The sequence below is a fragment of the Castor canadensis genome, chromosome 5 (assembly GCF_047511655.1).
Source record: "Castor canadensis chromosome 5, mCasCan1.hap1v2, whole genome shotgun sequence".
Lineage (NCBI taxonomy): Eukaryota > Metazoa > Chordata > Mammalia > Rodentia > Castoridae > Castor > Castor canadensis.
Genome location: NC_133390.1, coordinates 7,366,384 through 7,915,610, shown reverse-complemented (window position 1 = coordinate 7,915,610; position 549,227 = coordinate 7,366,384). Strand labels below are relative to the sequence as shown.

Sequence of the window (549,227 nt, the reverse complement as noted above, 5' to 3'; positions counted from 1 at the left end):
GTGACCCTGAGTTGTGGAGACATGCTGCTGTTGCATCAGGAGGTAGGCCACTGCCATGACAACACCAGCTTAGTTCCTCTCCTTAGGACCCCAAAAGTTGAATAAGCTCTTTATTTGCTGTGGAAGCAGACAGAAACTTCTGTCGACTTCATTTTATAGTTATTCCACATTAACCTACTGGAAGGCAGAGATCTAATGGTTAACATTTGAGGGAGAAATTGAGGGGCCCAGCTGACTTTGGTAAGTTGATTTGCTAAAGGTCATCCTTCCAAGAGTGGTCACGGGTGGGGGTGGTAACCAGATCACTGCCAGGGTTTCTCGGGAAGGTTGGGCTCATGTGTTACTGACTGTCCCTGGCTTCCCCATTGCAGCCTTGTGTGCACAACTGGCCCATATTCCATCTGGTCTCCAACATGGGGCCTGGACCACCTGTGCCCACTCACCTCTTGGCTCTGTTCTGCAGGCCTGGGTCCTAATTCCTGGCTTTCTTCAGTTCTGAAATTATCTGTCCAGAGATCCCCATTCTACTCCATCTGACTGGCGTCTCCTCAAACTCTCTCTCTTTCTCTCTGGTCACTTCCTTATGCCAGCGGTAGCCATCATGAAGGCAAGAGGCACACATGCCACGAGCCCCATCCCAACAGAGTACAGAGCTGAGTAGTGGCCTGCCCATCCCCATTCCCACCCACCCAGACCGTGGAACGTGACCTTGTTTGGAAATAGGGTCTTTGGAGGTGTGATTGGTTACGAGAAGGTCATACTGGAGTGGGATGGGCCCTGCTCCAATATAACTGGTGTCTTTAGAGGCAGGCTCTGTAAAAACCCGGGGAGAAGGCCCCGTGAGGATGGAGTGGGGTGGCCACAAGTCAAAGCCAGTGAAAGCAAGGACCATTGTCAGCTATTGGCAGGCAAGAGAAAGGCCAGGAACGTCCTCATCCTCAGGGCCTCCTGAAGGAACAATCCCGCCAACTCCATGAATCTGACTTCCAGCCTCCAGACTTGTGAGACAGTACCTTTCTGTTGTCTAAGCTGCCCGGTTTGGGGTACTCTGTCATGACCATCCAAGGAAATGACCCCAGAGGCCACGATGGCTTAGCTCACATCACCTGGGCCTCTGTACTGGAAGGAAGGAAGACCCTGTGAGAAGTCCAAGCCAACTGGTTGTCCTCCACTGTGCTTCATCCTGGAGCTTCGCTGTCCTCCCTCACTCCCAGCTGGCCAGCTCAGTTCAGTCGTTAGCTCCCTCTGCTCAGCACTGCTCTCTACCTGCTGCTTTTACCTGTCTGTCCTTCCTCTCCAGCCCACAAACTACTTGAGGCTTGAGAACCATTTTGTTCCTGGCTTCAGGCTGGGTGCCTGGTAAGGGTGCAGGGCCACAGGTCATTGGTGGAGTGGAACAGCACATTGTTTAGCGAGAAGATAAATCTTAGCAGCCAAGGAAGCTAGGCTTTGAGACATGACCTTGGTGGGCGGGTGGCAAGGTGAAAGCAAATCATTAGCTCTACCATAACAGTCTTTCTGAAGCCCTCAGAGACTCTAGGCACAATCCCAAAGTTGTAAGGGAATAGATTTTCACATGAAAAGAAAAAAGCATGGAGGGACGCTCTCACACTGTTGGAGACCAGTGAGACAGACATCAGTTCAACTGAGGCCCAAATGCTGGCCCAGGGGAGGGTCCAGCCTGGCCCAACTGCCCTGCTGTTCTGACTACAGACAAGCCATCCTCTTTGGCTGTGTTTTTTGGGTTTGTTTTTTTTTTTTCCCTAAAGGACTGTGCAGGGGCGGGGGGGAAGGGGGGGAGAGGAAGTAGGACAGAAGGCTGTCTCATGTGAGATTTCTACAGTTCACTAACAATAAAAAATGGCAGAGGTGATAAAGTTCCTGCATCCATCAGTCACCCACCCTGAAACATTTGCAAGTGATTACGTTCTTCGTTCTTCGGAGTTGGCACGAGGCTCAAGGTATTCTTGCAAGCAGCTTGCTGACTGAGCCTGGCGCAGGAAGACGAAGGTAACTCTGCAACACTTCAGGAGCAAAACTCTCCCAGGTCATAAAAAAGATATGGAGGCTGGGAGTTGCTGTTCTCAGCAGCAAAGCATCCAGTGCTGTTTCAAAAATGAAGTGAAATAAAAGAAAAATGGTTCTAGCAACTAAGGAGATGAGAGTGGGTTTGCTGCTTGTCCTCACAGACAAGCAGACTTTCGGAGTCCCTATCCTCATCCTCAGATGTCCCGTGTGAAAAGGGGGCTGGTGGCTGTGTCCAGTGTGCAAACTTGGGGGCACTTGGGACCTAGGTTGCATTTGTGGCCAGGCCAAGTTGATCTGCTACAGGCCTCATTATCCTAAAAGAGTCCTAATGATGTCTGCTGGAAGTTTTGCCCTGAGCACTTCACTCTGACCTAGAGATGGCAACGGTTGGGTTAGATTGAAACTCAAACCTGAGCCCAAAAAAATCAACATTTTTGGCAAACTAATTTTTACTGACCTAAGAAGTAAACTAAATATGAATTCCCACCACAAAACAAGTCAAAAATAGAACACAATCGAAAAGGATCTATTTTCTAAAATGAGCTTAGTGAGCACTAGGCATTCTCCTGACAGGGCGCCTTCTTTCTTTCTTCTTTGCCTCCTTCCTGGCTCTTAACTGGAAAGTCTCCCGCTTTGGAGTTTCTGCTTCTGGTGCTTTCTGGACGTTTCCCTGGGCACGTTGTTTATCCTGCCTGAAATTTGCTGAGCTACTGACACCAGTAGGTCCCCTGGCTGCACCCTGGCAGGACGCCTCTCAATAGCATTTATTAGGGAGGTGGTCTCACCAATTCAAAGTGAGAGCAGCTGCACCTGGGAGTAGCAATGTCACCTGGTAGGTCACCCCCCACCCAAGTCCCAGAACTCAATACCATCTCCTACAGTAACACCAAACATCATGCAGTCCACTCCTCAGAACATCAATGGCCCCTGCTGCAGGCCCAGAGACACAGACTCCAGTGACACAGACCCTTCCTCAAGAGAGGGACTTGTCCACGCAGAACTGTGACACAGGGTAGAGGTACACTGAGCAGGAAGGGACACAAACACTATACAAATGGCCATACACAGCAAGTGTTTAGTCATGTCATTTGTACAAGACAGATACTATTATCATTGCCATTCACAAAGGGGGAAAATAAGGCACAGAGTGGTTAAGAAACCTGCCCAACGTCACACAGCTGAGATTCTGAGGTCAGAGGTAGTGTTCTAATTTTTGAACCATGACAACACAGTGTTCTCAGCAGTACAGACCATCCATTTGAAGTTCCTTGAGGGCCCAGGAGTCATATACTTTTGTGCACAGGATGTGTTATCATGGAGCAGACAATGAATGAGTACTGCTTTTATTCGGCCCTCACCTCCACAGCATTGAGAGGCCTGGAAGGGATCGACCAAATCCAGTGCCTTTTCCCAGAGCCCCATCCAATGCTAAAGATGCCCCCTAACCACAGCCACCAATGCCATTCACCAAACCCTGGCCTTTGTAGAATCATCTCCTTAATCACTGGGTGTCTCCAACTCCATAGGCCCCAGAGCAAAGGTCAGCATCCCTGGCACTGCCAAAGCCCCGGCCAATGAGAGCCTGGCACAGGGTGATCCATCCTTGGAGGTCTGTCAAAGGCACAAGTAGATGACTGCCCACAGCTCTGTCTCAGTGGGAGGGTTTTCAGAGAGTGGCTTTTCTCGAACACCTTTGACTTTGTCCACCTCTGGGAGGGCTGCTTTTCTAGTATTTGGAACGTATTAGAAGGGGCTTTAAATAAATTGCCAAGACACAACAGGCTCAAACCACCTTGACTCTGCCAGAAATCACTGGAAAACCCAGGCCACGAAGGAGGGTCCTATGCCCTCCAGGAAGGAGTCAGTCAGCCCAGAGGAGCACGGGGTGCACCGCTCCGCTTCAGAACAGAACTTATCAGCGATTTAGTGTCATTAAGTTGTAAGAAAACAGGCTATGCGTTCCAAGGTCATAAGTTTTCTCAGCGTTCATACATTGCCAATGTTTTGTAAAAGCAAAGAGCTCAGGAGTCCGCTGGGGCCCACTGGACTGAAGGATGAATATGGAGTTTGTGGAGAACTTTCCAGACTGTCTGGGAAGTCAGCTCATTATGACTCCATGGACTGCAGACAGCTGCTCTTTCCTAAAGGAAGGCTGGGCAGTGGGCTTGTGGGATGCTTTACAAGACGTCAGATCCCACTGATCATTTTTAGCTTTACTGGAAGCTTCTAAGGCTGCAAATGTGGACACACACAGCCAGTGGCACCCTGATGGTTCTGCCGGATGGTGAGTGTGTGTTCACAGCCCTTCCACGGGCCACTTTTTGCCCTGCAAAAATGAGTTTGGCTGCACTCCCTTAGGAAAAGAAATTTGAAACTTCCCTTTGATCATTCCCCATCCTGTAACTCCAGTTTGGTCCCCAAAGATAAAACAGGGGACAGCAGCCCCAGAGGGGCTGAGTGTGGCCCCAGCTGATTGGCTGGTTGAGGACAGCTACACTGCAGCTCACCCTGGGGAGGGGATCCTTTCCTCTTGAGTGCGCAGTGCTCAGGGATTTGCTGCTGGCTTTCCTGGGTTGCTCTATCGGTCCTCCAGTGCTTTCCAGTTAAATTGACTTACATCAGAGTTAGGAAAATCTTCCAATTGTATGAGAGTCACCAAGTGTCAGAAGTGTCCAAGGTCAAACATCTGCAAGGTGATAGAGAAGCAAGTGTAGTGTGACCTGCAATGGTTACAGACCCTCAGGGGCCTGGTTCCATTGATCCACTCCACTGATGCTCTTTTCCTGGGGTCTCATGACCCCAGCCTACAGGTGTGGTGGGAAGCCACAGTTCTGAGTCCAACAGACTTGGGTTGGAGGACTGGTTCTGTCCCTTCTAAATTCCCCAGCTCCCAACTCTGTCATCTCATCCTTCTATGAACAGAATGAGACTGGCCTGGAGTGGTGGTGGGCTTCAGTGACTGGGATGACCAATAGACTGCATTTCGTGAGTAAGAGGTACCTGTCCTGTGAATTCTCTCCTTACTCTCAGTCATCATCCTGAAAAAGTCTCAGTCAATAGAACTGAATTCCCACTGACTTACATTGATTTTGTTGGAATTCCTTCCTATCCCTTCCTCCCACCCTCCTTCCTCCCTTCCTTTTTCCCTCCCTATTTCCTTCTTTCCTTCCGTCCTTCCTTCCTTCCTCCTTTTCATCCTCCTTCACTCCCCTCCTTCCTCCCTTCTCTTTCCTTTCCTTCCCTCCCTCTCTCCCTGTTTTCTCCCTCCCTCCCCTCCTTCCTTCCATCCTTCCTTCCTTCTTGGGGTAATGATATTTAATATGAGATTAGTTAATACTGTTTTTGATTGTTGCTACTATTATTAATTAGAAATATTCTATGGCCCAACCTCTAGGGCTTAACCACTGTGCATAATCAGCACTTTATATGCATTGGATCGCAACCCTCCATTTCTTCTGCCCTTGGCTCTGACAACCATCTACTCTCTGATCTATGAATTTGACTGGTTTAGTTAGATGTAAGTGGAACCATGCAGAATCTGTCTTTCTGCGACTGTCTTATTTCACCTGGTATAATGTCCTCCAGGTTCATCCATGATGTCACATATGGCATGGTTTTGTTGTTGTGGTTTTGTTGTTGTTGTTTTGCAGCACTGGGGTTTGAACTCAGGCCTCGTGCTTGCTAGGTAGGCGCTCTACCACTTGAGCCACTCCTCCAGCCACTTTCCTTCTTTCTAAGGCTGAATACTATTCCATTGTATGTAAGCACCACATTGCTTCATCTGTTCCTCTGCCAGTGGGCACTCAGGCTGTTCCCACATGCTGGCAATTGGGCTGCAATGAATGTGGGAGCTAATGTCCCTTTAAGTCTCCAATTTCAATTCTTTATATTTAATACCCAGAAATAGGATGGCCAGATCATATAGTACTTCTATTTTTCATTTTTTGAGCAATCGCCATACTATTCCCATAGCTATAGCACCATTTTATGCTCCCACCAACAACGAACAAGGGTTCCAATTTCTCTACATCTTTGCCAGCTATCTTCTGCTCATTTTCTAAGTCAGTCTTTTTGTTTTGTTTGCTATTGAGTTGAAGGTATTCCTTATGTGTTTTGAATATCAAGCCTTTATCAGGTTGATGATTTGCAAATATTTTCTTCCACGTTGTAGGATGTATGTTCTCCCATAGATTAAGTGTTTGGGTGTGTAGAAGCCTTTTAGTCTGGTGCAATCCCATTGGTCTATTTTGCTTTTGTTGCTTGTGATTTTTTTTTCGTATCTAAAAGATCATTACCAAGACCAGGGGCATGGAGTTCTCACCCAGTGTTTCCTCCAGGAGTTTCAGGTCTTAGTTTTAAGTCTCTAATACATTTTAAATTGATTTTTTGTGTGTGGTGTAAATAAGAGTTCAACTCCATTCTTTTACATGTGACTATCCATTTCCCTAGCACTGTTTGTTGGAGATTATCCCCAGTGTTCATTTTTGGCACCCTTCTTGAAGATCAGTTGATCTGTGAGTTTATTTCTATTGTCTTATGTTTGTCTTCATGCCAGCACCATATTATTTTAACTACTATAGCTTTGTAATATATTTCACAATCAAGAAGAGTGAGCCCTCCAGCTTTATTCTTCTTTCTTAAGATTGTTTTTCTGTTTGAGATCCTTTGTGGTTCCATATAAATTTTAGGATTTTGTTCTTTGTCTGGGAAAAGTACCATTGGGATATTGATAAGGATTATGCTGAATCTATAAATCGTTTTGGGTAGTACAGACATTTTAGCAATACTAAATCTTCCAGTCCATGAACAGTGGATGCCTTTGCATTTATTTGTGATTTCTTTCATCAGTGTTTTATAGTTTTCAGTGTCCAAATCTTTCACCTCTTTAGTTAAATTTATGACTAAGTATTTTATTCTTTGTGATGTTATTTTAAATGAAATTATTTTCTTGATGTCCTTCTTAAATAGTTTGGTTTTTGTAGCTAAAACTTTATCAAATTCATATAAAATATCTAATGCTTTTTCCGTGGAGCCTTTAGGATTTTCTACATATAAGATAATTTCACTTTTAAAACTTTTTTATTATTTTTTGTTTATCTTTTTTTAAAATTATTGTTGTACTGAGGGTACATTGTGACATTTATCAGAGTTTTTACAATAAATCATAGTTGAATTCACCCCTCCATCATTCTCCTTTATTCCCCCTTCCCCCATTCCTGGAATAGTTTCAGCAGGTCTCATTTTTCCATTTTCATACATGAGAACATAATATTCCACCACATTCACCCTCCTTCACCCTTTCCTTATATCCTGCCCCTCCCACTGGTGCCAATCTCCAGACAGGACCTGTTTTATTCTTCCTGTTCTCCGTTTTTGAAAAAGACATTTTGTTTGTTTAAGATAGCAAATACAGAGAGTTTCCTTATCACATTTCCATGTATATATGTATTATAATCTGAATTGGTTCTTCCCTGCTATTTTTCTCCTTTCTGCAAATGGATCATTTCACTTCTTTCTTTCTAATTTGCATGCTCATTTGGTCTGGAGTTGTATTTTTATTCTATGAAGACATTTTACTTATATTTCATGCTTGTCTATTTTAATGATTTGTGCCAAAGAATGTATTTAATAAAAATTAAAATGACTTAAAATTGTTTTTTGCCTAATTGTTTTGCAAGGACTTCTAGTACTATGTTGAATAGGAGTGATGAGGGTGGAGATCCTTGTCTTATTCATGTTTTTAGGGGAAAAGCATTCAGGTTTTCACTGTCCAGTTAATTACTATGGGTTTTTCATGTTAGCCCTGATTCTGTTGACGTAATTTCCTTCCTAATTCATTGAGAACATTCATCAAGAAAGGGTGTTAAATTTTGTCAGTTGTTTTTCTGCATCTATTGAGATTATCATGTGGTTTTTATCCCCCGTCCTATTAATATGCATATTACATTAACTAATTGATTTTTGTATGTTGAACGGTCCTCATATCCCAGGTAAATCCCACCTGGTCAACGTGTTGATCCTTTTCATTTTTGTTTCTGATCGATGCTTCAGCTAGAGACTCTTATTCCATCTTTATCTGTGATACTTTCCTCATCTCTTCGTAATTAAGTTAATTATCCCCACACCACTTTAAAATGATCACCATCGACAAGGCGGAGACCAAAGTCATGCCTCCTGCCCCCAATGTAAACTTCTAAACACGTAGACCTTGACCTCTCTGTTGTGTGAGGTCACAGTTGGCACATGTACTCTAGCATTCTCATCCACCTGGGCCAGCTCTGGTGTCTTCAAAGTCACACTTAGTAGCCTGTCATTAAGTGTGAGTCTAGCTGCCCTGTGGGTGCCAAGGCCCCAGGGGGTGCAGGGAAAGAGTGTGCAACCCAGGAGGACAGGGGTGCCAGAAACTTTCAGCCCGAAGGTACCATGCCATGTCCCGAGGATGAAGGGAAGGCTGGACAGATGGGGTAGGGGTAAAAATATGCAAATATTCATTCTCCATACAACTAAAGTGTGTGGGAACATTACTTTTTTTTTTTCTTTCCAAAGCCTATCTAGTCTTCTGTCACCAGTCCCTTTACACCAAGAAGAGGGGAGGGAGTATGTTTAAATGAATTAAGGCTGGTCCCAGCCATAACCCAGTGCTTCGCAAACCATCTGTGGTGAGGGAACCTTTTCTGTTTGTTAAATTTCTAACCAGTTGACGATACTTTTAGAGAGTCCAACAGAAATTAACTACCACAATTTTTTCTTTGGTAGACCTGGAGTCTGAACTCAGGACCTCAGTCTTGCTAGGCAGGTGTTTTACCACTTGAGCCATACCTCCAGCCTTTTTTCTTTCTTTCTTCTTCTTCTTCTTCTTTTTTTTTTTTTTTACTTTAGTTTATTTTCACATAGGGTCTCATGCTTTTTGTCTGAGACTAGTTTCAGATCATGACTTCCTACCTACACTTCCTGTGTAGCTGGGATTATAGGCACGTACCACCATGCCTGACTAGAAAATAAAAACTGTAAAAGACAAACTATAAGTTTATTTTTATGATCGGTTTCAAAAAATATGAAAATTATTCAGCTGCCAGAGGTTTTCAAAGTCTCCCCTCAAGTTTTTGTACCTATATCTTCCTATACCAGTTTGAAGATTCACTCAGCCCTCAGACCCACTCAGAATGGCACTGGTTTAAACAGTCTCCAAAGACTGCAAGTGATCTGTCGGATTCTATCTCTGCTGAATTGCCCCCTTCAAGGTGGTATCTGAACAGGTGTAGGAAGGGGACAGCTTAGGGGCCCTGGGACCTGGAAGAAGTTAACCTGGGACTGGTATATGCCTGAGCAAAGAGCTGGCTGCTGCCCTCAGAGATAGGGTTGGGCAACCCATGGCCATGGCTGATGAAACCGAGAGCTATTCGTTTTGACCAGTCAGGAGCATGTGGCTATGTCCTATGGCTTGGACTAGGCTTGTGAACCTGTTGGGATTTCATCATGGCCTCCATCTGCCTCTGCACACCATCTGATGCAGGTCTCATGGCTCTCACCATGGCAGGCCACTTGGCTGTCCTTCTGTCCTTCATTTTAGTTTGCTCATGGCCTCAGTCTAGAGCCACTAAACTCTTTGCTACATGGGACTCTTCCACCCTCTTGGATTCTCAGTTAGTGAGGGGCTACCCAGCAGAATGATGTCGTCTTAATAGAGAGCACGCTGTGAAGCCTTTACCGATTCCATTTCCTTCCACGCGCAGACAGCCTTCCCTCTCCATCTCAGCCAGGAGAGGCTTTGAGACCCGCACACCTCACTGCTAACTCCTCCTCCTGCCCACCACCTTGGTCTCACAATCCTCCATGGCTTGAAGGAGCCCTCACTACTCCCTCCTATCCTCCAAGGACAAAGCTCTATGGTTAGTTCTCCAAGCCTGGCTCTTAGTGTACCAGTGGGATAGAAAAAAACTGAGGGAATCCTTTCTTTTTAAAAAGCCTACCTTTAAGTTTATTATTTTGTTGCAAAATCCTATTTTGCATTCCAGAATCTGAAAATAGTTTTTCATGTGGTTCGTGTCCACAGGTCCCCCGTCTACAGATTCTAACAAACACACTGAAAATATTTGACAAAATTTCTTCTGTACCGAACATGGACAGACTTTGTTCTTGTCATTGTTCCTTAAACAATAGAGAATAGTCAGAAATGGTGGAGCACACTTGTAATTCCAGTCCAGGCAGAGGGATTGTAAATTGGAGGCCAACCTTGGCTACATAGTGAGATCCTGTCTCAAAACAACAAAAAGAGAAACAAAAATAACTAAATATAGTAACACAGTGTAACAGGTATTTCCAGAGCATTTGCTGTATTGGTTGTTATAAGTAATCTACAGATGATTTAAGGACCAGGGAGTGTATGCATAGGTTATAGGCAAATACCATATCATTTCTTTCAAGGAATTTGATCATCCGTGGATCGGGGTGTCGTCAAGGGGTCCTGGAACCAGTCCCCTGTGGGTACTGAAGGTGGCTATATTTTTAAGTCCCTCGGTGCATGAAGATGCAGTGAAGAATGCTGTTATTTTCGTTATCATCTCTGAGGGCCACCTTACCATCCAGCTAATGTTTTCATAAGGGTTCTGTCTCTGATTAATCCACCCACATCCATTTTCCCCAGAAAATAGGACTTGGATGGGCCCTGTAGGAAAAGAGGGAAAGTCTGGGAGAATGGGGCTTCCCATGGGGGTTGGTGAGCCTGCATCTCAGGCCCTCTTTGGTAACCCAAGTCTCTAGGAGGAACCTAGGGCAGGAAATTGTCCACAGCAAAGTGGTAGCCCATGGGAAATGGGACAGCAGGACAAATCTCTTCATAATTCTGCTCCCAGTGCATCCCTCAGGGAAACACTAAGCTTATTCCCACGTCTGATTCTAAACATATATCAAGACCTATTCTGGAACATTCCCGAGGAAAAAAGCCCATTTCCCTCCCTAATGTAAAGTCCCACACATTCTCCAAGGTAGACAACTTCCAACCGATGTGTTTGGATTTCCTCATCAGTTTTGCTTTAAGAAAAAATGTTCAGTAATTTCTAAAGAAATACAGGCTCTAACATATTCCAATGACCCCCTCCCTGTTCTGTGCCCCTTTGCATGAACAACAAATTGCATCTGAGCTCTTCCCTGCTGGGGTGGGGGGGAGAGGGAGGGTAGACAGTGATCATCCCGCACTGAGACTTGGCTTGTTGTCAGCACAGTCTCTATCTGTCAAGAAGTGTAGTTTTGCGGTGAGCCCACTGGCTTGGGGATTCTAATAACCCTGGCTTCATGGGTAATTTGGGGTAAGTTATTCATTCTGTTCTTCATTTAGCTCCTCTGCAAAATGGAGTAAATAATAATACAGCGTGATGTTGAAGTCATAACATAATAAAGGAAATGAAAGTGGTCACCTCCATCTAACCTTGACCTTTGGTGCTGCAAAAAAAATGCAAAATGACATGTTATCATTCTTCAGGGGAATTGCATTTCATGAAGATCTCTGTGATTGAATTGCTAATTTTTTTTTAAATAAAGGAGCAAAGCAAAATAACTATAGTAGCCAGGGTGCACAGCTTATTCCAAAGAGAAAAGTGCTACACTGTTTTGAAAAGTTAATTGCAGGGGACTTTGAAGGACTTCATCTAGGCCCAGTTGTAGAAACTACAGGAAAAAATATTGTGGCCAGATCATCTCCAGGTATCACTCAGTCTTGATCCCAAATCACCACGTGACATGCATTGTCTGTGTTTGCCTACCCAGCTAGACATGCTGACCTGGTTTCCTTGCTCCAGAGCTAGCTCCCAAAACCAAACCTAACAAGCAGGGCTTGCTTCGAAGTTGCTAGTCACTGTGGTGTAAACATGGGTCGGAGGTTAGAATATTGAATTCCAGGGACATCAACAATCTGTCTTATCCCATTAATCAGAGGACTCCAATCACCATAGTTTCGTGAGCCCTGGGGCCGTCACTGATAATTCTCTGTCGAGGAGAAATGTAAGCATGTAGACATGTGCTTAAAAAGGAATCTTTCCCCTTGCTGATTTTCTGTAGGAAGTGGTTATTAGGAAAAGTTGGCCCTCGTGGAGGTTCAGTGGTTTGGGGAGGAGGCCTCATAGTGGGGATGGCGGAGATAGGGTGACACATAGAGTTCTTTGACAGGCAGGACTAAGCCAAAAGAGATTTGGCAATTTGTTGGGCTAGGCCTCCATGTGGTGTCCCCCACCCCACCCTGGGACCTATTCTAAGCAGTGAAATTTGCAATACTTAAGTTCCGTCCCCTCCCCCAGGCACCATTACACCATATTTGAATTATGTTGTCAAGAGAGACATTGATTGAGCTCTGATCCTCCAAACTCTTAGGGAAATGTTCTCCTTCCCCAACGGGAAAGCCATTTGGTAACCTAACAGCTCACCCTCCTTAAGTCTGGCCTCCCAGCCCCAGGTGGCTCTGTACCAGTTCTGTGGAACCTCGGAAATGCTGGAGATAGAGTTGGTTGGAGACCAATCCCCATGAGTGCTAAGCTACCCATTCAGGTCAGGGCTTAAATCCAACAGAAGGTCCACAAAATCAACCTTTTCTACATCATATATCATTGACCTTTGGTATTGGTGGGGATTGGTTCCAGCAGCCCCTGCAGATACCAAAATACCTGGATGCTCAACTCCTTTATCCAAAGTGATGGTGTCTGCATAGACCCTACTCACATCCTCCTGTATACTTTACATCCTCTCTAGATTACTCATAATACCTAATAGGATATAAACGCTGTGTAAACAGTTGTTACACTGTACTGTTTAGGGGAATAATGAAAAGCAAAAAAAAAAAAAAAAAAAAAAAGCCTGTCCACATTCAGTAGATGTAATTATTGTTTTGAATATTTTTGATGCCATGTTGGTGGAATTCACGATGTGAAACCCATGGGCACGGAGGACTGGCTGTGTAAATTCTCCATGATAGAGATCTGTGTGTCAAGATGGATACCTTTTCTTAGGTTGGGTGCCATGCGCTATACTAACTTCTGTGCAAGGGCAGGCACCTGGAAATTGCCAGCTACACCTAAACCAAGAAAAATCCATACGTGAAGGATACAATAAGTTAAAGGAGTTTGGATGGAGCAGCTATGTAGAAAAGGAACACTGTAGTAACTCTGATGGGTCATTGTCATCTTAAGATGACAAGAGCCACCAGAAAAAGCCATTTCCAGTACTTCCAACAGCCTGGGCTCACACTAAGGAAAGAGGCTGGGGCTGAATCACTTTGGTTGGGCCCCTCCAAAAAAAAAAAAAAAGAAAGAAAGAAAAAAAACAGGGGTAAAATTCTAATGTCACTGCGAGGGTGTTTCTAAGGTCATAAATGTTGGCTGTGGTAGGCATAGAAAATTTCCACCAATGATATCCATGTTCTAATAGCCAAAACTTGTGAATATGTTACATTACATGGTAAGGGTCAGTCAAGGTTGCTAACCAGCAGATCTTATTATAAAGAAATTATCCGAATGACCCAGTCGCAAGGGTCTTTAAAACACAGGAGAGGCAGAGTCCACGTGCCTCAATGAGAAAGCACTTGACCAGCCACTGCTGGCTTTGAAGATGGAGGAAAGGGCTACAAGCCAGGGAATGCAGATGGCCTCTACAGCTAGGGAAGACAGGCAAATGGATTCTCCCCCAGAGTCTCTAGAAAGGAAAGTAGCCCCACTGACACCTTGATTTTAGTGCAGCATGACCCATGACTGATCTACAGAACTATGTAATCATAAACTTATGTTGATTTAGGTCACTCAGTTTGTGACAGCTTGTTACTGCAGCCAGTGGGAAACTAATACATTTGCCCCAATGTTTCCCTCTGATAGGAATTACAAAAGAGCTAGCGTCTTAACGTTACTGTATCTGAATATCACAGACTGGGTAATTTACAGAGTAGAAGTTCTTTTAGCATGCCACCCATACCTGCTAGGCCTTCTTGCTGCATCATAATATGGTAGAGGGCATTCCATGACAGAGCAAGTGTGCCAGCTCACGTGTGTTTCTCTTCCTCTTCGTATAAAGGCTGTAATGCCACAATGGAGTCCCACTCTCCTGACTTCATCTAATCCCAATCACCTCCCAAAGGCTCACCTCCAAATACCATCAACACTTGAATTTAGGGGTTAAGTTTCCAACACACGAACTTTTGGGGGATGTTCCAACCTATAACAACTACTTCTGCTCATTCCTCAGAATCACGGTGGGTGCCTCTACCCATGAGGTGCATGAAACACAGTGCAGGGGTGGATTTGAGGCGCAGGTGGATGAGCAGTGTCTCCTCCTGCCTCTTCCTGCTGCAGTAAGATCATGAGGTTACCATCCCCTCCCTGGGTCTGAGGAGAGATTGACAGCTCAAGCCCCAGAACTGCTGGTCCTGCAGAACCAATCCTGCAATCTTAGGGAGTACCATGATTTCTACTTGTCCTATCTTGCCCTCTCTTCTTTTCATCTGTACCCCCTATCTTTTTGGAAAAATTCTTAAAGCTTAAGACTTCTTTTCCTGGTGAGGTGCTGGGGAGCTGCTTCTGGGGGTAGCAGTATGGCTCTGCTCTGTAGCATTTGCCACTATTCATGGTGTAAACTCTCCCACCATGGTCAACGTCAACCATCAGCTTAATGACACTGGGCAGAGTTGGGAAGAGATGTCTGTAATCAGGATTGAACAGGCTCCAGCTCATGCTGGACCAGATGAAGCTCCCAAGAAGACCATTCTAGTACAAGGCCCCTTGGGGGTTTCAGCAAACATAGGTCATGTACTTTCAGCAGAGTGGCCTTGCCATAAACAGCACTGTGGAGTCTCACAGAGCAGTTGCCCTGGTCACAGCTACCCTACAACTCAATTCCCTCAGCCCCAGCAGCAGCTGCTAGAGACCAAGGGAACTCAGAAGAACCAAGGAGCAAAAGTCGCTGAGGTCCGGGATTAATTACAGACATTGGTTACCAGTGTGATCGGGACCAGTTTTATCTCTGGGTTGGACTTCCTATCGTTCCTTTTCCTTTTTTTTTACAGTTATTTTCAGTTTGGTTTGATTCCACGTGATTAATACTTAAAAATCATCAAAACCTGAAGTCATTAGTCTGATGGAAATTATTAGAGAAATTTAATCTGATTAGCATGTTTTATTTTATATCCAACATTACTTAAGGGTATTAGTAAATCTCACTTCTACCACTGACCTATCAGTTAGGAAATTGGTATGAGATGCTTAAAGCAGTTCATTGGAAGAATCTGAACACACCTACGATTGGAGACACAGCGTGCTCTAAATAATATAGCTGTGGATTTGCCATCCAGTAAGCAAGAGAGATGTGAGATACCCCACAGGACTGTGAGAAAGATGAAGTGAGTTAATATTTATAAAGCACTCAGGCACACAGTAAGTGCTTTGTAAGAGCAGGTAAAACAGACACAAAGAAAGAAATATGACTTTTTATTTATTTATTTTTGGTGGGACTGGGGTTTGAACTCAGGGCTTCACACTTGCTAGGCAAGTTCTCTACCACTTGAGCCACTCCTCCAGCCCAAATATGACTTCTTAAAATTGAGAATGACCACCTTGATTTGCAAGATTTAGTTAAATATCACCCTATACTATAGATGCAAATCAGAACACCCTGGTGGCTTTTACAGAAGCTTTCTTGTGACCTTTCAGAGGATGTGGACACTTGAGTGCATCTGTGCAAAGAGTTGGGTTCCCAGGACCCACAGTCAGCACAGCCTTTCCACATGAACCCTCACCGCTACGATTTATGAGATGCTTCATGCAGCTGCTCCCTGAATGATTTATGTGGCTTGGCTTGATCCCTTCCAAACGTGGGCACCAGCAGGCCACCATGGCAATGCCATCTTTTAGCCCCACACCCACTCAGCTGAGTCTCCAGAACTTAAGAGAGGCAGTCCATTCACTCCAGCTCCCCTTTCCCTTCCAAATTAAAGTCCAGGTGAGGCTCCTCCCTCATCAGGCCCCCGATCCCCCTTTAGGAGTATAAATCAGGGGCCTTGCAGCAATGAGTGAGCAGACCGGAAGACATCCATCTGCCATCAGGAGGGAGGAGATGCTTGCAGCCACTGAGCTGATTACAAACTCAGAAGGTTGGGTTAAAAGCAAAGAGCAAACGTTAATGCTGCTAGAACTACATTTTCCAGAGCATATCTCCATCCTCGTGAATTGATCTGCAGCCTGGGTTTCATCACCTACACAAGACCATGAAGAAAGACAGCCCGACATCCGAGTTTCACCCACAATTAGGGGGCCTGATGGGAGAAGCCAGCCCTGCCGCGAGCTGGAAGGCCAAAGGTGTGCACATCTATACAGACCTACTTAGGAAAACCTGCCCAGAAACAGAATCCAGTTTCTTTTTCCTCGGCTTGTTTTGCAATCCTCCCCTGGAAGGCAATAATTCTCCTCAGCACACCACTTCAATTAAGAGATAGAGAACCCCAGGGGGCCCCCCCAGCTTCACGAGGAGCCAACCTCAGGTTAATGGATGCTAAGGAATGCTGCCTCCGAAGACAGGCACTGGCTGATTTGTACCTCTTCACAAACTCCAAAGCACTTAATTCACAGGCATTCCTCAATCCCAGCAGAGTCCCATGACCACACTCGGTTAGGGGGACGTGGGTGGAAGGATCTGTTTATTTGGCTGAGTTTTAATAATAGCTCAGCTCTTTATTACAGTGCTCTTGGTTCAAGTGTTTTTGTAAACCAAAACCAGTTCTCCCTTCTCTGGTCCACAAATATCCTCCTTGACTATTCTTAATACACAAAACATTTTCTTCCTCTGAGCCTGAAATTGTCCAGGCTCCATTCACCTCAAATCCCAGGTGTATCTTATGCAGGGTGGGTTTGAGTAAACTCAGCATTTAGTCTACAGAAGGGGGAAGAAGGGAAGCCAATGCAATCTCCAGGATAAACCAAAGTCATTCATTTTTCTTTTTCTTCATTTAGTTCACTCAAAGGATGCTGACTTAGTACCTAGGAGATGGCAGCTCAGTGTGAGGTGAGAGGGATTTGGAAGTCAGTATTTCACCCTGTCTCATGAGCTTGCAGGGTGATGGGGAGACAGAAAAGAAAACCAGCCCTCCTGGGAGAGGGAGAGGCAGAGAGGAAAGGCCAGGCAGAGTGCTTCCCAGAAATACTGCAGAGCCAGGGACCCGTGGAGCTGAATGTAAGGACAAGAAGGAGCCCACTGAGAGGGTGAGGTGAGCCAGCCTGATGAGGCCAGGGGACTGCAGGTAGCAGGGACCTGGGCAGAGGAAGTGGGGCCAGGGAGGAAGACAGGGATCCTCCCTACCATGTGGCCAGCCTGGAATGCCCCACTCAGACCCTCCTTCAAAAAAGGCCTCTCTGCTCACTTTAGAGGCCACTTCAGCTTTAGATCCATGGTCACCTTATTCTCAAGGTGCCCCAGCCAATAGCTGAGCAAGAAGTCCCTGCCATTGCCCCCAGGGCAGGACTCCTCTAAGGGCTTCCCTGGAGCACTGGCATGGGGAGGAGCCGCGGGGGAGCATTGGAACTCAGCGGCCATTCAGTGCTTTTGTCTTTCTCAGCTAGACACTTGACCTTTTCTTTTGTTTATTGCTGAATTGTGTGGTCCTATTGAACACCTGTGCTCTGGGGTCTTGTAGCCCTGGACCCACAGTTTCTGTGTGGTGCTCTCTGTATCACAAGTTACCTTGTTGGCCATTTCTAATCTGTGAAATGTTTTTTTACTTGGAGCTGGGATGATAAAGCCTGCTATATCCATAAATTATAAATATTATAGCATTTATAATATAAAGATATGACTTACTTTATTCCAGACCTTCCAGACAGTCAACTTCTTACTGTAAAAACTGATAAATAAAGGGAAAGGATTGGGCTGTCCATCACACTCAGTTTTGCGGGAAAAGCTCTTCATCAAGCAGGAATACGATCGTTAGTGGAAAATGTCAAATAAATGACAAATTAAGGACTGGAAGTGTGGCTCAAGCAGGAGAATGTCTGCCTCAAAAGTATGAAGCCCCCAAGTTCAAACCCTAGTACCACACACATGCACATCAAATTAAAAAGCCACCATGTTGTAACCTTGAATGAAACGTTTGATTTGGTCAAGGATCAATGAATGCTGTAAGTATTCAGGGAGAGTTGGTGGGACACTTGGTCACCCACAGAGCCAAGATCTTCTCTCACAATGACTTGCTAGATGTAGGCGTGGAGAGAGAATTTTATGATGGAGACAGACAAAACTCATACATAGCAAAACTCTTCTTTTTTTCAAGAAGAGTTTTGCTATGTAGCCCAGGCTGGCCTCGAACTCTGGGTCCTCCTGCCTCTATCTTCTGAGTGTTAGAATTACAGGTGTATGTCACCATGCCTGTCTGCATGGACACCCTATTAACCCAGGAATTGATCTTCCCATCACTAAAACTGGTGGTACCTGGCACCAATATGGCACACTATGAAGTATACAACATCAGCAGGGAGGTTTCTTGGAGAAAAGTTTAACCTGAGTTTAATCAATCCTTAAGATCTAACATCCAGTGTACAGAAAGTAGCAGGGGCAGAGGATTACAATGAGGATTACAATGTGGTGAGTGGCTGAGAAAGAATTTCTATCCTCAGTGCAAATTAAAACCATGCTAAGATTCCACCTCACCCCTGTTAGAATAGCCATCATCAGCAACACCACCAACAACAGGTGTTGGCGAGGATGCGGGGAAAAAGGAATCCTCTTACACTGTTGGTGGGACTGTAAACTAGTGCAACCACTCTGGAAAAAAATTTGGAGGCTACTTAAAAAGGTAGACATTGATCTACCATTTGATCCAGCAATACCACTCTTGGGGATATACCCAAAAGACTGTGACACAGGTTACTCCAGAGGCACCTGCACACCCATGTTTATTGCGGCACTATTCACAATAGCCAAGTTATGGAAACAGCCAAGATGCCCCAGCACAGACGAATGGATTAAGAAAATGTGGTATCTATTCACAATGGAATTTTATGCAGCCATGAAGAAGAACGAAATGTTATCATTCGCTGGTAAATGGATGGATTTGGAGAACATCATTCTGAGTGAGATTAGCCTGGCCCAAAAGACCAAAAATCGTATGTTCTCCCTCATATGTGGACATTAGATCAAGGGCAAACACAACAAGGGGATTGGACTATGAGCACATGATAAAAGCGAGAGCACACAAGGGAGGGGTGAGGATAGGTAAGACACCTAAAAAACTAGCTAGCATTTGTTGCCCTCAATGCAGAGAAACTAAAGCAGATACCTTAAAAGCAACTGAGGCCAATAGGAGAAGGGGACCAGGAACTAGAGAAAAGGTTAGATCAAGAAGAATTAACCTAGAAGGTAACACACACGCACAGGAAATTAATGTGAGTCAATGCCCTGTATAGCTATCCTTATCTCAACCAGCAAAAACCCTTGTTCCTTCCTATTATTGCTTATGCTCTCTCTACAACAAAATTAGAGATAAGGGCAAAATAGTTTCTGCTGGGTATCGAGGGGGTGGGGGTAGAGGGAGGGGGCGGAGTGGATGGTAAGGGAGGGGGTGGGGACAGGGGGGAGAAATGACCCAAGCCTTGGTGCACATATGAATAAAAAAAAAAAAGAATTTGTATCCTCAAGTTTTAATGAAGCTTCCTAACACATACGATAATATAGTACTGTTACCAGTCACTACAGCAATGTGTGTAATTTTCTTTCTTTTTTTTTTTCTCTGCAATACTGGGATTTGAACTCAGGGTCTCATGCTTACTGGGCAAGTGCTTTACCACTTGAGCCATGCCTCCAGCCCTGAATCTTACTTTAAATTACAACAAAAATAGATGGCAAAATATTAACAATGGTCAAAGCTGGTTGTTCTTTCTCTTCTGTGTATTTGAAATTTTTCACAATAGAAACTCAAAAAGAAGGATGCTAGAAGACAAAAAAATTAAAACAAAAGCTTCTAGAAATGATATCTTTTACCCCCCAAATACTCCAATGTTTCTGTGTAGTAAGCGGCTTATACTTGAAGGTTGTATGAAAACAGGATCTTCAACAGGTTAGAGGGGGTGAATTTGAGCAAAATACATTACGTACTTGTATCACAATGAAACCCCTTTGTACAATTAACATATACTAATAAAAATAAGTAAAGTGCTTCTCTGTATCACTTTTTTTTGGGGGGAGAGTGGGGCTGGAGTTTGAACTCATGGCTTTGTGCTTGAAAAGCAGGCTGTCTACTTCCGAGCCACACCTCTGGTTCCCCCCCACACCGTGTGTTTTGCAGTTCAGAGCTCTCTCGATGTCATGTCAAGGTTAGCATTGTTCTTTTGGTATTGTTGTCTTTGTCTGCAACCTGGTCAATGATGTTTGGGGTGGCATGGACACTGAGCCCCCCTCAGACCCTCCCTCCCCGTAGTCCTTCTTGCTCTCACATCTAAGGTGATGGACCCCAGGACTCAGGGTGAGTCTTGGAAGATTTCCAGCAGGCTGAAGAGGGAGACACCTGTGTAGGAGTGAACTTCTAACCTACCCACCATAGAAGATGGGGTCCTGGGAAGGCTGAGCGCTTCCCTTTGCCTCCGTGTGCCCTGACTGATGGAGGCAGACCCTGCCAAATTCCCATCTCCAGACTGGAAATTCCGAGAGTACAGGGGAGTGACACTTTCTTGGAATGTCACCAGGGATTATAACAAACTCACATCCTCACTCCTATGTTTGCCAGGTATGAAGGGTGAAGGTCAACCTATAGAAAATTTAAATTATAAAAGACACTGCTCAAATGTAACCACAAAGAACGTGCAAAAGGATAGAGTCTGCTAAATCATTTCAAGCCTGTTTCTGGAGCGCTCCCTACTCCTTTCCTGAAATAAGATCTAGCAGGGGCTTTGCCAACTTTCTCCTGCACCGAAACACAACAGGCTTCACTTTACAAGCGTGCTCTTTATGATTCTGTAATGCGGCTACAGAGGAAGCTTTCTGCAGTTCTGCTGTTGATGCTCTCTGGGCTTGTTAGCCCAGGATTTTACTGCCTGGTGTGGGGTTTGTTTGGTTTGGTTTGGGGATCGCTGTGTAATTCCAGTCCTGGTGTAATCTAAATCTGTGCAGGGGGCTTGTGAGGGTTTGTGGGCGTGTGACGTGCATGTGCTCCCCAAACAGCAGGGTGCACCATATAGCCTTTTTTTTTGAAATAGGGTCTTGCCATGTAGCCCAGTGTGGCCTTGAACTTTCGATCAGCCTCCCAAGTGCTACCATGCATCCTTCTGATTAATGGGTAATGTAGTTACTGCTCATGGCACTGTGGGTGACAAGCAGTCCATAGAGTCTGGGTGTGGCGCTATTTCTCCAGCTACTGAGACCCTCACCCTTCACCAGGGCTCTTAGGTGACCAGAAGCTGAAGGAAAGGACCTGATGTTTTTAGCACCCACCATACTTACCCACTTGAGCCAAGATATGTGTCACCACCCCTCAACCTGCCACATGATAAAAAATGAACACTGGTATCACTTCTTATGAGCCTAAGAATTCCCAAGCTGGCTACCTTCCCTTCTCTATGCCCAGAGAGTAGAGGAAATTATGGGGCTTTTTTAAAACAGATGTTTTGGAAGACAAAATGGTAGGCTCTGGAGTCTGGCATTTTGATTCAAATCTTGACTCTGCTACTAATTAACTTCATGACCTGGTGAAGGACTTAATTTAAGTCTCAGTTTCTTCATCTGTAAAACAGGCCTAAGGAAGATTCTAGCTTCATAATTCATTCCTTTGAGTGAATGAGCGAGGTGATGTAAATTGCTGAGCTCAGATCCTGGCGTACAGTGGATGCTCTCTGAAGGATAGCTCTCATCTCCAGTCTCGTCCCTCCCTGCTCCAGGCCCAAAGTGGCAATACCATTTACCAAGTAACAGTTAGAGGGCATTTGGGAACACTGTCTTCCATGTCTGTATGGAAATGCACCATAAGAATTGGAGAATATGTTGCAGAAGTAGGTACCGAGGCTGTAGTTACTACAATTCAAAAGGTGCACAGACAAGTGTGTGAATTATTAAAAGTTACAAAGCCTTGGGGACATTGAAGTCTGGGTGATAGGTAGACACTCAACCACATGGCTTTTAGACTTTGCAACTGATATGTAAGATTTGTCTTATGAAATCTTTCCTTTCCATAGATCATCCCCATCAGAGCTATTCCCAGCCCCACTACCACTATAGTACCAAAACTTTTACAAGAAAAGATACATCAACACTTGCTTAAAACCAGAACACTTCAGTTCCTTAATTTAGTTATACTTCATTAGTCTTAAACCCCTCATTTTATACCAAGGAAACCCCCTGGATCTAGAAAAATATCATTAGAATCACATGAACTTAGCAAGGTCACAATATAAATGTCAAAACGTAAGAGTCAGTTTCTATATGCCTGTAACAAACATGCAGATATGAAAGTTTAAAAGCTACCATTTTACAGTGGTGTCACAGACTTCAAATAACTAGGAATAAATTTAATGAAAGATGTGAAGGACCTGTATAAAAAACCTACAAAGCATTTCTGAGAGAGGGAGAAAAAAAAATGAAAGAAGCCTACATAAACAGAGTGGCAGACCATGTTCATTGATTGGAATACTAAATATTTTTAAGGTATCTATTTCCTATAAACTTATGCATTGGTTCCACACAAACTTTATAAAAATTCCAGCAAGCATCTTTTGAAGAAACAAATACGCTGATTCTAAAATTTATAAGGAAACACAAGGGATCTAGACCAATCCTTTTGTTTGAAAGAGAAACAAACTCAAAGGACTTATACTCTATAATTTCAAGACAAGACAAGACAATGGGTATTACATGAAGATAGATATAAGTCAACTGGATAAAATAGAATTGAACTGATAATAGATACTCAATTGATTTCCCATAAAAAAATCGAAGTAATTCAATGAAGAAAGTCTTTATAATAAATGCTGTTAGAACAGATATGTTATATTTGTAGAATGGATTACTATTCTGCGATAAAAAAGAATGAACTACTGAAATAACCAATAACATGGATAAATCTCAAGTACAATATGACAACCAATGGAAGCCAAACTCAAAAGAATAAATATAGCTTGATTCTGTTTATATGAAATGCAGATAAAGACAAAAGTAACTTATATACACTAATTAGGAAGTGATGAGGAGAGACGAAGTTAACTGGAGGGACTTGATGAAACTTTCTGACGAGATAAAAAATGTGTGGATCTTCTTTGGAGTGGTGGCTACAAAGTCTACACAATTCTCAAAGCTTGTTGAATGACATGCCTGTTAGCTGTGCATTTCATCTATGTCAATTATACCTAAATAAAAATTTTAAGTAAGAAATGATTTTACTAAGGGAGGAAATGTTTAGTTAGTAAACTGCTCCCAAGTTATCCCTTTTACTTTTCTCTGTGATGTTTTTGCGAAATACACATACATGTATGAAGGCGGTATGTCATGTTGTACAACCAATGAAGTTGGAGCCTTATTTGAAATTCTTAGAATTCTGTTCATATGAAATTGTTTTGAGTAATGAAAGCACAGAATACTTGATGCTGTCTGTGGTGGGATAGTTTCCTAACACAAACAAACCGTCCTGCCACTTTACCTAAGTGATGAGGCTTTGTTTAAATTATTTTACATCCCTGTTACATCCCCAAGGACACAGGCAATGAGGGTCTTTGAAGCCATTGTCCCAACACCCAACATCTGGCTTCTTTACCCTCTACCCTGCCCTCCCTCCGTGACCTTCAGTAGCTGGTAGAGGCAATTTTAAGAAATAAAGTCACAGCCAAAAATAAAAATCAAACTGAAAAATAGACTTCTTTATCTCTCCCAGACAATAAAAACAGACAGAGCCTTGTCATTGTATTACCTCCTATAGAATTTCCCTTCCTCTCTCTGTTTTTGGAACTGGGATTTGAACTCAGGGCCTCATACTTACTACACAGGCGCTCTACCACTTGAGCCACACCTCCAGCCCTTTTTTGCTTTACTTATTTTTCAGGTAGAGTCTCATGTTTTTGCTCACAGCAGGTTTGGACCTCGATCCTCCTACCCACTACCTCATGAATAGGTGGACTGACTCTAGTTGGCACTACCACACCCAGTTTTGTTGGTTGAGATGGGGGGGGGTCTCTCAAATTTTTTGCCTGAATTGGCCTCAAACCTCAATCTTCTCCATCATCACCTCCCTAGTAGCTGGGATTACATGTTTGAGGCACCACACCCAGCCTATAGAATTCTCTTTACTCTATTTTATTTTTATAGAATTTAAGTTTCTATTTTGCAATGAATCCATGTCGATAGTTGTCTCAACTGCCATCACGCAGTGTGTGGGTCCCTTGATGTACTGGTCCCTTTGGGTCTTTCAGTTCTAACTTCCCCTGGGGTTTAGTGATGCCGTACTACGATAACTAGCTGATATCATGTCTGCTATGATGATAACAGATAGCATGACTTGAAGGCTTCCTATATACCAGGCACTACCTCATGCAATTTACTTTACAAACTGGTCTTTATCTCCACACGAAATAAGGACTATTAGATGGGGGAAAAGGAGGCAAAGAAAGGTTGAGTAACTTACGTCCAGTAAATAGCAGGGCTGGGGTTCGAATACCCAGAATCCTTGTTTTTAGCCATGATCTCATGCAGCCTCATTAATGCTCCCAGCCAAAGGGAAGTGAGCTGCCGTGTATTGTGTTGGATAAGAGAGACAACCTTGCTCACAGGAAACACAAGCAAGGTTGACCAGCAGAGACACTCTCAATGCAAGTCTTGAGATTTCACAGATGTTTACAGAGTTGAATTTTATAACACTGCAGATGTCAATGACATTCCTCTGGATTTATACCTGGTTTCCCTTCCTGTCTAGTGGAAAGAGGGCCTTGCCTTTGGAGCATAAATAAAAGCATCACCCCCTTTCCGGTGAGATGAGCTGATAGAGTCCAGGAACAGCCTCGGCAGAATTCCTTAAATGAGGGCCGGAATAACATTTTGGCAGTGACCCCCAGAGTCCCTGGCACCATCCAGAAGCTCATTTCCTTTGGAATCCAATCTTGCCATTAATCTATGAAGCAAAGTCTGTGTAACCCAAATCTATTACCCCATTTCCATGTATTCAGTGATTACAAACAAACCAACCATTCCCGGTTCCCAATGTGAGGAAGAAAAGAACCATGTTTGGCTGACATCCTCTTGACTCTTCTATCTGGACTTTGGGTAGTAAGGGTCACTTAATAAAACAAACCTGTGATCATTGAACCAATTTACTCATGGAGACACATAGAAGTTTCTCTTCCTTTCCTTCCTTCCATCCATCTTTCCTTCCTTTACCTCTTTGCCCATCCTCCTCCCAACTTACCTGCCTGCTGTATTTACTTTGACCTTCCATGGTTAACAGAGACTTAAACCTCAAAATAAAATTGAACAGAGATGTCACTCACCATGCCACGGTATCCCCAGCCAAACCCAGTACTATATCTGAATGCCTGTTGAGTGCTCTTCTTAAACATCTTGCCCAGGTGTCCCCTGGCTCCTGACGTTTGCCTGGCTGGGTTTTGTGTGCCTTCTCACTATCAACCCCAGCTGGCCCTCCCCACCAATCAGGTCTACCTGGCTTCTAGCTGGGCTTCATGTTGCTCCCTTCCTGGGGCTGCTGGCTTCTTGGTTGTGCCCAGCCTGCTCCCGTGTGGATGTCTCCCAAGTATCGTCAAGATCCCAGACAGGGGCACACCTAGTTTCAGCTATCAAAGCTCCCCTTTCAGTACATGCCATTCCAACTCTGTCCACTCTGAAAAGGGGCCAGTGTCTCTCTCAGGCCAGCTCACAGAGTCACTATTCTCTTAACAAAAGGCCAAACAAATACTAGAAGGCTTTCACTGATGTCTCTTGGGCTCAAATGACCTGTTTTCTTAGGCCTCATTGTTACTGGTCACCACGGGTATTTCTTGGTGTTCAAATTCAGAATAAAGCCCAGACTAAGAATGCCATCAGGATACATGAAAGTATATGGAGGAAAAGTGAGGGTGTGAAGGGGAAGAAATCCATATCGTGGAAGGGCCAGCAGTAGGGTCAGATTGGAGAAAGGACAAGGTGGAAGAGGTGCCCAGTGCAAGAACTTGACCCAGGAGGTGAGAAGAACCCATACACAGGAAGTGACTCTTTAGGCAATGAGGAAGGCCAAGAAAAGATAACAAGACCATTTTAAAAAGACAGAGAGAGTAGGACTTGAAGATTAGTGGGGGGACAATTTTGTTATCTGGGAAAGGTGAAGGACAAGAAGCTTCTTCCTCCCATATGTTTCTGTCACTTTCCAAAGCTTGTTCATCTTCATTGTCCCCTGTGGGCCTCAGCCTCAGGACCCAAACCAGGCCGACCTTATGGTCTCTGTTGTTCAACTGAAGGCTGGGTCTAGAACAGGTAGCTGTTGAGAGGCCCCATATTATTCTAGAGCTTGAACTAAAGCACATAACACTCATTTAACGCTCATTCTTGCTCGTTGCTCTCTCTTCCCTTGGTCATTGCTCATGCTACCCTACATTTGAGTTTACTCAGCATACAATATGCACTGGCCACCTTGGCCTGTGAGCCAATGTCCTTAGTGCCAGGACATTCAGCCTGGGGGATCCAGAAGCATGGTGACTGAGCAGATCCACTTGAGTCCCAGCTCCGCTCCTCATCACCTGCATGGCCTTCGATGAGCGCCATATGCCATCTGGGTTTCTGTTTTGATCTTTAAATGAGGTTGGAAATACTGAAGAATTAGATAGAAGAATAGATGTGAGGAGCCCTATATGCCATAATTATAAGTGGCCCCCAATTTTCCCCATTCCCTGGCATCCATGAGCTTCCAATGGGACATGACAGATCTTCCCCTTAAAAGGAAGACTTTTTTCTCCATGCTTTGCCCTGAACTCAGCCATGTGACTTGCTTTGCTAATAGGACATTAGAAAATGTGACACAAGCAGAGATCTGAAGCTGTGGTGCTGGAGCCTCCCTCTTCCTGCTTGTTATGGTTGGAATACGAAGTGTCCCCACAGGCTCATGTGTGGCAAGCCTCATTCCCAGCTGGTGGCACTATTTTGGGAGGTGACAGAAACTTTAAGAGGTGGGGCCTAGCTGGAGGAAGTACATCCCAGGGGGTGTGAGTTTGCAGGTTATGTCTGGTCCTCAGTTGCTTCCTCTGTTTGTGTTCTGTGTACCATGAGGTGAACAGCCTCTTCTTCCACATACTCCTCTACCATGATGTTCTCAGCCTCACCATGGGGCCAAGAACCAACAGAGCCCAGGTCTGTGGACTGAAATCTCTGAAACTGAGCCAAAATAAATCTTTCCTTCCTAAAGTTGCTTTTCTCAGGCATTTGGTCACAGAGATATACAAATAACTAATACACTGCTCCCGGGATTCCTACAGCCACCATCGGTCCTGGGGGATGACAGACTACGTGGAGAGAAAGTCTTCAGCAATCCTGGCCTCCCACCTGAGGCCCCAGACATGGGCATAAGGCGATCCTAGACCACTCAGCCCAACAGAGCTGGCTCAGACCAGAATTGATCACTCAGCCCATGGAATCATGAAATATAATAACATATAATATTTTCAGCCACTGCATTTGTGGGTCATTTGTTACAAAGCAAACACTAACTGGCATGGCCACTAATACCTGGTAATAATCACTAACATTTATGGAGCTTTATTAACCCTAGTTTTCAGTGTTGGCACCTATGCCTCTGGGTTCCTGGCATCCTGGACAGAGTAGTATATACCAGAGGTGCCCAGGAGGAATCATCTGAATTCAGAAAACTTAAAAGGATTCTAAAATACAATCAGGTAAAAGAAAAAAAAAATAGATGATCAGGAATGAAACACTACTGTGGGAGATATAATATGAAAGTTAGCACAAAGCCAAACGCCAAAGCAAACACAGGCACCCACGTGATAGTTGGGGTAAGTATATTAATTTGCGAGGATTGTCATTACAAAGTACCACAGCCTGGGTGGCATAAAAAAAGTTTATTTTCTCATGATTCTGGAGGCTGGGAGTCTAAGATCAAAGCCTCAGCACAGCTGACTTCACCTGAGGCCTCTCCCCTTGGCTTGTACATGGCGTCATCTCCTCATGTCTTACATAATTGTCTCCCTTTTGTGTCCCGATCTCCTTTTCTTATAAGGACACCAGTCATATTACATTAAGGCCAACCCCATTTTACTTTAAAGCCCCTGTCTCCAAATGCAGTCACATTCTGAGGGAATGAGGATTAGGACCTCAGCATATGACTTTGGGAAGCAATAAGAAGCCAATTTTCTCTAAGCTTTCCAGAACAAATGCCCAAAGCTAAACCTAGACAGTTGTACAGGTTCATGTCCATAAACTCAGGAAAACAGAACCTCCCAGAGCCATCACTCAGCCCAGCAAGGGTTCCTGAGATTCCCATAAAAGGACCTTTTATGGTACCCCCATACTCAGTCCTTCTCTTCCTGTAGAAGCAATGGTGAGATTCAAACAGTGTCTTCTACGTCATTTTCCACTTTGGCCTGGGGTCCAAGACTGGAGACAATGGAGATTTGGTCCAATTTCTCTTCGGCCTTTTTAAAGGATGAAGTAGCCACCAGACAGGGTGGCTATCAACCTCTTCAATCTTCCCTTGAGAATGGCTCATTTCTTTGGACATTAGAGGGTTTTGTGTTTTCAAAAATTTTCTGTAAAAATGCAGCACCACAATGAGGGCAGTGAAGGTGACAATGACCAGGGCATGGCCTACTTGAAGACAAGACAGGTGCTGAGAGACCTTTTCTTTTACTTCACATTTTAGATAAAACACATCTTTTTTTTTTTTTTTGCATGATGATTTGTTTTTTGTTTTTTTATTCATATGTGCATACAAGGCTTGGGTCATTTCTCCCCCCTGCCCCCACCCCCTCCCTTACCACCCACTCCACCCCCTCCATCTCCCCCCCACCCCCTCAATACCCAGCAGAAACTATTTTGCCCTTATCTCTACTTTTGTTGTAGAGAGAGTAGAAGCCATAATAGGAAGGAACAAGGGTTTTTGCTGGTTGAGATAAGGATAGTTATACAGGGAGTTGACTCACATTGATTTCCTGTGCGTGTGTGTTACCTTCTAGGTTAATTCTTCTTGATCTAACCTTTTCTCTAGTTCCTGGTCCCCTTTTCCTATTGGCCTCAGTTGCTTTTAAGGTATCTGCTTTAGTTTCTCTGCGTTAAGGGCAACAAATGCTAGCTAATTTTTTAGGTGTCTTACCTATCCTCACCCCTTCCTTGTGTGCTCTCGCTTTTATCATGTGCTCAAAGTCCAATACCATTGTTGTGTTTGCCCTTGATCTAATGTCCACATATGAGGGAGAACATACGATTTTTGGTTCATGTGCTCAAAGTCCAATCCCCTTGTTGTGGACAAAACACATCTTAACTCCCTAGCATCTTTTCCCTTGTACAGTAGCCTTCTTCTTTTTTCTCTTCTCCTCCTTCTCCTCATCCTTCTTCTGGTTTGAGCTTAGGACCTCAAGCTTGCTAGGCAGCTCTACCACTTAAGACACTCCTTTTTTTTTTTCCCTCCTCCTGCTCCTTTTCTTGCTCCTCCTCCTTCTTTTCGTTTGAACTCAGGGCCTCAAACTTGCTGGGCAAAAGCTTTACCACTTGAAACTACCCCCCACCCTTTGTGCTTTGGTTATTTTTGAGACAGAGTTTCCAAGCTGGTCTGGACTGTGATCCTGCTATTTATGCTTCCCCCATAACTAAAATGACAGGTGTCCACCACTGTACCCATCTTTTTATTGATTGGGATGGGGGTCTTTTGAACTTTGTGTTCATGCTGGCCTTGAACTGCAGTCCTCCAAATCTCTGCTCTTGAGTGGCTAGGATTACTAAAGTGAGCCAAGTAACATGGTGACTTGCTCCCATGGCTCCACCAAAAGAATGATAACTTTGGAGGGGTCATCTCTACGTGGCCATGGCATGTTTTTCAACACATGAACCACCTATTTCTGGTCTTAGTTGCTAATTGACTGACACAGAGACCATTAACCCACAAATTAGCCAATAACCTTTGGCTATGGCTGGCACAATAAGATAAATTCAGCCAATCAAACTCTCCCTCTCTCAGAGAAATGCAGAGATGGGCAAGCTGGGGGGGAAACTGCTGGTGTGAGTTGGACTAGAGCCCTCAGGAGGTCAAGCACAGACTGGAATGCTGGGAAAGCAGAAGCCCCGCCGCCCAAGGTGAACCCATTCCCATCAGAAAGGTTGAATGGAAAGGATGGGAGGTAATGTGTGTTGGTGAGGTCGTGAGAAACCCGAAGCTGTGTGTTGCTGGTGGAGTATAAAATGGTGCAGCCACTGTGAAAAAATGGTTCCCAGTTCTGAAACCAATTGAACTCAGACTTATCATAGGAACCAGGTACACATTTCTAGTGTAGACCCCAAATCATTAAAAGCTGAGGCTCAAACTCCTGCACCCCTGTACTCATACAGCATTACTTCCCACAGCTGAGAGGCAGACACAATACAGTTGTCTCTTGGCACATGAGTGGGTGAGCCAAGATATCATGAGTGTTGTTTAACCAGCAGGAATGAGATTCTGACACACACTGCAGCCTGGATGAGCTGGGAAGACACCATGGCCAGTGAAATAAGCCAGACTCAAAGGGACAGATATTATCTGAGTCACTTAGATGAGGGTCCCAGAGCACTCAGTCATAAAGACAGAAAGTAGAATGGTGGGTGCCGGGAGCTGGGGGAGGGCAGTGGGTGGGGTTTTGAGTGGGGAGATAAGAGCTCAAGACAGATGGTGGCAAGGGTGGCGCAATAGAAATAGACTTTACTGCCGCTAAACTGTGCATGTTTAAGTGGTGCGATTAGGATGTTTCCTGTTATAGATATTGTACGCTGAAGGGGAAAAACAGAAAGCAGAAAACCCAACAAAAATCCAGAGCAGAACAGCCAGAAAGAAGTAGAGACCACGGGCATAAGAGCAAGCCAGGGCCATTCCCACACCTGCCCTGGTATCTGAACACCTCCAGGTCACCTCCTGGATGCTGAATTCTCAGAACAAGTTCCCCTTTCCCCATGCGCTGTTTTTGTGCAGTTTGCTCTCGCAGAGACAGAGAGATGAGGACCAAGAGCATCCACCCCCACTGCTCCACGAGAGTGTCACAGCCACTGAGAAAGGATTACTGTTCCCAGTACACCTGGCCATCATTGTGAGATGACACAGTGCCCTTGGCACGAAGGTCAGACAGCTAACTTTCCCACACTCACACACCTGATAAGTTTAGGACAAATTCAAGGTCTGCGTTTAAGGTGAACACTGGCTAAGTGATCGAAATGGTCCCTGTGAAGTAACAAGAGAAAGTAGAGATTCTAGAAGAATCTTGGGTAGTGTTGGGGAAAAGGAACGTGTAGCAAGGGGCAGAAGTGCAGCCTTGGTGGGGGTGGAGCCTGAGTGACAGGTCCCAGGAGGGTCGGCAGGTTAGTCACCTGATCTGAACCACACCTTAGGATGACAGTAGAATATATGGCATGTTTCCTTCCTGTGCAGTCTGCCCAAGACATAGATGAAAGTGGAGACTGCAATAATCCAAGGAAGCAGGGCAAAGGGCCCGGGAGATGCAGGGGAGAAGCCTCAGTCAGATGACAGAAACCTTGAAACTCTTTGATTGTACTACAGGGGACAAAGTGGGGACAGGGGAGCTTCAGCAACAAGTCATTGTGGCAAAGACAAAAACATGAAACGGTAAAGAGTCACCCCTCCCCTCCTGTTGTCTGGTTTGCGCAGCTGGTTTGCTCATTCGGCAAGTGTGTATTGAGTGCCCGTGTGTACCTGGTGCTCTCCTGTGCAAGGAAACAACAACAACAACAACAAAACACTTTTCCTTTAGATCTTTTATTCCAGTGGGGGCAACAGAGCATCACAAGATAAAGGAGTAAATTACAGAGCAGGGAGGACCAATGTCAACCACAGGCTAAAAAGAAAAAGGATGAAGGGAATGAAGATAGGAAGATCCAAGATTGTCACACCTATAGAGAGAAAGGCAAGAGAAGGTGGTGTTTAGATGAGGACCTCAAGGAGGGTGGCATCGAGAGGTGAGTGTGCTAGGGGAAGAGCAGTTAGCCTCAAGGGGACAGTACATGCAAAAGCCCTGTGCTCACTGTGCCTGGAATATCTGAGTGTCAGCAAGGAATAGGGTTGCCAGGTAAAATACTGGATGTTCAATTAATTTGGGATTTTAGAGACACAGGAAATAACTTTTTAGTTCAAGTGTGTCCCAAATATTTTCTCTGTCAATCTTCTTTGCTGCCTCTATGAGATAACTTAGGAAAGGATGTATCTTTTGACTGTGACACAGGTTGTGATAACCCGGCAGTCTGAAAAGGCCCATTCTGTTCCAGCTGCTTCCATGCTATTCCAGCCCAAGAACACTGGCTGAGCACCAGTCCCAGGCACCTGCTTGGGCCTCTTTTCTTTCTCACCTGGTTTCCTAAGGATGGGCTCAGACCTACACATCCCAGAGTGCTTTGAGGAATACTTGTCCTAAGGAATGGTCTATAAAAAGGGGTTCCATGGGCAGAGTTTGAGAAATACCACACACTCTATTGGCACATGTCAGGCTCTGAGAAGTCCTTCAGTAAACAAAGCCTGCATACTTTTGCTTACTGACCCACCCACAGAGCCCTCTCATGGGGGAGGCAGGGCACAACTCACGTCACAGCTAATTTTATATGTCAACTTGGCTGAGCTGTGGTGGCCAGATTTCAGCTCAAACCTTTTTCTGGCTATTTCTGTGAGGGTGTTTTTGCATGTGATTTACACTTAAATTGATGGGCCTTGAAAGCGAAGCAGGTGCTGTCCATAACATAAGTGGGCCTCATCAAAAAAAGATGGGACTCCCTGAGCAAGAAGGAATTCCGCAACAGGTGGCCTTTGAGCTTGAACTGTAATGTTGGCTTTTCCTAAGGCTCTGGCCTGCAGGGGCTCACCCTGTCAACACCTGTAACAACCTCCTCTTCCTCCTCCTCCTTCTCCTCGTTCTTCTTCTCCTCCTTCTCCTTCTTCTCCTTCTCCTCCTTCTCCTCCTCCTCCTTCTCCTCGTTTTTCTTCTCCTCCTCCTTCTCCTCCTCCTCCTCCTCCTCCTCCTCCTCCTCCTCCTCCTTCTTCTTCTTCTTCTTCTTCTTCTCTCTCTCTCTCTCTCTCTCTCTCTCTCTCTCTCTCTCTCTCTCTCTCTCTCTCTCTCTCTCTTTCTGTCTCTCTCCCTCTCAGAAGAGAAAGGCTCACAGACCAATTTCAGACACTCCCATCACATAGCTTATTAAACCAATTCAGACATGTAGCAAGAAACCAGGCAAGGGCTCCAGGATCCAGGATTAGTTGCTATACTTGGAAGCAGGCGCCTGCAGGTGGGAGGATCACAGCCTTAGATCCAGGGCTCTGCCTTGTTCAGAGTCTGTCTCTCTGTCTGCACCTCAGCTTCCCCTGTGGATGGCGTGGTGATAGGGTCCAGTCTAATGTCCATACATGGAGACTTGGCAGGTGGAAGGTGGGCATCCGGAGCCCCCATACCTGTGAAGAAACTCATGGACAAGTTCACTGGCAGACAGCAGTGGCTTACTTGTGCATCTGCGAAGAGGCTGAGGTTTATCTGTCTTTGAGCAAAGCCCATGTGGGGTCACGTGGGTGGCACTGGGTTAAGACCTCACGAATGTTGAGTTCTTCAGTTCTTTCTTCCAAACTTTCTGCCTCTGTCCGATGTACAAACGCTCCACTTAACTTCACCTGTGACTGACAGGCTCACGTGCTAATCGCATCCTCTAGCATGTCATTCATTTCTCTTATTTTCTGCAGCAGGATTGGATGATCCTAAATAAAAGAGCACAGACCGCAATTCAGAGAGGCTTGGCGATGAGACTGCTGCTTTGCCAAGACCTTTGAAAAAGACTCCGCAAAGACCATTCTTCTTTGGGGACATTTCTGTTTCAAAGCAGTGCCCTGGGTTAGAGAGAAGGAGAACCACATGGTTTTTGTCTCGTGCAGGTTGGGATCCACTTGGTTTCCCACTGATGGCAGAAGTTGTGAAATAGAAAACTGGACATCATCTTCCAGTAAGAAGGCCCTTTAGAAAGTGGCACTTTTTGATTAGAAAAATGAGTTGTGCTGGGCAAAGGGATGAGACAGAACATGTGGGAGACTTTGGGCTCTGCCAGGACTCATCACAGCTGGGAAGGATGTCAAGGTGGGGAGGAGGGCAAGGCAGGCAATCCATTTGCCAACAGGGGCAGGAGTATATGTAAGTTATAAATCTCAGAAAAGAGAAGTAAAGATTAGGAGTGAGAAATGAGATGGCTGAGAGGTGTCGGAACGGACACATTGAATGAGGGAAAAGCTTTCACGGTGAGACTAGATAAATGCAACTTTTCCCCGTTAACCAAAAAGGGCAAGAACTGAGGAAATATACCATGCTTGTGGAAGGCTGTCGCAATTTTTCACAATAGAGCCAGTCAGTTTGGGGAAACCTAATAAAAGCCCCCATCTCAGCGGCCAGGAAGCAGGATGGCGAACAGATGCCAAATGCTGGTGGTGATTTCTCAGAGGAGAAAGGAGAAGATGAGAATCAGTCCAGCCCTGGAGACAGAGCTCTCGAATGGCCACGGTCAAGTTCAGCCCCCGATTTCAGTTCTGGCCCCACATAAGGACTGTGCTCCATGAGGCAGCACGCCTGTATCCACCTGGAGTGGACAGTGAAATTTCCACTTTCATGACCTGACACAAACCACTGTGCCTCAGACAGGACTTGACCTGAGGTTTTTTGTTTTTCTTTTTTAACAATTTTTAAAAATGTGTTGTTGAATTTGGTTTGCAAGTATTTTATTAAGAATCTTTGCTTGTATGTTCATCGAGGAAGTTGGTTGTTCTGTTCTTATTGTGTCTTTATTAGGATTTGGTATCAGGTAATATTGGTTTCATAGAATGAGTTTGGTAGTGTTCCTTCTTTTTTTATTTTGTGGAATAGTCTGAAGAGGATTGGTGCTAGCTCTTTTTTTTTTTTTTTTGTGGTACTGGGGTTTAAATTCAGAGCCTATCCTTTGAGTTATTCCATCAGCCCTTTTTTTGTAATGTGTTTTTTCAACATAGGGTCTCATGAACTATTTCCCTGGGGCTGGCTTCGAATTGTGAACCTCCTGACCTCTGTCTCCTGAGTAGCTAGGATTACAAGCGTGAGCCATTGGTACCTGGCTGTTAGCTCTTCTTTAAAAGTCTGGTAGAATTTAGCAGTGAATTCATCCAGGTCTGGGCTCTTCTTTCTTGGGAGACTCTTTATTACCACTCAATTTCATTGCTTCTGTTTCAGTTGTTTATATCCTTTTGGTTCAGTTCTGATAAGTCACATGTGTCTAAAAATGTATCCATTTCTTCCCAATTTTCCAATTTATTGGAATATAAGTTTTCAAAATATCCCCTGATAATCCTGTGAATTTTGTTGCTATCTGCTGCAATACTCCCTTTTTCATCTCTAATTTTATTAACTGGGTCTTCTCTCTTTTGGTTAGTTTGGCTAAGGGTTTGCCAATCATGTTTGTCTTTTCAATAAAAAAAACTTTTTGTCTTATTTACTCTTTGTGCTGTTGTTTTAATCTCTAGTTCATTAATTTCCTATTATTTCTTTCTGCCTACTAATTTTGAGTTTGGCTTGTTCTTGTTTTTCTAAGTATAAGGTCTATTGTTAGGTTATTTACTTGTGATCACTCTGATTTTTTAATGTAGATACTCATAGCTACCAACTTCCCTCTTCTCACTGCCTTTGCTGTGTCCCAAAGGTTCTGGTAGCTGTATTTTTCTGCCTATGACAAACTAGCTATCAGGAAAGAATCTTATATCTCCTAGAACAGAAGTTTCTTATGACAGAACAATCCATTCCCATGAAAATTAAGCTTGCTGTGTCAGGTTTTGCTACATCTCCTTTCTTTGCACCCCACAGTTTTAAGGTGCTCTGCAATGGCAAAGCACCTGTCACCTATGCGTGAGCTGTCAGCTATGCAGGAGCATCTGAAAGGTACCTGGGCTTCCTGGGGATGAGCAAATGATCACAAATACCCCCAGGGACCACAACCTCACCCTGCCTCCCCTGCAGTGGGTGGTGGAACTAACTCAGCCAAAAGCTAGGTCTGGGAAGCCAGTGGGGACTGCTGCCTGGGGAAGGAGTGAAAGCAAACCCCCAAGGCAGAGAGAATAGCCTCAAGAGTCCTGACCACCTTTTGTGGGACATAGCAGCCCAGGTGGACTCTGGGACTTTTGTAGACAAATCTCTGTGGTCAGGGATGTGGACAGCAGACTGGAGAGGTTGAATAGTATCCAGGAGACACAGGCCACAGGAGATGTCAAGCACAGGACACCCACCTCCTGTCATCACCCTGTTCCGACCCAACAACAGCCCAAAGGGTTGTTTTCTTTCCCTCATCATCTCTCCTGCACAGAACACCTACCTCTTCCCTCCTTGACAATCCCATGTGGGTGGCCACCTGCTGGGCCATTCCTAAGGCTCTAGGGAAGGTCTTCTTTGCTCCTGGCATTTGCTGGAATCCTTGGTGTTCCTTAGCTCATTGAGCGGCAAAACTCCCATCTCTGTCTCCAGAGTCTTAATTTTCCTCCTCTTATAGAACACTAGTCATATTTGCTGAAGGCCTCATCTTAACTTGATTATTTCTGCAAAGACACTATTTCCAAATCAAGCCACATTCTAGGGTTCCAAATGGAATGAATGTGGGTATAGTAATTTAGCCACGAAGAATAGACTACCAGAACGTTTGACTGTGCAGGTATAACCAACTTTATTCCAATATCCCGTTTTCTCCCCTGAAGCACTTTGAAATGACTGTGGGTTCCCCTTTGCATTCTGTAAACCTGGCCTAACATAGGAAGTGCTCAGCTTTCAAATAAAGGAGTCTTCCAGAGCTGTGACAGGTAAGGGTATGTGTCAGCAGTGTCAGTTTAGGGTGGCTTAGGGAAGAAGGAAGCTCCTAAGGAGCTCATTAGCATAACATGGTTCTCTATCTCTCTCTCTGCCATCCCTCAGTCCTCTGTCCTGATTGGTTCATTTGAAAGGATTCCCTTTGAGGAATGAGCTGCACCTCCAGGGCTGGGCTTGACCATATGGGATAAGAAGAGGACATCACAGCTCCACAACATACCCCTGCCAAAATTTGAACACTAGTATTAGGGAGCTCACATGCTCCAAGACAGAAGATAACACTCCCCCTTCCCAATCTAGACTTTACTGTTAAAAGGTGACCTTTGGGATTTCATTGGCTTGCTTTCTTTATTTTATTTCCCATTTGGTTCAGGACCTGTACAGGGAAAAGTGAGCTTTTTATCAGACATCCCAAAGACCTCAGGAACACCCAGGGCTCACTGTAGCACCAATTCATTCTCAACCCTTTGACACAATCCATTCATGTGAGCCACATTCCCTTAATCAGCCAAAAAGATCTATCTGAAGCTGAAAAGGAGAATGCTTGACCCAAGGCAAGCTTGAACTTTCCATAAAAGGCCAACAAGAGAATTGATTTCACCCCTGGAACCATCACCCCTCTGATAGCAGTGTGCATTCCACAGGAGGCCACAGAGGAGCAAGGCCACATGGTAGAAGGAGTCTACGTGAAAACCTTCTGTACACGAAGTCTCAAAGGAGAGGAAGTAGGTGGCCAGCCTTGGTTACGGTTCATTCCTTGTAATAGAGCCTGTTTCTGTACAATAGACTTCCAGGATTATCTATTTACAGAAACGTACAAACACAGCCAGCCTACCTGTGCTGGGGGAAAGACCTGGATCAATACAAGTAACAGGAGAATGAAGAAAAGAGAAAAGAAAAGATTTTATCAAGGCTGTTTATTTTAAAGATACCTTCAGGACCTGCACAAACACACCTGCTTCTTCAGCGCCCGCCCAAGAGAGCAAAGCAAACATGGAACTCTTTTAAAGGAAAAGTGTGGGGAAAGAGACCTGTGGCCGCAGAGCCAGGAAGTGCTAGCATCTTAGCAGCAAAAGCACAGAAGCCTGAACTCCAGTCAAAACTTTAAAGAGTGAGTCTGAAACCAACTCTCCTGAATTAACTCAACATCACACGTTGGGGACAGGTGTGTGTGTGTGTGTGTGTGTGTGTGTGTGTGTTTGCTAACTGGGTCACCTTATTTATAGCACCTACCAATTTCTGTGGTGTAAATCCTCCCATGGTAGCTGATTGCAAGCTAAGTGGGGAGTTGGGCAGAGATGTAAAGTGTCACAACATTCCAGAAGTAATGAGTTTTGAGGATACATCACTTTTTAATAATGTAGGTCATTTCATTGTATATATTTTAACTCTTAATGATGCAAACGTCCTGCAGATTTTAAAGTCAGCTCAAGTGGCTGCTGCATAGCACAGCCCTGGGAACATTTTGAGAATGCAAAGACCCTCCTTTGCCATCCACAAGTGCCTGAGACCTGCAGAGGCAGCGGTCCCCAGACAGGGCCACACGTGCCTTTTTTAAAAGGCTCACAGGGAGTGCCTAGGAGCCACTGATGGGTCCCTCTCCATGTTACAGGATGGGGAACAGAAGTTGGAAATTATAACTGTCCTGTGTATTGGTTGATGGGTGACCTAGCTGGGGAATGACCATTGGTTATGTGCTCTTCCCTACTCACGTGCAACTTTGGATCTAGTTTTGAAATATTGTGCTTAGGATAGTGGGGGCCCATTAGATTTTAATTATGTTAACCAGGGCTAAACTACAGGTCGCCCTTCTATCAGCTACTTTTTGAAGGGACTTAGCAAGGAAATTCCAGTAAGCAAGACTATAAAAGAGACATTAATATCTTCAAGAAGCTTTTAAAACTAGCTCTGTATCTGTTTTTGCACAAATAATGTGTGTGTTAATAACATATGGTTTTTTAGTTATGCACTGAGCTGGGAACATTTGATGAGTGAGTTTATTAAATTATTCCTTTTACTTAGAAATACTACTACCCTGAGCGGCAAGATTATGGGTGATTTTAACTTACTTTGAGTTACTCTCCCATACTTTTCAAAATCTTCTCCCGCAAGTTGTAGTGCCATCAAGTATTTTAGCAATGCTGTGATACTATCCTAGATTTTTAAAAATGCTTTTATAATCTATTAACATTGTTTTAAAAAATCAGTTGCATTTCTTTCTGTACCCAGACTTTTTGCAAATCTGTTTTGGCTTCTCTCCTGAATATTCCCAAGAAAACAACTAAAAAAGTTGAGTTTATAGAACTATGAGCAGACTGTGGTTCCTAGGGGTGGGAGTGGCAGGAAGAATTTGCTTAGTGGTACAAAGTCACAGCCAGACAGGATGCATAAGGGCTGGTGTTCTCCCCAGTGACAGCTGACAATATTGTATCATAGAATCCAAAATAGCCAGAAAAGAGAATTTTGAATGTTCTCATTACAAAGAAATACATGGTTCATATTGTGGGTAACTTAACTATCTTGGGTGGTTGCATGCCAATGTACAAAGGTACCGAAACCTCAGACTGTACCCCAAAAGATGCAAAATTATTCTCACCAATCAAAACCTTTTAAAGACAGAGAGCAGTGAGAAGCTGACATGCTAAGCTGGTAGGCTTTCTACTCACTCTTCACGGGGATCTGAGGACACTCTCGTCCTTAGTACTCACCCCTATCTCTGGGGAACTTCCAGGTCCCCACTGGGCAAGGCCTGGCCTACTGTTCATCCCATCCCAACCACTCTCAGTCTAGAGCATGGAAGCAGTGACCTGACAGCAACTGCCAGGCCAGACTCCCTCCTCCTGTCAGCTGAGAGAACATTCCATGACTAACTGTGGACTCATCCCCCAAAGAGAGTAAATCCAAGTTTCAGTGAAAGTTGGTCCAGGTAAGCCTTGTACAAACAAGAACACACCTAAGCTAAGAATGAGGCCAGTGGATTCCAGCATCTTCTCTCTCCCTCACCATCTCAGGGCTCAGCAGAGTTACTCCTCCCTGCCTGGGCATTGTGCCCTCAGTTATCCATGGTTGGAAGAGCATCTACCTGGGAGGAGCCAGCTGCAAAGCCAAAGAACACAGCTCTTCCACCAGGCCCATGGGCCTCTCCACCTGCCCAATGGTCAGGCTTATTGTGGCAACACCTCAGGATGACATCTTTGCTAGTCCCATCCCAGAGGTGGTGACAGAGCTGGGAAGCTGAGTGTGCAGGACTTGGGGTGCAAGTCATTAGAAAGGGGTGCAGCATGGGTCCCTTTCTTTCCCAGGCAGCCAAACCCGTTGATGCAAGATGTAAAATTCTTTCCTTCCACATGCCAGGCAGCATCTGATTTCTGCAGCCATTCAGACCTTTGCCCTTTTCCAAGTCCACACTTGCTGATTCCAGCTCTGCAAGCAGCTCACTGAGGTGTCCTTCCTGTGAGAGGCCATGTCCAGAGACAGGCTTTCCACTGCTGCCTCTCCATGTGCAGGCCACTCCAGTACAGGAGTGGCCTCCAAATCTTCTCCCCACTGTGTGGTTTGAACATGGAGCATGTTCCACCAAAGGTCCATGTCCCCAGAGTGGACTTATTAGGAAGTGTTGTGGACCTTTAAGAGGCTGGGCCCAGGGGAAGGTCTTTAGGTTACAGGGAGCATGCCCCCCAAAAAGGAATGTGGGATTCCAGCCCAGCCCTTCTCTTTCTGCTTCCTGGTGCATGATTTAAGCAGTGGTCTCCCCCCATTGCCATATGACTCTCACCAGAGGCCCAAAGCAAGGAGACCACCTGATCTTGGACAGGAACCTCCAGAACTGTGAACTAAATAATCTCTCTCCCTTTATAAGTTAATTGCCTCATATTTTTTGTTGTAGGAACTCAAAGATGACTGATAAACTCTCAGGCATATTACCAGCTCATACCGAGTCCCCTTGGTCCCAATGCCAGCACCATCCATCATATTCCCATGGTCTTTGCATTATCTTAGGTTTGCCACACAAAATACAGGACATCCAATTCAGCAGGAATTTTAGATAAATGAGAAGTAATAATTCAGCATAAGCATGACCCATGCAATATTTTTGCTTGCTACGTGTGGCAGCCAGAATCTAATGTGACAATATATTTCCTGGGTTCGGGCACCAAGTACTATTTATTTGTGCTCCCTCGCCCTCATGCCTCTTTCCCCTTGCCCTTCTCCCAGTCTGGCACAGTGCCAGGCACAGAGTCTCTGTCCAATAGTCAGCCATTCTCAACAGGGCTGGTACTGCCCCCTAGAGGCAGATTTTGAAATTGGAGGAGGCCTTGATGGGCAGGACAACCCTGGGGGGGCTCCGGAGCTCCCAGTGGATGGGAGCTGGCCAGGCTCCGTGATGGGCCAGAACAGTCGCTCTCAAATGGAGAGTTTCTCTTGCCCTACATGCATTTGTGTAGTTGGGAGATTTGCTTTTCAGTGGCTGGAAACAAGTTCCACGAGTGAAAAGTGAATCTCATACTGTATTTTCCAGGAATGCAGCTACTGTGAAAACCAAGGGAAGCCTGTGTTTTGTTTGTTCATCTCAGAAATTGCATCTGAGGCTTTGAGACCTCAGCATGACACCCAAGTCGGTCGCTCAGTAAGCGAGGACTCACCTACTATCATTTTCTGTTTTCTGATGGAATGGGTTCAGGTGAATTAGCTACTGACTACTTTGTATTTTATTACAAAAACCCCAGTTTCTGTTTCTTTTCTCTTTCTACATCACTTTATTTATCATGTACACCTAAGACTTACATCTTATTCCTGTGCTGTGAGAGGTACATGTAGAGTCAGGCTGCACTATTACCTGTGCTCGTCACTCCAGGACAGCAAAGTGATTTTTACCAAAGACTTGTTAAAGAAGAGGCCATCCACGGAACAGAATGCTTCTTGATTGGTGACATTTAATTTTTTAAAAGACATAGAATGGCCAGGTCTGGTTGCTTACACCTATAATCCCAGTAACTTTCAAGGCGAAAGGGGGGATCAAGGTCTGAGGCCAGTCCCTGGCAAAAAGTACAAGCCTCTATTTTAAAAATACACTAAACCAAAAAGAACTGGGGTGTGCCTCAAGTGATCTAGTGTTTACCTAGCAAGCACAAGGTCCTAAGTTCAAACCCATACCAGCAGAAAAAATAAAAAGGCATAGAATGACACATGTGTATATAGCACCAAGATCAGATTTCTGCTTTTGATACTGCCTTGAAATTAGTTACAGAAGATACATCCTTGGGGAAAACTGAGAGAAAGAATGCCTGGCAACTCTCTGATTATCTTTGCAACTTCTCGTGTGTAAATATTTATTTTAGAAATACAAAAAAAAAAAAAAAACCCAAATCAAGCACCATGGTACCTGCCTGTAGTTCCAGTTACTTGGGAGGAAGAGGCACGAGGATCACTTAGTCCAGGAGTTCAAGACCAGCCTACATAACAAAGCAAGGCCCCCATCTCAAACAAAAAAAATTTTTGAAGGAGGGGAGTGGTGAGTCTGACTTTGGGGTGAGGTCCAGGCACAGGTGAACTGGAGCTGCTCTCTTGTCTGCTGTCTGACCCAGGTGTGCAGGGGAGGCCTGTGTGAGCGAGTCAAGGGTTTCCCTGAAGGAGGGTCATCCGAGGAGCTGTAAACTCTTCATTCCTAGTAGGCAATGGGGCAGTGGCAGCTGTACTCGCTCTCTGGTTCAACTCTTGGTTGTTTGTCCCACACACCACCTGGATGCAGACAGGGTTCATTTGCAGAGAGAAAGAGGAAGGGGGAGAGAAGCAGAAAAAAGTCAGAAGGATGAAAGGAGAGATAGAGACAGACATACAGGCAAAGACCTTGTCCTCTACACTCTGGCTGCTCTGTCCTAGGACACCTGCAGCCAGACCAGCTGGGGGACTCTGCACATCCCCTTGGTGTGGTCATGGGGTTGATGAGAAACCTCTGTCATGGACTACGAAGAATCCCATTATTTCACCTTGACGGAAACACAAGGCCTCTCTTATTTAGCTTTCTGAGTGAATGGAATAAAGTTTCCAAATAATTTGACTTGGGTAGCCAGACTAGACTTAAAAGTTATCTTCCATTTCCAGTTCCCAAATAGAAGGGGAAAGTTTAGCAGATCACAATAGATGTTTAATCTGGAGAGTAAATAAAGACCGCCCTTCCCCCACCCCAACTCAAACACACCTTTTGTCAGTGCACACGGAGGCCTGCAAGGGCACATGTGTGTTTTAATTGCCTGGAGTTTTCACTGGGCTATGGTTGAAGGATCTCAGTCTCTCTCGTGAAATATTCAGTGCCGCACCGTCTTCTGTGCACAATTAACAGAATGTTGAATCCATCTAAATGTCATCCTAAATGCATTTTAATTTAATTTAACCTCAGCTGCTTAGTAAAGAAGAAAATACAGAATATATAGACTAAATTTTCAAAGAATCTGCTCAACCTAATCCAGTAGAATGGCTCCACCTCATTTGCCATCTCCAGCTGGCCTGACCTAGGGTTTCTAACTACCATCTCATTCTATTTTTCCTTTTTGTTACTGACACAACTGGATTTTTAGACATCAGCAATGTGCTCAAACTGTAAGATACCATTTATCTCCTTATGACACAACACAGAGGGAGAATGCCTTAAATAAGAGAAATATACCCCTTTGTCCTTTCCCACTTTCCTGAGTGGAAGGTGGACATGACAGCTGGAGCTTCAGAAATCATTTTTGGGACAATGGGATCACCTTAAGAGAAAATTCAGAAAACCTGAATCCTTGGTTGGACTAGCGTACAAGCTGCACTGGCTACTTCCAGACTCCTTTCACTGAGCAAAAGAGGCTGATTAATGAGTTCGAGGCGTGGCTCAGGTGGTAGAGTGCCTGCTTAGCAAGTGCAAAGCCCTGAGTTCAAATCCCAGGATGAACAAAAAAGAACCCAATTAATTTAGGCTACCTGCAACCGTTGAATTGCTATTACTAGTGATCAAACACAGTTTACTAACTGATTCAGGCTGGAAACGCCATTTTCTGAAATGTGCTATAGTCACAAATGAAAAATGTCACCATTGGAAGGAAAATGAGCCTTTTGTAGCCCAGCTCTGCACTTTACTTCCTGTTGTCAAAGCTCCTAATACCAACCACAGCATTCTAGAAGTTGCAGGTAAGAAGACAGAGTCAGCTTTCTCCAGGGTCCAGATTTTTTGGGCCCGTCACACAGAAATTCAGAGTTTGAAACTGAATTCTGGGCCTCCTCTCCCTCTGCCTCCCAGGCCGGTTTTCCTCAGGTTCTTCTCCCCCCAACACAGAGTCCTCCCAGCCACTGTTGCCTACCTAGCACTTCTCCAGGAGCCAAGGCACCACAGTACATGGCACAGAGAAGCAAACACGCCTCACTGCCAATCCTTCCATATACACGGCAGGTGTTAGCCATCCACAGTGGTACAGGAGTCTGCACTCAGAAGGGCCTCAGTCTCTTGGGCCTGTGCCTTCCAGCTCCTGTCCCCCTGGGACTGAGTGTTAGAGCCAATCAGGGGGAGGAGGAAAAGGAGGAAGAGGAAGGGGAGGAGGAAAAAGGGGAGGGGAAGGGGGAAGGGGAGGAGATGATTCTTCTCTAGAAAAACTGTACAAATTGCCTTAGCAGATCCCAAGGTTCAGACTGCACTTAAGAGAGCATACCCTAACCATGTCATTTGATGGTCCCCAAGTCTAAAGACTCAGGCCTCTGTCAGCCCACTCACGGAAGCTGGCCAGCCCTGTCCTGTGGGTAGAGGTCCCTAGCTGCTTTCCTGCTAACTTAGATGTGTAACCAAAACTATGTCCATCAGATATCTAGAAAAATCACCCTGGTGCCTCCTTCTTCATATTAGACAAGTGAAGATTCAAAATGTAGGAAGGAAAAAACTGAGCTAAACAGAGAACAGCTACCTTTGGAGGAAGCAGAAAGAAGAGATTACCAACAAAGGACAGTCACGCATCCAGAGATGTGAGGATAAAAGACAGTGACATGAGGCCATCTGAGTTTCAAGAGGGAATAATTTGCAGTGTAAAAGTCTACAGTTAGCAAACCTACAGTTGTCAAACACAAGCGATAACTCTTGTTATCGCTGAAATGATTTCCTACAAAGTTGCCACAAACACTGAATTCGTGAGCTTGGAACCATTGCTCCTAGGAAAAATATGGAGTGAGGTTCCTGTGAACCGCTGGCTACAGTGTTTGTATCAAATCATACTTTATATGTGTTTCTGTTTGAGGTTGCCTTATTTGATACAAATTATTGAGTCATTGATGTTGAACTAGGGATCAACAGCACGGCAGCTCACACCCAAATAAGACTTTACAAAACCTGTGGTTACACTTCAGCACTATGTGTGGGAACCTGCTTAAAAACAGCAAAATTACAAAAAAAAAAAAACCAAAAAAACCCCCCACATATTAATGTGAGTCACAGAGCTCTAAACAGATTACAGTGAGGACGTGATTATTTATGGCATGTGTGGAAACAAGAAAGCTGAGTGTTACCTCAGCTCAGAACAGTCACATTGGGCCTCTCGAATTTTGTGCCACTCTACACACATCTTTTTAAGAATGACCTTGAAAGTGTATAAACATTGGTTCTGGGGGTTACAAGTAAATTTTAGTGAGTAGGAGAATTTACAAACGTGGAATCCAGTAATGAGTATCAACTGTAAAAAAAAAAAAAAAAGTCTTTAAGCAACTCCTTGCTTGGAATATCTCAGAGAAAGTTACTTGAGGATATTCTTCAGCCAAACAAAAGTAAGAAAGCAAAGCATGAATAAGACACAGGACTCTGGAAACTGTGGAATGAAATCAGGAGCCCAGTAAAGGAAAATTCCAGTGGAACATTTGAGAAATTAGATTTTCTTTTGTCTTATGCACATATTGTTTTCATTTTTTAAGAAGCAGCTTGGCATAGGCCGCTAAGAGACTCTGCAGCCAGAACACCCGGGTAGAAATTTCATCCATGCTCACTCACTAGCTCTGTGGTCTTGGGCATGTTGCTCAACTGCCTTCTGTGCTCCCACTTCCTCTACACAGCAGGGATAAGAGGATTTATCCTCAGAGTATTTTTAGTTGTTTTTTGTAACAAGACAGTGTATGGCACATAGTAATCTGCTATGAATAAGGGTTGATCACATAATATACATTTTTTAGAAAAAAAAGAAATTAAGGTGTCTGTAACTACTCAAATAAGAGAGCATGAGGCTGGAGTATAAGACTGTATAGGGTCATTATCAACTGCAAATTGGGATAATTTAACTTATGCTTTTCCTATTTGAATCCCTTTTATATCTTTCTCTTGCCTTATTGCTCTGGCTAGTAATTCCAGAACTATCTAGAATAAGAGGGGATAATGGACACTCTTGTGTTGCTCTTGACTTTAGAAGAAATGTTTTCAGTTTTTCCCCATTTAGTATGATGTTAACTATAGTTTGTCACATGTAGCCTTTATTATGTTGAGGTACATTCCTTCTATCCCTAGTTTCTTCAGAATTTTTATGATGAAAGGATGTTAAATTTTGTCAAAGGCTTTTTCTGCATATGTTGATGATGGTGTGGTTTTTGTCCTTGATTCTCTTTAGGTGCTGTGTTGTGTTTATTGATTTGTGTGTGTCCAAACATCCTTGCATCCCTGGAATGAAACAACATGTCATGGTGTATGATCTTTTCAATGTGTCATTGAACTTGGTTTGCAATTATTTTATTGAGAAATTTTGTTTGATTTCTAATTTTGTTTTTTGTTGCCTCCTTAGTGGGTTTTAGTATCAGAGTAATAATACTGGTTTCATAGAATGAGGTTGATAGCTTTCCTTCCCTTTCTATTCCATGGAATATTTTGAGGCGCCTTGGTGTTAGTTCTTCTTTAAAGCTCTTGTAGAATTCAGCAGTGAATCCATCCAGTCCTGGGCTCATCTTTGTTACTACTTTAATCTTATTGCTTGCTCTGAATCTGTTTAAGTGGTTTATATCCTCTTGGCTCAATTTTGGAAGATCAGTTGCATCTACAAATTTATCCATTTCTTCTAGACTTTCCAGTTTATTAGAATATGTGTTTTTGCAATATTCCATAATGATCCTCTGGATTTCAGTGGTATTTGTTGTGATATCCACTTTTTCATGTCTAATTTTATGAATTTGGGCCTTCTCCCTCCTTCTTTTGGTTAGTTTGGATAAGATTTATCTTTTCAAAAGACCAAATTTTTTGTTTCACTGATTCTTTGTATTATTTTTTTAATCTCCATTTCATTATTTTTTGCCCTAACCTTTATTATTTCTTTCCACCTACTAATTTGGAGCTTGGTTTGTTCTTGTTTTTCTAGTAGCTAAAGATGCATCAATGGGTGATTAGTTTATTTGTTTGCATCTCTGTTTGTTTTTGTTTTTTAATGTAGGCACTCGTAGCTATAAACTTTCCTCTTAGTGCTGCTTTTGCTGTGTCCCAAAGGTCCTGATAAGCTGTGTTGTGTTTTCATTTTCATTAGATTTCAGGAATTTTTTTATTTACTCGATTATTTCTTTGATGATCCACTGGTCTTCTAACAGTGTTTGGATATTTTTTATAGTGTCTTTCCCTGTTGGTTTATAGTTTTATTCTGAGTGGACTGATAGAACATCAAGGGTTATTTCAATTTTCTCATATTTGTTAAGACTTCCTTAATGTCTTAAAATATGATATACTTTGGAGGAAGTTCTGCAGGCTGCTGAGAAGAATGTGTATTGTGCAGATGCTGGGTGAGATACTCTGCAGATGTCTGTTAAATCCACTTGGTCTCTAGTGTCATTTCATTCTGAAAGTTTTTGTTGATTATTTTTCTGGGTGACCTACCTATTTGTGAGAGTGGGATATTGAAGGCTCACTATTATTGTGTTGGAGTCTAACTGTGCTTGTATGTCCAGCGGAGTTTGTTTTATGAAATTAGGCACACCAATGTTTGCTGTATATAACAATTGTTGTCTTCTCTTGATGGATTAGTATGAAGTGACCGTCTTTATCTCTTCTGACTAAGTTTTGGGTTGAAGTCTGTTTTGTCAGAGAGTACTGTAGCTTTCATGGTTCATTTCCTTGGAGAATCTTTTTCCACTCTAAGCCAATGTTTGACTTTGTCAGTGAGATGCATTTCTTAGAGGCAGCAAAAGATCAGGTCTTGTTATTTAGTCCATATTGTCAATGTATAATTTTGACTGGAAAATTGAAACCATTAGCATTCAGTGTTATTACTGAAGAGTATGTAGTATTTCCTATCATTTTGTTGATTTTGTGATGTTTGTTTCTTTCCTAATCTTAATTTGCTACTCTACTCATCAAGTGGGATTTATTCTTTCCTGTATTTTCCTAGACATAGTTATCTTCCTGTTCTGTATGTGAGAGTTAAGTATCTTTGGCAGTGATGACTTGGTGGTCATGAACTCCTTTAGTTTAGATTATTATAAAAGTTTTTTTATTTCTCCTTCAATTATGAAGAATAGTTTTGCTGGATAGACCAGTCTAGGTTGACAGTTATTTTCTTTCAGGGTCTGAAATACATTGTTCTATGCCCTCCTTGCATTTAGGGTTTGTGCTGAGAAATTGCTGTTAGTCTGATTGGTTTGCCTTTATATGTGATTAGTCACTCTTCTTTTGCAGATTTCAATATTCTTTCTTTGTTCTGTATATTTAGTGGTTTAATTATAATATGTCTGAGGGTGTTTCTTCTCTGATCCTACCTGTTTTGTGTTTGACCACAGTGCTCAAGACCCTGGATGCAGACCCCTCCACTCAGGGAGAGGAAGCTTAGCTGTAGAACCAGTCACAGTTGACAGACATCCACCAAGAGAATACAGTAATCCCTAATAAAGACCAATCACCACCACTGCTCCTGTATCTTCAGAGGAATAAAGGAGTAAAGATAACATTTCCTGAACTAGGAAGAACTTAATTAATAAGAGTAGTAATGGGATAAAGACAGAAGGGAAAATGCAAATGAGTAGTACAGACAGATGATGTTACAAAGCTGGAAGGTGAGGTTGCTAAGGTTAGTAGAGGGAGATAATGAGAAAGAGGAATGAGGTAGGTAGAAAAGATGAAGCTAAAAGTGTATTGAGAAAGAAAGGAGAAAGACAGTAGAAGAAAAATAAACCAAAATGATCTGGCAATCTATCTGCTAAAAATAAAGGCAAGAAAGTAGGATTGTAGATGGGGAAATAGAGAAGAAAAATAAAGGAGAGAAATACTCTGTTTACTGTAACTGTAGGCAGAAAAAAGTAGAAATAGGGGAGGGCTGGAGGAGAGGGAGGGAGAAGACATGGTTAAATATTGAATATTAGCAGGGTACCAGTGGCTCACACCTGTAATCATAGCTATTTAGGAGGTTGAGATAAAGAGGATTGCAGTTTGAGGCCAGCCTAGGGGAAAAGTTCATGAGACCCCCATCTCAACCAATAGCTGGACACAGTGGTGTGTGCTCCTGTCATTCCAAGCTACAGAGGAGGCTGAGGTTGGGAAGGTCATGGTTCCAGGCCAGCCTGTGCAAAAAAAGTTGACAGGGCCCCCATCTCAATGAAAAAAAGCCAGGTATGGTGGTATGTGCCTAACATTCCAGCTACAGCAGGAAGTGTAAAATAGGCAGCTCAGGCCAGCCTGAGCAAAAAGTGAGACCCTATGTCCAAAATATCCAGAGCAAAAAAAGGCTGGAGGTGTGACTCAAGCAGTAGAGTGCCTGCCTAGCAAGCACAGAACCCCGAGTTCCAAACCCAGTACCATCAAAAAAAAAAAAAAAAAAAACCCCAAGAACACTGAATGGTGAGTGTTGTGACTCATATATAATGAATAATGACTACAAAAAAAAAAAAAAGGAAGAGAGAAAAAAAATACCCCAAACAAACATATAAAAACCTTTTTTTTTTTTTTTTTTAAGTCTGAACTGGCTCAAGTGGTAAGCATGCCCACCAAGCAAGCATGAGGCCCTGAGCTCAAAACCGATAAATAAATAAATAAAGTCTGAACTGGTTAATCCAGTAAGGGCAGCCTGGTTTGGAGGCTTAGCTCAGCGGGAAAGTGGCTGCTCAAAGCCCCATGCTGGGTCCCCAGTACAAAGGTAGATTTAGAGTTTTGTTGACAAGCCCCCATGATGGCTTCCAGGACCTGGGCCCTCATTCCCCTTGAGCTCTCCCCACTTAGCCTGTGGCATGCTCTGTTTCCCACCAACTCAGGGTCTGATAGTCTCAAGACAGGTGGCCTTGGTTCCTAGGTCTGATGCTACTTTGCTGTGCTCTAGGTCTGCAGGCACTGTCTCTGGTCACAGTGCTTAGGTCCACAATATTGAGATTTCCTAAATGACGTTGTGACCAGTGGCTGGTTGGGTTTTTCTGTTCCTCAGGACTCTCTTTTGTCTCACAGGGGCTTCTGTGATGTGCTTGGTGCTGCAGGGCCCATCTGCTGGGCCAGACATCTCCCTGGCTGCGGCTTCCTTCCACTGACTCTCACCCTACAGCCTTGAGAGTCCGTGCAAAGGTCCTCACCATATTGTCTGGGGGTCTGCTCTCACCAACACCTGCTGGCAAGCTCCTAGCGTGGCAATGGAATCAAATCTTTTGTGTCACCAACAGTGACTTCCTTAGCAGTTCTGCAGGAAGGTTGGTGTGAGAATAGCTGTTCAGTGAGATGTGTCCATGAGGAGAGATGCTGGGAGATGCCACTCAGCCCTCACCTTGCTTGTGATTCCTGATTTATTTTTTAATGATCTAAATAGCCCCAGCCAAAAGCTAAGGGAGTGTAGAAACAAAGGTATCTGTGACATGTGAGTAACAGGATCTCAGGGCCAGGTTGGAGTCCCAGCTCTACCATATCCTGGCCCTGTGGATTTAGGGAAGAAACTTGGAGTTTCCAGGCCTTAGTTTGCTTGTTTGTAAAGTAGAGAAATACCATCTACTCCATGGAGTTGTGAAGACTCACGAATCCCTTGGTAAAATGGCTGGTTTCTGAATAAAAGATAACCATCACCAATAGCAATGACAACAGCCACCCTGGAAGGACCCTGGAGGGAAGAAGCAGCCAGTGTCCCTCCCGCTATTCACACATGTCTCCTGTCTCCCTTATCCTTCCAGACTCTGCTAGTGTGCCCAGTGGCCAACCTGGTCTCTCTTTACCTCCACTCATTTCCCAGGCCATCCTAGCCTAAGGGGACAAAGATCACTTCACCTGATGACCGATCCTTCCCCCTTCCTCTACCAATGGCTTCTGGATTGCTTCTTCTGGGTGGCCACCTCATCACCTTTGCATGTAGCCTCAGTGGCTAATGCCCTTCTTAGACACTGTGAGCAGAACCAGGATGGGCCCACTGGCATCTCCTAGAAAGTTGGATTTAGAACAGTGGGACTAGAAAGTGACAAATAGTCTCATCCCCTCACCTCTCTTCTTCTACCTACCCCACAGAGTTCCAGTCACTCCCAGACCCTTTCCAATGGACAGGCAAGCCTGGACCCCTCCTCCAAGATGCCACTCCTTCTTGGTGAGGAAGGCTCCTCTCCTTCGCCTTGGTTTGGTGCAGTTTGCCTGCTTGGGATGCTGGCTCTGAGCCCCCAGGCAGGCAGTGGAGCACTCACTCACTTGCATTTTCACTGTTTCTTCTTTGTCTACAAAACCATCCCCACCTCCTTCCACATTCTCTGGCCGCTAGGACATCATCTGGTGTATGAATCATCATGCTGGGCTTTAAAAGAGGACAATTTAATGAGGAGGCACATTTGCTCCAGGATGGCATTACATGGTAAATGCCACCAAAACACCATGGCCTTGGCAAGCATCGCCTCCATCCCCAGGCAGGAAATCCTCCCTGCATGGTGGGGACAGAGTCACTCAGATCCTGGAAAGGACTGGAGCTGGTATGAGATCACAACTGGTGTGAGCCTGTGACCCAAGCCTGTGCTGCTCAGGTCACAGCTGGAGAGCTAACAGAGGTGAGCAGTGGGGATGCCTGCCTGCCTGGAAGGAGCATCTCACGGGGAGTCAGGAACCACATGCTATGCACAGAACTGGCCTAGAGAAAGCAGGGATCCTGGCAATGCCACAAATTTGCCCTCCTGCCCATCCCTTACATTGAGTCCTCCCGGAAGGGGTTGAAGAAAACCCCAAGAGCTGCTTCCCAGAACTGTGTGCCCCCATGGGCAAGAGGCAGACACCAGTGCCAGCCCCACTGATCTCAAGGTCACCCAAGGATCAGAGAAGGGACACAGCCTGGCTCCTGCCACCTAGCACATGAGGACCCCAGGAAAAAGGAAGAGGCACTTTCTAAATATACACCCAAGACAAAGCCTGCCTTCAAGGCTTCTCACAGCCCTCCACCTTCAGGACGCCCTGGAGGCCTCCCATCCACAGCCCCATGCTGGGTCCTGCAGAGAACCATATGATTCCGGCAGAAACTACAAGCCCACCAATTGGTGCTGGAGGAAACGCAGGGCTTTTGACCTAATTACTCCCAATTGGTTGTCCCCATCAGTCACGTTCTCTTGGTAATTGCTTGGCTCCCCACTCTTGGGTGGTGTTCAGCTCTCAAGTGGCCACCATGCACATGGAGTAAGTGGGGTGTGACTCTGAGAAGCATGTGGACCCTTGCTTTCACACACTGCAGCCTTTGTGGAGCAGTGTTTTGTTTACTGTCATTAAAATGCAGGGACCACAACCAGGGAGCATGTGAAGCTGTGGGAGGGGGTACGCAGGCCTTGCAGGGAAGGGACTGGTGTAAGCTAATCTTGGGCCTAGCCCTGTGAGACTCCCCGACATCTGGGCCCAGGCTCCACTCACTTTGTCAGCAGTGTTTGCAAACCCTTGATCCTGCACCAAAATGGGTCCATGGTTCCCTCTTTGACTTCCATGTCAGGCCCTGGCTTCACCTCTCATTCATCCCCACCCCCACCCAGCACATGTGCTATTTCTGAAGAGCACCCTGGGCACCAGCACCTCAGCCCTTTGCCTTACCTGTGCCTAGGCCAGTGTCTCCTGCCCTGCCCAGCCTCCCTAATGTCCTCAGTCAACTCGTTTTCTCTCCTGATTCTGGGTTCCTCCTCTGCCTTCTTTCCTCCAAACTCCCGTCAGCACCCACGTTCTGTCCCACTTGCTGTGTTTGCAGTTCACCACCACCCACCCTGTCTGCACCCTGCTCTCTAGCCCACCTGTGATTTCCCTGGGGGTGGCGTTTCCTGCTTGAGTCTAGGTGCCACCATCTGAAGCCACCTCACACTCATACAACGCTCTACACACACGCATTAGTTGATAACTCATTAGGCAGCACATCCCCTTCAGAATTCATTCCCTTTCAAAAGCCAGGTCAGGCCTCCCGCAGTCTCCTTCCCAGCACATCCATGTGTCTCTGCTGTTGCCACTATGCCACATGCCTGTGTGGCTCTCAAAGCCTGCCTGACAAGAAGCTTCTGAGATACTAAGTTTCATACTACGAGTGCCTGATTCCTCTGTGCCCACAACAGCAGGGACAACTGAACTGGCCCAGAAGAACTTTTTGAAAATCAAATGCGAACTAGATGGAACTTGGGACATTTTCACAAGCTCTGTGGAGGCTTACAAACAAACCTTCCCCTTTCTTGGCCTCCATCTCACATCATCCAATCTTGAACTGACTGGACACCCTGACCATGTCTCAGCGTGAGCAGTCACTCCCACATGCCATCTCCACCTTACAGCTGGAAATAACGAACCTAGATGAACCTCATAACTTCTGTGACCCCCTAAATCTGAGGCTCTTGTCCAGGGGTGGTTTCACTCCTCAAGGACATTTGACCATGTCTGGGGACACTTTTAATTGTATACCTGGAGAGAAGTCTGCTCCCGGCACTTAGTTGACAGAAGCCAGGAATGGCAATAAACATCCTCCAAGGCGCAAGGGAAATCTATCAAGCTCCAAATGTCTATGGCACTCTGCTCTAGACAGACAGATCAGCAAAGTACATCTAAGACGCGCAGTCTATCTCATGTGAGCTGTGATTTGACATTTTCCATGTCTCTTCACTGCCAGTGCCACCAAGAGGAATGAAGAACTGAAGGAAACTTTTAACCTGGTGAGGAGCCAAAAGGTACATGTCACCCACTGCAAATGAAATGGAAGGGAAGCCGGGGGTCCGGTGTATTTGGGGGAGCTAGTCTGAAGCAAGGCCTCCCTTTGAAATTCCTAGCACTCAGTCAATCCAGCACACACAGGAAGGCTCTGGATGAAAGGCTGATGAGAGACGTGTAAAGGGAGTACTTTTGTTTCGAAGCTTACCAAGAAGGGTGGAGAATTTTTTAACGAGGCCAAAGCACACATGCCTCTATTGGGACATGAAAAATGCGCACATCAACAAGACTGAATAGGGCACGTGACTCTGCTTTTTGTGCGTGTTGCCCACACGGCTCACCCAGTGAAAGGTGAAGGCTTATTTGCTCAGTGGAAATTCTCGAATAATGGCTGTGCCTGTTGCAGCAGGTCAAACTTGCAGTTTAATTGTGCTCCATCTTTTTCAACACAGGATTTCTCTGTTTGGCAGTGTTTGAACAGATGGCGTGCAGGCAGCGTCTATGACAGCAAGATGTTCCAGTGGTTTCAGGCTGAGATCAGATCCCCGTGTCCCCCACTGCTGGCCCATGTGTGTGTGGAACTTGGTGTGCTCAAAGTCATGGGCTTCTGCTGTGTTTACACGTTGCTGTTTCTCTACAACTTCATTGGCCAGCAGTTTAGTGATTGCATCGGTAAAGAGTGCCTTAAGTCACAAAGATAACCCATGCACGTGTCATGTCACAAGAAGCCTGAAGTACAACGTTCCAGGGTTGTTGTTGTGTGGCTGACTGATGTCATTGAAGACTTGAAGACCCATGTTCTGCCTTGGTTTTCCTTATAAGTTAGATTTTCATCCTGAAACTCATCACCTTATGTTCAGAAGACATCTCTATGCTCAGACAGGAAGAACGCATGGACCACACCTTGGTGGCCAACCAAACCCCTTTTGCCCAATGCTAAGAGAAGTTTCTAGAAAGTCCCAGGAAAGCTACAACAAGTGGGTCACCCTATGGCTGTCTTTTACTAGGGAAGGACATCCTCTCTTCCCCTATGCCAGCACCTTCCCTTTACATCTTTTGGACCCAAATTAAGCCATACCCCCACCAGCAGCATAAGGACTGGCAAAGGGGACAGGAATCCCCTGTGAGGATTTGCCCTCTGAGGCTACAGGTAGAACCTGGGCTTGCCCAATGCTTAAACAGAATTGGAGTTCTACCAGCCAGGAAGAAAGGGAGGAACTAAAACATGTGCCAGAGTACTCGTGCGATCAGTAAATTTTCTAATGAACCAAATCTTACCAACTGAGCAAAGTCCTCTAGATTATATGTTAGATAAGCTATTCATTTATTTCTTCCTGAGCACATGTGTGCAAGTTGTAGCCTGGGTGCTTGGGAGTATAGTCCCTGCTCTGTTGGGGTTTCTAAGCAGGTGACCTCACGGAACACATGACTTCCGGAGTGACTAGTGGTTCCGGACATCCCATTCTAGGGCCTGGGTCACAGGAGATCTAGCTATCCAGGGGTGGCTGGGATGTCTTCCTGGAGAAGGTGCCCTGAAGAGGCCTCAAGGGCAGAAAGAACTATCAGAAGATGGGGGTGAAAGGAAGGGTAAGGGAAACTCAAGCCTCCACTCCAAGTTAGGGCCATTTCCTGCTTTGTAGAGGAAGGGGCTTTGTGGGGAGGTCCATGTTGACTTGCAGGTCAGTCTTACAGAATTTACCTGGAAATCCAGGAAAGACACTGCCTTTATTTTGATGCAAAGGACCATGGCTTTGTCACTAGGCAATGGGAAACTATTGAGGGGTTTTAAGCAGAAAAGTGAGGGAACCAGATACATTTAAAAAAAAAAAAATCGTTCTGGCTTCAGCAGGGACACAATAGCATCTTGTTGGCATATACCACTTTCTGAAGTCACCTTCAGAAAGCTGCCCTTAGAAGGTACTCAGGTCGTAGGGACCCTGGTTATTTGTGTGTGTGTTTGTGTGTGTGTGTGTGTGTGTGTTTGTGTGTGTGTGTGTGTGTGTGTGTGTGTTACTGGGGCTTGAACTCAGGACCTTCACCTTGAGCCACTCCACCAGTCCTTTTTTGTGATGGGTTTTTTTTGAGATAGACTCTCATAAACTATTTGCCCAGGGCTGACTTCGAACCACGATCCTCCTGATCTCTGCCTTCTGAGTAGCTAGGATTCCAGGCATGAGCCCTGGGGCCCATCTCATATTTTTTGTGGGAGGGTCATCATAAAAGAGCAGACCTGCCCATCCCCAGGCTCCTTGACTTCTTGTCTTGCCATGTGATCCTTACCCTCCCACACACACTCCCACCATAATACCATCCACCATGATGTGAACCTCACCAGAGGTCCAATCTGGTGGGCCACCTAGTCTTGGACCTTCAGCCTCCAAAACAGTGAGCTAAACAAATCTCTTTACAAGTTGTCCAGCCTTGGGTATTTTGTTATTGCAATGGAAAATGAACTAGTACACAGGCCTGGCCCCAGTTCATAACTCATAAAATCAGGTGCCATAATAAAACCATGGTTGTTTCAAGTCATGCTGGAGCAGCTTGTTACCTAGATAACAGGAGCTGCCACCAGCTGTTACTGTGGCAGTTCTTACTGCTGCTCTTACCAGTTCTAAACGCCCTCCCCACGGGAGCCTTACACCACGCATTTGTGATAAACTGGCCTTTAGTAAGCTATAGAAACCTTCCCGCAACTGTTTCTCCAGGATTTCATGAAAATTACTCATGCGATCTGGCCCCAAAGAATATATCAAGCTCTATCTGTAATAAATGGCACCATCTTTTTTTTTTTAATGCTGCAAAGTTCAAAGCCAAACCACATGCTGTGCTTGTCTCCCTTTATGAATAAAAAAACCACCTAAAATCTAAATTCCTGGTATTTGATTTTAGAAGAGGTGCCTTGGAAAGTCTGATTTCTGAAATATGCCACCAGCTAAGGAAGAAAGACGCTGACATTCTGCCTGTCAAAGTGAAGGGAATCAACAATGCTTTTAACCAACATTTAGGTAACACAACCCCAAAGCCTAACTTACCGAAGTGAAATGTTACCGTTCTCTCTTTAAAGCACCTTCAACTTGTTATCCAAATAGGAAGTTATCATTTCAGAATTAGCTACATCTATTCAGCTTGGCATTCCTGGCTGCCATATAGAAAGTTCTTATGTATCCCACCTTCTCAAGAACTTTCTCTTTCACGTCCCTTTCCTTCAATTGCATTTATTTTTGACAACTCCCTGAGGTTTCCTGCCAAGAATTTTTAGAACTGGGGTCCCATGGTTTACACACTTAGGACCACATTATTTTTCTTTATTAGTATTTCCAACTCCGAATGAGACATGGAACAAATCCACACCAAAGGCAGTCAGTGTTTTATTAATGTTTCCTGGAGCCCAGCATTAGTTACAAGCCTTAACGTAACAACTTTTCTACCCCCCTTTCATCAGTTTAAAAGGTGCCCATTATGCTCTGGGACCTGGGGATGGACCTCAGTGGGACAGCACTTGCCTAATGTGCATGAAGCCCTGGATTCAATCCCCAGCACCCCAAAAATGAATTTTTGTTGGATTAGCATAGGTTATAGCTCTTTGGAAGGAAAACAGGAGCCAAGTCAATGGAAATTCATTGCATTTTGTTTATATTTTCATCCATCACTTCCATTGTGTCCCTATTATAAGTACCATAAATAGATCAGGACAAAACTGTTTCCTTTTTACCTTTGATCATTGCTTACGTTCCCTTGTCAGTGGATGGATTTCCAGTGTTGGGCCTTGGCTAGAGAGCACGAAGGTAATTTCACTCTTCCTTCTGCCTTGTGGCTAACTTGATGCTCTTTGCCACAGATCCTTCTCCCTGTGACACCTGGGATGCTGCCATCCAGCAATGCAGATTAACCAGGTGGGGCTTGGCTCCTTTCCATGACATTTACCCACAGGCAGTAGCAAAGCAGAGCTTTTCCTTATTCACCTGGGAGAGCATCACAGAGGGGACCATGAAGGGTTCTGATGGAGAGTGGTCCAGCCAGAGGAGGGCGCTCTGTTTTCAAGACAATGGGTTGACTAATTTGGCTTGGGAACGTCCCACAGCTGTATCCGATCTGAGTGGAGACCAGAGAGGTGGAACCGGCTCTCTCAAAAGACTGACAGTAATGGTGTCTTGGATGTGTGCATTTGACTCTGTTTTATTCTCTTGAAAAGTGTGCACACTGCTCTTTGAGTGTCCCACAGATACAGCACTTTTGCTGTAGGATACCCTTCATAGCCCAGGGCCTACCTAGCTGGTTCACTGTGATATTTCCCAGATTTAACTTTATATCTAGATTATTTATTATGCCCTGCCTTGTTCCAGGAAGGGTCAAAGGCAGCTAACTTAAATATACAATCTTGAAAAACTGTTTCAACTTCTTATTTGGTTAAAGATATTCTGCTATAAATGGGGGGAAAAAAAGAAATAAAGTGACTTATTTAATAAAGTGACTTATTTAAGATGATTACCTTGTTTTACAACAAACAGATGTTTTTAATGATTGAATGCAATTAAATATCTGTCCAAAAATTTCCTTTTGATTTTGAAATTATGGCTAATACACAATGTTTTCATTTCTGCCTAATCACAAGGAAACCTGATGTTTTGATTGTATAAATAAAATTTTGACTGTCTCCATAAAGCAGAGCTGAACTTGTACATGCTCTGGCTAGGTCAGGCTTTGGTGGGACTTCATGGCAGTTGGTGGTCACGAGTTCAATTCTGTTGGCCTGGTATCGCTGCTCCTCCCTGGTGAGCTTGGCTCTCCACTCCCAAATAACTCTCCTTAGTTGGCAGACCGGAGGAGGACTGGAGAAATATGCTGCTCTCTGGCTGGAGCTCTATAGAGTCCCTTCTCTGGTTCTAGGCTAGAAGGTGACAGACACCCCCAGCCCTCAGTTACCCACACCAAGAAGCCTGTGACTCCCCTAAAGAGGAGGTAGCTTGGTGTCAGCCCCAGTCATACTCTCCTTTGTACTTTCTTGAGAAAGGTGAGTAGGGAAGCCAGGCCCTGCAGGAGCCCAGAGCACAGTGACTCTGGGCCTTCTCTGGGTGTCCCTCTTGCCAGAGGCTTCTGGCCTGTCTGTGGAACTCACGGTCCCCTGATCAAAAAAGGGCTTAGGGAGGATCACGCATGTTTGGATTTCGTGTCTCCCTTTGCTGCTGTGGGTTTGACAGGCTGTGCTGCGCGCCAGTCCTCCTGTTGACGTAGTCCCTGTCCTGGAAAAGTCAAATAATCCACGTTGGAGGAAGAACATGAGCGGGGAGAGGAAGGTCCTGTCCCTTGGAGGGCACAAACGGGCTGCTTGGCCCTGAGGGTAGATGGGGACTGGAAACTGGAAGAAAGGGGTAAGGGAGAGGAGGATGGGCTCACATCTAGCCACTCAATGACCACCTCAATGACAAGATAGCCCACTCCCAAGGTGGCCAGGCTTTTATTGTCTTCTTGATGGTTTTGTTTGTTTACTAAAAGAGAAATACAATGTAGTCACAGCACATCATGAAACGAGACAGAAAGAGGAAGAAATCTTAGGGAGCACGTCTTTCTCACTACTGTTGCAGACTCAGTTGCTGTGCCTCTGTTTCACACCTCTTCCCATTCTGGGATCCAGACTCAAGAAGTAGCCTGGGGCTCCTGCCACGTTTCTTGGATCAAGCTTTATGCTTAAGTCCCACACACTCTCACTCCATTGGCTGAAGCCAGCCCCACCCACAGCCAAGCCCAGAGTCAATGAGGCAGGGATGTATCATCCTTTGTCATCCTGTAACTCTGTAACGCACCTGGAGAAACTGAGGCACGGCGCAAGGAGGTGGCTTGCTTGAGAATTACAAACCAGCTAAGTCACAAACGTCCCAGCCATCAGTCCTGATTTTCAATCCTACCGGCCACGTTTCCCAAGATGTGTTAGAAGATGCTAAGAGATAAGTGGACAGGGTATCTTTCTCCTCAGATGTCTCAGAGGCTTATGATTTTCCAAGTCAGGGGAATGGGCTCAAGCCTTTCCTAAATTTTTTTTGGCCATAAGCCCCATGGACCCAGGTGGAGAGAAGTTTGTGGTGTGCCTTGGGAACACACTTTGGGAAACACAGCAGCTAATCCAGTGGGTTTGCTTTTGGTCCCAGGAATGCAAGACTTGCGTTTTATGTTGCTATGAGGAATGTTTTAAAATAATAGCCTCACTATAAATTCTTCACAGCTTAGAAATGGACACAGATTTCCCTTTCAGAAACTTCGCAAGACTCTGGAAGGCCATCATTATTTTTGATTATTTTTTCCACTTTCATTTCTTTTCAATTTTAGCCAAAAATGTAATAAATGTCATGAAACAGATATTCATAAAGCCATTGGTGGATGAATCATGGGGTATCTGGAAAATGTTTTTGCCTCTCTGATGCAACGGTCCTTTTTTTTTCTTTAATAAAAACAACAAATATTAAAGTTCATTCCTCAACAATAAAAATGTTTAACAAAACAAAAACCTGTGCTTTGGTGTGCAATGGCCACACGTCGTGTCACTCTCAAGACAGCTGAAAGAGCATGAGTGGGCTCTTCTGGAAAAGGCGGCAAGAATTAGATCATCCCAGATCCTTGGGGGGTTTTTTTCCACAATGATTCTTTTGATCTGTAACACATGTGAAATTAAAATAAAACTTTGTATGGTTTTAGATTTCCCCAAACCCTTCAAAAAGTAAAACCCTATTCAAACAGTTCAAAAATAAAGCTGTGAACTATAGTATAGTATCCGTTTAACAGAATTTTCTGACAGTCTGGACAGGATGAAAACAGGGCCCAGGAGGGCTGCTCCCCTCCCATCTCCCAGGCAAGATCCAACTCCTGGTTGAAAGAGGCCCCAAGGCCACCAAACCTCTCCCCAGGGGCCTGAGTCCTCCCTCCACATCCCTCCAGGTCTCCGAGCAGGCCCTAAGGGCAGACATATGGGATGCAAGCAAAATATACTTCCAGACTGGATTGTAACTCAGGGCTAGAGCACTTTCCTAGCATGAGTGAGGCACTGGGTTTGACCCCTAGCATCAGAAAGAAAGAGGGAAGGAAAGAGGGAAGAAAGGAAGGAAAGGAAGGGAGGAAGGGAAGGGGAGAGGAGGGGAGGGAAACCCCTCTAGTCCCAACCTTTGGAGGAAGGCGAAGCCGAGTCTAACCCCAGTGTCTCATGATTATCCCTTCACAGGTTCTGAAGACCCCGTGACTAATCGTCTGAATGTTCCCGTGTCCCTTCAGTGGCTGGGGACAGACACTGGCCTCCAGAAGCCCTCTAGGTCTCTGAGCCTGGGCAGGATGTCCCAAAGCTGCTTCTACCCAGGAGGTGGGGACAGGTGGAGGACAGGAAGGATCGAGGTCTTATTCCCTTCATTGCTGCAATGAAGGATGAAGGAAATGACTGGGTCCCCACGCTAGCGTGGGCCTGGAACAAAAAGCTGGCCCAGCTTTGTATCTATGTGGCCTTCCCACCTGGTGCTAAACCAGGTGCTGTGGCTCAATTTGTGGGTGGTGACCATCAGTCAAAGATGTCATGATGTAAGCTTTGTCTGCATTTCTGTCTGCATATATCTGTATGTATGGCTAATTAACATATATTCATATGTATGTAACAATGCAGTAGCAGTGTCACGTGTTGAGAAATACGTTGCTGTCAGAGAATCTGGGGCTATTTGTCCCTGCAGCAAAGCTGACTAATGCACCAGCTAAGATTTCTCCCAGAAATACGTATGTGTGCACACATGCACAAACACACACTCACCCCGTGTCTGCTATTGTTCCAGGATGGAGAGTTTTTGCCATTTTTATTACCAGTCCACACTAACTCCAGGATGATTAGATTGAAGAGCTATTTAAAATATTACAACTTTTTTAGGTTTATCTAAAGAAAAGTCTCGCCATGTTCCTTTTTGTCATGTTGCAAATGTCTTCAGATGATGCTAGGACTTCTCTTCCTGGCCAGTGCGCCCTTCTGCACCCCACCCCACCCCACCCTGTCCCATCCCATCCTGTTTCCATGGCAAAGGGAGAGAAAGGACAGAACCAGGTTGGATGAGGGGACTCTGTCAGGCCCTTCTCCACTCTGTCTGGGTCCGGCCAGCTCCTGGTGGCTCTCCCTTGGTCTGTGAGCCAAGGAGCCTGGTGTTCCCACACCCCAGTGAGCCGGGGCCTCTCCTAACCTACCCGGGTCCATCTGCCTCCTGGCCTGTGTGGTGAACAGTAAGCCATTGTTTCTTGTAGGGGAAAATGACATTTTAGTGAGCACCTGCAGGCACCTCCCCCTATCCTGGCCCTGAGTTTCACCCAGGAGGACACGCTCCAGGGAAAGAGGTGACACTGTGCTGGGTGGCCCCATGGAGTCAACATATCCCAGGCCACAGCTCTGCCCCTAGCTCCTATCACACCAAGGATCTATGGAAGGCAGAAGTCACTGTCCTTTTCTCTGCCCCAGGGGACACCAACCACAGAGCCAGTCAGCCGCCTTGTTGACCTCGTGGGTCAACAGTATCCTGAAATCATGTGCTGAGATGTTGTCATTGTTGGGCCATCTGCTTTGTCAGGGAGACAGTGGCCTCCCCACTTGACACCCAGGTGTCACCACTCCCACGCCTGCACGTCCTTCACGGGTTTTTTTAACTGCTTGCAAGAAGCAAGCAGCGTGTGCTTGGTGTGCGTTTTTCTAACAGGGCAGAAAGAAACTGTTCTCTACCTGAGAGTTTTCTGTAAGTCAGTGGACTGCGTCGTCCTCAGAGCCGGGCCTGCTTTCCAGGTCACACTAAGCGGTGTCTGCAGGGGGTGAGTTTCCTAAAACGGTGAGTTTTGCTAGCTAGCGTACATTGGTGAGGAAGACATAGGCATCCTGGGCGCTGTTAGCCTGGGACACAAATTTGGAAGTGTCACCATGCATGTGTGATGAAGCTGTGCGAATGTTTGTGCAGCTCAGGACATCCCCACCATCTGCTGGCTCATGACCTGTGATGGTTTCCAGTCCTACTTGGATTTATGTGCCATGCCTCCTTGACACCCATTTGTAAGGAAAGTGCCTACTTGCACCCTATTAGCTCGAGCATGGAAGAGTTGCAATATATCCATGTTTATTGCTTATGCCCTTTGATTTCATTGAGGACACTATAAGAACCAGACAGATGGGTCAGGTGTGGTGGTATATGCCTATAATCCCAGCAATTTGGAAGGCAGAGCTCAAGAGGATTGTGGTTTGAGGACAGCTTGGGCAAAAAGTTATTGAGACCCCATCTCAACCAACAAACTGGGCATGGTGGCGCATACTTGTAATCTCAGATACTCAGGAAGATGACTTGGGCAAAAATGTAAGATCCTCCCTACCCCAAAAATAACTAAAAACAAAATAAGGCTGGAGGTATGGCTTAAGTGGTAAAATGCCTGCCTAACAAGTGCAGGGACCCTGAATTCAAACTGCAGTAGTGGGGGGAAAAATTAAAAAGCAGCCAGATAAGGAGTGTTAAGTTGGCTTCTGCATCGGGGCTGAGATCATTAGCAAAGGCACGGTTGTTTTGTCACTCAAGGAGACCAGCGAAAGGCTTTTTATTTTTTAGAATATAATGCCAGGAAGAAAATTTCTTCTAAACAATTGCTGGACTCCATCTTTCTAGTAATGGACACTAGTGACCCTGGAGCTGCTCAGAAGTTTAGAGCCAAATCCAGCAAGGAGCGTTAGTCATGACCTGAACCATGTGTTTGACTCCTCGTCTTTTGCCCAGGCTTGATCTGTCCTTGTTGGACTGGCGGAGTGGCTCAAGTGGCAGAATGTCTGCTTAACAAACATGAGGCCCTGAGTTCAAACCCCAGTACTGCAAAGAGAGAGACAGAGAGGTTTGTCATTGTCATTGTCACTGTTGTGTTAGTATTGTCACATACACGGGTTGTTTGTAGCAGCCTCCAAGCCTTGTTGGAAGGAGATGAGAGCAAATAGGTAGTGCAAAACACTATCAGCTTCACAAACAAGTTTTATTTATTTTTATTTATTTTTTTTGGTGGGACTGGGGTTTCAACTCAGGACTTCACACTTGCAAAGCAGCGGTTCTACCGTTTGAGCTACTCCTCCAGTAAACAAGTTTTGTTCTGTGCGTCTACAGGTCTGGGACACCCCTAAGTGGTCAGTGTGTGGTCCCCACTGATAGCAAAGCCTCAGACTGGGGACGTAGTTCAATTAGAGCACTTGCTTAGCAACCATGAGTTCAATTCCCAGTACTGCAAACCAGTAACGATAATACCATAAAAAAAGAATCTGTCTAATGACAAAGTCTGTAAGACATTTGCAAACCCCAAAAATGTAGGGAAGAGGAATCCCTGTCAGCTTAAAATGCTGGAGCTCTGGGATTTTGTGACAGGTGGACAGGCACCCACAAGTCTCTGGAATGTGGCAACTTCCCCAAGTGGACCTGGGACAGTGGAGCAGGCTGCACCATTTTATACAAGGAGTATGGTCTCTAAGAGCACATTCTTGCCCTGTGTTCCCAGAATATTCATTTAAAAGAATTCTAGTTGGAAACTATATATTGTCAAAAAGGGAAAGGAGGGAGGGAGGACAGAGGAAAGAAGAAAGAAGAGAGAGAAAGGAAGGAGAAAGAGAAAAGAGAGGAGAGGAGAGGGAGAGAGAGAGAGGATTTAGAAGGTAAGTAGCTTACCCAAGCAGAAGTCTTTCAAAAGTAATTCTTTTCTAGGACAGATCTGACCTGTGGTGTGCACAGGAGCAGGAAAGAGGTGAAAATCCATCCCACTCTATCTAAGATGTCTCTAATTAGAGACACAAGGGTGCTGAGTGCTGTTCTATGCCTGGTGCACCGTTACCCTGCCAAGGTTTCTGAGCCCTGCTCTGCCCTTGGCTCTGCGACGTGGGGGTGCCGTTTCTCTCTGTCTCCAGCACCATCCTTGAGGCTGGAGCTCCATCTTGGGTGATTTTAATGTCTCCTCTTTTCTGAAGCCTGCTGCATCCTCCAGATCCCAACCCTTCCTAGCGTTGCCTGTCCTCGCCTTTCCTAGGGGAACATCCAAAAGTATACACCAGGGGGCGCGCGGTTCGTTTCCTATGGTGGCACTGGGTCATGACAGACCTTGGGGACAGGTGAGGGGACCCTAGTTTTCCCATGCAGTCTTGGAAGGATTCCAGATGTCTGAGGACATGAGGTCTCTTCAGTGTGGGGCTGGAATTGTACCCCCCCCTTCCACCCCTCCCACCCTGGGAGCAGCTGGTCTGGACAGCCCTGTATTTCTGACATTTGGTATTCTGGGGCCAGCTGTCTGTCTGGGAAACATCTTTCTGTCTGCTCACTAGGATTCCAGTGAAGTCAGGCATCTGGGAGCCGTTGAGGTGGGGAGAGTGGAGGAGGCTGACTCTCGCCCTCCATTGCTGGCCCCTGGGACTGGGACTGTGGCCAGTGGGACCACTTTCTGGCTTAGGAGGGCGGTCAGGAGATCCAGGGGGCAGGAAGAGGCGGGAGGACAGTGTCAATGCTATCCTCCCAGGGTGTCCTGAGACACTCCTCTCATCAAAGCTTGGATAAAATTGCAGAGTCTGCCACTGCTGTTTGGACCAGAATCTCTCTGTACCAAACACAGGGTCTCTAGTGCCCTTGACAGTCTGAGCGAGGAACACAGTCGGACACACACAAGCCAATTTATTGTGAAACCCAAGGAAGCTTCTTGGATTCTCCGAGGTCCTATGTTGGAGAAAAACTTCCTGCACTCACTCTGTAAAACATTCTTGATGTGAATTGTGTTTCAAACAGAAACAGACATGCTGACATTTTAACCCTCAGTACCTGGAAGGGTGACCTTATTTGGAAATAGGGTTGTCACAGATATCATTAGTTAAGATGAGGTCATACTGGAGTAAGGAAGGTCCTTAATACAATATGACTGGTGGCCTTTTAAGGAGAAGAGAGACAGAGAGACATGGCCATGGGACAAGAGAGGTAGCTATAAGCCGAAGAAGACAGGGCCTGCTGACCACACCAAAGCTGACAAGCAAGACAGGAAACCCCTCAGTTCCAGATGCCAACATCATGATTTCTGACTTCCTGCCTCCAGAACCAGAGACCATACGTTTCTGCTGTTTCAAGCCACCCAATGTGTGGCACTTTGTCACAGCTGCCCCAAAAAGTTAATACAACGATGAAGGTGAATTTGGGACAGAAGCATTTGCATACAGCATAATGGGATATAAGTCACAATTTTGCAAAAAAAAAGAAAATTAGCAGTTTTGTTTTCTTTTCTCCATCAGTATGACTTCATTTTGCTAAAACTGAATGCAAGCAATCCTGCAAATTATTGGCAAACTTGCTCTGTGTGTTAATTTGTTTCTTGATCATCTGCCCCACTTCAAACACCTCTAATTTCTCTTTCCCCTCTCCTTCCTCTTCTCTTCCAAATCTGACACAAATTGTTAACCACTTTCTTGATCCTGTTACTTGTTCTAACTACCTTTATATTTCTTTCTCTTCTTTCACTCTCAAAAATATCACTCTAGGGCTAAGGGTGTGACTCCAGTGATCGAGCACCTGCATAGCAAGCACAAGGCCCTGAGTTCAATCCTTAGTACCGCCAGAAACAATCCCTGTGGCCTGGGCACGGTGACCCATGTCTATAACACCCACTACTCAGGAGGCAGATTTCGGGAGGATTGTGGTTTGAAGCCAACTTGAGAAAAAATTAACAACATCGCATACTAACAAGCCAGCCAGGCTTGGGGGTGTACATCTGTAATCTCGGTTATATGAAAGGCATAGGTAAGAAGATTGTTTGAGGCTGACCTGGGCAAAAATCATGAGACCCTTTCTAAAAGATAATGGAAGCAAAAAGGACTCCCCGGCTCAAGCACCTGCTTAGCAAGTATGAGGCCCTGAGTCCAACCCTAAAATTGGAAAAAATAATAATAATTGTCAGTCGATGGTCATATGGGTGGAACAGTGACCTACCACCAAGACATGTCTACTTGGAACTTTAAATTGTGATTTTAGTTGGGTAAGGGTCTTTGTAAATACACACTAAGGTGCAGATCTACTGACATCATCCAGGTTTAGTCTGGGCCCTTACCTCAATGGCTGGCATCGGAAAGGGAGAGGACATGTGGAGAAACAGGGAAGGGGGCATGCAAAGACAGGCAGACAGGAGTGAGATGGCCACAAGCCAAGAACACTTGGCTCCACCAAACACTGGAAGAGGTAAGGCCACACTAGAGACTTCTGAGGGAGCGTGGCCCTGATGACACCTTGCTGTCAGACTACTATCCTCTAGGCCCCGCCCTGCAGTGAGAGAGACAATTTAAGCCACCTGGTTCCAGGACCCCAATGCACTGGATTGCTGGTCCGTCCACTCCACAGTTGGTCAGTTCTTTCCTAGAATGCTCTTCATACTTAGCTGCCAGGGTCATCCCAGTCCTTCCTTCATTAAGCACAATTTTTATTAAGCACCTATTACATGCCCAGGGCTGTGGCTTGTGACAGAAAGGACCCTGTCCCAAGAAGCCACCATCCTCACTGCCTGGATCCTCCTCCTTCCCCACTAAGTGTGGGATCTCTCACGGTCCTGACACTGCCCTCTCCACGTTTGAAGCTCTTTCACAGGAACAACTCCAAATATCTACATCCATTTGGTCCCCATGTCTCCTCACCTTCAGTGGCTGCCCCACGCCCTTCCTGGGTCTCTGCAACACAAGTCCTTCCCTCCCAGGCCTCCATGCTCCCCGTAGCATACCCAGACACTGTGACGGGACCCTCTGACTGGGCTACCCACGCCTGGCCCCTGGAGCTCTTGGCTACCACTGGCCATCTCTCCTCTCCCCATTGTCTGTGCTGTGGCATATATTTGTCGTCTGAACACATCACCTGAACGTACACCTCACACTGGAAACCAGGCGGCTCCAGATGAAAGCAGACTCCTCATTAGGGCAGGCTGGGCCCCCAGGGGTCCCCACACCCCCAAGCTGTACAGGACTCTGCTTCTGTCAAAGGGGATCACATGCTAGGCTTTAACACATCCATCCCCAACCTCTGGGAGCCCCCACTTCCTCCTTCCAGGCTCCCCTGACCAAGCTTCCTTGGGGACTGTGACCTCACCTTCCCTGCAGTCACTAAGGTCTGAAGCAGGTTCTCACCCACCGTGCGTTGGCTCCTGGATCCAGCAGATGTGGGGACCACTTGGGGCTACCCTGGCAGTGTATCCTGTCCACAAGGTACCCACCTGTCCCCTGGCCACACTCCAAGAATGGGCCCAGTGACAGATCTCAAGGCAACCACTGTTCCACTGAGAATGGAGAAACAAGAGAGGTTCCAGCTCTTGGGACAGGGCTTGGGACAAGTTAAACAGGAGTCTCCTTAAGAAAGAGCTGAAAGAAATCCACACTCAGAGGGACGATGAGTGGGTAACTCTGGATCACCCCCCACACAAGGACTTCTGTGACATACATGGAAGTTCTCAAGACCAACCACTCCAAGGCCCCTGCTGTCAGTTGAGTATCCCCCGTGCATATTCGTATGTCAACATGCTAACCCCAAGACCTCCCATTGTGACCTTCTTTGGAAGCAGGGCAGCTGCAGATGTAATTAGATACACACGGTCACACGGAGTAGGGGGAGCTCTAGTCCAAAATGACGGTACCCTTATACAGGGGAACTTTGGACATGACACACAGATATGACCATGTGAGGACACTGCGAGAAGGTGGCCATCTGCAAGCCAAGGAAGAAGTCAACTCTCTGATGACTTCAGACCGGCCTGGGAGACATCTCCATGGTTTAAGCCACTCTGTCTGTGGTGCTCTGTGAAGGCAGCTTGGGCAGGCTAATGGACCCCGTGGGAAAGGTCCCCTCCTCCCAGGAGCCCCAGTTCCTTGGACAGGCGGGGAGGGAGGAGGAGATGGGACCAAAGAGGCATCAGTTTGTTGGAGCACTGGACTCCTAAAAGGGAGGCGGATCTGGTAAGGAGGAGTTACATAGGAACACTTATCAAATGCTATGAGAGGTTTCCAGACCCTTGCCCTCCGAGACTGGCCTGGGCCCTAGACCTTCAACTGGAGTTAAGTGACTCTGCCCTGGGGATTCTTAGTCACTCGGCTTTCCACAGCTGGGTTGGGAGAATCGAATCGGGTGTGGAAAAAGCCAGTCTCTCTCTTCCTTCTCTTCCGGCCCTGCCCCCTTTCTTCTTCAACCCCTTGAGCACTTGTTCATTCAGTCAGTACTGACATAGGCAGACATGATACTGTCAGCTGGTTCATGTGTGCTACCGATGTGGAACGACTAGGGTCAAAGGACACAGGGCAACTTCTGACCCTCAGCATGGCATCCACCTGTCTGTGATCTGTGAGCCAGAGCCCTCTGGACTGTGAGGTCAGGCCTGGAGCCGCAGCGGCTGGGGAGAATGCTGATCTTAGGTGCACACCAGTCTGTACAAGAAGTCTTCAAAGCACAGGCTACCTTTCCTCCCGGGAATTCTAACCCACTCAGGCAAAGAGCCTGCACCATTTTCCCTAAAAGGTGGGCTTGGTGGCTCGTCCTGGGAACACTTCTGGACCACAGCAGCCATCAGAAGCTTGGTTGTGGGTTTTGAGACCAGATATGATGTGCCACTGGGCACTGCCTCAGGTGGGGCTGGCCAAGGGGACAAATGGGTTCCAGGGCTGGAAGCAGAATGCAGGGTGCACAGAGCCAGAGGTGAGGGAAGCCCAAGCAATAGTCAGAGGCCCAGGCAGGCAGGCTGGCTCTTTTATAACAACTCATCTTGAGGGACTAACCCACGAGGATTACATCAATCCTCTGTGGGCAGCGAGCGCCCCAGCAACCTAACGCATCCACCAGGCCCCACATCTTTAAGGTCCCCCACCTCTAATCATCACACTAGGCACCAAGCTTACAACAACCATGGCACCATCTCTCAGGTGGCCCCTTCCCCTGGGATGTGGAATACAATCTTTTAAGAGTCATGGGGTTTAGAAAACACACTCTGATGTCTTCAGAGCTTAGGCTGGAGAAGAGTCTAGTGAGCCCCTAGCCACTAAAGGGCCAGTCTGGACAGGGCCAGCCCAGAGGAGAGAGAAGTCTTATTTGGTCTCTGAGGCCTCTCAGCCACAGGAGGCTCTCCTGTGGTGTGATGTTCCTTGGGTGGGGCAAATTCACAAGGTTGTGACAGTATGCTGTCATTCCAGAGGTGCGGGGGAGTGACTGACTTGACCAACTTCCTGACTGACCTCACAGTCCCTGGGTCCCAGAAGAAAGTGGCAGGTAGGTTACTGAGGGAGCCAGACATGAATGGCCATGAGTGTCACACATGATCCAATGGTGTGAGTACCAGGGAACATGGCCATGCAGAAAGGGTAGGGCTGTAACCATGTGTGTGGAGAGGAAGCAGGTCCTTCTTGATGGCACTGGGTGATGCCAGTCACAGGAAGTTAGGAGAGGGCAGCCACATAAGTTCTGCATGATAGGAGTATGAAGTCCTCCCACATATGTCCATCAGCAGAACTTGGCCTTGCTGGCCCTGGGCTCGTCCTGTCCCCCCACCCCAGCCCAGATGGCCCTAGAGCTCCGTGGGAGCAAATCTCACCCCACACTCACCAGCCCCCTTCCCTCTCTGGCCCGGGCTGGCAGGGTGAGCAGAAGAACTCTCTCTGGAGATGTAGTGACCTGCAGGCCACTTTCATGAAAGAGGACCGGTGCAAGGCAATACCCTCCCATGCTTGAAAAATCAGAGCCACTGTCATTACGGTAGAAACGAAAAGTGTAAAGATGTGACAGTCCCTCCTGGAGTGGAGTACCCATGGGTGACTTCTTCCTCGAAGGCTGCCCTGCTTCTGGAAGCTGAGTCTTCCCGCCAGCCCTGGGAGTGATAAAGGGGTGAACAGGATGCCTCTCAAAGTCAGACGTAGAGCTGAAGGGTTTTCTCCTAGAGGGGTGAATGTCCGCCTGGGTGAAATACCATGGTGACACACCTTTGACCGATGAATATATACTGAAAAAATGAAGGAAGGAAGAGGAAACAGGTCCTGCTAGGGGTGAGGATAGTGGTGGAGGGGGAACAGAGAGGGTAGATGCCCTTTATATGAGTGTGTGAAAACAGAACAACGAAACCTGCTGAAATCATTTTAGGTAGGAGGAGAGAGTGAGAGACAATGATGGTGGGGGTAACTCTAACCAAGGTACATTGTAAACATATATGGAAATGTCACAATAAACGTGCTAATAAAATGTTCTAAAAATGTAATTTAAAATTACAGGAGCTAGCACGTGGGATGCATCAGGAGTGCTGGTCCCTTGAATGAGGAGCGCTGCCCGCACGACATTTACCTTCACAACCGGCCATCCTTGCAGAGTTACTGACATCGGCACGTCCATGCTTCTTGAGAATTTGTCAGTCTGAATGGGTGTTTTCTCTGTTCAGGCTGCTGTAACAAAATACCACAAACTGGGTGGTTTATAAACAACACAAACTTGTTTTTCAGTCTGGGAGCTTGGAGATCCAGCGCCAGGTGCTGGCGTTGGTCATGAGTGGCCTGGGGTCCTTTTGCTCTACTTGGGTGGAAGTCACGGAGTTGGTGAGGTGTCTTCACTCTTCTAGCATTGCCCCAAAGGCTTATGGGCTGGGCTGACAGATCCAGAGACTTGTAGTTCTAAGCCTGAGATTAGAGGCTTATGGCTCCAGGCCTTAGAAGCCAGAGACAGCTGTGGGTGCTCGAGTTAGAGAATTACAACTCTGGGTCCATGACCAGCAATTACAGCTCCTAAACCTGGGGTGTCAGGACCCTCAGCATTTGCAGAGTCTCAGGTGTCACAGCCTTGGCCTTCAGGCCTTGGCGGCTCCCAAGAACTCTTCCAGCATCTGGGACCTGCAGTCTCTCCCCCACCACCTTCCACCTTGCTGGGACTCTGATCCATATTACCAGCTCAGCCCACTCTGCTTAGGATAAAGTCACAAGCAGGCAAAGGCTACTCTGAAGAAGCCTTTTATTGGGCCTAACATTGCTACATCAGGGGCCAGCAAAGGAGTCAGGCTCCAGGCTAACTCAAAAGTGAACTGAACAGCCTGGTTAAGTAGCCAGGAGCAAGTATGTGCCATGCAAATGAAGGATTGTATTTGCACCAATCACAGCACAGCTCCCAGCTCCACCAATCACAGGCCTCTTGCTGAGTTACTCCGTGGGTGCTCCCCTTCCCATTTGGAGTGGGAGCAGCTGCAGGGTCCTCTAAGTCCACTGAGGCTTGTCTTGCCTTAGTGCTGCCTTCCAGGCCAGGCCATCTGGAGCAGTTCTGACTGGAGCAGGGTCTCCTGTGGCAGGAGTTGTGACTTCAGTTGATGTTTTGGCAGCTGGAGTGTTTTCAGGGTGATTGTAAAGTGTCCAAAACAACACAGCTTCCTTGAGGGCAGTCAGAAATGGCTGCTCAGCTGACAGTTCCCCAGTCAAGGCCTCCAGGCATAAGGGAAGGCTCTGGCCACTGCCATTCAAGGGCCTGCATGACCTGCTTCCAGGAGTTTTGCTCATTTTCCAAAAAAAAAATATTATAAGGTGCTTAAAATAAAACAAAGAAAGCACAACACAAAACTAACATTCTTTTGCCCTTCCAAAGCAGGGCATTAGACACCCTGAAATTAAGGCACAGTAGCCCAGAGTAACCTGTATTGCCTGCTGGTGTCTATGTAATGCAGATGGGTGACAGCCTCACTGTCCATTGGATACAGTGGCCACTGGTGAGCCCCTGTCATATTGCTAGGAAGTCATCTTCAGCCATGAAAGCAGATCTTGAGTGTCAAGACTTAAAGGGTTGGGTGCCACGGTTCATGCCTGTAACTCCAGCTACTTGGTAGACAGAGATATGAGAATCTTGGTTCAAGGTCAACCTGGGCAAAAAAAAAAACAATGAACAAGCTAGACATGGTAGTACAAATCTGCAACCCCAACTATGCAGGAGGCAGAGGTAGGAGGATAGCAGTCTGAAGCCCAACCCAGGCACAAGCATGAGACCCTATCTGAAAAATAATTAAAGCAAAAAGGGATGAGGGCATGATTCAAGTGCTAGAGCACCTGAGTTCAAACCTCAGTACTGCCAAATAAAGGTTTAAGGCACTGGCATGGAATTTTTGGCAGTACTTGGGTTTGAACTCAGGGCCTCACACTTGCTAGACAGGTGTTCAACCACTTGAGCCCCTTTTTTCAAGATCCTATCTTGAAAATATTTGCTCCAGCTGGCTTCAAACCTTGATCCTCCTGATCTCTGCCTCCTGAGAAGCTAGGATTACAGGCGTGAGCCACCAGCAGGGAACTTAACAATATTTCATAATCCCAGATTATGCCCAAAGCAGAAATGCTATTTTCAGTCCATCTGCTAGAGATGGACAGAACCACTCCTCAGAAGTCTAAGCTTCCCCAGCAGCCGCCATGTTGCTGTGATTACATGACAGAGGGTGGGTGTGTTTTCTGCTCTGCAGAGGCTGCAGTGGGGTCTGGGTATCGGTTCTTCATCACCCACTGACAACGCCATTGGGATGACATTGAAGCTGAACTATGAGGAATGAGAGAAAAATGGTACTCAAGAGTGACCTTCAGGGCTGGCAGAGTGGCACAAGTGGTAGAGCACCTGCCCAGCAAGCATGAGGCCCTGAGTTCAAATTCCAGTACCACCAAATAAATAAATAATTTTTAAAAAGAGGGACTTTCCAGGGAAATGAAGAAATCTATTGGTTTCAACGGCAGGAGTGAATCGTGGGCATTTTGAATTCTGTGCAACCAAGAATTCCCAGACGGTCTGTGTGCTGACCAGTCCTACAGGTGAACAGTGAACTCTAGAGGTTGAACCTGGAGAAACAGCTTAGTTTTCTGCTTTGGTTGAAACTACAATTCTGTGTGTACCTCCAGTCCCTTCGGTGGTGTGATCATGAACCCATCTGCACACAACCGATGTTTTTCTCCACCCTTTTTTTTTTCTTGGAAGCACTGGGTTTTGAACTCAGGACCTTGCACTTGCCAGGCAGGTGCTCTGCCACTTGAGTCATCCCCCAGCCCTTTTTGCTTTAGGGTATTTTTCAGATAAGTTCTCCCATTATTGCCTGGACCACCCTTGGGCACAATCCTCCTACTTCCTCCTCCTAAGTATATATATATATATATATATATATATCATATATATATATATATGATCAGATAAGCAGAATTGGTGTATTTTTCACCTCAGATATTAGTGTTAGGCACATTCAATAGTATCCTCTCTGTTAACTATTTTGAAATATTCAATTAATTGTCAGTCATGCTTATCCTAGTTTCACACACTGTTCCTACTCAGTAACATTAAAGAATGCTTATGGCAGGTTATGCTGAAATATGCCAAAGACAGCCTCCAACCCAAGACCCCGAGAGCCCCAGGAATCCAAGCTCTCATCCTAGTTCCAACTAGCAGGTCATCTCCTCACTGTCCCAAAGGTCTCCTGGCCACAGAGCCAGCATTCAGCCATCCACTGCCTGCCCCGCAAGCTCTCCCAAGCACAGCACACTGCTCTGAGCATTGCGGGAACGACAAGAAAAACAGAGAATGAGCAAAATTGGGGCTGAAATGAGGATTTCCTGATGACAAGGGTCAAAGCACAGCAGGTCAGTGTCTAACTCCCGGAGCACAGGCCAGTGCTGTCGCAGGACTGATCTGAATAATGTGTCCAGCTATGCAGACCATACAGGAAAAATGGCACCCAGATAGGCTTACAGGGGAATCTATAAATGAAGGGGGAGGGGTGAGACAGCTCCAGAAAAAAAAAAAAGAGAAGAGGCTGAAAGGACCATAAATGTGCAAGTGTACCTCTTAAATCCCACAAATCTGTGGGGATTTGTAACTCAGGAAAACCTTGAAGTGCAACACAAATCAAAAAGTGACCAAGCACCATAATCCACATTCCTAAATAAATTGTCTTTTCCGGTAGTGAAAAAAGACTCCGACTGTAAACATACAGTATCTCCCTCCAGTGCCGACGCTTCTTTCCTTGCTTTCTTAAAATCTTACAAAGCAAACAAATCCTGCATCCTAATCCATTACCAACCAGGCCCATATCTAATCAACTTGAAACTGAAGCCATATGGGCAGCGCAAACAGTAGAAAACAGCCACCCCAAGATCCGCAGAACAGGAAATTGGAGGAGGATGATGATGAAATTGATCTGCCAGGGGTAACGTGAGGAGTAAAGTCACTAAACCCTTCCTGCGCCATAAATGGTGTCCTGGGATGCGACTGCCTTTCCTTCCTGGCGACTGGGCCGGGGCTGCAGCACTGGGTACAAATCATGTCCTGCTCTTTCTTGGCCCCCCTGTCGGCACACTGCACTCGGCTGCAGGGTCCCCATGCACCAGGCGCTGCCACCTGCTCGCCCTGAGCCCTGTGTGGTCCGGCCAGCCACCGAGCTGCTTGCCGAGGGCCAGATGGATGCTTTCCCAGTGTCTGTGGCAGAGGCAAATCTGTCTCAACCCTGGTACTGGTGGGAGTGGGGATGATGTGCATTGCATGATGTTCAGCTGCATCCCTGGGTTCTAGTCTCAGATGCCAGCAGCATGTCACCAGTGACATCCCCAGACACTGCCAGACCATCCCAGGCTGTGCAGGGGTGATGGGGGCAGAACAGGCACAGTTGCCTCCATTGAGGACTTGTTTCTGCATTTCAGATGCATTATTCATTAGCCTCCAGCAGGGCCTGAACACTATTCACCCTCACCTACAATTTTCCTTACTTCTTCATCACGTCAGCTGTTTAATATTCTTCTCCACCGGCAGAATATAGGCAGTTCCAAGCACATGCTGGGTGTTTGAGAAACAGCTGCTGGGTAAAAGACTGGGTGTAAACCACATTTCACGTGGTGCAAACAATGAAGAAATGCGTTCCTCACGTCACCAGGGTGTCACCAGGGTGCGGTGGGACAGAGGCTCCAGGGCTTGCTACCTGGGCTGTGGCATGGCAGGGGCTCCAAGGTGCTGTCCCCTTTCCAGTGCTTCCCTCCAATATCTCATTAGCCAAAAGAGAGTCCCAAACTCGTCTCTAAATCAATCTTTTGCAAGGGGGAATGGAACCACCTAAATTGCATGAATAAATCAGATTTACTGAAGATTGACGACCTGAACCCAAGCACACAGATCTGGTAATCAGGCAGAGGAGGGAGGCCAGCCACAAGGGACCTGATCCTAGTCCCAGCACAGAGCAAAGCCAACTCACCAGGCTCCCAGTCCTGAGCAAGGAATAGGAAAGACCAGAGATCTGCTCAGGTGCGATAGCCCGAGCATTCCGTCATCCCTCCCTCTCTCTGTCCTCTCCTTCTGGCTGCCCTTTCACCTTAGGGGCCCATTCTGTGCCCTCTGCCACAGGACCAGGGTCCTGAACCTAAAATAGCAATGGTCACTAACCCTAAACCTAAAATAACAACAGTTCATGGTATTACCTTTCCTTGCTGGGGAGGGGTCGGTCTCAACATCTTAAAAGTCTTCTATAACCAAGGGAATTAATCTCTGATGGCCAAATGTCAGGATACAGAGTCCATTAAGCAAAGTGCCCTTCAGAGTACCTCTTCCACCCCTCATTAAGTCAATCAATACACAGAGAATGGCCCCCATTCTCTGTGGCCATGTTCTCTGATGGCCTCTCTTGGTGCCACGAGTGCCTTGCTTCCACAGGGTCCCCAAAGCCCAGTCCATAGGAGGCACTCTGTGCCTGTTAGATGACTGGATCAACACCCTTTCCTAGGGTCTCTAGTTCAGGACAACAGAAGCCGTGGGATATTAATTTTTCCTACCGGAACAGGGAGGTACTCCCTTCTGGAGCTCCCTGGTGCCGTAGCGGGCAGGAGACGGCACCTGAAACCTGTGGACAGCCTGGAGTTTTGCCATCAAGGCCCTTTCCATTCCTCACAGACTGACCACAGTATCACTTTGGGTCTTGGTTCTGGGGGGCTTCCTCCCCTGGGGAACCCAGGCCACCTGGGGAAGTCATTCTTGTTAGAAGGTATGACAGTGACAGAGCCTTGGCCAAGGACCAGGGAGGACCATCAATCCAGAGCAAGCCACTGTGCTGGCTAAAAAAGTGAGTTTCGTTGGACCTCAGTTTATTCATCTCTAAAGTGGGGGGCTGGATCACTTCCCTGAGCTGCTGAGGGGTGGATGAGATTGTAGGCACACAGGCCATATGACAAAAATGCAGACAACTCTGTCCCTACCCCGCTTTCCCTGCTTCTTTCCTGAAGGCTCTCCCTGCCATATGGAACCCTTGGGCCCAGCCGAGGCTTGTTCTGCAGATGACCTGAGGACTTGTGTCTTAGCCTGCTGCTTCCTGTCCTCCCCCAATCCCAGGCCTGGGTCCACAGTAACAGATCCAGCCTGCCAGCTCACCCTCTGGGGCTGTCTGGCCTAGGAGCTCTGCTCACCTCTGGCATAGCTGGAGCTGGGGCAGAGCTCCTCCTGCCACCCTGGGACACCCAAAGTGCCTGCCTCGCCTGAACCAGGCACTCTGACCCCTTCCACAAGTATCTGGGCCTCAGGGCAATCTGATCCCCAATCTGCAATCTCCCTGTGGTGTGTGTGAGCAAACACGCATGGGTGAGTGTGCATGTGTGCATGCACGGGTGTGCTTGCACGCATGTATGTACATGTGAGTGCATGCATGCTTCTTAGACCCCTGTGGCTCCATCATCCATGGCATATCTTCTCTGCCAGTTGAGGTGAAGCTGAGCTCTTGTGATCTTGGACCACAAAAGTTTATTCTCTCTTGAAAAACTTTCTGAGTCCACAGGGCTGCTTTGCTCCATGCTGTCACTCAAGAACCCAGGGCCCTTCCCCTGTGCTGCTCCCTGTCTCCTATGGCTTTCTCATTGTCTATGTGACAGAAGCTGTGTTGCCACCAAGTTTGGATTCCAAGCAGTGGGAAGGGGAGGGGTATAGAGGTGAGACCCCCACCTCAGGGATATGGGTCCCAGACCCAGAAGCAGCACTCACATTCTGACTGATGCACCATCAGCAGGAATTAGCCGGTCACATATCACCGTGGGACCGGCTGGCAGTGCAGGAGGAAGAGAGATACCGTTTGGTGGCCAGCCAACCATTTCCCGCCCTTCTCCCACAAACTGCTTTGGGGAATGCAGTTTCTCTGCTCTGGCAAACTCTTCATCCAGCAGGGAAGTCAGACTGCAGGAGTAACCAGTGCTGAGCTGTAATCGAGGAGGACACGCACCAGCCAGCAGTGGCTTGGCTGCCCTGTGCTCAGAGACAGGATGCCAACCAGGAGCAGACAGGAGGGGACTCAGAGCTGGTGTGTGTCCATAGACGAGGAGGAAGGACATGGAAGTGGCCTTGCAGGGTCTGAAATCCTTACACCCTTGAGTCTTTTAATCCTTCAGAAAATACGTGACACAGACTCTGGCCATTTATAATGGTTAAAGATATAAACCACCTCTACAAGAGCAAGGGGCACCAGGTGACCCAGACCCTGCATCTCTCTCCTTGGTTTGCTGAAGACCACCATTTCTTTTTCTTTGCCAGTTTATTTTAATAGATATGTTGTTTTCTTATCGATTTCCACTGGCACTTTTTTTTGGCAGTACTTGGATTCGAACTCAGGGTCTTTGCTCGCGCGGCAAGCACTGTATGCTTGAGCCGTACCGCAGCCTTCCATTTCTCTTTCCACAAGAGACTTCTGTGGCTGAAGGCAAATTCCATTGATTCAAAGTCAAAGACACGTTTAGTGAGTTGTCAGAAAAAATGGAAGTTGACTTCAGTGTGTCCTGACTAAATAATGAACTGGTGTCAGGTTACTTTTAAATTGCTTATTTATTAGGGGTTGATTAACGTATTAATAAATCTGACTTAGCATTATGATCTTCAAGTTGCCAGAAAAGGATGCTATTTGCATTTACGTAGCATTACATTACATTAATTTAAAGATTATTTAAACTACAAGGTATGTCTAGGTTACATACAAACACTGTGTCATTTTATGGAAGAGACTTGAGCGTCTGTGTGTTTTGGTATCTGTGGGTATCCTACAGCCAACTTCCCACAGATGCTGAGGGAAGACTCCGTGTGTGTGTGATGTTAGGTGTTATATATCTTCTGTTTCTCTGGAGAACCCCGACAGACAAAGCAGTGCTACTCATTGATAAATGTTTTCATCTTCTTTCCATTTTTAAAAGTTTCTTCACCAGTCATGGTACTGAACACTTGTAAGCCCAGCTACTCAGGAGACTGAAGCAGGAGGAGCCCAAGTTCAAGGCCAAGGACTAGTGGAGCGGCTCAAGTGGTAGAACAGACAGGGGACCAGGCAGGGATGCTGAGGCCAGCATGACTTCGTTATGCCCTCAGCTGGACGGCTGAGCCTGGCCACGTTGAATTCCCTCAATTATTTCCCTTCCTTACCAAGATGGTGGCACTTTCTGGCTGACAGGTGCTGTTCCAGTGAGGCTAAGAATGTCCACATTACATCATCCCCACATGTGTGAAGAGGTGAAATGCTTACATAGGAAATACCGGGCCTGGCAGAACCAGGAAAATATTGATACAGTGAAGCAGGAAGTAGCATTCATTCTTTCTGTCAGCATTTACAAAGCACCTACCAAATGCCAACAGCTGGCTAGGAGCCAAGAAAAGCCAACCATGGCCTCTGCCTTCCTGGAGAGAGGTGGGTGTGGGAGGTGGGCATGGATCATATTTATTTTTTCACAGTTTCAGAGTCCTGGGCACAGAGACGAGATCCCAGAAAGATTTTTCAATTGTGTGTGTGAGAACCAGAGAAAGAGTGCCTGAACATTAGCTCTCGACACACCCAGAAGAAGTCATTAAAAAGCAAATTCCCACCGTTCAGTTTCTCCAACAACCATCTCGAACACTTCATTAAGGAGACATGCCGACTAGTTTGCCTCTTGGGGGTCAGTATGGTATTGTTTTTCAGTGTTTCAAACCCATGAACGAACACCCCCCATGTGAAAAACCCCATTTCACTGAAAAATTATCTGTCTTAATCTCAAACACACATTTATGTTTCTTGTTCAAAAAAAGAAAAACACTAGACAGGCTTTGGTGACCATGAGGGAGGAGGCTCAGCTTTCAGACTTTCTCGGCACTGGGGGGACCCCTCAGTGTCACCTGATAGCACTCACAGAGCACAGGAAACACTTCCTCCTGCCTGGCAGCTATGGACAATGGTGGCGGGTGTGGGGGGATCGGAATATTAAGGAAATATCAAGCAAGACATTGAAAAATTGAGTGAAGTCCTTAGTGTCAACTTGAAATAGAATCAGTAACAGCTTTAGAAGCAGTGCAAAGCAAGGGGCCTTCTTCCCAAGGAGACAGTTCAAGTAACTCCAGCCAGCAAGAGTTCTCAAATGTAGTTTATTATAGGAGCACACCCCACGCACACAAACTGAATCTCCTTTTCCCTGGTCCGTGAGAACCCTGGCCCTAGTTTTACTTCTCCACTTAGCTGCTTGATTAGCCCTATGGGGTGGAGACTCCATTCATAACAACAGATGACCGCCAGCTCAGATGCTGTCATCAGCCCTGCCGATCGCACAGTTCCCTTATTGTTCCTAAAGACCCTTTTGTGCTACCTCAGGCATTTCTTGAAAACCTTACTCTGTCCCACTGCACTTCAGGCAGGTGGAAGAGCATTGCTATGCCACTCAATCAAGTCCCTACCATGAAGCCACCTTTTCTGTATGTAGGAAACCAGGTATAAGACATAATGGCAAAGCACCTGGGCTTTCTGCTCACAGAAGACCAAGGTGACAGAGTCAAAGGAACTTCTTTTAAAATACACAAACAAACTCACACACAACATAGCCACATCGTGGAATATTACTGAGTCATTAAAAGGAGAAAAGTTCTGGCACATCCTACAATGCGGGTGAAACTTGAAGATATGCTAAGTGAAAAAAGCCAGACATATTATTGTATTTATATGAAATTCCCAGAATAGGCAAATCCAAAGCAGATGGTGATTACCCGGGGGCCAAGAAGAGAGGGAAACAGGGAGAGATTGCTTAGTGGGTACAGTTTCCTTTCAGGGAGATGAAAGTATTGTCCACGTAGACAGAGGGGGTGTTTGCTCACCATCATCAATCTACTCCGTGCCACTGAATTGTTCATCTTTATTACTTTTTATATGCTAGTTTTATTTATTTTTTTTTTATTGTTTTATTATTCATATGTGCATGCAATGCATGGGTCATTTCTCCCCCCTGCCTCCACCCCTCCCTTACCACCCCTCCCTTACCACCCACTCCACCCCCTCTCTCTCTCCCCATCCCCTCAATACCCGGCAGAAACTATTTTGCCCTTATCTCTAATTTTGTTGAAGAGAGAGTATAAGCTATAATAGGAAGGAACAAGGGTTTTTGTTGGTTGAGATAAGGATAGCTATACAGGGAGTTGACTCACATTGATTTCCTGTGCGTGGGTGTTACCTTCTAGGTTAATTCTTTTTGATCTAACCTTTTCTCTAGTTCCTGGCCCCCTTTTCCTATTGGCCTCAGTTGCTTTTAAGGTATCTGCTTCAGTTTCTCTGCGTTGAGGGCAACAAATGCTAGCTAATTTTTTAGGTGTCTTACCTATCCTCACCACTCCCTTGTGTGCTCTCGCTTTTATCATGTGCTCAAAGTCCAATCCCATTGTTGTGTCTGCCCTTGATCTAATGTCCACATATGAGGGAGAACATACGATTTTTGGTCTTTTGGGCCAGGCTAACCTCACTCAGAATGATGTTCTCCGATTCCATCCATTTAACAGCGAATGATAACATTTTGTTCTTCTTCATGGCTGCATAAAATTCCATTGTGTATAGATACCACATTTTCTTAATCCATTCGTCAGTGGTGGGGCATCTTGGCTGTTTCCATAACTTGGCTATTGTGAATAGTGCTGCAATAAACATGGGTGTGCAGGTGCCTCTGGAGTAACCTGTGTCACAGTCTTTTGGGTTTATCCCCAAGAGTGGTATTGCTGGATCAAATGGTAGATCAATGTTTAGCTTTTTAAGTAGCCTCCAAATTTTTTTCCAGAGTGGTTGTACTAGTTTATGAATTGTTCATCTTTAAATGCTAAGTTTTGTGTTGTGTAAATTCCAGCTCAACATATACACACACTCTCATTACTGGCAATCTGAAAAGTAGCCAAGCTTTGATAAAGCTTTTGAGTTCACCTGCTACCTTTCACAAACTGAATTTATCTTGTATAAATGTGAAAACTCTTGGCTTGGCTCCTACCTGTAATCCTAGCTATTCAGGAGGCAGAGATTGGGAGGATCATGGTTCCAGACCAGCCTGGGCAGACAGTTCACATGACCCATCTCAATCAATAAAAGCTGGGTGTTGTGGGTATGCCTGTGATCCAAGCTGTGCAGGAGGCATAAATTGGAGGATGGCAGTCCAGGCTGGGCTGGGCATAAAGGGAGACCCTATACAAAAAAAAAAAAAACTAAAGCAAAAAGGGCTGGGTGTATGGCTCAGGTACCTGCCTAGCAAGTGCGAGGCCCTGAGTTCAACCTCCAGTGCCACCAAAAAAGAAAGCAAGAGAGAGAGAGAGAGAAAAGGAAGGAAAGAAAGAAAGAGAGAGAAAAGAAGAAGAAGGAGGAGGAGGAGGAGGAGGAGGAAGAGGAGGAGGAGGAGGAGGAAGAGGAGGAGGAGGAAAGGAAGGAAGGAAGGAAAGAAGGAAAGAAAGGAAGAAGGAAAGAAAGGAAGAAGGAAAGAAAAAAGTCTTTCCCAGTAACACAGACAATTTCCAGGTTTTGGTAATAATTCTTTAAAGGGCTAGGGGGACCTGGTTTCCAATTCTCTATCTACAGAGTCAAACCCTGAAAGACCTTGACAAAAAAAATAATTTGCTTGACGTTTGATAAAATACATCCCTTCATGATAAAAGCTCTCCAGAAGACAGAGCTTTTAGAAGGAATGTTCCTAAGCGCACTCAGTACGTACCATGGCACACACAGCTAACATAAAACTGAGCAGAGAAAGTTGAGAACACTTCCTCTAACATCTGGAACAAGAGAGCAGGGCCCACTTTCACTACAATAGTTTGGAATTCCTAACCGGAACTATTAGGCAAGAGAAAGAAATAAAATACCTAAATTGGAAAGGAAGAATCAAACTGTCCCTGTTTACTAATGACATGATAGTATATATACATATATATATAAAATCAAGACTACATCAAAACTTTAGAAATGAAAAGCAAATTCAGTAGAGTTGCAAGGTGCAACAGCCGCATAAAAACCAGTGGCATTTGCATGCACCAATAAAAAATGATGAAAAAGAAATCAAGAAACACTCCCCAGTCAAGTATGATGGCACACTCCTGCGTGGAGTGAGACTGAGGGGAGACCGAGGCAAGAGGATCACAAGGTCAAGGACAGTACGGGCTACAGTGAGTCCCCGTCCCAAAAGAAAAAAAAAGGCTCCCATTTACAATAATCACAAATAAAATTCCCGTGACTAAATTCAACCTAGGAAGTTGTGCTAGGAAACCTTCCACTACTGTAACAAATTATCTGAGATGATCAGCTTATTGGGAGGAAAAGTTACTTTGGGCTCACAGTTTTGAAGGTTTCAGTCCATGGTCAGCTGGCCGGTTGTTTTTGGGGTTGTGGTGAGATAGCACATCATGGAGGGAGGACATGGCGAGAAAGACTGTTCACCTCACTGCAGCCAGGAAGCAAAAGAGAGGAAGAGGACGGACAAGGGTCCCAACATCCCCTTCAAAGATACGTCCCAGTGACACAACAGCCTCCTCTAGGTCCTACCTCCTAAAGGTTCCACCACCTCCAATAACACCATAGGCTGCTGACCAAGCCTCCAACACACAGACCTTTGGGGACACTCATCCAAACCACAGCAGAAGAGAAAATCTCTGCCATGAAAATGATAAGATGTTGATAAAAGAAACTGAAGAAGACAAAAAAAAATGAAAATACATCCCATGTGCATGGATTAGAAGAATCAATAGTGTTGAAATGTGTATATTTCTCAAAGCAATCTACAGACTCAATGCAATGCCCATCAAAATACAATGACATTCTTCACAGAAGTGGCAATCCTAAAAATCATATGAAACCAAAAGACTCCAAATAGCCAAAGTAACCCTAAGTAAAAAGAACAAAGCTAGAAACATCAAAATATCAGACTTCAAAACATACTACAAAGATATATTAACCAAAACAGTATGGCGCTGACGAACACAGATGAACAGGATAGAACAGAGTACCCAGAAATAAACGCACATATTTACAACCAACTGATTTTCAACAAAGACACCGAGACCATACATTGGGGAAAGGATAGTCTCTTCAATAAATGATGGTGGGGAAACTCGGTATCCAGAAGAATGAAACAAGGCCCCTATCTCTCACTATATACAAATATCAACTCAAAATGGATAAAAGATTTAAATATAAGACCCCAAACTATAAAACTACTAGAGGAACCATGAAGGAAGCACTTCAGGACATTGGTATAGGCGAAGACTTTTTGTTGTTATTAAAAATCTCAAAACACAGGAAATAAAAGCAAGAGTAGACACAAGGGATAGTGTCAAACTAAAAAGCTTCTTACAAAAAAGAAAACAAAGTGAGCTCAACAAAGTGAAAAGACAACCAGAATAGGAGAAATAGTTGCAGACTATCCACCTGACAAGGGATAATGTCCAGAATATATAAAGAACTCAAATAACTCAACAGCAAAAAGAAGAAAGAATGTGACGTAAAGCGGGCGAGTGATCTAAATAGACATTTGTCAGCAAGGGACATGAAAATGGCCAATAAGTATATTCAAAAGGCTGAGCATCACTGATCACCAGGGAAACACAAATCAAACCCCCACGGGACACCATCTCACCCTCGTTAGAATGGGAATCACCAAAAAGTGCAAATGGTGGTGAGGTGAGGTGGATTCTTACCCGCTGTTGGGAGGAACGTAAATTCCTACAGTCACATGGAAATTCCTCAAAAAGTATTTAAAAACAACAGCCCCCCCACTGGATAGATATGGAAATGAAATAAAATCAGAACGTTAAAGAGATATCTGCAGGCCCATGTTTATAACGACACTGTCTACAGTAGCCAAGATGTGGGGCCAGCCATCGACAGACGGGGTAAAATGGTGTATTTATGGTCTGTCTATGCAATGAAATACTGCCAAGCCTTTGGAAAACACCGAATCCTGTCTTTTGCAACCTGGATGAGCCTGGAAGGCATTATGTTCAGTGAAATAAGTGTAAGAACTGAGTGTTCTCACACGTGTGTGCAATCTTCAAAAGTTGATATCATACAAGTACAGAGTGCAATATTGCTTATCAGATGCTGGGGTGGGAGAGGGTTGTATAGAGACAGGACGGCCATTGGGTGTAAAAAATACAGCAAGAGAGGAAAAATAAGTTCTAGTGTTCTGTAGCACAGTAGGGTGACTATAATTAAATGTATGTTTCAAAAATAATTAGAAGATAGGATTTTGAATGCTCCCAATGCAAAGAAATGATAAATAGTTGAGGTGAGGGATATGCTAATTACCCCGATTTGATCATTACATATTGTATACATGTATGGAAGTATCAACACCATATCCCATAAGTATGTATGTGTGTGTATGTATATAGGCAATTAGAAATAAAAATGAAATACTTTTAAAGGAAAAATTTGCCAGAGGGAGGAAAAGGGCAGAATTCCAGGTCTGCTCATCTCTCTAGAGGCGACACCATCAACCCAGAAGTGGGACACCAAGGGAAGAGCACCTGACTTTCCACATACTCCCACCTGACCTGGGCCTTGTGGCACCCTGACCTCCCTTGCTGGAATGTGCCAGTAACAGCAGCCTCCTGGGGAGCCACCCTCTGCCCTCAGGCTTCCACATCTGTGGCAGGGGTTGAATCACATGGGATTTCTTGTCCTGGTCCTCAAGGAGTGATATGGTGTGTCAGATGTCATAGGACATTAAACAAAGCTGTACAAAGAGGGAAACTGGTACCATATTTATTTGGAAGTACCAGTAGTCATTTAATTGCAATTTGCAGAAAGAAGCCATCGGCCGACAGTTATTTTTATCAGTTGGTTTGGCATTGGATAATTGGTTGCTTCAAGTTCCACCGGGAGCTTCAAGTGCCCCAGGCTGTCCTTAGAGGCTGGCATCCTTCCCAGCTGAGAAAATTCACAGCTAGCTACAGGTGGACTGTGCTGAGCTGTTATTTCTGACCCATCCTTCAGGCATCACTCCCTGGTTCTAGAGCCTTCTGTGCCTTCACAGCTGGCTCAGCCTTGGCACACTTGTGACCCGTGGTGGGTCTGACTGACTCTCCATCTCTCACTTCCATAAGATGTTATCATGAGCCCCTCCTCATCCAGTATTGTTTCTTCTGAGGGGATTCCTTATGGCCTGGGCTATAGAAATAGCCTTCTATGGCTTCTATGAAGTGCATCACAGCTACGACAGCCAGACACAAATTTCACATAAACTCTCAGGTTTAAGAGTCACTCACCTGTGCTTGCCTAGCACATGCAAGGCCATAGGTTCAATCCCCAACGCCACACACACACACACCCCGCACGACTGAGGTAATTTATATATTAAAAACAGTGTCCACTTGGGCTTAAAGGTTCAGTTTCTCACATGACAGCTTTATTTTTCCCACTCATAACCTTAATGGAAAGCAAATTTCCTTGTCCTCTGAATCCCCCATTCTCAGAAGATGTTGCCTTTGGGGCCTCCATGCAGGAGGTGTGAGCTCCAGGGCCCCTGTCCTCTTGTGAGTATTAAACTCAGTGCTAAGACCCGAAGCAGGTGGCACTGCTCCCTTGCTAGTCTGGCTTTAGTGATGTCAGCTGCCATTCCTCTGCCTTCCAGAGCCCTCAGGTTCTGCCTTACAGAGGTTCCCCCTCTGCAAGCATTGACATTTCATCCTTGTGCCTCTCCAGCTTATATAGACATTTGCAGCCAGGGTGGTTTCAGGTAAGGTTGGTCCACTTTGATCCCAACCCAGAAGTCCAAGGTAGACACTGGGTAAAATATTGTGAAAATTCAAAACAACGGAGAAATGCACCAATGAGCTGTCGTGTCAATTACATGGGCAGGTTGTCAGCCTGCCCTGCTGTTCTCCAGCTGTTTGAAGAATAATGCAGATGCTTTGCCTCTTACAACAGGTTCACAACCCAATAACCCCATCGGAAACTCAAAACACTGTAACGTCAAAATGCTCATACTACGCCCAGCCTACTGCAATACTGGCTTGCAGGCAGGGACTGTCACTTGCTATTGCCCAGTATCTCAAAAGAAGATGCACACCTATTGCTACCCTGGGAAAGATCAAGCTTCAAAATTCAAAGTACAATTTCTACTGAATGAGAATCTTGCTGTACTGGGGTTTGAACTCAGGGCTTACCTATTTGCTAGGCAGGTGCTCTACCAGCCCCTTTGGCTCTGCTTATTTTGGTGAGAGGGTCATGCTTTTGATCTGAGCCAGCCTGGACCTTGACCTTCCTGTTTATGCTTCCATCTTAGCTGGAATGACAGGCCACCATATCCAGGTTTTTCTGTTGAGATGGGGTTGCATGAAGTTTTTGCCCAGCCTGGCCTGGAACCATGATCCTCATTTTCACACCACCGTAAAGTTGAAAATTTCTAAGCCAAGCTATTCCTAGTTGGGAACTGTCTAGAGAACGTGGCAGGTGCCACCCATCTTTTCCCATTTGGTTCATGACTTTGTCAACTAAAAGAACAACCCAGTGTCACTGTCACTGGAAGCAGTAGATTGCCAAGGTAGACAATATTTACAGGTCACTTCATACACATTGTATCTGTTCTGATTTTCCTCACAATTCTGCAGAGTAGTAACTGTGTTATCACGCACACTTTGTGAGTGTTGAACCTGTGTGATCCCAAGTATTTACCTAACTATGTCCCCAGCTAGTAAACAGGTGTGCTGGGACTGAGGTCGGGTCATTCAGACTTCCAAGCCAACTAATTTCCAGTGAAGGAACAGGAAAGCAAAGAGGTTAAGTAGATGGAAAACGTGGGGACTCTGACTTCTATTGCATTGACTCTTACAGAATTCACACTGTGAGGACACTGGATCCTATCCTGTGCCTTCTCTTTTCTTTAATTTCTTTCTTTTTTTTTTTTTTTTTTTTGAGACCCAGGCTGGCCTTGAACTCATGATCTCCTGCCTCAGCACAGGATTGCATTAGTATTCTTGAATGCTTGCTTTGTCTCACTTCTAACCCACCTTTAAATTCTAGATTCCCTATTCCAGATTCAAATTGTTGAAACCCACAATCTCTGGTGTTTTATTTGTGTCGGTCTGGGACTCAGGCAGATCAGAGGAGACCTCCCTCGCACCTGTCCAAGAGCTTTTTAGGGATTCAGATAAAGGAGGGGAGAAAGGGAACCCAAAGGGGGTTACAATGATGGATGGGTCCTAATGCCAAAGCATTCAACACTTGGCTGGAACCATAGGACACTGTCTTATTGGCCTTTGTCACCTGTCCCTCTCCTCTCAGAGCTGCCCAGTCCTCTTTTCTCCCCTTTCCTGGCTCTGTTCATCCCTTGGAAGCTCCATCCTTTACTCACCGATGTCTGAATCTATAAAAAGATGTTCCTTCTCCTTATCCACCCCACAACAGGCACCTGACAACTGACAAAGGTAAACGTGTGCTTGTCATTTCGCGGACACCAATGGCATTTTCAAAGGTTATTTCCCTTACAGTAAACTGTACAGCCGAGGGACAGTCGCCCTGCAAGCTTCTTTATTCATGAATCCACATTTTTCTCCCTAGGATTGATGGGTGACAGGTCCTCACTCTGGACCTTCCTCCAATGTATTTATAGTTCTCTCTGAAGTACATCCTTAATCAAAGGGGCCATGACTCGTTGACATCTTTGGACTATTACTGAGTAACTCATTAAAATGTTAATAGCTTCTGTCCAGTTGTATTGATCTTGATGTCAACTATTCTTGGAATAATAAATAAAGTTGATTTAAAATTTTTTATCTTTCAGCCATGCTGAGGGGTGAGTGAGCCCAGGAGTGTCTGTAGGAAAACGAACAACCCTAGACACCGCCAACTGAACAGTCATCGAATAAAGAGGGTTCTGTCAAAGTGAGTGACCAAAAAAGTTCTGGCAGACAGCTACACTCAAACTAGATTGGGGTAAAACCCAGAAGGCATGGGCTATGGGTTTTGTTTTTTTCTAAACCTACCTGTCAACAATGGTGGGTTTGAATACATAATTTGTAAATATCTCCTGGTGACCCCCAAGTTTTCTTAACCACTGGGGCATCAGTAAATCCACACTGTGAGTCTTTTGGGAGTCATTTGGGATTTCCCAAGACCACAGACAACAGTGGGCATCCTCCAACTTCTGACCACTTTCTTGTTGGCTTCCTTCCCACTTACCATTCTACCTCCTGATCCTTGAAGAGGCCAAGGCCACATTTCATGGACATTCTGGCTGCTGTTCTCTCTGCCTAGAAGGCTCTTCCAACCTCAGACGAAGGTGGGCCCTTCACACCTTTCAGCTCTCAACGCAGTTGCTTCTCTTGGGCTGCTTGGACGTCCCATCCTGAAACAGCCCCCACCGTGTCCCCAACCAAACCCCTCTCCAATGGGGACCTGTTTGATTTGTACATCTTTCACTCACCCCTTTCTGAGGGTCAGTGCTATTTGTGGGCCTGTGTTTGCTCCCGGGGGATGAGCAGCGACTAGTATCAGTCTTATTCTGTCTTACGTGTTTATCTGTCTAGGTCCCCATTACAGCCCCAGCACAAGGTCCTTATTGGGCACAGACTTAGCAGGTCATTAAATACTTGAAATAGATGAATGGAGAGTCCCTTAAAACCAGAAAGGATTCTGGATGCCCAGAAGGAATTAAGCTGGCACCTCCACCAAGAAAAGCAGGGGAGTGACTGGGAGGGGAGCCCCTGGGACATGTTTCCTGCTCTGAGGACAGGGAGGAGGAAGCAATTTAGTTGGGATGCATTATCTAGACCCCCAATTGTGACCTGGAGCTCAATTCCGTGGGGAAAATCCTTTACACGGATCTGTGACTCAGGCACTGGCTTAAGACACCCTACAGCCCTAAGTCAGCGTTTCCAGAACAAACGCCAGCAAGAAGTGGCAAGGGCAGCTGACACACGGCGTCACACTCTGAGGCCAGGGTGAGTCCTGTCAACATTATTATCATTCCTGACCATCCGCCATCCGGGCCCTGGCTGCTGATACCTCATCAATGGACCCATTCAGACACAGTCTGAATGTTTGCATATGATTCTCAATAAACATTCATAGCACAAGCCATAATGGGCCTTTCAAAGCTCCTGCTTTGAATGCATGTTACCGACAGAGTGCCTTTGTGTACTTACATGTAAAAACACACTGGCCACCCTGTTGATATGCAGCATATATATTTATAAATATTTATCACCGAGTCATGGCTGACATTTTCAAAATGCCGCATTTGGACTAGACCTCTTGTTTCTGTCTCCCAAGCTGAGAGGCCAGACAAGGTTAATTAATCCAATTTTGCCTAATAATGTGCAGTGTAATGCTTTCCATACCCTGGTTTATTTGTCAAAGGGGAGGGGGCTCCCAGGGAAGGCCGCAGGGACTCAGAGAGGAGGGGTTCTGACTCCAGGCTGGGGCTCCTGGCAGCCCCTGGCGATGGGGACGTGCCAGCAGCACCTTCTGGGAAAGCAAGCAAGGAGCACCCCACCTTGAGTGGGACTTGGGTTGTCCCCAAGGGAAGGTTGGTGGACAGAGCTTCTCTCCTGGTTCTACTCCTGGTCAATGCCCAGGCCTCTGGGGGACACTCTGATTATTCAGAAATGACATTCCAGGTACACGCCAATGAGCTCTGTGGGGTATACGCAGACACTGGCAGGATGTCGGGCAAAACTTGCATTGGGTCTGTGAAGTTCCTGGTCGTTAAAAAGAGGTAACATTGAAAAGAGACGACATTGTGACTTCTTACATTAAAGTGTTTCACAAACAGCTTTGCCTTTGCAAAGTGATCCAGGCAGGGTGTCCTGTTTTGGGCGTTTGACTCGTGGACTCATCTTCTCGTTCTGGCAGACTGTCCTTAGCCAGGACAGTGTTTTGAAAGGAGGTCTTCAAGCCCTGTCTAAATTCTGTGAACTCTTAACAGTCCAGCGCAGATCTGCTCAACTCCACCATGGGACAGGCTTTGCCTGATGGATAATTCTCTCCCTCTTCCACCGTGGCTCTTGCTCTAGCTTAGGAATCCAGTTTTCCAGTCCATTCTCCAGCCCCAGGTGGCTTCCCAGGGCACAGAACAGACCTCATGGATAACTGCTGAAGTTCTTCCTGCTTCATCACCGCCAGGCTTGTCACTGTCAGCTCTGGGGGGGGGGCCAGCGAGGTTTTCCATCCTACAGCACCCTCCCCCACACTCACCTTCTCCACCTGTCCCCTCCTGAGCTGTCAGAGATTTGCACCTCAGTAGTGTGTGGCATTCCCAGAATCCAGCTGAAGACTGGTACAGCAAGGAACTGAGGGGTGCTAGAAGACAGGTGTCTGCAGGATGTCTGGTGTCCTCTTCCAGGTTATACGAATGCTTTATTAAGAAACTGGGGAGGCTAGAGGTATGGCTCAAGGGGTACAGTGCCTGCCTAGTCAGCACAAAGTCCTGAGTTCAAACTCCAGTACAGAGAAGAACAAGAAGAATTAGAAGGATGAAGAGGAGGAGGAGGAAGGAGTTGGGTGTGTTTACCCTCTTTCCACCTTCTCCAGATCCTAATTCTCATAGATTCTTTAGTGTTAAACCAATGCTTTCTCATGGATCAATTCTTTGTATCTACATTTTTCATATTGCCAGTGCTGGGGTTTGAACTCAGGCCCTGCACTTGCTAGGCTTGAGCCACACTTCCAGTTCTTTTTTATCTTTAGCTCTTTTTTAGGTAGGGTCTCACATTTTTTTACTGGAGGCTAGTGTCAAACCAAGATCCTCCTACCTACACTCCCCAAGTAGCTGGGATTACAGGCACCCCCTACCATGCCCAGCCCTGTATATGCATTCTTTTCAGATATATTAAACAAAACCTTTTACAAAACGAAAATATGCACCAGGGCTGTCAGATCCCAGTGAACTAGTCCTGTTCAACACAGATTCATACATAACCTAAGTAACAAAGTGAAGCTTCTTCCAAAAAAACAGTCATACACAGGCCAGAGCCAGCAGAAAATTTTAAACTGCCTCTTTGGCTCACCTGTGCCATGCAGGTAGGCAGCACCTGCAGCTTCCTGCTAAGGTGTTTGGGTCACAATCATCCAGTTACTCCACTCACTCTTCTGATGGCTCAGGACCCAGGTGGGCATTACCTCAACCCCGAGTTCACTTCCTCGTGGCATGTGTCATGCATGGCCAGAACCCTGGAAGAAAATCTCAGAGCTGCTGCCTCAAAGCTTCCTGGCCTTGGGCCAGTTACCCCAGGGCTAAGCCATAAGTTTTCCTGCTACAACACTGGGATAATGAACTCACTTCATAGGCTGGTGTGAGTGCTAAATAAGACAAATTAAGAAAGCACCTAGCATGTGGCCAGCCAACAAGTCTGTCAAATCCATGACTGATGAGGCGAAAGCTAGAAAGGTGTTTATTCGTGTTATTTTAAGTGGAGTTAAGTATTAATTCAGTAACTCCGGCAGTTCAACCCAAGCTCTTAGACCTAAGAGACACTGGTAAACATATGATCGGATCCATCATCATTGAAGACAAATTCCCCCCTCGCCAGGATCCCATGGCACTTATCTCATCCCTGGACCATCTACCAGGCTGGCATGCCCCTTGTGACCTGGGTAAAATGCTCTGTGTGCCCTCATAGGCTCTAAGCTTCTGAGCCCCTTAATTAATATGTATTGATTGATATTTGAATAGACCCATGCATGGGACACACCTCCTGTGCCCTGCCTCCCCTCAGTCTCTCAGCCTCACCTCCCTCTGGGCCCTCAGCTGCTGGCTCCATCTCAATGGTGGCCTGGCTTCCTTGGGCCAATGTGGCTCTAGCACCAGAGGCCAACCAGCTCCAAGGCCAGGGTACCTCCTGACCCTTGGGTTCTGATGGACCATGGGATCTGGCATCTACCTGGCTGAGGAAGAAGCTGGATAAGGTAATTGATAGTATGGGAGGGAGGTCCCCAAGTTGTAGACTTACGCCAATGGAAAGCAGAGACTGGAGGAAGTCCAGTCATGAATGTCGTCCTCCGTCTACCCCCATTGACTGTTCTTTGACCCAGTTACTCCATGTAGCCCTTCTAGAGCCATCCATGGCGCCCACAAGCACATCTTCAAGTAACCTTCTGTCTTTAGGGCTTGTCGGGTGGCTTCCCATCCCCCTAAGTTGGTTCCCCATACTTTCACTTACAGCCCTGAGACTGCACTTCCCAAATACAGCATTTGCTCTGAATGCTTGTCTCGGGGTCTAGGGAACCCAGGCCAATGCAGATTATGTGAAAGAAGCCCAAGCTGAAGAACGGGGGAAAAGGGTTTTCTGAACTGAGAGTCCAGGATTGCTTTTAAGCCCATTAAACTGCTTAAGGCAGTCATCTCAACTGCCCCTCAGAGCCCAACCCACAACAAAAGCAGGGCATCAGCCTTGGGCCCCAGGTGCCAGCTCACCCCACTGAGCTCTGGCTCAGCCCAGCCTGAAGGTCCAGGAAGGCCTTCCCCAGCACCTTCATTTCTAGAACTGTGTCCCTCTTTAGCTGACCTCAACTCTAGAATAGGGACCCCAAGCAAAGGGGGTCACTGGAGCCTCGCTCTGTGGCTGGCTTGCTTTGTGATGTAATGTTAATCATGCAGAAAGGAGTTTTGTTCTTCCGCGGTGATGAAAGCACAGGTCAGTGGGTCGGGCCCACAGCAGGCCCCGCCCTCAGGCACACCTGCCCTCCCTCAGGTAAGCCTGTTCTCAACAGGAACCTCATCCCAGCTTTGTCCACCGGGAAGTTCATGCAGTCAGTACCCCAGCAACTCCTTCCTGACCAGGTCCCACTTCCCAGAGGGAAGAGATGGATCTTTTGAAGGTTCCTAGCTGAGAGCTTTCCTAAGTAAATGACTGACTGTATCCACAGACAGCTAGGGACTTACTTCAATATTAAAAACAGTAACACCTGCCTTAGATTTGCATAGCATCCAAAATCCTCTGCCTCAGATTTACAATTTAATTCCAACAGCACAGTATGCATCTCTATAGAAGCCTTAAATTAGATCAAGCTGTATAAATTGCCAATTTGGTAAGCTGGAAGCAGTTGAACATCACCACTTTCCTGTGGTTCCATGTATTAGGCAGCCAACAACCAAATGCCACCGAAAGGCAACACAAGTAAGCAAGGGCTTGAAGAAGATTCAGGATCAGAAGAAGAGGTACAGAAAGAAGGAGAAAGAACAAGAAATGGCCCTTAAGTCAAATGGTATCGACAATGACCACGTTTCTTAGTAAGCATTCGGTGTGGTTTTGAGATCAGAATTTGATCTGTATTCTTTCTTTTTCTTTTTTTTAATTTTTATTTTATTCATATGTGCATACAATGTTTGGGTCATTTCTCCCCCGCCCCCTCCCTTATCCTTCCCCCCCCTTCCTTACCCCCCACCCCCTCAATACCCAGCAGAAACTATTTTGCCCTTATTTCTACTTTTCTTGTAGAGAGAGTATAAGCAATAATAGGAAGGAACAAGGGGTTTTGCTGGTTGAGATAAGGATAGCTATACAGGGAGTTGACTTGCATTGATTTCCTGTGCGTGTGTGTTACCTTCTAGGTTAATTCTTTTTGATCTAACCTTTTCTCTAGTACCTGTTCCCCTTTTCCTATTGGCCTCAGTTGCTTTAAGGTATCTGCTTTAGTTTCTCTGCGTTGAGGGCAACAAATGCTAGCTAGTTTTTTAGGTGTCTTACCTATCCTCACCCCTCCCTTGTGTGCTCTTGCTTTTATCATGTGCTCAAAGTCTAATCCCATTGTTGTGTTTGCCCTTGATCTAATGTCCACATATGAGGGAGAACATACGATTTTTGGTCTTTTGGGCCAGGCTAACCTCACTCAGAATGATGTTCTCCAATTCCATCCATTTACCAGCGAATGATAACATTTCGTTCTTCTTCGTGGCTGCATAAAATTCCATTGTATATAAATACCACATTTTCTTGATCCATTCGTCAGTAGTGGGGCATCTTGGCTGTTTCCATAACTTGTGAATAGTGCTGCAATAAACATGGGTGTGCAGGTGCCTCTGGAGTAACCTGTGTCACAGTCTTTTGGGTATATCCCCAAGAGTGGTATTGCTGGATCAAATGGTAGATCAATGTTTAGATTTTTAAGAAGCCTCCAAATTTTTTTCCAGAGTGGTTGTACTAGTCTACATCCCCACCAACAGTGTAAGAGGGTTCCTTTTTCCCCGCATCCTCACCAACACCTGTTGGTGGTGTTGCTAATGATGGCTATTCTAACAGGGGTGAGGTGGAATCTTAGTGTGGTTTTAATTTGCATTTCCTTTATTGCTAGAGATGGTGAGCATTTTTCATGTGTTTTTTGGCCATTTGAATTTGTTCTTTTGAGAAAGTTCCATTTAGTTCACTTGCCCATTTCTTTATTGGTTCATTAGTTTTGGGAGAATTTAATTGATTTTTAAGTTTCCTATATATTCTGGTTATCAGTCCTTTGTCTGATGTGTAGCTGGCAAATATTTTCTCCCACTCTGTGGGTGTTCTCTTCAGTTTAGAGACCATTTCTTTTGATGAACAGAAGCTTTTTAGTTTTATGAGGTCCCATTTATCTATGCTATCTCTTAGTTGCTGAGCTGCTGGGGTTTCATTGAGAAAGTTCTTGCCTATACCTATTAATTCCAGAGTATTTCCTACTCTTTCCTGTATCAACTTTAGAGTTTGTGGTCTGATATTAAGATCCTTGATCCATTTTGAGTTAATATTGGTATAGGGTGATATACATGGATCTAGTTTCAGTTTTTTGCAGACTGCTAACCAGTTTTCCCAGCAGTTTTTGTTGAAGAGGCTGTTTTTTCTCCATCATATATTTTTAGCTCCTTTGTCAAAGACAAGTTGGTTATAGTTGTGTGGCTTCATATCTGGATCCTCTATTCTGTTCCACTGGTCTTCATGTCTGTTTTTGTGCCAGTACCATGCTGTTTTTATTGTTATTGCTTTGTAATATAGTTTGAAGTCAGGTATTGTGATACCTCCTGCATTGTTCTTTTGACTGAGTATTGCCTTGGCTATTCGTGGCCTCTTGTGTTTCCATATAAATTTAACAGTAGAATTTTCAATCTCTTTAATGAATGTCATTGGAATTTTGATGGGAATTGCATTAAACATGTAGATTACTTTGGGGAGTATCGACATTTTTACTATGTTGATTCTACCAATCCATGAGCATGGGAGATCTCTCCACTTTCTATAGTCTTCCTCAATCTCTTTCTTCAGAAGTGTATAGTTTTCCTTGTAGAGGTCATTCACATCTTTTGTTAGGTTTACACCTAGGTATTTGATTTTGTTTGAGGCTATTGTAAATGGAATTGTTTTCATACATTCTTTTTCCATTTGCTCATTGTTAGTGTATAGAAATGCTAATGATTTTTCTATGTTGATTTTATATCCTGCTACCTTGCTATAGCTATTGATGATGTCTAGAAGCTTCTGAGTAGAGTGTTTTGGGTCTTTAAGGTATAGGATCATGTCGTCTACAAATAGGGATATTTTGACAGTTTCCTTACCTATTTTATTCCTTTTATTCCTTCTTCTTGCCTAATTGCTCTGGCTAGGAATTCCAGTACTATGTTGAATAGGAGTGGAGATAGTGGGCATCCTTGTCTGGTTCCTGATTTTAGAGGGAATGGTTTCAGTTTTTCTCCGTTAAGTATAATGCTGGCTGTAGGTTTGTCATATGTAGCTTTTATAATGTTGAGGTACTTTCCTTCTATTCCTAGTTTTCTTAGAGCTTTTAACCTGTATTCTTTCAGAAAAAGAATTTTATTCTTACAATTAGCCAATTTAAAAGTAGGTGTTTAACAGACCTTTGCTGGCTGGAGACTGAACACAGAGGCCAGCAAGGGGCTACCAGCCCCCCAAAATGCAAGAATAGAGAGGAAAACCTGGTACATTTGTCTAAGCAAAAGAAAGCTTCAGCATGTACAACTTCCGATTCAGAGTAATTTGTCAGGTGACCTTGAATGAGAATGTTAACTCTCTTTTTCATGCTATGAAAAGGGGATAATACTTATTCCATTGGGGCAGTGCTGGGGCGGGGGGAGGTGATAGATCACGGTGACTTGAGGAAGGAAGACCACACAATAAATACTAATTATAATAACTGTTCCTGGCTTCTAAGAAAAATATCTTTTAAAGAGAGAAGGAAGGAAAGAGAAATTCCTCCAAATGACAGCCTCCTGGGATGGCCTTGGTGTGTCGTGGACAGATGCAGGTCTAAATGAACCCAGAAAGGAGAAGGGGTAGTGACAGTTAACAGCAGGAACAGGCAGACAGTCTTCTGTTTTCAAATCGTTCTCAGAAGTATTTGACATGAGTGAAAATCATGTGTCAGGTAATTAACAGATTAATATATTGGGAGCCCAAGCTTGCAAGTAATTATGCATTTCTTCACTTTACTTATGCCGAATATAAAAACCATTAAAATATAAAGGTCACAAACTAGCTGTGTTGCAGTAACTCTGGTGCATACAGTGCTAGATATTTCTTCAGCATCTCTCAGCCCGTAGCAGATGGGGGATCCTTAAGGGAATTCTGCAGTGTTCGTGGCTCCAGGACTCCAATCCTGTGTCCTGTACCTCTTGTAGGGTCTTCAGGAAACAAATGGGGACGTGTTTGAGTTTTCAAGGTGGATTTACCAACTTTGGAGCCCCTCGGGTGGTTTTGTCTCCTCGATGCTTCTCTACCAGCCCAAATGGACCAGCTCTGCAGCCGAGGGGCTGGCAGCTTCAGCCTGCTGCCAGCCGGATAAGGAGTGCTAACTGACAAGCCAAACATGACACTGTGCACTCCCTCACATGAGTCCCCTGCACAGTGACCCTGGAGTGTGCCACACACCTGGAAGTAGTGAGGTTCAATTAATGTGTCACCACCACTAATCGTGACTACCAGTGAGAACCGCCAGTCATCTGCCATGGCCAAGGGGCCAGGAACAAAGCAGGGAGCAGCCCAGCAAACGGCAGGGCCCGGGTCCCCAGCAGACCTATTCCAGGAAAGACCATTTGCCTTACCCACTCCAGTTAATTTATCTAACAGCGCTGTTCATCTCTCTATAATTTTTATGTTAAAATTGCCAAAATAGTCAACTGGGAGATAAATGGCCCAGTGAAATCTTGTAACAATATTTTTAATATAAAAAAACATATGAGAATTTGAATATGATCTGAGAGACAGGACTCCAGGAGAGGGAACATGGAGTAAATGTGATGAATTCCACCTTTTTGTTCTTTCCTTCATTCCCCAAGGATTTGTGCAGTGTTTGTGATACCCAGGACCTTGCAGGCATGAGCGCAAGCAGTTCACAGACTCGGATGACAGTCAGTAGAATGATGGGGATAAGCCACAGGCCCAGGTGGTACCGAGAGCCCAGCGAAACCTTAGCAGTGCCCTGCCCTGTCTGCAGTCTGGGAGGCTTCCTGGAGGAAGCGGCATTTACACTCAAGGAGCAAGGGTAGTCAAGAGAGGAGAAGGCAGAGAGAAATGGAAGAAACTTTGTGGGTGGGAAGGGTGAGGAGGAGCTTGTAAGCCAGGATCAGAGTTTGGACTTCCGTTTCAGAGTCTCACTACTTTTTCCAGAACACGCAGAATATTCAAAATTTTAAAAGGGTGAAGCTATGATTTTGGCATATTCTTAGAGGAAAGAAAGGAAAATTGATACTACATTTTATATCTGATAAATCCCATTTAATAATAAAAGCTTGGAGCACTGAGCAAATACACTAAAGCTGAAGGTCAATACTGTCTGTAAAGTCTGAGGCCCTGACCTTCCTGGCCACGCCCACAGCTTTGGTCTCCTGGCCACGCCCACACGCTGCCATTCTGTCCCCATCGTCTGGCAGTACGATGTCCCAGGTTACTCTGGTCTCTGGACCTCAGGCTTCCCCTGCAAAGCGAGGGGCTGCTACTTAGATCCGGGGCTTTAGCACTTCAGTTGGCCTCCAGGGAGAATGGGGGTCTTGCAGGATCCCCCCAAGTCCCCTTCCAGATACACTCCCGGCTTTTAAGCCCCCTAGGAGCCAGGCCTCCTCTGTACAGGAGGACCAACCGATCCTAGACTTCGAGGTGGGGTGCTTCCCGTTGAATCTAGAACCAGGCTAGAAAGGTGCCTATCTCTCCTCCAATCCCACACAAATGACAGCAGAGGTAACCCAAGGACTCCCACGAGGACAAAAAAAAACCTCAGGAGAAGGAGCAATAGAAGATAGGAGAAAACTTAAGGCTGGGAGCATGGCTCAACGGTAGAGCACCTGCTTAGCAAGTGTAAGGCCCTGAGTTCAAATCCCAGTACCAAGGAAAGAAGGAAGGGAAGAGGGAAAGAGGAAAAATAGGAAAACTGGATAGCAGTTTGAAGGCGAAAGTGAGTGGACTAATGGCTTACTGGAAGGTGGAAAGAGAGGCCCTACTTGCTGGAGGGGTAGGTAAGTCATCAAGAACCAAAATTGTCCCTGCTACAGACCCAAGAAAGGCTCAGAAACTGGGGACACCAGGTGATTCTGAAGCAGGGGTAGACTGCGAGCTGCCCACAGAAGACGGTGAGGTTGTCTAGGAGTGGCAGCCACCTCCTAAATGACTGCGCCCTCTGAGCGTCTGCCCTTGTCCCTCCTGCAGCATCCTGCAGGGGTCCTCACGGAGCAGTGGAAGCATTCAGACTCAGCGCTGGACCCCGATGAGGGTGGAACATCCCCAAGCATGCTTGCTGAACAAGATCCAAGCCCAGCCCATCTGTGACCACTGAGTCATCTTGGATGGGGTCACTCCCAAACTGCAAAATGTCACCAGCACCCAAATCGAAATCCATAGTTTGGCCCTAGTAACGATGCAGCCAGGTTTGGCAGGACAGGCATCTTCTCCCCCTCACAGGGCTGAGCAGCTTCCTGGCTCCCCAAAGACAGTTGTCTGGGGGTCTCCTGAAGATGACAGCCTCACAGAAGGTGCCAGCAGTGGGGGTGTGGCACCCCGGTGGATTGTGGGCTGCTGATGTGTCAAGGAGGCCAGGGTTGGGGAACACGAGTAGAGCACCTCCTTGAGGAATCCTAGCCGGACTCCAGGACTTGCAAAGACTGGAGGAGCTGAGCTGGTATGCAGGAACAGCAGGTGGCCCAACAGAAATCGGGTCACTAACGGTACAAATGATTACTCTCTCAACTCTAAACTGTGCTTTTTAATATGGGGAGAGAGCTCTGCAGCTTTCATTCTCTTTTACGTGTAGCTGTGCCTGGCTCTGTCAACAGGAGACTGCAAAACTAGAAAGAAGAAAGACTGGGTATGCCATCCTTCCTGTGGTTCCTCTTGTTGGCACTGTGTCAGCAAATGCCTTTGTCCCTGACTACAGAAGTTGGGTCCTGCACCTTCCACACTCCCAGGGCCACCATTTCATGGTCCCCACTGAGAGGACCCAGTACTGGCCACACAGTGGCCCCTCTTCAGAGGTCTGAGCTCCTGTTGCAGGATCTCTCCACTAAGCTTCTGCTGTGATAGGCCCTGTCTGCTCTGCTTTCCAGCCTGCCACAGGAGCAGTGACCCCTCCCGCACCCACAGCAGGGGAGACCGGGGACATCGGAGGAGGATGGACAGCCATCCCAGAGGGGACGCATCTGTCATAAGCTCTGGGAGCCAGAGGACTAAGCAACAGCATTTGTGAGCACCTGCTGTGGGCTCCAGATTGTGCTGAGTTTTTAGAAGATGAAGGGTGTGAGAGATAGGACCCTCCAGACTCCAGCCGGGAGGAAGGTTCTATAGGACACATTCTGGTCCAAGGAAGGAACAAGTTATGAAAGTCAGACTGTTCCAAGGAACAACCCAGGCTTCTTTCCCTACACTGTCGCAGCAAGCAACTCCAGGCCCCTTGAGGTGGGCAGAGGGGTCAAGCATAACTGACTCAACTTGTATGGAGTTTTTCCCCTTTCCAAGCCCCAGAACAAATCAAAGATGTCTGGGAGTTGTGCCCCATGAATGGTCAGTGTAATTTCCCCACAGAAACAACCAGAATGGCTAAGATGAATAGGATGGACAATATCAAATGTCATTCAAAATTAGAGCAACTAAAATTGTCACATTGTTCATGAGAGGTCTAGATTGTGACAATTATATTCAAAATGCTACAGTATATCTATAAAAAGCTAATGATGCAATAACTAGCATCATTGTAATAATTATAATTATTACAATAATTATTATAAGCTTATTATAATAAGCCTATGATGCAATAATTCCACTCCTGCTGTATACTGAGAGGCTATGGGAGTTTGTGAGCACCAGAATATAGGTACAAATAGACTCAAGGCAAACTGACCTGAAAGTCCATTCATAGTTGAATGAAGATTTAAATTGTCTTATATTTGTACAATGGAGTACAATATAGCCATGAAAAAGAACAAACTATTTCTATAAGCACTAACATTTCATAAATTGACACTGAGCAAAAGAAGCCCTATCCCAAAGAGTACATACTTTGTGGTCCATTTATATGAAGGTCAAAGAGGGGAAAAACTGATGCCAGTGACAAAAGTCAGAATAGCAGCTACTTTTCAGTGTGCTATTGACAGTGGATGATGAAAAGAATCCACTGAAATATTAGAACTAACCTGTTTGATCCTACTGGTGGTTGTAGAGGGATGTATCAAATTGTATTTTAATATATGTGTGCTTTCCTGTATGTAATTTATAACTCAAGAAGAAAGGGGGAGAAAAATAGATTGATCAGACATCTCCTGACCTAGTTTGGCTGTCCCAGGGGCAGCGCCCGAGACCAGGACGGAGGGATAGGTAGCACTAACAGGGCGGGGTGAGATACAGAAAGATAAAATGTACTGTGTGGCTTCCAGGCTTAATCCCACAGGGAGAATGAGAAAGTCATAGGGCAAATGCTTCAGAATTATCTCATGCAGAGAGCAAGGCTGCTGGGGCTAGAAGTCACCCACAGCACATGGTTGGGACAAGGGGAGGGGACACTGACCTTTGTCACATGCTCATATGAGATGGGTCACACTTGTGGTTCCCACTGGTTAAGAGAACTCACTGTGACACAAAATCAACTTTGAGTTCCCAAATGTCCTGGAAATTAATTCTGTCGCCATCTATACACATTTGAAGACCAGAGATGCTGATACGTGTGTGAGGAATGTCATTCCTCTAGAGCCACAGAGCCCTTGGATTCACCCCAGGACTTGGTGGGCTCTTTGACTCCACTAACACTCTGTCAGACAGCTGTCCCCAAGGCCAGAGCTTTCAGGGAGTGTGGCAATTCCATTTTGATGGTTTAATAAATGTGAATACATTTTATTTACATGATGATAAATTCAGATTTTAGGATGACAAAAGTCTGAATTAAATGGGTATTGTGCTAGTCAGCTTTGTGTCACTATCACAAAATACTTGAGATACTCAAGTTATAAAGAGAAAAGGTTTATTCTGGCTCACAGTGTTGGTGGTTCCAGTTCATGACTGCTTGGCCCCATTGCTTCGGGGCCTGTAGTGAAGCAGTGCATCATGGCAGGTGTGTGGTGGAACAAAGCCACTCACCTCATGCCCAGGAAGCAAGAGAGAGGCCAGGGTACCACAATCCCCTTACGGACAGCCCCCCGCCCCATGACTTGAAGACTTCCCACCATGTCCCAATCTTGCTGGGCCTTTGGGGGACACTTAGTCCAGACGATAGCAGGTTTCCAATACAATTATGCTAGATTAAGGAGGAGACAATTTTCTTGTGATAAGTTCATGCGTGTCCTTGGTACAAAACTGTCACCACTGTCTCCAACAGAGCCAGGATGAAGACGCTTTTATGAGGACTATTCTTGCTCTCCCCTGTGCTCTCTAAGAACCAACAGTGACACCTGAGTGTTCAGCGTGTGGGACCTTCCCACCGCCTCACCCCGTCTCAGACTCAGCCTCGACCTACCTGGAGAAGGGCTGTTTCTCTGAGGCACAGAAGGCTGACTTTCACGAGGGGTGCAAAACGCTCCTGTGCAGCGTGTGCAAGGCCCTTCCCACACCTTGGAGTGGAGAGAGGTGGATTTTCTCTTTTCTGTAATTAAATTTGCTCCCAAGGCCCTGTTTCTCCTAGTGGGTTGTATTAATCTTGTCACGTGAAGGTCAAGTCAAGCTATTTTCCATTTAAAACGATCCCTTTGGAGTGACTTTTCAGATAACTCATGGCTCATAGGTCCAGTCCTGGAGCCTCCCCTCCCTTTCTTTCCACTCTGGTCACCCTCTTGGTTGGCACTGGTGAAGTTCCACCCCAGGGTGGCTCTGGCTTCCAGTCCCCCTCGTTCCTCAACTCATTGCCCCCGTGGGTGGCACTGTGACCGTCCCCCTCCTAGGCACTCAGAAATATTTCACGTGGACATGAGAGAGGCCATCTGGTAACCTGTCAGGGCCAGGAGCATGGGCCACCTCTCCTTCCCTCCTCTGAATCCTGGGATTTCTGCATTTCACTTTAAAACGAAGAAATCATCCTCACACCTGGCTTTGTAGGCCCAACATGAGGCCCCAGGAGGGCCCCACAGCCTGACTGTGCACACATGGAGTCATCCTAGCTCCAAGGAAATTCAATTTTCACTCTACTTAAGATCCTTTCTGTCTAAAAGTCTCTCCTTCTGTTTGTCATGTCACAGGCAAGCAGCCTCCCTGGTACCTATTTTGTCTGTTAAAGAATCTTTTCGTCTTCCCACTTCTCTATCCCCACATGGTAAAACTAAAGGAACTATCTCTTGACAACGTCAAATGCACAAATAAGTGAGGAATCTTGGACCCAAGGGTGAGCAAGTTTGGATCTCCAAGTTAAGTAAGATTTGAGGCACCGGTGGGAGGTGCAATCAGCCCTGTGGGTCTGCTGGTTCCACATGGAGGAGTGCAATGAAACATGGCTCAAAAATATTTGGAAAAAATGTGTCTTTAATGACCATCAGACACTTTGTTTCTTTGCATTATCCCCTAAGTAATATAGTGGCACAACTGTTTATAGATAGATATCGTGAGTAATCTACAGATGAATTAAAGTGCACAAGAAGGCTGGGATGTAGCTCAGTGGGAGAAAGTGTGCTTAGGTAGCATGCTTGAGGCCCTTGGTTCAATTCCCAGCACCAAAGAATAAAAATAAGGTCTATGGGAGGAAGAGAAGAGGTCATGTGCAAAAATTACCCTGCCATGCATAAGGCACTTGAGCATCTGCAGATTTAGGTAGCTGGGGCTGGGGCCGGGGGTCTGCTGGAACCAGACCCCAGCAGACAGTGATGGGTGAATGTTCATGCAAGCAAAGAGATCAAATGGTCATGGGTGACACACAGAGGAGCTGCAGAAAGAAGAAACGAGTGGGAAGTTAACAAGCACCTCACAGTTCTACAGGAAGAGAAACAGAAGCAGGCAAAGGGCTAAGGTTTCTGTTTCCGGTACTTTCTGAGGTCCAGGAACATCTGACCCTCAGTCTTCATGTGGCATGTGTTATTTCTTCCTTGAGAGAAATGAGATGGGGTAATCCATATTGCTGAGTGGAGCCAGACTGGAACCCAGTGCTGAGACCTGCCTGCCAGCCTCTCCCGCCTCCCCCAGCTCCTTTGGGCCAAAGGGTCCCCACCCCAACATGGCCCAAGTGGAACTGTCAGTGTCGCCATTTAAAGTCCCATTTGCAAAAGGCTCAGAAGTCACCCCTCATCACAACTGGATGGAGAAAGCCCTACGCAGTGACGTAAGTGAACGCGAGTGTGCAGTGGGGTGCTTGTTTTTACAGCAGGGGTCAGTGGTGACAAGGTTTTGCATCAAAGTCTTTCAGCACTTAATGTTAATTGTAGGCCAGAAGACCCATCAGATAGGATGAGGAGACAGAATCCAGGGTGGAGAGGAGCAAGCAAAGTCAAGGCTGAGTCTTGGACTATGCCAAGAGAAGGTCTCCATGGTTCTAACTTTACAGGGAAACTAGAGTCTCCCTGAGCATCTGCTCTGTGTCCAGAGACGTGGGTCACCTCAATTCAGCCTCACACCAACCCCAGACCCCTCCACCTGTGAGCAGGGTGGAATCTAAAAGGCTGTGCACAAGTCCATTTGGTCTGGTCCAAAGTGACACCACCAAGCGTATGTGTCCATGTAAAGTTCAGTTCACAAAAAAAGTTGTTCAGTAACAATTTTTTTTCTTTTTTGGCAGTACTGGGGTTTGAACTCGGGGCCTCACACTTCCTACACAAGAGCTCCACTAATTAAGCCATACCTCCAGTCCCCCTATAGTTGGGACAATAGGCATGCCCCACCTAGCTTTTTTTTGTTGAGATGAGGTCTCACTGGTTTTGCCCAGGCTGGCCTTGAACTGCCATCGTCCTGATCTCCACCTCCCCAGTAGCTGGGATTGTAGGGTTGAGCCACGGCTCTGGGCTACAAAGGACAACCTATGTTTCCAGACCTTGGGAAACAAGGCTTGTGGAGACTGGCTTGCCACACAACAACCAAATCTCACACTTGACGCGTTTCTGGAGCTGAAAGAGGTCGTCAGGAAGTACACACAGACAGATGTGGGAAGCTGAGCCTGAAAGGGGCAGGAGATGGTGCAGGGGAGGAAAGGATGTCACCTGGGGCCACCAGGCTCCAGCAAGCACAGGTTGAGCAGGACTCAGCAATACTGATGAGGATGGGATTTTCAGAAGCACCAGGAATCTGCGGCAGGTCTGACCTGAACCTGTGGCAACAGAAGGAAAGGGGTTGTCCTGAGACAGGATCCCACAGGGGACCCAATTTGAGACTTCTTGAGAAATTCTGAGGCGACCCTGTGTGGAGGAGGTGGCGCCCCAGCTAATGCCACAGCACAGACAGATATACTTTGGGAGAAAGTGTCTCCAACTCAGCTCTGCAGGAATCGTGCAAGTTGAGGTTGCTGTGTGCGTGGTCTCACAGACAAGTCACTGCAAAGGAGGGGTCACAGAAGTTAGAATGGCAGCTTAGATTCCTGAGGACTCCAGGTGTTTCTCTCATTGATCAACACACAATGAGCTAAGTACAAAGTGTTTAAAGAAGAAGGGGCTTAAAGATGAATAGATAGCAAGAAGCCATGAGGCATGACTCGTAGAAACAAAAAAAGCAAATGGAACCTCTCAAAATTATTGCTGTAACTATCGAGTAAGACGCTCAGTAGACAACATTGTCAGGGAGAGAAGTAATGGATTGGAAGACAAATCTAAAGACCTTATCAGGATTGCAGCAGAGATAAAGATGTGAAAGTGTAGCCAGGTGTGGTAGGGCACACCTGTAATCCCAGCTACTCCGGAGGTAGAGGTAAGAGGATCTTGAGTTCCAGGCCTGCATGGGCAAAGTTAGCAAAACCCTAACTCAAAAAACAGAAAGGATTGGTAGTGATAGCTCACACTTGTAAACCCAGCTACTCAGAAGGCAGAGGTCAGGAAGATCTAAGGTTGAGGCCAGCCCACACAAAAAGTTAGCAAAATAAATAAGCTTGGCGTGGTGGTACATGTTTGTAATCCCAGCTACGTAGAAGGCATAAGCAGGAGGATAGCAGTCTAATGCTGACCCTGGACAAAAATGTAAGACCCTGCCTGAAAAATAAGCAAAGCACACAAGGGCTGGGAGCGTGGCTCAAGTGACAGAGCACCCCACAAAAGTGAGGCCCTAGGTTCAATCCCTAGTACCACCAAAAAATAAAAAAGGAAGATAGTAAGGGAGAGCGGGAAGGAGGGGGAGGAAGTGAGGAAGGATTCACTCCCAGAGCATTTGGAAGGAACAGAGACGTGGCTTCTAGAACTGTGAGAGAAAAACTTCCCGTTATTTTAAGTCACTCAATTTGTGATAATTTGTCATGGCAGCCACAGGGCAGAATGCAAATGATTCCAAGTTCCCTGTCATCCGCACTAGGTGATGTCAAGTGTCCCTCTTCAGTCTGGGCTGGATTATGACTGCTGCAGAAGTGACACTATGCCAGTTCTAGGCCTAAGCCTCTGGGAGCTTTGGGCGGCCACATAGGAGGTACAGTGACCGTGCTGAAGAGACCCCTCGGAGAGCCCTGGGAGGGACAGAGGCTGTGACTAAGAGGATAGAGGAGGCCAGCCTTCTCTGTGTCCCAGCCACCCGATGCTTTGAGGCTGGCTTGCCAGATCCCAGGGCACTTCCCGAAAGCAGCCTGGCCCCATCAGCCCTGCCCCAGGGGACCCTGTCACACACGGTGAGCTATGTTGGATGCCCCAGCACAGTCACGCCCCAAGCAGTGCTGTGTGAACAGAAGAACCAGCCAGTGCCACTGGCAAGCTTGGGAAAGAGACCTCACAGATACAGGCATTGGAGGGCTGGGGGCGCAGCTCAGAGGCAGAGCACTCGCCTGGCATCACAAGGCCCTGTGCTCATCCCCTGCACCGCTTGTCAGGTAACCGCTTTCCTGCTTCACAGACAGGCATTACAGGCCAGGCCAGGTGGAGAAAGACGGTTGGTTTTTGATTCCCTTTTGAAGAAGATGAACTGAAAATAATAAATTTTGGGGGGGGTGGGGACTGGGGTTTGAACTCAGGACTTCAAGCTGGAAAAGCAGGTGCTCTACTGCTTAAGCCACACCTCTAGTCCATTTTGCTCTGGTTATTTTGGAGCTGGGGTCTCGAGAACTATTTGCCAGGGCTGGACTCAAACCTTGATCTTCCTGATCTCAGTCTCCCAAGTAGCTGGGATTGCAGGTGTGAGCCACTGGAACCTGGCTGAAAATAATGAATTCTTTAGACTTGTGTGAGTGGAGCTTTGCAGAGCATCCAGGCCAAAGTTAACTCCAAGGGCTCAGGATAATAGGATGAAGTTGGCTAACCAAACACAGGAGTGCCTTATTATTATTATTAATATTATTTATTTCTAATAGTTAATACTTCTTTTACAACAAAATAAGTAAGACTGATTAAATAAAACAAACACCAAATTAATGAATATCAAATCAAAACATCAGAAGAAAATAAATGCATGGATATGTGCCTTAGGGCCAGAAACCTGACCACTAGGTGACCTGTGGAACCAAAGTGGTACTTTTCATGGTAACCATGCATACACTAGTCAGAAAGAAAAAGCTGTGAACCCAACCAAAGACAGTTAAGAAGGAGGGGTAAGAAAGAATGAGCTAGAAGGGTGAATTTAGTCAAAATACATAACATGCATGTTGTTGAATCACAGTGAAACTCCTTTGTACAATTCATTTATGTTAATAAAAAATATTTAAAGGAAGAAAGTAAACAGACATGGTGGTATACCTCTGTAACCTCAGCTACTCTGGAGGTGGAGGCAGGAGGGTCAGGCTGGACGTGTGGCTCAAGCAGTAGAGTGACTGCCTCACAAGTACATAAGCCTTGAGTTCAAACTCCAGTACTGCCAAAAGAAAAAAAAAAGAACTAAGTGAACATCCACAAGCCAAACAGCCATGTTCTCCCACTCAGCTCCCGGAACAAGGGAGATGAAGTGTCTTTTTCCAAAGCAAGAAACTGGGGGTTGGTCCCTGGAGAAACTAAATGGTCCCAGTAAAAAAGATACTAACAGTTAAAGCCTCTAATTTAAAAAAAATCCCAGAGCTGGGCCTGGTGGCACATACAGCATCTCTTGCATTTTTGCCTGGGGTGGGCCTCAGACTGAGATCCTCCTGCATAGCTAGGATGACAGGAACAAGCCGTCATGCTCAGTTTATTTATTGAGATTGGGTCTTGTTAACTTTTTGCTTGGGCTGGCCTCAAACTGCTATCCTCCGGGTCTCCGCCTTCTGAGTAGCTGGGATTATAGGTGTGCACCACTGCATCTTGCTCCATTGTACCATTGTTGCAGCATATAAAAGGCTACAAGAAGTCTCATTCATCTCATGCAGAGTTCACTTCCCCAATAGACTGCACTCAATGGCTTTACTAAAGGAACAAAAGAATTAGAAGGCAACAGAGTAGAGGGTTAAGGAACATCTTCTCAGAGATAGGCTGGAGGTTAATTAAGCTCCCTAAGCCTCACCTTCCTCACCTGTAAAATGGACTAATAATAGTACTCATAACATAGATTTTGGGGATGTATAAGGTGAAGTGTGACCCACACCCTAAAGAAAGCTCACCTTAGGTCACTGGACCTGTAATCCTATAATCCTGGCTACTTGGGAGGTAGAGATCCCGAGAATCATGATTTCAGGCCAGCCCAGGCAAAAAGTTCACGAGATCCCATCTCAACCAATGGTTGGGTGTATTGGTGCCAGCCTGTCATCCCAGCTACTCGAGGGAAGTACAAATAGGAAGATTGTAGTCCAGGTCAGCCTGGTCATAAATCAAGACCCTATCTCAAAAATAACCAATGCAAAATGGGTGGGTGGACTGGCTCAAGTTGTAGAGCACCTGCCTAGCAAGTTCAAGGCTCTGAGTTGAAACCACAGCTCTGCCATAAAAAGAAAGAACGACAGCACCCCTGTGGAAGCGTATCAGAGTCACAGCTCCTCCCTTGCTCAGACCTCGGCACAAAGGTAGGACTGCGCAGTGTTAGAGCATTTTGTCCTGCTCTGTGCCCAGTACTCAGGTTCCAGAAGAAGGTGACGAGAGCCCCGTGTGGCTCTGACAGGCCTCACTGTCCCCCCAAGACCTATTCCATCATCTCTTTTTTGACATTTTGGAAGTATCCTCCCGTGAGTTGCCATGTGTACAGTAAACAAAGACAAGTTTAGCGACACATCCTCCTCCTAGACAGAGGAAGCAGGGAGGCACATCCCCAACAACTGGCTTCCCAGAGCAAGGTGCCCACGACAGTCCTGTGGTCCCAAGACTTGAACCTACAATAAAGGAAAGGCCATGTTTGACGTCACTCTCCATCTATGGAGAACTGGGCAAACTTTGAACTGAGAATGATGGAGTTTGGAAAATACAAAAGAGAACCAGCAGGACATCTCGGGTTTAATCCCGGAGAGACCTGGGGTGAGGGAGACACATGGGGGAGACCCCCATTCTAGCCTCCACTTTACCCCTTGGAGTATTTGCCAAGGTAAAGCACAGGCAAAGGCAGCATCTATTTCACCAGGGCTGGGAAAAAAAAAAAAAAAGACAGAACTAGCAAGGCAGCCAGCACTAGAGGGGTAAAATTCTAAGGGTGTGAAGGAGGACTGTAAAGAGAGAGACCTCACATTTCATGTGGGTTTGCTTGAGGGACTTCCCTGTCCTGAGTTAAAAACAAATGGAAAGCTGCTGTAAGAGGGTCAAAGTCAAAATAGTCAATAGTCTTATGTGCACTGAGTAGTGCACCCCAAAGATGCATGTTTTCCCAGAGCCTCAGAAAGTGATTGAATTTGCGGCTGGCAGAGTGAATCAAGTGGTAGTGTCTGCCTATCAGACTGGATCAAGTGGTAAATTGTCTGCCTAGCAAGCGTGAGGTCCTAGGTTCAAATCCTAATACCACAAAAAATGCAATTGTGGTTGCATTTGAATATTTAATCAGTAGACATGTTGAGATAAGTCATCCTGGATTTAGGGTGCTTTCCAAAGCCAATCACTGAAGTCCTTCCGAGAAGTGGTGAAGACACAGAGACACAGGGAGAGGAAGGTCATGTGACAATGGAGGCAGAGATCAGAGTGATAGGCCCCAAACCAAGGAATGTCTGTGGTCACCAGGCTGAGAGAAGCTAGGAAGGATTCACGCCCTGCCCTGCCCAGGGAGTGATTTCAGATTGCCAGCCTCCGCTGCTGTGAGAGAGTTAATTAGTCTTTATGTAAACAACCCAGTTTGTGGTCATTTGTCTATATCAGCCCCAGGAAACTAAAACAAGTCCCCAATGCTGAAAGAGCAAAAATTAGAACTCAGCACCCGCCAGAAAGGAGGAAAGCCAGTAAGTATCCTAGACTTTCCCCTGAGTCCCTAGGAGAAGGGAAGTCTGACCACACAAATCTCAAGGTTGAAAACTGCCAAGCCATGCACATGAGACACATGGCACCCAGCATGAAGATCTGACACATGTAGGCCTGAGGTAGAGGGGACAGAAAGGTGGACAAGGAATATTTGAAAAATACCAAAGTGAAAAACCCCCCCAAACTGACACAAGAGCCAAGCCTCAGAATCAAGAGCTCTGTCATCTCTGAAGAGGATTCCAGTTTTATGACTAACCAAAGGAGGACTCTGAGGAAAATTGTATAGATTAAGGTGTATGCCATAATGATTTGATATACATATACATTGTGAAATGAAGAACCACGTCAAATGAACACAAATTAGTTACCATTTGTGGGGAAGGGGTGAATACTTAAAATCTACTCACATCACAATTTCAACTAAACAATTCAGCCTTATTAATTGCAATCACCATGCTGTACCTTTCCCACAAAGGGTAAACACAGCTAGAGAAAAGAAAAGTTGCATGATATTCAAAGAAGCAAGTGTAAGACTGTCAAGTGACTTTTCAACAAAACAACAGAAACCAGAAGACATTGGAATACAAAGAAACCTTCTTTGTGGGGAAGGGGGGAATATTGACAAAACTTCTGCCACAAACACGGTACCTTAATGGTGAAATGTTGAAAACTTCCCCTTTAGACCAGGAATGAGGAAAGAATGTTTGCTCTCTGGGTTTCTGTTTCCAATTGTATCCGAGGGCCTACTTAATGTGAGGAAACAATAAATAATAAATAATAAAAGAGAAACAATGGGTTGTAAAGAATAAAATTAACTTGTAATTCCTTACAGACATGATGGCACATGCTTCAGATAACTGACAGGGATGAGCCTCTCCCCGATCCCTGACACGGGTGTGGAGCACATCCCGGTGCAGAGATTATAATCCTTTGGGAGTCTTCCGGCCACATGGCTTGAGGTGGCAGGTGAAGGGTACTGGATTTCCTGAAAACCAGCACCGTCATTAGAACGTCCAGTGAGGAATTGAGTCAGATTCACAGGTGATATGTTTGGTAAGACATTTAGTAAGGGATGTCTACTCCATCAGGAGGCAGGTGAGCTCTGGATCACCCTGGAAATATTTCTTTCTCCCCCTCCCTTTAGGTTGGCAGCCATTGATGGAGAATGAGGTAACCAGTGGATGACATCCATCGGTTCCTCAGATATACCCTGCTTTATCCAGATTCTGTCCTCAGCCCTTCTTGATATTAGCCAGCTGAGGTTCTAAGCTGTGTCTCTGGCATCTTTTGTGTCTTTTTTCTTTTCCTTCACAACTGAAATCTGCATTGGGCAGTTTCTGGTTGAGACCTTGAGCGTCTCTGTAAGTCTAAGGGCCTATTAGACTTACAGTCTCGCACCTAACAATTCCATTCTAGTTCGATTGCATTTATGAGACCCATGACTCCTTTCTCAATTTTCACTAACTTTTCTCAGTTAACTTGGGAGGAATGCAATGGAATACTCAAAGATTCTGCAAACCCCACTGAACAAGCAAAGAAAGTGGCCCCTGTAGCTTTAGTGCGGGCTACCATCAGGCACCCGTCCAAAATGGTCCTTTGTCAGAGGACATATTTGAGGCCAGGTGATATGGGCAGTGTACAGTGTTTAAGTGGGCAGTGTACAAGACTAAATTCACAAAGGTCAAAGGCACCTGGGTCACTTAAAGTCATGCAAGGAGCAAAGCTTATTCCAGAAGGTGCACAGATGCTGTGTATCCTGAGTCTGTCTCCAGTAACCCCAGGACAGCAGAGGCATTAATCCTGCCAAAGTGCGGACCTCAGCGTGGAACTTTAGTCCCTACTGGCGTACAAGGGAGAAAATGGATGAAAACATGGAAACCCCTGCAGATAGACATTCCTTAAGTCAACTACTTGACCATCCACCTCCTCATCTTCCAACTCAGACTATCTAGGACCATGCATTGTGAACTCCTTTTAGTATTTGATACTGTGAGTCACAATCGTGTCTGATGCATAAACTGTGGGGAAACTTGACTGTTAGAACAGATCACGAATATTTTCAAGGAATAGCTCACAATTCCCAGACTACAGAATTCTCAAAACAACAGAAATTCTCTCCAAGGAAACGTGTAGAAAGCTAAAACAACTCAACAAGTACTCTACAGGAAAGAAAACCTCTCTGAATGAGCTTTAGCTTATGCTTCTCCTGATCCATTAAATCCTACTGCTCATTGAAAGCTAAAATTAACATTTCATGAGGCTTGCCAGAGAGTTCTTATTTCTCCAGTGGAAGTTTTCTGTGCTTTCATGACTAACCAATATCTACAAATGTTGCAGTGGGAGGAAAAAGACTTGAGTTTCTTGCCTTGATTTTCCCAGCCATTGCCATGTAGACAGCCTGCTTGGAACTCCACTCTGACCATATTCACTCAACAAATTATTTATTGGCCATGTATGATGTGATTGATACAGTGCTGGGTACTGAGGTCAAAGAGCCATACAAGATAGACAAGAGCATGTGCTAGAGCCAGGGGATCGTGCCTCCTAGACCAGTCCTGGTCTTCACTGGCCACATGGTTCAAGTCCAAGTCTTGAAAATCACGTACCGTCTAGGCATTGGAAGAATTCCTAGTGAAAGCAGCACTCCACCCCAAGTCGGTAAGAGCTGGATCAAATTCCCTGCTCTCTCCCTAAGCAGCTGGGAGGAGCCCATGGCCATTTAGAAATGGTCAGAAAGGAAAAAGCAGCAGCTAGAATAGGGTCTGAAAGGAAGATCAGAGGAAAGCCAGATGGCTACCATTTCTTTTTTCTTTAATCAGGATAAAACTCTCATAGAGTGAAATACAATAACATATGCAAGTCTCAAGAGTAGTGCTGGTTAAATTATCCACATGCATCCCCATGTGACTTCCACCAGATCAGATTTAGAACATTTCTAGCAACCCCATAGATAGACGCGTTCACGTGAAAATGCCCAAGGTCAAATCAAACGACTTCCATTACATTGGCACAGCCAGTCCCGCCTGGCTTCTGAGCAGTAGAGATGGGTTTCTAGTCTCTCATTCCATCTTCTGGTGTCTTACCATCTAGTCATGAGCTACGGGGTCACAGATGGAGAAGGCAGTGGATGAGACCAAATGCATGAGTCAAGGGCACCTGGGACACATAAGGCCACATGAGGAGCAAAGCGCCACCTTTCTCCTAGAAGGTGCATAGCTCCTCTCATGCACCCTGAGTCTGTCTACAGTAACCCCAGGAAGCTGGGGTTGAATTCAATTATGACACTCCAACTCAGTTAGTGGACAATGACACAAGGATGAAATACACAATCTTGTGTTCTACATAATATACTAGTCAGCCAGTCAGACTTTTTTGATGGTACTGGCACAAGGACTTCACATTTGAGAGGCAGGAGCTCCACCACTTGGGCCATACCTCCAGCTCCATTTTTTTTTAATATATGTAACTTTTCTAAATACTTATATAGATGAATTTTGAAGATGTTATGCTAAAGCCACTTATTATATAATGCTATTCATATGAAAATCCAGAATGGGGGAATCTCTACAGACAGAAAGTAGATTAGTGGTCAGTTGCTTAGGGCTGGTATAAGAAGAAAGGCAGACAAAGGGTTTACAGATATAGGGTTTTGGGTTTCTTTGTGAGGTGATGAAAACACTCTAAAATTGACTCTACTGATGGTAGCACTTATCTGTGAAGATTCAGTTGAGTTGTACACTATAAATAGAGAATTGCTCGTGATTAGATCTCAACAAGGCTGTATTTTTTTTAATGAAAAAATGAGGGCTGGTGGTGTAGCTCAGTGGTAGAGTGTGTGCTTAGTATGTGTGAGACTTTGGGTTCAATCCCTAGCATATCCCTCAAAAAATTTAAAAATTAAGATGGGGGCAATGGAAAATAAACTAAAATCTCATTGATCCCAGAGATGCTTGTGACCTTTATTGTAAGGAATGCCCTTTTGCTATTTTTGACATATAATTTTCCTGGGTTTTACGTGGTTATGATCATATAATAACATTTTATAGGACTGGTTTGATTTCCAACTTATATGCATCTATTGCAAATAACAGAAATTACCTTAGCTATTTGAAGCAGAAAGACAGAAGCACCTCAGCCTTACACAATTGTTAGCAGGACTGAGGACAAGCATCCAGACTGATTGACCAGATAGATAACACACAAAGCTGGCTGCCAGGGAAGCTGCTGGCATTGCCACCCCAGTAACAAGAGGCCCAGGAAACTGCCGAGGTGACTGTCGGCTCCAGCAATGTCCCAGTGAGCTATGATCCAGGTCAGAAAACCACCAGTAGGACTGTTGGCTTCTGAGCAACACCGTTGAGACCTCTGCTAATGGACACACACACACACACACACACACACCCCACACATACCCCCACACACACACCACACCCCCCCCCCACACACACACACACACACCACACACACACACCCCACACATACCCCCCCCACACACACACCACACACCACACACACGCACACACACACACACACACCACACACCACACACACACACACCACACACACACACACCACACATACACACACACACCACGCACCACACACCACACCACACACAGGATTTGTGGATGGCTCTTACCAGCAGCAACCACAAAAGCAGCAGAAGTGTGGCTTCCACCTCAATTCTTTCCTCTCTTTCTCTCTCTCTCTCTTTCTCTGTCTTTCTGTCTGTCTCTCTTTTGGCGGTACTGGGGTTTGAACTCAGGGCCCCATTCCTGCTCTTGCTAGGCAGGTGCTCTACTGCTTGAGTCACTCCACCAGCCCCTCCACCTCAATTCTTGAATGAGTTCTTCCAACTGGTCACACTTAATTCACTTCAGGAGCTCTAGCTGCAAGGAAGTCTGGGAAATACGCTTATATATAGGAAGGCATTTAGCATACCATCTTGTTATACTAAGATATATGAAGATTCTAATGTTTACTATTACAAATGATACTGTAATGATAGTGTCAATAATAACAGCTTCAGTTTATTTAATATTTCTTTCTTCCAGGCACTGCTCTAGGCCCTGTTACATTCACTATATTTACAACCTCCTTATGAGATAGTCATAGATAACAAAACAGGGCTTAAGAGAAGCCAAACCTAGATTTGACTCCTGTACCCTTAACCACTGCACAAATACTCACTTCTACGTAGACATAATCACGAAATGAGCAGAGGCAGAATTGCTGGGCCAAATGCTGTGAACCTTTCAAGGGCCCTGGACACACATAAGCAGGCCAGACTCTCAGTCAAAATCATTGCCCGGACTGAGAATGGCCAGGACTGAGTTCCATGGCAGGAACTCACTTTTTATCTTGTTAATGCCTGGCTGAGGGCCTGGTACTCTGAAGCCACTGGGTGAGTGCTTCTTGAATGAGTAACTGTGTGTAGGAGTGCGTGAGGACTCTGGTCCAGAGAACTGCATTCCTTTTTCTGCATGAGATGTAGGCTGCTGGGAAGCCAGTCAGCTTGAGTACATATGAAAGTGAGTGATGCTCCTGAAACAGAGCCCTCAGTCTGCCTCAGCCACCTTCACACACCGCGTGAGTCAGCACATCAGCCTGTGATGTAGGTGGCAAGCCATAGTCAAGGATCCAAGTGACAGTACCAGGCCTGGAGAGTGCCTTTTTTTTTTTTTTTTTTTGGTAGATAAATGGGAAGAATATTTTTTGGCAGTCACCAGCCCTAAATGGGAACCATTGTTACCAAGTGCAACTACTTTGGCTTGAATTATTCAGCAGATTAATTGCTGAGTCTTTACATAAATATTAGCCTCTAACATCCATTACCCTCCACCAGTGCCCAAAGCAAGTAAGACTATAACCCCATGCTTTCACTGCTGCAGGTCACCAAGTAGTGGTTGTAAGTCCTGCTCCACATCTCTACCAGGAGGAAGTTCATACTCACATAACCACAGCTAAAAGATTGGTATTGCCAGCACCATGCAACCTCCATACTGCTTTCCCTGGCTGAGCAAATTCTGGTAGTAGGATAGGTGGTCTTGGGAATTTCACCATGCATGGGCCTGTAAAGAGATGGGTTTGTGTTCCAATGAGTCCATTCTGCATTTTAATCATGTAAAATAAAGCAGTCTTTATTCCCCTACAACAAATCCTAAGATTATTAAAGATATTCCTTTTTGTGAAACTTTACCCACATCTTGGACTGTCTATCCAAGAACCTTTCAAAGAATGAAACTGTAATTCGCATTAGCAATTTAAAAACATCTGGAGGCCAGTGTGGTGGTCCATGCCTATAATCCCGGCATTCTGGAGTCAGAGGCAGAAAAATGGAGAGTTCGAGGCCATCCTGGACAGAATGCTCATGTTACACAGACTGTTCTTAAATCTGTATCAGATCCTCCTGGCACAATCAGAGGAAGCCTGGAAGTCAGTGTTACCCAACAAGACCGTGATTTTTATTTATTCCACATGGCCTGAAAACATGTCTGAACAGAACATACCATAATTTTTCTGGTGACTTCTATGAATCATTTTTAATTATGAATAATGTTTTTAGAGACACTCCTGAGAAATTTCACCCAAGGTTCCCTTGACAACCATCACATAAAGAATCTCAAGTGACGCAGCTTCCACACCCACACAGAAAACTAACTTTACCATGGATTCCTAAAAGATCCATCAGTCATCTTTGTCAGGACTAAGTCTCACGACTCACACACGCAAAGGGGGGTTGAAAAGTCAGACCAACCAACGTAAACAGAAAAATATATTTACTGTGAAATAATTGTTCAAAGGATTTTTGTGCAAATATAAATTTTCTAACTTCATTTGAGGCCTTTGTTCTTTTGTTCTAGCTAGGAATTTTCCCTGTGGTCTTAAATTATTGCCTCTCCAAGGCTCATCTAAGGGTTTTCAGCCTTTAAGCAATCTGCTATGGCTTACAGCAGGACAGCTTCGTAGCCTGATCCAAGCCACTCAGTTTGTGTGGGATGACCAGTTTCCATTTCCATTCATGGGGCTTACTTTCAGAAAATCCAAGTGGTGGATCTCAGACAATCAAGTAGGATCCAAATAAGGTACTCTTGGAATGGGGCTGGAACCTAATGGTAGAGGGCTTGCCTAGTTTTTAAGAGGCCCTGGGTTCAATCCCCAGCACTGCAAAAAAAAAAAATCAACAAATACATAAAGTATTCTTAAGGAACAGCTGGTAGGAATTTCAGCTCTTTCTGCAGATGTATCTATCCTAGGGTCCACTTCCTTCATTTGTCAGAGTTGACAACTTCCTAAAATGATGACGTAAGCATCAGGGTTAAACAGAAATATAAATAAGTTAACCATATTTCAATGGTGCTCTCTGTTTGTTGTTTAAACCAGCTAGTTTTTTTTTTCTGGTAATTACCTCAAGTAGACTTCAATAAACACTTTGTAAATTATTTTTGTCTGGGTAACATGGCATTGATCTTTTCCTCCCCACCCTCAAATATTCTAGAATGAAAACAAATTCACACAAGACTTTTCCAGTACTCCCAGCCTTATTTAAATTGTGTAAAAGATATTTGAGACTGTCAGGTGTCAAAGCTACAAAAAATGGTAGTAGCTCACTAAAAGGAGCTCCTCTGACCTTGAAAGCCTTGGTGCTCCTCTCCCTGCATGCTGCTAGAATCTACTCAAAAGTTAGATTTCAGCCCATCTCAGGTGGCTTATGTCTGTAATCCTAGCTACTTGGGAGGCTGAGATCAGGAGGATGGGGGTTAAAGGCCAGCCCAAGCAAATAGTTTAGGAGACCCCATCTCCAAAATAACAAGAGCAAGATGGACTGGAGGTGTAGCTCAAGGGGTAAAGCATCTGCTTTACAAGCGCAAAGCCCTGAGTTCAACCCTAATCCCACCAAAGAAAAATTTGATTTCTCAATAAATCTTCCAGGTACCCACTCCACCACACACACACACACACACACACACACACACACACACAGCTAGGAACTGGCAAATTAATCTATAAGTAAATGAAATACTGAAACTATTCTCATAATAGAGAGGTTTGATTGGCTTTGACCATGGAACACTTGCTCAGTTCCAGTCTACTGAGCCTCGCGCACACTCACACCCTGATCTCCTCTCCTCAAAAGAGGAAAGCCAGGAGAAGGAGCCGCTGAAAGACAAAATCCTTGAGCCCCGCTGAGGAAGGCCTCCGAGGGCTTACGGCTTGCTTCACTCGCGTCTGGGAGAGAAGCACAGAGAAAAATTCTGCAGATAAGGTTAAGTGATGTCTGCATCAAGTTAAGTGATGTCTTTGTCTACACTCGCAGGGCGTGAAGAGAGCGGTGCAATAACCAAGATAATTGCGCTTCCGCCCTTGAAATATAAAGGTGTTGGACTTGGGGCCAAAAATATTCATAGATCACTCAATTTGAATTAACCCTGTAATTTATCAATTAACCCAGTCTTTTTCCAGGGAAAATATTCAATTGAAGGAAAGCGATTCTTTTTTAAAAAGTCTTTCGTGTTACACGAAAATGGCTCCACCCGTGCCTCCTCACCCAGTATATTCTCTCTGCTACCTAGAAGGAATCCTGTCTAGTCTCAACTTAAAAGGGGACAAGGGACGCCGGAGATTCCTACATCAGGACTCACGTGGCGTCTTCGCGCACAATTCCAGATGTGCACCCGCTGGAGACCGTTCAGGGGGTTCTGTAAAAAGCTAAAAAGAAAACGCTGACTTCTGATTCCCACCAGAACCACCCCCCGGCCCCCACTCACACGCCTGGGTCTCGCTGAGCAAGGGTCTCGGCTCCTCACTGTCCCTCCTTCCCGCGTGGAAAGAATCTGGGGGAGAGGGACTGAGCCCGGCTGAGCGTCCGGAGGGCGAGGGAGGATGCCAGATGTGCGGGAGCTGCCCACGTAGGGGGACCCGCTCTCCACGGCCCCAGGCTCGCACGAGAGTGTTGCGCACACTGGCGGCCAAGCAGAGCCGCGCACACACCGCACACCGCAGCATCCCACACGACCCCCGCCTCGGGCGCGCCAAGTCCCGGACGCACGGAACGAAGCTCCGGCTCCAGGTGCCTGAGCCCAGGGAAGCCACGGCGATCGCGTCCCTTTCCGCTAAACGCCAGCCCAGGTTGAACTGTGGGTTCAACTGATCGCGCTGTTGGCGATCCCGAGATTTTGCAGGTGGAAAATTATCTTCAAGATAATCCCTTCATGACCTGGCACCCAGCACAGGAGGTGGCGTCGCAGAGCCACTTCTGCGGAATTAAGGAAACCTCTGGACACGGGGAAGCTTGCCCCTCTGTCCCTTCCACTGCCCGGGCCGCATGTCCCAGTGTAACCCGCAGCTCCCGAAGCCTGTGGCCACGTCAGTGCCAGACCAGGTGGGGTGTGTGCCCACGCCCGCGTGGCCCCGCCACGGCTCCGATCTGAGGTCCAGCTTTCGCGCCCCACGAGACGGAGTTTCTGACCCAGAGTGGCCTTAGCTTCTAGGCTTCTCCTCCTTCTCCTCCCAGGAGGGTTGAGTGTGCTTCCTTCCACATAGGCTCATCACAGGAAACCACCTTCCATGCTGTCCTTTAAAAGAAAAGAAAAAAATAAAATAATAATAATAATAATAATAATAATAATAACCCGCGGGAAGCGGGAAGGTACCCACGCCCGGGTAGGGCAGCCGAGCGCGCCCAGCCAAGCTGGAGGATGCCAACCCTGCCCATCTGCCGCCCGCCTTTCCGTAATTTTCTCTGCTTGAGCCTCGAATGAACTCCTGTGCCTCTGCCCACAGGGTTGTTTAGTGACGCGATTGCCCGCTGATGGCTTTGCTTTGCAAATAGATCCATCGTGTTCATTTAAACGAAACGAGTTTGTGTCTTTCTAGTACTGTAACAACTCGAAATTGTGGTCACCACTATAGTAAGGATCGGCTGTTACTACCACGTGCTGGAGAAACTTAAACCCATCGTGCTCTTACTTTCTTTGATGTGCAGTAATATTTATCTCAGGTGGATGGGTTTTGTTCTGGTCCTTAAAAGGGATTTGGAGGTTGATGTTTTTGAAAGGCTGCTTCAGAGAGGTCTTTAATGAACTAATCGGTTTTCAGATTTCAAGGCGGTGTGTAATTGATGTAACCACTGAGGAATTTCAGTACGCACCATACTAAGACCCCTCCCGCTCAGGGCTTTCCAGACGCGACCCTGGCCTCCCTGGAAGCCTGGGGATCATTTCTAGAGGAAAGCCGGGATTTGCCCGAAAGCAGGTGGGCTGCCTTTCCCGACCTGAGAAACGTTTCCGTTAAGCTATGGTAAGAGTCCTCTGAGAGAAAAATTGAGTGTTGAGGGTGGAGGGAAGGTAGCTGTGCGGCTCCCCACTGCCTCTGATGCTTCTAGGCGCTGGACAACAGCCTGTGCTCCAGAGGGACCCCACCATCCCCTTAGGTCACTGGATGTCGGTGTGCTTCTGGAAGAGCTTGCACAAGTCCCTCTTACTGCCTCAGAGATTAGAGAGAGATCAGGTGGGGGTTTGGGAGACCAGGGAAGCCAAGTGCAGAGGAAAAGGCTCACCACCTCCATCCATCTCCACATAAAATGAGCTCAGCTTCAGGTTGTTCTGTGGCCCTCTTTCAGGAACTTTGTAAATCACTATAATTACCAGTGACACTAACTGGTTTTGTTCCCCTAAATGCATCTCTTTGAGAAAAAGGAAGTAAGCAGCAACTACTCCAGTCTTTGCATTGGAGTGGCAGCTTCAGGAGTTCCCATCCCAGAATCTGAAGTCATTCTGAACCACCAAGTTGAAGGACTGTGCTCTCCCAAGAATCTCAGAAAACTTAGCTCTTTTCAAGAAGCACCCACCCAAACAGACATCCCAGACACTGAGATGCCTCCTTCACTTCCCTTTCCTTAGGGGATGAGGGGAGAAAGAGCTGTCACAGACTCTGCAGCAACTGAGGCTCTGGACCCAGTGCAAGAAGCCAGACCATCCTACTAGGGTGCAATGGGATAGTGAGATACCCACCAACATAAAAGCAACTTCCTCCAAAGGTGTAAGTTCCAGTGAAAGAAATTACCTTGTTAATGTAACAAAGCAAAAGAAAGAAACCAGGCTGGAAGTGTGGCTCAAGTGGTAGACTGCTTACCTAGAAAACTCAGAGCCCTGAGTTCAAATTCCTGTGCCAATAAAATAAAAATAAAGAGAAACAAACTTCTCTTGCTGTACTACTTGGCATTAGAGCAAGCAGAGAGTGTTACTGTCTGGACCTCTCCAGGAATAAATTGTTTTGAAATTGCTCTGCTACCTGTAGTTATCTTTAAGCAACTGCATGGTAAAATTGTAACTGTTTTCTGGTCCTTTCTGGGAGTACCAATGCCAGCAGGGAAAGTTGACATACACAGGGGAAAATAGAGGTATTGTTTGGGATAGCTCAGACCAGAAAGCTTCTAAGCTATGAAACGTCAATATGTCATGCTGGAAGCATCGGTATTAATTGTCTGGGTAGATCAGGGCTTATAAATCAAACAGATTTAAAACCCAACAGTCCTGGGTTTCTGATGCCTCTGCTTGCTCTGGAGGCTGAAATTCTTCTTAAATTCCACTTTATAGGTTCAAAATAGAAGTTCTCGCTGTCCTCTCACCTCTGTAGTGACCAGGTTTCTGTCCTTCCTACTGCAGCCGCTTCCCGGGAGCCCATCCCCAAAGGAACATCTGCGTGTACCCCCACTCCCTGGATCTCACACAAAAGCTTTCCGCTAGGCATGGCCTCAGGTAGGCGCGGGCGCGTGCAGCCTGGGGACCGAACAGTTGCGCAGCATCTGAAGCGGAAAATCCAAACAGATGTGGGGCGTTTGGACCTGCCCCTTTCCTCTTGGGGCCCGAATTTCATCCAGATCAGTTTCCTAATGGAAAATTGTCTAAGAGGTGGGAGACTGCAAGACCACAATGGGCCAGACCCCCTTTTCTTATTCACCCTCTGCGGGCTCCTTTGAAGTGGTCCCGATATTCTGCGGGAGGAGCTTAGCTTGAGCTGAGGACCAGAAGTCTCTCTCACTCCAGGAGCCAGGGACACTTAGCAGGTGTCCCAAATGGTGGTCACCATGGATGTCCTTAATTATTCCCGATTAGCATGTATTCAGTGTCTTTCCAGTTTAAACAGAACTTCTAACTTCGTACGCCCCACATATGGCTGTGGATGTCTGGCCTATGAGTCCTGATCGAGGGCTTTAGGCGCTGACTCAGTACAGAGAACCCTGGGACGGCCCCAGCCACTGCAGGGTTTTTTTTTCTTCACTATTCCATCAGTATCCTTCTTCCTACCTGAGAAGCCTCAAGATCCGTGCACAAATACTTGTGGTACTTTCGGTGGTGCTGCCAAAGACATAGGTCCACAGCCCTGTGTGCATTCGTGTGATGTAGAAGAATGTGCTTGGGGAAGGGGCTTATACCACGCCTGCCTGGGCGCCTGCTGAGACAGGCTTTAGGCCTGTTAGTATCCACACCCACAGATCTTGGAATCAACAAACACTCGGTTTTGCCACCTTTCAAAGTACCGGATCTGTCTTGCAGGCGCGTGAAAGCGGCTGCCACTGTGAAAACCGGGTCGCGAGAGCTCAAGTGCTCTTTCCCCGTAAAATCTGGGAAACTTGGTTAGAGGAAAGTTTCCGTTCTTGTTACTTGTCGAGTTTCTCCCACTTCCACTTAGGCATGTTTCTGCGATCTGGGTAATCCCTTTCAAGCCGGGGAGGAATTCTCCGGGGTCCATAATTGAGGGTCGGAAATCGTGGGGGTGGGAGAAGCGTTAAATCCTCCCGAAGCCAGGGAGGTGCCAGAGCGCGCTCTTGGGGAGGCCTGCGGAAGCTGTGGCGGGATGGGTCTGCAGCCCCTGCTCCCTTCGAGGCTCTTTTCAGGGAGGTTCCAAGCGGTCAGCAGTCAGAGCGGCGCGACTCGGGATTGGGGCGCGGACGCAGACGGGGGTACTGGTGCGCACCGCACAGCTGGCGTGCGATCCAGACCCTCTGCGTACACAGCTGCAAACAAAATAGCGTGCCTAGATCCCAAACCCCAAGGGAAAGTGCGGGTTCCTGTGCTCTGGGCTCCCGCGGCTTCGCGGTTTCCGAGTACGGTCCCTGGAAGCGCTGGCCACGCTGTGAGTTTGGCAGGGCGCAAGGGGCAGCGGGAGGCGCGCACTGTTAAGCCCACGGAGGAAATCAACACCACCTCGAAAGCCTCCGAACCCTGAACCTAGGGGTCCCTGGAAAGGGTCAGGAGCGCCAGCTTCTGGCATGGTGGTGGGAAGCACAACCTTTCTGGCGCGGGAGAGGGAAGTCTTTTCCAGGTCACTGACTGGAAGCGTACGAGCTGGAGAGAGCAGTGGCACCCAGAGTGGTCACGGTACCTCCCCTCGCCCCCCACCAAACACACAGCACACATCCCAGTTCCGGTGTCCACTAGCCCTGGGCGGACCTCCAGGCCAGCCTCCCCGCATCCCATAATCCACAGCCTTACGCACACCTCCAAGAGATTATGCTTAGGACCCGGACGCCCAAAAGGAACTGCCCTAAGACCTCTGCGCCTGTCGCTGAGCCAGGGCGCCCGGGAAGCTGGCATCCTCACCGCGTCAGAGGGTTCAGACTCCAAGAAGGAGTGGGTGGTGTGCGACCACCGCAGGGCTGTGCGGAGGACCCTGGCGCGTACCTATCCTGGGCTGCAGGAGTGGGAGGCGACGGGGCGGGGGAGGGGGGAGAAGAGGAACAAGAAAAACTATTTAGATGTAGTGTGGCTCTGAGGGAGAGCCCCTGTACTCTCAGTGGCCACGTCACCAAATGCATCTTCGTTCTCCAAATGCTCTCTGTCCCATCACTACGGGCCCCACCAACGTCCCCTGGTGTTCTTGGTTGGCCGACCGTCGCCCTGTGCTGCTCTCCCAAGGGGCGATTCCCCGAAATTCCGGCTGCTCCAGATCGATCTGTGCTGCCGCCCTCAGCCGCTGGAGCCCGGGCCGTTGGGCCCTGTTTCCACCGGCGCCCTGGGGAGAGGCCTCGCGGCTGGGCTCGGCTCCCCGACCCTGACCTCCCGCTTTTCCCTGCGGCCTCCCGCTTCTCTCCGGGAGGCGCAAATCTCCTTTCGCCCCGGTGTTTTTGGGCAAGAAAGGGCAGAATGGTCACTTGGGCCTCCCACGCGGTTTCCTTGTGTACGTGCGTGTGGGAGAAGAGGGGGGAGTTGAAATCTTCCCTCTGGCCACCCCCTTTCGGCTCGCAGACCTGCGACATGGGGACAGTGCGGGTGTAGGAGCTGCGCGGCCTCGGAGGACTCTGTCCTTCCCGCATGGCACTTGGCTGGCGGGTCGCACCGCCTCCTCTCCGCCGCGCCCGCGGTGACCTGCCCGAGAGCCAAGGAGGAGACCACGGCACCCCTCCCTTCTTTCTCCTCCGCTCCACCCCGCCGCCCCAGCCCAGCGCCCCATCCTATCGCCCAGGTCCGGCGACTCGCTTTCAGGAGCGGGTCCCGGGGCGCGCCGTGTGCACTCACCGCCACTTTCCTGAGCCCGGGAGCGCGCAGGTCTCTCCGGTGAGTCCCTGGAGACAGCGACGTGGAGGCGCGCCTGCGACTCCCGGGCCGCGGCGGGGTCGAAGGCGACATTCGCCGCCCCTGCCGCGGCCCCTCCCCCTACCTGCTTCCCTCCCCCCCCCCCGCCCGGGGCCAGGGCGGCCTAGCGCTCCGCCCGAAGGCGGGTCCGCCATAAACAAACGCGGCTCGGTCGCACGTGGACTGCGGAGCAGCTGAGCCTCGCCACAGATCGCGGGCTCCCGGCAGCGGGGCTCCAGCCAGGAGGAGCGGCCAGGGACGGCAGGAGAGCACGCCGGGCCCGGGCTTGGCCCCAGCCGCCGCTACCTCGCTCCCCTCGGCTCGGCTCTCGCTCGGATGGCTCCGCGGCCACCGCTGCCTATGCCGCTCTCCAGTTTGGAGCGGCCTCGGGGCAGCGGGACCAAACACTCGGTTAAGGACTAAACGGCACCGCCGCCCGTCGCCGGCCCCCTACACCCTAAGGAAAGTTGAGGCAGGAGGCGGGAAGGCAGAGCGAACAGAAGCGAGCAGGAAGCGGGACTCCGATCGCCGCAGGCGGAGCACCGGGAGGCGCAGCTGGTTTGCGCTGAGCTCTCGGCTAGCGACTGCGGAGAGGCAACTCAGTGCTCCAGGCCAGTCCCGAGCACCTGCCCGCGGCGGGCACCCTGGACTCACCTGGCCGCCGCACTCCTTCCCCATCCCCGCTGCCGCAGCCCGAGCGGGACGCCGCGGGCCTGGAGCGCAGCGGGGTCTAATATGCCCAGAACCGAGGCGCGATGAAGGAGAAGTCCAAGAATGCGGCGAAAACCAGGAGGGAGAAAGAAAATGGCGAGTTTTACGAGCTGGCCAAACTGCTCCCGCTGCCGTCGGCCATCACCTCCCAGCTGGACAAAGCGTCCATCATCCGACTTACCACGAGCTACCTGAAGATGCGCGCCGTCTTCCCCGAAGGTGAGGCCGCAGGTGGGCGGCGGGAAACGCTGCGGAGCTGGGAAGCCTGGCCCAAGCAGGAAGAGGGATCCCGCGCGCGGGGACCGCCGAGGCCTCCCGGCCAATGCGAGAGCGTCGTGGGGAGGCCGCGCGGGGGGCTTCGCCGGGCGCAGACTCCGGGAGAGGGTCAGGGCCAGGTTGGTCCAAGTGAATGAACCGTCTCTTGGGCTGGGGCAAACCAAGAATAGTTCCAGGAGCTGGCACTGGCATGCTAATCCATTTGGGTTTTGTTCTGTCTCCCTATGTTCTTTTCTTCCGATGCCAGTCCATTCTGGTTTTGTTTTTTCCTTCCTTCCTTCCTTCCTTCCTTCCTTCCTTCCTTCCTTCCTTCCTTCCTTCCTTCCTTCCTTTTTCTTCCTCCCTTTTCTTCTTCTTCTTCTTCTTCTTCTTCTTCTTCTTCTTCTTCTTCTTCTTCTTCTTCTTCTTCTTCTTCTTCCTCTTCTTCCTCTTCCTCCTCCTCCTCCTCCTCCTCCTCCTCCTCCTCTTTCTCTGCTTCCTCTGCCTCTATTTTTTTGCCAGTCCATTCTGGTTTAGGGTTGGATTTGGTTTCTTTTCTCTTCTACCTTCCTTCCCTTTTTATCCGTCCTTCCCTCTTTTCTTTCTTCTCCCCTTTTGTTATTTTTCTTTCTTTCATCGCTCTCTGATTTCCTCTTTTTCTGCAGGGGGTAAAGGACCTTGCTGCTTCATCCCCTAGGAGTCAGCCCCCACTCCCAGTAGTAAGGCCCAGGCACGGCAGGCCGAAGCCCTGGAGCTGAGCGCTAGTGGGGAGCCAGGCTCTCAGACTCTGCTCTCTCATGGTTCCTCCGTTTCCGATTTGCCTTCCTTTGCGCTGTGTAGCAAAGATCGGGTAGGAGAGGCCTCGAATTGAGTGAGCCAGGACTTAGTTGGAAGAGAGAAGGGATTATTCAGCCCAATGCTAGGCCTGAGCGTAGCATTTCTCTTTGGGATTGAGAAGGTACTTCGGTGGGCCCGAGTGCTGGAGCACGGGTCTACTATCGGGGCGCCAAGGAGAAACCCAAGAATGCGGTCCTGTGGACTCCGAACCACAGGGAACCGTGGCGTGCGGGGTGGGCTCTCCTGGCACGATTGCGCCGGCCTGGGCAGGTGATCGTGGCCGCAGCCGACCTAGGCACCTCCAAGCAGCAGGTCCGGGATCTCTGAGGCCTGGCGCTTTGCTGAGAAGCACACAACTCAGGGCCCTAACAGGCACTCCGGACCTCCAGGCCCGGGAGCCCAGAGGACTGCGCCGGCCTCTGGAGCCGCGACAGCCGATGCGGGGTAGGGAGACAACTTCAGCTGCAGGGCTCTGGAGGGTCGTGGTAGCGCGGGCGACAGGTGTCCCTTGGCCACAGGGCGCCTCCATTAATGCTGTCCGCAGCCAGGCCTCGGCTGAAATCGGTGTTCGCCACCGCCGGAGGCTGTAATTTGTGACTGTCTGGATTTTCTCTGCCTCGCTGGTGCGGCGCGGCTGGCCTATTTGCCAGCGCGGCCTCAGGTCCTGCAGCGCAGCAGGCCGGGGACCAAGCGCCAGAGGTCTTGGAGCGGGGCGCCAAAAACCATGGCTCGGCCTCTACGGAGCTCCCCAGTCCAGCCACGAGCGCTCTCTTTTGGGGCTCAGCAGTCCCGAACCTGCCCGATTGGAGCCGGGCTCAGGTTCCTCGGGTTTTCTTACCCTGATCCTCAGAGATGCCCCCCACCCCTACCCAGTCCCTTCCGTGGAAGTGGTCGTTACTGGTCCGCTTAGGGATGAACCCTTGTGCAGAGAAATAGGGATGGTTCTTCTCCGACACACGTTTCAGTGGAAATTAAAAACGAATTAAACTTTATAAGGGCCGAGTTTCCTTCCCACCCGGGAGGAGTGATATTTTGAGGTCTGCAAGGATGAGCCGTTTTATCCGCGTGCTACAAACAGATGTGGAATCCAGACAGGGTACTTGCCTCCGTTCCTCTTGTCTCTCCCCATCCTATAGTTTTGGGTTTGTTTGTCTGTTTGTCTGTCTTTCTGTTTGTTTTTCTGAAAACAAAAGAAATGATCAGAAGGGTGAGTGATTTGTTGTTAACTATTTCAAATAAGCAAGAAATTTGCTAGCAGGGCTAGGCTGGGAAAAGAGGACTAATTATAAGCCATTCTTGTTTGGAAGATGGCCAAGAGGTTGCTGAAAATCAAAAGTGTCCTGTGTATTGTCCAGCTGATATTTAAACAGCATCTGTGAGCTCTAATCTGGGTAGTGGATCTCCAGGCATTTGGCTGGACTTTGTGCCCTTTGCAGGGGGATATAAAGGGATGCCAGGTCTGGGTTCAGAAGCTGACCAGTTGAGGGGCCACTTACATCTCTTTGGGAGAGGGGGTGACCCTGGAGGTTGGTATTTGGGAAGGGGTCATCAGGGAGTCATTTGGCTCTGGAGTTTTGCAAATGGCTCTAACCAGTGGGGTTCAACTTGGGGGAGTGAACAGGGGGCTAATCCCTTCCCTCCTCCCCCCTTCCTACAGAGCTGCAGTAGGACAGCAGTCTGGGAGGGGAGGCAGGCAGCCTCAGCGACCTGTCCACCTGCTCAGGGCTGTATCTGAAACTTTGGATCTGGCAACCCCTCAAATCACTTTGGAGCCAAGTTGTGAAGCTGAGAGCCTCGGGCAAAGAGAGAAGATGCTTTTAGAAAGACTTCCATTTTGCAATACAACTTGCTTGCCCCTTGGGTAGGAACTTGGGGGGCAAGGGGAGCAGAAACAGTATTTTAGTGGTATATTTAACCTATGTTCTTGGGGAACCTGTATCTGCTCAGGGCCTGATGAGTTTCTGAGATTGAAGCAGTGGCCCTATGGAAAGTTTAGGATCAGGGACGACCTGGCACCAGTGGGAGCACCTAGATTGCCTGCAGCTCTCAAAGCAAAAGGAATGATCCTGAGTGGAACCCATCTGCTCAGCAAGGTTTTGCCTGGAGCAAGCAGGATCCCTGGTTAAAGACTCTGGAGACCAATTTAGGACTTTGGGAATTTTGGGAAATGAGGAACTACAGGAATCATTAGATGAACTCTTCATACCTGGGGAAACTGAGGCCAGAGAGAGATCAGGCCTTTCCCAAGGTTCCACAGCAGGAGATAAGGGAAAGGCATCAGGGGTGCTGCATGTCCTCCTGCTCTGAAGAAGCCACCAGAGAGGAATTCAGAGGAATCTGGCACCAAAGCAAAAGCAGTCCTCCAGCTTGGGGGATGTTTTCATTTTAGACAGGAGGGCTGAAGGCTTTACTAAAACCCTGTGCTGTAGGCCTCAGTGTCTGTAAAATGGGTCCATTATGGACTCCATATCCTCATAGTGGCTGCAAATGTGAGGACGCAGAGAGGAATCTTGAGGTGCAGGTAGAAATTTACTCCAGTCACTCCTTCCTGTGAAGCCCTGTGTTTCCTGAGCCTGACAAAGGCTTAAATGGAGGAGTTGGGGGTGGGGGGAGATCATTGCCCAGTCTAAAGACCCGCTGCTTGCTTTCTGGCTATCCACTTGTTCTCCGCTTAAACATGGAACTAAGAGTGGGAGGTAGACAGGGCGGGGAGGAAGGCTGGAGAGCAAGGCCGGCTTTAGAATCTGGACTGGAAAAAGAAAACTGGATGAGTTGTGCGGGTTTGGGGGACGCGGGTAACAGACTGCCCAACCGCTGGGTGCAAAGGACCGCTGGCGCTCCTCGCTGGCCCTCCTCGCTGGCCTATGGCCCTCTGCTCGGGAAAGGGGGCGCCTTGGAACCCGCAGAGGCACGGAGCAGGCGAACCCTGCTTGCTCCCAGGCCGTAGGGGCACTGCGACAGTACGCTGCAGGACGCAGGGTCGTTTCCTCCGCTCCGAGGGCCGACTCTGGTTGGCGGCAAGCTTCGGCAGCGCCCCCGCCAACCTCCAGGATTCGGTGGGGCGGAAGGTGGCGTTTCCTCTGGACTTTGCACACCCAATGGTTACTGGCAGGAGGGACTACCCCGAGATCCTGGCTCAGGAATGGAGTTGGAAACTGAGGCTGAGTCTCTTCCCCCACCCCCACTTTCCCAGACCTGAAAGACCCAGGACGTGTGCGTATGTGAAGGAGTGAGAAGGTGTTGCTACATTATACAGAAAGTTTAATCAAAAGAATAGAAAACGTCTCTCTCACACACACGGAGGAAGTGGGATTCAAATCCTGGGCGAAGTTCAAATTCAGTTGCAGGTACCCCCTATTCCTACCCATCCCCACCCAATCTATTTTAAAACACGCATCCGAGCATCGCGGGAACCAATCTGACTGACTTCTAATTGTTGCCTTGGATGAAAACGATTTCATTTCGTGAGGGGAAATTCTCCCTGAACCGATGTGGAATCAAGAGACCCGAAGCCTGTCTCTACCGCAATCCAACATCGTGGACGTTTTTTAAAGGCGAATTTTTTTTTTAAAGAGTAATGTAGTTGGTTTTATTGCAGTTGTTGCTGTTTCACAAGCTTCTCCCTATTTCTACTGTGAAGACAGCCTGGGGTCCGGGAGGCAAAGCTCAGTTACTTGGAGCGGTGGAGAAGCGGCGCCGGCCTTGGCCTTGGAGCGAGGGACTGGCGTGCGCGCTGCGCCCGGATCGCTGCGCCCGGAGCTCCGCGGGCGGAACCCGGAGCCTGGCCCGGGCCCCGGCGGCGCTGCGCGGCTCTGGGCGAAGTGCGCTCCGCCGTGTCGCGGCCGCTGGAGCTGCGTCCCGCACTTCTTCCCAGTTCTGAGTGCTCGGCCTTGGGGTGGCGGAGCCCCTCGGCCTGGTGTCAGGGCCTGTAGACAGTTGCCTGCGGTGGGCCAACTTGACGCGTCCTTTCTCTCTCTCTCTCTCTCTCTCTCTCTCTCTCTCTCTCTCTCTCTCTCTCTCTCTCTCTCTCTCTCACTTCTCCCCCTCCATCGGTCCGTGGGAGACCTTCTCGGGGCGACCTTCACACTGTGGGTCTCCTAGCCCGTTGATTGGAAAGGAGTACCGGAAAGGGGAACATTTGTAGGGACCCTGGGGGGAACATTTGTTGGGACCCTGGAGAGAACAGAATAACTCTAAGGCCAGAGAGGGACTGATGTGCGCTGGGGGCGCCCGCGAATGGTGACAACTTACAGAGGTCCTAGTGTCCAGAGAGGAGGCTTATTAGAGGTGCACGTTATGGGTGACTCTAGGGCAGCAAGATGGGGCTCAGCTCCCCATCCTTTACACCCTCGCCCGGGCTTCCGCGCTGGGCGGCCCTGGCAGGGAGCCCCCTGAGCCTCCCCACAGGGATTCCAGTGGCGCTAGGGATTCCTGTCCGGGTGGCCGGGATAGGTGGCTTGCAGTAGGCGCCCGAGGCCCAAAGTGCGCTTGGATAGAGGAGGGAGACGACCGAACAGCCCCCTCCCTCCCGCCACCTTTTCGCGCGCCTCCCACCCTTCTTGACTTTGGAGTGGTTTGCAAAGCGAAAGTGTGACCTTGCATCTTCTGTGGCCCAGGACGGGCAAAAGGTCCCATTCCCCAGGGAGGGGAGGCTAGAGGCAGGAAAGGAGTTGGGGGCGGGGAGAGACCAGCGGACAAAGGTGATGGCAGCCTCGCAAACACCCAGGCTTCACGCTAGCCCCGCTCATTTAGTCCTACAAGAAATAAAGGTTAGCCGGCTGGTGGCTCACGCCTGTAATCCTAGCTACTCAGGAGGCAGAGAGATCAGGAGATTTTTGAGGGTCGCTTTTCCAAGCCAGCCCCGTGCAAATAGTTCGGGAGACCCCCCCCCATCTCGAAAAACAAATTGCACACAAAAAAAGGGCTGGTGAAGTGGCTCAAGGTCTAGTCTGTGAGTTCAAACCTCAATACCGCAAAAAATAATTAATTTTAAAAAGTAAAGGTTAGAGGAGGGGCCCTGAAAGGAGATCAGGCCCTGTGGACTGGCCAAGCTGGCACCTTAGATCGTAGGGGGAGGCAAAAGAGGGGAGAGCTCAGGCCTGGAGGGGTTCCTCAGCCATGGGTCCCAGAATTTTCCTCTCATCCAACTTTCCTTGGATAATCAATTATCCCCGCTCTAATTTCGCAAGATATGGGTGATGAGTTCTCTTGTCACTGTTTTAGATACCTGAGGTTGCCCCTCCAGGAATTGAGAGAGAATGGATGTGTATCCCCGGTGTTTTTTTTTTTTTAACCAAGCTCCAGGATGGAACCCACAGTCACGGCCATAGGGATCTTGCTCCCAGGTCTGCAGGAACAGGGAAACCCAGAGTGGGGAAGCCAAACTTTCAATGAGAAAACCTTTTCATTTTTCTCTCCCAAATGGTCTTATTTCTGAGGTTCCATGTTTGGTCTGTAGCCTGCATGTGGAGGGAGGTACCCCCAGAGCCTGACTAGGGACCCATGCAGCAGTTGCTCATGAGCTGTTTGTTGGCTGACTAGCCAAGCGTCTTGTGGAGGGAAGGTCTGAGGAGGTTTAAACCAGAAGGCAAGCAGAATGTGGTACCAGGTACTGACACTCACAAAGCTGTGGGAAGCAAGAGAGAAAGGCCATGCCTCAAGACTAACTGGCAGGTGGTGGGGGGCTTGGCTCCCTCCCCCAACAGTTTATGGGCAGTTTGTCCCTAGGGGCTCCACACAACCTGGCCTTTCCTGGCTTCTGGTAGCCTGGTTCCCAGATTGTCCAGTGTCCCAGTCTTGGGGCTGGGAAATCAAAGGTCTGGGAGCAGTAAGCACCCTGAAACTCCAGAGTTCCTGAGACAAAACCACCATCCACTGATAACCCTGGAGGGGCTTACCCTAGTTTCCAACCCCACCCCCACTGTTCAAATAAGTAAATCCCTTGATTGGGTCGATAAGGCCACTTGCCTGGTACTTCTCACTTTTTCAGGAGTGTATATTGTTTTTCATTACCAAGGCATTATTTTCATTACAAACTTTATTCAGCCTCTGCATTCAGCCCAAAGCAGATTTTTATGGGCTGAGTGCAAAGACCTTGCCCACAGCGGTTCCTAATGGAAGAACTGGCAAAGCCACTGAGGGGTGAGGTGGTTGGGGTGGGGACTGCTGGGGGAAACCCTTCTGTGCCACTGAGCCAGATCTGAAAGAAACGTTTGGGCCACATCTCTGCCACGAAGTGAGGGCATTGGGAAGTTATTGAAAAAAAAAATACAGTGCCATAAGAGAACAAGGTCCCTTGAAGTATCCAGGTATTTGGATTATAGAGAAATTGTCACAGTGCACTGTGGCATGTAGAGCCTGGGTCTTCTTCCTTCCATAAGGTTTTTGAGGGAGTCCAACAGGGAAGTCTGGTTTGGGGTAATTCGCAAAGCCCAAAGTTTCCCCAATGCCTTGGGCCGCTGACCCTAGGCGAAGCTAACCGGTCAATGATGGCTTCATATCCAGGACACCACTCAAGTCCTGAAAGGACCCAAAGGCAGGTCACCAAAGAGCATTTGTCCATTTTCTGGAATCAGATTTCCTGGATCCGTATTAAATTCATTGTCACCCAGGGGGCTTTTCAGTTTTAGTTCTTCCTATTGCTGTTTAATTGGGATAAACACCTCTGCCACCAGGCTCCCCCACCCCAGGGGGTGTCAGAGGGAAGGACCTGCTCCTGCTAGGCTCCCAGCCATGGTGCGTGGAGATGGCAATGATTTTTCCACCACATTGGTGGAGGCGGAGGTGCCAAGAACAATGAGCTGCACCGTTTTGGGGGATCGAATATGTGGACATTAGCCACTTCCCTTTGTAGAGAGGAGGAGACGCGCTTGATTCCTACTGTCTAAGAGCAGAAATGAAAGGTCATCCCTTTTAGTTGCCAGGAAGGGTCTACCAAGCCGAGGCACTGGGACTCAAGGTGCTTCCTGGAGGTAGAGGTCTCTAGAAGCCACAATGTCCCTAGAGGAGACTCAGGGAGCCTGAACGGCTACTGTCCTGTAATCAATCCACTGGAAGCTGCCCATGTGGAAGGACTTTGTGTCACCGGGAACAGCTGGGACTCCCAGACTGGCCATGTTCCCTACCTGCGTGTTCCGCCTTTCCCGATGGCTCCTAACCTGTGGTCCCACACTCTCGGCATGCAGGCGGGCAGAAGCTGGGCCTGGCCTGTGGTTGCTGGGAGGGTGTGTAATCTAGGACCACAGTTCACCCCTCAGGGGTGGCAGCGAGAGTGGAGGCGCTAAGTAACCCAGCCGAGGGCCTGGGGGACTGAGAGTGCAGTTCTCCAAGGGGGAAGTTGAAGCGCAAGCTGAGGTGGTGGTCGCTGGCCTCTGCAGCCGGCGGCCAGGCCCCCAGGAAGGAATCTGGGGAGAGGCCAAGGGTGTTCCCAGCAGGTCCCTAGAGCGCCACCTCAGTAGGCTCTCTGGCTTTCTCTTGAGTTTACAGAGGAAAGCATGGGGTCTCCCGGGTTACAGCAGCTGGCCCAGGGCACAGGAGAGGGGGATTCTGGTGGGCTGGGCTGTCCTTGCCCTGGTGCACTTTCTGCCACACTGGTGGCCTTTGGTGGGTGGGGGGGGGGGGAAGAGCAGAAGTTCTTGAAGAACCCAGCTAAGAAGGAGAGGGGCTGGGGGACCTCGGGGGATCCCCGTTTATGCGAGAACAGACACCTCCCGATTACCCTTGACAGTGTATGTGGCCTGCTGCCTGTGGCTCATCCGGTGCCCACATCTCTCGGATTTTGGAGTGTACCCTCAAAAATGTCCCCACGTAAACCCCACTGGGCGGGGAGCCGGGGGACACTGGGGAGACCAGGGGATCAGGCATGCTGAAGATACCTTCCGAGGTTGTGCGTCTGGGCCTCTCTGCGAAAACACAGCAGCTGGCGACACCAGGAAGGGAGACAGGGAGAGAAGGTCCATGGGGGATATTTACGGGTCAAATCGATATCCGCGTTTGGGTACGAAGATGGCCAGTTTCAAAGCAGATGAGATTACTTTGTGGCATTTCAAATAAAATGGCAATTTCAGAGCCCCGAGCACGTGGGCGCCCCGCGGGAGGGACTGGCCCGGCGGGCTCGGTGCGCGCGGGGCCGGGGCCGGAGGCCTCGGCGCAAATTACTCTTCCTGCAAAGCGGCGACCGCGAGGACCCAGACGGCGACCTGCTGGCCGGAGGAGGCTGCTGGGGTTCGCTCCGAAACCCGGGCGCAGGGTGCCGAGGTTCCGCGTGTCTTGTCCTGTGCCTGGCCTCTTTCTGGGCGCTGCTGTTTACTGGTTTATTTTATTCCCTTGTTCAGGTTTAGGAGACGCGTGGGGACAGCCGAGCCGAACAGGGCCCCTGGACAGCGTCGCCAAGGAGCTGGGATCGCATTTGCTGCAGGTAGCGCCACCGCGCCCGGGCAGGAGCGTCGCCGCCGCCAGTGGCCCTGGCAGACGCCGGGCTGGGGCTCCCTTCCGACCCTGCCACCCCAGCCTCGAGGTGCGCCACGCAAATTCATAGGCTGTCACCAGGCTGCAGAGGTCTCAGGGGCTGGGATGGCTCCCGCCCCGGGAGGGACAAGACCCAAGCTTGGGGTGCAGCCTCGGGCCAAGCCCTATTCCAACCCTGTGTCCCTCCAGCGCCCTAGGTCGTGGTTAAGTCCTTTCCAGTTTTACTTTTCGTGGTGCCAGAGAAAGAATGGTGCCGCTTCCTAGGAGCCAGAGTTCAGCGTTGGTGCTTGCGTGAGCTTGCAGGCTGCGCTGCCGGAGAGACAGCACGGATAATAGAACAGACGGGATTTGGGCACTTGAGTTTTTTATACGCCAGATTCTTTTCAAAACTTTATCATCTAGTTTGACCACCCACCTGGGGGAGGGGTTTTATTTTTAACTTCATTTTATTCGGAGCAGGAAATTAAGGCACAGGGAGGTTAGGTAACATCCCCTAGAGCACACAGCAAGACCTGGAGTCCCTGTACTCCTGCAGCTAACGCCAATAACCAAGCTGCCTCCATGGTTACCTGGTTCTTGGAGAGTTTGCTTGATTTGGGCTCAGGCACTTATGCCCCCAGCCCTGGGCCATTCAGCCCAAGACCACTACACTGCCCTAACCTGAGTTTAACACTCCCGCAGCTAAGGGATGGGCACCGCCACTCTCCCCGGTGTCGCAGTGGGGGCTGCCTAACCCTGCGGCTGGCGCTCGCTAAGGACAGCAACGCCTCCAATCTTGGATCTTTCAAACGCCCTTTACAGAACCTCATCAAGGACCCGATTCATTCCCCCCTCCTGTCATTTGTCTCTGCCATCGAAAAATGCCTACCCAGAACTATTTTGCATTTCCTCCCTCTATTTTGTGTTTTCTTTAAAAGGAAAAAAAAAATGTTGGCTGCCAACCGTTGTGACTTAGGTCTTAGAGTTAGCCAGGAATTCTGCATTTTGAAAAACCAGATCTTTAAAAAAAAAAAAAAAAAACTTTTGCCCTAAATTTTTAGGTGTGATTTATTTGTAAAAAAAAGTGCATTTGGAACCTTGAACCAGACGGGTGCTTGTGCTCTGGGAGCCCAGCAGACACCCTCTGCTCTCCCCAGCTCTGGCTTCCAGCTCTGAGCTGACTGTTTGGTATATTTCATACTCCTGCATATTATAAGTGACACTAATATTAGGGACAACTAAGTGCCGGGGAACTAAAGTGAAAACCTGGCGGGCAAAGTCAACACTGTGTATTGATGTCCCCACTGTGTATTTAATTAATTCCTGAGTGCTGTGTCGGTGCAGTTACTGTACCTGTAAGTGAGTTAGGTAACCCAAAGCTATGAGGGCAGACTCACAATTTTCCATTAAGAACATTTTTTTTTTTAGCTACTACTGGCAGCTTTTAGAATTTAATTATGATAATTTTCACTTTCACTTATTTTCCTAGATGTTGTGAAAGATCTGTTTTGTTCAATGTATCTCTTGAGCGATTTTGGAGTTAAGAAAGCATGCAGAATGTGCCAAATGGTTTAGAATGTTACAAATTATATTTCTGCAATGTCACAGGTTGAGTTGGGAAAATACTTTGTAGCCCAGTTAGAAACCTGAAAGTAAAGCTTATATCAGGAGGCTGATTTCAACTTCTGCCTAAGGAAAGGAAATAATAGTGTAGGTGGCAAAATTTTTTTGCAGCCAACTGTGTCTGAGACAGTAGAATGCATGTTTCACATCTACACATTCCTCTTAGCCCTCCCTTCAAGGGGGGGGGGTGTGTGGAAAACCCAAAGGTAATCTGGTTTCAATTACATGCTATAAAAATAGAATTTGTGGCCAGAAATTAATTTGGAATTTTTTTATAGGAGTAGCATTGTGGCTTGCATAGGTCTTTCACCAATCTTAGTGATTTTCTTTGGTTCTGGATTTAAAATATGAATGAGTAAATAAAATATAGTTTCCTTTTAAAAAAAATTAGTCTTTTTTATCCTTGTCACCTACATATAATCATTACCTTTTTATTTGTCTGAATTATCCCTTATAATTTCACTTTTTGTTGGGAAGGTTAGCCAGGGTAGGAAAAAATCAGAAGTTCATTGAGTAGTTTTAATTTTTCAGAAGTTGATAACTCTTTCTCCTTGAATTTGGCAAAGGTTATTCGATCCCTTATAAAGTCTAAAAGGTTAATTCTGTAGACACAGTCTGGGAAAATAATCGGGCATTTTGTTTTATTTTCTGGGGAGCGGTAGTGGCCGGAATTTATTATTGAAATGGTACTTAGGAGTAACTAGAAAATTGAGGCAAATAAAGTGTATGTCCTTGTGGTATAAACGATTGCCAGTTCTGAATTAACTTGTCTGTATAGTGGTAGATGTTCCCCCAAGAACCATAGAATTCCGGATTTGTAGTAAGTGCTACAATAACGCCAAACAATAAAGCTACAATGTTCAAAATTGAGCATAATAGAAATTCTCAAAAGTTTTGCATGATTTGGGGGATGTGGATGTAAGACTGTTTTTAAAGTGTGTTAAAAGCATTTGAGAGTCTGGCTTGGGAACTAAACCTTGAGTGTTGTTACCTGCCATCTTATAGCCCTGGTCTTTGGCATTTAACAAATACGTATATATACATATATATACATATATATATATATGTATATACACTGGAGTTTGGCCCCAGGGCCAATGCTAGGCCAGCACTCTACCACTGAGCTACACCCCAGCCAGTCAAATTTTACACCTTCCTCCAGCCCTGTGCCATCGCCCTAGTGCAATCGCTAGACTTAACACTGATGGAGAAATATCATCTCTTACTCTGACACTTTCTCTTTTACAGACTTTGGATGGATTTGTTTTTGTGGTAGCATCTGACGGCAAAATCATGTATATATCTGAGACAGCTTCTGTGCACTTAGGCTTGTCCCAGGTGGGTATTGCCTAATTTTTTAATATGCAATTAGAATATTAACTGACGTGTTGGTGGGGTCGTGACAACTTTGCCCAACCTGACAGTGAGTCTGTTTAAGCACCTGCTTTTGTGTATGAACATAATTCGTAACTGTACAAATCCTCTTTTGGGCATGCCCTGGAGGAGTTTTCCTCTTCTTGCTCTATTTTTCCTTTTTACTTTCCTTTTCCTTTGGGGTTAACGGGCAGTGTGTCTTAGCCAGGGTCAGCCTTATTCTGAGGGTCTGTCAGGTCCCGTGGACTCTCCACTTATGTAGTAATGTTAGATGGCACAGAAAAGAGCTACAGAATGGTGGCTTTTCCATCCATGCTCACTGTGCATCACTGTGAATTGAGTAGTAAGCTGGTATAGAACATGGGGTTTGTGCAGCACGTCCTTTAGGGAGACAGAAAGGGAAGGAGCAGATTTACGAGCATGCACATGGAATCCAGGGTCATTTTTTCTGAGTTTTTCCAGTTCAGTGGTTGTTTCAGTAAAGCATTTTATAAGCTTGTGATAGAAACTCATAAAACTCAGTTTACTACTGTTTTGCACTGCAAGGTCCTGGTTTCTTTAGAGAGTTTCAGTATTACCAATTTTTCCAGAAAAGTGGAAGCATCTTCAACAAAGGGGTTCATCCTTTAGAAGAAAGAGGGGTTCAGCTTGTCTGTCCCCAGTGGGCCTAGGGCTTGGTGGAGGGCCCGTGGTTCTTCTGGCCAGAAAGAGGCCAAGCTGTCGGATTGTTGTTCCCATTCACATCTGATTTCACAAATGTTGATCAAGGTGTCTAAAGTCACACTTTTTATACATGTTTCTTTACATTGTGACTTTTCATCACAACTGAAGACACATTGGAATTAATGAGAGACACAGAGGCGGGCTCTCGGGAAGCACGTGAGGAACCTGCACTGCTCGGCCTCCTCGTGTAGTGAAGCCAAAATGAAACCCAGCTACTGCGGCTTGAGTTTTCTCACTGAAGAGCAAAATTACCAAATTTGGAAAACCACATTTTCTTTCTCTGCCAATACATTTTTTCAAGACTTGTCATTGGTGTGCAGTCTTCTCTTCCAGTGTCTGTATGTTCTTATCCCTGTCCAAGTGGGCTTATGTGACAATCCGTTTCTCATGCCTCTTAAATGAATTGCGTATTAAAATCATTTGGAAGTTTCTTCTCTTTTCCTCCTTTATGAGACCTGCTTCCAAATATAGTTTACCAAGGCTTGACTCTTGCACCTAGATGACTCATGGGATTAATCGTTTGTGGAATGGGAAGTACTATTGTGAGAGTGAAATTCCTATTTCTATGGGATGGGGATTGTAGCTCATGGCAGAGCGTGGACTTAGTACGCACAAGACCTGGGTTCAATCCCTAGCACACGCACATACACACAGACACACAGAGAGAGAGAGAGAGAGAACAGATAGTTACTATTTCTACATTTTCTATGGTTACTATCCTCTGGTTTTCCAATTTAGAATTAATCAAAGTCCTTTAGTGTTACCCAGGCTGGTTTCTACTCTTGACTTAATCTGTGACCAAATGGCTGATTGGATTATTTACCTTTTTCAGTTATAACTTATAAAACTTTTGGTAGTCTTACAATAAGGTCACATTCTGCATGCTTTTAGGATGACTGGTCAAAAATATTTTAAGATAGATAAGTCACTATTATTGAACATGTATTAAGATAGGTAAAGTCACTATTATTGAATATTTAGCTTAGCTCTGAGCTCACTAGCAGTCAAAACAAGAAGGGAATAGTGCTCGCTGTCTGATAGGCAGGTACTTGATGTCTTGGAACCGTAATGTAAATAATAAATTAACGCCTGCTCTGTCCCTCATTTATGATTGTCATGAGAAACAGACCAAAGTAACCATTCCATGTGATTTGTAAACTGTAAGCAGCTACGCAAAAGCCAGACACCCCACAGTTTCATTAGAACACAGCTGCATGTGGACAACTTGGTGGGACTTGTTAGTGCTGCTGGGTCATTTGGAATGTGCTGCCATCCTTAGGTCCTCCAGTTCAGGTCACTCAGTCAGGTGGCCCAGAACGCCATCCAACTTCTCTCTGTCGTTTTTGGTTTTTTATGTGGATTGACTATGAACACAGTAATTAAGAATGACCAACGCATTGGATAGGTGACAGATCGGCCTCCTGCTCCTGATTAACTCCCAGAAGAAAAGGGAAGCAGCCTGGGGAGTAAGGTATTAGATTTCCTTTTGATCCACGCAGAAATAAAACTGCGTATCATCGTTGGAAAGTAGGGCCGTGCTCTACCATTTTCTAAGAGTGTTGCAGAGATACTTTTGTCTTTGTGTTCCCAGTAGAAGTGACAACACTTTAAAAAGCAAGAAGTCAAACTGATTGTGTAGAGCCACTGATTTCTTTCTGATTCTTTAGTGGGACAGTGTCATTCCCAGTCTGCAGCTACAAAAATTCTGAAATGCCACGTGAGCCCCTGTCAGTGTCTGGGGAGCGTTCTGCGGTGAGCTGTTTAAATAAGCATCAACAAGCCTCTCTCCAATCGGCCTCCTGGTCATGATTAACATCTGCAGAAGCAAATTGAAACAGAATTGCAATGTGTATTTTTTCCTGTCTTCTTTACTTAAATAGTAAAATAAAGTATTAAATAGAATGCAAATTACCCAACTGCTCTTTTTTGAAATGTTTTGCACCTTTTAGATTATTTTTATTAGTAGCAAAAAGTAAGTCATATATATCCAACATGAAACTTTTATTATAATAGGATTAAATTTTTAAAAATATCATCAGAGATAAAAATGATGGAGATTGAAGTGTAGCTCAGTGTAGGCCTTGGGTTTGATAACCAGCACTACAAGAAAAAAAAAAGGGGGAGGGGCGGTTAATAAAATTTTACCTAGTAGGCAAAGTAACCCTTTAAGTAGGTTTTCTACTAAATACTGATGGTAATAATAGGTTGTATTTTCAAGGTGATTTTCTGTGTTCCAAGAACTTTCCGTTATGCTCAATGGCATTAGCTCTTCTAAGGTTCACAGTTCTTGTTGAGTCAAGTTGAATTCCATGTTAGATGACCATTGGGAGCAGAGGCACCTACTGGTACCATGGTTGTGTGAAAATTCACAGCCCTGTTTTGATCATGCTTTGGTCTGAACTTTCTAAATAACTCTCTGAATTATCTATGTGTTCGAAGCCCATCTCTATCAAAAAATCTTTTATTAAGTTGTTTTTTTTTTTTTTTTTTCGGTACTGGGGCTTGAACTTAGGGCCTTCACTTTGAGTCACTCCTCCAGCCCTATTTTTTAAGATAAGGTCTTGCAAACTATTTGCCCGGGCTGGCTTCAAACTTCAATCCTCTTGATCTCCACCTACTGAGTAGCAAGGATTACAGGCATGAGCCACCAGCACCCAGCAGGTTTTTTTTTTTTTTTTTTTTTTCAGGTCTTGGAAAAAGAGGTCTACTTCCCTTGGCAGGGTGCATTAGTTTGTTTTACTTTTAAACTAGTAAACAAGTGATCATTGCTGTCAAACTTTGGTACTAAAAAAAATAACAGAAACAACCACAAATTGCAATTGTCTCCTCAACTCTGGGAAAGAGACACATTTCAGGGCTGAAAATTCTATTTGTTGTTTGTGCATGCACATAAAATACAGAGACACATTTCAATATATTTGGATGAGGTGGTTTTGGGGAGAGACTCTCATCTATGGACATTAATTGAATGATTTAATTCCTCTTTTTTTGCTAATGCAATTGTTTACTTACAGTCAAGGAAGGGAAAACAAAATTCTATATGGCTGCTGTGTACCTTTTTAAGAATCCTTAGGGTTCATCTTCCTTAGCAAAGTTGTGTGTATTATGTAACATCTAGGTAACTAGTATATATTTTCAAAGACATACAGATATGGATGAACTAGCGGTTTATGAGACATATAAAGGAAAACGTAATATTTGATCTTGATGCCAGACACACAGCCATAAAAATAGCAATTATGTTGTTGAGAGGCACAGACCTTATCCTTTCACTTTGGAAATAAACAGAAAAGACAACATCTTATGTTTGTCTACATAACTCGAACCCTGAAACCCAAACCATCTTATTTTAAAATGCTTAATTTGCCACGCTCAGCAAAACACTCCAGACAAAGTAACGGGCATTTTCCGAGGGCCGAGCAACTCTGGCCTTCCACAGAGCACAGATCCCTCGGCACCATGTTCATCACATGCTCTCTTGGCAGGAAGGAAAGCTAGTCAGCAAAATGTAAAAAAGCTCTGAGCAGGAAAGTCATTCATTTTGTAGTTAGTAGGGTTTTACAAATACTAAAATATCACATGGAAGTTGTTTTAATAACGCTGATGTGTGAGACCTGGAGAGTTTTACAGCAACAACTGTATATATATGTACATATGTGTGTGTATTTGTTGTTTTGGCAAGGTAGTCACATTTCTTCCAGTGTTCAAAAGCATAAAGCTATGTAAATACAGGAAACACTATGTCAACCATAATTTTGAGTTAAGGTCAGCGCTGTTTTATCATTCCAAAATTTGTTCTGTAAAAACATTTCCATTACTTAAAGGCTATTATACTTCCTAGACAGTCTTGGAGTTTTCCTGGCTGTTTTACAGTTGCTCCCGAGAACTCAGAAAATCAGGCTTTCTGTCCTTGTGTCTCTCTCCTCATTCTCCAACCTGTGATGAGGATTAGAACTTTCAAGTCAGGTAAAACAGCTTTGGAATTAAAGTGGGGTCAGTGACATGCCAGTTTATCTGCAAGTCCCTGAAGACATTTCTTGCAATGACATCAATTACATACATTTTTTTCTCAAAGGGAGCTTCAAGCAAACTAGAATGATCATTTTCTCCTAAAAACATAAGTAAGGGAGAAATGACAGATTGACACAAAAATTTCCTACTTTTTTCACTTTTAAAATAAGTCATTGATATAGTAGTAAAAAGGGAGAGAAGAAGGGAGAGAGGGAAGGGGAGGGACGAGAAAGAAGCCCATTTTCACAGAACTTCACGGTGGGTCTCCCCATAGCTGCCTTAAAGAAGAAAGAGACTGACCTGTCTTAAATGGCTGGCATCAATGTCACTGGTTTATTTAAAGTTTTTAATATTTTTTTAGCAAGGATTTATTTTAATATAACAGGATTAAAAAAAGAAGAAAATGAGGGGGAATGACAACATCTCTTTCTCCTCACGCCAGAAATGAGTGTTTTGGGTTTTTTTGGTGGCACTGGGGTTTGAACTCTGGGCCTCATGCTTGCTAGGCAGGTGCTCTTACTGCTTGAGCCACTTCACCAGCAGAGTAAAGACTCTTTCTTTAAACTTTTTAAGGATTAAAAGGAATAACTTGAAAGAGGAATGTTTTGTTTTTATTCTTTATTCTTGTACTGAAATCACATAACAACTTTTCACATAGGCAAATCTGGGGTGGGGGGCATGGCAAAACCCCAGGTTTGGGGGTGAGTGTTAAGTAACTGGCAGGAGGATGTCTGCAATAGGATTCTCTCTGTTGCTCTGTTTTGCTGGAAGGTAGCACTCCATGAATAATGCAGAAAAGAAAACTGTGGAAGCCATTTGGGGGACAAGATTACTTAGGCCAGAAATGTAAATTTTTCTTTTGAATAATAAGGCAATCCTGCATTTAGACAAATTGGAAGAGCTGGCTTGGAGGGGTGGGATAAGTCGCTTCAACTCTCTGTGGCCCCTTGTTCTCAAGTAAAGACTTGGGGCAGGATGCTAATTTGGAGCTGAGACCCTGGGAGAACTTCTTATTAAGCTGCTTGGCTGGGACTGCACTGCTGTGTGAGGTGGCACCACCACCATCACTGTCACCACTGCCCAGGCCGATGACCCCCTCTGACTGGGAGCAATGAGGTCCCCATGCAACCTGCAGTACCACACACTTACATATTCCCAGGCTGGGACAAGACCCATCACAACCTTCTGGTGCTGTCTGGAGTTGCCCTTGCCCTTGGGCAGTGTTGAGAAGGACGTCTTCAGACCCACCCAAGGTCCTTGCCACCTGATAGCACTTTTTTGTGTGCTTTAAATTTCTTCCCACCCTGGGCTTTGGGGTTTCTACTGGCTGTGTTGGAATTACCACCTCTGGGACTGCCCTGAACAATACAAGGGTACAGTGACTCGCTGTCCTTGTCTGTCACCCACAGCCTTACCTATTATAGCTCTAAAATTAGAACCCACTCACCATTGCTCAGGAAGCTGATATGGTGGTGGTTTCTGGAACATTCTGTGCCATTGCCCATCTTAAGGTGGGGGGGGGGCGTCCCAGGATTTGAGAAATCAGTAGCATGTCTTCTCATGGTGCTTGTGTTTGGGAGAATTGGACCAAACCCACCAGAAACCCCTGTGTAAAAATCCTAACTGTGGTGTTTTCCTGGAGCCACAAATTCCTGCAGTGTCCTGTCTAGGATGGGACCTAGAGGCCTACCATGGTGTCCCCTGTGGGGTGTGTCTGGAGGGAGGTGGTATCTAAATATTGAGGTAGCAACCCTGGGAAGTAATCACCAAATCATGTGGTCTGCTGGAGTGGGTCCAAGCCCTCCTCAGATCACGCAGAGACCCGGCCGCACCCCTGGGCGGGAGCCTTAGAATAACCACAATCATCTGGGACCAGGAAGGCCAGAGACACATTTCTGGCAATGCGAAAGAGGCCTGGCAGTGCCTGGGGCACGGCTCAGAGCTGAGGAAGAAAGGGCTTTTGTCAGAGCAGAGGCCTCATCCAGTGCAGAGGAACCCCTGTGGCTCCCAGCTGGTCAGCCTCTGAGTGAACACAGGAGCAAAGGGAGCCCAGCAGGGACATGGCAGCCAGTCTGCTGACCAGCCAGTCCCCTCACACAGCATGGAGTGAGGGCTTGGGTCTGTTTTAAGCTGTTGTGTGTCTAAAGGACTCTGCCCAGGCCCTGGCCTGTGTGCCCCATCTGCAAGGCCACCCTTTCTTCCTTCACTTTGCAGTTCTGCTAAGGGACTTTGTTGCTCTGAGCTCAAGCCTCAGTGCTTGGCCTTTCCAGAAGGCGTGGAGGTTCAGAGCTCTGCAGAGAACAGGAAAGTGTTTGGCCAAGGTGTGAGTTGTAAGTAGAGATCAAAGTCCTGTCCCTGGCAGAGTGTGAACCTGTGACACATCTGGCCCCTCCCCCTTGTGGCAACCCTAGAGACCAGTGACATCTTTGACCCTTCCCTCCCTCCACAGGTGGAGCTTACAGGCAACAGTATTTATGAGTACATCCATCCTTCTGACCACGATGAGATGACGGCTGTCCTAACGGCTCACCCACCACTGCACCATCACCTGCTCCAAGGTATTTTCTCCAGACCAAGAGAAATCAGAATGAAACAAAGCCGTGTTCTTAACTGTGACCCTTGGGCTTTGCTTCCCACACCTGCTAATGGGCTCGGCTGTGAGCAGAACAAAAACACAGTGCTCACTAAGCAAAGATTTGTGCTTTCTCCCCTTCTTTCCTTCCTTCCTTCCTTCCTCCCTCCCTCCCTCCCTCCCTCCCTTCTCTCCCTCTCTCCCTCCCTTCTCTCCCTCTCTCCCTCCCTTCTCTCCCTCTCTCCCTCCCTTCTCTCCCTCCCTCCCTCCCGCCTTCCCTGGGTTTTTTTCTTTTAAATTTCAGTATGGGGGATCAAGGCTCCAACCTTGCTATCACTAGGAGAGCATTCTACCACTCTTCTACTTCCCCAGCCCATCTTTTCATTTTCAACCAACTATTGAGTCCCTATTACGTGCCAGAGACTGTTCAGTGTTGGGTAGGAGACAAAATTGGTCATGGGCTATTCTCTCTTCTATTTCTGGTTTCAAATTCCAAGGTCACGGTTTAACATGGCCTGCTTCTTTAGAGGACAGAACGTGGGCTTTTGTGGGGGACAATTACACCTGTGTTTCCTCTAGGTGAAATTTAGCATTTCCCTTGCTTGCTGTTGTAGATTGTAAACCATGTTGGGACCCCCAGTACCTGTGGCTTCCCTAACCACAGATTATTTTTAGATCACATTATTATTATTCGGTTATTTGAAGATATTGTTGATGGTCCAGCTACTTTAAAATTTCAGGAGTTATGAGTCCTGCTACTGAATCTTGTCATTTAATGTAGTAATAAAACAATACATTTATATCCATATCACTATGTGTTTAAATATTTTGGAAACTGTTTTCCAGTTGGTTCCTCTTGTACTTTCATGTATTTTATTTTATTCATTTAGAAAAACCATTCTAGCAAGGATTTAAGGTTTATGCCATGGCATAAATCAGTTCTGAAGCCCTGAGCACCATACAAACGACTCCTTAAATTACAATCTCAATGAGTGCTAGGAAGATACATGACTTATTCGAGAGGCCCTGGACTTTCAGCTCCCTCCAACAGCAAAAAGAGGCCAACAGGCATCCTGACTCATGGCTTTCCCATGTGTCTGTGCTGTGGTACTCAACTTGGCCAAAATTCCCCAGTGGATCAAGACGCAAAAGAAGAAACATGAAGCAAGAGTGATGAGTTCCACTGTATTGCTCCATCCTGGAAAGGGCTGTCCCAGGCTCCCTCCTAGGAAGGCTAGGAGGAGGGAACGCACAAGAGTGTGCTCACTGTCAGCCCCTTGCACCTGCAGTTCATGAGTCTAACAACTCTTTCCCAAGGAGAGAGCCTGCTGGCTTCTGAGATGGGATGGGCGGCTTAGCTAAAGCTGTACTCTGATTCTTACATCCTTGGAATTGGCTTTTTCCCATCAGCCCTACTGCCCTTTGCCCTTTGGAGTTATAGCCTCCAAAAAAATGCTTGCAAAGTAAAAGCTTATGAATCTTGGGACTCTCAGGAGACCCTTCTGCACCTCCTCACTCACACACACCTTGTGTCTGTGGGATTCAAGTCAAAACATAGCAATAGAACAAAGAAGAAGCAACAAGGGTTAGGGGTGTGTTGACTCATTTCAATACCAGCTGAAGGTGCAGAGTTCTTAAGCACTCAGTTTTCTCCCTAACTTCTCATTCACAGAGCTGATTTTCTGTCTGAAGTGACCATTGTTGTTTTATGGTAAACCTGTGAGACATCCCCCAAACTGGATCATTACCAAGCTATTGTTTTGGTTTGTTTGGGTTTTTTTGGCGGTAGTGGGGGTTGAATTCAGGACCTTGAGCTTCCTAGGTAGGCGCTCTACCATTTGAGCCCCTCTACCAGCCCCCAGGCAGTGTTTAGATCTGAGCTTCTACACCTCAAGGACGCCTTATGCCTACAGATCCTAACTGCAGAAGGCATTGTGGGTAAAACATGGCAGCCTCTCCAACCAAGGGAAGGAAGGCCTCTGAGGCATTTCCCTAACTTTCTCAGCTCAGTGCCCTTGGGGAGGGTGGAAGACCTTGCTCCCATTCCTAGTGCTAACACTTCTTTAAAGATTAATTTATTAAACTCTACTAAATGGCAGTTTACGTACAGTATGTGACCTCACTCTCACCTGGAGGTGTAGGCACTTCTTTATTCGTGCCTCAAAGTGCTGGCTTCCCTTAAAGCAGGTAGTGTATCCTTAGGGGCCCATATGCATTTGCCCAGAGGTATGGGTGTGAGGCCTGCAAAAGAAAGAAAAGAAAGCTTCAGGCTGGCCAAAGCCACGATGGGCAGTCCTGGAAAGACAGACACCAGGGGACAGTCCTTCCAGGGCTAGAAATGAAGGCCAAAGCTTTGATCTGACCACACTGGGTTTGGGAGCCCACAGTGTGATTGACAGGAGATGCGTGTGGCTGGCTCCTTCTGCCAGGGAAGGGGCTAATTTGTGACTGCCACTTAGTATCTGCTGGCCTAAGGAAGTTAGACACTTCTGGAACTTCCTGGTAGCACAGGCATCAGCCCAGTTCTGACCTAGGTGGTTCTTCTGGCACCAAGCTGCTCAGTGGCCTACAAGAGGAGGACAGTGGCAAGTGGAACTCTGCCAGGCATAGCCCTTGTCTCTAGGCTGGCCTTTCCAAGGTTCTTGCTGTGGCCATGGTTCAAGCTGCCTTCCTTTGGAGACTGTGGAAGCCACACCAGGTTGGGCACAGACTCTCCCCTCCCCACCCAGACCTCAGCCAAGGTGGGAGTGCCCTGGGTCACGGCCTGGGCACAGAGAAGGAGGCCTGTGGCTGCTGGATCTGCCCTGGGAACGTGTCAATGGTGTTTAGGAGGAAGATGGGGAAGCAGGAAGGACGGTTGTACATCTAACCCTGTGCCTGTTTACAGAGTACGAGATAGAGAGGTCTTTCTTTCTTCGAATGAAGTGCGTCTTGGCGAAGAGAAATGCAGGCCTGACGTGCAGTGGATACAAGGTATGGAAGCCTCTGGTGAGGATGGGGAGCACCTGGGGATGGGGCTCTCTGTGTGTTTTATAACCTGCTTCACATGTGCAGAAAGGAAGGCTTGGCGACTCAACTTGTATGTCACCCCTGCCAGAGCAAAGTCAGACTCAGGGCTGCTTATGAGGCCAGTGTTGGAGGGGATGTAGAACAATGTCCAGGCTGCCTGGATTTTCGTCACATGAGACCAGAAATGGATGTGCCCTGCATCTACAAGTTCCTGGGTCATGCTCCTCAGAGCCTGGAATTTATTCAGAACTCACATTCTAGGTCAGGATCCTCGGGCAGTAGTGAGCAATTGTTGAACAGAGATGTTACTTTGTGTGTGTGTGTGTGTGTGTAGTACTGGGGTTTGAACTCAGGGCCTTCACCTGAGTGGCTCACGTGAGCCACTCCACCAGCCATGTTTTTATGATGGGTTTTTTCAAGATAGTGTCTCATGAACTATTTGCCCAGGGCTGGCTTCGAACCATGATCTGATCTCTGCCTCCTGAGTTGCTAGGATTACAGCAACCAGCCACCAGCATCCGGCTCAGAGATGTTATTCTTACTCCTAGAATGTTCAGCTAAATCCAGTACGGTAATGACAGAGCCCATTCTCAGGTGCCACGTAGAGCCTTCCTCTGTGGTATGGCCCCAGTTACTTTTGTCATCCTGGCCCTCTGAAGTGAGCGTCACTGGCCACATTTTATACCCAAGAATGGGAGCTGACGGACAGAAGGGATGGGGGCCATGCCGAGTGGCATAACTCAGAGCTCTGAGACGAGCTGGTGCTCCTCTCTGGGCTGTACCACTCTGCAGGATATAGCCACTGCCCTGGTTAATTCTAGAATCCAGGAGCAAGTCACCTACACAGCCGGTTGGCAGTGTTGTATCTCAGTGTTCATTAGAGGCAACCAATCCCAGTTGGAGCGTAGGTTGGGGAAGTCTGCAGCCCCTTCAACCTTCTGTCCCTTCCTGAGATCCTCACCCTCCTCCCAGGGGTCTGAGAGGAGAGGTCATCTCTCTGGAGCTGGAGGCTGGGAGTCTTTTCCATTTGCCCCTTCAGAAGGCAGGGAGGGTGATGGGGTGGTGGGGGGCTCACTTTGGTGCCTTTGTGCTTTTGGCCTGTCTTTGTGGAATGCCCCTCCAAACCTGCTCCCAGCTCAGGGTCTCCCTTCCTCTGAGGCCTTCCTCAGCCGCCTCTTTCAACTCCACTTTGAGCAATTCCCTTCGGCCTTGACCTCATTCACTGTTTTTACTTTTTATTCTATTCTATTTTTTGCAGTGCTGGGGATTGAACTCAGGGCCTTATACATGCTAAGCAAGCCCTCTACTACTGAGCTATACCCACCCAGCCACTACTCACCATTTTTACAGTTTGGGGGATACATTTCTGTTTTTATTTGAAGCCAGGATGGGGAGCTCTCACCTCCACCCTGTACCCAACAGACAGACTTCCAGAGGCCTGAATCTTGACTTGTTTCTGATGTTTATTAACTGTCCAACTAATACGAAGCAAAACACATCAACTATCTGTCTTGGCCTCAGTTTCCTCATCAATAAGATGGGAAAATAGACTAGAAGGATTTTGAGATTTGTTCCACTCTAAGGACTGAATACACTCAGGAATCCTGGAGGAAGGGCTTTTGCAAAGAGTGTTATGACTGTTCACCACCACTGTTATAGCGGTCCTGACCTTAGCAAGGTTTTACTGACTTTAAATGATATAAATGCTTCTACTCACAAGGCTGAAGGTGGTATAGATGTTTCTAGGCAAGCGCCCTTTCCCCTTGGTCCACGGCTCCAGCCCTAGCCAGATGTTTCTGTTTGACCCTGGAACATTGCAAATTCTCCTTTCTATGGTCTTTGGCTCTAATAATTGGAAGGGCTTCTTTTCCAAGGTGGAGTAGCCACTCTGGCTTATTGTTTATTAAAAGTCTTGAATTATAAATAAAAATTAAAATACATTAAAATGAAGGCTTTGGAAATTCTACTGAAAGAAGTCTTGGTTTACTGGAGTGACATAGTGTATCAAGTGATATAAATGTCAAATTCACTCCCACCGGAAGCACGCAATTGTGGAACAAATAGCTAGTGCCCCAGTGCCCTTCCCATGTTCTTGATAATGGGTAAATTATGTGTAAGTCCACCATTTGTCAGAAAGTCCTCATTTGTGGTGCTCCTTGTACACAGTCAATTGGATAAAAAAGAAACTTTTACATTTGTTATGACATTGACTTTTGGGGGCAGCAGTGCTGGGAGTTGAACTCAGGGAATATTGACTTTTTTGTTTTTTAGTTTTTTCAGACAGGGTCTCACTTTATATCCCAAACTGGCCTTGAACTTGCAAGCCTCGCACCTCATCCTCCCATGTGCTGAGTTTGCCTGTGTGCCCCTGGCATTTTTGCTTTTTAATTTCGGAACAATATTCCTTATTGCTCACAATGCACTTACGTGGTTTAAGGGAAAGAAGCATGTAAGCGTCATTCTGAAAGCAGCATAGTTAGAAGGCCGAGAGTGGTGCACCATGTTTCACTCTAGGAAATAACCCTGTGCCTCAGGACTTCTCTCTCTCTCTCTCTCTCTCTCTCTCTCTCTCTCTCTCGAACGGTTCTAATTTGGGAACAACATTCATTATTGCTGGCAGTGCACTCATATGCCATATGGGAGAAACAAATAACTGCTGTTCTAAAAGCAGCTTAGTGAAAAGGTTGAGAGCAGGCATTGTTTCTTAAAGATGGCGCACAGTTTCATCTCTGCTGAGCAAGGCCTCGATCCTCTACCGCAGAAGCTATGGATGGGGAATATTCCAGTACCTTCAGAAAAACTGAGAGGGGGCCACCCTAGGCCCAGGCCTGACCTTGTCCTCTGCCCTCCTCCCAGGTCATCCACTGCAGCGGCTACCTGAAGATCAGGCAGTATATGCTGGACATGTCCCTGTATGACTCCTGTTACCAGATCGTGGGGCTGGTGGCCGTGGGCCAGTCTCTGCCACCCAGTGCCATCACAGAGATCAAACTGCACAGTAACATGTTTATGTTTAGGGCCAGCCTTGACCTCAAGCTGATCTTCCTGGATTCCAGGTGAGTCTGGCCACTGCCATCACTGCTGCAGTACAGTCTGGAGACAGCGAGGCTGGGAATCTGCCCCTAAAAGCAGTGGCTATTGAGCCAGGCTAGAACAAGGAATAAGTCCTACTAAGAATGTCGGTTAGAAAGTAATTTAGTGAAACCAAGCTGTGAATGAGAGAACTGTCATGTCTGCCCTGGGGCTCTGGGACTTGTTTGAATGAATTTATATTTGAATCATCTCACTGGAGTTTGTGGCGGAAATTAGTATGACAGGCAAAAGTTAGTCCACATCCCCTTTTTTATGGCAGTCCTGGGGATTGAACTCAGAGCTTCGTGCTTGCTAAGCAAACTTTCTATCACTTGAGCTTGTCCCCAGTTTGAGTTTCAGATATAGTCTCATGCTTTTGCCTGGACTGGCATTGGACTCTACCTCTTGAGTAGCTGAGATTACAGGCATGCACCTCCAAACCCAGTTTTTGTTTTGTTTTTGTTTTGAGATAAGATATCGATAACTTTTGCCTGGCTGGGCTTGGACTGAGATCCTCCTGTCTTTGCCTCCTGAGTAGCTGGGATTACAGGTTGGTACCATGACACCTGGTCCCATACATTCACCTTTTCTGATGGCCCATGACATCAGGATCCTCCCTTCTCTCCACCACATTGGTAGGACGTAGAAACAAACAGGTTTCCATACCGAGCAGTGAGTGAAGCTTCATATCTGCTATAGCCGAGGCAGGTCAGAGGCAGGAGCAGATAGGTCACCTTGCGAGAGGGCTGCTTGATGATCATGACCACAGCTCATCTGGTGACCCATCACTGTCTAGGCTGGGAGCCAGCAGGGTGAGCAAGAAGCTATGTCTTCTGAATGGCTAGGACTACAGGTATGCACCGCCATGCCCAGATTGTTGGTTGAGAGGGAGTCTCCCTAACTTTTTGCCTGGGCTGGTCTTAATCCACAATACTTCTGATCTCTGCCTCCCAAGTAGCTGGGATTGCAGGCAAGATGTACCACTGTGCTTAACTACTGATTTTATGTTCTTGTTACTCTTATCATTTTTTTTTACTTTTAAAAACTGTGTTAAAACATTACGTAAAATTAATCCTTTAACCACTTTCTGATTCGTTACTGAGAAAAGACAAATCTATCTGCTCAGTGCTGAGGACAGCATTTAGTTGAGTTCATCATTGATGCACCATTCAAAGGCAGAGAAGTGACAGGAGTTAGCATTACAGAGTTGCCTCTGTCTTCCCAGAAACTCCAACAAAGAGTCGGGGGGAGCTGATGAATGCTGCCAGCACCTTTGGGGACAGTCAGATGGTGACAAATACTGTTTTCCTGCCCTGCAGAAGCAGAGACTGCAGGAGAGGGGGCTGGGCAAGCTGCCTCTGAGCCTGGGGTGTGCAGTGGCAGGGGACATCTTTCCTGACTTAGGAGCCACTTCTGAAAGTAGGCTGGAAGAATGTGGACTATGTGAGGGGATGGATGGAGGACCCGACTGGCTTTTCCCTTGTTTGGGCTTCTGGTGTTTCTCAGATAATTCAAGGGACCCACTGAATTATCTAGAATAGGAGAGAAGGGGGGCGTCCTTAGAGGGGAGATCCGAGGTCTTCTCCAGGCATTCAACCAGGGGTCTTTGCAACGTGGAGGGTCTTTCCAGCAAATGGTGGAGGCATTTGACTGGGAAGCCAGGCTGCTGCCCAAAGGCACCTCAGATGCAGCCTTTGAGAGGCACCGGGGGTGTGTGGGGTGGGGGGCACCTGTACCTCAGAGGTGAAGGCTGCACTCCTGGAGTGAGTAGAAAAGAATGGCAGTGATCTTGGAGGCGACTTCCTGTCACTGCCCAACACTGCTGGGCATTAGGAAGCTTCTAGCAGGGCCTCGGGGTTCATCTGAGCTGTGATCCTGCAGCAGGGGTTCAAGGCATGCTGGGGAGCCCTTCGCAGTTGCAGTGTTTGTCCTGTTACACCTCCTGTGGATTTTTAAAATTTTTTATTGGGACTGGAGTTCTTGAGCCACACCTCCAGTCCATTTTTGGAGATGGAGTCTCATAAAGTATTTGCCCAGGCTGGCCTGGAACTGTGATCCTCCCCATCTCGGCCTCCCAAGTATCTAGGATTACATGTGTGAGCCAGTGTGCCCAGCTCCTGTGGTCTTTGAAAGGCCGCTGGGCCAGCAGACAGGCACCTGGGCTGGCCTGGCTCTGGGAGGTCAGCATTGGCCAGGCTCTTGGAGACATCAACTTCTGTGTCAAACCCCACGAGCCATGGTGAGGGGTTGGCCAGAGGCCAGTGGCCCCAAGTCACAGGAGTGAAGGTGATGTGTGGCCAGCAGGCCACCCCCCCAGCACAGTTCCAGACTCCACCAAACTCAGCTTAACCTGCCATTGTGCTCCTCGGGATTTGTGGTATTTCACTTTGAAACCATAGCTGGTGCTTTGCTAAGGATGGTGAACCCAGTGATGGTGGGGTTTGGCAGATCCTCTGATGGGCTACAGACACTGGAGGACTGCAGAAACCACCAGGGAGTCCTGCCCAGCCCTACCCCTTTCCTTTAATTTGTAAAGCTAGCGTGGGCTTTGAGAAATTTACTACAAGTGTTTCTCATTCGTTTGCATGTTTAGGGCCCCTGTGCTATAACTCGACGTGCAGAGGGCCTGAGACACCTCTGTCATCCCACACTGCAGACATGGCTGAGTTTCTTTTGGGGGAAGCCAGACATCTCAGTTTTTCTGCCACACACTCAGGCGCTGGTGGGGTTTGGAGTTGTAAGTGGCCCTCAGACATGTGTCAGGAGCCCTGCATGGTGGGACCGGGAGGCCAGGGAAGTCCCCTTTCCTCTTGCCTTGAGCCCTGTTCCCTTCCCACCCTGGAGGAACACCATGGGAATGTGTCACCAAACAGGGAGCCGCTCCAGGAAAACATGAGGCTGTTGGAGATTTACGACAAAGCCTGAACAGCTCAATAGAAAGGGAAGCGGGCTAGAGAATGAAAGCAAGGTCAAGTTTCCCTGCTTTAATTTGCAGTTAATGTTTCATGTCCTGGCAAGCAGAGCCCCTAGTCCCGTGGGTCCCCTTCCTCCCCCACTGTCCCCCCAGAAGTGACTTCTCCCCATAGCCTTGCCTGTTTTGGAATTCTTTCTTATTCCCATTTCATCTGTCTTTGAATATCTGTCACCAATTGGTTTAGGGCCACCTCCTTTGAGGGCATGGTTCCCCTAAGCCTGGGGAACCATACCATTGTCACACGCAATTTTCCCCCGTGACAGAGCACTCTCAAGGGTACTGCAATGGGGACTTGGATGCCAACAGCCACTCTTCTTCAAAGAGCTGAAATGGGAAGTTAATACACCCAGGGATCTGTGGTAATGAAGGGGGCAGCCCCCATTTCTATGGGGAGCTTACAGCTTACCTGCTAGCCACAATATCTTCAGTTGCTACACTAGTTCTGGGGGGTCTGGAGTAATCTGTCACTGATTCAAGGCTTAACCGTGTGCAGTTATTCCATAATTCCCATTAGTAGGAATCACCCAACGGTAGGAGTCAGAGACCACCTGTACCAACCAATGTGCCCAGTGTGCAGTGCAGATTTGAACATGCACACACCCCCAACACACAAAGGGGGTGAACTAAAAACAAGATGACCTACCCCAGATAGGATACTGTTCAGCCACGAAAAGGAATGAAGTTCTGACGCATGCCACAAACACGCAGGGACCTTAAAGACCTGACTTTATGTGAACGAAGCCAGACCCTAGAGGCTACATCCTATCATTCCACTTGTAGGATGTCTCTAGAATAGACAAATTCAAAGACACAGAAAGTTGAACAGAGGAGACCAGGGTGGGGGGAGTTAGGATCTAACATGGAATTTCTGTTTGGTGTGATAGAAAGTTCTGGAAAGTGATTTCACAACACTCTGAATATAGTTAACACCACTGAATCAAACACATAATAAAGGTTAAAATGATAAAGTTTATATTGTGTATATTTTATTAGAATAAAAAGCAAAGTTCACAAAGGACCCCCTCCACCCCAGTGGGCTCTTCTCATCCTGGCAGCTTTTCCCAGTGTTGGTGTTCAGTTCTAGGTGACCTTAGCTAAGCCTGACCTTGAGAAAGACTGCAACCTTAGCCATCCCCAGCATGCCTTCAGTCAGCGTTTCAGAACGACATTCCTGTCCTGCTCACAAATAGTTCTGCATCCTGCCCTGGGCTAGAGTTCAAAGTCTTGCTTCTTGTTAAAAAAGAAAAATTATTCTCACTTTCCAAAATCAACATTCCCCCCCAAAGCCTTTTAGCACTTGATTAGTTGGCAAAACCAATATTAGTTTAAACGAAAGGCAAATCTGCAGAGCGGTGTGACTCACCGCGCCCCGTCCTCCTCCAGGGTGACCGAGCTGACTGGCTACGAGCCGCAGGACCTGATCGAGAAGACGCTGTACCATCACGTGCACGGCTGCGACGCCTTCCACCTCCGCTACGCGCACCACCTGCGTGAGTAGCGCGCCACTGGCCCTGGGGCGCGCTGGCCAGGTGGAGGCTCTGAGGAGGGGAGGGGGCGGGATGATGACATGTCCCTTGCTTGGTGTAATGATCAGCACTGGTGTATGCAGGGAATTTAAACGTCAGTGTGACCTCTTCTGCCCCTTAGTGCCAGTCCTCCAGCATCCAAGGGCAAACCAGCAGGTGCGGATGGCTTGGCAGGTACCCAGATTCTGGGTTGTAGGTGTGGGACCCAAGCTTCCCTATGAAACCTAGACACCAGTTGAGAATAACAGCAATAACGGTAGAGCGGACACTCGCGGAGCCCTTACTGTGGGCAGACACTGATGAAGAGATTAAACAAATTACCAACCAGTGGGAGACTCTTCCATTCATAACCTTCATTTTTCCACTGAGGGGACTGAGGACCACTTGGCTGATGGTCACACAGCTGGGGGTGGCAGAGCTGGAGCTGAACCTGAGCAGAATGCCGCTGCTGGATTCAGCCCTTCTGGGAGGCTCAGGGGAGACCACAAGATCCATAATAGGAAAGCCAGTTTTAAACAAGCGAACGAACAGGATTTGATTTGCCAATGAAGGCAGTTTGGGCACATCTGGATTTGGGGTGGCCATTGAAGTGTTTAAAGAAGTGATACTTTCCTTCTAGAATCCAAATGGAGGCAGGGAATAATTTGGATGGAGTGGAAAACTTCATCTTCCTGCTGTCCAGCTTCCCCCCACCCCAAGATCTTGGCTGGTCCAGGGCTGCTATTTAGCTGGGTACAAATGTTTGGGAGAGTTGGGTCTCCTGTGGGGTGGCTCAGGTGGCAGTCCTCACACGTTCTCGCTTTGCTCTGGGTTAGCTGTGAGATGTTAGAGAACAAGTTGCTGGCATCTCGTTGGAAGTTGACGGCAGGTCCAGGAGCTGCTCCATCCACAGCTGTATTGTAACACGATGTTCCCTACTTTCCTCAACCCAAGTCACCACAGGCTGTGACAACCAGGACTTGTGGCTGGACAGACTCCTTGCCCCTTTGGCACTTGGAGACTTGGAGTTGTGAACAGTTCTTTCTTTTTTTATTTATTTTTCTGATCCTGGGGTTTAAACTCAGGGCCTTGTCTACACCTTGAGCCACTCTACCAGCCCTTTTTTGTGATGGGTATTTTTAAGATAGGGTCTCATGAACTATTTGCCTGGGCTGGCTTCGAACCACAGTCCTCCTGATCTCTGCCTCCTGAGTAGCTAGGATTATAGGCGTGAGCCACCTGCACCTGGCTTTTTTTGTGTGTGTGTTTGAATGAGCAAATCACGATCTCATGTGAACACCCCTGTCATTCTCGAGACCAAGCTTGGTAGGGAAGCAAGCTCGTATGGACTCTGTAGGTCAGTGTAACTGAGAGGGGGCTAGAAATGGTTCTTGTACAAGCAGGATAGAATGCGTCACAGAACGTATTTGGGAGGTGTGACTGTTAAAAAGCAAGTGGAGGGTTGTGCTCTGAAGACGTGAAAGCCATTGAGAGGCTGGCAGAGGCATCTGCTTCAAGGACCTGGCGCTTCATGTGCTCCATAGGGGCTCGAGGACAAAGGTGGCAGTTCCCACTCCCCGTGCTGGCACAGGAGCATGTTGGGGGGCTTCTGGTCCAGCAAGGGGGCTTAAAGTCAGCCCCTGGATTGCACGGCGGGGGGGGAAAGCTGTTCTTCATAGCTGTACTGGAAGGCGGGGAGCCAGGCCTCTAAGTGCAGAGAAAGAAAGTTTTTGAAATTGAAAGTCTTTGTTTAGCTGCCACTTGTTACACCACCCAGCCTGGCTGAGGGAGGGAGCAGGGATTTTTTTCCCCCCACCTGGGGAAAGGAATAGAACTTTTGTCTTGGAACAAAGAACCAGGTGATGCTAGTCATGTGACCCTGTGTCCTGGATGTGAGGATGCTTTCCCCATACTGGCTCGACCCCCAAGGCAGTGCAGGGAGCTGGGTTGCTCTTGTGTTCATTTCCCAGGAGAGCAGGTGAGACCCCCAAGGCCCCTTGCACAAGGGCTGGAGTGCAGCTCCCGGCTCTCAAGCCTATGTGGTTCCCACACAGTGGCTGAGAGTTGAAGTGCAATGGTCTTTGTCGCATCTGTAGCCCCAACCTTCCTGGCACACGCGACTTACCAGGGTTGCACCCCAGAGGCGTGATAAATCGCTTTATTTCTAGGAAAGTTTGTCATTTCCAGATATTGCAGGAACTCAAGGGACCTCTGACAGGGAAGGTGTACACAGGCTCCAGAGACACACAGAGAAGGTTCGCGGGTCTAGAAATTAGGTGGAGTGCGGCTTTCTTTCCCAAATGGGCTGGAATTGGCAAATCAAAGAAGACAGCAGATGGCAATCCTGTCTATGATGGCTGCTCTTGGTGGCAACCTTAGCTGGGGACATGAAGCTATCACAGGGACACAGGGACAGAGCACATTCCAGCCAGGCTCTAGGGAGTGTGGTTGGGATTTGGGGTGACCCCTGCCTCTTTCTCTGCTGGCCTTTCCCCTTTAAATGAGAGGAGTGGTCTCAGATAACGGTGAGCTCTTAGCTAAGGTGCTTACTCAGCATCAGACAGAAATCAGTCCCTCAGAACTCACATCCTAGTTCTGCCATTATAGCCACCCCTGTAGGTAAGCAACAGGGGCTCTCGGGATACCAGACATTGACCTGGGACCCCACACTCTAAAGCCAGAGCTCTCAGATGAAGTAAAGGAGGGCAGCCAATGACCAGAGCAGCGTGGTACCAGAGTTCTCAGTCTCCTTCCTAAGTCAAGAGCTGGGGCCACAAGGACCAACTCCAGGCTTCCTGTTCTCAGCTCTCCATCCCTGGGGATAGTTGGCATCTGTTACACATCCGGAAACTCCAGCTGCTGACCTTGAACCTGGAGTTCATGTGCAATAGTTTCTTTGGATGTCAACTGAAACATGGGTAGTAGAGTGAGAAGTGAACCTGAGAAGAGAAGGAGCCAGAAAAGGAAGAGCTAATGGCTGCTATCGGCAGCTGGTGCTCAATCCACAGGGGACTCTGGGAGCCTCAGAGTTACGAGGTCAGAGCAGAGAGTGAGCTGAGGTAGACACACCAGCTCCTGCAGCCATTGGCTGGGACTGCTCTTGGGTGCATCAATTATCCAGCTCACCCCACATCTGGCAAAAGTGGGCTCTGCCCCAGAAAAGCCTCAGCAGTTGCTGGCAGCTGGAAGTGGCCACTGGCCAGTGCAAAGGTCAACCTCCTCCCAGCCCTGCTTCAGTCTCCTCTCCATGGCCGACATTTGGGTTGTGTGGACACAGTCTATGTGCCAATCCTCCACAAGTTCTCCTTGCCTTCCAGACCCCTCTGTGTGGGTCACATTTCTCTCTGGAGTCCCTGTCACCTTCCCTACCCAGGGTCACCATTGCCAACTGGAGTGTCCTCACAGCCAAGTGCCTGCTCTGTGGGGGTTGTGGGGAGTCAAGTCCCCACACTGCCCAGGTCTCTTCACTCCTGGTTTGGTGCCAATGGCTGCTGCCTCTCTTCCTGAGGAGGTATGTCCAGCTGCTGCTCAGATCCAAGTTCTTGCTTCTGGAATATTCTTTTCTCTCATGCTGTTCAGATCCTTATGGGGATTGAATGAAGCACCACAGACATCAACAACATTGACTTTCTCCTAACTCTGAGGCTGGGAGGCTAAGGTCAAGGTGTGGGCAGGATTGGTCCTCTCCTTGGTTTGTACCTGGTATCTTCTTCCTGTGTCTTCACGTGGTCATCCCTCTGTGTGTGTCTGTGTCCTGATCTCCCCTTCTTATAACAAGGACCCAACTCTTCTTATAAGAGTGGATTAAAGTCACCCCTGTGACCTTACATCACCTGATGACCTCTGCAAAGGCCGTGTCTCTCAGGACAGTCACCTTCTGGGGTATTAGGAGTGAGGGCCTCAACATACAGATTGTGGGACACAATTCAGTCTATAACAAGAACATTCTGTGTCCTTACCCATGCAGTGGGCATAGACCCTATTCTGTATTTTGGTGGGAGAGGACAGTTTGGGAAGGACAGGTGAGCAGCTGAGAAGGTTGAGTTCATCATTTTGAAATGTGACTTTTTAGTCCCGTCACGTGGTGCTGTGGTTCAGGGATCTGGCCTTTGGGGAGGGCGGGGTGGTCTGGGCTTCTTGTTCTAGCCAACTACTCTCCCAGGCTCCACTAGGACCCTCAGGACTCCGCCTGTGGCCACTGCTGACCTAGGACTCAAGTCCCTAGATTTGACCAGCTAGAACTGGCTTGGTAACTGTCATAGAAACTCAGGGACATAGCCAGCCTCTGCTGCTTTCCCTCCCTCCTCTACAGCTGGCTGCAGGTGGCCTTCAGCTATAGCCACCACCCCTCTGGGCTCCTCAGGACTCCTAACAGTGAGACGCACAGATGCGTGCTACTTAGCAGTTGACGAGGTCACTGAGCACGGGACAGAGCAAACGTCTGTGAACACGCAGGAGAAGTGAGGTCACTGTCTGGTTTTCCAGGGTGACACTTTCTCCACACTGGTGTGCACAAGCCAGGACTCTCTGGAGACAGGGCTGTGGATTCTGCAGAGGCCTAACTGGATGTGACGACCACAGTCAGCTGGCTGTTTTCACAGTTTCTTCAATCTATTACCTTAACCAGAAGTGAGAATCCACAGGGTCCCAAGAAATCCAACTCAGAAGGAAAGGAACTTAAACATCTTGCTGGTGAGGACAGCAGAGCCCAGCAGTGCTGTCTTTGAGGAGCACAGGCTCCTGCAGTCGGTGCAAAGGACACCTCAGCCCAGAGATGGCTACGTGTGAGCCTTAGGATCAGGCAGGTGCTGGGCCTTACCAGGTGAGCTCTCTAAGGCAGGCCTCTGCTAGGTCTTCCCTCAGACCTTCTGTGAAGAAAAGTAACATAGGGCCCAAAGGACAAGGATATGTCTGAGATGAGAGGAAAACAGTTGGGTCCCAGCTTAGATTTGACATAGTCACATGGCCTCAGGGACACCAAGGATCACACACACACACACCACTGGTGACTCCCCCCATCTGGTCCCCCTGCTGTCTTTGTTAAGTGTCTGCAGAGCCCTTCTTGGCTGTGGAGGTGCTGGTCAAAGTTTGTATTCCCTTGACCTGCATGCTGGTCTTGAGGGTGGGAGGGATCGGTGTCAGTAAACCTGGTGACCAGGGATAGCCTGGCCATGGTTCAGAAGAATCACACTGTCCACGTGATTATTCTTCTGGGAGGTTGAGAATTTCACCTAACTCTTTAGGTAGGTGGGCCAGGCCCAAATCATAGAAGAGAACCCAGGCCATGTCCAACTGTTAATATAGTTCAGCATCACAGAAAGGCTTTGAGGCCTGAATATGTCACTTATAAACCCTAAGCAGGACTGTTATGGCACAATTATAGGTCATTAGAGTAACTAGGGTAGGCCTGGGGAGAGCACACCATAAGTGATGTACAATGTCACACGTCCAGTGCTTACAGGGCCAGCATGGAACCTGAATGTGTGAATGGGCGAGAGGTAGTTCTGGAGTCTGTGGCTAACAGAAGAGCTCATAACCCACCCTGTCTTCATCTGTTTTCTGTTGCTATCACTGAATATCACAGACCAGGTAACTTATAAAGAGTGGAGGTTATTTAATGCATGGTTCTGGCAGCAGAAAGGACTAACATCAAGGTGCTGGCATCTGGCGAGGTCCTTCAAGCTGCCCCACAATGAGGCAGAGGCAGAGGACGTCACAAGGTGAGTCAGAGCAAGTGTGCTAGCTCAGGTCTCCTCCTTTTCTGTAAAGTCATGAATGCCATCGTGGGTCCCCTGTGGAAGCTTTGTTCTCTGTCATTTTGGAGACAGTGGGGCCTTTGTGGAGTCTTTCCTAAGAGGGTCCTCCCTTCTCTGGGTTTTCCATGCCTTTTATCTGACCAACCAACCTGACTTCCACCCAAAAAGCAAGTGTGCCAGAGTCCTGGGCCCCAAAAGCATGTGTGTGTGGACTGGCTCCAGTGTCACCAGCTACCTTTGTTCCGAGGTCCTACCTGGCAGAAGAGCCTAGACCCATGAGGGCACAGATATCTCATGTAGCATTTTTCCCACTGGGTGGTGGGTGTATTTTCTAGGGTTGCTATAACAAGTGACCACAAACTGGACAGTTTAAAACAACGGAAAGCTATTCTCCAGGCCTAGTGTAGTAGTACACGCCTATAATTCCAGCTACACAGGAGATGGAGATAAGGGGATCACCATTCGAGGCTGGTGAGGCAAAAATGTGAGACCCTATATGAAAAACAGACTAAAAGCAAAAGGGCTGAGGGTGTGGCTCAAGTGTTACAATGCTTGCCTAGCAAGTGAGAGGCCCTGAGTTCAAACCCCAGTACCACCAATAATAATACATAAAGGAAGGAACAGAGAGAGGGAGGGACAGAGGGAGGGAGGAGGGAGGAAGGAAGGGAGGGAGGGAGGGAGGAAGGGAGGAAGGAAGGAAGGGAGGGAGGAAGGAAGGAAGGGAGGGAGGAAGGAAGGAAGGAAGGTATCCTTTCAGTTCTGGAGGCAGAAGTCTGAACTCAAAGTCTCCTCAGGGCCACACTACCTCCGAGGGCTCTAGGGGAGAGTCTTTCCTTGTTTCTTCCAGTTGTTGGTGGCCTCAGGTGACCCTTGGCTGGTGGCTGTATCACTCCAGCTCTGCCTCATCTTCCATGGCCTCTTCTGTGCCTATGTCTCCTCCTCTCTGCCTCCTATAAGGACACTTGCTGTTGGATTTGGGGTCCATCTGGGTAATCCAGGATGACCTCCTCTTGAGAGCCTTAACTTGCTTCTACTCGCAAAGACCCTTCTCAAACAAGTTCACATCCTTGAGCTCTGACGGTTAGGGGCTGATACGTATATTTTTTGAGGACACTAGTCGTTCAACACATAAATGGCATTTCTGGTATCATTTGGGGCAATTAAAATCCAAAGCAGAAATCCAAGTTCTGTGGAGGTCAAAGCTCACTGTCTTTTGAGAGGAATTCTAGAGGAACCAGGAAGGCAGCCTACTTTTCTGGAACTAGAATTTCTCTCTTAAGAGAACACTAGGATGCCTGGTTTTCATCTAAACACAGACCACCTGGAATCCAGAACCATCTTAGGATGTGATATTGGAGATACCACAGCAGAGGGTACCTGGTGTAGGGCCTCTGCCCTCTGGAGCCTGTGGTTTAGGGGACATCTCTTTGTTCCTGCCCATCACTGTAAGAAGGCTTTCCTTTATAGCTCTCTATCTAGGATCATTTTAGGCAACAAATTAAGGATGACAGACAGGAGGGAGAACTGATAAAAACCAAAGAAGGTTGTGACTAAGTGTCTAGGATTTCAGTTTGGACTGATATGTTGATACTGCCATGGGACATAGAGAAACAAAAAAAATTACATGTATCTGTTTATTTGGTCTCTGTATCTAAGCCTCATCACAGCTGAGTCAGGGAAGGTCAGAGATAATAAAGTCTCTGTAATTTCTACAGTTTGATGCTTAAAATATGTGGACTCAACTGGTTTCATTCTATCCAGCTTAAGATGACTCCAGATAGGCTTTTTTTCTGGAATGTTGCAAGAAAGAGAAGGACTATGAAGTGCAAGACAAGAAAAAGGAAGAGTGTGTGGTCATGTTCCCAGGGGCTTTACAAACTCTGGAAGGCTTAGATGTCAAAGTTGAAGGGATTAGCAAGCATTTCTGTTGAAGAAAGCGAGCCTGACATTGGGCTATGTCGCATCTCTTGGCTATTTGGGGGCCATAAAGAATTGGCCCGTCCCCATAGGTAGATATAGAGAACCTTCTGGAGGCTGCTGACCCTCCTCCTCAGCCACCATGCTGGGGACACCTGGGCAGGGACCCCAGCTGTGCCCACAGGCTTTGTCACCCCAGTTTCCTAGGTACGCCACCTCTTCTGTTCTAGTGGAGAGAAGTGAGGCACTGTGCATGAACGTAAGCTGGAAATAGAAACCATGCCTTCTTTTTGTTGTTAAAAAGCAAACCCCTTAAAAGGAGAGGCCAACTTGTGAAGACTAGCTTGTTCTCTGGTCTCTGTCTGCACTCGTCAGCATGGAGGTTGCTCCTGCCAAGGGAGTCTGTTTAGGTGCCAGTGTTAATCCGAAGCCTCTTCCAGCAGGGTGGTTGTTACACGGCAGGACGAGAGGGATGACTGTTACATGGCAGGACAGGACAGGGAAAGATGGTTGTTACACGGCAGAACAAGAGGGATGGCTGTTACTTGAGGCAGGACTGCCACTTGTGTACATCACTTCACTCTTCTGGTATATTTTGCATCTCTGCTCCTTCCACTCCACCCCAATCTGCTTTCCTATGTGAAAACCAACTGAGTTTTCACTCTGAATATAAAACTCAAATCTCTTCCTTGTAGAAAGTGAAGAAAAACTGAAAAGAAGAAAGGATTGTCATTTTATCAGCCAGATAAGGAGTTAATCGATATGAATTCCTTCCTCTGTGTTGGCCATGGTTTTAAGCCTTCACATGGATTACCTAATCTTCACAACAGCTGTGGAGTGTAGGGACTGTGATTATCCTAAATGAGGAAACTGAGGCACAGGTGGATTGTAGCCTGTCCAAGATCAGTTAGTTGGGTTGGGATGTGAGTGTGTGTGTGCACACGCCAGCATGTTCACGTTTCATAATTACGATTATGCTCTCTGCCTTTCTGAAGCTTGTCTTTTCTTCACCTTGTATCATTCGCATTTCCCATACTATTCCAAATTCCTGCCAACCATCATTTCAGTGGCTGCAGAGTATCTGTCATTTATTTATCCCTTCCCCTGTTGTTGAGCAGATTTGTTTCCCTCTACCCCTTCTTGGGTTTTCAGCGGGACGGCAGCGAATCTCTTTGTCCATAAGTCTGTGTTTGCATTGCTCAGAATTTGCACAGGATCAGTTCCTGAAGCAGAAGCGGTGTGTGGACTGGGCAGGCTCCAGACGAATCCGACCGATTCACCTCCAGGAGCGTGGGGCAAAGCCCCCCCACAGACTGGAGGGCACTGCCTGGATATTTCATATCAATGGAGTCATACACATTTCTTTTCTAATATCTGCCAATTTGGTGGATGGTATCTACCTTTGAGTTCAGCAAGTGAGGCGGGCGTGAGTTCACCGTTTTTCCCTTTTGTGTTTATACTTTGGTGAATTGGCTGTTCATGTCCTTGCCATACTGCTGTCACCGTCTTAGTGTTTTTATCAATCAGTACGAACTCTTTGTATATTAAGGCGAACAAGTTCTTGACTAGCAAGTTTTCAGCCTTTCTTCTACACCAAAATACTTGGATATGGGTAGACAGAGCCATCTGGAAAGTGGAAAGAAGCCACAAATGACCACGAGAGAGGAGAGAGGGGGCTTTGCCCTGTGGCACAGTAGGGGGGCTGGGTTTGTGTTGGGAACGAGCCTCTGTGGTTCCTTCAGCACCAGCTGCATAGCCAAGACTTGGCCCCTTTGGCCACCCCAGGTCCCTGCTCAGGCCATTTTAGTTAGGGGCCTGAGGACACACCAGCTTTGAGAAGGGGTTCTGGGGCTGGGTAGGACAGCCAGGGACACTTTTACTCAGCTTTCTCCTCTCTACTGCCTACCCCCTCCCGCAAGCCTCTCCTACCTGCTACTTGATGGCTGTGAGGGGGATCTTGGTTTACGGATGTGCTAAGACTTTGGGGGACCTACTCAGCAGCTCCAAGTTTGTGCCCATGCATAGAAGATGGCCTTGTGAGCCCAGTTTTCAGGAACTGTGTCACCAAGCAGAGGACTTTCCTACCTGAGCAACATGGGAACTTAATAGCCCAAGGAAGATGGGTGATTGGGAAGAAAATATAAATGGCAACAGAGCAGCAAATGGCTTTCCTGTGACCACACGTGTCCTGACAGATAACAAATATAACAGTAACTTGACACTTGGTTGGCTGCACTGAAGTTACTGTTTTGTTTAAATGACTGCCTCACTCACCCCTCTGTGCATCAGAGGTTCAGGGTATTAAAACGTAATGGGGCATTTCGAGTTCCAAAAAGCAAACTGGATTTTATCAGTCTGCCAGTCCCACTGGGGTTTGCAGCTCTTTCTTCCGAGGAAAGCAATCACTGTTAAATCAGAGTTGTTGTTTTGTTGTTGTTATTTTTTTTTTTTTGGCAGCACTGGGGTTTGAACTCAGGGCCTCACACTTGCTAGGCAAGGGCTCTTACTGCTCAAGCCACTCCACCAGCCCTCTTTTTGTGATAATTGTTTTCGAGATAGGATCTCATGAACTATTTGCTTGGACCTGCGATTCTTCTGATCCTTGCCTCCTGAGTAGCTAGGATTACAGGCATGAGCCACGGCGCCTGGCTCAATCAGAGTTCTTTATGGGAGGGTGAGGAGGAGTGACACCGTGGACTCTGGGAAGTCACAGACATCCGTGTGTGTGTGTGTGTGTGTGTGTGTGTGTGTGTCTGTGTGTGCGCGCGTGCACCTTCCTGCGGAGAAAGCCACCTCCTCTGCCCAGCCCAGGGATGCAGGTCATCAGTGGGAGTGGTGTCCCCAAGACAGGGCCTGTGAAGGGTCCGAGGACTCATGTCACCTTGTGCTTGCAGTGCTGGTGAAGGGCCAGGTCACCACCAAGTACTACCGGCTGCTGTCCAAGCTGGGCGGCTGGGTGTGGGTGCAGAGCTACGCCACGGTCGTGCACAACAGCCGCTCGTCCCGGCCCCACTGCATCGTGAGTGTCAATTATGTTCTCACGTAAGTCAGCCGGATTTGTTTCCCTTCTTGCTCTCTCCTCCTGCCCCTCATCGCATCACTTCCATAGGCGCCATCTCCCCGCCCCCCATCTCCTTCTAAAACTGTCCATTTGTCTCCTGTTCTGCTTTATTTGAATAATCTGGTACTTTGGGAAGGTCCAAACTATTTTTCTGCACCGTGGTGAGGGCCACGCGTGAAGCAGCTGTGGCAAAGCTGACAGGGAGGCCTGTCCTGGGCATAGCTTAAGTTAGGTGAGGGGCGTGGCTGGGCAGGTGTGGGAGGGGGAGTCCCCATTTTTTCCAGGGTGCAAAGAGGGTGTAGGTCCAGGAGCAGAAACACAAACCTATCTATCCATGTCCACAAATGAGTGCTCCTGCCATTAGGGACAGACACATTTTTCCATTGCAAATAATGGTGAATATTTGGTCCCTTAAAGATCCCAGAGGGTCAAGTTCAGCTAAAAATCTTTTTATTTATTTATTTATTTATTTTTGAGATAAGGTCTTGCTATGTAGCCCAGTTTAGCCTCCAACTGGTAATCCTCCTGTCTCAGTCCTGAGTGCTGGGATTATAGCAGTACATCACCATGCTTGGCTCAGATGCAAGTACTTTTTAAGCACTTACACACAACAGGACATAGATCGTGTTTAAATATACATTTAATTGTATATTAGATTACCACACACCTGACTCTAGCTCCATATTTGATGTCTCATGTCCCCCCAGCTCTGACCTGGAAAGGGACCTCATTTGCATCCTAAGTGCAATAAGATTCAGGCTGTTGGATCTTTCACAGTCTGCAGCCCCTACATGTTTTAGAAGTTGACTAATTTTGGTAAAACTCTCCTGGAGAAACTATTTTATCCCCTTAATCACTCTTCCTAAATAGCCAGGTGTGGCAGCATTCACAGATTCTTCCCCTATGAACACGACCTTACCCAGGTGGCTCTTCAAGGCAAAGATGAGCCCGATGTGAAAGTGAGTGAGGCCAGAAGCCAGTGTGCACCCTGGCAGGCCCCCATTCATGCTTCCTGGTGTGCACAACAGAGAACAGCTGAGTCCCAGATACAGAAATTGAGTGAGGGGCTACTCGCTCAGTGGTATTTCTGCCCTTTCCTTTTGCCTCGGCTGCCTAGCTAGTGGCCCCGCGCATCCCTGGGAGATGTCTTTGAGCTATCCAGGCTGGCAGAGCCCCCTGCTCCTGTCAAATAGCACTAACCTTGCTCAGCGTTCCCTGGTCGCTGTGCCTGGGGTTGCAGGTGGCTCCACGTTTAAAAGCCACGTGCATTCAGCCTCACTGGGCAACACAATGAAAGGCTGAGTGACACGGATGGAGCCAGAGAAGCCATTCTTCCTCCACTGCTTGCTGGATGTGACTCACTCACTCTTGCCTTCCAGGGATATTGAATACAAGGAACTTCAGCTGTCGTTGGACCAGGTCTCCACTTCCAAGTCCCATGACTCCTGGAGGACCGCCTTGTCTACCTCACAAGAAACTAGGAAATTAGCTAAACCCAAAAACACAAAGATGAAGACAAAGCTGAGAACAAATCCTTATCCCCCACAGGTAACATGCAGGTGGGGTACAGATGACAGTCATTCCAAGGGCTCAGGACACCCGGGCATGTTAGGAATGAGACCCTCTGACACACAGCAGGGATACCCTGGGGAATGAAGCAAGGCCCATAGTGGGAAGCTGATATCAGATGAACTAGTTGAGAATAAGAAAAAGAAGCCAGGCACCGTGGTGCATGCCTGTCATCCTAGCTATTCAGGAGGTGGAGATCAGGAGGATCAAGGTTTGAGGCTAGCCTGGGCAAACAGAGAGACTCCATCTCAATCACTAAGCCAGGCATGTTGGTACATGCCTGTGGCCAGATATGCAGGAAGCCATAGGTAGGAGGATTATGGTCCAAGGCCAACCCTAAGCAAAAACAAGAAATAAGAAAAGCAAAAAAGAAATGGGGGTGTGGCTCAAGTTGTAGAGCACCTGCCTAGCAAGCATAGGAGCCTGAATTCAAGTCCCCTGTCAAAAAAAAAGAAGACTGAATCGGGAAGGTAGATGTGCCTATCTGAATCCTAACTGTGGACTGTGCACTAGTGCACCGGGACATTGCGTTTCCGTTGCACTGTTTTGGAGGAGAGGGGTACTGGGGATTAAACCTCACACTTGTCAGGCAAGAGCTCTATCAGTGCAGCTGTGCCCCCAGTTCAGCATTTTTTGCTTTAGTTTTTGAGACAAGATCTCACTATGTTGGCCAGCCTGGCCTTGAACTCCTGGGCTCAAGTGATCCTTGGGTACCGCCCAAGTAGCTGGGACCACAGGCGCACACCTCCTCACCTAGCTCATAGCGCTTTTCAAATGAAAACCTTCCTTTTTATCTTTTTCTTTTTAATTAATATCTATTACATTTATTTTAAAATTAATATTAATTACATTTCTTCCTTTTAAAATTTTATTTTATCATTTTTACATTTACTGTTATTTATATTTACTTGTTTGTGTATACATTATTTAGGCCACCTGTTTTCTTTCTTCAAACAACAAGTTGTTTATGAGGTCTGGAAAGTAGCAAGTATCCATTTGTGTCTGGTGTTTTGTCAGCTTGGGGTGGGATCTCTCCATCCAGGGGCCCTGCAGTGGTGGTGGCATATGTCTAACCCTAGCGTGGGTTGGACCCCATTTGGTGGGATCTCACCTGGCCCAGAAGGCAGCTTACTCTTGGTCCTGCCACCAGCCCTTCATCTGTCTTCCTTGCCATGCAGCAATACAGCCCGTTCCAAATGGAGAAACTGGAAGGCAGCCAGCTGGGAAACTGGAGAGCCAGTCCTCCTGCAAATGTGCCCCCGGAACAGCAGCTCCATTCAGAAGGCAGCGACCTTCTGTACACACCGTCCTACAGCCTGCCCTTCTCCTACCATTATGGACACTTCCCTCTGGACTCTTCTGTCTTCAGCAGCAAAAAGCCAATGTTGCCGGCCAAGTTCGGGCAGCCCCAAGGACCCCCGTGTGAGGTGGCACGCTTTTTCCTGAGCACACTGCCAGCCAGTGGCGAGTGCCAGTGGCACTATGCCAGCCCCCTTGTGCCTAGCAGCCCATCTCCAGCTAAAAACCATTCTGAGCCATCCATGAATGCTGCCCGGCACAGCCTTGTGCCAAACTACGAAGGTGAGTCCCATTTGCAGGCAGGGAAGCAGGGAGGACCAGGAATGGGGGGGAGGGGGGCAGTGGTAGCTGTGGGTGGCAGATGAAAATGAATCCTCACACTTTGGGCAAACTTTGACCTTTTCTGCCTCTGCTTTCATGGAGGGCTGATCAGAATTTCTTGAGGTCGATGCACATGTGCCATGAGAGTGAGGAAAGACTGGCTGGCAGTCCCTGTGTCTGGTGGACACTGGCGACAATATAAAGGGCAAAGGGAAACCAAAATTCCAGCCTCTATATAAATACTGGCCCCCATTCACTCTCCCAAAGGGAAGCAAAGTTATTTTCAAAACCAGCTACTTTTACAAGATTACTTTTCACTTTCCCCAAAAGTGAATACGAAAGACAGAGTGGGTCTCTTCCCACGCTAGCTTTCAAAGTGCTGAACAAAAGAATAGAAATTCAAGGGCTCAGGTACAGAAATGCTACTCAACATCCCAGGACAAAAGCATAGTCTCCAGGCCTCAGTTTGTTCCTCTGGAACATGGGGCCATGAGTTATCAGATGTGCCCACCCCAGGACCTGGCACACTGTAGGCGCCTGCCACACTACGCTAGTTCCACCACTACAGAGAGATAGGAATGGTCGCACAGCTTCCCCCTCCTGTGGCAGGTAAGCAGAGGTCCTCAGTGGACGTGCCATCCACTGCCCAGGACACAGGCTCCTGTTTGCTTGTTGGGCCATCCCAGGCAGAGTGCGGAACGTGGGGATTGCGCAAGGAAACGCAGCTGATTGCAAGGGGACGCTGTCCCTGTGTATGGATGCACTGCGTTTGCTAGGCAGTACCCAAAAAACCACAAAACGAAACAAAAAAATCTCTCTCAATTTTAAATAGTGGTTACCCATCGAACTGTGTGGCCGTGGTGCATTAAATTACGCGTAGTTATTCCATAGGACTGTCACCTGTTCTATGGGTGACAGGGCACTTCCATCTGCATCGCGATTGCGCAGCGCGGTCCGCAACGCTCAAGGGCCAGGGCGGTGACGGCCCCGGGTGGAGCGCGGGAGCGGGTGGCCGAGGGTTGGTGTTGCTTTGGACGTGCCTCTTCCTCCCCGGTGCGAGCTCTAACGTGTCGCCTGTCCCCGCAGCTCCGGCCGCCGCCGCGCGCAGGTTCGGTGAGGACACCGCGCCGCCACCGCCGAGCTTCCCGAGCTGCGGCCACTACCGCGAGGAGCCCGCGCTGGGTCCGGCCAAGGCCGCGCGCCAGGCCGCCCGAGACGCGACGCGGCTGTCGCTGGCGCGCGCGGCGCCCGAGTGCTGCGCGCCCCCGGCCCCCGAGCCCCCGGGCGCGCCCGCGCAGCTGCCCTTCGTGCTGCTCAACTACCACCGCGTGCTGGCGCGCCGCGGGCCGCTGGGGGGCGCTGCACCCACCGCGCCCGGCCTCGCCTGCGGCCCCGGGGTCCCCGAACCTGCGGCCGGAGCGCTGCGACCCCGGCCCCCCGGCCCCGCCGCCGCCTCCCCGCCCGGCGCGCCCCGGCCGCACTACCTGGGCGCCTCGGTCATCATCACCAACGGCAGGTGACCCGGAAGGACCGATCCCGCTCGGCGCAGGTGGCCCGCAAGGGAGAAGCCATAAGGCCAGGCCTTCTCTGCTTCCTGTTTTACAAAGTCCAGCAGATTAAGAGGGGCGAGCTGTATATGCACGATATAAATTAATTTATACAGAGACAATTATTTTAATAGAACTCCGCAGCCGACTTTTAGATTTTTACCGTAGATGCCATAAGCGCCGGTGGAGAGGACGGGGTCGCAAGGTCCTTGTTCTCCAAGGGTCAGTTTCCAGAGGACTGAGCTGAGCGTCCCCACGGCCAGCGGGTGACCTCGAACTCCCCCGCCTCCCGGGAAACTGGCTTCCTCACCTTGAAATGAAGTTTAAGGCATCCTGCCTTGCCTTGCCCCCATGCTCAGTGCCTAGGGGGTTCAGTCATCCCAGCTCCACAAATCTCCACTTAATAGGGAAACCCCACCCGGTAGCCAGCTCTGGGGGTGGGGGGTGGGGGGAGAACCAGAAAGGAAGCCTCCTTTTCCATTCTTAGGTAAAGACAGGAAGTGGTCATTGTAAGTCCCATGAATAGACAACTCTGCTGTCTTTAAGTCATTCGTGAATGACTTCAGTACAAAACCCAGCAAGCCCAGACTAAAGGGGTGAACACGGGTGTGCCTCACAAGCACACTGACCAGCCCCTGTGGACTCTTGATAACACCAGGAACAGCACCTTCAGAATATATTCAGTAGGCATTAAATGCAAAAAGATATATATATATAGCCAGATATTTTATGACAGTGACCCTGTCAAGCTTAATTCCATGGCAAAGTCCCTCTGGCTCTTACAGACCTGTTCTTCACTAGGCTTGTGTTTTGCTACAAGTAGTGCTAATAAAGTTAGTTAAATTGCATGTGCAATATGGACTGCACCTTGTGGAAGAAAAATGTGCGGAAGGGATGTAACTGAAAATGATGTATACATTTAAAACATTTTCTACATAGGAAAGTTTCATATGAACATGTCATGTGTAACAGGTGAACAGAGTTTTATAAAGCACCAGCAGTGTTTTAAAAATAAACTTCCATTACTTTTTGTTTCATTTTGGGTTTTTTTTTTCCTTAAAAATGGTACCTGTCATGGCTCTGATCTGGATGGATGCCTTGAAGCATTCAATGTGCTCCACACAAAACACTGCATCTTTCAAAAAGTGGTTTACTTTAGGGAACCTTTCCTACCTTTCTGAGTGGAAAAAGGTTTTCATGTTTTTAACTATTCCTTCTAGAACCAAAGTGCATCTATACCAAGTGTACCAAAATGTGAAATAATCCTTGGTTAACCCTGTGTCACTTAGTGAGGGCCCTACAGGTGTCCAGTGGCCTTATAACAGGAGAGTTAAAATCTGCAAGTTTAGGGACTGGGTCACAGGATAGACGTACGCTCCTCGCTTGCACTCAGCTGCACCTCACTGGTTCCTCGGAGTGTGCACACGTACAGTAAGCTGAGGGAATCATGCTTTACGCTCAGGAGTCTCGTAATTAAGTCAGCGTTCTTGGAAGCTTTAGGTTTCATTAGTGGGAGACATCACCAACATTTTTCAATAAAATACTGCAAAATGCTTTTGTATCTGCCTGGTCCTTCAGTTGAATTTAGTAGATACAAGTCACCAAGGCTTCCAAAGCAGTTTAATAGCAAAGGTTGCTGCGGAAAAAAAAAAAAATCCTGTTACACAAATGAAAATGTGACTAGGCTGAACACAGAGCACATGTGAACTTGAAAAATAAAATGTGTACTAGTGAAAAATTCCTTGTCTGAATGAACACCGCAGTTTCATAGCCTAGAACAGGAAGACTCCTCAGAATGCCAAGCCAGCTTCCGGAGGCTCTGGGCTCAAGACAAAGTTACCATGGCAACCTAATATTGTTACCTTCAGCTTCAAGATTCTGAGCACTGAAGCCTGGGTATCCTTTCTTCTGTGAGGTTCTGGTAGGGGAAGAGGAAGCATTTTAATAAATATGCCTCTCTTTCACAGAAAAAAAAAAAAAAAGAAAAGAAATTATAGTGGGCCCTAACATGTACCATGTTGACAAAAATGCCAGATCAAATGGATTTGAGACATAAGCCCAATCAATTCAAGCCTGGCTCAGCCTTCCACGAGGCCTCCCAGGGAAAGGAATTCCTTTATATTCTTGGAAGCTCTTTTCTAGAAAAGCCATTCCATTCATACCTCTGCAGAGACATGAAGGGGTGTGAAGGGCTCTGAGGAAATCTGTAAGAGCTGTATTCCCCCACCCCCACTTTCATCCTTTTAAAAGTCCTATCAGCCTCCATCCTGAAGTGTGTGTGTAAGGGGGCAGCTACAGATAAAATCAAAAGAACATTTTAGATAAATGCCATAGAATCACGTTAACTTAAAATTTTGGTGATTAGCAGCCCGGGGGTTATCTAAAATAATGATTTGAGCTGTTCCTAAACACATGACATATCGTACAGGACATAAAGTATGACACACGAAGTTAAAATCTTGGGGGAAAATGTTTTTGACAAAAGTTGAGCCATTTTCACAAAACAATGAGAAGAATCTTCAAAGAATGTAGAATTTACATTAAATTTCTCATCTCAGTTAAAAGGTTTGCTTTTACTTTTGAGTTTTGCTAACTTTTATTCTCTGGAGTAGTAAGATTTCTCTTTTGCCAAAACTACATAAAAATAAAATCACAAAGCACCAGTCTTTTTAATACTTAGAAATATATACATATTTTTCATTATGTCAAACATTTTATTTATTTTGTAAAAAATGCATATTAAATAAAAATACTGTAACCAAAAGTATTTGGCTGTTTTTAAAAAACTGAAATTTATGGTAAAAACAAGAATAAGCCCAAACCATAGAGAAAGTGTTACAGTTTATTTTGGTAGACTTGCTTCTTATAGGCATTGGTTCAATGTGATTCTTTTCAGAGATGACTCTGAAAAGCTAAAAAAAAAAAAAAAAAAGTCAAGGTTTACATATTTGTTTATTTGCAAGATACAACAGTAATGCCTGTGTGTTGAGCGCTAGCAGATCCAGGGAAGGGAAGTCCCAAGCCCTCCTCTTACATTCTGGAACTGCTGGTGAGGCTGGCTTCTTCTTCCACCCAGCAGAGTGAGGGGATAGCACACAGCATGTCGGGGTGGAGAGACTTTTAGAGGAGGCTGAGGCCTCCTGGAGCTGTGCATCCACCACTCACACAGCCCTCAGACAGGACACTTGTTCCCAAGCCAAGTGACTGACACTGAAGTGAGACTCACAGGACACAAATCCTCCCTACTTCTACCACTGCTGGATGGACTGCCACTGTATCAGTGGGCCACGCGAACCTGGTTATACTGTGTCCTAGTTGAGTCCAGAAGGGGCGATGCCTGGCCTTTTTAACAACATATGCTCAGGCTTCATATGAGGAAAACCCAATGTTTAAAAACACAAGCAGCTCCTGAGTTCAGCAGCCATATTTTAAAGATTATGAGAAGAAAGCAGCGCTTCCCTTTTAAGATGTAAAGCCCCTGACATCCCAGATTGCATAAACATTCCCAGTCGTGGTGTGTGATGTCTCAGGTAGACTCCTTCTCAACTCCATTCTTAAAATACCTTCATTCTATGAAGCAGATTGAAATCTTTGGTTCATGTGAGATAAAACCAGGTAGGTTTATGGGAAAATGCAGCATCTGTTTCAAGTCTATTTTTACCTCCCTCAAGACAACTGGGTTTTTTTTGTTTTTAGCAAGAACACCCCTAAAAAGCTCAACTGTGCAGAAACCGAATGGTATACCCAGAACATCTCTGTCTGCTTTGACATGGCCACACTTCATTAGTTTTAATTTCAGAAAGGAAATTAAATGATAACATTTTTTCCCAAAGCAGAACTGTCCAGAATAGGCCTTTTGCTTAAAAAAAAAAAAAAAGCATGTTTTTCATTAAATAATCCCCCAAAGAAATTCAAAAAGTATTGATGGCAGCTCTGAGAGATGATTTGCCTTATATTGCAAGGTCTGAGAAATGAAACTTGCAACATTAGCCTGGAGATCTTTGTCCTTGATGATATTATGCAGACACCCTCTCAAGGGTGAGTCTGCTTTGTAATTTTGGGGTGGTATGGACTTTTATTTAAACTCCTCACTAATTCCAAAAGAAGATCTGGGCATTCAGGGAAAAATAAGATTTTTTTTTTTTTTTGAGAAAAATAATTCTAACTGAGGCCTTATTTGCAAAAATTCTTTTGAAGTTCTTTCAAATTTACATTTGCAAAAAGCACATATCGCATTGGTGTACTTAACTAAACGTGTTATTTCTTTTGCTCTCTGTGCCTGGCTAAAGGTAGACAGATTTCATACTGAAAACCGCAAGTTTCTGGAATGAGCCTGACCACGTGAGACCTGGATAAAGATGGTGCAAGTTTACAAGAAGGGGATTTTGTTCAAAGCCACGTGCCTCATCAAGTCGCCTTTCCATGAGCCTCAGCTGGGACTGGCAGGAAGAGGAAAGCCTGGACAAAACTGGGCTTTTAGGGCCGACAAGTAATGGGTCTTATTCGTAAATTCAACAAAGATAGAAGTTACTTGGAAAAAGTACGGGCCACATCTGGAAGTGGCAAATGTAGAAAGGCTTCCTTTCCTTTGTTCTTCCACGAAGACTTTTAGCATGTCAGATCTTGAACGTCTTCTTTTAGAGCCACTCTCTCTCTCTCTCTCTCTCTCTCTCTCTCTCACACACACACACACACACACACACACTCAGACACACGCACACACGAATCCTCCTTCAGAACCATGGTATTCAGTACAAAGATTCTATCTTTTGCACATGGCACCGTCTTGTAGAAATGCTCTGTATTTTGACTACGGCTCCAAAAACCTCCCTTGCTTGTGGCTGAGAGTTCACCTTCATCTCCTGCTGTGTGAGCCAAGCATCACTCTTCCCTCCAAGAGATGCTCCATGAATGCTTGAGGAGTCTTGAACTTGATCCCATCCTTTTAGAAAATGCAGCAAATTTGAACTTGGGAAGTAGCGCTCAGAAAATAATGTTAAAGTCATTAACTGATTTCCTCTATGGTCCCTGCAACCTCACTTGGCTGGGTGGATCTCTACAGCCATTCAGACATTGTTATCAGGCCACCACAGCAGAGAATAACTCTTGAAAGTCTGCCTTTCTCTCTCCCTCTCTCTCTTAACAACCACAGAACAATGATTAACCACCACCTGTATAGGCTGGTGGGGAAATCCCTCCCTGGGAGCTTTAAACAGAGTTACCTATACCTCTAACTCACCACTGGCCTGGGCCCAACAGCATTTTTTGACTTGTTTTTTTAACAAGTAGGTGTAAAGACTTCCTCTACTGGTAAGCATCTCAATCATCCCGTTGCTAGTTCCTTGTTAGAAAAACCTTTTTTCCCCCCAATAAACCCAAACTCAAGCTAAAGGGGGAGAGTAATTTCACACTTCTGGTGAGGTTCTACCGAAACTCAATCTTCTACCTGTCACTCCTCCATCCAGACGCATCTTCTAACACTCAATAAAATGACTACAAAACATACCTAAAAACCCAGAAAAAGTGGCTCACGCCCTGTAATCCTAGCTACTCAGGAGGCAGAGATCAGGAGGATTGCAGTTCGAAGCTAGCCTAGGCAAAGAGTTCTTGAGACCCTATCTTGAAAAATCCTTCAGAAAAACAGGGCTGGTGGAGTTGCTCAAGGTGAAGGCCCTGAGTTCAAGTCCCAGTACCACAAAAAAACAAAAACAAAACAGAAAAATAGGGGGAAAAATTAAAGAATCAACAGATGCTTTGGGGATGGGGGAGGGGGGAGAGCTTCCTCTGCATTCCCTTTCCAGCTCCCAGGTGAGCAAAGGCGACAGCAATGATGCAGGGATGCTTGCTGCACACTCAGCAGGCACTGTGCTCACTGTGGATGCATCCCAGAGGCAGCCTGGCCACAGGCGTCCCAGGAGTCCCAGGCCTGCAGGATCTGAGCTACTGCCACTTGGGCAGGATGAGGTTTCTCAGCATGTCAAAGGAGTTCCCATCTGGATGTACGGTCACCACTTCGCCCCCTTCCTGATGAACCTGCAGGAACCCAGAATCATCCAGGCCCACGATGGACACCTCTGGCCCGTCGGTGCTTCCCAGGCGGACTTGCTGACCACTGAAAACAAAGAACACCAGAGTCACTGGGAATGTGACTGGGAACGTACCATAATACAGTAACATATCTAATGTACATTATATATATATGTAAATACATATATATGGAGCTAATATATACATATGTTTTCTAATATAGATCTAATTTGTTCATGTTCAAATTTTTAAATTAAAATCCTTTGTGGCTCTCTCCCTCTGTTCAGGGCCTAATTAGAACACACATCACATCTGGCTGTCATACCTCTTTAGTCTTCCTTAATCTCAAACAATTCTCCCACTTTGTTTCTTTGCAGACACGCTTCTGAAGGGAAGAGGCCTGTCCTATAGCACAGGGATTCTCAAGTGTTAGCTACAGGAGAAATCCCGGGCGCATTTGTGAGCACACAGTGCTGGCTCCAGCCCCAGAGCTTCTGACTTAGCAGGTCCTGGGTGTGAATTTGCATTTGTAACAAATTCTTAGATGAGGCTGCCACTGCTACCTGGGGAATCTCACTTTGAGAACCACCGTTCTAGAATGTCCTACCATTTCGATGTGTTAAATCCTATTAAACTGATTTAAGATGCTCTCAATGTTGAGTCTGCACTGCATCCTTCCCAGAGGCACAAGCTCCTAGTTCTCCCCTTCCTAGCTATGCTGATGTGGCCATGGTGGTGTTGGCTGGGTTTCTCCATCACAAAGGTAAAAAAATAATTATTCAGACCAGTGCTCAGTCCCTCGTTTTAAGATACGGAACTACTGACTTAATAAAGGAATTTTATTTTTCATTTATTTTCCTTTGGGTGGTACTGGGGGGTCGAACTCAGGGCCTTGGGCCTGCTAGGCAGGTATGCTTCAGCCACTCTGACAGCTTAGTAAAGGAATTTTAAAAAGAATGAAGAGAAGCGAGCACTGACCTATGCACCCAATACTTATAATAAAGTGGAAGAATGCCATTGGGCCCTTTGACCTGAAACGTGTGGATCAGTTCCTCCAGCACAGTCACGGCCCTGGCGATGAGAAAGTCAGCTCGCAAAGGCTTCAGATCTGTCTTGTGTTGCTTATTGTATTCTGTGATGAGGTCGTTGATGCATATGGTAGGGTTACTGTTAGTCACATTAAATCCACAGCCTGCACAAAAACAAACAAACAATTGAAAGAACAGCAACTTGACATCCCAAAGGCACCACACAGTCCTCTTCACAGCCAGTAAAAGGTTCTTGTTTCTGTGGTGTCGGGGATGAAACCCAAGGCCTTCTATAAGGTAAGGGAAGCGCTCTACTACTGAGCTACACCGCCAGGCCTAAAGCTAGCTGTTAGGGTCAACACCTGCTTCCTTGTCCTCATTAAGCTTGCTATCTCTGGCCACTTAGAGAGCGATTTATATGGTTAAGATATCTTCTTTTTTACCCTTGTTCAAGCAAGGGCCATCTCGAGCTTCCTGCAAAGAAGCTGGAAGTTAATGTGACGGAGTGAAACAGAGGCTGCCACTGGGCCAGAACATCTTTCTGAAATGATCATCCTTTCTTCCCCGAGCCCAGTATAAAATACAACCTCTGCTTTCTTTTCTGCCTTGAATGACAGAGCACAGGCCTGAAGAAAATTTTATCCAGGGCTTAAGGAGTAAACTCTTGGTTCAAACTCTTGATTTCAAACCTCGGTCATGAGCAAATCCCTAGCACACATCTTTCAATGCTTTACATCTGGAAGCCTGGGTGCTGAGGTTATGTTGCTGGTAGGGCTCAGTGGCTCTTTTTCTTTTCCAGATTCCTGAACCAAGGCTGTGGAAGCCTGAGTTTCGAGGGGCGGAGTCAAGTCTGAATGAACTCATCTGTGCTGCTACCTGACACCAAAGGGAGGCTAGCTTCTCCAAGAACCCAACCACAGTGTGCAGCAGGGCCCCAGTCAACACCAGAGGACTTTAAGAACAGAAGAGAGACCAAAAGAACTAGGATGAAAGCCCTTCATGTTTTCACGTCCTCCAGACAGAACAGTCCCTAGAGAGTTCACGTCAGGTGGACGATTGCATTCAGTGACAGTACACTTCAGTACATATCCATCCACTTGCAGTATAAAGGGAGGGAGTACTGACCTCTAGTGATTGTTTTTCTATGAATTCTCCCCACTTCTCTACGTTGGCTTCACTTCCCTATATTGACAAGATTCTTTAGCTTCCTGAAGCCACCCACAGGCCTCCGTATATGTGAATGCTACTAAGGAATCTGCATCCAGTCCAAGGACTCATTTCAAGACAGGAAGTGGAGCTGAAGGAGAGGAAGCACCCTGCCCAGAGTAACACTGGCTGCAGTTGGTAGCACAGCTGGAGACATGAGCCTTGTGTTCTTTGGCTGGCACTTCCAAAACAGGGTCACATGTCTGGCTAGCTGATCTCTGAATGCAAATTAAACTCTACCAGACTTTAGGGAGAGGCAGGAGGTGGGATGATCAGGAGTCTAAGAACTTCTGAAATTACCTCTGCATCCATCTCCTTGCCTGATTTGGATGTGTGGAGGTGAAGCAGGGATTCTTTACCCCACCTTGACCAGACTGGAGCTTCTCTGGAAGGTTAAAAAGAAAGCAACTCTTTCATGGATGCAAAGGTCAAAAGAATGCTAGACTAGCTGGGCGCTGGCAGCTCAGGCCTGTAATCCTTGTTACTCAGGAGGCAGAGATCAGGAGGATCGCACTTGGAAGCCAGCCTGAGCAAATAGTTCCTGAGACCCTATCTTGAAAAATCCCAATACAAGAACCAAACAAACAAACAAAACCAAAACAGGGCTGGTGTAGTGGCTCAAGATGTAGGCCCTGAGTTCAAGCCCCAGTACCACAAAAAAAAAAAAAAAAAAAAAAAAAGAATGCAAGACCAGTGGCAGAACTACCTTAGAGATTAGTTTTTTTTTTTCCTTATTACCAAATGGTATATTTATTTTCACCATTTCAAACTCGAAGAGAAGTAGGAGTACAGAGCGGTATAAGAAAACCCTGGTTTAATGTGATTCCACTTGGGTAGTTTGCACAACCATAGACAGGAAATGCTAACCCCATGAAGTGTTTCAACCCACCTGGTCCCCTCTGTATACATATAATGCTTAGAACACTCAAAGCAAAAGTTATCTCCTATGATCACCTGCTCCTCCCGATGTAGCCATGCATAAATCAGTTTTATTTTTGTTGTTTTTTTAATCTAAAAATACTGTGGGGGTGGGGGAAACTTTAAAAACTCACCAATAAGTATATAAAATGTTTCTCCCATAAGTGTTGAATTAACCAGAACTCCACCAATCTTCATGAGGTCACTGTAATAAATGTCATTGGGCCACTTCACTCGTAAGTTGATGTCCTAAAAGGAAAATCTGCACATTAACTGGGAAAATGTGCATGTTAATTAAGCTATCACAGGGCACAAAAGGACTAGATGAAGTCATCTAGCAAAAAGAAAGATGAGCAGAATACTCTGGAAACTGATGGAACCTGGGCCTCATGCTTGCTTCTTTTTTCAGACAGCTAATCACTGTTGGGGGACAATTTCTTATAAAGTACCTGTTTGGACTAGAAGGTGACAGACCTACAAAATATACTTAGCACAAATCCAGCACTCTCTCCTGCCCTCCATGGCAGTTTCTCTTTGTGAAAAGCACTTTTTGAAGACGCCTATCTTGTGAGACAAGTGCATTAAGTATCTCAGGATCAAAACCACCCCTGTGTCGTACCCAGCCAGTGCTAGGCTCAGAATTCTCTTCCCTTAGGAAGGTCCCATTAAGCCAGGAGCTCATTCACGCCTGTAATCCTCTCTACTTGAGGCAAACAGTTTGTGAGACCACATCTCAAAAATAACAAGAACAAAATGGACTGGAGGTGTGGCTCAAGCAATAGAGCTCCTGCTTTGCAAGCATGAAGTCCTATGTTCAAATCCTGGTCCCACCAAAACAAACAAGCTCATGCTAGAGAGGCAAAGATGGCTCTGAACTGACCGGTGTCACACAAGGCAGGGAGGAATGCCTCTAGTAGAATGCTCTGAGGATGTGGAGGAGGGGCTCGTTTTACTGAGTTATTCCAGAAAGTCTGGCAGAACTGCCTATAGTCAACTTGGGTAACAGAACTAGGTTTCTCATGTGGCCATTGCTTCTCTATCCTGGAGCCTGGAGGCTCTGCCCACAGTCTGGTCACAGTAGAATGCACAAAGGATGGACACTCCCTTGAGCAAGGCCACCCAGACCTCCTCCTATCCTTTAGAAGCACAGAGTGGATTAGACAAAGGGGGCTCCAGAGCCCCGGGGCCTCTTCGACTTTGGTCTGGCAGCCAGGTCCAGCCATGTGCCGGCAAAGGAAGCTCCTCTGGAGAGGCTGGAAGAGACACTCAGCAAAATGAAGGTCAGAGAGCTGCTGACCTTCAAGTATGGGGCAGGTCTTCTGCACTGCAGGTCAGGCACAGCACTGACCCCTTCTCAGTGCGAGGCTGTATCAGAGCTACACGGCTGACTCGAGGCTCATCCCCATTTTATGGAGGAAGAGGTTACATGGCCGCCTGTGGCTGCACCACTTGGAAGACAGTGCTGGATGCAAGCTCAGGGCTTTGACACCAAGCCCAGGTGCTGATCGCAACACTACGAGGCCTATTGCTTCCACGAAAACTCTTGACGACACAGATGTCTGGGCTCAAAATACCAATAGTGCTAAGGGTGACAGACTTGTCTCAAAAATCTGTAGACTGAGACTTTGGTCTCCATCGCTCTCCTAGCAGCTCTCCTTCTTCTCCCCTCTTGCCTGTCCTCCTCCCACCTATGTTCCCCATGGGGGTGATGGTGACAATGCCAACAGAGTTCCTAGGGCTCAGACCCAGCTCCTCCACCATGGGAGCAGTAGCTTCTTTCTGAGCTGAGCCTGTGCTTGGGAAATGGCTAGCCTGCACATTCTCAGATCCCATTCAGGAATGAGAGCGCTTATGAAATTCTGGGTCCTCGTGCAGGCAGACAAGAATGTCTACCCCAGAAAGGCTGTGAGCTTGTTTTTCCTTTTCTTTTGATCATTTGTTCAAACTGCCACTGGGATTCTCTTACACAGAAAGAACTGTGGTCAGTAATGTGGGGACTCACAGAAAAGGAATTCTGCTTTCAAAGAGCTGGGGAACTTGAAGGAGATGGAACAGGGCCCATTCAACTCTGCTTAGCAAAGTGACAGTTGGCGGAGGCCATAAGAGAGGTCATGTAAGGTGCCAAAGAAAGGAGAGATACCATTGGGAGATTCAGAGAAGTGCATTTGAGCTAGGCCTTAAAGGATAAGCACAACTTCAAGATGCAGATAGAGGGGCTGGGAATGGTGGTACATGCCTGTAATCTCAGCTACTCAGGAGACAGAGGTAGGAGGATCCAGGTCTGAGACCAGCCCGGGAAAAAATGTGAGACTCTATTTCAAACATAAACTAAAAAGCAAAATGACCAGGAGCATGGCTTAAGGGCCTAGCAGGCACAAGCAAGGCCCTGGGTTCAAGCCCGGGTACTGCGAAATGCAGACATGCATACATACTTACACAAGCAAATCAATAAAAGATCATAGAGAGGGCAGGTGTACAAGGGACAGGAGGGTCACAGGAGCCCAGTTGGGAGGTTAGGAACAGAAGAAGCAGTGGAGCCATGGCCAGAAGCCCACAGCAGACTCTAGAAAGAGCTCTGCATTTCACCAACACCGACTCAGTCTGAGAAGAATGGTCTTGATTTGTGTGCTGACAGTGACACCCAGCAAGGGACAAGTTGGCACCCCAGTGAAGGCCGTAAAAAAGGGAATGTTACATGACAAAAGGCTATTTCAACCATGTAGCAGCTGTTCCATGTAAGCAACTGAGCGATGTGAAAAACAGCTCCAAAATGAAAGTCACATCATACAGGGGAGGCTGAGATGGACAACTGTGGAGGCAGGGTAAGCACTGTGGTGGCAGCTGCTTCAGGTGCACCATGGAGGGCAAGCTTCCCCCTCCCCCCCCCCCCCCAGCCTGCAGCTCCTAGCACAGCTTCTGCATACAGGAGTTCAAAAAATGCACGCCAAGTTAACTAGTTAGGCTACAAAGTCAACGTCAAAGCCTGAGAATGGCAAGCACCCTTCATGTTCTAGACTCAGCGTTCCCGAGACCGTCCTGTTACTGAGGTTAAAAAATGCCTTCTCCTATGGCAGAACTTTACATTTTCAGTGTCTCCTCTGAAACCAAGTACAAGGTACTGCTTAAAGGTCTGAAACAGGATTTTTTAATCCATGGCAGATGAACTTTTTGGAGAACATGTGGGAAGTAGAGCCAGGTATGGAAAAAAGGCTCCAGTCATGGTGTTCAGAGCTCCATTTGCTTGTTTTTGTTTTTTTGCAGTACTGGGGCTTGAACTCAGGGCCTATACCTTGAGTCACTTCACCAGCCCTTTTTTGTGATGGTTTTTTTCAAGATAGGGTCTCAAATTTATGTTGGTTTTGAACTGTGATCCTCCCGATCTCCACCTCCTGAGTAGCTAGGATTACAGATGTGCGCCACTGGTGCCTGTGCTTGCCTGGTCTTTTTCATAATGGACCCCAAAGCATCCAATAATAATGACTCAGGTGCATCTGTGCTTATGGAGGGGTTGGGGGTGGTGCTTCCATTTAAAAAAGCTTGTCTCTACTAGGATGCAAAGATATGTGATGAACTGGCTGAAAGGGAATTCTGGGGAAGGAAGACTTTGTGGTGTGACTGCAGCAACAGTATCTGAGGCACTTGCAAATTCCAAGAGCACTTAGGGAGCAGCCCACACAAAGAGCACCACCAGGTATGCCAGCATACACTGCGTGCAAGCAAGTCAAGTTCCTCACCTTCACCAGGAAGGTGAAGGGCATTCAGATGGGCACATGTGACACTTACCTGATACTCGGGAATGGAGCGTACAGCCTCCACAACAGCCACGGACATCAGGTGCTGGACAAACGGAATCCTCTGTCCCAGCTGGGACCGCAAGGGAATGGAGACCAGCAGGGTGGAAAGGGCACATCCCATGGGGCTCAGCCAGGCATTTGGTCCCCGCCCTGGAACAGAGGCTGGGTGGGAAACTGTGGCTCGCTACATGGGTGTCACACTCAGATGCCCACAGCTGCCCGTGGGACAGCTGTCCCAGTTGAATCCACCTGTGCTCGGTACGATGTCTGGATACTCGGAGGCTAACTCCATGAAAGAAAGGCACTTTTCAATTTGAAAACGTTTCTGATCAGAAGTGTAACGCTCTGCCTCTGTGAGCGAATCGTTTATATTGGGATGACTGAGTCCCCAGCATCTCAATGTCCCCAGCTTTCATTCTCATCGGATGGTCAGGCACATAAAAACAGAGACACCGGGAAGCTGGAGTGAACACCACCCATCCATGAGGAGTTCTGGAAACCACTCTTGAGAAACAATCCCTACTGTGGTGCTGGCAACCCAGCAAATACACTAAAAACCAGCCACTGGGGTTTGAACTCAGGGCCTATACCTCAAGCCACTCCACCAGCCCTTTTTTTGCTATGGGTTTTTTTGAGATAGGATCTCACAAAGTATTTGCCTGGGCTGGCTTTGAAACTCGATCCTCCTGATCTCTGCCTCCTGAGTAGCCAGGATTACAGGCGTGAGCCACTGGTGCCAGCTACTTCTTTTAAAACAAAACAATACAAAACAAAAAAACTGGTGCTGGGGAGGGAAACCAGGGCTTCCCACATGTTAGGCAAACGCTCAACCCCTGAGCTACACCCCACCCTGAGCTGTACACTCTGAATGGGAACCTGCTATGGTATGTGTATATTATCTCAATAAAGTTGTTTTTAAAAAGCAATTCTCTGAATTGCTACTTGTTTTAAAATTGAAATTAGAAAAATAAGATATTCAAAAGGAGTGGTACAGTTGATAAAAATTCTTCTAGCATATCTTTTAAAACAATCTACTTCACAGAGTCACACAGCTTTTGATACAATAAACTTTTTTTCTACTTGAGATAGAAATAGAGGGGATAAAGGAGAATGGTGGAGGGGATGAATTTAAGTATGATATATTTGATATATTGTTAACTTTTGTAAATGCCACAATGTACCCCCACCCAGCACAAAATAAAAAAAAAAATCAAACACTTCTAGCCATACTGTGCATAACATTTTATACACTGAATGAAAAGAATGTAAATAAGTTCTTTAATTTTTCATAGAATTTTGTTTAATGTTTTCTAAATTATTACATGGATGTAGATATATGCCATGCAATTCTGATACTATTTTGTGAAGGTTATAGGGTAGATACAAGTTTCCTCATTGCCTGGAAGGAAAATCTCAGAACAGAATTATTAGCTATTTAGTAATTTCTCCAGTTCTGGGCTTTTTTCCATGAGCAGTCTATGTACATTAGATTCCTGAAAGACTGTGGCATTACTGAAGGGAGTTTTACAAATTGTGATAGTGCCTTACATGTTCTCTGTAGACAAGGAGCATTTCTTACGCATGTATACTCTATAATTTGAAAAATATATTTAGGTGCTATGTGGATTATAAATCATGTGCCAAATATATATTATTACTATAATCACAATAATGTCATCATGTAACATATCATTCAATGGATATAAAAATTACTCTTATTTATGAAGTCACTCAAAATTTTTAAAAAAGAGAGAGAGAGAAAGTAGAACACAGAGATTTCTTATCCCTCTGCTCTTTCTGAGAAAGCTGAAAGTCTCAGAGCTGAAAGTGCACTTGGGCGGGGTGGGGTCTGAGGGACAGGAGCCAAGTGACCCACAGAGCCTCCTTCAAACACTGGGCGGGGAGCCTGCTCCCAGCCAGACCCGAGCGGGCTCTGGGAGGATGCGGTTCTTGCATCACAAACAGCAGGTGGTGGGGGCCACTTTGGTGATGGACAATGATCAAGTGCCCCCTACCTGGAAATTCCAGTGCAGGCTGGGTGGGGATCAGCAAGCAAGAGGCCCTTCAGGTAAATAAATGTCTCTAGAACTCAGCCATGGCCACAGACAGAAAAGCCCAGAATGTAGGCTGCTGGCTGTTGCTACATCCAATCAAGTGATTACCAAGCCTGCAGTTGGGGAGGACGCTTTCATTCTACGAAGGCTGACTTCCTATCCTTATTGCCTTCCCACTTTCCCACTGCAGTGCGGGGCGGGGGCGGGGGCGGGGGAGCATGAAAACAGAAAAGATTACAATTTGAGTGGTCTCAAGAATTCAGCACACAAAATCAGTGGGCTCTCTGACCTCAAGAATCAGATTTTTGAGAAGAAAAGTAAGAGCAACACTAACAAAAGATGACTGACCTTTGCCCTGGGTCTGCCGGCCTGCAATGGCAATTAAACCCATTTCCTGTGGCACCTCGAACATCAACCTGTGAACAGTGGGAAAAACTGGTCAGCTACAACAGGGACACTTGGAGGAAGACCAACAGCCTAGACAGAGAGGGGTTTGTGTGCATCTGGCCGTGCGTGGACGAGGCGGGGCAAGCTTGGGGCTTCAGTAGAGAGGGACAGTGGGAGGAATGGTGCCCTTCTTCATAGCCTCAGTCCTGAGGATAACTGCTCACAGATGAAGAAAACGCCATGGGTGGGGGGCAGGGAACGTGTGTGCATATGGCAGGTGAACCTGCCTCTGCTGTCAGTTTATTTAAGACTTAGTTAGAATATTTTGGAATGTTTTGGGATATTATGTCAAGTTCTTCCCCCTCTACGGGGTGTACCTCCTTTAAGTGACAACTGGCATTGCCTGACATTTGTTTCTACTTACGGTGTGTTTCTGGTGGAACAGAGCAGAAGTTTCTGATTATTCAGGAAACCAAGATGGTGGCAATAAAGTGGTTTAAAAGATACACTATCCCCTGAGAACTAATTATGTTTCAACTGTAGTTAACAAATCCACACCTTCTGAGAACTCAGGAAAACCCTGGGTCATTTTAGGCTTTGGTTCTGCAAAGTGTAGGACATCTCCAGCAAACAGGTCAATTTTTTTTTTCCAAAGAAAAAAAATGAAAGGAAAAGGTTGTGGCGGGGGTGGGGGGAACTACACAGACAAAAAATCCCTCACTGAAAACCCCCAGTGTCGCTAATCTGGTACCGAGCAGAAGTACTTCATGGTAGGATGTACCACACAGCAAAAAGTAGGTTGGCCCATTGGCCAACCATTAGTACAGCTGGGAAAGTGTCTTTGAAATTCTCCTTTCTGTTTTGTTCCTTTCTGTTTTTTTGAGGGAGGGGAGTGGCATGGCAGAGAAGGGGGAGAAGTGGGATCTTGTATTAACCTAGTTTCCAATAATCAGTCTGGAGTGTTCCATGGCACTCCTGCAAGGAGACGGGGCTCTGCATTCTGTCCTGTCAGCTCAAGGAACCACATGCGTGGAACTTTACAGATGGCTGGAACTCAGTGAGAGAAGAAAAACATCTCAAAGCAGAGAAAAGTGACACGCAGTCCACACAGCATCCCCTGCACCCCAGGGCTCACAGAGCTCCCCTCTTGGAGGAAGAAGAGCCCAAGGACCCTTTGTTTGTGAGGGAGACCCCAGGCCGCACTGGGTAGGGCCTTGGCTCATGGGACAGCTGCCTTCCCCTGGCGGCACAGGGCACTCGGGGCAAGCCGACCATGCGCCAGTACCTCTGCTACCTCACATGAAATAAGCCCCACAAGTATTTCTCTTGGACACCATGAATAACCCATTGAGATCGAGTGTGCCTATAACCCCTGGGCTCCAAGAATAAAGTATCCTTTTCTTGGGTTAGACAGGCAGAAAATCCTAAGAAGGATTCTTTTGTGCATGCAGGGAGTTAACATTGTCTTCAAGGAATGTCTGCTGTCTGGAGGGTCCCGAGGCCCAGGGCTCTCAGGGCAGGTGAGGGACCAGGAGGGATGCTTGGATGGTCTTTAAATGAACATGTAGACAGCAGACAGTCAAACGCTGCAGCCAGTGACTGGGATGTGGCAGGAGAGGGTGAGGGGTGTGGGGAAAACAGTGGTTCAGAAACCAAACTCAGACTTCTAGAACAAAGAGAAATGATTAAGGGAACATATGCACTAAACTGCTAGAGGTTTGGCAGCAGTTAACAGGGCATGTTAATGAGAAGAGAGGGAGCCTGCTGCTGAGGCTACAGGAGAGACACAACAGGGGAAGGAGCGATCGCTTAGCTACTTAGCTCCAGACAACCAGAGGCTGCCACATTTATTTGTGCTCTCTGAGATGACTCTGGGGGCCAAGCTGCAGAGCTCATGGTCAACAAAGAAGCATTTATGAACTTTGTCAATTTTGCATTTCTGAAAATGGAGCTGCCGCAGCTTGCTTTGTAGCAGCAAAGAAAGAAACCATAGATGCATTTCCATCCATTGCTGATGATGTCCTTACAAAAAGGGCAAAAAAGCAAGCAAGCAAGAAAGGGCTGCATAAGGACTACCTTATGTGTGTTGGCAAAGGTTTGGGGAATAAAAGGTTTCTATGAGTGGCGGCTTACAGACACTAGAGAAAAGTGCTCTGTTCTGAGGCCCATAAGGGTCACTTTGCAAACAAACAAGTCATCCCCAGTGCATTTGAGTTTCTGAGGACATCACCGGACCCGTGGGGTGCTCTGCCAAAGGTGCAGCCTGATTTTCCCATGGTCATGAGGATGAAGTTTCAAAAACTAAGACTAATCTAGAAGATGGGCCGGGAAGAACTGGTAAAAACTCTGAAGGAAAAAAAATTTAAATTCAAATGCAGTCCCTTCACTTTGGTGATCTGAAATAGGCCCTGTTGACCACGGTGTTAGCAAAATAGAGATTTGGAAATGGTCTAAATTGTTTATTACAGGGACAATAGAATTACGATATGTGAAAGCAATGGGACAATTTGCAGTCATTAAATTGACAGTTATGAAGACTACACAGTAACTTGGAAGAAATGCTTACAACAGAATGCTAAATAAAAACCTAGATATAAGAATGACATCTGAATATTCTATCTAAAATTCATGAAAAGGGAGGGAGATTTGACAACATGTTAACAGTGGCTGTGTTAGGATGACCTTTTTTTCTTTCCTTTTTAAAAACTTTTCTTTAATACAACTGGTTACCATTTTGCTTAAAGATAATTTTGAATTTTTTGGGAAAAAATACTTTTAGGTAGCATATTTGTGAATTAACTATTCATAAATATTTCTAGGAATAATACCAGCCAGCAACAGTTACCTGCAGAATTTGTTTTATTATAACTAATGAGTAAAACCCTGTTTGACAGAAACTAGTAAACTGAAATTCCCCAAACCAGTCTGCTCATATGAAGGACAGCATTAAAAAAATTTTTATATTTTCTGACCCAGTGATGATTCTTCCAGAATTTAATCCTGGGAGATTAAATTCTGGCAGACAGGGAGACAAAATAATTCAGGGACATAACTGTTAATGGCGTCATTACAGATACGTTGTGAAAACCAGAACTAACCAAAAGGTCCACACAGAGGAATGAAAAAGATGCAGCACCCACTTGCGAAATAGTATTTTATAGCTATAGGTCACAGCGATATGGATGGACCAAGGCCTCTGGACACTGATTTAATTAGGATGCAAAATTCAGCAGGACTCCAAAGATGTCTTAAAATACACTTTTTAAAATTGCTAGGAAGGTTATATCAAAAGGTTAGCTGTAGTTATCGTGGGGAGAATTATTTGAAAAATACAGAAACAGACAAAGCAGACAATAAAAAGTCCCTTTTCACATTAAAGTGTAAGTTCTCCTGCAATTTTCCTCCCTTATAAGACATAGACATGTTTTACAAAATAACTTTTCTGATGATTAGAACACTTTTGGAAGCTAGTAAAATGATGTTTTGGAGGTACAGGTATGGACAATCTTATTATATTGATAAGCCTTTTTTTTTCAAGGAAGGTTTAAAACAGTATCAAACAGTGATTCTCTTTACGTAAGGTGTGTTGATGAGCACAGGACAAATACGAACAGTGGTTATCTCTAGAAGGTGCAGCTAGAATTGCATGATAATTTAAATTTCTTCTTTATGCTATTCTCTATTATCTCTGAGTGGCATGATTGTGAGGGATTTTTGTTTCTCTTTTTATGATTTTTGTGGTATTTTCAATATTTCTACAATTAGACTGTAACTCATTTTATAATTGTGAAAAGATATTAAAAGGTATTAAGTAGGGTAAGCCTCATCCACCAGCTCACTCTTGGTCAGGCCACCTCCCCCGGTGAGCAGACCACAGCCCACTCTAGGGCACTGGGGAGCTTCATCAGCTCCTGGTGCTTTCCAGTGTCCGTGGGTACAGCCTGGCACTGAGCGGCACTTTCTTTGTTGAATCCTTCTCCCATTTTCCCAATGCTGACTCCCTTTTTCTTAGCTTTCAGAGACATACAACCTTAGACATCCCCAGGCCTTCCACATGTGGGAAAGAAAACAGGTGGGGACGAGAAGGGAGAAGGGAGGAGAAGGGAGGCTCTGCTGAGCAGTCACGTTTAAGGCTCACTGCTCATTTCTGACTTTTAAATAATTTGCTGGAAGATGAATTCTCACTGTTCACAGCCCTTTGAGTTTCTGCATAGTTCGGAGGCAAACAGTTCGCTAAACTGCATTTCAAAACTCTTCCTTTTAATGTGTTACACTGTGAAAATCAACCATATTTAGGTAAAACTTTTTAAAAAGTTAAAAGCTAAAATACCAAAATGCTTTGTTTTTTAAAAAATGTTTCCCTCAAACAGTACAACTCATTTTTTTTAAAGCTACCCCCTAGGCAGGAATGCACAGTATTTTTTGGTTTTGACAGTAACTAAATAGTGGTTTCTGCTAAAAACACCACCACATAAGAAGGTGGGGCAGATACCCGGGAGGACTACGCCAGACATAGGGACATGCTCCAGAGTGGAACTGGCCTGACTTCTGACAGCTCCTTTCTGACCAACAGTAGATGTCTGTGTACCAAGCTGGGGTTGACCGTTCCCAGACAGCACAGCACTATCCAGGACAATGGGGCCATCACTCCTGTCACCTAAGGAATGGGTCCAGAGGAACTGTGAAACAATATGGTAGAGTGGACACTCATCCAGGGACCAGACAGACATGAGCTCAAACCCTAGTGTCAACGTGAGCCAACTTAGAAAGAGACACTCCATCTCTCAAAATCCCTTCAGTCACTTGTAAAATGGAACATTTGTGCAGTTTTGAAAAAATGAAATGTGACAGAATATATAAGGTGGTCTTTGTCATGAAGACCTTAGAAGCTCTTGCTCCAAGAGATAAGAAAGGCTTCCATTACCTCTTCCTCTTGGGGATGTGCCGGGGGCAAGGCCAGGGGTGCGGAGAAGAATGGTGGGCATGGTATATGTTTTAGGAGTCATCAAATATTCTAAAGGGAACACCTCTCCCCTCTACCCACCCTAATCTCTCTACCTACTTACCCACTAACGTGATATCTACCTGGGCTAGAAACTTTAAGGTAACACTAACAACTGCACGATGCCAAGTCTTCATTTCCAATTCTAGAGTCTCTGAGCCCACTTAGTAAAGCTATGTAGCTGGCTGAACTAGCTCTTAGGCCAACCCTCCTAGGTGATCATGATACAAATAACACTGAGCAGCAATGAACAGAATACAACAGTCTTGTGAATGGATTCTTCTAGTATGTCCTGCATTTGAAATTTAAAACCATCAGGGCCCTCCATCAACCCACCCTTTTGGTATACTTCAGATAAGGCCCCTTTCCTCTCTTAGTGTGTAACAGCACAAGCAATTCACTTGGAGGCACAACGGGAGCCATCACACTTCTGTCCCTGGAGCTTCCCAGAAGCAAAAGTCCCACCTGCACCTGCTGAAGGAAGTTTGTGGGCTAGGCCCCTGTCAGGCCTGTTTAATTTCCATAGCTCCTAGCATTCCAGCCAGTCCTTGGTTTTTGGCTCATCTTCCTCATTTCCAACATCAGAATAGCATCTACACTACTGCTAAATCAGCTTTTAGACTGAAGTAGGCTCCCTCTCTACTTCCCCTTCCTCTTCCCTACGCCTTCCCTCCTTCCTTCCCTCCTTTCTTTCCTTCCTTCCTTCCTTTCTCATCCACATCTGTCTCTATCCACCCAAAAAGCATACATTCATTGAAAACCCTAATTCTAGTCCAACACCACAAGGCTCTTCCTAGCCTTCATTTCTGCACTCATAAATTCTTTTTCCAATAGTGAGAAATCTGGTTCCCATTATCTACAATGTTTACCTATTTGTGCAATGCTACGATACCCAGAAAGTGGTCTTAGAATTACTGACCTCTACTAATGTAAAAAACCACTTGCTGGAGTCCAATACTTGCTTGCAGAGCTCTTTGTCTTTAGCCTAAAGCACATAATCAAATAGTGTGTTTTAAATAGTGGGTTCGCTCTTTTCCCTTTCACTATAGTGTGACTACGCTGCTTGTCTGACATTGGGTTAGTTTTAACTACATGTCTGTATGCCCATTTTAGCCGTCCCTCCCTCTATCACTCCTTCTTTCTTTTTTTAAAGTTTTTAACTTGGCCCCAAGAGTTAGAATATATAGAAAAGTATACTCTCCCACCCATCCCTTCTCCTATGTCTCCCCTCCCAACTCCTTTCTGTAAATCACAAATTAAAATCTCATTTGTTTCTCATTCTGCCAATGCTGCTTTCTGCAGAGTAGATGCTTGCCTATTTTCCTAATTCCTTTACTTCTTACATTTTGTAGCTACTCTTTTGTCTTTTCCCGCTTAATATAAGCTCATCCACAGAGTGCTTCCTCATCTCCTCCTAAAACTGAGCCGGGCTCTTCTGTGGGTGCAGCACTCTTATCCAGCTGCTCTCGGGGTGCAGGCATTTAGGAGTTCCCCCGTCCACAGCAGAATGAATACCTTGTTCACGGGGTCTGCATTGCTGAGGTATATCGGCTATGGCTGATGATAGGATCATCAGAAATGGCTAGAGATCGGATGCCAGGTCACACAGGAAATGTGTGTACACCCAGCTTTGTTAGACACTGCCAGACCGCCCCCCCCCCCCGCTGCCACCACCACACACACACACTATTTTAGCAGCAGGGACAAGATACCTCTTCCCCACACCCTCGCCAATGGATGCATGCAGGCAGGCGACACACAGTGAATTAACCTGTTTATTTATGTCTTTTGTCTACTGAAAGAGCTCCTTATATTTTAGGGAACATGATTTGTGGTATCTGGTGCAAATATTACTCCCAGTTTGTTATTTGTCTTTTCATTTTGCTTATGGTGTTTCTTCACCAGGCAAAAGTTTTAAATTATGTTTTTGGAGTTAAATGTGTCAAATTTTCCTTTTATTGTCTCTTATTTTTGCATCATGGCTGAATTGCCTTTCCCTTTACTCAGATCATGCAGAAACACATCCGCTTGTTTCCAGCGCTTAAAGGCTTTGGATTCGTGATCCACTTGGAGCTTATTCTTGTGCAGGATTATTTTATCCCCAAATGTCTGTGAAACTGTCCCAAGACCACTTGCTAGAAAGTCTCTTGCTAGTAGACTTTCTACCTTTGCACTAGGGAGCGAAACCCCGCCTTCAATATATACTGAACTGCCATACACATTTGAGTCTATTTCTGAACTTTCCATTCTCTCTGTCGGTCTTTCCATCTGTTCACATGCCAATATCACACCACTTTAACCACACAGGCTCCATGGCATCTCTGAAGATCTAGCAAGGTCATTACCACTGACAGCTGTTCCATTATTTTCCCAGATGAACTCTGGCATCTACATATCTAGTTCCATTGAGAAAAAGCTTTGTACAAATGCACTGAGTTTATAAATTAACCTAAGAACTGATCTCTTTGTGAAGTCGAGTTGAGCAAGGATGGTACATTTGTTCCAATATTCTTTTGTGGCTTTAGGACATGTTTTAAAGCTATCTCCTGTCCATTTCGCATATTTCCTAAATTCATTCTTAAATATTTTATCTTGTTTTTCTATTGCAAGTACACACCATAAATCTCATGTAACTAGTTATTGTTTGTGTATATAAAACAATGTGTTGGTTTCTGCACACTAACTTTACATCCTGCGACCTTACCGCATTTCTTTATTGCTTAATCGTGGAATCTTTAAGATGTCCCATGTAAACTATGCTATCATCGGAAAAGAGAGATAGTTTTACTTCTTTTTCAAGTATGCCTTTAATTGACTTTGTCTATTTAGATCAGCTAATCTCTAGTAAAATGTTAGACAGAAAAGGAGAGAGTGTGGGCATCCTTGCCACGCTGCCATGTTTTTAGTGGAAATTGGTTTCACTCCACTAAGATTCTGTCTACAGAAAACACACACTCTCTGTCTGTCTCTCTCATTCTTCCCCTTCTCCTCCCCTCGTCCCCCTCTCCCTCTCCCTGTCCACTTTTGGATGCTACCTCAGTATGACAGGTACACCAGTCAACACCATATTCCCACTCCCAAGGTTTCTCCAAGGTCTTGAAAACAAATGAATTACTGAGTCATGGGGAAGGGGTTATCTTCAGCTATGGGTAAAGAACGGAATGCTTGGCTCTTTGGGAAGTACCTCAAGGTTTTGTACAATTCAACGGTACCTTTTACTGAGCACTCAGTGACATCCTCCTGTCCTTAAATGTCCCAACAACTCTCCTGGTAGTCATTGGCACATGGGCTCATTTTACAGCTGAGGAAGGAGAGGTTGCATGGCGTGGGGAGATCACAGGCCAAGACTGTGGCTCAGTACAGAAGACTCTTGCTGTGGTGTTGTTGTTTGTTTGGTTTTTTTGAGTCAGGGTACATTGCCCACATTGGCCTCAAACTTGCTATGTAGCCCAGGCTGGTCTTGAACTCACAATCCTCCTGCCTCTGTTAATCCCAAATGCTAGGATTATAGATGTGCACCACCACACCCAGCTCAACTCTCTTGCTTTTGTCACAACAAAATCCAAAGAAAGGAACACCACCAGTCTCTTAAAATGCATCTGTGTAAGTTTAACAGTCCTGGTGGGGGTTATGCAAGTTCTTCAAGAAAGTTCTGGAAACTTACTTCCAAATTCAAAAAGGAGCTTTCTTTATTTTTAACAACTTTATTTAAACTTTCTTTATTTTTAACTTTATTTTTAACAACTGAAAAGAATCATTTTAACTTTTTAATAAATAACCACCAGATTGTGGCAAAGTCCATTTTTTTCTGCCTTGTGTGTCTTGTAGGAATGTTCCCTGCTTTACACACTCTGTTTCAAATATGCCAATCTTTCTCACCCAATTTATATAACATAATGAAATGAGTTTTCTTAGCTGTAGAGCCAAGGGGCCCTGAAGCTCCTGGGAGGACAAGGCAACTTGTAGTAATGGATTTCTTCCTCTAGGAAGGAAAGCGCCACTCTCAACCCTTTTTTCCACCCCAATCCCATCACTGTTTCAGGGTAATTACCAGGAAGAATTTCCTGCCCTGCCAGCTGGCCTGAGAACCAGAGCTTCTTCCACTGCCTGCTGTGCTGAGCATCACCCTTCCTCTTTCCCTCTCAGGAGCCACCTCTCTCCAGAGCCGTCCCTGGACCCCACCCTGCCAGACAGCAACCAACACGCCAGAGCTTGTGACCAGGAAGCTCAGCAGCAGCTTAGCTCCTCACGCAGGGGGACAAGGGGCCTCTTTCTTTAATGCAGGGCTTTGCTCCATGATACGCTGGGTTTATGGCCCCCGTGAACTAAACCTGGTTCTGAATCCAATTCTAGAACAGATTTTCGTTCAAGTGGTTATTTTCCATCCCCTCTCTGCCAATTCTATTTTCTACCCATCTCTCCTACCTCTCTGCCTGAGAGGCCTGACCCTAGGAGACTGGCTTTTGGCTGGGTTCAGTGCTGGTGGGACATTTGATATTCCATTCCCCACTGAGCCCTTCTCTTGCCTGAGTTTACTTTAATCACTGATTCCAAGTAGTCTATCATATCATATACAAATGCACAGTGCTCTGTATATATATATGTCTCCAATTGACTTTCTTTGTCCATACGGACTGGCTAAGGCTTCCAAGACGATGTTAAGGTGAAGGGAAGACAGTGGGTGTCCTGGCCTTGTTCCTGGTCTTCACAGAAGTCCTCCTAAGGTTACCCTTATATAGGATGCTAGCTTTAGACTCAGCAGTTCTCATCCACTCCTTCCCAACTATGGGTTTCTGGGAAAAACTATTTCTTCCTTTGCCCCTTCAGGACGAGGAGACAGAACTTCCTCTGGCACCATTATCTCCATCCCAGGTAGGGGACCATCAGCCTGTCTTTGCCTCTGTAAGGTTTCTCTCCAGTTGAATAGGATTCTGAGCCCATCTGTGGCCCTGATGTCTGGAAGCACTGGCCATGGCCCAGGGTGATGGGAAGGGCTGTCTTCTCACCTCTACTTCAACAGAGACACTGCTGAGAGAAGAGGGTACAGATGACAAGCATCCTTTGCCTGGGTTTTCCTGAATTAGCTCCCTCCTCTGTCCTCAGTCTGTCTTTTCCTGTTCTTTGAAAGAAAGTACCTCCTGCTTGTTCATTTTTTGCACATTTTTATTTTTATTGCCCTTTTATTTTGCTTGACATCTCATGATCAATCTTCTGTATATATTTGTATATGCCTTTCTATTTAACTTTTTTCTTTTTCTAAATTTAAAAAACATGGTACCATACCGCCAAAGGTGTCAGGAAACACGCTAAAATAAGGAAGGGCTCCGAAGACTGCTGTGCCAACAAAATGCCAGTAAAATCTGAAACCCAGGTTCAGACACACTGGGAATGTTCCAAAATTTAAAACTTAAAGAACTTCTTTATTCCAGTAAATCAGCTTCCCTGTGAATACCATCAAAATCCTGCACTTTAATGAGTGAGGGAATATCAGAGGAAGGGGTGGAGAAGGGAAGGATTTGGACGAGCACAAAATTTAATTTAAAAGCTATTATGAGAAGTTTCATTTCCCCCTCCCCCAATGGAATACATAAATCTTTTCCATGCATTTTCTTTGTTTCATTTTTCCTAAAAACTGGGGAAAGGAAATTATCCTGAACCACCCAAAACAGTGAGTGAATGCAAGGGAGGGTGGCGTTTTTGAGAGCAAATACTTATTTACTGGATTTTTGTTAGTTAAAATGCTGTATGAGCGACACAGGAGAATCCAAAGAAGCCATAAGCAAAGCTCTATCCCCAGTGAACAGGGAGCAATGACGCTGATGGGAGGGATAAGGAACAATACAAGAACACATGGGCCACTTGAGAAGGAAGGACAGAGGTGTCAGAGTCCCCATGGAGACAGCTCCTTTAGTAGGGAGCTAACAAGCCTGGCATTGCATCAAGAGATGTGGACACGCATGGAAAATAAAGCACACCTTTATAACTAAAAACTTCATGTCCATACAGCTTGCATTAAGCCCACTGCAAAGGCAGAACTTACTGGAGAAGTACTGAATAAACCCCAAGAATATGGACTCCTGTGTGAGCGTGGGTGCTGCATACTGGGGTGCAGGTACCTCGGCATTGCCACTCCACTACAGTGCTTGTACACTGGGTTGCTCTCCTCAGAGGCTCAGGGCCATGGGATGAAGCACATCTGTAACCTCACCAGGACCTGGCAGGATGGTATGCATTTTCTGGGGTACTGCTCCCTCCTAACAGTGAGGGGCTACTGGCTCAGAGATCCCCTATCACAGCCAGGAGTCACAGAAACCCACTGGAGATGCCTTACTGGGCACCCATGGGGTCGCCTGTCTATGTTGAGCCCAGGTTCCTTGTACACAAAACCTTAGGAAAAAACAGAGTCTCCTGGCATGGGAGCCCTGAGCAGGGCATGTGGCATGTCCTGGGCTCGTCTCCACCCGTGTTTTCCTTCTACTGTCAAACCAGTGTGACAGAAGACTCTCCGAGGGACTGTGTCTAGGGGAGGAGACAGTGGTACATTCCAGATAAGGCCATTTTAAGCTAGGTCCCCTTTCTGCTGGTCTGAGGTGCTGTCACAGAGGCTGTTCTGGGAAAAGAGCTTTCACCTCTCCTTCCTTTTGAGCATGGCTCTGAGGAAGATAGAGAAGAGACTAAAAGTCCTATAAAGACACCTGGGGAAGCCATCAATGGCACTGAATGCTGTGCAGATCTGGTGGTTGCTACTGTCCCCAGGCTGACAGAATGCCCAGATCACCTGTGCTGATAACCAGGCTGGACACAGCTCCTCTGGAGCAGACGGATTGCTAGGCCTCTCTGGGGACACACTGTCCCTACTGGCTGGCTCGCGTTTGCTCATGGTTTGTTTCACTTCCAGGTTGCGAGATCCACTCCAGTCCCTCAAACTTCTAGAAAACCCTCGTGCCACCATTCCCCAAGTCCCTAGAGATGGCACTTTGTCTTCCCGAAGCCATCCTATGCCAGGTTGTCTTTGCTGCCATGCTCAATGTCTGGCAAAGCATCCTGCAGAATGCCCCAAAGGGACTCATTCAACTGGCACACACACTGTGTCTGCCAGGATCCCTGTGCAGCTGGGCTGGGCAAGCCCGGGAGCAGCACAATGCAGCGTCCCTCCGCCAACACAGGGGGCTTCGGTGGGTGCCCCTGATGCAGCGTGGGACACACTGGGGCATGAACAGTAAACGGAGATTAGCATTCTAGCAGTCAGGGCTGCTGGGTACGCATGCACAAAATGAAACTGCCTGGAACTTCTCATAACGCTTTTTACGATAAGCATTAAAATGCAAAGAGGAAGATGAAAGTTTGTGCAACAGACCAGGCCTGTGAGGGGGAGAGAGGAGGGCTTGTGGGCAGGCTCCGGGAAGGAGGCTGTGCACTGCATTTCAGTTGGATATTATTATATGAAATGAGTGTGTTATTAAAAGGATCCTGAAGTTATAAAAACTCAAAGGAACGTTTAGTGAGGATGAATAACTTCTTTGGAAAAGACGAATAACTCATATTTCCTAGAGGCTTGGTGGGGGCAGTCATGTGGAGGAGCTCTTTAATTGGCAGTAGTTGGATTTTGTTGTTTTTGTAGGGTACCCTGCTTGGGGGGGTGGGACAGATCAGAAACACATTCTTTTTCATGTTGGTTTCTTGAGACAGGGTTTCACTATAGCCCAGACTGGCCTTGAACTCTCAATCCTCCCTCCTCAGTCCCCTTAGTACCTGGATTACAGGTATGTACCACCATGCCCATTCTTTAGGAAAGTTCTAGTGGGCATGAGAGAGTCCGTCTCCCTAGCAACTTAGTACTTTGATCACCCTATTAGAAAAAGGCAACAAAAGACCCACCACTCATAGCCATGCAGGACACATGACATAATCTGTTCTCCTTCTTCAACGATGCATACTACCCCTCCACCTGATGTCACAAACAGAATGGACTCAGTAAGCCAGGAAAAAAAAAAAAAGGAAAATGTTTCTACTTCTTTCAACTACATTTAATTAAAGTTATTGCAATGTACGAATTTAGAATTGACCTACGAGGAATGTACACATTTTCCCTACAATTTTGCTTGTGCCCACCAACCAGGAAATGTCAGTATAATCTGTCAGTCATTAAAGCTAATGTTTTCCTTAACTGTGGCCAGAAGTATGTAGGACATTTCATTTATTAATTTCTAAAATTGTGGGGGTGACCACACAAGCGGATAGTTTGCAAGACAGACACAAAGATTTAATCATTCATCCTGACACAACTGTTGTCACTTTAGATATTCCCTGGGCCTTTTCTGGTGGCATGTTTTAAGATTTTAATCTTTTAGCTGTTCATGTAATCTGCTTTTGATGTTAACTGCGCTGAGCATTTCTGTATCTTGTTATCTTTCCGTTGATGGGCAGAACACAATGAACGCAGCTGTAAATCGTCCCGACTGTGGGTTTTTACACATATCTGATTCTTTGTTAAGGGCAGATTATTACAAGTAGGATTACTGGGGCAAGGCTTTGATTTCATGACTCCTCGTGTCTAATTTACACTCCTACCAGGGTTTAAACAAGGTTTATAAGCACTATCTTGGGCATTATTATTAAAAAAAATTCTGTTTGTTTGTTGGGTAGCTGATGTAATGAGTGAGAAAGCAGTCCATGAACTATGAATGATTGTGAAGTAGGGTCACACACAATCAAATTAAAGACACAGAACAACCAAAGACATCTGCCTTTCTTGCATCTTGCCTTTCTGCTCATCCTCAGAGAAGGATGCAGGGGGCAGCAAGAATGTCCCTCCATGCCTCAAACAGTGAGGGGGCCGCCCATGCTGGAAGTGGGCCAGAGACACTGGCTCCAAGGTCATCCTGGCATGACCAGAGGCATGACCTTCAGCCTGTGGACACCTGAGTTTCTGGCAGTGGCAGGTGGCAGAGGTTTGGTGTCTTCATTTCAAAAAATTATCAAGTCAGCAGACTTTCCTGTCTATTCACCATGGCTGCCTATCTGTGGTGATTTGGCCCTGCATGGCTTCTGATTCTTTTAAAGCAAAGAACTCAGGTGTTGGATGATGTGCTCTGCAAACTGAATGAACTGGAATGATAAATGGAGGCGTGCCTTTGTTTGAGCTTGCTTGTATGTATAGCAGGTTAAACATGACTTATCGAAGACCTTCTGGAACATGAATCATAATACAAACAAAACAAAATAGCAATGTATAGGCTTGTCCAAAACAAAATCTACACACACCCTGCCACGCCTCATGTAACCCCCAAAGCCCATGCAAACTGGAAGAGAAGCCCCCGACCCCACCCATGGGAGACCGAGACCGCTCTTGCCCACACATCTGGTCTTCCCAGCAGCCAGGACTTCCAGAGAGACAGCTTTTAGCATTTGCGAGAAGCAGCCCAGCCAACTGCCAAATTCCTGCTGGCTCGGCCAAGAGGTATGAACCAAAAATGAAAAAAAACACGAAGGGTTTGTTTTCTAAAAGCATACATCAAACATTAAAAGAGCTCTTTTGTATGACTTTTTGGTGTGTGAGCCAGAGAGAAGAAAATCATTCACCCCCCCCACCCCCACCCCCACCCCAGGAGGAAGCAGTTTGACCTCACCTATGACTTCTCTATGGTGTAGATTTTTCTCACCCCATTAAATGTAACCTACCCTAGGTGGGTTTTACCATGTGAGAGAAATAGAGAGTGATGGGGAGTAAGGCCGACAGGCGACAGGCGGCTGGGGCTGGGGCACACCCTGGAAGGTGGCAGCCCTCACAAGGGGCCCAATCCAATGGAAGGCACTGTTCCCAAGGGCCTGTTTGCAAGACACATCAGGACTAAGTGTCCATAGCTCAGAAAGCTTCCTGCTCCCGACCCCCAATCCCCCACGACAAGCTTGCCTTTTGAAAAAAGGGATGGGTTTCATTATTCTACTTTCATTTGTGTGCACATGAAGTACTTTGGTCATATGCAGCCCATCACCCTTTTCTTTTGCCTGTCCCCCCCCACCCCGAAAGCGTTCTTTGCAAAGAGAAAGGTGGAAAGAAAAAATGAGAAGACAGGTTAGGATGGGGTGCCCTATTACCAACTAGAAGGCGCGGGCCAGCTGGGGGCTCAGTGCACAGAACAGGTTGTGCCCTGTGGAGCCCACGGGAGGCAGTGGAATAGAACCATGCTCCCTAAGGTGACCCACAGACACAGGGCAGGTGTCCTTAAAGCCCACAAGGTGAATGCGCCACCTGCCAGGGTGCTCAGGACTTTGACACACAGCAAAAATCAATCTCAGTGCTGGCTGGCTCCCTAAGTCCCCTTCCATTAGCCAGCTGCTAGCAGCAAAACCTGCCAGGGGACCCTGGTTAGATCACAACAGGGCTCCGTAGGCCCCGGGGAGCTGAACCCTGAGACGGGCAGCCTTTTCTTCTGTGAGGGGAACAAGCTCACTGTGTGAGGGGGGACACCTGCCATCTGCTTATCAATCGTTTGCTGTGGCAGTGGTCAGAGCAGAACTTGGTCTTGCAGAAATGGCAATCATGGGATTCAAGCTAACAAGGAGGAGGACGGGGAAGGTAGGGGGAAGAGGAGGAGGAGGACCAACATTGACTGTCTCTATTACGCCAGCCATAGGTGAGGCCTGTGATTTCATTCACTCCTCTGGACAGTGCTCCAAGACGGAGGCCATCACAATTCCCATTTACCAATGAGTAACTGCTCAGAGAACTTGAGTTACTTGTCCAGGTCACACAGCTAGGAAGGGGTATGCCCAGCCTCCACCAGGAGCAATAGTTCCCAAGCAATGAAACCAACAGCCTGTGTCTCCTTCCAGAACCTGATGGCTATTAGGCTGTGAGGTGCCTCCTGGACCAGTGACCAAGAAGAGGGTGGGGAAACTGCGGGGAAAGGCTAGGGAAGGGAGCACTGGGTCTGCTTTGTCTGCCCAGTCACACAAGAGAGCTGGTGTTCCCAGAAGGACTTAGGTGAGGGCAGCAAAGATCTAGAATATGCTCCCAGACCTGAGCTATGCCTGCCACCCCATCCTCTCTCCTTAGAAGCTCTCATCTGAAGATGCCGCCAGTAGAAGGGCTCACTGAGGTGGCACTTGTGTGGACTGCTGTTCAGAAGCCCCGTGTTTCAGACCTGCCCTGGAGTCTCAGCTTCTTCTTAGGACCAGCTTCTCTGGATAACCTGGAGCCACTGTTCCACAGGAGCCTGTTCTAAATTCCTTGGAGCACATCCATCAGGACACAGGGAATTCACAGAACACATGACATGTGCCAGGCCCCCTTCCGGACTCTAGGGACTTAAAAGTGAACAAATGCTCTCTCTTTGTACTAGGAAGGATGCACAATGAGGACAGATAAGCAGATAAACCCAGTGAAAACAAAGCAGAATAAGGGGGTCGGAGGCACAAGGGATGAGCAGGACTGGTCAGGGAAGGCTGCTCTGACCAGAAACTTGCTCAGAGAGCAGAAGAAGTGAGATGAGTGTGTCATGAAGACATCAGAAAGAGGGCTGTTGCAGGCAGTGGGAAAAGCAGGACAAAGGCCTTTGGAAAGTGTGGAGAGGAACAAGGTGGCAGAGGCACACCGTGTCAATGGGGGGTGCTACAGGAGTGAGGGAAGGTATGCTGGGGACACAGCACACTTGGGGATTTAAAGGTCATGGTGAGGATTCTGGAATTCATACTGAATGAAATAAGAAACAACGAGCCAGGTGTGGTGGTACATGTCTGTAATCCCAGCACTCAGGAGGCGGAGATGGCGTTAGGGGGTGGTAATCAGTTGAGGACAGGAGTTACAGGTTGGCCTGTACAAAGTAGTGAGACCCTGACTTATTATAAAAAAGCACCACTGAGCCATTATAAGCAGAGGGGGATGATATTTGAAAGGGATTCACCTGACTGCTGTATGGAAACAACCTGGGAGGTAGTGAATGTTGGAAAGAGCAGCCAGGTGGCTGTGCAGTGATGCAGGTGACAGAGGAGATGGGTTTAGGGGCAACCAGGGGACTGTTCAGTGCTATAGGGTGGAGGGATACTGTGCAGGGTAGAGTCGGGGTGCCAGCAGGTGGGGGAGTGGGTGCATTCCGCATTTTTTGCACGTAGAACAAAGAGGATGGAGCCAGTTTCTGCAAGACAAATGAAGTCAAAGATGAGCCCATGGTTTCTGGCCTGCACGACTAGGAGAAAGGAGACGTGCCATTTCCTGAGGGAGCTGGAGGGGGTAATCTAGCACGAGTCAAGTGTGAGATGCCCATCAGGCAGACCTGGGGATCTGGGCAGCAGTGCGGACTAGCAGTGAGGATATTCACCTGGGAATCAAGAAGATGGAACTTCGAGCCACAGAGCAGAACCACTGAGTCCAGTTAGGGAAAAAGTCAGACTAGAGAGATAGGAAGACTGCTCATTAACTTGACTTTGGTCTCCAGCAAAGGCAAGTTAATCAGAAACCAACACCTTTGGTTTCCTTTTTAGAAAACACCAAGTCTGGTGACCACATCCCCATCACACCTGAGCTGCAAACAAAGAGAAAGGACAAAATGAGCCTCCTCCCCTGCATCTCACCCATGGTGCTCAGGTACCTGCGTCCAGGACAGAGGGCCCCTCCTAAGAGGCTCAGGCCTTCAAAACGTTAATGTATCAGAGGGAAGTAAAAGATGCGATGTACGTCCTCCCAAATCCTGAGGCCTTCCACACAAACGACTTGCTGAGGTTTGAATGTGTCTGCTAAAAGTTCACGTGCTGAAAACTTAACCCTGAATCCATATGTGAATGGGATCTGGAGGTGGTGCCTTTAGGAGGTAATTAGGGTAGGGCTTCCATGATGGGCATTTATAAGAGGAGGAAGAGAGACCCCAGTAACAGGCTTGTTCTGTTTGTCTCAACAAGTGATGCCCTCCTCCACACTATGGTACAGCAAAGAAGCTCCTCTCCAGGTGCCAGCACCATGATCTTGGACTCCCACATCTCCAGAACTATGAACCAAAGAAAATTTTATTACTTAAAAATCACCCAGTCTCAGGTGTTTTGTTATAGCAACAGAACACAGACTAAGACACTACTGAAATAGATTTCACAGTTTCTGTGCCATATACATGGTGAAGCATAATGTAGGAACTTTATAACTATTTGATAAATAACTATGAATATTTCTAACTGAAATTAGAACATTTACAGCTCAACAAATGTGCAAAACAGTTATTGCTTGACAGACAAAGGTCTGAAGCAGTCCTGCCTTTCCTTCCATAGCAATCACATCCTACCTGCCTCAGGTGTATTATTACTTGCTGTGACAAGTTCTGCTTCCCTTCCGGAAGCACCGAGGTCTCTTGCCATTCATTCCTCCCAGGTGCCTGGGATAATGCCCTGTGCAGAGCACCTGCCCCCCAAAATCCAAATAAATGTCAAATAAATGAACCAATGAATAGTCATTAAAAATTAACTGGACAGTTAATTTAGGTCAATCATTGGAAAGAAGAAAAACAGTGAAAGTAGAAAAGTATCTTTTTTAATTCCAAAGGTTAATTAGGGAGAAGTTTAAAAAAACTATTTTGGTATCTTAAGTAAACCAAGCATAATGGTATTCAAAACAGCCGCCATCTGTAACTCTGACAGCCACTCATTCTGTGCCACAGAGGAGAAAAGGAGGGATGTCAGTGGACTCACTCATGATTTAGTGAAATTGCAATTTAAAAAGCAGATAGTTAGCAAGGAAATAAAAGCACAGGCACTAACAAAAACAGCTGACTGAATTCAATGGGGCACCGTATGCCTAAACATTGTAATCAAGAATTATTTATCCCAGAAATGCAAATATGGTTTAACATCGGGAAAATGAACTGGTGTAACACATGGCATGAGTGGACTGAATAAGAAACACCACCTGGTTTTCTCAACAGAGGTAGAAAACACTCCATAAGCTCCTGTGGCTCCAGGTCAGCTCTCTAAATGACCTAGTAGCCTGATGATCCATTTCCTGGCTTTACCAAATTTCCTGATTCCTCAAAAGCGCATTTCCTTCTACTACTTGAAATTTTACAGTGATTTTGTAGAGTGCCTTCCTAGGAAGCCCCGAGTTCAAACCCCAGACAGAGGTGGCAGAAGCAAAGGTGTCTGCATTAAAACAGCTAATGTGGGCGTGGCACTTCCAATACACTCCTGGCACACCGTGGGTGCTCCCCAAGTACCCACTGCGCACACACATGCACAGAAGGAATCAACAGAGACAGCAAGAAGCAGAGAAAGCCAAGATGCTGTGTGCACGCTCTCCGGTGCAAAGGAAGTGGACATCGTGTCTGGAACACAGGTGCTTCCAGAAACAGCAACCCAAAGACAGCCGTGGGCTCTTCCACGCCAGCACCGTTCTTAGCTTCTCCCAGGAAATGACTCAGTGGTCTTCAGAGGTGCTGAGGATACAGAGGGGTGCTGGAATCATTCCCACTTTACAGATATAGATAGAGAAATGGAGTGGCAGAGCTGGGACTTGAACCCAAGTCACCTGGCTGTGGGTACCCCAACCCACGCCTTTGTGCCTAAGCTACATCCTCTTGCTTCCCCCCAAGTAGGGGACAGAAACTGAACATTTGTAGTCCATCATTTGTTACCTTAAACCCACCTAACTTGCAAAACTTCAGAATGCAAGCTGTTACAATGAACCACCCCCAGGACAGGAAGGTCAGTGGTGACAGCAATTCCTTGAGCGTGGGGTGTCACGTAGTTTTGGAGGCAGACTGTGCTGTTCCGAGAAAGAGAGGAGATGGCAAAGCTGGAGTGGATTTGTCATGAAACACCTGTGTCTGCTGCGTGGCCAGGGCCTCAAGGTGGAATCTGCAGTGCGGATCCAGTGCTGGGCGCCCGGTGCAGACGGCTGAAACACGCAGGAAACTGTATTTGTCTGGACATATTTACCTAAGAAAACTACAGCACCGACTGGAAAATCACTGGCAAGCCACGGGTGCCCCTTGAATAATTATCCTTGTTATTCACGCCAGCCCAAACACACCCAGCTCACAGAGAAACGCATGGAATTTTTCAACCTGCAACAGTCCACTGGAAATCAGTTTTAGTAGTTGTCTGCCCTGTGACGTTTGAGAAGTCAGGTTCCCACACAAAAATTAGGTCCCTAGCTCAACTCATCTGTGCCACATTCTACTACAACAATGCAGAAGGGGGTGTGGCGACCAAGAGAAGGGGAGAGAAAAGCTTTTGTGTCAGAATTCAATTTTAACAGGTACAAATAATTTGCAAGAAAGAACACGTGACCTACCTCCCGCCTGTGCCCAGGCGCGTGCCTGTGTCTGCAAAGATCTCACAGCTGTCCATCTGCACGTGCTCAGCGTTTTGCCAACGGCAGCAAATGGCTTTATTATTTACTAATATTTCTAGCACGAACTCCCCTCCCAGTGAGTGAGTCACTTTTCTTCTCAGTGAAGGGACGGACAAAAATTTAGCAGAGTGCAAGTGTGGATTTGCCATGTGGTGAGGCATTATGTCCTAGTTACAAAAGTTGCCGGTGGGTTGATCTTATTTCTGTTTGTTCTCTTGGCAATACTGTTATACGTAATATGATATAAACAGCCCTTAAGGATACATTTTATAGTATTTATAATGTATATAAGGTACGGAAAATAAAGTACAATTGTACGTTAATGGTAACAGAAATATTCTTTTCAAAATCTGTTTGCTGGGGGAGGGGGGTCAGGAAGCCCTAGACCTGTCACGTGGCTCTCCTCCAAGTGGTGACTCAGGGCCACAGGCCTCTCCCAACCTGTGAAGTGGTCATTTTCCCTCGGGACTTTCAAGATCACCACAGAAGAGGAAAGGGAGGGTGAGGAGTCGTATGGCCACACCTGGAGGAGGTATGCTTCCCGTCCACCTGCCTGCTGGTCACGCGACGCCAGCCCCACTAAAGAGGACGATGTGCCTGGGAAAATGAAGCAGGGCTGTGAATCACACAATATTCCCTCTGCCATAAACATTAGGCACATAGACAATTCATATTTGCCTTCATTTCATAAATGTTTTCATGGCATTTTCACATGTTATTCATTCATTTAGAAAATTTATGAGGGCCTGGCGTGGTGATGCACACCTATAATTCCAGCTATGTGAGAGACGTAAGTAGGAGGATCAAGGTCTGAGGCTGGCCACAGGCAAAAAGTGTGAGACTCTACCCAAAAAAGCAACTAAAACAAAAAGGGTTGGGGGGGATACGGCTCAAATGGTAGGATACCTGCCTAGCAAGGGTGAGGCCCTGAGTTCAAATTCTAATATCACTATATATATATAAAGAAACTGAGGCTTGGAGAAGCTGTCCAGCATCCAAACAGTGAGAGGCATCACTAAGATTTACGTTCCTGCTCTCAGGACCCATTAAACTTCAAGAACACCAGAGTTCTTGTGATGGATTAATGAGAGACTTAGGGTTAACTTGGCACTCTTAGTGAGATTCAATGCAGTATGATCCCATAATAAAGGCACAGTTCCTGTGTGACTCCCAAAGATGGCACCAATAAGGCAGCATGGTTATCAAACTACCTTTTAATAGTCAGCAGTTGTATAGTAGCCATTTGAGGGAGAGTTTCAAGTTAATACTGCAATTTGAGAATTGTACTATTGCAGTCTGAGGGAGAATTAATATTGTAACAATCCCCAAATAAGACCTCTCATTCTTATTTTGGACATAAAAGGCATCAGCTCAGAAATAGGCAAGTATGATTAAGTTAAAAAAATTATTGATGTGACAAAGAACTCTCTGGGCGATTGGAGTCAAGTTCCTAACTCCATCCGTCTAAATACAAGTGAAGCCTGCGTGTAAGTAACCATTGCTGTCATGGTGACAGTTGGCCTGGTGGAGCCTGAAGACAGGTCAGAACACACCCGTAGGTAGACACCAGTGGGTACTGCTGTGGACGTAGCCTGGAAGCGACGCCTTCCTCACAGACAAGCCATCATGGATGGGAAAGAGCTCCAGACGCCCCGAGTTCAGCTTGCGCCGTGGCCAAAGCGCCCACAGCTGCCTTCTCCCTGCACGGTCCTGTCTAGGGCAGGATGGAATGGATTTACCTAACGTTTAAAGTCATGATTTTCTCCTTGCAAAACAGAGTGTACTGTGCAGGATTCAGCGTGGATTCCAGAAACGCGCGCACAGGGCGACCTTTTGTGTAGAAGTTTATTGCCAAGGTTCCAGTTTATGCCACGAGGCGCACAGCGAGGTTCCTGGATGCAGTGGTGGCGTTTGGCGCTGCTCACTGAGCTCCTGGCTCTGACGGGTTTTGGCTGCAAGAACTACCCTGCCCTGATTTATTCCTCAATTTCAATTCTTTTTTCTCTACATGAATCATACCCGTGATTCCAAAGTAAAAGTGGAAAGGAAAAAAAAAGTAAGGTTAAAAAACTCCGTAAGTGGGAGTGGAGGGGGGTGGGCTTCAACACAGGCAGGGATTTGTTATGGAATATCCATTTTGGGTAGAATCTGGCAATGTAATGGGTAATTTGGTCTCAACTTCCCCTTTAGGACCAAGGCCCGTGCGCACACACTCCCACACATTCGGTCCCAGGCGACCCACCTCACCAGATCATGAGGTTTTAGTGACACTGAATTCCAAGTGGGAGGCAGTTTCTTTTGCACTGTACCAACATAATGCTTCATTACACCAGGACACAGCACCCTCCGATCCAACCCCATCAGCCAGGGAAATAAAGAACATTTACAGGACCTTTAAAATGCTAAGCGTTTCTCCCTTCAAAGAACGAAGGCGTGACCCACCAATCCCTTTCTGCCGTTCAACTCCTCCTCCGGCTGAGGCTCCACGTGTCTTCCATGGGGTCCATTAGTTCCTCTTGGCTGGTCCCTGGCCTCAGCATGACGCCCCCAGCGGGTGCTTTCACTGCAGCTCATTTAAACTCCCAGGTGACACTGTGGTTGGCTGACAAGGGCACAGGGTGCTGCTCCCCATTTTGTTTCATGGATTCTTTGATGACCAGAAAAAAAAAATCTGAGCTACGTGTGCTAAGGAAGTCAAGGTACTCACAGGCTGGGTTTGGGGTTCATCCATATGTCCCCCCAAAGTTGTGCTGGTCCAGAGGAGGCTCAGGGTGTGCTGCAGGACTCTAAAGCAGGCCACATACCAGCAGGGTGGCTGACGGAAGGGCACAGCCCACCTGCAGATTCTCAGTACTAGATGCCTGCAGTGGCTCATGACTGCAGCTCTTCTGTCCTCCAGGGGCCCCAAGGGGCATCAGAGCCACCTGGCCAGAGGCAGGGAAGTGCAGGTGTGCACCGTTGGCTATTCACGAAGGGCTGCAGTTGTGGGTGGCCTTTCTATAAGGCACAAAGCATCCACCAAGGACACCAGCTCCTGGTCTCTGTGTGACCACAGAGATGAAAACGGATGTGGATTACAGTGGATGAGCCCACAGGGAGCGTCTGTATGCTTGTGTACGTGAGACAGGTCTGTCTGTCTCAGCGATCTTGCTCCCAGCTCTGGCAGGTGGGCAGGTGAGTACAATCATCCTGGTTTTGCAGCTAATCAAATGCCATAGTGGGATTAAGCAGGGCCGCAAGGCTGGCAGCGACTCTGACTTTCCACCCTCCTGAACTGTCTCAACACACAGCCTCTGCAGTGTCAGAAATAGGACAATGTACGACTTTTTAATGGCAAAGAAAGGAGGCCAGTGTGATGTCCAGGCTGGGCAATAAAGAGTTGGCAAGGACAAAGGTGCTTCCCAATTGCAAACAACCACAAAGCATCTCCGCATTAACCCTCAGTACTCTCTAATACAAAAGCAACGCCCAGGCATCCCCGGAACAGCACCAGCTCAGGCCTGTGCCGTCCTCCTCACGTCAGGCCCTTTCCTCCTCCTGGGCCAACCCGTGTCCTGGCCTGGCTCTGGGTTCTGCGGTTATGGGCAGGGCGGCAGGAAGGACATGACCTCTCCAGCTCATGGCGGGTTAAGCAGCCTGATTGAACGTTGCTACTAATTAAGGGCCCCTCTTGTCTGGCAGGACCACCGGGGTACCTTCTGCACTTGTTCATGACCACAGCACCTCGCTCAGAAATTAACTCTTGATGAGTGCAGACAGGGGCCCAGCTGGTACTCCGAGTCCTCCCAAGTAGATAAATGAAGAGTAATCAGAGCACTGCTGACTGCCAAGGGAAGAGGGGCTCTCCGTGACCTCTCAGTAAAATCCAGAGTATACTTTTACTGTGACTTAATTCTCTGCGCTGGGGACATTTAATGTAGCCAGGAATGGTGTGAAAAGACCCACAGCCACGGGGCCGGCCTGGTGGTGTGCACCCCTGAACGTCCATCTTTGGAAGTAGGGGCTACGGCAAACTAATTTTCCCTGGGCAGACGTTTTCAGGTGAGATGCGCTGTTGTCCCTGTAACCGTTCTCAGGTCAGAGGACAAGGGCTCAGAGCACGGGGTATAAATCTTACTTACAATCGTCGTGCTCAGGCTTAAAATATGAAACGCTCACTTCCTGTCACCTCTAGGAGGATTCTTTCCTGAAACTCTCTTTAAGGAGAGGGAATGTGGTTGTCATTGCCTAGGCCTTCCTGATTAGAAAGGAGGTGGACAGACACCTCCTGGGTCGCACAGCAGGGCGGCAGCTGAGATGCAACCCATGCCCAGGGTCTTCCCATTCAGATCAGTGGCCTCTGGACTGGAACATCTCCCTCCAGCAAAGTCAAGAAGCTGAAACATGGCGGGTGGTCACGGGGAGGGCTCGGAGCCAGGAGAAAAAACGCAGAAAGTCAGAGGCCACATTGCTGCACTGGCCCACAACTCCTTGTGTGACATCATCCTTAAGATGCGACAAAGGGACAAAAGTCAGGCTGTGGACCTCTGCTCTGGCCTCTAGATCACAATGAGGCCACATCTTTCTACATCTTTTTAAAAGAGTAGGCAAGGTCTTCAAAGCAAAGAGATGAAATGATAGCAAGAGTCAGTGTGTAGTCTTGTTAACATGGGTGGTGGCACATGGCTGTAATCCCAGCTACTTGGGAGCTGAGATCCAGAGGACTGTGGTTTGAGGTCAGCCTGGGCGGTGAGTTCATGAGACCCCCTTCTCAATCAATAACTGGGCATTGTCAAACTATGCGGGAAGCTGCAATTTGGGAGAATTGTGGTTCCAGGCTAGCCCAGGCAAAAAAGTTTGCAAGACTCAACACCTCTATCGCCTCTGCAATGGTGGGAAGCGAGACCTATCTCAAAAAAAAAAGAAAGAAAGAAAGAAAGGAAAAGGGAAAAAGAGATAAAGCCTGGTCCAGGCAAAAAGTTAGCAAAACCCAATCTCAACAAACAAGCCAGATGCGGTGGTTCACACTTACAATCTCAGCTACAATGGAGGCATAGATGGGTAGGTCATGGTCCCAGGTCATCCCTGGGGGGAAAATGTGAGACCCTATCCTAAAAAATAATTAAAGCAAAAAAGGGCTGGGGACGTGGCTGAAGTGATAGAGCACCTGCCTAACAAGCATGAGACCTCAGTATCGCCAAACGACAAACAAACAACAAAAAAAGTGGTTCCCAGACTAGAAACAAGATGGAAAGAATGAAGAAATGAGCATAAAAGGCATTTGGTTTCTGATGAAAAAAATTTTAAAATAGTAGTGTCATGGAGAACTGGCCCAACTCTCCACTGACTCAAGGTGGGCGGGATGGAAGGAGGTAGGGAAAGTCGGTGGAGAACCTAAAGGAACCCAATTGCAGCAGCTTAAACCACTCTCACTGATTGTCTCCTGGTTTCAGTGGGTCAGAGGTCTGGGCGCAGCTCTGCTGAGCGCCTCTGGTACCACAGGCTGAGTCCCTGGTGTCAGCCAGGGCTTCACTGGGGAGGCTCCACTTCCAAGTTCATTGTCATGGCTGCTGGCCTACCTCAGCTCTTCACCGCTGTTACTTATGTGGCCCCTAACAGCCTGTCAGCTTGCTTCCTCCAGCTTCCCCAACTCAGAGGGGTGGGGGAAGGAGAGAGCTGCCGGTGGGGGGGGGATGCTGTGGGGGAGAGGAAGATGGGGAGTAAGGAAAGGAGGAAGGCGGGCTTTTGGCCAATCTGATTTGTTAGAAGTCAGGCTCCAGGGGAGAGCCTTAGAGAGGGCCTGAAAACCAGAGGCAGAAAGGCCTGGGACCAGCAGAGGCTGCTGACCATGGAGACCACTCAGACCCTGGGTGAACCAGGGCCCAGCTCTTCCTCAGTGAGCCTCTTTAAACCACATACAGCCAGATGAGGAGGCCACGCACTAAGCTGGGCACCAGCATCACCTCTCACAGTCACACAGTAAGGTGTGGGACGTTAAAACAGGGAAACATCTGGGATGAATCGGTTTCCAGAAGCCAGGTGCCCAGGGCTGACCTCCCCAATGGCCGACTGTTGACTCATCCTTTCTTATCCTTTCTTATGATCTGCCCACAGATTGCTGTGGCAGCTGCCAGCACTCAGCTCTGTCCCCTTCCAAAGGAAAAATATTTGCCCAGACATACATCCTCACGGTGATAATAACCACTGACGTGCTGAGTGTGTATGACGGTCAAGCAGTGAACCTAGCACTTTTCAGTCATCACCGCACTCTCCACACTGACCTTACAGATGAAGAGGGATGGCTGGTTCTGCTGGGCACCACTCCCCACCAATTAGGAACCACCGATTAACACCCAAATGTTCTCAGTGACACCCTGTTGCCTTAAAACAGTCAGCCATAAACAGACTGCAGGACCAAAACAGTTCTATTCTGTGCACATAAGATGCTGTACACTTGGAAAATCAAAAGGAATCAGTTAAGTACTATAACAAAAATAAATTTAACGCAGAAAAGCTAAGTGCCGTTAAATGACCATATACTAGCAATGATTACAAAATAAATTTTGTAATAACTCACACTGTAGAAAACTTGAAAAAATAGAAAAGCAAGACCAAGGCAGTAAGTTCCCCGTAAGTCTACCACCAAAAGGTATTCTGGGCATGGGGGAGAAATAACCTAAGCCTTGTATGCACATATGAATAATAAAACAATAAAAAAAAAAGAAAGGTATTCTGTTTTTCTGTAGTATGGAAGGCATGACTAGCTCATATTTAAAAAAAAAAAAAAAAAGGGAAAAGAAAAACTGTCAAACTATTGGCTGAGATCTTTTCTCACAATATCCCAGGTGTGTTTCTGTATTAATAAATCTTCAAAAGTCCTGATTTTAAAATGGCTACTGATTCACTCATCATCTTGTTACAATTTAAATTTTAAAAACTACTTCCTTTTACTCCTTTGAGTAAAAAAATTAAATATTTTGTTCCTGTGTTTATCTTCTTAAATTGTTTGAATATCCATTTCAAGTCTTCTATTGGCTTTTTGGTGACATTTCTTTACATTTTTAAGTGGCTGCACCAGGAATTACAAAACATGCTGTAATTTTAATAGCCCACCACAGTCAACAGTGCCCATTTCCTGTAAAATACAGAAATCCTGAAAACATGGGGACCTATTTCCCTCTTGTGACCTTTATGTTACAGCTGTTCTATGTACATCTCGCTTTAACCCTTGTTTTAGTACTTATATGGCTAATAAAGAAATTAAAGGGGGAACCACGAAGGAAAAAACCCCCAATATTTTGTATCTACCATAGATACAAAACATCTGAGTTTGCTTCTGGTGTCATCTCCCTTCTGATTGAAGAGGTTCTTCTAGTGTGTCTTACAGTGCAGGTCTGCTGGTGACGAATTCTCTTACATGTAAAAATGTCCTGTTCAAAGAATGCAATGTCCCTTCATTGTTTTTGTTTTTGTTTTTTGTTCGAGCACAGTACTGGGATTTGAACCCAGAGTCTCACACTTGCTCGGCAGGCACTCTACCAGTTGAGCCACTCCACCCTGTTTTGTGTTTTTTTGTGATAGGAGCTCATGAACTACTCGTCCCTGGCTGGCTTCGAACCGTGATCCTCCTGCTCTCTGCCTCCTGAATAGCCAGGTGTGAGCCACAGGTGCCCAGCTTCCCCCTCATTCTTAAGTATATGCTACCAGATACAGAATTCTGAGTTGGAAGTTGCTTTCTGGTCTCCGTGGCTTCAGATGAGAAGTCACACATTAACTGGACTATTTTTCTCTTGTGACCTTCAAGACTTGCTCTGGCTCTTTGGTTTTCAACACTTTGACAGAATCTACACAGGCCTTTTTATATTTGTTCTGCTTGGTGTTCCTGAGAATCCTGTATCTGTAAATTTGTTTTTCACTGAATTTGAAAAAAATGTGGCTATTAATTCCTTCTACCAGTTCTTCTGTTCCATTTACCGTCTCTCTCCATCATTTCAAGAAGTCCACCCAGTGAATTTTGTTCACCCAATTGTAGGGTTGGTGGTGTAGCTCAGTAATAGAGTGCAGCTGTGGGCTCAACCCCCAGAATACAAAAAAAAAGATATAGACAATAAAGATACAGGTAATAAATAAATAATTTTTGTTTTTGATCATTTCTGATTCTCTGCTGAGAGATCCAGCTTCTCCTCCACTGTGAATATATAGTCTTGCTTCACTTCGGAATGTTATAACAGCCACTTGAAAATCTTCTGCTACTTACATTTTATTTCTGCTTCAGCTTGGAGTTAGAATCAGCCGATTTTCCTTTTTCCTGAGAGAGTGTCCACATTCGACAGGGTGAATGTTAAATTGGGGAGACTCTGGATTTTGTTGTTTTTCTTCAATGAGTGTTTTTTTTTTTTTTTTTTCCCTTCACTTGGCAGTTACTTTGCCTGAACCTGATCTGCAAATTCTGTTCCTTTGGACACACTGCTCCATGCACAGCTCGGATCTTCTGCCATTACCTGAGGTGCTCTGAGTCTGTTCTATGCATGTGTGGTTCCAGTAGCCAAAGATTTCTGGAAACAATTTGGGATCTCCTCTTGGCCCCCTCTCTTTTAGGATTCCTTCTCCTACACTGCCTGCACTCAGCCTGGGCTTACTTTGTACAGCTCCAGTCCTACCTTTTCCCAAGGATGTCCTCCTGCCACAGTCAGCCTGCTCTGTCCACTGCCAAGGCTGCAGGTAGCTGCTTGGAGTGCTTTCTGTGGTGGGGGAGCTGGAGAAGAGGTCTTAGTCTATCAGCCTTAGCAGGAGAAGTTCTCTGATCTTGATCTTGGTATCTAAATACCAATCTCCACTAAAGGGAATCAGAGTTTCTTGTAGAAACATAAAATGCAAACAAAAAGTAAAAGTGGCCAATTTCAGAGCTGAATACAGGATGTGCGTGGGTCATCCTGTTGTGCTATGGAGTAAGGACAAATAAGGGGATAAGGGAGTCAAAAGGACATGGGAATCTACTCAAAAGGGCTCTCACTGGACAATTCCAGGACCGTGGAGCAAAGAGAGTCGGGACTGTGGTTGATTATAACACAATGAGTAACACGATACTGGCTGGGGCAAAGAGAAGTAAATAACTTAGGTATTAGCTCTGCAGCAATGGTGACATCAGCTTCTTACTCTGAAAATGACTTCTCTGCAGAAGGGCAGCTAATAAATGTACAGTGAGTAAGAAAATGAGAAAAGCCACCGCTATGCAAACCCTGGGGGTCACTGGTTCAGGCAAAGATCACTTAGGTCACTGAGAACTAAATATTGCCCGGTGCCACAGTCGCACCCCAGGGTGTGTCAATCCCACTTTGTTAGCTGGGAAACAATTGAAAGGAGGAAAGATTTATTTTGGCTCGTGATTTCAGTCCAAGGCTTGCCAGACTCATTGCTTGAGGTCTGAGGTATGATGGTGGCAGAACACCACCTCAAATCAGTGCAATCAGCGGGATGATGCGTCAGCTAGAGGGTTCTGAAGTGCAAAAACAGAAAGGGCCGAGTACAGGACACTGTGGGGAAGACGGGCTACTGCTCAGATCTCCCCATGGGAACCCAGCAGACTGATGCCCTCCAGGTACTGCAGGACACTGGGCAGTTCCCACACGCATATTAGGTACAGAGCCTGAACTGAGTAACAAATAAATGGACTTCTCACTCACGACGCCCCTGGTCCTGGTCAGCACTTCAGAGGACTGTCGTGTTTACATACATCTCTGTCATGGTTTTCTGATGCTGCAAAACAAACCATCCCAAAACACAGAGCATTAAAGAACCCCGCCATCTATACTGCTCACAATTTGGGCAGCTTTTTGGCATCAGCATCAGCCAGGGCAGCTCGATGTGGCTGGAAGATCTTACTTCCAAGATGGTGCACACACATGGCTGGCAAGTTGGTGTCAGCTAGAAGTTCAGTCAAAGCTGGATAGGGGTTCAACTCTCACAAAGCTGCCTAGGCTTCTTCTTAACTTGATGGGTGGGTGCCAAAAGCAAGTGTTCCAACTGACAAGAAAAGGAAGTTTCCAATCTTTTAAGACCTGAGCCCAGAAATCACCAAGTGCCACTCCTACCACATTCTAGTGGTCAAAGCAGTCACAGAACTCAAAGATAGAGGACAGGGACCACACCTATCTACAGAAGGCTCAATCCTAGCCATATTTTCTTATTTCGAAATAGGCTGTTTAAGAACTAAAAGGGTACATTTACCTCGAACCATTGTAGACACACATATACCAATGCCAAATATATTACCATGCTTGACAGTGAAGCATGGCTCTCTTTACCAGGCCAAAGAAGGCTGTAGAAAAGAATGTGCACTGTCTTCCAGTGCAAGAACAGAACTGATGAAAGTCTTTTAACTAAACCAAATCTCCACTCATTCATTCAACATTCACTAAAGATTATTTTCTGATGTCCTAGGAGCTCAGGAATTATAAAAACTAACCAAATATGATCACCACTTTCAAACTGCTCACAACTGTGCAGTGAGCCAAACTCACGTAGAATCAACTCAGGGGATGGAACCCATGGATGCCAATGGTGAGCAAAGTCCCAGGAGTCAAGCAGGAAAGGGTTTGCTAATGCAGAGGGAGTTAACACACCCTCACTGACCTGAGCAGGGTTCTGCTTACTTCTGCATTTCTCTCATCTCAGCTGGAGAGGCTCCAGCTGGGTGCCCAGCCTAGACCCTAGCAAACAGAATTCCAAAATCAAAACATAGTCAACAAAGGATCCCTTTAATTATACATCCCCAATTAAGTCAATACAATTTGGAAAATGACAGCTCATTGTATATAATACCTTACATTCTAATTCCTATTAGATAAAGCAATGATTACACACTAGGTGTAGACCCCACCCCATGCCTACCTAAGAGTAGTGCTGGCCTTTCCTAAGGCCTCACGCTGGTCTTGCCACCTGCAATCTGCTCAGAGTCCTAACATCCGAAAGCTGCCTGTAAATTTCAAATACCAAATGTGATGCCCAACTAGAAATTGCTAGATTAGAATCAGGTGCTTCTGAGGAAAGAACTTTTACTGCCCAGGAACCTCAGTAGCTGACAAACATCCAGGCAACATCCCAGCCTAATTTAGCACAGGAACCAACAAGGACAGCGATATCCTACTAAAGTACAATGACTACAAGCTAAGGAGGTGCTGGGCCCATACATCTGTGCTCCTGAAGACTCCTTTATTTGGGGATGGCCTTTAATCCTCTCTATAACACCTCTGTCAACTATAGGTTAATTTGTCTGGCTGTAGTAATCTCTTCCCTCTGTACACATATATCAAATCATCATGTTATATACAATAAAAATAAATTCTAAAAAGGATTTAAAGGCTTAATTACAAATAAAGGATGGCCAGATGCTCTGGCACAACCCCTGTGGAGAGGTGGGCTCTTCAGGATCCCTGGACTGCCATGGAAAACATCCAAGTTCCCTGAGACCCATGTGCTGACAGACATGTGGGCTCTCAGACTCACAGAATCACCTGAGCATGGCCTCCTGACCTACCCACAAAAGTAACACCTGTGAGTGAAAACCAACCATCAAGAGTGCATAAGTATCACTGGTGATGTTTATGTGACTAGACAGTTTTCAAAGGAAGAAGAACATATGGCCAATAAATACATGAACACGTGCTCACCATCCCTGGCCACAGAAGAAATGTAAATCAAAACTACACTAAGATTTTACCTCACTCCTGTCAGAATGGCTACCATCAAGAACACAAACAATGACAAATGTTGGTGAGCGGTCAGTGACAGGAACCCTTCCTTATACACTGTTGGTGAGAATGTAAATTAGTTACAACTAAAAATAGAACAACAATCCAGTGATGCCCCTCAAAGGAATGGAAGTCAATATACAATAGAGGCACCTGCACACCCATGTTTATTGCAGCATTTATTCACAATAACCAAGCTATGGAAACAGCCCGGATACCCCACTACTGAGGAATGGATTAAGAAAATGTGGTATTTATACACAATGGAGTATTAGCCATAAGGAAGAATAAAATTATTTTGCTTGCAGGTAAATGGATGGAACGGGAGATCATTATGTTAAATGAAATAAGCCAGGTTCAGAAAGACAAAGTTCACATTTTTCTCTCATAAGTGGAAGATAGTTCCAAAAGATAAATGTATACACAAATACAAACATAATCATATATATGCATACGTGTGGATATATGTATGTATGTATGTATGTATACACATGTTAGATAGAACATGTTTGCAACAGTGGGACTGTTTGAAGCGGCTAAGGGGAAGGCAGGAGAGAAAAAGAGAATGACAGTGAACAATATGGAAATCCATTGCATTTGTGTAGGAAGAAGGCATAGTGAAAGGCACTGAGAGCTGCTGAGTAATAGGGGATGGGGGAAGGAGAAGGGAGAGAAATAAAGGGGTTAATCCAACCGTCTTTATTAAAAGTACAGTACATTTGAGGTGAAATACCATCATAAAACCCCTTTGAACAATGAATATGGATTTAAAAATGAAGGACAGGATTGTAAAACTGGTCCTGATAGGCAGTGGCACTAGTGGGAGGGGAAAGGGTGGGTGGACGGGTAAAGGAGGGTGAATATGGTCAATGTACTTTATATACTTATATAAAACAGAACAATGAAACCTGTCAAAATCTTTTAAGTAGGGGGCAGGGGTAAGGGAGAAGGATGGTGGGGATGAACCTAACCATGGGATATGTAAGCATATACAGAAATGTCACAGTGAAACCCCTTGTACAACAAATATATGCTAACAAAAAATGTTTAAAAACACCATACATAAATATCACCAGATATGGTCAGTTACCACCACCTGGAGAAGAACCCAGTTGAAGCTTATGCAAATTCCTCACCCAGAAAATCCACAAGATCTGCAAATTGTTTTAAACTGTTAAATCTTGAGATAGTTTCAATTGCTGCTCTAGATTACCAGAACAAATTTTAACTTTGAAACTAATAACTTTGGTTAAATGTATGCAAAAAACAAGAATGTAATCACATTGGGACCGTGAACTGAACTGCAGTACACTGTCACAGCTGACCTGCCCTTCACAGATAGCTCCCACTCAAGCAGTGTGTCTGTCCTAGGCTCTGAAGTGGTATGTTCAGAGAGTACTCAATGTAACCAGCATTCACAGAGTTTTCCAGTGTTTAACTTTTAGCTGATACGTACCTGGTCCCTGATCTATTAGATTCTACCCAGAGCGAGCAAACTTTCACCCTCAATGGCACAACTGCCACTTGATGCTGGCATGAAATGCTTCCAATCACAAGTGTTTACGTTTTGGACTCTGAGCAGTAAAAAAAGTTCGTCTTTTTTTTTTTTTTAAGTGTTTCAGATTTTGTAGGTTTTTATTATTATATCATAGACTTCAATGGTTGAGAATCCCTAATCCAAAAAATCCAAAATGCTCTGGAACCTAAAACTTTTGTTTTGTTTTTCGGGTGGGCACTGGGGCTTAAACTCAGGGCCTCAAGCTTGCTAGGCAGGTGCTCTCACTGCCTGAGCCACTCTGCCAGCCCTGTTTTGTGTTTTTGAGAGAGGGTCTCACTATGTAGCCAAGGCTGGACTTGAACTGGAGATTTTCCAGTCTCGAAAAAAGACCGAGACTCAAAAGTCCCAGTCTTTTGAGTGCTAAGATTACAGGCACATGCTGCCACATTTGGCCCAAAACCTCAAAAGTTTCGGAGAGTCATGTCAGAGCATCTTGATTTCAGAGTCTTCAGATTAGAGACATTCACCCTGTGTAACCTGTTGGTGTCAGGACCACAGACAGCAGGCACCTGTCTATCAGTGTTTGGAAACTCATCTTCAAAAACTAACTCACCACAGGGCAGGCGAGGGCACCAGGCAGAAAGCTCTGCCTTGGGTGGCTGTCTGTTCCTCTAGGGGTGAGGAGCCAGCATCCACCTCTGCCTGATGAGAGCCGGAAGGTCCCTCCTGCCCCAGCACTGAGGGGCGAGCCAGCTGGACTGTGTCCACAGCATGTCTGCCTCTTACAGAGCTCATGACAAAAGCCAGATTCATTTAGTCACGCTCCTCAGAGAAATGTGGTTCAAAGGGAAATAATTTTCAGAGACCTTCTCCCCACTTGAGACGCCCATCTGTCAATATTTCAATCAATCTGTAAGTCTTCAGAGATCCCACCTGCTGCTGAAGGTGATGTCTGGAGGCTGTGTGAGAAGGCAGACAGGGCCGAGGGCCAGGAGTGGGGCCCAGCAGCTGGTGTGCACAAGCTGGAACAACGGACGTGCCTTCCACCCTCCTAGGACCTTAACACAGAACTCACAGAAGCTACAAGCTGGTCTCATGAGCCTGGGAAAGTCAGACTTCTGCGGAGTTGGAAGGTCAAGGTACAGGTAGAGCCTGGTCAAGGTAAAAACGACTGAGCTGTCATGGAACCAATCTGTCTTGGAAGTCTCCTCTCTCTCCTTCCAGAGACTCAGATTCCCAACACACTTCATTGAGAGGCAAGAAAATATCTACTTTCCATGGCATTTGGTTTACATTTTCTAATACAGGGAGTATGTTAACTAAAGTTTTAAAGTTCAATATTTTCTTTGTATCACGCCTGCTATACTTTACCCAGTGATTTATTTTATGTACTCACTTATTTATCTAGTGTTTTTAAGACAGGTTCTTGCTACATAGCGCAGCCTGGCCTCAAACTCTTGATCCTCATACCCCCTCCGAAGAGCTACGATTACAGGCATGCACCATTACACCTGGCTTATCCATTGATTTTTGATCAACTGTTAGTTATGGAATAAGACTGCCTAAACCAACACAGAGATCTGGCAAATTATGTCTTAGAATTACAATTTTAAAAATAGTTTAAAATTTTTATGTGAGGTTTCAAAAGCCCCTAAAATGTATCTCTTATTCCTCTAACTTCAATTGTTTGTTTAATTTGCTAAGCAAGTTATTTCTTCAAAAAACAGATGCCATGCATCAATTTTAGTGAACTTAAAATTAAAAGTAAGAAATTATATAAGAGGAGGCCAGAGATAATACAAAAGATGGAGAAAGAAAAATTAAAATTTTCATCTCTGACTTTTCTACCTCTCAAAAAAAATTAGACAAGAAGTCTAGAATTCAATTTCTAGCAACATTAGGCTACGCTTATTTGCAAATATGCAAACCACATGGGTGACTCTGCTGTAACTAAGAATGTCACTTTACAGATTATACATTTAGCCAGCATTCTTCCGTACAGCCTACCTCATGATACCAAGCAACGCAAACATACTGCCAAACAAGCAGGGTTGTAATATTCTCACTTCCATTTCTCCCACCACATAATTTCCTGTAATAATCTCACTCGTGCCTGAGCTCACAGACACTCTGCCCTGTGCTGGTAGGTTAGCATGCCAGCTGGAAAGACCTATTCTTGGAGGGCTCAGCTTTCTGAATGAGTCCCGAAAGATTGCTACCCATGCTGTCCGTTTCCCGAGTGGGGATAATGTAAGAAAGCAGATTTTAAGAAAATCGTTCTAATGCCATTTTCAGCTAAAGGCATGGAGAGATTTACAATGATCAAGTAATATGCCAGCTTCTTTCAAATGATGCCAACACAATTACAAGCTGGAAAAATGTGTCATGAATAAGGCAGCTCGTAATTTCCCTTCGAACATGTACGTACAACTTATTAACTGACATAAAAAAGCAAAGAGTCATGGCAAATGTTGGCACCTTAAATCTGAGCTTCATGGCTGTGGGGCATTTGAGTCAAACTCCATCATCTGGAAGTGCCTAACAATAAGAACTATTAGGTCACAAGCTGTTTGAGAAACACCTGCAATCCTTTCATCTAATGAGGTGAATGAATGAGAGCTTCGTGTTCCTCCTCAAACAGGAAAATTTAATAGTTCAATCTGACATCATAAACCCAAATTCAGACCCTGCAGAAATGAAAATGCTCAGGTGGAAGCATTTTCTCTTCCAAATTTTCATCTCTGCCAGCTCCCTCACCTAAAGACACTTGGTAGAAAAACATGGGTTTTTTCCAGAGCAGGGCCCAGTTCACTTAGTGGTCTCTGGAGATTCAAGGGACTAAGGCAGAGTTTTCCCCGGATGTCTCAGCTTCCTCCAACCTTCCCCTGCTTCCCCCAACACACACACACACACACACACCACACACACACCACACACACACACACACCACACACACACGCACAACCTAGTTCAGGAGAAAGGCTCCAAGGGTAACTCATGCAAAACCCCAAACCTTATCCCTCTCAAGGTACCAACAGCCCAGGTAAAAGAAGGTGAATGGACAACTCTGCAAGTTACCCTACTAAAATCACTTGCATACCTTGCATTTTATCACTTTCTCCAAAAAAAAAAAGGGTTGCATTATCATTTTCTTTCAACTATGCTGCCAGATTTCACAAGTAAATATACAAAATTCCCAGTTAAATGCTCTGGAATGTTCCCCCAAAGGTCATGTGTTCAAGGCCTGGTTCCAAGCCGGTGGCTCTACTGGGAGGTGGTGGAACCTTTAGGGTGGGGGGAAGGCAGTTATGTCACTGGGGCATGCCCTGGAAGGGGATATTGGAATTCCAGTCTCTTCCTGTCTTTCTTTCACTTCCCAGTGGCCGTGAAGTGGGTAGTTTTCACCATCACCCACTCCCACCGTGATGTTCTGCCTCGCCACAGGCCCAAAGGCAATGGGACCAAGTGACCACGGCCCGAAACCCAAAATGAACCTGTCTTCTTATTAGCTGATTATTTTAGATATTTTGTTACAGTAACAGAAAGCTAACACAAATGATGAATTTCAGATTAAAAAAACAACTAATGAGTACATTTAGTCCTGACTTATGATGGTTCAACTTAGGCATTTCAGGGTTGTGATGGAGACACTGTACAAGAGAGCAGCAGTTCCAGGCACCCCAAATCATGAGAAAAATGACGGCTACAGCATGCCATGCTGCTAAGCTATGGTGTTTGATGAGTTAGTTATATTAGATGCATCTTCAATTTAGGATATTTTCAACTTACAACAGCTTTGCTATGATGTAAAGGACTATCTGTTTAAATACATCCTAAATAGTTCATGGGATGCACTTATACCAAGAATGTACGTGTTGTTTATCTGAAATTTAAATTTAATAGGATGTCTGGTATTTCAACTGGCAAATCTATGCAGAATACTCATAGTATGGAAAAAGAGAAATTAAGAGCTTTACCTCTTTCTGGCAATCACTCTGGGAAGCAGAGCAGGCAGCTCTGAGGAAGTGAAAAGAGGGAAAATGTGAGGAGAAAGTAAGGGTTTCCTTCTTTTAGAAAAATTCTGATGTTTCTCACACTCTAGCATACACACAAATCACTCAGGGACTCCGCTAATTTAGCAGGTGGATTTTGATTTGGTGAGGGGGAGGAGCAGGGCTAGGCTTCTCCATTCTAATCCCTTCCCAGGTGAGACTGATGCTTCTGGCCCAGACACCTGCTTTCAAAGTCTGTCAAGCAAAGGAGGGCACAAGAATGGCGTGGGTGAGCAGCTGAGGAAGAGGAAGGAGGCCAGTGAAGAATGAAGCCTTTCTAACAAGTTAAAAACAAGGATTTGGTCTCTTTTGAAGTTCTTTTTAATTCCCCACTGTGAGAACTACCACTATTGCCATAGGTGCTAAGACACAGGTTTTAAGCAAACATGCAAACACACACACACACACACACACACACACACACACACACAGCAAAAGCATCAAACAATTTGGATGTGTACATTGCTTAAGTAATTGCAGAGAAACCAGCACCACATTTAAGAATCCAGCACAAAAGCCTTGTCCCATGTGGACAAACAGGTGGGGGTGGTATAGAATACGTCAACTCTGTGACTCTGGTCATGGTTGACCCTTAGTGATGTGTGAGCCTGTAAAAAAGAGAAAAGCTGTCTTTTCTTCTAGCTCAGTGGCTTATTAGACAGGCCAAGGATGGACAACTAAAACTCTAGGTGCTTAGATGTGAGGTTCTTACAGTTTCCTAGATACCTTTGCAAGACAGAACAAAAGGCACTTGGAATGTGGGTATTCTTGTCACCCACAGAAGGCCACAGTCTACCCTGAAATTCTACCACTCAACCAGTTACTATAATTGACAGGATGTACTTTTTTGTTTTTTTTCCAGTGCTGGGGATCAAAGCCAGGGCTTGGCACATACAAGAAAGGTGCTCTACCACTGAGCTACACCCCCAGACCCCCAGCCATAACTTTCTGACGACTGTTTTTCCCTAATTCAGGGCGCCTTACAGTATGAGGGTTACTACAGCCAGAGCCAAATCGTGGTTCTGACGCTCAGCACTTGCAACTATAAAGGTCATACACCCTCATAGTCTAAGTTCCCACATCAGTAAAAAAAATTTAACAAGAGTGTCACTAGGTTGCTATGACAAACAAACTCAATGAGTATGCCATGTGCTCAGCACTGTAGATAGAAAGAGTTCAATACCACCATCAAAAAAGCAAAAGTACTTGTGTACTTTTGCTTTCTGCTACTTTGCATGCACAGCCTGAATTGCCAAATGTTACCTGTAGGCCAAGGACTGGTCGTCCTTCCATCAGATCGCTTCCTCTCATTTGGCCTCTCTAGAGATAAAGCTGAGCCTCCATAAGGAGCTGATGAGGCCCGCAAAATATGTCGGTAACACATAGACGATGAGTTGTCATGGCTGGTGTGCTGATACCATAGTAGACTGTTGGAGACGGGGTCATGTATATGAAAAGAGGCTTATTTTGGCTCTCTATTCTGGAGGCCAGGAAGTCCAAGATTAGGCAGCCACATTTGGTGACAGAATCACACTGCTTCTGCTCATGACAGTAAGGGGAAGGAGAAGTGGGTACATGCAGCAGGGGAGAAAGGAAGCTGACTCCACCACCCATTCGTGAGAAAAGGACACTAACCCATGGGGCATGAGGGCACCACCCCCAGGCCCCAAACAGCCTCCAGGAGGCCTCACCGCCTAATACCACTGCACTGAGGGATTAATGTGTCTGGGGACACACTCAGATCACAGCGTGCACCATCTGCCATCTGAAGTGCTCACTGTGGGAAGAAGATATGCAGAGCCAGCTGGGACATGCAGAGGCCGACTCCAGTACATCCTGAAAGCACACCTGCAAGTCCGTTTTATTATAAACAGCCCATTCCCCCACTCACCAGAATCCAATGGCCCGGAAGCAACTGAGAGCTTGCCTAGCTTCAGAAAGAATTATTTCACCTAGTGTTCCAGACTGCACATAAGACACCGTGTCCCAAGACAAAAAGGTTCAAAGGCATGTTTGTATCATTAGTAGCCACACCCACAAGTAAAAGCAGCGGAAATATTTCCTAAGTCCCTTTTCCCTATGGACAGTACTGCCACAGTGTGTGAGGGATGGCCTGGCATAGAGTGAGGCACCAGGACGTGGGATGACCTCAGACGAGGGTTACACTGAACCCTGATGTCCAGCAATGCAAGTCCCCAATGGTGAGAAGCCCACAGCTGCCATCACCATACTAAGCTCTCCCTGCTTGGTGCTTCATATCCAGTTATAAGAGAAACTGATGGTCAGCGGTTCCTCCAAGAAAAGACCTGTGATGACACTAAAATGACTTCACAGAGAGTCAGAGAGGTCAGCTGCATCAACACTCATACCCCAGGAGGATGTTCACTAGCAAAAACTCAACTCGAGCTGGCTGTCCTCTTTCCTGGGCAGCCTGCAGGACAGCTCTTCCTGGCTGCAGTGCACCATGGCTGTCCAGAACTGCTGAGCGAAAAGAGAGCCCTTAATAACAATTAAGATTAGACCACAATGGAAGACTGAGCGTCTGTAACAGGATCTTATTTTCAAAACGGGGGAAGAAAAAAAAAAAAAAGCCTTAGAAACATCGGTATTTTTCTTTGTACTCAAATTTGGAATTATTTTGGTCTTACCAGGTATATCTTTGGTCAGTGTGGACTTCAGTGGTTTCTCTGCCTCCTGCCTATAAAAATGAGACTTCTCACCTAATGACCCTGCATTGCCCTTAATTTGATTTTCGGTTTTCAGCATCTAAATTACCGCTTATCTTGTATGCGAATTATGATCAGTTTGCCGACGATTATTTGCCTATGGCTCGAGATCTGAATATTTGAAAGAAGAATGTGAATCTCTAAATTCTCAGTCACTCACCTACCCTCCACCCCCGAACATCCCCGCATCTCCACCGGCCTCCCGCCCAGCGCACCGCATCCTCTTGCCTTTGACATCAGCAATTCCTTGAATAAAGGAGGCCAGAGTTTCGTTACCAGTGAAACGAACTTTACGTTAGAGATATCCAACTTGTGTGGATTTGGTATAAGCTTCTTTCACAAACTACGACTCCATTATTGGGAATGTTTATGTCTAAAAAGAAGATTCTGAGTTCCATTGTGTCAGAACCTTTCAAAGTGCAATTGTTCAATTTGCAAACTGCAATTGGTTAACCAAGCTAAACTTAATTAGCCCGCCGATCAAACCCCACCGTTTGATGTATTCTGCGAGACTGCCAAGCCGCCTACAGCTGGCCGAGGGTCACAATGAAAAGGCCGCTGGGCTTAGGTCTGGGAACTGAACTGAAATGAGCTGCTCCAAGTGCGGCTTTTCTTCCATTTTCTGAGGCCGCACCGCGCTGACCTTCTCCAAATCAATCCTTTGCGGATTAACATGTAAAGCAGTGTCGAATTAATTTCAGAAAGGGAATATGAGATCAGCCTAGGATCATACAGAACATCGAAGTCCTAAATACACTAATGCTTCTGACCATTCAATGAGAAGCTGTCAATACAGGGGAGCATCGGGGAGGAGGGGCAGAAGGATTTAAGGTTGGAGCAATCCATCAGACTAGTTAGCACATTGCCTACTTCTGTGGCACGGCTAATGCATTCCTCTAGAAGTTAATCCCATTTCTAAAGACGCTCCCTCGAGGAGCACACAGGCCATGATGAATGAGAACTAAAATGCATTAAAATTCTGAACAACTTCACCAAAAGGCACACTATTAGATTCTGAGGGTCTAAACTAAGGCGGTTCATTAAAAGTGCAGGCCTTAAAAAAATCCGCTTTTGTCCCAACACACTGGGGAGAGAGGGGCCAGGGTGTCACTTGTGACACCTGCAGTCAAAATATTTTTACATTAGGTTGCCCAAGTAATCGCACGAGAAGCACTGCATGAAGCTGGCGGCTTAAACGCCATCATCCCTCCGCTCTGGAGGACGTGCGGGCGCTTCACAGCGTTAGCCACACAACGGCGTCATTAAACCCACTTTAAAAATCAGACACGAAAGAACACTAACTTCCCTTGAAGAAGCAGTGGCGTCCAACACTTTCCCTTCATTGTACTTTGCTTGTACTCAATTAAGAGATAATTTAGCCAATTAGGAAGATGTAGTCGGGCTGAGCATCATACAGGCATTTTTTTGGCACCCATCTCTAGACCACAGTTGGGGTGCTGGGCCTGATGGTGGCTAGAAATCACATCTGGATAAGTTAGTATGGATCACAGCAATGGGCCAAGGGGAGGACAGATATGTCCCTTGAGGGTGATGGAGACAAATTGTAACATCAGAAATGCTAAGGACAAAACACCACGGAACTGGCAAGAGCTAACGAGGCTTCAAAAGACAAAGGCACCGTTCACCTGGAGGCACAGGGTCCTATGTGCCATGTGTGTGACCTGAATTAATGCAGTTGGACTTGGTCTCCAGGCTCAGGGCATTGATGGCAACCTCATGTGCTCCTGGTGGACACCAGGCTCAGCAGAGACTGCCCTCAGGAGGGGACCTACCTAGAAGCACTGAGGCAGCCTCCATCCACGCCACGCTGTTCCCATGGGCCATGTGCAGGTGTGCACAGATGGCACAGAACGTCTCACGCCTAAACCTACTGCACATATTCTTTTGTATTCCCCAAATATTACACTGAAAGCTTGAAAACAACATTCCCTCCGAGCTCTCACATTCACACTGGCATCTACTTCTTCAGGTCTTAATCAAACCCGCTCTAAACAGTTTATCAGTCCAAATTTCTTAGCATCTGAACCTAAGAATTGTGGGGACCCTAATACTACCATTTGTAGAGTGCTTCTGACTGAGCATGTGTCACATACAATCCTTCAGGTAGGTGACAGTTGAGATACTGAGGCTCAGAAAGCAAAGCAGCTGGTGCAGGACACACAGGGAGCAGTGGCCACAGAGAGGACAGAACTGAGGTCTGTCATACGCCAAACTTGGGCATGGCTAAGAAGCCACACACTCCTGTGTGGTCTCTCATGCTTGCTAGACGCCAGGGGAAGGAATAAAGACTCATCCTACCTAAGCCAGGTAAGGTGCATTCACAGTGCAGCAGAAAGAAACAGTACTCAGGACAAGTTGGGGAGTCCACCAAAAGCCAGGCTATGTAACTGGAGATGATCACCACCGGCCACCTCTTCCTTCTATGACAAGGTAGCCTTGGCCTTTAGGGGCAAGGCTCAAGAAGGTCCAATAGCAGAAATGCAGGGGCCCTGGGAAGGAGGAGTGGGGAGCAGGCAGGAAGGTATGTTGTCTGAGGGTCACCCCAGTTCCACGCCATGGGCCTGCATGATTTTTCATCCCCTAGCTGGTCAAGGGGACCCACCAGCATCACACTCCCAAGTCTTAGGAAGAGGTGGTTATGGAGAGACCGCCCTGGTGAGAGGCCCCCCACGTGCTCCTTTATCAGTAACTGAAATCACTGAGAATATTCCAGAGCCAGAATGGTCACGGCCATAAGGGTGTGATAGAACTGGCCTTAGAAGTGGACGGTATGCTGGGTGCACATGGCTCACGCCTATAATCCTAGCGACTCAGGGGGCAGAGATCAGGAGGACTGTGGTCTGAAACTAGCCCAGGAAGATAGTTCAAGAGACCCTATCTTGAAAATACCCAACACACACACACAAAGGGCTGGTATACTCTACCAGCAAGCATGAGGCCCTGAGTTCAAACCCCAGTACTGCCAAAAAAAAAAGAAGTGAACTGTGAGAAAGTCTGTTAACTGGTACACCTAGCTATATTTATACTTAACACCTACATTGGTATCTGAGACTAAACAGGAATGGATATATCCACTGTAGAAAAACAAAATATGGAACAACAGAGTTTTTTAAATCACCAGTAAAACTACCAACACACACAAGAATTCCAGTGGACCTGAACTTAGTCCCTCGCCCCACCCCCCCAAATCTGCCATTCACCCCATCTTCTATTTTTGGAGGTCGGAAAGGCTTTTTTCTTTTAGATGACCCTGAGAGGCTCTGCGGATGGCTCCCCATGGTGGAAAGTTCTACACCAGGAAGTGAGGTGCTGGGTAGAATGGGAGGTGATGTCAAGGCCTGGACCCAGGCCAGCCCTGGTGCCTGGTCTCCAGTTAGTGTGTGTGAGAGAGAAAACCTCCTAGGGTATGCAGGCTTTACCCACAGTGAAAAGGATGGGAAAGCACACAGCCATCCAGCTTGCTGCATGATTCTGCTGCTATCTCATTCAAATAATTAATTGGAGTCCACAGCTTACCGTGTCACACTCACCAAAATAATCACTGGGGGACCTGCTCCTGCTCTTTGCCAAGTCCAAGGTGAAGCTGTGTTTGCCACTTTGCTCTAGTGGTGATTTTCAAGTGGGTTTAAAAACGTCCACATGGCTCCTCCTGGGCCTCATCCCCCTATGACATTTAACCATTTATATAAAGGAAAACAACAACAAAAAACCCTCAAGTGTTCGATCCGAATAGACTGCAGACCTGTGGCTGAGTTTCCAGTGCAATAACCATGGGTAGCAGCACTAGAACTGATAAGTTTGAGGAGGCAAGGTCCAAGCTGTGAAAACAGACCCAAGAGATATAGAAAGGTAGTCCCTAAAGTGAGAATTATGACCAAGTGAGGAGAGGAGAGGAAAGAAGGGCAGGGAGGGAAAGGGAGGGAAGGACAGGAGGGCAGAGGAAGAAGGAAGAGCTGACATGGGGAGCAGGCCCCCGAATGGGCAAAGGAACCATCAGGGGCCCTGGATGAGCACAGGAGTGATGAAATCAGTGTCCCCACGTTTCTGCACCCACTAATGAAATACTGTCAGGCCTCATACAAGTCACTTAAAGTCATATGAGTGGTAAGTGGTGATAAAGGATCAATCCTAGTCAAATAGTTGAAGCACAAACTTCACAAAGCATACCTACCTGACCTGATGGGGTACTTTTTTGGCAGTACTGGGGTTTAAAACTCAGGACCTTGCTTGTTAGACAGGTGGTCTACCACTTGGGCCATGCCCCCGACTCTTTTTGCTTGGTTATTTTTCAGATAGGGTCTTGTGCTTTTTGCCTGGGCTGGACTTGGATGACAATCTTTCTTTCCACGATCGTCCTACATATGCCACCCAGGTAGCTGGTATTAGAGGCATGAACAGTCATACCCACTTGTTAGTCAAGATGTGGTTTCACTAACTTTTGGCCCCAGTGGCCAAACTGAGATCCTCCAGCTCTCTGCTCTTGAGATGCTGGGATTACAGCTGTGAGCCACTATGCCTGGCATGGATACAGCTTTTTGGTTTTTAGTAAACTTTTTATTTTGGAATAATTTTTCATTGACCTTGTTTTTAACAATATGACAACTGCAGTTATAATGATGGGTCTTGTACACATGACAGGCATCTTATGCCTGTATGACAGCCCTTACAAGCAATCAGCAGAGGCGGGGTGGAAGAGGGGTAATCCTGACTGTGACATTTGCCCTGTGCTGCTTCACAAATATCCTCTATAGCCAACTATCTATGCCTGGGAGGTGACCAGAAAATGGAAGAACAAGAACAGGACAAGTCCCACATTTAGCTTAAAAGCAGGGATTTTGTTATTAAAAGAAAAAAGAACTACCAATAAACTCAGAGTAGTTAAAAGAAATACAAAATTTAAATGTATAAAGTATGTGTTCTACCCATTAGGGCAGAATCACTCAGGTTTTCTTGACCTGTGTACCAGGACTTTTCTGTGTGTGTGTGTGTGTGTGTGTGTGTGTGTGTGCGCGCATACATGCTCATGTTTTAAAAGCACCGTTATGTACAACCATAGCTAAAAGATTCTTTAAGACAACCTGACAGGAGTACACATCCCAATTTCAGAAGCGTTAGAACTAATTAATAGTAATAAATTAAGCTGAAACCAATCAAGACGACATTTCCTGCTTATTTGGAGAAGGATGCACAATGCTGGGCAGAGTAGGAACTAGGTAAATATTTACTGAGTCAATGACAGTCTAGGCGGTGACATTCACGTGTTAGGATGGCAGTGCCTGCAGGTCATCTACACACCGCCCTTCCTCTCTGTGTGTGCACGGGGCTTCCCTCCGCCCATCTGAAGTAAGGAACAGCCGGGCCAATCATTACAAGTATCTCCACTATGCACCAAGGGACCACTGCCGTGTAAAAGACACACACTAACTTGTCAACCTCCTTCAAGGACACAAGGAGGTTCATGAGTCCTCCCATCTACTTGGTACTTGCAAATATGTTTGCATGAATTTAGTCCATGACAAATCCATAACAACAGCCCATTTCCAGGGTTCAAATGCACAGGGTGTGTGTGTGTGTGTGTGTGTGTGTGTGTGTGTGTGTGTGTGTGTGTGTGTGTGTGTGTGTGTGTGTTTTCTGTCTCTGCCTCACTCCATGTCTGCATGGGGTGGAAGGATGTGTGTGTACAAATGCATATGAACGTGCCTCAGAGCCAGGCATGCACTATGCAATTTGCCTTGTAGACTTACCACCAACCAATGTTCAGAGTCACAATCACGTGTGTACAAAAGACAAAGTTGGGTCTTATGTTTGCAATTCCTGCATCTGAGCTGTGGAGAACAGACCTATCGAGCTACTTCCTCCTCCCATCCTTGGAGGACAAAAGCAACTTGTTGTCCTAAGAGGTTCTCTATCCCCAAGAGAGACAAAACAGAGCATGCGCACTGTGCTTGCTAATGCACAGAGAGACTGGAGGACAATGGATAGAATCAAAGATGTCCTCCCTTACCTGCACTTTCACTTTAGCTAACTGTGGTCCGAACATACTTGGAAAACTCCAAAATACACAACACATGAGTATTAAATTGCCCGCCACTCTGAGCAGCATGAGTAAATCCTGAGCCGTTCACTCCATCCCACCTGGGACGTGAGTCATCCCTTCACCCTTCACTTGTGCTCAAGTGACACTCATTTTACTTAATGTCCCCAAAACACAAGAGTGTGGACCCAGGCGATTCAGATATGCCAAAGAGAAGTGGTAAAGTTTTTCCTTCCGGTGAAACAGTTCGAGTTTAGTCTAGGCATGGATGTGTAGAGCAGAACATAGTACAGTTGGGTTCAGTACAATCCCTGTTATAGGAACCCACCAGGGTCTTAGAATATCCCCCACATAAAGGGACTACTGGTACTAAAATATTGTGAACTCTCAACAAAAACAACAGGGAAGCTATCAGAGTATCAGAAACTAGCTCAGTGATCCACAACGTCTATGGATCCCGGAAGGTGCAGAAATTAGTGGCTCTGATATTCTCCTAGCTATGTTACTCCAGTAACCAAAACATTAATTATTCAATCATCACTATTGCCAACGTGTGCTGAATAGTTAGCATGTGTCCCCGCTGGCTGAGTGAGCTCTTATTTCATTCAGTCCTCATCACACAAGGGGTGTCCTCACCTCTAGGACACCTTTAGTTTACAGAGAAAATGACAGCTTTAGAAAGAATTCATAACTTACAGCAGATAAAGAGAGGTAATTCCCTTTGAGGGCTGGTTCTGTGGTTTGGCTACAGCTCTTATCCATTATGAAATGTAGCCAAGTTGGGGGCGGGGAGTATGTTGGGAGAGCTGAACTAAGACTCGCTCTGTTAGAGCAGAAATCGGCAAAGGACCATTGCAGGAGAAGGCCTAAAACTACACTGGCACTTCTGAAGCCCAGACATCATAGACCACATCTGAGGTCAGTTTGCTATTATTCAACCGACTGCAAGAGCGGAGGGGGCCCACAGGGACTTTGGAGTACGTGATGGGTGGGGAAGCCACCTGTCATAGTGTTTGGCTTGTGCTGTAATGGTTCCAAGAGGGGTTGTTAGGGGTTGAAATATGTCCTCCCAAAAAAGATATCCTGAAGTCCTAATCCCAGAACCTTACAATGTGACCTTATTTGGAAAGTGTACCTTTGCAGATGTCATCAAGTTTAAAAGAAGTCATCAGGGTGGGCCCTAATCCAATATGACTGCTGTCCTTATAAGAAGAGGAAACTTTAAATCCACAGACGGACACACAGAAAGAGGATGCTATGAAAACACAGGGAAGATCGTGTGATTGGAGCGATACATCTGTAAGCTAAGGTGCTAGAGACACCAGACACTGTGAGATGCAGGAAGGGATTTTCCTCAGAGCTAAGAGGCGATAGCCACGCTTCCAGCCTCCAGAACTGTGGTACAATAACTGTTGTTTTAAGCCACCCACCCCCAATTAATCAGCCATTATAAAATCTAAAAATTATACTGTCTTAATCTCAAATTCCTGAGTTAGGGTATGGCTCAGTGGTTAGAATTCCTGTGTAGCGTGAAAAAACCTGGGTTCAATCCCCAGCACTGCCCCACCGCCAACATACAAAAAAATCAGATTCCCTTAGTTTTGTACTAAAAACCAATTATAGCCTTTGTGTCAACCAATCCTTGAGACGATAGATTTAGTTTTGGTGTATGTGTGCACACGTACACATATACTGTTCCAAACAACTGTAAAAAGATGCTTCATTTGTCTTCCAAGTAAGTTGGCCATCTTGTTTCAATTAAAATGCAGGGATTTACTGTGAACTCCCTCAGTGGCTCCCAGTCCTGGGATCCTGTCATCCATGAGCAGAGCCAGCAGAGCTGCGAGCACAGAGTGAGAATCCCACCACACACCATCTGGTGTCTCACGGGTGCACTAGCATCTGCAGTGCTGCAGGACACCCTGAGGACGTGGTGACTAGACAGAAAGCACCAAGACCATGGCGCTGGTGAAAGACGCCTGCTGATGAAGGGGACTTTATTTATTTATTTATTTATTTATTTATTTATTTATTTATTTGGTGGGACTGAGGCTTGAACTCATGGCCTCACACTTGCTAGGCAGGTGCTCTACCACTTGAGCCACTCAGCCAACCCTGAAGAAGACTTTTTAAACAGTGAAGAGAGCACTGGAATGCCGCTGTTTTGCTAGCCACTAGCTTGGCAGGCAGGGGGAGCAAGGGTGGTAAAATGAGGGGTATCCTCACCAAACACCCAGGAAGAGAAGCACATAGAAGTTGAGAGAACTTTCCCACCTAGTATAAGGCATAAGAATAACATGCAATTTGAACTCAGGGCTTCTCATTTGCAATGCAGGTGCTCTACTGCTTGAGCCACACCTCCAGTCCACTTTGCTCTGGTCATTTTGGAGATGGGGGTCTTGCAAACTATGAGCTTGGGTTGGACTTGAACTGTGATCTTCCCAATCTCAGCCTCCCAGTTAGGACTACAGACGTGAGCCACCAGTGCCCAGCTTGCAATTTTTAAAAATTAGGAAAATGAAGGAATTTCACCAACTTCACTCTGTAGACTATGATTTCAGTATAAGGGTAACAAAGCTGTGAAATCTATCAAAACTCACAATTTCCACATTACCCTGCACAATTCATGACATGGTTTCTGACCAGCTAAATGAGGTTCAGTTTTTTAGCCAATATTTGAAATACATAATCACCTTTTACAACTATTGGTTTAACTGCTTTTGCCAATGAATGAATCTTTGAAGTTCCCCTTCCCTGGCCCTTTCTTTAGTTTTCTCACATGCCTCCAGCTCCAGGAGTTGAGGTTTCCTGGTGACAGAAGGAGCTTCCCCAAGTGTTACACATGGTCTTTCTACTTCTCAGTCTTTAGGGTCTGTTTTAGTTTTTCATTTCTGTATTTTCCACTCAACTTTTTTTTTCCCCCAAATATACCAAAGGTATGCGCCCAACACCAATTTTAACTTTTAAGTGACAAGTAAATCAATCCCATACAAGTTCATCTACAATTTAGCATGAAAATATTCAGTAAAATGTAACTGGTAGAAGTATATATGTAACCAAATGTGACCAAGAAGATGCCAGCAGATAAACCCAGAAGGTGTCCCCTCAGAGAGGGGGCCAGGAGCTGTGGCCCAGTGTGCTGATGAAGACGGAGCCTCTACACAGGTGACCAGGTGACGAGGCTGCAATGAGGACACCATTAGACTCAAACAGGCACATGAAAGAGTCATTAAGTGATGGCGCCTGAGATGAAAGGGTTTGGGGCTGAGTCTGTGAAGGAAGCAGCAGCACAGGAAGTGATGGATCTCCGGTGCCTATGTGAAAGGGCTTTAAAGACAGCACAGGAGCTTGGATTTGGTCCAGTGTTTAATGGAAGATCTCAGTGGCGCCTCATTGAGACAGCACCTCAGGGATGAAAGTGAGTGTTCTGGAGCTAAGAGAAGACAGGAGGGGTCTTCCCAGAGATGAATTCTGGAGCCAGAGATGAGGAGCTGGAAGAGACAGGACTTGATAGCCCATTGACAGGAAGAGAAATGGGACAGACCGAGTGGAGCCGCTCCATAACACACCCATGGACCCAAACCCCATTTGTCCTTTAAGACTGAGCCAAAGCCTTCCTCCTCAAAGATGCCTTTGCTGACCACAGGGAGAGAGCAGGGGGACTGAACCCCAAAGCCTCCCTACCTCCTTGTAGGGAGGTGTATGGAGGGTGCCTTCCTGTTCTGCAGAGGCTGAACAAATTAACAATGGGATTTCCAGACTCCCTACAGGAAAGGCTCACAAGGCACAGTATGTAGGTCTGCCGATTGGGTATGTTCTGGGGAGGAAGAAGGGCAGAGATCTTATCCTTCCATGTTGCTTCAGCCATTCCATGCTGGTCCCTGGCATGGTGGAATCAATCAGATAGGACATCCCAAGGGCTGGCCACAAACAGGTGTAGCTGCAGTGGGGACCCGCCTCTTGAAGTTGGCAGTTCCAGTGGGGTCCTCCCCTTCCTCAGCAGTGGCTCACTTTACAGGCTATTTTCTAGGTACCATTCTGGGAGCTAGTCCTGGTCGCCCACTGATTGCCCATGCACCCAAGCACCTGCATTAAGTCCCTTTCTGTTCAAAAGACCTGGAACTGAGACCTATTATGCACACAATATCCACACTTATCTCCAATTTGTATGGGGCAAACAGTAATGTTCTATCACATGGCATTTTCTAGAATGGCTATCTCAAGTAGGAAGTGCTAGCACTGCTTCATAACACCACGAATTAAAACATGTACTTCATCACTCTCATTTTCTTTTTTGGCTGGGGTTTGAACTTAGGGCCTCACACTTGCTAGGCAGGGGTTCTCACCAGCCCCCTTCACTCCCATTTTACCAGTGTAAACTCACCCATGTTTACAGTTAGCAATGGAACTGGGATTTCATTTTGCTGTATTGCCTCTAGTAAATTTACACACTGAACGTTAAACAAAGTTTCAAGAAAGAGAAAGGAGGGAGATGGAGGCCATAGAAGGCCCAGTATTGACTTAAGTGTAAATACAATCTGAGCATGTATGAAGGAATAAGGAAAAGAAGAGTCAAATGTAGGGCACCAAAAGTGCCATGAGTGTATCTAGTAATTTAACACAGGTGGGGCACAGATGGCATGACCAAGGAGACCTATGAGATCAGGGCAATGCAGATGTTCGCAGGCAGGCTAAGGATTGACGACCTGGTAGAATTCACAGAGAACTTAAACTTTTACTCAAGTGATAAGTCAGAATTCTGCCTAGCTTAGAGAAAGGAGCGTGTAGTTCCCATAGCAGAAGAAAACACAGTTTCCCTGAGTGTTTTGGCTTTCTGGTTAAGCACGATCCCTGAAGAACTCTTGGTGACCTTAGGTTCATTTCTTTAACTTATCTCTCTCTCTTTCTCTCTCTCTCCATCCCTCCCTCCCTGCCTCCCTAAAGCTCATATTTTTCTACACTTGTTCCGTGTTCTCAGAACCAGAGAAAAGACACTCATTTTTTTTCTGTATGTGCAGGGGGAGGTATGGTTCAGTAAGTTCAGAAGGAGTTGAATAAAACCGGGGTGCCAGTATGGCATATCAACAATGGAGTGGAGTCTGCTAATACAAAAGAACATTCCTACTTGTATCTCCAGAGTTTAGCACCAGGTATACTGACGACACTCGGAGGTTTGAGGCACGCGTGAGTGGGGTGCTTCGGATCAATGCCTTGGAGAGGGTAAAGAAGTACTGAACAAACTCTGCTTTTCTTCCTTCATTCTTCCCTGTTCCCCAAAAGCAGTAATGGTCTATTCAGCATTTTCTCCTAACGTAACGGATAACACGATACCTTATTTTCACTAACAGCAAAAGCAATTCACATTAGAAGGGGTTCTTCCACTTACCAGAGGTAATTTTTTAAGTGGATAAGCAATTAAAGATGCCAAGTAGATTAAAATTGATTCCCAGCATAAAAGTTGTGATCAATAAAAAAAAAATCTGTAAATTTGATTGCATAAATCCTTTTACTTAAGTCCACCATAAGCATAATTTTCAGGATCACACTCTGATCTCACTAAGAAAGAAAATGTGATTAAAAAATAGTGCTGTGGAATGTAGTGCTCAGAAAATGGCACAATGTCTATTTTAAAATTCTGAATCGCCCATAGAAGATAAATGTGTGATTAAAAATTCCTCCAGGATCCAGCTAAGCTCCCACACCTGAAACTCCAGGAAAAATGCTCTCAAAAATGCAGCTTGTTTTATTTAACTGGTTCCAGCAGCCCCTTCCTTGCTGGTTTTCATAGTTTGGCAACTTTACACACTGTCCTTTGCTTCTTGCTATGGGGTCCTAGCTCACACATCGTCCATCTCACTCCCCCTCACTCAGTTGTGCATCCATCGCCAATTCTACTGAACTCCTCTGCATCTTCAAATGATGCACTACAAATGCTTCTTGTTTCATCACTAGAGGTCCTGTGCTCAGACTGTGAGAGCAGTCCACACCTCCCATCCGATCGGCCATCTGTGCCACCCTTCGTTGTCAAACGTAATGACGTTTATGCTGCAGCTGCAGCTGCTGCGTTTTTGGTGACTTGTCTATAGATCTGCTCTGAAAGTTTTATATCATGATGCATAAACACAGTTCACAGTATCCACCGTCCTGATGTTATTTATACCACATACATTATATAGACACAGGCACCAACAGGCATATTAATGAGTACTGTAACTATTAAAATGCTATAAGCTGTCATTAACTAGACACATATGTGTATATATATGTAGTAACGGTAATTCTAGTATGTTTGGATGTGGTTCCTTCTCAATGTGTTCACTGTGCCATTCAATGGACAATGTTCCTAGCATGAAAACAAGAAAAGGTCTTCTTTTGTCTATTCTAACAGTCCCCACTCTATAATAGTCATGTTGGCCCCAAAAAGATGGGTCCACCTCCTAACCCTTGGCACTTGTGTATGTGACCTTATATGGAAAAAGAGTCTTTGCTGATATTATAATTAAGAATCTTGGGGTGAGGTCATCCTGGATTACCTGGGTAGCTCTAATCCAACGACACGTCTTCATAAAAGACAGAGAAGGAAAGGATGGACACAGGGGAAGACAGAGGTAGAAACTGGAGCGCTGTAGCTACAAGTCAAGGAAAAGGGAAGAGGCAAACAACAGGTTCTCCCTTAGAGACCAGGAGAAGTATGGTCTGCCCACACCTTGAGTTCAGACTCCTGGCCTCTAGAACTGGGAGAGAACCAGTTTCGTTGCTTGAAATCACCCATTTGGTGGTAAAACAAATGACAGACAATTCACACATCCAGGTTTTACTAAGCTCAAACTCACAGTGCACATAACAGCACATTCCTTTTTCTTCCAGAAAAGTCCTCCTGGAGTTCTCTGTCCCATTCCACTCTGGATAGGTTGATCTAGACGTCCTTTATAATTGAATTTTCAGGACTTCCTTCATTGCTTTCTCTGCTTTTCAAGGGTTGGACCCCATGGTTCCATGTCATCTTTCCTGGATTCCTTTCTTGTCTTGCATCCTCAAGTAACTTACTAAGAAAGGGAAGGCATGAGACAGGTTTTTTGAGTCTTTCAGAAATTCCTTTATCTTCAAACATATGTAGGTATGTTTCAGTGAAAATGTAATTCTAGACTTCAAATCATTCTCCCTCAGAACTCCAATGCTACTGACTCTCCCTCCCTTGTAGATATCTGTATTTGTCCCTCTCTGGAGGCCTCTAGAACATTCCCTTCACCTTTGGTTCCCTGAAGTTGCATAGCGGTATGTCTTTTTAAATCTGCCTGGCTGTAGATGGGGCCTTTCAACATGAGACTCACTTTTCATGCACTACTATTTACCTGAAGCCTCAGCCTCCCTCCCACCCCTTTCCTTCTGCTTCCAAAGCTCTCCAACAGAACTCTGCAATAAGGGAGATTTTCTATGCTGTCTAGGACTGTAGCCACTAGTCATTTATGGCTACTGGGCAGTGTGACTGAGGAACTGAACCTTTAATTTAGTTTTTATTAACTTGAATCTCGATGGCCACATGTGGTTAGTGGTGACTGCTGGAGAGTGCAGTCAGTTAGACCACAGGACTTCTTTTCTCTTCTCTTCTATTTTCTTCCATGTTTTTCTATATCACATTCCCCTATCTTTTTAGATTTTTCTAGAACTTATCTAGAACACTTCCTTGACTTTTATCTTTGCCCTAGCCCCTTTTTGACTTTATAATGTTGGTGATCATTATACATTTCCAGTACTGTTTTCTTTTCCTCCCCCCCAGTGCTAGGGATTGAACCTATGATCTCACACATGCTAGGCAAGAGCTCTACCACTGAGTCAACTCTCATCTGACATTCTTCAATCGCGTCTTATTCCTGTTTTAAGGATGAAAGAGTCTTGACTGTAGATTCCAGATCCTACTGACAGGTTTGAAAATTCTATTTATTTCACCAAATTGGCTCTTCCTCCTCGATTGCCAGTTTTCCTTTCTATCTTGGCCACTTTCATATATATATTTGTAATTAATTTTTCCAGGGTACTAAGGTTTGAACTCAGGGCCTTGCTAGCCAGGTACTCCACCACTTGAGTCACACCCTGAGCCCTTTTTGCTTTCGTTATTTTTCAAGTATGGTCTTGCTTTTATGCCCAGGACAAGCCTGGACTATGATACTCCTATGTAGATGAGATGACAGGCATGGCTACCAAGCCCAGGTTTTTTTTGTTTTGTTTTGTTTTAGTTGAGATGGGGTTTCACAAACTTCTCGTTGAGGCTGGCTGCACAATGAGGTCCTCCCAATCTCCACCTCCTGAGTAGCTAGGATTACAGGTGTGGAACCTTCATGCCTAGCTCTTTCATATTTTACATTTCAATAATATGCTTGGTAAAGCTTGGCTTTTAAATCTATTCCAATTTAAACCTGAGACAAGAAGAAGATGGACAGGTGTTGGGTGCCAATCCTCTGGGAAGACTTTCACTTTTCTGTCAGTCCAGGCACTCAGAGCAAAGAGCATGGCCAATGTGGCTAAAGATCTGACCAGAAAACATGCCCTAGAAGCGAGAGAGAGGAGATTGAGATGTCTCTCCCTAAATTCATTTGTTTACATTCCAAGGTAGCAACGATCTAGAGGCCTGTCCCTCATTTCCCCTGCAACCCCACTTCCCTCTCCTTCCCACAGGGGGCTTGCTCATATTCCAGAGCAAAGTCTCTCCCAGCTCATCTTCCTCCCCATGCTCCAGCTGGAAAAAGGAGCAGATCTGCCAGCCACCCTATAAAACTTCCACCTCTCCAAATCCTGGGATTCCTCTCTTGTGGTACAACCACCCACCCACACACAGGGTGTTATGGGCTGAATTGTGTTCCCTTAAAATTTATATGGTGAAATCCTAACCCCCAGCACCTTTACAGAGGTAATTAAGTTAAAATGGCATTCTTCAGGTGGGCCCTAATTCAATATGATGAGTGTCCTTGTAAGAGGGAATTTGGGCACAGACACATGCACAGGGAAGACAATATGGAGACAGAGTGAAAAGAGGGTCACTTACAAACCTAGCAGGTCCTCCCTCGCAGCCCTCAGAAGGAACCAGCCCTGCCAACACCATCATCTCAGACCTCCAGCTTCTGGAGCTGTTGTTCATGTAAGCCCCCCTCCCATGTGTTGTTGCAGTGTCCCTAACACAGCTAGGCCACCAGTTCCACTAACAGTCACCAGCTCTCCTAGCGTAGCCCTGGGGTCAGTGGGACACCCAGCAGGCCTGTGCAGTCTGGGGTCTGGCCTTTGATCCACAGGTCCTGTGTGTCTCGTCAGAATCCATCTTTCTTTACAGCTGCATCTGAAGACTTAACCACAGGGAGCCCTGTGTAGCACACAAGGCTTGTAGACAGATGCATTTCACTCACCGAATGTGGACCCTGGGGACCCCTAAATTCCAAGATAATGGGGGCTTTGCCCCAAGGTATGAGCATAACCCGGGTAGCCCTTAACAAAGTCCTTCCATTTCTTTTCAGGCAAGAGTCCTGCAAGTACAGCTAAACACCTATCACTCCACAGTGGGGGACAACTGGTTCCTGCATCCTGAGCCCCCCCCAAGAGAGATACTCATCACCCTCAGGGCTCCTGTGGCCCCTGCCAGCACCTGAGCTTCCCTTGGGCGCTGGTCTCCATGTGGCCCGGGCAGCTTCCTCGACCACCTTCTTCCATCTGCTTTCCACCTCCTGCAAACTGGCTTAAACCCAGCTGCTGAGAGCGGCCTCCCACTTCCTTTGAGCTGGAGACTTTAACTCTTACTCTCGTAGGATGGTTTCAGTGGGGTCTCAGGAAAGAAGGTGGAATATGGGCTTAACTAGAAGCACCAATCTTTTCCCTTAATGTTGTTTCCTGATATTAAACCAAATAAGACCCAGCATTACCTTAACCTCAGTTAGCATCCTCGGATAGCTAAATAAAAATTGACAAGTTACACAAACATTTCTCTCCAGTGCTACTGAAATTTTTTTAAGGAAGTGGAAGAAATAGAAATCTCTGAGGGTAGCTGGAGGGAAGGAAATGACAAGTCCCTGAATAAGATATACTTATGTTGAAGCAGCTACTTCATCTGATATGGAAAATAACATATTTTAAAAGTATCACACTGTTTGGGTTAGAAGGGAATTTTTTTAAAGTTTTTAATTATCTATCTAGCTATCTATTTATTTTTGAGAGAGGGTCTTGCCATGTTGTCCAGGTCAACCTTGAACTCCTGGGCTCAAATAATCCTTCAGATTCAGACTTCCAACTGGCTGGGACAGTAGTTACGTGCTACCACACCAAGGCTAAACACTTTTTTAAAAGCATGGTGCCTTTTGCCTAGCGTGTATGAGACCCTGGGCCCACACCAAATAAATAAATAGAAGCAAAGTAAATTAACTTAAAAAAATCAATTTTTTATATTCTCAGCTGCAGAGCTGGTTTTGAACCCTCACTTCTGGGCACAGTCACTCATCCTGCTCCTCCAGACCTGGCCTCACCTAACAGAGTTGGGAGCACTGATCGGAAAGAAAATACGCAGACCACGCACGACAGAGGATGTTACAGCAATGCCTTTGCAGCTCACCTTCCAGCCTTTCTGCTGCCAGAGCCCTGCCGCAGTTCCCTGAAGGGTGTGATCCTGCACCTTACCTGGCATTTAGGCTCAACCGGACTGGTCCTGTAAGACTGAGCAAGAACACCCAGCCAGGCGGATCACTGCAGCCAGACACCTGTCTTCAGCCAGTGACCTGGCTACTGCTTAGTGAGTGTCCTTTCAACTTCTATGCCTACTGAGGAGGAAGTGATAGAAAGAGAAAGGACGCAAGGACTTTGCTTGCTGTCTACTTGGCCAGGATCCCAGCTGGCAGAAGACAGTACTGAGGAATCTCAGCAGAGGATCTAACACAGATGCATCGCCTGGGAAGCTCTCTCTCATATGCAGCAGTGAAATGAAATAGGAAAGCTCACGACGGTGAGCTCCCTGACCTCACTTACATCCAGGGCAAGGATTCCCGTGATCCCAGCTAGACTGGCACATGCCAGGCACAGCCCTTTCACTTTACAGCCATTGCTCATTTGACACTCTTTGTATTACCCACACTGTCCCTACTCTACAGCAAAGGAAAATGAGACACAGAGAAGTGACTTGCCCAAAGTTTGCCACATGGCTAGGCAGTGGCAAAGCCTCACATCTAACAAGGAAGATCATTCCCAAACTCCTTGTTTACTGTCTTCTTTAATGCATGATCTTTTTTTTTTAACTTTTTTTTATTGTTTTATTATTCATATGTGCATACAAGGCTTGGATCATTTCTCCCCCCTACCCCTACCCCCTCCCTTACCACCCAATCCTCCCCCTCCCTCTCCTCCTCACCACCTCAATACCCAGCAGAAACTATTTTGCCCTTATCTCTAATTTTGTTGTAGAGAGAGTATAAGCAGTAATAGGAAGGAACAAGGGGTTTTGCTGGTTGAGATAAGGATAGCTATACAGGGAGTTGACTCACATTAATTTCCTGTGCGTGTGTGTTACCTTCTAGGTTAATTCTTCTTGATCTAACCTTTTCTCTAGTTCCTGGTCCCCTTCTCCTATTGGCCTGAGTTGCTTTTAAGGTATCTGCTTTAGTTTCTCTGCGTTAAGGGCAACAAATGCTAGCTAATTTTTTAGGTGTCTTACCTATCCTCACACCTCCCTTGTGTGCTCTCGATTTATCTTGTGATCAAAGTCCAATCCCCTTGTTGTGTTTGCCCTTGATCTAATGTCCACATATGAGGGAGAACATACAATTTTTGGCCTTTTGGGCCAGGCTAACCTCACTCAGAATGATGTTCTCCAATTCCATCCATTTACCAGCGAATGATAACATTTCGTTCTTCTTCATGGCTGCATAAAATTCCATTGTGTATAGATACATTTTCTTAATCCATTCGTCAGTGGTGGGGCATCTTGGCTGTTTCCATAACTTGGCTATTGTGAATAGTGCTGCAATAAACATGGGTGTGCAGGTGCCTCTGGAGTAACCTGTGTCACAGTCTTTTGGGTATATCCCCAAGAGTGGTACTGCTGGATCAAATGGTAGATCAATGTTTAGATTTTTAAGTAGCCTCCAAATTTTTTTCCAGAGTGGTTGTACTAGTTTGCATTCCCACCAGCAGTGTGAGAGGGTTCCTTTTTCCCCGCATCCTCGCCAACACCTGTTGTTGGTGGTGTTGCTGATGATGGCTATTCTAACAGGGGTGAGGTGGAATCTTAGTGTGGTTTTAATTTGCATTTCCTTTATTGCTAGAGATGGTGAGCATTTTTTCATGTGTTTTCTGGCCATTTGAATTTCTTCTTTTGAGAAAGTTCTGTTTAGTTCACTTGCCCATTTCTTTATTGGTTCATTAGTTTTGGGAGAATTTAGTTTTTTAAGTTCCCTATAGATTCTGGTCATCAGTCCTTTGTCTGATGTAATGCACAATCTTGAAATTACTTTCTCTTAGCAAATGACTATTATGCTAGCTCAAGAGCCAGCAAAATGTGTCCCTGAAGGTAGGCAATAAAAATATATGTTCCTCCAAAGGTAGCCCCTGCTGCAGCATGGACCTTGAGAGGGCCAAGATGGGTCCCCAGATTCGCAGACTCAGGAGCATCCCATTTCTGGGTCCCCTTTCTGGCTGACTGAGGAGAAAACAAAGGCTGCTCCTTATTTTCCAGTTTCTAGAAGGAAGAGAGGTAATACCACGAGACACAGGAAACAAAGAACCCCAAAACAGGAAACTATTGTGACAAGTCTTTTGAACCAAGTACCCACAATAATGTTTGATTTGATCACAGATTCTAATTGGAGAGTCCAGTATCAATGAAGGCAGAATAAGATGTGGAAATGCTTCATGTGAAAAGAGGAAAAAAAGCAGCTGAGAAGGTAAAGTCAGATAACACAAAGAAAGAAGTAAGGGGTGTAGGATCCAGAGACGCCCACACCCAAACTGCCACTGGAATGACTGCAGCTTGGAAATAGTTCCAGTGATTAGAAAATAGCTCACAAGCTACAGAGTTGAGTTTTGAGAAGATTCACCTTCATATATCTGCCAGGTTGGAAAGAATGTGTGAGAAGTTACTGCTGGACACACTGCAGCTCATCCGGATCACCAGGCAGTCCCTCAGTCACCCAGGAGACACACTGAGGATGTTGGATTCTGAAGGTGGAGTAAATTTTCTTCTCTAATTATGAGTGAGCGAGAGTATGTGACTGTATACAGAAGAGAATGTAACTGAGCACAACAGTGACTGAGCGCCAAGCATATGAGTGACCCAACGGAGAGAAACTAAACCTGTGGGTGAGTGAGCACCAACAAGAGCAAGTGAGAAGGATCAATCATGAGAGTGACCAATGGCAAGTATGACCAGACACCAAAGAGAGCAAGCAAATGTGGGAAGGATTGATCATGAGAGTGACCAATGACGAGAGTGACCAGGCACCAGTCAGACCAAGTGTGGGAGGAATCAATAATGACAGTAACCAATCATAAGAGTAACCAGCCACCACAGCAAGCAAATGTGGGCCTTCCCAGTCCTGACCAATGGCAGGAATAATCAGACACCAAAGGCAGCAAGTACCAGAGTAAATACATGTGTATCTGATTGCTTTGGATGGCCCAGTAGACTGAGGTTATGTATGAAGAGAACCTTCCAGCAAATAATTCTAATGCTTCATAGCCTGAGAAATGAGAACACATTCTTAGAGAAAAGCAATTATCAGCTAGGAACTGTGCAGGGTTGGCATGCCTTTTCCAGGAGGTCACTGTTCTCTGAGATGCCCAGATGAAGGTCTTCAGCCCCATCCCATCAATTCCCAGTGTCCTGGCTGCACAGAACCCACAGGTGGGGGAAGGGCCATTTCCAGCAAAGCAGGCGACGGCTTCCAAGATTTAAAGTCAAGGGGGACTTCAGGGCGTCTGACTCAGATTATCAGTAAAGCAACTCTCCTTCCTAAATATGGTGAGAAAGATTTTAATTTCACATTATGTCAGGCATTTTATGGAGCCAAGAAGCTTTCCAGTCCTGAATACTCCCATTCAAATCCCACAGAAATCAAGCAGCGAGAACAGCAATCATAATTACCACCTTTTGGGTTAAAATTTTGATTAAAACCAAATGACAACTAAAATGTATTTATGAGCAGTAAGATTAAATCCAGAACATATGTCAAGGCTGGAATATGAAGTCACAATTTCTTTCGATTACAGCTGGAGCAGTAATTTTATCACTCTGCCCCTCCCTAGCCCATAAATCCAACTACAGTTCAGACATGGAAGGCAGCACCCAGCTCAGTGCAGAACCCTGGGGAGCTGCTCCCCGTCCTGGGCCCCACTGCTCTTGGCAGGCCACAGCCAGGGTGCCCTGCTCCCCCGAGTTCATGCACCTGGGTGTCTCTCCCAGTCGGGGCAGGGATTGGGTGTCACGGGAGTGGGTGCTCCCACATGCATGACCCGGATCATGCCAGGAAGGGGAGGGGTCTGATTAGCCACTTGAAGATGCCATGCTCTGTGAGCAATAATCAGGACCAGGACAATTTTAGGTGTGAAAATATTCCTTCAGGCACGTGAGAGTTGGTGTCCTCTTTCTGTGGGCCCATGTGTCTTTCAGCCACAGTCATGAGGAGCTGATGGCCACTGTTTAAATCCAACAAGGAGTCACCTGGTTTACAGTGACTCTCTCCTTCTCCCCTCCACCCCCCAGCCCTGCCCACATCTAGCATATGTCTTACTCAACAATCTCATGTAAACTTGCCCATGGCCTCTCCCCTGCTGTCAACTGCAATGCCACTGCCTGAAAGCTTATCCTTATTACAGTTCGCAAGATTAGCGAGACAGTCACCAAAAACAACCTGAGTTGATGCCCTACCTACCCCTTCCAACCACCACTGCAAGACCATTCTGGAACACAGTCCCACTTCCACAGCTCTGCACTGGGCAGGACCATTGGTCCTCTACTGAAAGCCCTCTTGTCCAGTTAAGTCAATCTGCTCCACCTGCTGTAAACTCAGAGCAAGGATGCTACTAGCCTGAGGCTACACCAGGACTGCAATCGCGTTCTCCAGTACAGTGAAAAGTCCTGATGTAATTTAAAAGGCAACTGGTATCAAGGCATGATCTGTGCTTTTTTCTCACATAACCAGAACTGGACCAAAAGCGTGAGATAAGACAATAAACATGGATATTTGACATTCTTAGTGGTGACCTGCTTGTTACTCAGCTATTTCTAAAAGTTTTGTGACAAGCTAAAACATTACTCTATGTTATACAATCTTCACTCACTCTTTTTAAATGGAAATCTCAGCTAATGGACAACTCAAAATCCCAAGTACACATTGATTTTCAAATATAGAAATTTTAAAATATGACACAAAATATTTCTTTGTGGCATGTCCATACCAAGGAAAAATCCAAAACAAGGGGCTAAATTACAAATCCCTGAAGAAAAACCATTATTAATCAAGAGAGAATTAATGTTTAACTTATCTAGTGGCTGCTACTGACATAACTCTTTAACATCAAGCTCACAAAATTATCAGCAGGAATATAGTGACACTTATTTAAAAAAAAAAGACTTTCCCAGTAGGTTGAATGATATGAGAAAAAGCATGAGCAAGACACACAGTTGTCAAACACAAAGGCATGTGCAATAGTTTTTACTCTCTGGAAGAGTGGTTTTTCATAAAAGTATAATTTTAGAGAAATGTGCAAGTTGGCTGTAATTGGGAACATCAAGCCAAATAATGAAAGCCAGTCTTGCCTTGGTGGGCTTGGGAAAGCCCAGCCCTGTTGAAATCCTGATACGCTGTGCAGCCCACCAAATTCTTTCCCAGGGGAGAAACACAACAAAACTGAAATCAAAGACAAAATAAATACGTTCCCTGAAACAAAGTCAAAATCTGAATAATCCCAGGTGATGGCCATTTGAACAGTGGATGGGTCCCAGGTTTTTCTATCTCCTTTCGTAAGTCATATGGGGACCTGGGCCGATTTTAAAGCTAGAGTGTACTGAGGAAGTACTTTTAGGTCATTTGCCCCATTTTGGGCTAACTTGTCTAACCTGGGTGACAGTTCAACTTCAAAGCAGCAGAGGAAGACATCCTGATTCTCCCCGAGCCCAGCACTAGGTACGGCCTCCATCCTTCAGGAAGGGGCCCATTACAGCCCATCACCCACCCTGCCATCTGGGAGCCTCTTAGAAACAGGAGCGTCCTTTCATTCTGCAGTGGGTGGGTGGGAAGGTCACACACATTCAAACATATGGCCACATCTTACTACTGCATCTGACCCTGCAAGTGTATACTTGGTTGGAAAAAGGGTCTTGGTAGATGTAATGAAGTTAACAATTGTGACACAAGGTCAGTGGTGGACCCTAAATCCAATGGCATATAAGAGACAGAAGAAGGACCTGGAGTATGGCTCAAATGATAGAGCACCTACCTAGCAAGTATACTGAGTTCAAACCTCAGTACCACCAAAGAGAAAGGAGGGGAGGCTTAGGGAAGGGAAATGAGACTGGGGGAAGGGAGAGGAAGAGACAGGGGAGAAGGGGAGGAGAAAGGAGAGGACAGACAGACCCACCAAGGAGGAGGCTATGCAAAGACAGAGGCAGACATCAGTGAAGCAGCTGCCAGCCAGAAAACTTCTGGAACCACAAAAACTGCAAAGAGGCAAAGAGCAGATCTTCCCCTAGAGCCTCCAAGGGGCATAGCCCAGCTCCCGCCTGATTTCAGACCGTGGCCTCCAGAAATGTGAATTACTTTCTGTTGTTGTAAACCACCCAGTTTGTGGTAACTTCGGACGGCAGCCCCAAGAAACGCATATCCAGATAACCAGACCCACTATTGTCCCCTCTAAACAGCCAAGAGGCATCACTCCAACAGTCTAGGGGACCACCGTCCGCCGTCATCACGGCAACTGAAGTGATGGTCTCCACCGTGAGTGTAGATGGGACTGAACACCGGCACTGTTTCACATAAGACAGCTGTGCAGATACATAGCTGAAAGGAACACAAGGTTCACAGACAGCATAAGCTCGTCCACTTCATCACCAACAAAAAATGGCATGTTTTTCAGTGGTGCCCCAGTAAATGCTGGATCCCAGTCTCTGTGGCAGGCATGCTGTCAGAAATGCATATGGAACTGTTAGCCATCTTTAGATCTCCATGGTAGGAGGAAGGCGGGGAAGGTGCCCCACTCAAATCTCTCTCACATACATTTTAACCATTTGTTATTTGGGGAGCATTTGCTTTTCTTTCTAAACACAAACGCAGTACACCTCAGCTTAATTATGGCATGGGATCCCTGGAAGGAGGTGGAAAGAGAAAGGTACTGGCCCAAGGAAAAGGACTATAGGAAACAGATGGCAGCAGGGGGCCTGAGAGGAGACCAGATGTCTGTGAGGATACAACTTCAAAGCCAATACTCAAAAGAAGTGCCCAGGAATTAACAGGCACACTGCAGAGAGATCCAAGCAGTCAGAAAGTTCCCAAGAAGATAGTGCAGCTCTCCGCTAAAACTTTACCTGTGGGTTTTTGACATTTTCAAAAGGTCTGAAGATAGAAGGCCCCTCAAAGCCATGAATGGATCTGCAGTGGCTTACATGTGTGTTCTCCAATCCCAATGCATGAACAAACAGAACTCGAGATAACCACACAGCACTGCCTGTTAGCTTGGCTAAAGTTAGCATTTATTTCACTGAGTGCCAAGACTACCAAACAGCGAAAGAAATATTTAGCTCTTAAATGGTCTATTTATAATTTGGTAGCACAATTCTGGAAGTCCTTTCCAAGGAAGCCGAACAACCTTGAAATCCAAATACAAACTCTGACCTTCAATAAGACTCTAGTACCCATGAGCGAGGTGAGGTTGTATCATAGGCAGCTCATTAACAAAAAAGTATGTGTGGCTTTATCTGTGAAACTTACGATATTTTATAAATTTATTTATCCTAGTAGGAATTTTGTTAAATTTTACATAATCACACATAATTACATAATCACAGAACCGAGACAGCCAAGGCAAAAATTCCTATTCCCAAATGTTAATCTATCTCTAGGAGAAGTGAGTGGGGATTAAAATTAGACTCCTGATGAAGAGGGATTGCCTCTACACCTATTGATGGGAACTCAAAAATACCCTTATAGAAAATATTTGAATATCCGAAAAAAGTTTTTGAAGAAATTCTGTATTAGTGATTTCCTTTGAAGAATTTTTAAATTGCTTACAGAGAAATTATGAGCCACAAAAATAATAAATGCCTCATATCTTACAATTAAAACCAAGTGGTGAGACGTCATTATGGTAAAGGGAAGAAAGGATTATAAAATAATGTCCTTAAATGGTGAAAAGGAATACAGGCTGAATTACAATATACTTTTAGATTAAATCTGTAATCTTCATTAGGAAAACAATCCATTAGAAATCTGATTTTTCACAAAGGATTAGAGAGACCCCATGAAGATAAACTAGCATGTACAGTGTATGGATGATATCTCAATTTTAAAATCTAAGTGACATTAAATTGTTAAATGACAGGAATAAAAGACAGTCATTATTTTCCATCTCACTGCTATAGGTTTTGTTTTGTCTTTGTTTTGGGGGCTGGGATTAAACCCAGGTCCTTGAACACGATAGGTGAGCACTCTAGCCCTGAACGAAACTCTGGGTCTTTTAGGTTTTTTTTTTAAATTTTATTTTAAGACAGGGTCTCACTAAGCTGCCCTGGCTAGCCTCAAGCTTACAATCCTCCCGCTTCAGCCTCCAGAGCAGCTGGGATTACAGGTTCGAGCCACCATGCCAGGCTGAGAGGGTTTCTTAATTTGACAAAAATATTGCCACTGAATTGACTTATACTTAAGTTTTAATGGATCAAAATGCATCAACCAACAGTATTCTGTTGGCTTTTGAAGTAACTGTTCAGTCTGCAAACAAAATAAACATTGTCTGAGTATTAGGAAAAATTTACAATGTGTTTGAGATGAAGTGTTCATAAACTTTGACAATAAATAGTCCTGAGCCATCAGCACATAGGTCACGACTGCTGTGGTAATAGTCAAAGGCTATACACATTTGAAGCCCGAGAAAAGAATGCTAATGGCATCCCCCATGTTATCTAGGTGCCATAAAATGCAACTTCTTTGGGAGGCAAGAGGATTTAATCAGAGCATGAATATGACAAAGCCCAGGGCTACACAATATGGTGACCAACAGAATAGGCATCAAGATCCCAGGCTGGAATTTGGGTTCAGTTCTAGAGGCATAAGATCGTGGAAAAATGAGTTATCTTAGCCACAGTCTTCTCATCTGTAAGACGGGGATAATGCAAGTTATGATTAATGAACTAACAGACAGGAATGCTCTAGGCTTAAGGCCTGACACCTAACAGGCAGTTACACACCTGAGCTGTGTCCCTTAGTTGGCTTGGCTCCATTCTTCAGCCACAGGCTAGGCAGGGCACCCTAGAAATGCTTGCTTTGATAACAAGGGGATAACAGAATGCTAGTGTCATCTTGAAATGTACTGACTCTGAACTCTCACCTATGGTAGGTTGGAAAACCATTTGACAGGATCTTCTAAGGCTGACATGTGCATATCTCACAAGCCAGCACTTCTACTCCTAGATCCATACCCAAAAGAATGCTCACGTATGTTCACCAAAAGAGCCAGACTGTTTACAACAGCATCCTTGGTAAAAGCCCCAAACCAGGACAGCCCAAATACCCACCAATAGACAGACAGTAGACTATTCCTCAGCAGGGCATTTTACAGCAATAAGAATGAACAAATTGTAAGACAGGTAACAACATAGGTGACAAACATGTCAGAACACACAAGAGAGTCTGTGGTGTGTTTCCATTTGTGTAAAGCATAAAACCAGGCAAGACTAAGATGGTGTTAGAAGTCAGGATGGTGCCCCTTGAAGGGGGAGCATGATAGCAGGAGCCACAGTGAGTTTTCTGGGGAGCTGGAACTCAATTTCTTGATCTGGTTACATGAATGAGTTTATGCTGTACCCTGAAGATGTGCACATTTTTCTATGTGCATGTAATACTTCAACTAAACTTTTTTTTTTTTTAATCCATCTCTACTACTGATGACATTGCTCAAGGCTTACAGTCAGGACAGCCCTCACCACCTTTTCTCCAGCTCCAAATGCCACAAAACGTACGTTGGTCTGACCACCTGCCAGGAGAGGTCATGGCCAGTGTACAATACCCTCTGCCACTGACTTCTCACTCATTGCTAAGCCTGGTATCTCCCCATGGCTTTCCACTTGCTTAAAATTGGGCATTCCTCCTCTAGACTGTAACAGCAGAGAGCATAAATCTGCAGAGAGGGAATCTTCGAGTAGAAAGCACACCACAGGACACAGAGCTGAAATGGACCCACTGTACACAACCTCTTTCAATTAAACATATCTTCCATCAGGTTAGTCAGCTAAAAGAAATAGCCATTAATGTGTTTAAAGATTCTATTTTAAAGAGATTAATTTTTCAAATAATAATTTACTTATAAGCAATTGAAATGAATGTAAGTTAAACACAGAATTTTCTAATCTTTGGTATACACCAATCATCTCAATCTTAGCAAAATTCAGAAGATGCATGCAATCTTTTGTTGGTGGCACGGGGGTTTGAACTCAGGACATCACACTTGCTAGGGAAGGCACTCTACCAGCCCAGGTGCATGCAATTTTATTTTAGCAATCAAGAGCTTGTAAAAAAGACAAAAGCTGCTGAAATTTTGTACATTCACTTCTAAAATATCAAAATGACTATTTCTTTGGCTCATTATGCATGAAAAAAATTTAAGTGAACACGTCATTATCTGAGACTATTTTAGCCAACAGTGCTCCCTTCCATGGCTTAGAATGCAGGCAGCATCTAGTAACTGGGAGACGCATGCCATTATGCATTTGGCAAAACTCACAGGCAGCACAACACAATGAATGAGTCCTAAGGTAAATGATGGAATTTGCGAGCAGTTTATCAATAGAGGCTCATCGGTTGCAACCCACATACTGCACTGATGGAAGATGTTCACCACAGAGGAAACGGGGACTTGACTGGGGCGGGGGGAGTCCATGGCAAAGCCATACTTTCTGTCCAATTGTTCTGTAAACTTAAAACTCCTCTAAGAAATGAAGTCTGTTAATTAAAAAAATGAATCAATAACACTTCCTCTGGCCTTTTAAGATTTCCATACTCTGCTCTGATGCGTTTGCAGGAAGCACTGGTTAGAGCTCAAGCAGCAGGAATGAACGGAAGTGGTCACACGTTTTCAAGGGTTTGTATTTGCACGTGCAAGTATTTTTTTGCTCATTGCCAGGGACTATAGAGACACAATCATAGAAATTTGTTATGGAGAATAACAATCCTGCTTCTTAATTTTTTTTTGTACTGGGCTTGCAGACTTTTCTTGTGCACAAGAAAGTATAATGCAAAATGTATTCAAATAAAAACAAGAATGAGGGTCGACTGGAGTACCACAGGGAGAAACCTGATCGATTGGGTCCATAGGAAAGATGTGTGTGTTAGGTGCTCCCTAATTACGGCTGCTTTGGTGGGCAGCAGCACTGGTGAAACAGATGTGGGAGACCTATTAAAGAAGGGGGTTCCAACATCTGCTTGCAATTTGAGGGCAATTGTAAATACGGCAGAAAAGGTCAATTGGTCCAATTAAGGCCGATGTGCAAATCCACTGCTGTGGGTCCCTTTTCAAGCCTAGATGGGCTGGAGTTTTTATGCTTCCATTTTCAACAATCACAAAAAAACATTTTTTAACATAGGAAACGGGCTTAATAACAACTTTTGTCTGTTTTGATGGTCATTTAAAAAAAATGGCAGCAAACTTTCTGTTCACAGCAGTAGTACACACCTTTGGCTTCACGAAGCCATGTTTTCTTTCCCTCCCACACTCCAGCCTGCCACTCACCTCTCAGGGGGGAAGGGGTTACATGGGACCAGAGAGGTGGGGAAGGCCCAACACTGGCTTCCCTTTCATACAGAATGAAGAAGGACAGGCGTCACCATCAGAAAAGGCAGGACTGTGCCACGCAACTCAACACTGCTCTCAGAAATGAACATTGCTGCTGGAGCATTGGTTTCCACCTTGAGCATCTCCAGCAGCCTTTGTTACAAAATCATCAGGTTTCAAAAACCATCACACAGTGACAAGTTTTATCACCCCTGATTCAAATGTGCAAAAATGAAAATGGTCCCATGGTATGAAAATCTCATTTGTGGCAGAGGTATAGCACAGAACAAACTTCTAGAATATCCGAGGGCAGCATTCCAAAGACTAAGACTCAACTGCTGTCCACAGCAGGACCCCAGGGGTGAATGAGATGCAGGGAGAAAGAGGCAGGGAAGAGGAGGGGCTAGCCATTCCATAACGAGGTAATTTTTCATCAAGCCATGACACCTGGGGTATATCTTGTCACTGTTTCTGGTAGCCCAGACCACTAAAGCACTGTCTTTATAACAGAGGGAAAAAAGCAAGGTTAAACAGACCTAGGTGCAAAGTCTGCATCTTGAAGCAGAGTGACCACAAAGCCTCGGTTTCCTCATCTATGAAACAGAAAGGCTGCCACCTTATATACTCTAAAAGTTTATATATTGATATATGGCACTCAAATGCTGGTTTCCAAAAGTTGATAAACATTAGGCACTTAATAAATGGTGGGCTACTCTGTCCTCTTCTGAGATCTTCAGGACTCCACCATGATACTTCTTGGGTTGCTGGTCCCAATCAGAGTGAACAGCTTATTTCTGGGGGAGACGTATCCATTGTTGCTGTTACAGTTACTTGCTTTGTTTTTGGTGAAACAAAAAGAATGAGGAAGGAAAAGCATGAACTAAATTCTAAAAGAAGGAGCCTTTGAGGCAGCAGAGTGGAAAGAAACAGTATTCAAACAAAGCAAATTCTGAAGGAAAGTCAATACAGCCCCGAGAAATCTAAGTGGAGAACGAACTTCCCCCCCCATCCCCTTTTTACTTTTCAACCTTGAGGCTCAGCTCCCTCAGGTCTGAGCAAGAATAAAGAGTCCTGCTTATCTAAACAGCAGCTAAATCTGAAAGCAAACAGCTCAGCTCCATGCGCTTCTGCTGCAACACTCCTGTCAATAAGCCCGTCTCTGCACGACTGGCCCAGCAATGCCAGACTCGGAGCCGTCCACTCAGCTGCCCCCAGCGGGCAAGGGGGATTTTCAAAGGGCCATTCCAAAACAGCTCTTGCAATTTTTGTCGCCTTTTCAGAAACACAAAAGTCTTACGAATTCATTTGGCTCACTGTTTCGGCTACTCAGCTTCAACTAATCTTCAAACCTCCCTTTTGTAAATAGTGGTGTTTGGAACTCCAGCATCGCCACCTAGAACATGACAGGATTGCTCTCTTCTGAAATCAAATGCCTACGGCTTTATAAAGCTTCAGACAGAAGCCTCAGGGGTGGGCAAAATTACCCGGGGTTTAGAAGATACAAATGGCCCCAGATGCAGGGAATATGTTGAACATCAAAATAAAAACGTGGAAGGCATAATTTCCTCCTTTAAAAAGCAAGTGTTTAGCACAAGATCTGGTCTAAACAGCAAAGAAGTAAGAACCAGTAGCAGTCCACTCAAATCAGGACCCAGGAGTTCAAGCACAGACTCGTTCCCGTGACTCACTGAGAAAGGAATTTCAGAGCGCTAACAGCGGGTCACAGGAAGCTGAGACGGTGGATCTAAGTATCCCTGTCCTGCTATTCGGTCTCGGTTTGTTAGAACGTAGATGATCTAGGCAGCTAGCTAAGGAACTTTCGACTGAACATTCTCAAAAGCAACTCTTCTAAATAAAATACTGCATATGGTAAATTGTAAAAGCAAATGAACACCTGAGTCAGAACTTCAAAGACTGCACTCAAAGAAAGCACCAGCATAAAGACGGTTCTCTGGCTGAGACTGCATATGCCAAAAAAGCTGACAATTTCTCTCAAAAGGATTTCACATTTTCTTCCTGTTTTATAACCACAATATATATCCACCGAAGAAATTCTAGAAATTTTTTAAAACTCACAAGGAAGACTGGGAAAAAATGTCTTCTGTCATTCCATCACACAAAGGGAAATGCTTTTACTATATCCTGGCAAATTTTTCTCATCTTTCTTCAATGCATGCACAACGCTTTTAAATTCACTTGTAAAACAGAAATTAGGTCACACTGTAGGTATTCTTTGTCTGTTTGCATGGCTTTTAATAGCTATCCAAGCTAATCAAATGGATAGAGTTCAGTGTCCTACTGTAAGACACAGCCTGTGTTTTTCTGTTATAATCCTGGAGCAGTGCACATCCTCACACACATATCTTTGTATCTACATCATCTTCCTTGAGCACACACCTATGCACTGAATGGCTGGGTCACACTGTATGCACATCTGAAGGTGTGTGATATATGGGACACACCAGAAATGTGATGACTCTGTACCAGCATGTACCCATGCCCCATTTCCTCACACTTCTGCCCAAATACTCTTTTAATCATCACTAAATTAGCAAGCGAAAATGATGCATCATTTCCATTTTTATTAATAATGACATTCAGATGAGGTTTCCCCCGATTTTTACAGCACCTGACTTCTTTTGAGAAGAACTGCTTTTCCTGGAGCAATTTTTCAATTGTAAAGCTATTTTATGTACTGAAAATATTAACCTTTTGATTATTATGTCCCAAACATTTTTCCTCTGCTAGTCATTTGTTTCATAGTATCTGGGACTTTTATCATCATAGACACAAACTCATCAGCCTTCTTCATTCATCATTTTTTTTTTCCTTTGGGCTTGTAAGCTTAAAAAGACCTTCCTCATCCTAAGAGCAAATAAACAATCTGTTTTACACATTGAACTATAGTGAGATGGCACTGACTTTTATTTCAATGATCGAGATGGCAACACAGAGTTAAGGAAAGAAAAAAGAAATCCCGAAGGAGCAAGAAAGAGGTGAGAAGGCTTTTAAAAATAACATTTGGCAGACATGGGCTAAATGCAAGTCTCATTTGCTTCTTAGTTAATGAAGGAGAAAACGGAGATGGCGAAGGAAGAAAAGGTCCATTCTAGAATGGTAATAATAAAATCCCCTCTGAAGACAATAACAACATTCTTGCTATACACAGAAATCTAATCCTAAATAAAGAATATATTGATATAACAGCACTGTGAATAAATTCCATTTAAGCCGTGTTATTTTAACAATGACCCTGAAAATGTTGAACTAAAACAGTTTGTTACCTGCCCCATTTGCAAGGATAAAACCCACTTTAAGAAGCACAGGCTCCCAGGAATGTATATGGAAAAGACATTTTTTTCTGTCTGCAATCAATTTGTCAATAATTGTGTGCAACAAGCTGACTTTGGTGTGTGTGTGTGTGTATAAAGAAGTTATGCATAAATGTATGTGCATATACACATAAATTTTGCTTATGTCAAGAGGTAAATACAAATCTGTCACACAGGTTTATACTGTCTAGTCACTAAACATAACCAAAATCTTATTGGGGTCCAACAGAAATGAACGGCTGTGGCAGCCCCACTCCTCCCTCCTGTGGATAGGAAAGGGGCCCGCAGGAGCATCTGGACGGGAGGGAGGCCGTGGTGGTCAAACCCCATCCAGCGTGGCAAAGATGTCTGGAACAGTCTAGAAGTCTTACTGGTGGGAGTGGGGGGGGGGGAAGGGGGCAGAACTGAGAGCTCAGCAGCATTGCCTCAGACCTTCCTGGGCTGCTGGATGTCTGGCTCTGCTCAGTTTTGGTTTCTTCACTTCCCAGGCCAGAGTCCACCTTCCCTTAACGCTGTGAGCATCTCAACTTCCATCCTGCTTAAGTTATCCAAATCCACTTCTGCTGCTCACCATAACGAACCTTGACTTACAAAAACTCTTCTTAGTGTCCAACACAAATGAAAACCCACAGGAGGTCCCTGATGCACAAAGCAAGGTGTGTCACCTAGAGACAGCTAGTCTGCCTCATCTCTGAGTGTGCCCAGGGTCTCACACTTGACTCTGATCCTCCCGTTTCCTTCTCTTCAAGCCCAGCTCCTCTTCCTAGAATGAGCCTGCTGGCAGAGGTGGGGAGAGAGAGAAGAGGGAGACGAAAATGCTAGAAATGCTTCAGAAAAGATCTGTAAGGTGGTGGCAGCTTCCAGTAGCTGTTTGAGGCTTAATTTTTTTTTCAAATAACTCCATTAAAAATGAGTCAGACATTAACATTGTCAATGTTTTTAACCTGGATGTTCTCTATTAACAAAAAGAAGGGAGCAGGAGAGAGTGAGCCACAGGAACAATGAGGAGGTGACTCCCTGGGGCCACTGGCCTCTGGCCCAGCCACCTCTGCGTGGGGTTTTCTCTTTGGAGTTTTGCAGGTTGTGAAGTCGGTTGAAGCTCCCAGCTGGGTAACCTTTCCCTGCTCACAGAGTTAGGGAGACCTGGGGAGACTGCTTTCTACCCTGTACCTGCCACCCCCCAGGGCTTATGGGGGCATCTCAGGAGCCTGCCAGAGGCCTGCTCTGCTCCTGACAGCATGAGTCATGAGGCCTCTGGCTCCCTTCCTCACCACAGGATGAAGGCAGAGATGCCCTCAGGGGGCTTCGAGTGGTGGCCACATCTAGAAATTCTAGGAATGGAGACAAGTAGCACATCCAAGGGGACAGCGAGGTCAACAAGTACAAAGAGCTGGTGGAATTCTTGTGCGCAGATGCTCACAGGCATTTTCTGGATCCCATCCACCTTCACCCTCCAATGAGGTGCAGTGGGACTTTAAGAAGCTGAGGAGGAGGGGGAGACAGACAGAGGTGCTTTCCCAGGATGCTCCTTCCTGGCAGCTCCATCTCGGTGCTGAGCCCAGGGTCGGGACATGGGGTGATGAGGTGCTGGAGGCAAAGTGGGGCAGGCTGGAGACCATGTATCCAACACTGGCTGGGTTTTCTCTCAGTAAAAGCTTTCTGTACCCCTCCCTTCACACACACACACACACACACACGAACACACGTGCACACACATGTGCACACAGACTACCAAGGAAAGCAAAACATTTCAACAAGCAGGTTAAGCACCATCTGCGTTTCAGAAATGTATTTGAAAATTAAAAATCCAAAAAGTAGAACCAAATTTATGACTTTTTGTATCTAATTTCCAAGTAAATTTAACAGAGATTTGTCTAGATTACATACCACGGTGCCAGTGTGTGAAACTTATTATGGCTCTACTATAAGGACATCATCCACTCTCCTACAGTGTCCTTTTATGACAATCTGAAAGAAACTCCAGTCTGGTCTCACCTAAGACAAATCCTCTTTTTTTTCTAAGTGTCTGTTTTTAATTGTGACTTGTCTGACTTCTTTGCACCAGCTGTTAGCAAACGTAAAGACACACACCTGTGATGAGACAGCAGCCACACCTGGATGTTACCATGAGCTCCCTCTGGGTTACCTGACAACAAGCACATGGGGCTGGGCACTTCTCCCTTCTCTGACTGCCCAAAGAAACCAGAGCTTTCTTCTCCTAACAGAGAGCACGGTCCCCAGCTTCATGTGCCTCCCCCCGCCAAGTCCCAGTGCCAGGCAGCTGGATCCCCAGACAACCCCTGTCAACAACCAGTATCCAGTCCTTGTGCCTGGTGATAGTTATCTGCTGTCCACTGACAAAGGAGCTTTCACTTGTCCCATGAGGTGAGAGCAATGGGAAAAATGTCCTTCTGAACCTATTCTCCCCAGGGAACAGAAGGATCAGAGAGCCTGGTCCCGGGCAAGTAATTTCCCTCAAAACCCTGTTGTTTTACCCACACTCTGGAACTTAGAGGATCCCACTTTAAGTCCAGGTGTGCAGAGGAACCACACTGCTTGAGACGCAGTCCTCAGACCCAGGTGTGTAAGCCCCCTGTGCACATCCCTACCAATGAATGTCTCCACCCTGCATTTCCTTGGTTCCTTCCAATTTTAACTGAGGATCTCAGAGACTTTCAGATTTCCAGATTAGGGATAATCCAACCTGTAATGCAAAATACTGAGGAAAAAAAAAAATCTTCAACCAAACATCAGAAACCCAAGGTAACTCCTCATCTTGGATACATTTTGATAAGCACAGACAGCGGCACTTGGAAGTGAGGTGCTGATCCACAATGAGCTGTTCCTGGGTTGAGCATCAACACGAGGCCAGGCAAAGGGAGAGCAGACAGCTGGCATTAAGCACCCTGCCTTCTCCATGACCCACCGGTTTTTCTGTTTTGTTCTGTTTTGTGTTTTTACTGGCAGTACTAGGGTTTGAACTCAGGGCCTCAAGCTTGCTAGGCAGGTCCTACACCACTTAGAGCCACTTCACCAGTCCCCTAGATGCTATTGAAGAATGCTTTGCTCCCAAGAGAAGGTCTATCAAAGACAAGGCCCTTATTTCCCCCTTGGGGACAAACTCCATACTGCACTTTCGCATCTTAGGCTCTGAATGCAGAAGTGAGATTATCTCACGAGCATGCCAACAGGCTCATGTGAACTGAAAGACAAACGTGAACTTTCTCGCAGAAAGTCTGGTGTGGCTAACTGGCATGCCTGTGCAGATGGGCTCTGCCAAGTAGGTTGGGCGGCAGACACTTCCTAAAAGTAAAAAGAGCCCAATCTGCCACTCCAGGATTTTATGAACGCATACTTAAGACAGAGAATGAAACAAAACCATTTTAAGGAATACATTGTATTGATGATGATGATGCATTACAATGAACTACTTCAACTTCCTTTACTATTTTTAAGTATGTTAAATTAACCTGCTGTCTTTAAATAAAGCATTTATAGATGTAACAACTTGCAAAGTGACAGTGAAGTCTCTGAGAATCCTTCGGGTGTTAACAAGGTGAGCAATTCTAATGACTAGTCACAAACTCTTCCACAAATCCAGTTTTTTGATGAGACCTGTTAGGTGTCAGCTTAAACCCATGCAAGGGGACTTACAGATTTTAAAAATTATTTCAGGGCTACATGACTGAGAAAGTTTAAGAACCAATGCTATCATAGCACCCCATTATTGTACCTGGGGACAAGTGTTCAGTGGTTCCCCCAAGAGGCAGCATATCCTGGGGACAGTCCTGGGCACTGGAAGGGATGGTTGGGGGTTGCTCACGTGCAGAGATCATTTGTGACATGGAACAAGAGACCTTAGAGCACTGCCAGGGGAAGAACTCCTTAAGAGCATGGGAAGACACTGTTCTCCTCCCGTTTGTGAGCAGCCCAAGTGGTGGTGGTGTAGAGGGGAGCTTAGGTAACAAGAGAGTGCACAGATCAAGCACAGGTCATGAGGGAGACCCCATGGCAGAGGTCCTCCATGGGAGCAGGACTGCCCTCTAGGGGACATCACAGAGCTTTTTTCTTCCAGTTGTTACAGTGTCCAGAATTTAGTGCTCAGAAGGGCTAAGGACTTAGGTTGTCTTCAAACTCTCCCATCTATGAAACAAATCTGTAATATAAAGATCAAACACCTACCCATAATCATCCAACTTGAGAACCTGGTCTTATTTTTGCATGTAAACAAAGGATGTGAACACGGTATAAAGCAAGGGAAGATGGGTGAAGCCCACATAAAGTAGAAGAAGTTGTTACCGTGTGAAACCACGTCATGTAAGGGAAGTCACCTGTGGTGTCTGTGGTGCCCAAGGCAAACACCGTCTGGGTGGCCAGCAGCCATCCCAGTCCTGATCTCATGTGCAGCACAGGCACAGGCACCTAACTACTTCACTCCTTCTTCAACAGTTAGAGCTGAGCACACATCAAGATGCATATCACTTTACTTTGAAAGTCCTTTTTTATTTAGGATACTGTATTGATTTTTTAAACAATGGATATAGAGAGGCTATGGAATCTATGAATTTAACATCAACAGGTTAAATGAAGTTTTTATTACGAAAAGAGGAATGACTGTGCTGCAGCATGGATGAGCCTTGAAAAACTTACAGGAAGTGGAAGAAGCCAGGCATGAAGGACCATGTGCTGTCTAACTCTACTTACATGAAGTGCCCAGGAGAGATGCATCTACAGAAACGGGAAGCCGGTGGCAACTGGACAGTTGCTTCTGGGGGACTGATGAGATTGTGCCAAGTTGACTGTGATGATAGGTGCACAAGGCAGAACATACTAAAAACCACTTAATTAATTGCATGTCCACTTTATTTTTTTTTCTTTTATTATTCATATGTGCATACAAGGCTTGGGTCATTTGCATGTCCACTTTAAATGGCTGAATTATGTGGGACATAAATTATAACTCAAAGAAGCTGTCTGGAAACAGTATGGGTCTAATTTGGTTGAAAACCACTGCTCTAGACCTGCTCCCAAGGAAGAGGGCCCAGGGAACAGGCAGCACACGTCTTGGTGGGAGGTCTGCAGTGTAAAACCACTGTGAAGTCACAGAGCACCTTGGCTGTGCACAGTGTGGAAGGCATCGGTTTTCAGTGACACACAAATGCAATAAACATAGGTGAGACTTTTGAAAATAGAATCGGTCTCAGATTTCAAATAAAAACCCGGGTTTCTATGGGTCAGAAAGACACAGAACCTACTACACCACGGCAGCCCTTTGAAAATCCCTCCAGACTCAATCAGCACACTCAAAGAGCTTTAAAATGTAACCTTTCTAAGAGTATCACCAGGCAAGTAACACAGCCCCCACAGTAACAAAAAGGAAAACAGAAGGAAGAAAAAACCCATGAATGTCCAAATAGCACCCACCACCAATAATCACCTAGTTAAGAGTAAACCACATCCAGGGATCATGTTCCCTCACCTGTAGTTATGAGGTGGGTACAGCCGCACACAAAATGGCTAATGTATTCTGAAATCAGAGCAAAGGTGCTCAGATCTACTAGCAAGGAAAACCACACACACACACACACACACACACACACACACACACGCACACACGCAAGACTTTCCCAGATAGTGTTATACTTTGATTGCCTAAAATTCATTAACTCATGAATACAGGCAGGTCTCACTTTGGGTGGTACCATGTAAACAGACACTCATGCATGCAGAGCAAGGACATGGTTCTGACAACACACAGGTTGCCACACATGGTGCCACACAAAGCAAGAAACGCCTGCACTGAACACGGGTCACAGGTACTTCTCTAAGTCTTCACTAATACGGGGATGTGTTTAAATACTTGTCTCAGGTTTGCCTACCTGCTCTCAACGAAGCCATTTCATACCTGCGCCACACCAGGTATCCTAGGTGTATTAAGCTGTTGCAGAGATTTTCTCAAAGGAGAAGATGAACAAAACATAGGGCCCTTCCTCCTTCCCCCCTCTCCTTTTTTTCCCCAGTGCTAGGGATTGGACCCGGGGCCTTCTTCAAGTTAAGCAAGTGATCTAGCCAGCAGCCATACCCCTGGCCCTTTCTTTAACCTTTCCATCTGCTCGGTTCTATCCCCAAGCCCCAAGCTGCAGATGGGAACACAGAAGTGGAGTAGGGAAACACAGAAAGCCTTTCTCCTTAGTCTCCTTTCATCACTCACCCTACTCTGGAAGCTCGTAATATTCATGCTATTTACTCTTTTACTTGTGCATTACTTAGGGGAGTCTGACAAATTATCAACAGACCAGCAGGTCTCAGGGGAGCCCTAGTGTCCAGCGAACTGCAGTGCCAGTGCCCAACACTAACACTCCTTTGCTCACCCACCCCAAGCCTCCACGGCCTTCGGGGCCTCCTTCCCAGAGATGGCGGCATCTCAGTTCTGATTGTTCATCTAAGCTGCCCTGGTCAAAACAGAGCGAGTTTTCCTCACAGGGGCTCTGTTCTTAGCTACTGTCACTGCATACTTAAAAAATTTATTACAGTAGTCACCTTGGAGGGTTTCACTTTCTAAGGTTTCAGTTACCCAGAGTCATCTGTGGCCTGAAAATATTAAATGAAAAATTCCAGAAATAAACAATTCATAAGTCTAAAATTGCAAATTGCTCTGAGCAGTGTGATAAAATCTCTTGCTATCCTGCTGTGCCCTGCCCGGGACATGAATCATTCCTTTGGCCAGCGTATCCATGCTGTATATGCTATCCACCTGTCATAGTCTGTCCTTGAGTAGTTGTCTCATTTGTCAGATCAACTGTCACAGCACCCGCAGAGCTGTGTTCAAGGGACCCTGATTTTACTTCATAATGGCCCCAACGCATGACAGTAGTAACATGTCAAGGAGAAGCCATGAAATGCCTCCTTTAAGTGAAAAGATGAAAATTCTTGACCCAGTAAGGAAAGAAAAAAAGTATACTGAGGTTGCTGAGGTATGTAACACAGTTAGATATTTTGAGAGACAGAAAGAGAGAGACCACATTCATGTAAGCTTAATTACAGTATAATGGTAAAATTGTTCTGTTAGTAGTTATTGGTGTTCATGTCTTATTGTGCCTAATTTATAAATTAAACTTTATCACAGGTGTGTAGGCATAGCAAAAGTATAGTATTCATAGGGTTTGGCACTATATGTGGTTTTGGATCTTGGAACGTATTAATACACAGATAAGGGAGCACTACTATACTGAATTTTAAACATTTTCATTAAATATTTAAAGTCATCAAAAGTTTCCTTCATTGTTCTGAAACCTGAGAGGTCTTATCAAGAACATGACTAAACACTTTCTCCTTTTTCATGTTTTTATACTGAATTCTTTATCCATCTGAAATCCTCTTTGATTATCTCCAAAAGACAGATAATTTCAAAAGCAGCTACTGGCTAAGCTTTGCTTGAAGCAGAGGACTAGATCTCTCTCACCCCCCCGAGCCCGGGTTCTAAGAGGCACTGTGACTGGCCAGATGGAGCCTGGGAAGAGCCGACCATCTCTTACAGAAATCAGGACTGAGGGGACACAGCCATGTCAGTAGTGAGAGTGATTTATACACGAGTGCACTCACTCAACAAGTACTTCTGCATCCTGGCTTCACCCAGGCTCCTGGGGCACAGCAGGAAGCAAGGTGTACCTTAGCTTTAGGGAAGGAGGAGAACAGTAAACCTGGCACTACAGCAAGGACTGAAGACACATGAAGAGAGGGTGACTGGAGTGAAGCAATGGCTCCTGTCATCAGGATGTGGGAAGGCCAGAGCACCAAAGGTCTACATGACACCCGTTTTCAAAGTAAGCCTGCTCTGGAACCCTTCTCCTGCATTACCCTCTCGCCCACCCAGGACATCTGCAGCAGGCTGCCTGACAGGGAGAGCTCTCCCCAGACATTTGCCACCTACAGCCTGTACCTCTTCTAATGCTTCTGAGTGAGTCACCTTTGTTTGGCTTGAACTTTACTGTCACTTGTCCCTATCTTTCCCTTAGCTGGCTTGATTTTCCAGGAAACTCTCTGGCCTTTCACAAATGGCTTCTGAGCTGAAGGATCTACCACCCGGACCTAGCCTTCGTCCCAGAGTACTGCCTGCTTGTGCAAACCTGAGCCACTCACCAGCCTTTAGCTGGAGGGGCCTTGCTGCCCAGAGCAGGGCCTTCATGTAGAAGACTAACAGCCTTCCATCAACTGCCTTGCACACATTTGTCTTGTGGTTAAAGAACATCCAACCCAAGACTGGCCTCAATCTGAAGCTCATTTAAACTGCAATTGTAAGGATTTCAGACAAGGAACAGAAACAATGTCGAGGTGGGTATCATGAACAACCTTTCCCAGGTGTGATCAAGGAAAAGTCCCCAGCAGTCAGGCTGCTCAAGCCAGCATTCAGATACACAGACAGGAAAAGGGAAAGAAGATATCTAGCAATCCTCAATTATGCATGGAGACTTGTGGCTGCTGAGGACAGGGCTGACCTTAACTCTGTCCTAGAATGGCTGCTTGCAGCTCACTCATGTACTCGATCACACCCATCCAGTGCCCATTCTAGGGCAGATCCTGTCAGAGTCTGCAGGACAGCACGCGTGCCCATGTGCACCCTTAATGTAGTGCATGTGTGTGTGGGGGGGGTTAAGGGTTAATCTTAATTGAGCACCTGCTGTGTTCCTGGTGAGTCAAATACAGTGTTTGATCTCATCCTTCTCTCCCAGTAGACATTGTAATTCCTGTTTTATTTTGTTTTCAAATGAGTAAACTAAGCAGCAATATGTCATATGCCCCTCAGGGTCACCAGCTAGTAACTGAAGGGTCAGGACTGCCGCCAGGATGATCAGACTCCAAAGCCACGCCCCGTGGAAGCCACGCCCTCAAGAGACCACACCCTCCAGGAAGCCATGCTAGTTCCCCATGAGCTGCCTAACACAAAATCTGAACTAATGAAGTGGAAAGACCTGCTTAGACCAATGTGCGGGGAAAGAGGTTGATGTTTGAGTATTAATACGGCCCCGTGTCCAACTTTTATTTGGAAATACTCACACTTTAATTTTAAGTGATTTCTGATGAAGCGAAATACACTGTAATGCTCATATTAATTTTCTGTAAGTAATACACTAAGCCAAATTACAACCTTTAGTTGTGTGTTGGAAGGACGAGTGCCTGAGGAAAAAGCAATACATGGAAAGAACTCACTTCTCTTAGAAATTCACCTGATACAGGGAGCGCTGAATTTGCGAAACCTTGTCCGTGTTAGACATGGCACATCTGGTATGATAGATGCTGTGTCTGAATGGAAACAAGTTTAGGGTAATAAATGCCTCCCAGTGTTAAAATAAACACCACAGCAGTTCGGGTTTGGGCCAGGCAGCTTTTCCGCAGTAGGAGGTACTTATCTACTTTAACACTTTGCTACTTGGAAATTATCACTCAATCAATTACCGTCCACCTGGGTTTATTTTTACAGAGCGCTTCAATAAAATGAGTGTGAAAATAAGTTAAACACATTCTATTCATTTTCTCAATTTTTCACCTCTTCCAATGGTGGATATGATGACAGAAAAATTACTTCATTTTATTTCAACAGACATTTATGGAACGCTGGCTGACCAGGCTCTGTGCTCGGTCGGGGCTGGGAGGCAGACTGTGACAAGGGGGAATGAAACATGGTCCCTGTTGGTAAGGAGCACAGGCGGCCTACCTTTACCACGGACATGTCCCCACAGCCCTGCCCTTCCTTCCTGGACTGGCTCCACTGCCCTCTGCACGGTGCCCAGGTCACCGGACTGTGGGAGCTCATCCACGTGGAGTAAGCTGAGCCATCCCTGGCTGCTTCCAGAGGTGGGAAGCCTCTTTCACCAAAACATGGTCGTTATCCTTTATTTGTGCGTCACTTCTGATGTAAGCTTCTGAATCTCTACACGACCTATCTTTTTTAAATGACATCTTCATTGAGATATAATTCAATTGTCACGAATTCACCTTTTTAAAATTCAAGATTCAGTGGTGTTGACATGGTCACCTGGTTGTACGACCTTCAGTATTATCTAATCCAACAGGTTTTTTTGTCCAAAAGGAAAGTCCTCACACATTAGAAGTCTCTTCCCATCCACTGATCCACTCTTTAGCGCTATGAATCCGCCTCTTTGGGCATTTTATATAAATGGGATCACACTGCTCTGTCTGGCTTCTTTCCCTCAGCACAATGTCATCAAGACTCACCACACTGTAGCATGTGTCAGGGCTCCATTGCTTTCTGTGAGTGAAATTATTCCACTGTATGGAAAAGACCGCCTGTTAGGCACCACTCATCCACTGACGGACACTTGGGCTGTTTGCACTTTGGGGCTACCATACAAGTTGTGTGGGTAGCTGTTCTCATCTCACTTGGGTAGAGATGGAGGAGGAGAATAGCTGAATCACATGGTCAGCTCTGGGCTTAGCCTGCTGAGATACTGCCAGACTGTTTTCCAAACCACCTGTACCATTGTCCATCCTACCAACAATGTATGCAAAGTTCCAACTTCTCCTCATCCTTGCCAACTCTTGTTAGTGTCTCTACGTTACAGCCACCTTAGGGGGTGGGAGGGAGGAGCCATTGTGGTTTTGGTTTGCAGTTCTCTAATGGCTGATGATGTTGGGTATCTTTCCACGTGTTGATTAACAGACTGTTCTTCCCTCACAAATTTTTCAGAGATTTTTTTTTTTTTATTCTTTCAAATTCCCCACTCATGGTCCCACTTTGACCTCCATCTGCTCGTTCTGCCCTCCTGTGAGGTGGTGTACTTGCCTGACTTATATACAGCCTGCTACCAGTCAGGGCGTGAGTGACCATCCCATCCACCTCACACATGACTTTTCAGAGGCCACTGTCCCAGCTTTTAGACTTAAAGGAGTCTTAGTCTATTTTCTGTTACTAAAACAAAATGCCTAAGGCTGGGAACTTTATTTTAAAAAGAGATTTACTTGGCCCACAGTTGTAGAGGTCAAAAGCATGGGACCAGTTTCTGTTCACCTCACGGCAAATGGCATCACAAGGGGTGTGGATGTGAAAGGGAAAAATGCCACGAGAGACAGGGAGCCAAAAGCCACCCAGAGGAACCAGGAAGAACCTCCCCCAGGCTCCTCCTCTTAAAGATCCCACCACCTCTTAACATGGCCATACAGAGGACCCAGCCCATGAACCCTTGGGGGGACACACTCAAGTCTTAGCTGAATGAAAAGCAAAGGGGATGGCACAGCTCCTACCCAGCAATGATGTGTGACAGACAGCTGGGAAGGAGGCAGAGGAAAGGCCTGAGAACTTGTCAAAGAGAAAGTCATTCAGTGATGGCTAAAGTGAGGACCCAGGCCTGTGAGCCATTCTTCCCAGTGTGGCATACCACACCCCTACTTCAGTGCTCCTCTTCTCTCCTTCCTTTCCTCCCCGCTCCTACTCCTCCTGTGAAATAGGCGCTCTCATTTATGCCTGTGCAGACCTGGACCACAGTTCTCCCATTTGTGTTTCCTGCATTTTGTTGGTTGAGATGGGGGTCTCTCGAACTGTGATCCTCCCATCTCAGCCTCCCAAGTAGCTAGGATTACAGGCATGAGCCAGTGTGCCCAGCCAATGCTCATTTCTTAATTACCACAAATTCCTCAATTCCCGTTGGCCAAAAATGTACCTTCAGAGCACACTGTAAGCATGTGCGTTATTCTCCTGGGCGCAATGTGGAGCATGTAAAATACAAGCCCTACTTATAGCTGTACTGTCAGTGGCTCTCAGGAGTTTCCTGAGAACAAGTACACAATGTAACGCACAGAGATGCATAAATATCACTCTAGCACCATAAAGTTCCAAGAAGGGGATTCTACCTAGACGAGGCCTCCAGAGCAGAGAGGACTCACCAATGACTGTCCGCCAGGAATGAATCCGATGGAAAATGGTGGAGGAAAATAATGGAGGAACAGCACATTTGAAGATCCAGTTTCAGAAAACAGATGTTAAGTACAACTGAAACAAAACGTAGGAAGGTCACAAGCAGGGTCACTGCTGGAAAGAAAGGTCAGGACCAGGTGCTGGTCACCTTTCCAGCCATGCAAGGGTTGTGAATTTGCAGACTAGGAAATGTGAAGCCTGTGAGTTTTTGCCAAAAGAAGGGACAGGACCTGATCTGCACTTAAAGTGCTCACTTCAACAACAATGCCCTCAACAGCAAGTGGACAGATCTTTTTCAGTATAGTTATGAAAACTGAAAATTATCATAAACACCTAAGCTTCTATGAGATTTTTCTTTCTTTCCTTTTTTTTCTTTTTGGAGTAGTAGGGTTTGAACTCAGGACTTTACACTTGCAGAGGCTCTACACTTGATTGATGCCCCCAGCCCTTTTTGCTTTCATTTGTTTTTTCACACTTTTGCTCAGGGTGGCCTCAAACCACAATCCTCCTACCTCTGCCTCTCAAGTAACTGGGATTGCTGGCATGTGCCACCACATCTAGCTCCCAAATTTTCTCTGCATCATTCTTCTCAGAAAGTTCTTGTGGTTCAACACCCAACAATCCATCTCAGCACAGGGTTAAGAAATGCTCCTTCAGAGCCCTGAGTGTCCCAAGCAGTGGTCTCCATACCCCCAAAGGGTTTTGTGAAAACCCACAAAAGCCCTGTTTTCAAGTTAGCATAGAAAATGTTTCAGTCTAAGCTGCGACAGTTGCAAAGGATGGAATTTCTAGCTTAAGACAGATGACATTTTAAATAAAACTATTACATCCTTCTTTTTAAAAGTATTCAAAGGAACAGAAGTATGATAGAAATGTGTTTCTCACCATCTATTTTAAAAGTATATGAGCAAATTCTTCTTTAGTTAGAGATTTGCATTACTTTTTCTCCTTCAAGGAAATCCTACTTCTGGAGTCAGGCATGGTGGTATAAATCTGTAATACCAGCCTTTGGGAGGCTGAGGCAAAAGGACTGAAAATTCAAGGCCAGTATGGATTACAGAGCAAGACCCTACCTCCAAAAAATAATAATCTATATAAAAACTGAACATTTTAAATTCTTTTATTTCCTGTGATCAAGCCCTAATTATCAATTCTCTATTGCAGACTGCTTCAGTTATAATGATTAATAGTAGAGAATTGCCCAAAATATAAATGTTTCCAATTTTGATAAACTATTACACAGAAAAACTTGAAATCCATTGGAACTGTATCTCTTAATGAGATGAATGGGCCCTTTTCAAATTGTATCCAGGAAGAATATTACTTGTTGCTGGAATGAGACTGACATCAATTCTCTTCCTGTTTTGCGTTTTCACACTGAGAAAACCCGTCTACGTCCCTAAACACAAGGAAGTGAGGGATTTCTCTTACAGTAACACACCTGAATTCTTTTAACTCCTTCTGACATATCTACCAAAAGTTTCACCCTCACTTGTCATCCAAAAGTCTTTTTGAATGATCTGTCTGTTGACAGATGGGTTGGTTAGGTTCTCCTTCAATATTGTCTAAAGAAGTGAAACACATAGAAGGCATTACCATCCAGTGTGGCTTGCTTTCTTACACTGGGATTTTATACGGTTTCTGTCTGCCACCCGAGTTTGCTCCACCTCAGAAAAGACTTCAAGTGTGACAAGATCGTGGATGGGTGAAAGGGATGCCGGTGGAGGGGCACAGTGGTGGGTGGGAGAATAAAACAGGCTGGTGCCCCAGCCCGGGCATTGCTCTGATGGGTCCCTTTCAGGAAAGAGTCCATGTGGAGGCCGAGGATCTGAAAACTCTAACTCCCCCGACTCACAGAGGCCAGAGTGCACCCCAGTTTAAAGACACTGCTCCAGGAAGCCTGCAGACTCCTGGTCTACCATGCAGGCCAGACCTTCAAACAGGCTTTGCTCCAACTGCGCTGAGAAAAGGGAGGGAAGCAGAAGAGAAGCAAAGGTGGGAAAAGATGAATGATGTTAGAAAACAAGATAAAAAGAACAAGCAGAGTTTTTAAAAGGTAAAAAAAAGCTCTGTAAGTTACAACTCTGCAGCTTGCCAACAGGAAGTCTGGCCTCTAACTGCACGGACAGAGCCTCCTCAGCCTTTGCACTCAATCCTCGTGGTGGACTTTTTTCTCTTTTTTGAAGCAGAGGTCCTCACTCTAACCCTAGTTTTTCCAAACAAATAGTAAAATGTGACAGAAAATTCTGAACATTCCAGGACCAGTGACCCTTACTATTCTGATATGGTCTAATAACTCAAAATTATTCCCTATCACACGGACGTTATATGACATCAGATGCCATGCAAGTTTTTAATACACAGTAAGCAGGTGGTCCAGAAATTCCTCTCATGTCTCACATCTGGTATTGTACTCCATCTAAGGTGCTGAGTTCGATTTTTTAATAAAAACATGGCCTAAGCTTATAAAAGTTCAAGTAAAATATACCTTTAAAACTGCTGTATTTAATTTCCAGTCATGAAAGTCTAAAATTATTGTAAAATAATACTCAACCTTTTTCATAGATCCATTCAATGAAGCTTAAAACTACTTTCCATCCAGAAGGGGAAAGAGCTTCCTGAATTCACATGTGCTGTCTTACTTTCTGTGAGCCTGAACTGTATACATTTTATAACCTTTCAATCTGGATGAAATTAGTTTGGGAGTGCAAAGTAATAATACATTTAAGTTTCTGGACAGAGGTAGGGGGAAGGGCAGAGATGCTGAAAATTAAATCGATAGCATGAGATTTGGAGAAATGATTATTGTTTTCAAAAATGAAATTTAGACCTCAAAGGTAGATACACACTAGGGAAGAAATGTATGAACACAGGTATCTGTGGTTATAAACACTGTCTTAGAGCCAGAGGGATGGCTGTTCTGACTTACTACCCCTCACCTGAGGTTGCTGTAAAAAAGTGTGTCTACAAGATGGTGCAGGTTTCTGCAAGTTCAAACTCATGATCACGTCCAGGCAGAAGTGGCTGGGTTAGCACTTTGTCTCCTGCTCTGACCTACGAAAGGCAGGGTCCCTCTAATTCTGACGACTATCAGGCTGGTAGGATGACTCAAGTGGTAGAGCGCCTGCCTGGCAAGTGTGAGGCCTGAGTTCAAACTCCAGTACTGAAAAAAAAAAAAAAAAAGACAACTGTTTCCATGATTGAGCAAATCCGGAAACAAGGGCATCCCGTTCCTTCAATCATAAATTCCTCAAAGCAATCTTGCTCCAAGGCTGGTTCTAAATCAAAAGGTAACTTTCATTTCCTTTAAATAATTCAGTTTCATCCTTAACTATCATCTTCCACAGCAGATTTTAAATTGATACTAAATTGGAAGACTAAGTAGAAATAAATTAGGAGGAGATGCTGACTGAAAACATGGCCAAGGACTTATGGAGGTTTTTTTTTTTTCAAGTGTTCTGCTCTAATGAATCTATTTAATAGTAACTATTTCTCCAAAGACCTTTTTATACTAATACTCACTGTCTCCTTTGGAGGGAGCAGGGTGGGGGACAATTACCCTCCCTTATTGTCACACTTAAAACACAAAAGTCAGCCCAGGCCACCGCAGAGTAAAGGGTCCTCTCCAAGCCCGGGGCTGAAGCATAAGCAGGCATGGCCGCTTACTGGGGAGCAGTTAGCGAGCACTATCTTAACCGAAGATGCCGCCGATGACCCAGGTCCCCCAGGTCCCCCAGATCCCCCAGGTCTGTAAGGAGCAGTACCCAGTGGGCGTTACAACACTGGTTCTAGGACAAACTGATGGAAACTAGCTGACTAGCCGGTGAGAAGGAAATAGCTAACAAACGGGGGATGTCCTTACCGTGGTACAGCACGCAGCCGGTAAAGGGAACAAGCCAGAGTGACCCGCTATGCTGTGGATAAATTACACAATAAGGCAGTGGTGGAGACAGACCCCGGTCCACTCAACTCTATCCCCCACTCAACTCTATCCCCCACCCTGGTACCCTAGGTACCAGAACTTTGTCTCTTACGGGCATCATCTCACCCCTCTCCCTTCAGTCAGACTGATGGGGACCAGCCCTTGCCAATGCCATGTGCCACTCCAGCCTCATCTGTTAAAGACAACATCTCAGGGTCTCAATTTCCACTCTTGTCCTACCTACTGGCTGGCTACCTGCTGGCTAGCCTAGGGGACCACATTTCACAGACAGTAGAGTCACTGTCTCTAAATGACTGCATACAGCACAACAGCCTGGTGACCAAGACTGCTATCCTAGATTAGCACATGAACCAGAATCATATGCTTTTCTTTTTCTTTACTTTCTTTTTGAGTTGCTAGCAATCAAACCCAGGGCCTCACATAAGCAAGTGTCTTCCACAGAGCCACATCCCAAAACCTTAAATGCCTTTCTTTTAAAGACAAAGTGTTAGCCAAGTACAGTGGTACACACCTGTAATTCCAGCCATTTGGAAAACTGAGGTAGGAGGATAGCAAGTTTGAGGCCAGCCTGGGCAACTTAGCAAGACCTTACCTAAAAATAAAATTTGGGCTAGCAGAGTGGCTTAAGTGGTAGAGCATCTGGTCTAGTAAGCATGAGACTCTGAGTTCAAACCCCAGTACTGCAATCGATCAATCATCAACAATTTAAAAGAGGCTGGGGATGTAGCTGAGTGATGGAGTGCTTGCCTAGCATGAACAAGGCCCTGGGTTTAATCCCTAGTACCACAAAATAAATACATAAATATATACATAACCAAACAAATACAAATTTTTGTTGGATCTCTTGTTATAGTCTTTTATTCCGATATAGCAACATACAGTAACATACAGCTTTTATATAATACTAGATTAAAAAGCTCTGAGAAACACAGACAGACCTCCCAACATTGATTACAGAGGCAGAACATAGGAGATAAGCAGAACTGGGGCGGACTTTAACATTAGTTATCATTTTTAATTTTATGAAAGGTAAATATATTCATGCATTACTCATATAATTGAAAGCTGAGCTAAGAACAACAAAAAGATTTAATGACTCCGAGTCTAAAGTTTTCATTAAGTTATTTTTTGTGTGTGGCTTTTTAAATTTTTTTTCTTCTATTTTAATTCTAATGTAATTCCAGTCAATATATCTTTCCACAAAGTAGAAAGCATAAAATAAGAAACAGAACGGGTAGCAGGAGAAGATATCTTCTGGAAAAAGGCAGAAAATAACTGGTTGCAAACTGAAGGACTTTGCCCCTGCCGGGCTCCCATCTGAGCTGGGCAGTGGCCTCCATCTCTGGGTCTCCTGAACCTGGGGGGCACAGAGACAGCACTGGGCTTGGACAGAGGAAGGGTGAAAGGCCCCACTGCAATTCTGTGTCTGAGCTCTAACTCCCCAGATCCAAGCCTTAGCTGGAAGAGTCTAAGAGAAAAATGACAACTCTTTTTGTTCTTTCATGACCCGAATCAATTCATCATGGGAAACACGTTTAATTTTAGATGAATTTCTATCAGCTATTTCATGGTCTGCCTGGAAAGAGATTTTCACTTTCGGATTTCATTTCTTTGCCAAGGGTGACCCATTCACACAGCATTTTGAGTTCTTAAAATGTCCTTTGAATTTAAAAAGCACTGAGAACACATGCTTAAGATCTCGGTTCCATGACATTCAGAGGAAAAAAAAAAGGTCCACCTTTAATAATTCTCATCTTTACCAAACTCATTTAGTCCAAAACTAAATGATACCATATCCTTATTTCATAAATCCTTCACTTAAAATTTCTCAGTGTCCTTAATCTTGTGTCCATAACAGCTGGGTGAAAACCACAGTCTCACAGACCGGTACACAACCTGAGGGACCAAACCTAACCCCTTACTTGAAAAGCAAGAACAGAGGTCTCCCTCCTAGGATGGCTTCTGCTTGAACCACGGGGAACCTGAGCTGCTGGGAAAGCCTGGGCTACTGGTTTGGGATCTTTGGGGAGTGAGAGTGGGTGGGAACTGGAGAAAACTACCTTTAAATAAAACCTGTGACCCTTAGTCCCTTAGTTACAGCCCTCGAATTACAAAGAACCTGAAAAGTAGCTTGCCATGACTTTAAAATTAATTCCACACCACAGCATGTGTGTTTTTCATTTAAGACACCAGAAATTGACACTGCAGGACTGTCAGCAGGGGGCCTGGCTGCTTTTGTTTCTTGCCCCTGTGCTGCAGGAGGGAGCACTGCCCCTGGCCACCACCTCTGCATCTGCCTCTGTAAGGAGCTGGCATGGGGACCTCATAACTCCATGGAACTCACCTCCCTGATCCACACTCCAGGCTTCTTAGTGCCATGGAGAGGTCTGCGTGGGGAGGACACAGACAGCACACAGGGCACACAAAGACCTGTCCACATGCCTGCTGGGTAGTCTCAGCACCCAGATGGCTGGTGGCTAGCAGCACCTTCTTTATTAGTTATCACTCGTGATTTCGCTTACACGATTGCACATTTCCTCCCCACTTCTTTTTTGTGGTGCTAGGGATGAAACCCAGGCCTTGCATGCATGCTAGGCCAGCGTTCTACCACTGAGTCACATCCCAGCCCTCTGCCCAGTTCTTAAACGCATCTTTTCGTGTGACTCAATCATCATCATAAAACTACATTATCAGTAAACAGAATGGATTTCTTACTATGTCCTCCTTTCTTAGTTACTGTGGATTTGCCCAACTGGGAGGATTCTTTCCATTGGCCCTCCAGCCACAGGCCACTGATGAGCCAGACTTAGAAGCTTCCCTGAAAGCAAATGAGAAATGTCAAGAGGGACCTCAGGACAAAGAGTCACACGAGGAAACACAGATTAAGGACCAGGACCAGGTCACAGGGAGGGTCTTTAGTCAAACTGTGCTGGAGAGGGACCAGGAATAGGAGAAGGAGCTCCTAGGTCCCCACGTGGGCCCTGGTCCCCCCCTGCTGCCAGAGCCTTGGAGAGGCTCTTTTCAGCAATTATGGAGTACCACTACATCAGCATATGCATTAATGAGAATATTTTCAATAGTGAGAACAGTGCTAATTATATCTTTTCTTTTTAGCACGAGGTAGAATATTTTACAGCAGCCCTGAGAGCAGCCGTGTGCCGGCAGGGAGCCTCATATTCCACACACACTTGTAAAGGCCATGACAGGAGGCTGCGTGCTATGAGGTATGAGAAATGAAAACTTTACATGCATACAAATTTAGATTTTTAAAATATTTTCACTAGGGGCATAAATAAAGAGAAACGAGACCGCTGGGATTATAGAGAACGAGAATACAGACTGTGATTTTTGTTTTAAATTTTAGTACTTAGGGTACCCAATACCTAAGGAGTAAATAATCCAGCAAGTCACCAAACGTAACACTCCAGCCTCGACTTTTTACTCTTCATAGAATTTAAGAGCAAATTGTACACATTTAGGTAAAAGAAAAAAGGGAAGAAAAGCCTGAGCATAGGAGACACCAGACACCTCTTTTCATGGTAGCCTTTAAATACATATACAACCAAGGCTATAAAAAAAAAAAACAAGTTTAACACAAATACAACTTTTGCAAATTTTAATTTATTTTAAATATGCTACCACAGCTATTTTAAAAAATCTTCTGCAGTGATTTGCCCATTCTAAAAATATTGACACATTCCAGCAAGGATGGATTTTAGCATGAAAAGCCATGTGTCTACCACCTAGATTCTACCATCGCTACTGTAACTGCCAGCTTTAGTACATATCGCCCTGTCTGTCCATCCATCAGTCCATCCGCCCATCCTCATGCACTTCAGCATAAAGTACAGACTCCCCCTCGACAGTTCAATCTGCCTGGTCATTAACTAGAGTTCAGCATTTTCCTTTTTATATAAAATGAACCTGTCAGGTTCTCGGCTCGCTCTGCACACCTTGGACAAATGGGCACACCTGTGTTAGTTATCAAGCCCCTATCAAAACAAGACACATTAATGTCACTCAGAAGGCTCCCCATGCCCCTTCCCAAGACAACCACTCTTCTGATTTCTTCCCACCACAGGTTACAGCTGCCTGCTCTAGAACCTCGTAACATAAAATCACATGGCGTGCATCTTTGTGGAAGCTTTCTTTCACTGGGTGTAAAGTGTCAGGCTCAGGCAAGCCGATGCAGCCATCAGCTCACTCCTCCTCACTGCTGAGTGGTACTTCATTGTATAAATATGCTAGTTTATCCACTGATCTGCTGATGAACATTTGGGCTGTTTTCAGGTGTCAGCTATTTCAATTCAAGATGCTATGAATGACTGTACAAGTCTTTGCACAGATGTGTATTTTTTCACTCATCTTGGGTGAAAACCCAGGATGTGGGATTACTGATGCATAAAGCACTGCACACATACTTCTATCTTCAGAATGGTTGTACCATTTCCTATTTCCACCAACACAGCTTGGGAGTTGCAGCCGCTCCACCTGTTCCCCTGTTTGAGCTGATTGGCCTTTTTATTTCAGCTAATCGGGTGGTGTGTGGTGATGTCTCACTGTGGGCTTAATTTGCGTTTTCCTGAAGGACGATGGATTAAGGATCTTTTTATCTGCTTCTTTGGTTGCTGGCATTCTTAATTTGTGAAGTGTTATTCAGATTTTTTGCCCATTTGGAGGAACTGTTTGTCACTTTATCATGGAGTTACAGATGTTCTTCAGACATCCTTCCTCAGATGTGTTTTGTAAATATTATCTCCTAGTATGTGACTTGCCTATTTATCCTTGTACCAGCACCTTCTGTTGAACAAAATTTTAAGATGTTTTATGAAGTCCAACATCAGTTCTTCTTTTTATGATCAATTTCAGGAATCCCTGCCTAGTCCCAGGCCAGGAGGGCACTTTCTGGTCTCCTTCAGAAGCTTTGTGAGTTCAGTCTTTGGATTAAGGTCTTCAGTCTGTCTTGATCAGTTTTAATGTATGAGTAAGGCAGGCATCAACACTCAGTATTTTCCTGTATGGACCACATACCTACCTGGTTGTTCCAGTGCCATTTCTTAAAAAGTTTCCAGTCTTCACTGGACTGCTTTGACACCTATCTCAAAACTCAAATGGCCAATTATATGCACATCTACTTGCAGGGCATTCTAGTCTACTATTCTGTTGTGCTTAATCCCAAAACCACACAGTTTAAAGTCTTAAAGTTAAGTAGTATGACTTCTATCCTTGCTCAAAATTCTTTTCTCTATTTGGGACTCTCGCATTTCTATGTATATGTTAAAATCAGTGTAATGCCTTTCTGCAACTCTCATTCTGGGGTTTTGATGGAGTTTGTACTGAATGCATAAATCAACTTGGACTACACTGGCCTGTAACCAGCACCAAGCCCTTCCATCCACAATCATGGTCACTGGGTATTTAGTTCTTTCCTGACTTCAAAACACTATCTAAATTCTCTCATGATTTCTTCCTTGACTCGTGGATTATGTAGATGTGTGCTGCTTAAGTTTTAAGTATTATGGGTCTCCTATACATATTTGTTATTGATTTCTGATTGAATTCCATCGTAGCCAAGAGCTATACTTGGTGATTCCATCACTTTATGTCTACAGAGACTTGTTTTCTGAGCCAGCAGTACCTACCTTATTTGGTAGGTGAAGCTGAAGAGAAGGTGCACCAGCTAGCAGTGGTCTGCGAGTATCAGGTATGTGAAAGTGGCTGATGGCGTCGCTCAGGTCTTCAATGACTTTCGTGATTTTTGCTTAGTTGTGTTCCTTCACCTGCTAAGAAAGTGATGTGAAAATGTCCTGCTGTGACTGGAACTTGTCTGTTTCTTTTGTTACATCCATTTTTGCTCTGTGTTAGTTTGAAATTCTGCTCTCAGGTAGGCACACGTCTATGAGCATGTCTTCTCTATGGAGCAACCCTTTCATCAATGTGAAATACCCCTCTTTATTTACCCTTATTGATGCTTTGCTTGAAGTCCATTTTGTTTTCTGTTAAATAAGTCTGTCAGTCTTCTCAGGCTTCCTGTTTGCTTGGTTATTTTTTCCCATCCTTTTACTTTTAACCTGTCTGTGTCTTTATAGTTCAAGTGTGTCTCAAAGAAAATGTGCACTTGGGTCTTTTTTTTTTTTTTTTAGTTTTTCTTTTTCTTGGTGGTGCTGGGGATGGTACCAGGGCCCCATACAAGTGCTCTACCCTGGGCTACACCACCAACCCCCATCCACCCACCCCTGCCCCTTTTCCTCTTATCCATTCCAAAATTCTCTGCCTTTTAAGTGCAATGCTTAGTCCATTATCATTCAATGTGATTAGTGATAAGTAGAATTAGGTTAAGCTATTCTGCTTATTGTTTTGGTTTTTCCCCCCCATCTCTCCTTTCCAGCTTTCTTTCAGACTATTTGGGTTATTTTTTTTTTAAGAATTATATTTTAATTTTTCTATTACCTTTTGTTTTATTTTATTTGTTTTATTGAGACAGGATTTCATTATATTGCCCAGGCTGGTCACGAACGCCTGGGTTCAAGTGATCCTCTCTCCTCAACCTCCCCAGTGCTGGGACTGCAGATATGCACTGCCATTCTGGGCTGTCACCCTGGGGATTGCAGCATACGTTCCTAACTCACACCATTTCTTTGCATTAATACTGACCATGTCACATGGAATGCAGTAACGGTGCGATCATGCAGCTCCATTTATGGCCCTATCCCTATCGGTGAGGCATGCCACAATTGTCATGAATTGTATCAACACGAAAGACCATGGAAGAAGATGGTTCAAATTTTGCTTTAGGCAGAATCCCACACACACGCATATGCACACGTATGCACGCACATTTAAAGATGCTAGATAAAGAAAAAAGCATTTAGAATTTACTCAGATGTTCGCCCAGATGCCCAGACTTTCCTTAAAGGTCTGCGTTTTCCCTTGTCCTTGAACTTGCTTTGCCTTTCTTTCCAGAAGATCTGGACTATGACAAATTGTCCTAGTGTTCTTGCATCTGAAAATGTATTTTGCCTATGCTGTTGGAGCATATTTCGTTGGGCGTACAGTTCTGGTTGACAAGTTCATTTTCTTTGAGCCCTTTTTTTTTTTTTTTCCTTTTTTTTTTTTTCCGGTGCTGGGGACCGAACTCAGGGCCTTACACTTGCCAGGCAAGCGCTCTTCCACTGTTCTTTGAGCCCTTTAAACACACTGCTCACTCTCCTCTGGCCTCCATCATTTCTGATGAGAAGTCCAATCACTGTCTTCTGTGTGTGCAGCACTGCCTTCCTCAGACTGCTGCAGGCATTCTCCTTTCTTCTCTGCTCCTTAGCAGGGACTATGGTATGCCTAGGTGTATTTTCAATTGTCCCTGCTTCGGTTTGAACTGCCTGAACCTGTAAATTTATGTCTTTTGCCAAGCTGGGGAAACATGTGGGCATTATTTCTTCAAATATTTTTTTCCTGTCTCTCTTCTCTTCTGGAACTCCAATTACACACATATTAGGCATTTTGATATCATCCCGTGGGTCCTTGAGGATCTGTTTAGTTTTTTTTAATCTTTTTGTCTCTTTTTCAGGTTAGGTAATTATTACTGTTCTACTTTCAAGTTCCAAAACTTCAGCGCGTGAGAATGGTATAATCACGCTCACTATGGCTCATCCCTGAAGAGTTTCTGAGAACTACACAAAAGCTAAAAGAAACGTGCACGTCTAACTTCAAAACAAACTGTACTAACTAGAGATGTCCTTCCTTCTGCAGCTGGGATGCAGGGAAATCAGGAAACTGCTACCCATGAGCACCCATTCAAGGTCAGGAACTGTACTGGCACTTTCTGACATGCCTCTGTGTTTAATCCAGATCTCATTAACACGGCATCACAAGTAGTCCACTGACCCAGGTATTACTGTCCACATTTACAGATAATGGAACAGAGGAACAAACAACCTGTCCCACCAGTGAGCTCAAGGGCTGTGACTTTAACTTAGGACCCCCAACATGGCTCTCCTACCAACATCTCCTTTTTTTTTTTTAAAGTTGAGGGTCGCCAAGAATTAGACACATCAGCTAGCCTGATTTTCTTTTGTAACAAGATTACAGATGTTTCTCAACTTACAATGGCATTAGATCCTAATAAACTCATTGTAAAGTCAAAACCTCCTAAGTTAAACCATCCTAAGTTGGGGGCCGAAAGTCAGGGGCCGTCGTGTGGAAGTAGCTGTTGGAAGTGTGGAGGATGAAATGCAGTGGGCTTGTAGCAAGGCACCTTCGGAGGTGACACAGTGTGACAGTTGAAGAATTAAGGCTCTAAGACAAATCTTTCAAATGCCGTTTCTACTACTCATTCTTTATGTGACTCTACCACGCCAGCCAAAACTAAACGAGAGCTCCCTCAGCTCACAAAACCTAGGCATAGGTTTTGGTAAAGACTGAACAGAAAAAAAAAAAAAATGTACATACTGCATTTAGCACAGTACTGCCACACAGCAAATGCAAAATGAATGTCAGCTATTGTTGTTAAAGACATGACATCTCTGAGGACAAAAGATGACCTAAAGTGAAATAATAGAATTATCCCGAAATAACATGAAATATTATAAATAACAATTACTAACAATGTCTGTTTTGTTTTATAATTTGTTTTCTTCTAGAAAAGATTATAGTGGGGTCACTAAAGAATTATACCAGAACTGCTGGTTGAAAAAGAGAAGGCTTATTATTTGTAGCAGGAAAACACTGGCAGTGACAGGAATTACATCCACAGGAGAGCTGCTTAAGTAAAAAGCACGGTCAGCATGCGCCCAATGAAAGAGTTTTAGCTTTAGAACACAATCTGATTCTGTGGAGAAATGCTTATTTCGTGTTGAATACAATCATGATTTCCATGTAATGTAGGAGGAAAAAAGAAGACTAGCACTAAAAAATTAACATGAGTATACAACATGGTTTTGATGACCTTATCAGTCATTAACCATATTTCCAAGTGTCCTATAATTTATAGAAATTCTTTCCACAATGGCAAAATGTCTTCAGAAAACATGCCTACTTTTATGTAGCCCGAGGAGCCTTTTATCAAAAGCTTTGCTCTCTGCAACAGTAGCAATGAAGGTATGTTTAGATGCTCAGACGTTTAGAGACAAGACCATTCGGGGGTAAGGGAGGCCATGCCAACTTCCTTCCTGTCAAGAAACCAATAAGCATGCTAACCACCACTTGGGAGAAGGTTAAACTTTTTCTGTTTGGATATTCATGGTCAGATCTCCATTTTGGAGTGGGACGGGTTGATAAGAGCTGAATAAATATTTGTCAACTGAACAAAAGGCAGGAAGTTGCCCGGCAGAGGAGATTCTGGTGCAGTGGGTAGGCTGCCTTTCAGATTTAAGAGATGAGGAGACTTGAGCACCTGCAGTCTGATGTAGGATTAAGTAGATGCCAAACCCCCAACTTCATTCATTCGTTCATTTCCAACTTCGTGCTGGAGAAAATGTGCTTGGTGACAGTGTTCCAAGTAGTAAAAAACAGAAACTGCCTGTAATCTTAGAATGGCGTTCCAGCTTCATTTACCAGGAGGGAAAGTTCCACGAAGTCCTCTGAAGACATCGGACAGTTGGGGGCACTTCCACTGTGCATCAAAAAGAAGGGAAGACAAGGCCAGGCACAGGGAAGGAAGGGGAGGGGAGGGGAGAGAAGGGAAATACTCTCTGGACCAAAAGCATTTTAACTGAGCTTCTGAACAACAGCAAGTTCTTCTAAGAGAAGCTCCATGTCTGGGAGTAGGGAAAGCTGGAGCATGTGTAAACCCTCCACCTCCAACTGTACCACTGCTCCAAGCGTTTGTGACTCCCACTCTGAGCCCAGGCAAATTCTACACGCGCTATGCCAACAAGCCAAGCAAGCATTCGTGGAACTTCCAAATCTAAAATGCTAGCCAGGACCTCATCCAAACACACCCCTTCCCCTCTCCCTCTCCCTCTGCCCTCCTCCTGGGCTCTCCAGGGCACCCCTAGAGAGTTGAGGGGACTCTCCAAGAGCCATGAGCTCTGCACACCAGTCTCATCCCCTCTTGGAGTCTGGCAGATTGGACTAGAAGTGATGCCAGCATGGATTTTTCTTCTCAGACGTCACTTAACTGTAACCTTAGACATCTGAATACCCGCCCAGACAATCACACCCACGTCCGTCCATGACAGAAGCACTTAGTGTGACACACTAGGAACGACGTGTGTACAGACAATTCTCAGGTGACACTCAACAACCCCAGCCCATGAAATCCTTGTTGCCTTGGATTCTTTTTGGAACAGGGCAAGGAATAAAAAGAAGTAATCCAGCTAAGCAGCCAGCCAGTCATTAAAATAAAATAACTGTCCTAAGGTCAGTGGAGCATGGATGTCCCTGTTGGAAGGACTCTGGGCACCTTCTTCTTATTCAGTGAAAACCAAACCCTAATGTATGGAGGCTCTGAGAGCTTCCCAGACTAGGTGGGCTCCTCTATACTACTTCATTAGAAAAGAAGTTTTACTGCTAAAAAAAATTCAACCACTGGTGGAGTAGCTCAAGTGGTAGAGCTAGCAAGTATGAGACCCTGAGTTCAAACCCCAGTACTGCCCCCACAAAAAAAGACCTAATACAACCTTCTCATCTTACAGATGAGGAAAGAGACCCAGAGAGGTTGGGCGATTCACCCAACAACACACAGCTTGTATGTCACAGTAACACACTAGAGATAAAGTTACAGTCTAAGGTTTCCAGGTTCCTAATACTGTCACCTTACCATTTCACTTTTTTTTTTTTAGGTAAGTGCTGAACACACATATTATCTAACGTTAAACTGTGAAGATCACATTAATATCTAGGTGACCTCTGGAACTGCAGAGCAAAGGAGGAGGTAGGAAAAGACCTCACTGAAATCCCTCTCTTCTCCTGTCCCCTTGCCCTTCTCACATCCTGAGAAAATCCCTCCCTGCCAGGCAATGACTCCATCATTCCCCTTCTCACTAATTTGAATACTCTTGTAAGAGAGCCAAAAATGAAAATGATGAATGACTCCTTGTGCAATGCAGAAAAAATGTGGCATTTGGGATCTCCAAGTGACGGAATACCCTTCATGCAGAAACAGAACCTGCTTCTTCTCTCCAGAACACAAAGCAGAAACAAAGGTATTTCAGAGCTCCCGCTGCGTCCTGCCAGACAGTCCTGTGTAAAAGATTTTAAAGGGGCAGGTGAGAGTGACTCAATTCTCTCCTCCAGAGCAGGTAAGTGTTTTAAAACAAAAGTCCTAAATAAGTTACAAAGAAAGTCCGGGGAGAGGTGGAAGTGGGCAAAGGAGGCTAAATAAGTAGAGGGGGAAATATTTGTGTGATCACCCGGCATATCTGTGCAGGGTCCTTCTCTTTTTGCACATTTACAGTTTTACTATAACATGTTTGTTAACCCAGAGCTTAGCCTCTGTATCTGCATACCACGAGTAGGTGAGCAGTCACACTAAATTCTAAAACTGTCTAAAAAGTTTTAAATTAGAAACTCACGTTAACTCATAAACTGACTTTTGAAGATGCTGTTTTTCTTACGTACATGCTACTGTATCAGGCTCCTGTACATACTCTCAGTCTCTATCTTTGCAGTTTCCAAATAGGTGGCTGTCAGCAAGCTCTGTGTGACGACAGCACCTGTCCTCATTGGCAGGCAAAGAGGAGACTGAACAAATGCTTACAGACCACCCCCTCCACGCCAGAGACCATGCGAAGGGCCTTACATGCTGCTAACCCCGGACCTTTTCAACAGAGTGACTCTGACACAAGGGACATGGCAAGGGCTGGCCGGTTTTAAGATGAGAAGTCATGGAATTCACCCCAGGCTGGTAATCAAAGATGCTCCAAGGCCTCTGTTGCTTTCATCATCCCAGTGTGTCTTGCCCTGTGGGAGCCAATGTCTAGTAAGCTCACTCCGGGCATGCCAAGGTCACGTCAATGGCCTGTTGGTGTGGACTAACTCTTTCTAGACTCGTGTGAAAGCATTCCCAGCCCTCAGAGAGCTCAGCTCATTTCTAAACCACCATCGACTCCCCTGGCTTCTTTTCTCTACAATAACCCTGAACTACAGGAATGAAATTTTACAGTAACCCGTCATCTCTACCGACTGCCTTTGCTAACCCTAAGTCTTGCCTTAGTAAATTCTGTGGTCTTTTCTTGCTTGTTTAAGTTTAACATTGGTAGCTAACAAAATGAATGTCAACTCCAGCATACAATCAAGCAATTCTGCAAAGTAATAAATATCTGAGGTGTTTAAAGAAATTCAACAGAATGAAGCAATGTCTAACACATTCATTTCTGACTGGCCAGAAGGTCTGGAGTCTCAGGTCACATCTGAAAATGTCCCAGCAGCTAGCTGCAGGCTTGGCTATTGAACTGACTGTGAATTATCTGTGAAAAAGATAAAGTGCTACAATTTAGGAGAGTTTAATGAAAAAAGAGAACTTGCACCACCCACTTTTTGGGAAATAATTGACTAGGTTTTCCTAGCCAGCAGCAAACCATGTTTCTCCTATGATGAGGAAAAGCTGTCAAAGGGCTGGTGGAGAGACTCAAGGCACAAGAGCGCCTGCCTAGCAAGTGTGAGGTCCTGAGTTCAAACCCCAGCGCCACAAAAAAAAGAAAAAAAAAAAAGACTCCCTTTCAAGAGGAGAATGGTGAAGGGGTGAATTCAAGTGATAAATCTGAAATGTCATAAGAATGTTTGTAAATGCCACGATGAACTCCTACCCAGCACAACAATAAAGAAGAAACAAGGAAAAAAAAGCTGTGAAACGCCTAAAACTATCCTGAACGTAGACTATGCTGATTTGTTTCATGAGCATCAACAGCTCCAGGGCTGAAGCTCAGAAAGAAGACAGAATCTCACACAGAATGTTTAAATAATAATGAGTTTCATAAATATTATCTATGGACTAAGTGCTTTACAGACATATTTTCAATATATTCCCACCCTAGCCAGAGGAACCTCACACCTGATCCAGTCCCCACTGGGATCCAGAACCCAGTGTCCTGCCCAGAACTAGCATTAAAGGTTTCATGAGCAGTCAGTTGACTGACTGAACTTAAAAAAAGAAAAAAGAAAGCAAACTATAACCAGCTCCATTAGACAGAGAAGGAAACAGAGGTGTGAACAGCCACCAGTTTGCCCAAGGTTACTGGTCTAGTACAGGAGAGAACTGAAAGCCAATGACCCACCCAGAGGAGCAGGATTGAGCCACAAGAGCAAGCCAAGATCCTCTATCATAAATGTCATAAAATGACCAAGGCAACTATACAATTTCTGCAAGTCCTTCCCATCACAGATACCCTACTTTTCCCGAAGTCTCGTACTGTCTTAAAAAGATTAAGCATGCCTCCACTGACAACATTCAGCAGATTGTGCTGCAAAGCTTCAACTGCATTTTGAGCATGGCAGAGCCCCTGCCACCAGTGGGCAGCTTGCCTCCCCCAAAGGAGCCAGTGGTCACTGCACTTCTGGTTACAGTCACTCAAGGATGCCTCAGGTCATCCCGTAGCTAAATGGTGCAATGGAAGGAATGACAGTGTTACCCCCACTTCCAGTTCATGTGTGAAATCCTCACCCCCAGAGCGACAGCATGGCTGGCAGAGCCTGGGGAAGAGATTAGGTCAGGAGGCTGGAGCCTTTGTGATGGGATTATGCCCTTATAAAAGGGATTCCAAAGAGCCGTCACCCTTTTCCCACCATCTAAGCAAACTGTAAGGATCCAGAAGAGGCTCCTCACCAGGACCCCACTGTGCTGGCACCCTGATCTCAAACTTCCAGCCTCCAGGACTAGACTTCTGTTGTTATCAGTCCTGTGGCAAATGCTACTTTGTTACCGTGGGGCAAACTGACTAGGACATCAGCATTTTTCAGAGATACCCAGAAGGCCCAGTGCTAATGAAAGTGCCATCAAAACAGGACAAACCATAGCCTTCATGAAATAGCAACCATCACAGTAATAAGTGTACTTTACTCTAAAAACTCAGCTACAAAATACGAAAATAAACCAGCTAGAACACTGAAAACTAATGCGGAAGCATCTCGAAAACCTAACAGGCTGCTGCCAAATTCAACTTCTGGAACTGGCGAGTGAAAGGTTAACTTCTTCAGGTGTTGAATTGGAACAACGTAAAAGTAATGGCAACCTTGCCAGTCATGACCACCGCCAAAGTCATATGCTAGGGTTATATTTCAAACTTTAATTTAATTTAATTTAGAAGTAAACATTAAAATAAAGGAAAAACTCTTCAATCATTTTCACTTTTAAAGTACTAAATTGGCCTATAAAAAAAAAAACTCACACTAATTATTCCAAAGCAATCAACTTCTTAAAAAGCCTTTATTTCACAATTACGCTAATATCCCATTAATTTGGGACACTTACCAAGGTATTTATTCTTCGCTCATTACCTGTGTGCACATTAAGAGCACACCGATAACACAATACAGGCATTACTGTGTAAAACATCAACAAAAGCCATCTGGAGAGCTAATGAATAATCAAGGGATTTCAAATTAAACTACAGAATTTTCCCTTAGAATCTTTAGGACAACACTGTCAAGTCCAATCTATTCACTTCGCCTCCAGAATCAATTTTTCAAACTTTATGACAGCTCTAATCGCTTCCACCTGTGTCTCGAGCCTGACTCTTGACTGGCATGCTACCAGCCAGGGTGGAAATGTAGACAAAGACCCCTATTAGGATCCGCTGTTTCTCTACTGTGAGGTCACTCAGCCATTAAATTAGTTCCAGCCCAATTTCTGTCCTCTCAGGCTTGGAGTCCAGGGGAGGAGGGTAGAGAGTGGGGTGGGTTCACAGCAGAATCAGAAAGGGAAGAAGAGTAGAGAGGCTTGGGTCTGGGAAGACGTGCAAGCACAGAGCAGCGGAGCTGGGGTTGGCCCCACACTTGTAACTCGAAATACTCTTTCCTAAATGAGAGGACATGGTAGCCATTCTCCCCAACACAATTTCCCCCAAAAAAATTTTTTTTAAAGGGCTGTCATGTGAGATTGTGTTTCCTTTTCTTTCCCTGTTCATAGAAAGTCAACTGTCTCCCATATGCTATTCCCTCAACTAACTTGAGGCAGGTCCACAAAACTCTTCCGGCCCTCTGAAGGTCTGGAGGTCACTTTGATACAGCAGTGCTGGCTTCTGGCAGCTGTGACACTTTGATACAGCTCTGATCACTGGATCAGAGGAGTAGAGCTGAAGGTGCCAGGGGAGTTGTCTATTATGCAATGTCTCTAGCCTCACAGCTGGGGTCAGTGAGGCCCAGGGAGGAGATACCATCAAGATCATGAAGCCAGTTGCAGGTAAAGTCTTAGTTCCAACGTTTTCCAATGAGACCGCGAGCTTTAAAACATCAGGAATAGCAGTCAACACACAGTTAACTGAACAAAAAAGACTCACTGACCCATGTGTCTCTCTCCCGCATCACGCTACGTGCTATGTCCACTTGCAGACCACGAATGAGTACGCAACCTTAGCAAGTGTAGCATGCTCCAGGATGCACTTCTGCAAGTGTGTCCTAAGGCAGAGATAGGACCTGATCCATTGGGACCTATCCAGTGCCTGCCGCAGTACCTGGCTTGTCCTAGTAAGTGCTATAGACAAGCCTACACCTCAAAAATCAAGGAACTTAGATAATGATAAAAAAAATAAACTCACTCAATAAGAAAACTCAAATCATCCTTTACGAATAAAAAATATCCATCCCTGACCAGTCTACTTGGCGTGCGCAAAATGCAAAGGAAATTAGTTTGTGTTCATCTGGCTCGCCATACACTGTGGCTTTGCACGTAAGTCATTTCAACAGCTGACAGGGACTTGGCACAAGTCAATCAAGAAAGATACTATAACTCAAATAAAAGACAATTCCAAAAATAACAATGACTCAGTTACTCCACTTACTCCATGATCTTACACGCCGTGGTGTAGCCTCAGGCTGTCCTCACAGTAGAGGGTCCATCATTACTTATCACTAGATTAAACAGAATGTGCCAGGTTCCCTGTCTACCCTCCCCCAAAAAAAAAAAAACCCCACCAGAGCAGAGGGAGCGCTTGGAGGTGCTTATCTAGCAATGGTGGTGGATGTGCAGTGGCTCGTCCATACCCCCTGCCTAGACACCACCACAACCAAGAGCTCACAGTTGCAGCTGTAGGATGTGACATGGACATGGGGAAGTTCGCTGGCCCAGATACAGCACTAAGCCCATACCCCTGGAATTCCCTCCAACCAGCTGAGCTACCTGGACCCAGGGAAACCTACCAGAAAACAGCACAGAAAGAAAAATGAAGTCAAACAAAGCCAGCAACACACAGCACACCACATCCAGAAGATGTCACCCTTACAATGGAGTGGGGAGTATTTCATGGCCAGGAAGAAATGCCAGAGAAAATGACTGGGGCAGAGGATAAAGGATGAAATTACCTCATCTAACCCAGGGAACTGGGAGGTACAGCCAAGTCAGACTGCCAGGAGAGCATCACTCACTGACCTGGTTTTACTTTGTACTTTTGGAAGGGGGCAGCCACAGGCGCTTCAATTGCCTTGATTTAGTTACCATCAAACAACAAGAAAATTTCTCTCTGCTGCTCCCTCTCCTGAACCATTAATATGGCTGCCAAGGTCGTGGGATGGGGACAGAGGTGAAGGTAGCAGTGGCTCATGGCTTTAAGAGGAGCCCACTATCATACCCATCAGGCAAATGAAAGCTTGCAACATCTACTCCAGTAGACGATGTAGTCAAAGACTAAAACAAAATGTTTGCTAAAGCATTTTCCAGATGAGTATTTTCCAAATCCTCCCAGGTTTACGAAAGCAGGAGATGCCTCTAGTGACCATATGTAAGCAGTGAAACAAAACTCGTGTTCTGTAATTATCGTCGCCTGTGACTTTGAACCTTGCGGGCATTGGGCTACGGTCACGTGTACACTATAAGTCTCCAGCTACTTTTCTTAGTAGTCTGAAAAACTAAAAGTACATGCCTGTTACAAAGACTCGTAATTGTCCCTGGCATCTATCCTACCCTTCTCTTTTGTAATAGGAGGCTGGTCTTCAGCTGGATTTGTAGATGCCTCATATAAGCACCACATTTGTTTCCTGGCCTCCTCTGTGTGTAGGTTGCGTGACTAGGTCCTGGTCATGGGATATAAAGATCGTGTGCAGCTTCTAGGAAGAGTCCTAATGGATGGGGGTACAGTCTTTTTTTTATTCCATCCTCCTGCTTAGTGCTACAGTGAGAACATAAACGCTTGGGTGGCTGCCATCTTGGACCATGTGCTCAGGGGCAAAGCAACAACACAGAGTCATTGGCAGTGTGAGCCAATGCACTGTCCCTGGGCTGCCCATCTCAGCCCATGTCACTTACAGGAGTGAGAAGTTCACTTTTATGTTTAAGCCACTTTTATTTTGAGACATCTGTCTCATACAGCTGAACCTAATCCTAACTGACAGGTACCTAATCCTAGAAACAGGTACTGAATAGGACACGCTAAGTCCTAGACCTTGTGCACACCACCAGAAACAAGGCCTAAAGAATGCAGCCTTGTGTGGGAGGGCTAGAAAGGACTGAATAGGAAGGGAAAGAGACTCCAAGGTTTACCACTGATCAATGCTGTCACACGGCCACACAGCACCTGATCAAGCCCCGGCCTTCTGGGTCTTGGGAGGCAAACTGCAGGTCTGTTAGAAGCTGTTATTACTGCAAGGAATAGCTCTGAAAAATCAAAACACCAGTGTCTATCCATCTTCTTTGACACTCTTACTAAAGTTCAGTATGAGAAATGACCTCATGAAATGAGAAGTATTCGGTCTCAAAAAAGCAGGAAAGAGTACAGATCTGATAAGGAAGGAGTTCCTGATCTGCCAAAGGCCATCTAAGTTGGAGCCTCCAGGGCTGTCCTGCAGCCCTAGGGAGGATGAGACAGACACTTCACCATACAGAACAAAGGAACCTGTGCTGAAGATGTGGTTTTGGAGCCTGGTCTTTCACCCAAGCCCACCATGTCACTGGGCCCAACGAGGCTGCCATTAAATAGGGAAAGAAGAGGTTAATAGAGGGTTGAAGCCTTTAAACAATTATGACAGTCACTAACATGAAATCAAACAGAAGCAACTGAGTAGAGACCCAGTAAAGTTCTGAGAGACCTAGCTCCGCAGAAATCATAAGGTCGGCCTATAAGAAGCCATGACTGTTCAGTCCCCAAAACAATACCAGAGCTCCTAGGACCCTCCCAGGAATGGGAATCAGAAGCCAGTCCTCTCTACTGTCCATTTCAGATATGGCACAGGGAAAACCCTCCCACCAGGAGGCAAAGCTATGGCCCCAAGAATTCAGTTCTCTTAGAGGGCAGGACCTGCACTGCCAGATGGTGACAGGGACCTTGCCAATCACCAGTGCAGAACCCCAGTAAATCAATACCCCTATTTCTACCATGGCTGCATAGTACTTGGTGTTAGGGGAGAAGCTTGTCTGGGTGTTAATTTGTTTGTTTTGGTGGCCTGAGGGTGTGAACTCAGGGTTTTGTGCTTGCTAGGCAGGTGCTCTAACACTTGAGCTACACCTCCAGCTTTTTTGGCTCTGGTTATTTTGAAGACAGGGTCTTATTCTTTGCCTATGCTGCCCTGAACCATGATCCTCCTAGTTTTGGTTTCCCCCTGTGTCTGGGATGACAGGTATGTACTACCACACCCAGCTTTTTTCCATTGAGATGGGATCTCATGAACTTTTTTCTCAGTAAACCTCCTGATCTCAGCCTCTCAAGAAGCTAGGATTACAGGCATGAGTCTCTGGCACCCAGCTTCGTCTGGGTTTTTTTTAGTGTTTTCTTTTGTGTGTGCAGGAGTGGGGGTGGAACCCAGGTCTTCACACTTGCTAAGCAAGTGCTCTGCCACTGAGCTCCACCTCCAGCCTGGGCTCATCTGTTTAATGTCACTGAGCCACATCCAGCCCTGAATCTGATCAAGACAAGGTAAATGACAATGTGAGAGTTGGCTTCCAAGAGGGTGAGGTGACAGTTTTCTGTGGAGGGAAAGAAAAATGTACATGCACAATTTGGGGCTCTGGCAGAAACTGCTGGTGATCCTCACTGTGCAATTATCCCCCCTTCCTAGAAATAGAAGTTCCAATTTTTAACTAATACATGGTGTAAGATGGGAGAGGTTAAACAAAAAAAAAAGACCCACCTAATTTAAATTTTACTTCTGCTCTAGCCCATTAAGAAAGAGCCGCTCAGTTGCCACAGAGGCAAAATATACAAAGAGTGCAGTGAGCACTGGGTGAACCCAGTCTGCCATTTTGAAAAACACAGGCCCTGCCTTCTTGGTCCATCAAAGTGATATTCATGATGTGACATACCAATATTTTTACAAATATTCAGAAGCAGGGACAATTCCCCAAGCACTGCTGTGGCAGCAGCGCTTATCAATGGCCACGGAGCACTACAAGATCACTTGTGACGCTTGCTAGGCAGGCGCTCTACCACTTGAGCCACTCCACCAGCCGTTTTTTGTGTTGGGTACTTTGGAAAGAGGGTGTCAAAAACTATTTGCCCAAGCTGGCCTCTAACCACCATCTTCCTCATCTCTACCTCCGGACTAGCTAGGATTATAGGCATCAACCATTGGCGCTCGGCTGAGATAGGCTTTGAGGACAAGATGACAAGGGATGGGAGCAGGTAGAAAGCATTTCTGGCGGAATAGTGTAAATAATGGGTTGGAGGTGAGCTAGGATGCTGAGTGGTCTGATGTCACTAGCATGAGAGGTATTTAAAGAAATTACAGAAAATGACAATAGGATAGCAACTGCAGTCCTTTTAGGGGGAGTGATAAAGCTTTGAAACAGCCATTTTGCAGAATGAGAAAGTTCACTGGAAAGAGCAATCGGGCCTAAAGCCCAACTCACAACTTGAGGTATACTGCTGCTTTCCTAATAAAAGGAAAAAAAAAGATCACGTGTGAGATGACATGGGAAGCACATCAAAGCAGCATCTGGAAGACAAGCTTCCTGTGCACACTAGCACACAGTAAGCAGTTTCCAGTAAGCTACCCCACGTGGATCACATACAGAACCAGTGTGGAGAATCGTCTGGGCTGTATTCTTGGAACATAACCGTCTGTGTATTTCATTTAGCTCATGGCCTCTGTGTGGCAGCAAGAGGCCCTCATCACAGATATATTCCCAAGAGAGAAGTTCCAGGTCCCCAGGAACTTCTGACAGGCCTGCTGACTCCAGAGGCGAGTACCTTGCCCTCAGAGTGTCCCCCTGAGTGGGGAGTGAAGGCCATCTCTGATGGCCAAGGCTGACAGCCCTGCTTGGTCAGCACCTGCCCCGCAAGCAGGGGGATGGGATGGTAAGAATCAGAGCCATCACTGTGCTCTGCAGAAGCCAGACAAGAGGAGAAAGTGGGATCCTCAACCCCCTGGGAAAAGCTCAAGTGTGCTTTTCTCTTGTAAAAATAAATCCCACACAGGCTCCACCTCTGGTAGTGAGCTCGCGCCGCGCAGCTTCCAAGTCTGTCACGCACTTTTGCAGACCCCCCCCACCCCACGCTCAGGACAGAATGTTTTTTTAAAGCTCAATATCAAAAAAGAACACCCTGACGAATTAGAGCAGTGTGTTTATACAGCATTTTTCTTTGCCCGGAACACAGGGCCCCTGGCTGCGTGATTACACAGCTGCCCTCGGGCACACGCTCTGCCCTGAGCGATGCGCTGTCCCTGGCACAGACTCGGTGGCCACACTTCCAGTGGTTCAAGATCGTCCCAACATCAATTGCTCTTCACTGTGACCCTCAGACACATGGAAAACCATATGGAAGTGCCATGATTTTGCATCTGAACTTCGTCTCTCCAACTCCTTTGTCAAATACGAGGATGACTGTGTATTTTGAAACTGTAATTACCCCTGGAATACAGCCTTCACTGGAGTAAGAAATACCACAGGGTGTGTTACAAGTCAGGCAAGATTGTTCCCTCTGCTGGGGAGGGGGCAGTGGGGAGTTGGCAGGGGGGAAGTGGAGACAGGGGGATTTAGGGAACTCTAAAAAAATAAGTACTCTGACAACACAAATTAACTCAGTGAGCGACTGATAATTAAACATGGCTCCCGTGCCCATGCTATTCTGCATACTCTTTGCACACCAACACTGCCATTCTGCTGGCTTCGAGTGGGAGAACCGAGAAGATGACAAAGCTACCTCACCATTTTATGTCAACGTAATATTACATTCCAGAAATTATTAAGAACAAAGGCAAAACATTCCCTTCTGATGAATTATATTCCGTCTAAACATGGAGTCCCATGCATGAACACCTAGGAACTGTGAACCCACTTCTAAAGACTTATGTTCCTTAAATTTTGGTGCCACATTGAGGGAACACACTTTTCTGTTCCTTCCCTTTATAACACACCTTTTAAAACTAAGATGGTATTAATACTGACAAACTGAAGAGTTTAGAAAAATCCCTTTTATCTGTTTTTCCTGTTTTAGTTTTTAGTCAAAGTCCACAGAAGACACTAAAAAGGAAAACTTACAATGAAAGTAAATTTCAAACACCCAAACAGGATTACAGAGTGCTTAAAAAATGTGTCGGATGGGAGCGTGCCAGAACAGTTTTGAAAATTCAAAGCTCCAACTTATTCCAATTTAACCCAGCTCTGCTCTTCTAATACCCATGCAAAACATCCCAAATGAAATGGTCAACACTGGTTATAACAGCACAAAAGTAAAACAGTAACCTGAGCAATAATGCCACCTGTTAAAATTTTTCATAATATTTTTTTTCAGAGGACATTCTGGAAGGCCTGATGAAAGGGGACAAGCCACAAGCCACAAGTCATAGAAGGCTTCCGTTCACACAGGCCTCTGATCAAGACTTTAACTCCTCTTCCTACACCTCAGCTCTTCAGGACAGGAGTTTGGCCACCTCGAGCATAGGTTTGCTGAAGCATGTTACATACAACTGCCTCTCTCTCCCCTGCCCTGGCTACAGAGAATGACCGACACGAGAAGTCACCTGGTAGCAGAGCCCAGGAGATCCATCGGCACTCACCCGTCCAGGAGACTCATGGTCGTGGGGGTCACTTCAGCAAACAGAATTATTTTTCCAAGTTGCTTGGTCCGTAGGTTTTGCCGATAGATTTGTAAGTTAAAATGTTCTGATGAGAAGACCTCCGTGTCGGTGACCACAGGTATAGAAGATGGGGTGACTTCTGTTTCAGAGGTGTGCGAGGAAACAAATTTAAGGGAGAGCTTGCTGGATTTTATTACTCCTTCGGGATCTACATGTCTCCCCAGCCACTGCATAAACGAATCCCGAATTGCCTGTGCCATACAAAAAGGAATGAAAAGGTTTTAAGTTAGCATTTCATTAAAGGATGGCAGCTTTTCCTATAATTGCCATTTGGGTAATATAAGTACTTCCTAACTGATGACAAATAAAAGCCAGATTAACATATTCTGTATATCTGAACTATTAGACCATATGATAATAAATACACTAAGTGCTATGCAGAATTCATAGGTTGGAACATTAATCCCCAAATTCATGTTGATGGTATTTGGAAATGGGGGCCTTTGGGAGGTGACTGGGTCACAGGCGCCTGGCCCATGTGAATAGACTAATCCACTAATGGATTAACAGGTTACTGGGGGAGTAGGCTAGTTATTCCAAGAGTGGCTCTGTCAGAAAAAGCAGTTTGCCATCCCTCCTGAGCACCCTGCCATGCGACACCCTGTCCTATCTCTTCTGCGCTCTGCAGAGATCCCCACCAGCCAGGAGGACTTGACCAGGTGTGGCCCCTCAACTGTGGACTTCCCAGCCTCCAGAACTATGAGAAAGTAATATCTTTTCTTTATAAGTTACTTAGTCTAAGTATTCAGTTACAGCAACAGAATCCACACTAGAGCACTAAGTATGCTTACAGTGTATAAAAAAAAACTTTGGGAGCCAGGATTCAAGGACATGAGGCAAGTTTATTAGTATTTTTCTAACTAAATCTTAAAAGCTCCCTCTAGCTCTAGAGCTTATAAGTAATTCTCTACTCCTTTGTGAATTTAAAAGAAAAAAAACTGTACCTTTATACTTTTGTCCTAAAGGAAATTTATTATCCTAGCTGGAAAAATGAACAAACAAGAAGAAATCACAGAATGCAAAGCACTGAGGTGCTAGGCATCCAATCTCCTCCTCTTGAAGACAGGTTGAACATAATGGATCCCCCAAAGCTGCTTTCTGTTTATCTTAAATGTGAGTCCAAGCAGGGGAGAGAAGGCAGAACACAGAAGAGACACAGCCCAACCCAGATGCAGAGCTCTCTATTATACCCCAAACCACAAGGAGCTTGAAGGAATTTCTCCCCCTCCAGGCCCCAGAGGTCCCAGAGGCCGTCCTCTGGGTGGCTCAGGAGGAACAGAAGGCACAGAGAAGTCATCCTACCAGGCCCGAACAAAACAGATCCAGGATCTTGGGGCATCCTCGTGTAAAATGTCAAGTCTTTCAAAAGAAAAACCACGTCCCTCCTTCATTAATGTCAGGGGTAAGTCCCAAAGCTGCCGAGGCAAAGAGCAAGAGCTTCAAAGATGAAATTTAATCCAACCAATTCAGCCTATCAACCTTTAAGACTCACTTCCAGTTCACAGGACACACAGAGGAGAGAGGAAGAAGCTTACGTGACTTCAGAAGGAAGCAATCAGAAGAAATCCAAACAGCAAGACAGTGGGGCCAGAATCTTCGACAAGTCAATTTCATAGTGTGGAAGGATGGTGGAGGGACCTATCTAGATGAGAAGGGAAACAAGGACATGAAGCCAGGTGTGGTGGTGCATGCCTATAATCCCAGCTCCTGAGGAGGAGAGGCAGGAGGACCGTGAGTTTGAGGCTAAGCCAGGCAGTTAGTAAGACACTACCTCAAAAGCAAAAAATACAAACAGAAAGGCTGGATGTGTGGCTCAAGCGGTAGTGAGCTTGCCCAGTACACACAAGGCCCTGGGTTCAATCCCCAGCACCGCAAGAACAACAACAAAAGACACAGAGAAGTGCAGTAAGTGGTTCTTGGTTGGATTCTGATTGGAATAAAGTAGCTGGAAGAGACATTCTGAGACCAGCAGGAAATGTGAATGTGGACAGTACATATTAAATAACAAAAAGGGAATGACTGCCCATTTTAACAGGAGTGGTAAGGGTTCTATGATACAGAAGACGTCCTTAACTTTTAGAAATATGTGTATGTTGTGACATCTATAATTTATCTCCAAAGCAGATGAAGGAAATAAGGCCAAATGTTAATTAACCACTAAGTACAGGAGTTGAGTATCTGGGGTGTTTCTTACACTGCTGACTCTAGTTTTTTCCATGGTTGAGAAGGGGCATAATTAAAAGTTAACAGCCAGGCACTCCTGTAATCCCAGCTACTGGGGAGATAGAGGAAAGAGGATCATGAGTTGGAGGCCAGCCTGGGCAAAGTCAAGGAGACCCTATCTCAAAAGCAAAATAAAAGGAAGAGGTCTGGGTACGTGACTCTGCACACTTGCCTCGCAAATGCGAGCCCCTGGATTCAATCTGCAGTACCGGGGAGAAAAGGCTACTATAAAAATAATAAATTCAACCAAAACATATTAGCAACCTATTCATTCAGCCATCCACTCAACAAGTATGAGGCATCTGCCACCTGCTAGGCCATCTTATAATAAGGCCTCTGGTGATGGAGCAAACAAAGGGACCAAAATCCCTGTCCTCAGAGAGCTTATCCTCTGGTGTGCAAGTCACACAGTGAATAAATGTGTGCAAGGCACAACATGCAGGACACTGGGCAGCGAAAAGCGCTAAGGGGACTATTAAGCAGAGAAGGGCAAGGTGCCAGGAGCGAGCAGCTGGAGAACAGGTGCCAGGTGACATTCAAGGAAAGACCTGGGAGGGAGTGAGGCGCTGTGCTCTACTGTATGCACAGGCACACTCCGCCTCTTAGTTTGTGAGAATACACTCGGTGACTTTCCCACACAGAGACACCCTCTGACAACATGTTTCTCAGAAGGCATCCCTGCTGCTAAGCAGCACATAACTGCAGTCTTGCCATCCGCATTTATTTGTGGGAGAGGGATTCCAGGGAAAAGCAAGGACAGAGGCTCCAAGAGGGGAGCCAATCAGGGAACAGCAAGGAAAGCAGAGGGAGCCAGGAACAACAGAGGGCCAGCAGGCCCAGGCTGGGACAGCACTGAAAGCCACAAGGGCTCACGCTTTGGCTTTGGCGCAAAGGAGCCCCTGAGGGTTTAGAGGAAGGAGCAGGAGGACTCCCTCGCAGCTGGGTCCCCCGCCCTGACTGCTCTGTGGAGCAGACTGAAAGGGTCTGAACAAGTGCAAGCAGGAGTGAGGTCACACACAATGCCTGAGCCAGCACAACAGCACACATAGTAAGAAAGAATGGACATAGGCTGCAAGATTTCCTCACAGGTCATATTCAGGATGTATTAAAAATAGGAGTGGCTCACGCCTATAATCCTAGCTACTCAGGAGGCAGAGATCAGGAGGTTCAAAGCCAGCCCAAGCAAATAGATCCTGAGACCCTATCTTGACAATACCCAACACAAAAAAGACTGATGGAGTGGTTCAAGTGGCAGAGCACCTGCCTAGCAAGTGTAAGGCCCTGAGTTCAAACTCCAGTACAAGAAAAAAGAGAAAGATACAAAGGTTTCAAATTCACTTCCTGGAGATCTGGTAACAAAGACTACAAACCAGGAGACTTGAAAAGAGAGAAATGTATCTGAGTTCTGAAGACTACCAGTCAGAAGTCAAGCTGTCAACCAGGCCCTGCTCCCTCAGAAGACTTGCTGTGGTTTGAACGTGTCCCCCAGAGTTCTTTGATGTGGCTGTGTTGGGAAGAGGACCTTTAAGAGTGATTAGGTCATGAGGGACCCACCCATTTTCATGGGAGTGATTAGTTATCATGGGAGAGGATTCCTTACAAAAAACATGAGTTTGGCCCCCATTTGTCTGTCTGTCTATCTGCTTCTGTTTCTCTCCTCCCCACCCGTTTGCCTTGCAGCATGAGATGATGCAGCAAGAAGGCCCTTGCCAGATAACAGTCCTCCATCTTGAACTTCCAGCCTCCAGAACCATGAGCCAATGAATTCCAGTTCATTACAAATTACCCAGGCTCAGATATTCTGTAGTTAGCAGCATGGAGCAGACTAAGAAGGCGCTGGGGGAAATCTTTCTCAGCTTTTGCTGGTGCCACAGTCCTTGGTCCCATGGAGAAGAGAGTCAGATGAAACAGGTGAGGTGAGGCATACTGATAAACAGAAAGGTCAATCTTGGAGGCAGAAAAGTTTATCCACAGGGATGCACAGGGCTCATGTCCCCATCAAAAGTGCACCCAGTCTTTCGTCCCCCTGAGTTCCAGCCCTCCCTCACCCCACGCTGCGCACACAGCCACAGAGGACAGCCCTAGTAATGACCTTCATGCTACCGCCCTGCTCCAAAGCTGCAGGGAGGTGGGAGTCCTGGTGCTGCCAGAAGGCCTCTATGATTGCTTCTGTTTTCTTAATGAATAGAAAACAAGATATCAGCAAAGAGAAAAAAGAAGGGAACTGGTGATGGAAGTTTGAGGAGGGAGAAATAAAGAGACACCAGGACATGGAAGAAACAAGTGTAGTGAGAAAAATGTCTGAACAACCAGAGCATACAGGGCTCTCTGAAGGTTAGTGGTTCAGAACGCACAGTGAGGATGTCTTTCTGTCCAGTTGTGCTCCGGAATGCAGCCAGAGCAAGGGCATATGTACAGCAGTGAGTGACAAGGGTTACAAACGAGCTACTGCTAGAGACAGACAGACTGGGACCGGGAGAGGAAAGCAGTACCACAGGAAGGGGGGGGACAAGCTAAGGGGTGCTTCTGCTTGAACAGAAGCCAGAAACATTGTCAGAAGAGGTCAAGCTCAAATAAGCTACCAGAAGACACAGTCTGCTCTGTAATGTCTCTAGCCAAGAAAAATTACAGAATACTCCCTGTTCACATTTATTTCCACCACTGCAGAAGACAAAAAAAAGGACAAACAACATACGAAGGTGACTCCCAAACTAAACTTCAAATCTGACCATTCACGATAATCTAATGTCGTTGACCAACATCCTTAAGGCATTAAATGCATAGGTATAAGATGCATCACTTTCCCCAGGACAGCTGGATGTTGCCCGGATAGAGCAAAAGTTGCAAAGACACATACAGGTGCAGAGGCTCCACCACAAAAACAGAGGGATAAAAGTACTAATTAAACCTGGTATTCACAAACTCAAGAGGGCACAGGTGTCTGCAAGGTGACACCCCCAAAGTCAATAAAAACTAGGATGAAATGGAGAAGAAACAAGAAATCCCAAGTAGGAATTTCAGAACAAGAACAAAGCAGGACATCTTCTCTAAAGTAAATCATCAAGACAGGTCATCTATAAGTCATTAATTAAGAAATGTATATGGAGCCAGGCGCAGCGACTCAAGCCTGTAATCCTTGCTACTGGGGAGGCAGAAATCAGGAGGAACATGGTTTGAGGCTGTTCAGACAGAAAGTTTGCAAAACCCTATCTCAACCAATGGCTGGGCACAGTGGGGCACGCCTGTTATCCTAGCAGCACAGTGAAGCACAAATAGGAGGTCTTGGTTCAGGCTAGCTGGGCAAAAAGCAAGACCTTATCTCCAAAATAACCAGAACAAAAAGGGCTGGGAGGATGGCACAAGTGGTAGAGCACCTGCTAAGCAAGTGCAAGGCCCTGAGTCCAAACCCCAGTACTACCAAATGAAAAAAAAATAAACACCTCTGTTTAGCAAAGTGAACCACCCCAACCTGCCAAATTTAATCACCTATTATTATTTGCATGCAAGTTAGAAGCCATATTCTCAAGCAGTTATATCCTCATTGTTTTATCTACTAATTGCTAAAGCAATATTCCTTATCATTTGTTTGCTAAGGCCATACTTAGAAGTGTAAAAATCTGCAAAATAAATTGAAATTAATGAAAACAAGGCAGGTGAATTTCTTCTTATACTTCTTTCAAACAATCTTCCAGGGTTTACTCAGAACCATGAAAATGGGATCTAAAAGACAGCAAGTGAAACAGGAACCATTTAAGAAACGTAACTGCAGGGCTGGTGGAGTGGCTCAAGTGGTAGAGCGCCTGCCTAGCAAGCATCAGGCCCTGAGTTCAAATGCCAGTGCCACCAAAAAAAAAAAAAAAAAAAGAAATGTAACTGTATGCCACCACCCATTCATCTCCTGAGGAGTTATATTCACTAAAGCAAAGGCAAATAAAAGGCATAAATAAAAGTGAGTATAAACAGGCTCCACCCAAACCTTCCCTCTACCCCCACCATCACCCCTACACAGGAGAACAAAATTACAGTTACAAGAAATGTGCTCGATGCACATTTGTCTGGTATGTCCCCTCAAATGCACGTAAGTGACAAGGATGACTGGAGAGCTACAGGGGTCGCTGCTGACAACACACGTATGGTGCTGGGGTTTGAGTGCATGCCCCAAAGGTCACATGTCAGAAACCAACACAACAGTTTTAAGAGGTGATGAGTTCATGAGGCTCTCCTCCCGTGAATGAATTAATACAGTGATCTCAGAGTTAGTAGGTTATTTTGAGTGGGTTCTCCATTAAAGGATGAATTCAGCTTGCTTGCTCTCTCTCTCTCTCTCTCTCTCTCTCTCTCTCTCTCTCTCTCCTTCTCTCACTCTCTTTCTCACACACACACATATACACGCACATACACACAAACTGCCCTTCTACTTTCCACCATGGGATGATGCAGCGGGAAGGCTCTTACCAGATGACAGCATCTGAATACTGTGGGGTTTTCCAGCCTTCAGAACCATTAGAAATAAATTCAAGTGAATTTAGCAAGGTTGCAAGATACAGAGTCAAAAGATACAAAACCTGGACGCACTGCTATCTACTGGCAATAAATATTTGGAGACAAATGTTTTAAACTCTATGTCCAACGGCATCCACAGATCTGACACCTTTAGGGGTAAATTAAAAAATATTTCAGACTTGTACATTGAAAACTATCAAACATACTTGAATTTAAAGTTACAGAATCCATAAAAAAAAACAAAGAAATACACCATGTTCATGAATTAGGAGACTTAATTCTGTAAAGATGGCAATTATTCTTCAACTTGATCTGTAGGTACAATACAATCAGTAACAAAAGTTCAGCAGGCTTTTTTGAGGGAAGTAACAAGCTCAGCTCTAAAATTTACACAGAAGTGCGACACACTTAGAATGGCCAAGACAATCTTAGGAAGGAAAAATGGAAGAAAGTTGGAAGACTTACATAGTAAGTTCGAGACTTACTATGAAGTTATCAAGACAGGGCGCCATTGTCATGCAGACAGACGCAGAGATTACTGGGACAGAACGGAGTCTGCACACAGGGCCACACCTGTAAGCTCAACTGATATTTTTGTACAAAAGTACAAAGGAAATTCAGTTGAAAAAAATCATCTTTTCAATATATCATACTGAAACAACTGTGCAGCTATATGAAAAAAATACACCTTTGATCCCTGCCTTATCTGCATATAAAAGTTAACTTGAAATGAATCACAGACCGAAATGTAAAGCTACGAAACGTCTAAAATAAAATAACAGGGAAAAAAATCTCTCTGACCTTGGCATACAAAAAGCTTTTCTCAGATGGGACAAAAGAAGCATGAACCACAGAAGGGGAAAAGTGACACACTTTAGACCTCAAAAAATATGACTAGTAACACTGCTGGATCCGGGGGCCAGTGCAAAGGGCTGAGGGTGTGTGCAGCTCAGTGGCAGAGTACTTGCTTACCACACCACAAAAAGACAGAAAGTTAAGAAAGATGAAAAGACAACCAAGCTGGGAAAAACTGTCGTTCAACAAAATCGTAAGAAAACAAGCCATTCGATGTAAAACACGGGCAAATGATTTGAACAGACACTACCCAAAAGAAAACAGCAAACAGCCACTAAGGACACGAAAAAACGCTCAGAATCATTTGTCACCAAATGCAAATTAAAACCACAAGGAGACACCACTTCACACCCACTCACGTGGTTAAAATTTAACATTCTGACCAAAATGTATGCAAAATTCTCGTACGTTACCAGTGAGAATGCAAAAGGGTACAATGATTTTGGAGACACAGTTTGGCAGATTCTTATAAAATTAAGCACACTTGCCATCTGACTTAGAAATTCAACTCCTAGGTATTCACCCAAGAGGAAGACCTGAAGACAATGTTTGCAGCAGCCTTACTCTTCACAGGCAAAAAGTATAAACCCAAATGCCCAAGAACAAGAAAGCAGGTAAATTACGGTATGCCCACACAGTGGAACACTACTCAGCCTTAAAAAATGAACTACTCACCAGAAGAAGTACATGGATGAAAGTCAAAAACAATGCTAATTGTAAAAAAAAAGGACACATGACTGCATTTAGATGGGATTTCAAAAAAGACCAGTCTAGAGAGAACAGTGACATCTGGATGTGGAGGTGGGAGGATGGCTGAGAACCAAGTGAGAAATGAGGGCTGGGATGTAGCTCGGTGGTACAGCGCTTGCCCTGGGTTCGATCCCAGCACCAAAAAAGAAAAGACAAAAAAAGAAAAAAACCTCTCCCCAAGTGAGAAATGAAACAAGGGACCTCCTTGGTTACTGGAAATGTCCTGCATCTTGACTGGAAAGTAGTTACATGACATGCCTATTTATTTATCAAACTACACCCAAACAGTTACATTTTCTTGAATACAAATCATACCAAAATAAAGTTGATTTAAAAATAAATGTAAATAGTAACAGGCCTGTGGAACACTAAACAACCACCAGCACCCACAAGACTGTGCTCACTCGTGTTCAAAAGAGCGCCACTTGCACACCAGGCACACAGAAGTGGCTGCCCTGGGGAAGGAAACACGCTATGTCTGCTTCAGGCCTCAGGGCAGCTAAGACAGGACACCCGCGGCTGTCACCGTCACGCCACTCTGTTTCTTGTCTTATCTGCTAAATTCACCCATCTAACAAGATTCAAAATATTTATTTCAGTCTCTGTGTTTTGGAGCAAGAAACACCGAATGACAGACTTTAACCTATAAAGGTTTTCTGTCTCAGAGACACATTGGCTCATTGTAAGTAATTAGATTAGTCCTGCTTCACTCATAACACTGCAGTTGCTAGGCAACCAGAAGCAGGTAAATCAGAAAAGGAGTCATCAAAGACATGGCACACAGTCCTTGTAATGGGTGTCTTGTTCCCAAACACTTTTTCCACGGGAACAGGAGCAAATCTGTATCCATGCTCACGGAATTTACATGAAACAACCCAATTCTTTCATTTTTTCATCTACTCAACAACAAAAAAAAATCTACTGATTTTAAGATCTATTTATTTTTGCAGGCCCAGGGATTGATCCCACTGAACTACAACCCATACCCCAGCCCCAACAAAAGTGTATAAAGCACCTATATAACCAGGTGCTGGAGCGGGCACTGGTGATGCTAACACTTGTCAGAGGCGGCCCCTGCCCTGAAGGAACCCCAAGTCTACTGACAAGTCAGACAGGCAAAAAAATACCAAGTGTGCAGCTCCTAGAATGGCCACTGACTGGGTAAGTGCTGCAGGGAAACACTTCCTAGGGGAGCTACCACCTTTGACAGCAGCCTCCCTAAAACTGAGCACCCTGGAGACATAAAGGAAAGAAGCACTATGGGGGCAGGGAGTGGTAAGGAGTAGGGCAAGCAGGGACCTCAATTAGATGTCCCTTAATTCACAAGCCTTCGTCACCCAGTGCCTCCATAAACTTCTTTCCCTCCAGGAGCCTCCTCTCCCCTCTCACTTGACAGTGTGAGGTGTACAGACAAGACCCTGAGTGACTGACATCTTTTGGTAAAAGATGACAAAGATCTGAACAATGACAGAGATACCAAAAGGTAGTTATTATTTAAAAAAAAAAAGCAGCTATTCAAGTTATCGTTTAGCAAATAAGGAACCTCATATTTCTTCCCCAATCAACTCTTTCTTTAAAAATCATTACGTAAGCCAGGCACTGGGGGCTCACACCTGTTGTCCTGGTTACCTGGGGAGGTTCAGATCAAGAAGATCGTGACTCTATGGTCAGCCCAGGCAAAAAGTTTGTGAGACCCCATCTCAACCGAAAAAAAGCTGGGCATGGTAGTGTACACCTGCCATCCCAGCAATGACAGGAAGCATAAAAATAACAGGATCACAGTCCAGGCTGGCCTACGCAAAAAGGGAAACCTTAGCTCCAAAATAACCAGAGCAAAATGGGCTGGAGGCGTGGCTCAAGTGGTAGAGTACCTGCCTAGCAAGTATGAGGCCCTGAGTTCAAATCCCAGTACCTCTAAAAAAACTAAATAAATAAAAAAAATAGCCGGGCACTGGTGGCTCACATCTGTAATCCTAGCTACTAGGAGACAGAGATCAGGAGAAACAGGGGTCAAGACCAGCCCAAGCAAACAATTCACAAGACCCCATCTCCAAAATAACCAGAGCAAAATGAACTGGAGGTGTGGCTCAAGCGGTACAACAACGGCTTTGCAAGCACAAAGCCCTGAGTTCAAACCCCAGTCCCACCAAAAGAAAAAAAACAAGTTATCTATCATTAAGTCTATCTTCCTAATACAGTTCTTGAAAAGAACGTAAGATCTCAATCACTGTGGCATCTTTTCTCATCACATACCTCAGGACCTCTTCAAAACACTTTACTCTTAAATTTAATTACTACCACCCTCACCTTACAACTTACGCTTGTAAGAAAATGAACTACAGCCGGGAATGGTAGCTCACGCCTATAACCTCAGCTACTCAAAAGGCAGGAAATTGGAAGGATCTCAGTTTTAAGCCAACCCAGGTAAAAAGTCAGCAAGACCCTATCTCAACATATAACCTGGGTTCACACCTGTAATGCCAGCTACGTGGGAGGCATAGGTAGACAGATCACAATCCAAGACTGGCCCTGACAAAAAGTGAGACCCTAGCCAAAAAATAGCTAACGCAAAAAGGGCTGGGGGTGTGGGCTCAAGCAGTAGAGCACTTGCCCAGCAAGCATGAGGCCCTGAGTTCAAACCTCAGTACCTCATGATAAAAGCTCTAAGAAAACTAGAAATAGATGGAAAGTACCTCAACATTGTAAGGGCTATATATGACAAACCTACAGCCAATATCATACTTAATGGTGAAAAACTGAAACCATTTCCCCTAAAATCAGGAATGAGACAAGGGTGCCCACTATCTCCACTCCTATTCAACATAGTACTGGAATTCCCAGCCAGAGCAATTAGGTAAGATGAACGAATAAAAGGAATATAAATAGGTAAAGAAACTGTCAAAATATGCTTATTTGCAGATGATATGATCCTATACCTTAAAGACCCAAAAAACTCTACCCAAAAACTCTTAAACACCATAAAAAGCTATAGCAAGTGGCAGGATACAAAATCAAATTACAAAAACCATTAGCTTTTTTATACATCAACAACAAACAAACTGAGAAGGAACACATGGAAACAATTCCATTCACAATAGCCTCAAAAAAAAAAAAATCAAATACCTAGGTGCAAAGTTAACAAAGGATGTGAAAGACCTCTACAAGGAGAACTACAAACCCCTGAAGAAAGAGATCGAGGATGATTACAGAAGATGGAAAGATCTCCCATGCTCATGGATTGGTAGAATCAACATAGTAAAAATGTCTATACTCCCAAAAGTAATCTACATGTTTAATGCAATTCCCATCAAAATCCCAATGACATTCATCACAGAGATTGAAAAATCTACCCCAAAGTTCATTGGGAAACACAAGAGGCCGCGAATAGCCAAGCCAATACTCAGCAAAAAAAGCAATGCTGGAGGTATCACAATACCTGACTTCAGACTATATTACAAAGCAATAGCAATAAAAACAGCATGGTACTGGCACAAAAACAGACATGAAGACCAGTGGAACAGAATAGAGGAACTGGATATGAATCCACACAGCTATGCCCACCTCATTTTTGACAAAGGTGCCAAAAATATACAATGGAGAAAAGACAGCCTCTTCAACAAATATTGAAAAGTGGTTACCCATCTGCAAGAAACTGAAACTAGATCCCTATCTATCACCCTGTACTAGTATCAACTCAAAATGGATCAAGGACCTTAATATCAGACCCAAAACTCTGAAGTTAGTATAGGAAGGAGCAGGAAACACTCTGGAACTAATAGGTATACGCAAGGACTTCCTCAGTAGAACCCCAGCAGCCCAGCAACTAAGAGAAAGAATGGAGAAATGGGTCTTCATAAAATTAAAAACCTGCACAACAAAAGAAATGGTCTCTAAACTGAAGAGACCACCCACAGAGTGGGAGAAAATATTTGCCAGCTACACATCAGACAAGGGACTAATAACCAGAATATACAGGGAACTCAAAAAAACTAAACTCTCCCAAAATCAATGAGCCAATAAAGAAATGGGCAAGTGAACTAAACAGAACTTTCTCAAAAGAAGAAATTCAAATGGCCAAAAAACACATGAAAAAATGCTCACCATCTCTAGCAATAAAGGAAATGCAAATCAAAACCACACTAAGATTCCACCTCATCCCTGTTAGAATAGCTATCATCAAAAACACCACGGACAACAGGTGTTGGCGAGGATGTGGGGAAAAAGGAACCCTCTTACACTACTGGTGGGAATGCAAGCTGGCGCAACCACTCTGGTAAAAAATTTGGAGACTTCTTAAAACTCTAAACATAGATCTACCATATGATCCAGCAATCCCACTCTTGGGGATATACCCAAATGACACAGGTTACTCCAGAGGCACCTGACACCCATGTTTATAGCAGCACTATTCACAATAGCCAAGTTATGGAAACAGCCAAGATGCCCCACTACTGACGAATGGATCAAGAAAATGTGGTACTTGTACACAATGGAATTTTACTCAGCCATGAAGAAGAACGAAATCTTATCATTCACAAGTAAATGGATGGAACTAGAGAACATCATCCTGAGCGAGTTTAGCCTGACCCAAAAGACCAAAAATCGTATGTTCTCCCTCATATGTGGACTTTAGATCTAGGGCAAATGCAGCAATGTGGTTGGACTTGGATCACATGACAAGGGGAGAGCACATACAGGAGATATAGGAATAGGTAGAAAACCCAAAATATGAAAGCGTTTGATGTCCCCACTCCAGAGGAACTAATGCAGAAACCTTAAAGTGACAGAGGTTAACATGAGAAGGGGATCAGGAACCAATGTAAAGATCAGTTAGAGATGAATCAATTTGGGTTGTAACACACTTGTTCATGAAAGCAATGCTAGGAATCTCTCTGTACAGCTACCCTTAACTCAACTAGCAACAACGCTTTGTGTTTCTTATTATGCTTATGTCTTCTCTTCAACAAAATTAGAGACAAGGGCAGAACAGCTTCTGCCTGGAAGTGAGGGGGGTAGGAGGGAAGGGGGGAGAAATGACCCAAACAATGTATGCGCATGTGAATAAATGAATAATAAATAAATAAATAAATAACCTCAGTACCACTAGAGAGATGAGAGAGAGAGAGAGAGAAACCAGGCAAGTTCATAGAAACAGAAAGTAGAGTAGAGGTTGCCAGAAGCTGGGACCATGGGGGATAGGGAGTTACTGATTAATAAAGCTTCTGTTTGAAATGATTATTTTAAAAAAGCTTTGGAAAAAAACAGTGAGAATGATTGAACATTGTGAATGTAATTCATGCCACTAATCTGCAGACTTAAGCAAAATTATTTTACACATATTTTATCAAGAGAGAGAAGGGGTCAGGGCCTCAACCCCTTTGCTCCCAGGAAGCTGCTTGTCCTCTCTGCAATCACCTCATCACTCCCCATGGATCAGCCTGTGGTCCCCAGGGAAGGGGAAGGGAAGGGCAGCCTGCTCAGACAAGCAAGGGGCTTGGTATGCTCTCCTTGGGGTTCACCTGAGTGACACCGACAGGCCACAGGGGACTGCTCATAACAAAAGTCTCTTCCAAAGTGACTTTCTACCTGGACAGAGAAGTGGCAATTTATCCTGCTAAATGATTTTAAGCTCCGTCGCCTACAGTCAGAGCATGGATGCTACTGCCTGTCACTCCCCCACTATGTGCCAAGCACATCACTGGGCACTTTAGACCTGGTCCCCAGGTCCCCCTGCTACTCACCTAGAACACCAATGCATGACTGGCACCTTCCACAGAAGAAGTGTAGCCTCAGACAGCGTTAATGACACCCAAACCACACAGGCAGCAAACGGAGAGCTGGAATTTGAACCTGTGAAACCAAATCCACCTTGCTCCCAAATCCTCCCTGAGTCCTCTCCCACAGTCCTCAGCAAGGAGACCCACAAAAGCCAAAACAAAGTACACAGGAAACATCTGTTGACTGTTAGCAAAACGCTGACAGTATTACAAGGAAAGACAAACCTATACACACGGTGCCAGCGTGAGCAATGATAAAGCAGACGTGCACAGCCTGGAGCTGCTGGTGAGAGAAACTTGAATTTGAACCTACATCCACCATTCATTAACTACATCTTCTTAGACGAGGCTGTGAGAGGACATTTCCACAAAGAAATGAACATTTTATCATTTAAGTGAGTTACTACTGACACTACAACCTAGTTTGGCAGGAAAGAGATGGCACATTCAGAAAGATTCAACCAAAAACTGTGGACAGAATTAAGAGAATCAGAGTGAGGGGAGGTCATAAGGAAAGGGTGGAAGAGGGTGGAAATATTTAGAGTATTCACACATGAAAATGAAAAAATGAGACCTGTTGAAACTATTCCAGAAACAGAGGGAGGAGGAATAAAGGACAATGGCGGAGGGGATGAATTTAACTAAGATAGATTGCATGCAGTGTAAATGTCACAATGTACCCCCAGTACAACAATAATAATTAAAATAAAAAGCAGAGTGAATAAACATGGATGAGGACTTAGATGTAGAACGAAAGGCAAGTAAGAGGACAGGCGCACGGGACATCTCCATGCAGGTCTTACCTTCGAGAAAATAAATGTATTTAAGACTCGATCTAGTATTTATATGTTGGCTCAAAGTAAGAGTCTTCGTATATGTCTTACTGATGCTGACATTTTATTTTCATTTTGCTAAGGAGCTTATAATGTATTGCACGGTTTCAATTTATGTCATCTTGTCTATAGAACTAATGTCTTTCTTTCTTGGAGGAGATGTCACTGGATATTAATGAAACATTCATGAATCATTACAGATATCTTGAATCACATTTTTATTAACAATCTCATTTCTGTGAGAGAGGCGGGGAGAGAGAGAGAGAGAGAGAGAGAGAGAGAGAATCAGATGGCAAGGGATCGTGGGGCACCAGGGCCAGCAAGAGAACTCAAGGAACAAGAGAGAGCCATCAACAGGACTGTGAGCTGAGAGGGAGACCCATGAGCCTCCTGCCAGCACATCCTAGTGATGGAAACAGCCAGAGCTAGGGGAGAGGAGTACAGGAACCAGGAAGCAGCCAACTGCACACAGGATAAGGCTGGAATGGGGAGGGACGAGATATCTGCTAGATGGGAACACCAGGCTGCTGGGAGTCACCAGGTAGACTCGCTGCCTTCTCACTTTCTGCCCCTGGACACAGTTCTGACTTCATCCCTAAAACAACAGGGATTTCCATCTATCCTGATCCTTCCCTAGCACCTACTCCAACTCTACAGGATTTACTAGAGAGATCATCAGCGCTCTGAATCCTAAGAATGCGAGTTCCTCAATGGCTGAACTTGCCCTGGCCATTTCCACATCCCCACCAATGTCCCACACACAGTAGGAACTCAATAAATGTCCATTTAACTGTCTTCCTTTTATTATGTAAAGTGATAGCCTGGCTCAGCAATGGAAAGGCCCCGGATTTACTGCATTTTTTTTGTTACCTGCCAACTAGTGAAGACCACAAAAGGCTTGAGGGGAACAGTAAAAGGGAGGAATGAATAAGTCATTTCTAACAAGGCCAGTTTTATGGGCCTCACGCCTCCTCAGGGCCAAGTAGGCTCATTTCAGAGGAGAAATCTATTCTGCAAAAAGCACAGAGACCAAAGAGAAAGCTATGGAGGCGCTAGACAAAGGGGAGCTTTACTGCTGGAGCTCAGCTCCACAACAAGAGGCCGGACTTCCACTCTGGGTGTGGGTTCACATCCGCAGCAGTCTCCAGGGCCTTCATTAAGCCTGCCTCTGTAAAACGCCCGCCATTTGTCTCAGTCCAACACAAACTGGCTTCTGACAGAGCAAGGAAGGTGGGGGTGCAGAGCCAAGAAAACTGAGCCCAGGGTGCCAGTGAAAAGCCTGCCCGGCTTGCCTGGAGGTGGCCTGTCCTGACTGGCATGCACTCAGAAGGGCCCATCAACACTTCCTGCTATGGCTGAATGTGGCCCCAAAACTTCATGTGTTAAACCTTTAATCCCTCAATGCAACAGTGCTGGGAAGGAAGAAGGGCCTGATAGGAGATACTGGGGTCACCGGGGAGGGGGGGAGTGAAGCTCTCGCAAATGGGTTAATGCCTTGCTGTGGCCCCAGAGACTGGATTGGCTGCCACAAAAGCAGCTTGTCATAAAACAAGCCCGTCCCTTGTATTCTGCCTCTTCCCCAGGCATTGGCTTATCCCTCCATGTCCTGTCATGAGTCGAAGCAGTACAAGGTCCTCACCAGATGTGACCGTCCAAGCTTGGACTTCCCAGCCTCCATAACCGTGACCATCTCAGTTCTTTGCGGTAGTGCATCCTCAGGCTCCACACTAATCTCAGCTATGTGCTGTCTTCTGTCGGCCTGGCCTGGCCCTCTCTGGAGCACGGCTCGTGGGACAGAAACCCTCAGATGGATCAGGCCAACAGCTCTGCCACCAGCAAGCTACGTGCCTGTGTGAGGATTGCTTGTACTGGGCTCAGTTTCTTCCTTTTTATTTTTTTAATTTTTGCTTTTGGTTTGTTTTTGAAGATGTCATGATCCTGCTGCTCCAGGAATCCTTACTGCGAGGATTACAGGGATGCAGTTTCTTTATTTTTGCAACAAGAAAAACAAAACATCCTCTCCCATCACAACTGAGCTTCAAGATTCAGTGTTTAGCCTCCAACATTTAATTTCCAGGTGAAATGTTAACGTGTCTAGGATTCCGGTGTTTTAAGAATACATGACACCTAAAAAAAGAGAAGTGACCTGGGAGGAATGGCAGAGAGAAAGCCAAGAGCTTTCTCCTCCAGGTTCTTATCTTAGTGAAGGTCCATTTGCTCAACTGGCTGTCACCAGGACATATATCATCTAGGGAACAATACAGGTGGGGCCTGGAGGGAAAAGAGAAGTAGCATCCAACATGTCCTAAGTGTGCAAGGAGAGGGCAGATCCAAAGGCAAGACTCAGAGGACATAGCTGAAGTCACCTCCACTGTAGAAAGTGCAGTTGTGGATGGGAAGGGACAGCTCACTGGTCAGTCTGTACATAGGACAGGCTATGCGTAAGGAAGCTTTAATAACTGAGAACGACTTCTTCCTGAAACTCTTATTTTGCCGGTTTTTCTCAGGCACACCCACAGCTGACGCTTGAAACTATTTCACAGGGTTACTGTGAATGCCCTGCTCTGTAAATAAAGGGTCACAGAGCTCCTGGACCAGGTAGCCATCCCATGCTGGATGGGCTGCTGACTGCCGGCCTGTCCCCCAGTCTGCCAACCCCCTCCAGGACTCTAGTGGGCACAGGAGCAGGGAAGCGTCTCATAACACAGTAGCAGGAAAAGCCAAAACCCTTGGCAAGCATTCATACAAATGCTCAATCCCTGTGACAAGCAAAAAGGAATGCAAAGGTTAGCAACATATGGTCCCTGCCTTCAAACGGCCTTGTCTTACAGTTTAATAGGGCAGACAGACATTTATACAAATAACACAAGAGCGGTATTTATACAACACTTAAACAGTGTAAAAAATGTTACACAAATGACCAGATCTAAGATTCCAAGGAAACTGAAAGAAGAAGTTTAAATCCTACACCATGACATGGTCATTGGTGGAATTTTCCTAGAATGGGCAGGGATAGAATTCCTTTGTAGGGCATCGATCAACTATTTATCCTGGGAGCACCTACCTATAAGATTTCCTATGCTGCATAATTTAAGACTTTTGAAATGTCTTCTTTTTCTAAGAACCTCATACACAAACTGGTTCACAAACATCCCCACTCCCTGCAGGGTGGCAACCAGCCACATAGGGCTGTTATAAACCAATAGGCTACTGGTTTTGCTTCACATAAATAAAAGAACTCCACCCAGGACCAAGTGGGAGTTAGTGCTGCTCTCTGACAACTCCTACAGGTGAAATGCAAAGCCTCCAGCCGTCATAAATAGCTCCTGATAAGCTGTGTGCTTTGGTTTACTCAGAGGCAGTTACTCATGCATCATTCCAAAAACAAAACGAAACTAAAAGAGAATGGGGCACAATGTTAACCGGTGGCAAGTCCAAGTGGAGGCTATGTGGGGCTTGCAGACTATCCTTTTGTACCTTTTCTTTAATTTTTAAAATAAAAAAGCTGGTTTGAGATGAGTGGATCAGTTCCAGAATTTCTAAGTCCCTGGCCAGCTCTCCAGTGCTTAATCGTGTTCTGCTGTTAATCCTGAAATTGTCAAAGATGCAGCCTTAAAAAAAAAAAAAAAAAGGACTGGCCTTGTGGCTCAAGTGGTAGAGCACCTGCCTAGGAAGTTCAAGGGTCTGAGTTCAAATCCCAGTACTGCCAAAAATAAAAAAAAAAAAAAAAAAAAAAAGACAAGGAAGAGCAGCTTTGGGCATTTGCATCTATGCTGGATCTGACATGCCCTCGTGCTGTCTGCATGGGAACCCTGGTGCTGAGGCCACACTGGGGCAACGCCTCCCCAAAACCACAGAATTCCATCCTCGTGGAGCCCAGATCTGAAAGAGTCCAAATGCAGGATGGACTCTCCCGGCGCACAGACTCCAGCATGCTTCACGAAGCTTTTCACTCTGCGTGGGAAGGGGGTATTAATAACAGCTTACTGGCACTGAGTGAAAAACATCCAAGTCTTAATCTTCAGTCTTGAATTTTGTCCAGGTTTAACGTAATCGCTGGCTGCCAGGGCTGCGGCCGTGAGCGTGCTCACTGACTGCAGGCTGGGGAGTGAGACCTGAGTTTTGAAACCTGGATTGGTAGCTTAACAAAATTTACTGGTTGTAGAAAAAGTAAACTTGCCTCTGGGGAGGTGAGCTCAGCCTCACCATTCTGACAGCAGCCCCTGGTGGCCAGTTTAGTAAAAAGTGTTGGTTCTCATGCCGAAAGCTCTGACCTTCGTCTTAATGAAGGTCGCTGCAGACAGACAGGCCATTCTAGGTAACAGCTGAAGGGTGGAGAGGAAAAGCAGAAAAATCCAAACTGGGGTGTGCCTGTGAGTCAGGAACAGAATCATATCATTAGATGACCTGCCTCTTGTATTTAAAAAAAAAAAAGTGGAGGTCTTATCTTTTAAAAGTAGAAAGAGGACCGGGCTGTAGCCTGGTAGTAGAGTACTTGTCTAGCATGTGCGAGGCCCTGAGTTCCCATCCCCAGTGCCACCACAAAAAGAAAGAGAGAAAAACTAGAGAATCTATTTGAAAAGGACTCGAGTCACAAGACAGTACTAGTTAGTCTGAAAATAATCTCGTTCCTTAATTTCATAGGAAGCCTCTGAATATTCAGGGCGCACGGGTTCCTGTACAAATGAAGCGGCACCTGTCTGCTTCCCTCCACAGCACCACACAGCAAGCTACCTTCCACGTGCCAAATGCTGGGGATTCTACTGCAATCTGGAATTGCTTCTTAGAACAGAAATGTCTAGAAGGTGCTGCTGCCATCCGTTCAGAGAATTTAAAAAAATACTCAAGATGGTGCAGCCTGATTTCCAGGGCCACAGATTCACACCACTTCACGAGATATAAACAGAGGAACGATCAGAGGTTGACAGCTGGCTTCAAAGGCAGCGAGTTCAAGAAGGAGAAACCTCCAGCCGACTTCTTCCTACGTAAGGTGCACTCCGTCCTCAGCATTGAGAGAACAATCTGGAAGCAATCTGCTGGGCAGCTGCTCTCATCAACAAACTGTTTATTGTAAGAAAGTGGCTGGGTCAGAGGCTAAACATCAACCCGAACGGAAAGCACACAGAGCAAAAATCAATCCCGCCCCAGCTCAGGAAATGCAGGACTTAGCACAGGGAGAGAGAGGGCGAGAAATGCTTGATCCTGCAAGGGACAGCGTGGAAAAACCCGCATACTTCAACACACGGGCTGTCCTGCATGGCATCACCACTGGCTGTTTGCTGCTATTTTCAGAATGGCCCTGTAACGGGGGCTGAATATGGCATTCAGAAGAGACACAGAAATCAACTTCCCAGACCCATTGCCCCCAAAAGTCACAGTGATCTACCGCAGGGGCTTACTTCTCCCTCTCCCGGTGTTTCACACAGGCCCGGCATGCTCAGGCACAATGCCAGGGCCATACAGGCTCCTTGAACCACGTCTCAGTGCAGCCTGAGGGCCGGCGACACACGCCATTACGCGGAGAGACTGCTCTGCTTTAGGTGCGATGCCGGTCTTCTGGTTGTATTTTCCAACGGAGCATTTAGCTTTCAGAGACACATACGGAAGGAACTATTCGCAGGTAAGAGCTCTGACACGATATCTGGGATTTGGCTCAAAAACAGCACAGCAGGAGGAGCAGGAGAAGTAAATGAAATAAGACTGGGGAACTGGGAAGGGGAGCTGATGAGTACACAGGAGTTCACTGCCTGCACAATTTACTTCTGCATATTTGAAATTTTCTGTGAAGCGTTCTCTTTGACTTCTTGCACAGTTCAACAGTTGCTTCAAAAGAAGGGAAAATGTTTTCTTCAGTGTAAGAGCCGAGCTGACCTACCACCATGAACGCATTGACTCCCATGCATACATACATAGATATGGAGCACGCTGCTAACATATGTCCCTCAGGCCTGTTTTGGGAGCAGTGTCTGGGACAGGGATCTTCCAGTCTCACCCTGGAATAGCGGGAAGAGATGCTCCATGTCTTCCCACTGTGCTCACGGGCCACCCGGGCAGAACCAGACCCAGGAATAGAACCAGAAGATGGCACCAACACGGGCTGGGGACAGAGCTCAGAAGTAGAGTGCTTGCTTGCATGCAGGAGGCCCGGGGTGGATCCCCAACACCCCCCAAAAAAATTACTTCCTGACAAACATGAAGTTGCATCGACACTGCTATCTGACAGTTTCCTTGCGTTATGGAGCACAAGAACAAGTTAGCTGGTAAGAAAACCCAAAATCACAAATAGTAGGACCAAGTTTTCAAACAAACAATTTAGCACACAAACTTTGAAAATCTTGACTACAGCAACTTGTAAGGTTGTTCTAGTCTGCACCGATAACTCTTAAAAAAGTAAAATTAATTTGAGAAAGAGCCTGGCGTAAATAAAAGCAAACAGAAAGCAAAACACGCTTTCACCATGCATACGTGAACTGTGAAGCCCTGCCAATGATCTCAATTTGTTCCAGTATACAAATGAAAACAGCAATAACTACACATTCTTAGGAAAGGATTCACTCAAAGGAACTGCTTGGGCTTTGTTGCTGTTCTTACCGTTTTGAGGGCTTGGACTCGGTGGTAGAATGCTGGCCTAGTAAGGCCTTGGGATCGACCCCTAACACCACAAAAAAAAAAGTTTTTCGCCTACTTGCTTTGACAAGATCACAGTAAAAACTGCAGAGTACTGGAAAGAATGAGATAGGTCACCTTGTCTCCTTCCGTAGAAAAACAAATTCGTACTGAGAATTTGGTGACGGTCCTTTACAAAGACATCTTCAACAAACCCTTGAGGCCAATCAGAGATACCACACCTGACCCCAAAAGTAAATCATCATTTTTATACTTATGAAACCACTGTCTGATGTATCTTTCCCAAGCTGTATTTCCTTTTTTACAGAGACTAAAAATGGAAGGAGGCATCTGATTTCAACCTTACACGACATATATGTGCAATGAAACATCACACAGTACCCCACAAATGTGTACACTTTTATGTTTTTATGTATCAGTTTAAATTTTTTTAAAAATTAAAGAAAAAAAAGGGGGAAGGGGGATTAACTATTCCATCATTCAATCAGTCCAGTAACTGTCGTTATGTAGGAGTCATTTTAGTTCCAAGAGAAGAAAACTCCCAAAATGCTTTTCTAGGGCCCAGAAAAGAAAATCTTTGCAAGTTTTCTGGAAGGATATTTCCTATTAATTTTAATTCTTCAAACATTTACTTTGCATGCAAACTAAAACTTTTTACAGCTGAGTGCTCAGAGGAGACCCCGTGGTTTGTGATACCAACAAATGGTCCTATGGTGCACACGTCCTTGCTACCTGGTGACAGACGATGTCTTTCCACATTTACTCACATTCAGAATTTTAGTTCCCCGTCTCAGGAGCCCCCTAGCCAGTGCTAAAGCAAGCAACTCTTCACCTTCCTCAAAGAAATGTGCAACCATACGAGCACACACGTTACAGGGACTGCCGTGTCAAAGGGAGAGTAGTCCTCCTTGGGGAATTCTCCAGGTATTCTAGCCCATGTCTGCTCAACCGCAGAGTCAAAGGCAGGGTCGACTGCAGCAATCTTATTTTCTCCCATAATTTTAGTGAAAGCATCAATTTAAATAAATGTGTGTGTGTGTGTGTGTGTGTGTGTAGCTGACATTGAAAAAAATCAATGTCACTAAAAATCAATTAAAACAAATATTCTAACTTGCTTTCATTTAAAGCCATATTCCTTCCCCACTGACAAAATGGGGTTCAAACGCCAGAATTTTTTATGACGGATGCCACCTCTCGTGATCTACAAAAAACAAAATTACATTTTTTAACTCCAATAATTTTTCCTTTCTTAAACCTTTATTTTAATTGACAAAAGTTGTAGATAATCATGATGTATAATAGGATGATAGATAGACAGACAAACAGACAGATAGATGGCTATACTTAGAATCGAAACTCCAACATTTCTTCCACTGATTGTATTATTAACCCAAAGCCTGAAAACATTTTAGAAGAAAAACCCACCGCCAAGCCAAGCAGAGCGTGTACAATGGTGCCAGAAACACACACTACCCGGAACAAGGTGTGTGGTCCAGCGGACACAGTGACACCTGGGATACAAGCCACATCCACCTGCTCACAGGCAGCCCGGGGAGCCAAACGACAGAACTAAGGAAGTTGAAGTGCACATTCTCTTCTGATCTGCAGGAGAAACTGCCTGACAGACGGAAGACAAGGCCTAACCGTGGCTGTTTCCTCCTTTCCTGAGAAAGCCACAGCAAGGTGCCACATGATCCAGCCTCACAGCTGGGTGGCAACACCAAGCAGCAGCACCCCAGCACCAGGTGGCTCAGTCTTCCCGTCTCAGGCACAGGAAACGAAGGCTTGACGCCTTTCCAGCCCAGCACTCACTGCTCCTTTTGAAATCCAGTGACATTTCTTCCAGACAGTCAGCAGCATTTCAGAACAACCCTGTGAAATTGTTAGCACGAACAGAACCGATGCGCTCCTGCCTCCGTCACCATGCCAGGGAGCGCCATTCAGGCCTCAGACCCCAGCCATCCTGGACCGGCACCGTGATCTGCAGGCCAGGTACTGCGCTCAGAGGGTTTTCCTGTTACCACCGGTGCCCGCCACTGCACCCACCTCTAATCCAGGTCCTCACTTCTGCACCTGATCACAGGGGCCCTTTGATCAGGCCCTCTGACCCCGTGCCGGTGTGGGCTTACTCCCCGGGATGTAGTTTTTGGACCTGGCAGACAAAACTCTGCTGTGAAGAATGTTCCAAGATTTCCTAGAGACAGCTTCAATCGACTTCCCAGGAGGTGAGGCCTTAATCCGTACCCGCACACATGGCAGCTATTAAGGAGCCTAAAAGCATTTGGTCTTAGAGGATTTTTTATTCCACAAGAGCCTGTTTCCCATCCACGAATTGGGGACTGCCTAAACGGTGGCTATAAATAGACTCAGGAAATAAAGATGCCCTTCCTAGACAAGGTGCCACCCCAAGAAGGCGACTGCAGAGTAGGGCGTGTGTCCTCTAGCTCCAAGACCTACCCACCCATCCCCAGATCCGACAGCAAGAGTGCAGCATGGAGAACCCAAGATTACACCAAAACTCAGCAGCAGTGGAAAACAACCAGAGTTGTCCTGTCGCCATCCTCCCTCAGGTGTTTATTCTCTGACTCTGCCTAGCTTTTAACCTTGAGTGTTTGGAAGGAGCTTGTGAAACAAGATTCAAACACAAAGACAGGTCGCACAGTAGCTGAAAAGCCGCCTCTCTCCTCGCAAAAATAAAGTTTTTAAAAAAGAAAGCTGAGGGAAACACTCCTTGCATTATTTCTTTTGCATTTTGGCGTCAGAAGGCATGTCACCTTTTTGCATGGGAATTAGGTTTGATAACAGGAAGTCAGTCAAATGAACAAAAAATTTCCAGTTTCAGTGCAAGGAAAGAAAGAAAGGAGAGAAAGAGGTGTATGAAAGACCCTTAATAACATTTGTAGCTATAAAAGCTTTTACGTGTTTGCTTTAATCTGCCAGCTGCTCTGAGCTGTGCCGTATTGTAAAAGAACCGCCACCAGGCCTCAGCAGCCACCCGTCAGAAGCTACTCAGGGTGCACCTGGGATTCTGACTTTCTCTCCAATTTGGATCTCCAAAAATTATTTTTTAACTGCATTTTAGAGTAATGGTAGACATTTTCCTCTTCCTATACATGTGTTCAAGATTCAAGATTTGGTTCTAAAGGGAGCAGAAGGAAAGTATTCCACGTCAAAGGCTATGCAAAAAAAAAAAAAAAAATGCAGGCAAAGCTTTCTTAAAATGGGGAATTGTAACTAACTCATTAGAAAAATACACCAGCCTTTTCACTGTTCAAAAACCCAGCTTCCAGGGTGAGGATATTGCTCAGTGGTAGAGTACTTGCTTGGCATCAATGGGGTTCCAAGTCTGACCCCCAGCACCACAAATAAACAACAAAACCCAGTCTCCTCCTTCAAGGCTGAGGAGCCCTGCTCGGCCTTACCCTGCCCAAGGTCACTGAGATACACAGAGATCATGCCATGTGTAAAGGGGCTCGGTGACTATGAAACATGCCATACAAGATGAGAAATTCTCTTGTTTTCCAGAAACTTCCACAGCAAGAGGTTTATACTCAGCAGGTACCCAAATGTTTGCTAAGTAGAAGTGGTCAGTTCCAGAAGGAAAAGCAAAGGCCATGTGGCATGACTTAGCCTAAAGATTCGTGCTGAAGCAACCGATGTCAGAAAGGAAACTCCCATTTCACTATGGGTACAAACATCAAAATACCATGTGCCCACACACATAAGTACATATAATCAAAAGTAAATTTAAAAGAAAGAATTTCTTGAGTAGAAGGGGGTTTTTTGATATGTTTACAAATATCAAAATTATCCTTACCAACAATGCTTGGTTTCTGAGGGAGGAAATAAAGCTTCACGGTAAATAATTCTGGACTGGATCAGAAGGAAACCATGTAACTCGCTTTTGCTTTTAAGCATACATTATCCATTCCGTTACCCACACTACCGAAGTTACACACATACGCATCGTGGGGATTTTGCCTGGTTACTTTAACAACAAACTCAGTTGTCACTTCTTGTTACGGTTACATTGCAATCCCAAGGGTGAAGTAACCGGACACCCCCTCACAGGACTCCTGCCAAAAGTCCAGCCGGCTTCCATTTCTCAGGTCGTCTACACATGGGTAGCTCCTGACCACAATGAACGCCCAAAACAATCCCCAGATTTTTCATTTGGGAAGAAAAAGTTCATGCTCTGCAGATCCTGAGCGGGAAAGCCAGGCTGAGGAAGCCCTGCAAAGGGACCTTGGTTCCTGCCTTCCTGGGAAATGGACATCCTCTGGGGGGATCACAGCACCCTGCTGGCAGGTGACTCTGGAGGGGTGGAAGGTGGGTGCCCTCCACAATAAAGGTACAGTCTGCTAACTCCCTGTCACCCACTGGGGGCTGGAGACAGACATGGAAACTACCAGGTAATATCACTCAATAACACCCTGTGTCAACCGTGTAGCCTGTTAGCCTTTCACTCCACTGCCACCTGCAGTGGAGCACACCACATATGTGGCGTACACAGAGATGGTCCTGACGGTTCTACCAACATCCCAGGAGCCATGGATCACTGGAATTCTGAACCAGCCCCATATGGGCGAAAGCAGAGCTGAGATTCCAAGATGCCCATAGCCTAACTCGAGATGATTGTCACAATCAAACTGGCAAGCATGCCATTTATCAGTTGGCTGGTTTACTACCAAAGCTAAGCCTTGTAAATAATTAATACAGATGCCAAGCATTAACCAAAGTATCAATACCTATTTTAACCACATTGGTCTGATGACATGCACTTTTTTTTAAACTTCCTAATAACTGGTTTGACTCATTATAAAAGTAATATACAAGGCTGGATTCGGTGGCTCACACCTGAAATCTCAGCTACTCAAGAGGCAGAGATTGGGAGGATCACAATTCAAGGCCAGCCCATGCCAAGTGTTAGCAAGACCCCAATCTCAACAAAGAAGCTGGGCGTGGTGGAGCATGCCCTTCATCCTGGCCATGCAGGAGGTGTAAATAGAAAGATCGTGGAGCCTGGGCAAAACGCAAGACCCTATCCAAAAAATAACTAAAGCAAAAAGGGCTGGGGTGTAGCTCAAACACAAGAGCTCCTGCCTACCAAGCATGAAGCTGAGTTCAAACACCAGTACCACCAAAAAAAAAAAAAAAAAACTCCTATACATCCATTATAGACAAGGTGGAAAATACAAAGAAAAATTTCAAAAGGTTATTAAAATCACCCTGCATCCTACCACCAGACATACATTCTCTGAATTTCAGTTTTCTTCCAGTCTCATTTCTATGGACACAGATGTGTGTCTACATGTGTTCGTAGGTTTCAGCATGCTGGAGCCTTGCTGAAGCCAAAACTTCAATCGTACCCCTGGGAGATGGGAGTAAGTGTGAGTACCTTCATCAGAGAAAAGTCCAGCTCAGCCACCCAGAACCTGCACTCCAGCAGAGAACTTCCTTCCCCTTCTTGTCGTGCGAGGTGACACTAATGAAGTCACACGTGATGGAATTTTAGGGTGAGTCACATGCTTGCCATGGTGTTTGGGCAATGCCAAGGGTCAAGCGTGCTGTAGGAGGGTGCTTTTTCCTGCTTGGAACTCGGTGCTGTTCCTCTCCATCTGTATCTCAGCAATACAGGAACACATAGGTGCTTCATAAATCTACTGCCATGCGCTATAAAAAGCAGTGTGGAGACACCAAACTGAATAAACACAGCTGGCGTGCAGTAAAAGTATTTAGATAATTCGTGTATTTATTTTGTTCTTTCATATCCCATACTATAAGAGGACCTAATACAGAATAAATGTTGAATGAAAGATGACTATTATGAACTGAGACACTGAAATAATTTCCGCAGATCCCCAGGAAAAGCGCCACCAATATAATGGAAAACTTCAAAATTATACTACGTGCCATTGATATAGAGGGAGTAAATTAAATTTCTGGATATTTTATAGTCTTGGGTTCTGCAGACCAGGCAGCCTGGCTCAGCAGCGACACCTTGTGGTGAAAGGCCTGATGCCCAGCAGCAGAGTATTTTATAGGAAACAGAAAGTGCACACAGGCAGGAGGTAAATCAAGGTTCTTTTTGTAACTTAACCCAGGGGGGATGGAAGAGATCTATGAAGCAGGGCTGTAGGAAAGAAAACCAAACAGAAAGTACGAACCAATTCTAATTTCTTTGGTCTGTATCTGCAAATACTGAACCAACGGCACAGTAACTAGAATGTTCTGAAAAGTCTCAGCACCAAGGCAAGAGCAAAGAAATCATCTGGCCGCTCCCAGAAAGACCATCTCAGTCCCTACGTGTCCATTTTCAAAATCATTTGCGTGACACTCATTTAGAGAACCTGTATCCCAGAAAACAGTAAAAGTCCTGACTTCTGACATTACCACAGACTCAAGCTCATCCCGGAGGAGTTAATAGACATTAAGAAGTGGGGGTGTACGACAATCACACATACTCACTGAGCTCTTTTAGCTCCAGAAATAAAACAGAATGCTGTCGGAAATGAGCAACTGGGAAGGAAAAGCGGTCCACAGAACACACGTCTAAGAAGACTGACCAGACCAAGGCAGGACCAAAAAGAGAAGTGGGCATTTCTGAAAAGTATTCTTTTCCAAGATTATTCTGCGACCAGGGACTGATGGGGAGTGCTTGTGTATGTGTATATGGAACAAAAATTTGCCTTCATCTTGTTCAAGCATTTAATTCCCACGGTTTGTGAATGGACGAATTACTATTCCCCTAATCAATGGATCGATAAGAGAAAACACACACACCCCACTGGCTGTCCCAGACAGTTTAAAGATCTGAAATGACAGACAAAAATATAAAACTCTGTGTGTGTGTGTGTGTGTGTGTGTGTGTGTGTGTGTGTGTGTGTGTGTGGTTTGTTTTCGGCAGTACTAGGGTTTGAACTCAGGGTCTCCCACTTGCTAGGCAGGCATTTTACCATTTGAGACATGCCTCAGCACTTTTTTGCTTTAGTTATTTTTCAAATAGGATCTTGTGTGTTTTGTTCAGGGCCAGCCTAAGACCATGGTCCTCCTACCTACGGCTTTCCATGTAGCTGGGATGATAGGCATGCACCACTACACCCAGCTTGTTTGCCGACATGGGGTCTCACTAACTTTTGGCCCAGGCTGGCCTCAAACTGTGATCCTCCCAGTCTCTACCTCCTGGGTAGTTAAGATTGCAGGCATGAGCCACCAAGCCCAGCCTGTTGTGTTTTGATATAAGCAGGCACATGACACAATAGGTATTTCAGGTTATGCTTGTCCTAAAAAACACACTAGAAAAGCTTGGTGTTCCAAATGTCTGCTCACAGGAAAATAACCTACCACCAATCTTTCCTCTCCATTTCTTTTACCAAAAGTCCAAAGGTCCAAGTCCAAGGACCAACATGATGATCAGAAATGCAGCCAAGGGCAAAGCTGGTCTATCTTACTCCCCAAGCCTCCATGAAGCAGACAGGTACTTCCTCACATCTCCAGCTCAACTCTCCTTGCTTAGGAAAAAAGGCAAGGAGGAAGCCTAGGAGAAACAGTCACATTTTCCTGGGGACCAGCAACCTTTACCCATGTGGCCTGGCCCCCTTCCTCCAAGGTAGATTGGTTATAGGCCTTAAAGCTTGACTGGCTTTGTTTTGCTATTTTAGTACGTCACAAGATAAAAGGATGCTTTTCCTTGCAACAACTGAACACACATAAGTGATGTGAAGTTTTGAATCCCTGAGGTCCCAAAGCACTCATCAGAAACCGTGTAAACTAGCTAAAAACTAGGTAATGCAATTGTAATAAAAGAAGTTTCTTTAAATAAAAAAAATCCATTGCTATAGCATTAACTTTTTAATTTACAAACATTGCCTTTAGTCTTTTTAGATGAAGTACCAGAGACTTACTCAGGCATAGTATCTGCTTTTAAGTCATTCAACCTCCCAACACCAAACAATAATAATAATAGCTGCCTTATCATTTAAAACACACACTTTACATAAACTCTCACATATACTATTTCTTTTAGTCTTCAGATAACCCTGGAAGATATCCCTCAGTCTTACATCTGTCTTTCCAAGTAAGCACAGGCACCTACATAGCTGGAAGCCCTGCTCTCCTCTGGAGACCAAGCTCGCCAAAGGAAGGAGTCTAACCCGAAAGGAAACGCCTCGCCTCCTCTTTTAAGAGCATTGGGGTGCAGGCTGTATTTTGCTCTTTTCAAGGGAAAACAGGTAATTTCGGTCTGTAGAGTCACCTGGACTTCTGAGTATGTGCTGAAGCTGCGTGTTTATGTCACTAAACTCACAGAGTTGCCTGTTACAGGGAGACAAGTGTCACAATGAATAGGAAACTGACAGCATGTCACAGCGAGGGGATTAGCAAGAACACACCTGGAAGCTGGCGGCCTGCCCAAAACTGGGCATCAACCTCAGGCAACAAATGCAAACAAGGCCAAGAGAATTCCAGAACACATTCCCAACTCCAGGGGCATTTTCCTCTTAGACACAACCGGCAGACAGGCCTGAAAGCCAGAACCCTTTTGCCACAAGATGGCACACGTCAGCACAAATCAAACAGAAGTCATGATTTCCCCATCCAAAGATTTGCCGAGAAAAACCTAGATCAAAAGAACTGGTTTTGATCCCAAATGCTTAGTTTCCAAACACAGTCATTCCTGAGTGTCCACAGGGAATTGACTCCACCCCCCCTCCACGGATACCAAAATCCATAGATGCCCAAGTTCCTTATATAAAACAGCACAGCATTTGACTATAACCTGTGTATACCTTCATATATGCCTTAAATCATCTCCAGATCACTTATAAAGCTAATGCAATGTAAGTATTATGTAAATAGTTGTTATACTGAACCATTCAGGGAATAATGACAAGAAAAAAGTCTACACGTGTTCAGTACAGATATGATTTTTTTTTTCAAATATCTTTGAGCTGCAGTTGGCTGAATCGACAGCTGTGGAGATGGAAGATAACAGTACACTATTGACACACACAACAAGGGATCCTCCTTCTCGTAAAAAAGGCAACACAGCCTGCTAGACATGTGGGCTCACACCTGTAATCCCAGCTCTCAGGAGGCTGAGGCAGGAAGTTCTCAAGTTGGAGGCCAGCCTGGGTTACCTAGTGAGACCTTGTCTCAAAAAACGGGCAGGGGGCAGAACCTGTAGGCTTCACACCTTCTCGTTTCAAAGTCTTCACTACCTTGCTTTTATACAAACACCAAACACTTACACATTACTAACATGGTATCCAAACCCAAAGTCAAACAGAAATGGAAGATCAAAATAGAAACTAAAGATCCAAATCAAGGAAACACAGTGATGAAGGAAAAGGGCCACCCTGAAGCATGCTCTTCCCAGCCACGCTCAGAAACCCACCTCAGTGGCCGACAGTAAGTACAGAGGTGTTAAGGCAGGAACTTGTCGTATGTCACAGCTGAGGCCCAGGGTGGTCAGGATCTCTTTAAGGACTTCATATCTTCTCAAATTGCTTGACTTGAGCAAATTAAATTCTTCTTGAGTTTGCACTATGTGAGAGCTGGGAGGCAATTCTAAATGCACCTGAGGAAAGAGAGGCCACTGGTGAATCCGGGGCACTTACAGACACTACAAGAACCCGCTTCTGTGCCGGGTTTTCAGGAAACTTGACATGAATTCTTGTCCATATCAGCAGCATAGAAACCCTGAACCTGAATATCTGCAAAGTAACAGCAAGCAACAAAGAGAATAAAAAGATTAGAAAGGGCCTCTTAAAACTGGGGCTGCCAGGATATGAGGCCATGGTGAAACTGACCCTAGACAGTCATCCAGCTCTCTCCACGTTGTGATTTTTATCACCAACAGTCATGTGACCTTGGGCAAGTCACTTATCTTGGACGGAAACATTTGGAAACACAGTTTGCTGACACCCCACCTGAAGACACTACTTAACTCAGGGAGGCACAATGGGTCACGCTGGAAACTTCCACCTACCCACCAGCCAGAACCAGAAACAAAACCTGAGAGGAGACTAGCGTATTTATCATTTTAAGAGTGTTTGCAGAGGCCAGGGGGAGGGGGGTGGGTTATGGCTCAAGGGGTAGAGCACCTTCCCAGCAAGCACAGGCCCTGAGTTCAAACCCCCAGGACCACAAAAAAAAAGTCTAAACTTGAGTTAAAAGTATTTCAGGAATTCAAACAGCCAGAATGCAGCTTCCCTGATACCCTCCTTCATCCGACTGAGTTCTAACTATTGGAACTTTCTCTATTTAGTCAGGCTTTGCTGTCCAGATAAAATTAAAGTATCTCTACTCATCAATATCTCTGTCTTGAATGAAAGAACAAGTGGAACTTCTAGCTCCCTTGAGAGCAGATTTTAATTGGGTGTTGCAACCCTCAGGAGCCAGAATAGTGAGTACCCAGAAATACCTGAGCTTTTTTGCTTTATTTTGGTTTTACTAACCGTATACAAAGCTTCTAACCTGAGCATTCAGACAATAAAAAGCAAGATGCCAGCCCCAGGCAACTACAAATGTCTTAACTCCCACCCAAGCCTAACCAATCCAAATATACCACCCAGACACACCGTGCACGTGGTCCAAATGTTGAACACTGAGGCCAATCTCAAGAAGTGGGCAGAACACTGTCCACCACGGTCCCCAGCCGCACTGGGGCAGCTATGGGCTACTGTTCACTCATGACTGAGCACACCATCACTGGGCAACAGGTGGCCCATCCTCCAAACAGCCCTGGAGAGGGAGAAGGAGGTGGACTTCTAAGGCATGTGTGTCCTACCCAGTCTCCTTCACTCTAAGTATGAGCTTCTGCTCTCAGGTGGACAGAGCCAGCTGGCTGGACACTCAGCACAGAGTGAGTCCCACTTCATCCACCTGAGCACACAGCCATTCAGAGGTTAACCCCTGCGAGTGGCACAAATAAAATGAGCAAAGTTCTATTCCCACCAGTGCTCATTGAAAGAGAGGGGTGAGAGAGAGAGAGGAAGGGAAGGGAAGGGAGAGGAGAAAGAAAAGGGAAGGAAGGAAGGAAGGGAGGGAGGGAGGGAGGGAGGGAGGAAGAGAGGAAGGGAGGAAAGAAGGAGGGAGGGAGGGAGGGAAGGAAAGGGAGAAAGGAAGAAAGGAAGAAAGGAAGGAAGGAAGGAAGGAAATAAGTTTAGGTGCTTCTACAATGGTAACAGAAAAGGAGGCCTCCTCTGGTGATGACCTCTTATTAGTAACAGTCAGAATGGCACACTACAGGGTGTGTATTGTGATTTCCACTCCTGGTCCTCTTGGTACCAGACAGAAGTCTCATCCTCTGCTTGCAGTGCTGTTTACCGTAGTTACGTATGTAATTTGGCTTTCTCTAATGTAAGGCTCTTCAGCTGGACTGGGAGCCAGAAGTACAAGCATCTCCAGCTACAAATTCAGGGTTCTAGCATCTGTTAGGTAGAGCCCAGGGATGCCACTAAACACCCTGAAATCACCCCTTACCACAAAGAATACTCTGGCCCACAATGTCAATGGGACCATGGTGGAGAAACGCCGCTATAAAAAGGGAAACACTACTGCCCAAGAGTTAAGCTGAATAAGAAAACAAAATCTTTTAAAATCCATTTTGGAGCTTTAATTAGACAACTTCATGTCAGACTCCTGGCATCAAATATCAGCATTAATCCCCAGCCTTGTTTGTTTTCCACAAACTCAATCAATACAGCATCATTTGAACGTTCCCTCTATTATTCTAACTTAAAGGCAGGGAACACACAGCAGACTTGGCCCCAACACCCCCACCTAGCTCAGCTCTGTGTTGCCCTTGAAGCATTCTGACTCCTCTTACTGGGTTACATCGTTACTAGATTTATTACGAAGATGAAGACTATGAAATTGAACAGAGAAAGAGGAAACTAACCAGCCTGTAATAATATTTATTGGTTGATCTCAGAGAGGTATCACAGTGACACAGGCCAAGGAGAAACAGTGACCCTATCACACAAAGACTGGAAGTCATTTAAAATAAAAAATGACATTCTAATCCTCTGAATCTGATTTGTGAACCTGCATCATATTGCCTTTTTTTCCTAGGGAAATGCACTGCAGTATCAAATTTTATGATCGTATTGGGGTCAATTTAAATGGTGCAGCCGGCAGATTTGCTCTGTAACTCGGAGAAGTGGATCGCAACAGTGCCGAATCAATTTTCAAGTACAAGTCTGAGCTCAGAGGTGGTAAAATTCACTCTTCAAAACTGAAATATGGCTCTAGGAAGTTGGGTTTTTAAGTGGATTTTCTGAGAATGTGTGGTTACTATAGTGACCCTATTTGCAGAGAAAAAGATAAAGAAAAACATTTATTAGGACTTTAAAAACTAACCCAGGTGGTTTGCAGCCCTCAAGGAAACCAGCTTAGGATGTACATGTTCCTCCATCCCAATGTTGAGATTTCTTCATTTTAAGTTTCTCTGCCTGAGTATTAGCTTAAGAACAAGTAAGAGAACTTTAGAGGGACAAAGAAAGTGAGAATCTAAAGATGTTTTCAATACTTAACTACCTCCACGACCAATGGCATTATTTTAACGGGATGGTTGCGATATTCAATAAAATCTGCATTATATCATCCAGAGTGGATTTAAGGAAAGAAAGTAGACTAGCATAGTTTATTACCAGTAAAGATCAAAAATAGAATGAATTTCCTGATTAATCCTGGGTTAACCACCTCCTGACTTGCTCCTCGTTCCTCCACCTCAAGTACAGTAGTAAATCAGCACATTCACAAAAGGCCTGAACTACGCCTCCACTTCTGCCAGCCAAGAGTAAAGCCCTTGAAGGTTTCCAGGGCAGATTCCCTCCCAGAGACACTGAAGAGCCTCAGCTCCATGCCACCCTCAGTACCTGGCAAAGGACAGCCTCTCCTCCACAGGCTCCAAAAGGCACTTGCACAATCATCCTGTCCTTGTCCTCGTTCTCCAGGTGGCCCTGGAGCCTTCCAGGGCTGAGCTGTTCTCCAGGGCCCTCCTCGTAAACGCAACCGCTGCTCAGAACACTGAGCCTCACCTCACTCTGGTCACTACTGCAGAAAACCAAGTTCTGGACTGTCCTCTGCAGCACAGCCTTACTTGCCACCTGAAAGCCACCAAATGTGAAGAAGGACGACAGGCTGAGCACCTTCCCTCCCTGAGAAAGATAGGCCATGAATTTCCCGTACAAGTCTTCGGGGATAGGCTCGGAGGTGGCAATGACCAACAACAGACAATTGTCTGCCCACGGGTCCCTGAGGGCACTTTCCTCCAGCAGGTGGTAGAGAACATAGCTGTCAGTGTCCACACAGTCAGCGAGAATGGACCGGACCTGCTGGAGCCGGTCCAGGGTTTCCTGGGAGCTGGAACCTACGTAGAGTAGGATGTTGGGTGCCTTTCCTGTCCTGTTGACTCGTTTCCCTTCTCTCGCAGGGACAATCTCATCGGCGACATCCTCCACACCGCTGCTGTGATCGTAGGGAAGATCCGGAATGTTCTCTGCAGATGCAAACTTGACCGACTCAATGGTGCTGTTCTCAAGTTCCAAACACTCATGGCAACTAGACAGGTGGAGATGATAATAGTCCATGGAGCCTCCTCCCCGCTCACTCTCCACAGCGGGCTCGCTGCCTCTCCTCTGCTTGCAAGAACCTTCGCTGGGAGCCTTAGGGTCATCTCTGCCGGTGTGCTTCATAGCATCCTGTCCACGCTCAGCCTCTCGGGAAGGCTCAGGGTCCTGCTGCAGGGCTTGGGTGTGCCTGTCCGAGGCTTGATCCCTGAGTTCCTTCAGAGTAGAGTCCTGCAGGTGCACGGCTAGAGCACAGGCAGGAAAGACCATTAGTCAACGCTTCATGTGGCCCAGTTCAAGAACCTCACTGAGCTTCCTGCATTCCATGGCTGACATTCCAGGACAGCCACCTGCACGGCTCCCACCCACGTCCTACCAGCTGAGAGGGTGCCCTTGATGACCCCAAATGACAATTCCAGTTCCCACAGTATCTTGCCTATATTCTGAGAACCCCAGATCCTCTCACTGACTGGTGGAAAAGAAGAGATTTGAGAGGGGATCTTTTGCTTCCTTACTTCCAGATTCAGTTTCTCAGGTGGTATTCTACATGACAATAAAACTGAGAACTAAAACGGACACACGGATGGTCTACCCAAGCATGCCCCAGGGAAGTCACGCTCAGGACATGTCATATGGTCAACAGGGAGAAGGGTGTATCCAGTATTTAATCTCAGGATGGGAATAGAAATTTTCAGTAATTAATTCAAAAACGTTTACTGAGCACTGGCTACTCCTCCGACAAGGCACTAGATGCAGGCACGCTGAAAACTGGGACATGAGATGGTTTACACAAATTTTCAGAGCGGATGAATAATGTTTTTATGGGATACAAAAGGCAGCTTCCACGGACACAGACAGCCTGTGCGTAAGCCTCAGGAGGAACAGTTCACGTTTCCTGAGAAAACAATCGGCCCCCGCCAAATTGTGATATGCATATTTAAAGTAAAAAGCTGTTAGATTTAGAACTGCACAGAACGCCGGCTATGCTTCCCGTCCATTCAGTACTATAGTCTAGAAACTGGCTGTTCTGTTACATAGTGTGGGATAGGTTGGTATGAGTTCTGGAAGGGAATGCCATCTCACGAACAGCGCAATTATGAAAAATCCTGGTTTAAGAAATCTAACAAGCACTAAAATATTCCACTCCCCCTCCTCCAAAAAGCCTTCCCACATGTGTGACTTTCATGCATCACGGTTAAGTCAAACCTGTTTGTTGGCAATTAAAATCGATGATGCACTGACTGCCCTTATGTCAGACACACGGGGGGTACACCCCCGCCCCCAAGCTAATAGCCGGAGATGTCCTGCTAGGATGAAACCTTTCCTGGTTACTCACACACGATCTTTTGGGGTATCAGTCCATTATCCATCTGGAGTTTGTCCTCCATGAACGCCACCCCCAGCTTGCTGAAGTTGTCCACGCTTGCTTCAGCAATGAGCCGGTAGGGATCCCCAGGCCGGCAAGCCAAGGGCAAGCAACAGTCGGACCACTTTACAACCTGAGAAAAGAGAGGGACGGGAGGACGAAGAAGAAGAAAGGTTGAGGTTTTTTTTTGTCTTTCAAATGACCAGGCACTGTATTTTTTTCCCTTCAGGATCCTCACACTAATTGCAGCCAGATGCCACAAGTTATTGGACACTGATTGCATTTTATTAATTTATTAATATTGAAGTTGCTTTGGCTCAACCATTCTCACTTCTACTTGACACCAGTACTTACAAAACACTAAATATAACCCTACTGATCAGAAGTGACTGAAGACTCAACTGCTTTAAGGAACTAAAAAGGGAAAGGGCCATTTCCCAGATGCTAGGAAAATGTAATGGCCTGCAGTAACAGAGCAGGGGACAGCAGGACAAGCCCAGGATTCCCAGTGATTGACAATGGAACGTGCCGGCCAGCTGTTCTCAAACTGAAGTCCAGGACGGCCTGCAGCAGAAGCACCTGAGCACTTAAGACGTCAGACCTCCGAGCACGGCTCCTGCCTGCTGCACTGGGCTCTGGGCTCAGCTTGCAGGAAGGACTCTGAATTGTCAAACGTGCTTTCCAGTTTGGAACCATGGCATCTTAGAGACTCCAGGGCTCGCTGTTGCTTTCAAAGTCAGGTGTGTGACGGCAAACAGGAGCAGCTGTCACCCACCTTCTGCCCCAAGCTTCCCACTGGGGGCATTATGTATAATCTTTAATGTCATTACCACCACAAACCTGGAAGATGATGGGTATCAATACTGTCATCATTCCTGTTTTGCAAACGAGGAGGCTGGAGGTGGCAGAGAAATGTGGAGGGGTCGCAGACAGTTCCTGTTCCCACCACAAGGGGGCCGGGGAAAGCCAGAGCAGAGGAAGCCCAGCCCCTTTCACCTTCCAGTTTGTACAAAAGGACTGGACAGGAGGGGGTGGAATCCCTATAACCTCTCTGAGGAATCCCAAGGAGGAAGGGGCTCCAAAAGGGGAGGAGAGAGAGCCAGGCAGGGGGTAAAAGCCTGTCTTAAAACCCACTCATCACCACCACCTCTCCCTGGGCAAGCCTCTGCTCCTCTTGGCTTCCCCATTTGCAAAACAGGAATACTTAGGGGCGTTCATACTCGTCATCCTACAGGCTTGTTATGGTAATGACATTAAAGATCACAGGTAATGTCCCCAGTAGCAAGCTTGGGACAGAAGAAAGTGTTTGATAATGAGAGCTGCCTGTGTTAGCTGTCACACACTGACTTTGACAGCAGGAGTGATCACTGGCATCTCTTCCTGGGATGCCAGGAATGGATGGTCCCCCTACTCTACAGAAGTGGCTTCTCAGGGTCACACTCTCCAGATTTCATAACCAGAGAGATATAATTATGAACTCCATTTTCTTAAGTTGGTGGGCAAAGTTTCTGGAACTCCTGCTGAAAATCACGGGAAAATGCTGGGTAAAATAAATAAGTACATAGACATCACCTAAAAAGCACTGAAAGGCTGTCAGGCTAACGAGGAACTACTAGGTCAAGTACTAGGATAAATCCCAAACCTACAGAAGGAAGGAAGATTTCCACAGCCAAGTCATATCTGCCCTGAAAGAATACGGTTACCCAGGAAACCCAGGCTTTAAGTCAAGGTTCAGGGCTTGTTACTGTGGCTCAAGTGGTAGGGCCTGCCTAGTAAGCATAAGGCCCTGAGTTTAAACCCCAGTACTGCCAAAAAAAAGTCAAGGTTCAACTGGCATAAAAAAAAAAAAAGTATCGACCAATGGACCAAAACTGAAAGTAGAGAAATAAGTCACACATTTATGGACAACTGAGTTTGGACACTGCTAAAACAATTCAATGAGAAATAACAGTCTTTTCAACGAATGCTACTTGGACAACCAGATATTCACACATAAAAGAATCAAGAGGGAGCCCCTACCTCACACCATGGTCAAAAATTAACTCAAACAGGGACCTCAATTTAAGAGGGAAAACTACAAAATCCTCAGAGGAAGAAAGTAGGTGTAAATCGTCAGAACCTTGGATGGATAGTTTCTTGGCCATGACACCATAAGCAACAAAAGAAAACCGATACGTTGAACATCATGGAAAATTTCTGTACTGCAAAGGATATTACCAATAAAGTGAAAAGACACCACACAAAAATGGGGAGATGCCTGTAAGTCATATATGAGCTCCTACAACTCAACAATATAAGGAAAAATACCGCAAATTTAAAAATGGACAAAGGAATTGAACAGACTTTCTACACAGAAAATTCATGCAAGTGGCCAATGAGCACAGGGAAATATGCTCAAAATCATTCGTTGTGAAGGAAGGGCAAATCAAAAGCACAATGAGAAAACACCCTCCGACTCAGAGCACGGCTGCAACAAAAATATGAACCATAGCCAGAGCTCAGGATGAGGAGCAACTGGAACGCCAATAATTGCTGGTAAAGTTGTAAAGGAGTGAAAAACAGTTTGAGACTTGGACAGGTGGAGTGGCTCAAGTGGTAGAGCGCCTGCCTAGCAAGCGTGAGGCCCTGAGTTCAAACCCCAGTGCCACCAGAGGAAAAAAAAAAGTTTGAGAGTTCTCAGAAAGTTAAAAAAGTTAAACACAGCAAATTCCACTCCCAAGTATATTCCCAAGAGAATTTAAAACGTGCCCAAAGATACAAAAACATGTGTAAACATGTGTCCATACATGTTCATGACAGCATTACACATAACAACCCAAGAGTACAAACGATCGAAATTTCCTTCAACAGATGGATGGATATGTAAGATGTGTATATCTACAAATAGACTATTAGCCAGCCACAAAAAAAGGAATGAGGGGAACTAATTAATTCATGGTACAGCATGGATGAATCTTAAATATAGTATACTAAGTGAAGGAAGTCAATAAATAAAGGTCACATATTATGATTCCATTTATACAGAGTATCAAAAATAGGGAAATTTATAATCAGAAAGTAGATCAGTGGTTGCCAGGGTTGGGGGTGAAATTAGACAGCAGAGATGGTTACACATTGTTGTGAATATACCAAAAGCTACTGAATTCAACTGAATCGTATGCTTTAAAAGGGTGAATTTTAGAGCCGGCACACTGCTTCACACCTGTAATCCTAGCTACGAGAGAGGCAGAGATCAGGAGATCCCGGCCAGCCTCCGGGCAAGACTATTCAAAAAATAACTAAAGCAAAAAGGGCTGGTGCTCAAGTGACACAGTGTCTGCCTAGGAAGTGTGAGACCATGAGTTCAAATCCAGGACCACCAAAAAAAGAAAAAAAAGGCAAATTTCAGGGCATGTAAATTACACACCAATTTTGTATGAGAAGAGTGGGCGGCTGACTATTTCCACACTTTCAGGATGGCCTGGTTAGTGACAGGACTCTCAAGTCGCACTTCCCAGACTTAAATCCTGGGCTCCAATGATTAACAGCTATGTGCCCCGAGCAAGTCACTCAACATCTCTGCACTGCGTTTTCTTGTCTGCAAATGGGAGATGATAAGGGCACCTACCTGGGAAGGTTACTGGGAGAACTGAATGGGATAATCCATGAACTCCCTGGCCCACCCCTGGTTGGGGGGCGCTTATTATTCTAAAACATAAACTCCTCCGAGCAAGTATTCTCCGTGGGCAAAAATTGCCTCTTGGGAGTGTGGGAAGTGAAAAAAAATCTCATGTTACAAGGTTTGTGACCGTCCAGAGCTCAAGTACCCCACAAAATTATGCTTCTTGGTTTATTCCTTCCCTTAGAATTTAAACTGAATTACAAGGCTTAGAAGGAAAAATAATAAAAGCAGGCCTTTATGGCCAATCCAGTAATTGGGCTAGAATATGTGGAGAAAGAGAAACACCAGAATTTTCTTTGAGCTCCACTTGTAAAGCCTCTTCTCCCCCACCTCCAAACCACAGAGCCCTCGGAGGCTTCGCCTGGGGGCCCAGACTGACCGGGGTGCCAGTAGAATTCCACCTGTTACAACTGACACCTTGACTGCAGGAAAGCTGCAGCTTACAACACAGTGGACAAACACCGTGTTGATTTCCAGCTTTGGGAATGGTGGGAAGCAGGTCATTTGCAGGGGATGAGAGGACAAAGGTTGGGTAAGAGGGAAAGCGCAAAAGAATGGCAGAGTCTGCATGAGGCTAAAGTGCCCAGCTACTACAGCCATCTCCGAGGAAGGGCAGGAAGCGCTCAGCCAGCAGAGACACAGCCAGAATGTAGTTGTGCAAACACTGAGCCAGCCTCCTGCTGTGGCAGGCACTGACTTTGTGTAAAAGGATCCAATAATTAAATTCTCACACACCTCCAAAGGAGGAGAGATGCAGGAGACAAACAAAGGAAGAGGAAGGACAGGAAGAGGCCAGAGAACAGTGAGTATTCTCGTCCCTGATCAAGTTTCCCAACTGCTTCCTCACCTAAGTGCACTTCCTTTCTGAAGGAATGAGGGTCCAGGCCACAGACCATGCAAACTCCTTCAAGCAGCGCAGGTCGCTCAATCAAAGCAAAGCTGCACTGTCACTGATACTTCATCCAGGGGACTTGCCTTCCAGCAGATAAAAGCAAACAAGACTTGAAATCTGCACTAGAAGATGGAGACAAAGGGCTAGAGGAAGACAGGGGGGCATCAAGCAAGACTTACCCCAAAAGATCAAAGCTAAGGAAGCTCACTTGGCCTTAACCACCGAGATTTCCTCTTAGAAGCAACAGGAAGAAATCCATCCAGTAAGCCAAGCTCTAGACTTGATGGCACAACTTAGACAGCATGCAGTGAGTACCTGCCCCACTCAGGAATGAAAGATCCCAGGTCCAATTAGCACGTGTGGTCCCTGCAAACAGCAGGTACCAGGCTAAAGTTCTGCAGTGCCTAGGAAAACAGAAATCTCGATGACCCAGTAAGTTGCCCAGAGTCAGACGCTTGCTGTCACGCTAACTTCTCAGATTGCTGTCTCTCCTCTTCCAAATCAGTTTAAATGCATGTTACCTTGTTAAAAGTTCTAGCAAGCCAGGCATGGTGGTACACGCCATTAATCCCAACACTTGGGAAGCAGAGGCTGGAGGATCTCTAGTTCAAGGCCAGCCTAGACTACATAGCAAGACCCTGTCTTAAAAAAGCAAGCAAACAAAAAAAGTTCTTGTAACAAGTTAAATGGAGAAACACAAAAGGGACACAGAAATAAAGAATTTCAATCTATGACAATGAGTAAGGAGGTTATTTGGACTTTCAGTTTTCCTCATTGCCTTTCAGGTTTGTAAACAGTGTTAGGGTCTGACTAAGAAATGTTCCCCCATAGGCTCATGTGTTGAGCTCTTGGTCCTCAGCTGGTGGCACTTGAAAGGTTCTAGAACCTGTAGGAGATAGGACCTAGCTGGAGGAAGGAGATCACTGGGGGCACATCCATGGCATCTGTATCTTGTCCTAGGCCCCCCTCCTCTCTCTCTCTACTTCTTATCCACCGTGAGGCAAAGAGTCTGCCATACACTCCTACCACCATGATGCTCTGCCTCACCACAGGCCCAGTGTCACAGGCAAGCGACCATGGACAGAACCCTCTGAAACCCTGAGCCAAAATTATCCCTCCCTTAGGTTGTTTCTGTCAGGTATTTTGTCATAGCCTTGAGAAAAATAACTAATACACCAAGGACAAAGGAGTGCTACAAAGTTCACTTTCACTCTTGCTATGTAAAAAGATAATATACCCAGAAACTAACCCAGAAGGTTCTAAAGTGGAACTGTGGAAACCCTGACTGACCAGATGGTCAAGGAAAAGGCCGGTCTAGTTAGCTTAACTTCCTGAGTAACTGAGAGTTAATCAGAAAATAACAAACATACCCTTGTTGTCACACACCTTGTGTACATTGTGCTCTTCAGATGTGTGTGGGACACCTAAAGGTCTGCTGTCCTGGGTGTACTGCACTAGTACCACAGTTATTTACTCCCCTCTTTCCTTCCCCTCCCACTGACGGAATCCAAGAAAGAACCGAAGTGATCTACTAACCCATCACCATGTAGCAAACCAGCCCAAATAGAGTAGCTTAAAGCCAATCATTAGTTCTGCTAGGAATCCATCTGGACAGAACTTGCAGGGACGGCTTGACCTCTGCACAGCATCAGGAAGAGTGGCTCAACTGGAGCTGGATGACCCACGTCCAAGATGGTTTCCTCCCAGAGCTGGAGAGGCGGAGGTGCTTGTCAGCTGGGAGCTTGGCAGCATGTCCACCGAGGATCTCGGTCTTCCTTGATGTGGATCTAGCCACAGGCCAACTTGAGCTTCTGCAGAGCAAGGGAGCTAGGTTCCAAGAGAGGGTGTCGCAGGAGCTGCAAGGTGCTTTATGATCTAGTCTAGAGAGTCTCAGAATACCACTTCCGTCGTACCCACTGGACAAAAAAAAAATCACTGAGGTCAGTCATGACTCAGTGAAGAGGAATGAGATTCCACCTCTCAACAGGAGGAAAAGAATTTGCAGCCATCTTCAATCCACTGCACCAGGCTTCTGCCAGCTCTTACTACTCACCTGTGCAGGAGGCTGGTGTGTCTCTAAGTGGACCCTCAGCTGGGTCCCTGCATGAGAACAATGCATGGAGCGGAGCCCACAGCAAAGTCACACCTGAACTTGTTAAGCCTGTAGTGACATGACCAAGAAACAAGGACTTGTAGCTAGAAAGCACTGGGATACTGAGGTTATGCCCTATTTCAGAAAAACCAACTAATACAATGTGCAAAACCATGTTCCTCACACAAGCCCTTCCGCCAGCCCTTCCTACTATTTCCTGAATCTCCACAAACATCTGACTCCATCTCACCATTCCCTCTACCGATACTTCAAGGCCAGAATCATTGCCCAGACGGACCACAATCTGTTCTGGGTTTGGCCCGTTCTCTAATCTGTGATCTTTCTAAAGCACGAATATAATTCAAAAATGGTTTTAGCCTAGGGTACAATCCAAATTCCTAACTAATGTGCACATGGCCTTTTTTGTTTGTGTATTGTGTATATTTGCCATACTCTGAGACTATTCAACTGTGTCACTAGAAAACAAGTAAACCTATTCACGAATGAAACTCATTATGTATTTTATCTGATAATAGTTACTGGGAGTCAGGAACTTACAAAACGTGCCAACAACAGGCTACCTAAATGTAGGACATCTATGCGTCCTGAACATAGATGCAGAGGACAGAGCACAACAGAGTATTCCATGGAGGCTCAAAGTCAAGGAACGACCAAGTAAATCTTAAATATCACACACAAATCATGCCACCTCCAGACAGGCAATGACATCATCCTTAAATCCGCCACCCATTACAACCCTGTGTATATTCTGCCTAGAAACACAGATAAAAAGCAGCACAGCTTCTGGGCAGATCACTGGCTAGCCACACCACGACACACATATGTCCAGGTCTCTCCACTAGAGCAAGGGCAGCTTGCTCCAGGCACTCCATCTGCTGAGTCCCTTTAACCTTAACTCGAGTCCTCTTAACAACACAGTTGGCAGGAAAGGCAGGCACAGGAAAGGGACGGACAGGATGTGTGAACAGCGCATGGGCCCGGATTCGAGCATCCACTCCAAAGTGTTAACTATCCCCAGATCTCAACTCTTGCTTCTTTCTGTGTGTTTTGGGTTGGTTTAACAAACTGCATGATTTGAGCATCTTAGCTTGATCTGTGACTACTTCCGTGTTCTCAGAAGCTACCACTGTATCAAGGTAATTCCCTACACAACACTCCAGCCACAGCTTTCCCCTCCAGCCTTCTCTTGAGCCACTCCCCTCCTCGGGATGGTGCAGACTCCAATCCTACTGAATCCTGTGCAGTGCTCCCGGTACAAATGTGCTCTGTGCTTCTTTCTGCATCTGCTGTTCCGCTGGAAGTCCTCTCTTTCTCCTCCACCTAATCCCTGTCCTTCCCTCAAAAGTCACTGACCTCCCCTGGAAAGTCCTCCCTGATCACCTCTCATTTCCACAGATCCTCCCTCACTCCCTGTCCATGCTTCCACAGCCTTAGCACAGAGAACTGTTCCTTCACTTGGTCCTCTGCTGTCCCACACTGTGAGCGACAGGAGGACGGGACTGTCAGCTCTGAATGTATCTTTCATCTCCACATGAAAGACACCTTCAGCCCTAGCCCACAGGGCAGGATATAATAGGCAGCCTGGAATGAATGAATGAATGAATGGAGTGCCTTGACAAGATGCAGAGAACCTAAGTAAATTTCCTGCAACAAAAGTTCTTTGAGTCATCATTCTTACTAAATTGGACTGCTAATCTAAGTACAGAAGATACTGAGATTGAACTGAATCTGCCATCACCTGTTAGTATTTTTTATTGTACCAAGCAAAACAGCAGAGTTCAGTAAATATCTGCTAATGAATAAATACGCAAGGATATGAATATATAAATTCCTCATTTTGCAAATGCCTAAGATTCTTCTATTTGCTGTCAGGAGGTCTGTTGAATGACCATAAATCAAAGCCACTTGAGATATACGAAATTTCAAAAAATGATTTTAAATATCTGTAAGAGTTGTGGAGTCTTAAAGATGTGTTGCTAGGTGCCAGTGGCTCACACCTGAAATCCTAGCTACTGGGATGCTGAGATTGGGAGACCTGAAGTTTGAGGCCAGCCTAGAAAAATAGTTTGCAAGATCCCATCTCCAAAATAACCAGAAGTGTGGTTCAAGTGGTAAAGCACCTGCTTTGCAAGTACAAAGCCCTGCATTCAAATCCTAATCCCACCGAAAAGAAAATGAAGTGAAAGAATGTAAGATCCCATTAGATTCAAAAGGCTTTCTTACAGAACACATTTCCTATTTAATATCTTAGGACCCTGAGAATTCAAATGACTAGAATTGGGAGAAATATACACGCTCAGATTCCTAACAGCCCCCTAAACCACAAAACTGTCAATAAGCATCAACCTGAATAAGAGCAGCAGGCTTCAAGAGAAGACAGTGAGCTATGAGATGGACCCGTTCTTAAGTTATAGAGTCCAGCTTAAAAAACAAGGCTCTGTGTAACAGCCCAGGTAGTCAAAGGAATGCCTCTGGATGTGTCTAGCTCTTGCTTGCAAGTCCCACTGAGCTCTCTGTAAACGTAAGTGAGATACCTGGAAAACAGCAGTCTTCCTTGGTGGGCAGACACCTTTCCACCCCAGAAAGTTAAGAATTAAGTAGCTACCTTAGAAAGTAGGCTCAGTGAGATGGTAACTGTGCAGAGGGGCTAACTATGTCCCAATGTTCCCTATAGTAACAGAACTCCAAGTCTCTGCCAAACCCATGCTGACCAGTGAGGGACTGCAGTCAGTTCTTGTCCTTCCCTGTAGTTAAGTGACCACAGAGGCCATGTCACTAAGTTCTGGACAATCACATGGGGACAGAGGTCATGTGGGAAGTTTCTGGATGACAATTTTAAAGAGTAAACTGGTTCTCTCCCACTTTCTCTCTTCCCCTGTTCTGAGGGCTGTGATGTGGATGAAGGTGATGGTGGCAGAGCGGAAGGGCACAGTAGAAACCAGCCCCCACCAAGAGGCTGTGTTATCACCACCTAGGATGGCAGAGCAACAAGACAAAAGGAAAGTGGGCCCCTGTGGGTCATCTCAGTGCAGAACTAGATGCCTGAGAGAGAAATTAACTTCTAGCTTACATGAGCCTATAGTTCTGGGTCTCTTCCTTACAGTAGCTTAGTCTGTACCCCACACACTAGGGTAATTTTGTTCCTTAAGAGGCTGTATGTCATTTAACCCCCTAATGATGTATGACTGACAACCTAGGTAATTAGAAAGTATAGCAGTTAGGCACTGGCGTTTAGCTCCGTGCATGAGCTAAACTCATACTTGCTAAGTGCGCATGAGACCCTAGGTTCAATTCCCAGCACCAAAAGCCAAAATAAAAAGTACCAGAAGTTATAGTTTTGTGTTAAGAAAAAAATCTGGTGCTGGTGCTGGTGCCCGTGGCACATGCCCGTAATCCCAGCTCCTCAGGAGGCAGAGATCAGGAAGATCGTGGTTTGAAGCCAGCCTGGAGAAATAGTTCTCCAGACCCTATCTCAAAAAAATCCTTCACAAAAAAAGGGCTCAAGTGGTAGAGCGCCTGCCTAGCAAGCGTGAGGCCCTGAGTTCAAATCCCAGTACTGCCAAAGAAAGAAAGCATCTGTGCATAGCTGATACTTTGTTTAGTTGCAATATTTTAGAATTCCTGGTTTTGGTTTTAAGCTGAAATCTTACTAACTTTATATGTAATATGAGGATGTATAAGAAATCTTTAAGCTTACCATATTTAGAAGCTTAATAAGATATGAGTTATATAAATTGTTCATCCAGAACACTTGTGCATCTAAAAAGAAACTAGGGGGAAGGGGACGAAGCCGGAGAGGCAGGAGGTAGATAAACATAGGTGCATGTACCTTCTACAGTGAGTGATAAGTTCATGGGTATTTCTTATTTCATTCATTCTCTTATTCCAGAATGAATGAGGGCCATGCATAAACCAAAGGTCAGAGCACACTTTGAGCAAGGGTCACCATTAAGCCAATTTTATGCATTAGAGTTTTAAAATAAAATATTTTAACATACTTGAGTCTGTACACAGTGTAAGTATTATTCAAAAATCCCTTCAAAAGTGATTGCAAATTTTTGCTAAGTTTATAAGAATGGCCAAGCTGGATTTAAAAGCCCAAAGAACAGGTTATCATATGACATGGACTCTCCACAGGTCAAAAAAACAAAGAAAAAAGACAATATCAGCAATGTTTTATGACTCAACCTAATTGATCATTTAATTAGCCATTTTAACTTGACAAACATTCATTAAAAAAATAAAGTTTGGGCCAGACACAGTGACTCACATCTGTAATCCCAGCTAGTTGGGAAGCAGCGATCAAGAGGACCATGATTCAAGGTTACAAAAGTTATCAAACAAGCTAGGCATGGTGGCACTCTCTAGCTACTGAGGAGGCATATGTAGGAGGATCCCAGTCTGAGGTTGGCCGAGGAAAGAAACAAACCCTATCTGAAAAATAACCTAGAGCAAAATGGGCAGAAGGAGCGCCTTAAATGGTAGATAACATGCCTATTTACTTACTTATAAAAATGAAGTTTATGATTAGTCTTTATTGTGTGTAAAAATTACCCAAGTTCACCAAAAACCTGCACATCAACAGTTGGTCTCTTTTGACAAAACTAAGCAGTCTACCACAAGTGCTGCTTGATTGGGTCTTGGGTTAACCAAACCCTTCCTGCTTGGGGACCTCAGTGCCCCGTATCTCTTTAAAACAACTAACGTGTTCTTCTGGCAACTAGGAAGGGTATGAGCACTGGTTAACATGCAGCTGGTGGCTTTAGGCATGTCATTTAATCTTACAACCTCAGATTTCTTGACTTTAAAATAGCAGTAAAAATACTTTGCAGAGTTGAACACATTAGGGCAATGCATGTATAACACCTCAGTAAACAGCTCTACTGCCATCATAAGTGAGGGTGAGGCAAAACGCTATGAACCTTGTGAAGAGAACAGTGTCTTGGCACACCAGCCTGCTCTGGGGCCCACTCGCCAGATCCTCTGCCTCCTTTACTGTGTTCACCCATCTCCCAGCTTCTAACAGTCGGTCTTGAGTTCTAGTCAATTATTTCCTTGTGTCACTCCCTTTTCCTTCTCTCTCATCCCAGTACAGTGTCTTGAGAACCATGCTGGAGAAACAGGAATCCCGTGAACACACACGGCCAGCAGCACCCAGCCTCCCTACTGGATCACATGGCAGGTGAGGGGCACAGGGTTGGTGAGTGGGTGGGTGAGTGAAGACAGAGGCGAGGTCAACTCATCACAGACAGGGGAGGCCGATACCCACAGAGCTGGGTGATGGCAACACTTCCATGAACCTAAGGACCCCGGACTGCATCTGGTGGATGGGTAGAGTGTCCCAACTGGACGTGCATCCAGAATGAGAACTCTGGCTGGAAGTGTGGCTCCAGTGACAGAGCACCTTGCCTACCAAGCGTGAGGCCCTGAGTTCAAACCCCGCACTACCCAAAAAAAAACCCAAAACAGAATGAGAACTCTGGCCATGGAGTGGGGGAGGAAGCAATGCAAGGAAGGGCCACAGACAGATATTTTCATAGTTTAGACAAAAGATACTTAAGATGAAAATGAAATGAGGAGCAATGGGAAGGAAGGTGCAGAGCTAGGAAGTGGTATTAGTAGAACTTTAACTTAGTGGAAGTGAGGAGGAGGCGAAAGGAAGAGGAGGTTAGGGTGTTCCACTGGAATTTTCCTTTGGACACATGACTGAGTTTGAAATATTTTCAGAATACCCAGGGTAAGATGTCTAGGAAGAAGGAAGATATGGAAAGTGGCCATTCAGGCCAATGGGGAGCAAGAGATGGTGGGATAGACAACCCATCCAGGGTGGCCAAGGAGAGAGCATCAGGCAGGGCTGCCCAAGTATGCATAGCATAAATCTCAAAGACAAGCTTTACATGTGGTTTTACGTTTTCTAGCAGCTGAATTAAAAAAGTAAAGAGAAACAGGTGAAAGTCGTTTTGTTAATACATACGCAATGTGACCTAAAATACTCAAAAAGAAAAGAAGCTACCACAAAGGCCAGGAAAGATCATTCATTAAAAAAAGGGAGGGAGGGGCTGGGATGTAGCTCAGTGGTGGAGCACTTGCCTAGCATGCGTAAGGCCCTGCATTCGATCCCAATACCAAAGAGAAAAGGCAAAAAAAAAAAAAAAACCTTGGTTTGGATTAAGACACATATTTCCCTTATGGCATATAAGTAAAAAATAAATACTCACTGTTTCGGGAGAAGATGGCCTCTGGAAACTGTCACCTTGTACCCAAATGCTCTCTGTCACAAATGCTATGTGCTCTGCTTCAAGTATAAAGGGAGAAACAAGAACCAGGGCCCATTTGTTCAAGTCATCAATGGACTGCATAGAGAAAGAAACATAAAGAGGACTCAATGGCACTTCAAACCACAACTGGCACACCTCCCTCCTGCCATTCCAGGTAAGATCTCCACAAAGTTCCCAGTGCACTTCTGCAGACCACACCAACCTCTGCTTCTCCTTCCTTCAACTTTGGCACCTCTATGACTCACATCAACGACTGCTATTCGTTTTCATGCAATTAAATTCTAACCACTATTCCTTACAACACAGCACTGGGAGCTTTCGAAATCACATGTGGGATCACATCTAAGAGAGAGGAAGCCTGAGAGTGAATGTCGGCCTGCAGAAGCCCTGAGATCAGCCTTCACTCAGCACAGCACGCAGCACAGCCTCCCTCCTCATTCCTCAGAGTGGGGTGAAAACTGCTCCTCTCCCGCCATCTGAGACATAATTTCTTCCTGAAACTCACACAATCGACAAGCCAGAGACAAAATAAGCTGCTTCAGTAAAAGCCCTCTAACACATGCACAGAAGTCATCATTATGTTTTACAGGGAATATAAACTCCAGGCAAGATTTTAATTTCTTTTTTCTTTAAAGGAGGTTGACACAAGGCTGGGTAGCAGATCAGATGCAGTTGGCCCTTCTTACTTGTAGGTTCCACATCCATGAGTTTCAACAAAAAATATTTTTGTCTGTAACTGAACAAGTAGATTTTAATTGCTGTCATTATAAACAATACCATATAAGAACTATTTCCATGGCGTTTACATGGTATTAGGTATTAAGAGTAATCTAGAGGTAATTTAAATACAGGGAGGATTTGTGCCAAATGCAAGCACTATGTCATTTTATGTAAGGGACTAGGGCATCCACAGATTTTACTATCTTGTTTTGGGCCAGTTAACTCCTTTTAAAATCCTAAAGATTTCAGGAAGAACAAGAAAATGATTTTACAAGGTGGCCCACCAAAATCAAGGCACACCCAGAACAGAAAAAGCTGAAATCTAAGGCTGCAGACAGAAACTCGTATCGCCATCATTACTCCCTCCAAAAAAAGGGACAAATCCCTGACACAGCATCAAGCTGGGAGAGGCAAAATTAACCGTGCAAAATGGGGAGCACAGCATGTTACAGAACCCCTGAAAGTGCAAGGCTGCCCCTACTCCAGCCTGGGAAGGGGCAAGGGCCAGAAAATTAGTTAGCAAACAGAAGACTAATAAAGTCAGGAGATGTTCCAAAGTAAAACTGTCTAAGAAAGCCAGGCACAGTGGTGCACATCTACACTCCCAGCACTCAGGAGGCTGAGTCAGAAGGATCAAAAGTTCAAGGCACATGCCTGTAATCCTAGCTACTTGGGAGGTGGAGATCTGGAAGATCAACGTTCCTGGCAAGCCCAAGCAAGTTAACAAGACCTCATCTCAACCAACTGCTGGGTGTAGTGGTGTATGCCTGTCATCTCAGCTATAAGGGAAGCATAAATTGGAGATCATCTCAAAAATAACTGAAACAAAAAGGGCTGGTGTGTGGCTCAAATAGTAGAGTGTCTGCCTGGAAAGCATAAAGCCCTGAGTTCAAATCCCAGCACTACCAAAAAGCCTAAATGATATTTCCTAAACAAATTAATCCAGCTTGGAAGCCACTACAATAAAAAAAAAAAAATCCACCTGTAAGCCCATAATGATGACACACACCATAATCCCAGCAATCAGGAAGCTGAGGCAGGAAGATCATGAGTTTGAGGCCAGCCTTGGTTACACAGCAAGACCCGGTCAAAACAAAAACAAAAACAACTGTTATTCCTGATCTTAGCTATCTTTGTCAATCAGGTTCCTAAGAGAATCAAGTCCTGATGTTGTAAGGAGTCCACTGCATGTAATGAATGAACTGTCCCCCAGGAGTGGAGGTGTACTAGTTCCATGCTTTCTTTGGGAGAACTGAGGAAATTCAGATTCAGTGCATTATGGTACACTCTTTTTGATTTAGGGTGTTTTTATTTGAGGCCAGCACAATGTCATCCCATACCTAAGTACAGCTCAAAAAAATGTTCAATCTGAAGATTCCCATATAGATGTCATGGTTTGACATATTTTTTAAAAATCTCATTTTAATGCTAAAGGCGCATTTCCAGAAGGAGGAGGAAAGGGCAAGAAACGGATTAACAACAAAGCACTTTTCAATGCTGGTGATGTTGTGAAACTTTGCGTACACGTGCACTGTGAAGTCTATTTCCCAAAGTAGCTGGAGGGAAAGAATTAGTGTTCCCTTTCACGCCTGGGCCAAAAAGAGAAGAGAGGAAAAAAAGAAAAAAAAAAAAAAAAAGCCCAACTGTCCACTGAAATGTTAGAGATGCAAAGTGAGTGAGGTGCACTTGCTGATGAGTGACGCCCAGGCCGGAAGATGGAAAGGGGGACAGGGCGAGTTCGTCGCCCCGGGGCTCTCCGATAGAAATCCAGAGAACTGAGCTTTCTTTCCAAGTTCAAGTGCACGCAGGGCCGCCCACGCAGCGGAGGACGTCTCGGCAGGCTCCAGATGGGCGCTGCCGCTGTCCAGGCTGGTGGCACCCGCCCGGGGCCATGCCACAGCCCTGCGATCACGCACTGGCCGGGCGCCGCAGGGAGGCCACGCGTCCCCAGGGCGGGCTCCGGACCTGGGATCCCCGGTCCCCCCGGAGCTGGCCGCGGGGCAGCAGGGTCTCCGGCGCCCGCCCGCGCCGCCCCCGGTCCCGGCCCCGCCGCCCACCTGGCTCTCGCCGACGCAGAAGACGCGGCCGCCGCGGGTCAGGCACACGCGCGCGCCCCCGGGCTGCGCGGCCGCGCCGCAGAAGGTGAAGGAGCAGCGCGAGGCGCGCAGCCGCCGCACCGTGGAGCGCACGAGCGCGGAGGGCCCGCGCCCCCAGCGCGCCCACAGGTACAGGTAGCACAGCGTGATGAGCATGGCCGGCGCCCGGGGCCGGGACGCCGCCAGCCGCCCGCCCTGCCCCCAGCGGACCGGAAGAGCCGCGCCGCACTGAGGCTGCGCGGAGGGCGGGGGGGGGGAGCGGCGGGAGTGTGTGTACACGCGCGATAGAGGGAGGAGGGAGACTATGGTGAGAGAGAGTGTGTGTGTGCACGCATGTGGGTAGATGTGTGTGCAGGGCGGTGGAGGGGGGAGACTGCGCTGGGGTGGGGAGTGATGGAGGGGTAGGAAGACCATGCAGGAGTGGGGGATGGGGTCATGGAGAAGGGCAGCCACGGGGGAGGGAGGAGGGTGTATCTGTGTGTGATGAAGGAAGGAGGCCGCCAGGGATCGGGGTTGCGTAAGGGTGGGGGGAGCTGGCACACGGAGGGTGATGGGGGTAGGGAGGCTGCCTGGCACTGGGGACAGACTTGGCCAAGACAAAAGATAGTGATGGGAGGGAAGTCACAAATGAGGAAGTGGCTGCTCCAAGAGGGCTGGAGGTGAGGGGGTGAACTGGAGGTGTGCTGCAGTCCAAGGTGTGTTGCACTAGTAGACCCTCTTAAGGTGGTAGTGGAGGCCACACAAGGGAATGGAAGGGGCAGGGAAGGCCACTGGAGTGGAGTGATGAGGGAGAAAGGAGGGGCTCTGGGGAGGGGGAGGGTTATAGGTAGGTTGGGGGATTAGGGGGTCTGCCCTGTAGCTGACCTTATTAAGTCCAGCCTCCCCTTCTTGAGGGTGGGAGACAGATTGAGGAAGCCGCTGAGTGTATGTTTATAACATCAATAGCCAACATTTGCTAACTAGCACCATGCTAGGAGTGAAAGAGCTAACACGGCCTCTATCCCGTCCCATGGGAGAATACGTGAGGCTGTTTGATTAGATCATACTAAGCCTTCACGCAAAAAGGACTTTAAAGTAAATTACATAAATTCACACAAGGCAATAATTTTCTCTTATTGAATAAGAGCAAAGGACAGATCAGCCCCCAAAAGGCTGCAGGATATGTTCTTCCCACAAGTGGGTCACCAGTTTGACAGTGAGCATCCTAACATGGGTGAAAAGACATTACATCAATTATGATTCAGTGTTCTTGTCCCCAGCATAATTATTGCTGACGCTGGTGGGTTTTTCCCATGTGACTTCACTTCTTTAAAGGCAGTTGTAAAGAACAGTGTCCTCAACACCTCTGACCATAGCAAAGAGCTTCCAGGAGCTGCTTGCTATCCCGACCCTTGTTGTAAGTAGATGGCATAAACCAGTAAAAAGCAATCAGATACACTACTCCCAAATCTTACCTGAGCCCAGGATAAATTTTTTTAAGTATCCTGACCATTTATCCATCTGCTTTAGAATAGCAGGGTAGAATACCCACTCACAGAACCCCTGGTTAATTCTCCCCATTTTGTATAGGTTTAAAAAAGAAAGTCCACAAAGAATTAACTGGGCTCAAAAGCAAAACTTCTAGCTGGGTGCAGTGGCTCACAGCTGTAGCTACTCAGAAGTTAGAGAGTAGGAGGATCAAGGTTTGAAGCCAGACTGGGGCAAATAGTTCACAAGACGCTAGTTCAAAAAAATCTATCACCAAAAAGGACTGGCAGAGTGGCTTCAGCCATGCTTCAGTGGTAAGAGTGCCTGCCTAGTAAGCATGAGGCCCTGAGTTCAAACCCCAGTGCCACCAAAAAAAAAAAATTAATTAAAAAGAAAGAGTCCACAAAGAATTAACTGGGCTCAAAAACAAAACTTCTAGCTGGGTGCAGTGGTGGCTCATGTCTTTAATTCTAGCTACTCAGGAGGCAGAGATCAGGAAGATCAAGATTCCAGGCCAGCCGGGGGCAAAAAATGCAAAAACACTATTCAGAAAAGAACTAAAGCAAAAGGGTAGGGGTGTGGCTCAAGTGGTCGAGCAGCTGCCTAGCAGGCACAAACCCCTGAGTTCAAACCCCAGTACCACCACCACCACCAAAAAAAAAAAAAAAATCTGTGCACCAGAAACAGAAGACAGTAAGTGATGAGTGGACTGAGGCCATAGCCCGCCTCACACTGAGTCCATCTCCATGGGAACATCACCAACCCCCCCCAGTTTTTCCAAGTTCCTTATGAGCATTGCAACCTCACCTTCACAAGCACCATCAGTCCATCTGGCCCACAGGAACTGCCCCTGATTGACCCTTAGATGTTTCTAGATGTTATGGTGTCAGAATACATGGTGGGAAAATTCCATTTTAGAATCAATCCTATATACAATTCCAGGTTTTAAAGAATGGGGACTACCATGTTTCTGCACGGACTGAGAATGGGTGAGCCCCCTACTGGACCCTTCCATTGACGAGTACTGGCAGGGGGGTGGGGAGGTTTGAGAAATTAAATGGTCACGTAGCAAGCTCTGCTTATGACTCCTACCTAAAGTGACCTCATTTTGTTTTGCAAAGGGTCAAGAGTGGAGTTTAGTTTCATCAACCCCAGATAGTAAAGGAAGAAGAGAAGGATGCAGAATAAGCCGTGGAGAGGTCTTACCATGTACATACCTGATGCCTGTCCCCTGAGCCCTTGCTCCTCAAATGTGGTCCTTAGGCCAGCAGCAGCAACATCACCTGGGACACTAGAAATGCAGAATCCTAGGCCTTCCCAGATCCTAGCTCCACACACCTCCCTTTTAACAAAATCCCCAGGTGACTCACAGACAGTAAGGCTTAATAGCAGTGCTGAAGCCATCTCTGTTAGTCCCCTGATCTGGGTTGCTCTAGACTCTTAAGTAAACATTTCCAGACCGTTGTGAAAAGACCGCAGACAGAGTTTAAAAGCAAGACTGTTATTTATAAGAACAATACCACACAAAGGAAGAAGCGCCATGGAAGACACCTCACTGACCTACCGAAATGAGTGCTTTTCATGGGAAGGTCTAGCCTCCTGCCTTCAGGAGGGCATGCCTGAAAATAATAGTTTGGGAACAGAACAGAGTAAAGTGTTAACCAAAAGAATGTTACTGTCACTGAAGAAGCTGTCCTGTCACCCCCAGCTCATAAATAGATGCCAGCTTCTCCCCAGGGAAACATTAATTCAACACCCCTCTGAACTTGCAAAGTAGTCAGAACTCTCATCGAATGACCAGACTTGAGAAGGGTACTAGTCAGCTGGGTGCTGCCTATAACCCTGGCTACTTAGGAGGCTGCTATCCAGAGGACTAGAGTTCAAAGCCAGCATGGGCAAATAGTTTTTGAGACCCCCCCATCTCCAAAAAAAATGAAGCAAAATGGGCTGGAGGTGTGGCTCAAGTAGTAGAATGCCTGCTCTGCAAGCACAAAGTTCCAAATTCAAACCACAGTCCCACCAAAACAAAAAACCTCCCATCTAGTAGGAAGCTTTGGGTAGATGCTGAAATTTACATATCTAACTAGACAGTCTCTGGCTTCCAAATAAAAGAATCCATGTCTTTCATCACAGTGTTGGAGTACCAAAAAACAAGTTTGTGAATTTCAGATGAAACTCAGAGACCCCAGGATGTGAAGAATGACCATCTGTCTGAACAAGTACCTCTGGAAAAATAATTTAACTATTTAATTGAAATCCTGATGCTTGTTAGTAAAAGCTATACAATGTCAAGAGCTTTCTCTCAAAATTTGATTGTCTGTGGTATGCCTGTTTATTAACCAGAAGGTGGCAATGTTGATATTCACATATGTAGTCATAACTGAATTAAACTATTTTAAACCAATAATCCTTTTTTATTGGTGTAAATTCAAAATTATAAGTTTAATTTTGGACTGACAGACACAGTCACAGGCTAAAGACAAATTAGAGACTTGGTCTGTGATTAGGGCCTCCAAAGGAAGAAAAAGCTAGGTTTTTTATTTGTTCATCTTGAACCTGGGGCCTTGTGTATGCTAGGTGCCACTCTGCCACTGAGCTACAGCCCCAGGCCCAAAGTGGTCAATTTCAACTTGCCAATTAAACAGACATCCAGGTGCAATAAAGGTAGAGATCACTCCAATCCCAATACCACTGCCCTTGACAAAAGATTAATTTGGGAATTCCAGTTTTAAAAACATTTTCTTCAAATGGGGAAATTTTTTTATTAAATGCTTCTTAAATTTCCAAAAATGAATCTATATAAAATGAAGCTATGACATATATTTAACTGTATTTGGTTTATTTTTCTAATGTTATTTCTTGCTCTTAGAAGGTTGGTATTTATCAAAGGGAGCCTCATTTCTCTGTCAAAGTTGTTTCCGAGAAGAACACAATAACAGGAGAGAAAGCAAGATGTGAATTAAAAGACATTGTCACATAAAACCCTAGGACCCTGTCATTAGTGTGTTACTCTTTCTTTATTACAGGGAATTCCAAAATAACAGCTGTCTCCCTGATTTCCCAGCAGTAAAAATAAACACATGTACTGGTTCTAGGTCAAGTTAATGCTAATTGGGAGAATCATTTGAATTTACTCACAGTAAGTCTTAATACAGTAACAAAAACATGATGTCAAATTGGTACAGGAATATTACATAGCTTTTATTTTATTTGCAGAACTGGGAATGGAACCTAGGGCTTCACACATGCTAGGCAAATCCTCTACCACTGAGCTATATGGATGGCCCTTCCCATTTATTTATTTATTTATTTTGAACTATTTGTATTTATTTATTTATTTATTTATTTATTTATTTATTTATTTATTTTAAGACAGCATTTTACTATATGGCCCAGGCTGGCATCGATCTTGTGATTCTCCTTTCTCAACCTCTCAGGTAGCTGGAATTACAGGCAAGCACCATCACACCCAGCTGTTTCATATCTCTTAAAAGAAGATCATAAATGTTAGGGAACAACATTACTGTTTTAAGAGCAAGACAGAGATGAGGGTGGTGTTGCATGCCTGTAATCACAGCACTCGGGAGACAGAAGCAAATAGATCACGACTTCACAGCCAGCCTGAGCTACATAGTGAGACCCTGCCTCAAGGAAGAAAAAAAGAAAATAGAAAGATCGAAACAGTATTTACCAACTGCGTAAAATATGTAGGTTCTATGAGAGCAGAATTGTGTTTGGCTAGAGGTCACACATAAATGAACCTTACAACTGTTTTAAGTGTAAGTAGATGAATCCAGTGGTGCTGAAATGAAACTTACACAGAATAGTGTGCATAGAACTGACTGATTTCGAAGTGAAATGGCAAAATGCACTTTCCCCCAGTATCTGGGGTGAGCAACTGGTTGCTGTATTCTAGCACCTTCTAAGAACTTAAAACTATCCAGTGTTAGGATGCCAGGACCCTAAAGATGAAAGCAAAGTGAAAAATGGAACCAGACTCTCTACTAGGTGAGTTTTGCTGAGCCACATTGAATAACAAAAGAATTATAAATTAAAACACCTTAGAGGTAAACCACTGGAAGTATTAATTTGAACCCATGTTTTTAAGAGGAAAATAATTATCTTTTTTAAAATCTGTTCACAGTATGGTCACACTCGGATCCTGGGAAGCGTTTTATTTTCCCATTAAAAGGGACTGAAGATTTTTGGAAAAATGAGTGATTAAGGCCTTAGGAGATACCAGGTAAGGCAGGACATCATGTGCCAGAAAGCAGGAAAGCTTCAAAATAATAAATATTAAAAAGATATAGGGCATAACCAAAAGTGCTCCCACTAGCCAAATTAGGGAATTGAGCAGGAAACCGAAATACATCAAATTTACAAAGAGCCATGCATCTTTATTGATAGTCCTCAATAAGGGAAGAGTGCAGATATCCTAAAAGAATGTAGGATAAACCAGATCATTGTGGAGCCCTGTAATTTGGTTATGTTTGTAGTATTGATTCATTTACTGTATTGGTGAATCTTGGTAAGAATACTTTAGAAGGGAGTTTCTGACCCAACATGGCATCAATGCAGACCCCATAGCGCTCTGATTCCAAAGCAGAGTCATGGGAGGTCACCAGAACTCAATCAGATCTGGTTTTAAGGCTCCTTAAGAGATAAATGATCCTTAAAATACGATACTATACAAGATTTCATTACATGCAAAGGTTGCAAAAATTAAATCCATCCTAAGACACTGCAAGCCTCTGTGGGAGCTGCAGGCTTCTATAAGCAAGAAGGAAGAAACTTAGCAGTCCCTTCATCCCAAGCTTCATCTTCCCACATTTAAGTTACTGGCAGTCAACTGAGGTCCAAAAAGATTATGTGGAAAATCCCAGAAGTAAGCAATTTCAGAAATTTAAGATTGCACACTGTTCTGAGTAACTTGGATTCAGAGAAGGGGCTAAGTGAGATCACACTCCTTAGATTACAGAATCCTTGACTGGATGGAAATTAGTAATCGAGGATTCTATCTCATTTGCTGTCTCATTAAAGACTCGGAAAAAATGCAAAAATCTCTGATAAGTGATCTTAACAGGGACAGTAACTTTAAGAGTGTCCCTCTTCTAATCCAACAAAACATTGAGTCAAGTATAGAAAGGCTTGAAAGAAGCAAAGCCATAGATTTACATTTCTGCATTAATAAGGCCTCTATGCAGATCTGGTATTGTACAGACTTAAAATGTGTTAGAAAATGTGTCTGCTTTCTTTTTTATTATTATTACAAATTTGTATTCGGATATATTCATTATACGGGGGGATTCGTAGTGACAATTCCAATTAGATTTATACTGTACATTATTTACATTGCCCCCCATTGTCTCTCCCCCTCAGCCTGTTTCCACTCTCATCCCTTCCATCTTTCTGTAGCCTCTGGCTTTCCTGCCCATGGTGTCTGCACTGGTCAACAGAAACCACTAGATAGTCAAACAAAGGGGATTTAAGATGCTACAGCATCATGAAAGTGCTGAAACACCAGACATGGGACAATCAGGCAACCCAGGTACAGAGAGAGAGACACCTTGGCCACCACAGAGCTGAGGTGCACAAAGGAGAGGGAGTTTCCTCAGCCCAGGAATCAGTTGCCAGGTGGATTTGGAACCCACAGATGTATCCTGTGAAGACAACCACAGAGGAACAACTGAGGAAGACACCAGCAGAAAAGGAAGGACAATTCTCCATTCCTCCAACCTTCCAGTATCCCTGAAGCTCTCCAGGAGCCAAGTGGCAAAGGAGCCTTCAGGAGCCTCTTGTGACTCAGAGGAGAGAAGGAAAGTGGCAGGTATGGATGGATTTAAATAAACAGGGCTGAATTGTGTCTCCCTCAAATTCACATGTTGAAGTTCTAACCCCCAGTACCTCTGTGTGTGACCATATTCACAGGTAAAGTAAATAAAGAGATAAGGAAGGTAAAATAAGGCCATATGGGGGGCCACAGCCCTGTATGACTGGGGTCTATTAGGTATAGACATGCCATGTGAGGACACAGAAAAGACACCATCAACAAGCAAAGGAAAGGAGCCTCAGACAATCAACCCCGCCCACACCTTCATCTTGGACTTCTAGCTCCCAAACTGTGAGGAAGTAAGTTTCTGTTTAAGCTGCCCAGACTTTGGCACTTTGTTATGGCAAGTCCAGCAGATGGACACATCTCAGGTCTTAGCATCTCTTTCTCTGTCTCTCTAACCCTTTTTTGAAGTGTCCAGCAAGAGTTGAGTCTTTGCCACCTTCTGGCCCCATGTACTTCTCTTCCTTGGGGAGCCCACCCACCCCCTTGGCTTCAGCAGCCCCCTGTGGCCATGCTTCTCAGTCCCTGTGCAGCGGTGGTCTCTCCCAGTTCCACTGCCACAGTCATGTCCAGGCATCTCTACTTAGGAGATTCCATGTTGGTGTCTCAAAGTCAACATGAATACAACCAAATGCCTTTTCCTCTGGCAAATTACCTCTGTGTCCTGATTTCATGACATCACTTCCCCTTTACATCAGGACTCAGAATTTAGTCATTGTGGAGCCCTGACTTCGCCTTCACCCCATGTCTTGTTTGCTTCTATAGCAGTTTAACAGGACACACACACACATCTCTTCTTTCCAGTCCATGCCCCATTCTGCTCTCATTGGAACTGGCAAAATGGCCTCCTTGACAATTCCCTGCAGTTTCCCACTGCTCTGCTCCATCTAGCACGTTACACTTTCTGAAGTGCAGCCCTGATCCCATCCACCCCCCTCCCAGACTCTTGCACTGCCTGCCTCTCCCACAAGGACGTTCACGGGTCTTGCTGGCATTCAGGCCTTTCCTCGGTACCCACCTAGCCTGGTTTCCCCTCCTGCCATGCACTCACTTATCACTCCACATTCATCCTGTGCCTGCCCCACTCCAGGCACTGTGCCAACCACCATGGATATTCAACCCCCAGTAAACCTGTGCCATGGCTTGCATGCAGTTTGTCCTCAAGGGTTCACGTACTGAATCCTGGTCCCAGTGTGGCAGTATTTATGAGGTATGGCCTAGAAGAAGGTGGCTAAGTCCTTGGGAGTGCCACCACGAAAGGAATCCATGTGGTTCTTGAGATTGGGTTGTTATAAAGTGAGGCCAATTCTGTGCTGGACACCATCTGTGTGTGGCTGTTCCTGCATCTCTGCCATGTCATGCAACCAAGGGGACCCCTATCTGAAGCCATCCAGTCTTGGACTTTCAGCCTCCAAAACTGTGAGCTAAATAAACTTTTTTTTTTTACATTATCCAGCCTCCAGTGTTTTGTTATAACAACAGAAACTGTTGTTCTGCACACTGCAAGGTGGCCAGTATCATCCCCTCTTGCAGGGTAGGAAACAGAATTTTAGAGCAGTTGAGTGATTTGTTTAAAGTCCTACAACTAGGTGGGGAAGCTGAGGTTTGAATCTGTGTCTTTCCACCCCCAATGATAATGAGGCAACTGAGAGCAAAGAATGTGCTAGACACAATGACAAAGAGAAATGGGACTCAAGATCCAAGAGTGGCAGAAAGTTCCAGGTGTACCACTGCCAGCCCTAGGGACAATCTTTTATAGTCAACTCAGATGTGCTGGGACTGCCCCTAACTTGGACACACTCAGAAAGATGTAGGTGGGACTTAAGATAGATGAGGACAACAATGTGCCCTGAAAACACAGGATTGTGCAGCAAGAGGTGTGGGGTGTGCTTTCTGTACAGTAACTCACTATCAGTAGTTCATGACCATTTTGAGGAACTCCAAGTAGAGAATCAAAGATTAAAGGCTGGAATGCAGCATGGCATCCTGCACTGGATCCTGAACTAGAGAAAAGGGTATTAGTGGGAAATGTGAAATCTGAATTCTGCGGTTTGGTTCAATGTTGCATCCTTGTTAACACTCATTTTTAATAAGCCCATGGTGTGTAAAAGGAAGCTCTTAACACTGGAGGAAGCTGAGAGAAAGGTATAAAGAACTCTCTACTATTTTTTGCAATCTTTTGTAAGTCTTACACTATTTCAGAATAAAAAATTATAAAAATCAGAGTGACCCTTCACTTAATTTTTCTATGTTCCTAAATATTAAATAGCCAGGTGTTGTGCTTTGCTTTGCTTTGCTTTGGTTTTGTGACAGGTCTCACTATGGTAGTCCGGGCTGACCTGGATCTTAACATCTGCCCAGTGCAGCCTCTTGAACAGTGGGATTATAGGCATGCACCACTAGCCATGTGTCTTAAATTATTTCATCTCTCTGGTCCCCATTTTCTCAACTATTAAAAAAAAGAAGGAAAGACACAAACCAGATCGTCTCTAACCTCCCCTAGTTCCAAAATTCTGGGATCCTAATACATTTACAATGTGTCTCCATACATAACGTGATTTGCAGCGGCCTCTTTTTTTTTTATTTTATTCATATGTGCATACAATGTTTGGGTCATTTCTCCCCCGTTCCCCCACCCCCTCCCTTACTCCCCGTCCCCTCTCTCTCCCCCCCCACCCCCTTGCTACCCAGCAGAAAATATTTTGCCCTTATTTCTAATTTTGTTGAAGAGAGAGTATAAGCAATTATAGGAAGGAACAAGGGTTTTTGCTGGTTGAGATAAGGATAGCTATACAGGGCGTTGACTCGCATTGATTTCCTGTGCGTGTGTGTTACCTTCTAGGTTAATTCTTTTTGATCTCACCTTTTCTCTAGTTCCTGGTCCCCTTCTCCTATTGGCCTTGGTTGCTTTAAAGTATCTGCTTTAGTTTCTCTGAATTGAGGGCAACAAATGCTATCTAGTTTTTTAGGTGTCTTACCTATCCTCACCCCTCCCTGTGTGCTCTTGTTTTATCATGTGCTCAAAGTCCAATCCCCTTGTGGTGTTGGCCCTTGATCTAATGTCCGCATTGCAGTGGCCTCTTGTACACCTTTGTATCACTGGTGGAGTACCATGCCTGCACACAGTAGGTGCTCAATAAAAATTTGTGGAGCTAAACTGACTCACACCTCCCTCTGTTCACTGAGGTAGAACTGCTACTCTTTTACACAGCTGGCCACTAGAGAGCAAAGTGTTCCCAAAATTTTCTCCATTTCAAGCAAATTCATCTTCGTCCAGCAGAGGGGAGTGGTCCTTTACAACCATGGCATGTTAAAATCAGCCTGTGAGTAGGCCAGGGGTTGTCACACCTGCCAGCAATTGGATGGGGCCTGCAGGTGGGGTGATTAGTGCCATAAGCCTTCAGATGCACACACGGTGCTGCCTCTGCCCCACGCTCCAGCGCTCAGAGCTCTCCAAAGCCTAACCCACCTCCACGACGGGGACTGGGCTGCAAGTGAGTGGATGAACCCCACTCCTGATCACGGCCGCTCATCTTCCACAGGATCCTGTCACTTGTTGAACAAAATATTCATTTTTAAAAGACGCAGGAAGGTCGGATTTAGGAGGTCAAATGAATGAATGTAGAAATTGACTTTGCAACCAAAATGGAAAAATCCTCAGACTAAGTGCCCTTCCCAGGGGCCCAGGCCTGGACCTGTGTGAGCTGCAATGTATGTCGCAAAGTCATACAGGCCCAGTCAAGCATCCTGGGTTCAGATGCTGCCTTGACCCCCAGGTCCCCAACATAGGCAGGAACACACTCAGTGGCCATGTGACCATAGGTATGAGCCCCCTCCACAGCTCTAATGGGGGAATAATAATAGCATCCACCTGGTGTTGGTTGTGAGGCTGTGACCACTGTGAATGAGAAATAGTCCTCCTGGACAGTGACAGGAAGGGAAGAAAAGGGCAAGCTGCTGCTTCCGGCCCATCCTCACAAGAGCTCTGTGAGGGTGTTACTACTGCACCTCCTTTGAATGGAGCAGGTAACTTGGCCTCACGTGGGGCCCCTTTCCCAGTAAACTGCATTACCTTTCTCAGGCATGGAGAAGCCTGTCTGCCTAAAACCTGTCTTCCAATGGCCAGTCACGGTGCCCAAAGTCCCTACCACTGAACTCCTTCAGGCTAGCGAGATGTACACTGAACTTGGCTTCAAGTGCCAGGTGCTGCTTTTATTATATTATTTAGAAAACAAGAGTACGACCCCAGGGTGCAGGAAGGAGGACAGAAGCATTCTGATCTCAACTGCAGCCTGATAATCGCTGGGTAGGGGCCTCAGATTACTGGGGAGGGCATAAGAAGGAAAGTGGAGTGAAAGAAAGACCTAAAACGAGAGCCCAAGACAGAACCTGGGGGTGCAGCTGTCATTTATATATATAGGGATCAAACCCAGAGCCTCTTGCATGCTGGGCAAGTGCCTACCACTGAGCCATCCCCCTGCCCCTAATTGCTGCTTAAAAGAGAAAAAAACCATCCCCATTATAAGTCTTTGATACCGGCCTTGTCAGGGGGCTGGGAAAGAAGTGAGGTGGAAAGGTGCAGGTGGGTGGGAGCACCAAGCATTGGCATCCATCCCTGTAATCCCAGCCATGGGAACGAGCTTCCTTGTCTTCCCTGAATTCATTTCTGATTTTTAAAGAGTTCGTGCAAACCCCACTCTTTAGCCCAAACTCACTGGAGGTGGCTTAGAATAAAATCACAGTAAGAAACAGCAGTTCGTTAACCACAGGGCTAGGATGTCACCGTGCTTCTAAAACTGCAAAGCCCTAAGCGACAGACGCCGGATTGCAGAAGAGGCCAACAGCAAATGGTGCAGCTGAATTGGAACTTGATCTACGCAGCCCGATTCCTACAAGATTTCAGCCCTGGGACGAGGACGCCACTCGGTCCCCAAGCAAGCATCTGGAATAAGCAGCAAAACTCGAAGACCCCCTAGGGGAACAAGGTAACATCTGACGCAGGAAACCCGAGCCGGGCGGTCTGGCGGGTTCTGGGGGATCCATGTGGTCCCGGGATGGCGCGCCGCGCGTACCTGCAGGGCCGCAGCCCGGCGACCACTGTCCCTCGCCGTTCGTCCGTCTGTCCGTCGTCGGTGCGACCGTCCGCGCTCCTGGTCCCGCTCCGGCGCGCGCGCGCGTGAGACCCTAAGCCGGGCGATGAAATGCGCGGGAGAGCGCAGGGGTGTCGTCGCCAAGGGCAACGCAGGTGCAGCCGCAAAGGGAAAGGACCGGGTGGGTGCAGCCCCAAATCCTGGCCCGGCCCGGCTCGGCGATGCCCCGGACACCCCGGCCACACCGGCTGGGACCTCTGGCTCCGGCCTGCTGCACAGCCGCAGCGTGATCGCTACCTATCCTTTAGGGCAGGCTTAAATGTCAAATGTCACCACCTCCCTCCGGGAAGGCCTGGCCTGGCCTGCAGGCCAGGTGGGGCCGGCTTCTGCAGTCCCCGGCCCACTCTGTCACTAGGTGCTTGTACGACCTGTCTCTGCCTTCCCCGGGACTGGACCCCTTGGGGGCAGGAGCTGGCTCTGTTTTGCTGGCACAAAATGAAGTTGGCAGGAGGTTTTATTGAATGAGTGAGCAGAACAGGCAAACCGGGCTACTCTTGAGAGGGCAGGAGGTACAGACGCTAAACTGGACTGAAACGGGGTGGTGGGTTCTTGTCCCCCTCGTTACTCCTTCCTCCCTCCACAGAGTAACCCACTCTGGCTATTCTTCCAGTCTCCCTATCCACCCTAAAAATGGGGCCCTAATTCTGACATCTGAACCCTGAATCCTTCATTTTCTACACAGAGATTTTTAAGCAAACACTTGAGCCTCCTTCTGCTCCCAGGACTAGAGAAGTTTTTATTCTAGGGTGGGACATAGACTGACTGACTAGAATACCCTCCCCCAAAAGGGAAAGTGAATTATGTCTCACCCTCCAGGGAAGCATTTATAGAACGTCTGTGCAATAACCCTATATCAAGGAAAATCTCCATGACACCTGATTGCTGCTGGGATTCCTAGAAAAGAGGAAAGCTGAAATTCAGGGCAGATCAGAATGGATGAGCTCAATAACATGATTTGATCTTCTATGGCTACAAAATATCCCATGTTTGTGTTCTACCATTTTTCAGTCATTCTTCACATGGCAGACCATTCACCCTGGTGTCACTCTCATAACACTGAGAACATTCCTGTACAAAACTTTTTGGCCATCTTTCTGGAAACTGTTAAGGATATAGCTCTATAAATGAGATGACTGAGCCAAAGAGTATGAAACTTGCTAAGAATAAATATCAGATCAAAGCTCTTATCTCAAATGTGGAAAATTTTTTTTATTTTAGCACTCCCTTGTCAATATCAAGTGCTATATGCACAATTTAAAAATCTTTGCTATTTTTGTTAATGAAAAATAGAAATCTTCTCTCTCTCTCTCTCTCTCTCTCTGTCTCTCTCTCTCCCTCCCTCCCCTCAATGCAGGAGTTCTAACTTAGTGCCTTACACATGCTAGGCAAGCATTCTACACTGTACACTGAAATATACCCCAGGCCCTGGAATCTCTCTTTAAAAGTTTAGAGATTCTTTTTCCTTTTGAACTACTAGAAAAACTGATTTTTTTCCAATTGTTTCACTAGTCGTGAACATTTCCTCTATGAATTAACATCAATTTTGGTATTAGTATTTTTCTTATAGATTTATATAGATTCTTTCTATATTAAGAGCACAATTCTCAGGCCATCATCTGTGTGACATATTTTAATCCCAGTTTATCATTTGCTTTTTAATTTTGTTTGCAATGATCCAATGCACCATTTCAAAATTTTAATTAAGTCAATCCTCAAGTTTTGTTTTGTTGATGGCTTTTTTCACTGATTTCATCCTTAGGAAGAAGTTCTCCCCAAATTCCCAAAGTATAATATTGGCTAGTATTTATAATTTTTAAATACTTACATTTCAAAAAAGCAGAAAGAGATGGGGGCATAGCTCAAATAGTAGAGCACCTGCCTAGCAAGCACAAGGCCCTGAGTTCAAATCCCAGTACCATCAAAAATAGATAGACAGACAGACAGACAGATAGATAGATAGATAGATAGACAGATCTTAGGTCTGGGGATGTGGTTTAGTGGTAGAGTACTTGCCTAACATGTAAGAGGGGCATCTTAAATTCAAATAAGTGTGTACAGTGCATTGTTTGGTATTTTGCTTTATAACATATATATTCTTAGATACTCAGGAGGCAGAGACCAGGAGGATCCAGCCCCAGGCAAAGAGTTTAAGAGACCCTTGAAAAAGAAACCATCACAAAAAAGGGTTGGTGGAATGGCTCAAGTGGTAAAGCACCTGCCTAGCAAGCATAAGGCCCTGAGTTCAAACCCCAGTGCTGCCAAAAACAAAGAAAGAGAGAGAGAAAGGTATCTAGCTAGACTTTGATATACATATACATATGGATAGATAGTTGATAGACATCATCCAATGCGTTCTTTTCACTCAGTGTTCTGAGATTCACACGTACGCTGTGTATATTTGCACTGTACGCTCTCTCATTGCCATGTAACATTCTAGATGTGCCTATACCGTACTTTGTTTCCCTAGTCCTCTGCTATGGACATTGGGTTGTTTCCAGTTTGCTTGCTCTGACAAACAGCACTCCTCCGACCACCCATCTACTGGTATTCCAGAACACACAGACAAGCACTTCGCTACAGCTGGACCTGGAGAGGAATTACTGTGTGGCATAGACCAAGCTCACGTTCAATCTGAAAATATACTGCCAGCTGTTTTCCAAAGGAGGTAAAGCAATTTACACTCCTGTTACCAGTGGGTTTTATCTGTTTTCAGTTCAGTGTTTTTAAGTCAAATACTTTCTACTTTAGATTTTAGAGTTAAACTGATTTTCACAACTGTTCTGGAAAATTTTGAGGTTCCCACACACAAAGCTTCACAGTGTGGTCCTCAGTCAGCAAAATCTCCCAGAAGCAATGAGCCAGCTAATGTCAAACGTCCTTTTGTCCGAAGTCTAATTTGGAATAGGGTGGCCTTGGACCCCATGGGTCCAAGGACAATGGCAGGAGCCTTGTGAACCTGAGAAGCCTGATGTAAGCTTGGGGCGTGGGAGGTGTCTTCACTTGCACAAAGCAAACAGCTGCTTTCAAAATCCACTGCTATTTGTAGCTCTCTGCCCTCACCTGCCGTGTCCCATACAATCTTCCATTTAATCTCTTCCTGGGGACCACAAAAAACATTTACACTTTTGGCTTTGGTAATCATAATTCCAGGCATTAACCCTAGAAATGATAAAAAGAAAAAAAGATTATATTTGTAAAGTGATAAAAGCAACATTATTTTTAAGTTGGAAAGTTAAGTATTTGACTATTAGGGAATAAACTGAGGAAAACCAGTCTATCTACTCATGATACCAGGTATAACACAGACTTTTTTCTTTTCAGAGTCATTTGAGATTAAGGTTGCAGAAGTCATGGCCCTTCCCCTCTAAGGTCTCCAGGGTATATTTCCTAAGCACATTTGTCTTACTTAACCACAATGGCAATGACTGAAGCCAGAAAATGCACATTGACCCAGTGCTAATGAAACAGGTGGTAGGGACCCGGCTGGGGCATGGCAGGAGTTAAGCACCACTACAGCACTGTCACAGCACTGCTAATGGTAATGACAAGTCTTTACTGTAATGTCCTTTTGCAAGTTCACTTTTCCTTTCAGTGTGCTGCCATGCTGGGGCTGGGGAGATGTGACTCCCTAACTGACAACTGCTGGACCCTTCCTGTCCCAGCTGCCTTGAGCAAAGGACTGCCACCCAGGCAGCCATACTGCCCTCCTGCCAGCACCAGCCACTTTGAACACAAAGCACAACCTCAGGTCCTGAAGAAACTGCCCCAGAAAACAGCTTTTACCAGCGTTTTCTCCAAAACAAACCTTGGAGAACCCTGAACCATACAGCCATTTTCACCTAAGCCAAAGGGGGCACCCTTCCCCTGGTGGCCCAGCAGAAGACCAGTGACTGGTGCAAATACCATCCTTCATTTAAGTCAGTGACTGCCATGACTGATAACAGGAACTGTGCCATGACTGGTCCAATGCAACCCTTCATTTGCATGAGGGGACTACCATTGCATATACACCTTTGTCACACCCCCCTTCCTGGCTAAATACGCAGGCTGCTTGGCTCTGGGATACACCTTCCTGTGTTACCCTCTGATGTTGCAAAGTTAGTTTCAAATAAAGACTTCTCCTGGCTGGTCTTTCTTGCCTACTTTTGACTTTCATCATTAGTACAGTGGCTGAGCTGGTAACACAGAACAAGAGAAGAAAAGAAGCAGAGGTAAAGCTGCGAGCAAAGGCAGAGAAGCTGGTGCTGTCCCAGTGGGAGCAGCAGCAGAACTAACAAGCATGAGTGCCATCAGAAGCAGTAACTGTAACATCAGTGGCCAGTCAGGGTCTGTGGCAGCAGAGGCACCAGTGGCAGCAAGGTGCCTGAGGTCACCCCCAAAGTGAAGTGACATCAGTAGAGTCAACTGGAGGCAGCAGCAGGAGTGGCAGTGCTTGCCACCAGAGCTGTCAAGTGCTTCAGGACAGAACCCTGGAGCATGAGAGCTTAACACTGGCCCCTGTTACAGCTGCCAAGCCCTCCAGGCCTTGAACCCCCAAGGGGCAGAAGCTATGGTGCTAGAAGTCTGCACCTTCCACTGTCCACTGTCATCCACCATGACTGCTTGCTACAAACACCCACCAAAGGTCTGGAATAACGGAGCAGCTTCTCTTCACCTGCCCAGGATATCTAACTAGGTGGAGAAACTCTAGCCAGCTGGTTTGTGACACACTAGCTACCATTCAGCCCATATTCATATTTTGTTAGTTACAAATATTTTTGATAGCATCTGATATGGTTTGAATGTAACCCTCTGTGATAGAGCCTTAATTCCCAATTTGGCAGTATTGGGAGTTGAGGCCTCAGTTTAGATCACAAGAATGGAGTCATCACGAACAGACTAAGGCACTCTGCGGTGTGGGTTAGCTCTCCAGGTAGCTCTGTTATACAGTGAGCTCTTTCTCCACCATGGTATAACACAGCACACACATCCTTACCAGACATGGCTGCTATGGCCTTGGACTTCCCAAACTCTGGAACCACGAACTAAATACACTTTCTTAATAAATTACCCAATCTGGTATTCTGTCTTAGCAACAGAAAACAAACTAAGACGACATCCTTCTTAGCAATATTATTTTTCCCAATTTAAGGACATGTGTCATTTAGCTGTCATGTCTTTATTCCTCTTTAATCTGAAGCAGTTCCCTCCACAACCTTGACACTGTTTAAGACTGGGCCAGTATTTGGTAGCTGGTCCTCGGTTTCAGTTTGTCTGACATTTCCTCATGATCCAGTTTGGGCTATGCATTTTGGCATATGGTACCAGTTCATTCCTTACTGCTGATGCTGACTGATCACATGGCCAAGGTGGTATCCGCTAGATTTCCTCCTTGTAAAAGTTCCTTTTTATCTTTTTAAATGAAGTGATATTTTGAGACTGCAATGTCTTATTCCTTTTGTACCTAGGAGTTTTAGCATTCATTATTTGTTCCTTCCTTAATCAGTTACTTTTCTAACTATTGTTCCTTCAGCACTTACCAGTTGGAAGCACTTATTTTATTGAACAAGTATCTCTTTATTTATTTGTAAGTTTATTTGCTTTTTAATATCACTCTAAAGTCATAGGCTTTTTTTTCTATTCAATGTGCTCATTCACTATTGCTATTATTTTTTCAGTGTTCAGATTGTTCCAGGAAGCCCCTGTGTCCTTCTGACCTGTCTCCATCATTCTTTGGGCATCTCCTTGCTTTTTGGCACAAGTTGTTCACTTTCCCTCAATGAGGCATTTCTCCAAGGAACTCTGGCTCCTTTTAATGGATGATAGTATTTAGAAACTGAGACAGTGGCACAAGGACTGCTCATTACTATTGGTGTGGCCCTGCCCCCAGTCTCTTTCAGCAGACAGATCTTGGAAACAGATTTTCAAAACAAATCCAAACAAAAATTTACAAAACTCTGCCTTTCCTTCCTTCCCGCCACATGGTCTCTCCTCCCTCCCCCCATAGTGGATTCATGGCTCCTACCAACCAGTATCATTAAATTTACTAATTTGCTTAAACCTATGACACAGAAACACTTTCAGAATTGTTGCACAAGATCACTACCAACTAAGCGAAGTTCAAAATTTCTTTGTAGCTTTGTTTGCTTCCTTATACACAGAAGGAACATAGTCAAAGAGAGACATTCAAAGTTATTTGGGCTCATTTTTCTGTGGTTATTTTTTTTATATGGGTTAGATAATTTGTTCACTTGTTTGTATTCAATTTTAGGGTTCCCCCCTCTCATCTTTGTTTATTTAACTTTTTATTTTATTTTTTGAGACAGAATCTTGCTATATTGTCCAGACTGGCATCAACATCCCAGTCTCAAGTCATTTCCTGCATGGCTGGGACTGAAGGCACACACAACTATGCCTGGCTTAACTTTATTCTTAAATATGAAAATTTTCACGTTTCTAAAGTCATAATTACCCACTTCTTGGAGAAGTATCATTTTCTCTTAGACTTTCACCTCATTCCCATCCACCCAAGAAACCAGGTTGCTAGTTTCTAGTTTATTCTTCCTGAGTTTCTTTTTTTTTCCTTTTATTTCTTCCTTCCTTCCCTTAAAATAACTGAGATACTTGAGTATTTTACTATATCCCCCTTTTTATACAAAAATAACCCTATGTAATACTTTTTTGTTTAGCTTTTTTCCATTTCTCAGTATACCTTAGAGTCACTCCATATCAATTTGAGGCAGGACAGGTAAGGAAAATGAGGCATGGGAAACAGGAGCCAGGAATTCAGAGGTAAACACTGTATTAATGAGCACCATGATCAAAAGCACACAGGCACTATTTTCTTTACTTTAAGCCATACACCCCCTCAATAAGCTGCAACATTTAGTAAAAACAAAAAGGGGGTGGGTGAGAGCAGCTCTCGCCCCCTGACCTTCCCCACCCCAAATAATCAGCATGCTCCAAGGATATCTTAAAGAAATCCTGGAAAAAAATTAAAAAGTTAAAAAAGAAAACACTTGGGAAGATATTTGATCACAAAAGTGTCCACAAAGAAAAATATTTATCTCATGGACGGACACACTTAAGCACGTGTGTCATTACATCCCAAAATTTAATAAACAAGTCAACCTTCCAATCTCTGGGCCCAACTGATAAGAAAATGTAACAGCAGAAGTGACGCAATATAGCAAGTATCCAGAAAAAAGGGACACACTCATCCCAGGGTGAATTTGAGTCAAACCCCAACCTACTTTTTCACCCTAAATACTCCTGACGTTAGAGCGCTCATTGCACCTGTTGCCAGGTGTGCCTGCACCCATGTCTGTGCTGTGTACTATTTTTCTATCTTTGCTTTGCTTTAGCAATAAGCTTTTTTGGTGTCTACCTCCACGCGTCTTAAAAATTTTTTTTGCTGTAACATCAAGAACTTGGCACCCAAGGGCCCGGCGGGGACCTCCTCCCTTTTGGAGACCTCCTCCCTGGAGTGTCGCCCATTCAGGTAACAAATTCACAAACCTCTTCTCTTTTCACAACCCTGCACCACTGCATTGCATGGATGCACTGAGGTTTATTCATCCAGATGCCTATGGACTTGGCATTGACCGTGCTTTCAAACCTCTGCCATGGCAAATAATGCTGCAATGAGTAACCTTGTACACCTATGCACTGTTCTGTGGGCGCAGATGTCCTCCAGGGCAAATTCTCAGCCGCAGAGTAAATGGGCAAACGCATCCGAGGTTTGTTAGATATTGCCAAACACCCCTCTACAGGAGCCGTTCCATCTTGCATCCCACCAGCAAGGTCTGAGCATGCCCGACTCATCATTTCTGCCTTTTTTGCAAACTGATTGTTAGAAGTGGCACCTCACCGCGCTGTGCAGTAGCTCCCTTGGGAGACACACTGAGCACTTTTCCACTTAAGGTCCAGTATTACGTCATTTTTGTACAGATCGTCCGTTCATTTCTTCTACCTACTTTTAAATTAGATTTTGGGGTTCTCTAGATCTTTAAGTCATTTACATATTTGCAACATTAATCCTTTATCTGTGATATATGCTGCAATTTTTTTTTTGCCAGTTTTTTTTTATGGTAGGTTTTTTTTTTTTTTTTGCTCGCTACGCAGCAAGCTTAACCTTTTGATACCATGCCCGTGGGAAGGGGCGGGGCGCGCAGGCCCCGTCGCGCATGCGCGCTTACCGCGGGCCGAGCCGGCGGGGGCCGGAGGGGAGGAGCGCGAGCTGCGGCGGGTGCAGCGCCGCGCGGCCGCGAGGTCCCCGTAGCGGCCCTACCGGAAGCCCCGCCCCCTCCCGCGTGCTGGAGCCGGTCTCCCCGCGGTCTCTGCAGCAGCCCCTCGACCCCGACCCACCCAGGGCGCGGACATCCCCCAGGCGGCGGCCCGCCCAGGCTCGCCTGACCCCCGAGGGGCCCCGGTCCCCCCACACCTCCTTCCGGCCCGCGGCGCCCCCGCCTACTGCTGAGTCCGAAGTCCGGCCGCCTCCTCCGCCGATGGTCGCGGCGAGTCCCCGGCGCTGCGCCCCCTGGCGGTTAACGGCGTGCAGTCCGCGGGAATGCGCACTGCGCCTGGCGCCCGGGCCTCCTGCAGCTTAACCTCTGCCCACGCTCTGGGGATCACAGCCAGCCAGGCCACAGTCTCCCCGCACCCTTCGCTGTCCTTAGAGACGCCTTTCTTTGCCGCCCTTCCTCCTGCAGCCTCTCAGCCTCGATCCACAGCTCACCATGCTCAGCAAAGCAAGGGCCTTCCCTGTCCCTCTGCGGACTTCCTCCCAGACAAGGATTTCCTCCTGTCCCCAAACACCATATTGTCTTTTCCAGCACTGACTGGGTGGCCAGTAATTCAGTTCTGACACCAACTCCTGGAGTTAGCGTGACCCCCACTGACGAAGGGCTCAGCCCGGGAAAGACCCCACTGCTGAGGCCAGCCCCAGAGGCATTTCTGCCGCCCACTCGGGATAATTCCCTAGGAAGACTCACGGAACTCTGGAAAGCCCTTCACTTGCTTTGTACTATTAGGTTATTATAAAGGATACAACTCAGGAGCAGCCAATTAGGGACGCATCCGGCATGCAAGGGCCACACTTGGAAGGCCACCTCCCAGAACCTTCATGTGATCACCAGCCAGAAACTCTGCACCCTCTGGAGGGCTCTTAACGAGGTTTCATTATGTAGGTGTGATTGATTAAGTGGTAATTAGTGACTGAACTCAACCCCCAGCTTTTCTCCCCTTTAACTCATATGGCTGGTCTTTCTGGCCACCAGCACCATCGTGGTTCTACTCAGGTGCCTACTAATAGTCATCTCAATAGCATAAACTTAGGTATGATTGAAAGGGGTTCATTTTAAAGATAGCCTAAAGCTCAGGAAATTCCAAGGGTTTTGGAAGCTCTGAACCAGGAACCAGGGTCAAAAGACCAAATACATATATATATATTATATATATTATTATTACTATTATACCACACGCCCAAAAACTACAACCTGATTCTAATTGTGAGAAAAAAAAAATACAAGTCCCAATGGAAGAACATTCTACAAAATAACTGACCAGTCTAAATGGAAATGAAGGAGTGTATGAGGATCTGTCAGATACTCATAGTATCAGATACTCATCAGTCAAGAGGAGTCTGAGGAAACAGGACGGTTGGATGTACTGTGGTGTCCTAGATGGTTTATTCTCATAAGCTTTCTTGAGCTCCTGGTTCTCCCTGACCTAACTGGGGGGCAACGGGAGATGCAGAAAGAACAAAGGATAGAAGACAGACATGCATAAAGTTGGGGCCAGGTGTGCTGGGTGCTCAGATGGAAACGAACAACAGCCCCATTGCATCTTTTCTCTACTTTTCTTCTATTCTACTTACTTCTAAAGTCTTTCTTTTCTATTCTTTAAAGTCTCTTTCCTTAATCTCTCTTAAAGTCTCAATGCTCAGACTTGCACTGCCCCATGTTTCCTCTAATCTGTAACATAACTCAGGCCCAGCTTCAGCCCCAACAGGAGCAGTGTCACAGCAACCTCACAAACAGGCCACAGCCAGCCAATCAAAATCCCATCAAAAAACCTCTGGTCCACCTTCAGCAATCTTTTATATCCAGTGGTAAACAAGGAGGTAGAGCAACAGTTCTGAGGAGGGGTTTTACATTGTAACAAGAAAAACCCCTACTTTTGTGAATGTAAACAGCTTAGGAAAAGCAGCTGTGTTGCATTTTGCCTTCTGGCTCTCTTCTGCGGCTGGGACTGTGCCAAATTCAGCCTGTAGATCATTGAGCACAACTGTGCTTATGTCAGGTTCTCATAGGCTCCTCATAATCTGCTCCCCACAGTTTATTAAGATGTAAATAACAGAAATCTGGTTTATGGCAACTCTTCTTAACTTTTTTGCAAGTTTTTTTTATCAATCTAAAACTAACCTAAAAACAAGTGACTTTCAGAAAATTGAAAAAACACCTGTCCTATTGGAGGACTCCAATTTTGAGGACTCACCTTTAAAACACAGAAGGAGAAAAATTGTACATAACCTCTTTGCTGTTGTGTTTCTGGTCAGTGTTCTGGCAGGAGGGGCGAGAAGTATCATAATGGTCTATTTGTGTATTAGATGTAAACTGATTTTGAGAGAGAGAGCGCCACACACCAGAACTCCTCAGAAGTGGTGCCCTCAGCCCCTAAGCCAGAGGGAAGAAATGCAAGGGATTCAGGGGGAGAAGAGGATTGAGGTGCCATTTCTTTGGAGATAGCCCTTACGTGGCTGTGGGGTTTCCTCTCCTGATCCCTTCATTCCCTCAAGAGAAGCCCACCGAGCAGAAGGTTTAGTTAAGCAACTTGGGCAGTGCAATGGTTTGAATATGGGTATGTTCCCCAAAGGTCTAAATGTTAAAAGGCTTGGTCCTCGAGGTGGGTTCTCAAGTACTGTGGATGCTGTGGATCTTTGAGAGTGGGGCCTAGAAGAATGGACTTAGGTCATTGAGGGCATGCCCCTGAATTGTGGCTCTCCTTCTCCTGCCTGGTTCACTATGTGAGTGATTTGCAGAGACACACCTCCCACCATTGCTGACCAGTACCTCACCAGAGGACCAAAGCAGTGGTCTTTTCTGATCTTAAACTGGGCCTCCAGAACCCTTAGCTAAATAAACCTTTTCTCTGTATAAGTTAATTGCCTAAGCTATTTCATCATAGTATCTCAAAGTTAATACAGACAGCTAGATCATGTGAGTCCTTGCAGTTGGGAGACCCTGTGAAGTCCCCCAACTGCCATGGCCTTAGAAATCTTGGGAAGAGATAGGCTATGGTGGCAAGATCAGGAGTTAGGAGTGTGTATCTTCTTTCTGATCAGCCTGCATTCTTTGTAGCAATCATTGAACCAGCCATGGATCAGTTAGGGTTATTTTCCAGGCTAGTTAGGGTGCAGAGAAAGAAATGCTGGATTTCAAAAAGCTAAAGAAGTTACAAGTTAATTATCAAAACTGAGTAACATTCACTGGAATTAGGAGCTCCAGGGTAGAAATCTTTAGAAAGTTAAAAAAAAAATTTTCAAGAAGAAAAGGACAGCAGCTGGCCCCTGAGAGCACAGAGCTTCCCACTCCATCCTGCTCCACTCCCTCTTCCCCTCTTCTCTGATGAGAGCCAAACAGCTGGGCAGGGAGGAGGTCAGCAGAGAGGTCAGGGAACCAAGCAAGCAGAAACCTTCAACCTCACCCCTTCCTGCAGGCCATGGCCCCAACCCCTGACCCAGCTGGCCTTGGAATGGAGCTGGAAGGACTGAGGAATACCTAGGACTGGACGTGCTCATTTCTAAACTGAGGATGAGTTTGTCATTTAAAGTGGCCTCAAGATTATCCCCCACCTGAAATGAGTAGGATATCTGGGACCTGTGTTCTGAGTTGACTTGTGTGCCCTTGAGAAAGGATATTTGGAGATCTTCACTCCCACCCAACACCCAGAATATGAGTTTATTTGGAAATAAGTAGTCATGGATGTCATTAGTGACGATGCGGTCTCACTAACCCAATAGGATTGGTGTCTTTTTATTTTTTTCTCGTGATGTTTCCTGGGATTGAACCCAGGGCCTTGCACATGCTGGCTAAGGTCTCGATCATTGAGCTGTACCCTAGCCTGGCTGCTGTCTTTAGAAGACAGCCATGTGAAGGCAAAAACAAACCAAGAGACAGTCATTGTTGACAAAGGCAGACGTTGTGGCACACCACCATAGCTAAGAAAGGAAGAAGGAAGGAATTCCCCCACAGGTGTCAGAGGGAGCATGTCCCTGCAACACCATTAGCAATATGAGGGGTTTCACTGTGATAATTCCACACATGCATACAGTGTACTTTGAACAAGTTCACTCCTGGGTTCTATTTCCATTCCCCCCCTTACCCTGCCCCCATGTCTTGATTTCAGACTCCCGGCCCCCAGAGCCCAGACAATTACATTCTGTACTTTAAAGCCACCCAGTCTGTGATACTTTGTTACAAAAGCCCTGGGAGGCTAACACAGTCTTATCAAACTTTCCTTCTAGTAAAAAGGAAAACTTTCTACTGGAAAAATTTTCAAGAGAAGATAGAAGATAAAGTTGTGTTCATCGTGCCCCCCCATCGTGCAGTTACTCCAACTGTTCTGTGAAATAAATCTAGCCCAAGGACCAGGGGCATCAAGCCCTGACAAAGAGGCCCAGGCCTGTAAGGGTACCAAAGCAAAAGGGGACCCTAATTACCAATGGTGAAAACTTAGGCACTGCTCTAGGATCTTGCCCTGCTGATATGGTCACCCGTGTGCAAAATGGCATATGCACTAAGGTGTTGCTTATAATACCAGAAGACTGGAAACCACCTAAGTCTCCATCAGGTGGGGAGGTAAATGAATGGTGATATGCCACGCCCTACAACACTGTGCTGCTCTTGGCGGGGGAGGGAAGCAAGACAGAAAAAGAATAAGGAAGCACTTCCTGTTCTGATACAGAAATCTGGAATAAAATAAGCTCCCTTTTGTGTAAAAGCCAGGAAGACTGATAACAAAATATAACCATATTTGCTTATATTTGCAGTAAAGGACCCTAAAGTATGCACAAGCTGTTTTAAGGGCAGGACATATTGGGGAATGGGGAATTGGGGAATGGGGGAGAGATGGGAACTTGCTACTGTGTGACTTTTTATGCTCTTGTCTACAGCCATGTGACACAGGATCTACTAATAAAATGAGGTTCAAAGCGAATAAGGAGCACATCTGGAAAGCAGATTTTCTATAGTGAGGGACAAACTGGATGTATTGAATGACAGGGACTAAGGAAATCCTAGGACACTAAGCTAAGAAATTAGGAATTGACTAGAGAATCATCAGATGTTTTAAACCAAGTCTTACCATCAGAAAAATCATCCCAAGGCAGTGTGCAGTCTAGATTGGAGGGAGAAAGGACCCCCGTAGAGAAGGCTGTGGCTCTATCCAGGTGTTTAGTGATAAGCCTGGGACCAATGGTGGCAGACTACAGAGAGAAGTTTCGAGAAAGATCTTTTAAAAAAGGCCAGATGAAGTTCCTCCATGTCAAGTGCCACGGGAGATAGGTGGGCCCTTGTCATGGAAGTGATTTTGTCCTGTGCGGTCATCTACTTGCTCACTATGGCTGCTGTGTTTCCCGCCTCCATGTTCATCTGCATTTGGAATTTACATTGGCGCCATGATGAATATTTCAGCTTCCCAGAGTGTGCTAGTTCGTTTGATGCACATCTCCTTATATCTAGGTACAGTGTTTTTTAAGAGCTGTTTTCCCAAAGCTACAAAAATCTACTTTTTGTTCTCTTCAGTGAATACCTTGGGCTGTTGCTATAGTTTGAATGTGTCCTCCCAAAAATTCTTGTGTTGGAAACTTAACCCCCAAATTCCTATGTTGATGGTATTGGAGGTGAGGTTTGGAGGTGATTAGAATTAAGTAAGGTTATCAGGGTGGGGCCCCCATGATGGGACTGGTGACTTTATAAGATGCGGAAGAGAGACCTAAGCTGACACATGCTTGTCTGTCCGGCCATGTGACACCCTCTGCCTTGTTAGGATGTAGCAAGAAAGCCACCAGGTGTTGGCAGCGGGCTCTTAAACTTCCCAGCCTCCAGAACCATGAGCTAAATAAACTTCTATTTAAAAAAAAATTACTTGGTCATAGATATTTTGTTACAGCAACAGAAAATTGATTACGCCAGCTCTTTATTGGTAAATATTGCAACATATATTAATAAAAGCGTACACGACTGGGCATAGTGGTACACGTCCACAGTCCCAGCTCCTCAGGAGGCTGAGGCAGAAGCACTGATTGAGTCCAGGAGTGCAAAACCAGTCTGGACAACATAGACCTTGTTTCAAAACCAAACAGAACAAAAATGTTCCGTGAAAAGGCATTATTAAGTGCCTGTTGTGTACCAGACATTATGCCAGCCACATACAGCCAAGCCCTGGCCAGCAATGAGCAAAATCGTTGTCCACAGGGAGCGGGCAGCAGGCTGGCAAGTTTACGCACCTTTATTTCAAAGGTTGGGAATAAAACGCCCATGTACATTTCTAGGAGCCATAGATACCGAGGACACCACTTCTTTTTTCCACCTCATGGTCTCCATGCTTCTCCAGTGCCATTCGATATGTACATGGCTGTCCCTACGTCATCGGGGGATGATTTCAGTGCCCCACAGATTCCAAACTCCTGGAGGCTCAGCCCCTTATCTAATATGGTGTACTGGGCTAGGGGTGTGACTCGGTGGGAGAGTGAGCGCTTAGCACGTGTGAGGCCCTGGGTTTGGTCCCCAGCATCACACACACATACACAAGAGGAAAAGGATGTAGCTTCATAGGGTATGTCCTCTTGTATACTCTAAATCATTTCTAGACTACATATACCATCAAAACCACCATAAATGCCACATAAATAGTTGTTATTCTGTGTTGTGTAAGGAAAAATGACAAGGGAAAAAGTCTATAATGTACAGGCATAATTTTTTCAAATATTTTTCATCTGAGTTTGGTTGACTCTGCAGGTATGGAACTCGAGGATTTGGAGGTCCGGCTGTACACAGAAAGTGTTTTCCTTTCTGACCCTGTAAAAACCCAGAGAGGCAGAGGAAGCAGGAGGTTCTGAATGTCACCTTATCAGAACGGAAACTGAACTTCAGTGGCCAGAGCCCCCGTGTTCGTTTGGAGATGATCAAAATGAGTTAGAGGTCTTGCTCACACCCTGCCCTATGATGCAGAGCCAGGAGGCATCCCAGAGATCCCGAAGCCTCTTCAGCTATGTGTCTGGAATCTTAGGTGGGCTGGCCTCTCCTCAGTACCACTGGGCTGTCAGCCATCTGCGAATTACCTTTCACAAGGAGAGCCCCCTAGAAAGCCAGCGTGACCATGACGTGAGTTCGATTCTAACAGGTCACAGAACGAGTTCAGCCTTCCACGGAGCATAATTTAGCCTTCCACGGAGCAGGCCAAGCCTGCCTGGGTTGGTATCCCATCCTGGATTTTCTGGGTGACCTTGAAGCAATGAGTTTGAGATAGAGAAAATAAAGGAAGGACAGGAAAAGGAAAAATAAGTAAAAAGATAGAAATAGCCAAATACATCTTTCTATTTAGTCCTGCACGTGGCACTCAGACTCCACACAAGAAATCACAAAGAGAACAGTAAAGAGCTAATTAAAGCACTAGACCTTGCATGAAAACATATGTTAACGTATCTAGCAACTTCAAACATATTTCTGTAAGATAATAAGCAATGATTATGCACCTTTGGTTTAGCTCCCTTGCTAGGTGAAGTCACAAAAGCACCTATTAACCTTTCAGATAAAGTGCTATGAGAACAGTCCGAGAGCAGAGGACTAACTGGGCCAGATGGTAGTATAAAGAAACCCAATACAGATTAGAATTTCAGGAACTCAGAACAAAAAACGTATATATGCTCTGCTAAAAAATAAGACCATGTGTCTCTCACACCTGCACTCTACCCTGAGAGTATTCTGTTCCTCACTTGCTTGTTACAGCTCCCTCACATCTGACCGTCCCTAAATTCTTTCTTATGACTGAGACAAGGACCCAGTGTTGGAGGACAAGTTAAGGTTCCTGCCCCTCTAAGGTGACCTCCTCAGTTCTCACTCCCAGCTGTGGTACAAATTGACTTCTCTGCAGTAATACTTGGTCTCCCTTACATGTTTGTTGTGAAGACCGAGTGAATTAATATCCACAAACCACAGTCCCTGGCACACAATAAATGTTAATCAAAGTTATTCTTACAGGCCTAGTGCTGGTGGCTCATGCCTGGAATCACAGTTACTAGGGAGGCTGAGATTGGGAGGATCAAGGTTCAAGGTCAGCCCTGGCAAAAAGTTCTTGAGACTCCCATCTCCAAAATAACCAAAGCAAAGTGGACTGGAGGTGTGGCTCAAAGGGTAGAGTGCAAGAACAAAGCCTTGAGTTCAAACCCCAGTTCCACCAAAAAAAAAAAAAAAAAAAGTTAAATTATTACAGAGCTATTTGTAACACTGCAGAAAAGTCCTTTCCTGAGCTGCTGATCTGCAGAGTGAGACAAACCTAGAATGGCATGGAAGTTTCTCTCCAGCATGAGATCTGGGGTCTGGCTTCTCAGGTCTTATGGGATCCACTTTCTCCCCCACACAGCATGGTATGTGATCAGACAGTATGTAACCAGAACAAGTTTCCTGTGTTTCCTGTAGACCCCACTAGAAAAGCAATCCCATTACGGTAGTCAGCTCAGGGTGCAGTTTAGCTGCAATGGTGGGTGGGGCTTTGGTTTCCTATGTTTGCCATGACAAAAATTTACACCAAATGGCCGGCTTGAATCAACAGAAATCTATTCTCTCAGTCTGGAGGCAAGAGGTTTAAAATCAAGGTATCTGCAAGGCTGTGTCCTTCCAGAGGCTCTCAGGGACATCTGCCCCAGACCTCAGCGTTCCTTGCTTGTCGCTGCACCACTCCAATCCCTGCCTCTGTCTCCACGCTGTCTCCTTCTCTGTGTTTCTGTTTCACATCTCCCTCTGCCTTTCTCTTATAGGGACACCTGTCAGTGGACTTAGGGCCCACCCTGTCACAGTCTGTTTTTTTGGGCACCTACAGCAGAATCCATGAGACTAGGTAATTTGTGAATTTTTTTCCCCCATAGTTCTGGGGGAGTCCAACATGAAGGGGCTGACAAGACTGGGGTCAGATAAGAGCTCAGTCTCCTCTTCAGAGACATAGCTCTCACACCTCATTCTTCAGAGGGCAGGAACACTGCTCCTCAAAGAAGAATGGAAGATCAGAACTGGTTCTCCCCACCAAAACCCTTTTTAAAGGCATTGAACCCACCGTGAGAATGAGACCTCATGGCCTGATCGCCTCTTAAAGGTCCCATGTCCCAATACCATCACCTTGGCTATTCAGTTTCAATGTGAGTTTTGGAGGGACAAACATTTCAAACCATAGCACATCCTAAATCCAGAATGATCTCCTCTCTTGGGCTGATGGAGTGGCTCAAGCAGTAACAGCACCTTAATTAACTTATTTTGCAGTGCTGGGGATAAAACTGAGGGCCTCACCTGTGCTGGGTAACTACCACAGAGCCATGCCCCCAGCTCTTTGAGATTTCCTAATTTAATTGCATCTGCAGAGACCCAGGCTAAGGTCAATTCACAGATTCCAGTGTCCAGGACTTGGACATATGTTTTGGAGAGCCACAATTCAACCCATTGCCGGTGGAAATGCCATTCTGTGTGCCTTCAGGACAGCCTGAAGTGAGAGCTTGCCACTTACCGAGGGCCACCTGAGTGACACTTTCCGCTCTTCTTATTCCCTAGGATTGGGTGTTAGCTGAGAGTATTTCACTAAATCGAAAAACTCCAAACAGCTTTGTTTCTTCTGAAGCTAACTGTGGTCATATCTACACCGTCTGGTACTTGGTAGGTGTTTGAGGCTGTTCTAGGCATCAGAATATAGTGATGAAAAAAAGCAGACAAGGCCCCTGTCCTTCTGGAGCTGACATGGTACTGGGAGAGGCAGACAACAAATGCACTAAGTAGGGAGAGATGTGACAGGTGTAGAACCTGTGGTCTGCTAAATGTGATGAGGACATGGAATGTAAGGTGTGTGTGTGTGAAGGACAGAGATGCTTTAAACAGGTGTCATGGAAGGGGACATTGAACACCTGCACCACAAATAAAACAAAACCTCATTTTTTCATTAAATACATTTTTATTAAAAACATGTATAGGGCTGGCAGAGTGACTGGAATGGCAGGGCGCCTGCCTAGCATGTGGGAGGCTTGAGTTCAAACCCCAGTGTCGCCAAACCCCAGTATGGCAAAAAAAAAAAAAAAAAGGATAGTTATGGTATAGTTACTAAATATAATTACTTTTAAAACTTTGAGTCTACAGCAGGTCTTTATGATAGAGGAGGTAATCTGAGGGAAAAGGACAGATATATTCAAAGCCCCTGGTTTATAGACTGAACACTGCACAGCATCCAAGTGTGTGACCTGCCTCAGAGGTGGGGGGTGGAATAAAGTGGAAATCCCATTTCTTGCTCTGCTGTCTTTAATTAAAAGTCCTTTTTCATATGCTGACTTTCAGGGACTGTTTAGAGACAAAGAAGAAAGATGTCAACCCCGAGGGCTTCCGGCCTGCCTAGGAAGAGGATACCAAAAGTCAAAACATCTAAGAGGGCAGAATATTTTTACATAAACAGGGTTGAAGACCAGCAGGGAAATGATAATTCCCTTTCCTTGTGTTTAGTTAGGCCGTGCTTCCTGTTACCGCTTCTCTGAGTGTTGTGCAACTCCGGAAGCTGTTCTAGAAGCTTCAAGATGTTGTTATTGTTCTTAATGTTGTTATTTTTTTTTAACTTTTTTTTTTTTTTTTGGTGATACTGAGGTTTGAACTCATGGCCTCACACTTGCAAGGCAGGCACTCTATCACTTGAGCCACTTCTCCAGCCCCTCTTAATGTTGTTATTTTCTAAGATTTTTTTTTTTTCCAGTGCTGGGGATCAAAGCCAGGGAATCAAGCACCTAAGACAAGTGCTCTACCCCCGAGTGACACTCCTGGCTCAAGATTTTTAAATTAAAAATATATATTTGAGAACTGGGGTGTGACTTAAGTGGTAGCACACCTGCCTAGCCAAGCACAAGGCCCTGAGTTCAAAACTTAGTTTCCAAACAAAAAAAAAAAGAGATATATTTGTCCCAAGGGAATAAAATAAAAGATTTGTTTTAGTTTTTAAAATTGTAATGAAATACATAAAACTTTAAAACCTTACTATCTAACCATTTTAAGATGAAGAACCCTCAGAATTCTTCATCTTATAAAACTGAAACTCTTAAACAATGACTTCCATCTCCCCCTCCCCCAGCCCCTGACAACCACCATTCTTTCTGTCTCTCTGAATCTGATTACTCTAGGTCTAAGTGGAATATTCGTTTAGGTGGAATCACACAGTATATTTGTATGGTTCATGGTGCTTATACTCTTCCTCTCTGAGGGTACATTATCTACAGAAATTATTCGAACACTTCTACTATGGAGATTTTTCTACTTCTCCCATCTTTTCATTTACTCAACACAAGGGTGAAGTCATAGTTTGGCTAGTTACATATTTTATACCTTTTGTTTGTTTGTTAGCAGTACTGAGGCTTGAACACAGGGCCTACACCTTCAGCCACTTCACCAGCCCCCCCCCCGCCCCTTTTTTTGTGAAACGTTTTTTCTAGATAAGGTCTCAGAAACTATTTGCTGGCACCTTGATCTTCCTGATCTCCTGAGCAGCTAGGATTATAGGCGTGAGCCACCGGTGCCCATCTATTTTATACCGTGAATTGTAATCAAACATTATTTTGTTGCTCAAATTGTCCTAGCTTTGACATCTGTGGTCCTACATTTTTCTTGGCAGAAGTAAAAACAAAAGCTGACAGAAGACAGTGCCTGCTGTGCAGGTGCCGCGTTGAGGCCTTTCACCCTTCCAATTTAGTTTTGGTGCCATTCAGTTTCTGAAGCCCACATACCTGGCAGGAAGGTGCGTTCTGGCTCTCTTAATAGATGGTGACTTTATGCTGGTTGTTGAACCTCTCTGAACCCCAGTTTCTTAATCTGCAAACTGAGAATAATGCTAATTTATAGACTGGGGTGATGATTATAAAATTAATACGTGCTCCACAGAGGGACAAATGATTTTTCTTCATGAGATGTCGACAGCAGTCAAATATGTAGCTGTATGAATTAGAGTGGCGGATGCCAAGGGCTGGGGGGAGAACAGAGTTATTAATGGGGACAGAGTTTTTTTGGTGTGATGACCAAATTCCAGAAGTAGGAAGTAGGCAATGTGAGCATACTTCATGCTTTGAACTACACATTCGGAAATGGTTAAAGTGGTAAATTTGTATTATGTGTTTTTTTGTTTTGTTTTGTTTTGTTTTGGTGGGATCAGAGTTTGAACTCAGGGCTTCACACTTGCAAAGCAGGTACTCTGCCACTTGAGACATACCTCTAGGTCATTTTGCTCTGGTTATTTTGGAGATAGGGTCTCTTGAAGTATTTCCTCAGGCTGGCCTTGAACCATGAGCCTACAGATCTCATCCTCCCAAGTAGCTAGGATTACAGGCGTGAGCCACCAGCACCCAGTATATCATGTGTTTTTGTTGTTATTTTGTTTTACCACAATAAAAGTAATAGATTCATTGTTGAAAATTTAGAAAACTTTTTTGTGACCGTGCTTGGGTTTGAACTCAGGGCTTCACACAGCACTGTCTACCACTTTAGCCATGCTCCCAGCCCTAGAAAACATTTTTAAAGCCCTTCAAAATCCTTAGTAGTCCCTGAACTCAGAAGTCACTTCTGTTTTCTTTGCAGTCTTTGCATATAGTTTCACTCTATTTATACACTTTTGCCCTTTTAACTTAATAGCATAAGTATTTTATTTCCCATTATAATCCAAACTCTGTAAATGCATCTTTATTAGCTGCACATTTCACCATATTTTAGACATTTTTAAAACGTAAATAGCACTGTATGCAGGTGGCCCATGCCTGTATCCCTACATACTTAGGAGGCTGAAATCCAGACAATTGTGGTTCCAGCCCAGTCCAGGCAAATAATTTGAGAGACCCCCATCTCCAAAATAACCAGAGCAAAATGGACTGGAGGAGTGGCTCGAGCAGTAGAGCACCTGCTTTGTAAGTGTGAAGTCCAGAGTTCTAAACCTCAGTCCTAACCAAAAAAAGAAAAAAATAACTCCATCTGAGTAAGTACATTTTCATTCCCCTTTCAAAAGACACCCTTAGTTCAGACACTGAAGAATTTACTAAGTCAACAGGTATACATTTTAAGGCACAGGATAAATATTATCGAGCTCTCAGAAAGCCACCCTGACTACATTCTCTCCCACTACCTGGAAGACACCCATTTTAGAACACCCACACCTAGCTGCCCTGCTCTTTTTAAAAACAGTTCCTCCTACAGTGTACCTTATTGCTTGTACCCCATGTGACTTCATGTCCCTTGCCTTGCTCTACTGCCTCCTCCACTATACTCAGTGTCCTTTTTTTCCTGTATGAAGTTACTAATTAATTCTTCCCTGTTTACTGTTGGCCTTTCACTTGGATTATTGTCAAAATTTGAGAAATAACGTGGAAACACTTTAATCCCTGAATTCTTCGATTATTTTTTAATCCATTAATTTAAATTAGCAAAGTGAGTTTCATTTCTCATACTCCTCCTGGTCGCCGGCCCCTGAGGGTCAGGTCCCAGGGAAGCAAGGGGATCAGGGATCCCGACCCGCCACCCTCCAGCCTCCGGCGTCTGTCCAAGGCACAGCTGATGAAATGGGGTTCCTGCACCCGGAGCCTGCGCTGCCGACCTGTCCCCAGGGCCGGGCACCCACCCGGGTCTCACCAGCGGGAGACCCCACAGCCCCCGCCCAATACAACAACCACAGTATCTTCCAAGGCCCGTAGGTGGGGAGGCTGCTCCGGTCTTGCTCTGTCTTCTTCGTCGCTTGGCTGCGTCGCGCGCCCCCATGTCTCCCGCTTCGCCACGGGTTCAAGTCCCCGTGACCGGGCGTCTCAGACACCCGGGGGCCAGCACCCAAGTCAGGCGAGCCTAGCGGGTCTCCAGGATTCTATAGCTTTCCCCCAAACCCCGGCGCCTTGGAGTGGTGGGAGATTCCCGGGGAAATCTAGGGACATAGATGCTCGCGTGATGGGAGCCCCGAGAGCCTCAGGGGACCACACATGGGACCCATCAGGGACCCGCACTCCTCGCGCCTGGCCGAGAGGCCCCTGGGACAAGCGCCGGTCACTCTCAATCCAGCCGTATGGAAAAGTCCTCCCGCCCCCATACCCTTCTTCTCCGGGCTTTCCGTGTCGCTTCTTGTCCCCTCTCTGAGTTTCTTGCTCCTATCCCTGGGGTCCCCTCCCCGGTTTTCCTTTGTCTCCCCACCCTGGTCCTGGGCTTCCCGATCCCCCTCCTTGACATATCCCCACCCCCCGCCGCCTGGCCACGCGGTGCCCCTTCCTTGAGCTTTTCTTGTCCCCACCCCATCCTCGGTTTCCTCTGTCCCCTCCAGTAGCTTTTGCTGTCCCCTACCCCCGCCCCCGCGCCGTTTCCCGTGTCCCCTTCCCGCCCCGCCCCTGTGTTTAAACCTGGCGCGGAGCGGTCGGGTAGGTGAGCGCGCTCGCCCGGCTGGATCCTGGCGCTGTCGGATCTGGGCGCCGCGGGAGGGCGCGGGCTCCGCGGGCACCATGAGACCCCAGGCGGCTGCCGGAGGCCCGGAGGCGCGGGGACGCCTCTGTCACTGCCCCGGGAACGATCCCCGGAGGCCGCTGCCGCCGCGCGGGCCCGAAAGGTGAGAGTGTCTCCGCGGCCCCTGGGGACGCGGGCACAGGCGCGCACCGTGTTGGTGCGCAGAGCTCAGCCAGCTGAGCCCCCCTGAGTCCGGGCGGAGCCCCCGAGCTCCACCGCGACCCTGAGCTACTTCCTTAGCCAGACACAGAGAGAGTCACAATGTCCTGTGGGTCCCAACGCACAGTTCTGCCGTGTCCTGCAGGTACCTGGCAAGGAAACGGGCCAATGCGTGCTTTCATAGAACATCTGAAGTCTCGAGGACCCTAAGCAACCTAGCAAAAGGATCCCCTCATTTTGACAGTCACCCGTGACAATCTTCGTTTCCCCTATTCTCAGCGTCTGCTGTTCCTGGGCACCAGCCCTTTCTCAAGTAGTAGGATGGAAGAAAATCCCATTCGCTAGGGAGATCGCCCAGGGTGAGTGGGCCCCTCAGCCTGAGTGGACAGATTGCCCCTTTTGGCATGGCAGAACTCTATCATTTCTGTAGAATCAGGGTCCTTCAGTGGGGGAGGTGGTGTGGTGTAGTTGAAACTAGCGACAAAGTAGCCAGCTATGGTGGAAAATGCTGAAGAATCCAGCCAGGAGTACACTAATGTCGGGTCATTGTATCAAATGTGGAATTTGAGGGCAGAAAACCGGGAATTCTTCAAGAGAGAGAAACGCAAATGGCACTGGTCCTGGTCCGTCCTCAGACCGAGACTTTGACTGCCCACAGTGTCTCTCAGGCAGACACTAGACATAGGAATAACTCTCAGGGCAGCATTTGAAAAGAGCAGAAATGTCCGGGACTCATTCTCTCCTGGTGCTTTTGCCTTCCAGTTCCAGCCCAGCACCGTGGAGACCTTGGATGCTGACTCCCAGAGATGCTGAGCTGACCAGAACTGGAAACCCGGTAAGATGAAGTGTGGGCGTTGTAGGTAACCAGTCAAGCCAGAAAGTGGCACTATCTCTGAAATAAAGGGACTGTGAAAGACCTCCTCCCTCTGCCCCTCCCTTGGTCATCTAACCCAGAAATGTCTCCAGATCTGGGAGGTGTAACCCTGGCACGCAGGGTGATACAGTCTGAGTCACATACAGATTGGGTTCGTGATGACTGCATTCTTGAAAAGCAAAGCTAGTAGGCCATAGCTGTTTTATTAGTAATTAGGGGTTTCTTCTGCAGACTAGCAGGCAGGAGAGGGGAGTGAATGTCAGCCACCTTAGAAAAAAGCTGAGTGCACCATTAGCAGTGGGCTGGTGCCACCGTGCAAACAAGGGTACGGCCCTTGTCTGAAGTGCCCAGAAGATGCAGTTAAAAGCCCCACCTGCTGTCTGGCTCTTTCTTAAACACTTTCAGCCCTGTCACCAAGCACTCCTGGGGTAACTCATGTTGTCTGAGCAAATACACTTAAGCAGAGAGCTTTGTGGGCAGAGATTAATTAATTAATTATCCTTTGTTATCCACATTGGTAACTTAATTGCTTTTTATACTTACTGAAGTAACGCCTTGCTTACATTTGATATAGTTTCAAATATAAATTGATGGCTTTTAAAACACTGACCTTAACCTAGGTAGGAAGGACTGCACAATTTGCATAACACAAATGGCCTATGGCCTACCTAGTGTGCGGTTATTTGTAATGTGGTGAGACAAATTGTGTGTGGGGAAAATAGAACTTTACTCTATTTTGATATTTAGGCTACTTTATTCAACTGAATATGGAGTGTATTAAATTCAATTACTACTATTTACATTAAAGAATGAAGCAAATAAAATTGATAGCAAATTAGAAATGATGTAATTTTTAGCCTAAATCATTATTACATGCAACATCTAAATAATCAAAACCAACTCCTTTGCATTCAAACTTAAGTTCTTCAAAATAAGATTTAAAAGATGAGAGAGAATAAATGCTTGTAATTTTGCAATTTTCCTTTCAATGAAATATATGTAGGACCCATTAGTTCTTTACAAGAATAAAAGTCCTATAGCACACTGCCTAACGGAAGTGTGCTTTTTCATCTATTAAGATGAAAAAGTCATTTGTGAGAAAAGTGACTTGCAGAGAAACGCGAATGCGCAGCGACTTTGTAGTGGACTGTCCTCATGTCACTCGGATGGAGCAATTGCATGATTTGGGGTGTTTCCTGTGGGCTGTAGCGCTCTCTGGCAGCTCTTTGTAGAGCTCAGTTGGTCGCGGAGAGGACAGGCAGCCCCTGGCGACGCCAGGCCCCGCGTACACAGCACGGTGTATTCGGCATCGAGAGCGCAGGGCTGGAAACGCTTCTTGCTCAATGGCACCCTCTCCCGACAAAGCAGGAGAATTCCTCGGCTCCGGGGCGCTGCAGTGTTACTCCCCAAATTCCACAGGTTGGGAGTGCAGGGGTTGAGTGGATGAAGGCCTGGTGAACTGTAGAACTCCTGGCAAGCCAATCAAAATTATAAGAAACTAAATTTGAGGAAAGACCCCAAGGCCTTGGGCCTTGAGCAGCGGAGTCACCCTCACCAGCTTGGCGCCCCAACCACTCCTAGAGACTGGTCTCTTCCCTTGCCTGGAAAAACAAACGCCCTAGACCTTTTTTTCTTTTCTTTTTTTAAAAATGTGTGCTGAGCATTGGACCCAGGCCTTGCACACGCTAAGCAGGTGCTGTTTCCCTGCACTATTCCTGAAGCCTCCAGCAGAAAGCTTTCTTGATCTCTCTTGCATTTCCTCACTGCCAGAGACGTCAGGGCTGCTCTCCTGGGCCTGTCCTCTCTTCCAGGCCTCCACACCGCAGCCTTAACCCAGTCAATGGCCCATGCCTGTGGCTGAAAGCCTCTTTGCTTGAATCTGTTCTTCCCATCTTAAGAAAACACACATACCTTAAACCCAGTTTAACTTGGATACATTTCTAATCCCATTTTATAACCAAACTGTGACTATGTAGCCATTTCCCTCAGCAAGAAAGGATCTTTAATAAAATCTTTTGGAAACTAATCAGGATGTTTACAGCCTAAAACTTAAAGCTATGTGTGTTTGTGGTGTACAGTTTTAAAAGTTATAGAGTTATATTGTATGTTTCAGAGACTAGTCAGAACTGGATGCTTTGAAGATGTTACCTTTCTCTGTACTGTCTACCACTGCTTTTTGGTGTCCACCAAAGTTTGCATTGCATCATTAGATCCTGTCCCCTTACAGGACACGGAATTGTCTTCAGCAAGATAGGATTGCTGGTGGGACAGTGAACCAATGAGTTAGGGATGGTTTATAATTACAAATAGAGCTTAAAGCAGAAGTAATTTCCTGTGGCCTGCAAGGAGTAAGCAAGGGTGCAAAGGAGTCCCACTTTACTTCCCTTAGCTCTTCACAGTGTATTATAAAATAAAATGTGGCTGATTGTGGACTGCTAGAGTGGCTTAAGTGGTAGGGCACCTGCCTAACAAGCATGAGGCCCTGAGTTCAAACTCCAGACTGCCAAAAAATGTGTGTGTGTGTGTGTGTGTGTGTGTGTGTGTGTAAACTGTGATGTCTGCAGGGGTTTTCTGCAGGGCAGTTTGCTCAGATCTCTCTCTCTCTCTCTCTTTCTCTCTCTCACACACACACACACACCAAGAATGGAATGGCATGGACATCTAGGGTGTCAAAAATCTGAGTTCTTTCTTGCAGTGCCACAGCAGGCTTTGTCCCATTTCTACTTTGTTCCCACTAAAGTCCAAGAACTTGGGGTTTCTGATCCACCACTCCAGCCCATTTTGGCTCCACATCTCATTCTCCATAGTAAACTAAACTTCCAGAGATCTGAGATCAAATTGTGACTACCATCTCCTCAGCCCTTTGGACAACCTGGCTATACTTCAGGCCAAATCCACTCAGGCCCAGCACCGAGGCGCAGGCAGGAGGGGCTAACCCAGCACAGGTAGACTGTGAATGTCCCCTCAGTTCCTGGTCACCCGGCTGGCAGTTAGCATGGACAAAGCAAGCTTTCTGCTTGTGTCTTGTCCTCATTAACGTTGCCTTAGTTACCTGGTGCTCAGATGAGCTCTACTGTCTTTGGCTCCAGCTAAGCAACTTCAGGTGCTACTGAAATGTACCTATAACCTGCCTTTCCTTCCCTTCCCTGACTGACTTCAGTTCAGATCTGCCATCTCTTACCAACACTGGTGCTTGCAAGCCCTTATGCCCAACTCCTAGAGGCCTCCGTTTTCCTTAAAGTACAGATTTGATTGTTGAACTCTCAACTCAAAAATTGGTCTCCATGCTGGGTGCCGTGGCTCATACCTGTAATCCTAGCCACTCAGGAAGCAAAGATCAGGAGGATCATGGTTTGAAGCCAGCTGGGGCAAATAGTTCGAGAAACCCTACCTTAAAAAAACACCCTTCACAAAAAAGGGCTGGTGAAGTAGCTTAGGATGTAGGCCCTGCATTCAAACCCTGGTACTGCAGGAAAAAAAAAATCAGTCTCTAGGCTCAAATCCAAGTTCAAAGATCTGTCTCCAGTGATTGTCTCCTGGATCAAACCTAAACCCAACAATGGGTGTGCAGAATTGGGACTCAGTCTCCTAGTGGAGCTATTTCTCACTGAGCTCCCTACCTGTGCGCTCTTTTCCCGCTCCTCAGAATGTGATGCGTCACTCTGCTAGGACTGGTCTCAGAATTGTGCAGCCATTTGCCTGGGAAAAAATGTACATGGATGCAAATCACTAAGTTATAAAGTATAACATGGCAAGACACTCCTGATTCTAAGTGGAGACAAGGGCTGGGAAAGGGTTTGTGGGCAGAGATATCCACAGCACATAGTTAAGGCCCTGTGTCTTTTTTTTTTTTTTTTTGTGGCACTGGGATTTGAACTCAGGGCACTCTACCACTTGAGTCACTCTTTTTTTTTTTTTGTGATTAAGTTTTTCGAAATACGATCTCAAGAACTATGTGCGCAGGACTGACTTTGAATCCTGATTCTCCTAATCTCTGCTTTCTGAGTAGCTAGGATTACTGGCGTCAGCTAAAAGTGCCCAGTTACACCATGTCTTTGCAGCTGTCACAGTGCCTGGACTGTTATGGACAAAAGTAGCAAGGAGGCGGACCCATCAGATACTGCTAAGGTGTTTAAACTCTCTAAAATTGGTGCTGACAGTTACAACTGCAGACTATTTAGACTGTATCCTTAAAAGCATCAGGATGTACTTTCAATGGTTCCTTGACTACATCTGTGTTTGTCTCTTTACAGTGTGAGTCTGGGGGGGACCAACGAGCTTTGGGATCCAAGGGAGCCTTTGGGTTTCAGCATCCTGTAAGGTAATATATGACTTCGCAGTAAGAAGAATGTGATTTCCTCTTGATATAAGCATTGATACACACAAATATCTCCAACTGGATACATTTTCAACTAGGTGGAAAACAAATATATTCTCCAGTATTATTTCATTTCCTTATACCCATGAATTTCAGGGACATTTTGTTAGGTTTCTGGTATTTATTCATGTGTTCATTCATTTATATAGTGTTTTGGTTGCAGATGGGGGATTGGCCTCTTTTCTTTACACCTTCTGTTTACACTGCCTGTGTTTAATTACACATGAATTGTACATGCACATGTACTTATGTTGAGGTATATTTCTGTTCTCTTTCAGGATATAAGCTAATGTGTTGCTTAGTGCAAAATAGATCTTCAGACTATATGTGCTGAGTAAACAAGGGGTTGTATGCTGCTCCAGCACTGTGGGTGTTAAACAGTGCTCCCGCACTATGGGTACTGAGCACAGTGCTCCAGGATTGTGGGTACTGAGCACAGTACACCAGCACTATGGGTACTGAGCACACCTTACAAATTTACTTGCAGATACTTCTGCGTAAACACCTAATTTTTAACATGGCCAAAAACTAAACTTTGCTTATGTTTCTGTCTTCAGAAACCATATATACTCTGTCAATTTCTCAACCTCAGCAGGGTGGACACTTTGGGCTGGATAATGCGGAGTTGTGGGGGCTCTCAGCACTGTAGGGTGTCTGGCAGCATCCCAGCTTCTACCCATTAAATATCAATAACTTCTCCTCAGTCATGATAACCAAAAACCAGTATGCCTACGGGAAGGGAACTTCCACCTTAGGAAGTTAAACTTTGTCCTGAGCTGCACAGAGCAGAACAGGATCAATTGACCAGCCTGCTCACTTCCTCAGAAGATCACAGGAAAATCAAAAATAAATTAGTAAGTGAAGAGTATAAGAGATTGTGGGGGGCAGGGTTTAAATACAGAATCCTCAATTCCATAAAACTTGGAATTTAGAGGTTCCAACTTTTATATATTTAAGATTTCTCTCTCTCTCTCTCTCTCTCTCTCTCTCCTCTTTTTCCCCCCAAGCACATCTTTTCTCTTGTGGCAGAGCCAGGCACCCACTCCTCCAGCTTCTCTACAGCCACATCTGGAACAATTAGTCACTTCAACACTGAGTTTCCTCCAGAGCCCAGTTGCATTTCCTATGCTTCAGGGGGTGGCGGGGTGAGGACTGAAGGCCTCGATTGAAGACTGAGAGGGCCTCTTAGTCTCAGTGTCACCTCTTACCTTCGTTGAAACGCAATGTTTTTGCTGAGCGCAATGACTTGCTCATTCACGGTATCACTGGCGTATCACCTGGTTTGTCACCTGGTGCCCACAGTTCCGTATTCTGGTGACTTAGAAACCACTATGTGTAGGAAAGGCAAAATGTGACCGAAAGAACTGCTTGTGGGAGAAAGAAACGTCTAGCAGGAGTTTAGGACTATTTTCAGGCTCACTGATGGTTTTATTTGTTTCTTAAACATCAGACTTTACTTACCCATTTCAAAGCGGCATGAATACCTGCAGAGTTCCGGAGAAAAAGTGCTGGCCAGCTTCCCAGTGCAAGCCACGATCCACTTCTACAATGATGAGTCTGAGTCAGATTCTGAGGAGGATGAACAAAGCAAAGACGGCCAGCCCTTCCACCCCACCCAGCCCTTCCACCCTCAGTGCCAGGAGGCGGAAGGCCCAGAGGAACCCAGCCCTGGAGGACAGGACAGAGCCCATCTGATAAGTGCATCCAGAGGATGGGGTGGCCTACGTGGTAAGGGACAGCTCCCTTACGGTGACTCTCCAGGGGGCAGTGGGTGCTCCTCGTCCAAGTGAATTGGACCTCTCTCTGCCATGCCAGCCCACAGGGTCTGCTCATCTTGGGCCCACTCTGTGACCCTCACCCATGTCCTGGGGACAGCCCAGCTGGACTCAGAGGGGCAGGCTGCTTGCCCTGCCTGTGCCCAGAACCTGTTCAGGGTAACAACTAAGCTTTTACTTTTTCTTCCCTGGGTGATTCCTTTCAGTGTGCTCATGCATATCTTTGAGAAAGAGTACCGAGACAGAGGCTTGTGTCAACACAGGCTGTCATCAGCTTTGCCACTCTGCTGATCAGATCACAAATTATTCCTACATACATTAGTCATCCGCCCCGATTCTCCTTTAACCTCAGGCTCACTACCTTGCTATTTTCACTTTTGTAAAAATAAGTTAGATGTTAAATTCCAGTTTTAACCCATTGTTGATGTGGTTGCTTAGAGCCATTCCAGACTTTTTTTTTTACTTATGAAAAAAAAAATCAAAATGCTGAGAAATTTCCATTAGAGTAACAAATAAGAAGATACGGATTTCTAAGGGGTAATTCTGGAGAAAAATGTATGTGATAATTGTCCAGGGCTGTGTGTGAGTGTGCAGTTGCCGAGGGTTAGGTCTTCTTCGTTGGTGGACTGCTCATTACTAGAATGGAATAACACCGTTTTTAATTGAAATATCTGATGTAAAGTTCTTCTGAGTTTTTTACATTTTGATGATCAAATCAGTGTATCCCTTAAGGTTTCTGATGTAGCTTCTTGCCCATGGTTGTTTTCCTGTATATAGTCAATTTCTACTCAGAATAAATACTTTGAAATAATGTTTGATAATCATCTTTTTTGTTTAAAAGTGTTCTTTGATTTAATTAGTTCCTGTTTTAAAGTTTTTCAGGATTTTATAACTTAACTTTTAAAATTATATTAATTATTTTAAAGACTACAGAAGAAAAATGTAACAGGGAAAACAAAATGGCCTATAATCTCACTACCCACAAAACTACTACTATTATTGTTATTTTTTTTAACAGTATTAGGGTTTGAACTCAGGGCCTTGTGCTTGCTAGGCAGGTACTCTACCACTTGAGCCACACCTCTAGCCATTTTCATTTTACTTATTTTTCAAATAGAGTCACGTTTACGCCCTGGCTAATCTGGACCATGATCCACCTTTTATGCTTCTGGCATAGCTGGGCTGGCCTTGAACCTTTGTCCTCCTAATCTCCACCTCTACAGCACCTGGGATTATAGGCGTAAGCCACCTAACTGGCAGTCTTTTTAAAAAATAGAAGTAGTGCATGAACATATTTTAACAATCCAAACAATATAGAAAGGGCCACACAATTTTTAAATTGCTGCACCCTTTCTTTTAAAAAAGTTCTTTTTTTCTTCCCTTCTCTTTTTTCCTTTTCTCATAGTCCTGAGGATTGAGCCCAGGGCCTCCTGCATGCTAGACAAGCCACTAAAGTTCTTTTTGTAATTTTTTCCTTTTTTTTGGTTTTCTTTTTTGTTTTTCTTTCTAAATTTATTATTTTATTTCTTTTATTTGTTTAAAGTAACTTCCCCCCCAACCTTAAAAAAGCCTTATTTCAGAAAGGATTTGAGATAACTTCCTATTTTGTAAGGTTTTGTGGAAAAGTACTAGAAGTCTTCTCCTTACTCCTTTGTGTAGACGCTTGAGATGAAAATTAAATAATCATGCTGGCTTTCTTTAGGAAATTGGTTTTACTGAGAAATAAAATCTGGTCTGATTGCCACTTCCCCACTAAGAAGCCAAACCGAACAGCAGCAGCCACAGAATTTAAAATACACCATGAGTCGGTTTTTAAGTTACTTAGAATTTGGTCAGCTTAGTGCACATAGGCAGCAGCACAGCACATGTACTGGGGTCACGACCTTTGCGACACAGAGGATGTGGTGAGTTCAGGCCCATGGCTCCTTACTGGGTTGGGTAGGTATTGTGGTTACATGAATGGCTAAACAAAATCCTAATCCGTCAAGCACCACTTTATCTTATCGTACTTTACTGTTGACGGGGGTATAAACCGTACGTATTAATGTAGCATCTCAACACATGCACTGGTGTCGGCCGGCCTCCCTTTGCCCCTTCCCCTTCCTGATCACTTGAAACCTCTATTACGCGTTCAGGTAGACTTTTTTAGCTTCCACGTAGGAGAGAACACGCACTTGGCTGTGTCTGGTGTATGGTACTTAAGATAACCAGCTCCAGTCATTTTGCTGCAAAAGGCAAGATTCACTTTTCCTTATGGCTAGATAAGAAGCCATCCCTGGACGGGGATTCTCATATTGTGCTTGTGCTTCCCTGTGCAGCTGGGGTGACAGGTGTGCCACTGTGTCCAGCCATTGGTGAGGGGTCTCAAGAGCTTTTTGCTTGGATTGGCCTTGCTTTAATCTTGATGCTCCTGATCTCCACCTCCCGAGTAGCCATGATTACAGGCTTGAGTTACTGCACCCAGCTTGTTTTGTTTTAAGGTACACAGACTTGATTTTTTTTTAAGGCAACACATCAGTTTTAGCAAGAAAAATCAAGTAGTGATCAAACGATTTCAAGCATCCATTTTCAGAACGTAAGTTTCTTTTGCTCCAATACTTTATCACCAGTTACTAAGAATAGCTTCTTTGCCAGGTGCCAGTGGCTCACGCCTGTAATCACAGCTACTCAGGAGGCAGAGATCAGGAGGATCACGGTTTGAAGCCATTCCAGGCAAATAGTTCATAAGATCCTATCTCAAAAAAAACCCTTCACAAAAATAGGGCTGGTGAAGTGACTCAAGGTGAAGACCCTGAGTTCAAACCCCAGCACTGCAAAAAAAAAAAAAGAAAGAAAGAAAAAAGAAAAAAAAATCATCTTTGTATCACATAAACAAATTGGGTTTCTAAAATCTATTTAAGAAAAATTAGATCTGGTAGAGTGGCTCAAGCAATAAGAACACCTGCCTAGTAAGCACGAGGTCCTGAGTTCAAACTCCAGTGCCACCAAAATAAATATCTGTTCAGTAGTATGGTTCTAACAATTACTCAGCCTAGAGAAGGTCAGAAATCTGTATAAAGGTTTTCATTGGACACTCTCATGTGCTTTGTCAACAGGCAGCTAGCTAACCTCTGTGTAGGCTGTCACTCCCCTTATGTGACTGGATGAGAGTTTTGTGTTTTGCAGTACCTGGGATGAACCCAGGGCCTCACACGTTAGACAAGCACTCCACCACCAAACTATATCCCCAGCCAATCCCCCAGACAATGACAAAGGGTTACAAGACTTCCCTATTTCAAAAGGTCTTATTTTCAGTACTGCCACAAAAAAAAAGGTAAAGATCTTATTTGTAAAACTCAACTCCATTGCCTACAGGAGTCAGGAGACCACCACTACCGCCTGATGCTCATCTTACAGCAAAACACAGAGGGGAAAGTAAGAAGATTCTTCTTCAAAGACTAGCTTTACATGGCTGTAAAAATCAGATGAGTTCTCTTTAAGACTCTTACAGTGATTGCCTGTGTTCACAAAAAGAGCCAATGGCTGGATGTGAGCAGTGGCTGCCCTCCTTGTCAACATGCACTCACTTCTCCACAGTCCCCAGCACTCCCTGTCGTCTCACTCTTCCTTTCCATGCACTTTGTTTTTGCAACAGCTTGCCTGATGATGACGCAGAAAATGGGTTTCACATGTGGTGCCATCGCTGTACCTTTTCTCCAGAATCTTCTAAAAATTGTAATCAAAGTAGCCATTCTAGCAATGGTTTTTCCCTTAGTCAGGTTTTCCATGAAGTTTTTTTTTTTTTTTTCAGTGCTGATGACTGAACCCAGGGCCTTGTGCATGCTAGGAAAGTGCTCTATCACTGAGCTGCATTCCCCGGTTTAAAATATATAATAATGAAACCCATTAAAAATTGCTTAAAATGGGGTAGGAGAGCTAAGAAAGAGTAATAGGGTGAATTTAATCAAAGTAATCATATACATGAATGGAACTATCATAATGCAACACATTTGTACAATTAATATACACTAATAAAAATACATATAGTGAAAAGTAGTTTATGGTTAAGGCTGACTTTTTGGATCCTTCCTTCCTTTCTTTTTGGTGGCACTGGGGTTTGAACTCAGGGCCTTACCCTTGCTAGGCAGGCACTACTGCCTGCCTACTACTACTTCAGCCACTCCTCCAGTCCTTTTTGTGATGGGTTTTTTCGAGATAGGGTCTCAGGAACTATTTGCCCAGGCTGGCTTCGAACTGTGATCCTCCTGATCTCAGCCTCCTAAGTAGCCTGGCAATGCTAGACAGTTATTATGTGCCTAGTTGTCATTAAGGTGTCTTCTTTTTTTTTTTTTAGTGGAATATCCATTCTAATCATTTGCCCATTTTCTTTTCTTCCTTTCTTTTTTTTTTCTTTTTGCAGTACTGGAGCTTGAACTCAGGGTTTACACCTTGAGCCACTCCACCAGCTTTTTTTTTGTGATGGGTGTTTTCAAGATAGGGTCTCGAAAACTATTTGCCTGGGCTGTCTTTGAACCACGATCCTCCTGATCTCTGCCTCCTGACTCATTAGACTTATAGGCATGAGCCACTGATGCCTGGCCTTTTTTTTTTTTTTATAGTTGTACAGGGTTTCAAACTCAAGACTTCACGCTTGCTAGACAGGTGCTCTACCTGAGCCATGCCTCCAGCCCCATCTTCTAGCTGTCTTTTTATTTTGAGTTGTAACAGTAATTTATACATTTTGGAAACTCAACTCTTAGCAGACCTACAAATATTTTCTCCCAATCTGTGGTTGGACAGAACTTTTTAAAGACCTTTGTCTTTTTGGTGAATGTTAATTTAGTTACAACTAGACAACACAACATATAAATCCACTTACCTGGCACACATACACTGCAATACATGGAGCCAAGCAAGTATAGGTGGCACTGTCACCTTGGCATCATACAAACCCCCTCTTGCCTCAAAAGACCTCATGCACCTTATGTAACCCATGACCAGATGCCAAGTGAGGGCATTGGTGTTGATAGGTATGTTAAATTAATAAACATGAAACCAAATCCCCTTTAAATTTTTTAGGTTAAAAATAAATCCAGACTCCTTCATATCCCCCGTGATCCCTGTGCATGCCACACTGGTCTGTGGTCGCCACACTGGTCTGTGGTCACCAGCTTTGCCTTGGTTACAACAAAGCACTAATATTTTCAGCAACACAGACTTGATTTCTGTACAATCTGTCTTGGTTCAGAGGAAAATTCATTCCAAATAAGGAAATAGCAGACATTTGTTCTGCAAATTTCTTCTGTTGATCAAGAGAGTGACAGCACCCCGCATGGGCAGAGCCAACAGGACCTCACAGCTCCCGACTCACTACTGTAATGTTCCTCTGCATGGGGACAGAGTGTTTTCAGTAGTGCTGTCTTCATGCAGAGAGAACAGCATATCTGTCATCAAGGAAGGCTACAAATACAAAATTACATACTTCCCACCAGCCAATATGCTCCTGGAATTTACTTCTCAGGATGTTAGAATAGATAATCCTGGTGGGCTTCATATAAAAGAATTTGAGTCTTTATTTTAGGAAGATGTTAAAGTAAGGCATAAGACTGCAGTCTGAAATGACATGAATGGTTGTCATTTCTCTTTATATTCTAGAGGCTTATGTGAAGCACATATTGGAGTGTTGATTGAACAACAGATTCACACTGTAGGTAGCTCATTTCCATTGCTGAATAGAAGTCGACTGTGTGAATACAGTATGTTAGTTTCTTACGGCTGTAACAAAATACCTGACAAAAACAACTTGAGTGAGTCAAGACTGATTTGGGTTTAGTTTCAGAGGTTATGGTCCATGGTTGGCTGGTTTCATTGTTCCTGGGCCATGGTGAGGCAGAGCATCATGGCAAAGCTCCTCACCTCACGGTGTCCAGTAAGCAGAAGGAGAAACAGAGAAAGGGGCCCAGGATAAGATATAGTCCCTGAGGACGTACTCCCAATCACCTTCCTCCAACTAGGCCTCACCTTCAAGGTTTCTACCATCTCCCAATAAAGTCATCAAATTGTGAATCTATCAATGGATTAATCCATTTATGAGGGTGGAGCCCTCATGATCCAATCATTTCCAAAAAGCTCTATCTCTGAACATCCCTTGTACTATAGACCAAGCCTTCAATACAAGTGCTTTTGGGGGGACATTTCATTGCCAAACCATAACATGCAACACTTGTTCATTAATCCTCCTGTTGATGAGTATTTGGTTAGATCTAATTCGGGTTATTAGAAATAACACTGCAGGCCAGGCATGGTGGTACATACCTGTAATCTTAGCACTTGGGAGGCTGAGGCAGAAGGATCACAAGTTTAAGACTGGCCTGGGCCACAGAGTAAGACCCTGTCTGAAAAAACAAAAACAAAAAACAAGAAATAACACTGTTTGGGCCCATTCTATATATGGCTTTTGGTGGATATATAAGCCCCCCCCCCATTTTCATTGGGTGTGTTTCTAGGAGTGGAAGCAAGAACATAGTTTATATTAGTCTGCTGCCTGTGTTTGGTGTTCTCCAGCCAGAAAATAACTCAAGAATGGAAGAACCAGGCATGGTGGCTCACCCTGTAATCCTAGCTACTTGGGAGGCAGAGATTGGGAGGAAAGTAACTCAAGACCAGCCCAGGCAAAAAGTTCAAGAGATTCATCTCAACTATTAAAAAAGATGGGTGTGGTAGCACAGCCTGTCATCCAGCTATCCAGGAAGTATTAACAGAAGGATTGCAGTTCAAGCCTGGGCATAAATGTGAGACCCTGTTTGAGAAATAATGAAAGCAATGAAGGGCCAGGGGTATGGCTCAAGTGTTAGAGCTCCCCTAGCAAGAACAAGGCCCTGAATTAAAACTCCAGTACTGCCAAAAAAAAAAAGAAAGGGGTGGGGGATAGGAGCATGGATCAAGGAGCATTGATTGGCTGAGTGCCCACAGTTGGTTTTGTTCTTCCTGAACTGGGATCTTGTGATAGGATTTAAGATCTTACTTCATTTGGAACAGGATACTGAAATGGAAACACCAAAGGAGACCTAGGACATTCCATCCCTTAAGAAGATTCTGGAGAAGTCTAAGAACTTCTTTCTGAAGTTCTCAGGAACTTGTCCCATTTCTTTACGTGTAGAGAAAGTCCAGTTACAGAAAGCATCAAATCTGAGAGCAGAACCCTTGTCCTACAAAAGGTCCCTCTCCAGCAACAAGCATCAGTCCTGGCCTGGCCTCCCTGCCTCTGACTGGGGCAGCATCATTCCCAGCTCACCTGTCACCACTCTTACCTGTCTATTTTGCACATTCCTGTTGTGCTAATTACAGAATTGACTAAGATTTTCCACTACTTCCTTATGAGCGCTGAATAATCAAATGAACTCAGAGGCTTTTTGACTTGTTGGTGTAAGCAGTCTATTTTTATCATCTTTTTTTTTTCTGCAATAGGAAGATGATATAACTAAACAAGAGAAAAACTGCTCTACCCAGAAACACCATGGGGAGAATTAACTACTTCCCTGCAGGGCATGAATCATGTGTGCTGACTCATTTTTATAGAACGGCTGGAGAAAGATCAATGCATAAATAGGTCCTTTTGATGACAATCATAGAAACGATGGGTAACAAGATGCCGACAACAATTTGACTGCCTTAGAAGAGGGCTTCTAAAATTTTGTATTATTTTAACTTTCCATTCATTATTGCACAGTAAACAAGCAAATTTTATTTTATTGTTTCAAATATTTCATAAGGATGCTTAACATCGTTACAGAAATGCTAATTAAAATCACAGTGTGACACTATGATATACCAGAATGGTTACCATTTTATTTATTTATGAAAACATCTTAATTGTAAGTTAACGAGTTGTAGTTCTATATATTTATGATGTTTAAGTGATATTGCAATTTCTGAATACCATGCAGAACATCTAAATCAAGCTAATTAACATAACTGTCACCTGAAATGCTTACTATTTTTTGTGGTAAGAACTTTTCTTTTTTATTTTGGTGATACTGGAGTTTGAGTTCAGGACTTCATGCTTGCTAGGCAGGCACTCTGCCACTTGAGACACTCTACCAGCCATGTGGCAAGAACATTTAAGCTTTACTCTTTAAGGAATTTTGAAATGCATAATACACTAATACACTATTAATAACTACATCTGCCATGCTGTGTAATACATTGATTTATGTCTAATTGAGGCTTTGTTCCCTTTGGCCGTCATCCTTCCACTACAGCTGTGTAACCACTGCTCTACTCTCCATTTCAATGAGTTTGTTTAGACTCCACATGTAAGTGAAGTACATGGTTCTTTCTGTCCATGGCTTATTTCAGTTAGCACACTGCTCTCCAGTTCCATCCATGTTACTGAAAATGACAGAATTTCTTGCTTTTTAGGGGCTGAATAGTATTCTGGTATGTATATGTGCCACACTTTCATCAGCATTTATCTGCCGGTGGATACTAAGGTTGACTCCATACCTGGCTGTTGTAAGTGGGGCTACAGTGGTCATGGAGTGCAGAGATCCCTTCTGTGCACCGGTTTCACACCTTTTGTGTAAATATCCAGAAGTAGGGTTGCTGAATCACTATTTTAAAAAGGTGAATAATAAGTGTTGGAAGGAATATGGAGAAACTGGAACCCTCATGCATCACTGATGGAAAATGTAAAATACTACAACCACCTTAGAAACAGTTTGGCAGTTCACCAAAAGTCAAATTAATATACCATACAGCCTAACAATTCCACTCTTAGGAATTGCCCAAGAGAAATGAAAACATTCTTTCACACAAAGACATTCACATGAATGTCTGTAGTATTTATAATAATTCCAAACTGGAAGCAATCCAATATGCATTAACAGGTGAATAAATAAATAAATAAAATGTTTATAGTGATGATTCATTTTCCATGTTTTTGGTTAGCTACAATCAGCCATGGTCCAAAAGTATTAAATGGAAAATTCCAAAAAATAAACAACTCATAAATTTTACATTAAGTGCTGTTCTGAGTACCTTGATGACATTACATGCTGTCCTGCTGTGATGTGAGTCATCCCTTGTCCACTGTATCCCCACTGTGTATCCTTCCTGCCCATTAGTAACACACGGCCATCTCAGTTATCATATTGGCTGCTGTGGTACGGCAGTGCTTGCTGTAGGGTTTAGTACTCTGTGGGGTTTCAGAATCCACTAGAAAGTCTTAGAACATATGCTCCTGAGGACAGTGATGGACTCCTGGATGTTCACACAAAGGGATAGTATTCAACAATAAAAAGACAAAAGGTGCTGATTCATGCTACAATGTGAAGTCACCTTGAAAACATTATGTTAAGTGAAAGAAACTAGACATAATAGACTACATAGCATGACTTGATTTATAAAAACATGTCAAAGAGACAAAACAGTGGCTGTTTAGTGCTGGGTGTGGGAAGTGAGCACAAGAGAACTTTTTGGAACAATGGAAGTGTTCTAACTCTGAATTGTACAGTGGCAGAGGATAAACATATATATAAATATGCCCCAAAAAGATCTTTTAAAAAGCTCAGACTCTTTATTAAAATAACATGTTTCTTCTTTTGTAGCCACTGAGCCATTTTTTTGGCATAAAATTTAAATGGTTAAAAGTAACCATTTCTTCCTGTCATCTCTTAGTTTTCGACTCTCTCAGGTTTATTTATCAAGGTCTTGTCTTCTGAAGACTTACAGAGACCTCAGAGCCATCCATCATACAAAGGTAAAGAGGTTCAAGTGTAGATGTACCAAAGTAAAACATGAAGAGAACAGCAATTGGCCAGGTCAACTTCAGGCTACATCTTTCGGTTCTGGGTTCAAATGCCTTAAGTTACTTCAAACTCTTAAGACTGGGCTGATAAACAATGGTAGGGCCAATACCCAAATTTAAGTTAGGCATAAGACATAGGACAAATAGTAATGGTCACTACTGCCATAATTTGGGCTCTCTCCAGATACAGCATACATTCAGTGGTTTCAAATAGTTTTCTGTAACAATATACTGGACCCTTGCAATTATTTATAGTCAGCATATAGATCATTAAAAGATATTAAAAATGTTTATTTTGAAATATAATTTTCAACACACAATGGATACAGAAAAGCAAATCATTTGCGTGATAAAACTGCAAGATAACTTACCTTCAAAACCAACTTACTCTCTTACCTTAAGATAGCCACTATTTTGACTTCTAATGCTACAAACTCATTTTGCCAATGTTGGATGGTATATAAGTTGTATCAATCACACAGTATGTGCTCACTTGTGTCTGGTGTCTTTTACTTGACACTGTGTGCATAAACTCAGACATTGTTCGATGGAATTCTATTGTAGGAGCATACTACTATTTAGTTATCCATACTCTTGTTGATGGACATTTGGCCTGCTTTTAGAGTTCTGGTTATTAAGAATAATGTTGATGATGGTTGTAGTCTTGATGATAGATAATTCTGGCTGGAGTGAAGTGCAATCTGAATCTGGTTTTGATTGGCACTTCCTTTTTGGCAAGAGATGTGAGCATTTCTTGATGTATTATTTGGCCATTTGGACTTCTTCCTCTGAAAAATTTCTGTTCAGTTTATCTGCCCATTTCTTCCTTGGGTCATTGATATTTTGGGAGTTTAGTTTTTTGAGTTCCTTATAAATCCTGGTTATTAATCCCTGTCAGAAGTTCCTCAAAAATCTAAAAACAGAACTACCATACAATATAGCAATGCCACTCTTGGGCAGATATTCCAAGGAACGTGAGTCAGGATACAATAAAGACAACAGCATACCCATGTTGATTGCAGCACTACTCACAATAGCCATGCTATGAAAACAGCTCAGATGCTCTATAACTGATGAGTGGATTAAGAAAATGTGATGTACATAGACATACATGCACACAATAGAATATTTTCAGCCATAAAGAAGGATGAAGGTATGTTGCTTGCAGGTAAGTAGATGGAACAGGAGATTATCATGTTAAGCAGACTAAGCCAGGTTCAGAAAGACAAAGGTTGAGCTGGGCGCTGGTGGCTCTCACCTTTAATCCTAGCTACTCAGGAGGCAGAGATCAGGAGGATCACAGTTTGAGGCCAGCCTGGGCAAATTGTTCACAAGACCCTGTCTCAAAAAAACCCATAACAAAAAAGGGCTGGTGGAGTGGCTCAAGGGGCAGGCTGAGTTCAAACCCCAATCTGCCAAAAAAAAAAAAAAAAAAAGACAAAGGTCCCATGTTTTCTGTCATATGTGGAAGATAGATTCAAAAGACAAATGTATACACAAATACATACAATCATATATATATACGGCTACGTTTGTATATATATGTATGTATATATAAATGTATTCCCAATAATGGACTGTTTGAGGAGAATGGGGGAGGTGGGAGAGGAAAAGAGAACGGCAGAGAGTGAATAATACTGAAATACATTGCATCTGTGTAGGAAGAAGGCATAATGAAATGCACTGAGAGCTGCTGAATAATAGGAGGTGGGGGGAAAGGGCAAGGAAGAGTAATAGAGAGGTTGGTATGATGAAAGTACAATATATTCACAGGTGAAACACCAGGGCAAAACTCCTTTGAACAATGAATATACACTTAATAATGAGGATAAGTATATAAAACAGGTTCTGTTAGGGGGAAGGTATTAGTGGGAAGAAAAGGGTGAACAGACATGGTAAAGTAGGGTGAATGTGGTTATGTACTTTATATATGTGTATGAAGAGAGAATACTGAAAGCTGTCAAAATTGCTTTAAATAGGGGGATATGGGGATGAGGGAGAAAGTTGGTGGGGTTGAACCTAACCAAGGTACACTGGAAGCATATATGGAAATGTAAAAATGAACCCCCTGTACAACTAATACATGCTAATAAAAATGTTTTTTAAAGATAAAATATAGATAACTGTCGCCCCCAAAAAAGTGTTAATGCTGTCAACATTTTTTGGTCTGTCTTTTGTGCACATTTGGTCTGTCTTTTGTAGACATTTCTGCCAAGCATACATCTAGGAGTGGTCTCTGGGTTGTAGGGCATGGTATGGCTACCTTTAGTATAAATCATTTTATTTTTCCAAAATGTAGAAAGCTCCTTGAAGTGGTTTCAATGTAAACATACCTACCTGAAGAAATTTCCTGAATGTAAACACACATTCATTCTTCTTCAGAATTGACTTGAGCAAACACTGTTCTAGGCAGGACAATTGAGTATCAGTCACAAAGTTACTGGAGTGTGATGTCTCACAAACACCACTGGATTGGCCCTGGGGAAATGAGCCTATGTGGGCTTCCAGCAGCCCTGCAAGCTTTGTTGAACATGACTTCAATCCAAAGAACACGTCAAGTGTGTTCAATTTTTCCTGAACTATGGTATCAATTTATTTTTTATTTAAGAAATAAAGTCCAAGGCAATGGATTAGTACATGATGTGAGACTGTCCTTCTATTCTTAGATGATACTTCTCCTTTGTGACTCTTGGTCTTCCAACAGAGCTAAAAGTTCTTTCTTGTCACTAATTTTTCTGAGGTGACTATAGGCTCATAAACTACCTCATGTCATAGTCCAGCCCTGACTGGCCACCTTGATATCTGAGTCCAAGCCAGGAAGCCCTGGTCCTGCCCACTATGCTTCCAGTAGGATGTCTTTAGGACACAGGTTAATCTTAGAGAACCAGAGGGTTTGCCTCCAGTGAATAAAAATTGCCAGAGAACAGCTGCATCGACTTTACTTCTGATCTCTACACTGGCTATACACATTTGGAAAAGATTTTTATGAAAACAAGGTTCCCTTTCCCTTGTTGCCTAGCCATGGGAAGTCACAGGGGTTTACCAGAGTTCTGAGAGTGCAGGGGCTTTTCCATCCTAATTGGCCAGGCTATAGAGAGTCCTGCATTTTGTTTTCTTTCAATCTCTCTCTGTAGTTGCTTAGTCTTTTCCAAGTCTAGGAGGTTACTTGTTAGTATGCAGAAACATCAGTCTCTTGAACAAAACCCATTCTATCTTTGCATTTAGATGCTAAGCCATGCCATCTTTTATTTACTCCAAATACAGAAGCTGTAATCTTCCTTCTCTATACCCTCTCACTCCAAATAGAGAAGCTGCTACCCTAGCTTTTAGCACTGAGGGGAAACTTACAAGATACTCCTTACAATTTTCATTGGTTTAAAAAGTTACCGTAACTTTTGATATTTTTATTTGATGTTAGTAGAAAATAAATTATATTGTCCAAGCTCATAAGGAATTCTTGAATTTGGTCATGCTTTTCGTGTTTTGATCAGCTATGGACGTGCCCAAAAATATGATTTGTGAAAAATTTGTTCAGTATATGCCAAATGACAAATACTCAATACAAAGAGATATAGAGCTAATCCTCTACTTGCTTGGTTTAAAATAAAAAGAGATTATTGGGGATAACATAACATTTCAAAGGTATTATTTATTATGTGAGATGTAATACAATGAACACAAATTTAGCATAAGAAGGCTAATTAGGTAATACCAGAGGAAATAGCTTTAACAAGAGACCAACTAGGTCAGCCAACATTTCTCAATTTTCAGACCTGTTTTCTATGTGTTCAGGATGATCTAAATATGGATGACTTAGATAACTTGTTGCCAATTTTCATTCATTCACTCATTCATTTATTTTTAAGCAGCTATATTGAGATAGAATTCATATACACTATAATGTACCACACGAACTATTTAATAGTTTTTAGTATTTTCGCAGATATGTGCAACCTTCACCACAATCAATTATAGAACACTTCATCACCTCCAAAATGAAATCCCATATCTTTTAGCTATCTACCCTCTACTGTCCCACCCTTAATCAACCACAAATCTACTTCCGACCTTTGTATATATCCCTAATTTTTACTTTCATGAGAATGGAACCAAGTACTATGCAGCCTTTTGTGACTAGCTCTCATACAAGAATAGTATCTCAAGGTTTATACAAGTTGCATCAGGTGCCCATTCATTTTTGTCTTACCAAATAATATACCATTATTTTATTTTTCTACCAATGGACACTTGGGTTATTTCTCTAGACAACTTCTTAAAGTTTATTCTAATTTTGCAATCCTGTTGCCTGTCCAAGAGTGCCTTACATTTACAAGAGAACTGTTATCATGAGTGTATGCTTGTTCATTTGACTTTTGCCAAAGAAAAACATTCTGGCCTAAACACTGGATCCTCCACATGTATTCTTTGACTGTTGAATCCTTAGTAGAAGCAAACAGCTCCTGTCCCTTGTCAAATGAAATGCCCAAACCATTTTCCTTTCTCCTTATTCCCATGCTTTTGCCAGTCCTTAGAAAAAACTGACCATGAAAATGAGCAGTTTCTACACATAAGGGAAGCCAGAGGGCTCATCCTAGTAGTTATTTTGTTTGTCCCAAAGTACTTTTAAGTATTATCTGGCCTTCACAAAGCATGCCACCTTAGGAAAGCTACCTCAAAAGTCTTTTTATGTGTGTCTCATGCATTCAACCGAACGTTTAAAATGTGAGGAGACAACATTAAGCACTGTACTCCTCAGCTTTCTATCCCTGCAACAAAAACCTGAGGCAATCAACTTATTAGGAGGAAAGGTTTATATCGGCTGCTGGGATCAGATATTTCAGTCCATGGTTGCATGGCCCCATAGCTTTGGGGCTGTGTTGAGGAGAGTGTGCTAGAGTACGATGCTCACCTAATGGTTACTGAGAAACACAATGACGAATAAGAGAGGCTGAAGTTCAAATACACACTTTGTGTTTGTTACTTTCATTGCTGTGACAAAATACCTGACAGAAACAACATATGGGAAGAAGGATTTATTTTGACTCATGGTTTCAGAGGGTTCGGTTGTGGTTGCTTGGTCCCACAGGTTTAGGCAGAACATCATGGCAGGAGGAGCATGAGGCAGAGGAGAGCTATTCACTTCATGGTGGACAGGAAGTAGAGAGGGAATATAGGAAGGGGACAGAGCAGGATATACCCCCAAGGATGGGGCAGTAGTCTCTTTAGCAGTTTTACTCTTCTTACCAACAACCTTCAACTGGCCCACTGCACATTTTTCAGATTCTTCTGCTATGCTTTTGGCCCTTGATTCACACTGAGAACTTGGCTAAAAGCAGCCAGGGATAACCATGCCACAGCCTGAATGCTATGCTGTCTTGAAATTTCCTCTGCCAAATTAATTAGTCTATGCTGCCTTTGCTTTTTTAGTTTGTTTTCCAAGTAGAATCTTGCACTTTCCCCAATTTCACCTGGACTGGCTTCAGATTGTAATTCTCCTATCGCTGCTTCAAGAGCTGGGATTACAGGCATGAATCACCACATTTAGCCCTAACTTTCCTTTATTAATAGTACATTTTGAGGATGTCTCCTAAGGCTCCTCTCACATAGTAGAAGGGCCAGAATTCCATCCTGCCTCCTGTGGTCCTTGTTCTATCTCTCCTTCCTGCTGTGCTTTCATCCTGCAGTTCTTGGCTCTGCCCTGAATCTCCATCCTTCTTATAAAAGTGACCCTAAAGAGTCCCTGCAACCCAGCCTTCCTGTCTGACCAGCCACCACCCCCTCCATGTACTCTGTGGCCCTGAGTCCAGCGCCAACCCCTTGCCCATTTCACCCTGGCCTGAGTATTCTGCCCATCACAGGCCCCCTGCTCAGGCTGATACGTCCAGAAAGTCGAGTTCCCTTACCTCCATATGGCTCTCCTGAGCCTGCTCTCTCTTGACATCAGGCTCCTAGACAGCACTCCTTTGGAGCCCACCAGGCTTAGCTTGGCTGCCTCCAATCAACCCTGCACCCAGCCCCTATAGATTGTGTGTCTATCTTGGTCTCCCTCTGAGACCCTGTATCCCGGCTGCACAAGGCATAGGTTCCTGCTCCCAAGGAGAAGGCTCATGTCACTGCACCTAATGCTGCCTCCTCAGAGTCTCTCAGGTAGCGCCTTCTCTCCCCTACCTACCCAGATCACAGCAATAAGCCTCAGCGGAATTTCCACTTTGGGTCTTCAAAGGGGCGCTGGTCAGGTATCAGAGGGGCTTCAGGCAGAGTAGGGGGCAGCCCCACTGGGATGTTCTGAGACAAAGCATGGCTTCTGTATTGGCAAAGACCACCATGGGCCTGGGCAGTGGGAGGGATCTCTGTGCCCCTGCTGATCTTCATGGCACTTGTAGACATCACGGCCTGCACCCTGCTGCTTGGTCAAGTGCCAACCTTGCCAAACCTCCCCGTGGACCTCTCTTTTCTGCATACCCTCCTTTATTCCTGGCTGTTTGTTTATTTAATCACTCAAGTCACTCTCTAAGGATGTGCTGAACACCTACTGTGTACCAGGTACCATTCCAGACCCTAAGCACACAATGATGAATACAACAGATCGGGCCACCTCTCCCATGGGGCTTACAGTCTAGTAGGGATGAGTAAAGGAATCAAAGCTCCTCGCCACGTGGGCCATGGTCTTGGCCAGGCCAAGACCTGTGTGCTGCTAGGTTAGGATGAGAAGCCAGAGTTGAGATTGTTCAGGAATTTCTATAGCAATCTGACAGAAATTCATGCTTACTGAGTCTACCAAAAACCAAGCGCAAAACCAAAAACAAACCCCCACTGCGTTCTATTACTTGTATGTTTTAAATTTCATTTTTCCTAGTAATTCATTTTTGTTATATTTTACATACATATAGATTGGCAAAGGATCGGGAATTTCAAAAAATTTAAACTATATCTAGCACTGCTCTAAACCACAAATTGCTATTTGGAAATTACCAGGGGGAAACCTGAGTAGGGGGATAGTTGATGACCAGAAAGGCGAGGAAGAAACAGATGGCCAAAGACCCAAGGAGGGAGCTTTCTGGGCAAGTGGGCAGCCTATGTAAAGAGCCCGTGGTGAGCAAGATTCTGGAGGGCTAAGCAGAGACGAAGCCAGTGGAGTCTGAACAGAAGCAGCAAGAAGAGTGGTGGGAGCCTGGAGGAAAGCTGAAGCCCACAGAGGTGATGTATGAGGATGGACAGGATACTGAAGGACTGTCAGCAGAGGCGTGGGTAAGGTCTGCCTTACGCTGAAAGACTCCCTCTGCTGCCTATGGAGTAGGACAGCTGTGGGAGACACTCAGAGAGGCTGACCCACAGGGGAGAAACTCAGGCAGCGGGATTCAAGGAGAAACTTTTTTTTTTGTGTGCAGTACTGGGGTTTGAAGTCAGGGTCTACACCTTGAGCTACCACCAGCTCTTTTTTGTGATGGTTTTTTTTTTGAGATAGGGTCTCATGCACTATTTGCCTAGGCTGGCTTTGAACTACCATCTTCCTCCTGATCTCTGCCTCCTGAGTAGCTAGGATTACAGGTGTGAGCCACCAGCGCCTGGCTGAGAAACTGTTCTTATGCAGTGAAAGACACCCAGGGCTGGAGTATGGCTTACTGTAGAGCACTTCACAAGCATAAAGCCGAGTTTGATCACCAGCACCAAAACCAAAACTACAGTGTGGTCACGCGTGGCATCATGCCTCCTTCCTGCCTCATTCTGGTAGCAAAGCTAAAGCAGCTCTGTCCTGACCCATCTGCGTCAAGGTCAGATCCAGAAGGACCTTGCAAAAGTGGTGTCTCAAGTGTACTTTTCAGAGAGCTTCCTTGCAGAGGCCTAGTATGCAGCCCCTTTGGAAGGAACTTTGTGTTCCTTGGACATTTAGCAATGCCAAGATGGAATGTGATTGAATGAAGAATTTCCTCAAAGACATCACATTGTGCAACCAGAGAAAGAAAAAAAGCCAAAGAATGGAAAAAGGAATTTGAATTTGTAGTTTTTCTGAGAAACGGGTAGGGTTAAGGCCAATGGAAAAGCTGGTTTATTCTAGGCACTGACGTTTGTGGGCTGCAACAACCAAGTGGTAATGCGTGCCCTTGACAATGACATTTTAAGGCTCCACACATTTCTAAAGTGTGTGAATCTCCTAAAGAAAAAATTCAGGATCTTAGCATATTTATAGAATTATGAATGACAGGCACCAGTGGCTCATGCCTGTAATCCTAGCTATTCAGAAGACAGAAATCAGGAGGATCTTGGTTCAAAGCCAGCCTGGGCAAAGAGTTCATGAGACCCTATCTCGAAAAAAAACTATCACAAAAAAGGGCTGGTAGGGTGGCTCAAGGTGTAGGCCCTGAGTTCAAATTCCAGTACTGCAAAAAAAAAAAGAATTAGGATTTCTGCATTTACTTTTAACTCTTAATAAACGTGACATATTTATTTATTTATTTTGGCAATACTGGAGTTTGAACTCAGGCCTTGTGTTTGGTGGACAGGAACTCTATTACTTGAGCCGCAACTCCACCCCTTTTGCTTTAGTTAATTTTTAAATAATTTGCTTTTATGACAAGACAGCTTTACTGCAATCCTCCCGTTTACCCTTCCCATGTAGCTGTGATGACGGATGTGTACACCGTGTCCAGCTTTTATTGGTTAAGATGAGGGCTCATGAACTTTTACCAAGGCTGACCTCAAACCATAAGCCTCCCAATCACCACCTCCCAAGCAGCTAGGAATACAGGAATTAGCCACTGCGCCTGGCTGTGATGGATATATTTTAACAGGATGGTACAGAAGACTTTAACAACTTGTGTAGATTGGGCTGGAGACTTGGCTCAAGTAGTAGAGCACCTGCCTCGCAAGCACAAGGCCCTGGTTTCAAAAAAAAGAAAAAAAAAAAAAACCCAACAACTTATTCATATCTATAGCCAGATCACTGCATTTCTTCTCTCTACATTCTACTACCTTAAAAAATGTGTACTAAATTAAAACAAAAATAATTTACCAGTACTTGGTGTTGACAAACAAACTAGTCACCCTTTGCTGGCAGGAGTGTAAAATTAAGGTCACCTTCCCAGCAGTTTGGCCCAAAAATTTTATACTGTTTGCCTTTCTAAAATTTTTTTCTAAGGATATAATCAGAAATAAGGACAGAAATTTTTATACAGGAATATTTGTTATTAGGACATTTATAAAAGATGAAAACTTAAATCCATCTGAAAAGTCCAATAATAAGGACTTTGTTATATAAATTATGGTGTATCCATATAAAACAGTATTATTTACTTGTCAAATGTTTATAACATAACACTATTTAAAAAACAAGGCACACAAAATCATGTTTATAGTGTGATGTCTCTTTTTTCTGTTAACACACACACTTAGCAGGATATAGAGTAAAACTATTAAGAGTAGTCATCTTTGGGAGATGGGCTACAGGTGATTCTAGTATTTTTGTTATACTCTATTGTTTTAAAATTCTCTACAGTGAATATGTGACACTTTAAAAATAAATACTAATTAACAAACAATGAAAATGTCTTAAAAACCAACCATCAGATATTATTCCATATTCATTACTTAATGTAGATTTAAAATTCTATAATCTTGAAATAACCTTTACCTAAATCTTATAGATTTTTAATTAAGGATATTTCTGATATATTCTATCTGTCCACAAGGTGTGTGCTTGAGGGCCTCATTGGACCATTCAATCTCGTCAATTATTTGACTCACATAATGATGGTGATGAACCCAACATGAGCTGTCTGATTTAGTGCATTGGTTTAATTACCACTAATCTTATTGGTGACAAGAAGCTCCTGATAAGGGTGAGCAGAGGGGTGAAAACGAGGGCAAGTTTGGGGATTTAACTTCACTGAAACCATTCTCTTTGAAGGGCTGGATATCTGATCTGATTTCGTTTACTTCAGATCTTTGAACAAATCATCAAACAGGTATATTTGGGAGGGAAGGAGTTAAGTCTAGAAACAGGGCTTGATGTAGGATTGTTTTGGAACCACTTATCTGCTGGGCTGCTGACAGCAATGAACATTTTCTAAATATCTGAGAGAATGAAAGTAGATTGTCATCCAGCAAGAATGAAACTGGGTTATTCCTCTGTATTCATTTAGATGAATATTTGAGTGAAAAAAAAACAACTCCAAAACAAAACAGATGAAGGTTACCTTTAAAATTTGTCATGCATCTGCTCCTGTGTGTGGTCCTAACCAATATCCAAGATGAGCTATGAAAGATATTTAGCTTTAAAAATAAAGTTCAAAAAGGCAAAGATATTGTCAACTTAGACCAAACACTCAGTGACTCCTGCAAATGGTTTGTCAATAGGCGTTGGCATGCACACCTTGTTTTGACCAGGAGAGGGAGAGCTATTCTCAAGGTTAAGTAAAGGTCATCTCTCTCTGCAGTACACTGCCATTCAGCAGTGATGGAAAAGCACCGCCTCAAGTTGCTGCCTGGAAATTTCACTTAGACAAACGGCTGGGGCTGTCTGTTCATTCAGGTCACCTTAGGTACTTTTCCCATAATTGTACTAGATCAGTAGTCAGGGGAAACGCCAGATTCATCACTGATAGAATCTCTGCCCTGGGTTGACAGTCCTTTAATTCGTGCGCCCTCATGGCCAGAGGCCATTGTTTCTAACTGCCTTTTCATCCTGTAGTAGCTCATTTATCTTTCAAACACATCAAATTTAATCTTCCCATGAGAAGATGATGGGAATTTGTTCGGAAGTCATTATCAGACTAGTTTCATAAACTTTAGTAACTATAGGGAAAAACATCTTAAAAGTGTCATCAAAATAGGAATGTGGGAAGCAGCTACTAATAACTTTCTAGTAATTTAAGGTTATTGCAGGAGCTCCATGGATAATGCTAAATAGCTAGGTCCTTACATGATTTACTCCTTACGAGGTGACAATTAACAAAGACTTTTCTTATTACAACTTCATAATGATTTAATTGGAATACATCCGAAGATTCCAGATTAGAGTCTTTTTCATCAACCATCCTAGGACTGGGTGATGAATCAGGTCCCTGTGAAGGCAAACACAACAACCAAGGATGCTTTTGTAGAGGGGGATTCAGGGAGCAGCAGTGAGACCCCAGACTAAGCTCCCTAGAGATAATAGAGACAGGTGTCTCATTTAACAGATGAGGCCGCAAGGGCATAGAGGTGACTTCTCCTAGGGCCTTACACTCAAAAGAGGAGGTGAAGCAGAATCTTGAGAACTGAATGCAAATCTGCCTTGATCCAAAGCTGGATGTCTTAACCACACATGCTCTGCTCCCCAAGGAGAGAGGCAAAGCTGGAAGGGGCTCCTGTGTATTAGTATAGCCAAGCAGGGGTGAAGAAGAGCATGGGGTGGGGGGCCAGAGGAAAAAAGAGATAGGCATTCTCTGCACACAGAGAGCTGCACAAAGGTCGCGGCCACCCAAGTGGCTGTGCCTAGAAACCCTGGACTGTGAGATTTAGGGCGATTTTTCTTTTTTCATTGTGGAAAGGACTTCCTGGGAATATACTCACCTTCTTGCCTGTGCAGGCAGCTTAGCAGCTTCATGTGGCAGGTTCAATTTGCAGATGTGGCACCAAATCCATGCCAGGTCTCCTGTTGACTTTGTACAGGCACTATGGTTTCTCTTCTCCCAGGTTCTTCACAAAGCTATTCTGAAGAGAAGAACAGTTTAGGTCTCAAACTTCAGAGATAAGGCAGCCAAATAATGTCAAGTCCTCTGTCCATCTGTATGTCAGTCTTTTAGAGCCATTATTGGGTGGAAGAGCCCTTAGATGCGCTTTACTGCTCTCTCTACTTGGGCTACTCATTTATCCCACGGGTATATATCAAGAGCTCTCCATTGAGCCAGGCCTTAGGGATAATGTGATAGGACAGACAGGGTCCCTGACCTAGTGCAGCTTGCACACATGGGTAAATGTGAAGTGACAGCTGTGAGAGCTGTCACAGAAAAGGGAAGGATGTGCCCATGGGATCAGACTAGTGGGGAACAGGAAAATCTAGAAGGAATTAAGGTCTGAAGGGAGAGGGGAAGGGGAAGAGGAGATAGAAGTGTATTGTAGGCCCTGAAGTGGGAGGGAGGGAGCAGGATCTGAAGGAGGCCAGTGGGGCAGGTGCTAGCCCCCCAGTGATAAATAAGAAACTCTTATAAGTCTCTTCTCTTGTGTTTCGACAAAAGACTGGGCACAGTTACACTGTTGAGAACAATTGCAGAGAACCACACACACAAAGAACACAGGTGTATTTATGAGTAACGCACAATAGCAAGAACTTGAGATTATAGGCAAAACATTGACCTTTTTCCTTCTCTCTCCCCTTCCCCTCCTTCCTCATGCTGAAATCACTGATGACTCTAACCAGATCTTGAATCCAAGCAGAACACATGGGTGCCAGTGAGGATAGTAACAAAGTTTTATGATAGGAAAGGGGTAAGGGGATTACAGGTGGGGTCTTTGCCACGTGGAATGGAGGTGCGGCGTGCAGGAAAAAAAAGAGAAGGATTTCATTTTAGGTCATTTTTATATCATCCTTAACTTGGAGGTGGGAAGAAAAACCCTGTCTCCAATGGCCTTCAGGGCTGGTGCCGGAGGATCTGGGCAGACTCACGCATACACTTGTGTTAATTCTCTGGTACCCTAAGCCCATGCAGAAGGAAAATTTCACTCTAGTTTAACAAAGGATTTGCAATTGAAATGAAGCTCTTCTTAGAGGTATGGGTCAGGGAGAGGGGATAGAGGTGCTCTAAATCAGGCTGTGTGGTTTTTAAAAGTCCTGAACTTTCCCTAAGTCTAGCTTGCCTCACTCACACTGCCCTCTTTTTCTTTCCTTCCCTCCCTTTCTCTTAGGTTTAGGGTATTCGCAGTATTCTGTCTTCCAGCACTGGCTTTCATTCTTAGTCTTGAGGAAATAATATTTACTCCCTCCCTCCCTCCCTCTTTCCCTTCCTTTTGTAGTGCTGGGGATCAAATCCAGAACCTCATGCTGGCTAGGCAAACGCTCTCCCACTGAGCTATACCCCCCCCACCCCACATACTTGTTTTTGTTTTTGAGATGAATTATAAATTGGACTTTAATATATAATGATTATAGTGGCTGAATAATAGCCCCCAAAGATATCATACCCTAACTGCTGGAAGAAAATGGGCTTTTAAAGTTGTGATTATGTTAAAAATATGGACAGGAGGAAATTACCATGGATTAGCCAGGTAGGCCCTAAATCTAATCACTGTGTCCTGATAAGAGAGAGGCCAAGGGAAATATAATGCACACTGAAGAAGAGAAAACAATGAAGACAGTGACTCACACACTGCAGCAAAGGGGTCACAAGTCAAGAAACCAGCGGCCCGACAGTGGACAAGGCAGGTATTATCTCCCAAGCCCTCTAGAGGGCGCTCAGTCCTGCCGACGCCTTGATTCCCACAAGAGGGGCCCAGGGCAGTGGCCATGGTGAGCAAAAGCCTGGGATATAACAATAGTCTCTATTTCTTCAGGGCCCACTACTGGCAAGCATGTTTCCTGATAGCCTAGAAGAACAGTGTGGTTTTACAGACCAAGAAACTGAGCCTTAGAGAGGCAAAGTAACCTAGCAAAGAAAGGTCACACTGGAGCTCACACTTGTCAGCTCATCAACTTGGGAGGCTAAGTAGGAATACTGCAGTCCAGGTCCTCCCAGGCAAAAACACATGACTCTCTTTGGAAAATAACTAAAGCAAAAAAAAAAGTGCTGGGGGTGTGTGTGGCTCAAGTGGTAGAGTGCCTGCCTAGCAAGCATGAGGGCCTGAGTTCAAACCCCAGTACTACCAAAGAAAGTCGCTTCTTTTTTCCTCCACTGCCAGGAAGTAGTGGAGCTAGGATTTGAAGAAAGCCAAATCCCACACTTTTTACTTTGCTCCTTGGAGGTTGGTCATTTTAATACGTTTATTCACTATTTGAATAAACATATTAAACTTTATTAGTATTTAAATTTGCAAATTAAAATGACATACCATTGCTTTACTTCTTTATTAGCAAAAGTGGGACAAGTGTTGGTCCCAGTGAACCACCTTCCTGGCTCTTTACTCATTTTTTATTGCTACAGATTTATCTCAGAAGAAATACAGTACTTTTCTTCCTGCTCTCTTCAACACAGACCAGCACAGACTGAAGTTTCCTTTTGGGGGTGGGTGGAAGCTGAGGGGCAGCAGTGTGTGCACGCACATGTATGCACATCTTCAAGGAGCTGGGATGGAAGGGGGACAATAAACAACTTTTCCTGCAGATAAGGAGGACTTGAAGCCAGGACACCATTTCTACTCAGGCTTTTGGTTTTGTAGACCCACTGTCTCTTAACACATGGGCCTAGTCTCCAGGGATGCTTGTTAAAAATGCAGAGTTCAGGGTCCTCCAGGTTTACTAGACCTGGGAACCTACATTTGAACAGCAGCTGCCTATGTGGTTCCTGGCCACTTCAAAGTTGAGAATAGACACCTAGGCTCCTCCTGGCAATCAGCAGGCTTTGTGCCTGGAACACCAAAGGGAATTGTATTAGTTAGGCTTCGTTTTGACTGTGATTGGACAACCCAGAGCAACAGTGGCTGAAACAAGACAGAAACAAATTGCTGTCATGTCCAAGTCCAGAGGCAGGCCGTCTCAGGCTGGTAAGATGACAGCATCTGGGTATCTTTGTTGCTCTGCTGCTGTTGCACAGCTTCTATTCCTTAGGATACTCCTACTCCAAGGGGGCATCTAGAATTTGGCACTACATCCAGGCAGCAGGAGTGAGGAGAGCTAAAGAAGAGCCTGCTCTGACTTTAAAGACACTAAAAGCTCTGTGCACTTCTTCCCTCCATGCATGCAGAAAGAACTGCCTTCCCACTGCCCTGCTGCAAGGGAGAAGGACTATGCTATGGGCCCATCTGCCTAGTTAGAGTCAGGGAGCTACTTCAAAGGAAGATGGGAAGAAGGAACATGGAGATGCCAGAGGCCTCTGTGCAGGGTGGATGCCCAGGCCTAGCAACATTGCCTGGGTTCTGAGACTGGACAGAGGAGCAGAGTCTTAGAGAACCAGCTGTAGTATGTGGGGACTTTGACTAGGGGTAGTCAACTGGCTGTGGATGGACAGTGAGCACTAGCCTCATGCACTTGGTGAAAAGGAGGGAAGTGGACCAGGGGGTCCTGCGGTCTGAGAAGGCACAATGGCAGAGACTGCAAGCACCACGGATTGAAAACTAGTATCCTTTCCCATTGTCCTGGATAGAATCTGGATAAACAACCCAAGGCAGGCTGAGGAAGCTCACCCTAGACCTGATTCTGAAATTTTTGTCAACAAGGAACAGTGGGGAATCAAAACATAATTAGTCAGATTTGGAAAAACGGAACATTGTGACACTTTAGACACTCCAAATTTGAGAACCAAGGCACACATGTTAGTGAGGTACAGGGAGGGTGATTCACCGACAGACCCTTCGGGAGATCAGTCTGGCAATATGTGTGCAGCAACTTAGAAATGTTTTGACCCTCTGATAATTCCAATGTAAGGGAGCCTTGTTTAAAAATTTTATCTCACCAGTACACCACCAGATGCTGCACTGATTGTTAATTAAGGGTAAACAGGAGAAAACCTGAGTGGCCACTGCAGGGAGCCATCATCTTTCTCCTGTTTCTGTCTCAGTGACTGAAACACTTCTGCCTTCTTGGGGGCATAGTGGGAAAGCCGCCACTGTCATTCTCTTGATCCCATACACTGCACTCCCGGGAAGAGATAAGCTTACCCGAGGGGTCACTGCACAGGAGTTGTCTATCCCCTGGTCCTCTCAGAACCCTGAGCATGCACAGTTGACCGTGTCTCCAGGTCTGCAGACCCAGCCCTCCTCACTTCGGTCCTCAGGTCCAGTTTAGGGAAGAAGGCTTCAGCTTTATGCAGCATTGGAGAATCTGGTTCTATCAGTTAATATCAGGATTTTAACTCCTGACAGGTGCTACCATCTCATAGAATGGTAGTGAGGAGAGTGACTGAGTGTCCCCTAGGACATGCCAACTCATGGTGCATTACCGAGAACACCTCAAAAGAGGTGGCATCAGAAACCAAAGAGACACAGGGAGAGATGGGTCTGTTGGGACATGTGCTAGTGCAGGCTGACTCACAGCTGTTCTGATTACCAGGGCCACACAAACAGGCTTGATGACGCAAGTGAACCATTCAACCAACTATGGCATAGTTGAAAAGTGACATCTGAGCCACTGTGAGATTTTGGCTGGTGCCTTCCAGCCCTGGCCATGAAGTGCCCTGTAACTGTAACTGGCACAAACAAGGCTTAGGAACACCAGATTTGCAGAAATAGTACGTGGCAGATATAAAATTTATGGGACAATAACTTCCCCTATGTCACATACATATAAATCTTGGTCTACAAACACACTCATTCAAGAACTCTAACTGTATTTTCAGACTCTGTGACTTCTTTGGTCCTTAACTAGGATTTCCATTGCATCGTGGCACTCTGGAGCTTATGTGGTGATGAGGCATGGAGGGCAGAGAGCACCTGCCATCCATGACCCACCACCTTTGGATCATGGGTCCACACCGATAATCTGGAGACATTTTCTGTCCTTGCCCACATGGCTCCGTTCAGATTTGGTAGCTATCTCAAAGTACTGTTCTTTGAAAAATAAGTTCCTGCCCACTGAAATGTGTGTTACCACAGCGTGATGTAAGCTATCCTGACTAGAGAAGGTGGGTAAGCAAACTCCCACCTCCCCCAAGTAAACAGTCCCACAGTGAACTCAACTGAGTCACACCGAGTGCCTGAGAATGACAACTGCCACAGCTTGACCTGTACTGTGTCAAGACAAATCAAAAAGAGTCTCCTTCCTTTTCTGGTTGCTGAGTCTTCTGGGACTCTTGCTATAGGATTTATTTGAGTTTTCTAAATACTATGGGTTTGGGACTTTCAATATGATCTTTTAAATTTTTTTCCCCTATACTGAGGTTTGAATTCAGAGCCTTGTGGTTGCAAGGCAAGAACTCTACCACCAGAGCCATGCTTCCAGTCCTTTTTGCTTTACTTTGTGGGTAGGGTCTTGCCTTTTTGTCTGGGATGGGTCTGGGACTGCATCCTCCTATTTATGCCTCATATTTATCGGGGATGACAGAGGCATACCACCTGGTTTATCTGGGGTCTCGCTAACTTTTTGTCCAGGCTTACCTTAAACTGTGAACTTCCTGATTGTTACCTCCCAAGTAGCTGGGATTACAAGAGTGAGCCACTGCACTGGTGTTCTTCTGACTAAAAATGTGGGACACGTAAGGAATTTGGGGCTGGTCAATTTGCCTAAGGAGTGACGCCCACTTTAAAGAGCCCAAAGGCAACAATTGCTTGGAAAAATCCAGGCGTCTGATTGAGATACTCTGGACTAAAACAGAGCAGGTCAGAAAACCATGGAGGGCAGGATTTTGGAGTTGAATTCTGCTGGCTCTACAATTAGGCGATTTCAAATTTGAAGTTTTAATTTCATTCTTTCTAGGATTAGTCACTGGAGGATTTTTTTCTTAATACTTGTACCATTTTCTATTACTGACATTTTCTATTTGGAATATTTTATGTTATTATTTGGGTTCATTGCAAAACATAGTATCTTCCAGTTTTCTTAAATTATGACATGCATGGGGAAATACATAATATACCACAGCCTTACACCTGATGCATAGTCTTTACAAAATAAAGACATCACAGCTAGAGTCCTCCTGAAAGCAGAGCCTATGACAAAGGCTTTGTGTAGGCAGTTTATTGGGAAAGTGACCACAGGAAGCAGGAGTGGGTAGCAGAGGGAGCAAAACACAGCAAACAGACAAGTCAGCCAACACAGGCTGGTGACTCAGCTCTCCAGCACCATGGCAACCGCAGCTCAGTCCCACAGGACCTGAGGAGCTCATGGAACACAGCTCAGAACATTATCTTTGAAGGATGAAGGGGGATGTGTTTATCCACTGACCTGCCTGCCCACGCTGGGCTCCAGTTCCTGCGGTTGTTAACTCCTTCCTTCTAGGGTACGCTGTGTGGATCTGGTCAAAGTATGCACAGAACATTTGGGGCATCCATAGCTAGAGTAAGAGGTAGAACAGAGAGGGTCTGAAGTGGTCACAAGAGTAGTCCAGTCAAAACATTACCCTTACCAAGAGCAGAGCATCTGATACATTCTATACTACTCTAAGTCTTCTCTCTCTCTCTCTCACACGCACACACACACTCTCACACTCACTAGAGGCCCACTAGCCAGTGGTTCTCAACATCTGTGGTCTGGAGATCCTGTCACAGGGAGTCTGTGAGGTCAAAACTGTTTTCAAAATAATATTAAGATGTTTCTTGTTTTCTCCATTCTCATTCTCTCAGGAGTACACAGTGGAATTTTCCAGAGGCTTTGTGATGTGTGCTAATGTAACAGATGACTACAGAAGCAGATATGAGTACCCAGTTGTCTCCCACAGCCATGCGATAAAGAGATTTGCAAAAAATGTAAAGTAATTCTACTCTCCATTTTTTGAAAATACAGCTATTTTCATAAAAATATATTTATGCTAAACTTCATTGTCTTTTTTGATTCAGCTTGTTGTGATAGCAATGATCTGGGTTAAATATTTATATAACAGAAGCTATTTCCTATCACGTAGTAAGAATGCGATGACCAGCAAAACTAATTTTATAACCAAAAGCATTTGGCTTATTATTTATAAAAACAATTTCTATTTTAATTTCTAAGTATAACTCACATGCACAAGTCTTTGAGGAGCCTACTTATAAGTTTATAGAGATCTTGAGATTAAAAAACTAGTAGAGAATGGTTGCACTAAACTGATCATAACCCTCAAAAGAATTATGATCCATAGTTTGAAAAACAGTGCTACTGTGTAACCCTTTCTGGGCTACAAAGATGTGAATGGAAAGAGGCTGAAGTGCAGTGCAACATCAGAATTAACTAAGGTCTATTCTGACTTTTTTTGAAACCATCTTAGGCTCATCACTGGTCCTAGAAGAGTACAAGGGAATCCTGTTGATATGAATAGGAGTCTCACAAAGATGGGAAGAGGAACAGCTTCTGGCTCTCTTCGAAAGTGGCCAGCATTGCCCCTCTGGAACACAGACTCAGTTAAGTCCAAGCAGATAAGGCAATAGTTCTCGACCCAGCCTGCATATCAGAACTACTTGGGAGACATTTAAATTACCCCTGCCCAGGCCCTGCCCCAGACCAATGAATCAAGATTTCTAGGGGATGGGCACAGGCAGTTTTTCCTTTTTATTATGGTGTAACTTACATTAAGAGCACGAATCTTAATTATGTAACTACATGCTTTTCTTAAGATACATATCACACCTAGGTAACGTACACCTAGATCAAGATGTAGGGCATTCCCAACTCACTAGCAGGCTCCTTTATGCCTCTCCCTGGCTCACGCCCTCCTCCAAAGGTAACCATCGTTCTAATTCCACCATAGTTTCTCCTATTTTGGAATTTCATAGGAATGTAATCTATACTATATATTCCTTTATTTCTGGCCTTTGTTCCTGATTGTTTATGATATTCATTCATGTTGTTAGGTATAGCAGTAATTAATTTCTGTTGGTATGGCTATATAGTATTCCGTTGTAGATGAGATATTATTTATTTACTATTTCATACTTGATGGAGTTGGCAGGTTGGCCAGATCCCTTAACCTATTCTTGAGTATGGAGACATACAAAATTAAGACCTGGGACAAATAAGGGAATAGAAATGGCAGATTCTTCATCTATCATATGCTTACTATACAAGATCACTGAAATGGAAGTCTTGGTTTTCCTATTTAAAAATTTTCTTTTTTTTTGCAGCGGGTATAGTTAAATTTGCCTAAGTGAAAACGTTTGATTCCACTCCTGTATATAAATATATGCACATGTACATACCCTACAGAGGAGACCAGCCAAGCCAGTATAGAGATTTGGGGTATCAACAGTTCTTAGAGGGCCTTGAGTGCTAGATAAAGTTAGATTTGGTCCTACTGGCTAACTGTGAACATACTTTTGCTAAGTTTTAAATAATTTATTTCTAAGTTTCTTAACCTTTTATGAGATGCACGCAGATATTAAGCCAGTGCTTTTTGAATGAATTTACTTACTGAATCTTCCAACCTCCTCCTCTGTACTTCCCCAAATATCATCCCTGTCAATAAAAGGCATAACCATCTACCCAGGACCTTAATCCAAAAGATCTAGGAATAACCCCTAATCACAATTTCTCTGTCAGCCCTGCCTGCCCTGCACGATCAGATCCATATGCCCGTATGTAGCTGTATCTCCAATAAATGGGCAGAGCTGTGCACCCCACCCCAACTCTACTCCAAGCTGGCCTAGACAGCAATCATTTCTTACCAGAACTAGTGTAACAGCCTCCTAACGCTCTCCTCACTTCTATGATCTTGACCCATTACCAACAACATCTGTGGATCCATTCTCCATCCACCAGAGTGATGTAAAAAATATGTACCAGGCCCTGTAATTCCTTTCCTCAAAACTTCCAATACATACATTCTTTAAAACATAAATAAAATATAAACTCTTAAGAATCTTACTATGTCACTCCCAGTGACCAGAAAAACACTTGGTTCACAGCAAGCCCTGAGTAAGTACTTATGTTTTAGACATGAATCTGATGATACAAATATCAAGTGTATTCTTCCACTAAATCGAAGAGTTTGTATTCTGGGACCCTCAGGACAAAAAGAAGGAAAGATACAATTGCCTTTTGAAAATTATAGTACAAATGTTTCTCTGGGGACAACTATACCAACACGGTTGTACATGCCTGTAATCCCAGTGGCTGGGGCAGTAGGACTGAGAACTTGAGACCAGCTTGAGCTATACAATGAGACCCTGTCTCAAAAACGAACAGAAAAGAAAGTCTGCTATAGGGTAATACAGCAGTATTTTATTTATTCTGTCCATTAATAACTCATTTAAAAACATTTATAATACTAATTGAATTTAATCTGAAAGAAGATAAACTTTCATTTTTTTACATCTTAATACTGGCTATTAATAAGAGACACAGTCAATATAATTGTGGTCCACAATATTGGCCAAAATCTTATACTCAATTAGCGCCTGGTATTCGTGTGCTCACACACTGCTCAGGATTTGGTATAAAGTTCTTTGCCTGCAAGAAAGAACATCTGGTTTACTTCACTAATAGGGATGTCTCTTAGTGCTGGGATGGCCTCTTCCTGGTATTTCTTCTGCTGTTGATTTTTAGCGTAGTTATCTGTAAGAAAAGAACAGAAAATTCTGCTGACACAAGCAATTTCTTCTATGGTCTCTGTGGCTGATAAAGACCTGCCACACAGTTTCCCAGACTGATGACTGGTTCTATCTATCTATCTATCTATCTATCTATCTATCTATCTATCTATCTATCTATTTATATTTTTTTTGTGGCATTGGGCTCACGCTTGCTAGGCAGGTGCTCTTACCATGTGAGCCACTCCGCCAGCTGCCCTCTCCCCATCCAAGCTGATGATTGGATAATGACAAACACCATGTGAAACACAACCAAATGATTACTTAAGTCTGCTCTTTAGAAGAAATGTCCCAATTAAAATAAACATGTAATCAGCAAAGGGCTTTGCTCATCTCTGACTTGGAAAAAAAATCAGTATTTCATTCAGCTGTACAATGATGATTAAAGTCCTGTTTTATGTTTCTCATAAGGATGGAAGATATGTTTAAATCATACCATAAAAACTATTAAATTGTTTGGAGCAAATACTCAAGCAAACTTATTAGCTTCTTTCTTTGAACAAATTGTCTATCTGCTGTAATACCAGTCCAGAACATGGCAAATATAGTAGGTTATCAGAAATTTAAGAAACAGGTGGAATGGCTCATGCCTACAATCTCAGCTACTGGGGAGGTAGAGACCAGGAGGATGGCTGTTTGAGACCAGCCTGGGCAAAATGTTAGTGAGAACCCATCTCAACAAAGAAGCTGGGTATGGTGGTCTCATTTGTAATACCAGCTGTATAGGAGGCTGGCTGCAGGCAAAAACAAGAGACTCTACCTGAAAAATAACTAAAGCAAAAAAGGGCTGTGGGTGTGACGCAAGTGGTAGACCACTTGCCTAGCAAGCACAAGGTCTGAGTTCAAAACTCGATATTGCCAAAAAAAAAAAAAGCAAAAAATTTTTTAATTTTTCAAAATACATTATATAGGCTCATGAAAAAAGGTTTTAGAAAGAAGTGGGAAAAATCATACCAGAGAGCTTAAAAAATATTTTACCTCTTAGAATCTAAGACAGCTCAGAAGTCTAATTACTTTTAAACTTGGAAGGGAAGATCTTTAAAAGAAAAAAAACAAAACCCCACAACCCATGTTTTGACTCTTCTATACAGTTAATTGGGATGAGGTATACTCAGTGATCCTGAGGAAGACACACCCCCAAGTCCCTCCTCCTGAACAAGCTCTGCACATATCTGTGTTCTAACCCCTGATCAACAATGGCTGTTTAGGATAAAAGAAGTTTACCTAGGCAGAGTTGCTGAGGAACATACTTTATATACTGACAGGAAAACATACCTGTTTCTAGTGCTAAATCCATAAGGATTGACCATGAACTGACCATTGGTCCATGAATGCACCTAGTGCATATTCACGTGTAAATGCTTCCTTTTGTATAACTGTATATTTATATCCCCAGGTTCTTTTTATTGTCTCAATGTGTGTATTACAGCCTGTTTTTGACTGCTTTTCTGACAAATGTCTAATGAACCCCTCCTCCATTCCACCAGCACTTTCTCTTTGTAACGATGTACCTGTGATTGTGTGAATGGAGTTGAGTGGAGAGGTACTCATCATGTTAACTCCAAGTAAGAGCACGTAACCGATTGCGATAGTTATAAGGAGGTACACAGGCAATGCGACTGCCCAGTATCTGCAGAAGAGAACATACATAATAGTCATCTTAACAAGCGTGAACTCTCAGGAGTCAGTCACGAAACATACCTCAAAATTAAAATTTAACTTTTATTGAAGTAATATATGTACACATTAGCTAACTATTTCTACAAGAGCTATAATGAAAGCTGCAGTCCTCTGTCCCATCCATGACACCCTGAATTCTCATGCTCCCAAAAGGAGCCATTTCAACACCTGAGCTGTTTCTTCTGGTCCTATTTCCTCATTTCCATACCACATGCTCATATTATTCTCTCTTGATTTTTTGTTTCAATTTCAGACATTTTGTTTACATTTCCTAATATGGTTCTATCAGCAGTTTTTGAAACCTATTGTGATTATACAAGCAATGTTTGCATTAGCATATTATTATATGTTTTCTTATGCAGTATTTTTTCCAGAACTAGTAATTATATCATTTTGTTAGACTGGATGGTTTCCCATCTATCTGTCAATACTCCATCCAGCCTCAAATTCTCTGACTGCCTTTCGATTTCCCTCTCTCTCCATAGTTATGCACATCGAGTGCTCTATTGTGCCAGGTTTTATTGGTTACATTATTTCTTTAATAATTTCCTCCCTACTGTTTTTCATTTTTGGAACCTCTAATAGATTTTTAGCCCTGTTATTTTTTTCCTCTATTAACATTTTTCTGTCTTTTGTTCTACCTTCTAGAGATTAAACTTTGGTTTATCTTTCAACTTTTCAATTAAAATTTAAATTTTGGATATCAAGTTTACAATCCCCAAATATGGTGATTCCTTAAACATTTCCTTTATACAGCATGTTCTTTTTTAAGTTATAATCAATCCTTTATCTCTTTGAGGATCTTGTTATTTTAAAATTTTCTATCTCCATTTCCTTCAAGTTCTTTTTTTGTTTTTCCTTTTGTATTTCATGTTAGGAGCTTTCTTGAAATGCCTGGTAACTTATGACAGTCTGGTCATAATTAAAACTGAAGTGCTAACGAGTTAACTGGAAGCACTGTGAGCTCTAAGAGACAGCCTTTAAATATCAAAAGTTATACATCTTGTTTTTTACCCTGCTCAGCTTTCTCAAGAAGGAACTTCCCAACTTTTTCTGGAGGAGATGGTGGTATAAGCCTGGGAGCCTAGTGAGGGAGGGAGTTGGGGCAAGAGGTGGATCTTATCATTTGGCCACACAGATGCTTATTCCAGGATTTCAGTAAGGGGCCTCATTTCCACACTCAGACCTCGGGGCTTCCAGGCTAGAGACTCTCACTTGGCCTTTCCACAGGGTGAAATTGTTTTGTGCAGGGGAGGGCAGGATCAGTCTCCCAGATATGAGGAGTAAGGGAGGAAAGTTTGAGGGTCTAATGCTCTTTAAACAAACCCAGAATTACCCTGCTAAGGAGGTGATACATCCAATGTCTGGACACAAATATTCTTTTTTTTGCAGTACTAGGGCTTGAACTCAGGGTCTTCACCTTGAGCCATTCCACCAGCCCAATTTTTTGTGATAGGGTTTTTTAAGATAAGGTCTCATGAACTATTTGCCTGGGCTGGCTTTGAAATGTGATCCTCCTGATCTCTGCCTCCTGAGTAGCTAGTATTATAGGCATGAGCCACCAGTGTACCGCTGGACACAAATATTCTTAATTCTCTAGCCATGTGGAGAAAGGAGAAACTCTTCTATCTCAATGTACTTTTCAATTTTTTTGATATCTCTTATTTCATATCCTATTCTTTATTTTAGTGGGTTTATACCTTAAAAATTTTTTTTCCCCCTTAGAGGGAACAAATTTAGCAAGATTCTCAGAGGAAATGGAGATAAACATGTGTACTCACCCCAGTCTTTAATTAGACGTATATTAATAATAACCTTTAAAAAAAACTTTAAATTTCTATATGCCTATTTGTGGGATCTAAAAGAATAGTTACTTAAGACTTGAGTAGCCTTAAAGAAAAATATGATCCTTCAAAACGGTATTACTTTTAATGTTATTTAAGAAACATTAAACTTACTTTTGAGGCCAATAGGTTAAGCCTAAGGAGTTCAGCCAAGATTCAGGAATAAAAGCCCACACAAGATAAAGTACTAGAGAAGAGGGGAAAAAAAAGAGAGAGAGAGAGAGAGAGAGAGAGAGAGAGAGAAGTTAGTAAGGCCCAGGTTCAACCTAATAAGATCCAGATTCGACAAAAAAGCTCCTGGGAGGCATCCAATTCTCAGAAATTTTTCCCTCCTCAGCATTCCTAGTTTTCTTGTAATATTTATCAACAATTATCTTGTTATCAGTTTTTAATGCCTGAACTCTCATTCTATGTTTGAAGCAATTCAAGGGCACAAATCATGCCTTAGCAATTCTTGTAATTTTTACAGCACCTAGCAATTAGCTTTCTAGATACTACCTGTTCAGTACTTCATGTCCACAAGGTAGAAGCGATTACAGATATTTAGTTGCTTAAAGGGGAATTCATCCATGTGGCTCTGATCTGCTGCATGTTGAGCTCTTGCTTCACCTCCCAGAGTACAATCTTCCTTCCCTCAATCCCAAGTCTTTGTGGCATCCTTTACAGTTGTCCCTGTGCGATAACAATAGCTAAGCTCTGAGTGCTCAAGGTGGGGTAAGCAAAATTCTAGTGCATTATCAAATCCTCAAAACAATCCTAAGGGTCGTTTTCATTCTTAGAGACCACTTGCTTTCAGTTTATGGAAGTGTACTCCTTTCCTAATAAACTTTGGTATCATTTTTACCACCACCAAAAAACAGTCCTGGCATATGTATGCAATTTTTATAGAGGAGGAAATGTATTTTTAGTGTACTGGGGTTTGAACTCAGGGCTTCACACTTACTAGGCAGGTGCTCTACCACTTTAGCCATGCACCTAGCCCTTTCTGCTTTAGTTACTTTTCAGGTAGAGTCTCACATCTTTTTCTGCCTGGGCCAGCCTAGATCACAATACTCCTACTTAAGCCTCCGGCATAGCTGGGATTACAGGTACACACCTCCATTTCAGCTTTTTTGTTGTGGAGACCCAACTTTTTTGCCTGGACCAGCCTCAAACTGACATCCTTCTGATCTCTACTTCCCAAGTAGTTGGGATTACAGGAAATGGAATCTTAGAAAGGGTATATCATCATTGAAATATGTCAAATTTCATATTTCAAATTACCTAATCAATGATGATTTTTTCTGATAAATATATATTACAAAACTAAATAAAAAAAGCAAAAAACAAAAACAAAACTAGGTGCTTGGGTGTTGCTTAGCAGGAGTGAGCACATGCTTGCACCCTCTTGATCAAGAGAAATTGCCTTGTCAAGAAAAAAAAAACAAAAAAAAAAAAATCAAAACTAAGTTGTGGGATGGGGGGGATAAAGGAGAATGATGGAGGGGGTGAATTCAACTATGGTGTATTGTAAGAACTTTTGTAAATGTCACAATGTACCCCCAATACAAAAACAAAACAAAACAAAAAAACTATGTCAGGAATGTGAAATGCAATGATGAGCCCTGAAGAGGTGGTTTCTACCCTCCCTGAGTTTCAAAGCTAGTGGTGAACAGAGATGAGTAAATCGATCTTTTCACTACACTGTGTTAAAGTGATAATGAAAAAGTAATAAGATGACAAAGAGGCACATTAGAAGGACCTCCTTATCCTCCTCCTTCTCGATTAATTTCTCCCTCCTGTACATGCTATCATCTGACATTAGGTATGTTTTACTTTTTTAATTTGTCCATTGGCTATCCCCTCCCACAAGAATGAAAACTATGAAAGCAGGACATTTTTGGCAGTTTGCTCTTCACTGGTAACAGTGGCTGGCCCATAGTAAGCAATTGATAAATTCCTGAGTAATTATTTTCTGTGGGTATTATGGAATTTAAGCCTTAAATCCATCACTTTTATTTACTTATGTAGTTTCTAGTCCTTGAACTATTCTTTGAATAGGAAATTATAAAAATGATAATAACAGCTATTAACATTAAATACTTTTGTTCCTTTGCATTAAGAGCTTTACATAAATCATCCCAGTCAGTAATAGTCACAAGAGGCAGACAGTACAACTGGACAGTGTGCATGGTCAAATTCCAGTTCTGGCAGTTACAAGCTGTGTGATGATGGACAAGTTACCTAAACCTCATCTTTAAAATGAGGACAGTAATAGCACCTACCTCACAGGATTGTTTTATACACAATAAGCATTTGATAACCCAGGTTTCCAATACTCCTTTACAGGTGAGGAACATGAAGGCCCAAAGAAATAAAGTAAATGTTTCCAAATCAAACAGCAAGTCTGTGGATTGGCCAGAATATGAACTGTTGTAACATTTCCATTCCTCAAACTCTACTAGGCAACAGCTAGGCTGCTAGGTAAATATTTTCCATCAAGTTCCAAAATTTGGATGGGGCACATTCAATTTTCTCCCTTTTTTTTTTTGGTGGGACTGGGGTTAGAAATCAGGACTTTGACCACTTGAGCCACACCTCCAGTCCATTTTGCTCTGGTTATTTTGAAGATGAGGTTTCACACACTAGTTGCCTGGGCTGACTTGGACTGCACTCCTCCCAAACTCAGCCTCCCAAGAGGTTAGGATTACAGGCCTGAGTCACAGGTGCCAGTTCTGTAGGGGAAGGAGGTGAGGTCTGCTGTGTGACTCTGGACATGTGAGCTCCTCAGTGATACTGTAAAATGGAACCCTATGGAAATTCAGTGAGATCTAGTATGTAAAGGGCCCATCTTTCAACCTGACTTTCTGGCCTACTTACCTTTACTCCCCAGCTTCTGCATGCCACCCTGGAGCCATTCTACCCTCAGCCCAAACCTTCTCATGCCTTCATTCAGGGCCTTTTCTCTTTTTTCCCTCCTACTTACTCTCTGTGATATAGACGCAGGGAGACAGTTCTCTGGTATCAGCTAACCCTGGCTCCCAGTTTGGTTTCAACGTCCCTCCACTAGGCTCCATGGCACTCATCAACTGCGCACTAACTGCAGGTTTACTGTCTTTCTCCTCAAGGCCATGACTTCCTTAAGGACAGGGAGCAGGTTTTGTTCACTTAGCTGGAGCTGGATAAATATTTGAGAAGAAGCCTCTTAGTCTAGGGGCGGCATACAGAACTCTGAAGAAACAGAAGTTCCCTCCGGGCTTTCTTAAAAAGAGACATAGGTAGCAAGAATCAACAGCTCATGTGGGCACATTCTAAGAGCAAATGCATTATTACTTCCTGGTCCTCGGACACCACAAAAAGCCCTGGCCATTCATCAGGAAAGTACTTACTGAAGCCAAATTGGGAGCTTAAGAAAAGAACAAAGCCATAAATCGCTCTTTCTGGCAATGGCGACGGGGAATTTTCCACCATTTTCCCTGTGGCTTTGGACAATCTGTGGAGAAGGAACACAACCATCGTCAGTGATCTTCTCCCCCTCCCCATTGGTTTATTATAACCTCATCTTTTTGCTATGGGCACGGGCACGGCCACTGCGGTGCAAAGCCGCCCCCACGCGCCCCCTCGCGTGCACGCGCATCCTGCAGCAGGTGGGGCGCAGGAGGGCGGCCGGGAGGGGAGGGAGGGGACAAGCGCGCTCCAACCTCACGAGCTCGGCCTCCCGGGGGGGACGGAGACCAGGGTCCCGCGCCCAGACCCTGTCCTCTCTTGGAGGCTTCTGTTCCCCCTTTGAGGCGAGAGGAAAAAAGGGGGGAGGCCCTCGACCTTGGTCCTGCGTATGCCCACCCGAGCCCCTCCCGGCCATTCGGCCACCTCCGCGTTGAGTCCTCTGCGCAAGCGCCGGCGGGGAGCCGCAGTGGGGGAAGAGGGAAAATTGAGGAGAAAGCCCAGGCGCGCTGGCGCCCCACCGGCCCCGGCGCAGGCGCACGGCGACCCCTCGATAGGCAGGAGCACGCGACCGCGGGGGCTGGCGGGATCGTTCAGCTGGCGCCGCAGAGGTGGGCGGGGGCGGCGCGGCGCGACTGCACATGCGCACTGCCAGCCCACGTGACGCGTCTGCCGTCACTGCTGCCGCCCGCTCCCTCCCGCGGTCGGGCTGACGTGGAGGGCCAGAGGCGGCGGCGGCGGCGGCGGCGGCGGCAGCGGCGGCCCGCGTCCGAGGCTCGCGGGCTGCGGGCCCCGGTGAGTGCACACCCAGCGCGCGGCAGGGCTCCCGATGTGTCATCTTGTCCCGCCGCAGCCAAGATGCCCGGGGAGTGGGGTCCTCCACACCCCCTCCGTGGGTGTGTGGTGAGTGTGAATGTGTGCGCGTCGCCCCGTGTCCCTTGCTCAGGTGCCCGCGGGAACTGCGGGGGTCGGGGCGCTCGCGCATTGAGGGGGTCTGGCCGCCTTTGCCCCAGTGGGTGTGTCCCCCCTTTGTCCCCGGGTACTTCTGCGACAGTGGGTGTAGCCCCTTTGTGTGCGCATCCCCTTGCTGTGCGTGGGTGACATCCCTGCGGGGCGAGCGGTCCCCGCGGCCTGAGCGCGCGTGCACGCGCCCGTGTATCCCCGCCCGGCCCCCTTTGTTTCCGTGCTCGCCCCTCCAGGCAGCGGCGTGGGCGGGTGTCCCCTCCCCCTTTGTGCCACTGCCCCCTCCGCGGAGTGCGCGGCCCCCAGCGCGCGTGGCCGCGCCTCCCGCGGTCGCGACCGGCAGCGTCTTCGCGTGTCCCCGAGTGTGTGCTGCGCGGGGGTCTTGTCGCATGCGTCATGGCTCGTATTCCCAGCTCGCTCGCGGCCCGTGCCTGGTGTTTGTGCCATCCCTAAATCCGGCCACCTGTTTGTGGTGGGAAGGGCCAGCTCCTTCCCCCAGGAATGGGCCACAGCTCCCCTCCCCTCTCCCGCTGTCCCCCAACACTCCCCTAAAGTATCCTCCCTCTCCCAAAAGTCTGGGGAAGGCCGAAGCGGGCCTGGCGACATCAGTGTGGCCTTTTGAGCCATCCTGTGCAGAAAACCGGGGAGGCTTAGCTGATGCGAGCTGGTACCAGTGCAGCCCCTAGACTCCAGCTCTCATTTGCAAACTACTACCCAAATACGTGTCCATTGCAGTTGGCAGATCCATTGCAGCCGTCCCTTGCGTTCTTGATAACACTTAATGGCTCCTGGAATGTTTTATGGCTTTCGTATAAATCTCTTTCGATTCTGCACAACATCCTTGAAAGGGACAAGGTAAAAATCTTACAGGATTTACTCCTCCTCTTTTAGGAGCAGTTTCTTCATTTACAGCTCTAATTGGGACTTTTTTTTAATTGCAAGAAATTGACATTTTATCTTAAGGAAAATGGGATTTATTAGAAGGGTACTTGGGGGTCAGAAGTTCAAGCTTATTTAGAGATGCAGGTACTAGTGCTTTGCTTAAGGGTCAGTGCTTTGCGCTCAAGCGCTGTGTTTTTGGTGGCTGTTTCTGTTCTGCTATATTTCCATACTATTGCCTAGTTTTCCTTTTAATTTCTGGAATATTTTGAATATAAAACACTGAAGGGGACGTAACCAATCCATGGTTTAGATTTTTTCAGACATAATTGTTTTGCCAAATTTACTTCAAATCTTTTAAAAAAAAAAAAAAGAAAAGGTTCTGGAGGTACCCTCAGTTTCTCCCCTCCTGCCAGAGATAGCCACTGTGTTCAGGTTTGTGTACATCATTTCCTTACATATTTTATGCTTTGGTCACAGTGAATCAATTAACAATTTATAGTGTGGTCGATTTATAAACTTCAGTGGTATTATATGTGTCTTTTTGCAACTTGCTTTTTCACTAGCATCACATTTTGGGATTTATAGATGAATAAATTGAATAACTATTTTCTTTGGTTTATTCACTTTAATTGCTGGTATAGAATTATCGTATGAATATATCATAATTTACTTACACATTTCTCTATTGATGGACTTTGAAGTTGTTTATAATTTGTGACTCTTAAAACCAGTCCTGGAATAAATGTGTTTATACATTTCCTGTGCACGCATTTGAAAATTTATTTAGGAAGTACACCTAGTAGTAGCTTTGCTGGGTAGTAGAATATATGTATCTTTAACTTAACCAGATGTTACAGAAGCTCTCAAAGTGGTTGTACAGTTTCCGTTCTCACTGGTATTGAGTGAGAACACCAGTTTCCTCACATGCTTGCTAACAGACTACATTTTTTGCCTTCTCTTTACTGACCAGCTTCCTTACAACTTTAGCTTGTTGCTGAATTCGCTTGCAGCCACCTTTGCTTCTGCTGTAGCCATGTGTCAGAGTATGGGTTCATCTCTCACAGCTAATTGCTTCAGTCTTCATCGAATTTTGGTCCTCCTATAATTAATTCCAGCAAACATTTGTTATGTACCTAATGTTGCTATGGTTGATGTAAAGGTAGGATTTCCATGCTATGTTATATGTACCTGTCTAGTGGCAGGTGAAGTGATTTAAAGTACAAGCATTTTTTTCATAGAATGAATGTTTTTAAAGAAATCTTTTCCTATTTAATGTAATATTTGATATATTCGAAATATATGTAATATATGCAAGCTGTGAAGCAAGACAATAAAATGAACACCTATGAATCTGCCAAAGAATCAAAATAACTAATATTGAATGTGCTTACCTGTAGAGGTGACTATCCTGAATTGTGTGTTATTCTTTGCATTAAAAAATAATTTTATCAGACGTGTATATATCCTTCAACACTGTATTGTATGGTTTCTGTTTCTGAATGAAAAAAATTATACTGGGTATAATCTTCTGGGATTGCGTATTTCATTCAGTGTTATGTTTCTGAGTCACTAATATTGAGTATAGAAGTAAGTCATTAAATTTTCATGGCTGTGTAATATTCTGTGGGAGAATATAACACAGTTTATGCATTGTCCTGTTGGTGGGCATTTTGTCATTTCTAGTTTTGTTATTTTGAAGACTGGCACATATCTCTGGTATAGAGTTGCAAAAATTTCTCCAGTTTTCATTCTAGGGTATATGATCCCTAGGGAAGTAATAAAGACTTCTGAAAGTGTCTGTGGGTACAAGTGATGTTAATGAATGAATTTCTAGACTTTTAAATTCTGTATGTGCTTTTGTTTAAAATTGGTAATGCTCTAGGCCTATGATAGAATCTCCTGCTGGTTCAGCATTCCTGCCTTTCCTTAGCACTTTACCTAAGGAAGGCAAACTAGAAATAGGATACAACCCCAAATGGGAAAACAAAGGACTAAAATGCAGTTTGTAGTTTTGGGAAAATTCTTTTATTTGGGGCAGTTCCTCCATTCATTGTTCAGAAGATGCATTTCCAATAAAATTTCACTCTTTCTGTGTAATTAGGAGTATATATTTTTTAATCATTTGTATGTTAATGATTATAACATACATTTGAAAGAATCTCAGTTTTATTTTAAAATGTCACTATGATACTCTAGAAATTCATTTACAATCATTTAAACTTAATGCTGAACATTTTTAGATGTTATTGTAACATGTTGGAAGGTATGTAATTTTCAAAAGCATTTTTGGTTGTTTGTGAGCACAAAATAGGTTGGAATTACCTCCATGGTAAGCCGTTTTCTAGAAATTTTAGGATTACAGGGTATGATGAATGCTCAACTTCATGAAGTTATTCTGGATTGTTTTTGAAGTGGTTGTACCAACTTTGGCCAACAGTTTTGTCAACTTACCTATTTTGATTAGCAGTGTATGAGTTGTTGATCTGAGACCTCTCCAACACTTTTACATTAGACTTCTTAATATTTGTCCATGAAATGGTTATGAAATGATGCATCATTGTGGCTCAAATTTGCATTTCTTTGATTATTAATAAGGTTTAACATATTTTAATATATTTATGAATCATCTGTGTTTCCCTTATATGAAATACATGGTCATGTCTTTTTACCCATTTTTTTTCTACTGAGTTGTTTTTTAGAACTGATAAACTGGTAACACTGATTTTATGTTGATTGTATGCATTATAAATATCTTCCGGTTTCTAGCCTGTCTTTTTCACTCTTTAAGGTGTATTTTAATGAACAGAAGTTCCTAATTTTAAAGTGATGCTTTTCATATTTATATTCATAACCCATCTGGAATTGATTTTTATGTATGATGTGAGTGGGTGATCCACATTCATTTCATCCCTCCATGTGGATCCAGCTACTCTTATTCCATATATTGAGCGGGCCCTCTACTCACCAGTGATCTGCTGTACCTCTCTTTGACATGTTTGGTTCCTAGACGATGGTGGGTCTGTTTCTTGCTTGCCTTTCTGTTTCACTTCTTTCCTTATCGATCTGTATTGATACCCACACTGTATTAACTACTTATACTAGTCTTACTGAAAGTCTTCATATCTGGGAAGGTGTTGGATCTCAGCTGTTTTGGACCTTTGATCTTTAATAGTCAGCTTGTTATGAGACAAAAATCCTTTGAGATTTAATTGGATTGAATCAGTTTTGAGGGGAATTAGTTATATAGGTTTTTAATGTAGATTTACGATTTTATCCATAGAGATCTTTCACTTTTTCAATGCTGATTCCAATGTTTTTCATTGTTCTTATTGCTATTATAGATGGTAATGTTTTTAAAAGGTTCTGTTTTCTGACAACTGTTAGTAACTAGAAATTTGGTGATTTGAACTCTTATTTCTGAGCTGGCAGTGTGACTCAAAGAGCACAGTGCTTGCCTAGCAAGCATAAGACCTGAGTTCTACACCCAGTACTGCCAACCCCCCCCAAAAAAAACCCTCCCCCTAAAAAGACTATTTCTAATGTGTTTTCTTGAATTTTCTAGAGTTGTAATACTACAAATAATGACATTTAGATTCTTTCTAAATCACTTCCTTTTTAATTTATTTTTCTTGTCTTAATGTCCTGGTATACTTTTAGATCTATATTCCATGGAAGAGATTATAGTTGTTCACTAGAAGTGATTATAGTCAGTCTGTAGGTCTCATTCCCAATTTTATGACGGGAATATTTCCCCATGAAGGATACTATTTGCTAGGCTGGAGGTGTGGCTCAAGCAGTAGAGTGCTAACCAAGCACACTACCACTTAAGCCAAATCTCCAGTCCTTTTTGCTTTAAATTATTTTTCTGGGAAGGTTTGTGATTTTCCTTCTGGGCCAGCCTCAGACTGTGGTCCTCTTTCCTTTGCCTCCTGAATAGCTGAGATGATAGGGGTGCACTATCATGCTCAGTTTGGAGGTCTTGCTTTCTTTTTGACCTGGCTGGCCCCAAACTGGGATCTTCCCTATCCCTGCCTCCTGAGTAGCTGGTTTTATAGGCAGGAGCCGTTATGCCCAGCCTCAAGTCTTTTAAGTATTTAATTTTTTTCAATTTTGATTTCTTTTTTGACTTACGAATTTTTTTATATTTTGCATGTATGCACATTACAGTTTTTAAATTTAGTTATTCATTTATCAACTGTGTTGTTAGAATATGATCTGTATTTGATATTTTTTTCCCCTTCCCTGGTACTAGGGATTAATCTAGGGCTTTGTGCATGCTAGGCAAGTGCTCTACCACTTGAGCTATGCCCCTCCGCCCTTAGTCTTTTGGCTTTTATTTTGTTTTTTTGAAATATGGTCTTGCTAACTTTTCTTGGGCTGGCCTTAAACTCGAGATGCTCTTGCCTTTGCTTCCTGAGTAGGTGGGATTACAAGCATGTGCCCCCATGCCTGGCTTGTATATAATCTTTTTTAAAATGAATTTTTTGCCCATGTTTTATAGTCTTGTTCATAGTGAATTACAATAACGGTTCTTTGTGTACTTGTGAAGAATTTGTATTCTGTAATTGTTATATATCCATTAGATGAAAGATTAGAAATTCTGTCCAGATAGTTTTTATTAGTTTTAGTTTGTCCAGTAATTGAGAGGTATGCTACAATCTCCTATTAATTGACAATAGGAGGTCAATTAATGTCAATTAATGTACTTTGAGACTTTTATCAAATACAAGCAAGCTTAATGTTAACATTGTTTTCTTAGTGTGCTGAATCTTTCCTGGGTTGTCATTCTTTCCATTCCTAATTTTGCTTTTTAGAGTCTTGCTTTTGGTGGTAATTTACCTGGAATATCATTTTTCTTTCCTTTTTTGTATTCTTTTATTTTAGTTATTTTCTTTAAAAGAGTATATTGCTATATTTTTCTTTTGGGCCCATCAGACAATTTATGGCTTTCCTTTTTTTTTTTTGCAGTACTGGGATTTGAACTTCAGAGCCTCACACTTGCTAGGCAGGCGCTCTGCCACTTGAGCAATGCCATTGGCCCATTTTTGCTGTAGTTATTTTTCAGATAGGATTTTGTGCTTTTTGCCTGGCTTCTCACCACAATCTTTCTATCTGTGCCTCCTGAGTAGCTGGGATTGCAGGCATGAACCACCACACCCAGGTTCTTTGTTGAGATGGAATCCTGCTAATGTTTTGCCTAGGTTGGTCTGGAATTTTGAGCCTCCCAGTCTCTGCCTCTGAGTTGCTGAGGTTGCAGACATATGCCCACACATCCTGCCAGTCTTTGTCTTTTAATTGGTATGCTTAGAAGTTTAGTTCAAGAATCTTGGTTGGAGGGGGTCATCTCAGTTTTTAATATACAAACATTTTTTATTTTACCCTTGATCTTGAGAGATTATTGTAGTGGCTATATAGTTCTAAGCTGGTATCTTTTCTGTCAGTATGGTAAAGATACACTGGGTCTGCTACCAGCCTTACTTTTATGCTTGCTTTATGCACTAGATTGTCTGTCTTCGGTATTGTGTCATTATACTTCTAAATGTAGATGGAAATTACTTTTTAAAAATGCCATTTTGGATATATGTATTACACCTGAATTTTACTTTTTAGGTGGTCTAGAAGACCAAATATTGGCTCTGATTTTTATCTATTCTCTCTTCTGGAGTTTTAACTGGACATATATATGTATTGAACTGTTTCCAGATGACTTACTCTTCCTCTTTCGTCTCCTTATTTCTCCGACAGTGCTGGATAATTTCATCAGGTGTATTTTTCAGTTCACTTTTCTCTTGAACTCTGCTTACTCTTCTCTTTAATCTATCTTTTTTCTTCAGTATTGGGGATTGAACTCTGGCCTTGTGCTTGCAAGTGATCTGCCACTTGAGTCACACCCCTGATTCTTTCACTTTTAGTTTTTTTTCTGGTAGGGTTTTGTGCGAACTTTGCCCAGCTGGCTTCAAAATGGTCTTCCTACCTCCACCTCCCATGTAGCTGGGACCAGAGGCTTGTGCTACCCACACTTGGCTCATTTGGGGATAAAGTCACTAACTTTTCCCCAGCTAAGCCTAGAATCACAATCCTCTTGTCTTCCTTTCCCCAGTAGCTGGGATTATAGACCACCATGCCTGTCTTTTTTTTTTTTTTTTTAAACTTTTTGGTTTCTAAAAGTTCTACTTGGTTCCTTTTCAGATATATCTGGTCATTCTTCATGATCTCTTGTTGCTTGCTCATTTTTGTGAATCTGTAGCTCTTTGTAGACTGCATCTGGCAATCTCAGTATCTGATATTCTAAGGGGTCTAAGGTCATTGCTTGTTTTTCCTGTTGTCTCTCCTTCATGTTGGCATATTGCTTCCTGTGCTTGGTGACCATTGATTATGAGCTCCTATTTGAGTTATCTTTGTGGGAATCTTGGCAGTCTAACTTGGAGATGCTTTCCTTCTGAGAGCACTTGTATCCTTTTTAGCTAAGAGCCAGGGAGTTTAACTGGGACCACTTTTCGATTCTGGCGTAGGCTTCACTGTCCTGATCCCATTACTGTTCTTGGCACTACTACTTGTAGCTCTTCTTGAATGCCAGGTTTCATTTCTAGCTTGAGGTTTGTTGCTTTTGAGGGGAGAGGGTGGCTTTAAATGTTCTCCTGTTTCTAGGAGCTCAGCAAAACATCAAGAGTATTTTTAAAAAAAAAAAAAATCTGTGATCCACTTTTCTGCCTTGATAGACTTCTTCAGTATCTGGTTCACTATAATTGATGACATCAAAAGACCTTTATTTTAATATTTAATTCTAGTAGTTTACTTACTTTACTTTGTGTTAGGAATAATTCTGTTATATTGAACGTAGGATTTCATGGTGATACCAGGTTTTCTGTTAAAGCAGATTTACGTTTAAGTTAAAAGTTGAGTTATTCTCAAGGAAAATATAAAGAAAATAATAGCATAGGCAGCAAATAGGTTACACAGTGTATCTTCTGGACCCATAAAGACCTAACTGAGATAAACCTGTAACGATCAAGCAGTATTAAAACTGCTTTCAGAGATAGGGGCCTAGTGCTTACAGAGAAGAGATACAAAAATAAACTTGGTGTAGTGGAAAGATCAGTAAAATGCTTCCTGGAATTGAGAATTAAGGACTGGTAGGCATTAGGTATTTGCAGAATAAAGTTTGTTTAGAAATGACAAGCAGTTGGGTGTAGCTGGTGTCTAGGTTGTGTGTCATGGAGTGACTGGAGATAGAAGTAGGAATAGTATGACACAATGTCTTGTATGCTTACAGTAGAAGATTGGACTTCATTCATTGATGAGTAGTAAAATGATAGCATCAGAGTTTTAGAAGATGCTGAGATTGAAGGCAAGCCACCACTTAGGATATTGCTTGTATTAGATCAGGAGAAAAGATGAAAGTGTAACTAAGGAAGTGGCACTGGGCACGAAGAGGTATATGTGTATTAGATTTGGATTTCTTAGGAAAGTAGAAGTGACAGCATGTAGTGGTGAGTTGGATAGAAATGTTGAAGGAGACTGGAATCTAGGCTGACTCACCATATTTTTGGTTTGGGTAACCATGTGGCATGTAAAGCAATTAACTGGTAAATAGTATACAGAAAGAGGAAAGAACTTGGTTGCATTTGTTTTTTTAAGGAAAAAGATAAGCTTGCTTTTGAACATCCTGAATCTGAGGGGCTTGTGAGACATCTTGGTTAAGATCTAGCAGCAATTGACACAGAAGGTCTAGAAGTTAAGAGATTGGACCCAGCCTAGAGAGTTTTGGGAGTCTTCAGCATTTGGAAGTTTGAAAGCTATTGTTTCCTACAGTACCGTACAAGATAATTTTAAATGGTACGTGAATAAACACTTGAAAAATTTTAATTGTTAGGAATTTACTTTTATGTGTATGAAAAATATAACTTGTATATCAAACCTGTGACATCATGGACATACATCACTTAGGCCAAGTGAGCTCAATGAAAGGGAAAGATGAAGAAAAATACATGTGATATATGGAAATGGCACAAATCATGGTGAAGCTATGAAAACGGTGAAAGTTCAGAAAGTGCTGTTTTAAGCCATGGGTGTGGTGGATAAGGTCACCCAAGGAGAGAGTAAGAGTGAGAAGAAAAGAGAGTTGACATTTGGGTGGCGGGGAATGGAGAAGAAGAGCCCATGAAGGAGACTGAGGAAGAGCAGCCAGACGAATAGGCGGAGAACCAGAAGATGATCTCTGGAGTCCAAGTGAAGAGTTCTGAGAAGGAGGAAGTGGTCCACAGTGTCAAGTAAGTTGTAAGCTGAAAAGTGCTCTTTGGATTTAGCAATTAAGGTAGACCGTTTAGTTGGAAGCATCCAAACAGTAGGTTTTCAAAAACTATTCACCTAATATCAATGGTAATAATAGCTGGTATTTCTAGCATTTCTCATATGCTGTTACTCTTCAAAGCGCTACATGTATTAATTGATTAACCAGGTAGGTGGTGTTATCCTCACTTGCTATGTGAGACAACCGAAGCACAGAGAAGTTAAGTAACTTGCCCAAGATCACATATCCAGAAAATGGGAGAGTCAGGGTTCAAGCCCAGGCAGTCTGGCCCCAGAGTCATGCTCTTAACCATTTTGCCACATTGCCTCTCTAGTTAAAACAAATAGATAAATTTTTAAAAATGACACCAGTGTTGTAATTACAGTACAATTGTTGCTGGGTGCGATATCAAGAGATCTGCTGGGCTTTAATGACCAGCACCTTGTCATGGTGGCTGTCTGCCAATTGTATTGTAATCAACACCACGGTGGTGATGTGTGGGCTGTGACAGTTCTTGGCTCTTTCTGTATTTATGTACAAAAACCTGTGTAAGAAAAGTGAATTTAAAAGTATATTTCTCAGGATAACGCATATATCATGTGCCTTACTTTGGGTATTATGGTATGTTATTTTTTCTGGCTGTATTTTCACTTTTGGAGTTAAATTGTTTAGACTCTAGAAATATTGTTCATACAGAACAGGTGAACTTCTACACATTACAGATAACAAGTCTATTATAGATGGTCATTAATGACCTTATTAAAAGCAGTTTCCCTTCAATGGTAGAAATGGAAACCAAATTGTAGGAAACCAAAAGTGAGAATGGAGGATTTGAATGGCAGGAAAAGGAAGAAAAATTCTTGATGAAGTTGAATGACTGTGGGAGGAGACAGGGAAGGTGAAAGCTGTAATGACTCTTGATGAGGTCAGAGAGGAGTTGATATAACTGAAGGGTTTAAAAATTGATTTAGGCATAGTTAGTGTTCTGAGGAATGGCCCTGAGAAGAAGAGTCTGGGTAGTTGGGCAGTGAAATTTATGTTAGTTGATGAGGTAAACTAAGGTTAGGGTGTCATCTGCTGGGTCTTAATATGTCTGGGATAATGATGGAATTTGGAGAAGAGGAACTCGTTCTGAAACATGACAGTAACCAAGAGGTAAATAGGTGACAATAACAAGGAAATGTAGGGTTAGTGAAATAACTGTTTGAGAGAAGAGACTATAGGATCAGAGGACTGGATTTGAATCCTTCCTAGTTTGGTGACCTTGAGCAAATTACTTAATTTTATTGAGACCATTTTTCCCATCAGAATGTTGGATATAATGCTATGTGGGTCTGCCAAGAAGAATTGATGTGAGAATTAACGAGATGATGCTTGTAAAGCACTTGGTACGTTGTGGGACACATAAAGAGTTTGTAGGAGGCTGTGCTTCACTTCTGAAATTGTGAGAGCTTTATACATTAAATTGGACAGAACCAAAAGGATCAATGACAAATGGTGGTCTTGCTTAGGAAAAACGATTTGTTCTAACAATAGAGGAATAATATGATGATGTTGAAAAGGTTTAAGAAATGGTGTTAACTGTGGTGCTGGTGATGAGAGGAAAAGAAAGTCATTATTTGGGCAAGAGCTAGATGTAATAAAGTCCTGCATTTCTAGTGATATTTTGTGTAGCTGTTCTCTGATAGCTATCAAAAAAAAATCCTCATTATTAAATTTTTCTTCAGAAGCCCAAAACTCTAGCCTCATTTCTTTTTTTTTTAAGACTTGCCTTGATAATGGGAGGGACTTTTCTCCCTTTGTATTCTACCAGTGCTGACTGTTTTGTGACAAGTTGGAGCAGTGTTAGAAGCAGGGACGGTTAGGAGGAGGTCAGGTCTGGAATGACCATGGGAAATGAATGGTGACATTCACACTCCAAAGAGGCACACTCTGCCTCTTTGCCCAAGACAAAGACCCAGGGATAAATATGAGGTAGAAGCAGCTGATGAGAAATGGTTTTTCAGTGGAGTCAGAACTTAACTTAGTTCACATCAGGAGGTTGAGATGTAGTAGTACTCATATGATGAAATGGTGTATTTTACAGGATGCAAGATGCAAGTGGGATAGAAGTGCAACAGTGGGAAAATGTCTTTTCTACATTAAGCAAACACTTGTTTGAGGACTTATGTGCCTAACACATAAGAGTGAGTAAGATGCCTTTAATTATCTCCCAATTAATGGAGACCTGTAAACTATAAGTTTAGAGTAGAGATGGTGAATATTTGAACCTAAAGAAAGGAAGAAATAGATTAAGTCATTTGGAGAGAGTCAGGGGAAGAACAGCAGACCAGGGACAAGAATCTTCCTGAGCTCAGTGTTCCAGTTAGAATTACTTCCTTGGAGTACAGGCTCCAAGTATTTTTCTAATATGTCATAGGAACCAGGAAAACTGCTGCTTGTGTCATCTTAAAATATTTAATTACTGATTTGGGACTTGTGTTTCCTTAGGATTGTACACCATGGGCGATTTTGCCGAGGAAGATCTCTCTGAGGCAGATTATGCCTTGTTAGAAGCTTGCCCTTACGAGGACGACTGTGTCTTTGCTCCTGAATTTGTGACGGATGATTATGTTCGTGTGACTCAGCTTTACTGTGATGGAGTGGTGAGTAGGTTTGCTTGTGTCTTATGTACTCTCTGATTGAGGGAAGCCTGAGTAGAGATGTTTTTGTGGCACATGAGTTTTGACAGGAAGATACATATGCTTTTGAAGAGGTAACTTCAGAAGAAAGTAAATGCTGCACCAATGGTAAGAATATGGATGCCAGAGAATGAGTGATGGCAAGAAGTGGTTTTCTAACTGGGAATTAGAAAAGCTCCTAGAGGGCTGGGTGTGTTGCCACACAGCTGTAATCTCAGCTACCCTGGAGGCAGACATAGGAAGATCATGGTTCAAGGCTAGCCTGGAGACCCTATTTAAAAAACAAACTAAAACCAAAAGAACTGGGATGTGGCTCAAGTGATAGAGTGCTTACCTAGCAAGTGCAAGGTCCTGAATTCAATCCTTAGTACCACCAAAAACAAAAAAGAAAAGAAAAGCTCCTGGGGAGAGCTATAGGAACAAACTCAGGAAACACTATGAAAAAGGCCTTAATAAATTAAGTCTTACTGTTAACAATATGTTCAAAGTATGTACACATATGCCCTGAAAGTTTTTAGCTTAGTTTTGCTGTTCTTTAGAACAGTATAAAAGTACTGTACTTTTTTACTGTTAAAAGTATAAAAGAACTGTACTTTTGCATTTTACCAGACACAAATCAAAATACTTTTCTTTTTAGGGTATGCAGTATAAAGATTATGCCCAAAGTGAGAGAAATTTAGGTGAGTACTTTAATATTTCAATGTTAGTTTGTTGAAGGACCATAAAGGAAAAGTCCATTCATCCAGTCATATGAACATAACAGATTTATATGTCTTTTAAAAATATATCCTTATTTTTTTTTCACTATAAACGGAAATTTTTTTTTCCATTTTTCTTTTATTATTCATATGTGCATACAAGGATTGGTTCATTTCTCCCCACTGCCCCAACCCCCTCCCTTACCACCCACTCCGCCCCCTCCCTCTCCCCCCGCAATACCCAGCAGAAACTATTTTGCCCTTATTTCTAATTTTGTTGTAGAGAGAGTATAAGCAATAATAGGAAGGAACAAGAGTTTTTGCTGGTTGAGATAAGGATAGCTATACAGGGCATTGACTCACATTGATTTCCTGTGCATGGGTGTTACCTTCTAGGTTAATTCTTTTTGATCTAACCTTTTCTCTAGTACCTGGTCCCCTTTTCCTATTGGCCTCAGTTGCTTTGAGGTATCTGCTTTAGTTTCTCTGCGTTAAGGGCAACAAATGCTAGCTAGTTTTTTAGGTGTCTTACCTATCCTCATCCCTCCCTTGTGTGCTCTCGCTTTTATCTTGTGCGTATAGTCCAATCCCCTTGTTGTGTTTGGCCCTTGATCTAATGTCCACATATGAGGGAGAACATACGATTTTTGGTTTTTTGAGCCAGGCTAACCTCACTCAGAATGATGTTCTCCAATTCCATCCATTTACCAGCGAATGATAACATTTCGTTCTTCTTCATGGCTGCATAAAATTCCATTGTGTATAGATACCACATTTTCTTAATCCAGTCGTCAGTGGTGGGACATCTTGGCTGTTTCCATAACTTGGCTATTGTGAATAGTGCCGCAATAAACATGGGTGTGCAGGTGCCTCTGGAGTAACAGTCTTTTGGGTATATCCCCAAGAGTGGTATTGCTGGATCAAATGGTAGATCGATGTCCAGCTTTTTAAGTAGCCTCCAAATTTTTTTCCAGAGTGGTTGTACCAGACTACATTCCCACCAACAGTGTAAGAGGGTTCCTTTTTCCCTGCATCCTCGCCAACACCTGTTGGTGGTGGTGTTGCTGATGATGGCTATTCTAGGAAATGTTTTTTTCAACACTTAAATATTCTTAGCATCTAATGGGTTAAAATATTTTATCTATTCTTTTCTTGCCTTTTCATATCCATTTTTATTTTTTCCCTACTAACTGTTGGTTCATTAAAAAATGAGGTACAAATAATAATTTTAAACTTTTTAATTTTAATTAAGAATATGACATCTGCAATATATGGTGTAGGAAACCAGTTTCTGTCCTGCAAGATTACTGTGATGCCATTAAAATATATATCTTCTGGCCACTTCTTTTCCAACATCAACACAGTTCTATAATATCAAGATTACATCCCTGTGTGGAGACCACGTAAGTTACTGTATATTACTTATTTTGTATGCAGTGATATGCCCAGTACTGTGGAATACTATGTTTGGTGGAAGGCTTATGCATAATTCTTGTATGCTGTTCAGTTTTGCTTTTGTTTAATAAGGTAGAAGAAGTAAATATTTGGGATTTGAATATGAGTGAATAATTACTATGAATGAGTTCTCAATAGTATTTGATGGTAGAGTTAAAGTTGAGTCAGGAGAAATTACTATAAATATCAGTGTTGTGCAGGAGAAAATGATACAGTATTTAGTCCATTTAATCAATAGCTTACTGTTCTCCAGAGTGAAGAATAACAGCACTTAAATTTTTTTCTCAGATAATTTTGTGTTATAAATGTTCTTCAGCATAAAGTTTAATGAATTTGTATATATGAGAAGCTAATTTAAAAAAAATAAATTTGTCTTTAAGCAGTTTTCCTGCTTCTGAGATAAGTTTGAAGAAGTTACAATATCTTGAATTGATGGAAGACATTGTGGATTTGGCAAAGAAAGTTGCAGTAAGTAGAATAATCAGGCTCCTGGCCACCTTCATTTAAAGAATATAAATATATGGTGTCAGGCTTGTCTTACCAGTTTTTAGTAGTTTTTGTTTACCAGAGATTACCCTGCTGTTTATGAGTGCTGTCAGTATTGAAGTGATCAGACAGATGGTTGATGGCATAGTTCCCGTGTGCCATAAATGGGATCAGGACTGCTTGTCATTAAAGGATAGAAATTAGAGTTTGTTGTAAATGAAAGTGGGCCCTATTCATGGAAACTTTTGTCATAGGTTCTGAAAGTGATGTGCTCTGTCCTTTGACATAGAAACACACTACCATCAACAAACACTTTTTGGGGGGAGTTAGAAGTTATCAGGCGAGACTTGAGAAAGGTGTCTTTATACTATATTGAGAATCTTTTGTGTGGTTCTTTTTGTAAACCATTTGATAATTTTTTTTATTTCAATTGGTTATGAAGCTAAGTGTCATTCTTAGTACTATTCTGTACTATGCAAACTTAAATTTAGAAAGGGTATTCTAGTACTTATTTCCTGAGGATAGTCTGTTTCAATAATATAGCAGCTAATGTATCTTTATAAAAAAAACTAGGTGTAATGAACCTTAAAAATCTACATATCTAAAAGTGATACTTCATCCTGAGACCCCTATGCAACACTGTTTTTGAATTCTGGCTTTAGGCCTTTTTTTTCCATACTGGGGCTTAAGCTCAGGGCCCTTGTGCTTGCTAGGCAGGTGCTCTACCACGTAAGCTACACCCCTAGTCCTCTTTGCTTTAGTTGGTTTTTTAGTAAGGATCTTGCTTTTTTGCCCGGGGTTGGCCTCAGACTGCAGTCCTCCTACCTGTGCCTTCTGTGTAGCTGGGATTACAAAATGTGCCACCACATTTAGCTTGTTTGTTGAGATGAAGTCTTGTTAGCTTTTTGCCTGGGCTGGCCTGGAACCTGATCCTCCCAATCTGTGCCTCCTGAGTATTACAGCCATGCACTGCCACACTTGCCAGCTTTAGGCACTTGCATAAGTGCTTGTGGCAAGTGTAGTACTATGTGCATGCTGTAGTATAGTCATGCATCACTTAGTGATAGGGAGACACTCTGAGGAATGTGTTATTAAGCAGTTTCATGGTGTGAACATAAACCTAAGAGGTACAGGTCAGCTACTCCCATGTGGCCTTTTGATGTAATCAAGGGACACAGTAGACACAAGTTGTATGAGACAGCTGCTAATGTAAACACAAAGTGTTTTATAGTAAACTGTATTTTAGTAAGTAGAAGCATAAACCAGTAACAAGGTTGTTTATTATCATTGTCAAGTATTATGTGTTAAATATAATTGTATCTGCCATACTGTTACATGACTCTCAGTACAGTAGGGTTTTTTCCCTTTGGTGGGAACTCAGGGCTTTGTGCCTCAGTGCAGTAATTTCACATCAGCATCAGCACAGATTTGTGAGCAATGAATGCATTGTGCTGTGATGTCACAACAGCTACAATGTTATTAGGCAATAAGAATTTTAGCTTTGTTACAATCCTATGGAACCACTATCCTGTTTATGGTTTATTGTCAACTGAAATGTACAATGCATGACTATATTCCTAAAATGTATGATTTTTTTCCCATTAGAAAATTCAAGTAAAATTTATGGAATATGGAAAAAATAATCTGCTTTTCGTTCTTTTTATACTTTTCAGAATGATCCATTCCTTATTGAAGGCTTATTGAGAATTGGCTATAAAATAGAAAATGTAAGTGTCAAATATGGGAACCCGGCATACTCACTGTGAATAAATGGCAGCCATCTCACTGCTCATTTGCCATTGAGTCTACAAACTCAGTATTTCATATGTAGTGTTTGGTAGTATTGGTATAGGTAATCTTATTTTGCCTCATTTTCATTTTTTTACCCATATATGTAGTTAACTTTGAGCCTCTTTTACAAATTTTTTACAAGTTGATTCTTTTTCTCTTCTGGAGTATTTACCTGGCCTGTATTCCCCAAGTAAAATTATTAGGTCTTTGATATGAATATTTTTTGATACATAATTACTAGGTAATCTTCAGATGCAGTAATAAACCAACTTGTAATGCTACTGGAGACATAAAGGCCTGCAGTTTCCTTCAAGTCTAATACCAACATTGACAACTCAGCTATTTAGCTTCTAAAGTTATTTCAGATACTAGAAGAATGAATATTTCCGTAAATTTTTGACTTGCCATGAGAATCATTGCACTTACTGCGCATTTGTTCAGCAGTGGTCTATCTCGTTATTCTTCTGTTTGCCACAATGTTAAATATGTACTCTGTGTGGTAAACCTTCACTTATGCCTTAACCTTGGAGTAGAGATGGAATCTCTTGTTCAGATAAGAGCTGAGAATCCTCCTCCACCTTGTATTATTGCACTCTCCTGCTATGTAGGGAATGCCCTAGTCAGGTTGTAAACCTCACCTTCCAGGTCTGTAATCATTTCAGACACATCTTGAGCTCTGAGGGTGCCCTGAGGTCACTTGAGAATGTTAACAGGTGTGCATCCATGATTTCTGTTAACTTGGGTATAGGAGTCCAACTGTTCTCTGTTGCATGATAGTGTAATGAAAATACTGAGTTGTACAGGTTTTGTTAAGTGTCTGAAATGCTGTATAAGGTAAATTCACAATGCTACATACAAGTTTAGAAGTAATACCCACATCCCACTCTTCACTCCTCTTTTTCAAACAGAAAATCTTGGCAATGGAAGAAGCTTTAAATTGGGTAAAATACACAGGCGATGTAACAATTCTACCTAAATTAGGATCAGTTGACAATTGTTGGCCTATGTTAAGCATTTTCTTTACTGAATGTAAGTATATGTACTTTAAATTGTTTACTTTTTAAAGGTATCTGGGAAAATGGAATGTGTGTAGTTAAGTGGTTTCTGATTTATCTTAGGAATGCTTAAAAAATGTTTTTCAAATACTGTTATAATGCCTCTGTAAGAGAACTTTAACCTTGCAGTTATAGTCTCTATTTCCTGTCTTACTCATTTTTGTGACATTGTATTTTTGAAAATTCTACCTAACAGATGCCATAAATTATTACATATAATATTCAAAGAAAGAGTCCATGGTGGGGGCCCATGTGTCACCATTCATAAGAGAAAGTAACAGAAGCAAAGATGATTTTCATTTCCTAATGAACCTACTATTCTTGTATGTTTATGAGGAAACTACCTTACGTATTTCTTTTACTTCCTGAAATCTTTTCTTTAAAGCATTCAGATGTTAGTGTTTTTCTCATATGATTATAGGAATCTTGAAATAGAAAATGCTTGACCTTTTAGTAGATAATGACTGATGATTTGCCATCTACTAAGAGGGCAAATTCTGTCTATTGACTTGCATTCTAGAGAGGAATTAAACTTAATAAAGACCCCTTTCTGATGGTTTACTAAATAGTTGGATGTATTATAGAGGTTTTCTTCATTGTTTTAGAGGCCTCTAATTGTAGGCTAGATTTCATGGTGGAAAGGAGAAGCAATGTCATATATTGAGCACTAATGTAGACTCATTGCTGATTCTCCCTCATGTGTTTTCTCTATACTTGTCCTGAAGGGTGGTCATTATTGACTGTTGTAGAGGGAGCAAATGGAGACTGAGAGGTTAAGTGATTTTTCTGCAGCATAGTAAGTGGTAGAACCTAGGTAAGAAGGGAGGTCTCTGATTTCAGAGCTCACGCTTTCTTCCTGTAACCTTGCTCTGTCCCTTTGTATTAACTTTTTTGGTGACCTTTCCGATCCTTTCTTCCTTTTGAGGTACTGGGGATTGAAGACAAAGCTTTGTGCTTGCTAGGCAAGTGCTCTACTACTTGAGCCAGTGCCCCAGTCCTTTTGCTTTTAGTTTGTTTTTTCAGATTGGGTCTTGCATTAACACTGCTAGGGCTGACTCCTCCTAGATGTGCCTCCAGAGTAGCTAGGATTACAGGTGTGTATCACTACACCTGACTTGTTTTTTTGGTTGTTTGTTTTTGTTTAATTTTGTTTCGCACTACTGGAGTTTGAACTCTGGGCTTCATGCTTCCTCGGCAGGTGCTGTACCACTTGAGCCATGCATGACTCCAGCCTGTTTTTCCTCTGGTTATTTTTTGAGCTAAGATATCGCCTTTTGCCCAGGCTGCCCTGAATTGTGATGCTTCCCACCATCACTGAGTTGATAGGCACGTGCCACCATGCCCAGCTTCTGCCCCCGCACCCCCAGTTGAGATTGGGGTCTCACAAACTTTTTTTTTTATGCACATATGAATAATAAAATAATAATAAAATCACAAACTTTTTTTTGTCCAGGCTGATCTTGAGCCACAATCATCCTGAGCTCAGCCGCCCAAGTAGTTAGGACTATAAGCATGAGCCACTGGTGCCCAACCAACTCTGGCTTGTTTTTGAGAGAAGGTCTCCCTAACATTTGCCTGGATTATACTTGAGCCATAATTCTTCTGTCCTGTTCCAGATATTTTCTTGAATCTTAAAGTTTAGGTGTTATTTTCCCTTGGAAATTAATGTTTGGCTAAAGACTTAATTATAATTTTGTTGAAATAATTTTTTTACTGTATTTTAATAAATCCTTTTTATAAAACAGCTTAAAGGTAGAAAATGAGGCTTGATAACCTTTGACACAAAGTTTGGTTATCTACTGCATTTTAATTGTCTTATTAAAATTTTTTATGAATAGTTATTTCAATTAACTTCTCATTAATTTCATTTGTGAAGAATCAGATATTAAAGACTTAACTACTTCATTTGTAATATTAAATACATTTTAGAAAACAGTTTCCGGTTTCTTTTTTATACATTTTTATTGAATATTGTGCCTGATAAATATTGATAATATTTGCTGAATTGGCTTGAGTGAGTATGAGACCTGGTGGAGTATGTTATGACAGAGCATTTACTGTAACTGTAGCAACAATGAATGGAACAATGAACGAGTGCTTCTTTATTGCTAGAAATAGAAACATTAAACTCAGAGCAAGCAAAAAGTTGTTTTCTGTAACATTTTACCAGCTGCTTATTTTTAAAATACAGAATTTGACATGCACGAAAGATTACAGGAGACACAGGCTGTTTAGAAAGCGTAATAATGTGGTGAGCTCTGTGGACTCATCTACTTAACCTGAGAATTAGAATATTACCAATACGAGTTTATTTTTGTTAACAAATACTTTCTCTCACTCTCTCCTAAACATAAAATTTAGACAAGTATCACATAACTAAAGTTGTAACGGAAAACTGCAATTTACTTGAAGAATTTAGAAATCAAAATTGTGCCGAGTGTATGGAGGTGAGGATAAATCTTTGCTTGTTAAAACTCTTAACTGCCACAGTAAGTTAATAATAAAACTTCTGAGAACAATATATGGAACTATTGTAAATGAATAATGTGTTTGAGGGAAAATTTGAATACATTTTTATTTGATTTTTTTTTTTTAAGGAAGAAATAATATCTTAATCAGAATTTTCTGGGGTTTTTTTGGTCGGACTGGGGTTTGAACTCAGGTCTCTCACTTGCTAGTTAGGCACTCGTAACACTTGAGCCACTCCAGCAGCCCTCTTAATCAGAATTTTATAATGATTTTAAGAATTAATTGAAAAGTAAAGTTTGATTGTTTTCAATTAAAGGCTTTTGTTTTTGAGGCTTTTTAATTAGCTGAGGAAATACAATTTTCTTTGGTAACAACTTTATTTATTTATTTATTGGTGGTAACCCACAGGCCCTTGTACTTGCAAGGCAAGCATGCTACCACTTGAGCCACTCCCTCAGCTGTTTTTGCTATAGGCTAGCAGTTTTTTAGATAAAGTCTTCCTTTTGGCCAGGGCAGCCTGTGGCCATAATCCTTCTACCTATGTGTCTCCTGAGTAATTGGATTGCAGACATGCACCACCATACCTTCCTTGTTTGTTGAGATGGGGGGTCTTGCTAGTCTGGAACTGCGATCCTCCTGCTCTCCACCTCCTGAATAGTTGGAGAACCTCAGCATCTGGCTGATAGTATCTCTCGTAATTCATATGTCATTAAGATTCACTTAGAGGAAATAATGATTTTAACTCAATTTTTAAAAATTAGGAGAATATTTAATCTACTGAATTGTCTAAAGTCATTGATATGATGCAGTTTCTTTTTGTTAACTAATTATAAAATTGAAGTGAAAAGTTTTGGTTGTATGTATAGCATCTTTCATAAATACACTTTTTTTTTTTTTTGGTGGTGGTGGTGTTGGGGTTTGAATTCAGGGCTTCACGTTGTGAGGTGCTTTACTACTTGAGCCATGCCTCCAGCCCTTTTTGCTCAGGTTTTTTTGGAAATAGGTTCTTGCTTTTTTATCCAGGCTTACCTGGAGCACAATACTATTTTACACTTCCTGCCATTGTGCGATGAGAGGTGCATGCTACCATGGCAAGTGTGTGCCACCATGCCCAGCATTTTTGCTGTTGTAATGGGGGGCTTTCAAACTTTTTTTGCCTAGGCTGGCCTAGAACTTTGATCCTCCCACATAACTGGAATGATAGATGTAGGTCACTGTGCCCACCTGTTGTTGACATGAGGTCTCTTGATTTTGTCCAGGCTGGCCTTGAACCTCTGTGCTCCCTATCTCAGCCTTCCAAGTAACTGTAGGCATGAGCTACTGGCACCCTGCTCATATATACTCTTGCTAACCTTCCACATCATTTTTTTTTTCAATTAACCTAATCAACATTGCCTATATGTTCCTTATTTATATCTATCCTTTCATATTTTTTGTTTTGTTTGCTTGTGGTTGTGGGAATCAAACATAGGACTTTGGTGCATGCTAGGCAAGTGCCCTCCCACTGAGCTACATCTCCAGCTAACTCATTTGTTTTTTAAATACTAAAGTTTACTGAGTAATATCAAGTTTGCTATCTTAATGTTAAAATTCTGCCTTTCATCTCATGTTTGGCCTGTCATACCTTATGCATAAGATATATATAAAAGTAAGTCTGCCAAATACTGCCACAGAAGAAAAACTGTTTTAGTAACTATTCATAATGTGTTGGTTTTGTTTATTTTTAATATTCCTTTAACAAGTTAGCATTGACTATTAGAGAAAAGTTTCTTTAAGTATATAGCCATCCTTCAGTGTCAGGGGGATTGGTTGCATTTCTCCCTCTGATACCAAAATCCAGAGATGCTCAGGTTCCTTACGTAAAATAACAAATGTATGCTCCTGTGTACGACAGTCATTTTTAGGTTATTTGTAGTATGTACCTAACACAATGTGAATGCTATATAAGTAGTTGTTATAATGTATTTGTTTAGGGGTAATGACAAGAAAAAAAAAACTGTACATGTTCAATACATATACCTTCTTTTCCCCCCCAAATCATTTTGATCTGTGCTTGGTTGAATCTGCAAATGCAGAACCCATAGGTACAGAGGGCCAACTGTATATACCAAAATGCTGGAGATTATGTTCTTACTTCTCACATTAAATAATCACCTAGGTAATTTCTGATATCAAAGATAGGAACCCAGATCCATTTTTTTCTAGGTATTGGGTTCTTGTTTGTCTTTGGAGCTAATTGATGGGTCTTCTTTCACCTTGGTTTCTCAGCAAGGAGAACTAATGAAAATGAGAGGAAATGAAGAGTTTTCCAAACAAAGATTTGATGTAGCTATTATTTATTACACCAGAGCCATTGAATATAGGTAAGAGCAAAAGAGAACGGTGAGACCCTCTTCATGTGGCAGATAAGTTAGAATGCTGGGAGAAGTGAAGACAAGATGAGCAAATGCAGAATATCTTCCTGTTTGCTGTGTAGAACAGATTTTCTCATCGTTAGGTGGTAGCAGCATTGGAGGTAGCTTTAGTAGGTGAAATCAAGTAGTATAATTCAAGTCAGACAAAAAAATGAATTGGGTTCTGTCCTGCTCCAGTTATTTTTTAGGCTTTTCAGAACAGTCATCTATTCTGTTTTGTTCTCATTTTGTTGTGAGATAATTCCTTCCAAATTATTAATTGATCAAAAGGGGTCAGTTTTTCACATTTAGGATGCCCACAGTTCTTGAGGGGAACTTTTAGACGAAAATAGTTATAATTGTTGAGAGAGTGCATATGAGCTCTCCACTTGGTCTCCTTGTTAGTTGGCTACTAGAATTTTATAGCCTTTATCCAGTATGCGTCACTCTGTTTTTTCTGACCATCTTAGCTGGACCACCTAATATTGTGGTAGCCTTTGTAGGGTGCTATCTAGACACTACTTCTGTCTTGCTCATCTCCACTGGAAATGAGTGAATCAAATTAATGCCACACCTGAAGACTCTTGCTCTATTTTGCTGAGGAAAAGATAGAGGGAAAAGAGCATCAGTTCTGATCACATACAGTCAGGCAAAAGTAAAAAGAACAAATTTTGAAATGAAACTGCTAAGGTTACTGTTGCAGTTTACAGACTTCCTTTGAGTTCTTTGTCAAGGTGGCACAGTCCTGATTTATCTGAGTAGTTCTGACCCTTTGCAGTTGCAGCATACTTTATTTAGTTGGCTAACTCTTAAATAATGCCTCTGTACTCCTCACAATAGCCCAGTGAACTAGACAGAGGAAGAATTACCCTCATTTTGAATCAGGGTAGTTTTAGTTGGAACGGGGTTACTGAGGAAATAAAAAGGAACTGAAACTTAGCTAAGGCTCAGAATTCTATATTCATCCTGCTTTGCCACATAGATGTAAAGTTTTTTAAAAAAATTTTCATGCCTTATATTTTCAGTGTGATTTTTGCTTAAAATGAGCAAAAGTAGTCTGTTTTACTGACCAAACATTACTTCCTTTTAAGACCTGAAAACCACCTTCTTTATGGTAACCGAGCTCTTTGTTTTCTTCGTACTGGACAGTTCAGGTAAGTTGGCTAAAGTGCCCCAATCACTGACTTATATTAAATACCCATTTTTGGGAAACATTTTTGTGTTGCAGGTCTGCAAGAAAATCCTTCAAAAGACAGTTCTTTGTCATGGTTGAATGGTTAAAAGAGCACTACAGGCTTTATAGATAATAGCCGTGGCAGCAGTGGCTGCTTGTGTGTGAGCGTGTTGTGCATTGTTTTAGAGACTTCGCACATGATTTAAATCTCACAGCATTGTTAATGGGGAGCTGTGTTGTTCTCCAGGCCTTAGCTGTGGACCAGCTCATACCACTAGTGGGCAGTGCTGCCAAGATTTAAACACAGATCCTATCTGATGATGCCAGAGTATGTGTTTATAATATCGTATGTCCTTTTGCTCTGTTAAATGTGTAGAGTTTGGGAAGAAGCATTTTTCCCATACCATTCTCTCTTTTGGTCTTTGTAGGAAAAATTAATTAAATATCTCCTATAGGTGAAATAAAGCACAGAAATAACAATGGTACTACTCTGAGAGTGGAATCATAATTAATACTTAGTTCTTTATGTTGAATTTGAATTTATCAGTTGAGAAAGATTGAGAAAATACTATCATGATTTTATTGCCCTTCAGGTTTTGTTTTTATTTACTTATTCTTTTTGTGGTGCTGGGAATTGAACCCATGGCCCTCATGAATGCTAGGCAAGTGCTCTACAACTTGAGTCACACCCCCAGCTCAAACTTTTTTTTTTTTTTTTTTCCCGGCAGTACTGGGGTACTCTGCCATGCCCGTAGGTTCAGTTTAAAACTTTTAGGACATAAATTAAAAGTATTAATATCAAGTAGTGTAGATTATTGTATTTAGTTACATCCTGCCTTATTATAAGAAGGATACAAGGTGGATCCAATATTACATCCACACAGTAGAAGAATATTCAAAACACCCAAATTAGAAAACCAAGTTAGAGCCTAGGATCCTGAGAACAAAGCTCCATAGGTCTGAGGGCCTGCATAGGAGTTAGTTACAATTCATATTTGCCTCTGACCTTCTGTTACCCAAAATGAAAAAGGAAAACTTGACAAGTTTCATAATTCTCATTGTTCACAGAGAAGCAAGGTACCAGTTGCTTGAGCAGAAGATTTTCTTTATTTATTTTCATTAGCACATATTAATAGTACAATGTGAGGGCTGTCAGTGTGGTATTTCCACACATGCATATAATATACTTTGATCACAGTCTCCTCCCTCGATTATTCTTTATCTCCCTCCCCCCCTTTTAAAGAAATCTTTCTTACAATTTTTTAAATGGGTTTCTTTATGACCTTTCATACATGCTCACTTTCTTATATAGCTCACTGGTAATGTTAATTGAGTGATGAGTTATAGTTAAAAATCCTAGCAGCATTACTATTCATAGGAAGAAATTCTTTGAAAATGCTGTGTTGGGTTTCACAAACAAGTTTTTTGTTGTTGTTGTTTTTGTTTTTTTGTGAAAGTCTTGAAAGCTGAGAGCCTGATAATCAGTTGTTTTTCAGTAAAAGCACTTAATGTTGGGATATGGGAGGGTGGGAGTGGGGAAGATAGTATATTCCAAGTATGTAGCTTTTAAAAATAACATTTATTATGTTTTTCTTTTATTATAAACAGAACACATTCTCATGGTAGAAAATTTGGAAAATACAAGAGTTTAAAAAGAAGAAAATAAAAATCACCAGTAATCCAACCACCTTGGAGAATACCGCTGTATTAACGTTATGCAGCTTTTAGATGGCTTAAGCCGTGGATAATCCGAGGCTATCTAGACTAGAGGAATGGATGGGCTTGACACAGTCTTCCATCAATACCACTGTTCTCAACTGGTTCTGACAAGAAATGAGCCGCAAATGTCTAGGTTATTGTCTCTGGCTAGGTCCAGAATTGCAGATAATCTATGCTGTTTAAAGGTGAATCTGTATGCTTTCAAGATCAGATGCATAGGTTTACAACTTGGCTAGCCTCTTGTGAAAAATTGAGGTGCCTATCTGAAACCTTGCTGGGCAGAAGGTCATCCACTTTCCAGCTCTGGGAGCTGAGAGGCCAACCAGGGTGATTCTGTTTTCATGAGCATTGAATGCTAGACACAAGGAGCATCCTCCTAAAATCCTTCTACAACAGGAGGTGAATGAAAGTAGAAACACAAAAGCCAGGTAGCTTGGTGAGGTAAAAGCTCAAGAGCAGGATAGTGGATCTATCCTTGTACTCCCTTCCTGACAGTCTAGCTTGTGATCACACACCACATATGTTCGCCTTATAGGCAGGTCACATTCCTTATTAGGCAATCTCCAGTATGTATTGGGTATCTATTTAGTATCTGAAGCTATGCTACACTGGTTTTGTTGGTATTTCCTACCCTTCCACACATTGTTTTATGTTATTTATTATTAACATAGGAATAATGTTTCAAGAGTTCGTAACTCCAAGAATATTGCTAGTAATTGAGATATGCCACTGACAAAAGAGGACCCAATCCCTGAGAAGGGCTTTTAGCTGATTACCAAGGCTGAGATGTTTTGAAGCCCTCGCATTGGGAAAATGCTAAATCTGCCACAGGAATCTGGCTGAGCAGCTGCAGAGGCAGCTGTGGCAAAGCATCTACCTTCCCCAGTTCAGGCAAGGTTGCATTCCTTAATTGCTCCACATGGCCAGACTTCCTGTTGTAAAAACAAAGATTGAGCTGTAAGAGAACTGAGATGGAATGTTTCAGATTAATACTAGAAAAAGAGGGATAAAAGGGTTAAAGTCTTGAATGCTAAAACTTATGAAATAATTTAATATTAAAAGATTAGAGAATATAGATCAAAACATTAAAATATATTAAATTTAAAAAATAACTTTGGAAAGATTACTTTCTAAAAGAGTAAAAAATAATAATTCTGTATTTTACAACATGGCTGGTGCTGTTCTGAGTATTTCATATGTGCTTACTTGTGGCACCTTTACAACTGTGAGGTGGGTGCCATTGTCTCTTTACAGAAGAGAGCCGAGATAGGGATGCCACACAGGGTCCAAGGACACTGGGTAGATGATGTGAAGCCAGTCAGCCTGACGCAGTCTCTACTATAATTGTTATGGAAAGGTGACAGTAGAATAGAAGGGGAGTATAAAAGCTGAAAATTAAAACATAAATGATCCAAATAGTCAAACATTTATGAGGACATGATTATCCTTACATGACATGCAGATTAAAAACTACAGGTTTCTCTTTCATATCCATCAGATTGGCAAAAACTTAAAAACTTCGTTATACCAAGTGTTTGAGAGGATGTGGAACAAAGGAAACTTTCATACTCGGCTGGAGAAAGTGTAAATTGGTACAGTCACTTTGGAGAGCAATCTGACAAGGTGAAGATGTGCATATTCTGCAGCCCATTTCTAGGGTCATCCCTTCCAAACTCAAATGTGTACCCGAAGACATGTGCAAGCCTGCATATAGCACTGTAAGAGTAAAGTGGAAGCAACCTAAATGTCCATCAGTAGGGGAATGGATAAATAAATTATGGTATATTCATACAATGGAATTCTAAGCTGCAGTTACCATGAATGCGATGTGGAGTGAAAAAAGCAAGTTGCACAATTATTTGTACAGCATGGTGCCATTTATATAATGTTTAAAAACATACAAAAACAATGTGCATATCCATAATTAATACCAAGTATGTGTTTAAACTGTTTTAAAAATGCATGGGCATGTTAAACACCAGGGAAGTGGCTGTCTCTGCGGAGAGAAGGAGGGAAAAGGGTTTGGATGGAAGTGGCGATGCACAGTGGATGTCAACTGTAACAAACCTCTGCAAAAAGAGCCGAAGTAAATATGGCAAAATGTTAATTTCTTGCTAAGTTGGTGCACAGCTGGTACATGAGTGTTCATTTTGTTAATGCTGTTCTCTGTACTTTTATGTATACTTGAAATATTTGAGAAAAAGTAAAGCAAAATGTAATTTAAAATGCATAAAACCCAGAACAGTGATCACTAAACATCAGTGTTACAATAAGTAAAAAATGACCTTGAAAGGAGAGAAATACCAGCATTTTAAGGACAGTTACGGGGAAGAGAGCCTGTGGTGAATGAAGTATGAGTTGAGAAACAAATGCTTTATTCAGAAATGGTCAATGTAACTGTGGTGGTTTTTTAAATCTTAAATAGTCAACACAGTTTATAAATTAGAGATCACCTTTGAGTGGATATAGGTGAGGCCAAGAGCCAGTCAAAACCCCTGTAGTCTGTGGCTATTGCACTTGGGAAATCGGGAGGTGGGGTTGGAGGGAGGGAGGGACTGTGCTGCCTCCTGCCCCCCCATCCTGCCACATTTCTCCCCTGGAATTCTTTAGGCTTAGGAATGTGTGCATGGAATCCCAGGACTCCTGGCTTGGTGGGGTTCTGGTCTCTACAGGTGCACTTTTCACATACAGTTTGGTAACTGGAGGACCTTATTAGAGTGATAGTTGTAATGGAAGTAGCCAGAAGTTTTCAGTTTGGGAGAATCCGGGAAGAGGAATTAGGCATATCTATAACTAAGGGAGTTAGAACACTTGTGTGATGTGTATGAGTAGACTTTGCCCACTACTATTTAATTCATTCTTGTGAGACTCTCACGTGGAAAATTATAATTCTTCTGGAAATGTAATGAACAGTGTAAAGGGAAAATACAACTGGAGAAAGGGAAAACTTAGCTTTGAGTTTTTTAAATTGGAAAATCATGGAATTTTAAAAAATTGGTATTTACTTCACCTTTTGGTATTTATTTACTTACCCTTCATGCCATACTCCCTTCCATCAGAGTCCCATCTGTGATCAGCAGCAGACATACAGACTAAAATGACTCCTGTTTTGAGTTAATTTCTCAATTTCTGAGATGAGAGATATAGTAACTCAATATTGTATATTTCTGCAAGAATTTAAAAAAAAAATCTTGCCTGTGTGCAGTTCTAGTGTGAGTGTGTGGGTTTGGTGAATGGTTCCTTACTCTGCTCTTACTTGCATGGTTTCTATTTTTACTTAGAAGTCACCGAATTTGCTTTTGAAGAAAACATAATTTTTGGTGTTCTTTTAAAACAGAAATGCACATGGTAAAAATTTGAATAGAGAAGGATTCACTGAAAACTCTTGCCCAGCTCAGACCCTCTCCCAACTCCCTCTCTTCAGATCTTTGTGCATTTCCGTAATGTCTTATGCCTGTAAAAGCTCTCACATGTTGAACCAAATGAATTGCCATTTTTGTAAGTCAGAGTATAGGCAGTTCCATTAGGTTCAGTGTAACCGTGGATGGGAACGTGCTACACATGCTGTTGTACATCTTGCTTTTAATCTTTAACCCTTGGAGCTTGTTGCATATCAGCTTATAGAGACACCTTGTTCTCTTTCATGGCCACATAGTGTTTTACTGAATGGATTACTCATGTAATTCCATCAGTTTGTATTAATATATGGTTTGTATATATAGTTTGTGTTAATATATAGATTATTTTATTTATTATATAATTATAAATTTATTATTTTGTTTAAGAGTTTAGATACAGCATTATAATGACTATGCTTTTACTTATGTTCTATATTCAGGTGCAAGTATATCTGTAGGATAAATTCCTGATAAATTTCTTTTACTCAGTTGAACATTTAAAAACTTAAATCTAGAAACTTTTTATTTAAAATGTATATGCCTATTCAATTGATGGTTATTTCAGTTGATGGTTATCACTGTGTATTTGACAGTGATTGACCATTACACCTGTTTTTGTAGTTTAATAGTTTAAGAAATTTGGGGAGTAGCTACTGTAATTTCTTTGTTGATCTGGTCAGACCTTGATCTGTAATGGGGTGGGGTGAACCCTTACACAGCTTGTAAGGTTCTTACAAACTTTCATGTTGTAGTTTGGGACAGAATAAATAGCATCTCCTTGCCTGTCTTAAGTCCAGAATCAGTTAAGAGATGGATGCAGAAGATGGGCTACTGGGGATCATAGTTGGCTTCCCACTTATACATGTGTTGGGACTTGGGGCCTTAAGTCTAGATATCTAAGTGGCTTTTTACAAATTCACCTGCAGTCACAGACAGAACTGGGCAACCAGGGTCCTGTGACATTTAAGCCTAAGAAAATAGCCTTTGTTGTTTTGTCTGTGTTTAAGATTGCGGAGTGAGTAAAAGAAGAGACTAAGCCATGTCTAACTAGTGCCCCTCTGCCAGCATAAGATAAGTAATTCATCCTTTGGAGTTCGTGAGGGGTGGAGAAAGAAGAGTGTCAGGAATGCCTCCTGCAGCCAATCTACATGGAAACTAGAGAGAAGGAGACAGTATTCTTCCCTACTGTCTTAGGCAAAGTGTAGCATATTTTATGAGGTTGGGGCTCACATTTTCCCATGTAACAGTGATAAGTGGGAGCACACATCTAATCATCTGTTCAGTATTCTTACTGTGTTAACACAGTTTCCCAGAGTTAATAGCCATTTGTCACCCCATTTTCAGAGAGATGTTGTATTGCTGTTGCTGAAAGTCAAACTTGGTTACCTGACTGCGGTGTTTGGATGAACAGTAGCGCGTTGTAATTTACTGTGCCCACTTGGCTTGAGTAGTAGGATGTAGCCACATGCTAGTAAATGTCTTATTATATTAGCAAACATTGGAATGTGTATAATATGTGCTATTGTAACATTTAGCCCTGATTCAACAGATACTTTGAGGGTTCTATTTATGGCTGATGTCAGAAATTAGCAAAAACACACATAGTCCCTGTGTTCTAGACAGTGGGCCAGCAGTGTGAAGGCCTGGGTTGGGAAGGGGCATGTTGCACTTAGGGAATCAGTGATGTGCCAGGTAGCCTGGATTCAGAGGAGAGGAGAGTGAACAGGGGCTCCACCTTGAAGGCTACTTTAAGGCTCTTGGCCTTTAAGAATGGTGAGAAGATGGTAAAGGATTTTAAAATGAGGGTCAGTTTAAAATTTGTAAGGAGAGTAAATTTGAAGGGACATACCATGGCTGAGGTGGGGAGTTTCTCTGGACTGGAGATGATGGCTTGGAGCAGTGTACTGGCAGTGGAAGTGGAAAAAATAGAAGGAGTCATTCATTTAGAGGTAAAGTTGACAAAAATCTCCTGTGGTTTGGCAGTGGAATATGAGGGAGAAGTCAGTTGGTTAGAACTGAGTTGAGGTTTCAGTCTGAAGCAGCTTCATGGGTCCTGGGTCCACTCACTGACATTGGAATTGCTGGGAGAAGAATACATCTGTAAGAGCAAAACCTGACTTCACTCTTTCCATCCAAATTGAAGTGCCTGTGAAGCATCCACATTTGGACTTTTACATAGCTGTGAGTTATGTGGATCTGGAACTGAGAAGGGCAGGACACACATTTGGGATAGTTGGCCTAGATGATTTGAAGCTGGAGATGGGGGTCTCCAACTTGGACTGAACATTGGATCCCTTGACCTTTGCAGAAAGACCATCCATCCTAGAGATTCTGGTTTAATTGGTCTAGGATAAAGCTTGGACATTGGGCTTTTAGAAACTTGCCCCCAAAATACTAATATGTAGATGAGGTTGAGATCTGCAGGCCTAGAAGAGAGTATGGGCTGAGACTAAAAGAGGAGCCAGGATTGAGTCTTGAGGAACACAAATAGTTAATGGACAGTCAGGAGGATGTACCTGCCTAGACATGTAGGCAGAAAACTGTCAGTATGGTGTCATGGAAGTAAGTGAAAGTAGCCATCTAGGTCTAGGTTGCTGAGAAGCACCTATAAGGTATTTGAACTTAGCAATATGGACATCATTTAGTACCCATAGAGGTGTCAGTGGGAAGCTAGGAACAGAAGGCTGTCACGTGAGTTGAGAAATGCAAGGAAATGAGACAGCTAGTGTAGACAACTTCTAATAGTGCTCTTGCAGAGACTGGAGCCATGCCATTGGGTTAGGGTGTTTTGGCTTTAGGTAATAAACTCTTGATTGAGTAGGTTTGTATGGTGAAGAAAAACCTAACCTCATTCTAGGTTTCCAGAAGAATGTGGCTGACTGAAGGGTTGTATGTTCAGTGGCTCAACGTTGTCATCAGAGACCTAGGTTCTTTCAGCTCCAGAGTGTGACTTGGTCAGCAGGTTGCTCCCTCAGAATAGCAGGGTTGCTACTGTGGTTAACATAGGTATTAGTCTCCAACAGAAGAGAGACAACTCTTCTTTTTCATCTTTTAAAAAGGATCTTGGTATATATACTGAGACATACGCAAATCAAAAAAATGTATAGGTTTAATTTTCAGAAATCAAACAACTGAAACCAGCACTCACATTACAACCCCACTTCCCTGAAGTCCCTGTTGTTCCTCCTTCTAGTCACTACCCACCTCATCCCCAGGATAACTACTGCCCAGCCTTCCATAGGTTAGTTTTGCCTGTTTTCATCCAATATAAATGAAATCATATACTGTGTGCTCTTCATGTTTGGCTCAGCATTGTTTTGGGGATCCATATTGTTGCATGCATTTGTAAAGCGTTCATCTATTGCATGAATATACCACATTTTATCCATTCTATTGTTGGTGGGCATCTTGGTAAGTTCCCAGCATTTGGCTTTTACAGGTAGCATTGTTGTGAACATGTTATAAATTGGTGTTGAGTGTATAATCAAGACATGGGATTGTTGGGACAAGTTTTTATTCAGCTTTAGTGCATAGTTTTCCTATGCAATTGTATCATTTTATGGTCTTACCAGCAGGGTATAAGAGTTTCAGTTCTGTGTCCTCACCAGCACTTATTATTTTGCATGTTTCATTTTAGACATTCTGATGGATGTGTAGTGATAGAGCACTGTTTGATTTTATTTTGCACTTTTATTTTTCATAGGCTTACTGACCTTTTAATTTTTTTTTCTTTTTCTTTTTTGTGGTACTGGGGTTTGAACTCAGGGCCTTGTGCTTGGTAGGCCAGTGCTCTACCACTTGAGCCATGCCCCCAGCCCATGCTTATTGACTATTTGGATGTTCTCTTTTGTGTAGTCCCTGTTAGTCTTTTGCTCCCTACCTTTTTTTTCCCCTCAAGTTGAGTTCCCCTCAAGTTGTGAGAATTTTTTGTTTGTTTTATATTCTGGATGTGAGTCATTCATTAGTCAGATGTATGTATTATAAATATCTTCTCATACTCAGGCTTGCATTTTCATATTTGTTGTTTTATTTTACCAGAAAGTTACTAATTTTAATATAGAACAGTTCATCGATTTTTTTCCTTTATGCTAAACACTTCTTTTTGTATTCTATTTATAATATTTGCCCACTTTAAGGTCACCAAAGTGTTCTATATTCTCAGTTTGTTTACTTTTGCTGCTTAGATCTGCAGGTCTTCTGGAATTGGTTTTTGTACTTAGTGTGAGGTAGGGTTAGAGATTCATATGAAGGTCCAGTTTTCCCACCACTGTATTAGGAGAGTACATTTTCTCCAAGCAGTTTCACTCTTGTCATAAATAGGTGAATCCATTCCTGCTTTGCTTTCCTTTTCTGTTAGTCAAGTTGTCTGTCTTTACATTGTTCGTTTTCTTTTTTTGTACATAATGTTTTAGTAGGTATTGATATCTGGTAGTGCAAATTATCTTTATCTGGTTTTGTTCTTGTAACTTTTTAAGAGTTATGAATTAATTTGTGTATGAATATGAAATGAAGCAGTGAATTTTACACTAGACAAACAGGGAAGTAAAAAAAGGAGGAGGTAGATGAGTGAGTGAGTTGGACCCCCTGAGAAGATACTAGGAATTGTTGAATAAGTAAGAAGGAATAAGTGACGCTTTTGAAAGAGTGGAGTCATGAATTAGTGATTTAAGGCTTGAACATTTTTGAGAGGTGCTACGTTCAGCAGCAGTGTGGTGGTGGGTGCCTGAGCGTTAGTGTAGGATGTCATTAATGACAAGGAAGCGAGGTACCTGAGAGACTAAGGTATGGATTTGTTGGTACTTGACAGATTAAAGTACATTTTCTAACATAGTGCCTAATTTAGTGTCTGTCTCAAGAGAAAAGGTAGCATAGAATTATTGTCCTCATTCTGTAGATGAGAAAGTGGGCTCAGAAAAGTTAATTACTTCCTAAAGATCCCAAAAGAATTAGTGATTGAGTTGGACTTAATTCAGGTCTCTTGTCCTATCATCTGTGCTCTGTTCAGTATAGCTTAGCTGATGTGTTGTGTGAAAGACTTGGGATTTATATTTTTGGAGATTAGAAGTCTTGTTGAAAGGCAAAAATAGTACAGAAAAACATACAAATAACAGTTAAGCATAGATAAGATGTTGGTAAGGTACATACGGGAAATACTCCAGAAATACTGAAAGTAAACATTCCTGGGTAGTTGTGATTGTGACTCTGGGTGACTTTTTTCCTTTGTTTTACTTTTCTGTATTTTCCAAATTTCCTATAATGGACGCATATTATATGTATTTTCAAAAATTAATTTTTTACTAGATGATATACATGGAAAATTCAGAACCTACAAATAAATATGCAGTGCTCAATACTGTTACACAATAAAAGAATAAAAATGTTTAAATATTTTGTTTCTTGTTTTTCTTTTAAGAAATGCACTTGGTGATGGAAAGAGAGCCATTATTCTGAAGAACACTTGGCCAAAGGTAGGCTTCCTCTGTTCCTTACATTGAGCAAATGATACTACACAGTTTTGTGAAAGTCACTTTATGAGATATATATTTGTATGCAAAAATGCTGGATGAAATTATGCAGCATTTAAGAATAGGAAAGGAATCTTCAGTGTGGGACTCAAATATCTAAATGTCCATTGATAAAGCAGTGGGTGTATATAGTATTTTCACATTTCAAAATTGCAACTCTGATGGCTCTGATCTGTCCACATCTTGGTCACCCTTTATTTCTCCAACCTTACTTCTGCTGCTCTCCCTGATTCACTCTGTGTTCTCGCCTTGGCCTCTTCACTGTTTCTCAAACATGCTAGGCCTATTTTACTTTGTATTTGCTCTTCCCAGCATTCGCTGACGCCTTTGTTTCTGCTCAGTCTGTACTGAATGTCCTCTTCTTAGTGAAACCTTCCCCGACCACAAAATTAAAATGCCAAACCTGACCCTTCAGATAGAGATACCATCCTCTTTTTCCCTGCTTTAGTTTTACCCTCTTAGTATTTAGCATATCATTGAACATATTGTATACACTACTTAAGTTATATTGCTTGTTGTGTTTTCAAGTATAATGTGGGCTCACCAGAGCTTTAAAGGTTCTTTGTTCTGTGTGTTTCACTCTTGAATCTGGACTGTCTGACAAACTGCCTGGTACATAATGGGCACTCACCATTAGTATTTGGTGACTTGGCAAGTGAGTAATCAAATTATGTTCTAGTTGAAATGAGTTTACTGACCAAACATTTAAAATAATTTAAATTATGATGTTGTTTGCTCCTGTACAATGAGGGAAGGAAAGATTGGAGAGGATATAAAGGAGATTGCAGCTATATTGGTATAGTTTTCTTTCGTTTATTAAAAGAAGATCTAAAGCAAATATAAATGTTAAAGCAAAATTATGGATGTTTTTGCATTAGTCTATTTCCCTTAGTCATAAAACGTTCAAACATGTTTTTAGATTAAAAATATTTTATTTAAACTTTTCTTCTTAAACACTTTTAACATTTAAAAAAAAAAAAAAACAGAATGGGGGCTGGAGGAGTGGCTCAAGCAAGTAAGAGCACCTGCCTAGCAAGCATGAGAACCTGAGTACCAACAACAACAAAAAAATCAGAATGGTTAGCATAAATGTTTGAATAGATTATATCCACAGCTTGGCAGAAATCACCTGACAAAAAATGTAAAGACTTTCAAAACGTGTAAAAGGCAAACCTTAAATTCTTCTAAGATTTTTATATTGGCCCTAGGGTTATTTGACTTGACCCCAAATGAACTTAAAGGTCCAAGTATTTTTCTATAGACAGTATGCCCAGGAGGCACATACAAATTAGGCAGAAAATAACCTCTCCAGTCACCCCTTAGGAGCACTCCTTCAGAATGCAAGCACTGAATCCTCATTGATACACTGAGTAATTAAGTTTTAATGCAGTTGTCCAAAGATGTAGAAAGAAAATCCAAGAGTTCTAAGACAGAACAAAGCTAATGCATTCTCTGCAAGTTACTCATGTAATACTGAAGTTACACTGGTATACAGAAAGAATGTTATTTCCATGCATTTGTCTATTCCAGTCTATGCCTATTGAATATTTGACTTTATAAACTCTCAATAAACTAATTTTTAGGACCTACATATACATATATAAAAATAGTTCTACTGAACATTTGATGTATTTATATTATGCAGATCAAATGACTTGTTATAAAATATTTTAAAGCTTAGTTCATGTAACTAAGACAAAACTTTATATTTTATCACTACTTCCCACACAAATGGGACTGTGACTGGAGCACATTTCCCAGAATGAGATGTCCAGAGGTGTTGCTTTAGAAAAGATAAGTGAAGGGTTCAGTCACTGTTTCACAATTACAGTAACACTCAGGGCAGAGCAACAAGGACACAGAGAAAGCTGTCTCAAGAAAAGCTAAGCATTCTATTAATTAAACTTTGTCTTTTTTATAAACTAGTAGCATTTCTTCCAATGCAAAACCTTTACAATGGGAATCTTGCATTTTATGAAAAAGCTATGCAAGGATTTTCTTTAAAATCAAAACTTAGAAGGCCAAACACATGGAAGAGAGCAAACGCTGCTGAGATGCCAATAATGAAGATCAGCTATTTTTGTCAAGTCTGGCATTTAAAATGTAAAGTGAAAGTAAAACATGGAAAGATCACTGCAGTTATATGGAATAGTTTTCAGATCTTTCACTGAATTTTCCAAATGTTTATTAAAAGTGCAGTTTCAGGTAAAATACAGGAAGACACTGATTTTGTAGTTTATTCCTGGTTTTATAATTTTTTTAAACATCAGGGTGAAGCTGGGCATGATGTTGCATACCTGTAATCCCAGCTACTCATCAGTCAGAGGAAGGAGGATTGTGATCTGAGGCCAGCCTGAGCAAAAAGCTATAAGGGCTTGGGGCATGGGTCAAGGGATACCACCTGAGTTCAAACCCAGTTCTGCAAAAATCAAAAACAAGCAGAAAAACCCAAACAAACCAAACAAACACTAGATTCTTAAGGCCCTAGAGATTTCACTCTTGTCATTTCCCATTACTGCACTGCAGATAGACTTCATTAGATTAACTGTAGGAGTTAATTTTTTTGCTTATTGTTTTAAATAAGCTTTTCCATTATATTGCAATTAGCACATGATAGAAAAAGTACAGAAAGATATGAAATAAAAGGAAGGAAGAGTCACCTGTGGAGTGTCTTTAAAAGATTTGCCTCCCTCTGCTCTGCTCCAGTCCCCCAAATTGTGATACAGGTGGTTTAGGAATGTATCTAGTAGTTTGGAAATTGTAAAATTCCCCACATGGATTTCTGCATTTCCATTTCAGAGGCATTCTTAAATGCCTCATTTTTAAGATGAAGAAATTGAGTGCCAGAGAGTATAGACATTTGTGCAAAGTGTCACTGTGAACCTTTAAAAGACAGAGATGGAGTGAGAATTCAGTTCTGGATGAAGCTTGTGTTTGAGAGTGGTCAGTCTGTTGCTGTTTTCATTTTGAGTCGTTCTTTTGCTTGAAACAGACCTTTGCTGATCACTGAACTTGGCATTTGGCAGTTACTCCATAAATATTTGTAGAAGGAATGGATGATAGAACTCTGAATATTTAAACCCAGACCATGATACTGATTTTCCAAAGATACCTCTTATAAATTTTGATCTATTTTCAATGCTTTAAAAAAGAGCATTAAAGCTTTCTGAGGCTGATTCTCCCTCCCCGACCCCCCATTTTTCTGAGTATACTACTTGATGTCCTAGGACTCTCTGGTTGATGGGAAAAGCAGTTACAGCTGGTTTATGCAAGTTCTGGCTACTGTTCCCTGTTAGTCTTATAGGTGGCTCTCTCTCTGATCAGTGTGCGCTGATCAATACTTAGCTGAAGACCCTAGGAGGACCTTCCCGAGTTTTCCCTCTGTGAAGCATTCTCCTCTGGCCACATCCCCATTGAACTTCAAGCTGACCTGGTCCTTCTGCCTCCCATCTCTGAGACTTTCCACCTCTGTCTGGGTTCTTTCTTCTTGTGCTGAGGCTTAGGAACTCTCTTCTCAGTAAACTGGAGCAGTCTTAGGTCTCAGTGTGTTTCTCTTCTCAAGGATCACTGTTTTGTTGTCCAGAGTTCAGTGCTTGCAAGCTATAGGTTCATATCTTTTGTCTTTTTTGTTTGTTTGTTGAGAAGAGTAAATCCAGTCCCTGATACTCCATCTTGTCCAGAAGTGGAAGTTAGAACATAGGCTTTTCTGGGTTCATTTTATATAAACAACCCAATACCCTTAATAGCTTTTAGTCTAGTGAAAAGAGAACCTCTGTATCTATAGGGAAAACTTTAGGGTATCTCAGGCTGAGCCTGATGGAGTCAGATGCCCACCTGTGGGTCAATGACAGCAACCTGGGAAATGGTACAATTCTATTGGCCAGATTCCTGGGTCACAGCCATTCATGCGTTCACCCTACTGCCCTTTGTTGGGGTGAAGAACTAGAATTGACAGTTCACTATGACTGAGGAGTAGGAAATGGTGGCCTCTAAGGTGAGGGGAAGATAGGCAGACGTACAATGGGAAATTTTCATTTATGTGGTAGAGAATGAGAGAGTGCCAAAGAACAAACTTTCTATGGCGATTGGGGTCATGAAACTGAGATACTTTCAATTTAAGCTTCATTGGAACAACTTCAGCAAAGGAATCTGAATAAAGTTTCTTCTCAACCAACAGAAGTTATATTGACTTTTATGGGGTTTAGGGAAAAGAATCCCAGTACAAGGTAAGAATAGTGAGGGGAAATGAGAAATAAAATATTCTCTGCAAATGTAGTAGATACGATTTATTATCTACCATTGTTTCTTGTGCCAGCTGTGTTTTATTTTTTAAATACAGTTATCTAAACTTTAAAGTTGGACTGTGGGCATGGCTCAAGTAGTAGAGTGCTTACCTAGCAAGCCTGAGGCCCCAAGTTCAAACCCCAGTACTTCCAATAAGTAAATAAGTAAACTTAGAGGTTGACAAATGTCTAGAGGTAGGATTTTGACCTTGTAGCATATCCAAGAGATTTCTTTATTTTTTTACACCTTAGGTGTCAAGCAACAGGGCCTCTACCCTCTAAGGAAAAACAGAATTTAATGAAATGACCTTAATTGAAACCTTTGGTCCAAGCCAAAAGAGTCAGACTAAAAATTCTATAGAACTCACAAACACAGCATTGAGCCTGCATAAACACATGCCATGTGATTCTTGTGAAAAGTTGATCTTTTTTAAATTGGTCACCTTTTGAAGGCGCTAGAGATGGAACCTAGGGCCTTGTACATGCTAGACAAGTATTCTACCACTGAGCTACATGCCCAACCCTGGATCACTTATTTTTTGTTTTGTATTTTCTCATTGAATCAGCATGTCCTTTTAAAATATGCAGTAGGCTGTGTGCTGGTGGCTTACACCTACAATCCTAGCTACTCCGGAGGCAGAGATCAGAGGGACCGCAGTTTGAGGCCAGCTCGGCCAGATAGTTCTTGAGACCCTGTCTCAAAAATACCCAATACAAAAAAACAGGACTAGCAGAGTGGCTTAAGTGGTAGAGTGCCTCTGGAAAAAAATTTGGAGGCTACTTAAAAAGCTAAACATTGGTCTATCATTTGATCCAGCAATACCACTCTTGGGGATATACCCAAAAGACTGTGACACAGGTTACTCTAGAGGCACCTGCACACCCATGTTTATTGCGGCACTATTCACAATAGTCAAGTTATGGAAACAGCCAAGATGCCCCAGCACTGACGAATGGATTAAGAAAATGTGGTATCTATACACAATGGAATTTTATGCAGCCACGAAGAAGAACGAAATGTTATCATTCGCTGGTAAATGGATGGAATTGGAGAACATCATTCTGAGTGAGGTTAGCCTGGCCCAAAAGACCAAAAATCGTATGTTCTCCCTCATATGTGGACATTAGATCAAGGGCAAACACAACAAGGGGATTGGACTATGAGCACATGATAAAAGCGAGAGCACACAAGGGAGGGGTGAGGATAGGTAAGACACCTAAAAAACTAGCTAGCATTTGTTGCCCTTAACGCAGAGAAACTAAAGCAGATACTTTAAAAGCAGCTGAGGCCAATAGGAAAAGGGGACCAGGAACTAGAGAAAAGGTGAGATCAAAAAGAATTAACCTAGAAGGTAACACACACGCACAGGAAATTAATGTGAGTCAACTCCCTGTTTGGCTGTCCTTATCTCAACCAGCAAAAACCCTTGTTCCTTCCTATTATTGCTTATACTCTCTCTTCAATAAAATTAGAGATAAAGGCAAAATAGTTTCTGCTGGGTATTGAGGGGGTGGGGAGGAGAGGGAGGGGGTGGTGTGGGTGGTAAGGGAGGGGGTGGGGGCAGGAGGGAGAAATGACCCAAGCCTTGTCTGCATATATGAATAATAAAGCAATAAAAATTAAAAAATTAAAAAAGAAAAAGAAAATACCCAACACAAAAACAAACAAAAAAAAAGTGGTAGAGTACCTGCCTAGTAGCATGAGGCCCTGAGTTCAAACTCTGGTACTGCCAAAAAACAAATAAATAAAAATAATATGTAGTAAAGAAGAGATCTGGACCAAGCGTCATAAAATCAGAGTTCCCTAACCTCTTTTCGCTGATAAATCATCTCTCTAATGGAGTCATTGTGCCTAAAATGGAAGTTAGGTTTGTGAGTAGCTAGGAGAGGGGTTGTTCATTTAGCCCTAAGTATTATTAGCTTTCTGAATTAAGAAGTTCACCATTGGTACAGTTTTCTCAAATGTTGAGCCGAAAAGGATTTTGATTCTGTAATAAAAAAAAACTAGACCCAAAAACCATTATCATTGGAATTAAAGAGTAAAATCACTTCAATTTGGAAACTATTCTTAGAGATAAAACAAAAGGTGATTAGAGGGAAGAGGGATGAGGGGAGGAGTTAGTCCCCCTGTACCCTTTGTTTGTGCCTATGCACTTTGGAAGTGCTGGGATGCTACTGCATGAGCTGGTTGCTTCCAGCTCCAGAAACCTTCTGATTTCCATAGTGTAGTGAACGTCATGACTGAGAGACATACTGCTATAAAGTATTTTTGAAAACCTTATTTATTTATAGTGAATGACTTTTACGCTTTACTTGGCACGAAATATTATATTTTATTCTTAATTAGTAAAGCATATCAAAAGATTTTATGCTGGGGTATAAAAATCTCGTAAACAAAAATGTTGCTCTCTAGTTCACTGATAAAAATTATTTGCCTATTCATAGCTTCACTTAGTTCATTAGATAATTTATTCCCTAGAGTATTAACATTTTTATTTATTTTTTCATTTGCTAGGGTCCTAATTTAACATTTTAAGTAACTAATCTGTTTTCAAGCAAAGTATTTTTCCTTATCTATTTTCTTTAACTTGAGCATATTTTTGAGAAAAAATTAAATTTATCTTTTTGGAACAGGGTCATTATCGTTATTGTGATGCTCTTTCTATGCTGGGGGAATATGACTGGGCCCTGCAAGCAAACATAAAAGCTCAAAAACTCTGTAAAAATGACCCTGAGGGAATCAAGGACCTAATTCAGCAGCATGTAAAGTTACAAAAACAAATAGAAGACCTACAAGGTATTTCTCCTAAGATTCTTTTGATTATAGACAAATTCCCTTTAAAACTTTTGAAGGTGGGTTTCTTGGTTTAATGGAAGACCATAAATCAATTCTCAGATGATTTGTACTTCGTTACATTATCTTGGTCAGGTCACTTTAGCTTTCCATTTCTATCTGTGTAGAATTACATTTGTGTTATGTTCCATTAGGTTAATTTTAAGTGATTTGTATTTTTTATTTGAAACAGCGACCAAATTATTACTTTTTCTTTTGTAGAAAGATATCTTTTCCAGAAATTTTAGATAAAAGCTTTTTGAAAGAAAATTACTTTAATTTTTTCCTCAGTTATTAATTTCCTATTGCAAAATCTCTTCAGTACAATTGCCTGATGGTTTTTTGCACCAAGTTTGCAACCAAAACTACAGCAGAGTGAACATCTGTACATATGTGCGTGCATGTACATGTACATGTGTACACACACACACACACACACACACACACACACATACATAAATTGGCTCTGCAGATTAGGAGTTGTACATTTTCGTTCTGCTCTTCTCTTCCCATAGCCTTTTTTTCTTTCTTAAGTGCTTGAAATTGCCTTACTCTACACTTTCAGTGTATGGGTCTTATTTTTCTCTTGAGTTCTAGTGTGCACAGAGCTAAGAAGAGCAGTTCTGTCTCACTAGCAGCTGCTGTCTGTCTGACTGCCATCCCATGGAACATAATTCCAAGACTGTGAGTTTCTTGAAGACAGGCACCATCTGATTCAAGTTTATGAATTCTTGTCATCTTGTCAGTGATCACATGGAGTGGAATTTTTGACACGATTGTGTAGCAATGTGTTGACACTAAACTGAAATTTAAAATATCTAGGGTTTTTAAGTTGTTTAGGTTTATTTTTCAGCTTTCTAAATTTGATGTTCTTAGCTGTCAGCTTAAGGGAAATTTAAAAATCTTTTGAAGTCTGTGTTGCCAGCCCATTGATTACTTGTGTGTGTGTGTGATTGACTTTTATAGGTCGAACACCTACTAAGAATCCAATTAAAGCTTTTTACGAAAGCAGGTGAGTTAATATCTGGTCAGTAGATGTTACTTGAAATGGCTTTGCCTCATGAATGTAAGGGTCGCTGTGTTTACCACTGTAGGAGCTAATAGTAACCACAGTAAAGTTGGGGATGGAAGAGAGAGAAAGAGAAAGAGTGTGTGTGTGTTCTCATGCTTAAGATAAGATGGTCTGTGAGTGGTCAGATTTATTTTGCTTACTGTTTTACTGAGCTATTTGGATGTGTACATCTTAGAGATTAGGAGCCTAAGCCTATGGGAAAAGTGTGGTGCAATGTAAATTCAGAGTCACTGTGCTTGAAAGGGGACCGGTTTGGGTCAAGAGGGTTCATGCTGCAGAGAGCTGGGACATATCCTGTGCCTCCTGATGTCTTCCAGATGTTGTAGATAGATTTAAGTATGCTTATAAGAAAACAAGTCGCAGCCTAGCTGGGTTTTACATCTGCTTATTTGCTTATTAAAGTAAATTAAGCTTTTTTTCCATGCTTATTTATATGTGTAGGATTTTGAAACTGTCAAATGCAGAACAGGAAGGCTTAGTTACTTTAAAATTGGAACCCTGGGTACTTGCTTTGAACCATTGTTAACTTATTTTGAATTGCTTACCAAATTTAAAAAACTGTTTTATGTCTAAAACCCCAGTAGTGGGGTTTCAGTACCTTGATTTCAAGGAAAAAAGGCTATGATTGCTGTTGTTTGAAGGATAACCATTTTTTTATCCTGCATCTTAATTAATGGGTATAAAGCAATCATTCCTTTTATTCTTTCTCTCAGGGCCTACGTACCTAGAAATTTATCAGCACCTGCTTTTAGTACATCACTTAACTTTGTGGAGACAGAAAGGGATTTCAGAAGAACTAACCACGAAATGGCCAATGGTGGTAGTAATCAGAATCTAAAGGTAAGCCTATTTAAAATTATAATTGTTTCAAACATAAGTAGCCTTACATTTTTACAGTAATATTTTGGTGATAGTGGAAACCAAACATGTTGGCAATATTAACCCCTTTTTGCCTATTAATACCAAGAAAATGATTCTGTTTAGTGAGTAATCTATTTCATACAACTACGTAAAGATAATAACTCACAGTCATAAAAGTTCCTTCAAAATCACATTCATGTGTTGTAAAATATTTTTTCTAAATATCATTTTGCCTGTTAGTTTGTTTGTCTGTCCTTTATTTATGTCTGCTAACCAGTTTCTTAGGAATGAGTGACAATGGGATCTGGTGGCCAAGTCACCTCTGCCCTATTTCACAATGTTTTGGGTTTTTCTTTTCCTTCCTTTCCCTTTTGCAATCTGTTTGGTTGCCTGGCTCTACAGCAGTCCATCAGCCAACTGTGCTGTGCTGGGGGGGTTAGGATGGGCTCTCTTCCACCTCTTGCCCAAGGTGTACATGCAGCTTTTGTTGCCCTTGCAAGCAGTGGTCTCAGCCCTGCTTTTAGTAGAAGTCATGGGCTGATGTTTTCTTCAGAGCACTGTCAGGCCTCTTGTCTGACTCAGTGGTCACATGTCCCAGATGAATGTGTTTTTCTCTGACCTGAATTATATACAAAACTCAGCATGTATCACCAAGTTCACATTTATATTTCTCTTCAACATTTGAGGGAAGAAAAGACAAATGTTGTTTTGACATTAGGTGGCTGATGGACATCGAATGGAATTTTTTCAACATCCATCCTTTTGTGGATAATTTAAAAAACCTCCAAGCAGCTACATTCTTTAGGGAGAGGAGTTAGGAAAATATGATGGTACTGATTCAGTAGAAGCGTTAACAACTGCCCCATCACACGTTATGCTAACGTCAGAAATAGAATTGTCAGGTTGGGCACAGTGGCTTGTGGCTGAAATCCCAGCTACTTGGGAAATGGAGATAGGAGGATCCACAGTTAAAGGCCTGCCTGTGCAGAAAGGGCTGGGAGAGTGGCTTAAGAGTTAAGGCCCTAAGTTCAAACCCTTGTTAACAAGAAAAACAGAAACAGAACTATCATTTAAGAATTTGCCATTTATCTTGATCTCTTGTCATTAGTTATCATTTTGATTGCTCATTTATACATTTGTGCTTAACCAGCAGCATATTTTAAGTGAGTGAGTGAACTCTGTTGTATTCTGTTGTACAACTACTCACTTCTTCATGGCTGTATTATTTTCGAAAGTCTCACTAGTTTTATTTTCATGGGCAGGTGGCAGATGAGGCTTTGAAGGGAGATGATTGTGACTGTCATCCTGAATTTGTACCATCATCAAGTGAGTGGGTCTTTTTCTTACATAAACTGTTCCTGAGTTAACATAGTGTTGCCTAACCCTTTGTGCATGGAAACCTGCACAAGCCTCACTCTTGTTTGTGCTTGTTCTTCTCCTTTATAATTATAATGCTGCTGTGTTAGTCAGCTTTGCATCGCTATAATGAAATACCTGACACAGAATAGTTATGAAGTAAAGGGAGGTCTAGTTTGGCTCAGGATTCTGGAGGATGGAAGGCATGTCACCTGCACTGCTCCATTCTGGTGAGGGCTGTGGATGGCAGTGGCCCAGAATGTGTGACAAAGACAACTGTCATATCTTGATCCAGGAAGCAGAGAGAGAGGAAGGGAGAGAAAGACAAGATTAGAGTCCCATAGTTCTTCATGAACTTTAGTGGGACTCATTCAAATAATAGCAATTTCTATGTTAAGAAAACGTTGAGGGCTGGGTTTGGTGGCTTATGCCTAGAATCTCTAGCTACTTGTATGGCAGAGATTGGGAGGATTGTTGTTTGAGGCCAGCCCTAGCAAAAGGTTATCAAGATGCCATCTCAACAAATAAGCCTGGCAGGGTGGTTCATGTCTGTAGTTACAGTTATGCAGGAAGCATACATTTAGGTTCGTGGTCGAGGGCAGCCCTAGGCAACGATGCAAGACAGAATTTGGAAAAATAACTAAAATAAAAAAGGGCTAGTGGAGTGGTTCATCTGATAGAGCTCCTTCCTAGCTGGTGTAAGGACTTGAATTCAAACCCCAGTACTACCAAAGAAAAAACTTAATTGAAATAAATGCTCAGTTTTTCATGTTATTTAATACATTTAATTTTATAAATCCAATTAAAGGAATGAAAAGAAAGGAAGTACACAGCTTTTCTTAATCTGCTCCTTAATTTCCTTTAGGTCATTTTTCTCATTATTGAAAGTTTTCATTATTGCTTCTCATCCTCTACTCTCAAGGAGCCCTTTTAAATGCTTTTTCCCTAGTTGGCCTCCTCCATGAAATTTCAATACTGATCTGTGTATGTACTGTATGTGCATCTGTCCTCTACATGTAAAAATAGTTAGATTTTTTTTTTCATGTTCAAACAACTAATTTTCACACAATTGGAGGTGGTTGAGAAAGGATACTTCCCTGTTGTTAGAGTATACTTGTCTTAGTCTAGGTGAATTGCTATAACAAAAATACCATAAACTGGGTAGCAGACAGCATGCGTTTACTTCTCACATTCTGCAGACCTGGAAGTCCACTATGGTGCCAGCTTACTGAGGACTCTTCCTGATTTATAGATGGCTGTCTTTTTGCTGTGTGCTCACATGGAGAAGGGATGAGGCAACTCTCTATGGCCTCTCATAAAGGTCCTAATTCCGTTCATGAGGGTTCTGCCTCATGACCTCATCAGCTCCTGAAGGTTTCACCCCCTAACATCATCACCTTAGGGATTTGGTTTTCAACATACGAATCTTGAGACAGCACAGCTATTCAGAACAAAAGAATACTTTTGGCTAATTCTCATTTAGTCTAAGTTGTGCATATTCAGTGCATATGCCTATGTCTGCATCTGGTAAATGTACAACAGTAGGACCTCATTACATGATGAAGGAGATGAAGGGGGTTGCAGAGAAGGAAAAATTAATGCATTTCTGTATCTCCCCTTGTATACCTATTTTAATGGAAATCTGTTTAAAGTGAATTACATGCTTCTCTGCCTTTTAAGAGTCTAAGGAAATACAGATTTTCTTGATGACTCAAGGTTGTTTTCTTTCACATAGTGCTGCTTTCAGGGTTATCAGGGTGAGATTGTTAATGATATCCTGTTCTCGTCTTTCGTTTACGGGTTGGCTTGTTTTCTTTTCCATGATTTTGCTTGTAGCAGTCATTTCTGTCTTTTGCTGTCTATAGCTCCATCTTCCCTCAAGCTCCAATTCCATATATCCAGCCTTTTAGTACTAGGCATCTCCATGTGGTTATCACATTAATATACTTAAGTGGGAAACTTATTTAACTTAACTTCAGTTGTCTTTTCTGATGTAGTTCTAACAGAATGTGAACATCTTTGAGGACAAACTTTTTGGAAGATAGTTTTTAAGGTATTAACATTTCTGTTATTTTCTGACAGCAAATTGAAATAACTTTGTCCATCAGCATCTACAATCAGGTGAAAAACTTGATGTACCAGGGTTAGGATTAAGTAGTTGTGCTCAGGGTCATATAGCAGAAATCACTAGAACTCTTCTGCCTTTTTAGAAGCCTTGTGGTTTTTGAAGCCACCAAAGTCAGCTCGGGTTCTGTTCTCCCTCTTATTTCCACTGACTTCTTTCCATGCTTTCTCTGTAAACCTTCTGTCACATAACTCCCTGTCCTCCTGACATACTAACATTTTTATATAGCTTTGAGCACCTTGCTTGCCAGCCCTCAAAGAGGCAATGGCTTCCATTCCTAGTGGAATAGGGATGTGTTGGGAGGGGTCTGTAAATGCATACCTCAACTGCCTTTGCAGTCCCTGTTCAGTCTTCCACCCTTGTGGAGCTCTCTGGAGTGTACGTTTTTGTTTCTAATTTCTGAAGTAAATTCTACCTTGGGTTTGCATCATTTTGTCCAAATCCTACCTTTTCTTCAAAATCAAACACAGATACTGAAGCTTCAGTCATGTTTTCCCCACCACTCCAGCTTAAGTGACTCCTCCCTTTTGTGAGTTATGAGAGACTATGGAATTAGTATTGCAGTAACAATGTTATCTTCTTTCTTTGTAATGGTGATTGTGTAATTACTGAAGCAATGTGTCTTTTCTTCCAATCTGATTGTAAACTGCCTGAATATAGGACCTATCACCTTTATCTCTTACGTGCTGTATACCTAAAGAATAACTATCAGTATTTTAATTTTTTATCATAATTTTACCTCATATATAGACTAGTAACCTCTTTCTTGGCCTATTTGTAGTTATACTCTCACACATTATTGCTTCTTTGGCTTTCTTACTCCAATTTACATTTTTTTGTTGTTTTCCTCTCAAGCTTATGAATTTTTATGTACCCGATTCAGGAACAAATATTTTTATATTCACAGGTCAGCCTCCAAAACATAAAGGAAAACAAAAATCCCGAAACAATGAATCAGAAAAATTCAGGTATGTTTTTTTCTAATTTCATGGGGACCTACTTGAGATTGCATTGGATTTATAAATCTTATCTTGGGGTGGAAATCAGCATCTTGATAGGATTTCTATCAGAGGCTCACGTGAGTCTCCATTTACTGAGTATTTTAAGTGAACTTTAGTAAACACACTTTTTCTTTTTTGTAAGTAGGGCTGTATTACTTTTAAATAATTCAAAAAAAAATGCTTTTCTTTTTTAGTTCTGGTTCACAGTTGACTTTACCAGTAGATTTGAAAAATATCTTGGAGAAACAATTTTCTAAAACTTCCAGAGCTGCACACCAGGTAATGGAGAAGAAGCCTTTTTCAATCGAAAAAGCAAACACTTTTGAGCAAAACATTTTCACATGAGTAAAGTTCTAGTTGTGATTTAATATGTTTGCTAAGAAATCAAACTATCACTTATTTAAACATTAACTTGATAATTGTCAGCCAGACTTTTAACTAATGGAAATAATTTTAAAAGATTGAAACATTTGCAGTTTCATTATGCCTACTGTAAATGATTAAGGAGCACATATTTTCTTTGAATGATTGATCATTAAGCAGATGAATATCATATGTAAATAAAATAACAAAAGCTTTGTATATAAAAGCTATGTTAACTAGTGATGAAAAAGGCATGGCATGTAGTATTTATTTCAAAATATATGGGTCATTTAAAAATTCTATTAATTACTTTAGTTCTATGTAACAGACATCCCAAAGGACTAAAATAGATTTATAATCATTTACGTAAAAGCATTTTTAGAATTCCTAACAGTTGGCTATTTTTCAATTATGTGTTCCCAATTGATTTTGTTGAGTCTAAAAACCCGGAAGGTCTTAGAATAGAAAGTCTGTGTGTGTGATACACCATAAGAAGGTTATTTAAACATGCATGACAGTTTTTTTGAACCCCCCGTTTGTTTACCTAGCACATTTTTACGGGGTCTCTCATATGCTGAAGATAATGAGATTGAGTCTGTAGTGAGGTGACTCCACTTGCTCAGGTGGCGCTTCCATTACAGGTAATCTGTGTTGTGTTATATTGGCGGAAATAGTTCCCAATGAAAACATGAGGTTACAGGGATCTGTTTTCTCAAATGAGAAAGAGAGTAAAATTGAATCAATTAATGCAAGGCTAGTAACTAGCATTTGTGGGAATAACAAATCATCTTTATACCCTCCAGTTGATACCTTAAAGTAAATATGACTATCATTGTATTTTTTAATTACTGTAACAAATACCAGGTTTATGTGAGAGCTGCTCTGTTCCATGCACATTTTGGAGGAATGTTTTCCTGAACTTTGTCTTACAGGAAATGAGCAAGAAGCTTTTGTCAATGTGTGACCAAATTGCTTTCCCTCTGTGCAGTTAGCTCTCCTTTTGGATTTTTACTGTTTGGAACAGAGGGCTGTTGCACTCAGATTTGTATTTTCTGCTCTATTGAGTGTGTACACCTGTATTGCAAGGAGTGTCTAGTCTTGTCTGTCCAGTCTTTACACAGTTCTTCTGACTGCTCTTGCCAGCTATCTAAAATCTGAATTCAAATCATAATTTATGTGCCCATATGTAGTAAAATTACAAAGTGTTTCTTTATTTAATTTTTGTTTTTCACTTTTGATGTTTTTCCTTTTGCATTTGATATACTAATATCTTCCAGTAAATTTGTCTGGCTATATTTAAGTACATGTTAAGAGTAGAGTTAAAGATTAAAATATCTACTTTTTTGCTTAAAATTAAGGTTTGTTTCAAAGCATCGTGGCAGTTATTAATACAAGATAGTAACCATTACATAGATTGATTGTTTTTGTGTCTAATTGTTCTAGTCCCAGCCAAACCGTTTACTTATTGAAGTGATGGTTGGTGTTCTTTGTATATGTTGTCAAAGTTGCTTTAGTCTGAAAAAGCAAGCAAGACTTAGCATCACATAGAGTAAAATGAACCACCCTTTTGTGTCAGGACCAATGGCAGATGTGTTAGAATGAAGATGGTGAAGTACCTTTTAATTTCCATTTTAAAGAATAATGAATTTCTGAGAAATATATAAAGGGTAGTTATAGTACTAAGTATTTATTATCACTTATAAAATATTACTGATGAATTTAGCATCTTAACTTCAGTTAAAAATTTACAGATTTTAACTACTGAGACAGTATTTCTTCTCTGCAGGATTTTGCTAATATAATGAAAATGCTCAGGAGCTTAATTCAGGATGGTTACACAGCCTTGTTGGAGCAGCGTTGCCGCAGTGCTGCACAAGCCTTTACAGAATTGTTAAATGGCTTAGATCCTCAAAAAATAAAGGTAAAGTCAGTGAATCATAACTATTTATAATGCACCTCAGATGAATGTAGAAGAGAAGTAAGGACCTAATTCACGTACATACATTGTACCAGCTCAGGCAAATCTCCCCAGGTTGTGGGAGGCAGGTAATGCTTCCAATTCAGACTTTATAATTATACTCAATACATAACCCATGTTTATACTCACTTCTTGGCCATTGTTTGGGTTCATTAGAACCTCCTGGCCTTTTCTCTTATTAAAAGTACTAAGTTAAGGATTTGGACTCACTGTAGTTACATCTTTTCATCCAGCAAGAAAGTATTAACTACGTAAGTCAGTAGTTTAAGCAAAGTTGTAAGAGAACAGCTGTCCTACTTAATCTGTCACAAGTATTCACTTACATGCAAAATAATTTGACTTTAACTAAAAATTAATCTAATCTGTTGTAAAATATGCCTCAAGGAACTCTGAGACATTGGTTCTGGGTTTTTAATACTTAATAACAATATAATACTTATCTTTACAAAATGTGTATTCTAATTGATCTTTAGCCCAGTCATATTGATTAGTGAGTTATTACCCCTTTTTCTGTGGTCAGTATGATGCAAATTAGGCAGAATTATGCTCACATTTTTAACAAAAGCATTTTTATTGACAGCAATTGAACTTGGCTATGATTAACTATGTATTAGTCGTCTATGGACTTGCCATTTCTCTCCTTGGAATAGGACAGCCTGAGGTAAGATTTGCAACAGATAAACAATTAAAATATGACATAATTTTAGAAGCTATATAAAAATTGTTTTCCCATTTTGGCTTATTTCCTTCTGCATATGTCCTTGAAATTCTGAAATAGCTAAGTTTGATTTTGGGTTTTTTTGTTTTGTTTTGAGATAGGGTCTTTTTTTTTTTCAAACTATTTCCTTTCACTTTGTAAAAGGAACTTTTTTTTTTTTTTTCCTGGAAAAAGCATTTTATTTATTTATTTTTTTCATTTTTCTTTTATTCATATGTGCATACAAGGCTTGGTTCATTTCTCCCCCCTGGCCCCACCCCCTCCCTTACCACCCACTCCGCCCCCTCCCTCTCCCCCCCTCAATACCCAGCAGAAACTATTTTGCCCTTATTTCTAATTTTGTTGTAGAGAGAGTATAAGCAATAATAGGAAGGAACAAGGGTTTTTGCTGGTTGAGATAAGGATAGCTATACAGGGCATTGACTCACATTGATTTCCTGTGCATGGGTGTTACCTTCTAGGTTAATTCTTTTTGATCTAACCTTTTCTCTAGTACCTGTTCCCCTTTTCCTATTGGCCTCAGTTGCTTTCAGGTATCTGCTTTATTTTCTCTGCGTTAAGGGCAACAAATGCTAGCTAGTTTTTTAGGTGTCTTACCTATCCTCACCCCTCCCTTGTGTGCTCTCACTTTTATCATGTGCTCATAGTCCAATCCCCTTGTTGTGTTTGCCCTTGATCTAATGTCCACATATGAGGGAGAACATACGATTTTTGGTCTTTTGGGCCAGGCTAACCTCACTCAGAATGATGTTCTCCAATTCCATCCATTTACCAGCAAATGATAACATTTCGTTCTTCTTCATGGCTGCATAAAATTCCATTGTGTATAGATACCACATTTTCTTAATCCATTCGTCAGTGCTGGGGCATCTTGGCTGTTTCCATAACTTGGCTATTGTGAATAGTGCCGCAATAAACATGGGTGTGCAGGTGCCTCTGGAGTAACAGTCTTTTGGGTATATCCCCAAGAGTGGTATTGCTGGATCAAATGTAGATCGATGTCCAACTTTTTAAGTAGCCTCCAAATTTTTTTCCAGAGTGGTTGTACTAGTCTACATTCCCACCAACAGTGTAAGAAGGTTCCTTTTTCCCCGCATCCTCGCCAACACCTGTTGTTGGTGGTGTTGCTGATGATGGCTATTCTAACAGGGGTGAGGTGGAATCTTAGCGTGGTTTTAATTTGCATTTCCTTTATTGCTAGAGATGGTGAGCATTTTTTCATGTGTTTTCTGGCCATTTGAATTTCTTCTTTTGAGAAAGTTCTGTTTAGTTCACTTGCCCATTTCTTTATTGTTCATTAGTTTTGGGAGAATTTAGTTTTTTAAGTTCCCTGTATATTCTGGTTATCAGTCCTTTGTCTGATGTATAGTTGGCCAATATTTTCTCCCACTCTGTGGGTGTTCTCTTCAGTTTAGAGACCTTGAGATAGGGTCTTATTATATAGCCCAGACTGGCCTCAAACTCATAGTCCTCCTGCCTCCAACTCCCATGTGCTGGGATAGTTTGTGTTTTTTCTTTTTAAAGAAAATTTGGGCAGTGTTTGGTGACACACATGTGTCCTAACACCCATGAGGCAGAGGAAGAAGGATCATGAGTTTGAAGCCTGCATAGGCCACATAGCAAGACACTGTCTCAAAAAAAAAAAATTATTTGTATTCTTAGTAGAAAAAGGCTATGCCTGGCAATTGGTGATACCTTATGTATCATGGAAGATAGATTTCAAAAGCATAATATTGAGGAAAAAGGGCAAGTTGGAGAACAAAAACACTGTGATCCCATTTATGTACAGTTTCAAACAGAGCCATGCGGTGGATTATTTATGGATCTCTATGCATCTGATGAAGGTACAAAACTCGTACTCTTCCTGCATCAGATTTCAGATAATGGTTGCATTTAGTGATAGAAGGCTGGAGTGATTCAGGGGAGGTTAAAAAGAAGATGTCAACTTTGTGTTTTGCTGTTTTATTAGGAAAACAAAAGTAAAAATGGGACTGCATGTGTGGCTCAAGTGGTAGAGTGGCTGCTTTGTAAGCACCCTGAGTTCAAATCCTAATACCACCAAAAAAACAAAAAGTGAAGTAAAATGGTTTTGTTAATGTCTCAGTCTGGGTGGTGAATACAAAGTATTTGATTATGTTTTGAATGCATTCTGCCCATAATGACACATGATCTGTGTTCCTATGGTTTCCATTGCCTGTGACCCTGCTGTGCTTTCCTAGGTGCTTACTTAACTGCACTGTGCATGCTATGACTGTTTTCCATGGCTGGTGGTTTTTGGGTTTCTGTAAATGCTGAGATGATCTACAGGTCATTCTAGATGCCCTTTCTGCCAACTTGGACTCTAGCCTTCCTCGCTTAAATGAAAGCTTACGCCCTAAGCTGCCACTCAGTTAAGATCAAAGTATCTTTTATGTCCACTCACTCACAGGGGTCCATAGTGCCTGAGGTTCATTTTTCTTGTTCTTCATGTAAAAGATGGAATGTCTTCCATTAATTCCTATATAATTCTGTTTTCTAATCGATTATTGGAAATAAGACTTCATAATTTAATTGTATCTTGACAGAACAATAAATATCATCTTTTGCCTTATCAGAATTGAAGAAATAGTTTATTGCAATTGTGATTTACTGTAAAATAATGAGACTGATTTAAGTAAGTGCACAAAATAAACAGTACAGTTTCATACAGAGCAGTAGAATAGATTATTTAGTGTAGAGCTTCTACATTTAAGATTTTCATCCAAGTAGTCACTTAAGGAAGCCATGTGTTTATGCTAGCACAGCCCTTGTTTCAAATATTTTTGGAATGATCTTTGAAACCAGCCTCAAAGCTTCTTACAAGCCAGGCTCAGTGGCTTACACCTATAATCCTTGCTACTCGAGGCAGAGATCAGGAGGATCTCAGTTTGAGGCCAGTCTGAGCAAATAGTTCTTGAAAGGGTGTAGGATGGTGACTATGATGGAAATATTATGTACTCATGTATGAAAATGGAAAAATGAGACCTGTTGAAACTTCTATAATGGGGAAGGGGAAATAAAAGAGAATGATGAGGGAGGTGAATTTAACAAGATATATTGTAAACACTTTTGTAAATATCACACTGTACCCAGTACAATAATACAATAATAAAAAATAAAAATAAATAAAATTTTTAAAAAGAGAAAATACCAAGCACATATAAGAGCTGGCAGAGTGACTCGAGTGGTAGTCACATTTGCCTAAGCAAATGTGAGAACCCTGAGTTCAAACCCCATTACCACCAAAGTAATAAATTAATTTAAAAAAAAGCTTCTTACAAGCTCCTTTTACACTAAAGTGGGATTGCCAGTATTTCTTAGAACTAAATATCTTTGGGAATTTTTCCAAAAATAAAATTTATTTAAACCACAAAGTTTCCCACTATTGAGACTATTCAGAAGAATGCACTCTGAACTCTCTTAAAGTTTTTACTAAAGTGTCTTTTAAAAAAAAAGGAAAATTGGTGAATTTTTCCAAATTTTATTTTATTTATTTATGTTTTTATTGTTGTGCTGGGTAGGGGTTCTTACAATATATCAAATATATCATACTTAAATTCACCCCTTCCATCATTTTCCTTTATCCCCTGCCACACACACCTGAAGTGCAGTTTTTAGACAGAACTTTTACTGTTGTATGCCACAAAACTGGTAATTCCACTGGAATGCCAGGCTTTCTAAGGGAACAGCACCTACTAGAATGCATGTTATGGTGTGTTTAGCACCTACTAGAATGCATGTTATGGTGTGTTTACAATAAAATCAGTCTTTTAGTACTGACACCAGGACCTTAATAACTAGTAAACGTTCAACGACAGTGGTTCGCTGTCTGGTGTTTCCAGCAGGATTGGTTTTGTTGTATATCTGAGTTTCCATATGACTATCTGAATAGCCACATGATCAGAAATTTATATAATTTCTAAGCAAATGAAATACAGAAAGCATAATTTTTTGTATGAACTTTTTGATATGTATTCACTTAATATTGCTCAAAAAGAAAAAGTTGTTTCAGATAGAGTCCGTTCCAGTGTTTTTCTTTTAGTATAAGTGATGTTGGTCACACTGCTATTGTAGGAGTTATCTGAAGCTGAAAACCAGTTTAAGAGAATTATTGAACACTACCCCAACGAGGGACTTGATTGCTTGGCCTACTGTGGAATCGGAAAAGTATATTTGAAAAAGAACAGGTGAGTAGCAGTGAGCACTAGACTCTTTACTCATGTGAAGTCTAATGTCCCCTTTCTGCAATGATCCCTTTTCTGCAGTTATTTTCATATTTTATGTGTAGCACACTGTCATAATTGTGACTTACCTTAAGCTAGCATCTCAGTAATTATTAAACCAAGGCCTGTCAGTGTAGTTCCTGGTATTTCCTAATTTTGAATTTAATAAGAAAGTCAATAGTTGAGTAATTTAACCTGAAGCATTTAATATCCTTTAGTACATGTCATCTATAAATGAGACTGAGTTGATGTAAATGAAAGTAATTTAGTTTAATTGATATAAATTAATGCTCTAAAAATCTAATTGTGGGCCAGGTGTGCTGGTGCATGTCTGTCATCCAAGACACTTGAAAGCAGAGGTAGAAGGATTGTAGATTGTGGCTTGAGCCCAGGCAGAGTTAATGAAACATCCTAAGCAAAACACAAACAAAGAAGCAAAAAGTCTAGGTATGGAGTGTGAATTGAGTGACAGAGGGCTGCCTCTCACGCCTCGCATCCAATCCCAGTGCCACTTGCCTTGCCCCAAATCTAACTCTGAAAATGAGAAGTGCCTGCATATTCAAAGACATCATGAATTAGGTATGCAGATCTATTTCCCAAGAGCTGGAGGAGTGGCTCAAGCCATAGAACTCCTGCCTAGCAAGCGTGAAGCCCTGAGTTCAAACCCCAATACTGCACCCCCCCCAAAAAAATCTGTTCTCTGAATTTTTCTGATATTTAACATGTAGCTGTTCTCTAAACGTTTCCTATCTCTTAGTATTGTCTTTTCAAATTGCCTGGCCCTTAGTGGACAGGATTATATCTTGCACTTAAAAAAAAAAAATCTCTGTTCCTGCCAGTTTTTGCACCCATATTGGTAGGTGTATTAAGTTAATTTATAAATAAATAATTGTTAGCTGGTTCATTATCATTCACAACCTGTATCCTCAAATTTTCATCTAACTTTTTAAAGGAAGCTTGATGAGAATCTTAGGAATCCAGACTTAGAATGCGCCTAGAGTCTCCTTTATAGATTTTTAAAGATTAAACAAAGTTCTTTCACTTTGTAAAGTAACTGTCTAGCTAGACTGAACTATATTAAGAATTATGTTAATACACGGGAAGTGAGGATTTAACAGTCACAATATGAATAGCACATGAAATTAACTTCAAAGTGTACTATAAATTATTTAGGACCGTAGCTCTTTAATGTATGCATGTATTCACAAAGTCTAGGAATGCAGCATAAATTTGTAAAATCATGGGGACTCTGGTAAGCTGACAAGCTTCTGCCATATTGGTAGGTGTTTATATTTTCATTTCTAAATAATTTGGCATTGTAATGTACAACTTTTGGTTCATAGTCCTGCTGTTGGGAACTTATGGTGGAGGGTGGTCTAGCTTTTCTGCACTTACAGGCAAAATACGTTTTTTAATTGGGGGATCATTTTAAGATTGGAGGAAGCAGCAAATTGGTTTATTCTCTTGTCTGAAGAGAAGAATAAAGACTTTATGAAAAGTACTTCAGTATTCTTTTGTCAACTTTAAAAGACCTAGAACTCACCTTATATAATACAGTCTGAGTCGAGAACACAGTTGTGTTTAGTTTATATTACTACAATAGCAAATAACAATAATGCCTTAGTTTTCTTTTTAAAGAAAATTTAGGTTCATTGACTATTTCTGCCTAGTCATTTTTTGAATGCACTCTTCATAATAAACTTGAGGTCTTGATAACTTTTTGCTGTGATGAATGAAAATACCGTGTCACATCTTCAGTATCTTCTTTCTTACGACTTAGGTTTCTCGAAGCCCTCAATCACTTCGAAAAGGCAAAAACTTTGATTTGTCGTCTTCCTGGTGTGTTAACTTGGCCCACAAGTAATGTGATAATTGAAGAGTCGCATCCAGAAAAAATAAAGGTAGCTGTTTATTTCTTCAAGTGTTTCTTACTATCTGTGAAGCCACCTTCATCAGCTGACCCAGGGACTGGAAGAGGGAGGTAGCAGAACTATAACCTTACCTCCTGACACGAATCTCCCTTTAAAAACTAATGAAAATCACTCACGTTTATTACGTTTCCTGTGTGTGCCAGTCACATACCTTCCGTTTATACAGCAGCCCTGAGGGTCAGGTGCTGGGATCATTCCCATTTTACACGAGGAAGATTAAGTGTAGAGAAGTTAAGTGATGAGCTCCAGGTTAGACAGCAAGGCAGTAGTGGAGCTGGAACTTGAGTCCAGGCATTCTGACTTGAGAATGCGTGATTATGCAGTATACGGTACCAATTGTACCTAGAGGAAGGTACCGCATTATTGTTTTGCTGTAGTCACTCTAGTTACTGAAATAGTCCTTATAGATTCAGAAAATAGAATTTATTGCCATGCTTAGAGCCATAAAGATTTTTTACTAGTTCTGCAAAGACAAAATTCTTCATGAATTGACTGAATTAGGTCTTAAATTGTGGTGAATCTTTGCATATACTCTGAGCTTGCTTTTGGCTAAAGCTTTTAAAATTACAAGGGTCAGCCTTTACAACTTAATGGTAAAAAGCTAAATAATCTAATTAAAAAGTAGACAAAGGATCTGAGGAGGTATTTATACACAGAAAATATAGAGGTGACCAATTAGCACAATATCACTACCATCAGGGAAATGCAAATAAAAACCACAGTGAAACACTCACACTCACTAGGATGTAAGCCAACAGTAAGTGCTGGCAAGGTTGTGGAAGATACGCATTGCTGGTGCAGTGCCAAATGGTGCAGTGCCTTGGGAAAGTACTGTGGTAGTTCCTCCACCTGTTAAACATAGACATACTGTGTGGCCCAGCAATTCCACTCACAGAGTGCACAGAGAAAGAATAACATATTCTCAAAAATTTGCACATGAACGTTCATTATTGTCGCATAATTTGTAAAAGCCAAAATGGAAGGCATTCCATGAATGGATAAATAAAAAGTAGTAGTACAGGGTAGGCATGGTGGTACATGTCTGTAATCTCAGCTACTTAGGAGTTAGAGACAGGAGGATTGCAGTTCAAAGCCAGTTTGGGTAAAAGTTAGCAAGACCCTGTCTCAAAAATTAGCCAGTGTGATGGTTAATGGTATAATCTCAGCTTTTTGGGAGGCAGAAGTAGAAGGATCAAGGTCTAAGCTAGCCGAGGGGAAAAGTATGAGTTCCTTTCTGAAAAACAAAACAGCAAGAGGACTGGGAATGTGGTTCAAGTGGTAGAGATAGCAAGTGCAGGACTGCAAGAAAATAAAAAAGTACTGGTATTTACCACACATGAATGAACCTTGAAAAATATGCTAAGTAAAAATAAGTAAATAAATAAACAGACACAAAAATCTATATATTGTATGATTCTGTGTATGAAATTTCCAGAATAGGCAAATCTACATATAAAGACAGCCACTGAACTGTGTTCTTGCCTGAATTGTGTGGTATGTTAATTATATCTCAACAAAGCTTCCAAAGAGGAATAAAGCCAGGGATCATTGGATTTTCCTCTCTCATACCAGACTGGAATGGAGGCATAGGAGTTATTAATAACAAAAGGCCAATACAGGAAGCATGGCATGAAAGTCTCAGGGGATTAGTAGCATTGGATCATTCTCCAGGGGATAAACAATCATGGATGGCAGAGATTCAAGGAGGTACATGAATGGAGTGTCAGGATTCTTTTTTTTTTGGTAGTACTGGGGTTTGAATGTAGGATCACACGCTTTGCTTGGCTGGCACTCTACCACTTTAGCCACTCTGCCAGCAGCGCAGGATTCTTGATGAAGTGACAATGAAAAAGAGAATAGTAATGTCCTCGTGGCTGACCTGAGGATTATTCTCTTATTTGAGTCCCTCTTAATCCTTAACGGAGACTTCTAAGAGCTGTAAATTACAAAATGAAGTTTAGTGATTATAACAGGACAAGATTTTAATTCTGCTTCTGAAATTCTAAAAGCATGTATATTTTTTTAGTTCTCTTGATACATCTCTGTATCAGTCTTCTTTATAAAGGAAAATCTTTAGGGCTGAAGTATGGCTCAAGTTGTAGAGTGCCTGCCTAGCAAGCCAGGGGCCCTGAGTTCAGACCTCAGTACCACCAAAAACAAAAAGAATGATAAAAGAAAAATTGAAGAGTTGTACAGTTTGTTCTTAAAAAGATCTAGTCATTCCTATGTATCATTCCATTGATGGCAAGGGTCATTGAAATCACAGGCATTTTTATTGAGACTTTCATGTGTCATTTTGTTTAATTTATTTTAGATGCTGTTAGAGAAATTTGTTGAAGAATGCAGATTCCCCCCAGTGCCAGATGCCATTTGCTGCTATCAGAAGTGCCGTGGATACTCCAAGATTCAGATATATATAACTGATCCAGATTTTAAGGTAAATAATGAATGCGCAGTGGGACAGTAACATGCATAGTTGTGCCTTGAAATGTACTCAGCATTAAGTTCTGTGGTTGGAGGTATCTGTGTTCTCTGGCTTGCTAGAGGTTTTCTTTCCTCTGCCTGCTCCTTCCCCTGGATTTCTTCAGGTCTCATCACCTCACATGCAAGTCCAGAACCACAGACATAAATATTGTAGGCTGGGGTGGTGACCTGAAAAGGCAAGCTAGTTAATTCCCTTTCCTCCTCAAGTTACTGTTTCATGTAAGTGCTTCATCCTTAGGAACACAGGAAACAAAATGAGATTGTTACCTCTAATTTGTTGCATTTTTAATGTCTTGTCAAATTTGAGTTCAAGAATCTAGAGACCATTGCAGTCACTGAATTACCCCCTAAAGACCTAACTTGAAACTAAAATCTGGCACTTGATTGAATGATTAAGTTACTGGTTTATTCTACCCAGATCAAGTAGAAATAATGTTTCTAGTAGATCAGATGAAATAATGTTTATAAAATATGTGATATATTGTAAAGGATAATGCAGCTGTCCACTGTGGAAATGAAGATGTCATTCAGGCATTTTGGGGTACAGTAGTATTATATTCCCACACAAGAAGAAATTATTATGTTTACCCAGTGAATGCAACTACTCTACTTCAGTATGTATACTATGAGTGAATGTGTGGCATAGACATCTTTAAAATGTGAATTTCAATGTGTTTTGAAAACCCAGGGTTTTATACGGATCAGCTGTTGCCAGTATTGTAAAGTAGAATTTCACATGAACTGCTGGAAGAAGTTAAAAACAACAACATTTAATGATAAAATTGACAAGGTAAGACATAATAAGATTGTCTAGATTTTTTACAATGCTTACTTTATTTTAGTTTTTTCTCTGAAAAATGTTTGGAAGAAGTCTTATGTGAATATAAATTCTTTCATGAGCATTCTTGATGTAGTTAGAAAGTTTAAAATTAAAATTTTAATTACAGAGTGGAAAATATAGTGGGGTTTTTTGGTGGTACTGAAGTTTGAACTCAGGGTCTCAAGCTTGCTAGGTAGGTGCTCGAGAACTTGAGCCATGCCCCCAGTCCCTTTTTTCACTTTAATTATTCTTTAGATAGGATCTTGTGTTTTTGTCCTAGACAAGCCTCAGACCAGAATCCTCTTACCTATGCTTTCTGTGTAGATGGAATTGATTACAGGCACATGCTACCACACCTGGCTGGAGTGTTTTTATTTTTTTTTTAATTTTATGTTGCTTTTTATAAAATCAGCAACTGTAGAGGCATTAATAAATTGCTTAACTATCTTGTATTGTGATTGTTGAGATCAAAAAATAAGATTTAAATACATGATTAAAAGTACAAGTCTTAAATTAATGCACTGACAATTTAGAGGTTCAGAGATATTTTAATCACTAGAAAGCACTGATATAGAATGAAGGTCTCAGTATTTTTCTTTTCTATCAAAATTTGAGATGCTAATTTGATCTAAGAAATCAACTTAAATTTTATATTGTCATTTCTCATGGGGATTTTCTTATCAAGAGTACTTTGAAAGAAGGCATAATTTTACAATTGTATTAACATAAAATTTATTTCTCTTCTGTAAAAGCTATGAATTTAAAAGGAAACCTTTTTCTACACTCAGTGGGCTTATGTAGACCACTTATTCTTACTGAGGAAAAAATAAGGTGATTGGATTAAGTATCTTAGCAGTAGGAATTATTCAAGTTTGGAAGAAATAAATTTCATATAGTTCACTAGATACTGAATGTTACATTCAAAAACCATTGTTATGGTCTGCTGTATCTCTCTTAAATTGAGTTTCTCTAGCTATCTACTCTGTCTTCATGGTCTTCACCATTCTTTTGGTTCTAAATACCCTCTGTAAATTAGTCAGCTTTCATTAAGAAGCTGAAGTAATATTCAATCCAAACGTCTTCTAACTTACAATGGCAGGTTCGTTTCTTGGTTACATTACTTGTCCTGAAGTTTTCAGGTATTGGCCAAGGCTAACCTGTGACATCACTGTTCTATGTGGCCATAGTCTTTGATTCTGAATCAAAGACCCTTTTCTGGAACATGTTCCTGTTTCAGAGGAAAAAGAGCAATGACCAATCCATGAAGTGTTTCTTAAAGCTTTTGCTGAGACATGCTGTATGTCCTGGAGCCTCTTGACCAAGCAAGTCAACCCACACCCGAAAGCATAGTCTTCCTTTGGGACCTCTGAAAGTCACAGGGCAGGAGTAGGAAGTAGGGACTTCAAAAAGAAATGCTTCCCTGAAGGGAGGTTTTATGCTATATTTTGACTATTCTTGGTGGTTAAGATGGTTTGCATATATAGATTTATCTACTGTAGACATAACATTCTTTCTTTTTAAAATTAAATAGGATTTTCTACAAGGAATTTGTCTTACCCCTGACTGTGAAGGAATAATTTCTAAGATTGTCATCTTTAGCAGTGGTGGTCAAGTTAAATGTGAAGTAAGTATCTAATAAAGGAGATGCTTTATTAAGCTGATAACCAAAACGCTTATCTTTTAAAACATAATTTAAGTTTGTAGGTTGTGTGATTTGAATCTTGTCTTTTTCAGAAAAAACATGTTAAGACATTTAAGAAAATACAGGAATTATTAGGATATGCATTGCAGTGAAGCTTTTTACATTATTTTATATTCTAATGAGAGAAAGCAGCTTTTTACATTTTAGTTTTACTGTTTTTACTCTTTTGATGATTTTGTTTTCTTAATCCCCCTCAAAGTGTTAGGGATTGGAGTGGGTGTGGGCATGTAAGGGTGGGGAGTATCTTGTAAGATTACCTTTAACCTCTACCTGGGGATGACTGGAGTGGGTAGTTGTAATAAAATTTATAGTTTATTGGATCTTCTGCTTACTCTTAACTTTTAAAAAACTTCTTCCTAAAGTGTGTCTACTTTCTCATTCCTCTTTCAGTATATTGTTTTGTTAAAGCTTTCTGGGCTTTTGTCTGGGTCAGAGCATCACTGCTGTTCTCTATCAAATTGAACACTGTGTGTTTCTGAAATACTTGTTATTTGTAGTTTTGTGCTTTATGTCTTGGGAGTATGAGACAAATTTTGGTGTCTTTGTTTTATTTAAAGTTTGAACACAAGGTCATAAAAGAAAAGGTTCCTCCAAGACCTATTCTGAAACAGAAATGTTCTAGGTAAGATTTTTAACAATCAGTAGTTTTATGATATCTCTTAGAATATAATTTTGTTAAATGCAGATTTCTAAATTACACTGTTTTTTAAATTGGCTGTCTGCACATATATCCAAATAAGTATTTAAATGATTTTTATGGCTATTTGAAACTTAAAGAGCACTAGCTTAGAATGGTAAATACTTAAAATGAATAAGAATCATTATATAGTCATTGAATTTATAAATTTATGACATTTCATGTTGGGAGATTATATGTTTAATTAACCTATTTGGCATTTAGGTAAAAGCATATTTAGCTCTCAGTTGTTTAAACTTTTAATTGCAAAGCATTTTTCCTTTTTATCTCTCTTCAGCAAACATTTTCAACCAATGGTTATTTCTTACCTTGAAATATTCAATGTACTGTCTAAATTATTCACCTCTCTGTATCTTTTTGTTCAGATCAAATAATTCCAATCCTTTTTTCTTTTCTTTTTGGTCCTGCTTCTTGTTTTCATTCTGAAAAGTGCTTCTTCTTTTTCTTTTCTTTTTGTATCATTTGTGACCAAGAAAAACCAAAAGAAAAGATGAACAGAATTATTTGTTGGAAAGAATTCACTGTAACTACACCAACCAAATTCTGATATGTGGGTTATTATTAGGATGTGAAAATATTTTACCGTGGGATTTTTCTTTGAAATAGGAGTTTACATATACTACCTTACAGAGCAATTTGTTCTGTTCTTACTTACCCTGTACAGTAATTTATATATGTATATGGAATAGCATCTATACAATCTGTACATTGCATTCTTAGAGATACTTAATCATTGAGGTTCTTGTTTACATGAACCAAGTACCTTTATATTGACTAAATTAAGGGTACATATCAGTAAGTTTTTATTTTGAACAGAAGATATAGGTCAGGTTCTAACTAAAAAGGAAAAGGAGCTATTATTTGGAGAATGGTTTCCACAATAGGCAAAGTGTGTTACACTTATAACAAGCAAGTTATCACTAATGGTAAATGTTTATCAGCCTAGAGAAGCTAAGACTGAAAGAAGACAAAAAATTGAAGAGAAAGCTCCAAAAACAAGAGGCAAAAAAATTAGCACAAGAAAGAATGGAAGAGGATTTAAGAGAAAGTAATCCACCTAAAAATGAAGATCAGAAAGGTATGCAGAAGTTCAACACATGATAAGAATGGTGTACACTTGTTTAAATGTATACATTTGAATATTCATCTTATAAAAAAGGCATCATGTGAATCATTATTGAGTTGAAATGTAGATTTCAGTTAGTATTTTAATATCACTAAAATACAGGTTTCAGTTAGCATCTTAGTGTACTGTCTTCTGTTGCTCTGAGATGGCAAGCAGGTTGGTGTGAAGAGCTTTCATTTTACAAGGTGTGCAGGAATTCACATGCCCTGCTGCCAACACTGGCAAACTGTTCATTTCTCCTTCAAAGTGAAAGTGGACATAATATCTGACTTTCATAGTGTATGTTTGACAGTGCACTATAAATTCTGTTATGTGGATTTAACTTCCAACACATTGAAATGTCAGTTAGCTACTAATTATCTGAAGTAATGTTGAGTTCAGATAAAGAGGCACTTCATAAAAGATTCCTAGAGATTACCTCACCCAGCCTTCTCTGTTATGCTCATCTTCTGTTCATTCCCTGATTGATGCGGGAAGGTTTCATAGGCAATTTTACTATTCTTGTGTACATCTTGACCAGTATGTTTACTTCAGTTTTGAGTTGAATTAAGTGTTCCCTATTTTCTGCTGTTGTGAATCTGTTCCCAAAATGATATTTTCTATTTGTTGTCTTCATCTTTCATTTAGTATTCTGTAATGTTTCACAAATCAATCAAAATTTTCTTTCTTAGTAAAAAGTTTTCAGTGAATTTTAACTTTGCATTCTTAAGGACTGAACCTATTTACTGAATTTAAATTAACTTGATGAGGCTGGGTTAGGATTATTGAGGGAAGAAACCTTATTTTAGATGAAGCAAGATTTTCTGTGCTATTACTTGAATGATACAGAATGAAGGGTATAAGGTACTCACTTTTTTTATGTTTAGTCTAAAGTGAACTTTCTTGTCTTTTCAGAGGTATTGTTAAATACTTATATTCCTAGTTTAAAATTTCCTAAGTTTATGTAAAACAACATAAAGAATTATTAACTCTGAGTCACAGTTTAGTATATAATATTGCATTATTTCTTTCTAAGTTTGTATTATTGCAAATTAGTCCTATTTATCTCTTTACTAACCTTTTTTACTTATCTTTAGAAACTGTAGACAGTGTTCAGAGCTGTCAGTTCCTTGATGACAGAATTCTGCAGTGCATAAAGCAGCATGCTGACAAGATTAAATCTGGTATATTGAATACTTCCAAGCTTCTCAAAGAACTGCTTTCTTGGAAAGTTCTGAGCACAGAAGACTATACGACATGTTTTTCTAGCAAAAATTTTCTCAGTGAAGCAGTCGACTATGTTATCTGTCATTTGATTCAAGAAAAGAATAGAGTAAAGACAAGAATATTTCTTCATGTTTTGAGTGAGCTTAAAGAAGTGGAGCCCAAATTAGCCATCTGGATCCAGAAACTTAATAGCTTTGGTATGTCCTTTTATATTCCAGAGGAAGGTTGAGGGTAGGCCTCTGAATCCTTTTTATTTTCCTGTCTTAGCATTTGACTTTTTAGGCCACAGCTACACATTTGTGTGGTTGTAAATACCATCCCCTCACACACGTAATTTTTAGGTTATTTCAGAGATAGGTTCCCATATACTTTTTCTTTTTTTGGCAGGACTGAGGTTTGAAATCAGAACCTTTGCTTGCTGGCCAGGCACTCTACCACTTGAACCATGCTCCTAACCCCCTTTTTTTTTTTTTACTGTAATTGTTTTTCAGGCAGGGCCTTGTATTTTTGCCAGGGACTGGCCTCAGACTGCGATTCTCCTAACTATACCTCCCCTGTTGCTGGGAGTATACCACTATATCCGGCTAATTGCTCGAGATAGGGTCTCACTGACTTTTTTGCTGGGGTTGTTCTCAAACCATAATCCTCCTGATCTCTACCTCCAAAGCAGCTGGGATTACAGGCTCATGCCACTACTCTCAGCCCTGAATGAGTTTTTGGAGACATGTGGCTGCAGAATTACAAGATTCTAAAGAAGATATTGGTCAATTTCTATTGTAGAGACAAAGTAAAACAGAAGCAAGCCTGGAATAGTTAGAGAGCTAAATACCTCTAGTTTGAATGTAGGTCTCCATGGCTTTCTGGTCCCAGAAAATTACTCTTCCGTGATAAGATTGTCACTAGTTTCTATCAGATAAGTGAATCAGAAGTTACTGCTTACTTTAATCTCCTTTGGATTGGAGAACTAGGCTTGTCTGGCTTAAGATACACGGACAAGAGTTACAGCTGTTACTCTTTTCAGGTAAATGCAGTGTTTGAGCCTTGCAACTCACAGGCAGGAAAATGTGAATATGTCTTTTTATGTAACCCATGTTCTGAAGTTTAAAGCATTTTGATAGGAATGTATGCATACTATTTAAAGTTGCAATTTCTATTTAAAGTTGTCAAATGAGTGCAAGCATGTTAATTAGTAAAGCTGTTATTCCAGCCCTGATGTAAAATTTTCATATATTTAATAAAAGCAAGTAATTTCCATTTCTTGGAACCTTACCTCCTTCTTACAAAAAGTCTGTATGGTGGAATTACATTGTATATGTTTAGCATAAGAAAATCCAATTTATATATTCAGTAAAAGACAGGAAGAGACAGAGACATAGTAGAGCACAAGTGAGAGAAAATCAACATTTTAATAGTAGTGTGGTCTGCCTGCATTCCCTCAGGGCATGTGCTCTGATGTGAGACTGCAGAGGGACTGTGAGTATGTTTCTTGTTGGAGATTCCCTTAAAAAATCTTTAGTTGTATGAGTATTGTATATGGTACCTGATTTTGGTGTTTAAAGATGCTGATTACTCATGCAACATGATTTCTGCAAGCTAACTGTTTCATCTGGAAGAATCAGCAGTCCAAGGCAGTTGTGATGCTTCATTTGCTGACTTGAGAACCTCAAATCCATGCAAGAGGTGACAGCACTGTGTTAGAGGCATGATGGGGAAGTTGGACAGATTTCCTTTTTGCTTTTTGGTGGCTGTATAAATACGGAGCAAGGTTTCACTGTCCTTTCAGTGGGAGTGCATGAGATTGCAGCCAGTTCTGATTTGGAAAATGAAGAATAAAAGTGGAAGTAGCGATTACCATGACTTTTGTAGAGGAGCGTGAAAAACCATGATATTTTGGCGGATAAGAAGCAGTTCTTGGGGGTGTTGGAGGAGGGGTTTATCCATTCTTTTAAAAGCATTTGGGAAGATTTTGCTTACTATTGATGTTTTGTTGGTACGGCATACATGTAGAAAAGCACAGTAAAATCTTGCTAGTTTATCAATTACAACGAAAGTCATTATTAATTAGTGAAAATTATGTTTTTAGAGGAATTTAATGTCACTGTCATCTCCTAAGTATAATAAAACAATATAATGATAGACGCCTTTGGCCCACTTTACTCAACTGATGCCATAAGAATTATTGTAATTAGTATATCAGTAGTAAATGGTGTTTCTAAGATACATATCGGTTCTCAAGTATGTAAACGTTTTCACTGAAAATAAAAGCAACTGTAAATGGAACCACTCAGTGATAGGGAATTTCTTGTGATTTCACTAAACTAAATAATGCTTCCCTTCTTGTGATTTGGGTTCTGTTTCTATCACAGGTTTAGATGCAACAGGACCTTTTTTTTCTCGATACGGAGCATCTCTTAAGGAACTTGATTTTAGCATCCTGACTTTTCTCTGGAATGAGAAATACAGTCATAAACTAGGCTCCATAGAAGGAAAGCAGCTTGATTACTTCTGTGAGCCAACATCATTAAAGGAAGCACGTTGTTTGATATGGCTTCTAGAAGAACACAGAGACAAGTTCCCCGCATTGCATATTGCTTTAGACGAATTCTTTGATATAATGGGTATGCGAACTAAGTTCTCATTTATAGCTGTTATGTTTTTCTTATGGACGAAATTCTGTGAAGGACCTAGTTTGCTTAAATACTTAATGAAGAAAATAATGAAAATTATTATGGTACAACTGGGTTTGTGATTGGCATCAGTGACTTTCTGAGGAAGAAGATGAGGGAAAAGTGCTGGGGGCTTCAAAGGAAGCACCCAGCACAGCACTTTGGTTCTCCTAGTGAAAGGAAGGCTGTGAAACAGGACAGTTAGAGGGGTACTGTACATGTGGAAGTGGAACTGGACAGGTGCATGTTGGGCTTCAAGAAGTGGCATGGAAGGAAATTGTGAGGCCTGTTTGGGTAATGGCTGGAGTCAAGCTTGGCAGAATAGGCCAACTAGCAGTTTATTCCTTAGTTTCTCTTGGACCTTCACTTCACTTAAAATGAAGTTTTTTAGTTTCCTTAATTCTACATGTATCTCCCCATCCCCTCAACTTTTCCTTAGCGGCAGAAGTCTACATTTTTATATAGTGTTAGAAGTTAGACTTTCAAATTTCATGCTATTTGTTTTAAAGGGTGCATTAAAAGTTTTGGCCTGGTACAATACTGTCAAAACACTGCATTTGGAAAAAATTCAAATACAGTATAAGGAACTGAAAGGTTGCTTTGGTTGAGACTCTTAGGAAAGCACACACGTGCACATACAATATCTTTCTAAGATACTGTCTGACTTGAGGTAACATATTACTTTACAGCCTGAATTCATCACCATTAGTTTGTTGCTGTTGGTAATAAAATGCTGTCATGACAGGTGTGCATATCAGTGCCAGTTTATTGGTTGAGATGAGGCCTTGCTAATTTTTTGCCCCGTTGGCCTCAAGCCATGATCCTCCTGATCTCTGTGCCCTCTGGAGTAGCTGGGATTAAAAGTGTTAGCCATTGCACCTGGCCTTCTTTGTTATTTTTCAAAGGGTTTCATGGGGAGGGGTTAGGAGCTGGCTTCAGACCATGATCCTCTTACCTGTGGTCTCCCTTATAGTTGAGATCAATCACAGTTATGTGCCACCAGGCCTGGCTTATTGATTAAGACAGAGTCTCAGTAACCTTTTACTCAGGTTGGCCTTAAACTTCGATCCTTCCGGTCTATGCCTCCCAAGGAGGGATTACAGGAGTCCTAAATTTATCTTGCTTAAAACATTATTGATATCTAATTCTTAAGTAGGAAATCCTGAAATTAGTCTGGACTCTTTCTTTTCCCTGTCACTGCTATAGCTATTTTGTCACCAATCCTTATTGGATTTTTCTTTGATCTGTCCTTTTCTGTCCATCCCACTTCCCTTGCCTATGACCTTAGTTATCTTTGCATAATCTTACAGTTACAGTAGCCTCCACACTGGCGTCCCTGTAGTTTTCCTCTCATGTTGCCACTCATGTCTCTTCTAGAGCACCTGTCTGATCCTAGGACTATTCTGTTCCCGAAATCTTTGCTTAGCTTTGCCTATATACTACATTCCCATTTGTCTGAACTCCATCATTCTCACTGTCTACCCTCTGAACAAACACCTCATTTCTGAATGTGCCCAGACCCACCTTGTGCTTTCCTTCTTCCTGTCATTGCTCATGCCCTACACTCACACATCCTCCCCTTTCCCTGTTCATTTCAAGTCTGACTGTGCCCCCTCCTTGGGCCTCTTCCCTGAAGACTTTACTCTATCACCTTTGTTATTTTATTTCACTGTGTCACTTGTAGCACTGTGTTGTAGTGTTTGTCTCTTTTGGCAGTAAAACAACAGCTCATTGATGCCCGGGACTCTCTTATGTATCTCTGAATTCCCGCCTCCTACAATGGCTGGTGACTATGGAAGGGACACAAATTATGTTGACAGGTTAGAGTTGTGTGGTTCTGTGCAGTTGGTTTCTCATTTAGTCAGTCATTTTGGCCTTGGTTTGGTGTCAGAGCCAAATAAGGAATAGAATGTGGCCTGTGCTGGTTGTCTCAAGGGTAGTTTAAGGCTTTAGTATATAGTATGGAATCATACTTAGTTTCTTCACAGAACCTGTTGTTTCTTCCTACAGACAGCCGCTGTACTGTATTAAGGAAACAAGACAGTGGTGAAGCACTGGTAAGCTACTTGACTACTTTAAATCTTAGTTTCTAATTTGTATTAGCCAGAGAAGGAGCCAGGTCAGTGTTTATTTTCATCACAGGTAGCATTCCACAACCAAATAGGGAGGATTTTGGATAAGCTGTACTGTGTTTCATTAGGAAGATACTGCCAGTTTTGCTCTTGGAACTGGAGCACTAATCAGCAAACTGTGAGGCTGAAATGAGACAATCTCCATAGGGTTTCATAGTTAATAAATATTAATATTAGAAAAAGGAAAGGAAGAATTCTTGAGTCAAGAAATATTGTAATGTTTTGCTCTGGAAGGAAAGCAAAGGGGCTTTGTTCCCAGTAGTTTTCTTAACTGAGTTTAAGTTCAGATAGGCTCCAGAGTTGTCTTCATTAGCAGCTTGTGGTTGCTTCTTTATTCTTTATGATAGGGTAGAATTCTTCATTCCAGGAACACAAACCGTGAGACACACAGCCTGGTGGCAGTTTTCAAAGAGAAGATGCTTATTTACCAGTTTTCAGGATCAGGGCTTTATATAAAATTCTGCCTGAAATGGCTCTATCATATATTGCCCTGCTAAATGTGGAGACACAGCTAACATACCCCAGAGGGAGCTGAATGCTGCTTCATTCAGTCTTTGTGCCCTGGTGTCTGGCCAGATTCAGAAGGTCTAGTTTGCTTAATGAAAGGAATGTCTTAAAATACTACGAAAGCATAGAACCAGAATTACTTAAAAGTTTTGACTAATAACTTGAAATAATATAAGCCATGTTGAAAATGAGGTTAAAATGTTAGACCTTTTCTAGTATATCTTAGCACTTGGGCTGACACACTGTAGTATTATTTTTGTTAAACCTTTATAATATATATATATGACTAGTTTATGAAAATGAATATGGTTTATATTTATTGAGCTACATAATGTTGCTATTTGAGTGTTCATTGATTTTTTTTTTTTCTTCCTATTTTTTAGTTTAGTTCTACCAAGGTAAAAAACAAAGGCAAAAAAAAGAAGCCAAAAGATTCAAAGGTATGCAGTATTTTCTGTATTAATTTTTATCTGAACTCTCCAAAATAATTAATAGGGTACATAAACTAGAAATCAGTAAATTCTTGAAATATTTTGAAACATTTTGTAGAGAAAGGCTTTCTAGTCTTCAAAGATATTTTGGCAGTCTTCTATATTTCAAGGAAATTTAAGGTTCATGTTACATATACGTAATTCTTAAAAGCAACTGAAATTTTGAAGATATTTCTGAGTGAAAACATTGTCTTAATGAGGACTCTATCTGGGTGGCCATATTAATTAAATCAAGATGGATCCCAGTAGGTCTAAAGAAAAGCTTTAGAAAGGGATGTTAGGGAAGTGGAACACAAGTGTGTTGAAATTTACTTAAACACAGTTCTTTCCTTCTTGTCATGTAAGGCTTCACTGCAAGCCCATGAGATAAGCAGGACACCATTTTAAGTGTCATTGTGAGTTCTTCATGGCTCTGGCATGTGTGTTTGTTGGGGCAGCAGGAGATAGCATGACAGATTGTGAACAAGCATTAGAAGAGGATGCACACAGCTTGGAAGTTCCAATACAACCTTTCATTGTGTCCTTGACTGTTTGTCTTTAGCTAAAGGAAGAATTTAAACTAAGTGACCTTTGAAAATTTTGGAGCATTGGAAACTGTCCTAAATGTTAATTGGAACTTATTTTAGGCTATTAAAACTTATATTACTATGTGTTCCTGTTTACAAGAAAATTTGGCAGTCAGCGTATGTGCTTGTATAAATTTCAATGGTAATTTTATCCTTTCAAGGAATTTTAAGGTAAAATATCCATTGTCATTTTTCTGTTTTTCTTAACTAGCCGATGTTAGTGGGATCTGGAACAGCATCACTGACACCAAATAATGAGACTGTCACTTCAGGTGAAGACCACAAGTAAGCAATTTTTTAAAATGTTGCTTCATTTTACTCATGGTTTTACTTACTAGCTCAAGTTAATTTAATGTACTGCACACTTGTGTTTTATTTCCCTAACTTCTCTTCCTAAAGATTTGCGTCCCTTACAACAATCTGATGTGATCCATCTTGATTGAATTAACATTGTTTGTAGTCCTTAAAAATTCATTCAAACTGTTAAAATCACAGCATTTGGGGAGTGGAATGAGAAAGGTAATGAGGGGGACAGGATCAAAGTACGTTGCATGCACGTATTACTATGTCACAGTGAAACCTATTTTTTACAATTAGCATACACTAATTTTACTTTATTAGTTTTGGTGGTACTGGGGTTTGAACTCAAGGTCTCACGCTTGCTAGGCAGGTGTTCTGCCACTTGAGTTACTCCACCAGCCAAATATACACAAATTTTAAAAAGCCACAAGAATGTTGACATTCATCCTATAAGTATATATTGAGAACTTACTATGTGCAAGGTACTGTGGGAAAATCCCACAAGAATGTCTATTTAGAAAAAATATTCTTTAAAAGTGTTTAGTGACAAGAATGTCCTATTGATAATTACTCATTTTTTTGTTATAATAGAAAGATATTTTGGAAGCTATGTATGATGTTATGGTTTGGCCTTACTGTCGATTATTTTCAATGCCATTTGGTTGTGAAACTAAATTTTAAAGAAAGAAATAGACATAAGAAATAAAACAGGGAAGAGCAATATCCTCTCAATACCATAGTCCTTCGTTGATAAACAACCCCAAAACTGGTTTTTGTTTTGTTGATTGTTTTTTTTTTTTTAAACATTTCTTAGAGGAGTTCTAAGAGTAGCTAAAATTTGTACATCTTCATGGATTGTTCAAGAGAAGGAATTATTTTAAGTTAAAATAATTGGTGCCAGTGATAGTCTGTTTGGGCTGCTAAGGCAGTGGTTTACACACACCTTAGTTCTGGAGGCTGGGAAGTCCCAGATCAAAGTATAGCACACTGGATTCTGGTGAGGACCTGCTTTTTGGCTCATCAGTGCTACCTTCGATTACTCTGCAACCTCTTTTGTGAAGGCACAAATCTCAATCATAAGGTCTCTGCCCTTAGGACCTAATCACGTCCCAAAGGTCCCTCCTTCTAACACTATCACATTGGTGATTCAGTTTCAGCCTATAAATTTTTTGTGCGCACTGAGTCCATACCATAGTCTTTACTGAGATTAAGTCTTAGTTACTGTTATCCCCACATTGATCCAGCTTTGGAGACATTCTATTAGTGATGTGTACTCTTTTCCCAAAAAAGCATATAAATTCATTTGATCTATTCATCTACTCTAGGAGATAAGCACTGTTACTATTTAGGTAAGGAAGCAGGCATAGTGTAGCCTGCTTAATAGCATTTCACAAGCTGACTCTGACTTTCAGGAAATGAAATGAAAATGGCAGAATTATCAATCTTTAGATCCACAGTCTAGAAAAGGAAGCACTGATCTTTTGAGGAACACCATCTCAGTGATGTACTGTAAAGTCCAAAGTGCCTGACATACTGGCAAAAGCGGTTTGAGGGGACAGGTTTCTAGTTTTAAGGGAGTTAAGTCTGTGTTGGTGGTGGACAGGGGGAGGAGGACATAAAAATGAGTTTGAGTTTTCTCACACCAGTGTGGCTCTGTGTGGCAGTGTCAGGGAATCCCCTCCTCCTGGGAGCCAAGAGGAAGTCTCTCAAAGCTAGCAGGGAAAGGTGTTTTCCCCCACACTGATCCAACTTTGGGGACCTGTTTATTAGTGACATGCTCCTACAGTAAACAACAGGGAAGTTTTCTGTGTGCTAACAACATAGCTCTGAAAAATAAAACTAAATTCTGCATTTTTATAAAACGATTAAAAATATTTCAAACTATATAGTCACTAGAAGTACAGTTATCAAAAATGCATGCACTTCTTTTGGTAAATCGGTACCTTGGGCTTTCTGTGCCTCATCTCTTTTAGCATACCCATTTTTCAGCAGTTATTCCTCTCCTGCCAGCATCAGTTTTCCTCCTTTCTCTTTAGGTACCTTCTTGTCCCTCTTCTTTGCAGGGCCTTTTTAGCTGTGAGCTCTGGCTTTGGAAGAACAGATTTAGTAGACAACCTTGAGGATCTGTTTATGGCTTGTCCTTCACCTTGACTTCATCTTCTTTAGCATGATCTCACCTTTCCCTTGTGCATAAGGTGGCAGGATGTAGGTACTGACCTCAGGGGTGCAGTGGCATGTGTCTTTGGTTGGTCCAGGGTTCTCACCTCTTCTTCACACTTCTCTTATACTCTTTTTCTCTTTTAAAAACAAAACAAAAACTACCTTTTTATTAGTACATTTTACCAGTCTCAGTTACACCTAAATGAATAACAGTTATAATAAAATCTTTGCTTTTTAAACTACTTATCAGTTACAATTGATGTAATATTTTTTATCTGCAATTTGAAAAATGTGCTCTTGGTAGCAAGACTAATTAAAAGTGCTCACTCAGAATGTCATGTATAATATCTTTCTTCTTTGAATTATCTGGCAGTACTTTGTAAAGCATAAAGCTAAGTAATATAGTAAACTCATGGTATCTGTCGGTATGTGGTTCCAAGGAGACCACCATGGATGGAAAAGTACGAATGCTCAGGATGCATCCATTTCAGTATAGTGCTGCAAATGCGTGATTCATTTCCCCCATATCTGTCCAACATCTGCTACTGACCTGCAACCTTCCAGCAAGTCTCAAATTTTCATGTTATCGCTTAAGCATGTTATATGCCCTTTTTGGCTTGAGGGGATTGCGATAATTTGTACCTTGCCTTTTGGCCACCATTTGCTTCTTAGGAGGCATGTTTTCACAGAATTAAGAGCAAGAAAATGCCCAGCAGATCCCACAGTTTAAATGCAGGTGACAGCGTGAGACTGACCCAGAGTGTCTCTGTACCAGCTGCACTGCGTAATGTGCACTCAGGAATTTAAAGTACTTGTTTTTGAAATTTCTTTTGATTGATTTTTTTTTGGCCGTGCTTACTCTAAGTATTAAGTAATAAATTCATGAACAAGGCAAGCTTACTGTTTTGTTCATCATTTTATTTCAATTAAATATTCTTAGGCAGGTTATTTGACTTCCCTAAACCCAGTAACTCACCCTCAATTAAGTAATCTCATCCAAAAATTTACTATTCACGAGATTGTTTTTGTTTTCAGCAGACACAATTCAGATTCTGCAGGCCCGTTTGCAGTGCCTGACCATCTCCGGCAAGACGTGGAAGAATTTGAAGCTCTATATGACCAGCACAGTAATGAATACGTCGTCCGCAACAAGAAGCTATGGGATATTAACCCGAAACAGAAGTGCTCAACTCTGTATGAGTAAGTAGGCTCTCATTCCTGCAGTCACTGCTTTATACTATGGCTGCCGCTTACAGGTCACAAGCTGTCTGCAGCTCACATTTAGTGAAGGGATTGTTGGCTTGCCATCTCTGGGAAAAGCTTTTTAGAGCCTTGTTTAGGGTCCTGATGATGGCTGGGTCTGTCGGTTTGAGCAGCTAGTGCACATGCTTCCTGTTCATAATTCTGCCCTGGTGTGTACTGGTAGGACTGACAAAGCTCTCTGCCATAGGCCTTTCTGTCTGTTTTGAAATAGTTTCCCTGTGTAGCCCAGGCTAGCCTCAAACTCACAGTCCTACTTTGGCCTCACAAGTGTTGGGACTACCGGCTCAGCCATAGTCTTTTTTTTTTTTTTTTATCCTTGGCAGTACTGGGTTTGCTAGGCAGGTGCTATACTGCTTGAGCCACACTACCAATTCTCTTTGCTCTAGATATTTTGGATATAGGGTCTCCCTTTTTGCCCAGGCTGGCCTATACTGCAGTCCTATTTTAACTTCTCACTATTGCTGGGATGACAGGCATGTGTCAGTGTGCCCAGCTATTGGTTGAAATGGAGTCTTGTGAACTTTTTGCCTGGACTGGCCTCCAACTGCAGTCCTCTCAGTGTCAGCCTCCCAAGTAACTAGGATTACAGGAGCCACTGGCACTTGGCTTTGGCAGTAGGCCTTTTAGCGTGGATTTCTAGACATTCATTGACAAAGAATACGTTAATTATTTGTTCTCACCGCCCTTATGTTGATGGGTTGGTTTGGCATCTCAGAATTCCAGTGACAAATTACAGAAGTTGATAAAGCCCTACCAAGGATGTGGTTGTTACTCTAGCTTGGATTGCAGTTTTTCAGCCAGGATAATCATACAAATACTGTCTTGTTTTAGAAACTTTGTAAAACTGACATAACAAAAGAGAAACATACTTTATTTTCTTTATTTGGTTTTTTTTTGGCCCTGAATTTAATGTCTCATGCTTGCTAGACAGGCACTCTACCACTTGAGCTACACCCCTAGCCCATTTTTCCTTTAGTTATTTTTAGTTAGGGTGTCACAGTTTTTTGCGCCAGGCTGTACCTCCCACGTAGCTGGAATTACAGACATGCTTCACCACACTCTTTGTTTTATGAAGATGGGAACTTGGTAACTTTTTGTTCAGTCTGTCTTCAAAATCCTCCAAAATCCTGCAGATCTCTGAGGAGTAGCTGAGATTATAAATGTACACTGTCATGCCCAGCCATACTGTTCTAAGTAACTTAGGACTGAAAATGTGAATGGGAAATTTAATAAGTCAAGTTTGAGTGATGAGGGCAAACAGTCTAGAAATAGTTGAGGAAAGTATAGGAAACAGCAACAAGTATAATACATGAGGCCTAAAGAAACTGAGGGCAAGAAAATTAATATAAAAGCCAACTATGCTCCCGGAAGTCCTGTCTGTATCCACAGTATGGTCATTTCTTCTATTTTCCTTACTTGTATCATTTCTGTTCAGTCTAGTTATATAATCTTAGATCTTTCTTCATGATTTTTTTTTTCTTAGAATTGCAATCCTGAGTAAATAATATTTCCAGGGAACTGGAATGACAATTTAGAATCAGTTATAAAATTATAATGATTTTTTAAAATATGATAGAATTTGCTTCAAACAATTAAAATTGAAGCTAAAGTATTTAGTTTTCACTTAAAGAATTTATTGTCATTATGTGAGAAGAAATTAAATTCACGAAAAAAGACCAATTTCTTTTTGGTTTTAGATAGAATTTATATCTTCTAATAATAGAAAACCAAGAAGTTACAGAAAGGTATCTCTCAAAACGTAAATCTTTGCATTTTAAAAGCTGACACGTAATGGATTAAGAATGGTTTGTTTTAATTGGCCAATGTATGAAAGAAAAGAGAAACTAATCTTTTGTTTATGCATAGTGTAAAGTAGAGGAGCACTGGACAAGGTGTCAAGAATCCTGGGAACTGCTGCAAGCTAACCTTCTCTAGACTTTGTATTTCACATAAAATAGGGAATTGGTCTCTTCTAGTTCTAACAGTTTATGATTTGATAGGTGAAGCAAATTATTTTGCATTTACTTTTCTTTCAGAACATTTTAGTAGTGTTAATTAGCCCGTATTTATTAATCAAGTAAGGTTAAGTACTGTTTCTGATTCCAGAAACAGCAGAAGGTATAGTCCTCTTGTGTACCCTCCAGCATAGCAAGTAGGGTTACAGTGTATCACAAATGAAAATGACACGGAAATAAAAGTCAGAGGCCTGTGCAGAACTGATATTCAAGAGTGGTAGGGTGTAAGTGCCTTTTGAAATCTCTCCCAGCCCTGTCCTTTTCCTCTGTGCCAACAGTGACAGGCAGGCATTCTGCAAGTCCATCAGGACTACCTAAGCCGCTCATTGTCACTTCATGAAAATGTCATGTGTACACATGGAGATGTGCGTACATGCAGCTGTTACTGTCTCTGGTAAAATTAGCTGTGTGATTATTTTTTACACTTCTCATATACAGTGTGCCCAGTCATTTGCCTCTGGTTCTTAAATATAGGATTACTAGTTCTAACAGTGTCTGAGACTTTGAAGGGGTCAGACAATGAGAGAGTACTTGAAATTTGCAAAACAGCAGAAGCTGACATGGCCACAAACCTCACCATCCCAGATGCACCTAGCATTTTTCATTAGTCTCAGCTTCTTTCATCTGTTACACAGCCATACCAGCCCCAATGTGTGTTGTGTTGATGGACTGATTCTAGCCCCTGAAAAATGCTGGATTAAAAGGAATCATATTTATGCTATTTTGGATCCAGTATACTTTCCTGAGACTGCTTTCAATTCTAGAAAGTCTAACTCTGAGTTAAAATTCATTTTGTGTTGCATTTCAAATAATACCAGCTACAGCAATTCTCTTCACATGTAGTTACAGAACCACTTCTTTTGGGCTAAGGACCCTTGTCGAGTTAAATTTTGTTCTGCTCAAATGTGTGAAAAACTCATTACTACTTAGCAGTAGGAAAAAAGCAGAGTGTGTGTGTGTACGCACGTATACCTCAGGAGCATGACTGACTGGCTTCTTGGTGGTCATCACCTACATCAGCGTCACTGTGTTGCTGATCCCTTTGTGCTTGGCATCCCATTGCTAAATTACCTGGAGTGGTTTCCTTTCTGTGTGGCCTCTGTTCTTTAGTTTTCACATGTCAAATATACTTATCTTAGTCCAGGTAGAAAACACTGATTGATCAATTGATTGATCTGTTGGTTGATTAATTGATTAGATGGTACCAAAGTTTGAACTCATGGCTTCATGTTTGTTAGGCAAACACTTGACCCATACTTCCAGCCCTTTGTACTCTGTTTATTTTGGAGATAGAGTCTTTTCGCCCAGGCCAGCCAGGACCCTGATATTTTATCCTTCCTGACATAGCTGGGATGAAAGTCATGTACCACTCTCCCAGCTATTGGTTGGATAGGATTTGTGAACTGTTTTGCCTAGAACCACAATCCTCCCATTCTCAGCCTCCCAAGTATGTAGAGGAGTTTCAGTTGGAGAGTTTAAGAGAAAAAAATTCATCCTTAAACATATTAAAATAGATTTTGGGTGACTTTTAAATATCAGGACAGCAGCGCTGACAAAGAGAAACAGCTTGCGAGGCACGTGCTCTAACACTTGAGCTACTCCATCAGCCCAGGCATTTAGTTTTTGTCAGGTATCTATAGCTTTGAATAGAGGTTAATCATTTTTAATTGTCCTGTGTTTATCTGCAGCAGCACCTGCACAAAAAGTTGCTTCAGAGAAGTGGGGTTTTTAACCTTCTTTCTAAATATATTGTTCTCCTTATTAGCATTAATTTGCTAATGAAGCCCCATTGGAGACTTCTGTTCTTGAAAAAGCCTTCTTCGTGGTGCCTGATGTGACTTTTATGTGTGTTATATGTTCACTGTTACAGAGTACAAAGTTTAATTGGAAGAAGCAGCCACTTTGAGCCTGATGCAAAAATGAGAAAGAACATAGACCCAGAAATGGAATGAACAAAACCTAGTTCAGAACTGGAGTCAGACTCCCCATTGGGGATTGGGGTCTTGAACTGTATTGGCTTATTGATTAGATGTGCATAATTTCAGTTCCTCTGAATGATTGCACATTCCTAATCAGAACAATTTTAATTGATTTACTATATGCAAATTGAAATGGTTTTTTTTTTTTCAAGATTTGATTTCCTGTTCTCATTTGGCATTTTTGTTGACATTCTTGCTATTTTTTTCATGAATACATTTTCTTGCTTTTTCATTGCTTTTTAAATAGATTATGTAATTATATAGAACTTCCTCTAGGAAGTTTTAAAGGGTTATTTTCTAAGGGATGGACAAAATGTTCATTGTATCATTGATTTCAGTTAACCTTATTGTTTGTTGTTAGGAGGATTTAGGATTATTGAGACATAAAATGCTTTTGCTTTGGGATAATAAACTTTTTTCTTCAAATAAGCATGTACTTTCTTATAGTAACTCATGTAAATGTAAATTTTTTCCAAGTTACTTCTCTCAGTTGTTGGAAGAACATGGTCCCTTGGATATGAGTAACAAAATGTTCTCTGAAGAATATGAATTTTTCCCTGAAGAAACACGACAGATTCTAGAAAAAGCAGGAGGTTTAAAATCTTTTCTCCTGGGATGTCCTCGTTTTGTTGTGATTGACAACTGTATTGCATTGAAAAAAGTTGCTTTACGGCTCAAGAAAAAAAGGAAGAAGAAACACATAAAAGCTAAAGTAGAGGAGATTTCCAGAACAGGAGAGTATTTACGAGTTAAACTACCGCTGAACCCATCTGCCAGGGAATTTCAGCCAGATGCAAGCTCCAAGCCACTGTCTGACTTGTCTTCAGAACCAGCTTCTGAGGATGTGAAACCCAAACCTGAGTCTGCTGATTCTCCCAGGTTAACTTGTGAAGATGTGAAACCGAAACTGGAATCTGCTAGCTCTTCTGGTTCAGTTTCTGAGGATAACAAACCCAAAGGGATCTCTGCTGATTCTCCCAAGCCAGTGTCTGAGGATGCAAATCACAAGCAAGTCTCCTCTAATTCTCCCAAACCAATTCCTGAGGATGTGAAACCAACATATTGGGCTCAGTCCCACTTGGTCACAGGATACTGTACATACCTTCCCTTTCAGGGATTTGACATCACTCAGACACCACCAACATACATAAACGTGTTACCAACTTTGTCCCAGTACACCAGCATTTACACACCTTTGCCCAGCATTTCCTCTGAATATCCCCTGCAAAGATCGATACCAGTGGTGCCATCTTTTGTAGCCAGTGACAGAGCAGATAAAAATGCTGCTGCATGTTTTCAGGGTCATAATTTCAGTGCTGACAATGACTCTGGTAACCAGATTGCTTCTAAAACACAGATCCTTGAGGACTCTTTGGGAATATCTGTAAAGTCACAGAGCAGCCCAGGTGATGCTGACCCAGCCCCAAGCAAGGCTGATGAGCTCTGCAAGGACTCTAATAACAGTCGTGAAGTCCACCCAGGAAGCACTAACCTGGTAACAGATGGTCCACGCACACAGGTGGTTGCCATACAGGTAAGCTTTATGGAGAAAAATGTCTTAATGGTGAAGCTTAGAAATTATTGGCTTTATAATGATTTCTGAAACTTTTGCCTGAAAATATTTTAAAAATGTGAATCCTTTTGTGGGATATGATAGATAATTTTGTCAGAAAGAAAGTTGGATCCAATAAATAATAATACTTCTTTCCTGCCCAAATTCTGTACCAATTGAAAAATAAAGTGAAGGAGTCAGCAGATGGAGCCAAAACATCACCTTCATAATTAATAAAAGCGAGACAGAAAGATGTGGCTACTTTTGTAGGGAAGTACATGCTAACAGTGAAACGCTCATCACACTGGCCTACCCAGTAGTTACAGTAAGATCAGAATAGGAGATCTCCCACTTTGGGGTGCCTGTCACATAGGACTAAGTGCATGTGCTGGCAGCTCCTCAGAGAAAGGAAAAAGGGGGGGGCTGAGCATGTAGCTCGAGTGGTAACAGTGCTTGCCTAGCATGTGCGAGGCCTGGGTTCCATCCCCAGCACCAAAATGCATGCGTGCCTACTTATGTGCATATGTACATTAATAGAAAAGACAAAAGTATTGTCTGTGCATGTCTAGCTTCTACCAAACCAAAGGAGGAATGAGAGTTAAGGCAATCAGATGGAAAGAAACAAGAGCGACTCATTATGATGACTTCCTAGCAAGTATGAGAATAAATCACGATTCCTTTATAGTTACTGTTAGAGGGTGTGAATTCATTCAATTCATATTGAATTGCTCCTCATTAAAGTTTTGTTTTCCAGGAAGCTTTGAAAAAAATGTTAAGAGTAATGAACCAGCATCATTTTCATTTATACTAATTCTAAGTCATAATTTTTTTCCAAATAGAAATATTTATAAAAAGCATGAACACAGTCTAAGTTGAAGAAAAATACTAAGGGACTTTGAAAAATCTTGGACATGTTTTTCGTTTTGTTTTGTTTTCTGCGAGTAAAGCAGTTGAGTTTATTGAGATGGAGAAGTAGCAAAGCATGCAACTCTTAGAGCCTAGAGGAGTCCCAAGAGAGTGGGCCGTTGGACATGTTTTTAGGTGGTATTGTATTGTGAAATTATTTTACTATAACAATTGGAATAACTTAAAGTGTTGTTTTGCCCCATAGGTGTCTTGGAACATAACACACCAGGAAGTCAATACTGAGCCGTACAACCCTTTTGAGGTACAACAGGTGAGTCAAAATTGTATTAAACTGTTTACAGATTCAGTTTTCATTAATGATGGGAAGGAAGAATTAGAACCATTTTAGAGCCAGCTAATTACATTCAAAGTTGCATGGAATAAGCTTTAGAATATAACAAAAAAATTATTTTTTTTGTTGAAATTTCAGAAGAGAATGCAAAGGAAAAGATGGAGGGGTTTCTTATTTATTTTAAAAGTACAATGGTTTTATTGTTTTAACTGATCATATATTAACTTTAAATAAGCTTATTCACATGAATGATGTGAAAGATAAAGACCTTCACCACTTTAAGAATGATTTAATTAGAAAATTTATTAATATGATATTTTAGCTGACAGAGTGGCTTAAATGGTAGAGTGCCTGCCTAGCAAGCATGAGGCCCCAAGTTCAAATCCCAGTGCTGCCACAAAAGATTATATGCTTTAATATAATTAAGCAATACATTTTAAACAATGAGTTGAAATCTGCAGTCTTCATTTAATTCCTTATGGAGGATTTTTGGGTGGGTTTTTTTTTTCTTTTGCAGTACTGGGGTTTGAACTCATGGCCTACACCTTGAGCCACTCCACCAGCCCTTTTTTGTGAGTGTGATAGGTTTTTTCAAGATTGGGTCTCAAGAATTATCTGGCCAACTTGGCTTTGAACCATGATTCTCCTGATCTCTGCCTCCTGAGTAGTTAGGATTACAGGTGTGAGCTACTGGCACCCGTCGTATTGTGGAGTTTTAATAAACTTATACTAGTCAGGAAACTTGGGCTTATAGCATCATTCTTTTGTTATTCCATTGTATGAATGTATGATAATTTATATAACATTTCTTATTGTTGAATGTTTAGATTATGTCAGTTTTTTTCATGCTCATAAATAAATGCCTATAGATACAGTATATACTGAACAAATTGGTGTCAGGTTCTTACATTGTACTTAGCTCTAAGCTTAGTAGGCTCTGTTTAATGAGTCCACATTTATCATCCTCAAATATATTTTATCAGTATTAGGAGCACTCACAAATGCCTTCTTCAATTATTTCTTAGTTTCAAGACTTTGACTCTACTCTAGGTGATTTGCTAGTTCTTAACCAGTGAGACTTGTATTTGAATCCCAGGGCTATTGCTTTCCTCTGCGACTTTGAGGCGTTGCCTCACATCTCTACCCCTTAGTTTTCTGATCTAGTAAAGGCAAAAATAATAGATTTCTCACAGAAATGTGGTGTAGTTTAAACATAATAACATAGAGGTGGCATTTAACTTCTCTCCTGTCTCATTTGGTAATTTGGGATATAGGAATTAATTCATAATACTGTGTTGCTATTCATTGTGATGCCTTTGCTAAAATGAGAATGAAAATAGAAGTAACTAAGATCTTAAACCATGAAGTCTTCCTTGTATATCCTAGTAAGGTTGAGCATCTAATTTATTTTTTAAACGAACTCTACTGGTAGTATAAAACTCTCTGAACAGACATAAACTGGGACCCTCTGAAGCACAGACCATGTCCACTTATTCTGACCATAATTCACAGTTACCTGATAAATCACAGATTTTCAAAGACTTGGTTCCCTGCCATTTTACACTGGGAAGGTGCTCAGGTGTTGAGGGGAGGTATAGGAGATGTCAGAGATGGCCAAGGTTTGTGCTACTAAGATGGATTTGTACTGCCTGGCTGCACGGGAAGGCAGTCCTCTATAGCTGGAGAAGTTTCCAGCATCCAGCAGATACTCTGTCAGATTCAAATCTGTGATTGCCAATAGTCCCAGCAGTAGGCGAGGTTTTCAAAAAGTAATGTTTATTGCTTGCCATCATTTCACATTACAGTACGATTTTTGAGTTTTTGTTTTGATTTTAAGCTGGTCCAAGAGATAGATAACTAAGCAGTTCATTGATCACAGTTTAATTTTTCTTTTTGAAATAGCCAGCAATTTTCCATTTGAAACACTTAAAAATAGGACCAAAACAAATATGTTCTATTCATATCTAAACTATGTACAATATGTGCAGCTTTTAAAACCTAATAAATAGTTCTTGAAGTTAATTGTAGAGTGACATTCAAATCAAACTCCAATCTATTAGTGAACTCTCCTAAAACATTTTCAGAACTAACTATGGTACAGAAGGAAAAGTTTCATTATGAATTCCAATAATAAAATAACCATACTGTTAAAAGTGCTGGCGCACTGGACATATTTAGGAGGTTTTAGTTCCTGAATGATTGTGTGCGATTCCCTTACAAATTTTCCTCTTTTATTCTCTTGTTTATTTTAAGAGTTCAGAACAAGATCATAAGCAGACATTATAAACCATTTTAATGGTTTTATGATTTACTTTAAGGGGGAGATTTCACGGATTGAAAAGGAGTACTACGTGTTACAGGAACAGCTTAAGGAAGCATGTGAAAATTATGAGCAGGTAAAACTCAGGAGCTCAGAAGAGACCAGGGACCTGGAAGACAAGTTGAGGCGAAACACAGAAGAAAGCACGGTAATCCTGTCTGAAACCCTTCTGAGGTGCCCGTGGCGTAATTAGGAGCACATGAGCACAACTGCTTGTGAGCCTCAACCAGCTCAACTGCACTGTTGGCTAAACAAAGAATTCTTTCTCAAAGTGCCCTCTTTCAGATTTCTTTATGACGTATTCAAGTGATAGTGCTTCTTAAAGTGTTGCAGGATCTCTACAAATTGCTTTTGAGAAAAGGTCTGTAAATCTGGGTTTTCATTTATCTGTAATTCAGTTTACCTGGTTAAAACTCTCTTCTTTGGTGACTAAGTTCAAGTTAAACTCCTGTCTGTGCTGAGAGGCAGTATCACATCAGAGGTTCCCAGTGTGAGCTCTGAAGCCAGACTGGAAGAACTCAGATCCAGGCTGAATCCTACTCTGATAGTTCTGATCCTGGGTATGTTAATTAACTTTTCTGTGCTTTAGTTGCTTATCTGGAAAATTAGGGTAAAAACTGCTCCCATTTCATGGGTTTAAAATACTTGTACTTAAAGCTGCCTGGTACATAGTAAGGTTCAGTTAGTATTGGCTCCCATGATTCTCACCACTGCTATTATTACCATCATCATCTTCCTCTTAGGAAGTGTGAAAAACTCATGGAGCATTTGCTATTTTGGATCTGTCCTCCAGAGTATCTGGTTTGAATATACTGATTTTATTTCTGCTGGTTGAGATTGACCATCAGTTACATGAAACTAGCTGATGGATTAATACCATTTAGGAACGAGGCCAGATTGGTTAAGTGTGACAGTAGAATTATTTTTCTTTTTAAAATTATGTTTCTTTTTAAAAACAAAGAGGTATTAATTTATTTAAGAAGGAAAGAGTATGAGGATAGGTAGGTAACCCAAAAAAAAAAAAAGATAGCATTTGATGTCTTCAATGCAAAGGAACTAATGTAAAAACTTTAAAGCAACAGAGGCTAATAGGAGAAGGGGACTAGGAACTAGAGAAAAGGTTATTTCGAGAAGAATCAATTTAGAAAGTAACACATATGTACATGGAAGCAAAACTAGGACTCTCCCTATACAGCTATCCTTACCTCAACTAGCAAAAACCCCTGGTCCTCCTTATTAATGTTTATACTGTCTCGCCAACAAAATAAGAGATGAGGGCAAAACAGTATCTGCTTGGAAGTAAGGGGGTGGGGGCGAGAGGGAGGGGGTAGGGAGAAGGGGGGGAGGAAGGGGGGAGTAGTGACCCAATCATTGTATGCACATATGAATAAAGGAAATAAAAAATAAAAATAAAAAACATATTCCAGAAGGGAAAAAAAAAGAAGGAAAGGATTTGTTCCAGAAGTCTGGATCAACAGTTGGAATAATGTATTAAGTAGTAGAACATTAGCTTAGTGGGATCATAATTAAGAAACTCATTTGTTGAGACTTAGGTATATCAAGAAAAAAAGAATTGGTCTATAAAAGTAATTGTCGTCACAATCCCAGGATGAAAAGAACAAAAATAAAACCCCTCCTAGCAAATGACACATGGGGCATAAGTTTGAATAAACCTCTTGTTATTGGCATTGTATTGCCTAAGGAAAATTCAGTTTCAGTAAATGCATGTAGGAATGAATGCCTGTGGCCACCTGTATGTGTAGCAAGGCAGATTTTGGCACATAGTCGTGTCAGGTGGGTATTTGATGAGTGAATTTGTTTCTTTCTGGCAGAGGCTTTTCCAGCCTGGTCTGACTGGGTACTATCATTGTACAGTTCATCAAAGCTCTGTCACATACACAGTTGATTTCGGTGCTCTGGGACAGTCAGTACCAAGGAGAAAGGCTGTGAGAGGCAGCAGCTCTGACTCTGTCTCCAGTGCTGTTTTGTTTTTGTTTTTGCTTTTGTTTGAGCTAGGGTCTTGAGGCCAGGCTGGCCTCACACTCTTGGTCCTCTCTCTGTTGTGTGCCACCACATGTGGCTGCTCTTGTGCTTCTTAACGTGGCCCAGCTTTGGGTCTGCTGGCATACAGCTTACTCAAGAGCGTAGTAACTTGATTTTTAAAGGAGCTGTTATTTAGCTCCTCAGATCATAGGCTTGTTAAGTTATTAGACATTCTGGGTGAAATGTGTATCTATTTCGTATCAGGATAAATTGTTAATCTGAGCTCCTTTGGTGTCTACCTAGGAGAAGACGGGACTTAGCTATGGTAGTTTCTTCATGAATTGTGAGGTGGCTATGTCATTAAAGAGTGGTTAGTACAAATAGCAGATGAGCTCATGGCATATTTTTATTGGCTGAGCTGTGTGATGTGTGTACGTGCACACATGTGGCTATAATTCTTTATGTCTTGCATTACCTGATCTTCTTTCAGTGCTTGTTGCCAAGTAGGTTCTCATGCCCCAGCATAACCTTGTGGTTGCATATAACCTCCCTGCCAAAGAGCTGGGTCCAAGGTGAAATCATTGGCTCAGAGTAGAAAAACAGGATAGGTGAGAAACTAGGTTGGCTTGAGTGTTGGTGGCAAGGCAAACAATTTGACATCAATTCTGGTAGTAGAACTGAACCAGGTAGAATACAGGGTTTTGTAAATAGATTGGACGTGGAGGTCACAGTAATGATACTAAATTCAGGATCTAGCAAGATTTTAGCAAGGAAAATGTGAGCAAGACTTGTCCCCAGGCTTAGGGGAACATCACTGAAGCATTGTTGCACTTCTGTGACCCAGAAACAGTAAGCCTGTGCATTTCAAGGCCATCTAAGCAAGCGACCACTGCCCTGCAGTAAGGCCCAGAAATCTTAAAGGAACTTGACTGGTTAGCAATTTTGCCTCCGAGGAGTACCGAAAACCTAAGGCTGAAGAGGGAGAAATTCTCTTTACACTGATATCACTTCTGTCTTGTGGGCCATAAGTTTACATGGAGTTTGTGTAGATTTATCTTAGGGTGTACCTTCCTTTCTGAGGGAGAAGGCCCCCATGTTACTGTAGTGAGCCCTTATCCTCAGTAAACTGGGCATATTCTAAGCCTAAGCAGGAAGAAGGTCAGGCTCAGGAAACCTGACAGGAAGTAAAAGTCTAAAATCCCCTGACAGCAAATATGAAGTTGGGATTTCATTAAGTTTCCATTGACAATACTGGGATTTCAAAATGGAGAATATTTTAACATATTGCTTTTATTTTTTTAAAATCGTGCTCTGGTTCACATTTAAACTCATTATTAGAAATGCTAGCATAGAACATGTTTACTTATAAGTGACTGGTATTTACAAACATGTCCTATCCAAACCCCTTGCTACCGTCGAGTGGATGATGGTTCAAAAAGTCGCTACAACTCTTAGAGTATTTCTAAGTTCAGATGTTTCAAAAAGCAGCAACTGACCAGGTGCCAGTGGCTCATGTCTGTAATCCCAGCTACTCGGGAGACAGAGATTAGGAGGATTGCAGTTCAAAGCCAGCCTGAGCAAATAGTCCTTGATATCCTGTCTTGAAAATGCCAACACAAAACAGAACTGGTGGAGTGGCTCAGATGGTAGAGTGCCTACCTGCCTAGCAAGTGTGAGGCCAGAGTTCAAACTGCAGTACTGCAAAAAAAAAAAAAAAAAAAAAAGGGCAGCAACTGCATAAGAAAGCTGACAGAGGGCTGAGTGTCAAGTGGCATTGAACCTTACACAGGAAAGGGACCTAGCATCCTCTTTGTCAAACTGCCTGAAATTCTGACAGGTCTTTTATCTAAACGCCTCTACTGAACAGCCACAGGCATCACATTTATATTTTTAAAAGCAAGCAAAAACTATTGGACTTGCCAACTATAACATATGTGCAGTGCAGACTACTTCTAGAATCATGCAGGCTGAAGAGTGAAGTGCGAATATTTGTGGACACACTGAAGTGGTTCTACAGAGTGCTTTCCTGTAATCAGGTGCACTTAGTGGCTAGTTTGTGTTTGTGTTGTGACTCTGTACCCAAGGGCTAGCTGTGGTGGCACAGCCTCCCAAGGGTGCCAGCTCCTACATGTTTGCATTGTGTTAACAAAGGCTCTGTCTCAATTCTAGTCTTTCAAGCTCCCTTTTTTTTTTTTTTTCCAAAAAGTAAACCTTGCCATTTATTCTAGTTCTTTCTAAAATGTTTTAGATCTCAAAGACAGAATTAGATTGGTTCCTCCAAGATCTGGACAAAGAAATTAAAAAGTGGCAACAAGAGAAAAAAGAAATTCAAGAAAGACTAAAAGCACTAAAGAAGAAAATTAAAAAGGTTTTGAATGCCAGTGAAATGTAAGTAACAGTTGAAAGACAATTTTTTTAATATGATGGGCTTTTTTGTTGTTTTCACATTTTCTGTTTAATTTCAAACTATATTAAGTAAAAATTTAGTTATTTGCAATGTTTTAAATCTCATTTTAAAAATTTTCCATTGAGTAATTCTCTCACCTAAAACTTTTGTAAAACTTACCACGTTTTCAGATAAATCCCATACAAGTGGAAGTAGCCTGGGAATGAGGATCTACAAAGGCTTGATTTTTTTTTCTCATTTGAACAGCTCTGTGACCCTTACCTTTGACCTTCTTCTTCTTTATTGGTAAAATGAGGAGGCAGAGTGTAGATCGAAGGTTCTTTCCAGCACTGGAGATTCTGTGAGGATTAGTTTTATAGTTAACTTTCATCCTGAATCTTCAAATTATTAAAATTTGGGCTCATAGTATGAACTGTTCGCTAATACTGGCAGATCCCGAGCATAATGGAGAGAGGGACTAAGTATGTTTTAAGATCTGTTGTGATCCATTCCTATCTCCTTCTCTTTTTAAATGATGGTTATATCCGCTTCACTGTTGTCTACTGCTGTGTAACAAAACATCCAAACTCATTTCTTTTGTAAAATGCCCCCTCCAGCCTCTATCCTCAATCCTCATGGAATTACTGCCTCTCTCACGGTCACTCATAATGTGGTCTGCATCACTGCCCAGTCATGAGCTCTTTATGTCCTAGCCATTTCTTAATGGCTCAGCTCCTTGGAAAGCTGAGATTGGGAGGATTGTGGTTCTAGGTCAGCCCAAGCAAATAGTTTGAAAGATCTCACCTCCAAAATAATTACACCAAAATGGACTGGAGGTTGACTCAAGCCATAGAGCTCCTGCTTTGCAAGCACAAAGCTCTGAGTTCAAACCCTAGTCTCATTTAAAAAAAAAAAATCCAAATTCATCAAATTTAAGTTAACAGCTATTTCATTTGCTCATGGTCCTGCAATCTGGGCTGAATTCAGGATCAGCTATGGCTGGGCTCAGCTGGGATGGCTTGGCTTCTTCCTTTAGAGTTTCAGGATCTCTCCCTCCCCTTGTGGCCTCTCCATCTGACTTATCTATCTTATCTTTCCATGCAATCTCCAGCATGGTAACCAGACTTCTGTAGTGGTTAAGGACTCCCAGAGGTACGAATGTGGAAGCTTCTAGACTTGCTGAGGGTCAGGCCCAAAACTACTGCAACTTCACTTCTGTCATGTTCTGTTGCTTAAAACAAGTCTCAGAACCTAGTTCAGATTCAAAGGCATGAATAATGGAAGGCATGGTTCCTTGGAGGCCACCTTAACAGAGTCACCTTTCCAGAGTACTTATGTTTTTTCCATGCTCTGTGCCATATTACCAGATGCCTTCCCTAGGAGTCTGGCAAGCATTACCTTTGGGCAGTTGTTAGGCAGTCCTTAGAAGAATGAGAAACAGAAAATTGCTCTGAAATTTCCACTTTCTGTGTCATGTCCTTTTTGTTTGAAATAGGGTCTTATCTCACTGGGTTGTCAGACTGGCCTCAAACTCAAGATTCACCTACTTCAGCCTACTTAGTAGTTGGGATTATAGGCATGTACCACCATGCCTGGCTTGACTTGTCATTTTGATTATGCACAAAGTAGTTTCATTAGTAGAACACATTTATAGAAACAATGTCTGTAAAGCTCTAAATAGTTGAGCATTCCAGTCTTAATTAAAGTTACTAAAATGCAGAAATATTAATATTTCATACATTCTTATGTGTTTAACTCAGACATACTATCTGACAAGATAAATGAAGCTGTTATAAGAAAAATTCTTTTTCTGTACTTGCATAAAAATTAACTTTCTGCTTTGGAGTAAACTTTTCATTATTATTCTTTTCACTTTATTAATATATTCTTTGCCTTTTTCTGTGAACACTAATCTGTAAGTGTCTAAGCCTTTTTCTTTTTGTGCTTTCCCAGTAAATGCTTTAAAACTAAATTTTTTTATGTAGTTTAGCACCTCATGACTTTTTAGGTCTCTTTTGGAGAAGACAAAGTGCTTTTGTCTTTATGCTGTCGATCATGCTTACTGTCCATTAAGAAATGGCTGGGACATAGAGCTGGGACAGTGATGGAGACCACACTGTGAGTGACCCAAGAGAGAGGCAATAATTCTGTGAGGATTGAGGATAGAGGCTGGAGGGAGCATTTTACAAAAGAAATGAAATAGCAGTTAAACTTACTGGAAATGTAAGGGTATTTTAGGGGTTTTTTTTAGCAAGTAGAGATGATTATAAACAGGTGCCTTAGGATAACATGAAAAAAAGATGCAGAACCTGCCTGGTGTAGGCACTGCTTAAAATTAAAGATTTTAAGTCCTTTTTTAAAGAACAGGAGACTATTAGCCAGGCACTAGTGGCTCACATCTATAATCCTAGCTACTTGGGAGGCTGAGATTAGGAGGATTGTGGCAAGCCAGCCCTGGCATAAAAGTTTGCAAGATTCTATCTCAAAAGAAAAAAGCTGGGTATGGTGGCACACTCTTGTCATCCTAGCAGTGGAGGAAAGCATAAATTAGGATAACAGTCCAGGCTGTCCTCGGCACAAAGCGAGCCCATGTCTCAACATAACCAGAGCAGCCGGCAGCAGTGGCTCACACCTGAAATCCTAGCTACTTGGGAGGCAGAGATCAGGAAGGTCATGGTTTGAGGCCAGCCTGGGCAAACATTTCACCAGACCCTATCTTGAAAATACTCACCACAAAAAAAGAGCTGATGAAGTGGCTCAAGTGGTAGAGCGTCTGCCTAGCAAGCATGAGACCCTGCCTATAACCAGAGCAAAAAGGGCTGGAGGCATGACTTAAGTAATACAGCACCTTCCTCGCAAGCACGAAGAAACCCTGTGTTCAAACCCCAGGGCTGGGATGTAGCTCGGTGGTACAGCGCTTGCCTAGCATGCGTGAGGCCCTGGGTTCGATCCCAGCACCAAAAAAGAAAAGACAAAAAAAAAAAAAAAAAAAACCTCTCCCCAAACCCCAATAATTGTGCCCCCCCTAAAAAGAATAGGAGACTATTATCATTTTGACTGAGAACCCTACTGTCACTTAAAGGAGAGCTACTGGTTACACTGAAGGAGATGCCACCTGAGGTAAATTCCTAGGTACATAACTTGGAGTGAAGGAAAATCTGATCTGTCCTCCAAGTGTAAGAGCAAAATTTCTCAGAAAGAAAACACCACCAAATTCTTTGTCTATTTAGAAGATACTAGAAATGAAACAAAGAATAGAAACATAAAAAGTTCAAGAAATGCTTGTGTAGATAGAGTGCAATTCACTGTGAAGAATGCTGTTGGAAAAAATCTGAAAGTTAAACTTTGGTGACTGTGCTTTCATAGGTTTACCCAGCAGAATGATGGCATGGACAAGGAATGTGAACTACATCTGGAACAGACCCTTGAAATCAGGCAAATTAAGCTTTAATCTATTTTTTATATATTTACTATCAAAAACAATCATACTAGACTTCTAAGTATATTGTTGCTTCTCTGTGTCCTTTAAATAATTATATTTCTGTTTTTGTTGCAATTTCATTTTAAAACTAAGACTTATAAATATTTATATATTTTAACCTTCTGTTATTTTTATTTCACTTGGTTTCTTCTTTTGCTTTCTATAGTCAGTATAAAAAAATCCTGAAATTCTTGTCAGTTACTCCTTTGATTTTCTTGAATTAACTTGAAACTAAAAATGTATTTGAAAAGCTTTTTGGTGGTGCTGGGGAAGTAGCTAGGGGTGGAAGCGCTTGCCTAGCATGTATGAGGCCCTAGATTCCATCCCCAGTATCACAAAAAAAAGCCAACTTTTGTAGTACTCAGAATGTTAATCTCAAATATCGAATAGTAATTTGTTGCTCTGTAATGATATGTTCATTAAATAGCTTTTATTAGGAACCTGCAGAGAGTTTCCTTTTAATGTTTACTAATGTTCATAATGTCCCGCATGCTGGTAACCAGTCATCAGTGGTAGCTTTTGCTATTCTCCTTTCATACTGTTTCACAGGCACATTTCCATCTTGGTCTATGGCCACCAGTATTATTTTAGTTTCTTTTCCCTTTTCAGCTGCCATGAAAGTACAGCTGTGAACAATTTGTGCAGATCACTTTTTTGCTTTGGATCATTTTCTTATAGTATATGTCAAAGTGGAATTTCTGGCTCAGAAGGTGAGGGGTATTTGAAGTTTGTTAATATAGCCAGATTGTACTTCACCTACCCTTGTAAAACCAGTAAACTGGTGCAGCTCCCTCACCTGTTTCTCAGCATTTCTACCAGATCACTTTTGATTTCATATCTTGTAAGTGAAGGGATCACACGTGAGCCTAAACTGAATGGTAAAATAGGAGGCAGGACGTCACTCTAGAAGAGGTGGCGTGAAGTCAAAGGTGACCTGGCCTAAAGCCTTTGTAATCTCACTGGCTGAATTTGTTTTCAAGAAGATTTTGTTTGTGTTTTTTCACATGTACAGTAAGACATTTACAGATGAGAAAATGAAAATAGAAGAGTGTGTAAAGAAAGGGAAAGAAAATTGTGAAGAGAGTCACCACAGAGCTGTGGCTGCCGAGGTGAGTCCATGACACTTGGTGACTGGCAGATGTGGCAGAGGTCACTGTTCCCTGTTGTGTTTTAAGTACATGATGATATTACTGAAAAGTGTGGGCATAAGTGATATGCTATCACCATCATCTCTGCCTAAAGTAATCACTCTTTTTCCTTACCTTTTTAATTTTTATACTTGTATTACATAGATATACACAGAATATACACCAAATTTTATACTATGCTTTCCTTACTTAACATTATAATTTAGGCATTTTCCCATACTATACACAGAATAGCTTTAATCAGGTAATTTACCTTGAAATAGCCAACCATGAGACATATTTGCCAATCCTTGAGAAACAAATGAAAATAACTCACTAAAGATGTACCACTAGTTGAGCATGGTGGTTCTCACTTGTAATCCCAGCACTAAGGAAGTAGACATGGAAGAATTGTGAGTTTGAGGCTAGTCTGGGTGTACATAGTGAGACCCTGTCCTAAAAAAACACAATAAACACACCACACTCCCCCTCTCCCTAGAACAATATGTACCAATGCAGGTGTACTAGTCGAGAAACCACAGAGACAAAAAGGAAAGCAATGATGTCTGCCTTTAGCTTCTGTAGTTGGTTTTGTGTGTGTGTGTGTGTTGTGTGTGTGTGTGTGTGTGTGTGTGATGTTACTGGGTTTGAACTCAGGATTTTTCACACTTTCTAGGTAGGCATTCTACCATTTGAACCATTCCACCAGCCCAATTTTCTTTAGTTTCTAAAGCATGATTTGTGTATATTTTTTCTAGCTGAGAGAAAAAAAAAGACTTTTATTAGTACATGTGGGCTATGATTGTTCTTGGAAAATAAGAAAACAATTACTTATGTAGTTTATAAACATTAGGGTTTTCAATTAAATATTGACTGTGATGCTGCTTGTAAGGAAAGGAGGGGAAAATAGCCAATGTCTTCCAGCATCGGCATTGTTGAGCTTGTTGAGTCATGTTTACTACCACTTTGGGGCTCTGTCACGGTTACTGGCACCTGAATTGAAGTGGGCTATTCTACATTTCCTGCAGTAATGTGATTCTAGCCACAGAAATGGCCAGCTGGCTTGTGAGGAAGCCAAGGAATCTGAAGTTTTGAAAGCGGCTCCAGAGCCTTTTGCTGTTAGTGCTGGGATCACCTTCTTTGGGGCTTTTTGATTGAGAGTATGCAGCCTCAGCATTACTCTGCAGACCCTCACTGGCCGTGCTCTGTGCTTGTATAGGACTTGTGCAGAAAGCCATGCTCACAGTTTTTTATCTGCAAGAAGGATCACTAAAGTAGATGATTTTAGTGTGCTTTCGTTATTCTCTTCTCAAATCTCAAAGTTGTCATTTGTCTACATCTGATGAAATGACATTATCAAGTCCTGGTGATCCTGTCCTCAGACCTTATTTAAGAAGAATCTGGAAAGTGGCCTGGAATGTTTACTTAAAATATTTTTAGGTTTTTGTTTATAAAATACCTAAACATCCTTAATTTACCGGCAGCTATCCGTGCTTGAGAACTGGAAGGAGAGTGAAGTGTTTAAGTTACAGGTCATGGCATCACAAGCAGAAGCTTATCTTCAGAACCTCAAGCTAACGAGCAGGTATGTGTCTCCCATGTGTCCGTTTTAGCATGTCTTCAGGAAATGAAGTTAGAAGACTTGACACACTTTTTAAAGATTAGGACCATTTTATTTTCAATGGTTATACAATTGATACATGTTCAATTGTAGAAAACCAAAACATAAAAATTATTTTTAAAATCATCTGTGTTCTAAATCTTTTCATTAAGTATTTGTAAGAATGAAAATTTGCACATTTTTCCCACTAGCATTTAGGAAAAATCTTTTCATATTGATAACTATAGTTTTCCAACCTGATTCTGAAAAGTTGGACTGTATTCCAGCATGCAGACACTTCATGATTTATCACTGAAGTGAGACAGTTAAATTGTTTGTGAATTTTTGTCAACATAAGCTGCACTGCATTAAAAATCCTTATAGTTCAGTCTTTATGTACATTACTAATCATTTCTATGCAAAAATATTTCTGGAACAAAGATAATATTTTCAAAGCTTCTTAAACTTTTTGTCCTAGAAAAATGACACCTTTGAAACTATTCCAGGAATTGAGGTGGGGGGATAAAGAGGGTGAATTCAACTATGATATATTGTAAGAACTTTTGTAAATGTTAAAATGTTACCCCAGTACAACAATAATATGACAAAAAAAAAAACTTTAAAAAAAACTAAAAATAAACATTGAAAAAAAACCAAAACTTTTTGCCCAGTGGCTTTCTAGAACAACTGTTACGTAACAGTCTCCAGGGTTTGGGACCTGTTACTACAATGGCTAGTCTTGTGTGTTAAATTTTTTCAGTTCTCATAATCATTACCTGTTTCTGTTTGTTTTGCTTTGTTTTTAGAATAAGGTTTACCTGGGAATGGGGGAGCTCTTCTTCAGCCTGGCATGTAGCACTTCTCCATGTGGATTTTGTTTTTGCAGTACTGGGATTTGAACTCAGGGCCCCTCACACACGTTAGGCAAGAGCTCTACCACTGAGCTACAGCCCCAGCCCTCTATGGGTGTTTTCACACATAAGATTACTTTTCACATGGCTCTTTTATGATGTTATGCACACTGGTTTTGCATTTTTAATCCCATATTGTTTATTCTTCCTAGTGCTTGCTTTTTGATTCAAATTTCAAGCCCTCAAGTTGAACCAGAGATTGATCCTGTGGGTTATGGAAAAAGCATTAGTGTACAATTCTTTCTTCCTTTATTTTCTTTCTTTCTTTCTTTCTTTTTTTTTTTTTTGTTGGGACTGGAGTTTGAACACAGGGCTTCATGCTTGTTAGGCAGATGCACTACTAATTGAACCACTCTGCCTGCCCTCTTCCTTTATTTTCAAGATTTAGTTTTTTTTTCACCAGAAATCTTTTCTGATTCATGGTAAACAGATACATCAATTCTGATTATAGGCTGAGACCAAGTGGTGTTTAAAAGTTCCCATTAAGTGCTCCCCATAGGCTGTGGGTCCTGACTTACCTGGGAAACAAAGATATCTTACTTTATCCAGCAGTATATATGGCCTTCCTTCCATTAAGCTTTGTATATATGTAAATTCTTTCTTGAGGATGCTATGCTAATTCTGCCTATTCCACAGGATAGCCAAAGAGAAAGGGTGAAAAGAAACATTGTTTTTTTCTTTAAGATCTATGAGAACTGACACAATCACAGGTTGATGGTGTTGTTGGTCTTCTTGGAGAGTATTATGTTTGTCATCATCAGTAGGTCACGTTCATCAAGTGCTGAGGTCAGGCCCCATCCTTTTAGTTTTAGCGAGGTGGGGATATAGGTTTTATTGGAACAGTTTCAGTGTTCCAGACTGTCTTTTAAAAAAATTTTTTTAATGCAAAGACAGCTTTAATATTAAACATGAAGATGTCAAATTATCAATTTGGGGGAAATAAATTAAAATTCAGGGCAATATTTTCTCTCTGTTCACCAGTTTTAGGGTTGTTTTGTTTTGGTTTTGATACATCAGTCCTTAAGATTTTCTGCAGTGTCTGCAATGACAAGTTAGACAAGATACCTAATTCTTTAAAAATAATTGTTTTTTTGTGTGTAGTCATGTTAAGTGGATCATTTTCTTGTGTTCATCTGTTTTCGTTTGTATTTAATGCTTCTCATTGTTTCAATTTTTAAAGTAAATATTAAGCAGTTTCATATTTTTACACTTTTTCAGCGATTCTGCAGCATGTCCTGACATGGAGTCTGAGACACAATCATGGGAATCGTTTATTTCTAATGTTACAAAAGAAATTGAGAAAGCAAAGGTAAGCTATAAACATTTCATAATTCTGTCAAAATCTTTAAAGTAGTTACAGTTCTCAGGAGACTTGTGTCATCTTTAAAACATTTTAAAAAAAATATTAATAGCAAAAGTGTGGTTTTTTTGTTGAAATTACTATAAATTTTTCATGATTGATGGATTAGCTATATTTGATAGAGCTTCAGAGCATTCTGATTAATGAGGTCTTATTTGAACTTCTTATAAGAAATAATTGTCTTACTACCTTGCATCTCAGTGTTTATTAAGAAAGTCTTGACCATTTGTAATGTATAATAAGAAAAAATATTAATTGAAAATTGTGGTTTTCCATTGGATTTGCTAGAAAAACTTCACATTTTCCTTTCTACCCACAGTCTCAGTTTGACGACCACATAAAAGCAGTTAAAGATGGTTCTCGGCTCAGTGAACTTTCTAAAGTGCAGATTTCCGAGCTTTCATTTCCTGCCTGTAACACAGTGAGTCTGTCAAATCTATTTTGTGGGGGAGTAATGAGCCACACATTTTTCTTAACTGGCCAAAGTAGCTTGTCGATACTACTGTTTTCTGAGAATGGGGACGGGATAGTGTGATGACTGCTTTAGTGTTTTCATTATTGGTGCTATTCATTAACCTTTTAAGCTTTAGCCATTCTAGCATAAATAGATGGGGATCAGTTTTCCACAGCTGTGCGTGAGTGAAGGACTGACATAAACTGTTTTCCCCTGTCCCTACCACTGCACATTCCTTAGTCCATCTGTACGTGTGTACATGTGCAAATGCATGTATTTTTGCACTTGACCAAATAGTCCAGGAGTAGCAGGTGCCTGTGGTTGAATAAGGCCCTCTACCATTACAACCTGGGATTATACTCATTACTCGATACTTGGAGGTATAAAACCAAAATCTTTTTTTTTGTGGTACTGAGGTTTGAGCTCAGGGCCTCACACTTGATAGGAAGGTACTCTACCACTTGAGCCAGACAACCTAGCCCCAAAACCAAAATCTTATAATTGAGATGTTTCTTTATCAAATACAAAACAAGCATTGCTATGCCAGAGAAGTGCAGAGCTTTGCTGAGGTGACACAATGTTCTTTACTTGTAATTTAAGCTATGTCCTGAATCTTCTGAATAATAGAGATTGTCAAACCTATCTTTTTATTTTAAAATGCATAGCACAGTAAAGCAAAGCATTAATTATATTTTGTGGTTTTACAGTGTGGCTAACCCTAGTATTACTTAATTATAACCTGAGGTACAGGTTTCTGAGATTTAGACACAGAGCAGATGCTTTATAAATACTGAACTGAAATGAATTACACCAAAGATGATCAGACTAAAGGAATGTAAAGACAGTTGAAGGGTTGATTAGAGATGGATTTCAGAATGTTTTGGCATGATGTTAAAATCTCCTGGTTGCTAAAACCAGAGGTTATTTTCCCTAGCACCTCATTTGCACCTTCTTGCTATTGCCAGACCTTTGCCTGGACTATTCATCTCCCTAGAGATGATCTCTGCATCTTGCCTTCCCCTAAAAGTTCGGCCAGGGACTGCTGCCTGGGCCTTGCCCGTATGGTCCTTCTGTCCTGCATATTAGATCTCCTTACTGTGGATGCCCAGCTTCTTAATCAGCCAGGACTTAAACATTTTAAGGGTGGAAAGCGGGACCACCTTGAACAAAGTAAAATATTCTATCAAGATCCAAACTTTTTTTCTCTCTATCAGACTGAGTGAGGAATAGGATTTAATTTAGAATTAAAGATCACTTCTCATTTACAGTTTCTCCAAGTTCTTACAGAGATATGAAGAGAAAAACTTTGGATCTCAGTAGACTATTTTACTATTAACTTATCATTTTAGTTTTTGTAGTTTTATAACTCAAAAGAATTTCATACCCACAATCCTGGCAACTCTCAACAAAGCCAGCAGCTTTGGCCCCAAAGACTGCTTACTTTGTGTCTCATTTCTCTATTGTCCGTTTACTCGGTGTTGATTTGTGATCAAGATTAGATGTGGGCTGGGCCCTCAGTGTTTGCGGGCTTGGGAAAAGACAGACCTTGAACCTACAGTTACAAGCAGAGCCTCCTGAGGTTTTTCATGGCAGAATATTGTAGCCTGGTCTAGAGGTGTTAGCCTCCGAGGAAGATTCCCAGGTAGAATTCCTCTCAGTGAGACAGCAGTCTAGAAGTGGGGCAGACCAAGTGAAGGAGTAGAGGGTGAGCTTTTGAGTAAGAAGGGAGCAAGTTGTGATGTGTAGAGGTCAGAGCTCCAGATGGAAGAAACAGCGTATTGTGAGGTTCAAAAAAAGGAACATACTCCATTTACAACTGAACGAAGCACAGTCTGACAAGGGCAGCTGTAGAGAGAATGACTATAGAAGTATCTAGGGGCCAGGACCAAAGAAACCTTGTTCTCTAAGCTGTATTAAGCAGTTTGAACAGTTATTTAGGTCACTAGAAAAATAGTCTTAAGTTTCAAGCAAAGGGTCTGAAGGGCTGGGGGTGTGGCTCAGGTGGTAGAGTGCCTGCCTGGTAAGCACAGGGCCCTAAGTTCAAACCCCAGTACCTAAAAAAAAAGTTTCATTTCAAGTAAGGGAACATCAGATTGGTACTTTATAGAGATGAGCTGGATGGCAGTTTGGAAAAGTCAGGATGATGAGCTAGAGTGAGTCCCACTTAGCTGGTTATTAGTTTACTGCAATCAGCAGTGTCTGAATGAGGGAGTGGCTATGGGCGTGGAGGGAAGAGAAACAGGAGGGAGAGATGTTAGAAGCAGAGTTGAAAGAACTGTGCTGCTCATGAGACTGGGACACTGTGTGAGGAATCTGGGATGATTTTGAGTACAGTGAGTTTGGGTTGCTCTGGGGTCACCCAAGTCGATGTACAGATATGGATTTTGGGAAGATATTCTAGACTAGAAACTTTAAAAAGTGGGTATTAATCAGCAGTGAGCCAAGCCCCCTGGGACCTAAGAGAATGGGAAGTAGCCTGGAAGAAGGTAGCACCAGGGCCATTCATACTTAGGGCGCAGACAGGGGGAAGAAGTACAAAGGAAAGCTGTTGTAGCCTGATTGGCGAGAGTGAGCAAAGTGGACACTGAACAGAGGGGAACTTTCTGAGAAAGAGGAGGCAGCCAGCACTGGTGGGTGTCACTGTGGCTTAGTGGGATAGAGGGAGCTTTGGCAAGTGTTGGAACAGCTGGTTTTGATGAGTCAGCCACAAATTTAACTGTGAATAGGAAGGTGCAGGTAGGTGGAGACTGGAGATATGCAGGTAGGTAGATGTTGAAGAAGGGCCAGTAGGCAGGTGGAACATCTCATTCACGCAGTTTTTCTGATTTTACAGAGAAAATGACAGAGTTATTTAGAGGTCACAGATCTCCATCTGTTCTAACAGCTAGCAAATTGTGATCAGTAATTCTTTTAAAACAAAATTTTAATTTATTGTATTCAAGTTTGCTGTGCACTTCAGTACAGTTACATTTCTTTTTTTAATTCAAGGCAAACCTTGAATGATCTAACTACTGTGGTGTTTTCTTCACAGATTCGTCCTAAGTTGCCCTCTGAGTCTGTGGGCCTTGAAGATCCAGAGTCCCTGACTTCTGCAAGCAGTGAAAGTGGACCAGTTCACAGGGATCTGACTCTGTTCTCTGCCATTGCTTGTCCAGAGCACACTCCTTCTGCACTGTCACCAGGGTCACCATCTCGCCAGCCTGAGTTTGCTCAGCAGTCAGAGCCTAAGAGGGCTGGCCAGGCAGCTCCGGCAGAACAAAGCCCTGAGCCTGATCAGAAACCCCCTTCTCCAGGATGTGTGACTCATTCAAGCCAGTCTCCGAAAAGGCCATTCAACAGTATCATTGAGCACCTATCAGTGCTGTTCCCAAGTTACAGCAGGTACAAATAGGAAATGTTTGTGCCTGTTAAGTACTTCATCAAACTAAGGTTTACTGATCACATCAAATCATAGCCAGTTAGGGATTGATACGGAAAGGACTGAGTAATTATTTTGCTCAGGAAGACAGGTGCCCCATTTCTTTTCATAAAAATGGAAGTGAGTAAGTATTTTCAGTTTTTTTTCTTTTTTATGGTGCTGGGAATTGAATCCAGAGCTTTGTGTATGTTAGGCAAGAGCTCTTGCACTGTGCTACACTCTCAGACCTCAAATAAATTTCTTAATGAAAACATTGAGCCCTTGATAACAACACGTACTAATGATACACAACCCATAATAACTTACTAAGAATTTCATGAGGTCAGTAATACTTTCCAACACTACTTGCTATGGAATCAGTAAATGTATAAAATAATAGTTATGTGTAGTTGTGTGGTAAACATATCACATATAGCAAAGAAGACAGAAGCAACTTAACACTTTGTAGACAAGACCTCTGATTTGGTAGGGGTATGAAATTAAAAACAAGATTGAATTGGATAGTGAATGAGGTATGTAGACACATCATAAAGGATTCTTGCAAGCATGGAGAAGAGCTGCTCACACCTGAGTCAATTAAGTTGTGAATCAGTTGGGTATGATTGTTAGCACTTCAGTAGTGTTTCTTACTCCCTTGGCACTTCTGCTGTCCAGGTTGTTCAAGAAGGCAGAGGTGATCTTGGGGCAGCTCAGTAGAAAGGAATCCACACGGGCAGAATGACCCTTTCCCTGTGTCTGCCTTACTTCTTTCTCTTGGAAAATGTTAATTACAGGTTTTGCACTTGAAATTTGAGAACAGAGTCATTAAGGTTGGCCAGAATTAATGTTTTATATAGCAGTGGAGCCCTGCCCATTTGAAAATAAGTATATTGTGGCTGGTGGAGTGAGAAGCCCAGAGTTCAAACCCCAGTACTGCCAAAAAAAAAAAAAAAAAAGAAAATAAGTGTATTTTGTCTGCACCTGGGCATATTACCTTAAGTTTGAGAAACAGAATCTTAAGTTCTCCCACTAGCAGTTTTCATACTGGTTGTAAAAATATTCAAGTCATAATCACCAGAAGTATCCTACAAATTAATTGTCTGCACTCTTGATTAACTTTCACAGAGTTTGAGAAATCAAGCAGAAGCGGGTTCAAATGCTGAGAGCTGAGCTCTTTGGGGCAGTGGCACACATATTGAGTAATGATGTCATTCCCATTTGATGGCGCTTGTGAGACAGTCAGGCTGTGAACCTTTTTGGTCACTTTCTTCAAGGGAAGAAGTCTGAAAAACTAGGTTTCTTCTTGGATAGAAAGATTTTATTGATTTCAAGGCCAAACCAATGCTATACTTAATCATTCAGTGATTTGTATAAAGCATGACGTATCTAGACTGTACGAAGTCCACTTTGTTTTACATTTTTATTGTATATGATAGTTGTATAGGGGTTTCATTGTGACATTTCCATGTATGCTTACAATGTACCTGTTTTGGTTCATCCTCTCCATCATTCTCCCTCTTCCCCACCCACTTCTTAAAATGACTTCTACAGGTTTCAGTGTTCCATATCCATACATGGGGAGAAAAATACATCAACTATATTCACCTTCCTTTACTCTCTTCATTTGCCCTCCTCCTCCCAGTAGGACCCTCCCCTTAACATGACCTGCTAATTTACATTTCTGTCCTTCATTGTTCAGTGGGTATTTTGGTATTTGGTATTTTACCTGTAATTATATTTTAATCAGTCTAACCCTGTCTGTTATTCTTTCTTACCCTTTCCCCTACCCCATATTGTTCAGCAGTTGTCTGTGAACTTCATTGTCTTGTTCCTACACAGATGTAATGTATCTCAGTGTCATTCGCTCTCTATGGTTCTCTTCTTCCTTCTTCCCCCTCAGTCTCCTCTAAAAGTGAAGTTCATTTTCTAAAAGAGATGGCATCCCACATGGACTGAGCAGATACGATGTTACTTGGGAATTATTTTGAAATAGTATCTTTAAAAAATAGTGCAGGCAGGAGGCATGGCTGAAGTGGTAGAGCACCTGGCTCGCAAGCACAAAGCCCTGAATTCCACCCCCAGTTCTGAAAGTAAAATTTTCACAACTTCTCAGAGTATGGTTTAAAATAGTTTTCCTTTTCCAGTATACTTGTACTATTGACATGTGGTCTGAATATTACCCTTTTTGTGTTTGTTTTTTTGTATTTTGGGGTTGGGCCATGGCATTAACATTGGCACACATTCTTTCTCAGCAGTGGAAATACTGTCGTGTTCTTTATTACTCGCTTTCCCTTTCAGCACCGAGCTTGCTGGTTTTATCAAAAAAGTTCGAAGCAAAAACAAGAACTCACTCTCAGGATTACGTATTGATGAAATTGTTGAAAGAGTGACAGAGCATATTCTAGATGAAGAGAAAAAGAAAAAGGTATTTCATCCAGATGCAAGAAAATATCTAGCTTCATCCTTATTTATTTATAAAATGTGAGAATGGGGGGGAGGGGGAGACTCCAGTATAGAGAGCAACTTAGTCAAGGCAGAAGACAGTGGAGCTTTTAGGTAACTGGACTTGGCTTTCTTGTGACCTCCTTCACCTCTACCCACCTCATTGTCTCTGTAGCCAAATCCAGAAAAGGACAAGAGGACATCTGAGACCAGTTCTGCTGCTTCTGTGACCAGGTCCTCCCAGGGCCCACCCTCAGTGGTTATTGGACCATCATACAAAACCAAGGGGCAAAAAACAGAAGATATCCCTGTGAGTGTTACATGTATAACTGTAGCCAGTTTGCTTTCCAATGAAGAATATGGAGGAAGCAGTTTTGGGGTGTTTTGGGGTTTTTTTTAGCAGCACTTGGGTTAGAACTCAGGGCCTCACACTTGCGAGGCAGGTGCTCTACCACTTGAGCCACTAGGCCTGCCTTGTTTTGTGTATTTTCGAGATAGGATCTTGTGAACCATTTCCCTAGGGCTGGCCTCTAACTGCCATCCTCCTGATCTCTGCCTCCTAAGTAGCTAGGATTACAGGTGTGAGCTAAGAAGCAGAATTTTTAATCCATGATTTATCCCCTTTCTCTTCACTTCTAGACCTAATTTGTTTGATCCTAAAATTAGAAACCAGATTACACTGTGTTGAAGATGCCCAGTTAGGACCAGCAGTTGAGTGACTGTGATGAGCGCCTCATGCACAGAGCAGGGAACAGCCCTGCCTGAGTGACAGCTCAGACTGTGCCAGGGGTCTGGGCCTTCTCTCTCTGGCTAGTGTTTTGCTGCACATGGTCAAGTGTGTTGATTTCTCATATTGAGTGTAGTATTTTGAGTAGTTGGGAAAAATAATTTTTGGATAATTTTATTCTTTATAACCATGGGCTTTGGAATCGCACAGACTGGGTCACATCACTTAACACCACTGTGAGCCCAGGTAGCATCTACATGTCCATGCTGTCACTCGGTTAAGTGCTGCTGTGCAATGGCCAAGTCGGCACTGTGCTCCAGAAAGGCTGCTTGCTGCCCTGTGCCTTGTCCCTGGGAGGGGCTAAATGTGTCTTAAATTTGACATGCTGAATTAAGTCATTTATTTTCCTTTTAGGCAATAAGAATTGTTTACATTTACATAGAACATTTTACAAAATTCTATTACATCTATGATCTGAATTGATAAGAGCTTATAATTGTCCACATTTTATAATAAGGAAATCAAGGCACAAATGCTCGATTGTTTGAAGATGTGGATATAGCTCAGAGCATGCAGCATGTCATTCCTAATCTTCCCATACTGACTAACCAATGCTTGAGACCCACTAGGGATGCACATGTGGTTGAAAAGAGGGCCCATGGCTTGGGCAGGAGGCTTTAGATTGGAATCTGGTGTAGAGCACCACTTCTCACTTCTGCAACTGTGATGCCAGAGTGTGAATGACATTAAAAGAGCTGCAGACCTCATGCCATTCTCACTAGGGAGTCAGCAATGCAAGATTGCACAAAGAGTGCTAGTTTGTTAACTTGGGCTAGCATCAAGTCTTTTTGTAAATTTGTTTTTATTACTCCTACTACATTTTTCACTTTCTACTACCCATTGAAGATTTCCCACACACTGCATGGTCTCAGCTCACAGAGGATCTCACCCCCACCCCACCCTAGGGAGGGCATTTCTGCATGGCCCGTCTGGAGTCTTCATCTCTCCCAGGTATTTCCGATGGTTCCCATGCTCTGTGGTCCTCCAGGCAAGATTCTTTCTTGGGCGGTCACATTCGTGTGTGTGCCCACATGTGCACTACTGACCACCCCTACCCCAGGTACAGTCTAGCTAATCATCTGAAGGAGGGAGGGCTTTCTGCCTCACAGTTGGTGTTGATAAGAATTAATGTACAAGCTGAAACCTTACCAAATTTTAAGAAAAAAATATATTCACAGTGGGACTTTCCTTGGTAGTCATGGGTAGTTTTTTTAAATTGAAAGCTTTTGTATTTTTAAATTTCAAAAATAGTACTTGTTCACAATAGAAAATATAGACAAAATGGGCATTCTCTAAAGCTGGGATTACACGTGGCACACATATGTAATCCCAGCTACTTGGGAGGCTGAAGCAGGAGGATTGAAAATTCAAGGCCAACCTGGACAATATATCAAGACCCCATCTCAAAAACAAACCTTAAACTCTACCCTCTAGTCAGTATTATCACATTGATACTACTTTTTTGAACTCCTTTGTGTGTATACATGAATTTCACCAAAGCTGAGTAGTCATACTTTTTATGTCCTTTGGGAGGAATATTTCAATGTTTTAAAATTGTGATTTTCCTTTTTACTTAGAAATATACTGTTACCGTTTTTCCACACTCGGAAACAAGTTAAGTGTGGGTTTTACAACATAACATGGCTCTGAGCTTTGCAGAGGGAATTGGAGAGGCCTTACCCTGCACGTCCCAGGGCTGATGCTCCGTTTTTCCCTTGCCCCTTGAGTCATGGATGACAACAGCATCTGCCCCCATCTCTGTCTGGGCCCAAGCAGTGCCTTGGGAAAGGTAGTAAACCCCCGTGCAGCAGCTCAGGATCTGCACAGCCTTTAGTCACTGCCTGGAGCTCAATTCCCTGATCCGAATCCCCCGCTTCGACGGTCTGCATTGTCAGTCATGCAGGCACAGGACTGTTGGGACCTTATCTGCTGTTAAAGACACAGATAAACAAGACTCACTGCCTTCAAGGGGCTCAAAGTTAAAGCAGTGAGTTAGGGGAGAAGTTAATGATGCACTCTGGAGTGGGTACTGTGAACTGCAGGCAGAACTCTGTGCCTGATGGCCTATGTGGCACTTGGGGTCTGCTGTCACATAGAAAAGCACCTTCCATCCCTCCTGTGTCCTGTGCCCATGTGATCCCTGACGGTGGGTGTTTGTTGGATGAGCCATCAGTTTGTTCTGTGTTGATTTGCACATGTAATCCATGTTCATAGAAACTTCAGAAAATGGTAAAAAGAAAATGAAGTCCCCCTTAACCAGGGTAACCCTGTTAATATTTATTATATATTAGATTCTTTTCCAGGCACCACTGTAGATACATACTCTAATTTTATAGATCCGAATTGTATGATAAGTACTATCCTGTCACCTGCATTTATTCAGTGGTCTGTTGTGACCGAGTTTCTGCATTAAGGATTATGAATTTCCAGTTGGCTATGTGACAGTCCATTGTGTGGGTGTGTTGTGATTTAAATCCCTATTAGGTAATTAGAAGAATGATTAATTGTAATGTTAAGCTGGTATCACTTTAGGCATAGCATGAGATAAATGGGCATTTGTAGTATTTCACCTGGGAATTTATTAACCATAAGAAACTTTTTTTTCTGGCTGGGCACCAGTGGCTCACATCTATAATTGTAGCTACTTGGGAAGCTGAGATCAGGAGGATTTCAGTTCGAAACCAGCCTAGGGAAAATAGTTCACAAGACCCCTATCTCAAGAATAACCAGAGCAAAAATGTACTGGAGATGTGGCTAAAGCAATAGAGTGCATGCTTTGTAAGTGCAAAGCCCTGAGTTCAAACAACAGTCCCACCAAAAAATTTAAGAAAACAATTTTTCTTCTGAGAAAATTAGAAGTCCAAAAATGTACTTTTCTTTTTGTATTTTTATGGGGGTTTTTTCTTAGAAGCTATTTAAAAACAAGTTGTTTCTTCAGTCCAGCTGTAATTGAAAATAATTTGCCACAATCTGTGGCAAAAACATTTGAAGGCCACTCATATCATGAATCATGAGGGGTTCATGTCATTAAAATATCTTCATCTTTACTATTCAGATATGTTTGTTTCCACAGGCACCAGGTGTAAATTCCTGTGAAATATGCCACGAGGTGTTCAAATCAAAAAATATGCGTGCACTAAAATGTGGGCACAAGTTTCACAAAGGGGTAAGAATTCTCTTTGGGCACTCTTATACCATGTACTGTATATTTTGAAAAAAAAAATGGGTGATTTTAATTTTTTTTCCCCTACACATCAGTACTTGTGTTTCCAAAAAACATTTTCTTATAAACCTCCACACATCAATGCAAAGACTGGTGTGGAAAAAAAGGGGTCATTGGTCTTGGGCCAGGGTACTTGCAGCTCTGAGACTCCTTTCTGTCCATCATTTCATGGGTAGAAAGAAAATTTACCCAATATTAATTTCTTGAAAAGTGATTCCTTACATAACTGAATAGATAAACATGACAACAGTTTGTCAGTTTAGTGTAGTGTTTGAAAATGGTTTAACATTTTAAAGAAGAAAACCTAGTTGGGGCCCTTGTGCCTGACCCTGGGAGATTCTGGTTCAATAACTTTCCAAGACTTATGTATTACTGTCTTGGTGTTCTGGGTACTTTGAGTTTCATTTTATACCCCTGCTTCTGAGTTAGAACAGATTAGGTCTGGTCTCTGCCATATTGGTTTATTAAATCTCGAAAAGGGATAAATAATAGAATACTCAATAGAAGGAGTTTTTTTTTTTTCATTTTTCTTTTATTATTCATATGTGCATGCAAGGCTTGGTTCATTTCTCCCCCCTGCCCCCACCCCCTCCCTTACCACCCACTCCGCCCCCTCCCTCTGCCCCCCCCTCAATACCCAGCAGAAACTATTTTGCCCTTATTTCTAATTTTGTTGTAGAGAGAGTATAAGCAATAATAGGAAGGAACAAGGGCTTTTGCGGGTTGAGATAAGGATAGCTATACAGGGCATTGACTCACATTGATTTCCTGTGCGTGGGTGTTACCTTCTAGGTTAATTCTTTTTGATCTAACCTTTTCTCTAGTACCTGTTCCCCTTTTCCTATTGGCCTCAGTTGCTTTAAGGTATCTGCTTTAGTTTCTCTGCGTTAAGGGCAACAAATGCTAGCTAGTTTTTTAGGTGTCTTACCTATCCTCACCCCTCCCTTGTGTGCTCTCGCTTTTATCATGTGCTCATAGTCCAATCCCCTTGTTGTGTTTGCCCTTGATCTAATGTCCACATATGAGGGAGAACATAAGATTTTTGGTTTTTTGAGCCAGGCTAACCTCACTCAGAATGATGTTCTCCAATTCCATCCATTTACCAGCGAATGATAACATTTCGTTCTTCTTCATGGCTGCGTAAAATTCCATTGTGTATAGATACCACATTTTCTTAATCCATTCGTCAGTGCTGGGGCATCTTGGCTGTTTCCATAACTTGGCTATTGTGAATAGTGCCGCAATAAACATGGATGTGCAGGTGCCTCTGGAGTAACAGTCTTTTGGGTATATCCCCAAGAGTGGTATTGCTGGATCAAATGGTAGATCGATGTCCAGCTTTTTAAGTAGCCTCCAAATTTTTTTCCAGAGTGGTTGTACTAGTCTACATTCCCACCAACAGTGTAAGAGGATTCCTTTTTCCCCGCATCCTCGCCAACACCTGTTGTTGGTGGTGTTGCTGATGATGGCTATTCTAACAGGGGTGATGGAATCTTAGCGTGGTTTTAATTTGCATTTCCTTTATTGCTAGAGATGGTGAGCATTTTTTCATGTGTTTTCTGGCCATTTGAATTTCTTCTTTTGAGAAAGTTCTGTTTAGTTCACTTGCCCATTTCTTTATTGGTTCATTAGTTTTGGGAGAATTTAGTTTTTTAAGTTCCCTGTATATTCTGGTTATCAGTCCTTTGTCTGATGTATAGTTGGCCAATATTTTCTCCCACTCTGTGGGTGTTCTCTTCAGTTTAGAGACCATTTCTTTTGATGAACAGAAGCTTTTTAGTTTTATGAGGTCCCATTTATCTATGCTATCTCTTAGTTGCTGTGCTGCTTGGGTTTCATTGAGAAAGTTCTTACCTATACCTACTAAGTCCAGAGTATTTCCTACTCTTTCTTGTATCAACTTTAGAGTTTGGGGTCTGATATTAAGATCCTTGATCCATTTTGAGTTAATCTTGGTATACGGTGATATACATGGGTCTAGTGTCAGTTTTTTGCAGACTGCTAACCAGTTTTCCCAGCAGTTTTTGTTGAAGAGGCTGCTATTTTCTCCATCGTATATTTTTAGCTCCTTTGTCAAAGATAAGTTGCTTATAGTTGTGTGGCTTCATATCTGGGTCCTCTATTCTGTTCCACTGGTCTTCATGTCTGTTTTTGTGCCAGTACCATCAATAGAAGGAGTTGAAAAGACTCATAGAACCTCTTTTGCATGGTCTGCTGCCTTCAGAGATGAGTCCTGTGCCAGGGCTTTCCAACTTTCCATGCACACCCAGCCATGTGGTAGCAGCAGCTCAGCCAGGTGCAACAGGGAGCAGAGCACACAGGCTGTGGAATGTTGGAGAACCCAGAGCTGAGGCCAAGCAGAATGTTGATGAGCTAAGAATTGGGTGATGGAGTCCATGGGCCACAAAAATGCCACCCTCCACAAGTCAGAGCAGGTGAAACCAATAGCTGAGACTGGAGCCAGGGTGTGGAGGGAGGGCAAGGCCTCCCTCTGGGGCTTCATCCAGACTCCTTTGCCTGACACACATCAAGGTCCCTGAGTAATTGGCAGCTCTAGGCCCTGCCAGACTTGGAGGTGACATTAGCCATGCCTGTGGAGAAATCCAGTGGCACAGGAGAATTAAGGACCCACGTGGTGCTGAAGACACTGACTGATTTTGTTTCCTCCTTTTCAGTGCATTAAGCAGTGGCTTAAAGGGCAGAGCACTTGCCCTATCTGCGGCAGTGGTGACCTCCTGTCAGAAGAGTAGCCTGCACCTTCCCTCCTGGACAGGGAAGCCCAGTGAATGCCAGGAACCACCTTCCTGCTGCTCTAGGTAGCCTCTCTTCACTAAAGTATTGTTCACCTGTGTGCTGAATTGAAATGATGACGACGTCCTACCTTTGGTATAAAAAAGCAAACATTTGAAGACTCTCTTGCCCTGTGTGTCACAAAGATAATCAGTGGAAACTTTAATGCAGTTGATATTGAGTGATTTCCCTTGTCTGATTATCAGGTCATGTGTCACATTCCGCATTGTAGGGGCTGCTGCAGAGCAGCTCTTTGCAGGTAGGTGGCTTCTTTTGGGAAGTATTTTGAGTGCAGTTCTTAAGTTGTAAGAATTCTTTACCTGGCCAAATACTCTAGGGTTTTCCTTTTGTGTTTGAAAAATCTTTTCTAATAGAGCCGCAAGAGAGATACTGACCTTTAAAAATTGGGGAGAAGGTGGCTCAAGCAAGGAGGCAAGCATGAGGTCCTTAGTTTAAATTTCAGGACCACCACCAAAAACAAAACAAATATTTTATGGCATTCAGCATTCCTAAAGATATCTCTACATGTTCCTTAAAGATTCTGCATTTTGAAAATGGGCTTAAGCAAGTCACATTTTAATAATTTGTTAGTTAATATAAACTATTGGCTGATATAAACCACACGATTCAAATCCCTTCATGAAAAACCCCATGTGCTTTGATTTTTCATTGCATTATTTTACTGCCCTTACAGATATTTAAAGTGTTCATTTTTCATCTTTTAAAGATGTGATCTGACTTTTGAAACTCAGTTATAAAACCATTTTTATTAGTATCAGTCAAGACTTTTTTACCCCAAAAACCAAGGCTTTGTATTCATACCAACACCACATTCGGAACTTATTCTCAGAATACTCTGCAATCTCATTAGCAGCTTTCCGCCTTCTTTATGATTCAGTGGAAAAGTGCCTGGATGTCTCCATCTAGCACATCGCTGAGCACACAGGCGCTGTGTAGAACCAGGTGCCATCATTCTCTCATTCCCTATTCTTATCTCACCACCATACAAGAGAAACTTGTGTAATTAGACAATCCTGAGGTGTTTGTGTTAACACTTGTTCCGTGTTTGACATTTGTGTAAAGTAATGCATGCCATCTTGTACTGTGGCCTGAGAACAAAACCGTAACTGCATTAGAAGCTATTTAAAAATTAGAAATCTTTTAGTGACCTATAATCAGTGGTAAATACAGAAACATGAATCCTGAATCCTGGACACATTCCATTTCTCTCAAATGTGAAGGATTAGAAAACGTTTTTCAGTCTGTTCTTTGTTCCACTGGAAACCCAGAGTCATGCGTGTATGAATGGCTTTGGTCACCTTCTGCCTGTGTCCCACATGAGTTGTGATGTCCTAGTGACTTAGTCTGTGCAGCTCACTCCTTATTCTGAAACATTCTCCATGGTGGTCCCTGAAACATCATTGTATATTCAGAAGAGTTGAGAGCTGTGCATATGAACTCTGTAGGACTGGCTTGCAGCATTGGGTAAGAGGGGAAGAGCAACCGTCTGGAGAATGTTCTTGCTTAACTTCAAAGCCTTGTGAACATGCCTTAGATTTGTCCAACAGTGGTCAATAAAAGAGCTTTAAAAGACTAGCAGTCTGCTGTCATTCTTGTCCATTCTCTCTTAGGTAATTTTTAAAATGCATTCCAAAAAAAAAAAAAAAAATGCATTCCACCTGAAAATTCAGGCCTCTGTTGCTATGCTAACATTTAAAAACTGACTTCACTTGGAAAGAACAGCCATGCTATATCTTGACCAAACATCTTAGGACATTTTAAAGCCTTGATCAAAACATGCCTCTGTGCCTAAATAAAGCTTGCCAAACTAAAGGTCACAAGATTGACTATTTAAATTTCTGAATGGAAAATTTATACAGAGATGACACAGAGTTTACTGTTTTAGGCTAATTAAGAGATTTTTCATGGGAATATATATAAAAATGCTAAAGAAATTACATTCCTCAGTTTTTTTTTTTTTTTGAGGCATTGTGGATTCACAGACTGTGAAAGTTTAATTGATAGCATTTCCTTTTTAGAAGACCTTTCGGGTATGCTGAGCACTGAAAGCAAATTTTTAAAAATCTTTTTACTCAAGTATATTAAAAGAATTATAAATATATATTTTTAAATCTGGTAGCATTTAATTCAAAATAATATGGAACTTAAGGCAATTACTATCTCTTAAATTTTTATTTTTTCTCTGGCATGCTTAATCTGTTATGAGTAAAATTAACAATATAAAATTGAGGTGGGAGCCCCACACTGCAAACGGTTACATTTTTAAGGTAATGTAAAAGACTATGGCTGGTGATTAGCACACCACACTAAAGCCGTTAAGAACATTGCATGACCCTCTGGAGAAGTAGGTTCGAGGAGACAATGACAAAGGTGGGCTTTGCTTCACGAGGAACCTGCTGAGTAGGCTAAAAAAGCAAAGCAGTCAAGTGATGGGTACTTTGTCAGAATGCAGGCCCAAATCATCTCCAGTCTGAACCTGTGGGAAAGTTACACCTACACATAGACTTGCTTAAAGGTGCAATCATGTGAAGACTTGGTTGTCAGTCATGTCTACTTTCTTTCTGTTTTCTCTAGTCTGACATAGTGAACTAACAGAAGTCCATATCTTTCCTGCTTTGTGAGAAGGATAAGCCAGGCCTGTCATGGAAACTGGAAACAATTCCACAGATGTGTACTGAGTACCTACTGCATGCAGGGCACCAGGCTAGACATTTCACACAGCAGTAAACAAGAGATGGCCCCATGACCATGACTCCCTGAGTTCAAACCCCACTACTGCTCAAAAAAAAAGAAAAAGGTGGCCCCATGAGAATATGATCGAAGTATGCTACATGTGTGTATGAAAATGTCATAACAAAACCTATTTTGCACAATTACTAGACACTACTAGGGCTGGAGGTGTGGCTTAAGTGGCAGAGTGCCTGCCTAGCAAGCATGAAGCCCTGAGTTCAAACCTCAGCCCCACTAAAAGAGCCTGGAAATGACATAGGGAGAGTTTGGTCCTGTAAGGAGGGTTTTCTTAGCTGAGATACAGTTCTCCCTCAGCACGTCTAGATTGGAAAGCATTGAAAAGTAGTTTTGATCCTGAGATCTCCCTGAATTGACTTTGGGGAGACTGTGATTCTATAGTGAAGGATAATTTCACCTGTGGCTTTCCTGTTCAATTTGGGTTTAGGATTAGAGTTCCCCTCATTGGGGGATTTGTCCTAATGCCTCCAAAGAGGCCTACATAAGGCCAGTCCTAGTGGAGGACCTATGTACTCCAGGCCTCCAGGCTCAGGGCAAGAGCTGTTCTCATTCTGTCACTCCCTCCACTTTATATTTTTCTTCCCATCCCTCTTTTAAAAGGGAAAAATATTTAGCAAAATGCAGAAATTGAACACCACTAATCAACTACAAAATCCTAATGAGTCAACTGTCCATCAAGGCAGACTGATCAGCCATCAAGTTAAAAGATTTTTAGCTGTATTTTGGGTATCCCTGTGGAAAACCCTTAACCGCTCACAGTTAGACAAACATCACTTCCAAACGGATCATAGTCCTAAGTAGGTTTCTACAAGAAAACAGACAATTCTGCCTTTGAAATAGATTCCTTAGAAAACAAAGCACTAACCGTAAGAATGAAAAGTTCTTAAAACTCTTAAGAGTTTCCTTACTGGGCTGGGGGTGTGGCTTAGGTACAGCACCTGCCTAGTGAGCTTGAGGGCCATGAGTTCAAACCCCAGTACCACAAAAAACAGAAAACCCTTGATAAGTTGCCATTGCCATTGACAGTGAAAAGGCAAGCCATAAGGTGAAAGGTGGAGCACATACTTACTTACAAAGAAAAAGGTAGCCAGTATGTTCAGAGATAGGCAAAACTTGAATAGGTATTTCACAAATACCCAGATGCTTCACACGTTTTGATAGCTAAATTTTTTCACTCTCCATCAAGAAAATAGTTAAAACCTTACAGAAAGGAGGTAGAAATTGTCTTGAAGTTGCCTAGTGCTGGCAAGTAGGGCCATCTGACTGAGCAAGGAGCTGTTTTGCCATTCCCGTGCCATTGGTGAAGGTGTATGGTGGTGGAGTGAGCTCCTGCTGGCCCCAATAACAAAAGCCAGTTAGTCTGTGGACTCATGGTTAAGCACAGCTGTTATTAAAATGTATATAATACATACGTTAAAAACAACAACTTGTTATCTGTGTCTTGGAGTTAATGTTACAGTGTCTGTGGAACTACTGTAAAATGGGTCCTGTGGCTCGTGCTGTGATTAGTGGTGGCACATCGGAAGCTCCCAGTCAGCTGTGGTGGGAGGGTTTACACTACAGACCTGGGCAGATGTGTCCCCGCAGTCCTTGCCTGTCTGGGGAATCTGCTAATACGTAGTTTTTTTTTTTTATTCATATGTGCATACAATATTTGGGTCATTTCTCTCCCTTCCCCCCACCATGTGTAGAGTTCTGTCTGGTCGATGGTCCTGTGGCGCCCTGTCTGCCTTTCTCCTTTCACATCTGAGATGATGATGAAGGGTCCCCAGCCTTCTGAGATGGTTCTGCTGAATGAGTTCCTTCCCACTGCTCTCTGGTCAGGGCCCTCACTCCTGGCCCTCCCCCTTCAGTGCTGTCCTAGAAGGACACTGCTCCCCACAAGGCCCTGGCCCAGTAACAGAGACATAGTCTGTTGTTGAGATAGCCTGTTGGTGTTTCCTTGGGCACCAGTCCCGGCAGCATCTTTGTCCCCAACCAAAGCTGGCCTTCTGGCAGAACCCAAGTCAGGCATCCTTCCTGCCCCTTCAGGAGGCTCCCCAGAGGGATGCCAGCAAGCTCCAGCGCAAGCATGTTTCATCAGGGACCATGAGTAGGCCACTCAGCTCCCTGGGAGGGAAGATGGGCTGGCCAGTCAGCCCCTCACTCCGGCCAAGACAGCCTTCCAGACAACGGTGGTCAATGTGAATTGCCAGGCTTCAGTGGCACAGGGCACTTAAAAGAGAGAAACTTGTTCTTTCTGGTGTGCTTTTGTGTCAGACAGAGGTGTTACTGTTTTCAGCAAATACCTGGGAGCTCCAGTGAATAAATACTGTTCTGTTTTCTAAGGCTTTTCCTCCTCCATTTTTCAGTTATGTATAAAGGCATTTCGCCCAGTTCCTTCAGTCTTCTATTTCAGTTTCTATTTATTTGCTGTGATAGAAAGGTCTTAATTTAGATCTCCCTGCCACCAGTTCCAAGAAATCTGCCACCAGCTCCAAGCTTCGTGTCCTGAAGTGCCACCCCATTCCAGTGGGCTGAGCCAACAGCCTCTGAAGAGAAAGCAGCTGAACACATCAGCATTGTGCTTCTAGAGGCTGGTCACAGCCCAGTGCCAACAGGACTCTGGCTTTCACTGGGGCCATCGGTTTTGCAACCTCTAAACTGCTGGACTTCGGAAAGCTGGGGCGTAAGATGTGCTGTATCCCATCCAAGGAGTGAGCTTGGATCCTGCACAATCATGCACTGCGAGCCAGTGTCATTTTTTACTGCACTGGGGCCTGTCAGGGGAGGGGTCCTGGTGTCCTCAACCTCATCCACACCCCTTTCCACCGTCACTCCTCCCAAGGACTTGGAGCACCCCAGCTGTTCTCCCTGGTCATCTTGATTCACCTCTTTAACTCACCCATCAAATCTACCATGGGCAGGCTGTGCTGTAGGTACCAGAGTTACTGCAGGGAACAGAAGAGAGGAGAAACCTGGACATTGCAGTAGGAGGGGCTGAGGCCAAGGAAGCTAGTGAAATACATGGTGTGGCACTAGCAATCCAGAGGAGAATGGAGCTGGGAAGGCAGTGAGGGAGTTGGGGGGAAGGTCAGGGGAGAAGGTGGCTCTTGGGGGCAGCCTCTCTCCTGAGCAGGGAGAGGGACGCAAGAGGGAAAGCTGGGTTGTCTGAGCCAGAGAAACCAGGGCCGTCCTTTGGAGGACTGTGCAGAGGTGGGGCTCCCCAGGGATGGATTAGGGTGGAGGTGTGGGCGGTGGCAGCCTTGTCACAGCTGGCAGGCAGCCAGCATGATGGGCCTCCTTGAATGGTAGTTCTGCTTGTGGCCTCAGACTCAAGGGACTTGGCCTGGGGACAGGCAGGGGAGCATTTCTGATACAGTTTTACCCATGTTACCATATCAGCCCCCTATCGCAGCCCCTGCTCCCACCCTTTCTCCAGGGCCTTGAAATTCTGGGCCGGTGAGGCCCCACAGAGGATCTGCCCTGCAAGTGCTGCCACGCACCTGGAGCAACCTCTTCCTCACTGTGCCTCCTTATGCCGACTTTCTGTACCCCAGCCAGCCCCACCTGCGACAGCTAGCCCCCTTCCCTTCCCATCCTGTGCTCACACCGCAGGATAAGACACCCCAACTCCACTTCCATCCTGCCACATGTCTGCTCTCTTCAGGGGGTGCTTCTTAGGAGCCACTTAACTTTCTTGTGTTTGTTGTTCTAAGACAGGATTTCACTATGTAGCCCAAGCTGGCCTCAAATTTTCCATCCTGCCTCCACCTCCTGAGTGCTGGGATTACAGGTGTACACCACCGTGCACAGTGTTACTTAACTTCCTAGTGTTGATTTTTTCCATTCATGCAATGGAGATTAAATGAATGTGCCTTACTCATAGTAGCTGCTCAGAAAATACTTTAAAATATCCTGGTTACAGGATAAGAGCCACTGACCACAAAACTGGTGACCTCCAAGTCTGGGCCCCCAGCCCTGGCTCTGCTCCTCACTGTCACCCAAAATGATTTTTGCTAGTAGCCGTTTTAGGCTACTGCATTGAGTATTTATGAACATTGTGGCATTTAATTTCCTTCAAGTCTACAAATTCAGATTACTCCCGTTTTACAGATGCAGAAACAAACCTAAAAGGCTAAATAATTTCCCCAAGGTTGTGCAACTAGAAAATGTCTGAGTTAAGATTTGCATCTGCTGAGTACTCATGGCTCAGCCATTCCTCTGCTCTCCACTGCTTCCTCTTCAGCACAAATCTGCTTGTCCTCCAAGTTCCCACACTGCAGATCGTGTAGGCGGTACAAGCTTTGCAAGCCCAGTCCACTCTGCTTACATCCACCCCACAGCTGACGTGGGCATCCCTATCCTTCAGGCTGCCCATGAGACCTCACCATGGTGCATGACGGATGCATGGCTTTCCCCATGGTTAGGATGCTACAACCCTTGAACCATTCTCATCACTGTCCTAATTAGGCCAGGTTGTTTTGCATTTAGTTTTTCCTGAAATTTTGATTGCCTTTTTCTTCACTTTGTGCATTCTTTGCACCGCTGTGCCTTTAGTTTGTTCTCGTAGGCTCCTTCCAGCCTCCAATCTAGAGCTGCCCTTACTGCTATCAAGGATGGGACCAACACCTTCCTCAGATTCATGCTTTTCTCTTGATTTATAACCTTACTTTGCTGGGGAACATAATCCAGAGGCTCTAATCACCAACACTTCCTAAGATAGCTGGGGTTCCAATAAGGAGCCTGTGAAATGTGGAAGCAATTCCACATTGAGAGCAGGCGCTCTTACCATACCCTCCTCCTAAGCAGAAAGCACCCAGTACGTTAGCAATAAGCATCTCCATTAGCTATCAGCTTCTTTGTAGATGCTGTTTATCAGATAGTTCTTTTTTATAGCAAAAAGTGATTTATGAGCGAAGTAAAAGTACATCTTGAGGTGGGGGGCGGGCCTACACGGGGACAGGAGGTATGTGTAATTAAGCAGTCTCCGTCAGAGGTGGGGTCGAGCTGATCACTGCCTCGGGATTGGCCAGCTGGAGCCGTGTCAGGATGAGAAAGTCGTCAGTGCCTGGGGGTAGATTCAACTCTTGCCACTAGAAATTCACCCATCAGTCCTGTTGTTTCCAGAATCCAAGGTGACCTGAGAAGCTAATAACTCAGAGCAAAAGACACAGATACCAGATGGAGGCAGAGCACTGGCAGTTCCATGTGCAGTCACTGACATGTCTCAGTCTTGAGGGAATTAGGGTGGTGGCTGTGCTGTTCAGGTTTCCTGATTAAGTAATGAACTAGTTAGTACATGAGAAGGGGACAAACTGTCACAACTGAAGTATGAAAATGAAAAGACACCACTATCAAGCAGAATTTAAGAGAAAGAGTCTTAAAAATCCAATTTAATTATGT

General features: G+C 43.9%; 5 protein-coding genes and 2 long non-coding RNA genes across 16 annotated transcripts; 3 read left to right on the top strand and 4 right to left on the bottom strand.

Annotated features, from left to right (window-relative positions):
• Positions 1-116,948: 116,948 nt before the first annotated feature.
• On the bottom strand, positions 116,949-125,814 carry LOC141423026 (uncharacterized). Its single transcript, XR_012447689.1, has 3 exons — positions 125,689-125,814; positions 119,938-120,744; positions 116,949-117,240 (listed from the first exon to the last, which is right to left on the bottom strand). It is a non-coding gene; the product is annotated as an uncharacterized lncRNA (long non-coding RNA).
• An 80-nt stretch (positions 125,815-125,894) lies between these two features.
• Sim2 (SIM bHLH transcription factor 2) lies at positions 125,895-175,023 on the top strand. Its single transcript, XM_020174710.2, has 11 exons — positions 125,895-126,675; positions 135,882-135,964; positions 138,865-138,954; positions 146,174-146,282; positions 149,184-149,269; positions 152,162-152,361; positions 156,735-156,841; positions 167,424-167,571; positions 168,970-169,138; positions 170,338-170,740; positions 171,866-175,023. Exons 1-11 carry the CDS (start codon positions 126,501-126,503, stop codon positions 172,297-172,299), a joined length of 2,004 nt encoding a protein of 667 aa, XP_020030299.2. The 5' UTR covers positions 125,895-126,500; the 3' UTR covers positions 172,300-175,023.
• A 127-nt stretch (positions 175,024-175,150) lies between these two features.
• Positions 175,151-365,362, bottom strand: Hlcs (holocarboxylase synthetase). Of its 6 annotated transcripts, XM_074072674.1 has the most exons (12): positions 365,276-365,362; positions 362,138-363,109; positions 346,890-347,024; positions 333,976-334,138; positions 331,947-332,884; positions 328,460-328,642; positions 297,417-297,688; positions 187,702-187,769; positions 185,289-185,449; positions 181,640-181,754; positions 179,332-179,545; positions 175,151-178,438 (listed from the first exon to the last, which is right to left on the bottom strand). In XM_074072674.1, exons 4-12 carry the CDS (start codon positions 334,025-334,027, stop codon positions 178,267-178,269), a joined length of 2,175 nt encoding a protein of 724 aa, XP_073928775.1. In that variant the 5' UTR covers positions 334,028-334,138; positions 346,890-347,024; positions 362,138-363,109; positions 365,276-365,362; the 3' UTR covers positions 175,151-178,266. The 6 variants fall into 6 exon arrangements, with proteins under 6 accessions (XP_073928775.1, XP_020030305.1, XP_073928773.1 ...); XM_020174716.2 differs by lacking the exons at positions 362,138-363,109; positions 365,276-365,362 and adding an exon at positions 349,727-349,952; XM_074072672.1 differs by lacking the exons at positions 362,138-363,109; positions 365,276-365,362 and adding an exon at positions 349,727-349,952 and having other exon boundaries at positions 179,385-179,545.
• An 18,525-nt stretch (positions 365,363-383,887) lies between these two features.
• On the top strand, positions 383,888-392,942 carry Ripply3 (ripply transcriptional repressor 3). 2 transcript variants are annotated; one of them, XM_074072669.1, is made up of 4 exons: positions 383,888-384,158; positions 385,867-385,939; positions 390,232-390,299; positions 391,807-392,942. In XM_074072669.1, the coding sequence occupies exons 1-4, from the start codon at positions 384,022-384,024 to the stop codon at positions 392,144-392,146; spliced, it is 618 nt and encodes a 205-aa protein (XP_073928770.1). In that variant the 5' UTR covers positions 383,888-384,021; the 3' UTR covers positions 392,147-392,942. The 2 variants fall into 2 exon arrangements, with proteins under 2 accessions (XP_073928770.1, XP_020030300.2); XM_020174711.2 differs by lacking the exon at positions 383,888-384,158 and adding an exon at positions 384,176-385,048.
• On the bottom strand, positions 387,047-419,918 carry LOC141423191 (uncharacterized). The gene is made up of 5 exons (XR_012447851.1): positions 417,705-419,918; positions 413,469-413,609; positions 391,565-398,505; positions 389,599-389,677; positions 387,047-387,448 (listed from the first exon to the last, which is right to left on the bottom strand). It is a non-coding gene; the product is annotated as an uncharacterized lncRNA (long non-coding RNA).
• A 2,954-nt stretch (positions 419,919-422,872) lies between these two features.
• Positions 422,873-430,796, bottom strand: Pigp (phosphatidylinositol glycan anchor biosynthesis class P). 3 transcript variants are annotated; one of them, XM_020174722.2, is made up of 5 exons: positions 430,607-430,796; positions 430,153-430,256; positions 426,899-426,971; positions 424,772-424,890; positions 422,873-423,225 (listed from the first exon to the last, which is right to left on the bottom strand). In XM_020174722.2, the coding sequence occupies exons 2-5, from the start codon at positions 430,232-430,234 to the stop codon at positions 423,095-423,097; spliced, it is 405 nt and encodes a 134-aa protein (XP_020030311.1). In that variant the 5' UTR covers positions 430,235-430,256; positions 430,607-430,796; the 3' UTR covers positions 422,873-423,094. The 3 variants fall into 3 exon arrangements, with proteins under 3 accessions (XP_020030311.1, XP_020030309.1, XP_073928772.1); XM_020174720.2 differs by having other exon boundaries at positions 430,634-430,767; XM_074072671.1 differs by lacking the exon at positions 430,607-430,796 and adding an exon at positions 430,465-430,599.
• Positions 430,797-442,832: 12,036 nt separating this feature from the next.
• Ttc3 (tetratricopeptide repeat domain 3) lies at positions 442,833-542,667 on the top strand. Of its 2 annotated transcripts, none has more exons than XM_020174717.2 (45): positions 442,833-442,987; positions 443,661-443,703; positions 444,974-445,124; positions 445,557-445,644; positions 447,336-447,389; positions 448,362-448,482; positions 450,870-450,955; positions 453,246-453,340; positions 454,462-454,524; positions 465,075-465,129; positions 472,104-472,266; positions 473,269-473,314; positions 474,088-474,214; positions 475,498-475,561; positions 478,624-478,684; positions 478,912-478,996; positions 480,867-481,001; positions 481,639-481,719; positions 485,869-485,981; positions 487,798-487,918; positions 490,263-490,385; positions 491,121-491,222; positions 492,784-492,876; positions 493,512-493,576; positions 494,593-494,729; positions 495,854-496,180; positions 498,350-498,601; positions 500,660-500,706; positions 501,672-501,728; positions 502,557-502,630; positions 505,841-506,005; positions 510,540-511,596; positions 512,726-512,791; positions 515,131-515,280; positions 519,364-519,503; positions 522,868-522,936; positions 523,995-524,091; positions 525,594-525,694; positions 527,839-527,929; positions 528,300-528,401; positions 531,466-531,815; positions 534,130-534,256; positions 534,449-534,583; positions 538,134-538,226; positions 540,959-542,667. In XM_020174717.2, the coding sequence occupies exons 1-45, from the start codon at positions 442,844-442,846 to the stop codon at positions 541,031-541,033; spliced, it is 5,991 nt and encodes a 1,996-aa protein (XP_020030306.2). In that variant the 5' UTR covers positions 442,833-442,843; the 3' UTR covers positions 541,034-542,667. The 2 variants fall into 2 exon arrangements, with proteins under 2 accessions (XP_020030306.2, XP_073928769.1); XM_074072668.1 differs by having other exon boundaries at positions 453,183-453,340.
• The last annotated feature ends 6,560 nt before the right edge of the window (positions 542,668-549,227 follow it).

Coding starts and splice junctions, on each gene's coding strand:
- Sim2 (XM_020174710.2), top strand. CDS start 126,501: ATGAAGGAGAAGTCCAAGAATGCGGCGAAAACCAGGAGGGAGAAAGAA. Junction 126,676..135,881: donor GCGCGCCGTCTTCCCCGAAG/GTGAGGCCGCAG, acceptor TCCCTTGTTCAG/GTTTAGGAGACGCGTGGGGA. Junction 149,270..152,161: donor TGACGTGCAGTGGATACAAG/GTATGGAAGCCT, acceptor CCCTCCTCCCAG/GTCATCCACTGCAGCGGCTA.
- Ttc3 (XM_074072668.1), top strand. CDS start 442,844: ATGGGCGATTTTGCCGAGGAAGATCTCTCTGAGGCAGATTATGCCTTG. Junction 442,988..443,660: donor AGCTTTACTGTGATGGAGTG/GTGAGTAGGTTT, acceptor TTTTCTTTTTAG/GGTATGCAGTATAAAGATTA. Junction 534,257..534,448: donor ATGAAGAGAAAAAGAAAAAG/GTATTTCATCCA, acceptor TTGTCTCTGTAG/CCAAATCCAGAAAAGGACAA.
- Ripply3 (XM_074072669.1), top strand. CDS start 384,022: ATGAAATGGGGTTCCTGCACCCGGAGCCTGCGCTGCCGACCTGTCCCC. Junction 385,940..390,231: donor TGACCAGAACTGGAAACCCG/GTAAGATGAAGT, acceptor GTCTCTTTACAG/TGTGAGTCTGGGGGGGACCA. Junction 390,300..391,806: donor GGGTTTCAGCATCCTGTAAG/GTAATATATGAC, acceptor CTTAAACATCAG/ACTTTACTTACCCATTTCAA.
- Pigp (XM_020174722.2), bottom strand. CDS start 430,234: ATGGTGGAAAATTCCCCGTCGCCATTGCCAGAAAGAGCGATTTATGGC. Junction 424,891..426,898: donor TTAACCTATTGGCCTCAAAA/GTAAGTTTAATG, acceptor TCTCTTCTGCAG/ATACTGGGCAGTCGCATTGC. Junction 423,226..424,771: donor CTCCATTCACACAATCACAG/GTACATCGTTAC, acceptor CTTTTCTTACAG/ATAACTACGCTAAAAATCAA.
- Hlcs (XM_020174716.2), bottom strand. CDS start 349,921: ATGCTCATCACGCTGTGCTACCTGTACCTGTGGGCGCGCTGGGGGCGC. Junction 332,885..333,975: donor GATACCCCAAAAGATCGTGT/GTGAGTAACCAG, acceptor CCTGTGCTCTAG/CCGTGCACCTGCAGGACTCT. Junction 297,689..328,459: donor ACTTACTGTCGGCCACTGAG/GTGGGTTTCTGA, acceptor TGTATGGCACAG/GCAATTCGGGATTCGTTTAT.